Here is a 576,693-nt window from a genome sequence, read left to right on the forward strand (position 1 = left end):
CCTTCCGGTCTGGGCCTGAGCACTGAGCAGATCCCGGGTGGCAGCTCTACCCCCCAATCTCACAGAACCCAGAGGAAGCAGGCCTCCAGGAGCTCTAATCCGGGCAGTATCTTAGGTAAGCAGACAGCAATGCCCGCCCTAAACAGGGAGTAACAGGGACCCACTAGGACCCAGGAAGTCACTCCTGGTCCAGAGCACTGGTTCCTTCCTGTCTGCCCCTGAGCACTGAGCAGATTTTGGGCCCCAGCTCTTACCCCAGTAGTAATACCCACCCCACACAGTTCTGATACAACCAAGATAATAGGAAAGACAGGCTCCAGTCAGGGACAGAGCAGGAGATCCAGATGGCGAAAGGCAAGTGTAAGAACATAAGCATCAGCAACCCAGGTTACTTGGTATCATTAGAACCTAGTTCTCCCAAAAAGTCCTGAATTCCCTATATCACCAAGAAAGTAAGATTCAGATTTAAAGTCACTTCTAATGATGATGATAGAGGACTTTTAAAAGGACATAAATAACACTATCAAAGAATTTGAGGAGAACACGGGTAAACAGGTAGAAGCCCCCCTTAAAGAGAAAACACAAAAATCCCTTAAAAAATTAAAAGAAAACACAACCAAACAGGTGAAGGAATTGATCAAAACCATCCAGTATATAAAAATGGAAGTAAAAACAATAAAGAAATTAAAAAGGGAGACTACCCTGGAGATAGATAGAAAACCTAGAAAAGAAATCAGGAGTCATAGACACAAGCATCACCAACAGAATACAAGAGATAGAAGAGAGAATCTCAGGTGCAGAAGATACCACAGAAAATATAGACACAACTGTCAAAGAAAACTCAAAATGCAAAAATTTCTTAACACAAAATATCCAGGAAATCCAGGACACAATGAGAAGACCAAACCTAAGGATAGTAGGTAGAGAAGAAAGTAAAGATTCCCAACTTAAAGGGCCAATAAATATCTTCAACAAAATTATAGAAGAAAACTTCCCTAATCTAAAGAACGAGATTCCCATAAACATATAAGAAGCCTATAGAACACCAAATAGACTAAACCAGAAAAGAAATACCTCCCGTCACATAATAATCAAAACACCAAGTACACAAAACAAAGAAAGAATATTAAATGCAGTGAGGGAAAAAGGCCAAGTAACATATAAAGGCAGACCTATCAGAATTATACCAGACTTCTCACCAGATACTATAAAAGCTAGAAGATGCTGGACAGATGTCATACAGACCCTAAGAGAACACAAATGCCAGCCCAGGCTACTACACTCAGCAAAACTCTCAATTACCATAGATGGAGAAACCAAGATATTCCATGACAAAACCAAATTTACATAATATCTTTCCACAAACCCAGCACTACAAAGGATAATGGCAGGAAAGCTCTAATACAAGAAGGGAAATTATACCCTAGAAAGAGCAAGGAAGTAACCCTCTTCCAACAAATCCAAAAGAAGATAGCCACACAAAGATAACTTCACCTCTAATAACAAAAATAACAGGAGACAACAATCACTGTTCCTTAATATCTCTTAATATCAATGGACTCAATTCCCCAATTAAAAGACATAGGCTAATGGACTAGATACATAAACAGGACCCAGCATTTTGCTGCATACAGGAAACACATCTCAGTGACAACGACAGACTCTACCTTAGAGCAAAAGGCTGGAAAACAATTTTTCAAGCAAAAGCTGGAGTAGCCATTCTAAAATCTCCAGCCTGAGAACACAAAGGGAGGGACTCATGGCTCCACCTGTAGTTGAAGGTGGCCTTGCCAGGAATCAGTGGAAATGGAGGGCCTTGGTGCCTGAAAGTTTGGATTCCCTAGTGTTGGGGAATTTGAGAGCAGGGAGGTGGAAATGGGAGGATGGTAGGAGCACACCCTCATAGCAATTCCCAGAATTACATGGATTAGACATGACAGAGACAGGCTGCCAGAAGACTAGATCCCAGAATTCAAACAAAAAATTATCTTGATACTAAAATTTGTTTTGAGAATTGTATATTGCAGAATACACAGCCTTGGTGTATCTACCCATCAAGCAAGCTGAACAGACCTGCTCAAACCTCTGATGTCCTGGAATTCCAGCTGGATGCAGTGAAGACACAGCGTCAGAGGATTATTAATTTACTCTTCCCCCTGCCCCGCCCCTCTTCTAATATCTCAACACCCATAATCAGCTTGAAGTCGGCGCCCCTATTCCCTGGGCTTGGGGACTGAGGTGGTTAATATTGGGCTGTCTTTCTAGGGAAAAGTAATGGTTTTGGTGGAACAGGGAGGATTAGCGAGGATTTATTGCATAGCCATAACCTATTGGTAGAAATATGTATAATTGTTATTAAGATGAAGTTATAATTTCTTAAATGGTACAAAATTCACTTTGATTTCAAATTTAAGGTTTTCATTGGTATGAGCTTCTTATTGATATAAAAGTGAGATTAATATTGGTACTCTCATAGGCATTGTGCCTATGTAACACATTTAGAAATACAAGGCTTAGACCCAGTCCTTCTTTAACTTTTTTAACTGATTTGAGATGGTTAGCCTGTGAGTTAAGGGCCTATAGCAAATTCATGGCTTTGAGTTTATTGTTAGGGTGTTTTCTATATTTTATTTAGAAATAGATGAGAGGAGTTAACAGACAACAGTCCAGATTACCTTACATGGATAGTTGGTTTTTAAAACATCAGAAGTCCACAGAATTGACGTTACAAACATTTCTGTATTAATGTTCATTTTGATTAGAGACTTGTCTGCTCCTGACAGCTTCCTGTCTTGGATTCTAAGAAGAAATTGAGCATCTTTGGAGTTACTCCAGTTGTGGTGAGACAGCTACTAGGCAAGAATTGCCTCTTTTCATCTACAGACAAATTACTGTCCAGAAAAGGACACACTTGCGGAACAGTCGACTGATTATATCTGCCAAGATAGAGTAATCAGCCCTTAATAATTCTGCATCACTAGGTCTGTCAGATGATCCTGGGCCAGAAGGCTGAAGATCGGATGCTCCAACGTTTTGTAGTATAGGGACTGTCCAGGTGTTCAGCAGTCTCTATAAATTGGCTAAGTTTTAGAAGCTATGCTTTGTGCTTCCCATAATTTCAGTTAACTCAGTCATTCTGGATTTCTGACGGGGTTGAAAATTTATAGTCTCATAGCCAATCCTTGCTATTTACTTTGAGAGAAAAGATTTGAGAGGATGGTTTTCAGCTGACATTCATTCTAAAGCCAAGAAAAAAAGTCAGGTTCAGAACTAAGTCTTTTAGTTAGGAGAGATGATGTAGGTTCTGGTTAGTCAACAAAATGATGGACTGGGTATTAGGTCTATCTTGTACCTTACTGACACAAATTGGTATAGTTATGCTCTAATTGTATTTTGAGAGAAAAATTTTAACGGGAAGGGTGATATGTAGGAGGAGCTAAGGTGGGGGGAGTATGGAGGGGAAGAGGAGGAGTAAGGAGAAGAAGACCTGGGTGATATGAGAGAAAGAGAGAGAGAGAGAGAGAGAGAGAGAGAGAGAACATGGAGGCAGATGTTCACGTGTCTCCACCAGTCAAAGATAGTTGATATATCTAGGTTGGGTATTGGGTTACAGTTCTGATTGTATGGACATCTTGTTATTAGAGCATTACCAAACTTATAAAGCCTTTGATTAATATTAAAAAAATTGTATAAAAGCAAAAAGGAGAAGGGGGCATGGGATAGTTTTCTAGGGAGGGGAAACGAGGAAAGGGTATGGCATCTGAAATGTAAATAAAATATCCAATAAAAAAAAAGATAAAAAAATTATTTTCAGGCCAATAGTAATAAGAATTGGCAGAAATTGTAACCAGTGGATTTCAAATGAGAACGGTTTAAGATGTCATCTTAACAGAGCAACTTCACTGTAAAACAGACTCACATCTAGTTCCACATCTGTCTGCTTTTTAAAAAATGTGTGTTTCTTTTGCTTGCATATGTATATGTGCACCATGTGTATGCCTGGTGCCCACAGAAACAGAAGAGGGTGTGAGATCCCCTGGAACTAGAGTTAAGGATAGTTGTGTTGAGCTACCATGTGCATACCAAGAACTGAACTCAGACCTCTGCAAGAACAGCCAGTGCTCTTAATGATGGAGCCATCTCTCCTGCACGGTCTTTCTTTTTTTTTCTTTCTTCTTTTTTCCTGGTTAAACCTTTTTTGTCAAGATTGTTGAGCTACTCTAGATAAATCTGTCACAAGAATTTTAGAAAAACATGGCTGAGATTATCATAGGAGTTGCACACCAAATCTATATACCAATTTTGGCAAATTTCACATCTTTGAGTTCCCTAATGCTTGACACAGTCTCTCCATTTATATAAAACCATTCATTATTCTTTTTAATGTAGGAGTCATTTGTCTGCATGTACACCTACATGCCAGGAGAGGCCATCTGATCTCTTTAAAGATGGTCATGCTGGGCGTGGTGGCCCACGCCTTTAATCCCAGCACTTGGGAGGCAGAGACAGGCGGATTTCTGAGTTCGAGGCCAGCCTGGTCTACAGAGTGAGTTCCAGGACAGCCAGGGCTATACAGAGAAACCCTGTCTCGAAAAACCAAATAAATAAATAAATAAATAAATAAATAAATAAATAAATAAAAAAATAAAATAAAAATAAAGATGGTCATGTGGTTGCTGGGAATTGGACTCAGGATCTCTGGAAGAACAGCTAGTGTTCTTAACTGTTGAGCCATCTCACCACCCCTCTTCTTGACATTTTTAGATGTACATAATTCCTTATAGACTGTTGGATTTGCATAAACTAGGACTTTCACTCCATCCCCCAGGGGTATATATATTTTACAGTATTTGGGTTTTTGCTCAACTAGTATAAAAGACCTTTCTGGAGATCTTTGATCCTAAAGTATGTCATGGTTCTCTACAGTGGGTGTTTTCCCTGGCTACTCTGAGCTGATAAGCCAAACTCTGCATGATTAGAGGTGTCATATAGCAGACTTTGTCACTGAGGAGTTTTGGACCTCAATGTATATGTGCAGATCTCTAGGGTTTCCAGACTTGAATTTTAGAAATATGTATTTGTAGCATGATTACTGTTTTACCAGTTTTCAATGCTACTGCCTTTTATTTCTAGTTAAACTTTCAAAACAAACACAAAAGCACAAAAGATTAAAAAATTTTATTAAGTATCCCAAAGTAGACTGTATATTACAAATTCAGATCAGAGTAATAATATTAAAACTATTTTCAGTAGTACCATAAACTATACCTGAAGACAAAACCAAATATTAAACTGGTAAGCATATACTGAAATCTCATGTTTAAAACAACTTTGTCTAGAAAATTCACATATGTGTCATAGTCATATGTCATATGTTGGCAGATCTACATTTAACAAACTCATGAACCAGTTTTCATGCTTAGAATAAACTGTCAAGGTTGTACAAGCTTATAATTTTTAAAGTGCATGACAGAATACTTTATATGACAAACACTTTCCTATATATTGCCCTTCTGTGAAAGCTACTCATAAGTAGACAGAAGACTAGATGACTAAATGGGCCTTCAGAGAATCTCTATTAGGTTAGGTCCAGGAATTATAGGAGCAAATTTTAGCCTAGGTGTTCTGAGGGTTCAGAAACAAATTTCTCAGAAACTTTATACTTGCTTATTTGTCCTATACAAAAGGCATCGACATCAAACTGATCTGTTTACCTACAATTAACTACTTAAAACAGCATTATGTATCCTGTTGACTTTTGCCTAGCTTAGATAAAAAAAAATCTGTGGACAGATGATTGACAGGAATATATTCTCATTCTCTCAGTCTCTGTCTCTCTTTCTCTTCCCTCTGACCTCCCTCAATACAGGGTCTTACACTGTAGCCCAAGATGGCCTTAAGCATGTGGTAAGCCTTCTGTCTCAGACTTCTGGTTCTTTGCACTGAATCCAGACCTCATTCACACTGGGCAATTAGACTACCACTAATTCTATACAGAGTAGGCAGTTAACTTAAGCATTCCAAAATCTTTGGTTCTGCAGATCATTATATATAGTGATATTTGCTGCCCAAAGCTAGAATATCGAAAATCAAGTCCACATTAGACTAGGCACAAAATTGAAGAGAAATATGACTGGGCTTAAAAGGAACCAGTATAATGGGATAATATTAGAAGACAGCAACTTGGTCAACTAAATGAGACCCAGCTCTGTTTCAGGTAGAGGTAATATGGCAATGGCTCTGAACTCACAAATCACATAATTTGACCTGTAATGCTTAGATACAGTAAGAACTTTTCATTGTATCTATTTAGTGTGTGTGTGTGTGGTGTCCTCTCATGCTAGAGAGGAGCTCTGAGCACACTGGAGCCTGCGGATTGGGTGACAGGCAATTTGAGGTTCTCTCCTTCCACTATTTGGGTCCCAGGGATCAAACTCATATCAGAGTTGGTGACAAGTGCTTTTACCTGCTAAGCCATCTCACTAGCACCCAAGTCCCAATTTTATTTCTAAGTAACTCTGTCGTGCAACCTTCAAAGTTACAAAGGAACCTTGAACTAGGAAATGGCACATCTTATGAGTACTTACTTAACCCTGGGCCTGAATGAAAGCACCCTCATCTCATTTAATCTTTTAAACATTTCAAGAGTCAGAAACCACAGGTGATGTCTTCAGCCATAAACTGGTCTATTTTTTGTAGATAAGGCTTGCCCTCCTTTGATTCCCTCCCACCCCCCACCCCCACCCCCCCACTTCCCACCCCCCACCCTCCAATAAAGGTAAGAAGGTAGCCTGAGAATTCTGGACAAGAAGAACTATCCCTCCTCAGCATTGTCACCTCAGGCCTTCTGTGGGGAATGGCAGGAACATCCTGAAGCACATGGCCCTGAGGGCCTGGAGAACTCATCAAGCACTGAAGTGTCATGGAGGCCACACTGATCTCAGTAACTGATCTCAGCTACTCTTAGGGATGCCCAGCTTTAGTTACTATTATTTAATCTCAGTGGCCAATGTCAATAACTGTCGTCAAGAGCAGGGCAAATTCACCATGCTTAGGAAAGTAGCTGACTGTTGTAAACTGAGAGAGCATCTGCTTCTCAGGGTCTCTCTGGAAATACCCTTGGCAACATAACTACCAACACGTTAATATAAAAGGTATCTTCAAGCAAACCAGGCTAATGGACCAGAAAGTAGTCATATTAGGAGAATAACAGCATATTCAGGGAGGGAAGAAAAGTGTCAGCTGAAAAGGGTCAGGTGGTGGGCACACCTGACCCAAGGTCTCAGGACACTCAGCAGAATTCAAAGGTTAAGCAGCACTGGCTTCAGTATGACTGAATCGCGGAGTCATTTTCAGAGGCAAACCTCACCTACAAATTCTGGGAAATTTTCTCCAAGGTAGGGCAGAACCTAAAACCTAAAGCCAAACCAGAGGGAAGACAAGTTTACCCATCCTCAATGGAGGGAAGACCACAGAACCTCTATGCGCAGGACCAAGAGAGTTTGTATTCTGAATACTCGCAGACCTTGCACTCCAATGATAGATATGAGAAAAGTAACTTGAACAAGGGTGGGTAAGATCTCCTGGCAGAAGGTGGGAGCTTTCAAGGAACATGATGTAAACATACTTACTTCTAGATATTGAGTTCAAGCAAATGATCCTCTCCAGATAGGGTGGGTTTGTCCTCAAGAACACCATTATCTGTTTTGTTTTGATGCATAAAAATACATAGGGTTGGCAATCTAAAACTTGGGTACATATTCTCTGGACTTATTTTCTAGGAAAGAACTGATTTATGATCTGTCATTAGGATCCAAGTTTGCTAATAATTATAACAATCTGATTAGCTGCTTATGGCAACAGTATTCCTACATGGAGGCTGCATCCTCACAGACTGTTGGTTGTCACCCAACAAAGACAGTTTTCATGGTGAAGTTAAAATTTGGAAGCAGGTGGCTTCAAGTTACTTCCTCTCAGTTTTTCTTTTTCTTTTTTCTTTCTGCCAGCCCATTCTCTCAGATATTCTGGTTTCCATTTTGGTAATTAGACTTTCAAAGGGAAATCTGCAAGGCTGCCATGAAGCACATCCCTAAGCAGCAGGGAGTAGAGACCCCCCTGTCCCAGGCAAGGAAGACAGGCATTCAGTGTCAGACTCCCTGCATCTCTCACTGAGAGTGAATGGCTTAAGTGCAGCCACCCCAACCTACATGTGTAAGTCAAGGGGTCCCACATGTGCAGTACTTGGCAGTAGGAAGTCCTTGCCCTCTGACACTCAGCAGAATGAAAATCTAGAGATGGACACAGGCTTTAAAGATTGTGATCTGGAAAAAGAAATAGTTTCCAGGTTCACATTAACCCTCCATTTTGGAAACTTGAAGTAATATTGGAATAGAAGAACAATCATATCTTTATGCTAAATAAATTAGTGTGTAGGCCATAAATTAAATATATGGAGCTATGGTTGATAAATAAATAAAGGGTGTCTTTGAAAAATTTAGAAGTATGTCTATTAGTATTTAGTGTCAATATTAAAATTAAGGGCAGAAAAGTTATACATTCATAAAATATAAAAATATTCATGAATAACTTCCACTTTTAAATCTAAGAGTGACTGAAAATGAAATAAGGAACGTAAGCTTTGAGATGTTACAACTTTCAGATAGCATGACTGAATGATTTATCAGCGAGTACTACTGCAGGGCAGTGAAAATATTCCTATGATGCCCGAGATTCCAGCATCATCTAAGCATCCATCCACTGTTCACTTCAAATATGAAAACAGTGTATGTCTAGACAAGAGCTGACATGGGTTCTCATCTTTCCTTACTCAACGGCCTGTGCTTGAAGCCAACTGTGTATCGCACTGCTTGTAAAATGAGTTCACCACCATCTCTCTTTGTCTCTGTGAGACAAAGTCTAATCACTGGAATATTCACTCATATTCCACAACCTTAAAAGCAGCACCAACGCAGCAGCTTAAATCTCGAGGACAGACAGGAATGAATTATTCTTAACTAATCCTTTGTAAGCCTCATCTGATGAGCTCACTTTCTGGTATAAATTTTAATTAACATTGTAAAATCATTATGGAATACATCATATTGTACACCAGCTCTTCAGAGGGTGAGTAAGTTTCCCTCAAAACAAAACTGTAGTGCTTATCAACAGGACAAGAGAGAGGCTGGCATTTGCTCACACATCTCTGCCTGTTTACCAGATCCTAGTATTTCACCTGGTGTGAACTCCTCAGTAAATGCTGAATGGCAGAACTAATTAGAAGGCCCATGAGTCAGAAAACCTTGTCTGTCTTCCAGCTTGTCATTTTTCTTCTTTGGCTCTCACATCAGGCAAAAAACCAGTAGTGTTTTAAACAGTTACCCGCCTTCTTTCTTCTGGGAAATGTCCCACCTGAGCTCAGTGTTCTCAGTACAACTGGATAACCTCATCCCACTCAGAAATGGGCCAGATCCCATTGGGCTGTACATTTGGGGGTGAGCTCTTCCAGTCCCATGTCTTGACAGGAATCTTCCAGGTCTTACCATAGTTGGCTTCAATGTAGTCAACTGTTTCACAGGGAACGTGGACTTTTATGTCTACAAACTCAGTCCAGCACAGTGTAAACTTGGGAAACAGATACCTGCAGCAAAACATAGGCAAGCAAGGCACATTAGGCCAAGTAACTCAGCTGTTGTGTATCTTCAAACCTGCCTAGCACCCTTTCATCTTTCAGGATTAATGCTACCCCAGTTTTCCTCTTCTAGTCTCTGCCAATCTGAAGGAGAGTTAATCCCATCCATAAACTCTAAAGATGAGAAACAAACCAAACTATAAAGTAAACCAAATCCAGGCCTGGCACTAGCCAAATCACAGTGACTGTTACAGAGATGGGAGCCCACCAAGATTAGGCAAATCAAAATCTGCTCTGGTATTGTGTTGGGAAACCTGGGGAAAGAGGTGTCAAGTGGAGTTTCCACAAGATGTAAGAAATGGTTGTTTTCTTCTCTTGCATAATGTGGAGTTCCAAGGATATGGACTGATCCAATAGTATCCTCGAGGCTTTTCCCTCGCTCTACAGACAGTAACTTTACTTTCTACCCCCCTTTCCTCTTAGACTCTAAAGAACATCTCTAAACCTGCCTAAGAAATACCAGTTAAAATGAATTTGCTTGTATCTGCTACAGAACTGTAAGAATTTGTAAGCTTATGAATTAACCAAAAATAGGCATTTTAAAGGTACTTTGGATAATGATGGGCATGGTGATACATGCCTGTAATTGTGGCACTTGGAAGGGAGAGGCGTGGGGATCAGGAGTTCAAGACCAGCGTTAGTCATATAGTGACTTTGAGGGCAGCCTGGGCTACATAAGACCCTGTCTCAAAACACAAAATATTTAAATAGGTACTTCAGATTAAGTATAAATTATACATGATATATTACAAAGGAAAACTAGAAGCAGCAGGTCTGTTTAAAGTTACATAGGTCTATATTAAGAGTCTCAATGAGAATTTTTTTTCTTTATAACTCAAAAAGACCTTTCAGTAATTAATCCTGAAATGAAAACAATAATAGGGACCACAAGAATTTAATATACTAGAAAGCCAAAGAAGAGTAGAGAATTGGAGAAAAGGTATCTGTTTTGATTATCATGTTCACCACCAAGTGAACCCCGAGAATGGATTCTGCTTTTGAATATCTCATCTCACCACTAAAAGAAGTACTTGAAAGTGTGTCTGTTCTCGGAAAAAAAAAAAAAAAAAAAGTGTGTCTGAATAAATTCTAAAGAAAGCAGCAAGTGCCTGTATAAAAGCCATTGGGCACAGGTGGTGAGTGGACAGCCCCACTCAGCTGGCATCTATGAAAAGATAGCCACATAAAGTCTTGCCGAGAAAGAAATAAGATACTGCTTAGAATCGACATCTGCTGGTCCCAATTTTACCCTGCACACTCATCCATGGGATTACTCATTTTGTCATGAGACACATGCATTCATCATTAGCCTCCGCCCTCCACAATCACTTGCTGGTCAGCAGAATGTCCACCTGTCCCACACCATCAAGTTGATACACTGAACCTCAAGTGAAGCCGGCATGATCTCCCTTAGTAACAGCAGCCAGGAAGCATCTCTCTCAACTATTAGTTCTACAGTCTCATCATACAGCTGAGCGAGAGAGACAACAGCTTTAGAATACACGTGGTAGAATACTGCAGACCACACAAACAATGCTTGGAACAGTGCAGAAGAATCTAAGAGCAAACCCAGAACATGTAAAATACCGTGAAACACCATGACAATCATACAGAAACAATTCAACTCTAGTGTTAACCTTTGTTCCTAAACCTGTTCTTCCCCAATCCCCAAACCCTCTGTGATTTTTGTATCTCTGCCTCTCTCCAAAGAATATCTTAGCTTTCCAGAATAGGGAAGATAAACAAACCATAAAACGTAACTAATTATGAAGTCAGGCCATGGACAGGAAAAGGGCAGGAAGTCACAAAGAGTAGCACATGCCATATACTTTGCCTGGGTTACCAGTAAATACTGATCGATTCTAAATCTCTCAGTGTTACTTTGGATTTAAAAGCTATGATTAAGTCTGGCAGAGCAGTCTGTACTTTAAAGCCTTAGAATGGGATCCAAAATGGGAACAGGTTTAAATTTAGACTGCAGCTCTCTAACTGAGGCTCCAAACTTGGGAGATCTTGCTACCAAGAGATTTCTCCCATCTGTTCCCAACTTGAACCACTTAACTTCACACTGCTTCTGCCTAAAACGGCAGTTAGAACAGTTGCTGGATTGGAGAGTGAGCTAGAGGAGGGTATTTTTATTTTCCTCCAAATTCTTTAAAACCAATAAAGCCACTTTGGGGTAGTTAAAAATAATTTTGTCAGCTTAATTGTACTATCTCTGAACATGATTGCTAATGAGGAGCGAGCTTTTCCAGCACCCAGAGCAGTGCGTTCACTGTGCTCATTAAGAAGGCGAAGTGAGACAGACCCGTCAACTACAACGGAATTCGACTTTTCTACATGGAAGTCTGCATTACATGCTGCTGTTGCAAGAGCACAGCCAACTCCCCTTCCCCCAGAATTTCTCTCAAGACAACACAAACTAATGTTTATTAACATTAGCATCTTATGTCGGCGTTACCTCCCAATTTATCTGTTATTCCAGTGCCTGAACACCAGCACACTGCTTAATAGGGCTCAACAAACACTGCTTCTTCTGACTGTAATGGAAAAAGCTTCTGAAGTTTCACCATTAAACATGATGCTCACTCTAGATTTTCATTATCTTCCGTTCATCAAGTCAAGGACACCCCATAGCCCCTTTAATTCAAATTTTCTCAAAAGATTTTTGCTTAATTACAGATTTTATTTTATTATTATTTTTAATGACATCAATTCAGTCACCAGCCCACCCTCTAACCCGTTGTGGCAGGGCTGGGGATGGGATACCAGGCTTATGCACAGGCTTATGCACAGCGTTCCCTTCAATCCTTTAAGGAGTATGCACTATGAAACTGTCCTTTTAGCGTGTTTTCACCTGGGCTTACTGTGCTATTTCCCTGCTTAAAACTTTTCTGAGGCAGTCCATGCCTGGGTTTGCCAAGGCCCACATACTGAGACTCAGCTGCTCTCTTCCTGTGTTTATAAACAGGCTACTCTGCAGGGAACTTCCTATATGAAGACATGATGGTCAGTTTACTTGTAAACTATGGAGGTCTTGGTAACTTTTGGAAGGAGAAAATCCAGTTTCTTGACTGGGTATAGGATATGTGTATCTCCCCAAGTTGGGAATAGGCTATTTGTATTTTCTTGAGTTGATTCTTCTTTGTATTTTCTTACCTTTTGTTTTTTCTTCTTTTTTACCATTTTCACATCTTGCCCCCATTGTGGTCCTGCTTGGTCTAAGGTCTCCCATACTACTTATAGTATTTTCTCATTGTCAGCACAACCCAGCGAGAAGTATAAAGGGCCAGACATCTTGGGTTTGGGGAATAAATGTTATCTTTATTTATTCCACTCTCATGCCTTGATCAATTGTGCTAAATGTCTGCTATATAATTTCAAAATTAATTTTAAAACAAATCAGCATGTAGAATTAGTCTTTTACAGTGTTTTTTCTTTTAAATTAATTTCTTTTGGCTTGCTTCCTTCATTTTCCTCTGTCAGAATTCACTGATCATCTATACTATCTTCATGTAAACCCTTAAGTTGTGTAAGTGTTTAAAAATGTTTATCTTTACATGAATATGTCTGTTTGTGTGTGTGTGTGTGTGTGTGTGTGTGTGTGTGTGTGTGTGTGTATCCACAGAATTTAGAAGGGTCCCTTGAAGTTGAAGTTGTAGGTGGTTGTGAGCCACCCAACTGGGTGCTGGGAATTGAACTCATGCCCTCCTCTGGGAGAGCAGCAAGTACTCTTAAGCACTAGGCACCTCTTCAGACCCAAGTTTTACAAGTATTTTTTCAAGGCTATAAATTTATATTTACTCGTTTATATTCTGTTTCAGTAATGTGCAAACTATCTGTATTTTCTACTATACCTTTTTACTCATTTTAACAGAGAATATTTAAAAGTTTCCACATATTTAAAAGGTATTTTTAAATTACTAATTTGTAATAAATTCCATTATGGTCATAATAAATAATCACATTTTTCTCCTCTGTTATTCATTTATGTGGAAAAAATTATGCTCAAACACCAATGAAAAGTTTTATTAATGTTTGTAACATATATAATACATGATAGCTTCCCTCTGGATTTTTGTGTTTTTCCTTCTGTGTGTGTTTACGTGTGTGTGTGTTTACGTGTGTGTGTGTGTGTGTGTGTGTGTGTGTGTGTAGCACATGCATGCTTGTCTGTGGTTATCGGGAATCTTCCTCCCTGTCTCTTTTGTATCCTGATGCAGGTCTCTTAATCAAATCCAGAGCTCACAATGGAGCTAGTTCTCTTCTAGCTCTGGGGAGTCTTTCCTATTTCTGTTGTTCCTTCCAAGGCTGGGATTATAGGTGAATCATGGGCATTTACGTGGGTTCTGGGGATCTGAGCTCTGCTCTTTTGGCTTGCATGGTAAATGCCTTCACCACTGTACCACCTCCCCAGCGTACTCTGGCTTCTTTAATACATCTCTGAGTACAGATCTGTGAGGCCTCAACCTTCTTAGCCTTTCTGTATTTATGTTACTTCTGTCTTGCCCTGAATCTGACTTTTAATTGTGTGTAACATTAAAAGTTGATCATTATTATTCTAGTTTGTGTGAGATTATGGAACACCATCTTCTGTTCTGTATTACTGATAAGGCATACCTGGTATTCTTTTGTTGAACCTAAAACTTTCAATCCTCCTGCCATAGCCTTCTAAGTGCTTGGACCATACTATTACAATTAGTTACTAATCCTTTTTGTTTGTTTCATATTCATTTTCATATTAATATATATTAATCATATATAATAATGGGCCTTATCATGACATTTTATACTTTCCACTGTCAAATTTGTATATGTTTAACAATCCTGATCTTACACACTCATCTAAGATTTAGACTCAACTCTTGAAAAACCAAAGTCACAGTATGCTGATGAGTATTTCTTTTTAAAAAACTGTCAGGTGGGTGGTGGTAGTACATGCCCTTAATCCCAACACTGAGGGGCACAAGAAGGTGGATCTATGCGTTTAAAGCAGCCTGGTCTACAGAGTAAGTTCCAGGACAGCCACTGTTAAATGTCTCTTCCTCTAAACATTTCATAATCCCACCACAGGATACCATGTGGAAGGAGTCATAGAGGAATTAATATACTCTCCAGGACATAGGCTGAAATAGTGTCTGAGATCTTACACCTCATTCTCCACTCCTAAATATACATGTGTGCCCACGTGCATGCACATGTGTGTGTGCGTGCACACACACACACATGAGAAAGAGAAGTAAAGGCAGCAGAGAAGAAAATAATAATTTATATTATTAATGAGTAGACAAATTAAAGCCTGCAAGGATAGGTATCACTTAACAGATGAATGGACACTCTTTATGATTAAAAATCCAACAGCTTAAACACATGCATAAAACGTGCCAGAGGACTAAGTTTTGAAGCACTTTTATTTACACTATGTGACTTATAAAAACTAGATCTGTAGCTTATCAATAAAATTATCTAGCTGTAATTATTTTCTGCCAGATAATTTTTGAAAAATTTCTCTTTAGATTTAATAATTAGATAGGGAGGTTAAAGTTAGGAGTTCAAATTTCACACCAGATACAAAAAGATTTTTAAAAGATCATAGCATATGCCCTTTTCCCATTCTGGCCTGAGTGAATCGGGCTCATGGGCCAGTGACACCCAGAAATTAAGAGGTTTTTGGAACCCGGGATGTTCACAACCAAACAGGTGAAGGAATTGATCAAAACCATCCAGGACATAAAAATGGAAGTAGAAACAATAAAGAAGCCACAAAAGGAGACTACCCTGGAGATAGAAAACCTAGGAAAGAAATCAGGAGTCACAGATGCAAACATCACCAACAGAACACAAGAGATAGAAGAGAGAATCTCAGGTGCAGAAGATACCATAGAAAATATCAACACAACTGTCAAAGAAAATGCAAAATACAAAAAGTTCTTAACCCAAAACATCCAGGAAATTCAGGTCATAATGAGAAGACCAAACCTAAGGATAGTAGGTAGAGAAGAAAGTGAAGATTACCAACTTAAAGGGCCAATAAATATCTTCAACAAAATTATAGTAGAAAATTTCCCTAACCTAAAAAACGAGATGCCCATAAACATACAAGAAGCCTACAGAACACCAAATAGACTAGACCAGAAAAGAAATACCTCTCGTCACATAATAATCAAAACACAAAAATGCACAAAACAAAGAAAGAATATTAAAAGCAGTAAGGAAAAAGGCCAAGTAACATATAAAGGCAGACCTATCAGAATTATACCAGACTTCTCACCAGATACTATAAAAGCTAGAAGATGCTGGACAGATGTCATACAGACCCTAAGAGAACACAAATGCCAGCCCAGGCTACTACACTCAGCAAAACTCTCAATTACCATAGATGGAGAAACCAAGATATTCCATGACAAAACCAAATTTACACAATATCTTTCCACAAACCCAGCACTACAGAGGATAATACAGGGAACGCTTCAAAGTAAGAAGGGAAATTATACCCTATAAAGAGCAAGAAAGTAATCTTCTTCCAAAAATTCAAAAGAAGACAGCCACACAAACAATCCCACTGCTAATAATAAAAATAACAGGAAGCAACAATCTCCTTTCCTTAATATCTCTTAACATCAATTAACTCAATTCCCCAATAAAAAGACACAGACTAACGGGCTGGATACGTAAACAGGACTCAGCATTTTGCTGCATATGGGAAACCCACCTCAGTGACAAAGACAGACACTACCTTAGAGTAAAAGGCTGGAAAACAATTTTTCAAGCAAATGGTCCTAAGAAACAAGCTGGAGTAGCCATTCTAATATCAAATAAAATCGACTTTCAACGTAAAGCTATCAAAAACGATAATGGAGGACATTTCATACTCATCAAAGAAAAAGTCAACCAACATGAACTCTCAATTCTGAACATCTATGCACCAAGTGCAAGAGCAGCAACTTTCATAAAAGAAACCTTACTAAAGCTCAAAACACACATTGCACCTCACACAATAATAGTGAGAGACTTCAACACCCCACTCTCAGCAATGGGCAGATCATGGAAACAGAAACTAAACAGAGATACAGTGAAACTAACAGAAGTTATGAGCCAAATGGTTTTAACAGATATCTATAGAACATTTCATCCTAAAACAAAAGAATATACTTTTTCTCAGCACCTCATGGTACCTTCTCCAAAATAGACCATAAAATTGGTCACAAAACAGGCCTCAACAGATACAAGAAAAGTTTAATAATCCCATGCATCTTATCATTTCACGATGGACTAAGGCTGGTCTTCAATAACAACAAAAACAATGAAAAGCCCACATTCACGTGGAAACTGAACAACACTCTACTCAATGATACTGTGGTCAGGGAAAAAAATAAAGAAATTAAAGACTTTTTAGAATTTAATGAAGATGAAGACACATCATACCAAAATTTAGGGGACACAATGAAAGCAGTGCTAAGAGGAAAACTCATAGCTCTAAGTGCTTACAAAAAGAAACTGGAGAGAGCATACACTAGCAGCTTGACAACACACCTGAAAGCTCTACAACAACAACAAAAAAGAAGCAAACACACCAAAGAGTAGTAGATGGCAGGAAATAATCAAAATCAGGGCTAAAATCAACCAAGTAGAAACAAAAAGAACTATACAAAGAATCAATAAAACCAGGAGCTGGTTCTTTGAGAAAATAAACAAGATAGATAAACCCTTAGCCAGACTAATCAGAGGGCAGAGAGACAGTATCCAAATTAATAAAATCAGAACTGAAAAGGGTGACATAACAACAGAAACCTAGGAAATTAAAAAAAAAAAATCATCAGATCCTACTACAAAAGCCTATACTAAACAAAATTGGAAAATCTGGATGAAATGGACAATTTTCTAGACAAATACCAGTTACTAAAGTTAAATCAGGATCAGATAAACCATCTAAACAATCCCATAACACTAAAAGAAATAGAAGTGGTCATTAAAAGTCTCCCCACCAAAAAGATCCAGGACAAGACGGTTTTAATGCAGAGTTCTATCAGACCTTCAAAGAAGACCTAATACCAATTCTCTAAAAACTATTCCACAAAACAGAAACAGAAGGAACATACCCAATTCATTCTATGAAGCCACAATTATGCTCCTACCTCAATCACACAAAGACCCAACAAAGAAAGAGAACTTCAGACCAATCTCCCTTATGAATATCGATGCAAAAATACTCAATAAAGTTCTCGAAAACCAAATCCAAGAACACATCAAAACAATTATCCATCATGATCAAGTAGGCTTTATCCCAGGAATGCAGGAATGGTTCATATACGGAAATCCATCAATGTAATCCACTATATAAACAAACTCAAAGAAAAAAACCCACATGATCATATCACTAGACACTGAGAAAACATTTGACAAAATTCAACATCCCTTCATGATAAAAATCTTGAAAAGATCAGGAATCCAAGGCCCATACCTAAACATAGTAAAAGCAATATACAGCAAACCAGTAGCCAACATCAAACTAAATGGAGACAAACTTGAAGCAATCCCACTAAAATCAGGGACTAGACAAGGCTGCCCACTCTCTCCCTATAGTACTGGAAGTCCTAACCAGAGCAATTAGGGAACAAAAGGAGGTCAAAGAGATACAAATTGGAAAGGAAGAAGTCAAAATTTCACTATTTGCAGAGGATATGATAGTATACTTAAGTGACCCCCAAACTTCCACCAGAGAGCTCCTACAGCTTATAAACAACTTTAGAAAAGTGGCTAGATATAAGATTAACTCAAACAAATCAGTAGCCTTCCTCTACTCAAAAGATAAACAGGTTGAGAAAGAAATTAGGGAAATGACACCCTTCACAATAGTCACAAATAATATAAAATACCTTGGTGTGAATCTAACCAAGCAAGTAAAAGATCTGTATGACAAGAACTTCAAGTCCCTGAAGAAAGAAATAGAAGCAGATCTCAGAAGGCAGAAAGATCTCCCATGCTCATGAATTGGAAGGATTAATATAGTAAAAATGGCTATCTTGCCAAAAGCAATCTACAGATTTAATGCAATCCTCATCAAAATTCCCACTCAATTCTTCATAGAGATAGAAAGAGCAATTCTCAAATTTATTTGAAATAACACAAAGCCCAGGATAGAGAAAACTATTCTCAACAATAAAAGAACTTCTGGGGGAATCACCATCCCTGACCTCAAGCTGACTACAAAGCAATAGTGATAAAAACTGCATGGTATTGGTACAGAGACAGGCAGGAAGATCAATGGAATAGAACTGAAGACCCAGAAATGAACCCACACACCTATGGTCACTTGATCTTTGACAAAGGAGCTAAAACCATCCAGTGGCAAAAGGACAGCATTTTCAGCAAATGGTTCAGGTTCAACTGGAGGTCAGTATGTAGAATGCAAATTGATCCATACTCATCTCCTTGCACAAAGCTCAAGTCCAAGTCGATCAAGGACCTCCACATAAAACCAGCTACACTGAAACTAATAGAAGAGAAAATGAGGTAAAGCCTCGAACACATGGGCATAGGGGAAAAGGTCCTGAACAGAACACCAATGGCTTATGCTCTAAGATCAAGAATTGACAAATGGGACCTGGTAAAACTGCAAAGTTTCTGTAAAGCAAAGGACACCATCAATAGGACAAAGCAGCAACCAACAGATTGGAAAAAGATCTTTACCAATCCTATGTCTGATAGAGGGCTAATATCCAAGGTATACAACGAACTGAAGAAATTAGACTCTAGACAATCAAATAACCCTATTAAAAATGGGGTACACAGCTAAAGAAAGAATTCTCAACTGAGGAAAATTGAATGACTGGGAAGCACCTAACGAAGTGTTCAGCATCCTTAGTCATCAGGGAAATGCATATCAAAACAACCCTGAGATACCACCTCACACCAGTCAGAATGGCTAAGATCAAAAACTCAGGTGATAGCAGATGCTGGAGAGGATGTGGAGAAAGAGGAACACTCCTCCATTATTGGTGGGATTGTAAGCTGGTACAACCACTATGGAAAGCAGTCTGGAAGTTCCTCAGAAAATTAAACATAGTATTACCTGAGGACCCAGCTATACCACTCCTGGGCATATACCCAAAAGATGTTTTAACATACAACAGGGACACATACTCCACTATGTTCATAGCAGTCTTATTTATAATAGCCAGAGACTGGACAGAACCCAGATGTCCTTCAACAGAGGAATGGATACAGAAAATGTGGTACATTTACACAGTGAAGTACTACTCAGCTATTAAAAACAATGAGTTCATGAAATTCTTAGGCAAATGAATGGAACTGAAAAATATCCTGAGTGAGGTAAGCCAATCACAAAAAACACACATGGTATGCACTCACTGACAAGTGGATATTAGCCCAAAAGCTCACAATACCTAAGATATAATGCACAGACCACATGAAGCTCAAGAAGAAGAAAAACCAAAGTGTGGGTCCTTTGGTCCTTCGTAGAAGGAGTATCAAAATGCTCAATCAGAGCTCCCAGGGTCTAAACCTCCAGCCTGGGAACACAAAGGGAGGGACTCATGGCTCCACCTGTATAGGCAGTTGAGGATGGCCTTGTCAGGCATCAGTGGAAGAGGAGGGCCTTGGTCCCTGCAACTTTGGATTCCCTAGAATTGGGGAAGTCGAGAGCAGGGAGGCAGGAATGGATGGATGGTGGGGGCACACTCTCATAGAAGTAGGAGAAGGGGGGATGGATAATAAGGAGTTTTGGGGGGAATGGGAGAGGGGATAACATTGAAAAGTAAATAAATAAAATATCCAATGGGAAAAAAAACAGATAATGGGTCTGGCAATTGTAGCTGAGCAGTCGAGACTTTTTGTCAATAATTTATTATGGGGATTTTGTATAATCCTCAAGGACAAGGTATTGTGGAAGAGGTCCATGGAACTTTAAAAAGATTGGTGAGATGTAGTGGTTCCATTCCAAGATGGCGCTTCCCACTGGTAAACAATTAACTGTGCAGCTGCAAAGGCAGAAAGCCTGCCAAAGTCACTGGCCAATCCCGAGGCGTAATATTGGGTGATGAGTGAACAGTCAATCAGAAGTGAACACGTCACTCTAGGGCGTATTTAAGCGGTGCCTCTTCCGGCTTTTTCCGTCTTTCCGCTTTACTGTTACAAGAAGTAAATCCTCGTCTGCAGTAATACCCGATTATTGCCTCTCGTGTCCTTATTCGCGGGCGAAAAGGGGCTTGGGAGGTGCGCGGAACAGTGAGACATACTGTTGCTGAGACAAAGTATGATGCTGACCTGTGAGCTTTCTGAGTACCCTGACAAGGGTGACTGGGGAGCTGTATTGGACATATGTTCCTGACCCACCCTTACTTGACTATATCCCAGATGGGACAAGCTGCCTTGCCTCAAGTTTTTAGACCTTGTGGGACAGAGAATCAAAAAGAGAAATTATAATGTCTCTTGTATTCTTCTTAAAGGTGACCAGCTATTAGGACTCAATCATGTACTGGTCTAGAAATCCAATATTGGAAATAACAGTCTACTTTTGGAAGACTGGATCTGGACACTGTCAGGGACATATTTGGAAGCTAGCTGTAGCTCACTATGATGTTATGATAGCAAGAGATAAAGTTGGGACAGGATCTGGATTTCAAACAACGGTTAGTGCATGTTTTAAGGCTCTTTTCATTGTCAAGATAAAATTGGTTTTGTCTCTTCAACGGTATTTATTGTAAGTTACATTGACTGTATAATTTCCAATTGTATTAGTGTGTTGAAACCTGGCATGTTTGTTATGGGGTCTATCAACAAGCTTTTGTCTCACTGCCCTGAGTATTAGAAAACCTTGATTTGCTGAGAAAAGCTTGAAAGTGCTGGAAGAAGTGAGTTAGGCTTTAAGCAGAAGCAAGAGGGTAGCAGGCTTGATTATTGCTGGCATAACAGCTTTAATTTCATTAATTGCTAGCACCACTACTTCTGCAATAGCATTGACACAAGGAGTTAAGACAACTATTTTTGTTAACCATCTAGCAAAAAAATGTTACTAATGTATTGAGTACACAAAAGGATTTATATAGGTATCTGGAACACCAGATTAATGCTCTATAACCTATTCAAATTATCTCAAGGAGGTTCAGGGTTCAAGAGTTAGGCGCCATCCCAAGTGTCATGACAAATATCATTGGAGTAGTATTACTTTTGAAATTCATGATGATTGTCATTATAATTAGAAAAAAGTTTAAAGACACCTTTAGGATATTTAGCATAATCCTAATACCTCTCTGGGTGTGTAAACTTTGCATAGTGAGCTTATAAATTTTAAAAATGCTGCTCTGTTGAGCTTTGATGCTGCAGATAATGCCAATAAAATTATCCATGGCCTGAGGTCAGTATTTCCATTTTGGTTAAACCTCAGGAATGGCATATATAGCTTAATCAGGCTAGCCCTTCTTGTCCTGGGAATACTTTTATTCCTGCCCATCATGTTAAAGCTTGTCTCTAACTACATCAACAGGCTGGCAGCCAAAGTACATGACTTGAAACTAATAATGGACCCTCAGACAGAGTTATTAATTTAACAGGTTGGCAAGCCAAGGATGGGTAAAATTCTGCACAGAGCCTTACCAACCTAAGACATAAATGTATTGCCTTTGATAATGCATATTCCATGACAGGTAAGGAAGGCATTCTTTTCAGAATGACCTGAGACAAGCTCAGTCTTATTTATAAAATAAAAAAGGGGGAGAGGTGGAGAGCCTTTGGGGCTGCTTGGCAAGAAGCTGACATGGGCCAAGGACAAGGAAAAAGGCTGCTTGGCAGGAATATGACATTGGCCAAGAACAAGGAAGTAGGCTTCAGATATGAAAATGACCTTGAGCTAGGACAGGGAGGTAGGCTCAGATACTTTGGTTATCCTGATAGCCTTTAGAAACAGTGATCATGGGAGTGTTCACGTAATTGAGTTTAATGCCTTGCTTTTTCTTTGACTATTTGTGTTTATTGTATTGTTTGTTCCTTGACTATTTGTATCTATTGTATTGCTAGTTCCTCAACCTAGAACTGACCTTAATACATGATGTAATCAAAATGGTATAAAAGCATAAAGGAAGAGGAGGTATACGATAGAAGGTTCTAGGGAAGGGAAAGGGGGAAAGGGGATGACATCTGTACTATAAATAAATAAAATATTCAATAAAAAAAGATGCATGAAAAAGAAACACCAAGCAGAAAGATGATGAGAAGAGTCCGCAAGGAGCAATCCCTGCCTGTTTGCTGGACAGAGACAGGCAGTCAAGAACAAAAGTACTTTCCAACATGATTAAGCAGAAATGAAAAGAAAAGGCAGGAAAATGGGAGGTCCCTCTAACCAAAGTTCCTGCCCAAGGAGAAACAGAAGTGTTGAAAGTTATTCTAACTGGAAAAAGAAAAAAGACAGCATGGAAGAGAATGGTTACTAAAGTCTGCTTTGTTGCTGATGGTTTTACATAAAAACCACCTAAATATGAAAGGTTCATTAGGCCAATGGGTCTACATGTCAAAAAAGCTCATGTCACACACCCTGAGCTGAAAGCTACTTTTTGCCTGCCTATAAAAAGAATCCATCATCCCCATTATGTACAACACTGGGTGTGATCACCAAAGATACAGTTATTGAAGTGAATGTGAGGGCCTTGTGACACAAAGAGGCAAGGTTATTTGGGGAAAGTATGCCCAAGTTACCAACAATCCTGAAAATGATGGGTGCATAATGCAGTCTTGCTGGTTTGACAGTGATGTCATACAAGTCGTTCCACTCACTACTGAAGACTGTCAGGGAAACACCATCGCTGTTACCTTTCTGAACTACCAAGTAGCCTTACCTCATGTGCAGTCATCAAGAAGTATTTATTAAGTTGTAAAGGAAAATAAAACTGCCAGAGCATATTACCTAGTCTAATCAGATGCAAGGGTCTCCATGCAATTAGGTCTTCCTTGATCAACTTCACTGCCTCTGGCCCATACAGTGCTGTTTCTCGATGTAATTTTAGACTATTTTGTCTTAGCATCAATTTTCAAAATTATAAAGTATTTTTGTATTTTTAGCCTAACTCAATGCTTTGAGGTATAATCTTATGGAATGAAATGCATTTATTTTAAGTGATTAAAAAAAAAAAAAAAAACAGTGAGTTCTGGGTGGTGGTAAAAGGCACTTGCTGCCAAGCCTGACAACCTGAGTTCAAGCCTCCCTGGAAGAGAACCTACATGGAGGGTTTTGATTCTGGATGGAGACTGGGGCGACCCAGGCTTGTAGCTAGTCATCTGACTCAGCCTGTTGAATGCTGGGATTCCACATGCATACCACCATGTTCAGCAGACAATTCAAATAAATGAAAATGCACTTAAGTCCTCCTCCCATCTGACTTCTTTCACTATGCATGTTTTAAAGATTCACCCATGTTAGTATATCTGGTAACTCATTCCTCTTCAGCAATCAGATACAATTAATGTATCTGGTCACCAGAAGATGGTTTGGGACATGTGGATAGCACAGGTAAAACCAAACCATTCGGCTTATCTGAATAAAACTGTTAACACCTGTACATAGGTCTTGTAGTGGAAATGTCTCTTCAGACACTACCAAATTAACAACTTATAGAATTATGTTTAACAAAATATATGTTTGAAAAATTACAACTTTTATTTCACATAGATAAAAGTTTAGTACAATTTTCTTAAAACACCCCCCCCAAAAAAAACCCAAAAACAAACGAATAAAAAAACCCAAAGCTCACTTTAAAAGCAACCACTTCTTGAGGTTTCTCCCTCAGTCCTTCCTCTTAACACCTGCTCCTCACTCACTGTCTGGAGATTCAATTACAGAGACCCATGATATAATCGGTATGTTGCAAAATATGAATATATAAATAGAGCAGGAAATGGGGTCACTTGGGGAAAGCCAAGGCTTTCAACATACTCATTTAAAGAAATTACTCAAATCTGCCTCTTAGCTTTGCAGCTGTAAGTCCTGCAGAGACAACTGTGTTTCTTGAGAGCTGGAACTAGAGGAGCTGCATCAGCCTCTGAAGCTGGGAGTCCGTGAGGGACAGCTCTAACGCTAACTCTGTCACACAGTGAAAAGCAGAATGACTTAGCTTCATTGTTTCAGTTCTTGAAAATCAAATCATCTGAGAATCACCTCTCCTGCTCACTAAACAGCAGAGAGCTGATTCAGAGTCAAGTGGCACCGAGGTTTCACTCAGCCTGAGAGTTTATCAAGACTGACTTTATCTATAATTTAGGGCAGATAGGTTAGCAAAGGACTCTGGAGTGGGGGTTGGGGGAGATCTATGAAAACTTGGAGGGAGGGAAGATCATTTCTACAGTGGTACTAAACTTTACAGACAAAGTAAGTCAATGCCGTTGTCTCGGAAGAGCTAGGATAATGATGACTGGCAGTCTGTAATTACTGGTGTCATTCTTAAACTCATGGATTAAAATCAAGAGTCAAAAGCCAAGGAATGTGGTACACTGGACTGGCTCCTGGAACAGAAAGAGAACACTAACAAAAAATCTAGTATGACTAAAGTCTGGAAGCTAAGACTTGATCTTTACTTTGTTATATATAAAACAAAGTGTCTAAAAGACAACCTAGAAAATACCTTCATTACCTCAAATAGGAAAATATTTTGCAAATAGGACAACAAACATACTGAACATAAACACTGATACACAGAATTACATTAAAACTAAGAACTTTCAGTGAGTAAGCTACCATTGAAAGGGAGAAGAATAAAGGACATATTGGAAGATGTTTTTAATACAGACAGCGATGGTTAGTGAGAAAAGAACTGACATCTCAGAGGAAAACCACTAAGATATGTAATAAGCTCCCCACAAAACAGAGCATCCAGATGGTCAGTGAATACAAAAAAGTGGAAATTAAATCTATGGTATGGTATTGATACATATCTAACCAAAATGGTTAAAAATTAAAGAGAATATTAAGTGTTACCAAGAATGTGCAGCAAATGCGCACCTTATAATACAATGACAATCACATAAAGTCCAGCAGAGAACAGTCCCTTAGTAAAATCCTTAAGGTGAAACGCATATATTCTAGGACCAGGTAACCCCATTTTATGCATATCTATACATGTGTATATGTGTAAACACATACACACACACACACACACACACACACACAGTGGGCCACATCTAGCAGACACTCTGGTAACTACATCTTTACAGTTGCTATTAATAGTAAAATTACTATTAAATCTTACAATCCAAGGTATCAGTCAGAGGAATGTGGAGCACAGTGTAGAAAGAGAAGCTTTTCCCCTGGAGTTCCTACCTTAAAAAAAATGTTAAGCATTCCATAGGTTTTTTTTTTTCTCAGCATGAACAACACATGTTTTTCTGTTTTGTTTTAAACAGTGCTATAAAATTAAAAAACAAAATACTCTTACACTAGCTCATTGGCAACAAGCAAAACAAACTTGTCTTCAGTACTGCCATTTTGTTTTCACTCTCCACTTAATCATAGGGGGAAACTAGGTTCAAGGTCCTAGGCTCTAGGGAAGCTGGGGACTTCCCAATAGCTGAACAGCTTCTGTTGTTAGGAGGAGACAGTTGTTGGAGTCCAGCCACCTCAAGGACAACTTCTCCATCTTGCTGTCAGGGTTAGACTAAGTTCATGTTCCCAGGCCCAGGAACCAACTCCTATCCTGATTGGTAGGAAAATGTCACAATTACTTGGCACAGATCTACGATTTGCAAGCTTAAATACTCTGATATTCTGGCTTGTTGTTGCAGTTCAGCTCCCAAGTCTGTCTGTGGCCCTGATGGATCGGTACAGCTTGATTACAATACATTTTCTGCATTGATCTGCTGTTTGAGTTATGTTGGATTGACATGGACCTCATGACTGTTTCAGGTTTTCCCCTTGGAAAATGGCAGCGTGATAAATCCTGTATTTCCTTAAAGGCAATAGTGCTGACAATGGCATATGGTTGGGGAGTCTTCCAAAGACACTGCTCCACACAGCCTCCCCTGCTCTTTTCTCTGCCTTTTAAGGTCACAGTTGCATGATAGAAAATCTGGGACGCACACCATCTGTCCAGACAGCCCCTCACTGCTCACTTCTCTGCTACTCAGAGCATGTCACACTTCCTAAACGCTGCTACTATAATGAGCTGTGAAGCAAACCAAAGTTGTCTCTACCAAAAGTGCAGCAGCTGAAATGAATGCTTCCTTTGAGGATTACGCTTCTGGATCACACCCGTGAAAAGAAAAGTTCACCCTTAACAGGAAGTTTAAGACAAAAGAGTGATTGATGTTTTCCATGACTTCTCAAAAAGCAATGCAGCACTTCCTATCGAGCTGACTAGATGGCGCCTTATCTGTACATCTGTCCTAAGACTTCTTAGTCTTTTTAGGGATAATTTTTTTCGCTATTACTGTAGTGGTATTAATACCAGCTAATAGCATTCAGGACATCATGACACACATAAAATCCCTTCCTGTACATTAATACTTTTAATCCTTTAAACAAGGCTACATGACCAGGTCTAACTTTGAAGTGGAAAAACTGTATGACGAGAGGTGAAATAAAAATATTGCTGTTAGCTAGGCAGTGGTGGCGCACGCCTTTAATCCCAGCACTTGGGAGGCAGAGGCAGGCGGGATTTCTGAGTTAGAGGCCAGCCTGGTCTACAGAGTGAGTTCCAGGACAGCCAGGGCTACACAGAGAAACCCTGTCTCGAAAAAAAAAAAATTGCTGTTGTGTAACACATTGAGCTGGGATTCAAAAGCTGACTCTATGATCTTAATTTCTATGGTATGCAATCTATTAAAAAAAAAACTCTACACACTAACTTGGCATCTGTTATATTTTGAATAAACAAGCTGTAAATATTTCCAACCCCCACCCTATTCCCCTTACTTTAGGTATTAATTATTATTGTGCTGGGTAGCTTATGTCAACTCAGCACAAGCTAAAGTCATCTGAGAGGAAGGAACCTCAATTAAGAAAATTCCTCAAGCTCACACTGTAGGTAAGCCTATACAGCATTTCTTAAATTAGTGCTTGATGGGGGAGAGGGGGCAGCCCATTGTGAGTGGTGGTCCTGGGTGCTATAATAAAGCAGGCCAAGCAAACTATGATTAAACAGCACCCCTCCATGGCTCCTGCCACCAGGTTCCTGCCTTCCTTTGATGATGCACTACAATGTCAAAGTGTAAAACCCTTTCCTCCCCAACTTACTTTTTTGTCATGGTGTTTCATCACAGCAATAGAAACCTTTTTTTTTTTTTTTTGGTTTTTCGAGACAGGGTTATCTCTGGAACTCACTCTGTAGACCAGGCTGGCCTCGAACTCAGAAATCCACCTGCCTCTGCCTCCCAAGTGCTGGAGTTAAAAGCGCGTGCCCCCCCCCCCCCCCCGAAACAGCAATAGAAACCTTAACCAAGACACTTATGTACTTATTAATTTATTTATTTCTAAGTATATTTACAAATTTTAATCATTTTTTATTTGTTTGTATGTACACGTGTAGTGGGCACAGCGTGTTGCATGTGTGGATATCAGAGACAACCTGTGGGAGTTGGTCTCCTCCCTCCACGTATATCCCCAATGATCCAACTGAGGTTGTTAAGCCTGGCAACAAGTGTTTTACCTGCTAAATAATCTCACTGGCCCATTTCTCTTTTTTAAAAAATGTGTATTCCTGTGTATTTTATAATCAGATTTTACTCAATAGTTTGTTGTCATAAAGCAAAGTTTTTATAATTAAAAAAAGTTTAAAGAATATGCTCTAGGATCAGAGTCAATTTGGGGATAATTTCTGACTTTCAGAAAAAGGTTTGGATTAATCTCAAACCCCCAAAACAAATTTACTTTCCAATCTTCACATGAAGACTCAGGGACCCTGGTACAATAGATGAGCCTAAGAAAGGCAACACTGTAAGTCTAGATCTCCTCCTCTATGTATACACAATAGTCTTCTTTCTGCTTAATGGCTCAAATGCATGCGTATGGTCACATGACTACCAATGGTAACAATGGTAGTCACTATAAAATAATCATGACATTAGGTAACAACACTGATAATCCCACATGCTAGTGCTGAGTGCTTCTCACTGTCACGTATCATGGAGGTCATGAGGAACAGTGGCTAAAACTGTGAAATCTATAGAGTCCACTGCCCATCACAGTTGTTTGTCCGTTCCTGCAGATTATCAAGCTCTGTAACTCTGACAGACATACTTCTGCCTTAGGCTGTTTGTTCTACGGTAACTCAAGGCTTTGATCATAACTCCTTCGGCTGACTAGCATTGGTAATCCTTCCTCATATACCATCCACACAGTGAGTTCTGCTGAGAGCTTCACAGGAAAGCTGGACTCTAGGTAAGTTGCGAGCACAATAGCAGACTTTCTAGTTTCTAAAATGACTCCCATAGCCCCTTTTTTGTTTAGTAAGTACTTATCTGATTCATACTTAAACTTTTTTCCTGTTCTGGCCTGCGTGCCTCCATTCCACATATGGTCAGTCTCTTCATAGAAGAAAAATATATCAAGTTTGACATCATCTTTTCCCTGGAAGGAAAGTTCCAAGCTGTCTTCCACCTATAGGAAAGATGAAAGCCTTCACAGGCTGAAACAACAGCAACACATTTTCATTTCTTAAAGAAAGATGCTAATGTTTTATGTAGTGAGCATTAATTTTAAGATGCATGGTTTTTAAACTTAAGTCCCTACGGAAGTAGATGCCTCAGAAAGTGGGATACTGTACTAACATTTCTTAAATGCATAAACAACATTTCATAAAATGACAAAAATTCATGAGTAAATGCCTCATGTTAGTTAAAACTGTCACTCTGCAGGGAAAATTGAAACATCATATTCCAGAGCCCATTTCCAACTAAAGAAGAAAGGAAACTTATCCTAAAAGTATGGTTCACTTCAGACTTGGTGCATGTGTCTTCAATAGCATCACATAATAATTTATGTGATCCTCACTGGGATAAACTCTAATCCGTCTGTCCCACCGCAAAGCACAGTGCCAGACACCAGCATTTGGCAAGAATCTGTTGAAGGACTAAAGCTATTGCTTTGTTGGCTGTAGAAAACATTAAAGTGTGTACGTGTGTGTGTGTGTGTGTGTGTGTGTGTGTGTGTTTTAAATTAGAATGATTATCTCTGATCGTGAGAAATAATTTTCCAGGGATAAATCCCTCCCCCCCTTTTTTTTTACTTGCTTTGCAGGATAATACTTTTCTGGGGACAAATTAAAAGCAGGATTATCACGAAGAATCATGGGCTTCTGAAACAGCAATCAAACTGTCTAGAGCGAGAGTTCATCTAGGCCACAGTTCTAGGCCACGGTGCCCTGGCTCTTGCTAGTCTCTGAGGAAGTTGCTCACCTTAGGATAAATGATCGAGCAAGACAGGACTGGTTTAACATGGCTCCATGTCTGTATACTTAGCAACCAATGGATATTTGTGCTGATATTATTATGAAATCTAGTCCCAAGTGATCATAGAATTAGATTTTCAGAAAAAACGTAACATCAAGTATTCTAACTTTCTATTAATTTTCCACCATATTATCGCCTAATAGAGCTACAATACAGCCTTTTACAAGAGTCAAAGAATCTTCTTTCTTCACTATTAGTAAAAGGGTGATTTTCCATCTTCTCTTTAAGTAGCACAGAAATCTTAAGGGATAATAACTCCCACAAGCCCATCCTAATAAGTACTGGGTGATAAAACTATGTTTGTCACACATTTAAGTATGTATATATATGTTAGATAAGGTAAAGTTTACAATGAAGACATTTATGCTATTTACGATATTAATTCGACTATTACCAACCTTCCCAAACTTGTGTTTGAGTGGAAGTCCTGCATCCTGAAATGCCAAAATAATATCAGGTTTGTAATCTTGTATAAAAATCCCTAGGTCGACATCTTTGCTATATGGAATAATACTGCACTGCCGGTACCATCCTAAAATGGGGCAAGGGGATAAAAAAATTTTAAATTATATTAGTTATTATAATGAACAAACATTATAGTAATGGCTATATAATCTCATAGGGTTAAAGTTGGGGTGCTTTACCAAGATTATTTTTTAAAAGTTAAATCCCAAACTAAACAACTTGTTTATAAACATTTCTTTGAAGGATCAATCTCCCTCTTTCTCTTTTTCTTTCTTTCCCTGGTCTGAGTGCTCAGCTTTCTCAAAGGCTTTAATGATGTCAGGTGTGGTAGCGCACACCTTTAGGCCAGCCTGTTCTGTTCTATACAATGAGTTTCAAAACAGCCAGAGCTATGCAATGAGATCCTATGTAAACAAGAAAAAAAAATACCAGGATCCATATTTCTGAATAGAACATTAGCTTTAATAATATGGTAAATAGCCTGGCAGTGGTGGCACACGCCTTTAATCCCAGCACTTAGAGGCAGAGGCAGACGGATTTTTAAATTCGAGGCCAGCCTGGTCTACAGAGTGAGTTCCAGGACAGCCAGGGCTACACAGAGAAACCTTGTCTCAACAAAACAAAACAAAACAAACAAATAATATGGTAAATAGATGATCCACTTAAACAACTGCTGCTGTTCAGAGTGTTTAATCATTAACATTTAATGATTGAGACTGCCTTAAGATGTGCAAAGAATACTTAATTCTCTTAATATACTTTCCTAAGTCCATAATTTATAGCACTTGCCAATTCCAAATAGCTCATAAGCAATGGTCAAAAAGATCTGATTAAGGCATGATGTTCAGCAAAGCTATTCTCAATGATTCCTGTGCACCTACTTCTGCTTAGGTGCCTCAGCAATGTTCTAAGAAAGCCTACTCCCTAACATCACTACTAACTCCTGAGGCTTCCCCACTAGCTTCAAATGCTTCTATTCAAATGGCTTTTAAAGGATGTAAATGTCTATACTCATCCTGACAGGCATTGCTACTGGATAATATTATTTAGAATTACAAAGAATTCTAGTAAACACGTGTAACCTATTAAAAATGAATGGTTTGCTAGATGTTGTGGCACTCAACTTTAATCTCAACACTTAGAAGGATCTCTGTAAGCTCAAGGCCAGTCTGATCTACAAAGAATTCCAAGCCAGCCATAGTGACAGACTAAGACCCTGCTTAAAAAGCAAAAACATACACACAAAAGCCTCCACCAAAACGTAAAAATGAAGAGCTCCTTAAATACCATTTAATACACAGTATCATCAAATACAATTTTCTTATTTTATAAATGAAATAAACCATAAGGCTAAAAACTCAAATCATGACAATTAATTACTGACTATAAAACAACCTTGCTTCTATAAAAAAAAAAGTTAAGCTTTAAAGCAACTATCACATACACAAGAGATTACCATGTATTCTTTGATGCTTTTATTATTTTGTTTTGATTTAGGGTCTCGTGTATCTCAGACTAGCATTAAAACTTGCTATGTAGCTATGGCCTTGAACTTCTGAGCCTTCTGCCTCTACCTCCTGTGCTGGATTACAGGTGTGTGCCATACCCAGTCTAAGCTTGTGATCTTTCACATAGGCCACTCTGTAGGACAGCCACGAATCCCAGGCTACAACCTGTTGCACATGCACAATTATTTAAGGCATTTTCTTGCAGTCTCCTGAACTGGACAATAAATTCTACAGTGACTCTTTTTAAAAGCTGAATCAACTGGAATTAACTTTTGTACAAATATAGTCACAATCAAAACAGATAGTTATCAACTACAGTAAAAACTGAGTTTTTACTGAACAGATAAAAAAAACAACAATCTTAAGGATCTACATAATTCTCAATTCCAAAAAGCTGATGCAATGAACAGTGTATCTGGAAACTTTTCTCAGAGTCTAATGGCTGCTGATTAAGACTACAAAAGTACCTTTCCCCATCTCAAGTAAGTAGTGATGCCAAACCAGTGATGCTCTCAATGACCTACTAGAGTTTATGGATGATCTCAGAGCATGCCTTTCAATCTTCCTCTCACTAGAAATGTTTCCTGCAATGTAACTTTTTTGTTGTTATTTTAATGTAAAGCAGTAGTAATCTTTCGAGATAAAGCTAACAAAGGTATTCAGGATAACAAAGGTAGTTCAAGGATTACCTGAAAACCAACCATACTATACATGTCTGATGTAAATTTGTACATATTATAACTTTTAGTAAATACAAGTGGCCTTAGATTCTATGTTATAGGGCTGAAGAGATGGCTCAGAGGTTAAGCACATTGGCTGCTCTTCCAGAAGTTCTGAGTTCAATTCCCAGCACTTGCATGATGGTTCACCATCATCTAGTATGTAATCTGGTGCCCTGTTCTGGTATGCAGGTGTACATACAAATACAGCACTAATAAACATAAAGTGCATAAATAAATAAATAAATCTTTTTTAAAAAGGTTCTATTTTATACTTTATCAATTACTTTTTAAAGCACTTAACACATCTTTGCTTTGTACACTAATGCTTATTCTGATTATAAATATTACATTGCCAATACTGATGCCTGATTACCTCAAGCATTTACGCCTAAAGCCAAAGGATGAGACAGAGAAAAATAAAGCATTTTTACCTAGACAAGTCCCACTGCTCAGCCAGAAGGGCACTCCCAATTCCTTCAGTGTCTTGGCTGCTAGTTGCAGTAACTCCTTTGCCCTCTTCCGAAAGGCCATAGCATCCACAGTGTTATCATCAACGTACTGCTGCAGGTTTAATCAACAGTTATCTATTATAACAATCCCTAAGCTGCTAGAAACACTAATATGATATTTGAATTAAACTGAGAAATTAATAGCGTATCTTCTTTCCATTGTAAAAAGTCCAAATTTAGGGGGTGTGGGCTGGCTCAGTGGGTAATGTGTTGCCATGCCAGCATGGGGGCCTGTTTTAACACCCACGTAGGAACTGGGAGTGTTGGTGTATGTGTGCCCCCCAGCACCTGTGCTGTGGGGGGTGGGAGACAGACAGACAGATCCCTGGAGCTCACTGGCCAACCAGTCTCCACCAGTTCCAGGGTTAGTGAGAAACCTATCTAAAACATCAGGTGAAGGAGTGTGGCTCCTGCTAACTTGTCCAAGCTCTGGTGGATGGCCCACACCTAAGGGCAAGTAGAAGTACTAATTGGATTCTGCGGATTATCAACATGAAGAGAGATGAAAGCAGAAGAGGTGCATTAGGCAGGAGTGCAGGAGACCTGGGAGTGGATAGAAACAAGATGTAATAGAGGAAGACACTGACTGCCAGCCTCTGGCCACACAGACATAAGTGCACAACTGTGCCCACACATTTACATACACAGGCACACAACACAGGTGTATACCCCACAAACCCAGAAATCAGAATTTACTCTGATTTCTTACTCACACTGTAAGTTACTTCTTAGTCACACATTAATATAACTAGAATAGATTCTAGAAGAATGAGTTTAAACGGAAAGAATATAAGTAACTAGGATTCCCCAACGACAAGACTTCAACTGCTATCAGTTTTCTCTACACATCATAATTTAGCAGGCTGGGCAGCTGGAGAGAAAAAGAGCTAACTCCACAGCTAGAAGCATTAAACTAAATAGATTAAATGCTGTTTCCATTGTCGGTCATTTACTTGTCTTTAGAGACTGGGTAGTCAAGCAGGGAAAGACACACTCTGAATCAGATGGCCTGCGTCTGGCTCTAGGTCATCTCCTTTTTACAATAGTGCAAGCTCCAGGAGGAAAAGACGTTTGTTCTGTCAAATATCCCAGCGTCTACACCAGTGCCTTCATGTCTGATGAGTGGACAAGAGAATGGAAAAAGCAAACTTCACTGTCACTTTCTTCAAACTGCTGATCAGAGGATCCAAGAAACTTCCAAACAATATAAGCCATTGTGTGAGCAAACATACTCACACACAAAGATATATGTATATATAGATATATACTGTTTGGCAAACATGCTAAAAGTACATAGTGGTCATAGTATTTCCCCCTCTTCAGCAATGCCATTCCAAAACCTCACACCCTCACCATGCTTGCCTGATGTGGGGGGATATCTGTGATGACACCTAAGGACCTTCTACATCCACCTGTGGTGCTCACATCAGTCTCATGGTTTATGACTCTAATGTCCTCATTTATTTATAACTTAAAGACAGTAACTATGCTTTGTAGAACCATTCTACAGATCTGAATGAAAGTCTTCTGTAAATTATAAAGATTTGTACTAATATCATCTTTTACTTAGTCAACCTACTTGTTTAGATTTACTACATTTTATTCGGTAACTGAGGAAAACAGAATGAATTCTTCATTGATATTTCACTATGGAACAAAATGTACGTTATTTGGCCTAGCAGACCAAGGACACAGGTCCCTGACTTCTGGTCTGCCTTCATCACTAGTCTCTTTTTACATGTCCTGTTATAGCGATAAAAGGCAACTTCTCAGCCTGGCAGTGGTGGCCCATGCTTTTAATCCCAGCTCTTTGGAGGCAGATGAAGGAGGATCTCTCTGAGTTTGAGGCTAACCTGGTCTACAGAGCAAGTGAGTTCCAGGATAGCCAGTGCTACACAGATAAACCCTATCTCAAAAAAAAAAAAAAAAAAAAAAAAAACAAAGACAGGTAAACACCCACACAAAAGCAATATGGCACAGCCTTCCTAGCCCATGTGACCTTATCTGTCGTTTTCTTTTTTAGTATGCCTCTGACTCAGAATACAGTGAAAAATCATGTGTTTGCTTGAGCCTCTGAGAAATATCCCGGTTTTCCTAAAAGACAGGTGAGTTTATTTTCCCAATATTTCTATTGGACATTTACTAATACACAAAGCCAAGTAAATCAGCCAGCTCCTCCATTAACTTACAACAGTTACCACTTATACATACTTTTAAAAATTTAAAATTTTTTATGTGCACTATGTACATGCCTGGTAGCCGTGGAAGATAGAAGAGAACATCACATCTCTTGGGAATGAGGGTATAGATGGTTGTGAACTGCCACGTGGGTTTTGGGAATCCAGTCTTCTGGAAGAACACCAGTGCTTTTAACCACTGAGCTCTCTCTCTGGTCCCACATGTTAATTCTTATTTTCGTTGCAACTGTTGGTTTTGTTTCAGTTTCTTCAGTGAGGTTGCAAACATGAGAGCAGGCACTGCATTTCTCCCCACTGAATCTACAGCGCTGGAATGTCGTGTGGTCCAGAGCAGGTAAGCAACAAATACTGTTGAGAGGCTAAATGAGGAAGTAACTAATTCTGACAATGTCCTAAAATGACTTGTGTTCATTTACAAGAAAGCAGAGAGCTATACTTTACAGAGATGTTACTGGACAATAACGGGTGAAACCACTAGATGGCTCTTGAGGAACAGAGTGTTCTGCGAAGGAGCATTCCCTGTAGTTAAGTTGTTCTTATGGATTAAGCAAACTATAAAGAATCTCCTGAAATAAAACATTTCTTTCCTTAGCCACTGCTTCTTTTAGAGCACACAACTGGATTGAGCGGTACACGTTCCTATGCTTTTTATAAGAAGGAATGCCGAGAGCTAAAAGTTTATAGGCCCAGCTACCATGCAGACTACATGCTAAGCCAACATGACGGTCAGTGTTAAGTGGTATCTTGAAGTTACAATTTTCCTCTCTGATAAAGAACACTTGCCTTATGAGAAACCTTTCTTCAAACTGTTGATCAGAGGAGTCCAAGACACTCCCAAACAATATAAGCCCTTGTCCTTGGTTGCCTTCCAGAACATGAAGTAAGACACTATTGCTGAAAACACTACCCACTTCATACACGGGGCTTATAGGAACCAAGTTAGAAATGACCTGGAAACATTATTCCTGAGGACTGCCTCTCGTAGTATCTGAAGGTGCTAATGCAAGCTGCCAAGGAGAAGAGCAATTAACAGTCTTACTCAACTATAAAGCCTTTAAACCACATCAATGAGCAGCATGGCATGAGATCATCAAGGATTCAATAGTGGCACTTATACCTTGGAATAACCAATATCCGCCTAATTGGACTTAAGGCTTGCTCAATATCAATAGGAGGGAACTCATGCCTGGTTTTGTAAACCCAGCCAGTAGCTGGAAAGAAGTCATGGAACCTGGAGGAGAAACTACCTTTGCCCCATTCCTAAACCAGTATAATTCCTAACTGAATTCTGAATACCTGTATTTATCCTTACAGCCACAGTAAGCATAGCTCTCACCCCTCAGCAGAGAAGCTCCCTTCTTCATCAGATGGAAACTACCATAGAAAGTCACAGTTGTTCTAAATGTAGAGAAGAACTGAACGCGGGGTGCCTATCTCAGTCAATACATGTACAAGCCAATCCCTGTATCTATGGAAGAGGGGCAGAAGGATTCAGAGTGAAAAGATCACACTGTCTACTGTGAGACAGCATCCTCTATGGACAACATGACGTGAACCCCCAAGCCTTAACAATATGGTCACCTCAACAGGACTACAGGTACAGGACAGCAGCAGCTGACATTAGTGTGGACGGGAGAAATCTCATAAGGCCTGACCCCTAGATGAAGAGCTGTAGGCAGTGAATGACTGCTAATGGAAGGACAAACACTTTTCTCCAGTGTGAGTCCCCTGATAGGTGGTTATCCAATGTTTTTTAGCTAGATCTTAAAACTTAATCAGGCTGGAGATAATGATTTGAATGTACAGATTTCATCAAATAGATATAGAAATAAATATATACAGACATATGCATAATGTTTCTATTAAGTGAGAGAGCTGTGTTCAGCAAAACCCAAAGAGCCATGGGCATACTACCTACTCCCCAGATCTTGGCTTCTACAAGAACTCATGAGAAATGGCTGACCCCAGAGCTAGGATAGGAAAATCACAAGATGAGCCTAGAATATCTGTATTTTACTAAAAATGAAGAAAGAGGGAGATAATCCAGAAGATGCAAAAGCTATTGGGAAGGGTTTTTAACTGGCCAAATATGGAACAATCTGAAGATTAAAATAAATAATAAAAGTAAGGGCCTGCAACTCATTAAACAAGGAACCATGAATCTCTTATCTAAACAATAAATTTGATAAGAAATATAATATTTAAATGGTTACAAAGTAGCTTGCCAACAAATGTTTCTAATTACAAAGGGAAAAATGCAACATCACAAAAGTGAAGCAAGCAGGTAAGAGGGACTGAACCAGGGACCCAACAGCAGCAGTGTTCTGTAGCCTTCCTCTGAACATTTCCACCAGAGGGAGAAGGGAGGCCACCAGACACAGGAAATGACAAGACCTAAAGGTCTCACAGATCCCCAAGGCCTCACCCCTAGGTTAGAAAGGCAGTCATCTTGGGTGCTGAGGCTGGCGGTGCTCCCTGGTGCTGTGCAGGAACTTCAGGTACACAGCTTTTCTAGGTGTTACTCAAACAGAGGTGAGCTCTGTGGTGATGGCAGCTGACTCTGAGACATCCAGACTCCTGGAACTTCTCACGGTCTTGGAAGTAACCTTAACAAACTCAGGGGTGCACCAAACTAGAATTCAGTGGAATTGGTTTTCAGTATGCTGTTAGTGTCCTATCTGGGGTGAACACTTATTTATTCATGCTTCCTCAGGGAAAGTCAGGCAAGAAGCAATAACAGGCCATCAGGAGGCACCTTCTGGGATATGAGAAGAACAACCAGAGCAGCACTGCCAAGCTGTTTATGAGAAAAAAACAGAGGTACAGTTTACAAAATATCTGATGTAATCTCCAAAATTATCAAAGTTGTGAAAAGTTGGGGGAACTAACCAAGACTAGTAGAGAACCCAGCACAGACTACAGGAAATTAAAGAAACAGGAAATCAGTATAGCATGTGATTCTAAACAGAATCCTTTCAATAAAAACCTATTATTAAGACAACCAGCAAAATCTGAATGTAGACTTTTGCTGTTGTCTTTAAATTGTCATATGCTTGGCTTGCATGGAACTTTTGGCAATCCTCCTGCCCTGGCTTTCCAAACATGAAGATTACAGGCATGTGGTCATCATACACAGTTTAGACTGAGATTAAAAGCAATGTATGTTAATTCTTGATTTTCAGATATAGAACATAATCTAGGGTTTTTGTTTGTTTGTTTGTTTGTTTTTAAGATAAAACTTAGTTATTTGCAGCTTTGGGATATTAGTTTATAGTTTACTGTCAAATGTGCCAGAAAAAAAAAAAAAAGAGGTGTTATTTGTATTGTCCTGGCAACTATTATATAAGTCAGACACTGTTTTTTTAAACATCATTATTAAAATCAATGAGAAAGCTGGGGCTACTTTACTAGGTTTACTGGATTACTTCATCTCCACAACCATCTGTGCGCTTCATTTAAGACTGTTTGGCGCCATCAAGTGTTCAAATGGGTGTAAGTAACTTTAATTTGAAAGTGTACACTCCTGGTATCTTACTCACAGTTCTAACGTCAGACACAAAGGAAACACGTAAAAAGGATAAAGATAGGACCACAACGGAGCCCTTTAGTCACTGCACATCAGTATCAACACAAGGGCAGCGGTGAAAACAAGGCAGGCATCGCTAACAACATAGCTGCAGTTGACTGCTGTGAATAAGATGCCTGCTACCAGGAAGCTCACAAAATGAGGTGGATGTGAGACATTCTCTACTCACTGTGGTAACTGCTAGGGCAGAGGCAATGTCCGTAAGGCAGGAAGCACTGAATTCATCCCTCCTACCTCTTACTACTATGTGGTAGAGGCAGAACTTGTCTGCACAGCAGGCCTATCCACGCATGCTGCTCTCCAGCTTCTACCACGAAGCTCAGTAAATCTGACAGTCCTACAATAAGAAATTCAGAAGAATAGGAGGAGCTAGAAGAACCACTTGGGCTGTCTTGGGTATCAACAGACAGTATGTAAGAAGCCTTGTATTTGAGTCTTGGACACTGGGCAGCAATAAAAGAGCTGGTATTTGGTATCTCCTATGTGCTCTAGTTTGCTTTGTATTACCGTGATAACACTAGGATCAAAAGGCAACCTGGAGGTAGGGGTGAAAGGTTTACTTCATCAGTCACAGCTCAAGCCAGAGGGAAATCAAGGCAAGAAATCAAGGGAAGAACTGGAGAGTTGGGCATGGTGGCACATGTCTTTATTCCCAGCACTTTGGAGGCAGAGGCAGGCGCATCTCTGTGAGTGAGAGGCAGAGAAAATAAAGGGCAAGTAGAAGAACTAGGGTACCAAATCCCCACAGTCAAACTGTCTGCTTTCACTATCTTTCTGGTTTCATACAACTTGTTACAGTTGAACTTTTACACCCATCAAAATCATTTTGATATCACTACAGTGAGAAGCCTACAAAGTTAGAACAGCAGAGGAAAAGCTGAAAACTCAGCTGGTCTTTGTATAGCACTTTGCCAAACACACACACATTCATATTCAGTGCCAAACTTAGACACACACACACACACACACACACAAATCCCTATTTAAGTCTTTCTAAATCCATATGACCCCTTTTCAGTGGCTATATTCTAAACCAACTTGGACTTCTTAAAAAAAAATGTACCTTTAAAATAGTTAGTGAACTATTGTAACTGTGGAATAAGACAGTGTTAATCCTATCAGGATCTAATGAAATAAAACTGTAAGTATATGGTCATTCTCCATTCCGAGAAGACAAAAGTTTGCCTCGGTGTGTGTGTGTGTGTGTGTGAGAGAGAGAGAGAGAGAGAGACAGAGACAGAGACAGAGACGGAGAGAGACAGACAGAGAGACAGAGAGAAAGAGAGGGGGCGGAATTCAGGGCTGCTTTTGACTTGAGATCCCTCAGCTGGCTGCGGTTATAAACCTGTCATGCTAGACAGCAGAATTTAAGTTTTCTTTTGAGATAGGGTCTGAACTCACCACATAGTGGAGCGTCACCTTCAACTCTGCCACTATCTTCCATGTGCTAGGATTACAGATACATGTTACTATGCCTGATTCTTCTTGTTTGTTGGTTGGTTGGTTGGTTTGAGACAGGGTTTCTCTGTGTAGCCCTGGCTGTCCTGGAGCTCTGTAGACCAGGCTGGCCTTGAACTCAGAAATTCACCTGCCTCTGCCACCCAAGTGCTGGGATTAAAGGTGTCCGCCATCACTGCCTGGCACCGAGCCTGATTCTTGTGGTGATGAAAAGCAAACTCAAGCCCTGTGCATACTAGACAAGCACCCAACCATCTATGCCACATCCCCAGCACGCCACATCCCCAGCACGCAGGAAAGTAAAGCTTAGTGTTTAACTTTAAATGAAGAGAAACTCAGTGGAATAAAAACTGATCAACCTAACAAGCCATTTTAACGTATTCTGCTGAAGCCTCTTCATTTCCTCTTAAAACTAAAATTAGCATAATACTCTAATTAAATTTAGTTTAGAAATACATTTTCTGGTTGTTTCTAACCTGAAGAAATGCCCGAGCTTCTTTATACCTGCACTCGATAAATCTAGAATGAGGTACTTCTTCTAGAAAGCGCCCTGGGTCTTTTGGAATAAGTATATCTAGTCCATCAATAGTAACTTGATGTAACTCTGGCCTGAAAAACAAAAGATATAAAGAAAATTTACTTTCAATATTTAATCCAGAACACTGGCAGCCTTTTAAAACAGTAAAGGAGCTGAACATCAAGTAAATTTTCTTCAAATCCTTTGGGCATCAAACAGCAACTTTATTAGGACCTTGAGAATCAGACATCAAATAGCAACACAGAATTTTAGTTTTAAGTATTTTTACTTATGTAGCTAAATTTGAGGGTAAGGTGGGAGAAATGGATTTCCCTCTACAGAAAGGCCCAGGGCCTTGTGCATGCTACCACTGAGATACACCCTATCCCTCTTTCAATTTAAATTTTAAAAAAAGATTATTTTTATTTGATTTTTTGAGACAAGGTCTCCTTAAGTTGCTGAAACTGGCACTGAACTTGCCATCCTCTTGTTTCAGCCTCCCATGTAGCTGGGATTACAGGCCTCTGCATCTAAAACAGTTTTTACTGATACTTTGGCATTTTAAGCAAAAATAAAAATTGAATGACATCATTTTCAGTTACTTAAAGTAAACAGTTCTTACAGTTAAAACCTCCAAATGAGTTACTGTAACCCAGAGGCCTCCCTGACCAGAGAGATGCCCGAAACCCACCTGCTGTGAAGACTGCTTGGGAATCCCTATTCCTCTATGCCAACTATAAAATGTACACATAGCTTCATCTGTCTACTAGCACACACTATACTCACAAGTTATTTTTTGGTTGGTGATTCTGAATTTAACTAAACTATTACCAAACTTTGAAGTAAATTTTTAATAGTTGAAGAACTAAATGACTTACTTAAAATGCCCGTTTGAAACACAAAATAAGAAAAGAATGTATAAGCATGAGTAGTCAAAGATGTCAACAAACTGTTTCTGACAGCCCAGAATCATTTTGGCCATTGGTATTCTGAGTTCTCTACCACACCCATCTAGGGATATATTCTATCTCGCTTTGGTGGTAACTTTTCCTTACTATTCTTAGTATTATTCTACTTTAAATCTATCCATGAACATAGTATATGTCTACACTGCTACTCTTTTTTGCCTTGAGACACTCAGCACTGTAAGACCCATCCACACTATTCCAGAACTGCAGTGGATGTCCCCGACATATAATACTTCAATATGTGTGTGTATACATGAATATATAAACATAATATTATTAACTTATTACTGTTTATTGTTATAGATTTACCTGTCAAAGGCTCCAGGATAACGACCAAACTGTAACTTTCGAAAAGGAACAAACTTCCTATCCATGTGTCCTTTGAGTCGTAGGTGACCATGCCAGAGGTAGTTGCCACTCCTCTCATGAAAGACTACCAAGTGGATGGCATGAGTAGCCAGCTTACAGACATAGTGCAGAGGAATTTCAGTTCCAGAAAGCGAGTCTATTCCATCTAACCGAGGATCTTTGCTTTCAATCTTTAGGCACTGAAACCCCATATTCTCAGCTATCCGAAACCAGCCATCCTAGCATAAAACAAAGATCAAGCATGAATATTTAAAACCAAATATTAGTAGCAAAACATCATTAATTAAGCCATTGTCTTAATTTGTTTTTTTGCTAGAACATTTTCAAAATATGAGAGTAGTGAATAGAAGGTAGTGCTGAAAAAATAAAAGTAGCAAAAGGAAGCTGTGGAGAATGGAGAATATTCCATTATTAATAAAAATTTCTCCCCATGGGAATGAGAATGCTCATTTAGTTGTGTTCTCTCACTAATTTCTATGAAGTAGATGTTAGGAGCAGGAACAGAAAAGCAAGCTTGCAATTGTTATCTCCTACGACTATAAAAACGCTGTAACAGAACCCACACCACAAAGCAAACATCAGGAAACTGACCTCAGCATACTGTAAGACAATGTATACTTTTCCAAACCATTAAGATTTAAATCTTATTTATTAAGATTATCCTATATGTAGATTTTGGTAGATGATTAAATATTATTAAGAGTATCAGCTGACCCAGTGGCTACATCTCCACCCACTATGCACTATGGCTCAGGGAACACTGCAGAGTGGGGTCTGAAAAACTGTAAAAGCCAGAATAGCAGGAAGCGTGATGGGAAATAGTCCTGCTAGAAATGGCTGATATAACTCTCGTTTCAATTAAACACACACACACACACACGAGTATCTGCTAGGTATCGTGCCCTATGAACTGTAATCCTTACAGAAAGATTATAAATTTGAGGCCAGCTTCAGCTACAGTGAACTCCTGATTCTTAAAGATAATCTTTTAAAATCTCCAAAGAGCTTTTACTTATATTCTAACATTCGCATTTGGATATGATATCTACTCTATATAAGAAGCAGCATGAGTATTTTAAGTAAGGAAACATATTTAAAGTCAACTTTCAAAACAGCTAATATTAATACACCAAGGCACTTAAAGTGTACAAAGTGCACACACACTGATTATCTCTTTTGATACCCACAGAAACTATGTGAGGTCAGCCAGGAAGGTATTATTTATGTCTAGCCTACAGTCATGAAACATAAAGCTTTAAGAAATTATATCCCTGCCACAGAATTCAGAAACAAATATTAAGGATCAAAGCTAGCAAGCTCACCTGCTGAGCCTTCTCACCAGTCCCTAGCTGACCTCTGCTTCCTCCATGGGCTCTGTTGTATTAGTCTTGAAAACTATGTATATTTATTTCTTTTAAAGTAGCAGTGTACCACACTCAAGGGATACTTTGAAAATGTGAAGGATTATTTCCTATATCAATAAACCGACATTTAGAGGCTGAGGTCAGAACACTGGTGTTGTAAGTGATCAAGTGACTGTCCTGTTTATGTCCTTTATATCCTGCAGCCCCTCCCCAGAGGCTTCACCTGGTGCCATTAAGGCAGAGTTGCATATAGTCAGGCGTTAGGTAGCTGCTGAGACTCTGTCTATCCCTCCATGAGGCATAAACAGTCAAGGCCAGCTGGAATGATCTGTTTGCAAAAGAGCACAGCTGGACTCCCCATGATAGTAACTGCTTGGCTCAGAGTACAGTCACAACACCAATCCAAAGAGAAAGAAAAATCTTCTGAGCAGAGTAAGCCAGTTAGTGAGTATTTACTCACGATAAGGTGGACTGACTATCAGGTAACTATAAAATGGGTAATGGTAGGAGGGTACATGTATGCATGAGAATTATCATAACTCTTTAAGTAAGATACTAGTAACACATAAGCATTTTTGAATGAGAAAATAAACAAGACAAAAGGCATTGGGTCCAAGGCTCACAGTAAGTGAGAAAAGAAGAGGCAGACAGTGCCCTAGCTAACTGAGGTCTGTGTTACTATCTGACCTTTTGAACTCAATACCAGTATTATTTTGTGTAAAAATAAAAATGAAGTTTAAAATATCAGTCTCACTTTTCCATAGGCTAAGACATCTTTAGAATATAAAACAAGGAAAACAGCCAACAAAGACCAGTGTCCTTATATACACACTTCACCTGTTTCTCACCTGCACCACTGCCTAGGCAGAATCATGGGACAAGATCTCTGACACTGACTTTGAGGCAACCGAGGAACCTGCAGCATATGCTGTCCCAGAGTACACCACCACTCCAGAAGGAGTCCCACCTACCAGAGTCAACATGACTTATCAGATCTGCTATAGAATGATAATTGCATTTCTCATGATGGCTGACTACTGATGCTCTTTTTTTCTTTTTTCTTTTTTTCCTGATTTAAGCTATCTTAATCTCTTTCCCTCAGGACTCTACCACTTAAATGGTCTATATCCCTACACCTCTGTACTGGGGATCAAGTTTACAACATGTAAACTGTGTGGAAACATATCTGGACTGGATGAAAATGACGACAGATACTTGAAATAAAGAAGCACCTCTCCTCCTTATCCCTGCCTGCTTTTCATCTTGAAACCACAAGGAGGCTAGAAATGTAAGTTCAATGTTTGGAAACATCTAAAAACCACTCCATGAGTATCAAAGCAGTACTGCATACATACAGAGTGGTGGAGCAGTGGTGTAGACAGAATCCTACACTGAGGTGTAGCTTCTGCAACAGAGTAGAAGTGCAGCACAAGACCCCTGCTTGCCTGTCTACACTAATGGAGATGCTGAACATCTACGTTGACCTCTTCAAGGCCATGATTACAGTCAAGACTGAATATCCTAAAAGAATATACAAACAGCAATTTACTAGAAGCTTCTGAGAAAAATTTTCCTTTCAAAAGGCTGATATTCTTGTTCCTGCCTCTTTTTCTCTGGTCTTGACTATGTTTCTATGCCAGTACGGGTTATGCTGGAAAAATGGTGGAAACGGAGATAGAACTTCAGCCCTGGTATCAGTGGGGAGGCAAATTAACATCAAGAGCCACCATTATTTGAGCCTCTTACTAGAAAAGTGTCAGGAGATATCTAGGAAAGGCTATGGCTAGCAGGTGGCCTTCCTGGAAGCCCATGTTTTTGCATGCTCTAAGATGGGTGAGCTCTGAGAAGCAAGGTCCCAAGAGAATCATCTCAGGCTTGCTTCTTGTAGCTGAAATGCCTTTCCTGTCACTATTACATAGCCTAAGGGTTCCTGGGCATTAGCCCACCCTATTGAGCAAATTTCCTACACATCAACATAAAGATGAGCTTTCATTAACACTGTTTAGACAAATTAATAATTTTATAGAATTCCTGATTTGATTCTAAGAAGAAAGTTTTAAGAGATAGTTTTAGTGGTTTTGCTAAAAAGATGTAATAAAGTTAGAATCAAGAATAGAATGTTACAATGTGCCCACTCCTCATAAATAGTAAGTAAAGGCTGCATAATAAGGAATACAATGATCTTTCATAACTACACTAAAAGGAGAAATAGGCTTGGGACAGATTTGTGTTCAAGGAAAAACACTCATTCTAGGTCAGATCTGAGGATGCCACAGGTATGCACTGTAATAACGCAAGGCCATGTGAAACTGTTGCTCTGAAATTATAATGAGCTTACAGAATGAAGCACTGCTTTGAACTTAATATCAATATCCTTCTCTGACTCACCTTTTGTGCAACAATCTATCTATGCTGTAATTTTCTAAGAACTTTTATCTATAAAAAGGCCAGAGAAAAGAAACAAAGTGTTGGCTGGGGGGGAGGGGTGTTCCTCCTCCATCCATCTATCTGCCAAATGTATACATGTATACATTTCTTTGTCTATGTGTAGCTATGCATGAACACTTTTGAGGAGTAGATGAAACAGTGGTGATGTCTGTGGGTATGGATGTATCTGTATCTGTGAGCACTGTCTATGTAAATGAATTTCTTTCTTTCCTTTTCTCTTTGGTTCACAAAGAGTTAATGAGCTCTGAGAGCCTCTTGCCTGGCCAGCAAGGGGAGGAGCTCAGGGTTGACTAGCCAGAGAAAGGCACTCTAGCAATTAATCCTTTAATTAATCTCCTTCTGCTAAGCAGCATGTGACCCTGTGTCAATCTGCTGGGGTTCAGCACTTACTTAAGCACAATTAACAAAAGAGTTATAGAGTAAGAGACCAGCATATATTTAAGCATAAAGAGTTAAGTCTTTAGTGCTTATTTAAGCACAGAACAGTAATAAAAAGTTAAGGGTTTTTTTTGTTTTTTGTTTTTTAAGATTTGTTTATTTTACGTATGTGAGTACATTATAGCTGTCTTCAGACACGCCAGAAGAGAGCATCGGATCCCATTACAGATGGTTGTGAGCCACCATGTGGTTGCTGGGAATTGAACTCAGGTCCTCTGGAAGAGCAGTCAGTGCTCTTAACTGCTGGGCCAACTCCCTAGCCCCAAGAGTTAAGTTTTAGCACAGAACAATAAGAGTTAAGTCTTCAGCTCTTATTTAAGCACAGAAAGACTTAAGTTTTAGCATTTAATAAAACACAGAAATTTATAAAGTAAAATAAAGCATAGAGAATTAAAGAGAAAAAAAGCCCATGTTTTTTATTAACTCTCCAGAAGCCATCAGCTTCCAGGCCCCAGTACAGTTAGAGTTGAAAGGCCAGAGATCATCAGTTTTTTTATCCTTCATCCAATGCTGTGTTCTTCAGCTCCGTCCCCTACGGCTGGGCAGGCTATCTAGTTATCTTATAGCTGAAAGTATTCCCACTACAATTTATAAAAAGAACTGTAGGTGTTTTACACTCTCAGGTCACTCACCTCACTCTTCCACAGGTGATACTGCAGAGCAAATGCAGTAAAGTCTCTCGGGACACAGAGAAATCTGCATTCTGAAGCCAGGCCTTGAGAAGTATTTTTCACTTGTTCCAAGTTTTTATTAACTGATTCCAGAATCCAAGGGTCAATAAGGAACACTGGCACATTTTGGCTGGATGTCAGCATAATAAATTTCTTAACTGCACGCTGTTTGAGAAGAAAATAATATCTGTGAAACCATTAAGTCAATAGACTTTTTCTTCCAGTACTGGGAACTGAACCCTGGACCTCACACTTACTAGGTAAGTGCTCTGTCACTACAGAAGCCTGTAACCTCAGCATTCCAGAGGTAGAGGCAGGAGATTATCACAAAGTTTGAGAGGCAAGCCTGGTCTACACAAAAAGTGCCAGGCTAACCAAGGCTACAGTAGTCTCCAAATAACAGACATAATAAGACAAAACAAAGAAGCAGTAAACAAACAAACAATTTTTTTAAATCAAAGTTTTTTTTGTTTTTTTTTTCTTTTTTGATTAGTAAACCAGCATTATTTTTCAGTTTAAAACTGCTGTTGACAGAAGATCTCATGTAGGCCAGGCTAGCCTGAACAGTGTCTGAAGCTAAGGAGCTCCTGACCTTGCTACCATGTCTGGTTTATACAGTGCTTAAGATTGAACCCAGGCCCCCTGCATGCCAGGTAAATGCTCTACCAACGGAGCTACAGCTCAACTCTGCCCCCTCAGCATTCGTTTGTATTTTTCACTAGGTAGAAAAAAAGTAAGAAAATGTATTTTTACAATATGGAGGTTATAAAATTTTGTAAAACAAAAAATGTAGTGCATATATTTTATTATCTGTTCCTTTCCTCTTCCAAAGAAAGCACTGAGATTTTAATTCCCGATTATTAATTTCCCTTTATGTTTGTAGATCAATTCTGTTTCATGTGTTCACTGATTTGGAGAATCAGTACAGCTCAGTGGACAAGAATTCTAGAGATGGAACGTTTCCATCTGGACTCAGATACTTACTAGACAATAACCATTCTCTAACTAGCTAAGCTGAGAACAGCAATAGATACTGACTTTATATGGTTTCCACACAAACAAAACGAGATATGTAAAGCTCTTGGTGGAGGGTCTACCCTCATGTTCAAGGTGGTTATTGTCATTGCCATCCTTCAACACATATTTGAGGAGTAGATCAATGCATGAGCTTCAGACCACAATGTAACTGAGACTTCTTGTCTAGTGTACATACCCACTGTGTGCTATCAAATCCAACTCGACTTCCTTTGGATTTTGATGAACCCATTCCATTCTAACAGAGAGGGAAAAAAGGTATTTTAGTAAATTAATAGCCCAAGCAGACAATATCCACATGCTTATTTTCATACTCAGAAGCAAACAATAATATAATTTTATAATACAGCCAACCCAAGATGTAAAGTATTGAAAGAGTATCACAAGTTATTGAAACAGTTCAATGTTAGGGCGAGCATTTCTGAATCAATTTATGGCCATCAAGAAAAAACATCTGCATCCAGATTCCTGTGTCTGTCTGTCTGTCTCCCCTCCCCCAGCCTCTCTCTGTCCTGCCCCAGTCTCCTAAATCCTGAGATTACAGCTAGAACCAGCCGTCTCTCTGAAATTGGAGGTGGTCTACTTAGCTCCATCTTCCTAACTTCAGCTCCACACGCTGAGGAGATGGCAAAGGGAATTTTACAAAGGTATAAGGAGGAGCAGTTCCCGAGTGTCAAGGTCTGTTTGATACTTCTAAAAGAAAAAAAAAAAAAAAGAAAAAAGAAAAAAGAAAAAAAAAGATGGTTTTCTCCCTTATCTACTCCCTCTCAACAATCCTGCAAAACAAGTGACATTATTTCTAGTTGAGAGATGGCCCCAATGCCCACACTTTTCATGATGTACACTATTATTTCACATGTTCTAGGTTACTTATAAATTAACAGTTCTTTTTAAATGTTCAGGTTCAGAGAGTCAGAAGGAAGAAAGCAATATTATCAGTATTCATGTGATTAGCCCTGAAATGCTTTGAAACTAAATTGAAAGAATGTTATGGTCTAGAATCGGAAGACTGTTTCAAACTCAAAGAAGTTTGACAGCTCCTATGCTTTCAATGTTTTTGTACCTGTGAAGTATAAATATGTGAGTCAGAATTGCCCCATCCTACAAATACAATGTGTTCAACATTCATAAAAAAGATTGCTCATCTTCTCATTAAATTGCATATTCAAGGAAAGGCGCCAAAGCCAAGCTGTCTTTGTATTACCATGTCTGGCATAGTGCTTGGTTAAGTAAATATAAGTAAGAATTTGTTAATGGGAGGAGAAAAGCAGGGAGAAAGAGTAATTAATGTAGAGCTGGATTCAGTGTCTTGCAAGCTCTGCAACAGCTGAATACAAATGCACATTTGAGAAAAATAAACAACAAAAATAAAGAGTAACTTAGTTATCTTCAGTCTTGACAAAGGATGGAAACTGCAGGCAGTCACTCATTTTTCACTACAGCTCTACATTAGGAGAGGAGACTGAATATGATGTATTTAGAATAAGTATTTATGATGTATTTCTAGTCAGCTAGTAGATTGTTTTATAGCTTTTTTTTTGGAATTAAGATCATATATCATAAATTCTACTCTTTTAAACAGTATAGTTGACTGTATGTATGGTTGTCGGAACACAGTCCAAGAATGGAGTCATTCAAGGAGAATTCTGAGAGCTTGTAAGGAATTTCTTAAGACAAGAGTCTTGTGCCCTCAGTTTCTTTGAAGCACAGAAGTGATCTTGGAATGTGTTTTTGTGCTCCTCCCAGGTGTAGTGGGTGACACAGGGTTTACTTAAGCTGTAACTCATGTGTGCCTAGGGAAAAACACGTTTTTGATATGTGAAGCTGATCCTTGTGATTGTACACTTTACTCAGGTGACTTTCCTTAACTCTCCGAGTATAAATTGTCTGATGTTATGAATAAAGGTGCCTATTGGATGAAACTTTAGTCACCTCATTTTCAGGCCTGCTCTCTTAGGTCCATGGTGCCAACTAGAGTGGTAAACAAAGTTACAGCTGTTACTGTCACCTCTACCTAGAACACTCCACCTTGTCCAAAGTACATTCTGATTAGCACTCATTCCCTAGTCTTCCTCTGTGCCACCATACTAACATTAACATACTTATAATCCCAGTATTTGCAAAGCTGAGGCCAGAGGATCATTATGGGTTCTAGGCCAACCTGGACGATTATAGTGAGACTCTTCAGCAAAAAAAAAAAAAAAACCAAAAAAACAAACAAACAAAAAAAAAAAAAACAAACCAAAGCAAGATAAGCAACAGAAATCCAGCTACTCAGTTGTCTGCACATGTAAGCACACAGCTAACCATGGTTGTTCACTGCTGTTACTGCCAATTCTTGACAAATGTTGAGTAAGCCTTCATTCTGTGGAGCAATCCTACACTCTCTTGCCCACTAATTCTCATCCTCTTGGGTGACTTCATTGTATCTGTGCCATTGCTGTCTCTTTCCTGAGAAAAGGAATTAAAGAACTTTCAAGCACTCCCAATACTTTTCTTCTTAGTGAGACTGCATTCACAGTCTGCCTTCCCTCTTCTCATAAGAGACAAACTGTCTACATTCCTATTTATAGCCACTCCTCTCCTTACTAAATTTCACGCTCTTTTGTTTGGCCAAAGACACTGCTCCAGCAATTTTCCTTTTTCTGCTAGACCATTCCTATTAGTATATAAACACAACATTATTCCTCCCATTAAAAAGAATTAAAACAAGAAACAAACAAAAAACTTCTTGACAGCCCTTTTCCTCAACAATTTCTTATTCTCCTTCCTGTATGCTGTGCAGTTGTGGTTGTACAGCCTTTTCTCTCTGAGTTAGAAGCCAGCCTGGTCTATAAAACTAGTTCCAGGATACCCACGGATATACTGAGGAAACACTCTATTAAAAAACCAACCAACCAACCAACCAAATAAAAAAACTCCTAATGGTTGCACTCATTGCCTTTAATTCTTGCCTATGAGATCACTTGAGCTCAGATCCACTCTGCCAAACACTCACATCTACCATTGACTTTCACAGTGCTAATTCATTGGTTGTTAGCTCTTACCTCATTTCATCTAACAAGACTTGGTAACTTCTGCTTCACTGGAATGCTTCACTTGCTGGACTCTCATGATCCCACACTACACTCTTGCTATGTCTCTCTAGCTGTTTCTTCTTAGCCTCACTAGCTAGTTCTCAATTCCTTGAAACAAGCGTAAGGGGCCAAAGCTCAGATCCTGAAATATTCTCTTTTAAATCTATGTTCACTTATTTGGTATCTCATTGAGTCTTGTCACTTTTTATCTTTATTAAAGATTTACTTCTTATATGTGTATGAGTGTTCTGCGTATACATATGTATCACATGTGTACAGTGCTGCAGAGGCCAGAAGAGGGCATTAAATCTCTTGGAACTAGAGTTACAGGAGGTTGTGAGCCACCCCACAGGTGCTAGAAACCAAATCTAGATCCTCCTGAAGAACAGCAAATGTTCTCAACTGCTAAACCTCCAGCCCATAGCTGCTGCTTCTGCTGCTTCTCCTCCTCCTCCTCCCACTTCTCCTTTTCATCCTCTTCCTCTTCTCCTTCTTTTAATATTTATATACTTATTTTAGAGATGGCACATGTACCATGCTGTGCATTTATTTGGAGGTCTGGGGACAACTCGTGGGAGCTTGTTCTTTCCACTATGTGGCTTCCTTAGAGGATCAAACTCAGAAAAGTGCCTTTATGAAAGAGTCACCTTGCTCCCCAAGTCTCAAAGCTGTATATACCACCTATCTGCTTATACTATCCAAGCTATAGTACTCCTCTGAATTGAAGACTCAGACACCTGTCTCTTCTTTACCAGGATGTCAACTAGGCACCTAAAACTGGCACATGCAAAGCCTTCCATCCATCCTTCAGACTTGCTCTTCTAGTTTTTCTATCTCAATAAACTGCAACTTCTCACTTCTATTGCCCAGGTCAAAAACATGAGTAACTTTTGATTCCCTCTGTCTTTCATACCCTGCATTATAGTAGTCTTTTAACTAATTTCTTTCAGACTGTGCTCCTATAATCTATTCCTAAGTAGTCACAATTATGCCTTGTTAATAGCTCAAAACCTTCCTATGGTTCAGTCTTACCAATAAGACCCAAAGTTCTTATGACGGTAGATAACACTCTCAACGACAGCAAAGTAAAGGGTCCTAAAATTTAAATTTCATTATCTTAATAGTTGTTCTATCTAGGTGGAAGACAGCTACTGGTACCCAGTGGCTACAATTGTAAATGAATAAGAAAAATGCAGCCACTGCCAACCAATGACCATAAAAAGAATCAAGAAAATAAACAACCTGACCTCTTCTTCCTAGTCTCCAGTCTCCAGCTGATGTTTCCCATTGGTTGAACCCAACTGGAAACCAAAAGGCAAGGGAGCTCATCTAATGAAGTCCATAGAGGTCAGCTCCCAAGGCATAGAGTATGGTGAGGAGAGATCTGGAGAGGCAAACAGAGAATATCCTCCATACTATACTATGTAGTTTAGGTTAATTCTATATACCTATAGAATTATATAGGTATGCTATGCAGAGAATTTGATCAAAAATTCTAAAATTTGAATTTTAGAAATATGTCTATCAGTACATAAGAATTACAAAGTCTAAACACTAGGGGATAGAAGATTTCTTAACTAGTAAAATATTCAAAATAGAGTCTTGTAGAAATTTATTTAAATTCCGGTCCAAGCTTTCTCCGCTGCCTTACCTATTTAAGTTCCTGAATGAAAGATACACACAACCTTTGTATTTTCAATAAGCCTTAAACACCACAATAGCTGGGCAACTGTCTAGCTAGCCTCTGTGTGATTAGAATGTAGTTTCATATTGTTACCCTGAGTTATTACTTACTATGTTTCATCTGGCCTGTTCTTTTAAGTCCAATTGGCCAGTCCTCAGGAGAATGTTCTCCTGATACCTAACCTATGGTGGCTTCTCTTTCCTCCTCCTGTACTCTTCTCTCCTCATGGTTCTTCTCTGACCTCAAGCTCCCAAAACCTAAACCCCACCTATGTCTCTCCTGTCCAATTATTGGATGTTGGCATCTTTATTTACCAATCAAATATAATTTAAAGACAAGGTCACTCAACATCTTATATGCAGACTCTCTTATCTCTAAGACAACCAATCTTAAGGTTTAATATTAACATTAAAATACAAACAACCTTAGGCCAACCCATTAGAGTCTGAAGAAGTAAATACTAAATTATTCATCCATTTTCTTTTATGTTCCTTAATCTTTAGATCCACAGCTCCTCAATTGTGAGTTTAGGGAGTTAGGGCTGATCTTCACCCATCATTCTCTTCTAGTCTATCACTGTGTTCAGCTTAAATGGTTTCAACAAAACAAGTCAAGGGGTTAAGAAAACAAGCATATAGATATTTCAAAATATTTCCTACTCAGTAGTTGTACTGAAAACTTAAGGGCCACAAGTAAGTAGATGGGCAGACCCAGATCCTAAAAAGAACTGGGAGGAGAATAATTGGTGACTACTGAACTCCAGTGACCCAACTATGATATAATTAAAGAGAAGGCATTCCAGAAACAGGATGCTAAGACAGAAAAGTCTTGCCATTTCTGATGCACAGTATCCAATAATCAAATTCTTACAAAACCCAAAATCCAAATTCTTACTTTGTATGTCTGTTTAAACATGCCCACTTAAGAGTCAAATGGTTACTAATTTGTTAAAAACTTTAATGTCTTCAATACATGGTTTTCCCCCAATTGTTTATAAACCTGCACAAATAAAGCTGAGAGACCCTAACTGTGGTGAATCCCCATCTATCTGTATAGTTGCCTTCTTCTGCATCTCCTTCATGTAGAAATACCTCTCTCAAGTTCTCCACAGACTGGACTCCTAAATGTTATCAGCAAGAAAGTCATCTGTCTTAGTAAACCATTTGAAAACCAATAATTTACATCCTGAGACTATACAAAAGAATAAAAAACATGTAAAAAACTGTAATAAAAATTTACTTTTTTTCTGGGTAATGAAAAATTGGAGGGATGGAAGGGGGGTTAATATTTACTCAAATTTGCCACATTACACTAGACCGTAGTCTAGTATATGTCCAGCACACTTTCATTCCAGGAATAATGGATATTTTTCCTTCAGAGAAAAATAAAGCAAGCCAAAAGTCAAAGACCAAATAAAAATCTTTGCATAATTTTAGTAAGCAACAAACTTACAAATCTTCCGAGAGCCTTTGCTGCACGTGTTCTCCATGGCGGTAGGAGTAATTCCCATTCTAATGATGGCATATGAAATTGTTCACTGTGAACAACTGCTGCCATTCTTCTTTCAATCCTCTCCCTCTAACTGAAAACAAATTACTCAGCATAATGGGAAACCAGCCCAGAATGCCACCCTGTGATGGCCACTGGTAATGCGAACAGTGACTGCTGAAGACGCTGGTGTGGCTCACCTGACTAGAAATCACAATGTACGCTTTGCTTCACTTATGCTGTCTTATGCTTGGCCATCAAGTTCAATATTTTCAATTGTCCAACAGCATTCTGAGAGCCATTTGATTTCCTATCTGCCAATCTGATCACATTCTGTTTAATACCATTTTACTTACACATCAGATTGGCTCTAGGAGTAAAGGTAACAGTTTTAGATCCCAAATCAAGAACGAGAAACAATCTATCTAGATTCTAGTTAACTCATTTATAAAACAGTAAAAATATAGGCTCACAAGGCCTAATGACTTACTTCATTCATCCCTTCATTCATTCAGGGGTAAGAGAAGGTGTGCCATGGCCCCTACGTGGAGGTCAGAGGACAACTTTGGGAGCCAGTTCTCTCCCTCTACTGTATAGGTTGCAGGAACTGAATTCACGATTGTCTAGCTTAGAGGCAAGTGACCTCACCCACTGAGCGTCTCACCAGCCTCGCAACTTCATTTTAAAAATTGTAATGTAAGCCATTTGTAGGAAACAGAAGTTTCTAGAAGCTATGGTTTTTTATGATGTACTATGTAGAAAACACTAAGTGAGATGCAGCACATCAACTAGACTACCTTAACTGGCAACATAACTGAGCCCCGACAACGATATCAAAGCTTAAGAGGTGATCTGCAGGAAGCCAGATGACTGAACTAAGATTTCAACTCAGAACCCAGACTCAAGAATTACTACTACTGATAAAACTATAAAATTATGAATATCCTGAAAGTAAGACCTTTGCCCTATTAATCTCAGTTTTCCAGCTATATACCATGTATATTAACAAGTGATCAGTAAATACACATTAAATAAGCACACTGAATTAAAACCACATTAACCTGTTGGGTGTAGTAAAAAAAAAAAAATAAATAACAATGAATGGTTGAAACTTCCCTAGAAACATGTCTTCTTGATGTGAACTCTAAGCTGACTCTGGATGGGGCCCAGTTTACAGGGGGCGCACTCAACATTTTGAGTTTATAATGGTGAGAAAGTACTACTATGCACAGCACAGAAATGGTACTTTAAGTTTGGGATTTTCATCTTTCCCTGGGCAGGCTATTCAGAACTCACAATGCTGTGGAGCTATCAGCCATGTGAGAATGAACAGAGTACTACACCAAGCTATGCTCTTCAGTAGGTGAGGCACATTAAACATAGTTTTGAATCCTATAATGAGTTTCTCAGATGTAACCTCACTGTAGGGTGAAGAACATCTGTACGTGATGATAGTCAATTATATGAAATGCTCACGATGCTACTATCCCACTGGAGTTTGTGTTTCAGGATATGAGGGTGATCTCGCTGTGGTATCTGCTACCTCACTAACTGCCAGGATTGATTTGGCTGGTGAGGCAGGTGTCCCCTTCCTCCCTCACTGCTCCATGTTTGACCCTCTTGAAGCTGAGCACCCAGTCCGTCAAAAATGACAACCTTCCCCCACAAAGGAGGACTATTCTTGGGTCAAAGGTATATGAGAAGCTGTACTCCCTGATAGGACATCCAAACAAAGTTTGCATTTAAAAAACCTGAACTTCTGTCAAGCCTATTCCTCTATGAAATACAGTGTATTTGTTCCTTACCTTTAATTATTAGATAGTTGGACTGACTTCATTTGTAGATCGCAGAAAATCTAAACATCTAAATAAGTGGCGAGGGCCAAGAGGACCCCTATCTACAGTAATGCTCCAAACATAAGCAGAAACAGGCCTTCTTTATTCTAAGACAGCAAATGGTCCCCTTCCCTAGTCCACGACCGACTCAGGGTAATCTCTCCTAAGATCCTGAACCGCTGTGTACTCATCCCAACATGGAGCAAGAGGCATTCACTGCTGCTCACAGCTACCTGACTGCAACCCAGTATCTCCACTTCTTCATCCCCTCAAACACCAACAAAGGTAAGTTACACTACAATCACAGTAGACTCTAAATCAAAATATACACTATCAGATAAAATAATTTTGATATGTTATCAAAATTTCCTATCAGTGACTTAACTGCTACTATTTAGGAATAACAATTTTTAGTCAACAGGAAATGTGAGTAGGTTAAATATTATTGAAACATTACCTTTGGTTTAACTGTATTATTACAAAAACATTTAAATGCCTGTCACATCTTACAAAGAAGAAAACCCCACTGAGACATGTTTCTTTAAAAAATAAACATTATTAATTTTTTATACTGAAGTTTAAATATGTTAAGAAAACATGTGGCCACAATTATGTTTAATAAGAAGAGACAATTACCCTTGCTGACAAATAGTACTTGTAGTAGTACAGCTGAAACAGCAGAAATGCAGAACTTGTCAGTGTCAAAAGGGCCAAGACCACGTTCTTGTTGATTCTACTCATTGGTCTGTAGTATGCTCTTGGGTGTTTTTTAATAGTAACCCAGTTGTTTTCATCTTCTTCATAAAACAGAATCTTGTTTCCTGTGACCAGAGGTACTTCTGCAAAGAAAAAAGCCAATTTGGCAACAAAAATAATTAACTTCAATAATTATTGACAGCGTGCACACACACAGTCTCTCTCTCTCTCTCTTTCTTTTCTTTTTCTTACTTATTTCTACTTGGTTATTTTATTCTGTCTTTTAACTATGTTGTTTTGTTCTTATTCCACAGTGTTCCTTGGTGATCCTATTGACATAGCCTTTGCCCACTCACCTCTGCAATTTATAAAAAAGAGAATGTGAAGGTACTACTTACTGTTAGTGTTAGCATTGTTAAAAAACAATGTCAGGGAAGTTTGACTGTGAGGTCATACTTTACTTCCCCTGATAAGTTTCAGGATTTATATCATTGCCCTGTAATGCTAAATATCCCCTTGATAACATTCAATACCACAGCCCCACATATGCACAAAGAATGCATATATATTCCCTACCAGTGAAATTCAACTCTTGTTTACCTAGACTAAATAATGAGGGTGGTTACTGTATATTCATTTTCTTTAGTCTTTGAGTGTTCTTTCAACTTATAACAATTACAGAAAGCTTTTTGAAGTTATGTTTAAATAACTTCATTAGAACATTGGATTCTCTATTTCCAGAAGTATAACTCCTTCACTCCGCTTTCAGTTTGTTCAACTTCCAAAGCCTGTTATCATGTCACTTTACTGAAGCTTGAATGTCAACTTTCCATTTCAATAGACTGCTACTTCTCCTTGTGTGTCCTTTCTTCCTGAACTCTGCCAAGCTGCTGTCTTACAACCAACTACTAGCACTTGAACCAATGAATGTTACCTTATTTTTTGCAATGCTGCTAATTGAACCCAGGGCCTCTCTCTATCCAGGACCAGCAAGCATGTTACCACTGAGATACAGCACAACACTGTCATTTTAAAGGATTTTCAAAAGATGATTTATAACTCTAAGTACATGCATGGGTATGTTCGTTCACAGGTGTGCAGGTGCCCGTGAAGGACAGAAGAACTGGAACTCCCTGGAACTGGAGTTTACAGGTGGTAGTTGTGAGTCACCTGACATGGGTACTAGGAAGCAAACTCAGATCCCTGGGAAGAGCAGTATATGCCCCAACCACTGACTTCTCCATATTTCCTTAATTTTCCCCTTCGGCCTGTACAGTCATCACTTATTTTCTAGTTTATCTTCTTGCTGTAGCATTTTTAATGTTCTCTTTCTTTTAGCTACTTATCTTTAGATGACCTTAGCTCCCTCAGATCAATTATTCATCAGAATACTGGGGTGGGAGGGAAACATGTTGTAGACTAGATGGAAGTTTTTTTTTTTCCTGACAGAACAGTTTATACATGTGTGTGCATATGTGAGAAAGATAGAGAACATATGAAAAGTTAAGACATAACTCCTTCATGATATTAGAAGCAGGTACCAAAGAGTGTCCGACAATCTCTCCCTGCATTTTGCTGCTGTACGTACAGTGCATTTGTGTATACAGTGTTTGTTTTTCTTCTTGCTAGTTCATGCTGCTAAACATCTGAGGCCGCTCCCAAACCTCCCCTGTACGTCCAGGCCTCTGTACAGAGAGCCGTGGACTCTGTTCTATCAGGTCTGAGGTCTCTTTATACAAGGATCTTCCCTTTACCTGTGGCAACCACTTCTCAAATATTTCAGTTTGGGGTCCCAGTAATATTTGTCTTGGGGAAGCTGTGTTAACACCCATCCCCCATTTTTCATGTTGTTTCGGGGATAACTTCAGACTGAATAAAGTAGAAGTATTCTTACTCTGCCATTTTAATTAAAGTCCTAAGTTTTTGTGCGGAGCTTTAAAACAATCCACATAAACAATATGAACACATAAAACAAGCACTGGAAGAAATCACGTAAGATCAACTATTTCTGGGAGATACCTCAACAGAGATACGAATCACCTGCCCCATCTGCAGATAATGTATCAAAATACTGGAATCAATCAAGATGTTCTCCACTCACCTGTTAAAATCAGCAACCTCCACCAATACTGATGATGGTACGAGTTTGCAGTTAACTAAAACCTACTACAATGATTTCATCAGGGTAGCTCCTAGACAAGATTATTTCTCAAACTCTCTGGATTTCAGCTATCCCTCATACATGTGACGACCAGCACACACAGTGTACTGCACGGTGCTTCCTAGTGACATCTAAGCTGGCATCTAAGCTTACTATTGCTAAGCTTCCTCTAGGAGCAACTATTCTAAAATTCAAAATAATATACTGTTAGTTTTTGGGAGCTGTCTCTACTTTACACTTAATACAAGATTAATCCATCAATAATACAGTAGTAACCACTTAAACTAAGCAGTGGGATAGTTTTACAAAGAGATGCCTCTCGGCAGCATCACAAGCCCTGGCTTCTTCAACGGCACAGAACCTAAATCAAGATAATATTGGTGTACATATTAACTGTGACATTTTAGCTATTACTTTAAAATCAGCAAGGAGAATGCATTTCTCTCTTTACATGTATGTAAAGAAGATACTTATCATGTGTAATGGAAAATAAAAATTATTGCAGAGCTAATAAAATGAGCACAGTGAGCGCTCCTTCGAATGAACTAAGGATGACCACTGAGGGGTCTCAGAAGAGAGGAAAGAGACTGGTAAACTGGTAAACCAAGCACCTCCTCTCTTCGAAGCGGTTGCAGCTGGCTGCTGTACACAGAACTTGTCTTTCGCGCAGTGTCAAAGTCCTTCTCAGGTGGAACCCTCCCTGGGTGGCTGTCCTGCCATTTTCCCTTCCTTGCCCTGTGAGTTCAGCACTCAGAGCAGCGGGCTGCAGCGGTTCCTCCCCCGTGGAGGCACCTTGGCTAGCACTGATCCTCACACCTCATCATTCTATCACTCTCCCCGCATCGTCCGCTCTCGCCTCCTAGCTCAAACGTCACTGTCCCAACCCAGCCTCTACAAGCGTCTCCAAAAGCCTCCAAAATCGAAGACTGGTCAAGATGATCGGCGGACAGCATGGGCATCTGTCGCCGTGACTGCGACAGCAGGCTCGCGCACTGACTCGCAGACGGTACCTGCGGCCGACGTCGGACTCCTCCCCGCCGCCGTAGGGCGGGTACCATAAAGGTGGACGACCGCTGGTCATAAACCAGCGACACGTGCCTGAGGGAACCCGCCCATGACCAGGCAGAGCGACCCAGCCCGGGTGCCCCCATCTTACCCAACTCTAGCTGCGTCGGAGGCCTCGCTTTACGGCAATCACGGCAGCTGTCGCAAAGAAGCCGTCAAGCGCGCAGCGGCGTACGCTAGCCCCAGTAGCGTTTGTTGGTACTGTCTTGTCCACTGCCAACTTCTTGGAGCCCTGCTATTCGTCTGGCCTTTAGAAATCTGCAGTCAGCCATCCCTCGGCAGCGCCCTGGGGCTGCCTGGAGTTTAGGAAAACCGAAACGGCCTCCCCTAGTGTGCGGCTCACCAGACACAGCACAGAAAGTACAAACTGAGGGTGGATTCTTTTTTTCCCTCTCACCCTCCCTTCCTTTATTGCTTCTTGCCCCCAACCCGTTTTCCTTCTCTCTCCACATTCTGCTATTGTGGACAGAATGGGAAAGAGCACTGTGTAGTGATGTACGTACTCATGAAGTTGAGGTGCCTACTTGACATCCAGGCCTAGAAGATGCTATCTTCCAGTTTGGGGCTTGAAAGGAATAAAGACCGTTCTGGGTCTGGCACTTTGCTTTTAGCGGTGTAATTTAAAGAGTTCAGATCAAGGATCAGATGTGGATTTTGATAGGAATTTTTGAAAATTAAAAAGTACTAAAGAAATTATTGTAATTTTAAGTTCTCTGTACGAAAATTATTAACGGCGTATAGAAAAAAAAATAGTTTATCCTACACATCCCGTTCTGTATCATTTAACTCAGACTGGCCTTAAAATCTACTGAGCCCAGTATGGCCTTCAAATGATCCTAGCGCTGGGATAACAAGTTTGCATCACCATTCTTGGCTTAAAACAGAATATTTCTAAAAATTGTGATGGAATTTGGCTGTATAAAAATTTTTTAGTAAGTCTGATATGCCTAGGATTTAAGCATTTGGGGGCCAGGCAGGGGGATTCAGAGTGAGGCCTTTTCACACACACACGCACACACACACAAATATAATTGATGCTTACTGGAATATTAGGAGGTGATATGATATTTAAAAAGAAATGAATATTTGTTATGCTCAACAATGTCTGAAAATTATGAGGAAAGAAAACTTCCCTGACTTTAGAAGTGAATACATTTCAAGTACATAGCAAATCTTACCCTGTATAAATGTCGAAAGAGGCCGAGGACTAGCCAGTTTTGTGATCTGAGCTAAGTGGAAGTATAGATCCCATTGCTTTTCCTATATAAGCACAGTCGTGATGTGCCATCTACATTGTCAAGCTTCTGTTACTGTAAGGTATACCAGGGTTTAGAGATATAGCAGGAATTTAGAACCCTTCAAGAAAATTGACAATCCTGTGGTTATCTTAGACATAACTTGTCAGCAACTTTGTTTTGTTTTGTTTTTTGTTTTTGGCAGTTTACCTCTAAATTGTCCTCTACTTGCAAGTAACTTTATTCTTTTAAATATAAGCTTACAAAGTAAAAGCCCCGTCTACCACTGGAAGTTGAACAATAACCAGGTAAACACACTGTTGATGGTCCTTGTTAATGGGTTGAAAGTGAAACGCTCCCCAGATGCCTTCTATAAAATACTTTGTCTCAGGAAGTTTTAGAACCTTTGAGGGGTAGGATTCTAAAACCCTGGAGGCAGTGGGCCATTAGAGGGGACAGGCATTAAGGATTACAGCCCAGCTCCTATTTCAGTCTGCTCTCTGCTTCTTGGTCCAATCCATCTAGATGTGAGTAGACTAGCCACTTGCCCCAGCTGCCATAAACTCTGCCATGTCCTCCCTCCTATGACAGACTTTAACGTCTCCAACTATGAGCCAAAGGGAATGTTTATTCCCTTAATTTACTCCTCTCATATCCTGTCATACAATTAGAAAATAGTACTTCTCAAGCAGGTTCAGAGAAATAATTTGGAAGACTCACTCATCATAAAAAGTCTTTTAATCTAGCTAACCAAATTCAAAGCTGTTGAGAAGGATACAAGAAGAAAAAAAATAGCCTCCATTAAAAGTAAACATTCACCTTTCAAAAAAATCATCCAGGTGTGTGTATTTACACATTCTGGCCTGGTAACATTTGTGGTACCCTGTGGTGACAAAAGTATAAAATACCAGCAGCACTAACAAATTTAAGTAAACAAGAGCTTAATCATCAAAATGCCATATTCAGGGGCTGGAGAAATGGCTCAGCAAGTGAAGAACACTCAGTATTCTCCCAAAGGACCCAAGTTCTATTCCGTAACTCCAGTTCCAGGGTATCTAATGTCATCTTCTGGCCTTTGAGGGTACCCACACTTATGTGACATACATATATACCTAAAGAAAATGAATATAGGAGTTTCTTTAATATCCATCCTTGATAGATTTTTTTTCCTGAAGGAACATAAATCCAGATTTAAATATGGAAGTTGCAAATTCCTCAAACAATGTTGGAAAGCGACAGCATACGTACTAAGTGACCTGGAATATGTGCATGTAGACACTCCCGTTGGCACATCCAAGCTGTAAATGTTGCAGCTCTGAAGGGAAGCGCTTCCCCTACAGAAGTGTTGCAGCTCTGCAGGGGCTGCAGGAAAAGGTTTTTCCCAAGGCAAGCCTAACAGTTCTGCTTTAGCAGGGGGAATTTCCTCAGCAAAGGTGTTAAATAGCTCTACTCCATCCAGAGCCAAGGAACAGCCCAAAGTCACACTGCACAACAAACCTCACACAAGAGATTTATTGGAAGGGAAACCCCAGCAGGGTGGCTTCTGCTGCTTGGGAGAAGCAGGCAGGGTTTATATGGGGTTTCCTGTGGGGCAGGAGAGGGCTTTCCAAGGTGGAAATTTTCAGAGTGAGGATTAGTAAGATTTCAATTCCTGAGCTTGAGCAAACTCAGGGATTGGTGGGATTCTGTTTCTTGACGCTTGTCTTGGTCTTGGGGTCAAGTCAGTGTCAAGGTGTTTTTTCCTTTTATCCCCCTTTTTCCTTTTATTGGATATTTTCTTTATTTACATTTCAAATGTTATCCCCTTTCCAGGTCTCCCCCCCTGGAAACCCCCTATCCCAATCCCCTCCTCCTGCCTCTATGAGGATGCTCCCCCCCCCACCTCCCCTACACTGGGGCATCAAACCCTCACAGGACCAAAGGCCACTCCTCCCACTGATGTCCAACAAGCTCATCATCTGCCACACACACAGCCGGAGCCATGGGTCCCTCCATGTGTACTCTTTGGCTAGTGGTCCAGTCCCCAGGAGCTCCGAGGTTCTGTCCAGTTGACACTGTTGCTGCCCCCATAGGGCTGCAAAACCCCTCAGCCCCTTCAGTTACTTCTTCAACTCCTCCATTTGGGACCCCATGCTCAGCCCAATGGTTGGCTGTGAACATCTGCATCTCTGTTTGTCAGGCTCTGGCAGAGCCTCTCAGGAGACAGCTATATCAGACTCCTGTCAGCAAGCACTTCCTGGCATTTGCAATACCATCCCAGTTTGGCGACTGTATATGGGATGGATACCTAGGTGAGGCAGTCTCTGGATGGCCTTTCCTTCAGTCTCTGCTCCACACTTTGTCTCCATATTTCCTCCTGTGAGTATTTTGTTCCCCCTTCTAAGAAGCACTGAAGCATCCACACTTTGGTCTTTTTTCTTCTTGAACTTCATATGGTCTGTGAATTGTATCTTGGGTATTTCACTGATAAGTGGATATTAGTCCAAAAGCTTGGAATACCCAAGATAAAATTTCTTTTGCCCTTTTGTACTATACAAGCACCATTCAGTCTTGACAAATTGCCATCCATGGTGTGTGTGTGTGTGTGTGTGTGTGTGTGTGTGTGTGTGTGTGTCTGTCTGTCTGTCTGTCTGTCTTCTTTTTCTGGATGGATCTTGGGAACATGCCTATACAGGCTCTCAAGGAAAACTTAACAGATGAAGATGACCAGGAAAGGAGGTCTGGGGTACTGGCCTGAGGAATCCAACCTTTAGTTTCATTTTCTGTTGCTGTGATAAAATACTCTGACAAAGGCAATTTGGAAGGCAAGGCTTATTTTTGTCTCACAGTCCTGGATTACAGCGTATCATATTAGAAAGTCAAAGAGGCAAAAGCTTAAGGGAGCTGGTTACATCATATCCCAAAGCAGGAAGGAGCATAAGAGAAAAGAACACATGCTCATGTCCAGTTAGCTCTCTCCTCTTCGGTCCAGCATCCACCTGGTGAAATGGTCCACATCCAGGACAGGTCTCCCTAACCACACCCATAGACACACCTACAGATTAACCTAAGTGAGACAGCTCTCACTGAGATTCCTGTTTCATGTGCTTCTACATTGGGTCAACTAGACAAGTAAAACCAACCATCAGACACCCTTAGAGAATTCTACTAGGTGATGCTGAGAGCTTGATTTCTAGTATGGAGTTTCAGGATGAGTCACTATGAAACAGAGCTAGGTTAACTAAACATTTTACCAATAGCTATATAAAAACAAGACCCCTACCCATGCCCTTAAATGTCCATTATTTTTTCCAATTCAGGTCAAGAAATATGGAAGACATGATCCTTGGCTTCCTTCCAATTGTGATTTTATCAAGAGCAGACAATGGAGACACGGTCAGGACCCAAGTATCTAGTACATGTACAATCTTGTATCATACTGTATATACTACTGGCTCTGTTTAGCCTTCCCTTTGTTGTGGCCCGAGCTGTCCCACACTTGGGGGCCAGAAATGTTGAGAACTGCACTACCCCACATTTGGGGGACAAAATGTCTCGGACTGTTCTGTCAATGTTGAGACCCGCACTGCCAAAAGCCTTGAGGACTAACTTGTTAGCCCGCACTGCCCCAAGCTGCTCCAGTCCACAGGTCAGGGTTCAGCAAGAGAGAGAGTGAGGATGGACGAGAAGAATGGAGACCAGACAGAGTGTGATTCAATCTCGTTTATTCTTCAGTCTCTCTTCTTCTCTCCAAGTCCCTAGTTCCTAGTCCCTAGTGCCTCCAAGTTCCAAGTTCCAACTGCCTAATGCCTACTACCTAGTCTTCTACCTAACGCCTAATTCCTACTCCAAGTTGTACTGTCTAACGTAATTCCTAGTTCCAAGTCGTACTTCCAAGTGCCTAATAATCTGTTGCTTTCTTCTGTCTGCCTCTCGCCTTTTATATGTCTCACTTCTAAGCCACACCTCTAAGTCACACCTTTAAGTCATGCCCTTAGGCCTTGTCTCTAAATCTGATCTCCAAGTCACGCCCTTAAGTCTCGGCTCTAAATCACAGCTTTGAGTCTCACTCATCCAAGGGGAGATCCTGGGTATCTAAAGCAAGATGTTATCAGAGTGTGCTCAGCTGTTGTAGGCTGATGTAATCAAGTCTCTTTTCAGGGTATATGGCTCAAGATGGCTGCAAGGATGATAGCTGCCGTCTGTTGGCTCCCCATATTCCTTAACATATATTTTATCACTGGATTTATCAATTCCTCTGGTGATAACCTTGAGTGAAGTGGGAATAAGCAACTAGTACCATGCAATATAAGTGCAAAACTGTGTTTGAAGCACAAAAACTTAACCATAAAATTTAGAGTGATAATTTAATAAGGAAAAAAACAAATTTTGAAGAAGCCAGTTGCCATATGTGTGATGGCTGGAATGTGAAATGTCCCCCTAGCTCTTACATTTCATAATGGTGCTGTTTTGGAGTTTGTGGAACCTACAGTTGCTGGGAGTGGGTTGTTTGTGGCCAGGTCTTAAAGGTTACAACCAGTTTACTACTGGGTCAACCTCTTGCTTGTTCACCTACCATACCTTCTCACACAGGATTTCTATCCCCTGAAAACACATCTTTCTTCCCTGAAGGCAGTTATTGTCAGACAGTTGATCTTAGTGACAAAACTAACAGTCTACATATTTATAATATCAACTGCAGGAAGAGATACAAAGAACATATGCAAGCCATCATATAAGATAGTTAACTTGCAGGAACAAGTCAGAAAGAGGAACCTTCAAAATTCTGATAGTCTATTATTTAAGTCTATTATTATTCAAGTAACTCTGAACTGTGGAGACTAGTTCTTTGCCTAGCAACCACAAAAGGATGAATGATCCATGTTTGCCTTTCTTTAATTAATCTGTTTGCTTCTTTTTAAATTCACAATACTACAATGTATTCTATCTTATCTGTGCATATATGTGCAAGAGAAATCATTGAATTACCACCTTCTTGATCTCACTGAACTGTTAAGTTTCAGCTATCCATAGGCCTTTCTAACAAGAGGACTGCCCCTCAAAACCTTTGTCACATGGTTCTCCTCATAATACAAGACTGTCTGTTTTCTTTTTATCTTTCTCTTGTTGACAAAGACCTTCTCTTTCTCTTGTTGACAAAGACCTTAAACACAGGAACTACAACCTAAATATAATTAATTATTGCTTATTCTTTTCCCCTTCACTTTCTTTCAGGTTAGAATACATATTGTAAAAATAACTGAGTTCTGGGTCTGACTCTCTTAGTGATCCCTCTACAAAAATGTAACCTAGGATGTGATGAGCTAACTATTGCATCTTTAATGAGCTACTAGTGAAATGTACTTACTTTAAATTAATATAAATTTAAAAATTCAACTGACTAGTACATTATTCACAGTAGCAGCCTGTGGCTACTGGCTACAGGATTTCCCATCATTACATAAAACACTATTAAATAGCATTGTCTAACATATTTTGAGGAAATGAGACAATAACTTTTTAAACATTCTCTTTATCAATAAACAACTACAGATATTTTAATAAAAGTTAATAAAAATAAAACACTGACATAAAATAAAGCAAAAAAAAAGGTTTAATTTTTAGAAGGGATAATACAGGTGCTTTTGTAAAAACCTCAAGGGGAACATCTTATACAGAACATACAATCATCTTAACAGACAGGTTGCTACACTTTGAATAACCATTTTAAAGTGTAAAAAAAATCATTTAAAAGGCTTCATATTGTTTGTAAGGAGAATGAGACAGTGTGCTCATTTCACACACTCTTGCAGCACTAAATATATCATCATGTGTAGTTTATTAATAGTCTTCATCCACAACTTAGAGGTTAAACCTGAGGAGCTGTAATTTTTATTATCACGACTGCATAGCAAAATCATGTTCAGATAACAAACATACCAAAGTCCTTTGGAGTAGGATAACTTGTAAACCATTTAACACATCCACTTTAGAGCAACACAACTATGTCCAGACAGATAATAACTGATAGAGGTTAATGAACAAGGTTTTGAAATGTTTCTTTTTTAATAAAAGGTACAATTCAAAAAAGTTGATCAATATTTGTCAAATGCAACAAATTGTTGAACCATTTGGTTGTTGGAAAAGGTCTTTCAGCCAAATTCTCTCTGCACAGGGCACTGGCTATTCTAAATCCAAGAGCAAACTCCTGGTGGAAGAGGAGCTGAAGCGATTTGCTTATGTAGGCGTCCCCTCTACACATGAACGCTGCAGTAGACTGTACAACTTGAGAAAGCTGTGTAGTTGATGAGAAATATGAAAACAATCATGCACAAAGGAAACTGATACGAAAGGACATTTTGAAGGATGTCTTGTTTTTAAAAATCATTTAAAATCACTGCTTATACCAACTTAAAAACATGCTTTTTCTAACTAAACAGCATTTACAAGTATCCAAACACAGCCATTCTTAGTGAAAAGCACCTCATTCACATCAGAGTCCATTTCACTACACTCCTCACAACAGCCCTGTGAGGTAGGCTAAACAAGGTACAATATATTAAGTAAGGCAATAGAGGCCCACGGTTGATGAGTGATTCAGAGGCCATAGATTACTGTATGGGGCAGCTACGAAGATTAAGTTTAAATACTTAAAAGAATGCCAAAAATCTTAAAGACTTGGAGCTTTTTGCCTTAAGTTACTCCCCAATTTTAGCTATTGTATCTTAATAGAATCAGTTATGAATTTGATTTCAGAGTCTCTATTTAAAGATCAGTTAGCCTCAGTCCTTTGGTACCTTACAGATACTGGAAATATTAATAAGAAATTCTTATCATAGTCCTGTGCTTTCCAAAAAGTTCCAGTATTACTAAAATGCCTTTTACCAATTTCTTCTAATTTGATTTATTGTAAAGTTGATTCAATCTTAAGTTCCAATACAAGCAAATACATTCACTGACCTCTGCCCTACATACTGCAAAAACTTCTAAGCACCAACTTAATTTGACTATTACTAAGAAAATATCTAATTTTAAACAAATATAACTTAAATGACTATGTATCAAAGCTAAGATTATTAACCCAGAAAAAAGTACTCTTTTGATATGGTTAGGTAGTCAAGATAAAAGTTCTATGGTAATTTCTGATATTGATTACTAAGACAGTATTATTATCAAATGGCATGTCCAATGTTCTAATGTGAACAAAAGCAGCAAACAATCCACTTAAATTCCAACTGGTGCAAAGTTCCTATGGTATTCAGATTATCATACCACTCAGGTAACACAATACTGACATCACAACAGTGAACACTGTGATGAGACACATAAAACTAAAAATACCAAACATGAGGTAATGTTGCTGTGATGATTTTCTGTAAGAAAAGCTTTATTACCTACTCTAGTTCTGAGCGCTGGAGTTACAAAATATATACTTGGTTGAAAATAACAACTTGATGGTGACATGGATACTGAGTAAATTCATGCTTACCTCTGACAGAATGAATTTTCCAAACTTTTTATTACAATATAAAAGTGAAATATTACTATGTGTAGTTAATTTGATTGTTATTTTTACAAGCTACAACAAATGTATTTTTAAAATTTTAAGTTTGTGTGTGTGTGTGTGTGTGTGTGTGTGTGTGTGTGTGTGCACTCGTGTGTGTTCACGCACACATGTGCATGCACACATGTAGGTCAAAAGACAACTTGCAGGAGGTAAGTCTCCCCTTCCATTTGGGTTCCAGGGAACAAACTCAAGCCATCCTATTGGAATCTTGTGAGCCATCCTGCCAGGCCATGAATGCTGTTTTTAGAAATTTAGTGACATAGTAACAAAACATTATTTTTAGATCAAGACTATCAAATCAAAATTAGCAGAATGACGTTCATATGGTGAATTAAACTCTACTACTTTTGGAAACCAAGACATAAAGTAATAAAATTGATGCACATCATAAAAACTTAAGTACTGTTATATGAATTATATGCTGATCTAACAAAGAAGCTAAAAATCTATGACTAGAACAGTTGAGATTTTAGCCTGATGTATTTCATGGTAAGGGGCCTATACTGTCTTCTCTTAAGATTAATATTCTTTGGAGTAATCACTTCCCATATATATCCCTTTCCAATTTTTTTTTAAAAAATTGTTTTTGAAAGAAACAACTGCAAATACATAAATAGCTATAAGTTCATGGAAAAGATATGTATAGAAAAAACTATGTAATTCTAGGAAATTGACCTAATTAAAATATTTCATCATAAATATTTTCTTTTATTATTTATATCAAGGATCAATCATGGAAGTTCAAATTATACATAATATTGTTTATGGTTTGAGTTTTTTAGAATATTAGAACAGAGTGAGAAGGCCCAGCCTGGCTGGTCAGCGGTTTACTGGAACATGGTAGAGGTGCTATCAATTAAACCCACAGACAGACAGACACTCTTAACACATTTTAAAAAGCCTATATCCGGAACATTCAAAAGATCACTGTATATTAAATTTCTATGTGCATTAGTCATTAAATACTTGGTATATACATATTTACCAGTATTTAAAAGATGTGACACAATCAGCTGAGTCAAATGAATTGTAGCAAATTCTTTTTTTCTAAAGTGCTTAAGGCAGCTCCTTCCTGTGTATTTCCAGCTAAATGAAACTGGTTTGGAATTCAACTGCTAAGAGGGAAATACAATACTTAATACATATTTTATGGAACAGTTCTTCACACCGGTGATACATCCCTTACAGTCCACTTCCCCTAGAGTTCCTTCATGGAAAGCAGTCATGTCCAAGCTGTGCGAGCAGACATAGAGCAATGCAGAGTGCTGGAGAGAGCTTGCCAGCTTTCCACAGCAGGCTAAGCAGAGCAGAGAAGCTCAGCTATTTCAACCTAATGTTAAAAGAATGTTACATATTATGATCAAGTTAATAGTTACCTTGCTTCAAGATGATTTAACTAGGCACTCTATTCAATTATTTTAATTTAAAAAGAAGGGTTGACAAAATTCAATTTAACATAATAAACTTAAGATTTTTTAAACTAAAATACAACAGATTTGTTCTCTTTTAAAAAGAGGCCTTGATGTTTATTTTAAAGCAATGAAAGTATTAATTAGTACCTAATATCACATGATAAGAACCTGGTCTCTTAGTCACTGACTTTGTTCTACAAATCTGCTGAGAAATAAAACCCTCCAGTAAAAGTTGTGTATTTTCTAATGACTTTTTGGAAACTGTAGATGAAGATTTCAAATGATGGCACAAGGACAAGGAAGAAGCACATGTGCTCCTCTGGCCTCAATAGAAGGCCCTCCCTCACCACTATGGTACAGTGTCGCTTGCCTTAAATTCAGTAGACAATGAGCATGAGGAAAAGGCACTGTATAAATGAGAAGATACAACTATGCAAGATATAATATCATAATGGAAAGTTCTATACAAGAACAGCTGGCTTTTCCCATGTAATTTTTGACAAAATAAACTTAGTAGCCACACAAAGCAATCCCAGTAAATCACTGCTTTCAGGTATGAGTATACAAAAAGGAGTAACTCCTTTTTCCTTAGGTCATGAAATATCATTTCTATACATTGTGGAACAATGAAACGTATCTTTCAAACTATAATAAATGAAAAGTAAAATATTGCTTTGGGAACCAAAAGAATACTGATATACTTCATTTTATAAACTAATTTAGTCTTAAAAACTACCAGTATCAGACAATAGTATAGATATTTGTTATATGGAAAAATAATATTCTATGTCAAATTTGTTTCATCAACAGAACAAAAACAATCATGCAAGTAAGCAGTACATTTTAAGAGCAAATACTTATTATGATCCTACAAGCTACACAAAGAAAGCAAAAATGAACACTTCTCCAGGGAAGTTTGTCAGAAGCCCAAGATACTTAAAACAAGAAGAGATTTAAAAGTCTCAAAAGTTAATCAAAAGTCAAATATAAATTTCTTTAAAGTTCTGAAAGCAGCTTTAGTGTTTCAACTTCTAGTTTGGCTCAGAAACCTTGAGTTAAAAGTTTGAATCAACTTTATATCAAAAGGTTTCCTGTTAGTAACCACAGGTTCTACTCACTGCCTCACACATACCTTCAGATTTGGGAAAAGAAAACTATGTTCATTTTTGGGAGAATCCTAAACTTTTAAACAGTGAATGAATGGACCAAAAAAACAGAAACAAAAACCAAATTTTAAAAAACCCTCAAATGATTGTTTGAAAACACGAATACCAATTAAGTAGGACACATGTATTTTTAAAAATAGCTGGTTAAACCAATCCATATCTTTGTAAAAGAACATATAAATTATTCCAGAAATGAATACTTCAGGCACACTTCTTTATAATCTTTCACAGACAAAAAACAGCACTATACGGCTTTTTATCCTTTATAGAACTTAATTCACAAACTTTGATGAGCAATAATTATTATCAGTGCCAAATTCAAGTGGAAGTTTTATCAAAGATAAAGGGGGTTAAAGCAGAGAACAGACTCAGAGACACGGCTTCTCAGGTGGTGCCCAGGAGCCCACGGAGGCGTGGACAGTATGACTCAGCACAAACACACAGAACACTCCCTTGCACTGCCTAAATTCTCTGTCTGCTTGATATTTTGAGTTATAAAAAAATACCACAATATTTGAGAGAAGAGAATGGTATGGATGTAGTCAATACATTAAGTCACCCTATGGAAAGCTCAGCTTATCTGTGAAAGATAAAGATTTCAATTTCTAGGAAGCCTTAGGGGACCCTGTATTTCTAAAGCCTCAGTGTAGGACTTACTGACAGCCAGTGAGGAGAAAGAAACGTGACAAGGAGAGGAGGAAAGGCAAGCTTTAAAAGCTCTGCAACCCAGGCCCGGGGCTCACCAGACAGAATCACACCTACTAACTAGACAAGCCAGAGTAGCTTACGAAACAGAAAAATGGCTTTCTACATAAATATCTCAACACTTCCCCTTTCCTATTTACTATTCAGATACCACTATGCCAGCCTCCTGCACCCCAACTGCCTGATTCTGGGACACAGCAATAACTTCCTGCTGCTGCTTCCTACTTGGTAGTTAATCTAACAGATTCCAGGCTTTAAAGCAGAACACAGAAAACCTGATTTTCACCACTCAGAAGTATCTGTTAGTAACTGTATGGGAAAGCCCACACAGTCAGAGGAAGGGAAAACACAGTCTGAGTTGCCATTACTGAGTGACATTGTTCAGGCTGCTCGTTGAACCAGTCATTCCATTTTCACTTTTCTGAAGTGTTCTCACAGCACTTGGAACCTGCATTCCAGTACTCAAAGAAAGTCCACCACACCAAACCTAAGAAGAGATAAAAACAAAGCCTCAGTTAGACGTAAATCCATTATAACTCCAGTAAGCCTTAACTTTCCATTTGAAAGGCAAAATGTCACATGTCTGAACATCAACAAATCCCAAACTGATAAAACTTCATGTCTGAACTGAGGAGAGATGAAAAGGCTCACAGCGGCCAAAGACCACTGTGTGGTAGCAGAAGCCTCTGAATCTGCACCAGGGAAAGGTAATGCAGGGCAGCAGAAACTCAAGAGGATAAACTGGATTAATCTCAAAGAGCAGTGACTACTGGCACTACTTCCCTAAGCTTCACAACCAGGGGACTGCACCTCAAAGAAGCTTATCTCACTTATGACTTTAATATTGAGACACGGCTTTAGATGGGACAGTGATCTAGTGAGACAGCTGCCTTGAACAAAACACCAATCACACAGGCCCTAAGATCTACAATTAATAAATGGGACCTCATGAAACTAAAAAGCTTCTGTAAGGCAAAGGGCACTGTCAATAGAACAAAATGGCAGCCTACAGAATGAAAAAAGATTTTCAATAACTCCACATCTGATAGAGGGCTAATTTCCAAAATATATAAAGAAATCAAGAAATTAGACATCAACAAACCAAATAATCCAATTAAAAATGGGGTACAGATTGAAATAGAATTCTCAGTAGAGGACTCTCAAATGGACAAGAATCACTTAAATATTCAACACCCATAGCCATCAGGAAAATGCAAATTAAAACTACTCTGAGATTCCACCTCACACCTGTCAGAAGGCTAAGATCAAAAACACAAGTGTCGCCAGCAGTGGTGGCACACGCCTTTAATCCTAGCACTTGGGAGGCTGAGGCAGGTAGATTTCTGAGTTCGAGGCCAGCCTGGTCTACAGAGTGAGTTCCAGGTCAGCCAGGACTACACAGAGAAACCCTGTCTCAAAAAACAAAAAACAAACAAAAAACAACAAAATACAAGTGTCAGCCCATGCTGGCCAGGATGTAGAGCAAGGGTAATACTCCTCCACTGTTGGTGGGAGTGCAAACTTACAGTCGCTTTGGAAATCAATATGGTGGTCTCAGAAAATTTGGAATCAATCCATCTCAAGCCCCCACTATAGCACTTCTGGGCATATAGGCAAAAGATGCTCCAACATCCCACAAGGACACTTGTTCAACTATGTTCATAGTACCTTTACTCATGATAGACAGAAACTGGAAACAACTTAGATGTCCCACACTGAAGAATGGATACAGAGAATGTGTTTGCTTTACACAATGGAGTATTTATGACTCAGTTCTTAAAAAAAAAATGACATCATGAAATTTGCAGGCAAATGGATGGAACTAGAAGAAAACCATACTGGTGGGGTAACCCAGACCCAGAAAGACAAACATGATATGTACTCACTTATAAGTGGATATTCGCTGTAGAGGATAACCATATATAATCCATAGACCCAGAGAGGTTAAGTAACAAGGGGGGATCAAGAAGAAAATGTATAACTCTTTCTGGAAAGGGAAATAGAATAGATATCTCAAGTAGACTGGGGCAAGTGGGGACAGGAACAAGAGAAATCAGATTGGGGGAAGATGGAGGGAGAGAATACTGAGAGAGACAATTGAAATTGTGGGACACTTTGGGGACAAGGTAGAATTAGTGCAGTAGAAACTGCCAGGAACCTATGAGGATGATCCTAGCTAAGACTCTTAGTAAGAGGGATATAACCAGACAAGACTGTCGGTGGAGGGATTAGGACAACCAACCCAGTCTCAAAACCTTTGACCTACAATTTGTTCTGCCTACAATGTGTGTTATGATAAAGGTAGTGCAAAAACCAGGGGAACAGCCAACCAATGACTGGTCTAGCCTGACACCCATGCCAACCCCTGACACAGCCTGGATGGCCAGGAACTAGAGGCTGGATAGCCCAGATCCTCAGGACAGGCCCAAACACACCAGAAAAAGTCAACAAACTGACTCCTAATGATATTCTGCTATGCTGGCAGACAGGAGCCTAGCATAATCGTCATCAGAGAGGCTCCACCCAGCAACTGATGGGAACAGATGCAGAGACCCACAGCTATACACTAGGCAGAGTTTGGGGGATGCTGTGGAAGAGGGGGAGGAAGGATTGTAGGAAGAGTCAGGACATCACAAGAAAATGCACAGCATCAACTAATCTGAGCTCACAGGGGCTCACAGACAGTGAACCAACAACCAGAGTTTCTGAATGGGTCTGAGTCAGGTCCTCTGTACATATGCTATGGCTGTGTAGCTTGGAGTTCTTGTGGGCCTCCTCAACAGTGGGCATGGAGCTGTTTTTGCACCTTTTGCCTACTTTTGGAACCCTTTCCCTCCCACTGGGTTGCTTAATCCAACTCTAATATGAAGAGAGGTATCTAGTTTTATTGCAATTTGATATGCCTTGTTTAGTAGATATCCCTGGGAGGCCTGTCCTTTTCTGAAGGGAAATGGAGAAGGAGTGGATGGTGGAGGGACTGGAGACAAGGGAGGGGAAACTGTAGTTGGGATGGAATATGTGAGAAAATAAATTTTAAAAAATTTTAAAAAATACCTAGCAGAGAAGGGCTGGGGAAATGGGTCAGCAATCCAGAGTACTGGTTGCTTTCAGATGATTGGGCTTGATTCCCAGTACCCTCATGGTAGCTTCAACCATCCCTAACTCCAGTTCCAGGGGATCTGGTGACCTCTTCTGACCTTTATGTCACCAGGTATGAATGAGGTAGACGTTCATTCACTGCTTACATAGGGTTTCTAATGCTGTGACAGAACACTGTGAACCTGGGGAGGAAGGCGTTTATCTTATATTCTGCATCACAGTGCATTGTCAAAGGAAGTCAGAGCAGAAACTCAAGGCAGGAACCTAGAGGCAGGCAACTAACACAGATGCCATAGAGGATCACTGCTTACTGGCTCCTCAGCACTTGTTTAGATTGCTTTCTTATACAACCCAGTACGACTTGCCTAGGGATGGCAACACTAGCAATGTCTTGGCTCTCCCATATCAATCATTTATCAAAAAGACATTGGACAGACTTGTCTACAGCCCAATCTGATAAAGGCATTTTCTCAACTGAGGTTTCCTCTTCCCGGTTAATTCTGGCTTGTGTCAAGGTGAATAATAATAATAATAATAATAATGATGATGATGATGATGATGATGATGATGATGATGATGATGATGATGCAGGAAAAACCCTCATACATATAAAATAGGGTTTTTTTTTAATTTTGAAAAAATTTAGTGGAAAAGTACAAAGCAAAACAATAGAGAAAGGTCAGGTTTTTAAAAAAGTGAACAGTAGTAGAGGAAGTGGCTATTCACGGGCAAAGAGAAAAAAAAGAGTCTTGAGCCAGGCTGTATACAAAAATCAACACAAAAGGGATCAATTAAAGACTTAAATGTCAAACTTAAGAATACAAAATTTGAAGAAACAGGTGAGAACACAATAATACAAATAATGGGAAAGGTATGATGAACTTTCACATGTTGCTTCCAGCAATGCAAATATGTCATAGCCACTGTGGAATATATTTTGACAGCTTCTTTGAAAATTAAGCATAAAATTTCAATGTGATTAAACAACCCTGTTACTGAAAGGAAAAGCAACCATATGTTCATACAAAAATACCTATGTGAATACTTATAGTGTCTTTATTTCTATTATTTATTTGTTGTCCAAACTAGACAAAAAACCAAATGTCCTTAGACTGGAAAATAAACATAAATTGTGGCAGAAGCCAAGCATGATGCCCACACCTATAACCCAAGCAAGGCAGGAAGACTTCAGGCCAGACAAAGAGACCTTGTCTCAGAACACTGTGAGTAGGAAATAAGCTCTCCCAGCATGTGCAGGCCCTGGCTTCATCCCACAGCACACGCAGACATGACAGACTACTCAGCAGGTGAGAAGCCCGACGGACACACAGGGCAGTGAGGCTCACATTCACATGTGCCGGGCGACAGCATCACAGGCTGTATGCCATGCACCTCCATCTACAGGACAGCCTCAACAGTCCAAACCACAGGACGGGAAAATGTTTTGCTTATTGTTTGGGTGGCTGTGATGGGAAAGGCTGTCTACATGGGAGCATGCCAGAACTTCCTACAGTGCTAACTGTTCCAAATCCTGACATAATTATGATAGTGGTTATATGTCTGTAAGCATCTAGCAAAACTCATACATATACAAGCAGTATATGTAAATTATAACTTAATAAACCTAACTTTAAAAATCAACATCATGTGCAAACAACATCCATCACTAAGTTAATAAAACTAAGCTTCTAAGGCAGGGAAGTAAAGAGGTTTAGTGAGTTTAAAACAGTTTCCTCAGGTTATCTATCTATATTATTGCATAATTATTTGGAATGAAAATAATGGATAAACTTAATAAATATCCATGTAAGATACATTCAAATTAAAAAGTGAGATATTTTGTAAAAGTATAGCTCCGAGTTATATATAGTAAACAATTTGTCTTCAGCAGATTCATTGGGAAACAGCCCAAAATACATATTAAAGTAGTCTGTGGCAAAGTTCAGAAAGTGAAAAAGAAACAACTCTCCCAATATATCTTTAAGAATTTTCCATGAGCAACAAGCCTCACCATGCCCTGTACCCATTTTTGGTCATTAATCAATCACCTTTATGTTTTAATGAAAAATGGAGAGCACTGGCTATCAGGATTACTTTAAGCTTAAGATTTTAGGTGTCAGGAACAAACTTTTGATTGTGATTTTTAAAAATAAATACACATTCTAAATCCACACATACCCTAAACACTTTCTCCTCAGATGGAGGGTTATACCTGCAGTAAAGATGGAAGAGAATGCATGTGGAACAACCCACACAGTGACCTAAAAATGTACCGTCTGGACTGGAGAGGTACCCCCCGCCAACACTTAGAAAAGTTTTATTCAAACCAAGGAAACCTTAGTGGATCTCAGAACTCTTTACATCAACCTAATTTTAACAGAGAAAAGCAGACAGCTATGGTGTTAAAATCAACAATAACATTTTACTAAAAAAATTAAAGACGTATTTCATTTTATGTAAAGAAACATGATCACTCTTCACAAATCAGCATGCAACTGAGCAGTCCTGAAACCATGCATGTGTGTCATACCCTCAAATGGAAGTCACCACATAAAAAACTCAACCTAGCTGGCACTCAACAGACTGATGCATCATATCCTGGAAAGTTATGTTGATCTAAGAACAGTGAACAAACTAAAACCACACAGACCATAGAAAATCTTACACACATATGGCTGAACCAAAAAGATACTGTACAACTCCCTAAAGCCAACCAGGAGGCTAAATGAGTTATCAGCATTAAAGTCTAAGACAAGCACTAACCCTTCCAGAAAACCTGCATAGGGAGTGGCTGTGGGTCCAGGGCACAGTGAGGTTGCACTCCCTGCTTGGGTAATAGTTACAACAACAACGAGTACATGTAAATATTCATTGTGATTCCTGTACCTTTGTAATGTTAGTACTGACTTTAACAAAACGTACTGAAAACATACAGAAAGAAGTCACATTTCAGAAAGGGTGGATTGGGGAAAAGGAGATGAATTCAAAGGGAGTAAGTACTCGAAAAGTACTTTTTTCATCAAAAAGTATAGCACAGATTATCCTCAAAATTGCTAAGCCATAAAATATAAATAAGATACTAACCATGAAACCAGGTACTACTGGCTGAGTAAATTTTGTCTTGAAGGAATACAGCAACTGCTTTGAGTGTGCATCATAAAATGAAAGTTGACCTAAAAAGACAAAAATGTCTAATTTATTACTTAAAGTTGAAACATCTAAGTTAAACAGATGAGCATGCCAAAAGATGTATTTTAACCTGAATTTCTGTTACAAGTTATATGAACCATACTTAACAGTTCTTATAAAAATATCAAACTATAAGGATAAAATCTTAAATCTGTTTTTTTCCTGGTCATCAAGACCTTACTAATATCTCCATAATCTATTAAGTTGGTACAGAAGTAATTGTAGCTTTTGCTTTGTTGAAATTTGTCATTATTAGAATACATTCTTAAAAATAATTGTTTATGTTATATACCACTTTAATGTACATTTCTTCTGTACATTTTTTGCTACTGACAATATTTGTTATTTGTTTTATATTTACTTTATACTATGGAAATAATTCTCATCCAAGTTCAAACTAGTTGTAAAGCAGCAGCTACAGCCCTCGTCAGTAATGCATGTGGTCTGGGAACTGGCAGTGAACTTGCAGACAGTGGTTGGGTAAGAGATTTTTCAGAAGGAAGGGACTTGAAGACAACACTGTTGAGATGCAGAGCAACTCAACGTGGACCATTCGATGGTGGTGTGCACTTGAAGCAACTGGAAAGGTGAAAAGACGTGGTAAGTAGGTCCTTCTTAAGATGACATAAAACGAAAACAGTCGTTCTGAACTGCTGCCTTCTCTTACTCTGTGTAAACAACCATTTTTCACTCTCATCGTCATGTGTAAGGAAAAGAGGAGTGCCCATGACAATTGATGAAGCAGGTGCTCCTCCCTGTCTCACAGTCACGGTCACTGCTTGGCATTCTCACTAGTCTGATGAAGCCAGCAAAGCCACTACACTTCAGAGTCATGCTTAACAAAACCATGAGATGCATCAAAGCCTGGTGCCTGCAGCCGGAACTGATGAAGAAAAAGGGCTCAATTCTCCACAACACTGCCTGATCTTACATCAAACACCAATGCCTCAAATAGAGAATAGGCAGCAAGTTTTGTTTACCACATCCACCCAACAACTCACTACTACGTATTCAAGCATCTAGAGAACTTTTGCAATACAAACAATTCTTTAATCAACAGGATGAAGACTAGTCAAATCCCTGAAGTGCAGATTTTTATACCACATGAACAAACAAACACTTCTTATTGGCAAAAGTTATTGATTTTAATGGTTCCTATTTAGATTAGCAAAAAAGTATTCAAGTCTAATGGTGATGATTTAAAATTCATAGTTCAGAAAGAGAATTCCCATTGCATCCACCCAATTACACTCTTCTTCTTACTCTACACCAACTGATCGTCAAACAAAAGCCTTTATTAGCTCACTAGATGCTAAGATCTCTTCCTTTTTATATTGACTGAGCCAAATTCTATCAGCTTTTAAACTTTGCTTATCTGTCTTCTACCCACTGAAGCCCACATCCACTCCACTAAACTCCCAGTGTAGTGTCCGCTGCTTCAGCTCTGTGAACTTTAAAGTCCCCATCTCCTTTCCCTGTCTCTCTTATCCTTACAGCTCACTTGCTAACTGTTCAGCCTAAAGCCTGCTGTCCTTCTGGAGGTCCCCTCGATGGCTCTCTTCTTCATCTGTATCCTAACTGTGTTGATATCATTTTTCTGTTTTTCAACTATTCTAAATGTAGCTGCTTTGTCCAGTTTCTCATTTCCTTTGTAAGCTGTTCCTAAAAAAAACAGCTACCAACAAATAGGAAGAGAAAAAAACAATATTCCTCCCATATACTTCCACAGAAGTAAAAATAATATTTTGTATACATAAAATATATTTAAATACAAGCAAGTATGGGATTTTTTTTTTTTTTTTAGAAAAATAAGTATACTTACCCCCATCAAAGTCACAAAACACACCTATTTTCTCAGGTACAGGAACATCCAAAGCTTTCACCTTATTATTATGCTTGGCTGCAAAAGTGTTCTGTAACCAGCTGTTGACGTGAACGCACCAACTAGTGTTTGTTTTTCCTAACTGATCAAATTTGCCTAAAGTTTTATATGCTACACCCACGCTATAAGATTTACAATCCTTCTGGGCCTTTACTTCCCAATAATGTTGTCCATTTTCAATAGCAGTGTCTCCTATAAAAGATAAGAAAAAAAGTTTTGATACTTTGTCATCCTTATGAGTCACAGATTTTTACTTATGTGTTCTCCAACAACTTCTTTTTAGTTTTTTTTAAATCTCACTATGTAGCCCAGGCTAGCCACAAGCTCACCATCCTTCTACCTCAGCCTCCAAGTACTGGGATTACAGGCTTATCCCACCATACCCACTAAATTCAACTACTCTATCAGTGAAAATAACCACATCAACAACAGATGCTAAGTGCAGAGTATGTGCTATAAATTTACACGTATTATGTATGTTTCAATGCATATAAAATACTTCAAAGCCTTTCTTAGAATCCATTCAAAGGTTATATTCATGAGGCATACTACATGAGCAGAAGCAGAGATTTAAAAGTATCAGTAAGTCAGTCTGAAAAACTCTCACAGTACTCAGTCTTCAGTACAGAAACTTTTATAGAGACTCATTCACTATACAGGCGGGCATTCCAGATGTGAGTAGGAAGTCCACCAGTGTGCTATGTGCCCTGTAATCTGAGAACTACTATGCTTTATCCTACCTAGCACTGTGTATGACTCCCCAGTAAAACGGTCTCTGCTGCCTCTGACTGCTGGTGGCCTGGAGCCTACAGATGTCCGTTTTGGGGATGGTGTGCCACTTCTAAAAAAAAAAAAAAAAAAAAAAATCAGAAATGAAAAAAAAATTATGTTGAAAATGATTCATAAATTAGAATTACAAATCATAGCAGAAATCTTTAAAAACAGTTCTCATTATGCTGCAACATTTCATTTGATCTGAATTATCAATTATAAGCACTCAAATGTAAGAAGCCATCCACACAAAGCAGGCTGAAAACACTAATGTCATGCAGACTGAGCAAGGTTTATACAAAAAGCACACAGATGAAATAAGATACAATGTCAAAATAAGACAAGACTTACTGATGGGAAAAATTAAGAAAGGTATTGGACTATTGCTTGTAAATATTTTACAACTGAATTTAAATAAAAGCAACAGCAAAACTAGGTTCCTTACATAACTACAACTAAGTAGCCATTAGCAGTATTTTTGCTCTGATCTTTCCTTCTTAAGAAGAAGAAGTTATCTGAATTTATGCATTGGAAATATCAAATCTCAAAGAATGCCCACTATTATAATGAACAAGATTCTTTTATATCAAATAATATGACAAGCAAACCAGACAGTGTTAAGACTCTGAATTCACTAACTCTCAACAACCTCAAAAACACTAAATCTCTAAGATGTTTCCACTGGACCTATCAAGACAGTGCCTCAAGTTCCATGGTGTACTTTTTTTAGTCTCAGCTCCTTCTATATTGTTCCCAAGATGTTTTTCAAAGTATGCTTTAATTATACTGAATTTGCACTTGAAACACATTTGCTTTTTTAGTTAGGCTCATCCTGAAGTTGGGGTGTAGAAACAGCTCGATGGTAAAGTGCTCAGTGTGCAAGCATAAGGGTTGAAGTTCAATCCCTAGAATGCACATAAAAAACGCCAGGAATGATGATGTGCACTTGTTACCCCAGCACTGGGCAAGTGGACACAAGATCCAGTTTCAAAATATAAGGTGGATGATGTGTGAGGAATACTGCCTGCTTACTACCTATGTGAGTGTATGCATTTAAAGAGGGGAGCTATTGAGAGGTTATTCTAAAGTTATTTAGAAAAAATAAAAATACTTTATTATCACCATAATAAATATTTAGAAATTTTCCAATACAGTCGCACTAGGATTTTTCTTTCCAAAGAAAAAAATGTAGAAAATAAGTAACCAAATAAAATTAATATATAAATCCTTTACAAATAGAAAACAAGCATACAGATAGTTACAGTCATTTCATGTGATCCAATGACTTCATTTTGCATTATTTAAATACTATCTTGCTGTTAAGAACAGATGGTTTCAAACAATTAAACTAAACTGGACTGCTTCAAGCATCTACACTTTAGTGAGTGCTATTAAGTAGCACGATTACACAGAATAATAAAATCTGCATGGTTTAGTGTGATCCTTCCTAAAGGAGAGCAAATGTCCTTTGTGTAGAATACCATTAACAGTGATCATCTAACATGTTAGAATAATAAAGAATATTCTTTTCTTTAAAAGTCTCCTTTTAAAAGGCCAGCCTCATCTGGTCTACAGAGTGAGTTCCAGGCAGCAAGGGTTATACAGAGAAACCAAGTCTTAGGAAAAAAAAAAAACCAAAGGTATTTTTAAAATAAATTATATATTATGTGTATTCCAAGAGTATAAACAGAGATCAGGGAGAACTGACAACTGAAATTTTCTGTAAAAATTAGGGGTACAAGTTGGGGCAGGAAATGCAAAAAGGAACTGAGTGGGAGAAAAAAATATCTACAGTTGCTTCTGAGAAGTTCCCCCGAATAGAAGACATAAATAAATAAATCCCTGGGTATGGTGCATATGTCAGTAACTTCAGCATTCAAGGGAGTGAGGCAGGAGGATGACAAGTTTGAGGACAGTCTAGGAGCAGGTTTAAAGCTAGAATGAGCCGCATACAGAGTTTGTGCCTCAAAATGCTGGAGGAAAAATGAAACTGAAAACACAAATTTTGAAGAAATGTATTTTTAAGTTATGAAGTTTAAAATTTTTATTAGATAACAAGTTACCAAATAAAATTAGTATACAAAAAAATTTCAGTTTGACCAAATTTTCTAAGCTGGTACTCATTATGCAACACAAGAATCATTAAGTAGTAAGAACTTACATTGTATAAATACTGTCAAATTAATGGCAACTCATAAGGAAAAAACCCACATCACTATTTTCTTCATTCTTTTTATATAAACTGCCTGATTACAAATACTATATGTTTTCTAAACTAAAGGGAAAAGACAATACTGTTTCTCAAAATAGAAAAAGTAGACAGAAGAAAGGACGAAAGGAAGGAAGAATGGACAGAAGAAAGATCCCCTATCCCCCAATCCCCACTGTTCTGCAGTGGGGAGGACAAAGCAACTTGGGGTGGTAATTTTCAAGACATGCCCCAAACTCCAGGCTACCCACAATGCCACACCACAGACTGCTGTGGGACTCTGGGATGAGGCCAGCTCCAGGCTCCTTCTTATTTAAGCCATCTGTCTTTTTTTTTTTCTTTTTAGATTGGCTAATTCTGGGAATATTTTATTTGAGGAAGCCACTGTTACTTGAGCAGTATGAAAAGCTCTGTTTTAGGTGCGACATTGGGAAGCCTGAAAAGGAACAGGGCTAAAAATAAAAATAAGACTGGTCTAACATGGCTTATAAATTTAAACAAAACGTTTTAAATCTCTGAAACATCTCTACAATACAAAGCTTCTGTGTGGCTGATGAGTATTCCCTAGATACTCATTTGAAGCTCATATCTGAAGTGTGCCTCTTCACCAGAAAAAAATGACTGCACTCAGGAGAGCGCTCCAGAGTACCTAACTCACTCACCTAAATGTTGCTGTACATTAGCCTTCCTCTTTGCAAGTTAATTTAGTTTTATATATTTATATTTACATATAACAAACATAGTTTTAACTAATCTTACATGTATCTGTAGAAAATACATTTTGGAACTAGAGACGGCTTGGACTCTGTACTTTAGAACAGTAGCCCTTCACTACATCGATCTGAACTCTGACCTCCAGTGCTCTTGGGAAGGCTGGCATGCTTAACTTTCATGACGGTGATTGCTTCTCAGCTGAGAGATGGATCAAAGAACATAAAAAAGATCTTGTTGTGAGTAACAAAGCAATGATTAATGAAAGAAGATGAGAAAGAGGTTACAGTACATGTGTAATTAAGTGTGAGCAAGAATGAAAAATGCCAAGCCAGGACACCATAATGTAGGCACAATTATACTAGCCAGTGCTTGTTTTCTTGCTGTTCTGGTGCTGATGGTGGGATTGGGGTTGTCTACACATTACAGAAGCACTCTCCCACTGAGCTGTATACCTTAAGCCTATTTGAAGAACCCTTAAAATGCAAACTATCACAGTAGCACAGGAGGGCAAAAAAGAAGCCACTGAAGAAGTATGGGGCGAGGGGCTGTTAAGAGGCAGTGGGGTACCCAGTTGAGTCTGCTTTGAACCCCGGTGATCGTACTGAAACAGTAGGAGTTAGTTCTGCCTTGCTCCTGGGCCCTGATTCCTTTCACTTATCTACAGCCCCTACCAAAAAAAGTTTATGGCCTTAGGTCAAGTAGCACAAGTAGCACAGATAGAGGGCGTGACTACAGGCCACAGAGCCTCAAGAGATCTCCATATTAATGAGATACCTAAAGGCCAGAGGGTGTAGCCAATTAAGCATTTCTTCCCAGACCCACCTCCTTGGAAAAGATATTTAACCTCAGGCCCGCCCTGAAGACATGGGGTATTGCTTCATCCACTTTCTGCCATGACCATAAATCTTTTAAAGCCATGGACTTCCTCTCATCTTCGGGGCTCCACCATGGAGAACCTTAGAGGGGGCCTTCAACTCAAGTAAGCTAGCTAAACCAGCCATGACCCAGCCAAGCCAGTCGCCTTGACCAAGAGTCTCTACCCACGGGGCGCAGCAGGAGCTTCTCTCCCTTGTCCCTCTCAGCGGTGGTCTGGTCCAGCCTATATGCCCCCATCTCAGTCCTTCTGTGGTCAAGGGCTGAGACCACCAGTCTCCCACCAGCTGCCTAGGCTAGAGACCCCCAACCCAATAGCTCTGGCCCCATGGGACCTCAGACTGAGATCTCCCTACGCCCTGAGCAGCGTTCTGCTACTTCTCACAGCCCGATGTCCACCCGGCCACCACGTGGAGTGAAGTCAAATTCCTGTGCTTCTGCCCCACTGAGCCACCTGGGTCAGCAGATACACAGGACCCACAACTCAGCCCAACAGGAACTGTGCCCACGCCACAGACCCACAAAGAAGTAAGTAAATGCTTCCCTTACCACACTCATGGACTAACAGATGAAAATGAAAAGACAACTCTCACACAGCCTACTATGTGATGCTTCAATACATGGTTAATATGGTAGGTGGAGGGCCTCTCTATTAAGTATCTTAGGGAAAGAAAGTAACTGTGAACAGGAACCACATCTCATTCCTGTGTCTAAGCACACAAGAGATATACAGTATCTTTACTAAAATATGGTATTAGTGGTGAAGGGCTAGCTATATTCTTAGAGTCTTAAAACTGCAAAAAAAAATATGGGTCTTTAGGATTTTTGTAACAAAGTATTGATATAAACAGAGAAGACACAATAAAATCAGAACCAACCAGGACATTTTCCTAAAATACCCACAGTTTATTTACTCTTCCACTGGTAGGTCCAACAGTCTGCTGGGAAGAAACCCATTCTGAAAACTATATAGCAGGTGCGTAGGAGGAATTAAAACAGCAAGAGGATAATAATACATAGAAATAAGAAGAAATGATTCACTGAGCCTGGCTTCAAAATATATTAAGGGATCATCTAAAACCCGAAAGAAACAAAATTAAAATAAGTATGACTTACCAGTATTAAAGAGATACAAGGAAGCATGAAAAACAGAAAAGAGATAACTGCTGAGGTCGACAGTTTAGTTTCAGTTAGGTTAAATTAGAGAAGGGCTTCCACCTTAGTGGCCCTCCCTTCCAACTCTGCAGAACATTCTTTGTAAGGACAGTAGCTATCATCGTCTGTACAGAACGGGCTCCTCAACCCATCTTAAAGGTCCTTTGGTGACTTAACTGGAGTAAGTATCTGTGTAGCTCCTAGAGCAAACTGTCTTACCTGCTTTTCAAATATTCACTATTGTAAGATAAAATAATCATTGTTGTTACTGTCTACAAGCAATTTAGTCTCATAGGCTAGCCTTGTGGTAATAAGGCTATTTAGACACACACACACAGGCACGCACAAAATTAATTATACAGTTAAACATGCTAGCTGAAGTGTTCTTTAATCTTTAGATTATTTATCTATTGTATGTCTTCTTGTTTCCCTTCATTGTAAGATCAAACACTACATATTCTCCCACTCCTTGAAGAAACAGTCTACATACCACTTCTTGAATAAAGGTCTTCCAGCCCCTACTATGCTAATTTTATACTCTAGATCCTGGTCCTACTGTGACATTTTACACACAATCACAACTATCCAGACTATCCAGACTACCAGGTGGGCCTCCAGGAGGCATGAGTGGAGAGTACCCTGCTCATACCACATGTACAGAACAACAAGTTCCTCAGCACTTTCTAGAGGGATTATCCCTAATATAAAACCAAGCTCAGTACCAATCAATATGCTTGGCCTACTCAGCTTTATTTACTGTATACTTAGATTTCAACCTATGGGTTGAGACCCCTTTGGGGGTCAAATGACCCTTCTACAGGGGTCACCTAAGATCTATGGAAAACATAGATATTTACATTATGATTCATAACAGTAGCAAAATTACAGTTATGAAGTAGTGATAAAAATAATTTTATGGTTGGGGTTACCACAAAATGAGGAACTGTTGAAGGGTAACAACAGCATCAGGAAGGCTGAGAACCACTGATTTAGAGACCTGTTCTTATGGGAAAGACGCACCACATAGAGACTTCTTTTTGTTTTTTAAAGTATGCGTATGAAAAAGCCAGTTTTCGTTACTTATCTTGGTGCTCATTCCTCTTCTGATCTTCTCTTACTCCCTACATCTTTAGCACTCTATCAGCCAACACAAGCCTTCTGTTTGGGGCTGTCTACCAATGAGATCCTCTGCCTATGTATGATCTGTCTTAACTCACCTGACTTTCACCTGGTGCCATTCAACTGAGGAAAATGGAATACACCGTGAGTGAGTGTCCTTCACTTTGTGTCCTCTCTCCTACACAGTCACAGTAAGTCAATAAAGACTTGCCTGTTACAGTAATATGGCACAGAGTTCTAACTAACTACCTCAACATCTGGCAGCTCTGACCATCTTTCTTCTGGTTCATCACTATACATAATCACCATCTTGTATCATTGTTTCATGGTACATAGCTCTTCTATATGACTTAGACCAAGATTAGTGAACGCAAGGGCAGTGTTTATCCCCACAAGTCCCATAATATCTATCATATGTCCTACAACAAATACTTATGAAAAAGATAATTATATACATGTTGAGCAGCCCTAATCCAAAAATCTGAAATATATCGATACTGAAAACTGAGCACTGATGTTATGAATAGAAAATTCTATATCTGACCTGTAGCAAGTCACAGTCAAACACTGGTATATTAAAAAATTACAAATTGCTTTCAGGCTATTAATATAAGGTACATATGAAACAAGTAATTTTGAGTTTAGATTGAGTCCCAACTTTATATATGTGCAATATATATGTGCAAATATTCCAAAATCTAAAATAATTTTGAGTCTTGAGTGTTTCAGATAAGGGATACTCATATACCATTCTATAAACAGCCAACATATGCAATAATCTTAAAAGGAAAGAAAGGAGAAAGACATAACACAGTCTGAATGCTAAATTCACTTTACAGCTTTCCTAGCTGCCAAATAAAACATTATGCAGTCTATCAAGTTCAACAGCATTTTATAATACAAATGCAATCACCTTCACCAATACCAAGTAAATAAGCCAAAAAGGAAAGATAACTCTGAAAAGAGAGCACAGGCTGGTATCTGGTAAAGATACATGATTATTTTCACAGAAGTATCATTTTACTGGAGCAACCTGGAATAATCCCTATTTTTAGCACTGTCTAAATAATTTCATCAATGATGTTCATTATTTTTGACACTTTTGAAACTGTAACTATTATAGAATACTCCAAGTCTGCCTCCTATCAAATACATATAAAAGTGATCAATAATGTTACTGAATACAGCGAAACAAGAAAGATGGCAAGTATAAGTAAAAGCAGGGTAAAAACAGATGAGAAATAGTCTTTTTAAAGCAGAGCACGTTGTTATCATATATAACTCAAAAAAATGCAGTACACTACAATGCTGTAAATTCAAAATGCAAGCTACCAATAGAGACAGTCTACACAAAGGAGCATTTTAACTTATGAAGGCTGCTGCAATGGCACCTGCTTATTGGTTAAAGAATTATTCAGCCAAGCTAGATACTAAGTCCTAGAACTAGACAGACATAGATCGTCACCTTGTGTGTTTCTTCAGTGAAGTAACATGGATACTGTCAGATAAAAACAGGCAATTGTTAAGACACTCCTTTACATCTTATATGTAACATCTTACAACAGAACTAGCCTGAATGCTTTCTGAGGGCATTTGATTCACTGTTGTAACTCACAAACATTTGCCATCAGTCTGAGCAAAACTGTACCATTAAAAACTTATGGCTTCCATACTCCGACTTGTCTAGGAAAGGTATGGCAAAACCAAAAGGTTCTCAAAGCCTTGAGTTCACAGGATTGCTCTTCAGCAGAAGGCTTGGGTGGAAATGCTCAAACCTGTCAATTAGTGCAGCCATCTTTCAGGTAAGACAGATGACCTGTTTAAGCCTAGGCAGAGGTAGAGAAACTTTCCTTTAACTAGTTCAGATTGGTGTGTCTATAACATTAAAAATCAGAATGCTGAAATAAAATGTATGAAACAATTATGAAAGAAATAAAGAAAAATATAAAAAATGTTAACCACAAATTCAAGTATTGACAGCTGATACTGTATTCTTCACTTCTGAGTTACTAACATATCAGAAATCATATTGCTATGCAGAATAAACATTAAAATTGTAAATTACTGTCAAATAGAATAAACATACAAGCACCTGTCTATAAAATAAGAAAGAACATCAGTATCAGTTATGGTCAGAGACAATCAATGTGCAAGAATTTAGCCACAAAACGGATTTAGTGAACTAACTTACCTGCCCTTATTCTCTTTTCCTTTAATTTTACTTTCTTGGCCTTTTCCTCCAGTGGGATCCCACTCTACACAGGAATCTTCCACTTTCAAGTTCAAATGGGATGACGAGTTATCTAGACTGAAGTTAAGTGCTGCCCAAAACAAAGTTTAACAAATATAAGACATCTCCACTGTCTAAAACACACCTGTCATATTATTTCTTACTCAAGTGAGCCAACTCTGTGTGCAGAGAAAAAAAGTTCCAATCCCTAGCCCTTGCACCAAAAAAAACCCCTCTAAATCCTTTGGTTATAGATTATAAATCCCACCAATCCAATTATTTTTTTCTCTGCACATACACTAACCAAGTACAGTAAACTTGAAGTGCTGATAGTGTCTCTACTTCTGCTGGATTTTCCATTAGTACACAATAATCAGAATTTCATGGTATTAGAATTATCACTTTGTTTCTTGGTTGATTATTTTGACTAAATGGAAAGAACTGGTAGAATTATGGAGGAAGAAAAAGCAATATAGTATATAAGATGATGATATAAAAACAGCACAAGTATTCTCTCAGAAGCTTTACTATTAACAAACTCACACTTAAACTCTCATTAGTTACCATGATATACTGAATGCCATGCCATCACTGGATGCATGACTATATTGGAGCCCTGGTAACATAGGCAAAGGAACTGAGCCAGAAGACAAACAACTTATTTAACACAGTACAAGAGAAAAGCAGCTATTTAATGAAAATAAAGCAAGCAAACAAAAATATGAAACAACTTATGCTTTTCAGATTATTTGATGTTTTAGAAAATTATATTGTAGTGGTTTGAATATGCTTGGCCCATGCAAGGTGACACTATTAGGAGGTGTGGCCTTATTGGAGGAAATGTGGCCTTGTTAGAGGAAGTATGTCACTGTGGAGACAGGTCTCTGAGGTAATAGTCTTCTGCCTGCCTTTGGATCAAGATGTAGAACTCTCAGTTCCTTCTCCAGCACCATGCCTGCCTGGGTACTGCCATGCTTCCCACTATAATGAAAATGGACTGAACTCTGAAACTGTAAGCCAGGCCCAATTAAATGTTGTTTTTTTATAAAAGTTGTCTTGGTTGTGGTGTCTCTTCACAGCAATGAAACTGTATGACATATAAGTACCGTTTAAAATCCTTAGAAGTGATAATTGAGAAAATCAGTGAAATATGGTATTAGCTTCACTTTCTAGAAACTGAGAAAATAAATCATTAAAATCAGTGACTCAACAGTTATACAATGCTGTTTCTTCTATTTTCTAATGCAATTCCCAAACTACTTTACAAGGTATCAACTATTTAGTTACAAGTTCATTTGCTCCTGCTACATCTTCTGCTAAAAGTTCAAAATTTTGGTAATTGTAGATTAAAAGAAATATTCCTTTCCTTTACAGTACACTACTTTGCTTAAGGATATTATTTAAAATTAGCTAAGACATAAGCTTGTGAAATATTCATCATCAAACAAGATAAGCACATAGGGTCCAGTGGATCCTTTCACCCCTGATTCTGGAAAGAATACTTCAGTTCCAACACGCATCACAGCCATCCATTGTCCATTGTCTCACTTATAAAACATCTGAGTAAGAATCTACTGACTGCACAGCTCTACTAAATGTCACACTACACAAGGAAGTCAATCACTTTCAAAAGCTGCATCTAAGCAGAAGTAAACAGAGGAAGAATGCAGCTTTTCAGCAAAATGAAAACAGAATTCTTTAATAGGTACATACACTGAGACATTTCCAAAATCAATTGTTTTATAGAAATGCAGGCATCTCCTAGACGTTAGCCATTAGATTATACAGCTAGAGTATTTATACTTTTAAAATAAAGAAAACTTGGCTTTAACATGGAAGTGCCATCAATTGCCCATAGCTTACTAAAACCCTAAGGTCAAAAGAAAGAATCTTAGGCTGTTCCCTAATATTTGTTATGATGAAGTTAAGAGCACCAGGCACCTTGGTGGCAGGAAAAGGCACCACCTCAAACCATTTGTGAGCCAACTTATAAAATACCAAAACATCCAATCAAAAGGGCATACACAAGTGTGCCGTGTTTAGTCTCTTTCTTTTAACAGACACAACCCCTTTATTAGGCCTCTGTTAAGTCACATTTTCTCCAAGATGACAGAGATAACACTAGAAGAAAAAAGACTAGAGAGCAGGGACTGAGAAATGACTCACTTCTTTGAAAGTAAGCCCTGTCTCTGTACTATAAAGCTGAATCACAGACATTATGATTTGAGGTTGGAATAATAAGTTCTGTTATTTAGTAATATCATTTATCTTACCAGAAAGGAAGGGAAAACATACTTGAAACTTATAGTATTCATCACTTTTACAATGTTTATATGAGAAGAAATAATGCTACGTAGATGAAAGGGACAGCAGTAAACAATGCTGGCTGTATTATATTTTTATGGATCTGAGCTATTTCATTTTCACTGCCTCTTCCCTCTCATCTCTGTGGGTTTACCAATTGGTACTGGGTGGTGGTCAAAAATAGCAGGAACTAGCCAAATAACTTAGTAAACAAGTATCCAATGGTCACTTTTTAAAAATCTGGACCTTTTCTACAATGCTTATGTTTTCATTAATAGTCATGTCAATGGTACAAAATAATCCCAGAGATTTTATGATCCATAGTCACATGAGAGATAATTTTATCTCAAACTCCCCAATGATCAGAATCACTGTCACTGGGTTATCTTTTACTCTAGGCTAACCTCAGGGGTTACTTCCATGAAATCCTAGAGGCCAGAACAACTTAGTCTCTCCTGACACCCAGGACCAATCAAGAGTGTGCTTAGTAACTGACACTGCTACAGGGGCAGCTGTGCTGGGAAACAATAGCCAACTATTTATTTCTAACTTAACGTTCATAAAATCTACAGCACTGCCCGTTAGATCCAAGCTTCTTCACTAAAGAGTCAACAAAAAATGACAGCAACAACGCAAAGACATGGCGCTCCTTAGGGACAATGGCAGCAATGCAGTCTTTCCTGACAGGGGCCAAAAGTAGCTCAAGCCACATAGAAAAGATATCTGTCTGGGAATTTGACAAGGCTTTGAATATAGAAACGTTTTCTAAAAACTAATATCTCAGTTTGATAACAGTTCAAAGTAATTACATTTCTTCACTAAGCAATGTATAATTCTCATGTAAAATTATTTACTAATTCAGATTACATCAAACGAGAATTTTTCTAGGCCTTTATGCCACAAACATTACTCTGAGTTCATTAATAATCCACAGGCCTTGAATGCTCAAGCACTTGCCTACCATGCACAGGGCCTGGGTCAAATTCCAGTACTTACTTAGTTTTATTCTGATATATGTTTATGTTATCATCTGGATAACAGCAAACTTCTAGAATCTGTATCTACTTAAATGCATAAGAAATAAACTAGAAGTCAGTGGAATGCTGCAAGCCTCAAGTACTGACTACAATGTACATCTAATTCAGAAAGAAAACTCGGACCATTATCACCTTGTAAGTGGGAGGATATCTAGCAGAATGGCTTTCAAATTGGTAAATAGCTAAAAATTCTTCTGTGTGACAAGGGGTGACATTTGTAAATCCGAGCTCTCAGAGAATATAACTTGGGTTAGAAGCCTACAATAAAGGCTGGCCTAGAACCTGGAACTAGGTTCTAATACTCATCTAGGGCAGATCTAGGGTCTGTGGTAAATATAACATACTTCAACTTTCCTTTCTTCATTTGCATTATGGATATCAATAATATATAGAAGTGGTCTCTCAAGGTGATCTTAATGACCAAAAAACCATGAGTGCTATGTAATTATTAATAAAGTATAGAGACAATAATAACTGGGAGAAAATTTGGGAAGAATAGAAGGAATTTCTTTGTTGCTGATTCTCAATTCTGACACATTTCAGCAGTGCTTATGTATTTACTAACCTAAAATGTGAACTAAACACCCATAGGCAAATATAACTGCATCATCTCGAGAAAGTGAGATGGTTTAGCAGGTAAGGGCAGCTGCTACCAAGCCTGCTGACCTGAATTTGATCTCTAGGATCCACAAATGGAGAGAAGTGACTCCTCCATGTTGTCGTCTCACCTCCATAATGGAACAATCTAAGGAAAATCATTACGTCCACATTCCTATTTCCTCGGCCTCTACTTATTACATTGCAAAGGCCAGAGGTAGGCGGTAGGTGGTGGGAAGTCCAAGTACACAGGGAATGACTCTGACAAAGTCATGGATAACTTCTGAAGGTAAGTGCTGTCTGCTCAAGTACTCATGGCTGCCCGTCTCACCTTTGGTCTCTAGGGTCACTGGATCAGAGTATTCTCCAGCCACAGCTTTGTTGCAGGCTCTCACTCTGAAATTCATATACTTTGAATCAAATTTTAAGCCTGAAATAAAATGAAAGTTTTTTTTTTGTCATAAAAAGTAAAGGATTACTTCCCAAAAGTATGAATGTACATGAGATATTTTTTCCTTCTTAGAAATTCCTTTACTTGAGAAGAGTATAGATTTATGTTAAATGAATGGTAATGCACGAGAATAAGAATAATGACTTATCTAATATTTTCTTCAAAATACATATTTACACAATTATCAACATTTTCCACCTGGTGATTAATAAAATGGTACCATATCAAGCTTCCTTAGAGGTGGCATCATTCTAGGTGTGGTGGCACACAGCTGTAATACCATTCCTTGGAAAGTCACCACAGGAAGATTGTCAGTTACATTTAACCTGGGCTACAAAGCAAGAGTCTGTCTCCAAAGAAAATAAATATCAAATCAAATCAAATCACAACAAACCAATAACAAAGACAGCAATAGCAGCAACAACCTGTCATGATTTACAATAGCATATTAATCATTTTTTTGAAAAATAAATACCCCTAAGGAATTTTTATATGTATATGAAATGTATGTTTGTCTTAGTCAGGGTTTTTATTGCTTTGACAAAACATCACTTCCCAAACAGCAAGTTGGGGAGGAAGGGTTTATTCAGCTTACACTTCCACACTGTTGTTCATCACTGAAAGAAATCAGGGCAGGAACTCAATTGGGTCAGGAATCTGGAGGCAAGAACTGATAGAGAGGCCATGAAGGGGTGCTACTGACTGGCTTGCTCCCCATGGCTTGCTCAGCCTGCCTCTTATAGAATGCAGGACCATCAGCCCAGAGATTCCACCACCCACATGGGGCTAGGCCCTCTCCTATTTATCATTGAGAAAGTGCCTCACAGCTGGATCTCAAGGAGGCATGTCCTAAACTGACACTCCTTCTTCTATAGCTTATATCACACTGACGCACAAAACCAGTCGGTGCAATGTTTATATGAAATACCATTTTTACATGAAAGATGAAATAAAGCACAGAGACTGACATGACTTGTCCAGTTACACCTGGACTAAAATCTTAGTCCAAATATTACTAGTTATAAAACCTTTAAAACTTGGCTGACCCATTTTCTATCTGTAAAGAAACAATTACTCTTTCCAACCATTCAGGATTAAGTGACATGTCGGTGTGCTGATTAACTGTAGTGTGCTATATGCACTTCATGTCTACTACACAGAATGGCTGCTCCAGGAAAGGAACTAGTACTCAACAGGACAGCTCGTGATGTATCCCACTCTGCACAGGACACAATGAAAAGCTCTGCTAATATTTTATTGTTTAATCATCAAAAGACTTCATTATACTAAGATACCTTCTAAAAAGCATTCAATAGGTTGACACAAAAAAGTCTTAGCAAAGTCCCAATTCTGGGCTACCGTGGAGCTAAGCATTAAGACAGAGAAAACAATGGTGATTATGGTACCCCTGAAATGTGGAGGTCTGAGTAGACTTAAAAATAAATAGTTTCTTTACTTAGTCAAAACATTAAAATGAAAGGTTAGCTGGGCATAGTGGCATATGCCCTAGTTCTAGCTCTCTGGAGGCAGAGCTCAAGATTGGTGTGGTGCTTAGTGAGCTCCAGGCCAGCCAGGGCTACATGGACAGTCTGCCTAAAAAACAATACAAAAAGAAAAGCAGGGGAAAAAGATTGCTCTGAAATATTGCTTCCATAACATCCTTTTATATTTGCTTTACACACACTATTTTAGTAGGTTACAAATAATAAGTAATTAAAAGTTTTACTGATATTTTAACAAGAATTCATTCACATAACAAATATCTAAAAACAGCAATTTAGTTGATAAAACAATTTTGTCATTTAAAATAACAAATTGTTTTCTTATTTCTGCTCATTTTCTAAGGATTACATTCATGAAATGCTGCCGTGTTACCTGCTAATGTATATTCAGTACCCTTGATGTTATCAATCACTTCCCAGCATCGCTCATCCTTTACACGTGGGAGCCCATCAAAGTTCGTTTTCCTGTATTCCATTATGAAATGGTCAATTTTATTATCTTCTCCAGGCATTTTCCAAGCTACAGTTACAGAGTTGTCAGCTACCAAACACTCTACTGGGTCAATCTCTGGAGCTTTGGGGACTGCAGAGAAAAAAAAAAGGTGGGGAGCTATCAATTCTCACATATTACAACACTAAGCAAACATTCATTATGTTTGGTACTCAACCTCTGCTGTTTCTTCTTTTAAATATTCAAAAGGGAGTCAGGTTATGAGAAAGGATAACCTAGAAAATTCAAAATAATTGTTTTCAAAGCCTCTTATTGCCAGATTCTAAACCTTTGCATTCCAAAGCTTTCTCATAAACTCTGGGTTTATAACATCTTAGATGGCAACAGGTCAATTCCAAAGATCTATCAAGCTAAAGATCATTGAGAATGGCTTGTTACTTGTAAATATGTTTTAAATGTTGTTTGATACAAATTAAATAGGTATTGACAAGCTTTAAATATAATAATTAAGTAAAAATTGTTTTTAGTGTATTTTTAAGATCTGGTTTATAGGAAGTGGGAAGATAAGAGAACAGTTGGTTACCAGGTACGAACAAATACATCAAGTCAAATAATAAGAATAGTTTCTGATATTCCAAAGCAGAAGAAAATGATTATAGTTGGCAATAATTCACTATATACTTTAAAATAGTTATATTTTTAATGCTTATAACACAAATGGTAAATATTTTGTATGATGTGATCATGATTTTATGATTTGACTATACATAAAAATATCTCATTTACCACATAAATACATAAAACTTATGTTTATCAAATTTCAAAAACCTTAAAAATAATTTTAACATACTAAACAAACCCGATTTCCTTGTTTCTCAAAAATACATAAGAATTTTTTTAATTTATTTTTTTATTGGATATTTTATTTACATTTCAGATGCCATCCCCTTCCCCATTTCCCCTCCCTAGAAAACCCCTATCCCATGCCCCCTTCTCCTTTTTGCTTTTATATAATTTTTTTAATGTTAACCAAAGGCTTTATAAGTTTGGTAATGCTCAATATCCATCAGAAGTGTAACCCAATACCCAACCTAGATATATCAACTATCTTTGACTGGGGGAGACATGTGAACATTTGCCTCCATGTCTGTCCCCCCTCTCTTTCTCTCTCTCATCACCTACCTCCTCCTCTCCTTCTCTTCTTCCTTTCCTTCTCCTCCTCTCCTTACTCCTCCCCTTCTCCTTACTCCTCTTCTTCCTCTCCATACTCCTCCCACCTTAGCTCCTCCTACATATCACCCTTCCTGTTAAAATAAAATTTTTCTCTCAAAATACAATTAGAGCATAACTATACCAATTTGTGTCAGTAAGATACAAGATAGACCTAATACCCAGTCCATCATTTTGTTGACTAACCAGAACCTACGTCATCTCTCCTAACTAAAAGACTTAGTTCTGAACCTGGCTTTTTCTTGGCTTTAGAATGAATGTCAGCTAGAAACCATCCTCTCAAATCTTTTCTCTCAAAGTAAATAGCCAGGATTGGCTATGAGACTATAAGTTTTCAACCCCGTCAGAAATCTAGAATGACTGAGTTAACTGAAGTTATGGGAAGCACAAAGCATAGCTTCTAAAACTTAGCTAATTTATAGAGACCGCTGAACACTTGGACAGTCTCTATACTACAAAATGTTGGAGCATCCGATCTTCAGCCTTTTGGCCCAGGATCATCTGACAAACCTAGAGATGCAGAATTATTAAGGGCTGATTACTCTGTCTAGGCAGATATAATCAGTCGACTATTCCGCAAGTGTGTCCTTTTCTGGACACTTAAGAATTTTTAAGTGTTTCTCCCTAGAGTTTTATGATATATTAAAATGAATGGATTCACAAAAGAACACACATGGTATGCACTCACTGATAAGTGGCTGTTAGTCCAAATGCTTGGAATACCCAAGATACAATTCACAGACTACATGAAGCTCAAGAAGAAGGAATATCAAAGTGTGGTTGCTTCAGTCCTTCTTAGAAATGGGAACAAAATACTCATGGGGGCAAATACAGAGACAAAGTGTAGAGCAGAGACTGAAAGAAAGGACATCCAAAGACTGCCCCACCTGGGGATCCATCCCATATACAGTCACTAAACCCAGACACTATTGTGGAGGCCACAAAATGCATGCTGACAGGAGCCTGGTATAGTTGTCTCCTGAGAGGCTCTGCCAAAACCTGACAAATACAGAGGCAGATGCTCACAGCCAACCATTGGACTGAGCACAGGGTCCCCAATGGAGGAGTTAGAGAAAAGGACTGGAGGAGCTGAAGGGGTTTGCAACCTCATAGAAAGAACAACCAAACCAACCAACCAACCAACCAACCAACCAGATCCCCCAGAGCTAAACCACCAACCAAAGAGTACACATGGGGGGACCCATGGCTCTAGCCGCATATGTAGTAGAGGATGGGCATAAGTGGGAGGAGGGCCCTTGGTCCTGTGAATGCCCTGCTTGATGGCCCAGTGTAGGGGAATGCCAGGGTGGGTAGGTGGGAGTAGGTGGGGGAACACCCTCAAAAAAGCAGGGGAGGGGGATGGGATGGGTGGTTTCAGGGGAGGAACCAGAAGAGAGGATAACATTTGAAATGTAAATAAAGAAAACATCCAATAAAAAAGGATAAATAAACAAATAAATAGAATAAATTCAATGAGCTACAATTAACATGTATGACTATAAATCAATTTATTTTCCATAAAAGAGATTTTAGAGCTTTGTAACACTGGATAAGTGACTCAGATGAATCTTAACTGTATAAGTCTCTGCATATGATATACAGATACATATATAAAATATGTAAAGTTTAAAGCGGGAATGTAAAAATATTTACTCCTCTTATGGGGTGTATACTTTTAGTCCTAGCACTTGGGAAGCAGAAACAGTCAGATCTCTATGAGATCAAGGCAAGCCAGCTCTACACAGTGAGTTTCACATGCAGGCAAGGCTACATGATGAGTCCTTATTTAAAAAACAATTCTGGTGTGTAAAGCTTGATCAACATTTGAAGTTGATGAATATTTTCAATAATATTAATAAAGATATGACCATAAAAATAAATGAAAATATATTACAATAATAATGACAAGAACTTTCAGCAAAGTAGAAACAGTAAGAAACTACTTTAAAAAGAATATTTTCAATGGGCTGAAAAGATGGCTCAGTGGTTAAGAGCAGTTGCTGCTGGTTCTATTCCCAGGCCCCACATGGAAGCTTACAGTTGTCTTATCTCCAGTCCCAGTCACCTGATATCCTCTCTTCTGGCCTCTGTAGGCATATAGATGGTACACATACACACATGCAGGAAAAACACTCACACATCTGTAATAAATAAAATGAGTATTTCCCAAGCTGGTCAATACCTGTAATGCACCTGATGGTGCATACCTTGAACCCCAGCTCTTGGGAGGCTGAGGCTAGAGGATTCTCCTCAAAAGCAAACAACACAAAACTAAGTAAAAGGAAAAAAAATCTTCAAAACAGCCTGGAGTTAACATCACACTTAATGGTAAGAAACACAATACCTAACCCCAAGACTGCAGAACCAGGGTTTCCTTCTCATCACCCAACTCAGAATTTTACTAGAAGTCTTATCCAAATCCATCAAGACAAGAAAATAAAAAATGAAACATATCCAAAGGAAACAAAATTTTCTTTGCAGATGAAATAACCAATGGGAAAAACACTGAACAAACATATTGGAAGTCTCAAGTGGAATCATTGTGGGATGCAGTGAACCGATTCTTCTTGGAATTCTGTATAGCAATGTAACAACAAACATCTGTGAAAGCCCAGAGAACTGTGCAGTACCAGCCGAGAACCCCAATACCTATCTACAGAGGTCAATGGAAGGCATACATTCCCTGGACTGGAATAGAGTGTGGTGGGCTGTTACATGGATGCATAAAATCAACTCCAGTCCTCTGAGAGATGAACAAGCACTTTCCTGCTGAGCCATTTAGTTATAGGTAAGGAGGGAGTTACTACTGCCACTTGGTCACCTGTTTTCTACTTGTCTTATAGCTCTTGTGTTTCTTCTTGTCTTCACTTTTCCATTTTAAAAATGCTTTGAACAGGTTTCATTTCCTCCTTTGTTTCTAATATCTTTAGGATTTTGGGGTTTGTGGTTACCATGTCATTTACATAAAGTACTGACATTACGATACATATACGTTGGTTTTTAATCATGATTACTGACTCCTAACCACTTTATCAAAGCAGGCTACAGACTCAGAGAATAGGTTATAGTTCCTTTCTAGTCCAGAGAGACCCCAAAGGAAAGTATGCTCTTGTAGAGTCCCCTCACCAACCTCATTGGCATCAAACGTATGCAATGAAGTCTCCATTAAAATGACTGGGCTGAGAACTTCTGAGAAGCCAAATATGGTGTACTAAGCAAAGTGATGTAAGAACTCATGCATGCTAGGAGTGGGGCACACCAAAATCCCGCAAGGAAGGAACTCTGCTACCCGGGCTCCTTCCAGACTTCGTCCTAATGTCTCTTCTTTGAGCTACTTACTTATACCTTTTAAAGTAGCCTTTGTAATAAATTAGTAAATGTAAGTACAGTGTTTTTCTGAGTTTTGTGAGCCAGTATAGCAAGTCATAAAACCCGAAAAAGAGGGTTGTGAAAATCTCAGTTAATTTTACTTTAATTTTTTTTAATGTTTTAAATTAAAATATAATTGTATCATTTCCCTCTTCTCCTTTACCCCTCTAATTCTCTCCATGTATACCGCCCTCCCTTGCTTGCTCTCAAAACCATGGCTTCTTTCTTACTGTTACACTTGTATTACATACAGACACACACACACACACTCACACCTAAATATATAAATACAATGTGTTAAATCCACTTAGTGCTACGTGCATGTTCACCCTTAGGGAAGACTGATTCTCTCAACAGGAATCTCAATTTCCTATCAGCTAACAGGTTCTAAAGGCCTCATGTTTGCAAGTGGCCCTAAGTAGAAATTCTGAGAACTGAACTTACAACCTGTGTGTCTACTGCTATCTTTAGACAGTGTCAGAAGTAAATTCAGTTAGAGGAAACTCAATCTGTTACAGGAGTGGCTGCTTGATGGCAGAGAGAAGAAAGTACACAGATCTATACTCACCAATTAAAAGACACATATTAGGAAGACTGAATCATAAGCCATTGATACATTGTATACAGAAAACCCACCTTAAATATTACAGCACTCATTGATTAGGAAAAAATATACATCATTAACATGATCGAAAGGAAAATGAGTCTCACTCCATTAACTTTGGATACTTTGGACATTAGAGTGAGGGAATTTTCAAGGATAAGAAAGGTGTAGTATTGATTCCACAAGAAAGGCACAAGAATCTGATCAGTCAAAAACTAACAAGACTGAAAAGAGACATGCATAAATTCAGACCAGTTAGAGACTTCAACGGTCCTCCACCAGAATCAGAGAGCTCTAGAAGGCAGACCACTACAGAAAATTGCTGAACTAAACAACAATCAACTGTAAGACTGACATCTAGGGTCTGCTGTGTGCAGTGTTAGAAGAATACAGAATCACCTGAAATGCCTACGGATTTTCAGCAAGACAGACTACATTCTGGCCCACAAGATATACATTAACAAAGTTAGAAGTGTAGAAAAGATACAGTATCTGCCCTTAGTCTACAATCCAATTAAACTAGAAATACTTTGTATTTATGGAACAGACCCAGAAAAATATGACTGATCTTTCATAATGGCGAGAAGAAATAATATATAATAAAAATATTATAATAATAAAATGGACAAACAAAAGTATTTTAAACAAATGTTATAGTAATTGGATATTTACATGAAAGGAAGAGGAGGAGGAATAGGAGGAAGAAAAAGAGGAAGAGGAGGAAAAGGAACATTAAGACACAGATTTTACATTCTTTCCCAAAAATGAGCTCAGAATGGATTACAGACCTAAGAGGAAAATAATGAAAGTATAAACGTTCTAGAAGATATCACAGAACAGCTAAATGCCTTTGGGTTTGGTGACAGTTTTTAGATACAACACTAAAGTCATGATCATTAAAGAAATGTGTTAAGCTGGATTAGCTAAATTAAATACTATAGAGCCTAGCATGTAAATTCATTATTATAATCCCAGTACTTGAAGGCCAAGGCAGGAGAATCTTCAGTTTATGGCATGAACAACATAGTGAATGGGACCTGTACTGAAAACAAAACAACAAATACTCATTTTAAAAAAAGGCCAAAGGCTTTAACAGATAATGCATCAAAGAAACAACAGAGACTGAGTATCTGAACAAGTACTCTATTTTAGATATGACACAAATTACAAATGCCATGAAATGATGCCACGGTATCACTGGTGGCAAAATGTGGAGCAAGAGGAACCTATTCATTGCTGATCGTAATGCAAAATCACAGACTCTCTGGAAGACAAAACTAATGCAATCTCATCACACTACCCAGAAACTACCTAAAGAAGCTGAAAACTGATATCTATACAAAGATACATGTTTTAAACTATAGTCATAATTGCCAAAACTAAGAAGCAATTCAATTGTCCTGTAGTAGGCAACTAATTAAGTAAAGTACATATAGAACATTGGGACTGGGTTTTTATTCAATGCTTTAAGAGCTATCAAGCCATGAAAAGAAATGAAAAACAATGCTCTTTACCAGGCCAAAGATTCCAACCTGTAAAGGCTACCAGTGAAAAGATTCCACTTCAGTGACTTTCCAGAAGAGGTATGCTATGCACTGGATGGCAGGATCACACCAAGAGAGAATCTCAATGTGAACTATGGACTTTGGATGATAATGACTTATCACTGGAGATTCTTCACTTATAACGAATGTGCCACTCTGCTGTGGGACGCTGATAATGGGGGGAGGACCTTGTGTCTTGTATATTTTTGATAATGTTTCACAGCTCCTACTTAGTATTGCTAGGAACCTAAAACTGGTCTATAAGATAACATATATATTCAAGATACTATCATAAACACTCTGTAAGCTGGGCATGATAGCTCATGACTTTAATCCTAGTGCTCCAGATGCAGAAGTAGTCAAATACCTATGAGGTGAAGGCCAGATTGATCTATATCCAAGTCCTAGGGCAGCCAGGACCTCACAATGAGACCCTATCTCAATAACTCACTAGTTACCTAAATAATCAATGATAAGAAAGTATGTATACTATATAATCATGTAATGGTGAATCTAAGTAAGAACTACTAAAATATAACAGATATAAAAAATGGTATCTATATAAATATATTTATAAATATGTACTATATATAAAAAATTATATATATATACATATATGATATATATAATATATAAAGAAAATATTTTATGTAATCATATATGATATATATCAGATATCTATGTAATCATATACATAATATGATATATATATATGATTACATAAAAATATTTTTCTTTTCTTGACAAAAAAATGACCATAACCTGATCTGATACAACACTAAGGTGTCAAGGATATATAACACATATGAGACAAAGGCCTACTCCTGCATGCTGTTCTCTGACCTGCACACAATACTCTATCATAAATAAAAATGGAAAAATCCAGATTATCCAGCCATTAGTGAAACTGAAGTGACCAACAAGAACCTCTCACATACTGTTACATGCCAAAAAGTATTTAGCAGTATAGGATATATGTATGCTTCCATATTTGTACAGATAGTGGAATAACACCAGGTTTAATTAAAGGAATGGCCAATTTAGGGAAGCAAAATGTCCAAACACTGTCAGTTACATGACTGTGTTCATGATACTTGTCTGGCCATTTCCCATTTGTGATGCAGAAAGCAATAGCTATGTTGATCTTGCAGAGAAAGCGCCTGTGCCTTGAGAAAGAGTAACTCGTGTGCGTATACTCAGCACTGCTCTGCCTTTCTTGGGCACGCAGTCCCTCAACAATACACTGCTCCAGCACAGAGCTTTAGGAAGCTCTAACTGCTAAGTGGAGAGACTTCATGGGACAGGTCTTCTCCCTAGGTTGCTACCATTTCTCTTCTCTTTCCCTGGGGTGGAAACTGTCAATGCTTTACTAATGACCATTACATGAAAAGGGTAAAATTCTAGAGTCATACTGATGGCAAACAGTACATAGTCAATGAGACCCAAGATATTGTTTTAATTCTTTTCCTTAAGTATTTTAGAAAATGTCATTCTTAAAAAGTGTTGAGATCTCCTGCCAGCCTGAGGTTTAAGTCCCTACTCTAGTCTCTACAAGCGAACACTTACACTCCCTTTCTGTGGCAGTGCTGTCATGTGCACACGAGGCTGTGTTTTGCTGCTAAGTACCATCTGGAGCTCACAACTGAACATGCAGGTACAAAGAGTAAGATCTCAGTTAACAAGTATTCAGCAGAACTCTGATCTAAAACCTCAAGTTCTCAAAACGAAAATAAGATCCAGTCTCTTCTCAAGGAAATTTTAAGTGTTAGACTGAACTCAGCAAACCACTTAAAGTATCTGGCATTTGGGAACTCTAAAAAATGTTTCCTTGCCTTTTGCTATCAGTTGCACACCAACTGTGATCCCTGTGAACTGAATGATAGCACAGATGTTCTTCAATTTGCAATGGGCTTGCAGCACATAAGCCAACCATAACTTTCAGAGTATCTTATGTAAAAATTCATGCCATAAGCCTAGCCTATGGTGCACTGCAGTTTGCCCACACAGAATGCTCTACTGCACACAACTGGCTCTTTACAAGGTTCACTGCAAACTGTGGCTTCCCGCTGCTGCCCTCCATCACAATGGCATGTCCCATCTGACTGCACACTGCCAACCAGGAAAAGACCCACATTTAAAATATGGTCTCTGCTGAAGGTTTATCACTTTGCACCAGTTTATTACAGAAAACAATTCAAACCTGTGTAGATGAGGGATTATCTGGAATCCTGAGTATATACCCCTGCACACACGGACACCTTTCTCCTCCCAGAGCCACTCTGTTCCGTCTACATTCCTCCCCTACAGCTCATAATTCCTACCATACAAGTTAGTTCATCTACGTTACCCTCACTGGATCTCTTATAGCATTATGATTATTAAATTAGTCTTTACAACTAGGTTTAAATTCAGAGAAGAAATGTTAGTGCAATTAGTATTTCCTATTCACAAACCAGCCAATCTCAAAAGCAAGCAAGCAAACAAAAAGCACAGATAAACTAACCCCACAAAAACATGTAGGTAGAATTTCACTTTCAAATGGATTCTTGATTACCAAATTACCATTGTTTTAACAGTTTTTTGTATTAACTAACAGAATTACATGGTAATAAAAATACTACTTAGTACTAAAAATAAAAAAATAGAATTCAAAGAACACTAGCAAAATCCTCAGCTGGCTGTTATACACAGACAAGTGATTCGTGACTGAGTTTCACATGGCTAGACTACCTCTCTCGTAAGACAATGTTACCAAACTATCACGGAGATAAAGTTCATGCTGAACACCAAACATAACAGCAACAAGACTGGCAAGAAACATTCACCGAGCCTGAAATGAGTCCCCGCTGCTGTTATAGGTGTGTTAGAACAATCAATCCATGTAATACCTATGAAGCACCGAGAACATCAGCATTGCATTTTAAAGATGTAGAAAAATGAGTAAGGTTAGTTGACTTCTTGAAAGCACACTGCAAAAAAAAAAAAATTAAATCTATTGCAGTCTAACTTGAGGCCAACTATTATTCTTTGCCAAAACAGCAATATGTGCTATTTCTTAATGTCATTAAAGTTGAATTTGTGCTACAAGAAAGTGATTCTTTTCAGTAGAAGCTGACAAACGTGACTACTTCTTGCTAAAGTAAAACATACTGTGTTTCTTTAATATTTACATAATGTTCATTACAGGAAACTCTGGCAATATTTTTTATTTGAAAGACCCCATGTAATAATGTATTTACCTGGCAAAAACTTCAAAGTTTGCAGCATCTGTCTTTCCTGAGAGAAATCCACCATTAAATGGGTCATGTTGTCACTGACTTTTGGTTTCAAAGAAAGGCGAAAGGCAGAAGCCATTGTGACTCTATGGTAAACACAGACATACTTTTTAAAATAAATGAATGCAAAGTAACAAATTTTATATAATTCACAAAATTAAGATAAAAATTATTTCACTAAGTGACTGTAGAAACTCTAATACAGGCAGTTAAACAAATTTTCTTTGTCTTTTGGAAACTGAATCAAAAGCTGAAACTCCAGCCAGTTTTCTAAAATTTCATAGATATCACAATAACCAATATCTAATATAAATAATCTATACAGGATCCCAATTCATCTGAAGCTCTGTGGACACTCTCACTTCCTAGTACCTAGCCTTCCTCATTTCCACCAAAGCACGAGCCTGTTTCGACCCTTCTCCCAGGTACTGTTACAGCACGTCCTCTCAACAAAGGCAGACACCTGGCATTACACACTGCAACCTGCTAAAGACCACAAACATCAGAGGAGAGAACTCCGAGCCTTCACAGTGAGTGCTGTACACCAAGATGTCACTCCCCCTTATCAGCGTCAACTGCACGGAAAGCTACTTACAATGAGAAACAGCCTAGTACATCTGTGTGTCACAGGATTAAGAAGTATTCAGTAAACACTCAGATACATGTGAAGTAAAATACAAAATAAAGATCTAATCAAATCAGATATACTTCATCAAAAGTATGGGGGAAGTTCTTACCAAAAAACTGAAGATTAAAAGAAACTCATATGTTGCTGTAGAAAGGAAATCCACTTAATTGTGCCCGTTTGTAATTGCTTTCCCTCAGCTATCCAAATGAATGGTTTCCCCACACAAGAGAAAATAAATGTATTTAAACAACTTGTTAATCATCAATTTCAATATTTTCACATCACAGTAAATTTCTATAAATATCACAGTCAGTTCTGTAACACCCTTGGAGAAAGAAAGATACAGATGTCTATTCATCAGTGTTCTCTTCCTAGTACACAGTGTGAGAGACAATATAAACTGAGCTACAGAACAAAGGGAACACCAGGCCTAGTCAACTGGACCTGTTACCAAGAGGTCAACTGGATGAAAGATGGAAAATTTGCTGATGGTAAAGCTATTGCTATATTTAGTTACTTTACTTCATTTAAAAAAAAATGAAGTAATCGCTGTAATACAACAACGAGCAAGCAGAAATTACTTTAGCAAGGAGAAAGTGATATATTGTAAATCAGTTCGTGGGCAGGCAGCTTACATGTCTGAATGCTTTAGAAATGAATATGCACCTCATATTCCAAATATACAGCACAAGCTGTTGGCTCTCAAGGACTAAGATCTCGATTACACTGGTGACGAGTCAGGACGAAGGCTCAGCTGTACTCGCACAGCCCTGGATACTGTCTGATGTAGGAGTTCCTAAAGCACTGTACTGAGACGAGATAGTTCACAGATGCTCAATAGATGGGTTTCAGCCTCACCGGTTTCTTTAAAACTAATGAACTGATTGCTTACTGAGAAAAGCTGAGGATTTGAGAATTTTAAATCTGAAACCAGTAAAATCTACAAAAACTTGACATAATCCAAAAAGAACACACAAAAAAAAAATGTTCCCCCCACAATGCAGTAGAAATGTCACTTACAATAGAAAAAAATAAGAATAATTTCTAGTCAAAATAAAAACTTATATGAAGCTGCCAGGCAGTGGTGGCATATGCCTTTAATCCCAGCACTTAGAAGCAGGCGGATGTCTGAGTTTGAGGATAGCCTGGTCTACAGAGCTAGTTCCAAAACAGCCAGGGCTACACAGAGAAACCCTGTCTCAGGAAAAAAAAAAAACAAGAAAAAATCAATCAAACAAAAAATATACATAAATCTACTTATATGTATAATATTTTCAAAAAACTTAAATTTATTTTTAAACTGATTATATTTAGACAAACTAAAAATCCAAAATTGATAAAGACAGTCTCAAACCATGCTAATTGTTGTGTTTTTATTAATTTGATTTTCCTAGATTATCTCTTATATTAGCAGTTGAATTAAAAGACTCCTCCCAGTGTTATCATGGTCACCAGAAAATAATTACAAAACAGAGGAGCATATTTAATCAAGTTAAAAAACAGGCTAAGACCTAGAAATACTCTTCAGACAAGGAGCAAATGCTCTGGTAGCCAAATGAACAAAGAGAACGGTGTGGGCTTTAAACCAAACAAAGAAGAAACACAGACTCTAACTCCCATGATGCCTGCCGGGATACTGATGGAATCACATGGAGAGGCTGGCTGAGAAGAAGAGAAGCCATAAAATCTGACATTAAAATTAAATCCTGACAAATAAACCTGAACAAAGGGGATCAGAAGAAAAGATGAGAGCTGAGAAAGCCCAGAAACAGAATCTTGAAATGAAGAAGAGATCGCTCTTAAGTTTCTTTTGGATAGCCCAAAACCTAGTTAGGATTTGATTTCTAGGCCAGAAAAATCAGGAAGCGCGGGGGAACGTAAAGGAATAGCTAGCAAGGAGTAATAATCTAGCCTGGGTAAGAGAGAGTTGTTTCTGGAAAATCTCAGCAAACAAATCTACTTTGTCAAAGACTTTCCTCTTACTCACTTCTCACATCGTACGTACTTCATTAACTGAGGACAGCATCGAGTATTATAGTCCTCACAACTTAAGACCTGAAGCAGGAAGAACTCTGGACTCAAGGCTAGCCTAGGAGACAGGGTGAGAATCCATCTCTTAAAACAACAAAACTCAAAAAAAAAAAAAAAAAAAAAAAAAAAAAACCAAAAACAAAAAACCCAGGCAAAACAACAGAACTCTAGTGATCTTCCAATATTCAGCACTTTCAAGAATGAACCACAACAGTACTTACATCATAAAATAAAATCTACAAAAATGGGCAACAGTTTTGTTTGACTCTATGTAAATTTGCTCCATACCATCCCCATCCTCCCACATCAAATAACCACAAAGAAATACAGTAAAAATAATTCTCCAAATTAACAACAGACACTGCTTTTCACACAAGCCATAATGAGTATTTCTGTGAATTTCCTGATAATGAACTCGTCTAGACTTGAAGAGACTCACAAGCTGCGTCTGTCAGAGAATCTCATGATCCTGAGATAAAAAGCCTCAAGTTATCAACTACAAACAAGGCTCAGTGAGTAGTCGGCAAGTCAGTGAGCACAATCCGAATGTCACCTCAGCCCCTTTTCCACACACATCTGTCCCAGCAAGTGCTAACTGCCCTTTTATGGTCCTGATTCTGCCAATGAGAAACACCTTTTAAGCCAAGCTATTTAACAATTTCTTTAAGTGTTTTCTTCAGTATAAAAACAAGATAACAGAGGCAGGAGAAGAAGAAAGAGGTGGCACCAGAACAGCACAGGAGAACTCAACGGTGTTAACCAAGACAGCAGTGAAGAGCTTCAGCAGCTGGAGACACTAGGACTGCTCTGAAAACAAGACCCACTTAGATTTAAGAACAGCAGCAAAAATTGCATCTCAGCAGGATGCATTTTTAAGTCATTCAAAATAGATCAATATTCAACACTAAACTACTTAAGAACTATTCTAAAAACTAAAGCTAACTATTGTATTAAACCAGAAATGAAATTCTCTTAGAAATATGTAATTTCCACAACTTAAAATGTGACTTTAAAAAGTTTACCAGTTATTCTATGATATACAGAGCACATTGTCTTTACTTTGTACATAATTATTATGTATTGTTATGTTAATCAACAGAATTTTAAGAAAAATGGCTTCTGAATTTCATTTCTGACTTCAATATTGACACTTAAATAAAAAAAAAATGTAGGTTTTATACCATACCTATCCTTGATCTGTCTGGCAGCCTTGGAGCAAATCAGGGAGAAGAGAAAGAAGGTAGTTAGTGCTTTTCATGCAAGTTCAATGGCAGCGACATGCAAGAAAAGTTAGGATATAAACCCTGCAATAGATTAGTTCATATTCATCAAAACCATACATTACAAGAAATCTATATAGTTCATGTAAGCTTGATACTGTCAGAACCACAGTAGAATCCAGACCCCTATATCGATCACTGCAAAAGCAGGAAAATCTCATGTTTCAACTAGTTTCATGGAACTATAATTGTGGTTTTTTTTAACATAAGATTATCAAATACGCCTTCACTTTTATCAGTCTGATACATTCTTCAACTAAATTTCCACACAACCCAACAGCTCTTTTGTATACGACAGTTTCCCTGCTAGCCTACAAAACTAGACTGTAACTCTAAAGCCTGCACTCCCAAGAGTGAGCTCTAACAGTAGAGACGCAGAGGACAGATGGGAGAAACAGCTCTTAAAAGGAAGCTGGTTCACAAAAGCTACACACTTACACACATTGTACATATCTTCTGCTTTTGGTTTTAGAAAATGAAAATACAAGTTTACAAAGGGTTCATGATCATTACCTGGTACTATACAGTCATAGAACAACAATGAAAACACACAAAGGGATTTGGGATCTTAATGCTTTTAAGAACAAAAAAGCCCCTATCAAGGTCCACATACTACAGCCAATCCAGTGTGGTGGCTTTCTGATCTCCTTAGGTCATGAACCTAGTTTGGCACAGTCCCTTTTATAAGGAATGTTACATCACCCAACTATTACACTGGTTTTGAAAATCATTGCCATGGCAGCTGGAACTGAAATACTTTTCAATAGACATGAAATTCAGAAAGGAAAAGGAATTTCCTCTGTATCCATACATACAGAGGAATCTGCTGTTATTACCCCTTCACTTCTTTCTTCCTTCACTTAACAAAGAGTGATATCAGATTATGAGTTTTAAAGGCATTAACTCAGTGCCTCTTACTTTTTTCAGATGTTTGCTTGTCTGAAGAGAATATGTTACATTCTTCCTGTGTGCTATTAGGTGTCACTGAAACAGCCTTCCCCAACCCCAGTGATCTGAAACCTCTGCTGAGCACACCTGGGTAGGTAAATTAATTTCAGGCTTAGGCAGTCTGCCTACCGACTCCCTCTACCCAAACTCTCCAGTACACAGCAGGATTCGAGATCTCCTCAGCTTTCCTGCTTTATCTTATTTCCTGATGGCTCTGAACTGCCAGTTTCCCTCACATGACCCATCTATAGGAACAGCACTACTGACCTGCCTTCTGTGTATCATGTCACCTACCATACTGTGTGTGAAGACATCAGAAAAGGAACAAATGAGAAAGCAAACAGCCCAGGAGAAGCTGCTGTCCTGTGTGTTCACAGACAGTACACACTGAACATTCTGTCCTCTGATTTAGATTCACATTTATTTTACATGCACCTATACATGTACAAGATGAGAAATTATCCTCTACAAGAATCTAGAATGTTCCAACTTTAAGAAGTATCTTTAATAGAGAATAAATTCTATTTTTCTCGAAATTCTTCTTCCAAAGATAGCCATCTAAGAAGCAGACTTTACTATATACTTCCATTCCGGTGCTTTAATTTCAAGAGTGATAATTTTAAAAATGTTTACCTCTGAAATACAAAGCCTAGAATCTTAGAATTCTGCTCCATCATATTTACCTGAATCTGTACGACTCCACTTGGCCAACCAGGAGGACACCGTGTGAGTGTTCCGGCTTCCTCTGGGGTTACTGTGCAGTGCAGTGAATGCCGCAACCTCCAGGAAGCACCACTCTTTCTAGTGTCTAAATCCCATTTGACAACACTTCACCTCTGTGTTTGGACTGGAGATGGCCTTTCCTTCCTCTAATGTGTCTCATTCCCTCTTCCCTTCATCAGTTAACTTTCTTTTTTTCTTTTCTGAGTTTCATACTATAGTCCAGACTGGCCTCAAACTCAAAGCAATCCTCCTGCTTCAGCTTCTCAAGTACTGGGACAACATGCCCGAGCTAGCACACTAGCCTCTGATTTTTAAATTAATAATCACAATCCTTTATATATCAGATTTACAAACTTGTCACCCTAGGCCAAAGTGACTTAAGCAGAACTACAAGAGTAGATGAGTAATTACAAATAATTATTCATAATTACCAACTAAGCACAAACAAAAATAAAACTGGATCTTTGCTTAACCTGTTCTTAATCTGCAATGAAAAGGTACAGAAACTGTTGTAAATGTATCCAGCATTTTGACTACCTTATTGCTTCTATACTTTAAAAACCCAGGGGCTGTGGGTGTGGCTCAGTTGGTAAAGTGCTTGCCTACCATTTGTACTGCCCTACGTCTGAGCTCCAGCAGCTTAAACTGAGCATGATGTGTGCCTGGAATCCCAGCCCTCAGGCAGCAGAGTCAGGAGGATTTCGAGTTCAAGGCCATCTTCAGCTACGGAGTAAATTAGACACTTTGGTATACACACAAAACCCTGTCTCAAAACAGGCAAAAACAAACAACAATAAGACTAGCCTGTCTTCCTAAGAATTTACAGAGTAGTTCTTTTGATGGCTGGGATCAATGTTAGGCTGTTTGGCCACATTTAGAAACATCACTGTAATGGTGGATTTCCGGACTGCTTTGTGGTTGTCAATATGGAACCACTGTCAAACCACTAAGATTACATTTACACATTCATTTCCAGGACTGTAAGTAACCTGGGATAATTTTCCCAAATAATCTGGCTTCCTGAGCCACAAGGCCCATGTCAAACCCACTTTAATGGCAGTGCCTTTGCTAACTACAGCAGCGCTGTCTGTGGTGGGAAGAAGTGATGCTTTCTCGGGAAAACAAGGGTGGCTCTCAGCCCAGTGCTGATGTGGCCTTTACCGTAGTAGCCCAGCCTCGTCCATGAATGCGTTCCTTGTGCCAGTTCAAATAACTTTTAATCCTTCTGCTTCTCTCTGAGCGTGGACTGTGGGCACATGGGCTTCCTTGTCTCACCTTCTCTTCATCAGTTTCTCACCTGTCCATCAGAGGAGGGCCCTGCTCCCTGCAGAGGCTTTTAGCCTTTCCTTTGTTGCTCCACTTGCCACATATCGTGGTAGTCGACTGCATTTGTATTTTCCAGCCTGGCTGCTCAGGTCAGTTCAATTTTTATTTTTTCTTCTTCAAATGTTCATGAACCTGGGGCTTCTTTTTCTTATATAAATCCAAAAGATAACCCATACCTCTTATGGTACATTTCAAAATACTCATTTTGTGGCATGCAGCATCACAGGCCACAAGATACAGACTCCAGGATGTGAAGCTTCTAATGCTTGAACCTCAGGGACCTACTATCTCTGACAAAGACATTCCTCCCTAATATTCCCTCCCCTTACACGACGAAAAAATGGGAAAAAGGGGGGCTATCTCAAAATGTTATTTTCCTTTTAGGTAAAAACACTAACCTTGCCATGTAAGGAAGCAGAGGCAGGTGAATCTCTGTGAGCTTTAGGCCATCCTGGTCTACATAGCCAAGTCCCAGGCCAGTCTGAGCTACAGAGGAAAATCTTGTCTTTTTTTTTTTTTTTTTTTTTTTAAGACCTTTGGAAAAGAACTAGTTACATATTCTTTCTTTCTCTCTCTCTCTCTCTCTCTCTCTCTCTCTCTCTCTCTCTCTTTCTCTCTCTCTCTCTCCACATATATGTGTATGTGTATATATATACATATATAGGTTTGTGTATTTGATCTTGTTTTATAAAAGTAGTATTTTTCACAACATACGATCAGGGCTGGAAGAGATAGCTCAGTGGTAAGTACAGACTTGCTGTTTCTTCAGAGGACCTGGGTTCAGTTCCCAGCACCCACAGGTGTTTTACAACCCCCGAAACTCAAGTCCAGACATCTGATGTCCTCTTCTAGCCTCTAAGGTTACATACATATATGCGAGCAAAACCTACATACACTTAAAACAAACACATGCTCACCTAAAAGTAGATAGTCTGAAACTAAGTACAGTATTCCTTACAGCTTTAAAGCCAAGCACATTAGTACAGTAGGAGACTACATATCTGTAAGACACCAACACTTACAAATAAAAGGTAAAGGTCTCATTTAAGGTATGTTTAATAAGTGCTTCACTAATTTGTAGTTGCTGTCAAAGGTAAAGCTTGCTTCTGTTAAAGCCCCTCTCTCCCAGGCATTCCATCCAGCCTAAAGAGGGGCCTTCTCCCAACCTTGGTCTTAGGTTATTGACTGAGCTCCTGTCTCAATGCTCTTCTCAATGCTCAAGAGACTGACACACCCTGAGCAGTATTCCGTGGGAAAACTATTGTGAGTGCTGAAAAAGGAAATAAGCCCCATTTTCTCTTTTTATCTGTGGTCAAATGCAGAAGACATTGTTCCCCTTTCACAGTACCCTGGAGCTATTATTCCATTGTGGGTAGTCAAGGGTAGGAAATCACTCTTTCCCTTTTAATCTGACAACTGGCCAAAGACTTGTAATTGTTCTGGCCAGTTCTTTTCATTGGAAGAGTTTAAGGTTTGAATTCAGGGTAAAAAGAGCAATTTTAATTTTGACAGAGGAAACAAGCACTGTTCTGCAGGCCAAGTACTAGTAATGGAGAAACCAGAGTTGGTGGAATCCTGGCTATTTACCTAATGATTTTACACACCTGATATTTACCTGGATGATTTACCTTCATATCTCATCTGAACCTTTCACATATATTTACTATCAACCAAACTTCTAATATTCAAAAAATAAGGTGAAGTACATTCTAGGATTCTATCACATCTGTGCTGTTTTTACTGTTCACTACCATCAGATCATACGATGCTGATAAGTGGAGCCCTTCAAATCCAGACCCCATGCTAGGAACAGGAACAAGACAATTTCAAATAGTAGAACTTGAAGATAAAGAAGTATAAAAAGAATCACTGTATGGTTTTACCAAAGGCTATTTTTTTTGTTGTTTCCAATTATATTAGCCCAGCTTAAGGAGTTTAATACGGTTTGTTTAAAAATAGTGTGACTACAAGAATTGTTTTCCCCAGCTTTATAAAAGTTCACCACTATCTACTAATTGTACTTCAAAGTTATCCACACTATTCTGTCAGTAACTAAGCATCTGAAGCAGGCCTATGGAAACTTATGACCTGGCTCAAGTACTGAAGAGCGGCTAAAACAAACTGCCTAGAAGTATATGAAAATGGGGCTTATTTAAATTGAACATTAAATAAAAACAGAACTAAACCAATTCCTGACCCCAAAGATACATATTACAAAAGTAGATGCTTTGAAATAAGTGAACATCTTGTTTTGATTTTATTTACCACAACCCCAAACCCTTATCAGCATCAGAAATGACAAAATACTTTTAAAAATACCCCTTTAGTATACTAGGATAGGGTTTTCTATTTGTCTGTCTGTTTATTTGTTTTTTGTTTTGTTTACCTTTGAAAATTCTTCAGGTTCCTTAATATCTAATGACCTTGTTGCAAATTCTAGTAGTTCTTCAGAGTTCTCCAAGGCATTGTTACATTGACTAAGCTGACTCTAGGGAAAAAGCACAATACCCAGGTTATCACAATGTACTTTGCAATTTTATTTAAACCAATGTTATATATATGCTATAATAAATTTAAAGAGTTTTTCTCAGTGGACAGAGAAGTGCCTTGAAAAAGTTGCCATCTGGTCCACACTCATACACACACACCCCACCCATCTTGCTTTCACATATGCTCACACAGAAATGTTTTTAAAACTCAATTACATGAAATAAAAGTATTGAGTACATAATTTAAAACAAAAGGAAAAATAAAACAATTATAAGTAAGTGGGATGAAATTAATTTAAAGGTTCTTAGTCAGAAAACTGTAATACATACTAAAATAATCTACTTGCAGAAAGCAACTTTCTGTAATAAACACTGAAATTTTTGATAATGCTTATTTAACCTAAGCTTGTAAATCAAGTTAGCACAGTTAGACTCCACTTACACATAACTCAAGTATTAAAAATTATTTTAAATCATAATTTATAGTTAAAGAACAATGAAAACAATCAAGAGTGAAAAGGCAAAAATACAGAATAGGAGAGAACTTTCCAAGTCCTATCATATGTAAAGGTTAAAGCCAAAGCTCAGGATTAGGTGTGACACTAAGCAGAGCATGTGCTTAACATATACGTAACCCTGGCTGGATTCAAAATTCTGGTACAGTCATGCTGAAAGCAAAAATGAAAATATAGCTAGAATGAATAAAGAAAGCCTGTAACTTTAAAACAACAAATAAGTTACTTAATAAACAGAAAAAATGAATAAAAATTTCTTCAAGGAAAATATATAGACATTAACCAGCACACAAAAACTGTTCCATCTCTCTCTAGTCACTAGGGAAATGGAAACTAAAACCATATCAAAAATATAGATTCATATCCAAGCACAGTGGTACATGCCTCTAATACCAGCACTCAGGAGGCAGAGGCAAATGGATAACTAACTAACTCTGTTAGTTCAAGGCCAGCCTGGTCTATAAGTGAAATCCAGTATAGCCAGATCTACATAGCAAGACCCTGTCTCAAAAAAAAAAAAAAAAACCCAAACCAACAACCAAATAAACAAAAATAGATTCATAGCCTTTATGATGTCTGTCACTAAAACAAAACAGCAGGAAACAGATGTTGCTAAGGATGAGCAACTGGAGTCACTGTGCACAGCTGGTGGGCTATCAAATAGTGTGGGCAGTGAGGAACAGAGTGTGAGGCACCTCAGAAACTACAAGTGCGGCTGCCACGTGATCAGCACACTGACAGCTGAAAGAATGGAAGGGAGAGTCTTCAGATGTAACTGCCTGCCACACAGCGCAGCACCGCTCACAATGCAGATGCAGAACAGCTCAGAGGCCACACAGAGAACAGGCAGCAATGGCATGGCCTATAAAAATGTTATCCAGCCATAAGGAAGCCTTGGCTTGTGCTAGAGCATGGGGAGACCACGGAAACATTATGCTACAGTTTCAGGGTCGCTAAGGGACAAATGCCGTACAATTCCACTTGCATAAAACATCAATGTAATCAAAATAATGGAACAATAGCACAGTTGCCAGGAGCTGAAAGGGGGTGGTGGTGAGGAGCTGGTATTTTCGGGGTGAAGAGTTTCAGCTTTGTAGTAAGAGGAAAAAGATCCTGAGTTCTGCTAAACAACAGTGTGAATCAACAAGCTGTGCCTGAAAAGGGCAAGCAGTAAGTTCTGTTATTTTTAACCATAACTTTTAAAAATATTAAAAGATATTTGTGACCCAAGCCAAGGTAAAAACCACTCTGACAGACTTGTCTTTGTCTCAAAGCCTGAAGTAGAAGAGCATGTTTGAACAGCTGCATGCTCTCACCTGTAACTCCTGTGACTTATGCGCTTGTTCCTGCTTGATGGTGCTAATCATGCTTTCTTTCACATCATCCAATATAGAGTATAAACTATCAAACTCTTCATCTAATTCTGAAAGTATGTTGGAAGAATTTTCCTGTTTTTAAAAACAAAATGAAGATTTTATTGAAGCGTCATACAGCACATAAAAACTGAACACATAAGCAAATGGAAGAATCGATTCATATCATAAACTACCTTACTCTAATGGAGTGGCCCTCAACCCTCCTAATGCTGTGACCCTTTAATACAGTTCCTCATGCTGTGGTGATCCAGAATCATATTTTGTTGCTACTCCACAACTGTAATTTTGCTACTGATATTAATAGTAATGTAAATATCTGATATTCATTTACTTAGTTAACCAAGCCCTATCACTGGCATCTGCCTCATTATGTACAATAAAAAAATAGTTTTTTCTCCACTACTTTGCTTTTAATTGGAATTAGTAAAGAAAACCACCAAACAGAAATGAGCAAGAATTTAATACTTGCTCATCAACACAATGTCAGATGCCCTGGCCCCAAACACTTGCCTTCCCTATGCAGAATGCAGGGATGACACAGGGAGCTATTTTACTCTTCTGTCCTTTGAAGCCCCAGCTGCATTACATTATACTCTAAAGTCAGCGCAGTGTTATTTATAGAGATCTTACTTAGCAATTATTCAGCTATGCAATTTTTGATAGAAATATTCATACCTGAACTCCTTTCAGTGTGTGATTTAGTGTATCAATAAAGTTCTGAATCTCATCATTCTTATTTGCCAAAGTTGAAATGATTCTTTGTAGAGCTTCCTAGGATTTAAAACAAAGTATTATCTTCTCATGAAAGAAAAATTTAAATGCCCTACAACCATTCTCTAGAGAGACCTACGTAGAGTGCATTGTATAATATATAAAAGCAATGTAAAGCTTCTTTTTGTCTTTTCAAAGCCTGTGATCGCACAAGACGGGCTATGTACTTGTCCTCTTTTCAACTATGTAATTTTTAGTACATGATATAATCCCCTCAATAATCAATATAACCCTGGCTGGCCTAGAACTCACTCTGTAGACCAGGCTAACCTCCAGCTCAAAGAAATCTGCCTGCTTCTACCTCCCAACAGCTAGGAGTAAAGGCGTGTGCCACCAGGCATGGCTTTATTTCATATCTATAGTATTCTTTTAGACCAAACAAAGCCACTATGCTAAAGTAAATAGGAGCTTTTAATACAGGATCAGGGCACAAAGAATAAAGGTTAAGAAGACATTGAAATTCAACATATTTATTTACAGAAAAAACAAAAAGACAAATTTTAGAAATATTAAGAGCTAAGTCACAAATCTTCAGCTAGAATGGTATTAATTACTCGACGAGCTGCAAACCAGAGTAAATCAACTATTCTAGTAGCAAACACCCAAGACTTTTTATGATGTTCCCAAGTCAAACAAAATGTGTGCTTCTTTAATTTTCTCACACTCTACTTAATTCCTGTTAATAACATTTTCTAAGACAAATGTGTTCTCTGTATGTGGCCACTAGCCACATGAAGCTCTCCATAACGGCCACTCATTGTCTAGAACTAATAATCACTGTCTAGAAATGTGAGACCACAACTGAGGAAATAAATTTACTGCTCACTTTTAAGTTTTTTCTTATTGGAGAACATGTAATTGTACAAAATAATGGCTTCAGCATGTCATTTTCATATACATATATACATATATACATATATACATACACACACACACATGATATCTTCCCATCTAGTTAATGTAATGTATAGATCTACATGTGACCTGTATTGCCATAGTGGACAGTACAATTCTAATTTCTTAATAACTTCACAAGTAACAATGAGGGCAAACTCAGTAAAAATGAAATGTAAGTACTTTTTCCTGTATAACATTTCCCAGAAGCAGGTACCTCTAAGTACCTTCAAGTTTAACTATTAGTAAAGCCTATAAAATGTCGTAAGACCAAGGTTCTTTCATCACCTTGGACATGAATAAAGAGGTTATATATAAAGCACCCAGAAAATGGATAAGGGGACAATCCATGCAACATTAATGCAAATTAAAAACAATCACAACAAACGTCATCTAACTCTCACAATCCCTGGAGCTAAGGAGGCAGAGTCATGCCTGAGCTCAACCCAAGGGCTCTCTGCTTTCTTCACGGACACCATGGCTTCCCACCCTCATCCTTGTGCTATTTTAAAACAATACAATGAAGCTATACTAGAAGAAGGACTATAGACACCAAGAGCTAGCTTTGAACCTGTCCATGCTCTTCCCAGAAATATGTACACAGATCAGAACGGCATCGTGTAGTCAGGACTCTCAAGAGGGGCAAGCACAGTTAGAGGGGCCGCGGTGCTTCTGAAGAGACATAAAAAAGAGATCCAAGTCCTCCATGTACGTATCCAAGCCAGGTCCTCTAGGTATGTAAAGCAACACAGTCAAGAGTATGAACAGAACGACATCGTCCTCTGGCTTTTACAGGAGGTGCCAAATCATATGGCCTGGTTCATTCTGGTTAACAGACAGCTTCTGATCCTAAGGGCAAGTGCTATAGCTTAGTCCCGTAATGTTCCTTAAAGACCCTTGTCTTAAAAGCTGTTCCCCAGAGTGACATTACTGGACGAGGGTAGAATCATTAAGTGGGGGTGAGTAGATCATAGGGGTGTGCTCTTGAAGAGGGGACCCCAATCTCTTCCTCTCTCCCCTCTCCTCAGCTATAGAGTGAGTTCTGCTTCATCACATGATCCATGCCATACTGGTCCTCCCCACAGGACCTAAGGCAAAAGGGCCAAAGACAATCAAGTACTAAACCCCATAAAACTATAAGCTCAAATTAACACTCCTCTTGCTTACTACAGTTTATTCGCTGCAGTAAGGGAAAGCTGCGTTCATCCATCCTATACAAGACAGGAAAGTGGAGACTTAACCAGCCACCCAAGTGACACTGCTAGAGAGAGACAGATGGGCCTACTCACACTCCAAAGCCCATGCCCTCGACCACTTTGGAATACAGTCTCTAAACCCAATGTATGTCATTTGGTATAACCATATGATGAACTTAATACTCCGTAGTATCTGTCTTGTTAAGTTTTTAATGGCATTGACAATTTCTAGAAATTCCACAGTAGAGACTCACAATTGAACTTAAGCTCTGTTCACTGCCAAGCACATGTAGCAAACTGAAGTGTCATTTAAAGATGCTGACACGGCACCAGAACAGAGTCAGAAGAATCTTCAAGAAGCCATCTTAGTCTATAGAAAAGAAGCGCCAGGTCCCAAGGGATGCAGCCCAACACAAAGATTCAATGGTCATGTCCTATCATGTTCAAAAAACCCTGAAGTACAAATGGGAAGCAATGCACACAGAAGAGCAAATCTCTCCAAGTGAGAACACTCAGCAGAGTTAGGAGGAAACTGGAAGACTTCTATAGAAAAAACTCTGGGGACAAATGCATGTTGCATGTGTGAGCCAACAGCAGCCACATCACAAAAGTAAGAGAAACAGGTGAATTCAATTCAATCATTATATAGCCTGGTATGGTGACAACACACCTGTAGTCCCTGCTACACAGGAAGCAGAGGCAGGAGGATTACTTGAGTCCAAGAATTCAAACCCAGCCTACATAAAACAACACATAAGATACCAATTTTAAAAACAAAATTACAAAAGGTTTACCAATTATGAATAATCCTGTTTTATGAGCACATTACTAGGGGCTGGAGAGTCAGTTAAGTGAAAATGGTTGCTTGTTCAGGGTGTTTGGTTCAGAGCACCCACATGGTGGCTTACAAGCATCTCTAACTCCAGTTGGAAGGGATATGACGGCGTCTTCTGACCTCAGCAGGTGCTAAGTAAGCATGCATGTGCTGCACATACAATATACAGGCACACATAACATAAAATGAATAAATCCAATTTAAAAAATTTTTAAAGTAAAAAATATTACTACATCTTTAAAATATAATGTGCATTTTCAGTTTACAGCATATCTCAATTCAATTAGCCTCATGTGTCTAGAAGTTAGGCAATACAACTTTACAGATCTAGATCATGCAAGCAGTCCATAATTTCCTAAGAGTAGAAAGAATTCATTTATTGATACAATTAATTTGGAATTAAATATAAACAATCTAAACGTTTCTCAATTTTTCCTTAGGTAAGTAGATTTTCCTTATGTGTTTATATCATGACGGATTCTTGAATTCTAAGCCTTATATTGATATAAGTGGAAATGCTCAAACTAAGTTTCTTTACCAGAGTTAGAAGAGTTTCAGTAATTTCTAAATTTTTATTTGTGTTATTACTAGTTCTAGAATATATAAAATATAAAGTAATCAACTCTCAGAAAAAGAAAAATAAGAACTGGTGCAGAGGCAGCTTTACTCTCAGATCCTAAAGACTCTTAGAAGCCATAACAACCAGGAAGATAAATGTACTCCGCCAGGAAAATGTACACTCATCACCAATACGTTTCATTGGAGAGGAGTTTGGGGAGATCACAAAGTAAAAATAGAAACTGACAAAATAAGACTGTACCCAGGGACAGCTGTCATGTGAGTTATCACACTCAAAGGAGAGTGCCCACTTTGTATGATACTGTTTAATACCTCCAAAATAGCCATCTTTAGATTACAATTAATCTTATTTTTACCATTTCCATTTAATTCATCTGAAATTCTTGCTATTATCAAAACAAGAATCAAAGACCCCCTTTCAAACTGTACTGGTCCAGGAGGTGCTACTGCAGCTGTTCGGGAAAAAAGTTCACATTGATTTTCAAAACTACTGTGACAGGGGGTTTTTTAGATTTTTTTCTAATGAATTTGAGGGGTTTGCCTGACCACAGAGGCCACATGCCCATGGAGGGTAAAAGAGGTTGATGGATTCTTTGGAACTAGAATTACAGACAGCTGTAAGCTAGCATGTGGGTGCTAGAGACCAAACTATAGTCCTCTGCATGCTCTTAACTCAACTATAGTCCACTAAGTGCTCTTAACCACTGAGACATTTCTCCAGCTCTGTGATGGTTAATTTTAATTGTCAATTTGACGCAATCTAGAAATCACCTCAAGAGGAGTCTGAAGAAGGACTGCCTAGATTAGGCCATGAGCATGTCTAAAGACGATTATACTGACTATGTTACTTGACATGGGGAGACTTACCCATTGTGGGTGGCACAACTGCCTGGGCAGGGTTAGTAATGGAGAGAGCAAGCTGACACTAGAATACATAATATCTTAACCCACTGCTCTCTGCTCTTGACTGTGGATGACATGTGACAGCTGCTGTAACCTCCTGCTACCTTGACTTCCCCAAATAATGAACTGTAAAGCCTAGAATTGTGGGTTAAATAAACTCTTTCTTAAGCTGCTTTTGTCAAGGAATTTTTATCACAGCAACAAGAAAGAAATCTAATACAGCTACTGAGCACATTATATACTGCAGAAGAAGTGAACTGCTAGATCAATAACAGAAACCAAAGAACCAATGTGACACTGGCAGCTAATGCAAATATAGTGCTTCTATATTTAATAACCTCAAAGTCCCCCTAGTGCTTCTATATTTAATAACCTCAAAGTCCCCCAAGGGCCAACTCCTGAGAAAATGGCCCAGCATCTCTGAATTCACCTGACCTCTAATCTGTGTTACAGAGAGGCCAAGTGACTGCAAAGGACTCTGGTCAATAGCTTATATTTTGTGTAATAAACAAGTCCAGGTTCCACAGAAGTATTGAAAACTAAATTATGAACAGCACCAGTGGCTTTAACAATTTTGTTCCAAAGATGGACCCAGGGTAGGATGACAGAAGCACAGAAGATCCTGGAGTGCAGCAGAACAGGAAACAAGTTACACGTAAAGTATTTAAGATGAAGTACAACCATCTCCAACATGTACTTTAAGGATAAGAATGTGAGCTGCACTTGAAACCATGGCCTTAATGGGGTGTGTATCAGATCAAGAGTTCTCTCTAGGGTGACAGGGCCCAGGGAAGAGGTGTATACCGAGATGGCAGGTGACTACTCTGGGACATATGCTGGGCAGGTCTCTATTTGTTTGTTTGATTTTAAGTGATTTCTAAATATAACAGGCAGCATGTCAGGGCAGACGTAAATATGTTCTGTATCCAACTACCTCAGTTGATCCCTTCAGAACTTCAAATTTCATCAAGAGTTGAAGTGGAAAGTTTGGGTTTCTTTGGAGACTCAGTTGTGTCGTGTGATGTTTTTCTTCTGCTGAAGCAGACATGTGGGAGGATGTTCTGTTGAGAATAGATACAGATACATGGCTACCTGGAGAAAGGGCATGTAATGTTTTGGTGTTTTCTGGAAGCTGCCTGGGAAAGTGGCATGTGATGTTTTGCTAGAGTAGATACTTGACAGGACACATGATGTTTGGACAGGATGTAAGTATAACCCAACAGACAGTGGGACACTGTGTGGCATTGGTTCACCTTGCCCCTCTTTGCTGACGCTGGTCTTTGCTGCTGATGCTGCGGCACTGGTTCACCTTGCCTTCTTCACTGATCATAGTCATGACTAATGCACCAAAGAACCTTTCATTCTGGCAGCTTCTTGCTGCTTCCGCAGACCTGGACCAACTGGCAGAGCTTTGCTCTTTCTTTTGGATCAAACTGCCAATGCTGATTTGTGAACAGTGTTTGTCAGTGGATTGAGCTACCACTGCTGATTTGTGTGAACTGAACTTCTGATATCCTGACAATGAAGATTGGAATTGCCTGAAAGAACTATTTCTAAGCAGGTCCACATCCGTCTTTGCCCTAACAACTTTTCCTTTCTACTCTGTCTGGCGGGTGGTGGGCTAGAAGCAAGGTTAAAACGTTTATCTACCACTTTCATGTCCTACATAGTTCTAGATAGTTACTAACAACCCTAGTACAAGTCACTATCATGTCTCAATCTATGGCAAAGCCCACGCTCAACCTCTGATACATTCTTTTGTCCCAATGTTTTTATTTTTAAATTAAAGCAATAAGATACCTACACACCTCTCAGCCACTTCTCTGTATAAAGTAAAACACCCTCAACACAACATCCAAAGCCCACCTGATGGTTCCATGGCCTACCTCAGCTGCTTTAATTTAGAACAACTTTCTTGCTCTCCTCTTAGTTGTGCAGAATGTTTTGAGTTTCTCCAATAAGGTCTCTTTCCACCTGAGAGCCCTAACATTCCTAACTACGATCCGAAGACAGATACAATGTACTGTTTAAACAAAGGCTGTAGGACGAGCACTGTGGTGTCTGTGATAGTATCCAGGTTCCTGGTGAAGGAAGGTACTCACGATGAACACTGTTGCACCATGGAAATCAGTCTGCATGAAAGATGCCTACAAGAATCTGGGATTCACATCAGATCTCAATCCTCCAGTTACCTTCCAAATATTATTAATGGATATCATGGTAAATATCAGTAGATAAAGGCCATATAAAATAATTTGGAGCTTATTTGGATAACTGTGTTTTACAAAGCTTTAGGTAGTAATAAGTAAGAGTTCTAAATAGGTTGGAAAAAAGACTCTGACAAATGCCAATTATGTCAGGTCATAACAAAACACAGAGCAAATGTCTCCAGAGATGTGGACGTTTAGCTGCTATTCGTGGTCATGCAGCAGTCACCAAAACTCAGAAGTCCATGTCATAAGAATCAAGCTATCAATTATTTGACTGTGAATTTAGAATAACACAACTGCTAAGCCAGCAATAAAAAGGGGGTTTTATCCACTCTGGCCAAATACAATTGCCACCATTTCCAGAGTGGATCAATGTAATCTGGGATATATAAAACCTAAAATACAACTTATGTTTAGAATTACAATGAAGTGTGAAGTAAAAGCACAATTGGGTGAATGTACAGCAGCTCTTTCATACTGTCAGAGCTGAGGCCAGCTTAAACTCTTTACATCTTAATTCAGTTAGTCTTTTCGAGATTCTTATAAATGGTATTCGACTCACTGGTTAGGAGCACTGGATGCTCTTTCAGAGAACCCAGGTTCAATTCCCAGCCCCCATACGACTGCTCACAGTTGTCTATCACCCCAGTCCCAGGAAATCACCACCCTCTTCTGGCTTCCTCAGGCATCAGACATACATATGGAGCACAAACATACATTTAAACAAAACAGCCATACACATTTTAAATGAAGACTCTCAATAAAGATACTAATATTAACCTCATTTCCCCAAAAAGGCATAAAGAAGTTCAACTAGCTTGCCTAGAAGCTCAGAATTAATATGCCAGATGCAGTATTCAGATGAAAACAGTTAATATTAACTATTACACCGTGCTGATATGGAAACCATCAGAGGTTCATGAGAAGGAGTCAGAATGTCTAAAAGCAGAAGCAGTCACAAACAACTAAGATTGTGCTTCAAAATTACAAGAAAAAACCTCCTGGAACTGACAAGCAGGTACTGCACATGCCTCCTTCATAGGGACAGTACCTTCTGTTTCACACATGAGTAGTATGCAGCAGAGCTTTCAGCCTAAAGGCAGTACATCATCATGGCAGAAAGGCTGAACAGAGGACACTGCTCACGGCCATGACCAGGAAGCCAGAGAAACAAGTGTACAAGGCTGGGGTAAGGCCACTAACCTGAAGACCTCCCACAAAGCTCTCCCCTACAGTGTCACCCACAGGGGAACAGTCTTTAACACAGGGCTTTGGGAGACTTCCCAGACCCAGTCCACAGCACCCTGAATGTCAATCATTTGTAAGCTGGAATCCATGCTGCTGCTGCTGCTGCTGCTGCTGCTGCTGCTCACCACTTTGAAACGGCATTGTTCTAACCAATGTGCTCCAGCAACATCTGATAACTCCAATGCTGAGTCTTAATTTAGCTGCAGCCAATAGCAACACAACAACAACAACACAACTCTGCCAACTTGGGCTACTTATCTAAAACCTACCCAGTGTAACAAGCCTGGAATGATGATGCATTAACTTCCTGTTTTTAGAACAAATGACCTCAAACTGTCAAGCCCAAACTTTACCTTCTATCATCCATCATCATCCATGCGGCATGACTAAGAAATACTGACACATGGGCTTTTCCATCAGCAGCTCTTCAGACCAAGAGACTTCTGGGGCAAAGTCTATATTCATATTTATAACAGTTAGGACATACAAAACTAGAGTCACTGTGAATACCACTAATAACCTTGCAATTTAAAGAGCCTAATCTCTTACATTCAGACAAATTATTATTTAGCCAGGATGTCCAATGTCAAGAGTATTTTTTAAAAGATCATTATAAGGGCTGTCAACAATTTATGGTTGCAGACAGATTTCAGAGTTAACTTGCTTTAGGTCATGCAGCTACCAACCAGCAGCCACACCTGAAATCCAGGCTCTTGTTTGAGGAGCATCAGCCTTTACCCTAGTGTAAACTGCTGCCACTGTTGGGGCTGGAAGACAAGGTTTTAGTAACCAGAGCAAGGGAATCCGTGAATCCAGCTGCTGCCAGAATGCACCTCTTGCATCACTTCATACCTCATCTGAATTAGGTAAAAAGAGTTGAAAGTTAGAAGGCCTCATCCGGTAAGCCAAGACAGTGAGTCTTACCAGGTGAGTATAGCCATTGCCAACATTAACAAGAGTAATTGGTCCAGGCATGATGCGAGAAGGTAAGAAAGCAGAACTAAGATGTCAGAAACATGACAATCATAAGATAACTAACTGGTGGAGACACTCAGTGAGCAGCTGTGAGTATCAAGTGGAAACGTAAGACTGAACTGACTGAACCAACAATCAACTCTGGTCATCTAACTTACCAACTGGGAGCATCGGCTAATACTAGTAAAGGAACTGGCAGTTTGGAGCGTGCCTTTCTATCCTGAGCTGGGTAAGATAGGCAGTCAGAAGAGGAGGTCGTCTCCTCTCTAGGAGTCCGGGAGTAAGCGTGTGAGAGACTGAAGAGGTTTTAACCATGCAGAGAACTGTTCCACTCAGTGGTGTAGGAGGCGAGAGGGAGCCAACACTCCCTAGAACACTGGGGGAGAGGCTAAATAAGCATAAGCACTGTTAAATGCTATAGAGAATGTTGGTTTTATGTTGAGCTTTCTTTAAGTCTTTATTGTAAATATCCCATAAAGGTTTTCTGTCAATGAGTTAAACTACAGGAGCAGCTGTTCAGGTCTTTGAATAGCAGTGCATGGCCTTCCCTTATGGCAGGCATCCCTTCTCTGGCAACTGACCAGACTGCCCTCCTGGCAGCTTGGCTGTCTTGGATACTTAACAATTACTGTGAGCATGTTTGGCTGCACGTGACAATACACTTAAAGCCAGGACTCGTGCTCAGAGAGCCTTTTCTCCAGTCACAACCACTTCAGACAAGCTGGCCTGGCCCTGGAAAGCTTTGTGCCAGGATAACAAACCATGCTAAACTTTAGACCGCCTTGTATCTCTTCTCATTCAAGATGAACCAGCAAGCGCCTCCTGAGTAACTGTGCGCAAGGCAGTGACTGGTGAGGCCGAAAGCTGGTGTGATGACTGGCAGGAACACTCTCCTTCAGCACACCCTCCTCTCCACTGTATAACCAGCTGCCCAGCATCCTCTTGTGCTACCTACCCCAGTGCTGTGATGCTAGCTAGACCCAGTACATTTTTCTTATCTACTAATCAGTCTTAAAAGTAGAATGGGCTCAAATGGTAGCATGAAAAACAAGCGGTGGCCCAGTAAGTGGAGGTGGAGCGGCTGCCACCTCAGCAGTGACACCAAGAGTCCAGAGAGCAGCAGGAACAGCAGGGGCAGAAGTAGCTGGCAGTAGATGATAAAGGGTGATAGAAACACAAAGAAAGTAGAAAGGCAAGGAGACGGCAAACACCATTCTCTTAGGCATGCCTAAGAGCCTCTAAGCCTTGAAGGCGGAGGGCCTTGACATGGGCAGCTCACAAGCTAAATCATGCCACTTACGGAGTCTAACAACCAAAGCACCAGACCTGTGACCATGGCTGTCCCTGACTGCTATTGACTGCTGTTCTCACTAGCTACTGCTTAGAACTGAGGCTTGGACGGGTTGGGCCACTAGCAATCTGAGCCCTGGGGCAGTAAGCTTCTTACCTGACCATACACAGCTAGATGGCTCTGGCTTCTAAGGCCTAGAGCTATAAAGCTCTAGTTTTCAAGGTTTGGAGCTATAAGCCCCTGAGTCTGACTGTCCTGTATAAGCCTTGGGCATTCAAGGTCCCAGGCTTACAGCAGACTAAGTTCTTACCCGCTCCACAAGTCCACCTGAGTAACACAATAACACCCCTACTGGCAAACAAAACAAAATACCACCACCACCAACAACAACAAACCACTTACTTAACAAGCAAACCAGGGGTCGGGGAGGCGACAGGAGAACCTAGATGGAGCCGCCCAAGCACTGTGGATCGGAACACTGACCCCCACAGCCCTTTTGAAGGGCAAATGGGCAACAGATCTCAAGAATTTTAAGTAACTGGAAATTCCATTTCTCCAATATATGCCAAGTAGTTTATTAAGAACGAAGGCAGAGGCTTAGCTACAAGAATGTTTCTTTCAGTATTATTAATTACCTTAAAATCTGGGACCAACATAAACATCTAACAGAAGGAGAGCAATCAAATATATTCAAGAATCAGATTCATATGAAAACACTATGCTGACTTGATATGAAGTGTTGTAGAATGATGATGATAAATTGAAGAATGCTCATGATATATTATGTAAAGGCAAATTATAAAGCAATACGTGTAATGTGGTACCCAATTTTTAAGGTTCTATTTGCATAAAAAGGTGATCAGCAAATCAAATGTTGAATGTGCTTATCTCCAAGGTACAGAATTAAAGGTGATTTTATCTATTTATAACTAACATTTCCTGCAATAAAACTTGTACTATAATCTAGCAGAAGTATGTAGACTGGTGATGCTAAAAATTATATTTAAAAAATAAATAATTATATACCAAAATTAAATCTCTATTAGTCAACAAACATCAGTGATTATATCTGAATGCTGAGGCTGGGAAAACCAGCCGAGGTGAGAACACAGTGAAGGCTGCTGGCAAATCCACCTGCTTCAAAGGATGATCGTGTGGAATATCCATCACTGCGGCCAACATCCAGTATGTGCTTGCTGCATGAATAATCCTGTTGATATTCAGCCAAGCATTGCAAAGAGGCATTGTGTTACAACTTTAAAAAGAAGCCTGCTTCATTACTGATATTTAGAGACTGCCAAGTTCAATTAAAAACACAAAGATACTTATATGTGAGTAAAGAGTTCATGAGCTTTCATATGGTATTCATTTATGTGGCACTTCAGGGTCTACAGCTCAGATGCCAGACTTTCCTCTAACTTATAATCTATACCACTTACCAATACTTCACTACACTTGACAAGTGTCTAAAACAATCAAAACCAACTACTGTACTGGGGTTTGTTCCTAGTAACATTTTATTTGTCTTAAATATATATGTATATGTATATGTATATGTATATGTATATGTATATGTAGGGGGGCATAGATGCATGCAGGTGCTTGCGAGCCACCTGACATGGGTCTTGGAATCAAACTCTGGTCCTCTTGCAAGAGCAGGAAGTGCTCTTAACTGCTGAGCCATCTCTCCAGCTCCTAACTGTTGGAACCGAATATTTTAAATTTTAATTACCTTAATTGTTTCAGTATTTAGAAACCAAGAATTCAGACCTGAAGAGAAGTAATGAAAAAGTGTGGAATTAAAAAAAAAAAAAAACAAAACCAAAAAACCCTAGTTTAAATCCAGACTGCCACTTGCTAGCCGAGTGACTCTGTGAACTATGAGAGAATTTTGCTATGAGAGTTCAGAGTAGTCTGACACGGTACTGGATACACAATACAACTTTCACTCTTCTTCACTTTCCTTGAGAAACTTTTTCTTTTTTAAATTGAAAACAAATAACTAAGGAACTGGATAACTATGGATACCTAATTGGATATGGAGAGAGTCTTTTAACTGTACAGCAAGTATCAGGATATAAGAGGAAACAGATAAGACGAACACAGATGTCCCCCAGTCTAGCTTTACCCTGTAGTATAAAGGAGACCTCTGAGTCCCTACCCAGGTAGGAAGAACATTCATAAAAACATGGGGAAAGCATTTAACAAAGCATGCTCCTAACAGCATCCTTCCTCTGCCCCATCCTCCCACCCTCATTGCTGTAACAAGCACCTTTCCTAGAAACAGAAACCCCTATTAATACCAGTGAGCGGCACCAAAATTTAACCTGCACTACTGAATTCAAAGGAAGTACCCAAGAGGTACAACTGTCTTATTTGTTTCAGTCTTTTCTCTGAATGTGCACATTTATTTCATCAGGTAAAGAAACCTTCCAGATTTTATCTTAGAACCACTTAAGGACATATTCAAAAGGTCTGAGGATCAAACAAAGCCACCTATCCATAACACATCCTGCTCACAAAAGTGTCCCAGAAACTCTACATAAACAAAATCCCTCTGTCCAGTTCTAGGAGATAATACTGCTTCTGTATACTACAGTATGCCTTACACACCCGCAGCAACTTCGACTTCTTCCTCTACTGAAATAGAGCATCTGTTGCTAACAAAACACTGAAGTCGTTTCCACAGACAAAAAAAAAAAAAAAAAAAAGCAGCTAGGGAAGCTGACCCATGTGCTGCCCAGCAAGCTTCTGTAAGACGCCTAGTTAATGTCTTTATCGTAGATTGCCTGACTCACAACTCTCAATCCTCTTTGTATTAGGACTTAACAACTGTCTCTTGGCACCACCAGCTGAAATAATTTCTTAAAGATAAACAAGTAGAAATCACACCGTAAAGAAGTCTAGAGTGGATCTGAAAAGAAAAAAATGTGATTTTGAGGTTGAGTGTCTGTGATTAATAAGAGCTCACAGATAATACCGTTAGGTGGTTTTCCTGAAATGGACACAATCCTCATAACTCTTAAAGAGACTGCTGTGGTTGTTTCTGTTTTACAGATGAAGAAATGGAGACTAATGGCAAATTATCCAAGATATGACGGCCCATAAACACTGTGACCAGAGAGCTGGCTCCTCTTAACAACTCACAATCCAAATCCCAAGGCCTTCCTTGCCAGTTACGGCATGTAAGTACTTTCTTTATAGAGCTGGGCATCATTTCTGCTACCATTTCAATGTGAACATTCTATAACAGGAAATAGTCTGGAAATCTCACGCTATGGGTGTACTACTTACTTACTGTCTTAGGTAATAAACAAGACTACCCAACTAGTTCACTACTATTTGTAGCAAGTAACTGACTCTACAGCACATTGTAAGAAAATGAAGCTCAGATGGACGGCAGGAGTGCCAATCACAAGCACTGGCATCCGCTGGCTGCCATAGCACACGCTCTCTTCCTAAGAAAGATTGCTTGATACCTCCAACAAAGTTTTAATAGTGAAAAGTTGATTTTTCAGAGTTATCCAATATGATACATCAGCACCAGTAAAAGTACAGCCAATTCTTCACTACCTCTGGGAAAACTACATGTGGTATCCTGCGGGTGCACAAATACATTGTCTGAAATGAGAACAACCTGGTTCAAACCCTGTTTGTCCTTACAGAACTCACAACGGCAAACACTGGATTCCTCGGTGTCCCCCGATAAGATGATCTACGTTGAAACAACGTTTAGCATTTTACCATGCACGGACTATTTTAGTACTAATTATTCACAAACTTTAAAATACTGCTTTCCAAATGGAGCATTTTATCCAGTTTCTATAATACTATATTCTTTTTTTTATTTCTACAGAACAGAAGCTGAAAGAGTCGAATGTGCTCCACACAGAGGTAGCAAACATATTGTGCCCTGCGACTTATCTTTCTGAATTCCCCAGTCACTTGCTCTTCCTTTTGACCTTTGTTAATGTCCACTTAGATATCACATGCCTGTCTTCCAATAAACTGTGCATTGTTTTATAAGCTTAACAGAGAATGCTTTAAATTTATACACACCCAAAATACACCAAACTTCTTAGATATCCTAGTAGTATCTTCAAAAATATTATAGTATAGTTCTGGAAATAATAATTGGATTTACCCAAACGGGTTCCAAGACAAGCACACACAATGGAATCTTGTGCATTTTTGTTCAACATTACAATAGTAAATGCTTAAATACATCACATTACTCATACCCCCACACCCCCAGCACTCCTCAGGAAGATGAATCCAGGTAAAAATTGCAGTTTTTCTATAAGTCTTTCTGGCACTTTCTATGCAATAATAAAAAAGGATGGCACCTTAGAAATGCTCTTATTTTCCCTGCTGCATTGTTAATAACACTTGTTTTTTCTCTCCTATACCAGAACGTATTGCAATTACACTCTAACATAACAAAGATGGCAAGGTGGCTTATTTTTTTTTTCTAAACAGGAATTACTACTGAATATTAAAAATTAAATTGCAATTGTATTCAGTACTGGCTATAGTTTTACTTAATTAAAAAGGCTACTCTGTAGCTCTTTCCTTAAACTTGTTCTCAAAGTACTAAACATTCCAAAACAAGACCACTGGGTAACTGACCAGCCTCACCAACTGAAGGACGAGGGTGGGGCAGCGGCCCTGACAACTGCCTTTTCCTTCAATTAGGCAAACACTGAGATCTGCTTATAAATAGATCACTAGCAAGGCAGTGGGCAGAGGTACAAAGGAGATTCGGTCCCCGGACCTACAGAGCAGAGACCGTGCTGAAGACACGGTGGAAGAAAAGGACACCAGCTTCTGCGCAGGCGGGGATCCCCCCACGCGAGGCTGAGCCTTGGTCCTCACTCCAGCCGAGGAGGGACCCACCCTCGGAGCACGCCGCTGGCAGTGGGAAGAAAGGGGCCTAGCGCCCGCAGAGGGCGACAGGGACCCGGGTGCGGCTCGCGGTTTCCTCCCCGCAGTCCCTGCCCAGAGCCAAGAGCAGGACAGAGGTCGTCTGGGGTCCCGGGCGCGGCCACCGCACCCCGCGGGCGCTCAGGTCCGGTCGGGTCGGGTCGGGTGGGTCTCAGGCCGGGCCTCGCCCTCCGCCACCCAGCCCCGCGCGCCCCGCCCACCCTCTCCGCCCGGCGCTGCGCCCCCTTGCTTACTTTCTGCGAGTCCATGGCGAGGGACGAAGCCCTCCGGGCCGAACCTGTCACCGGAGCTGCGTGAGAAGCCGGAGGAGCCTTTGAGATCCGCTACCTCTGCCGCCGTCCGCGCTGCCCCGTCCCGCAGAGATCCCGCCCGTCCGCGCCCAACCCGCGCGCGCGCCGCTGCCGAGCCGCGGTTGCCAGGGTGAAAGGGCGGCCCGCGGGAGGGTGGGGTGCGAGCGCGCCACGCCTGCGCATGCGTGCGCCGACACCCGCACGGGCGGAGAAGATGGAACGCTGCCTGTCCGCCTGCGTCTCTTCTTTCTGCAGCTGCTTCTTTCCTTGCATTCTTTTTCCTGTGCCATCGCTGTGGGCCTTGCAATGAGCCATCGGGCACCCAGCAGCCAGGCCTGTACAGAGCTCTGCCCAGTGCACATCAGTCACCTGCAGTGTCTCTCCACTTAGCCTTGGCAGGCCAGGCCCAGATAGCCACCTGGAAGAAACATGGAGAGGTCGCGGAAATGTGGAGAAGGGTCTTCAGGGGACGTGGTGGAAACCTTAAAGGATTCCTGGACAAGGGATAGAAAGAAGTTACAAAAACGGGGGTATGGGACCACATGCCTGGCCAACTTTGCCCTACTAGTGCCTTGCTACCTTGTGAGCAAGTCTTTCTCCGTGATTCTGTGTCATCTGTGAAATAAAAGAAGGAATGCAGACCTCACCGAGGACTGTACAGCTTAAATACTGTGTTTGAACTCCCCAGAACTTGGAGTAAATGAGAGTGGGGCAGCAAATTAGAACCTGCTCGGGACGGCCGGAGCTGGCAATGCAGACCAGAAAGCTTGGGAAGAAGACTTGAGAAGGTTCTCCAGAGAGGCGGGCTTCGTCTCCATTTAGGTGACTTAAGAAAAATTCATCTGGGTGTTCACATCCTAGTGGAATAAAAGGGAAACGAGTATGAAAGAGCATTAGGCACCGATTCTGCCCTTCAACACAAATCCTCAGTAGAAAGGATTGGTTCTCAAAGAGCTTACAATCTAAGGTGGGAAATGACAATAAGAATCCATGAGGCTGTTAGAAGAAAAGTTTGTAAGAGAATCGGGGAGAAGGAGGGAGATAGATCAGTGGATAAAGGACCAGAGTGTATACCTAGAACCTACTACCCACATAAAAGCCAAGCGACCACAGACACACACCGACACACAGGTGCCCCGACTCGTGTGCCCACACATTGGAATATCCTCGCCCAAAGCACACACATGAAAAAAATTAACGAAGGAGGAAATTGCTTGAGATAAATGGAAGAAATAAAGTAAACAAATAAATTGCACAGAGTTAATAGACTCAGAAGAGGTAGGGTTCAATTTCCTGACATTACTCAGGAATGGCCTAGGTGAGGGTTCTATCGAAGAGCCTGGGGAAGAATATGTAGTCAGGACAGTTAAGAATCAAGGCCTTGAAGAAGCATGCACTGTTTTAGATGACTCTTATTATACTTCAATGTTTTATGTTTCTACTAGAGTCTTTCCAACTACACTGTGGTTTCTTAAGACCAAATCTTCTTTTACTTTACCCGTATTCCGTCCTGAGCAAAGGGCAGGCCACACACTGTGCACCCAATAAACCGGTTTTGTTTTGTTTTGTTTTGTTTTTCCTGGAGACGGGGTATGTAGTCCTTGCTTTTCTGGAACTCGATTTGTAGACCCAGTCTTGCTTCAAACTTACAGAGATTCGCCTGCCTCTGCCTCCCAAATGCTGGGATAAAAGGAGTGCACCGCCACCACGTGGCCCTGAACAGGCCTTTCTTACCTGAACAGAAGTACAAGGAATGTGATAAAAGACACAAAGGGAGACCATGGTTTAGTTTGGCTAAGCAAACGATGCTCAGAAGCCTGGGACTTAAGGCAAGGAACGCCCAACTTCACTCCGGCCAGCTGAAAGGAGGCTGGCACGCAGTCCTTAGGGACTCTACTATCCAAGCTTCCTCAATTGGGGGAGAAGTAACAGAAGCCAGGTATCCAACCACTGCCCCAGGGCTGGTGGCACGGAGGGCCGATCTCAACACTGAGAAAAGGAATCATTTTCTATGGCTGAGAAAATGCAGCCTGTAGGGGAGAAGATATCAGAGGTCAAACTGTCACCCTTGATTGACACTGTGGACCGATCACAAAAGGAAGGAAACAGCATTAGGTCTCATCTCCAAAGCTTCACCTTCCCTTCTACCAGAGGGAAGCTCCTAGGCATGGTTTGAGTGACAGACACCACCACAAGAAGAAGAAAGTAGATTTGGGAGACACAGTCGCCCTGCTATGTGATCACCACTGTCACAGAGCCACTCATGTCTGGCTCCTTGCCCCGGTGTCTGTAGCTCTTTCCTTTCAGGCCAGCCAAGCAGCCTGTGGATTTTGATAACAGCTGTACCCCCATTTGACTTCTGCCCCAGCAGAACTCTGGCTCTAGCTTGATGTCTGACTTCCCAACACAGCTCACCAATAACCATTTGCTAACCTCGTTCTCAGCAGCCGATTCCCCTTGGGCTGTGATTTGTGTCCCTCCAGCCTTCAGAGTTCTCTCACTACACTCCCTCACCAAGCTAGGCAGTTAGTCTACAAACCCACCCACTGAGCCTTTGGACTACAGGCAAGTCCTTACCTTTCATGTACTTATCTTGGCATACCAAATCAGGTTAGGAAATGTTTTCAAAGTAACTTTACTTTAAAGCAGATGTTCTTAAATCTTGACCCCAGGACTGACTGCATCAGCATCATATGACAACTTCTTAGAAATGCAAGTTCTCCGGCCTTTTCCTCAGAACCAACAAAATGGAAACTCCAGGGTCAGGTCCAGCAACCGGTTTTAACCAGTCCTTCAGATGGGACTAATGCAGCTAACTCTTGGGAACCACTGAGAGGAAGAATTCTGCTCTTTAAAGGGGAGAAGGGCAAGGAAGACTGGAGAGATGGCTCAGCGTTGTGAGTATTGGCTGTTCTTCCACAGGACCTCGGCTCAGTTCCCAGCATCCACATGGCATCTCACAACTGTAAATCCCTTTTCTAGGCAATGCCCCTCCCTGACCCCCAAGGGCACCAGGCACTCATGTACACCTGCATACAAGTAGACAAAACACTTACACATATAAAATAAAAATAAAAAAGTCTTAAGAGACGAAAACAGGGGCTGAAGAGATAGCTTAGTTGGTAGAGTGCCTGCCACCCAAGCATGAGGACATAAGCTTGGTACCTAGCACCCATATAAAAGGTGTCGGGTGTGGTGGCATGCCTGCAATCCCAGTGCTCGGAAGGTAGCGATACATGGATACCAGGCACTCACAGCCCAACCTAGTCAGCATGCTGCAGAGTTAGTAAGTGACCTTCCAGTGATCGTGCCTCAAGTTTTAAGTGGAAAGCAATTAAGCAGGATGCCTGATATCAACCTTTGGTGTCTACACTCATGGTACACAGATGCACATGCACCTGTTGTACCTGGATATACCTGTTGCACACAAACATGATACACACATTTAAAAAAGAAAGGGACAACAAAGGAATAATGATATATATTGTTTTCAAATGTAAGCTTGTGGTTCTGAGATGCTCATGTAGTCATGGCTAGTTCATGGAAGCTTCTGACCTTCCCTGAACTGCTTGCTTTCTGATAAAACCCCAAGGCAGGATCACCTCATGATTGGCACTGCTAATGTCCAGCAAAACAATCTCATTCCAAATTAGGTTCTTTGTCCTCTTTGAGAGATGTTAGGTACTCCATGCAGGCCTGAGCTTCCTCGGGAGTTCTGGGAGAGGAAGGGACTAACAACCTTCTCCTTTGAGGACCAGTCCAACCAGGTGTACAGGCACCATCAGCTGTCTCCATTTGAATCCCGATACCACCGCTTGCCAGCTCCTACAGCCATCAATCAGTAAGCCCTTTATGATGGCTCCATTTCCCAGGGCATGGCATAGGGACCAGACTTTGCTTTTTGCATTTAGTGAAGATTAAAGGAGACTGTGTATGGAAAATGTCTGGCTTAGTGGGCTTGTAATGGCAGTCGCTGCTTCGATGATTACACTCCTACACAGCATGTCCGCCAAGGCTACTCTTGCGTAGTTTTTCCTCCACTTGAGTCTTGGAGCCTTAGAAAACCTGTTCCTACCCCAATTCCCCTGTTCTCTGCCATTTCTGTTTTTTTTTTTTTTTTTTTCCTGATACCCATCATTAATCAGGTGCAGCCCTTCGTCAAAGCCTCTGGTGTTCACCCATCACTTTCTGATTAAATGTGACCCAGGTTTTCATTTTTACAACCCAGCCTGGTAACATAAGCGTCTCCAAGCCTCTGTTTCTTCAGCTGTGAAACAGGGCTCATGGCACCAGCCCCAGCTGATGAGTGGATTAAGTGAAACAATTCCGGTCAGGTGATCAGCTGTGTCTGATAGGTGATAAACATCCAAAAAAGCATCTGTGATTAGTATGACTTCTCATCCATAGACACCTAATTTTGTGCTTCCTGCTTCCTTCTAATGAAAATCGAGAAGTAAAAATCCCCAAAAGCCCCAGAAGCCCTAGGCACTCAGTATGTGACAGCAGCTCTTACAAAAGAGAGGTTGGTTATACCCTGGGGGAGGCTGGTGGAGAGTCAGAGCAGGAGCTGTGGGTGGCCTAGCTCACACTTAAGAGAGCCCTAAGGTACATAGGAAAGCAGCAGGCATAAACCTCAAAGGTGAAGAACCAAAGAAATGTGAGAAGCAGCACAAGTCAAGCACCAGCTCACAGCCTAAAAGGAAACACATGGCATGGATACCGTCACTGACTTTTGTCTCCTTGGGGCGAGTACACAGAAGATGTCTAGCTCTCTTGTGTCCTACTGGTAGAATCTGTTCCAGCTGCTGGAAACCATAGGAAGACAGGTTTCTTCTCCAAATGTCTAGAGTCCCACAGATACTTGCTGACTGGATTTGAGACCTGCTCCACAGAAGGTGTATACCTGTGAGTATACCTGGTAAAGCCAATGGCTGGCGAGGACATAGGCCATAGAGCAGCTGTTCTCAACCTTCCTAATGTTGTGACCCTTGAATATAATCCCTCGTGTTGTGGTGACTCCCAACTATAAAATTATTTTTATTGCTACTTCATAGCTGCAATTCTGCTACTGTTCTGAGTCATAATGTAAATATCTATGTTTTCCTACAGTTTTAGGTGCCCCCTGTCAAAGGGTCCACCCCTTTCATGGTCAAACTTTGACGGTTCGATCCCCAAAGAGGTCATAACTCACAGGTTGAGAACTGCTGTCCTAAGGGCAACCTACTACTTTTGTTTTGCTAACCAGGTATGTGGTCAGACTGCTGTCTAGTGACCTATGTGTATTACCCATAGATTGGCTGCTGTTGGCCTCAGCCAAAGACGCAGCTTTATGCAGTAGCAGCAGCCGATTCAAAGAGTTAGAACTAACCAGAGTGCTGAGAGTAAGTGACTGCTGAGGACTCAGTCCTAAGTGGGACATGTATATCACACACACACACACACACAGAGGCACGCATGCACGTGCACACATGCACACACACGCCTGTCCCAAGGCTCAGGGACCATCGTGGAAGAGGAAAGGATGGACGAGCCAGAGTTGTTTCTTCTGCACACAAGATGGCTGTAGCCCTCATGAACTCACAGCAGCTACTTACTTGCACAAGATCAAGCTAGTCAATGATTCCAGCATGGACTAGACAGGGGCTCACAAGGCTACACTTCTGGCTGAGGAGCTAATGGGGATTGATGGTTGCTGTGAGGGGAGGAGTCATGTTTCCTCAGGGGAGTGGCCTCTGGTATGTTGTCACGTATGTGCAGACATCAATAATTGACATTAGTGAGTTATTTAAAGCACACACACACACACACTCACACACACCAAGGTGAGAGGGGCACATGTAGAGGGCACCTGTGGAGAATGTGGGGGGAATTTGGGGATAGATAATCAATGCATATTATAAAAGAGTCACATAGATCTAGAATAGTCTATTTGGTGAGGAGATTCTCACCAGTGCCAATAACCAAGCAGAAGCTATGCATTTGCTTAGCAAAGCTGTCATGGGGTTTGGGGGACTAGGCACTGGAAGTGAGCCTGGTAGAGATAGTAGCATTGTGAACCCTGAGTGCCATCATTCTATGACACTACAGGCCAGTAACAATCCATTCCCTCTCTGACTTGATTCTGTAATTGTATTTATCTTTATAAGGTCCTCTGGATTTCTTCTCCTTAGCCCCATGGCAACCCCCACCCCCACCCCAGTGCACTACTCTTAACTCATAGAAGAGATTACTATCTTAAAAACTCTATTTAGATGTTTCTGTGCCACAGTGTGTGCTGGCCTACTTTACACTAGGAACTGGGGATAAAGCCTGGAAGGCACAAGTGTTTCCAGCGTACACTTCTGGCCCTCGACATGCTTCTGGACTCATGTTCAAGGAATGACTGTGAACAAAGTCAATTATCTTCCCATCCATCTCTTCATGAAAGGAAATCTCCCCAGGATGCTGGCCCCCAGCCAAGTCTCCCCAGCACAAAGGGAAGGCTCGCTGCTGTCAGTAACAGCTCTCTTCTCTCTCTGCAGAAACTCTGAAATGGCATGAGCCACGTAAAGCCTGGGGACATACAGTGCCACAGTGTATAACTGTACATACAGGTTCATCACCCAAACTCCAGGGCCCCACAATTAGAAATAAATCCCAGCTTGTGAGCATTATCTATGTGGCCAGGACAATTTCTTATCCTTGCTAACCCTCTGTCTTCTCATTTGTAGAATGAATGTATTAACAGCATCCCCTCAATAGGTAGTGTTTAATGCTTAATGCATAAAAAAATACATAATGCATGTTACCTACATATTATTATATCCTAAAATAAGCCATTTTCCTAAGTACAGCCCCAGAGGATAATGGTTCTGTAAGCTCTTTGACACTGCAGGCTCTGACTGTCAAGTTAGGAGGGTACTATGTCAGTCTTTCCTGGGAAAAATAACACTTCCTGAGATGCCTTTCTCATTCCAAAGGTCCACATGTACTTTTCCATGACAGGACAATTGAATTGGAAAAAATAAGAGAGGCTTGAAAGGTAGGACATGGGGAAGTGAATAATAATCTTTGATTTGAAATTATAGTGCATTTCTCTCTGTTATATGGGGTACACCATGACCTACCAGCAGACAGGAAGGGAAGAAAGGATCCTGACTGTGCTATGGACACAGCATAGGCACAGTAAGAAATGGTGGAAAAAGTGACGCCAAGATGTAGGACACGAACCAGGGACTCCAGAGGGAGAACCTTTTAATGTCCCAACAGTGGGGAAGGGTTAGGAAAACTTTAGAATATATAGGAGGTGGGATATTCTGCAGCTGTGAAAACCTATCTCCGTGAAAAATACATAATCATGTATAAGAAAGCATATATGCTATAATTTAAAAATAGCTGGATTTTTTCTAAATTAATTGAATACCATCTGTAGAAAAGAAATGAATACATCTGGGTTTTTTTGGGCTCAGGAGAAGTGGTATCATATATGAAAGCCAAGCCTGCTAGGAAACATAACACTGCCATAGGCTGGATGCTATGTTCTGCCTCAAAGTCATTTGTTAAAATTCCTTCTCCTCAAAGTGATGAGATCAGGAGTTGGAGCCTTTGGTCTGTGACTAGGTCATAGAGGCAAGAGCTCTTATGAATGAGACTGAAAAAGAAAAAAGAGAAGAGGAGGGGCGGGAGGGGCCAGAGATATTCTGTCTTTTCTAATATATGAGGATGTATGAGAAGGTAACTGTCTATGAACCAGAAAACAGTTCTCAACCAGACACTGAAGCTACTGCCAGCTCACTGATCTTGTATTTCTTAGTGGTACAAACTGGGAAAACTGGTTCTGTTGTTTATCAACTGCACAGTGTACAGTATTTTGTTATAGCAGCCTGAACAAACTAACACCAAAACCTACAAGTGTTATGTATTTTATTTTTCTGCTTTCATGGACATGAATCAAAACTAATTAAGCTGGCTTCGAAATATTACATTCAAATTTCGCGGTTTCCTCATGGCTTAGAAACAAAGGGGGATGGGAAGAGAGATGACTAGAGATCAGGTTGTCTTTGTTTCTGAATTCCAAGTCAGAATGTTGGGACTGTAGGTGGGAAACCACTTGTAAGCCTGTGAACAGTTATTTTAGGACATACTTTGGCAGGAGGAAAAGGAGGGTTCATGAGTGAGAGGATTATGGGGTGAGGAGTGTACTGGGGTTCCAAAGATGGAGTTCTCAGCCTCCGGCCCCTGCCTATCTTTCACTAGTTATAACAGTACAGCCCTACTTACAATCCCTGCCCATCAACACCTTGTCTACCAACATATCATCATCATCAGAACAGTGATTATGTAGGTAGTATCAAGTGTTCAGTCTTTAGTCAAGGGAAAATGTAATACATTGGTCTTAATGAAAACTGTGGCTTCCTTCCAAAGTCAGGGGTCACAGACTTTTCTGCCTGGGCCATATCATCAATAATGGAGGCACTGAGGATTACAGGGTCTTTGATAAAATTACATAACTCTGCCATTACAGAAAGAAAGGAGTCACAGACAATGCATAAAGGATGTGGTTGTGTTCCCATAAAACTTTATTTACAAAAATAGGTGGCGACAGGGAGCTATGATCCATGGGCCGTAAACAAACAGTGTTATCTTGCTTAGAAAATAATTCTGTGATTCTTCTGTGCTTCCTCAGCCCTCCTGGAAGACACTTCCCATGCACATACACCGCCATACCCACCCCAATTTGAGACTGGGAGTGATACCCATAGGGATACTGTAGTGTGGTTATCTCTATAGCAATAATGAGCAAAGCATAGTGTTAGAGCGGAGGGACTCTGGAACTGGAATACTGATCCTATCAACGGTGTGATCTTACTTACAACACATGATCTCTCTGAGCTTCTCATTTCCTCATGACATTTCAAAATGTCAATGATACATAGAAACTTTGCGAGGCTTCATGAGGACTCAGTATTATGTTGCGCACCCAGCCTAATGCTTAGCATGCAGCAGGCCCCTAGCAATAGTTATCAGCCCACATGGACTCCATAAATAGCAGAGTCGGAGAGAACAGACCCAGGATGAATGCAGAGAATTCCCCTGTGAGTTCTGACTTCAGGCCAGCACTCACGAGCTGAGAAGCAGGGCTTGATCCAAACATCACAAGGCCAGAAGAGAAAGCAACGTGAAGTTTGAAGACGTGGCTGCAAGGCAGATTACTATCAAATGCTTCTGATTAATCATTAAGTAGCCAGTCCCACTGTAGTAAATCCATTTGGCCGTTCGTGGTTAGAGAACCTTCTTGATCGCTGCCATTGAAGTAATAAGATCCCGTCTTCCTCACAGACTCAACAGCTGGTGAGTAGCAGAACCTTGTGTAATCAACCTCCTTTGAGTCCACTCTTCCAGTCTCCAGAGACAGGTCACCTTTTCCTGAGCTGGAAAGGAAACACATCCGGAGAATGAGTGTTTCTCTAGTGGGAGAAGAAAACACAAGAAGAAGCAACCAACAATCCAAGATAAACAATGTGGGATAATCTTTAGATGTTATGAAATATTAAATCACACAGGAGACAATAAATAAAATGAATGTCTGCAGCAGCCTGGGTTCAAATTCTACTTCTACCCCTTTATCAGCTGTGATTTATGAGCAAGCTACTTAACCGTCGTGTTTTCATTTCCCTAGGGAAAGCCAAACTGAGAAAATCCTATGAGTTAAATTCAAAGCTAAACTGACAAACCTGGGTTTATGGTGCCCTCAAAGACTAAAACCTGAAACTCAGATAAAAATGTGGCTTTTTCCAGCCTGTAAACCCATCAGCAGAGGGGCAGACCGGACCAAGAAAATGAGTGTTACCACACTTCACTGGAGTCTGTCAGGCAGGGAATGAGTAAATGAGCTGAAAAGAGGAAATCCACTGTGGTGCTGAAAGGAAATGACCTTATCCTTAGGGAATACTCATTGAGGGAAGAAGGATGGGTGAGCCTAGAGGTATGCACAGGGTATTCAGAAAACAGATGCATGCAGTGGTGTGTGTGTGTGTGTGTGTGTGTGTGTGTGTGTGTGTGTGTATACATGTTGTGGTGTATGTTTGAGTATATTGACTGTGATGTGCATGTGAAGGAGGGGTGTACGTGTTGGGGTGTGCGTGTTGTATGGTGTGTGTGTGCATTGTTTGTGTGGTGTGTTTGTGTGTGGATGTGTGGTGTGCTTGGATATGATGTGTGTGTGTTGTATACAGTTGTGTATGTGATGTCTGATTGTATCGACTGATGTGTGTGTGAAGGGGGAGGTTTATGTGTTATGGTATATGTGTGATGTATGTATGAAGGGGGTGTATGTGTTGTGGTTTGTGTGTTGTAGGGTATATTGCATTGTCTTTATGGTGTGTGTGTATGTTTGGTGTGTCTGTGTGGATGTTTGGTGTGTCTGTGTGGTGTGTGTGTCTGTGTAATGTGTGTGTATGTGTAGTGTATGTATGTGTAGTGTGTGTGTGTATGTGTGGTCTTCGTGGATGTGTGGTGTGTGTGTCTGTGTGATGTGTGTGTCTGTGTGATGTGTGTGTCTGTGTGGTGTGTGTGTCTGTGTAGTATGTGTCTGTGTGGTGTGTGTGTCTGTGTGGTGTGTGTGTATGTGTGGTGTGTGTGTCTGTGTGGTATGTGTATGTGTGGTGTGTGTATGTGTGATGTGTGTGTCTATGTGGTATGTGTGTCTGTGTAGTATGTGTCTGTGTGATGTGTGTGTCTGTGTGGTGTGTGTGTATGTGTGTGTCTGTGTGGTATGTGTGATGTGTGTGTCTATGTGGTGTGTGTGTCTGTGTAGTATGTGTCTGTGTGGTGTGTGTGTATGTGTGGTGTGTGTGTCTGTGTGGTATGTGTATGTGTGGTGTGTGTATGTGTGATGTATGTGTCTATGTGGTGTGTGTGTCTGTGTGGTATGTGTCTGTGTGGTGTGTGTGTCTGTGTAATGTGTGTGTGTATGTGTGGTGTGTGTGTCTGTGTGGTATGTGTATGTGTGGTGTGTGTGTCTGTGTGATTTGTGTGTATGTGTGCTGTGTGTGTCTGTGTGCTGTGTGTGTCTGTGTGATGTGTGTGTATGTGTGGTGTGTGTGTATGTGTGGTGTGTTGTGTGTATGTGTGGTGTGTGTGTCTGTGTGGTGTGTGTGGATGTGTGGTGTGTGTGTGTGTCTGTGTGATGTGTGTGTGTATGTGTGCTGTGTGTGTCTGTGTGGTATGTGTATGTGTGGTGTGTGTGGATGTGTGGTGTGTGTGTGTCTGTGTGATGTGTGTGTGTCTGTGTGGTGTGTGTCTGTGTGATGTGTGTGGATGTGTGGTGTGTTGTGTGTATGTGTGGTGTGTGTGTCTGTGTGTTGTGTGTATGTGTGGTGTGTGTGTATGTGTGGTGTGTTGTGTGGATGTGTGGTGTGTGTGTCTGTGTGGTGTGTGTGGATGTGTGGTGTGTGTGTGTGTGTCTGTGTGGTGTGTGTGTGTCTGTGTGGTGTGTGTGAAGGTATATATAAAAAGAATAAAGAGTGATCCTTCAGGTGGAGAAATGGTTCACAGCAGGCACAGTAAGTGACAATGGGGAACATGGTGTTCTGTGTAGCATTCTTATTCTTAGAGCCTCTCTCTACAAGTCTGAAATAATTTCTGGCAGTACTTAGGGCTGGGCATGTGATTCTGGCAGAATGCTGGCCTAGCATATTCAAGAAATGGGGTTCTATCCATAGTTCTTAGGGATGGGGGGGTGTGGAAGTCTTAAAAACCCATTAGGATAAATCAATGAAAAAGACCTAATTGAAAATTATGGACTCAGCTTGACTTTTATGCAAGTTCAGGGCTAAGGCAGAACAAGCAGAAATGATAAGTTAGTCCTGACCTCAACAGGAAGGAAGGTTGGGCTTGGATCAAGAAGACAAAAAGTAGCCTTAAGAGGCAGCCATTTAATGGTGTCTAAGATCCCGAATATACTGGTCTCTACACACCTCTACACTACGTTCTGCTTCTCACTTGGTCCTGATCCAGGCAGCTGAAAGCACCACTATCAACAGCCTCACTGATTCACTTGGGGTTAGCATTCACTTCGTCCCATCCCGGTTGCTGCCTCTTTGCGCATGCGCCCATCTCGGACGTCTTGCCACTCTCAATGTAATTGGCAAATGGAAAACCAAATAACCCCAGAGTACTGCTTCCACGACCCCAGTTACTCTCCCAAGAAATCGCAAGGCTCCTTGTGTCCTCCAGCACCTCCTCTAAGCTTTCTGTGCATGGGTTCCGTGCTCGTGGTCTTCTAGGTTGGGATGCACAGCTTTAACTTTCATGATCTTGCCCTACTGCTGAGAGTAATGCTTTCTATAATTGGACTGACATCCAATACTGATGGTGCTTAGTTAAGGTCACACAGCACAGACAGCAGGCTTAGCTAAGCCTGTGATTTGTCTGAGATTGAGAAAAAACTATTTTACTACTATTTTAGTTTAAACTTTTATTTTAGAACAGTTTAAAGAATATATTTTAAAAATCCATAAAAGTAACGAAGTGTTCTCCTTACCTGCCACCTAATCTTCCCCCATTGTCACATCTCAGGACGCTGTGGTACATTTGTCACAACTCCTGACCCAGCACTGGGAGGTAGCTACTAACTGCACACCACACTTTATTCAGATTCATTGATTTTCCTAATGTCCTTTTCTAGTCCCAGAGCCTATCCAGGAAACTATATCACATATAGATTGCCTTCTTTATATTTAAAATAATTAAAAAGCCATATACCACCCTTAAAAATACTATATAATTTGATTATGATTTGATGACAGTTTGACGCTATCTTTCCCATACTCTGAACATGAAAAGATTTCTAACATAGTCTAGTTCTTCCCAAGGATGTATGAGCACACACATTCCTAAGGTGCCAGTTCTGCTGGAAGGCAGAACAACTTTTGCTTTAGACTCAAAGTTCAAGGCTCCATCTAATTAGCTGCCTGAGAAAGTTTTGCTTACTATATAGTTTAGAAGAATGAGTATCTATCTATCTATCTATCTATCTATCTATCTATCTATCTATCTATCTAGAGATAAGGATTTACTAGGTAGCTCAGGTTAACCATGAATTCACTATGTAGCCTAGGTTGGCTGCTAACTCTTGCTCTTCCTGGAATCGTTTTTAAAAACTGGATCTAGATGTAGAACTCTGGGCCTCTCCAGCACCATGTATGTCTGCACAATGAATGCCATGCTTCCCACCATGATGACAGTGGACTAAACCTCTGAAACTGTAATTGCATGCTTTTGCATTGTAAGAGTTGCCATGGTCACGGTGTCTCCTTACTGCGATGGAAATCCTAACTAAGACAGTTACTCTAAAAAACCTGATGGTAAGTCCTTACTGGCGAAGACAACACTCACTTACGTCATCTAATACAGAAAAGTCAGTCTGGTTCCCAAATAGAATCTTTAGCCCTGCTGTTCATGGTCATGGAAGTCTCTTTGCATGACACTGGAGGAGAAAGGTAATCATCAATATCACTCAGCTACAAATGCTGCAATCCACAGGGGTATCTATGTTTTGTTTTTACTTTGTTTTTGTATTTTGGAGACACAGGATTTCTCTATGCAGCACTGGTTGTCCTCTCTGTAGACAAGGCTGGCCTCAAACTCAGAGATCCAGCTGCCTCTGTCTCCCAAGTGTTAGGATGAAAGGCTGTACCTACCACATTAAAATTAGATTAGGGCCCACTCCGTGGGCTGGAACTCTGTAGTGAGTTCAAGGTAGCCTAGGTTACACAGAATGCACCGAAAATGAATTTTCCCCAACATGTGAGGAAAGTACCTCAGAATGTCACTACTTCCTCTCAGGCCAGGGATATTAAAGTGGCTTTTTAAAAAACCATGATCGGAATATACTGCCTGTATTCTGCCAGTGACTTTCATCTGATCCAGGGATAGAGGAGCAGCCTGTATACCCTGCTTAGAGGCTCACTGAGCAGCAGGCAAGCAGCAGGCAAGGCTGGTCCTATACCATGTTAATACTAGGTATAAATACCTGAAACACGAGTTTGTAGCTTTCCCAACTTTCTCTGACTGACTGGAATAGAAAGAACAAATTCCCCACCAGAAGACTGGTTTTCTTTTCTTTTTCATTTTTTTTTTTCCTGTCAGAAGTGGGTAATCTTTCTCCCTCACCTCTTGCAGAAGAAAAACAATATGCTTGTTTTTAAAGTTTATTTACATTCCAGATGTTGCCCTCTCATTCCCAGTCCCCCTTCCCACAGTTCTTCATCCCATTCCTCACCCCCCCCCCCCCCCGCCTCCAACAGAGGGTGGTCCCCCATCCCCCTTCCCTGGGACCTCAAATCTCTACAGGATTAGGTGCATGCTCTACGACTGAGGCCAGACCAGGCAGTCCTCTGCTATATTGGGGGTGGTGGTGGTGGATGGGGATGGGGGGTGGGGAGCAGCCTTGGACAATATGCTTGGTTTTAAGAACTTGAGTTTAAACATAAAACTTTAGTTTGCTGCAGAGGAGATAAAAGTTTCAGCTAACAGAGCTAGGGTGTAATTCAGTTTGTAGAATGCCTCCCCTGACATGCATGTAGCCTGATTCAATCCCAGAACCACAGAAACTAGGAAGAGTGATGCCTGCCTGCAATTCCAGCACTAAGAAAGAGGAGGCAGGAAGACCACAAGTGTAAGGTCATCATTGGCTACACAGCAAGTTGGAGGCCAGCCTGGGCTACATGGGACCCTGTTTTCCAGCCTGGGCTACATGAGACCCCATTTTAAAACAAGGAAGGTTTCACTTGACTAAGTTCTATATCAGGCCTGGAGGTATATATCTTTAATACAAACATTTAAGAGACTGAGACAAACAGGTCAAGGGCTGGTGGCCTAGGCTGATGAGTGAGACTGTCTAAAAAACAAAACAAATACAAAGATATTTTAAAACGAAAGCAACTTTTTCTAGATGAAAGACTTGGTGTAAAATAGAATTTGAACAACTTTACTAATCCCGTATTTTATTCTTCCTATGTCTGAATCCCCCATAGACAATTAAAGACCTTTCCCAAAGAAAAACATATTTATAATTTAACCACTCTAGCACATTTTATTTTCAAGTTTACGACTTCCCTTTCTGCACATGTATGTGTGTGTGTGGGGGGGGGGTGTACATGTATGTGATCAGGTGCACACGCAAATGTTATACATGAAAGTGGAGGCCCGAGGTTGAGAATGTTGGTTGTCTTTTTCAGCTGATATCCACCTTAGTTTCTGAGATAACGTCTCTCACCAAACCAAAGCTCACCTGCAAACCCCTGGGATCCTCCTGTCTCCATTGCACCAGCACCTGGGTGACAAGTGTGCACTTCTCATAGCCTTTTTAGTACGTTCTGGGATCAACCTAACTCCTCATGCTTGAGTGGCCAGCGCTTGACCCTTTGGTGTGTGTGTGTGTGTGTGTGTGGTGTGTACTCAGATATACTAGACTGGCTTCAAACTTGCTGTGTAGCCAAGGGTGACCTCAGATTCCTGATGCTCTAGCTTCCGTCCCCCCAGTTCTGGGATTACAGGCATGTGATTGGAGGACTCAAGCATGCACTCCATTCTTTTTGCCTCTCATTACATTACAGACACACCCCCACTTCTACTGTGCAATATGTTTTAATTGTTACGTATCTAACGAAGTAGCTGTAAATCCTTATTTAAACAAATTAACATGTTGCCTGAAGGCAAAGGTATGTATCTATTTTGTTTTCTACTGTACCGCTGGAACTTATAACAGTGCCCGCAAGAGGCACATATTCAGAATACATTTGTTGGATTCAAAAGTAAGTTTAATGTAAATGATTCCAAGTTCTTGTTCTCTTTTATTGTTGTTGTTACTATTATTACAACTATTTCCTTGTTTTAATTTTTTTTTTTTAAAGTTCTCAGTGTAGTTCAGACTGGCTTTGAACTAGTGACCCTCCTACATTCAAGTCCTAAGGTTACAAGCTTGTAGCTCCACACCTCAGCTTTCGCTTAGGTAGTTGATTTCTTCTCTTACTCAACCACCTTTAAATAAAAGCGGCTTTTATGAGTATTTTTGAACAAAGGAGAAATAGGGTGAAGGTTTTTCTTTGATTATGACCTTGGTTTGACTGGTGTGATGGCATAAAATTCCCAAGCATGTTTGAACTGGCATTGTCCGACCCTCACAGAGCTCCCAAAGACACAATTCTGCAGTGCAAATATGCTTCCTCCTAATTCTGAAGTCATTCTCTGTTCTCCCTCTCCATCTGCCTCCCTCTCCCTCACTGACTCCATCTCCCTCTATGTCTCCTTCTCCCTCCCTTTCCCTCCCTTTTTCTCCCTCTCTCCTTCCCCACATCCCTTCCTCCTCCCCCCATCCACATCTTACCCCACAACCCACATTGTGTATTGTTTTAGTGTTGAAGGCCTTGGAGTCAGCTCTTCTTTTCCCCCTTTGCCTTCTAGTTTCTGTCGTGCTTTCTAAAAGACACCCTCAATCTTCACAACCTACACACATTAACTGGGATTTGCATCTTTTTTCTATTTCCAATTTCTAAGCTTTGTCCCAGAGACCTAGAGGGTAATCACCCAGATTGCCATTTGGTAGGTGAAAATCTGCATGCTAGAATCTTATTTGAAGTCAGCTGTAGCTCATTCTGTCCTTACTTCTGTGTAATACAACTGTAGCATGTCAATACAGCACAATTGATGCTACTGTTTTGGACACCTGAGTTGTTTAACAATTTGAGGACACTGCAAATAATCTTTCTATAACCATGGTGGGGGTCTTGTTTTATTTGTTTTTTGAGTGTCTCTCTAAGTGGCCTCAACCCATGATTCTTCTACCTCAGTCACCCTAGTGCTGGGATCGCCAAGGCAATCCATCCCATGAGCATTCCTGAACAAGTTACTCAGTGCACAGATGGGTCGGTCTTTCAGTTCCTAGGAGGGAAACTGTTGAATCTGTATTATTTTCAACCTTAATTAATAAAAGGAAACAGGTTTCCAGCATGTTTCTGTTGACTTATTTTCCCATGAATTATATACAGGAGTTCTAGTTTCTGCAAAACCAAGTCAACATTTTATTTTTTAACATTAGGGGTAGCATATCTCAGATACCTTTAGTATGTACGTCCTCAGTTGTCACCAATCAGATGGTTAATGTTTCTCTTGATTTAAATGGGTGGAAATCATGGGCAGATGGAGGTTCTTCACTGTTGGTCTCTAGAAGTTTGTTTCCCTCAATGTTTGGCCACACCAGTCCCAGTACTTGGCAGATAGATGTACAGGGCAGCAAGCAGCATCTATCAGGCCCAGTGAAGGCCCTGAGTCCTTGTCAGTGGTCTGTGTTATGACTCTCAGCTTGGGGGTTGAATCTCATGGTTGTGAGCAAGCTCTGTGGAGTCCAGAGCTGCAGGTTCTCTCCTCTGGCTCCTCACACCTCTTTCTCAGCGTTCCTGTCTCTGCTTTCATTCCCTTCTTTCTCACCTTGGCTGTTCTCTGCTCTGTGCGTTGTTGATGGCTACTGCTGAGTGGCTGCTCCACGGCCTCTGCCTCATGGCCTCTTCTCCAGTCAAGCAGGTTCTAAGATGGGAACTGGATACTGACCACAGGTAGGGTCATTTAGAACTCAATAATGAGTACTGGAAACTGGGTGCCAGCAGCCGGGATGATCTGAGAGGCCAACTATCAAGCACTTGTAAACATGATCTCGAGTGTGCTGTGCTGGGCACAACCAGCTTTCCCTCTGCTCCCCTGTGACTATTTATCTATCAGTCTGCTGCAGAGCAGTGCACAGGGCAACCGTTAGATGGAGGTAAGCAACCCCCAAGTACAGATTCATGCTATGATCCAGAAAGGAGCAAGCTACCCTTGGGACTAGTGTACTACCCGAGATAAGTACTTGTTTGTATCTGGCATGTGGGTAGTATACAGAGTACCCACTGGGATTGGTTGGTACCTGAGAGACCAAGATACCATACCCTCCCAACACAGAGTCAGTCACTCTCTGCAATATTTTCAGCTTAGCCTGCAGTATTGAAAGTAGGCAAGAAAAAGACTATTGGAGAAAAGCCTTCCTTGCACCTGACGTCACAACATTAGAGGAGGCATCACAGTCAAGTGTTCCCAAGCCCACTCCCTAGTAAACCCAAGCAGCCTGCTCATATAGCCACAGAAGGGACTATGGTCTTGCCAGCGTCATCATAGTTGCTCTACCAGGGGAAGTGCTTCCCCTCTGGTACTGAGGCACCATCATTGTAAATGCCTGGTGTTGAGCGTAGTTTCGGCTGTGTGCTTTGTGCTCTTGTCGAGTCACAAGTACAGGAGCTATCTTGGATCCGCAAATAGAAAACACACACACACACACACACACACACACACACACACACAGAAGTTATTCTTAAAATGCTTTGGCTGACTCAATGACTGGGCACTCATAAATCTTCCCAGGCCCAATCAGAGAAGAGAACTCACATGGCTGGTTGGTTGGCTTTATTTGCTGCTACTGCCCTTCTCTTCTCCCCTAGTCTTCCTGATTCTCTTTAAGTCCTACCTGCACAACTCTCTGTGTCCTGCCCCGTGCCCAGCCATTGGCTACTGGCACCTTTATTGATAGATCAAAGACCAATTGGGGGAAAGGACCTTCAGCATCAGTAAACACAGATTCCCTATCAAAGCATCAGAACCACCTTCTATAGCCTGGCACAAATTTTCAAATAGCTCTGACTGGGGTGGGGCCTCCAGGAGCCAGGGCGATCTGCTGCTGTTCCTCATATAGATGTCTCAGGACCTCTGTGGAGGTTCCCTGTGGTTGGTGCAAGAACGACAGTGGCTGTTTGGTTGTTTTTACCTAAAATCTTCTTGTCAATCAAGTTTGCGCATCGAGAGAAGGTCTGACAGATGATGATTATGGAGTCAAGTTGCCCCTCAGCGTCTTTGCCTATCTATACAAATGAAGATTGGAGCGCGCACTTTACATACTGGAGGTGCTGATCATTAACAATACTCTCCATCTTTAACACAGTGTAACCACTTTTTAAGAAAAAAAATTTTTTGAGATAAGGTCTCATACATACTAGTTTATCCTGTGTCACCCTACCCAGTATATATAGTGCTGGGGACTGAACTCCAGGCTTCATGCTTGCTAGACTGAGCACTCTGTAGACTTAGCTACCCCTTCAGCCCCTGACTTAAGAATTTATAACACTGTCCAGTGCCCAGGGCGAAGCAGATCCCTCTTGCTGGTCTCCCTGTGAGTGGATAAAGTGGTTTCACTTCATCCACTCTCTGGGCACTGATTTTCCTTGGTCAAGTTCCTGTTCAAATCTTCCAACAATTTGGGTTCTCTACCTTTTTCTTTTCCAGTTACACATGAACTCTATGTGTCATCAATGAGCCTTTTACCAAGGATACATGTTTCTAAGGATTTTCCTATATCCTACCTCATCTTAATGGTTTCTTGTGATAAATACCATTAGAGATTTGAGTTTTTAATTGTACCAAATGGGAGTCTCAAAGCAATTTCAAGAAAAAACTTTGCTACTGAAGTCTGTGTTTCAGATCTTCGTATAAGATCAGGCTGTATGAGACTTAGCTTTAGTAAATGTCTGTTCCTGAGCTCAGCATTGGCCCCCTTGTGCCACCGTCATCAACACTGATCATCACATACAAAGGATACCATGCTACTCCATGATCTTCAGTACCAGTAAACAGGAACAGAGATGACGAGAGCGACCCAACCTTAGGTGTTGTGACAGATTATATCACAACAAAGCTTTAGTCTCAAAAGACTGAAGGATAGCTTCCCTGCCATGAAATCAATGCTTTTATGCCCCCTTTCAATGTTAGAGCCTGTGTGTTACTAATCTAACGTCATTAGAAGTAAGATGCTGTAACCCTATCGATATCTCCTTCCACAAAGAAGATCAATCAGGGCATTTGAAATGGCACACAAAGAAGAAGGTTTACCATGTTTAACAAAGAGTGGCCTGGAGGGACAATTGGCCTCATAGGGGGAAATGACAATTGGTGTAGCTACTATGAAAATCAGCATGTTGTTTCCTCAAAAAGCTAAATATAAACCCACCTATACCACTCCTGGACATATTCCTAAAGGGCTCCGGACCTTACTATAGAGATACCTGCTCATCCAGTCACACATACCTGGGATTTAAAGTCTTTTTTAGCTGAGCTAAGCATTTGGGACTTATCTGTCCATCTGTCCCATGGATCCTGTTGAAGATGACCAGAACTAAAATCCTTACTGTGCAAACACCCTTCCTGTGATACTTACATCTCAGCAGAGGATGTCACTCATGCCTGTTGACAATAAGAAGCATGGATACCACTTTACTCTGGGTACTTGCTGGAGAATAAAACCTACTCACTTCACTGAATCATATGGGATGACTACCTCAGAGATATAAAGCAGGGCAAGACTGCTGTTAATCTAGAAATGTACCCATATGGCCATTTGACTTTGACAAAGTGCCAAGAACCATTCCATAAAGAAAAGAATAGTCTTTCAACAGAGTGATGGAACAGCTGTATCTCTATGTGGAAAAGAAGAAGTGTGGAACAGCTGGACACCTGCCTCCTGTGTACCAAACAGAAGCTAACTCAAACAGATCAGAGATGGAAACATGAATAAAATCATAAATTCTCAGATGAAAATTTAGGGATGAGTCTTCATAACTTTGGATTGGGTGAAATATTTGTTTATTTATGTAATGAAGTACAAGAAACCAAGGAAAAGATATGTTATTTGATTTTACCAAAATTAAAAATGTGTATGCTCCAAAGAACATTATTAAAAGGGTAAAAATACAGTCCACAGATTGGGAAAATCGTGTGTCTAAAAAGGGTCTAGTGTTCAGAATATCTAAATAATAAACAAACAAACAAATAACTACCCCACACTTAGTAAGAAGACAACTTGACAGAAACTAGAGTCACCTGGGAATCGAGACCCTCACTTGAGAAACTGCCACCATCAGACTGGCCTGGGGGCATTTGATGGGGCCATTCTTGGTTAGTGACTGAGGTGGTAAGGCCCACAACAACAAAATCGGCCTGGGAAAGGAAGTAAACAGCATTCTCAAAAGGAGAATAAAGTGCCAAGAGATCTCCCCCCCCCTTCTCTTTTATTCAACATCTGTAGCTATTATGAAAATGCAAATTAAAACTGCTTTAAGATTTGATGTTACCCCAGTCAGAATGACAAAGATTAAAACAAAAAGACAACAAATGCAGGCATGGGGGTGGGGAAAGGGGAATGCTTTTTACACTGTATGGGGAAATGACAATGGCTATAGCTAATATGGAAATCAGCATGTTGTTTCCTCAACGAGCTAAACACAGACCCACCTATCCCACTCTTGAGCATATTCCTAAAGAGCTTTGGATCCTACTATAGAGATACCTGCTCATCCATGTTCATTGCTGCCCTATTCACAATAGTGAGGAAGTGGAAACAATATAGATGTCCATTAGTGGATGAAGAGGTCATGAATATATGGTTCATATACACACTGAAATATTACTCACCTGTAAATGAAATTTTCAGGTAAATGGATGGAGCACATAAATGGAAGAGGAGGAAGAAAAGGAGGAGGAGGAAGAGGAAGAGGAGAAGGAAGAAGAGGAAGAGGAGAAAGAGGAGGAAGAAGAAGAGGAGAAAGAGGAGGAAGGTAATGACTATATTTTGTCATCAAGACTCAATGATACTACTTTAAAATTATTTTTATACTCAAATGGAAGAGGAGGAGGAGGAGGGAGAGGAAGAGAAAGAGGACGAAGAGGAGGAGGAAGAAGAGGAGGAAGAGGAGAAAGAAGAGGAAGGCAATGACTATATTTTGTCATCAAGATTCAATGATACTAATTTAAAGTTATTTTTATACTCATTCAGCTAAATCTTTAACTATTATTGTAATTGTTATGTTTATTATATAAATGAGAAAAACAACATCTTTAACCCATTTGTTTACTTATGCACACAGCTGTTTATTTGTCCTCCAATTTATCCACGTAGGATTTTCTGAAGAAAGGGTGCATTTGAACTCTTTGTGGATTGTGGTGGATAACTACCCTTTGGCAAACTGTCTACTTTCCTCCCTTCTGTGTTCTCACGTATAAACTGGGAAGAATGGCAGTTCCACACAAGTACGTGAGTGACATATGGGAAGACGTGGAGTGTGGCCAACTCATGAAATGTGTTCAGAAACTGGCACTCAGTGTCATTTGGTTGTTGTTAGTCTTAAAGTTGGAAAATGACTTAGGAAGCAAAGCAGCAAGGAACTGAAGATGTCCAGGCAGAGACCTTTGCACAGTCCTGGCCAGGGGAACTGTTTAAACACAATATTCAAAAAGAGCTATAAAATGCATTGCTTTCTTTGGAATTAAAGTGAATATCAATGTCGTTGTAGGTCAAAGACAAAATAAATAAATGTTCATTAGTAATTGCAGACAAAGCAGGACTAACAGAACGCTGTTTAATAACTAACACCGCCACCTAGAGGAATCCGTGATACATCACACAACCCATGGAAGAGCAGAGTTGATTTTGAAGCTAATTTATAAACTGGTGAGATTTACTGGGTAGGGAGGCCTGTGGCCAAGGCTGACAATCTGAGTTCAATCCCCAGAACCTACCTGGTGAGAAGAGAGAACTGACTCTCACAAGACAGTCTCTGACCATTACCACACAAGAGCCATCACGAACGTGCACACACGCGGGCACACACACACACACACAAATGAATGCAATTTTAAAATAAAAAATACATAAGCATTCAGTAGACTGAGAAATACGTGGATTTTTTAAATTGGGGGGGGTATTTATTTTATGTGAGTGAGTGTTTTGCATGTACATGTGAGTACCACATGTCTACCTGCATGTACATGTGAGTACCACATGTCTACCTGGTACCCATGGAAGTCATCAAAGGTCATAGGATCATGGGATCCCTTGGAATTGGAGTTGTGAACCACCAAGTGGGTGCTAGGAACCGAACCTGAGTTCTCTGAAAGAGCAACAGGTGCTCTGAACTGTGAGCCATCTCGCCAGTTCTTGCATACCTACTTTAAAATAAAATATTTCGATGTAGAAAGTAATGAGAAAAGCTTAACTAAAAAGAAGGAGAAGAGGAGGAGGAAGATGATGATGAGGAGGGTAATTATTATTCTGTCATCACCATTCAATGACAGTAGTTTTAAATTATTTTTATCTTTTCCAATTCTCTTTGTTGACACCACTGCAGTGTCTTTCAGGCCATTACATTATTCACAGTGACTTTCAGCGGCTTCTTACTTTGTGCCATAGTCTGACTCAAGCATCACCCCTCAATGCTGAACAGCCTGGCTACTTCCAGGAACAATGACACTGTGCTGTGAGCCTTTCTGCTTAGGTAGATATTAGTGTAGATGTTCCATAGACAGCTATTGTATAGGCAGATATTTTGTGCACGTAGCTGCGAAATTAACCTTTGCTGTTACAAATGGCATGTGCAATTAGTCATTTTTAAAGATTTATCATTTTTAAGTTTATGTGTATCTGGGTGTGCTTGTCTGAGTGTTTGTGTACCATGTGCCTGCAGGAGCCAGTCTAAGCCAGAAGACAGCATTGGACTCCCTGGGACTAGAGTACACACGGTTGTGAGCTGACACAGCAGTGTTGAGAACAGAACTCTAGTCCTCTGTAAGAGCAAAAAGTGTTCTACACTGCTGAGCCATCTTTCCAGCCTCCATAACTAGTGCTTGAAGAGATAATCAAAGACAAGAAAATGAACTATGGATGCAACATCTGAAACCAGACAATTACTATAATACTCTGAGCAGTCTTTTACACACATAGTTGTGGAATGTATGCAGCACATGTTGATATCTTAAATAAACATGAGGTTATATTATTATGGAACCTACTTTTTTTTTTTTACTTAAAATTTACATCCCATGCAGCTGTCTTTGTTAGTGCCCATGGAACAGTGTTGATTGAATTAATAACATCACACTGTATCAACTAATTAATGCATATTTGTAGTGCTCTCTCACCTAGTACTTAGGTTGTATGTACATTTTTTGACACAGTGCTGACAACTGAGCAGAAGAAATACACTAAACAAATAAATAGAAATTATATGGGCATAATTCATGCTGAGGTGCCATGAGAAAAAAAATGACAAGGTCAACAACTTGGTTGCAGAGGTCTATCTGAGGGAAATGTTTGGACACAAAGGCCTGGAGAGATGGCCAACCATTGGCCATCAGCCATTGACACAGGCAGGCAGGCAGGCAGGCAGGCAGACAGACAGACAGAAAGACAGACACACAAACACACACACTCCTACACAGGATTAAAACTAATAAAAAAAACCCTTTTTTTAAAAAAAAAAGTCTAAAACTAAAGGCGGAAGAATTGGACATTTGAAACGCTAAGGTAGAGCATTCTTGACAGAGATGTGTGTGATAGCCTCCAGATAAGAAAATTCTTTATTTTATTTTATTGGATATTTTCTTGATTTACATTTCAAATGTTATTCCCTTTCCTGGTTCCCCCCACCAAGACCCCTTATCCCATCTCCCCTCCTCTGCTTCTGTGAGGGTGTTCCTCCACCCACTTACCCCCACCTCCCCACCCTCGAATTCCCCTACACTGGGGCATCGAGCCTTCATAGGACCAAGGGCCTCTCCTACCATTGATGCCCAGCAAGGCCATCCTCTGCTACATAAGGGGCTGGAGCCATGGGTCCCTCCATGTGTACTCCTTGGTTGGTGATTTAGTCCCTGTGAGCTCTGGGGAGGGGTCTAGTTGGTTGATATTATTGTTCTTCTTATGGGGTTGCAAACCTCTTCAGGTACTTCAGTCCTTTCTCTAACTCCTCCATTGGGGACTCATGGGATCCACTGGGGACCCCATGCTCAGTCCAATGGTTAGCTGTGAGCATCCCCTGTGTATTTGTAAGGCTCTGGCAGAGCCTCTCAGGAGACAGCTATATCATGCTCCTGTCAGCATGCACTTCTTGGCATCCACAATAGTGTCTGGGTTTGGTGTCTGTATATGGGATGGATCCCCAGGTGGGGCAGTCTTTAGATGGCCTTTCCTTCCGTCTCTGCTCCACACTTTGTCTATGTATTTGCTCCTGTAAGTATTTTGTTCCCCTTTCTAAAAACGGAAGCACCCATACTTTGGTCTTTATTCTTCTTGAGCTTCATGTCATCTGTGAATTGTATCATGGCTATTCCAAGATTTGGGCTAATCAGATAGGAAAATTCTTAAGTGATGTGCAGGAAACTGAAAGTCGGTCACTGTGCATTTGGTGATGAAGCAGGAGGTTTCCACGACCCTGTAAAGTGTATTGTATTCATAATAGTGCAGGAAGAGCTGAGAGTTTTACATCTTCATCTGAAGGCTGCTAGTGGAAGGCTGACATTCCAGCTAGAATGAGGGTCTTAAGCCCATGCCCACAGTGACACACCTACTTCAACAGGCCACACCTCCTAATAGTGCCATTCCCTGGGCAAAAACATATACAAACCATCATAATTCCCAAACCTCTTTCTCTACCTAGACCTAGGTTAGCTGCAGGATTCTGTAAAAATAGAACAGGACTCAATACCCTACTCACAAACCTGGGGACACCAGGTCAGGTAAGTTACAGTTCCTTCTTTACATTACTTGATGATGACACTCTGAGAATAGAAAGACAAATACACACACACACACACACACACACACACAACACACACTCACACAAATCTGAGCTTTGTGCAAGCAACAGGCAGGACAGAGGGCTTAGGCCAGGTTTCAGGCGAATGGCAGCATTCCATAAGAGTTTTCAAATAGGATGTATATTTTGTCACTTCAAGTCCAACCTAACAGAGAACCTCCTTTTGATACCATCTGGTGAAAGACTTGAACCAGAACAGAGAGACAGACTGCGAGGAGGCTGGGAAAGAAGTGAGGATGTGGTACTGGAGGAGATCCTTGGGGTGCTGTGAACCCAAGGGAAGACTCTAGAATGCTACTTTCTGAATATAGGCCAAGACTGTTACATAATGTCCTCTCATCTAGAACTCTGTTGATAGTCAGGTCTCTAATGTTCTCTTAAGTCATTTCTTGGGAGAGAGGCAACACATATTCCATCTTTGAAAAGGGACCAGTCTCTCATGATTTTGGTTGGTTGTCTGTTTGAGACAGGGTTTCTCTTTGTAGCCCTGGCTGTGCTGAAACTCAACCTGTAGACCAGGCTGGCCTCAAACTCATAGAGATCTATCTGCCCCTGCCTCCCAAGTGCTAGGATTAAAGACATACAACACCACCTCCTGACATCTCACTGTTTTTATGAGTCAAAAGTGGCTGGAGAGATGGCTCAGCTGTTAAAGGCTAGGACTACAACCAAAAATACAAGGATCAAAAGAGACATCATCCATAAAGTACTAAGCACTGCAACTTTAACCAAGTACATGCAGCTCAGTAACTGCAACGGTTTCTAAAGGGATACCCACCAGTCTCACAAACCTCGTTCATAAAGTACTAGTAGATTTCATTTAACAGACTGCATATCTGAACCAAAGGGGAACCATTTTAGGTGCTTTTTCATAACAAAAAACAAGACATTTTAAGGTGAAATTACCTTTTAAGGCCCGACATCTGACTTTGTATAAAGTTTAGCAGGAGCACTGACTTTTTTCTGAAAAGATGGAAAATGAAACGCTCTAAAACCTGAGATTTTGGAATAATAATGCCACAAAGAAGAAAATCTCCTGATTGACATCATGTGATGGGTCTTAAACTCTGGGCACATTAAAAAGATCGTACAAAATTTGGTGTGTGTGGGGCACATATACAAAGTGTACATGAACTGTGGATGAATTTTGTGTTTAGATTTTGGCCTTGTTTTCAAGATATTTCATTATGTATAGGTAAAGATTCCAGAAAGAAAGAGGCTGGAGAGATGGCCCAGTGGTTAAGAGCAGGTATTGATCTTTCAGAGGACCTGGGTTTAATTCCCAGCACTGGCATCTGGTAGCTCACAACTGAAATAGTTTCAGTTTCCCTTCTCTTCCTGGAGTCTAATAAAAAGTAAAATAGGACATTTGACCCCTTTCCTGTCTTCTTACACAACCCCTGGCATCCTGCAGAACACCCTCATCCTGGGGTTTTGGACGGAAAGGGCTCTAGAGACCATGCATTTGTTCTAAATGGTGGTAAACAAAAGAGCCCACTGTTCGGTGTCTGAATGCCTGAAGGAGGGACCCCAGGCAGCTACGACTGGGGCATGGCAAGCAGTACAGGTATAAGGTTCAAGGCAGTGGGCCCAGGTCTCCAGCAACACACTGTCATCAAGAGGACTTCTAAGAAGGCAGGAATTACTAAACTAATTGTTATTAATAATTAACTCCTCTCTGCCTGTACACTTAGACTTCCAAGCAAACAAGTAGCTTCCTGGAACATGCAGGGTGTTCAAATGTTCTAAATCCCAGCTTGGGACAGTTGACTTATCCGAAGGCTCTCTTTCCTCATGTCTGTGTTTCCTGAAAGGTTCCCTTTATACGCCAACAATGGGGAAGGTATAATCCTTCTTCTGACCCCATAAAGCTGATTGAACTTTGAACATACCTTAAAATCCTTCAAGGACAAATAAACCAGGGTTTTATTCCAGGCCTATTGTTGCCCATAGGGCACTGTCTAGCCTCTCCCTTGGACAGGAGTTTCTAATATTATTATTGTTCAGAATGGGCAAGCTTTTCAGGCTAGCACTTCTCCCACCTCGCACCTTTATGCTAACACTAGAGTTCTGCAGCTGCCTTTTCTTTTGTGTCTTGTAGTCTTTTGTTTCCTGGCTCTATTTTCATTGCCAGCTTCACTGCCAAAACGTGTTCAGTCACAATTTGCCAATATGTTGGCATTTGCAAGAAATTTGGGGTCGATAACTAGAGCAGAAGAGGTGCTTATGTTGGGGTGTTACCCAAAATGTGATCCCTTAAGTCAAAGATTAACTTTGAACTAAACCTCTCATAATAATGTGTTGTAGGCTTTACATTAGCTCATGCAGGCTTAACTAATTAGCAGGAAGCCATAGCCTGTTAGGCGATATCTGCCAATGAAAAGGTCACATTTGGGAAGGAGAGGCTGAGAGACCCTCTCCTGACTTGGGACTGGGCCAGTCAGACACAAGCGGCTTATCTGTAGATGGAACAGCCTGGCCCATAGGCCAGGAAACCCTAGCTTTGGTGAATCACATCAGAGCCACAGCCAAGGTCGGGTGAGTCAAGGGTGTGTAGCGGGCTGGTTAATGACTGTTAGACTCCATTCTGGAAAGACCTTCAAATGTTTACAGAGAGACTGTGACAGAGCATCTGTCCAAAGAGGGGTGTTGTTACTTAATTCATCTGTCCTAAAGGCAAGCCTATCAGGACCGCAGGGAACAGCATGAACTATGTGACAGTTGAGCTGTTGTAGGCCCAAGTGTGCATGGACTGGCCTTCTGATGATTCACTGTATCAAGGGAGGGGAGAAGAAGGGAGACCCAACAGCCAAGCCCAGCCAGCTTCTCATACTTGGCATTTTATCACCTTTCCCCCACTGAATCCTCAGAGCATCCCTGGATCCCCGGTGCCCAGGAAAGAGGGGAGTGACTTGCCAGAGTGATGGAATTGGCCAGATCCAAGTTCAAGTTTATTAGATGCCTATGATGCTTCTGCACAGCCATGACAAATACATATGATATTGTTGAAGACCAAGTGGGGTGGGAGGGAGGAGAGGAAATGGGATAGCTTGTCTGTCTTCCAGAAAGGAGGTCTTGATTGTATACATGTTTCCCAAGTGAGGAAGTCACCTTGTTGTATGAACACACCCATCACCACTTATTATTTAAACAAACAAACAAACAAACAACAAACAAAACATCTAATTACCCAAAAGCAAGAGACTTGCTAAATGGACTGGTAATCCATTTTCAAGCTGAATCTGCGTGAAAATTCTCAATGACCAACCATCAAATACAGTCTTAAGACTCAGCCTTTCCCTGTTCAGCTGCATCCAGCTGTCACAAAGGATGACCGTCGCCACCCACACTCGCATGTCCACCCCTAAGAATTCAAAGGACTCCCTTTTGGTTTTCTTTATCTCATTTGCAATCTTTAATAAGAAATAAAGATTGACTTGATATTTCCCTAAAAAAAAAAAAATATCTGGGAATGAATCCCTTAGTTAAAAAGTTCAGTGCACTGCTAGTGAAAACCCAAAGGTTAGAAATGTTCCCAAGGACCACAGAAAGAATAAAACCCAGGTATGGTAATTGAAGGATAATGTATGTACTAATTAAGCCTCAAGTATGTACTAATTGCGCCTAAGGCAGTGGAAGGATAACGCCCAAGTATGCACTAATTGATTCTATTCCCAAGCTAGTAAAGAGTGAGTGTAAATCTGAATCCTAGTATTTTCAGACAGAGGGGAGATTTGAGTTGTAATTTCATTGGCTGCATTTGTCAATTTGTCATTCCCTACCAGCAGGTGTCGCCAGACAAAAGCACATTTGCAAAAGGACAGCCTGAAAATCCAGCTCTGGCTGCAATTCCAGCCTCATTCTAAGGTCACATTGAATGTGGAGTTGTCAGCTCAACAGCTAGCAATGGATATCCATAGTTCTCAAAGTTTATTGCATAGAAGCCGCTGGTGTGCATGCAGCAGAGGTTGTTAAAGTGTCGATTCCCGTGCCTCTAGCTGCAGAGATTCTGACTGAGCAGGTCTAGAGGGAACCTCAATAATTTCCATGATAAGCATTACCTTTATGCTCCCTGCATTCCCTTTTACAATGTGGGCTTATAAATACTGAATTGCTCTCTGTATATACTGAACATCGTCTCATAGTCTCAACTCATGAGACAGTTGGGCTACCAGGGGACTTGCTTGTTCTTTCATTCATTCAACAAACATCTGTTGAGCCCATTACTACTGAGCACTTCCACAAAGTCATGAAGCTCATCCTGGGAATTTAGACTTGATCAAGGGATCAATAATTAAATCCAACAAAGACTCGGCTTTTCTCAAATCTACCCATCAAAGAGCCTGGCTTCTACCAAGAGAAGAAAAAGATTCCTTTTCCACAAAGAATATTCATGTCTTTACAGAAATTGCTGCCAAAAAGCGGTCCTTAATGGCTAGTTTAATGGACATAAGAGTAACAATGTAGTTGGGAACCAATCTTATTACTATGGCTTTAAATGAAGATTTTTTAAAAATACCTGTTAGTATCTGAAAATCAAAATGTTTCTGTGTTTTACTGCCACAATCATGTTATAAATCCAAGTTAAAATAACAACTCTGTCTAAACTGTTGGGGTGAGCTGAGAAGACACTTGCTGTGTAAGCATGGGGTTCTGAGTTGAATCCCCAGAACTATGTGGGGCTGGAGAGATGGCTTAGTGGGAAGGAGTTTCCTCTGCTCTCCCAGAGGACCTCAGTTTGATTCCCAGCACCTATGCTAGACAGATTCAAACGCCTGACTCCAGCTCTGTAGAATTCAATCCTCTCTTCCTGCATTCTGGGGGAACTTCCACTCAGGCACACAGGCCCACTCACAGATATGCACATATACATACTTTGATATAAGATGAAATCTTAAAGAAAGAAAGATTGAGAGAGGAGAGTGAGAGCAAGAGAAGAGGGAAGGATGGAGGGAGGGAGAGGAGAGAGAGAAAGGGAGAGAGAGAGGAAAGAGAGAACAAGAATGTGAAGAATAGTTATATGCCACTGGACACAATCTATAGTCATTTTAGAGGTAGGAAACTCAATTGAGAAAATGCATCCCTAAGATTGGGCTGTGGAAAGCTGTAAGGCATTTTCTTAATTACTGAGGGAGGGCCCAGCCCATTGTAGGCTGGTGGGCCTGAGTTCTATAAAAGCAGACTGAGCAAGCCATGATAGTCAAGCCAGCAAGCAGCAGCCCTCCATGGCCCATGGCCTCTGCACCAGCTCCTTCTCTGAGTTCCTGTCCTGACCCACATTAAGGATAGACTATGGAAGTGGAAACATAACCAAATAAACCTTTTTCTCCTCAACTTGCTTTTGGTCATGGTGTTTCATCATAACAATAGTAAGCCTAACTAAGAGAGAGAGAGAGAGAGAGAGAGAGAGAGAGAGAGAGAGAGAGAGCGAGCCAGAAGGGGGAGAGACAGAGATAGGTGTGGTAGAGAGATAGTCATATCTCTAGGAGTCTCTGGCCTGCCTGTTCCTAGGTTCTGTTGATGACTTCCAGGCCAGTGAGTCTGTCTCAGAACAAAGATGGAAAGCATTCTGAGGTATAACATCTGAAGTTGCCATGACTTCTGGCACAGGCACAGGCACAGGCATAGGCACAGAGACAGATAGACAGACAGACAGACAGACAGACACACACACACACACACACAGAGAGAGAGAGAGAGAGAGAGAGAGAGAGAGAGAGAGAGAGAGAGAGAGGTGGGAGGTAAATTACATTGCTACAAATGAAATACAAACAAAACGTCCACCAGGAATTTAAAATTTCCCTTATATGGCTGTCCAGGGAGGATGAAAGGGAGAGCGGTGCTAGAAACTTTAATAAAAAGCATGCATCTGAATGCCAACCATGGGCAAAGCCACTATTCAGTGAGCAAACTCAGCATGCCCTGAGTTCACCTCTACCTTTTCTTCTTATTATTATTATATTTCTTTATAATCCAGCCGTTGCCCCTTACAATCTCCCTCCCAGTCTCCCCTCCCACAGTTCCTCATCCCATTCCTCCACCCAACCCACCCCCATCTCCGAGACAGTGCTCTCTACATTTTTAAACTGTCCTGACCATTGGAAAATGTCTTACACTAGAACAGAGTTTGGGTCACTAACGTGACCTTACACTATGTGCCCAATGCTGCGATGTCCCAGCTGCAGCCAGTGCCACCAGCTTCCGAGCACTCTCCACAGCCAGGGCCTTCTCTTCCTCCCCAGAACTAAGTCAGTCTCAGGCCTGCTTCAGTTTTGAGTTTCCTCACATCCTGTTTGATAAATGGGAAATGCCTGAGTCTCTGACAGAAAAGCCTTCTGCCCCTGGGGACTGAGCACAGTGTCTAAGATTGGACTTGGTGTCAGTTGTGCAAAACAGGATCCTGTTGAGGTAGCTTAAAGAGGAAAGGGGTCAGTTCTGGAGCCAGCCAGAAGTCAGCAAGGCCAGATCTGTGAAGATGCCCCGCCTTTCAGTACCGTCACTGTTAGTGTCTGAGTTTCGTGTGTGCTTGGGAGATTAGAGCCACTACAGCTATCCTTCCAGTAGCCAAAACAAAACAAAAAACCTAAAACAAAACAAAAACCAAAAACAAGAACAAAAAACAAAATACAACAACAACAACATGGAAAACAAAATAGGAAGCACCTATGTCAGGCCAGGCGGGCAGAACGTTCTTGGGACTACCATCATATGGCATCTCATTAGTCAGAGGGCCACTGCAAGCCTCAGGGAACTATGATAAGGTGTTGTACTTGGCCCACTGGCATGACATCTGGGTTCTATCCATGAGGAAGACATGTATCATCCACATTGAGTAAGACAATTACCAGTCACTACGGCAACCAGATAGAAATGGATGAAACAGAAATATGTCTTTATAATCACTAGACTCCTTTAGGGGTCTGGGATGAGATGATAGAAATGGTTTATTTTCCTACATCATCCTATGAGATATGATTCGCTAGCCTGTCTCTTTTTCAAGCAGATATCTTTTTCCAGACTTTCTCTGAAAGTGTTCCATTTGTTTACGTTCAGGTACAGGCTGACCTACAAAAAGTAATGCAGACTCATCTCCCTCCTCCTGCTGTCTGCTGGGCCGTTAATAGAGCCTAAGAATCGCCCAAGCTCAAACATTCGCTGTCAGTTCACACAAAGTATGCCTTGAATTTAGATGCTTAGTGGAAAGGCATAGGGAACACTGGGGACACACAGCCTAAAGTCCCTACTCTGTCACAGGAACTCTGCCATTTTCTTAATAAGACTGATCCCATTCAGAAGATCCCCAGGGCATACCAGCCTCATTTTTTTCCCATTGTGAGCGGGCTTTATGGACTCAAGGAAGCATATGCATTACCACCATTAAACTCCAGGCTTGTCAGATTTAGTCCACTGTGCCTGTGCTCTGTTACTGAATGAACTATAATCCGCACTCATACTGCTAAGTCACCTTAAAACGAAGTTATGTTTGGGATATTGGTGAGGGCTGGGTTCAGCCATAATGGAAATTCCCCCAAATAATAGTCAGTTCCCATAGACAGAGGTCAGCAGACTGCAGCTGACACCGTGAGCCAGCATCCTGGTCCTTCACTTTCATCCTGCTTCGTCTTGTATGCAGTCTCGCTTCAATGTTATTTCATTACCCAGGAAGACTGTGGGACTTCTAGCCACCGTGTTTGAATCCCAGCCATCTGGAAAGTAGAAGTCAATCAAAGGGCAGTGGCTCTTGAAGGGCATTTCCTAGCAGTCACCTGTCATTGATACTCACAATCCCACTAGAACTGAGTCACAGGGTCAGAATTTACATACAGATCAGGCTGAGAAAAGCAGTCCTTGTATGGGGTGACTGTAGTGGTTGTTTTTTTTTTTTTTTTTTAGAAATCAGGTGACCATTACCCTCAAAGACCAAGAAAAAGGATACTGGGAGATGCAAGGGAGTCTTAACAACTCCAATTCTTTAGCCACATTAGTAGAATAAATATTAAACTCTTCAAGGCCAAGGCCAAGAACAAGAGTTCATCCTTCTTGTGCGTCGCTACTGCTCATACGTACTCTGCACTGTCTTAGGTAATTTACAAGCAATGCTGTAGTTAATACTCACAAGGCTCTCTGAAGACACTAGTCTCCTACCACAGCCAAGGTCATACAGTTCATAAGAAGCACAGCTGCGCTTGGAGGACAAGTTCCTAATTAACTGTGCAACGAACTGCCTTTGGACAATGTGGGGGATAGAAAGTTCTCGTCTTTAGCTGCTACTCCTTTGGGCATTTTCATTACACATATAAAGAGTCTGTCTTCTCTGGAGCTCCCTATCCTTGGGTCTTTGAATTAACAACTACTTTGTCCACATTTTTTATTAAGTCTGGTTTGGAGTCTTGTCCTTTATAAAATGGATGAAAAGGGTCAGACCCCAGAATAAACCTTGATTTGCAGAAGAATGGGAAATGTGTCCAAGCTGGATAGCCCAGCAAACATGCCATGGCCGTACAGAGCACTGGAGCAGGGGACAGGTTCCAAAACTCTGGATCAAGAAAGACAAGTTGTGTCCTGGACCTACCATTCACCACGGGATGACACCCTTTAGCTCCTGTCTTGCTTGGCTAAGATGTCGTATGTTTGTTTTGAGGACTCAGATGTGAGTGTACATGTGCACACCACACATATAAGCACCACACAATAGAGAGCATCTGACAGGCATGTGTTGCTTTACTACTTTGCTGATGGCCAATGGGACTTCATTAAGACTTCCAGCTGTATGCAAACAGGAAAGAAATCCAAAAGCTTAGAGGTCAGAAGAAGGTGAGGAAAGTACATCTTTTTAAAAATTTATTTTCATTTCACTTTTAGGAAGGTAGCTGAATGAACAAATTCACCTGAAGGGGGAAAAAAAAAACACAGATTCTAGAATTTTAGGGCTGTTTCTGCAGCTAAAACCTAATGGCTTTGCTGTGCTGGTTAGTTTTAACGGAGAACTTGACACAATCTAGACTCACCAGGGGAGAAAGTTTAATGAGGGAATTATCTAGAGCAAACTGGAATGTGGGCATGTCTGTGTGGATTGTTAGTTGACATAAGAAGCCCATCCCATTGTGCGTGGTACCATCTCCTAGTCCTGAACAAGGTGAAAGAGGACAGAGATAGCTAAAAGCAAGCACACAGGGCTTCACCACTTCTCCTTTCTCTAAACTGTAGGTGTGATGTGACTAGCTGCATCTGCCAAGCCTAGTCAACCTTTCCTTCCCTAAACTACTTTTTTGTCAAGGTACTTTACCACAGGAACAGGAATGAAAGCAGGTCATCCACATTACTGTACAAATGAAAGAGGAAGTAGGACTTGGTGCACAGTGCTCAGAAACTCAGGCAAATCCCAGCCAGTCCTGTAGAGACGACAAGGGAGCTCTTGCAGCAGCTTGTGAAACAGATATAATTTAATATTGGTGACAACAAGAAGACATAAGTGATAACATTATGTTTGCCATCATCATACATGTTTATTCCTATGCTGGACAAGATTGGAAAAGCTTAACATGTACCCAAAAAATGTGCTGGAAACATAACCTTCACTACAATAGTGTTAAGAGGTGGGACTCTTGGGTATTAGTCCAGACATAGATTAATGGCATTACTTCGGGAGTGAGGGAGTGAATTCCTTATAAAAAGCAGTTTGTGACCAGCCAGTGGTAGTTCACACCTTTAATCCCAGCACTCAGGAAGCTGAGGTAAGTGAATCTCTGAGGCCAGCCTGGACTACAGAGACAGTTCCAAGACAATCAGGGCTACACAGAGAAACCATGTCTTGAAAAAACCTAAAAAAAAAACCTAAGCAAGCAAACAAACAAAAAAGATGAGTTCACTCTTACTATCTCCCTCCTGCCGACAGATGGCGTAGCAGTGAAGTCATCACCACAGGCAGAGGCCTGACCTTAGACATCTCTGCCTTTGGAACTATACAAAGTGTCTCCTTTCTTTAGCACTTTCAGGAATCTGTTAGAGTAACACAAAGTGGATGAAGACAGAAAATGTAAAATTAGTCAGACAGATTTGGCACAGTGAAGTAGAAAAGGGAACCTTTTCTGGTGTTTTCATGAATTGTCTAGATAGTTAAAGGGGTTGTGTTCAACTCAATGGTAGAACACTCACTTGCCTGTGGAAGGCCCTGAATATCATTTACAGGACAAAAACAAACAAACTACAAACAAGAAAAACAAGCAAAGGTTTTATTTAATGAGAGGCTTCAATGTTCCATTAGGCAGAAACTCAAGTGTTTTGATTTCTCAAAAGAACTACAACAAAAAGGTGAGACTAAACACCAGCTTCTATTGAAGGGAACTTGGACTCCCTCAAGACTTGGGTGATGCCAGAGATGAGACAGGGGATGCACAGAGGAGTGGGGCATCTGGTGGTCAACAAATAGGAAGAACATAGTGAGTGACAGGATTGGTCAGAAGAACAGGAGTCAGCATGAATGAGCTCTGATTAGTCAAATGTAAGATAATTTGGGCATAAAAAGTGATGGTAATGAAATAAATCTAAGATTTGATTCATTTATTCTTCAAATTTTACAGTTGTGTAACACTAACATGTGTTTGTTTACTATCTCATGTGGTGAACAAATAACAAGTAGGAGAGCAGGGGATGTTCTTCCTTCCAGCAGGACACCACAGAATAAACTTAGGAAAGACAAGGGAACGGGAAAGCTACCATCTGGTGAGAGCCACTGTCACATTTTTTCCTTTTAAGAACTATATGAATAGATGCTTTAGATGCTGCTGCCAGTGGGTGAAAGAAGAGGAGAGTCATCGTTTTTTGTCAGCTAGACACAGACCTAGACATAGCTAGGAAGAGGAAATCTCAATTGAGAAACTGTCTCCAACAGATGTCTGTGGGACATTCTCTTGATTGCTAACTGATGTGGGAGGACCCAGTCCTCTGTGGGCAGCACTATCCCTAGGCAAGTAGGCTTGGGCTGCATCAAAAAGGAATTTGAGCAAGCCAGAGGAAGTGAACCAGTAAATAACATTCCTCTGTGGGTTTTGCTTGAGCCTGATCTTCCCTGGATGTTGGACTGTAAATTGTGAACCAAGTGGTCCTCCCCTAAGTTGTTTTTGGTCATGGTGTTTATCACAGCAATAGATACCCTAATTAGGACAACAAGAAACAGGACTTTTACGTAGGTTCAAAATATCTCCTATTAAAGCACCAATTACAAAGAAGTAACATTTTATTTGCAGCACAGATACCAAGACCATCCACCTAAGCAATGTGATCAAGGTTCACATCATTCTAACTTGGTGTAGATGGGCCGGCAGGGGCAGGTTACTCCTGACCGGAAGCCCTGAAGACACAGTATGTGGCACAGCTAGCAGAATTGCTTCACCTCAAGATCTAATTATGAGGAAACTTAAGATGACTCAAATTGAAGCATATTCTATAAAGCAAATGGCCTGGTTCTTAAAAAAACATGTTGTGTGTGACAAAGAAAGACCAAGATACCAGTCCAAATGAAAAGATGTGAGTAAAATACTATAGTCTAATTCAGCATGTGATCTCAGATTGGAACACTGACTAGAACAGTCTTTTTTCTCTCACCAAAAAAGATCTTAGTAAAAAGTTATAAAAATTAATAGAAGATCTGTGAACACAGAGGAGGGGAGAGCCGGAGAGTAATGTAATAAAAGCCTATGTAATAAAACACATTCAGGGTACATGAAAAAACCTGAATAATGTTTTGTATTTTTACCCTAATTCTTAGTAACTCAAATTATTTCAAGACAATTTGAAAAAATAGCTAACAGTGCCATTAGCTTTATTGTTTTCTGAAAAAAAAAATCATATAACATAAACGTTCCCATTTTAAAATGTGCTATTTGGTGACATTCAATACGTTTGTATAGTTATATAACTAATGGCATCATCTCATTCCAGAATATCTTAATCACCCCATAAGAAACCCTATACCCATCATGTATAACCCCGGAGATCCTTCAAAGATCATGGCAACTGCTCACATGCTTTCCCACTCTGTGAACTGGGCATATTTGGGACCATTGATGTACATGGAATCATACAATGAATCTCATTTTGTGTCTGGTTTCTTTCGTGTATTTTCAGTGTTCATTCATATCATACCATGTGTCGATAATGAATTCCTTTTTGGTTTATTGTTGTTACGTGTATGTATAGTATGAGGGCGAGGAGCAATGCATGCTGCAGTGTGGGTGTAGAGGTCAGAGAAAGGCCCACATCCAGGAAGCCATTCTCTCCTTTCCACCATGGGTCCTGGGGACTGAACCCAGGACATCAAGTTTCTGTTCCAAGCACTTTACCCGCTGAGCCTACTCCATGGCCTCCAGTTCCTTTCTATGGCTGCATTCTTTACTTTGTGGAGGTGCTTCATCTTGTCATCTGTCATCTGGAGAACAATGAGTTGTTACACTTTGAGTAGTGTGAATAGTGTTGTCAGGAAAGCTTCTGTACAGCTTTTTAAGGCCTGTTTTTAATTACTCTGGATATATACCTAGGTGGTGGTGACAGCAATCCTGGGTTCAACTGACTGAGAATAGCCAGACCAGCAGCATTGTAAAAGGTTCATTGCTCCATGTCCTTGTCAGTACTGCTGGTGTCCCGGAGACCATAGTTATCTAGTAGGTATGAAGTTGTATCTCATAGCTGTTTTGATGGGTAATGTAGTTCAGCATAGCATCTTTAATGTTCTTCATGTCATCAAAAAATCTTTAGAGAAATGTTTAAGTCCCATGTTCATCTTGGGTTCTTTCTGTTGTTAAGTGTAGGAGTTCATTATCTGTGTAGCTTTTAGAATCAGGTCAAATACACCTGATAGTGTATGATGAACAAATATTTTTTTTTCTGTTTGGTGGGTTTGTTTTCCTACTTTGTCTCTTCTCTCTGTGTGCATAGTGTATGTTCTCAATAGTATAGGAGTGTGTACACTCATATGTGGATGCATGTGCACCTGTATGCTTGTGCACATGGAGCCTACATAGAGATGTTGGGTGTCTTTCCTCAATCATACTCCAGTTATACACATCACACACACACACACACACATACACACACACACACAATTTGGAGACAGTCTCATTTTCAACCTGAAGGTAATCAATGCAGGTATGCTGGCCAACCAATGGGCTTCAGGCATCCATATGTCTCTAATCTCCTGAAGTTACAGGCTGAAGTTACAGGCATGAGCCACTATGCCTGGCCTTTACCAAGGATTCTGGGGAATCTGGACTTAGTTTTCTCATGCTTGTGCAGCAGATACTCCAGTAACCTAGCCTAAGATCAGTCCTATTAACTGACTTTTGAAACATACACTTTTCAGTTTTGATGAAGTCCAGTTTACCTATATCTTATTGGCATTAGAATGTCTTATTGCCATTAGAAACTATTCTTTCATCCGCTGGTCCTTACTACCATCAGGTTCATTATAAGCTCATAGGTTTACTCCCATCCTTTCATTTCCAACCTATGTCAGTACCTTACTGTCTTATGTCCTGTTGATGGGTTTTGACATCAGAAGGTGATGCTTTTCTAAATTCACTGTTGGAACTGGAGACAGTTTCAGCTATTTGGGGTTCTCTGCCATTCCTCATGAACTTTCAAATCATTAACTTTCATTTCTAGAAGAATACAGGGAAACCAACAGAAAGTGCAGTAACTCTTTGGCCTATTGTAGGTGGTACAGCCATGTACATTTTTCTAATTGGTAAGCATGGACATCTCCTTACCAGAATCTTCTTTCAGTGGTACTCTGTGCTTGTAGACATCTGTGTAAGCGTCTCTCGCATTGACTTGGTTGAATTTAATCTGTCACTGTTTGATTCCCTTTGAAGTTACTGTAAATGAGACTAGTTTCACTTCTCTTTCCGATTGTTTGCTGCTGGTGTGTAGAAACACAGACATCTTGTGTGCAGTTTAACCCTGCATCTTCCAACCGTGTTTATCAGTTTTAAGTTGTTCTGTGTTTATGCAGTCTTTGTGACTTTCCATAGCATGAGGCCATACCGGAAAGGGCTCTGAATCTTTCTTTGGAAGTTCGGCTCTTACTTATTTTTCTTATTTAATTTTCTTGCACAGACTCCTCAGTACAATTCTGAATAGAAATGGCATTCTTTTGTCTTCTTGATCTGGAGGGATCTTTTAGTCTTTCACCAGTAACTATAATGCTTATTTTTTTTGTTTGTTTGTTTTGTTTTCATAGATATCCCCATAACAGTCTGAGGAAGTCTCCTGCTGTTCCCAGCTTGTTGAGAGTTTCTTATGCAGTCATGGGAGGCCTTTGGTTCTCTGGAGTCACTGGTCTGGTTAGGTTGGGTACGCCTTCATCTGATGGATAGATGTGTTTTGCTCACTCTTGCATTTCCTGGATAAATGTCACCTGGCTTAGCACAGAGTTTGGATAGGCCAGTGGACTTCATTTGCTTATTACTGGAAATGCCTCTATCTATATTCATGAGGATAATGATTGATCTATATGTTTTTTTCTTGTGATGTCTTTGACTTTGTTATCAAAGTACATGTTCCTTGTCTATATTTTGAGAGTGTTTGAAAACTATCAGTGTTAATTTTTCTTGGTCAAGCCATTTAAATGTTTCTTAGTTTTTTTTTTTTTTTTTTTTTCATCTTTTTCAAAGACCTGTCGCTTTGTTCTTTCATGTACTTCCTCCTTTCATTGCTTCCGCTCTGCCCTTTACACTCACTCTGTTGCCTGCTTTGGATTGACTTTGTTCAGAGCCTACAAAGGTAGCAATTAGAGGAATGTTTTGACATCTTTCTAAGTGTTGACAGTTAGCTATATGCTCCCCTGTATGTATTGATTTAGGGGACATTTATTAGTTTAAGTTTGTTGTCTCATTTTCCTTTATCTTTGGATATTTTCTTATTTCCCTTGTGTCCTAAGTGGTTATTCAGGGGTATGTTGTTCATTTGCTACAGACCAGTGTGCCTACCAAAGTGTCTTGTTAATAATTTCAAATTTCATTCCTTTTTGACCTAGAACATACTTTTTTATAATAAAGTTGTTTATGACTTACTGCTACTTTTGTATGGCATGTTTTAAGTGTAAGACTCCAGGTCCTGTTGAGGATAGCGTTATTGGGTGGAGCATGCTACAGAGGCACAGGTTGGCTAGTTGGTGTATGGTGTTACCTCTTCTATTTTCTTTTTGATCTTTGGTCTAGTTATTTATCCACATTGCAAATGGAAGCCTGGCAGTGGTGGTGCACGCCTTTAATCCCAGCACTCGGGAAGCAGAGACAGGTGGATCTCTGAGCTTAAGGCCAGTCTAGTCTATAGAGTGAGTTCCAGGACAGCCAGAGCTACACAGAAAAACCCTGTCTCTCAAAACAAAACAAAAACAAAAACAAAAACAAAACAAAAGGAATAAAAAAGAAAATGGAAGAATGAAGTTCCAGCTATTAGTCTTAATTCATCTATTTTTTCTTTTAATTTTGTCAGTTTCTGATTCTTGAACTTTGTGTGTGTGTGTGTGTGTGTGTGTACACGTGTGTACATGTGTACATATAAGTATGTAAATGTGCATGTGTGTGGAAGTCAAAAGTCAATCTCAAATGTATTCCTCTAGTGCCTTCCACCTTGTCTTTTTGAGGCAGGTTCTCTCACTGCCTTAGAACTTGAAAACAGGGTAGACTTTAGTAAGTCCAAGGGCTCCACCTGCCTCTGCCTCCCCAGTTCCGGTATTAAAGTACGTGCTATGACATCTGGATTGTCATGTGTGTTCTGAACCCGGGTCCTTCTGTTTGTACAGCAAGCACTTTACAGAGTTAGCTATCTCCCCAGGCCTGTGGCATGAGTTTTGGGTTTTCTTATTGAGTATACATATGTTTATCATTGCTGTAGGTTATCAACAGATCATTTTATTATGATAAAATATTTGCTGGTAACATGCTTGATACCTTAATGTATTAATACCTGCTTGCCTGGTGTTGGTATAGCCAGCTTGCTTCTGGCCACTATTTGCACAAAATACTTTTTTTTTTTTTTTTGCCTTCTACTTTCAACCTAATTGATGTGCCTTTGGATCTAAACTGAGTCCTTCGAGGATGTCATGTTATTTTTTAACACATCCCTCTGACTGACTTTTATCTAGAAAGCTCTATCCATTGCACTCAAAATAATCACCAATGAGTAAGGGCTTCCTTGTGCTGTTTTGTTCTTCGTTTTCTGTATGTTTGAACTCGGTGTCTTTCAATGCCCTATTATTAGATTCTTTCATGGGTATTCAAAAACAAAACTGTTTTGTTGTTTGTTTGATGGCTTGCGTGAACCCATAGATCAGTGCTGTGCTCAGCCTGGATCAGAAAGGCTTCTATTTGCAGTGGTTATGAGTTAATGCATAGCTGGTAAAAATGAGGAAAATAAATGGCTTCTGAGTGTTTGAACCTAAATAGGACATCTATATCACATGTACACACACACACACACACACACACACACACACACACACACACGCAGGCACGCATGCATGCACACACACAGCACTGTGGGAGAGGAGAAGGAAAAACAGAAAGTACTTGAGGATCAGGAAGTGCACTGTGAAATGTTTGCTGGACCTGACATGACCATTGCACTCATGTGATCCGTGCAAGACCTGTACAAGCCTGAGTCTGCCAACATTTCATCAAGGACTGGTGAAGGGCTCATGAGCTCTCCCTGAGAGCTATTGGCAGTTGATGGTTACTGGGGGAAAGGGGTACGTTGATCTCTTTAGTGGTGTAACCACTGGTAAGTTGCTCACGCTCCAGTAAATGACCCCATGCCAATGTTCAACCTTAATTAACCTCAGTGAGTTGTTTTTTAAAAAGAGACAGGACAGTAGAAGGGAGAAGGGTTTCATGAGGAGAGGAAGGAGAGGGGAGAGAAGGGAGGGAGGGAGAGGGGGGAGAGAGAGAAGGCAATGAGAAGTGGAAATAATCACCATTTAAAACATATGTCTAAAACTTTCAAAAATAAGCAATTTATAATTTTTATAAGGTCTTCTTGTATAGCCTAGGCTGGCCTCCAATTCATCATCCTCCTGCTTCAGCTTCATAAATGCTGGGATTACTGCCATGCACTATTTATGTTTGGCTAATCAGTTCTTCTACCGTATTATTATTTTGATTCTTTCATCTCCTTTCCTGAAAATACTTTGGTAATGCTGCTCTGGTGCTTACCATTAACAACTCACATCAGCAAGCGATTAGTCTGAAATAACAGCACTTTAGTTTCCATAATATACACCACTGTCCCTATGCTGCCACACCCTCCCCTTGGTATTACCATTGTGTACTACTTTAAAAAAAATATAGTGAACAAAACTTTAGTTGAATTCAGGAAATTCCCCCAATAAGATCTTTTCTCTTGACTTTCTTCCATACCCAGGACTGGTGTCCCTGACCACGCTGCTGTACCTTCACTGTTATGAGACACCTGCACTTTCATGCAAGTTCTCTTGCTCATACATGGAAGGCCCAAGCCTTCTGGGATTGCTTGCACAAGGCTCTCAGGGTGCAGTGCCCAGGGCACTTCTGTTTCTTTTCCTGTGCCTTCGATTAATTGGTTTTAGGCAGAACTTTTTGCTGAGCAATGAAGACCACACATGTTTCCTGCTGATCTTTTGTATTTTAATCCCATACTAGCTGGACTTGAGTTTTCCTAATAAGCTAGAAGTTAAGGATATGCAACAAAGGATGTGATTGTCTGACCTGCACCATCAGCTCTGTTCCCTTGGCTGCTGTGATGTTCAGTTCCCTTAGCTGAGACCCACGGTCCAAGTTCCTCTCCAGCTCCCTTAGCATCTGAATGGTGCTGAATTTGGACTCATGAAGTTAACTACTATTCAACTTCACTGTCTTGGCGTTCTAGCATAATATAAATTTCATGCTGAACACTGGCTTGGGAAGAAATGTGCTATACCTCTATGCATTGGGGGTGTCTGTTCAGATAAATTTATACTGTATCTGTAAGAAAAAAAATATAGTCTGTATCATATATATTATATATATATATAATATATATAATATATATATATATATAATATATATGATACAGACAAAAATGCAGAGGTATATTTTATATTTTTATCTGTGTTGTTATTTACTCTTGTTCCCCCCCCCCTTCCCTCCTTCCTTCCTTTTTTTTTCTTTTGGATATGGCTAAAGTAAATATCTTCTGTCTTCTCATTTCTGCTGGAAAGATGCCTTCTGACGTTTTTTTAAAATTATTATTTTTTTTTATTTTTTTCTTTGAAGAGTAGATTGAGTGCCAACCAACTTCCTCTGATATTGTTCGTTTGGGAGTATCCTTGTTTTTCCTTTAGCCTTGAAGAACATTATTATTGGGTAAACAACCCTGGATTGATGCATTTCTCCCTACATTACTGTAAATATTTTATCTCATTGTCTTATGCCTGTCCTAACTCCTGATAAGTATGGAGGAATAATTTTATTATTAAGAACTGCTTATGTATAATGTGTTATTTAACTTATGTTGGATACAATATGTTCTCCTTGCTTTTGTCTTTAACAGTTTGGTTACAGTGGCTCTCTTGAATATATTCTACATGAAGCTTGTTGAGTTTCATCAACGTGCAGATTTATTTTTTTTAATTCATTTAAAGGCTCTGTAAGGTCAATAGCTGGGCTGTGTCAGAGTTTCTACTACAGTTTTCTATTAATAGGTTATACTTTATTTCTTTTTGTGCCATGTATTTTGTTGTTGAAGGCAGACCTTTTAAATATTATAATGTGTCAACTCTGGAATCAGACTCTACCTCTTCCAGATAAAGGTGTGTGTGTGTGTGTGTGTGTGTGTGTGTGTGTGTGTGTGTGTTTGCATATGTTTGGGATGTATGTGTGTTTAGTGTGTCTGTTTGGTGTGGTGTATTTGTGTGTGGTGTGTATGGTTGTGTGTGTCACTGTGTTTGGAGTGTATGTATGTGATATGTATGTGGTATGCATCTGTGGTGTGTGTGGTATATTTAGTGTGTATGTGTGTGTTAAAGACAGGTTCTCATGTACTCCAGACTGGCCCTGAACTCACCTTTTAATCAACTATGACCTCGAATTTCTGACTCTCTAGATTCATTCTTGTCCCCTCCCTGAGTGCTGGGATTATATCCTGTATAACCATGTCTGATTTTATGCAGTGCTGGGGTTCCTGCATGCTGGCTCCTGGCTCAACACTATCCTAACTGAGCTGCGTCTTTTGCCTTCCCTAGGATTCTTTCTCCCTCTTCCTTAAATTGTTGCTTCCTGCGGGTGCAGTTATTTATGTACTTACTTCTCTAAACTAAGGTTTTGTTTTGTTTCGTTGCTAGAAATGGTATTCAACTTAAAACCTGGCCTTTGGTCACTGACATCTAGTCTGCTAGTATTGTGCCAGGTTCTCTTAATGCTAGGACCCCCCTCCACCCTGTGCGGCCTCACATGTAATTTCCCAGTCTGCAGATTCCTTTTGTGCAAGGGCATTCCTTTCCACTCTGCTCTAGCCCCAACTTCTTGCTAGCATCTTCAAAGTCACCCATAGGCCACAATACAAGGTCTCAGGGTTTTTTTCCTTTCTTTCCCTTTTTTTCTCCTCATGTTTTTCTGCACCTAGACTAAGGGGATACATATAACCTATAAAGATTTACGGTCATATGCAGGGACATTTCCAAGTTTTCATTCTCCAATCCATGTCTATCCCTAGACTCTTTCTTCTTGGGCTTTTCCTGCCTGTCTGCTTCTTTCTCACCTGCACTATCACATAAGATCCACACTGGTCTGTGGCCCCAGCCATCCACTCCAGGAGTGCAGGTCATGCTACCACACCCTCAACTGTCACTGAGCTAGTGAATGGGGATAGTACCCTGGTAAGCTTAAATGCCTCCATGAACTTTTATTAAATTTTCCTCACTTAGCATTCTCCTGCTTATAGGTTACCGTTCATTGTTCTTACTATTGTTAAGATTGTGGAGTCTGGTCAAAGTTGACGTGACAGTTTTTGCCAGCTAATCACTCCTTCAGGAGGAGAGAGTCTTCAACTGTCCTGATCTGTCATTTTAGCACCTCATCCTCCATTAGCTTTTTTACGCAGAGCCTCTAGCTTGCTTTGTTCCATTCTGTTTTCTTGGTTCATAATAGACGGTAGAGATTCGGAAAACGCATTAGGTAATGATTTAAGTGAATGAAAAAATTATCACTAAATTTTATAGAAATCCATGCAAGACAGTATTATTTTCGTTTTTACAAAGGAAGACACTGAACCTCAAAAAGATTTCCTAGCTCCCTGAGATTACACAGTTTATACAAGTGGAAGAAAGCAATTCAATCCCTTATCTACGACTCCAAGGTCCTTTTCCTCTCCTTTATAGCATGCAGGCTCTTTTAGGTGTCAGACAATAAGGAGATACCAATTAAGTTGTATGTAACTGGTTTTGAAGTGTATTCCTGTCCACTACATTTACTATCAAAATAATCCTACAGCATGGGCTGAATATATTTCCTCTCACAGGTATAGAAACTAAGGCACAGAACAGGCAAATAACCTGCAGTTAAACTGGAGGACTGAAGATGGATCCAGATGTTTCAATTCTGTTATTTTATCTTGTCTCTAACGCAAACGGCTTTCAGCTTGACATGGTTCTTTCTCTTCCACATGGAGACCTAGACCTTGAGAGTCACACCTGACTCCCACCTCTACCTGGACCCATTATTTTAATCAAACATCCAGGCCTATTGATTTCACATCTCATTGATTCTTAAACACATCCTGTATCTCCCTCATGTTGCTGGGATCCAAGCTAAAGACTTCATCATTGCTCATCGGCGGGTTACAAAAGCTCCTCACTGGTTTTCCTAACCTTATTTCTAACACTGAGAGATCCACCCCTGACCCAAATGCAATATCTCTTTGCTCACTGAGTCACCAGTGTCTTTATCATAAAATCAAGTCTCTTGGAATGGCCCACCAGACCTTTAAGACCTTTTGACTTCTCCAGTCTCTTTTCCCCATGCACGATCTTTAGTACAGAACCCTAAACACATTATCAACACACACACACACACACAACCGCGCACGTACGTACATAGACAAACATACACTTGCTTCTGCTGAAACATCCCATCCCCAAGGCCTGTTCACTCACTGTACCCCCACCTCCTCACCCCACCCACCTTCAGGTAGGTCTTTACTCATGAGCTGACTTTGCTAGAGCAACTGACATACTCTATGCAAATCATCTGCTTATCCCTTTGCTGTCTCACACAGACTGAATTTGTGAAAGGTAGAGACGACAAAGCTGTGTTTTCTTCTTGCTTAAAAAAATAAACAAAAATTTGTGTGTGTGTGTGTGTGTGTGTGTGTGTGTGTGTGTACTCATGAAGGTGTGCACATCCATGAGTGCATACATGAAGGCTAGAAGTTGACGCTAACTAGTCCTCCTCTACCCCTTTCTACCATATATATAATTTAAAAACCTAGGGTCTCTCACTGAACTTGAAGCTTGCTGTTTAGGCTACACTTGCTAGATAGCAACCATCCCCTATTCAGCTGTCTCCAGCCTAACTCTGAGCACTGAGGTTATAGGTGCTCACTGCCACACCCTGCTTTTACAAGAGCTCTGGGGAGCCAAACTGAGGCTTCATAAGGTAAGTACTTCACCCACTGAGCCATCTCTGAGCAGGCTACGGTTGTACTCATGGTGAGTTTTCCCTCCCTGTATGTGTTATCTCACTTATTGCTCAAGAGGGGAAAGGCAGTAGAATGAGGCCCCAAAACAGGTTAAGTAACTTGTTCTGGTGTTTAAAAGGGATCATTCCCATTCACTTGTTTTGCCACTCAACAAAATTCTACAAATACGTGGGGTTTTTTTGTTTGTTTGTTTGTTTTTTGTTTTTTTTCTCTTTTTACACTGCTAGGAACCTCACTGTATCTAATGTCTTAGTGTACCTGTGTCCATATTTGCTCTAGAGTTTGGGGTATCTGTTAGAATCTGTCTGCCTTTTGCTTTTTGAATTTAATAATCTTTCTATATGTATGTCTTCTGGGGAAAAGTATAAACATGTAAATATGCATAAATTAAAAGTAAATTATTCCTGGTTAGTGTAAAAATAAACAGACGGTTAAGGGGACAAGCATGGGAGTGTCCATGAAGCCACCTAAGTCAGGTTAGGTTGTGAAGTCTCAACTAAAACTCAGAGATTACAGAGGTTCCTTCATCCGGCCATGGAAAAACACTTTCCAGCCCAGAGAACTAGGTTAAAAACCTCCAACTTTTCTCTGACTTACTTCTTTATGTATTACAGAGATTTTACACTGGAGTATTGAGCAGGAGATTCATTGGCATTTCCAACATCCAGTGACTTAGAGACTCAGAGCTTGAATTAATTTAGTCATCTTTCACCAGCTCCTTTCAAAAAGAGGTGGCAATCATTGTCCTGGGGTAGGCCTCCATGCAAGAGACTCTGTCTCAAAAATATGAGGAGGAAAACAGGAAGGCTGTGTGGCATGGATTTCTAGTCTACACACACACACACACACGTGTGTATATACATATACACAGTGTGTATATACACACATATATACATATATACACACATTATACATAAATACCCAACACACAATTATATATAAATATACATACATTATACGTAAACACACCACACATACATTATATATAAACACAGACATTATACACACACACATTATATATAAACATACACACAGTATAAACACACACACACTCAGTCACTATGCCTGCAGAATTTCCCTCTGTTGCCCTCTTCTTCCCCCAAGCTCCTCAGGACCTTGCTCCAGCCTCTTCATATCTTTGTTTCCTGCTACAGTTCTGTCTCTTTCTGGGCTCCAAGCACCTGGGTCTTTCCTCTGCTTAAAACCCGTTACAGGCTCTCCACTGTTCAGTTTAGGCTGGAGCACACGAGTGCACCTTATCGTCTCCACTCTTGCACATCTGCACATCGTCTGCTTTGGACATCTACAGAAGGGCTGTCTCCTCATGTTGACATAGTTGTCTAGGTGATTCTGCTTTCTCCATCCTACAACTCTGCCATACCAGTTTAGTCTCGCTGGCCCTTCCACTCCATCATCTGGATAATCCCTGTCCACCCTTCAAGACCTGGGTAGTTTCCTGGTGACCTCAACACTTTGCCTGCTGCGGCCCTCTCTACTTTTAATTGTAACCCCTCAGCTGGCTTTGTCCCCCACTGGGCTGAGCCTCTTCTTGGCCTCAGGGATGCTCACTGCACTGGACACTCGGGGCAAACCTGCTCAGGAAAAGCATCTGAAATGGACCTCACCATCACATCTTCCACAAATCTAATGTGAATTTCACCAGCTTTTATTTTTTATAATTTTTCTAACCCTTTTAAATTTATTAAATCCTCCTGACTTGTCTTCTTGACTCTTCCTTTGTCCAAATACCACCCCGCCGCCAATCTATTTAAATTTGACTTAGATTTATCTTCAAACTGAGAGCCAATAGTATTAAATGTCATCTATTTAAAATCCTCTCCTCCATTCAACTGCTCTATATGTTTGTCTTCTATTAAATTCTTACCTGGACTAGGATTGGTTTGGGTTGTTCTCTTCTAGTCCACTAGATTAGGTACTATCATTTTATTAGCTTACCTAGTCTTTTTTTTTTTTTAATATAACATGATGTCTTCATATTAAAAATACACAGAAATATTTTATGGAAACAGACAAGCAAAGAAAACAAAAAAGAACCAAACTGAAATTACCCATAAGCTCCCAACACAGAGGTTAACTGTTGTTTCTAACCAAGCATAATTATCATTTTAGCTCAATGACTTCCGTTTAACCATCTTGCCAGATTACCTGACAGTCTCTGGCCTTTTGTGGAATATTCTGGCTAATGATTCCAGGATGCTCGGTGTTCCTGGAGGAAGGGTGCCTGTCCTAGCATTGGTGTGTTGCTCTTGGAGGAAGTGAGGTGTACATGTTAATGTATATTATGCCGGGTGAGGTGGTTGCTCAGATGTTATTTAAACACTATGTATACCAAGGAAAAGATGCTGAAAGCAGTTTTCTGAAAACCAAGGCTTTGAAAAACTAAATGCCTGGGAAAGCATCAATGAAGGGAAAATGCTAAAAATAATATTTATGGATATGAGTGAGATAAACAAACATTGGAAAGAAAACTATAAAAATATTTGAAAATATTTGATCCATTTTAAAACTCAGTATTCATGTTTACTCTTTGGGGATGACACTATCCACTGGTGGTAATTAATCCAAAATCAGTCAGCAGACAACTCTTATGGGAATTCAAGTAGTTCATAAAATTAATAGACCTTTGTCAAAGAGTAGCCAATAATCACGTGTCACATCTATAATTTCATCACTCAGAAGGTTTGATACAGTTGGATCATGAGTTCAAGGCAAGTCTGTACATAAGACCTTGTCTTAAAAAACAACAAACAAACAAACAAACAAATTGGCTATGAATATTTATATCTCACGATTTAAAAAAATCCTCCTGAACAACTTTCTATCTTAGCAAGTTTCAATTAGCCTATCAACTATCAACGTCAACACAATCAATAAAGCATCTACTGTACCTTTAAAATGTATAGAATACTTACTTTACCAACTGAAATAATGCTGAAAACACTCTTTCCCTCCCTGCATTTTTCAGCCTAAACTGTGAATGTTATTCTAACACATTAACTATTATTATACCATTTTTACAGCCTGTCCTGCCTGGCCCTTCCTATTAACCTTCTGTGCAGCTGTCCTTTTGACTTAACATTTAGTATTCATGTCCTTGTTTTGACATTTGACTTTTTCTCTTTACTGGGAATGAAAAAAAAAATGTTAAGTTTAGCTTATGCTGATCCCAAGTCCAGGGTTTACTAAATGGATAGTTTCCTTTCTTTGTTTTCTTTTGTTTCTTTTATTGGGGGTAGGAAGGTTTTGGTTAAAATTATTTTAAGATGGAGAAAGTAACTGACCACAAATCTCTAACATCCTGTCTCCCACTGTAAGGAGACAAGACTGAATGTCCCCATTTCATCTTAAAGGCAGTTGCTCCATCCTCTCACTCTCGAGCTGACTGGCCTGGCCTAAGATCTTGGCAAGATCTGAGAAACTTTAATAAGATCTCTATTAAGAATTTGATAAGGCCAGGTGACCATTTGATAGCCAGCTCTACTTTTCCCAGAAACCTAAACTCAAATGAGGTGAAACTCCTGAAGTTATATTTCTCAGAAGCCGGACAATCAACAAAGCATGGCATCAAGTTAAAGGCCTCACTCCTACACGCTACATCTGAAACAATGCCATGAAGAACAATCTGGTCTATGTGGGTTACTCCCAGGACACCTGATGAAAGGCAGGCGCCAAGAAGCCTCATAAGACACTGGCTTCCTGTGAACTGCTCAGATTCCAAGAGCTCAGCTGCTATCTGACCAGCTCAGCTTTTAATCACTACGTGTGTATTAAGCTGAGATCCGTGAGCATAGTCATAACATTTTGGCCAGTGACTGACTGCACTTATGAAGGCAGTATCTTTTAAAACTCATTTTGCCCAGGGATACTATACCCATCTAAGTTTGTGTATGAATATTCTAAGGTTTTACACAATAATGATATTACTTAATGATGTATTTTTCAGAATGTATTCCTGTCGGTGACACATGTCAAAGTGACCTTGGATTTTTTTTTTATTTTTTTTAATTTGAGGTTATATTTCAGGGTATAAGCACGGAGAATAACTTCAGGGTACAGTTCAGGAAATGAGGCTTTTCATAGGCTCCTCAGTCATTAGGAGGATTATATAGGAGATAGTAAAACTATTTATCAGAATAATAGTAAAAAAAAAAAAAATCGGGAGTCTAGACTGGTTAGCTCTTCAATATCTCAAGCAACTCCAGTATTGGAAGACACCCCACAAACATGCTGTTAACGGCTCCCTTTAGCAGCCTGGCACACACACCAGGACCATCTAGGCATCACTGAAGCTCAGGCTTCAAGAAAAACCCCACCTTATAAAAGAAGAAGAGAATGTACTGGTTTTACCACTGACCCTCCACTTAGGCAGCCTATCCCTTCCTGAGTTCTTGTGTCACATAAAATGGTTAGTTTTGAACAAACTAGATTCTTTAAAAATGACAATGGGGCACGACTGTTGCTTAACAATGGCCCCCCTCAATTGCACACACCCATTAATTCACTGCAAATGGAGTCACCCACGGCACTATCTCTGTGCAGTGAATGCTTTCCATGGTGCAGATTACACACGGGAGGCTCCTTTCCTCGACCTAGATTGGACTCAGTTGGAATTTTACCAGTTATACGGCTACAAGGTCACTCAGATTCCAGCAATAAAGCCCAGATGGGCAGTAGACAGACAGTCTGTGCTTTAGAAAATTGGTTTAGAGGGCTGGAAAGATGGCTCAGTGGTGAAGAGCAGTCAGCTCTTCCAGAGGTCCTGAGTTCAATTCCCAGCAACCACATGGTGACTCACAACCATCTGCTCTGATGCCCTCTTCTGGTGTGTCTGAACACAGCTACAGTGCACTCAGATAAATACAATAAATAAATCTTTTTTTAAAAAGTGGATTAGTACACTAATACTTCATAATCCAAGACCCTGGGGCATGCTCAGGTGATGGATGAGAAGGCATAGTTAGGAGATTCTCGGCCACTCTCACAGAGGTGACCGTATCTGAAGCTAGGCTCACCTCTCAACTACCACTATGGATGTGGGAAAGGGTTAGGACACAGTAGACAAATGACATGCTTTCCTATAAAATTTTATTTATTACATTAAAAAAATTCTATACATTTGTTAGACTAAAATACAGTTTTCATTATAATTCTGGCAACTGAGTCTGTACACAGAGAACACTTAGCATTAGACCAGCACTTTTTTTTTCTAGTTCATATTTCTGCACAGGCAAAACATTTCAAAGCTCCATTTCATGTAAGCACATTGAACTTTGAAGCCAGATGGGAAGTCATCCCATTCAGAGCTCCAGGCAGTTCGTTTGCCAGCAAGAGTTGATCACTCCAGAAAGTGAATTGCTTAATATACATAGTTCCTAAGTCCTGCGAGAGTGTAACGCTCCATGTGTAAAGTCTGCACTGTGTTGGTCACGACAGTCACAAATACCAGGGCTACAAGTGCATCTGTGGGGCATGTTCAAGCACCTACATGTTTGTTTCCTCACATGCATAGTGTAGTGATACCATAACAAGAAAGAATCTGAAATAACATGAAGGCAGATGACCCCAAATTGTGGAAGGCTTAATTGTGTTCTTTCTATTTTTAATGAAAAGAGACAAGATGTGACATAAAAACTTATTTCAATACTCTGGAAATAGATACAAATGGCAAAAATCCCCAGAAGGACAGAAAGGCATTAGTTTCTGTTTATGTTCTTATCACCCAGGACAATGGCTGAACATGAGCTGTGGGGACTACCTTAGACAACAATAGCAGGTCCCTACTGTATCACCAGTCTTTAGAACTTGGTTGTCTTTATTCTAGATCAGGCCTAAACTCAAGCTCAGGAAGGCTGGGCCAGACAGTATAGATAACTGATCTGTAAAAGACAAGCTTTTGTCTTTGGCTGTTTTTCCAGACCCTCTGTTTCTTTGTTAGACAGCCCGATGCTCTTCCGTGCCCATCAGTTGTGGAGTTTTCCCTTGTGCCTGGTCATCTAACCAACTAACAACCTAATAGACTGACTTGATTAGATGCAAGATCTAGATGTGTGTTTAGTGGTCCTAAGTATTCTAAGTGTGTCTAACTGAAATCTCTTCTCATTATAGGAGTTCAGTCCTCCAATAGAGGATGGAAGGGATCAGAAAGCATCAATGAAGCATACCAATCAAGCAACACAGTAAAAGACCCAACTCTGTCCATACAAAAATTAAAATTCAAGAAGTTCTAAACAGAGTACTAGACCCCAAAGGCCAGGGAGTGTTAAGTCATTCTTGACTTAAAACCTCTAGCCTCCACATCTCTATAGATTTCTAACACAGTTTCAGGGGCAAAGAAGAAGGCCCTGGCCTGACAACCACACAGTAAGTGAAGAGGGTCATCACAATTTTTAGAGGCTGATAGAGTAGCCCTTCTATCTCTGCACGTATTCTCCAAATCTTTCTACAGCTTACTCTCACTTCTGGATTCAAAAATCCATTTCTTCAGCAACAACTAGCACAAATGATATTCCTAACCGGAAGGATGTGTAGGTAAGTTCAAAAACAAAGTCAGAAAGTTCCCTTTAAGCCATAGGCTTCTATTACAAGAGAACCAATCAAAAACAAACAACCAAACAAAAGTTACAACATTTGGGCCTTTCCTACCTGTTACACAAACTTACAGCAGTGGCCTCTTCATGTGCAGCTCTGGAAGGTTCGTTCCAGCCTTAAGGGTACATAGAGAGCTGACTTTATGTCTTTACTGACCTGGCAGTTAGATTTCTACTCCTTTGTTCAGCCAGACAACATAGAGTGTGGTTTAACATCTGATTATGAACTGGTATCCCCTGGAGTCAAACCTTCAACAATTTCCTGTCTGCTTTTCAAGGGCCTAAAGAGCCTTCCTGGAAAGCTGCTACATACCTAGTAGTGAGCTAGGGGACGAAGGACTCCTCAGGTTTCCGCAAAGCATGAAGAAGTGGAGATGGGAAATGGAGGAATGACCAATCCATCGGCAGAGTGCTCTAACTGTGCTCTCTCCTGTACAGGGGGAATTGGGGGTGGGGAAGAGGGAATCCTAAATAAACAATACCTCCCGGCTTGATGTGTGTGTGTGCTGGATGAGGCTGAACATCTACAGGCATCAGCTCCTCCAATTGTTCACTAAGGTTTTTGGTTTTTTTTTTTTTAAATCATGTACCCATTCTACTTCAGTTAGCTCCTTATCATTGTCTTCAAGTTTTTCTTCATGTTGACAGATGCACTTTAAGAATCATATACTGGTGACACTAAGCCCCATGTACTATCTGAGCTTCATCAAAATACCTAAGGGTCTTGGTAGATGGATAATTATAAAGATGGCTTTTGGATGTTTTAGCATGCACCCTACCCCCTGCTAATAATTTGGTTCATTGCCAAAAATTCCCTCAGGACACACCTCATCTCATACTTCCAAGGCAGGAAATTATTACCAAGATAGGTAATGATTTAATGTTGCCATTTAGTTTCTATTTCCAAACCTAGAACTAAATCATATAGTATTTTTAGTTATAAAATTGGTTCAGGCCAAAGATGATTAGCATCATCCCCACGGATGGTTAGTGGGAGCTCTGACCATTTGTAGCAACATTTTAGATATTCACTGAGAGTCACTGGGAGGCAGTTCATAGCTTCCCTAAGAACAAGGAAATACTATGCTCACTCAAAACCGCTTAAGTTCCAAATGTTAAATTTGGATGCCATCAAATAAAGTGAAAAACATCTGCAACATGTATAAATGAATCAATGTTTTCATAATCAAGTAGATCTTGATTATATTATGAATAAATGCTTGGGTGTTTTTTTTTGTTTTTTGTTGTTTGCTCTTTTTTTTTTTTTTTTTTTTGGATCTTTCTGGTCTAGAATAAAATCATTTAGGTTGTAAAACTGAGCATTAAAACCGAAGACCAGTGTAATATTTGGGTTCCTAATCATTTCTTTAGAATAAATTCTCTAATGATGAACCCCTAGAAAATACCAAACTTGAATCCTGTACTTGTAATTTACAAAAGAATCAATTGTTCATGCAAGAATGAACTGTAATCCCTGTTGGTCTATTGTTACGCATACAAAGAAATCAAAATGAGGAGAAAGAAAGAACACAATAGCTCTGTAGAAAAGAAAGTGTTTCCACAGAAAGTCACAAGCTTAAAAATTCTGCATTACGGTTTTCAGTAAGAAAGACATTTTCAAAGTGTTAAAATTTTAATTGAAATTGTGCTTTTAAAATATGGAATATAAGATTGGCTCAAATTTATGAAATTCAGATGGGAAAAGTGTATTATTTCAAACTTTTCACCATATAAAGTACATTGAGTTTTAATTTTGTTTTCAAGTCTACCAACTTTAGACTTTCTTCCCATGACATACTCAACGATCTTGATTTGTCTAAAACTGGACCATATGCCACTAAATGAAGACAAGCTAATTCTGCAAGCAGCCACTGTACACGAACAATGTGTACTTTTAAGGGCTAACCTGAATTCTATAATATACACAGATACATGAATATGCATCTAAAGCAAAAGGCGTTCTATGCTGAATATAGAACATACAAACCCCTGCTTTGTGCATTTACTTAGTATCTCATAATTCTCTAATATATATTCACAGACCACATCTTAACTGTAGGCGAGTGCTTCTGTCAGATGGCGTGCATGAAAGGAATACAGAGACTGTGTCCCCTGCACCGAGAAGCCTCCAGATTTCCGAGGTCTGCTTGTTTGTCTGTCTGTTTTTCAAGTGGCCAAGACAAATCAATATTGAGCTGACAGTGATATTTTAGGGGAGAAGGATGGTGCTGGGCCTTGTGAATTCTAAGCAGCTGCTCCTGTCGCTGAACTATAAGCCCCCGCAGTCCAGAACTTGCTTATTAAGAGATGAAAGCTCACAGACCCTTTTGAAGGAAATGCCTCAGAAACTACTCTAAGGCTACTGGAAACTGCAATTCAAATGAGAAGCCAAAAGTAAGAAATAAAATAAAATATAGATGTTGCCAAAACCAATAGATCCAGGTTTGAAGCTGATTTCACAAAGCCGCTCTGAATGTCGAGGGACCTCCCGAAGGGCACTCAGTAGCAGTGACTGTACATGGCAGGGATGTCTGAGGCCGGGAGATGGAGTAGGGTGGTAGCACTGTGTGGCTTGCAGATACCTAGAGCATGCATTCCCTGTTATTCTGAGGTGGGAGAGGTATTTATGATTCAAGCTTAAAGCTGCTCAGGACCAGGATAAGGGGATCCACACCTTACCAGGGTGGAATCTTCAGAACGCACTTAGAAGGCAGATATTGTGGTCCATGGTGTTGAGCAGAGGTTATAGTTATCAGCTTAATGCCTCTCATTGAAACAAAACAAAAAACACGAAGAAAATTCATAAAGAGCATCTCTCCCTAAGGAAACACTGAATTCAAGCATTATTTTTAAAGTGGACTCAATAAGTACCTCCACTGGAGAAGACCAGGACCACGCTAGCTAAGCTACTGAGGTGCATCCACTTAGGACTTCATTGTCTGTAGGCTAGGACAAAAGCATTAACCCTAAACTTTTACCACTGCATTAAATGGGTTCACGGAACAACCTGTGTTGCGTTCTACTCATCCATGCAAGAATTATACAAACTCAGTTCCCTCGCAAAATTGTTAACTATTTCTTATTGCACCATTAAGCCTGTTGTTGAAGATGGGGCTCATGGATTCTCACTGAAATAAATTTAACCCTTTTCCTCCCACATTACAGGAACAGGACAACTTATTCTTGAGGCAGGAGTCCAGGAGGTCTAAACCATGTACCAGGCTCTTAATTATCTAGTGGCAGAAACCATGTGGCACTGTGGACACCCCTACCATTTATAAAAGTCTATCTCCAGAGACAGGACTCCTAAGTGTAGTGTTGGAAAACCATCACAGGAAAAGGAGAAAGTCCCAAGACAGTGCAAATGGCTTATAAAGTTATCCAGGTGTCCAGATTTTACAGATCACTTTTGTTCTTGGTCTATTCTTCTCACTTGGGCAGAGGATGGAAGCGGTGCGGGGGTGAGCGGATGGTAGTGAGGCAGCCCATAGCTAGGAGAGGAACTTGCAGATGAAGGGGAGAGGCAGCAGGAACACCCAAGCAGGAAACACGGATCACTAAAAAGCCTCTGCCAGGCTTTCTTAAATTAATCAAAGAACGAAGCTCAGGTCAGAGTGATATTCCATCCATCAAATATCTCTCCGTGTGCACCTGTGTAATAGATATGCATATTTGCATATGACTATATGGCACACAAACTTACTTAGGGGAAACAGCCTGGAAATTAATTGAACTCGAATGACATGGTTACACGCATAATCTCTAAACACAAAGTTAGTAAAACAAAATTTATTTGTAAAACAGGACCTGTTATATAAAATGGCACACAGTCAAGTTATACAAAAATACAAATTTTCTTTCTGATTACAGTTCTAGTTGCAAATGATAATTAGAAAGCATTCCTGGTGGCTTCCAGTAGCTGGAATTTCGAGCACATGGAACAGGGGCAGCAAGAGTCCATGATGCAGGGATGTCCAAGTGAGCAGAACCTGATTCCCAAGTGCAAGTCCATCATCACGTCACCTTGGAGGGACATCTCCTAAAACGGCTAGCTCCTGGAATGTCTTCTGGAGTGAGACCCATCTTCCAGGCTTTGGCCAATTCTAAATTTAGTTCCCAATGTTTCTGAATGTCCAAAATCTGTGTGGCTACAAGTCACATGGTATTCTGATTTTTCTCACATAATCTTTCTCTCTCACCTAGTAGGACAGTTGTTAGTTACATAATTAAATTCCGTTTCAAATGATATAAAAGTACAGTGACACTATTTGGCAACACTAGATGTTAGATGTTAATTTCTGGTGAATTATTATTTCACAATAGCTATGCTCTCTCAATGCTGGCTTCCCAGATCCTGCTTAGACATGCACTCTTAATAGTGTGTGTCTCTCTCTGTGTGTGTATGTGTGGTTTGCTGTTGTTTTAATCCAGACTCTTATTGCAAATACTCTGAAGGTTCAGAAATATTCATGAGCTTTGAAAAGAAACCAAGGCATTTAGCAAAATTTAGCCTAGCTAGATTAAAGAACACCAGTACTTAAAAAAGAAAATACAATTTACCTTTTGCAGCAATTTAAAGGTCCAACCCTTTGAAAGGAAGCACATTAGCAAACAGCTGCTGATTGAGCCCTCGGGACATTGTATGCAATCCCGGAACACCAGTCTAATTCACGGTCTACTTCTGATAGGCAATGCCTTCTTTCAAAAGATTTTCCTTCCATGGAATGATAAATGCTGAGGCTTTTTTTTTATTATTATTATTTTACAGAGCCTGTATTTAGTGCAATAAGTTTAAAAAATTTGCTCTGAAATATTTACTTTACATTAACAAAAATAGCTTTTTTTAAAAAAATTGTAACAAAAAGGAGTTATCGCATAAACAGATCATGAATTATTCTTAGCAAATTACACTTTTTTTCTTAAAGCATTCACCATTACAATAAGCAGAACAATGGAATATTAGCCATTCATATCTGGTAAGCTTTAGGAATTAAGAAAAAAGAAAAAAAGAAAAAAAACCCAGCAAAATAAGAAACCCCAAACGTACCCCAAACATAAAGCACATTCACACTTGAGGGTTAACACCAACCAATTCTTCAGTTAAACATTGTAGAACTCTGGATACAACGAATAACCAAGGAGTGGAGCACCTGCCAGTGTGTGCAGATTTTATAGCAAGCATTTGAATAGATGGCCGTTTAACCCTAAGCTCCCGACTTGTCTCAGAAACAGAAGCAGAACACTGGAATTCTCAGTGTTTCATGCTTCTTGTTTCTCTCTCTTTCATTCTTTCTAGAATTACCTAAGCTGAAAATCAATACACAGAAAGGCTAAACTTGCTGGGTGCCCCAGCTTCCTTTCAGATCAGGCACACGAATGTGTGGTGGATGCTACTAAAAACCAAAGAGGAAAGAGACAAAATACAAGAAAAAAGTTTGCATAATAAAGATTATCTACCCCTTTCTTTCTAGTTTTCCTACTCTCTTCTATAGAAGCATTAGGGTAAACTACAAATACCTGAGGAGTTGGTTACTTTTGAATGTCGACTGACAAATGCATGAGCTATTATGAAATTTCCCACAATGGGCCCACTCATATGCTTCTTAAAGTAAAATGGCATGGCTTCTTTGATTGGAGAAAACAGATTAGAGAAACCTCTTATTTATCTGAATGCACATGCCTAGTCTGACACACTAGGACGTATGCATCAGTAAAATAAGATACTGATTTTAAACGTACACCAGGGAAATCAACCCTGCAAAAACTTACACAAGAATTTGGTACAATAATTTTAATCTAGGTTAAGTAACTAAAGTTAAAATTTCCTCTAGTTATTAAAAACGTTAATCAGATATGAATCTCACATTTCCATTAAGACAATTACAATTGAAAACATTAAATGACGGAAGTTGCCTTGTAAAAGCCACCCGTATGAAAGGAGTACATGTTTGACAAAAATAAGCATAAAAAAGGTATTAAATCCCTGTTCCTTTTCTCTGATTTTGGCTGATTATGTGTGTGTATGTATATACATATATATACACACATACATATACATATATACACACACCCACACACACAAATACATAGTTATGTGTATATATTGTTTTGGAATGTCAATGGGGGGTCCATAACCGTCGGCTATGTTCAAGCAGAACTTGCTCCCGAAGCCTAGAAAACAAAGCCATACAGAGTATAATCTTAGAAAATTACCATTGAAAGGAGATATGAATGATGCTATTAGTATACACACATGGTCACACAGCAACAGGGCAAAATGGGTTGAGACTCCTCTCTTGAGCCTACAAAGCTGGAATACTACAGGCCATACTTCAGGGCCACCAGTGAGACACACACAACATACTACTACAGCCCATACCCTAGAGAGACCTAACCTTGTACAGCAAGCAGCCAGCCCTCTCTCCAGAAGCATGTCATCCCATTCAGCAAACTCTTCTGAGAATTGTACAGAGACCTCACGAATCTTAAAAGGGTTTTAAACTAGTGAGGTTCTTCAAAATAGTTCAAGAAGAAAAGTGGAAATTTCTTATTGCATTTAACAATAACCAATCAAGAGGACAATCTAAAAAGAACCCACATTTTTCTAAATATTTTTACAGGCTATAATAATAAAAAACAAAATCTAAATGCAGACACAGCCCATATGGAGGGAGACAGACAGCAGCGGTGTTGCTGTATGTAGAGCAAAACAGACGTGATGCTCTTGTGGAGAGCTTTCGTCTGAGGAGAAGCACAGCAAATGAGAACAGGCGGCTCGTCTTCTAGGACACCCTTGCTCCAGTGCTGACTCTCAGATAATTCATTATGTCACAAGAACTGGGAGACAGGAGGCATCAACTCCACATGTTTACAGGGCATGAGAAGAGATGATTAATGGCATGCTGAAGAAACTGGGTTGAAGTCTAAGTCATGCTCTCTACTGTTTCAGGGGTGGGGAAACTTCTTCACAATAACATTCTTGGGGGTCAAATGTCGTAGCGCCCAGCACATCAGAACACTGAGCACAAATGATGTGCTTGGGAACAGAACTTGAAGGGAAGCTACTGACTGATGGGTGACAAAAAGTGAAGGCAAAACCTGAAGGGAGCTGTTAATACACTGCCTGTGGTATGGGCTACAGTTAGGCAAAGGCTGTGGCTTCTGACGGAATGCTATGTAACTCTGGCAGGTCCCTTAGGATCAGTGTCTATAAATTAGTGTTTCTAACAGGGAAGAGATACTTGTGTTCTGGTCTACCACAATTCATCTACTGCTTGCTAAGAATCACAATGGAAATCCATGCCAAGTCCATAGCCAAACTGGCTGGTCTTCAACTTCAAATATTTCTACCTTTCTTAAAATGCTTATTACTGAAGAATGATTCAGTGGATGTTTCAACCTCCACAAAGGAGGGAGAGGCAAGCTAGTACGTTCACAGGTTTTTTATATACGTCCCTTTAAAGTTTTAGGCTTGGAGCCTTTATTGAGGACAAGCAGGCAGTACAAGTGACATTTCCCCATGTCATAGCTGACTTGGTAGCATCATTCCAATTAGATCAGTGTAGGTTTGAGTCAGGCCATTACACTACAGAAGAATATCTACAAGAGAGAGAACTCAGGAGATGCTAAACTGATTAAGTCGTTTTTCTCCCACAAATTAAAAAAACCTATCTGTCTGGTTATCTATTCATTTACATCATCTCTCATCTATGTATCCATCCATCCATCCATATATTAATTGTCTGTCTGTCTGTCTGTCTGTCTACCTAAGCATTAGTCATCTACCTATTGAACTCTATTATCTATGACAGGTTGGAGGGCTTGATTTCCTTTACAATGAAGGTGTGAGCAGACTGTCTTACCAAGATGGCATGTGGGTATTGATGGAAATCGCCTTGTTCGTAGGCAAAAAACAACTCAAAACAAAACCAAATAAACAAACAGAAATAACAATAGCAAAGAAAGTACAGTCTGAGCAAAAGAAGAGGAAGTCCACAGAGAAAAAGACAGCAAATGTAAACGGAACAATATTGTTTTTAAAAAAGGAGGAATATGAACTTTTAGCAAGCTGAAAGGAACTTTCATGATCACCTTCTAGAATGATTGAAATGACCTGCCGGTTCAAAGACACCTCAACGTGTCCCATGGGATAGAAACTAAACACTGAGCAAGAACAAACAGTTTGACTTGGAGGCGAGCAGTCACCCCAGCCCGAGCGCGCTGGCAGGGCCGCTGTTCCTTTCAGCTCACTTTCACAGATGGTAGTCTCAGCTGTGACAGGGCCTCTGCCATCCAAGTGATGGGCAAGCAGGCAAACAGAAAGAGCAGCATGTCCTGCGTGATACAGACAACAAACGCTTCTCCAGAGGACGTGCAGTCAGTGAAGACACAGACAGAGAAGAAGTGAAAGGGAAAGTCGTGGAGGGCGGCCGCCTCCTCATCGCCACCTACCATCGGCTTTAGCTCTCGGGCATCCGCGGCGCCTCCCTTACCAGCTTCTTTCATTGCTTTCCTACTGTTTTCCACAAACTCCTGCAAAATATGGACCACATGGCATTAATGTGGGGCTCTTCTTAGATTTCAGTCAGTAGGTGCATTTTAACAATTCAACCTTAGTGTGGTAAACAGTACTTTGAATGAAGAAAAATAAAACCAGATTGGCTGAGATGGATTGCAATTCGTAGATATAAAATCTTTCTTCTGTCACCCATTCTGACAATCTCATTATGGCTGTAGGAGAAAATTTTATTCAACATTTTAAAGAGTTTGCTTTGCCCAGACTTAGAATATCATTTTTGTTTGTTTTATTTTCCATATCAAGGCTAAGTGAACCAAACCTACTTGACTTCAAAAGCTTCTAGTTTGTATTATATTTTTATTATTTAAAAAAAATTTTTTAGATAGGATTTCACTAAGTAGCCCTTGCGGGCTTGCTACCCACTCTACAGCCCAGGCTAGCTTTAAACTCATAGCAACTTTCATGCACCAGCCTGGAATTATAGGTGTGCACAACCACATCCCATTTACCTGCCTGTACTTACAACAGAGACCTAGCAAGCATAAAATACTTTCAGAAGTATTCTCCCTCAAAAAAAACCCAAAACCAAAGCACAAGTCAGCTACATTAAAATATATATCCAGCCTCCATGTTTTCCTCTTCATAGCACCTGCATCCTGCTTTATACATATTACTCCGTGAAGCAGGACGCTTTGCGCTGCTCTGCCAGAGCTCTACAGCACTTCCTCCCTACCATCCTCGTTATTCCCACAGAGCGCGGTCGTCCCCACCTCCAATCCCAACACCAGGCACACGGAGGTAGGAAGAACACAAGTTCAAGGTCAGCGCGGGCTACACAGTGACAGTTTATCTGTTTTTTAAAAAGTGCATTATTTGATCAGTCGGTGTGTTAAAAAATGGAAATTTCCCCCTTGAAGTGCTCTATAGTCACAGGAAACTGAAATACAGATCCAATTCCATATGAAACCCACCAGACAGAATTCACTTAGGATTTATAAAAGCATCCAAAATTTAGTTGTTGATGCTATCAGAGACAGTCAGTATCAAACAGGTGAGTCCAATCACCTTCAATTTTCACTACTGAAAGAAAACAAGTATCCCTTTCACTCATGTGTTTACTTCAGAGTTAACTGGATACCTCACACTCCCACAAAATGGCTTATTATTTCAATGTATCACACTCAGTCCTAAGTAGCTTTAGTTTAGTATTTAGTAATGATAAAGCTATATTTATTATTTTTTAAAATTTTATGTATATGTGCCTAAATATTATGTATGTGTGCCATGTTTGTGCAGTGGCTAAGCGAGCAGAAGGTGTGGGACCCCTGGGACTGAAGTGACAGAAGGTTGTGGAGGTGCCATGAGAGTGCTGGGAACTGATACCTGATTCTCTGCCAGAGCAACAAGTGCTCATACCCACTCTCCAGTTCCTTAAAGTATTTAAATAAAGGTTTTAAAATTTAAAGGTTCCATTTAAAGGTTTTAAATGGTTTCAAAATTAAGTTAAATTTCTAATACAGAGGAACCTCAGGGGCCTCACAGAAAAATCAGGATGCAAAATGCTTAAGAACAGTCAGTACAAAATACTTTGACCCTTATGAGTTGCTTCCTGAATTTCATTTACCTTTAATACAGCTTCTGGGACTTAGGATAATGGAGTTTAACTACGGTTGGCCCTAATAGCCTGGGATAAGTGGTGCTGGAGTAAGGCAGACAGGATCTGAGAACAATGCTTTGTCCTTAAAACCTACTTCGGGAAAGGGCACTTTGATCAGTAGCTAGAAGACATGTTTAAGAGTCTGTTCAAATCCATATAACACAAAGAAGGGGGCAGGCAGGATGGTAGAGTGAGTGGTTAGAACTATTTATTACAGAGTACGGTTCCAGAAGGTGGGTCTGAAATGGTCTGTTCCATACCAGGAAGACCTACCTTGGTTTCTCCAAGACAAACTTCACGATTCAGTTCTACAATGTTAATACTGTGTTACTTTGTGGGAATTAACCACAAGGGGTACTTTGGAAACACTGTTACCATTTTTATCCTCACGCAGTGGAGGCCCCGCGGTACTTACCATTAGCACTTTGTCCATATAGAATTCTCGGCCAGGGCTCCCATCATTGTATTTTGTATCAATGGCAAAACACAAGAACAATACATCCACTACCATTTCGTAAATGGACAGGAAGCAATGAGCGACTAGGAAAGCAAAGAGGCAGACGATGATCAGAGGCAGCACCCATACTGTGTAATCTTGCTGGTAGTTGAGCAGCATAATCCCAGCCAAACCGGTGCTGCAGACTATCAGCACCTGCAGCAGAGAGAACAGAGACCACACTTGAGATCCCAGGGCAGCCAGCCACAATTCTTCATTGCTGCAGACTTAAGAAAACTCTTCATCAATGACGGTTACATAAGGCTGTTCCACCCCAAACTAAAACGTACACTCCACATACACCTACATATCACATCAACTTCACTCATGGACATCATATACATTTAAGAACACAGATTAGATGACTCATGATTACAACAAAGATAACAAGTTTTCCAAATGTCATATGGTTCCTGAAAAATCCTCACCCATTGATTATCTGCTAATAAATTTTAAAATAAATGTATACATTATTTTAAATGTTGATTTGCATTCATAAAATTGTTGTTGCTGGAAATGGTATGTTTTTTCTAAGTACTTTTATATATATATAAAATCATATTGTATACAAAACAATAAAAACTTCATAATTTAAGAGAATTATTATAAATGTTCTGCAAATACTTGCTCAATTGTACAATTTTATTTAGCCATTTTTTTCTATTTAAGACTTATATTGTTTTCAGATATAAATGGTGCTACAACAATCACCTCTAGTCTTAAAACTTTTCCTGTGTTTTATATTGTATTTTATATAAGATATATGGTAAATATAATGTAATTTTTATAACATTTAGGTTTGGACTATGTGTAAAGCAAAAGTTATCCAATGCTAAAATAACAAAACAGTCAGCTTGCAAAACAGTAGGAAGAACCACCTACTCAGGTGCTTCCTCACTTCATATATTATATAGTCCTTTTAACACATTTTATATCAGCTCGCCAATAGTCCCACAAATACTTGATGGCAAACATTATCCACCCCATTACTGAGATTAGGGAACACCCTTGGAAATGTCAGCCAACCTGCCCAAGGTCACAGAGTAAAGAACAAGTTCCATTCATTCAAACAATGATGGCATGATGCCTACCCCACAATTCTTTACAGGGGAAAACCCAGCAAGTATTTGTTACGGACTTTCTGAATTCTAGACACAGTCTTGTCTAGCTCTCTGCTTAGCTTAGCATCAGGCGTTCAAACAAAAACAAAAGCATATACATAAACAAAAAAGGCTCTAGAATCACTTTGTACCCAGTGCTGAGAACAGGCAGGAAGAATCCTGCAGCATCTTCACTATCGACATGAAAGCCTTTCTCTTTTGTCTTCATCAGAACGTTGAGTTATATTGCATGCAATACACTGACTCAGCTATAAACCAATTGCTTTTAGATGCTCTCATGGAGCAAACCTAGGTCTCCAAATTTTACGGCCATAGACTTATTCATCGTCTCAGACAGTGGCTTCTTTACTGGGTGATTTCCACATTCGGTTAACTATATTATTTACATTATTCATGTGGTTTCAATTTGTTTGTTTGTTTGGTTTTAGAGAGAGGATTTCTCTGTGTAGCTCTGGCTGTCCTGGAACCACACTCTATAGACCAGGTTGGCCTTGAACTCACAGAGATCAGCCTACTTCTGCCTCCTGAGTTCTGAGATTAAAGGTGTGTGCCACAATCGGCCAGTGGTTTCAAATTTTGAATGAATTCTTTTTTATACTATCATTAAATTCTGAACATCCTATGTGAGATTTGGGGTTCCTCATGTTCTTGACATCCCCCTAAAAGTCAAACCGCATTTGAAATGTTGAGGTCAATTAGAAACAAAGTGTGACTCAAGCAAAGTAGATATTGAGAACACCAGGATAGAAAGCTGCATGCTATTAAATCACATGAGAAATAACTCCAGGGACCTGTGATAGTTCCTCTCAAAAGACAAATGTATGAATGATGCCAAAATATATTTAAAGAGTATCATGTATTCTTAAAAAAAATTCATGGCAAATATACAGGAACAGCACAGAAGACAGACAACATTCAAGACCTTCTCTTGCATGTAGGACCACTCAGAAAAGTCTGGTGGTTGGATGGTTGTATATTTTTTCAAACAGAGCTGACTTAATGGTTTTCAAAGAAGCTAGAAATACAGGTTCCTGGGCTTTGCCGCTAGAAAACCTACTGACTGAATCAAAGATGAAGTCCTGAATCTTTTTTTTTTTTTTTTTTTTTTTTTGGTTTTTCGAGAAAGGGTTTCTCTGTGTAGCCCTGGCTGTCCTTGAACTCAGAAATCCGCCTGCCTCTGCCTCCCAAGTTCTGGGATTAAAGGCGTGCGCCACCACCGCCCAGCGAAGTCCTGAATCTTAAAAGTATCTCAGGTACTGATGACATACACAACCTCCATCTTAGGAAGCAAGGCCATGTACCCATTACGTTCTTGCTTTAGAGAACATTCAACTTTGATTTATATGTCTCATGAAGTTAAAATGTATTTTTTAAAATATGGCTCATAATACATAGGTTAGTAAAAATAACTAATAAATGAAGATAAATGCAGGGCCTGGGATGTATAAATAGCTTGATGGTAGAATGTTTGTATAACATGTGTAAGGCTCTGGGCTCAGTCCCCAAAACAAATAAATAAATAAGACACTGTGCTCTCGAGTTTTCTTCTCTGACTGGACTTCTAATGCAGAGGATATCTGACCACAGTGAGAGAAACTCAGGCGCTGGGTCGGGACGAGAGAAGAAAGGAGGAGGGAACGGCAGTTTCAGAGTTAGACATAGATATGAATGACAGTGCTCGGCTTTGTGCCCTAAGTTCATTTAACCTCTGAAAGACACACTAGAGTACATACATTCCATGATGGCAAAATTCACATTCTGAGAACACCCGACAGAAAGCCAGGCCGGTATTCCTATACCCCACCCCGAATGTAAACGCTGCTCTTAGGATACCGTTTTCCTTGGAAACTACATGTTGAGAGATTTTCGGTTACAGTATAAAAATTTCGGGGTTTTGGTTACAGTATAAAATTGGTTATAGTAAAAAACTAGATTCCTGGTTATAGTATTTATACTAAAACATCTTAAATAAATTGTCAATTACAAGATAAACCAATATAAGAAATGTATTACAAAATAGAGGGAAAGTAATTTTACAAAGGAGAAATGTAAACACATTGTTTTGATGGGGCACAGTTTTATTGGGACGAGTATCAAAAAATTTTAAGGCAGAAACCTAGACACATCGCTCATAAGCCTCTATTATTGTTAGGACACTATTCACCAATCACAGGGTATAATTTACTAACTCAGAACGCTATCGCCTTTGCCAAATGTACCTCACTATTCATTCTATAGAGAACACAGAGGCCCCATAGAAATATGCATTCAAATATAAGAAATGACTCTGAGTGAGTCTGTGTACTCTTTCCCTACCTCAGAGGTATCATCTTGTGCTACTATTGTTCAATAGCATAAGGAATGTTGGAGTGGACACAGTTCAGACACAGAACACAGCCACCATCACCATGCCCTTCATGAACATCCCACAGCTGCATTACCACAACTTCATCTTTAACCAGAGGACCATAATCTATCACATTATGAAAATCTCTAAATCTACAATATCACCTATCAGTGACATATCAATGGAAGCACACAGAACTAATCATTTGATATTAGGTACTTTTCCCACTCAGTATTTCTTCAAGTTTTACACAAGTTACTGCATCTATAATAGTTAGTCCCTGAGATCATATAATAAAATTCCCTTTAAAGGATTTGTGATCAGAAAAATTACACATACACACATACACACACACACACACCATGAAAATGACTGGTAGCATATATATAAATCTCAGTATATCATCTATCTATCTATCTACCTATCTACCTATCTATCTACCTATCTATCTATCTATCTATCTACCTATCTATCTACCTATCTATCTATCTATCTATCTATCTATCTACCTATCTATCTACCTATCTACCTATCTATCTATCTATCTACCTATCTACCTACCTATCTATCTACCTATCTATCTATCTGTTATATTCATGCATTAGAGAATATTTAACTTGTGTCTCAATTTTATTTTTAAGGTGTCTTATAATACTTAAGTTAGTAAAATATGTACATATACCATTAATAAATGAAGATATGTATGTATAGAATTTATATTTGTGTATATGTGCATGTGTGTATGTGTGAGCATGCATGCATGCATGCATGCACTTGTGTGTGGTATAGAGGACTGAATCTTCTAATATTGAGCTACACTACCAGCTCAGAACTATATTTTTAAAAAGGAAAATAAAGAATTTTATTTTACTGTGTTAGAAACCCGGAAAATAGTTCCAGGACAGCCAGGGCTACACAGAGAAACCCTGCCTCAAAAAAACCAAAAAAAAAAAAAGAAACTCAGAAAATAGTTTTCTTCTATTCTAAAAAATCATTAGAATTAATTTATTAAGGCATAGAAGAGTTTATCGGAAAAGCTAAAAAAAAAAAAACCCTATCAAATGCTTTATAGTTTGTATTGGCCTAGTATTAAATTCATCAGAAGATACATGCAAATGGAACATTATCCTATAGTTTTAAAGGTAACTTTCACAAATGCTATTATTAAAGATTTTATTTTAATTTTATGAATATGAATGTTTGCTGACGTGTCTGTATATTTACTGCATGTGTGTCTGTGTCCATGGAGGCCAGTCAAAGTTGTCTCCCTAGAATTGGAGTTACAGATGTTTGTGAACCACTGGTGGTGCTGGGAACTGAACCTGGGTCCTCTGCAAGAGCAGTAAATGCTCTTAACCCCAAAGCTATCTATTTCTCCAGCCTCTACTTATGTTATTATTAAAATATTAATTTAGGAAATCACATTAAGAACTCTAATCAATTCCAGTTCTAGGCTTCTAAGACTGAACTAAGCTAGCAGTATTTAACACGGGCTCATTTTGCAAAAAAGTTATATTAATAAAAACTTGAGAATAGTTTAAGTGCTTAAAAACACACACACCAGAGGATTGGTCAAGAAATGATACAAATCTACAAGTATGTTTAGAAAATTTTTACTGAAATTACAAGTGCTTATAATATCTAATGAAAAGAAAGGATACAGATTTCCCCTCTCCCATCACCAAGCTGTGTTACCACACGGAGGACACCAGGACAGCCTGTAGTACACCGAAAGTAAACAGAATACATTTGTGGAGTGAAGAGAAAGATATGATGAGTCTAGGGGAGAGCTTTCAACCAGGTTACTAGCATGTTAAAAACAAAGCCCACAAGCCAATTTAAAAGCCACGGTTTTGATGTTTATGCACTGTTCCTCATAGAAGGACATACTGAATAGTGTGGACACGGTCTAACTAGGGAACTCATGAAGAGAAGTGTAGGGCTAGCCACTGGTGACATCTGAGATACTAGCTGTCATTCTTCTAACGCACATTTTAGTTGACTTATTAGTTCTCAAGCTGGGCAGGGTGGTACACGCCTTTAATCCCACCACTTGGGAGACAAAAGCAGTTGGATCTCTCTGAATTCAAGGCCAGTCCTACAAAGCAAGTTTGAAGACATCCAGGGCAGTTATACCAAGAATTTGTCTCAGGGGAAGGAGGTAAAGAAGACTTATTAGTTCTCTGTTTGGTGGTGTTGGAGATTATGCCTAGGGCCTTGTGCATGCTCAGTACATGTCTGTCAGCAAGCTTCAGCTCTGGTCCTTAACACAGTTTTAAAACAGTAATATTCTTTACCCAGCCTTTTCACTGTCTGAATTATACATATTTCTTCATCGAGTTCTAAACTCACAAGAGAACATGGTTTACCAGGCTGGCTTTTAAATCCAGTCATTTCTCTAGTTCTCCGCATTAAACGGTTTACAAAAGGTCCCTAGTATAAATAAAGCTACATTAGAACTGTTTTCAGGGGGTAGTTCTGACATCAACACGATTATTAAATAAAAAGGACTCTCTGTAAAAGCCAAGGACAAATGTAATGTTAGTTGAAATAACGATTATGACATGGTTAGATCAGACAAACATGGATATCAAATCCAGCCTTGCCATATTTTCATTCTCAAACTGTGGCCAGTAAACTACCTGTCTACACTTCGGTTTCCTCTGGAGCAGAATATAAAAAGCTAACAGTAATAGGTCACCTTCCAGGAGATAATCAGGCAGTTAGCACCTCTCTCTCTCTCTCTCTCTCTCTCTCTCTCTCTCTCTCTCTCTCTCTCTCTCTCTCTCTCCCTCTGTGTGTGTGTGTGTGTGTGCATGCTCTTTCTCTCATTCTATTTTAGCTCTAGGGATAAGTTATGAATTTGTAAATAAAAACAATTTAAACAAAACAGAGATTTAATCTTAAGCCCTTGCTGAATCAACATGTATCAGCTACACAATCAGTAGCATCATCAAATCCTGCTCTTGACTCCTAAGGAACACGGACGTGTTTCACCTTCGCTATAAAAATGTCCCCTCATACAAAAACATGACACAAGCAAATCTGTTATAATGTAAACTTAATTACAGATATTCAAAGTAATTATCCTTAATTGTTTTCAGATGACAGTTCCCTAGGAAGCTACACACTTCAAAACACACAAAGCTTCCACTAGACAAAACAAGTTTTTGTTCTTTTCAAAGACATTTTTAAAGGCACAGTGGCTGCCCCACCCAATGTATAATAATGGCGTTTAATGGGGAGCAGACCCTACTGTTTGTGAGTAATTATGAAGATCATCAAGGCAACACAGAGAAGGCATATGAGACTGTGTCACAGAAAGAGTGCAAGCAACAGGTACGCATGCTGTGACTGTTCCACCACACACCTGAGACATCACTGGAGGGACACAGGCACAAGGAGTGGTATTCTAGCGATGCTGCAACATGTATAAGTCTTTCATTTTTCAATTTTCCTGAATAGCCTCTGGTTTTAAATACAGGTGCAATGAATCTAAGTATAATGCTATTTATAATTCAGAAGGTTTGGATAACATAGAATAAACTCTTTTCTCAGCTCTAAGGAAAGTAGGTCTTGTTCCCTAACAGCTCTATTTTTAAAAGATTTTTATATAATAACATCTAACATTCTACAAAAACTGCTAACATTCACAAAAAAAAAAAAAAACCAAAAAACAAAAAACCAACAATGTGTCAAGCAGCATCCTAGATACCCTAGGTGATTAAGTGTCAGTCTAAGACTTACACTGCTAAAAATGTGTCCCCACTATTATCCCAAGTGTACAAACAGTCACACAATCAGCAGCATGAGCTTATAAATCCAGAACGTTAGACCCCAGACTCCAGGTGCAGTACCGTCCCTGCCATAGTTACCTTCCTACTGCTAAGACCAAAAGCAACATGAACAGGAAAGAGTTCATCTCATCTCACACTTTCATGTAACATGCCATCACGGAAAGTCAGGGTAGGAGCTCAAGGTAGAACCTGGAAGTAGGAACTGAAACCATTGACAGGGCTGCTTGCTGGCTTGCCCCTCATGCTTAGCTTAGTCTGCTTTCTTATACAACACAGGACACTCGCCCAGGGGCTGGGCCCTCCCACATCAATCACTATTAAGAAAATGCCTGCACAGACTTGCCTGGAGTCCAATCTTACAGAGGCATTTTTTTCAATGAATACTCCCTCTTCATAGACATGTCTAGGTTTGTGCCAAGTTGACAGGAACCGGGTGTCCAGACAACCCTCATCACTACATAGACTGTTTCCTTAATTTTCTTTCTTTGTATGTATGGTTCTAGGGATTGAAGTCGTGGTTTTGCACATGCTAGCAAGTATTTTAGTGAGCTATATCCCCCCTGATCTCTTCTTTAAAAACAAAAAACCTGCACGCCTGTTATATGAAGATTAAATGAACATAATACCTGTAAATTAAGAAGTACTTAATGCATATTAAGGTATCATAAATGTTTGCTACATAGTAAATGACTTCTAGTTTTGTACTAGGCTACATTGTTTTTTTTTAATTAAAGAACAAAATTTTGTACATTTATTCAGACTGAACGTTTGTCTCAGACAGTACAGGTGGCCTTACCTTGCCTAGGAATAACATGAAGTCCCCCACTGTGTTGATGGCAGCCACTCGCAGAGCATTCTCCACTAGAATGACGAAGGCATCCTTTGCTGAGGTGCAGAAGTTGGTGCTATTGATAGCCGTGGCTGTGTATGCATTCTAGAAAAAAGGGCAGCTTTTATCAGACACCAGAAATGCAATGTTGAAAGGCATAAATCTTGTATGTATGTTTACAACACAGCTTGTGAAGTCTTCAGTAAAACCTACAGCTTTTGTGTAGTATAAAGTAAGACTGGAAACCGAACACATGAGCCAGAGCCGGATGGAGGGGTGGGTGGAAACTGCCATAATAAATAAAGCCCCTTTCCTGTCCTCTTAATTTGGCCTTGTGAAAACACACACGAATGTTCTGACATCCATGAACTTCCTTCTCAAATTTGTGAATACACGGATCCAGGCTATACTGCTAACCATTTCTTTGTTGGTTCAATATGCAGAGCACTACAGAGCTGAGGAAAGAACTGCACCTGAATAACAGGTCACTGTCATGGGGCCAGTAGGAAGCCAGAAGATGCTGGGGAGGACTCTGATACAGATCCTCATCTGTGATAATTTACTACCTGAATATGTTTACGTCAAAGCCAAAAGATACAGTATTAAAAACAAATGAGAGCATTGCTTTTCTCTTAGCATTCATTCTTCATTCATTCATTCACTCATTCATTCATTCATTCCTTGCTTCGTTACACAGTCATCTATCCATGTGTTCTATCAGCTAGACGATAGCAGGAACCAAAGAATTAATGACCTAACTGCAGTGCTCCACATTTTTTTCTGTCTTCTACAAAAACCCTTTTTGAAACACTCCGCACAATGCCTCAGTAAAGTAAAAATAAACCATCCTTTGAACTTGTGTTTTACAGTCACCCTGCTGGAAAACTGGGGAAGGCAACTGTTGCAGACAGACCTATTCTCACAGAGCACAGAATGGTGGCCCCCCCCACCCCCCCGTGCTCACTAGCTCCCCAAGCACTCATAAAAACACCCATCTAGCCATTTATTTCTGAGCAAGGATGGCCAAACCACCACCTAAGGGCCCTGGGCATGCCTAGCCTGCTGGTTGCCTTCATAAAGAAAGTTTTGCTGGAACAATGCCCTGTTCATTTGGTTGAAACAAGTGTTTATAACTGAGATTACATGGCCCATAAATAAGGCCAAGACCCTTTCTGGTTCTTTCTAGAAAAAAGTGTCTAATCTCTATTCTGCAGTACTGCTGAGCATCAATATTAAGGTGGGTACCGTCTACAGGGCCCTTATCCTTTTGGAAACAGAAGCCTGAAGCTCATCCCAAGCCTTACTAGCTTCCAATCTTCTGCATATTTTATTATAATTCTTGTTCCTTTTACTAAATCTAGACCTCAAATGTTCCCGGCAAGTGTAACAAGCTACAGCCCAGGCCTTCATAATTGTTTTATTAATTAATTTATTTTGTTGTCGTGACAAGAGCTGCTATGTTGTTTAGACTGGTCTCAAACTTGCTATATAGCTGGGAATGGCCTTAAACTCCTGATCCTCCTGCCTCTCCCTCCATCGTGCCTGGATTATAGGCATGCGCACTATGCCTGGCTAATTCTTTAGCCTAATGATTTGCTGGAAGCAGTTGTCAGTGCTGCAGGATGTAAATCCCTCGAAGGGAAAACCTCACTTGCTCTGTTATTTATTTCATGTTTCTAGTGCTTGTACTTCCTGGGTGCACTTCCTGCCACTGAGCTACATCCTCAGACTAATCTCCTGTACTGGAAAGTATCACAGACTAATGAACTAGCTATTAATGCATGTTCAGAGGAAAACACCCTCCCATAGCAACACACTTCCAGAGGACCCAGTTCCCAGCACCCATGTGGTGGCTCACAACCTCACAACTGTACCTTAAATCCAACTGCAGAGGATCTGCGCCCTCTTCTGGCCTTTGTGGGCACTAGGCATAATCAGGCAAAACATTCGTATACATAAAATATAATAAAAAATCTAATATAATTCATCTTAATTTAAAAATTATTATAATGTCCAGAATTAAGAAAATTGGGCACCTCTAAGTAATTCATTTATCATTAATTATTTATTTTTAATTAATTAATTATTAACTAACTATTTGATTAAATAAATTTTGTTTCTCTGTGTAGCCCTAGCTGTCTTGGAACTCGCACTGTAGATGAGGCTTGCTTTGAACTCACAGAGAATCACTTGCCCCTGCTTCCCAGTGCTGGGATTAAAGGCATGTGTCGGCGCCGCCCAGATAGTTGTTGTTGTTGTTGTTTTAAAAAAACAGAGCTTTACTGTATATCTCAGGTTGGCCTGTAACTCAGTCTGTAGCCCAGGATCAGCCATCTCTGAACTTTTTTTTGATCATCTTGTTTTAGCCTCTCAAATACTCGGATTCCAGGCTGAGCCACAGCGCCTGAACAGGAAGACCTACTAAAATCAATAGGTTTTTAAGAACAAGTCAGGTTTACCTATGATGTTCTCCCTTCCAGTTCCACCAGGTTTGTCCGTGAGTCAGAGGCTCCACATACCCCATCTCCTCAGCTACCATCATCCCAGCTGCCCCCGACGAGGACCTAACTCTTGCTAGCTAAACTTGCTATAGTCTACAGGTTGACACATGGAAATGTGAGCTGTTTGAACTGTCTGTAAAAATGTATTTTACATTTAAGCACACACACACACACACACACACACACACTAATACTACTAGAGAGGGCTGGACAAAGTTTGGCTTACAAACTCCCTCTACCTCAAGGACAAGCAATCTACTACAACACGCCAACCTCAGTTCTCTTGTCTCTAAAGCACAGGATATAAAGCCTTGTTTATATTATATTTACATTAGTATGTTATATTTTGAAGTACACTAAAACTTACTTAGTATGAGTTTCTGCTCACAGAAGCTTTATGATTCTGAGAGGCCATCAGTGAGCACACAGTGTTAAATAGCTAGTCCCAAATGGTGCCGGGGGAGACCGAGAGCAGTGTGATCCAATGCCCAAAGGAAAACATGTTCTGCTTGTAACAATCTCTGCACCTAATGGGAACTCAGTAAGGCTGGATGCGTCATCACCTTCGTGTCCTGTCCAGCACTAATGAACAAGGAGTGGTCACAGGTCACTGTTTGTCTGTATAATTCTAGCACCTACTCTATAAATAATAAATGGTGTTTCAATTCTCCTCTGTAAATCCTTCATAGCAGCGGCAACACACTGTTGGCCCAGGGATAACTGCCACTGCGTAGCCTTGAGAACCATTCACTCAGGCTCGCTTGGGTTTTGTTTGGTTGGGTTTTTTTTTTTTTTGGGGGGGGGGTGGTTTCTAAGTTAACTGCCAGTATTTTAATAGCAGACAAAATATAAACATTTAGAATTTTGGTGTGTGTGTGTTTTGTTTGTTTGTTTCTTCCTCAGAAAACTGGGGAAACTAGAGACTGTCTCAAACTCACACAGCTATGGACTGGAAGAGCTCAATCATGACATGGCACAGCATCCCTTCAGTTCACGCTCTCAATACTGACACTGTCTATTGTATGTTGTCTTAGATCCCCAACTGCCCCTTGGCATTGCTTGAGTTTTCTGGCTCTGCTCCAGGCTTTCAGAGATTACATGCAAATCTCAGAGAAACAGCAAAAGGCTCAGATGAGCCAACTCGAGGAGAGGACAGACACCTTCTGAAGAACACTGGGCAAAACAGAACTTTAAATGGGACTTCTTCATGGAAACCATGAGGTACAGTGACAGGCAGTGTGGTAAGCAGTTCTCATTAGCTAGGATTACAATCAACACCACTATTTCATTGTGTTCTGTAAGTACTCAAAAGACACTTTCAGAGAGTAAGCAAGTGATTTAGGAAAAATTAACATACACACATACACACATAACAAACTACAACAATTCAATATTATAGTATTGATATAAAAGTGGGCAAATTAATAGTAGAGAAAACAGAGTCCTATCATAGACTTGTATGCTATAAATGATTTAATAATCCCAGCACGTGAGGGCAGCAGCATAAGAATTACTGCAAGTGCAAGGTTAGCCTGGGCTACATACAACATCCATGTCATAAAAAGCAAAGAGGGACTCGGTACATGATTAAATGGGCACTTCATAGACGGAGACACACTAATTTCTGACTGATCCTAGGACTGAATGAATCCCTGACATATCAGAGCATTCATCAAAGAAGAAAAAAGGAAACCTGTAACTGCACCTCTAAGGGACCCAATATCCTCTTTATGCTTATGTGGGCACTCCATCCTCATTCTCTCTCTCCTCTGTCTCTCCCTGTCTCTCTCACACACATATACAATTATCATCATCATCATCGAAGAAGAAAATTGAGGCAATAAACAAGTGACATGTATCAGATATCCACAAAGAGCCAAGTAGGAAAGGGTTAATTTACCTGTAAATTTCACCCTTATTTAATCCTGGTGATGACAGCTATTATATATTTTTTTTCTACTTACTAAGGATGGGAAGTGAGTTGCAGGCTTCACTGAGCTTGCACAAAAGCTACACTGTTGAGACAGAAATGCATCCTATCAGTCTCTGAATTCTCTCCACTGCACACCACCTCAACGGGGCTCTGAAAGTATGGGCTCAATTCCAGGAGCAGGGAAAGGGAAAACTTTACAATCTGAACCCTGATTGTTCATGGAGGCGACACCGGAAGATGGGAGATAACTTTTACCATGGCTCCATCTCCAGCAGCAAACATCTATATAGCATGTATACGTCACTAAGAAAGGAGACTCTAGCCCTGGATGCTCTTCTACTTCAGTGCTTCAAAGGGCAGGAGAAGGTTGTCTGGAGGTCAGTTCTCAGCACCGCCATGACTCCTAGCATTTTATACACTTCACACAAATGGGTACTGACCAAGCTCTGAACCATCTTCCAAGAAGTTTAAAACACTCTGCTGTAGAAAACTGCTCCTGAGGCTCTCTACCTGTCATGGTAGGAAGCTCTCTAATATCTTCAGTATGGTTACATCATTACAAATAAAGCACCACAAATAATCAGTCCCCACAGAGCTGGACTCCATTGTCCCAAACACAATTACTAAGTGTCAGTCCAAAATTCTCCACAAAGCTTTGCTCATGTCTCACCTACTACTACTTTAATGCATGTCCTGAAACCTCAGCGATCGTGTCTACAAACGAAGAGCCTAACTGGACAACTCCTGTATGAGAAACACTAACATCACAAAATTACTAGTGAGTGAGCCACTGACACTTGAAAGGTCCCATACTGGCTCATGTTTTGGAGGCTTGCTGGAGATTCTGTTTTAGAGGCTGTGGAACCTTCAACAGGCAAGGCCTAGCTGGAGGAAGTAGGTTTTTAGGATAAGCCTCTGAAGGTCACTGTTCAGTCCCTGCTTCTGGCCTCACTCTCTGTCTCCTGGTCTGCTGTGTTAAGATCGTCCACCATATACTCCTGCCATCAACTCTACCATGACGAGCTAACATACCCCAGAACCATGAGTCAAAAAACCCTTTTCCCTCTCCTAAGCTGTTTCAGTCATGCATCTGGGTCACAGTGATTATGTGTGGTGCTTTATTTGAAATGATGGAACCATACTGAAGATGTTAGATATAATAGAAACACTGGGTTGGTTCCACTGGTCACTGACTATTTGGCATAAATGTGTTTTTTCTCCCTTCACTACAACTGCACGGCTTCATTATGGTATTTTTGAATTGGAGTTGACTCTCACTTAGTTGCTGTTTTAGAACCTACATAGTACAGGCATAACTAACAATTCATTCTAAAGGCACCTGAAGGTCACCTGTGCCTGTGCAACAGACACTTTGCTACCCTCTGAAAAGACAAAGCAAACAACACTTCTGCCTTTAAGTAGCTGTCAGTCTACAGGTTAAGATAAAGAAGTGACAGACAGTTTCAATTCCTTAATGTTCTTCCTGAAGCATGACCTGAAGTTCAGCAGAGGGCTGGACCATTGCAAGAAGGCTTACCAATGATAGATTTCTGGCACAGGGCTGGGAACTGAGACCACAGAGGCAGTCTACGCCTGTCACCCTGAGGATAAGCTACTTATATAAGTATACCATTTAAGGACAATGACTTTTAGTATTTAGTATCAGCTGTTCCTAGTTCAAATTTTAAAGAAACTTTCAGGTTGTTCTGGGTGTTATTAATATTTTTAAATGAGTTTCCAAACACTGTACACCCACAGATAATAATATGATCTGCAAAAGCATGTTGAATATATTCTTATTAAATATAATGAAGCATTATATCCACTTTCTCCTGTTAGCTCGATAAAGCAAAGTCCAGGCATGCTTGATACCAGTGCCAAAACCAGTGCAAAAATGACCACCTTATGGAGAATATACAGTACATGGGGGGCACAGGGCTATGGGTAAGTGAAGGGAAAGTCAATCACTTAGAGGTAAATGGTAAGAAAGTCAATTTCGCTCTGGCTTGTTGAATGAGGGCATCAATACATTAAAATTGATCGTTAGGGAATGGGAAAGTAAACAAAAACTAGAAATGAGAAGGGCTAGCAAGGTGCTCAGGGGTCATACACGCTAGCTATGCAGGACACACACATTCACACACATACACACCACACATACACATATACACACATATACACACACATACACTCATAAACACACACACCACACATACATACACACATATTCATACACATACACACACACCACACACAGAGATATACACACATACGCACATATACACATATATACATACACACATAAACACACATACACACATGCAGACACATACACACACACACAACAAAAAATGTAAATGATGATAAGATACCTTTCCAGCAAGTTCTACTTGTTTAGATACAGAAACACAGATGGAGGCCTAACCTGTGTCCCTGAGTATCAGCCTTCGAAGTAATACTTCCTAGGGCCGGGGCAATGGCTCAGTCGGTAAAGTGCTTGCCATGTATAAAGACTTAAGTCCTTAAAATCATGTAAACTCTAGGCACAGCGGCATGCACTTGTAATCCCAGAATTGAGAAGACAGGAGACTCCCCAAGGCTTGATGGCCAGCAAGGCTAACTAAATCAGCAAGCTCCAGGTTCAGAGAAGAGACTCTGTCTCAAGAAACAGGTGGTCAATGACAGAGGAAGATATCAGGCATCTTCTTCAGTGCTCCACACATGTGGATGCACACAGAGACATACACATATAGACCTCAGTGCTCCACACATGTGGATGCACACAGAGACATACACACATCTACCTCAGTGCTCCACACATGTGGATGCACACAGAGACACACACACATCTACCTCAGTGTTCCACACATGTGGATGCACACAGAAACACAAACACATCGACCTCAGGGCCCACACATGTGGATGAACACAGAAACAGAAAAGAAACAACAATATTCCTCAGGCCAATATTGGAGAGATTGATCAAAACAAAACAACAACAAAAAAACAAGCTATTTCCATCAAAAGCAGTGACTGTGCAGAGGAGTCGGGGTCTAAAAAGGACTAAGCATCCACTGCAGATTTCCACTAAAGTAAAGCTTTCAAACAGTACTTAAATAATGCAAGAACAAAAACAAAACAAAACAAAAAAGAAAAAAAAAAAACAAAACAACACCAAACAAAACAAAACAAAAACAAGAACAAAAAACCCCAACCAACCAAATAAATCCATAAATTAAGAGAAAAGAGACTATTTTTGTGAAAAGATGAACCAATGACATGTTTATCCACATATCAAAACTAAGATTAACATAATAATGATGTCAGTGAGCAAATACACTAATTTAAAAACATAAACAGAGTTTGAGCACACTCAGTCAAGGAACGATGTATAATACCAGAAGAAAAATACAGTTTCTTTCAATTAAGTTCAATTAATTTATTTTGGAAGAAGGAATGGCACATGTCTATTTGAAAGTGGGTCACACATAGTGTTGTTACCTGGTTTAAGTAGCTCAGGCACTTTTCAAGACACCAAAGGCAGCAAATGCAGGATTTCAGCATGCATCGTGCACAAGCGTTTTCCTGAGAGAGGAAAAGGCAGAATAATTAACAAACACAGAAGCAACAATGTAATAATCATGAGCACACGTTCAAATGCTAGACACAGAAGTTCTAAAGCCACAATGTGAGTTTCAAGGCCTCCGGACCCACATCTTCCCTCTTCCAACATAATGGCTGAATTATTTTCAAATCACTTCAAAACAACATTTATTTACTAACGACTGCATATATGATGATAGAAGAAGACATATAGGACCAGCAAGGCAAAATAAACATCAAACCCCGAAAGGTTAGTCAGAGTGTGGTTAGTGATGGCATGTTGTGAGGGTGCAGAACAGGAAAAGAACACGTTTGGGTAAGGGAATCAGGGCCAGTTTCCAGGAAAAGGTAGACTGTGAGAGAGACTATGTTGAAATTCACATCATTTCTAAAGTCAGTAGGGAATTCATACATGTTAGACAGTAACCCTTTATGAGATGTCTGAATTAGATTTCTTGACTCCTTGGGCTCCCTTCTGTTGCCTGTTCTTTCTGTTTAAAAATGAGAACATCCTTTCCCAGATCAACGTCAAAAGCCACTTCCCCTGCTTCTGCTCAGAGGTTAGAGACTTACTGCTAGACTCTCTGCCTTCTGCTGTCTCCTACTGGGGACACTTGGCTAGCGAAAGTACACTGGACATGAGAGTATGAGCATTCTTAGCAGAGACACTGTAAGTGCTGCAAGGTATAAGGCTTGATTATTCGCCAATTACACATGTGTCAGAACATACCTCACCCATATCATGTACAGTTTATTATGGATTCTTAAGAAAAGGAGTAGAGAAGTGTTTCTGATTCAATAAACTTGGTGACTCGTTATTAGACAGATTTTTCTTTTCAGCACATGTGGAATGTGTAGACGGGAGACAAGGAGGAAGAACTGAATCCTGCACTGTTCAGACTCTGAAGAAAATGTCTAGAAGTTTATATCCTACTATGTGCAGAAACGAGGTGTGGTGTGTGCCCCGCAAGAGAGCCGGGCTAGGCACACGGCCCTTACCTTCCCTTTGAGCTGACTGTGGATATACATAAGGATCATCCTGGGGATTTTGACTAGGGTGATAATGAAGGATCCTTTCGCCACAGTCCCGAGGTGGTAACGAATAAGGCGGTTCACTGATGCCAGAATAGGTGTAAAAGGCAAATTCCGTTTATCCCTGTTTTAAAAATGATCAAAAAGATAATTAAAACAAAGTCTAGAACAGGAAGCAAACATAAATATTTATGGCCTGGAATCTACTGCAGTGTAAAGAAAAGTCTCAGCAATATTACCTAGCTTTAGGACAAACTGTCAAAGCAACCATTAGAAATGTGGTAAAAATGTTTCAAAATCAGCTTTGTTCTCTACAGCACCAACAGAGCAGCTTTTAGGCTCTGTGACTTTAGGTCAAACTGGTTTTGAAAGTTCTTATTAATGACTATTCAAGAAATAAATTGTATCATCAGAAAATGAAATTTTACAAAGCAAGTCTACAGCTGGCCAGGTGGGATGGTAGCACAGGCAGAGGCAGGCAGATCTCTGTGAGTTTGAGGCCAGCCTAGAGTAAGACAGCCAGCACTACACAAAAAGATCCTGTCTCAAAAACAAAATAAGCACAAACTCTACAGCCAGTAGCTCAGGAGAACAGACACTGTAGAGCTTATTCCTTTAGGTCTCAGTCCGCAAGTCTGCAAAGGGGTCTCACAACAGTTCTTCTGAGAGAAACAAACGAGGCTTGCCTTCTAATAGACTCTTAGACCTGACACTCAACAAAGTTTACTTCCTTACAGGTCCTTAGGTCCCATCAGAGTCTGCTGCGCTGGTTTTAAGGCAATTACAGCCAAGTGCGAGAGAAGGAGTAACCAACCCACAGAGCTGTCAACTGTACATCTGTCACACCCTTTCCAATTCCCTCTTAAAAACAAAACAACCTGGAAATGAGACAGTTGCAGCTTTAACCTCTACTTTCTTCCCCTGTAGCCATGGCTACCTGAATGAACTGGGGTTTTCTAACAGGAAGAAGTCTCACCTAGTAAAGTAGTACGTTACCACAGCTCCTGCTACAGTCATCTGCTGACAGGCAAGAATGAACTCACTGATCCAAATCAGGCCAACCACGTGGTACCACCACATGTACTGCAAAGGCCCAGAGATTTTGTACTCCACGAAACCTTGTTCGTTTTGAACAGCACTGCCTGGGAAAATGTCAAGGAAGCAAAAAAGCATCACATAAAGCAGAAACCAAGACACTTGGCTACTGAACGTAAGGGAGCAGCAGGATTTCCTGTGACACATGCCACTCCCTGCGACACAGGGATAAATGTGCCAGCTCTCAGTGCTGTTTCATTAAAGGATGCAATTGTTATAACTTTAAAAAGTTGTAAAATTAAACATTACACAATTACACATTTTGGTCTCTTCTAAGGCTCAACAAAAGTGTTTAATCTAATCTATTTAAAAATAGTTCTAATTCCATCATCAGTTATTTGAGCCTGAATGTTAAAACATGGAAGTGGTTTATTTCTTTCTCCCGTCATCCATCCATCCTTCCCTCTTTCTGTCCTTCCTTTCTTTTCAGGGTTTTATTTATCCAGTAATTATAGATATAAACTATTCTCTAAGCATAGAAATAAACGTCCTGTTCCTTTACAGATTATGAGCTGACTGGACAGGGATGCTTCGCACAAGGTCACTATCATTACCCTCACCTCACAGTTACACCTGAGTCCCACTACCAGGAACTCAAGAGACTGCCTACAGAATTATAGTCCAGGATGACTCTGGACTGTGAAGCAAGGCAAGTGGCTATGAATTTATTAATTCATTTCAAAATGGATCCAAATATCTGAATAAATTGAAAATTCACTTCAAATCCATGACGCTTTCAAAATTAAGCAGATTTAAGGCTTAGCTGGTCTAGATCCAAAAGTCATGAAGTGGGAATGAGTCATTGTTGACCCTTCTTGTTAAGTTTTGATGGCTACTGGATCTTTGTCAACAAATATATAAAGAATTGCATCTCCCTGGTATGTCTCTGTCTCTCTCTCTCTGTCTCTCTCTCTCTCTGTCTCTGTCTCTCTCTCTCTCTCTTTGTGCGTGTGTGCATGTGCATGTGCGTGTGTGTGTGTGTGTGTGTGGTGTGTACTAGGGATCAGCAGGCCCTCACTCATGTAGGCAAGCATTCTATATTGAGCTACGACCCCAACCCTCTCTGATGACTTAAAATACACGGGTGCAAATTAGATTCATAAAGAAGAGGAAGAAACTGCATTTCTCTCCTTACCAGTAGTGCCAAGGAAGAGAAGAGTCATTATCCAGTATGCCCAAAATAAGACAAGAGCAAAAAAAGTCCAGAAGGGCTGGAAGACTAACAGAGGCAGGTGTATGAAGACCTTGCCAGCCACATGGAACAAGGCGATGGTGAGAGCGACCCTCTTGCGCATAACCAGCATGATCAGGAAGAGAATGACCTGAGGAGGGGAGAAAGGAGAGCATTGTGTCTCTAAGCAGTGAAATCCAAACTGTAGAGCAGTGCACATCTCTAATGTAACTTCCTCAGTGTATTAAGACCTTCCCGTTCCCCACTAATTACCACTCAAATGTGTTGTCAGGCAGGACGAGACTCTTCATTTGCATAGACATGCCTATCACTGGGAGAGCTATATGCCACCACCTCAAAGCAAGGGAAGTGGTACTTTGTATTTCATCTCCTGTGTTGACTGAAACTCCTTAGGTGGGACCTGTGGCAGAATAACCATTTGCTACTCACAATCTCCACCCCTCTTCTCTTGAAGCTAGCATAGAGAAAAGAAGCACGCTTAACCAATATCTTTGGAGCCAATAGTTTTAGTGCCTTTGTTGCTATTATTAGTCTTACGGAGGCTCAAAAAAAGCTTGAGCTCATTCCTCATTTAACTGTAGTCAGTAAGATTTTCACTGTGTAACAAACATGTCTAAGTAGAGTGTATCTCACTAATATTTTCAATACTACATATATTTTTAAAAGGCAAGTCTTTGATAAAAGAGAAAATAACGAATGGACAAGTGAGAGGAACAATATCTTATATTTATTTATTTATTAATATATTATTCAGCATTATGGAGAACTGTTTCCTAAAATATAATTGTATTATGACAATAAGAGATATGTTATTAGCAAATGACAATATAAACATCCCAAGGGAAAATTATCTCAAAAAGCACACAGGGCAGAATGAACTGTTTGCATCAAAGAATACTCATTTGTTAGAGAAGCCTCTACCAGCCTCTGAACTGGAAGCACACTATGGGGAAGCAGTACAAAGGACAGAGTGAGTTTCCATTCCACTTAGGATCACATGCACACGACACTGAGATCTCCGCTTGCGTCCCTACTCACAGTGAACACTGTAGCTGAAATGGCATAGATGAGGAGTGCCCGCAGATTGTCTTCAGCTATCTGAAGCTGCTCAGGAATAACTGTTTCTTTGGGGGACCGTCTTTGCTTTGCATACAGCCACCATAGTACACCCGTGCCACCTGGAGATATATAACAATTGGTTTTACAAATATCAGTACAAGAAAATATGTGACATATATGCTTAACTTTCTGGACCTACACTTTTATCACCATTTGGGACACAGTGACAATCCACTTAACTAGAAAGCATGTAGTTACAACTCTTTGGTACCATAAGAAGGAAGATACTTTCACAAAGTGTCTACGAATTCTCCAGTGTATCAATTAGACTTTCTCAATATATTCATCATTGACTATGAAGCTGATGTCAGAGCCAGTAACAACAGATACCTTCAAGAGAAACTGGTAACAACAAGGCTTAGCACAGCCATGCAACTGATTAAATATTTGAACAGAGATTAAATAAATGGATAATAGACAGAGCATATGAAAGAGTAGTTCTCACCAAAGGGGGGAACAAGTAGGAAACCTCTGAATGCACTGGGTTCTGGGGCTAAAGAACGTTTATCTTTAATACTAGCTCAGACATAAAAAGACTGGAGAACAAGGCAAATCTACCTCCGTATATACCTGGATTCCCACCCAATGAATTTATTTAGCACCTATCCACCAGGAACAGGGTAGTAAACAGGTCCCCACCCTCTCTGCTTACTAGGCTTATATAGCAATGAGGAAATAAAAACTATCAGAAGCAATTCACAGGAGAATGTGAAATCTAAGGGGAAAAATCTAGACAGGACAGTACTAGGCTTAGGAAGGTGCTGCAGGTTTTAACACTGATAAGCAAGGCCTCACTGAGATGATGTGTCTGGGCAAGACAGTAACATCTGAGAAAGATCAACTTCTAAAACTACCTAAGGAAAAAGCATTCCAGAGAAAGGTCTAGGAGGCTGAAAGAAGACCATGAGTACTAGGAGAGTTCCTTCTCTAACCCTAGAGACCACTGATCCATCCTAAAGTGAGTCAGCAAGAAAGACATGCTAGGAGGTATGGGTGGAGGGATAGCTCCTGGGTGGAGGGACAGCTGGATACTAGACTACCCTGTAAGAGAGTTAATGGCTACAATAAGTAAGGACCATTCAAAGCAGAGTTGGGGGAGAGTAATATAAATAATGTCTGACAGATAAAAAACTGGACTAAGATCTACACTTAAGCCAACCTTCATCTGTACGTTGTTCCCTACCATGGTTGTTGGTAAACAGTAAACTGTGGAGTTTTCTTCTAATGAAAACTTGTGGAAATCAAACCAACTAAAAGTATATAGAAACATTTCTTCCCCTTTGAAGTCCCAAGGTACCAGAAGGCTGCTTGGAAAATTGATTAACATGTCGGGAAACGAAAGCAATCACCTTCTCTACAAACAGGAAGAGACAGTTCAGAGAGGAGCTGAAGCTGGGGGAGAGCGGAGTGCCAACACCTACTTTAAGGATGCTGCTGTTTACAGTAGGGGCTGTGCGTGGAGCTTCTGAATCTGGGCTAACACCTGTGCTGATCCTTCTACCGTTGTGACCCAGTTGATCCAGTGTGACTAGTAAACGGTCATTATTAATTTCACAAATTAGAAAAGCAAAATTAGGGAAGTTAAGTAACAGGAGATACCATGTGAAGTAAGTGGTAAATTTAGGTTTATTATTAAAGCTACATATCTGAACATGAGTCAGAGTCAAAGGCTGGCGGGCAAAAGGAAAGCACAGAGGAGAGGAGAAAGAACAAGAGAATGGAACAGAGTATCAAGTCTCAGGCCCTCCCTGTAATTGCCAGACATGGACTGACAGTGGGAAAATTAACACCAAGTGGGAGCAGAGTCAGCCTGACCAACTCATCCCAGTGTAGAAGAGAGCAGCAAGACCGTTCAGAAAGACTGTAAGATATCATGGAATAACTAACACCTTTAAGAAGAAGAAAAAAAAACCCACTGGGACAGGAACAATGACCAAATATAGAAACAAAAACAGCTCTTCAGAGGTGGGAAAGAGCCATCCCTCAAAGACAGGCCAGGATAAGCAACAGACTCATATTTTAAAACCTTTATATTATAGGGCTGCCGGAAAACACATAAAAACCTCTAAGGGATGAATCAGGCAAAAAAGCAATATGGCCATCTGAGGATTCTGAGGGATGCACAGGCAGGAAGGAGCACACACCTGAACATGCTTCTACCCAGGGAATCCACAATGTGCATGCAAAGGTAAAGACAATATTTGATAATCAAGAACTGGGAAAATACAGAATTCAGTAAGTGCCTCATGAATAAATCATCTGAATTCAGTCAATACAAAGGTGTATTCAGTCAATACAAAGGCAATTCAGAAAGGCTTAAAAGACACAGGATCCAGAAGATTAGTCCAAGAAACCTAACCTTAAATGTAAATGTAAGTTGGAGGCCTTTCAAGACAAGGCTAAATGAATTCTTAAGGCACACTATGTAAAAACAATATTTTGAATGTAATAGTAACTTGAATGTAAAAGCTATGATTACTTGACAAGGATAAGAAGCATGAGTGGACAGAAGGAAGCCTGTAATGCAGGAAGGTAGGAAAATGCAAACTCTGAAAAGGCAAGGGAACAACACGTATCATCTCTGCCTTTAACCATCACAGGATTGACCATATCTTACAAATAAACACAGGTTACCAACTGTACAAGTAGAAATCTCTTAGATACAATGAAGACTGTCAGAAAATAGTGTATGTAGAAACGCTAGAGAGAAGGAAACATGAAAGCAGGTGTGAACAGCAGAAGGACGAGCACTAGCCGGATTACAGGCGTAAGTGGAGAGACAGGCAACGGAGCTCAAAATGTTAACTAAATGCTGCGTGCTCGTATGCATGTGCAGAGAAAAGGGTATGTGCTTCAAGTGCTAACCAGAGTGAAATGAGGGAATGAGGCTATAATTATGATACTCCCAAGGCAAAAATAAACACTCGTTCTGAAGAAGAAATAGCACGAGAAAACAAAATTTTCATTTTCTTCTTTTTATTTCAATTTCTACCCTGAAATTAATTAGGTACCATGAAAACAAAGAAGGAAATCACTTACCTAGTGAACCCAGTATGACCAGAATTGTTAGGATCCACACTAGCACTCTGGAGATATACCTGATAATCACCATCAAAATCATGGACAGAACTGTGGGGGAAACAAAGAACACAGAGAATATCATTTGAAAACCACAAGAGAATACAAAGAGAAAGACTTACAAGGGTTGCTTTTTTCTACAGGAATAATTCGATGCTATTGACTTAGTTCATGACCACGATTCTAAAAAGGGATGGGCTGCTTTTGAAATTACGATTCACACACTTAATAGCATCTCTGAAAACCAAAGGTCCTAACTGCGTGGGTTATAACCTGCAGAAAAGGATACATGCTAATGCAAATGCTGACTGCACAGCAACCAGGGCTGCTGTGGAGTCATCAACAGGGAGACATCAGGCATGCACACAGACATCAACACAAGAGGTGTAGAGCATGACATGTCATGTTGGTGACCAAAACAAAAACACATAAAAAACATAGCAAGGCTGCAGATCAATTATTGCCCTGAGTAGCCTGTATTGTCTCAGGACAAACTTCTCAAATTCAACAAACCAGATGGTATTTTAACAATTGCCTAATATTTTACATTTAACCCTACAACTCAGAGAGGGTATGAGCCCACTATATAATATCCTTAAACCTGTTAAAGCCAAATCCCCACTGACCTCATTTCTCAACTCACTGCAAAGCTTTTCCTCAGAAATGAGCAAAGATTAGGTTGAGTTACTTAGCCAACTCCCTTACCTATCCCAAGCTAAATGCCAATGTGCCAAAAACTGTAATCAAAATGCTTGAAAGGGGGGCACTTAATCATTGTGTGAGAAATATAGTCCTGATAATACTTTATAAACATTTAATGATCTGAAAGCCCATTCCACAAAGAAATAAACAAAGATATGTTGGATTTATATTATTTTCTTATGCCTCAGGAAAGAAATATTCTAATAAAAGTGAAGTCCAATGAATTCACATTATTATTCTTAAAGTGTGTATATGTTGTTTTGGTTAAACAATCAACTATTTCAGAAAACCAAGTGGTTTTCATATAAAATTGTCCCATTTCTTTAGGCCATTTGCAAAGCTAAATAAATGGTTAGGTCTGTATAGGGATTTTAAAGTAACTTTAACAGTAAATGTGCAGAAATGAAAAAACAGATGTGAGTCTTTCACATATCACAGAACTATAATTTCATGTGGATAGTATTACTTTAATTGAATCAAGTACCACTAGGTAAAAAGAAAACACTGTCTAATGGTAAGAAAGGTGGGAATACAACTTATATCTTCTCAATGAACACGACTGCTATTAAACATACATAAATACCAATTTGACTTATGCAATGAAATAGTTGTTTGATTCCTATTAGCTTATATCTCCCAAGTAAGAAGTCTTATAAACTCTGATATACAATTCTATAGTTTTAGAATAATGTAGATTTTTTTATTTTTAAAGTAAAATTAATTTTTAGAATCTAATTATTGACTAAGTAACTCTGTAGCTAACCAGTGGAGATTTCCTAGTTTTCCCAGCAAGGCAATAATACTATATGAACTATAGCAAAAATGTAAAATTACATACATCAAAAGTAACCTATGCTCTTAGAATATGTAAGACTCATATATTCTCTCTATATAGAATAGTCTCTTTTATGTATAAATATACCTCTGGAATGATATCTAAAAACAAGAGGACTGTTGAATCATCAAAAGAAGCCTCCTGCTATTATTAAAGATAATCAACCGTGACTTAGTAACCAAGTGTGGGGAAACAAGTCTTTAATCAAAGAAAAAAAGGAACGAGAGTTTCAGATATATGCCATACCTACGTTTATGTATATATTTATAAGTATATGTAATCTGAAACAGTTATTTTGGCCATGGGCATCAAACATTATACACGTATCTCCAATCGTACGTATATTTTGGCTAAAGACAGAACAGCCTTCTGCAGTATTATGAAACAGCTAATAATGAGAAAAACAATTACCTAGTGATAACAAGCAAAGTCCCAATATAATTTCTTTGCTGGTCATTACTCCACTAATCAGCCTGTGTAAGACACTATTGTCACTGACAAAGGTGATCAGGGCCTCTGCAAACTTGGCATAGCAGGAAATGTTCACAGGAGCACAGCGATGGAAGAATGGAATAGGTGCACTGGTGACACAAGAAAAAAAAAATCAGAAAAAAAATTACTCCTACGTAATATAAATGCCACATCAAACACACAAATGAGAGGTGAATATGGCTGCGATACACTCCACCCTGCGCGCTCGTTATGGGAGCCAAGTGCTGGGCTATGAAGATGACCACTGTGCCTACGGATGCCAATCTTACCAGAAGCTTATCAGAGAGGGTGGAGTGCGCATTCCAACAGAAGACATTACCCTCCCCTTCCGAAGAGAAATACACACATACACATACGCATACGCATGGAGTACTACCAGGAGCAAAGCAAGCACGTGAGTCTCGGCTCTGCATATCTACCAGAGGCAGATGGCGAAGCTTACAAGCATGTATTGCATTCAGTGGAAAATGAACTTTTGCCAAAAGCAACTTAAAAGTAAACACACACACATGCTTTTTACATAAAATGGGCCACCATTAATAGGATGTTTCCTCTTTCAAATCATCATAGGAAACCTCATATTAATAAAGGTGTTTAGGGCACAAGCTTATATACCCTCATTAAAACAAAAGCATGCCAAGACATTAACAGACAACAACTTAAAACAGCCATTATTACTAATCTACAGAAATCTTTATAACACAGAAATACATGGGAAATTACATATAAGGTAGTGGTGATATCTCTGTTTAAAAGATTACACACAAATATGGGAACAACAAAATACTCTACTAAAAAGTGAAAAATATATGACTTGATAGGGTCATGGAATTCTGGACTGCTTTCTTTCCTTTTTCAGTGTTGCATTGTGCACCCAGGGAGGGTCTCAGGCACGCTAGACAACTGCTCTACCACTCAACTAGATTCCAGCAAATTTCTTTACTTTTTATATGTTATGTATATGACAATATAATATACACGCATCATATATATATGGCATGTGTCTAGAAAAAAAGAAAACAATGGTTTAATCATTTTATTCCATGTACTATAGCTGTGACTTGTGAGAGAACATGGGTATGTATGAGGCATGACTTGAATCCGGCTTGTAATAACATGGATCTGCTTCAACTTCTGAAACTATAGTACATATACACATATCTGACCAATGATAACACTGTGAACCACAGAACACTACTCTTTCAGGAGAGCTCATACATATAAATACATATGTATAAACACAAATGTATAAACTATGTTAAAATCTGGCCATCCTAACATAAACCTAACATGATTAGAGCTGTTTGTGACAAGTGGCAGGTCTAATATACTAGACTGGACTGGAGACCTGTTTTGTTTTGTCCTTAATCTTAAATATTGATCTAAATAGTGGGTAAAATTATACGGTTAGACATCAAACTTCAAGGCTTCTAATCTTGGGAAAACAATAACTGACCTAAAGCAAAATACTATCTTTGTTTCCTTCCTCAAAAAAATATTTTTGAAATCAGAATAATGAACTATGTATCTGTTTCTATTAAATGCTGTTAAATGAACACTAGAGGTAATAAACAGCATCATCCACACTACCAGACTTTACAAAAACAAAGTAATTTTAAAAATGAAGCCTTACCTTAGGTATGTTTCAGTAAAATGTAACCAAAAATGATGTAACAATATAACATGAATATTCATCTTTTTAAAAACCCATTATCTGTATACCTGTATGTATACACTTCCAAAATGGCATTAAATGAGCTCCCTAGAGTCAATGCCAAATTCCTAACATTTTATTTTAAATTGCAGAAAGCTAGAACTTTCTAAGCAATTGTTTCTTGAACAGCATTATATCATTAAAATGAGAAAAGATATTAAATTATATAATACTTTTAAGTGAAACAGATGTAGTTAGGAATGCTACAAGAATTAAAATGAATCAGCTATAAATCTAAGTCAACAGAGGCTGATTTGGGGCAAAAGTCATTAAACTGATACTGTTATAACTGGCAGTTTATTATGTTTTTTCCTAATGTTGTCTAGAGAGATGTCTTTTCTGTCAAGTCAGTATTTCTGTCTAGCCATATATCCAGACACACACAGACACACAGACACACAGACAGACACACACACACACACACACACACACACGCCTGGCTCTGCATCTTCAATGGCCAAATCTTCTCTGGCCTACAGTCACCTGCATTTCTACCATCTGTGTGTGCTGCCTGTCATCTTTGACTCAGCTTTGGCTAAACTCCTTTGACCCCACCTTTAACCTGAAAGGGACCCGCCTTACATCCTTCTCCATTGGCCCTGCCTACTCTTTTCTTGTTTCCTTTCAGATACAATTAAAGCCCCAATTCTCCCGACACTGCAGTCGCTAGCCACTGTCTTCTCCGTTTTGGTCTGTATGTCTCTTCAGGTCGCCAGCATCACCACCGTCACCCAAGAGCTGGCCCATCAGACAGTAATCCAATTCTCAGAGCCAGCACAGGCAGTATCGTCAATGTTTGCTTCCTTATGAAGTCAGAATGAAGAGAGCATCCTGAAAAGGGAAGGGCTGTACTTTTGAAATCCTAATCCTTCCTATCTACTTGGGAAGAAATGCTAAGCCGGGCCTGCTCCAACTGTCACTTGGCCAACACTTGAAGAACTGGGGTAAAACAACAGTATCCTTTTATACTTTTTATCCTTATAACTTACTGTATATTAGTTAAAAAATACTTGGTAGCTCTAAATTTTAAAGTATAAAAATACCAAAAACTGGTTACTTGCATTGTCTATAATCAAAATGGTCACAATCTGCTCTGAACTAAGACAAATAAAAGACAAATAGAAAAGAATTTATGGACCCATTATTTAAAAATAAAATTAAATATGCATCTGTGAAGTAAAACAGCACTGGACTCCCTATCTGCCTTCGTGCTTTCCTTCACTTCCCTTTCTCCCCCTCCCTCTTCCTTTCTTGCTTCTTCCCCCCACCCCCTGCCCTTCCTACTGAACTCAGGACCTATGCTATGGATTCTACTATATTCTTGGATTTAACTATATTTTTAGCCCCTTGAATTTTCCTGTTGCAGTTTCTGACACACAGTCTTATTCTGTAGTCTAGGCTACCCTTAAACTCACAGCAATCCTCTGGTCTCAACTTCCCCAGTGCTGAAATTATAGGTTATTTATAAGTCACCATATTCAGTTTTGCATTTTTCCTTTCCTTTTTTTATTTTTTTTTTATTTTTTTTTTTTTTTGAGAGAGTTTTTCTGCACTGTTCCGGCTGTCCTGGAGCTCACTTTGTAGACCAGTTCAAACTCAGAGAACCACCTGCCTCTGCCTCCCAAAGTGGTGGGATTTAAGGCCTGCACCAACACTGTCCAGCTTTTCTTTTATTTTAAAGTTTAATTTATTTAAGATTTTTAACAATTAAATTTATTTTTTGACAAGTTCATACCTGGATAAGATGCATTCAGTCAGTTTACTCTCACAGAATTCTTTTATCTTGAGTGCTTTTTACATTGAAATGCTTGTGTTTTACTTTACCACTTAAGTCTTACTAACATAATGAATTATCTCATTTCACATCCCCTGAAAAAACACTTCTGAGACCCTGGTATATGAGATCATGTCTGTACTATTGTCTAGCCTATATGATATACTCTTTACTTAATGAAAAGGGCACACGTAAAGATTTCTCTTTATTGTAAGTTTCTCTCTTTTTCAAGCCACAGACTAATGCCTGGCATTTCATATTACTGAAATAGTAGCCTACAAGAACAAAATCTATTTGTAACAAGTCTTTTAATGATACTTTTAAAACTGAGCCACTTATAGTAAAGTGTGTATTACTTAGGCAAGCACACTGCCCATCTCCTTTCTGAGACCTGACTGCCACAGTGACGGAGGTCCCTAGTGCATGACAAACAGTGCTTGATAACCTGGCCATGGGCCTTTATTCCAGGAGGCAGAGATCGGCATCTCAATTGCTACTTCAGAGCCCCAGCTAAAAGTAAACAACCACACATGATTTCTAGCTTGAAGTTCTGAGAAAAGAATAACAATAAAGGATTCTAGAAAGATTTCTGCAGTGTATAAAAAGCAGAAAATAAGTCAAGAAGAATCTAGCAGTTATATAAAGTACTCTTTGTATATTTCATTTTCTCTCTCCTTTCATTTTTATACACTTTAGAAACAGCAGCAACTGCCACGGAGATCCTGTAAGATCCAAGCTCAAACTCTGACTCACAGCAATTACTGTGTGGTCTCGGGTAACTTACTTTCTCTCATCTCCCATTTCCTTCATCTACAAATTAGGGGCAAAATTTGCACAGGCTTTGTGAGGGTTCAATGGTGAAATAATACATATGAGAAACAGGATGCTGGTCGGACACAGGAAGTGATTTGTAAATGAATCCATCCACCAATCTTCCACTTGAAAATAAGAATAGGAATACTGTTTTTCGATTATTCATGTCTCACCTCGGTATTATGTTATTAACTGCCTGGCACCCAGACCCATTCTGGTATCAAGAGAAACCTAAGTGAGTAAGCAAACCGAGAGACTAGAAGCATTCAGGGTGGCTATTCCCCATATTGCTACTCCACTTGGCATTTCATTCAACAGAGGTATGAATCTGGGTAAACTGTTGCCTTTTCTGGCCATTTTCTTTCAAAACCCCAAAGTTCCTAGGCCATCTGACTTTTATGGTGTATTAGCATTTTGCTGAAAAGTAGTTTGCAGTTGCTTTTGCTAAGCTGGGTACCGTCTCCATCAGCTGTACACCTCTGAGTACCCAGGAAGGTCTGGGCAAATGGAAGGGATCTAGAAGTAGGGAGAGAGAATACTTACTTCTCAAGCAGGGTACCAAGAACAAAAGTGGACATTTAACATCTATTACCTTAAGCCCTGAAACAATTTTGTCAATGTGAATTGTGGTGGTTTGAATAAATTTGGTCCCCACAGACTCATGTGTTTGAATCCTTGGTACATAGGGAGTGGCACTATCAGGAGGTGTGACCTTACTGGAGTAGGTGTGGCCTTGTGGAGGAAGTATGTCATTTTGGGGGCAGGCTCTGAGGTCTTATATATGCTCAAGCTACACCCTGTGTACAGCAAGGTCACGATGTAGAACTCTCAGCTCCTCCTCAAGCACCACTTGCACACTGCCATGCTTCCTGCCACGATAATGCACTAAACCTCTGAAACTGTAAGCCTGACTCAAATGTTTCCCTATATAAGAGTGACACTTTGGTCATGGTGTCTTTTTAGAGCAATGGAAACCCTAACTTAAAAAAAAAAAGGAATGCACATTTCTATTTATTCATGGAGAAATGATTTATACACAGCGTAAGAGACCTATTCCAGCTGGTAAGAAGAACAACAGACAAAGTCCCCCACAGACTATAAATTTTAGGTTTTTCTCACTGAGCATCACTGAAAACAGTCTCTTTTAATTTCATGTCTACAGACTTTACACTTTGATTTTCAGTAGCAGCCTAACAAGACTGAAAGAGCTGGAAATCAATGTGACTGACGTGCACTTTTCTATTTCCCAACAGAATGTTTCAAATTCAAGTTGAGAAGCCATGACTTGTTTGAACCCAAGTCCCTGCTGCTCTGTCCCAGTAGGATGCTATGTTCCTAGGAGGAGGGAATGAGAAGACATAAACGGAGGCTGAAAAGGAGGACCACACTCACTCACATCAGGGTGCTCACTCCAGCTCCAGAGAACCGGACATGGTCTTCTGACCTCTGCGGGCACCTATCCACACCTACACATATATTTAAATGAGGGCTAGGAATTGTGGTACACACTTTTAATTCCAGTACTCGTGAGGCACAGGTAGGATAATCTTTCTAAGTTCTAAGCCAGCCAGAGCTACAAAGTGAGACTCTTGTTAATAGTTCAAAATGAATGAATGAATGAATGAATGAATGAATAACAAATGTTGGCCAATAGAGCAGGACCACAGATTGGGGTACAGGGTTGTGATATGAGCTACACCCACATCCACTCACAATTATGCAGGAACAAAGCAATCTCATTTCCACACCCAGGACTTTCTAACTGTTTTTTTTTTTTTTTTTAATAGTATGTTTTAGCCCTGAAAGAATGAGTCTATACCCAAAAATATACATTTAAAACAAACATTAGCAGTTGAGTAGGTGTGCATATAAAATTCTTCTTATCTCCATTGAGCCATATCTCCAGGACAGGGTTGACTGAGTTGCCCAGGCTAGCCTCAAACTTGTTATTTAGCTCAGGCCTTGAAGTTGAGATCCTCCTGCCTCAGCCTCTTAAGTATTTGGGATTATAGGCCTATATCACGGGCCCAGCTCTGGCTTGTTTTTATCAATACATTGTCTACACTGACTGGATCCAAAGCACCTTTGCTTAGCGGCTGTGGCGTGCCGAGCAGTCTTTACATCTATGAGTGCAAGCTCCCTAGTCATGGGTTTAAGGCTGTAATTTTTAAATCCTTCCGAAGTTTCTTCTAAAAGAGTCCCTCTATGCCTGCAGGCTTTAAATTCTGATTTTTTTCAGTAGCAACTTGACAAGGAAAAAAAGCTAGAGATCAATTTAAGTGTCTGTTTTGTACTTTGCAAAGAAAATTTAAAATTCAAGTTAATAAAGCACAAGTTATAGCCATAAGTAATCCTAAAATTAACATGATCGGCTTTCATGTTCTCAAATCTCAAAATTCTCACTTAATAGCCCCCTGTAACATACTGACTTCAAGTCAGCTATATCGGTTTCCCATGTCACACTGTTAGAAAGATAAAATACTTCAAAGTGTGTGCATCTATAGACATATGCACATATATACATAGTTTTGAGAATATACTCTATAATGCTTCGGTGTCTGTATCTTTAAAAAAAAAATATGTATCATGTTAATGTTTGCTTTACTTCTAAATACTGGGAACTGCTGCCAAAGAATTATTTCTTGATCTTTGGTCTATGACATATACAGTATTTAATAATAAATGTTTGCTAAATAAGATTTTGGATTAACCCTGGCAAATAGCCTAATACAGAGAATACACCTGAAGGATATAACCTGGACAACATATGGGTAATTCACATATTTTAAAATACAAAGTAAGTAAAAAATTAATTTCAGTTGGTGTTACTATGATCAATTTTAAGGCATCTATGGAGATGGTGGAAATTAGATCTAACTTTATATGGTGATAGTGGGAACTGGATCTAACTTTGTACAGATTGGACAATGATTCAGAGTTTTAAATAAAAACACCAGCGTCCTGAGAGAAATGTGAGAACAAGTTGTCTGTGAGTAAATTTTTATAAAGATTTAAAAAACAAAATCGAAAAGCTATTATGTTTAGTCATACTTCTAAAATATGGCTATCAAGGATGCCCCAGCAACAGGCATCATCAAATGACAATGTTCTCAGAACAACAACGTGTTAAGTTTACCTATGAAAACAAAGACTACAAGTTAACAACTTTACAATAAAATTTACCTGGCTGGTACTGGTAGTTTGGGGCAAAAGCCAGAGGATTTTGAAGTCAGAGTGTATTCAGAAGGCTTTATGTTGTAGCTACATAGTGCTGAGCCTGTTGGAAGAAGGGCACAGGTTAGCTGGCAGAAGAGTCTGAACAAAGTCTCCAGTGGTTTCTTCTTAACTTTGTAATACTAACACACATTTTTAGTAGTTACAGATTCTGTAAAAGCCATACTTAATGTACACTATGAATCATTTAAAACAGTTTTCTTTGAAATGACTAAAAATTTAATGTATTTTAGGCACAAATTTAAATTACTAAAACTTTTATTGACTGTCATGTCAGATTCTCTGCCAGGCGACAGAGATATAGACATCACTTACTGCAAACTTATAAAATGGGCATTAGGATGCTCACAACCTAGGCGATAGACAAGCTAAGAACACAGGCAGCTGGTAGAAGGCCTAGGATTCATCAGGCACCTGAGAATCACTACAAACCTTGCACACCACTGTATAACTGCCTCGGATTCATGTACTTTCCATTACTGAAAACTGAATATACTGCACACAGCACTGCATGAAGGTGGGATACCACATTTTTCTCATTTAAAAGACAGGAACCATTCTCAACTATAAATCATAAACTGGTAAGTGATCTCCAATTTCCAGACAGCTTATAATAGCTCAAATTCAACTTTTGACAGACTATGAAAGGGTTTTCTGATTATATGACTAATACTTATCTAAATAACACTGAAAAGTCAGAATGACACAGTCCACTGAATTTAGTATGTACTATTTTACTGAGCTGCAAATTTTCTGATACAGTCCCTTCCATACAGGAAGGCTCATGCACTCCAACAACAGATGCTGTGTTTAAGCAGCAGGCTGGTGTTGCTTTGGTTTTGCAGAGTACCGACCACATTGTACACACAAACCACTCAACTAACTGAAATCCCTACCAGATTTTTAAGTTAGCAAAATACTCCATTATTAATATAACAAAAACACTTTCATTGATACAGTGAACGATACCGAGCTCTTACACTGTGCCACTATGAAACAGGCTCAGAATATACTATGAGGTCAGCATGGCTGACTTCAACACTAAGTTAATTACAGGAAAGGCACTTGATCATATCTCAGAGAAATGGAAAGGAAAATAAAAAATAAACATATCCTGGGTGCTTGAGACAAAACTGGGAGTAAGTTTTATTTAACTTTTATCTTGTTTGAACAATCAACTAGTTTTAGGAAATTTCTAAAAAACAAAAAATCAGAAGCAATGTCTGAAACCAGCAAACTATCTGGTAAGCATTTAAATATGATGACTGCAACAGTATATTAACCACAACATAAATAATACACATTTTATGCAAAGATAACGCAAAACTGTTGTTAAAGAAACGTTAGTCATACAGCACTAATCTCCCCAGGATTTTTTATTGTTGGTAGACTTAGTAGGGGATTACGTTTTAAAAATATTTTTTAGCTATTCTTTTTCATGTTGATAAAAAATTGTTTAAAAGTTTAAGCATATGTGCTAAGGCTATGTTGGGTGGCAAACTGTAGCTCTAGGTTTGATCCTGAATACTTAAGGGGGAGGGGAGAAGAGTGAAAACTGAATATTAAGTATGTAACTCCCTGGAAAGTATTGTCTATCATGTCCTAATGCCACCAAGCTGTATTCATAGCAACCTTGGAAGAAACCTGGCACCAACCAAATATTTTAGAGTACTCCTAAAAATAGCAAGTCCTATTGAGAAATATTCATTTAAAAGAAAAAAAAAAAGCAACTCTGCCAATAAGCGCAGAGCACCCAACGTGACTGCGGCCTTCTTGAGCTAAACTGTCAGCATGTTTTTCAAGACCAAGATGTGGAATCAATGTGCAAAAATGAAAGGCGCTAACTAAAGTACTTAGTGTTGTGTCCCTGCTGTTAAACACACTGCTTCATCTGAATTCAATGAACACAGTCTCCACCCCCTCTGAGCCTTCCCTCCTTCAGAGAAGGAGGTCACAACAGGTGCAACAAGGCTCAATTTTATAAATACTTTCCCAGAATAATGCACAGTGAAAGGATAATAGCTTTATCTCCAATGGTCTTCTGGGACTTAGGCCAGTTCTGAGTAGATTCCGTATTTAACTTACTGAAAGGAAAAAGACCTTCGTAATACGTTAGTGGCAACAATCAATTGTAAGGAACTTTCCGCTGCTGCCTGCTCAGAGTTGATGGCTGGAGGAGGCTCAATCAAGCCATGGAAAAACACCTTGCAAGGCAAACCTTTCACGTTATTCATGAATGCGTTTTCAGTGGTCATTTTAAAAGCGGCACCTGATACTTGCTTTCTTTATGGCAGTATTATAAACAATGCCAACCACAAGAGGTTTACACCCAAGGAGTTAGACATACAGGGCTTTTAAAATGCAGAAGCAGGTTAAACAAATAAAACACCCACCCTTGAAGAATGAAAAGTCAAAAACTAAAAACAATAGCTAATGTAAAGCACACCACAGGCAATCCCTGCAACTCAACCAGTTATTATTCCAAAGCTATCACGATGAGCAATCTGAGATGCCTAACTTGAGTATACAAACATTCATCACGTAAACACTTGCTCTCACCCCCAGAATGTTTAACTTCTACAATATTTCAAATGTCTTAAAGTGTTCAATTATTTATTCTTTGGTTCAATTTTGGTAATACAACCATACGAGGACTATCTATTACTACACTCTAGAAGTTACAGATGAGAGAAAGAGAAGAGGGAGGGGAGGGAGAGAGAGAAAAAGAGAATTGGTGAGCTGTTTATAAATACAATTCTATGTTCTTACACCATCTATTCTTGTGTTATTCGTCATGATCATAACCAGAGAGATATTCTATCAGGGTCCATCAGCTACCCTTCCACATTAACTTTCAATCCTTGCTGTTAAATGCATCCGCCCTCCTGCTCAACCTGTCCTGTGCAGACTAGGATGTGAATAAGGTCCTGAAAGCCTTGAGCAGAACTTCAACAGCACCTTCTGTGAAGTCTTCTCTGACCCACCCACTTAGCTTCATTACAGAACAGAGCATCTTATTTGGTAATATTTTCAGTCTATCATCTCTATGTTCAAAATATGAGCTTTTTACAAATTATGACTGGTTTTCTATGAATAGGTGAAACTGATCGTAGTGCATGTTCTTAGTCCATCAGATTACAAAGTTCATATATTTTTCACTACCACATGCTATAAAACTAGTTTCTTGGTCTTGGTATCATGACATGGTATAGCAGGTATTGTTGGTTATGAAGTACTGTCCTATGTGATGCGGGCGTTTACCAGTACCCTTAGCTTCTTCCCACTGGATTCCAGTAGCTTCCCCCTAAGACACTGTTGAAGCAACAACCAGAATGTGTCCAAACACTGCCAGCCTTTGTCAGACAGCACCATTATAGTGCAACCAACCAAAACCTGAATTACTGGAAATAAAAGACATAGCGTAGAGGTAATATTATGGGAGCTGATATTTTTGCCTTAAACTGTATTTCATTTACCATAACAGCAATCTTTATAAGCATTAAAATATGAAAAAGAGACCCCCTCAAAATATGATTCAGAAGTTTGTATTGAATGAAAAAAATCTCAAATGTGGGTATGTTTTCATTACAAAAATCACATTCTATTGCCTTGTAACATCTAATGAATTTAACTTGCATTTTTCTAATTTGGGAAATATTAATCTGCATTTATAATCTGGTAAAATAAAAATCACTTTTTCCAGTTTCAAGCTCTGGTAAGTCCTAGAATGTGTGGACATATTTATAATTCCCAAGAAGCATAGAAATTTGCCAGGTGGTACTACCTTGTCAGTAAATACTTGCCAAGTGAATGTTTTCTTCATTTACTTATTTTTATTTTATGTACAATGGTGTTTTGCCTGCATGTATGTCTGCATGAGGGTGTTGGATCTCTGGAACAGGAGTTACAGATAGTTGTGAGCTGCCATGTGGATGTTGGGAGTTGAACCTGGGTCTTCTGGAAGAACTGCCAGTGCTCTTAACCACTGAGCTATCTCTCCAACCTCCTAAATATAACACCACTTTTGTTTATTCGTTTGTTTGTTTGTTTTTTGAGACAGGGGTTTCTCTGTGTAGTCTTGTCTACCCTAAAACTCTCTCTGTAGACCAGGCTGGCCTCAAACTCACAGAGATCCACCTGCCTCTGCCTCCCCAGCACTGGGATCAAAGACATGCGCCACCACCTCCCAGCTGCTGAGGGAAGTTTTACTATCCACACCCAAGACTTTTAGGTCTTGTGAGGACAAGAAGTCTGATCCTGACGGACTGCAAGCTTCTTCACTGTGGGACTAGCACGTGTACCTCTGGTGCATACTTGGTATGAAGGAATTAAATTTAAATTTTATTATCAACTGTAAACTTTCTTTACTTTCTAAAGAACCAAGCATCCTGGTCTCTGACTTGAAAGCAATTAAATCATTTGCTGGAATAGATCACTATGGTCACTTAGACACATTATCAAGTCCAGCCTTCTGTATCACTATGTAAAGTCTATGCTAACTGTATGCTTTAAATTATGCTGTTACTAAATGAAGAGAAAGCATACTGATATAATATTGACTGTAAACTTAACAGCCAATGACAATCAAAGGCCTATTAGTATTCAAGAGCAGTAAATTTTATCTAAATGCCATATAATTTGTTAAAGTTTTAATAGCAAACAATATTCATTCTGAAAACACCACTCAACACTGCTGTACTCAAAATGTGTCTATGATCCAAACAGCAGGTCATTATTACATCCTCGGAGCTCTCTGAACTGTACTGTACATCAAAGAAGCACTTTTAAATTGTACTTCTTCTTTATATACTATAAATGAGACGTAAACAAGGAAACGAGACATGCACCACCACCTCCCAGCTGCTGAGGGAAGTTTTACTATCCACACCCAAGACTTTTAGGTCTTGTGAAAATAAGAAGTCTGATCCTGACGGACTGCAAGCTTCTTCAATGGGGGACTAGCATGTGTACCTCTGGTGCATACTTGGTATGAAGGAATTAGTCTAAATTTTATTATCAAATGTAAACTTCCTTTACTCTTCTAAAGAATCAAGCCATCATTCGTTATTATGTTAGACAAGACTCTCTCTCTCTCTCTCTCTCTCTCTGTGTGTGTGTGTGTGTGTGTGTGTGTGTGTGTGTGTGTGTGTGTACGCACAGTAATGAGAATGATAATAAATGTTGCACGTGAAATATTCCCAACCATTGAGGATGCATGGTCCAGCTGTCACTTACAGAAAAGATGCTCATGTCTAAACTGCTCGTTAGAACTCAGCTGGAAAGTGATGTAAAGGCACATAGGTTCATCAGGCACAGCACAGAGCGCTGAATAAGGATCGGTAAATGGTACGCTGAAGCAAAGCCCATGGTTTTAATCACTCACTAAGACCCAGCTGCTCGGACTGAACAGTGAGGCTAGAGATGGCAGGCTAGCCTGGTGAAGAGGGAGGGGAAAATTCCATAGCATGCACTGACTGCCACCTTTGTCACTTGTCACGCTTTGCTTGGGTTCAGCCAAAAACCTCAAAGAAAACCCAAGTTAGCACCAGAAGGAGGGCAATTCATTCCTGCTATGACATACATGGTATTTGTGCTTTCAAAAATCCTAATAAGGACAGCAAGAAACCCATTCATCAGAAACTAGAAGAAGAGCGGGGACAGGACAGCATTCACACACCCTGCTGAAATAAGAGCTCAGAGGGGAGCTCTCACCAGACAGATCGTTTTCTCTGTAGAGCACAAGGTTGGCAAGGAGAAGGAACAAGAGGGATTAAGAGAAGAAAAGGAACAGATAATCACCTGGAGAGGAGGCAGAAGAGCAATAAATGAATGAAATGAATTATTTAGAGGTGAATTTAAAAAAAAAAAAAAAAGATTTCACAGCACTTTTGGTTAGACTGGAGCTAAACAGTTTACCTGCTGGTGGCAACATGCATGGGTGTGGAACTGAGGATGAAGGATGTTGAGGATGAGGCGTTATTAAGTGGCAATAGAGACAGGTAGGGAAATCTGCATCATGCTCTTTGGGAAAACATCGAGGGTATCTACAGTGTGGGCGCATGCATTGGGGCCTGGGTATTCAGAGATAAACACAGCATGTTCCTGTCCCCAGGAAATTCACACAGGACTGCCAGGACATAACAAACACAAAAGTTTAACATGGAGACCTTACTGGTTTTGGTAACTGCCATTTTTTAAGGCCATTTTTAAATTATTTTTTTCTTTAGCTAGCATTATATATTTGTGAGAGTCATGTCACATACGATTTATGAACCATAAGAAATTTACATTTACACATTTATTACCCAATATCATATCAGAGAGTATACTTTACAGGTATCTAGATGTTTCTGCCAGCTTTTAAAGATCTTCACAATACAGCAGTACCTCCACACAACCAATCTATTTCCAGACATGTCTTCTAACCTCTCCACCTTAGTCAGGCATAGTTAACAAATGTTTCCCACACATATCCTAATAAACAACCCCTCTTCTTGCCTAGAAGAAACGAAGATTTGAGAGAATACTTTACCTAATGATTGTGTTTCTTATAACCACCACTACAGGATCAAAGATCTTCCTCTTAGAAAAATTTTAAATATTTTCTAAAAATAATAAAAGTTCATGTGAATGAGTGATTTTAAGTGCTACAAAGTACCTTCAAATGTCACATAAACTTGAAATTCTTTGAAAAGAATTTCTATTTTCATCCTGGTAAGGAACATACAACCCTGGATTTTAAATAAGGCTTAGAATTAACATCCTAGAAGTAGCTCACACATGATCCTCTTTCAGGAATATTTTTTAAAATTGCGATAAAATACACCTAAACATGGAAATTAGAATAGTCTGGCTACACAGCCAGTGATGTTCAATGTAACCACAGTGTTTACAACCAGCACCACAATCCACTCCTACAACTTCCGTCTTAAAACATTGCAACTCTTAGTGCACTAAACAGTAACTCCCCATTTTATCCCCATTACAGGCCTTACCATCGACCAGTCTACTTCTCGTCTTGATGGACTTCCCTACACTAGGGATTTCAGATGTGTAGATTTTCCTACAGTGTTCGTTCTTCTGTGGAAGGCTTATTTGTCTTAGCATGACATCCTCAGTCCAGCCATGAACAACGGTAGCCTGTGACTGGTTTTACTTCTTTCTTCAAGCTAAATAGTTTCATCATATGCATATTAACACATCTCCTTTTTCTTTCTTTTTTTTTTGAGCCACTTGATACCATGCTCAGCTTAAGATTTTTCTTCATCTATTAACCTGTCCATGGGCATTCCAATTATTTCTGCCTCCTGACTGGTGAATAACATACAGAAACCATGTAATTATTTCTTCTGATCCTGTTTTCAATTCTTTCAAGTAGATTTGTCGTAGGGACACTTGCTGATTTAAGGGAATCCTGTGTTTCTACAGCAGCCATACTATATTGCAACCCCATCAGCAGGGCCAACAACTGATTTTTCTGTAACCCCATCAAGGCTGTGATCTTCTTTTTAATGGTGGATCTTAAAGGCACAAATGCCCACATCTAGTATATTTGAGAGGACATATTAAAAGGCAGTCCAAGACTAGACTATAAAACTGAGTGCCAGATAAGACATACAGGATTTCTGGGCTATGGAATTGTGCTGACTGAAACCTGAGTGCTGAGATGGTTTTGGTGTGGCCTGGAGAGGAACCACTGACCAGATAGAAGACTTGCAAATATCTTCTCACCTTTCAACTCCGTTGATCTTTGTCCGTTCTTGCATAAAAGTCTGAGATTTGTTGATTCTGTTCTCTTTTTTTTTGGCAAAGTTTTGCCATGTAGCCCATGCTAGACAATGCCCATCGTCCTTCCTCAGCACCCTAAGTGCTGAGATTACAGACACACATCACCAGGCCTGGTTGTGTAAAACAAACAATACAGTTCTACTTTCTTCTTTTGTGTCTTATGCTTCTGGTGCAATGTGGATCTATTCAAGAAAGTATTGTGAAATCCAATCCCAAGGCCTTTGCCTACATTTTGTCTTAAGAGTTTTAACTAAGCTATTACATGGGCTTTAATTATTCTTTCTTAGAGATCTGAAAAAAATTTCACTTATAGGTATAAGTACATCATCTCTTACAGAACGCTCCTCTCTGAAAGTAAAGCTGAGGTCTGTGTATGTGAGCTCAAAGGGCCTTTACTTCCTAACAGAGTCAACTATGTACAGAGGCACAGACACCGACAAGAATATAAGTTATAATAGACCAAAGAGGGGGTACCCACACAAGACAGGAGAGAGAACTACCTCGGTGATGATGGTAACAATGAATGACAGCTCATTGGCTCCAGTTTTGTGTTACCAATCTGAAGAACAGAAATTCAGGAATTCCAATTCAGGGACTGCTATTAAAGCAGGTATAGATATCTATATCCAAAGTTTCCTCTCTTGGAATTTTACTAAAGTTTTTATACTTGCCAACTAAAGTTACTGTTGTCCCCATCCTCTACTGTGTGGATGTTCTCACTATTGTTGTTGTTGTGTATTATGAATCAGGAGCTCACCATGTAGCACCCCTGGCTTGGAATTCACCATCCTCACGTCCTTTCCTCTCAAGGGTTGGGAATATAGGCATAAACCAACCTGCCCAGCTTCTTTATTATTCTTTATATCAAGTGGCTCCAAAGCCTGAGGGTGCTTGCTGTTTGCTAAAATATTTACTTATTAACACTTCTGGACTGCAAAGCTACCAACTCCACTGGAAGTGTCTTCTTAAGGTAGATATGAATAAACCACTCAGTATCACATTTACTTATAAGGACACTGGCCTAGAAACAAAAGCATGCCAGAGCAAGACATGGGCTACCTCTCTTCAAGAAATCACAAGAGCAGGTCACACAGAGGGCAAGGAATTAGCCTTCACTTGGTACTCCTGGAGACACCTCAGGTTCAAGGCACCAAAACTCACACCCAGTGTGTCTGACACTTTGGAAGACAGTTTAAGATTAGACCATAGCTCTGAGTGTCATATAAAACATACAGACTTAATCTTTTACCACTGATGAGTTTTGAGCAACGGATTACTGCTGAATGAAAACTCTGAGGACTGACAATAACCGTTTATAGCAGCTGTGTCTAAGGAACTGACAGGGAGACGGGATGTGGAGAGACTGACGTTCCACTGATTGCAGGATGATGGAATGGGTGGCAGCTAACACCAACTGTCAACAACATTTTTACCAGATGAAGTTTTAAATATTTTTCTTGTATTGATTTGTCACAAAAATTCTAATGGGGTAGGTACAGACACTGCCCTACATGACAGTCATGGGGCTGAGGCTTGGAGAGGCCAAACAACTTGTTCAGAGTCTCAAGGATACTAAGCTGAAGAATCAACAGTTGAATCCAAATAATTTACCTGAGAGCCTGCACTTTTATCCAGCGAACTACACTGCCTCCCCAGTACACATGTCTAAGGAACCATACCACATACCCAAGACATGATATAATAAGTTACAGGGCTGACAACTGTGGCACAGGGGTTAGCAAGGCAAAGATGGGGTCACACATGGGCACAGAAGCTTAGCTCTTCAGTGCCTACTTGTCATACACCCTCACATGTGTTTGGATGCAGACACCTGGGCTCAGAAAGCTCTTCTATCTCTTCTTATGAAGCCAGTGACAGAATCTGAATGGGAATCCAGATCCTCAGCAGTCCATGCCTTTTCTGCTCTCTATATTAAAGGCATGAGGTGGTAGGTCAGGGACATCACCCATCTTCTTCCCTTCAAAAGACCAGCATCCCATCTGGGAGGAGCTATAAAGCCAGGCTGGGAGAGGCATGTTATGGCTCCAGGCCTGTTTTAGTCAGCTACATTTTACACAGGGTAAACATTTGAGTCAACAAGTTGTTCAAAGGACCTAGCACCAGGAAGGCATAAGAAGTCCTTCACACAAAACACAAACAGGAACCGCTGGGAAGTTCAAAACATGGACCAGAGGGGCCATTAGCATGCAGTGTGCTACAAAGGGTAATTTTAAAAATACTCTAAAGGGAACTGCAGCAAACCGTGTAGAATTGAGGACAGCGCCTGGAAATAAGAATTTCCAAAGAGCAGAGAGATTGCAGTGAACTGGCTCTCCTGGTATTTGCTGCTAATCCCAGTCTTTTAACCTCAAAAGTATGCTGAGAAAAGGTCATGATGCAACATTAAATTTAAGAGCAGAACATAAAATTATATGTACACCAGCACACCGAAAAAGAACTGACGGCAGAAATGTGATTTTAACTCTTTACATTTGTTTCCTTAACTTTCGCTATTGGCTTTATTATATATGCATAGATTATACTGTTAACTGCATAGTAAACATAGACTGATGGAGGAGGAAAAGAGGGAAGACAGGTCATGGGATTTAAACAAAAATGGAAAGAAACAGGAAACTGAACTTTACATAGAGTATACTAATAATTCTAAGTTATTCTACAGCACACCCGGTCACTGGCAAGCTTAGATTTCACCTGTAATTCCAGCACGCGCTCAGCTCTAGAGGCTAAAGGCAAGAAGACCATTGTCAGTTTGTGCAACCAGCTCAGAAAAGATCCTACCTCAAAACAATAAAACCAAAAATACCCACGAGGTTTCACTGAAAGCACCTAAAGCATTTAGTTAAAAAAAAAAAAAATACACATCAGAAGGATCTACTCAGAAGTTCTTTGGGACTTACCCACCCTGGGGAAATTCTACTGTTTTCCTTTCTTTTCAACCAAGGTGTGAAATAATCTATTTCTGCTTTGTGTTCTAAGACATGAGATCTTGCTATGCTATCTAAGTGGGTGCACTCAGGCTAAGCAATGCTTCTGCCTCAGCCTCCTGGGTAGCTGGGATTATAGTCACACACCACTGTACCCAGCAATTCTACAGTTTAATAATTCCTGAGTTGGTGCTCGTATTTTAAACTAGGAAATCTAAAATTACTTCAACTTTAATTTTTCTCTTTAAGGTTTTCTTATAACATACTTAGTTTGAAGACAAGTATATCCTGAAATGCAAACATAGCGTTTAACCGTGAGCACAGGGGACCAGGCGATCAATTTGTACAGGCTAAAATCTCACCATTGATCTCTGCAAACTTCTGAACATCACTCAAGGTTTTCAACTCTTGTCTTGGACATGCTGCTACACACAGTGCTATAGACTTGATCTTCCTGTTTATCAAGTCCAGGTTGCATGGGTCCAAAAAGAACACATACCTAAAGCATGGAAAAAAGAACCAAGATATTATTTGGCAAAATACATACTCAACCACATACTCAACCAAGCTCCAAAGCAAAGGACAGACTCCACTGAGCTACGCAATCGCCATTCCTCAAATAGAACCATCAGTGAAAGGTTTGAAAAACAATGACTTATAATGCTAACAAAGAGAATGGAGTAATTGAAGGAATTAATAGTTTTCACAATTCTTTTCCTAATATTTACATTTTATAATGTGCAGATTTTATCATCAGAAATCATCATTTTCTTGCTTTGTTAAACTTGTACCAAATACTATTAGAATAACTTAACATACATTACAGTTGTCATGGAAACTACAAACTTTAGCTAATGGATATTATTTCAAAATGGAAATAAGCGTATTGATGAACATACACTGTATGTATAGAAATTTGGATGAAAACTAGAAAAATAGAAAGCAACATCACAGCCCTCTACAATTTTCTTCCTTTTCATGGTTTTCACTTCCTAAAAATAATGCACGTTACATTTTAATTGGACTATCCACAATATCTTTCCTATACATTTTTTAAAAATACATAGCAGTTATATAAAAATAATGCACACATCCTAAATTATATCTCAGGTATTAAAATTAAAAATTAAAAATTACATTTTTAAAGGCAAGGCTTAGGTAGAAATCACAGGATTTAACAAATAAAATCAAAAAGAAGATAAAGACAGCAGGAATGTATTATAATCTGTCCAGGAGAAAATGATTTCCACACATCCTCCGACAAGATAAAGAGAGACTAGTGTTGCACACGATGTAGGGAGCATAAGGAGGAATGGTCTTATTTGGCACAAAGTTCTTTAACCACATTTTTTTTTTTTCTGAATCCATGGCAAATATTACAAAGCCCATGTCCTTTCCCACAAACCACCCAAACCTATACTCCAAATACAACTAACCACATGAATGAGATAATTACTTTTCTCAGTCATTGGCTACAATCTAATGAAGAAACAGGACTAGGCACAAAATCTAAAAAGCACAAGAATACAGACAACCAGAGAGGCCCTCACAGATGGAGCAGTGGCACTACACAGGCAGTGCAGCCAGAAGACCATCCAGGAGCCCAGCAGGAAGAGAAGCACAAGCTGCACTATAAATCTACAAGCTCTTAGAGACTCTAAAATCACTAAGGTTCCAAAAAGATAAAAGGAATGCAAAGAAGCCAGATGTGGTTTAGAAGCAGGGTTCATGGACGGTGTCCACAGCTGAAAACAAGGAGGTAGTTAGTACAGGCAGGCACAGAGAGAACGGGTTCTGGAAACCCTTGGATGGAACAAGCAAACTCTCACTAATTCTCCCTCCATCTGTCCCACGCATGTGACTCAGCGTGTCTGTTCCTAGGACCACAGACAATGGACTGCACAAAGCCAGATTCTGGCACGGAACACTCAGGGTCTGAAAGAGGGTGTATCAGCTAACAGCGCCAGCACAGGCAATAGTATGTGCCATCTATGACATCAGTAATGAACACAGCCAGTGTTTACTGAATACTCGTGGGCCAGACACTCTAGAAAACTCTGTGTACAGATTAGTTCCACACAACAGTGTGGTGTGCTTCCGTGAAGGCGGTGGAATGTGGGTTGAGGAGTCACTGAATACATAGTTCTTAATGATAAACGATGCCTTAATTAGTATCTGGAGAAATCAAATGACAGTAGAAAACAGACAAGTGAAGAAAGCCACAGTCTAGGCCTGTGGGAAGCTAGGTCTCCCAGCTGGGACGAGGCTCTAACAACAAAGACCCCCTGAGAATAGATATCTTGTCTGTTGTACTGCTTCTGTGTCTTCCAATGCTAAAACCATTCTAGCTGTATTTTTACAGTCCTAGTTTATCCTCTGAAACACCTTGGTAGTCTGTACTTGGGAGTAGATAGCAACCTTGTACTGTACCTTAGTTATACCAACCTGAACCTGTGTTGTTTTGGTTTTTTGTTGTTGTTGTTTTAAACCTGCTTCGGCCTCTCAAACAGCTGAGATCACAGGTATACACCAGCCTCATCTTCTGGTCCTCCCTACAATAGTTCTTTGGCCTAATGTAAGAAAAACATCTTTCTTTTCTAGCCTCAGTTTCTATATTTTAAACACTACATACCATTTACTCTTTAGTCTACTTTAAGGTCACTAATGGTACACACATAACAGACAGCATGTACATGACAGTTCTTATTGGTTTCACACAGAAAACACCTGACTTTTACAAAGCCTGCATTTGACTGTTAACTACTCCACTCAAGTTGGTCTGGGATAGCCACAAAACAAGACTACAATACTAAGATTTACTTTTCATTTGGGAGAAAAATCTGAGTAGATACCATTGGCTCAAGAGGCTTGCTAAGATAAGCAGCTCTCAGAGCAGGTCAGGTAAAACAGAAATGGCTTAGGAAGGTGAGTAGAACTCTACAATGTGTATATAGCACTGTCAAATTAATACTGCCGATTATGGCATAAGAGCATGGTTTCTGAAAACCCATAACCCATACAACCAAAATACAATTTTAAATAGCATCTTCAGAAATGTATGCTGATGACACATGCTTAGTATTGTATACATTCCAACCTCGGAACATATTGGATTCAATTCACACACACACACACACACACACACACACACACACACACACACACACTATGAAGAGCTACTTACAGGCCCTAGGTTCTAACTGTGTTAATGTCTTTTGGATGATGGAAGGCTTGCTCTCCCTTTGACAGTGAACGAAGCTATCAACTCTATTTATAAATTAGGCTAGCATCAGCAGGTGAGTAGTTTCCTTTTTGCAATTTCACTTCATGTGGATTCAGCTACCTGTGGCCAAACAAAGTCAGGGAACAGCAAATGGAAATTTTCATAAATAGACAATATATATGTTTTGAGTCATTTTTATTATACTTATTGATATGATTGCTCTATTTCATGGTTAGTTATTGCCAGTTTCTTACTGTATCTGGTTTATTAATTAAACTTTCTTCTGGGTATGTACTCATAGGAGAAAAAAAAATGGTACCCACAGAGCTTAGTACAATCCACAGCTCCAAAGACCTGCACTGCATCTTGGAATGCTTTCCATGAAGATGAGGGAGATTTGTCTGCAGTTAACTGACCACTACAGAGAGTATTTTTCAGAGACACAGGATAAGAAGCAACAAAAGACTATCTATCTGTCTCAAAGCCCATCCTAATTCCACAGTCATCAGCCCTGTTGGGAATGAGGACGAAGCACAGAATTGTTGTAGAAGCTCAAATCTATTAATAACTTAGAAACAGCTTTGTTTAAGTTTCACATCCGTTATAGGACCTGGAATGAATAAAATACCACGCATGAGAATGGGAGAAAGGCGAAGAACAATGAGAAGAATACTTCAGAAACTGAACAGCCTGGACACCTGCAGGCACTGGCACACATGGCATGCACACAGTATGCACACAGCATGCTCGGGTGGGTGGTCCAGAAAGACATTGGCAAAGGGAATTGCCAAACACACAGGTGAGCTTTGAACTTAAAAGTGTGATGGGGGCTGGAGAGATGGCTCAGCTGTTAAAGGCCAGAAACAAACAAGGACAATGGGAACAAAAGGTAAATCACCAAGTGCTCAGGCTGTGCTGCAAAGGAAACTGTATGGAGACTGTATGAAGGGAGGGGTCTAAGCACAAGCTCAGTTCAGCGGCTTCTGGGGTTATTTGAGGAAGATACGAAATCTATTCTAACTTGAAAATCTGAAAACACAACACCAAATTCTGTCCAGGAGGAAAGAAAGGGATGAATATCCATGAAAAGCAGCGTGTCTGCACAGTCAACAGGACACATGCACCAAACATGAGAACGGGCAACAGGGAAGGGGTGAGCCATAAATCACAGAAGGTCAGGAAGAGGGAAAGAGCCACAAGAAAGAAGTAAACTTGAAAAGCTGCGCTCGGAGCGAGAAGACGAAACCCAATTTAGATGATGCTACACGTTTAAAGGTAGCTTAAACCTGTCTGGCGTTTACTGTCCTCACCAAGAAGAGGAGAAGGCAGAGAAAATGGGATTTACCAAGGAGTTACTGTATTTCACCAAGCTTCCAAGGCTGTGTCCTCAGAACAGCCAATGGAAGGATCCAGATGGTGGGTGACAACTGGAGGTCCCGTGGACTTAAAGTCTGACCCACAAGTGTTATTCTCTCTGATCCCAACTGTAAAGACGAGACATGGACAGTCAGTGACAGGTTGATGACTGGCTGGTCCATCAGGCTCATAGCAGAAGGAACGCGCCTACTCACACTGCACTAGTTTACCTTTGTAGAAAACAACACTCAAAGAATAAGCATTAAGCAGGACTTAATTCACACAAAAAGCATCCCATTATTCCACAAATGTTGCTATGTATTTACTCCAGGAAAGGCCCTTTCAATGCAAAAATCCACAAAACACAAATTTTGAATTGGGATAAGTTACAGACTACAGAAAAAGAGGCAGGAGTACAGCCAGTCCTTTCAAACCTGATGTGTGGTGGGGTTGAAATGGCTATAGAAGCTGCACAAATCTGCAAGGAGGAAAGAGGGTGAGAGAAAGCATGAGGGAGGGGGAGGAGAAATCTAAGCTGCATTTTGAAATTGAGAAGGAATTTTCCAGACAGATGGGGAAGGGAGCACTCCAGGCAGAGGAAACCGCATGCCTAAAAGCGCAGAAGCATGAAAGAGCATATTTAAGGAACTGCACATAATCAGATAGGGCTGACTCTAGAATGGAACATCAAAGAGATATGTGCCAAGGAGAAGTGGGGATAAAGAGGTGGCTGTCCTGAGAATTCAGGGGACCTTGCACTTTACTCCATAAGGCAATGTGTAGTTACAAGGACACCTCACAGTAAGGCCCTGGTGTAACCAGCCGATCAAATTGAAGGCCAGAGGGAAAGGCTGGGGCACAGCAGTGCAGATCCAGAGATGAGCCCTTGCCATTAAATTGCCTCCTGCTGCCATGGCAACTCTGCGGTAAGGCTTTTTTGGAGCAAGAGGTGGCAAACAGATACCAGGTCTGCTGGCCGCCTCCTGCTGGATTTGGCTTCTCTCCTCTCTAATCAAGCACTACGGCACTAAAGCTGAGAAGCTGGCAGCAAAGCCCCTCGGATGCTTCCGCTTTAGTGAGTCCTGACACATGTCTTCCCCAGAGGGGAATAAAAATGGAGTCTGATCATTTGTCCAATTATTACCTGGAATCAGTTTATAATGTATAGCCCCTTTCTATGAAGCGTGTTGCCCTTAGTAAGTCACCAAACAGAAATACACAGCAGCAACGCAGGCCCTTCTGCTATGGCTAAATAACAGTGATGCAGGCCTTCTGCTGATGCTAAATGTAGGCTGCAGAGGGCTTCGGGATCTGTTCTCCAGCCTCAGAAGAGTTCTGCCAAAGAAACCTCTTACTTCCATGTAGGGGGAGGAGAGACTGCAACAAGGCAAGTCCAGGTATCACACCAGGCCAGGAACCAAGTGTCCCAAGGAAGGTCATCTTATTTAGCCTGCAGAACTACAGGAAGAGTGTACCCAAACTAAGCTAACTAACCCAGCCAACTACAACAACATACCATTAACTAAAACATATTTGGCCCCCATCATTCTGGAACAACAGAATTAAGAGAGACTGGCTGGGCACGGTGACTAAGTATAGATAGTGATCTAGGAGGCTGTACGATGGTTGCAACAGTCCGCCTCTGCTCATAAGCACGTGTACTTCTACAGCTTCAGTATCTGTCCCTCAAGATTGCATGTCCAAGGGTGGAGATGTAGCTCCACGCTATAGCACTTGCTTAGCATGTATTCAAAGGTTCAATACCCGCTCAAGCAAAAATCACTAAAAAAACAAAGACAACAAGACAACACACTTTGAGATTTATCACTGTGGCAGCATTAGGAAGACGAAGCTTAAGTGGTGATCATGCACTGCTGTCATGAATACACTAGGGCCAGCGTTAGGAGACACAGGGGTTGAAACTGGAAAGTACTAATCTGAGGTCAACCTAAACTATAGGCTGTAAAACCCTGCCCCTCAACACACACACACACACACACACACACACACACACACACACACACACACAGAGAGAGAGAGAGAGAGAGAGAGACAGAGAGAGACAGAGACAGAGACAGAGACAGAGACAGAGACAGACAGAGAGGGACAGAGACAGACAGACAGACAGAGCTTTATTTGCTCCTCAACACCTCCATTTATTTATCTGTTTTATTATCTATCTCCACCACTAGAAATCAACTGTAGGAGAGTAGAGCTGGATGACTATTTTAATCCATTTCTATATTCTTAGTACTTAAATAATGCCTGGAATGAAAAAGGAATCCATAATCATTTATGGAATCACTAAATTGTATAAATTTTGCCAGGTAAAGATGAGGTGGAACGGAAGTAAGGGAGAAGATATTTAAGGTGAAAATACTGTTTGTTATTCAACATAAAAATTTTAAACATGTTCTCTGCCAGACACAGAGTTAGGTAAACAATATTATTATAAATATGCCCATAATAGCCAGGCAGGCATATGGCTCATGCTTCTAATCCCAGTACTTGGGGGACTGGGCCAGAAAGTCTAAAGTTCAAGGACAGCCTAAGGTATCTACAGAAATCAAAGCCAGTCAGGGCTTCACAGAAAGATCCTATCTCAGGACCAAACCAACAACAAAAAAGAGTGAGTACACTGTCTTCCTTCCCTGCCTTCTTGGCACAGAGACACAGGAGCTGTGAGCAATGTGAATGTCTCACCTGGGAAAAGAGACCAGCACAGGAAGGATCAAATGGGTCTCCTAAGTGGCAGGGGAGGGACCTAGAGAGTAGATAACTAAAGCAACTAAAAAATGAGCAAGAGTCATTCAGGTGTGGTGGGAGGAGCGTCAAGGCAGAGCAGGTATGACCACAGAAAGAACATGGAAAGGTTAGCACGGTTGATGTGGACTGCAGTGAAGGATGCAGACAGAGGCTAAGCAGGCGCTACAACTCGATTGTGGGCCTTAAAGGTATTAGAGGCAGGACAGCTGGAGTTCATCTTAAAGCTGGAAAGCTGTTGGGAGCTCACTGTGGAAAATAAACAACAGGTGACTAACAGGCAGGAAGGAGTCTGAAGGGTTTGTACCAAGAAATGATGGCGGAGATTAGGCTGAGAATGGAGATGAAAGGAGGGCTTCACATGTACTCAGGACCAAGAAAGACACCATGATGATGTGATAAAGAAGAGAAGAACATCCCAGTCTGACCAGGGTAGCTGGGCCATTAAGGTTGGTAACCCTGTTCTAATAAAGACAAAACAGAACCCCAAAAAGTTGAGCACCATGGTCAATGCTAATAATCCTAGCACTCATGAGGGTAGGGATTAGAGAATGTAAGCCCCAGACACAGTCTGAGTTACAGAGCAAGACTGTCTCACAAAACGCAGACAAAAGGACACTGTACTCAGGAAGACACGAAGAGCACAGAGGATAAACAACACTATGCTCACCTAGAAAGGCCCAGTTTGGTGTCCTTAATATATTAGTTACCAACAAAGAGATGCAAATGGAGAAGCCAGAGATAAGATCAATTCTATGTAGCTATAGTTTGTTTCTGACTTAACATGTACCAAAAAGACAGAAAATATGCTGGAGAACCCAGGAGCTGTTCCCAGCACCCACAAGGTCGTTTACAACCACCTGTAACTCTAATTCCAAGGGCTCTAATGACATCGTCTGACCTCCACCACCTATACAGCCACACCTGCACATATGAAATAAAATAGATCTAAGCAAGAGGGAGAAGAAAAATGTTCAGATAAATCCAAGATCCACTGACTATCTTCCATGCAAAACTGAGATAAGAAAATAAACACTTTATAAAAACATTTCATGAGAGCTATCAAAACTCACTTTTCTATTTAGGTTAACTAGAATACTACCAAAGCCAAATTCACTGTCAATACCAGGGTCAGAAGGAAAAATTCAACTTTTCAAACAATCACAACAAAAAAAATACTATTATGTCAGGCAACAATGCCAAAGGACTTTGTTTTTTCTTAGTGTAAAAACTTTACTGATACATAATTAACATGCCATAAAGTTAACCTGTGCAAACTGTGTTTTGCTTTCTTTTAAGACTCACTAAGGGTCTCACTAAATTACCCTGGCTGGTCTCAAATTCCTGTTGTGACTATAGGTAGGGCTAGGAACTGTAACTATGGGGAGGACCAGTGACCTCCTTATACCCCTACCACATGGGCTACCACATGTTCCCTGTGTGCAGCCAGTTCAATGTTTTTAAGTATATATTACTGAAGTGTTTATCACAAAATCTAATTCTAAAGTATTTTCATCCCTAAAGAACCTCCATATCTACTAACCACCATTGCTTAGCTCTCTGTTCTGCCTACCCCTACTTAGCATGAGTTCAAAGCTCATCATGCCACAGTGTATGCTTCAATATTTCATTCCAATTATGCATAATAATCCATTGTATGGCTATGCCACAATTTTGTTATCGATTCATCAGGTGATGCAAATCTGTATCATTTTTCCTTTGAGAGCTATTATCAATTATATTGCTAGAAACATTCTTATGTCTTATGATTTCTTTTAGGTAGGTTCCAAGAAGTAGACTTGCTAGGTCATAGAGTAACTGTGTTTGGCATTTTGAGAAATAGTCCATGTTTAGCAAGGCAGTTATTCCATTTTAAACACTTATTGTAATACATGGGTGTCCAATTTCTCCAAATCCTTATGCATATTTAGAAATGTGTATCAACCAATGAATGGATAACCAATTGTGATATATCCATACAATGAAATAAGTTTAAATTATCACTCTTCTAGTAAAAGAGAAAGGAGTCACTCACTGGTTCTGCTTTGCATTTCACTGATGGCTTATGATGGTCAACACATATGATGGTCTTTTACAAGCCTATGTGTGCACATTGCCTTTCAGTTCCTTTGGAAAGCTATCCCTTGACTCTTTTGCCCATCACAGATTTTTATCCATTCATACCAAAGACAGAATAATGGGGCACTAGATACTGTCACAATACTATGAAAAATATTACAAGAAAAAAGCTAAATAGTAAGGATGAGAAAGGACAAAAGATCATTTAGGAGACAATACTGGAGCAAACAATCAGAAGTTGAAGAATAGCTGCAACGAGGAAACAAAGCAAAACATGTGCACACTCGGAAGACAGGCTTGCTGCCAGAATAGGAGGTTTCAACTCAGTTGAGTTGATTTTATTGGTAGAGCAATTACAGATGGTGAGAAGACCAAACTGTGACTCTGTAACTATGAAAGAATAAATCCTGAAAGCATTCACTGAGAAAAATTTAAATACCTCCCAGGGCTAGAGTGAGAATCAATGGGGCAGGATATGGTAAAGAGCTTTGTAAGCAACAGACACATGGGCTAAAAGCCTTCCCAACTGGATTAAAAACAGAAGCACTGACAATTCCAAACTCCCTTTGAAAGATGATGACGATAATGAAGATCACAAATGGCAGTTACCATTTACAACCGTGCTAAGTTGCAAATGGCATGATTACATTTATCCATCCCCAAACCACTGCATGTCCATACTACCAACAATGCTCTTTGAGCCAAAAATTACTGTTGCCATTTCCCACAGTGCTAACTCTTCCTTGGTCACCTCTCCAATGGGTCTACCTGTAAAGATATCCTCAATTGCATGAACAATTCAACTCATCACAGAAAACTTGAAAATGCTCTTTCACTTTGTATTGTATCACTTTGTCTTTTTTTATTAGAGAATCATAATTTTCATAATTGAACATGCCAACCCTGGTATGACTTAATTTTTTTTACTGCTTCAACAATGTACAAATTATCCCCTCTCTTCAATGACATACACTATTCATTTCAAAATATTTAATTCATCTGGAATTTAGTTTGTATGGTATGAGATTAAAATAGGTCTAAATGTAGTATTCATCATATTACCATCCAGCCCAATATTTTGAACTTAATTTTTTTTGTTGTTAAATGACTCTTGCTTTCACATATTCTACTTCTCTTAAGTTTTAGTATATTACTTCTGTTCCCATGACTGTATGCATCTACATTTAGACAGTTCTTAGAATATACTCTTGGAACATGATTTAGTCTAGAACAGCAAGCCCTCCACCCTTTGCTTCCCTGGAAAGAATATAATAATGGCAACAAAAGATACAGAACCTTTATGAGAAATCCTCAGTCTCATGTCTTATCTGGCCAGCACAGCAATTGCCAACAGTGATTGTTTTGCTGTTTCTCAGGGTGGAGATGAACTTGAGCCTTGGATCTGCTAGGCAAATGAGTCACCCCTCCACCCCTCCAAGTGCCAACACTTAAAAACTTCAGAGCTGGAAAGATGGCTCAGAGGTTAACAGTACTTGTTCTTGAAGAAAACCTGAATTTAATCCCCAGCAACCCCATGGCAGCTCAGTCATCCATAATTCTAGTTTCAGGGAATTTAACACTTTCCCCTGACTTCTGTGGATACCACACACACATATGATACATAGACATATTTATGTAAAACACTTATATGCATAAAATAAGCCTAAAACTACATTTAAAATAAAAATCAGAAGATTGGCAGGTCTTCTATGTTCTCCTCACTCTGCTTTAATCTGTCAATAGGTATCTGGCCTCAGTTGAAAAATGGGCTGGGTGATGACTCAAAGCAGTTAAAGCCTTGCTGTAGAAGTAAGAAGAACAGAGTTCAGAGTTCACATCCCTGGAACCCATGTAAACAGCTGGTGCACATGCTAATCTATCTGTAGTTCCACCCTTCAAAGACAGACACACAGGATTCTTAGGGTAAGTAAGCTAATGACTCACTATATAAGTGAACTCTAGGTTCAACTGAGAACTTGTTTCAAAGAATAAGATGGAAGAAGACTCCCAACACCAACCTTGGACATCCATGTACACACACGCACACACACACACACACACACACACACACACACTTACGCAATGTTCTCACGCAAGAACATGCTAACACACATACCACACACATACACATGAAAAGAAAAAAACAACCCTAGTATCAAAGCCCTCTCTACTTATATTCTATATCTCAGCTAAAACCACAAAAACCCACTATATATGGAGTTCAAAGTACCCAGTATCTCCTAAGGTCTTTAAACCTAGTCTACTTATGTAACTTACAATGTTTGCCTGGTGGCTTTAGGGTTTTCAACCTCTAGTAAAACCCACAAGCTTCCCTTTCTGTCTTTAAAGCCAGAAAATTCACAGTTCCTTTGATATTCAACTTCAGTAACTACACTTAGCCTAGACATCTGGTCTACCCTCTCAGACATACCCACTGCATGGCTCAATCTCTCCCTCTCAGGTACCAGTCCACTGTCTTACAATATATGCACTTCCTCTTAATACTCTGAAATTATCTTGTGAACAAGAATAATTTTTATTTGTTTCTGTTTGTTTGTTTATTTTTTTGAGACAAGGTTTCTCTGTGTATCACTGGCTGTCCTGGAACTCACTCTGTAGATCAGGCTGGCCTCGAACTCAGAAATCCGCCTGCCTCTGCCTCCCAAGTGCTGGGATTAAAGGTATGCGCCACCACTGCCCGGCATATGAATAATTTTTAAAAGCATTTCTCACTCAAAAAAAATTTTTATCTGCTTTTTATGATTTATAGCATCAGTCAGGATTAATTTGCCATCCCATTGGGGTCTTAAACCAGTATTGTATTAAGTCTATAAATTAACTTTGGTTGTATTGTTTTATTTACTGCATTAAGACTACCCACTAGGAAGAGATTTGATGACTATTATTGTTCTGCTTTCTATTAAAATATTATAATTCTGTGCACTTGGCAATATATAAATATGCATATATGTGAGGGTACAGATAGACTTTACTGCAAAAAGTAAGTACTATATTTTTCATTATATTTTCAGTATAATAATAAAATAAATGACTGAATTTGTTTAGGCATATGTTTTATAACTTGCAATTCAAGCATTTCATTTACGGCATGTTTTGTTGTGGCTCCTAAACAGTATTGTAGTCCCCTGTATTATTTTTCTCTCTAATGGCATACTACATTCCACTTATCTCTTATGTGATTTGCTTTAACTAGTTATTTAAAACAATGGTATGCTAAGGCAGCATCCTGTTTGTTTTAGGTAAATTATTTCTACCTCTACATAACCTTGGTAGCTGCCCCTAATCTAGACTCCTTTTATGCCTTCAAGTTTAAATTTTCAACAAAAAATGCCAATAGGGAAGACAATTCTGGACACCTGCATCTTTCTTTGGGACAGGGGATCAATCTTGTCTATTTTTCACACCAGCTAAATTGTCTAAAAGTACTCACAAAGATAAGAACTTAATTAAAAGCTCTTAAATAAAACATAGAGAAAAATCTTTGTGACTTTGGTGTAAAGTAACAAATTCTTAGAATAGAAAATAGCACAAACCACTAAAAGATCATCAAAATTGATAATCTTTTCTTATCAAAGGATACATTCGGAAAGCTGGGAGATGGCTCAGTGGGTAAAGTGCTTGCTGCACAAGCCTGAAGATCTGAGATCAATCCACAGAACTGTGTGTGTAAATAGCTCAGTGTGATTAGAAGAGAGAGAGAGAGAGAGAGAGAGAGAGAGAGAGAGAGAGAGAGAGAGAGAGAGAGAGAGAGAAGAGAGAGGAGAGCACCAGCCTTATAATCTCAACCCTAGTTTAATGGTCCTAGCAAAAGACCACATCTTAAAAAGAATTAGAATAAGAATGAGAAGGAGGAAGAGGAGAAGGAAGAGGATAAGGAGGAGGAGGAAGAAAGAAAGAAAGAAAGAAAGAAAGAAAGAAAGAAAAGGAAGGAAGAAAGAAAGAAAGAAAGAAAGAAAGAGAAGGAAGAGAAGAAGAAAAAAAGAGGAGGAGGAGGAACACTCATAAGAAACACCACCCCAAATGAACCGGACCTCTAGCCCATACACACATGCCATTGAGAAAACAAAAATGGAGAGCACTGGAAAGAGATGGCTCAATAGTTAAGAACACTTGCTGCTCTTACAGAGGGCCTGACTTTAACTCCTAGTGCCCATACCTAGTGACTGACAACTGCCTGTAATTCAGTTGCATGGGATCTGACACTCTTTTCTGGCCTTCTTGGGCACAGGCTGAGAACATGCCTGTGGCTGCATGCACGCACACACACACACACACACACACACACACACACAAACACAAAAGGGTAAATAAAACACAGACTACAGAAAATATCACCCAAAATATTTAGTCAACAAAGGTCATATAGTCAGATCATAAAGGACTTGTATTGAGATTATAAATCAGTCTTAAAATCCTTTATCAAAGCCAAATTGCTTCAAAAATGTGTGAAAGGCTACTTCACAAAAGACAGGTGAACTGTCAGTCACTGCTTTAAAAGAAGTTCAGCACTGCTGGTCATTAAGAGTATGGGAATTCAGAACAAATGAAAAAAACTAAAAAATGAAATGTGAGTTACAGCCACAAGACAATGAGGCGCCATTATACACCCACTAGAATACCTAAAAATAGACAACACAGAATGCCACAAGGAGACACAGCAATTAGAACCCTCCCACTTTCCTAAGAGAGATGCAAATGGCGCAACCACTGAAATAGTGTGAACCATCCAAATCCTAGCACCCACCCAAGAGCACTGGAATATATATGTGTCCTCACAAAACTGACCACAGGCTTCCAAACCAGCGTTGCTCATGATAGCAAGAGAGTAGCTTTTAATTTTAAAAAAAAAAAAAAAAAAAAAAAAAAAGCTGCAATAAGTAAAATACAATACAGTCACACAATGAAATATTACCTAGCAATTTTAAAAGGAATAAATTACAGGCATATTTATAAAACATGAATGAATGTTAGTAACTTTCTTTATGCTGTGTTTAAAAAAGAAGTTGAAAACCAATCCAGGTATGGTGGTACCTGTATTAAGAAAAAAAAAAAAAAGATGTGGCAAACAATACATATCACATGTTTTCATGTTGAAGAACCCGAAAGAAAGAAAGAAAGAAAGAAAGAAAGAAAGAAAGAAAGAAAGAAAGAAAGAAAGAAAGAAAGAGAAACAAAAACAAACAAACAAAGAAGCAAAGAAACAAAGAAGTAAAGTTGTATTGACAAAAAGCAGATCAGCGGTTGGGAGGGGCTAACTATACAGAAGCACTACCTTATTTTCTATCAATGAAAGAGGTGTGGACCACTGTGGATGGTGCTTAATTGCATATATTCACCAACATTCTAAATAGGTATGTTATTTTATTATATGTAAATTATATTTCAGTAAAACCACAAGATAAAGTATTTAAAACTCCTTTAAAATGCTCTTTGCAAAATCCTAATTCATCTATAGCACTGGTAGTAGTTAAGAATTCAACTTTATTCAGAGAGAGAGCTGAACTTTGCTCTGGTTTCTGGGAGTTACTCTCTGTATCTTAGAGGAGTGTCTTTGTTTAATTGGGTCTTAGATTATGACACACAGCCTTACAACGTGATGTATGATGAGGGCAAATACTGTAGAATCCCTACAGTATCTAGATTATTCTAGAAAGACCAACATCATTGTGCAGATGAGGAGTTCGGGATCAGGTGGTATGCATGTGAACATGTGCGCAGAGCTAGACACTAAGTCACGTACACTATAAAGACAATGCAATGATAAGCGCCAGGGTTGAAATGGGCTTCCTAGTTGCCCATGCTCTGTATTTTACACAATACTGTCAGGCAAGTGGTGTGCTCCAACTCCACCTTGCTCCCTTCTTTCCACAGAACAGAACAGTGTACTCTTTTTCGTGGCTCACCCATATCCCCTATGCAAAATAGACTGGAAGCATGACTATGATATGTCCGTGACTTTTGTGGGTTCTGGCAAACTCCTGAGCCCAAGAGTAATTATTGAGTTTTGCACCCACATCTGGATGTGGATGTGTATAATGTGTATGGACGTGTGTAGATTTGTGTGTGTGTGTGTGTGTGTGTGTGTGTGTGTGTGTGTGTGTGTGTATGCTCATGGAAAAACTGCATGCCTTTTAGCTCCCCTGGTGCCCTCAATTCAGAGCCAGATACACTCACACCTATGGACAGGTGTAAAACTATGTCTATAAAACTCCTAGTTGAAGTGGTTAATGATTAATCCAATGTTACAAAGGTCTCTCAAAATCTTAAAAAAAAAAAAAAATGTTTATGGTGCCAGTTAACCCAGCACCAACAGATGAAGCCTGTGCCCCAGCTGCCTAACTTAGACATGGCAAGTGTGTACACGAGTTCTGAGAAAAGGGAACTGCCCTGCCTTGCTCAGCTGCATTCGTGCCGTCTAACCCTGCGAAGTAGCTCTAGAATTCTTAATTAGAATCTGTAAACTGTTCCATTTCCACCTCTTGCATTCCCTAAAGATGAGTATATAGTTGGTGTCCTTCAGACTGCTTACAGTATTAGTCACAGCGAGTATTATGACAGTGGGCAGAATCTCACTAGAGCTTACTTTTTTTTTTTTAATTAAAGCTAAGAAATAATGGGATCATAAGATATAACAAAAATTATTTTCCAAATATGTCTCAAAAAACTTGCCTTTTGAAAAGATTTTCCAACTTCTAATGTTTTCTATGAGAAAAAAAATGTGTGGGGAAATTGCATAAATGATACAAGTTCCAATTTGATCATAAGCATCACCATTTCTGAATGCTGATGGCATTTGTGGTATAGGAGTCTACAAATACAGGTTCATTTATGCTAAACCAGGAGAGAGGCAGCAAGCTAAGGTTGGCATCTGCATGCATCCTGATGGGAGAATGTTGTTTGTGATTTCCTTCAAAGTGAAGGAAAATGCTCAAAATGAGACCATACCACAGACTAAGAACATATCCACCTATGTACACTAACTGTGAAAGCAAGCAGGCAAGCTGCTGGGTTGCTCTGAAGAACACTGTAAAACTCAAGCTCCGTTATAATGCATAAGTGCACTACATCTCACCTTCAAGCTGCTTCAATGCCAAGGGAGGGCTGGAAGTTCCTTCCCATTTATTCCAGTCCTCACCTTGCATTAGCTTGGGCTGCAAGAATACCAACCCGACAGACTGGAAGCCTTGAATTGAACCTCACCCTACGAAACTGGGGCTCTACATCTGATTAAAATGACCCTGTTCCTAAGACCTCCTCCATCTCTGCCTGAGGCTCTTTAACCTACAACCAAGAAGCTGCCCTGAGGGAAGGCTCACAAAGGAAAGGCTTTCACATGAGCCACAGTTACAGGTTCATGTTAGGCACTGAAAATGACTTGTTGCATAATAATCAAGGAAAGAAGACCTGAGTCCAAAAACCACATGGAACTGAATTCTTGGCAGGAGGATACGGTGGGAAGATGACCCATTCCCCAGATCTGCCAGAAGGCTCTGCAGCACAGACAAAGCTTTGGGTCTAAGCCTAGGAAACCTAGAATAGAGAACCAGCAGAGGCACCAGCTTCTGGTTTATAGAATCCCATTGTTTTCAATCACTAGGTTACAGCATTCTGTTGCAATAGCAATAAGTAAACAGAAATAATGGTGTTTCTGGTCCTTCCATCAGCTGCCCTACTTTCCTCTCTTCAGCAGTTGTGATAGGAACCCAGGACAGCAGAGCCACAAGGTATCAATGGCTAGCACTCCTGAAGGATGGAGCTACAGGCATTGTTCACACATGCATTTGTCTTCCTCGATAAAACAGGAGCTCTTCAAGGACAGGGACTATGAATGTCTCTGTTGTTAATTTAATGCACACAATACACTTCATGTATAAAGAAATAACTTAGAGAATATAAAGTCTATCTAGTGCTCAATGACAACATTAATATTTCCATGTCATTCTATAACTGACTTGTACATTCATACAAGTATCCATTATAAAATTGCTATTTTTTTCCTTAATAATGTAAACGGGCATTCTGTCCTTACCTGGGGCTACTGGGTCTCAGACCTGTTCTCCCGTTGTAAGCTCCTGAGCCCTAAGACATCCCTTTGGCAACACTTCCCCCAGCTACAGCCTCGGTGATTGCATGATTTTATAAAGTTCTACTTTTTTACCAGCTTACAATTTCCACAAAATAAAATATTATGTCTATGTAGCTCAAGAGTACATGAAAAGTTTAAACACCTGGATTTAGACTCTAAACAAAAAAAAAAAACCCCACAAAAATCCAAAACAAACAAACAAACAAACAAACAAACACAAAACAAGAAAAAGAGTTCCCCAGAGAATAGCTGAATTGAACCACATGCTCCTTTTCTTCAGCCAGTTAGGCTACTTCCTGTTTTATTATCAATAGAAGTAGCTTGTAACACACGATTGATTCTCAATGAATGTAGGCTAAGGGCTAAATAAAATAACTAGATTTTTTTTTTTAAAAGAAAATGTTATTCGTTCATGTATGTATGCATGTATTTATTTATTTAATATATGTAGATGTTTTGTCTGTGTGTGTGACTGCATATCAAAAGAGAGCATTCGATCCCAGAAGACTAAGAGCAGTCCTTAATTGCAGAGCCATCTCTCTAGCCCCAAAGGAAAAAAATATTTGTCAGTAGTGGGGCAGAACAGATGAAGACGAGCTCTCTCTAATAGCTGTGGCTAGCCTGGAACTCACAGAAATCTGTATGCCTTGCCTCCCACATGCTAGGATTAAGGGCCTGGGCCACTATGCCTATCCAGAATTTTCAGAAAGGTGAATAAAAGTCCTTGAGCACACAGCAATCTCGGTCAAGTCAGCAGGGAGAAGAAAAGTGGTAGTTCTAGGCACAAAGAGCTGCACTTAACCATAGGAATCTTAAAACACCCTTTTAATCAAATTTTACCTGTGTTATTTTTTTCTTTTTTAAACAGGGCCAAGGATTTTCAGTGAACAAGATTTGAAAACACTTGATAAATTTTCCCAAAGAGACGTAAATTACACCAGGGAAAAAGGCACAAAACCATAATCCCAGTCCTGGAGAGACTGAGGCAGGGGGACTGTATAAGGTCAGCTGGCCTATACAGCAACTGTCCCAGAAAGAAAACAAACAATGTGTGGAGAATGTGAGACTGTATGACAAATTATAGCCCCAGAAAGCTGGTAATCATTTAATGAACTCACACATCCTACCCAGTAGTATACTGTCACTACTGACTCCTCATATAACCCTTTATATAAATTCACGCACTGAGTAGAGGTGTGGAGTAGATGACACAGAACATCTAACCTTTTAGGACAACCAGTGGCCATTAGAGTCAAAAAAAATCCCATAACATTTCTCCAAAATAAGGCCAGTACTCATGAAACAATGATTCTACTTAAGAACCATATGGTATGTTTCTACAAATAACAAAAACATGTAAACAGTAAAACAAAACTCTAAGTATGAAATAAGAATAATGTGGTTCATCACCTCAGTTCACATAGTCTCACCAACGGAAAAAGAATTTGTGATTGCCTTCAAGTTCTTTAAAACCTTATAGACTTGGTCTCTCTCTCTCTCAAGGTCTCCGAGTTTATGACTTTACACAATCTGTTTCCTTCCATGTTCCCTTTAAATGTTGAGAAGAATCTCCGGAAGGAAAAAGGTACAAACCTAGAATCACCGTATGCTCACAAGAGACACCACAGAACAAATCTTAACACTGGGACACTAGACAGAGGATGAGTAGAGCACTAGCCTTGGTCTCTGCACATGTTTGCCTAACCACACTCAGACCAGATAGATAGATTAGATATGTAGGCAGGCAGGCAGGCAGGCAGGCAGGCAGGCAGAATGCACATGTATTGTCATATTCAGAATTACTTCTCTTACTATTCTCTGAACAACACCATGTAATAGTTCCTTACTCAGTATAAGGTATTATAAATAATTTAGAGATGGTTAAGTATACAGAAGAACTGCATAGCTTATAAGCGAATACTCTGCCATTCATAAGAAGGATGTAAACAGAACCAGTTGCAGTATGTGTGAGAGTGTATGTACCAAAACAATTCCATCGGGGATATAGAGGATTATGTTTACATGTCTCTATCAAGTTACTTAAGCTTCTTAGATGCAAGGTCCTTTACTCTTATAAGAGATGGGTTCAATGATCTCCAGGTCCCTTGTAAGCACAGACATGGTAAGTTGCTAGCTTACAGTGAAAATAAGCACAACCAAGAAGAAAAGTCCTTGCATCCTGGTTGTTTTCACGCCATGTCCTATAAAACTATGCAAAAAAAAAATATAATCTGAAGAAGGCACCAAATAAGATGTTCCTCCTATTGATATTCTAGATATGGACAATTCATGCACAGATGCCATCCCCTCCCCCTCAGACCTTTAACTTCTTGTACCCTGTTAACACAGATTATTTCAAATCTGAGAGGTGTTTTAGGGACCTGTAACTGGAACTTTAAATAGCTTCTTCAGAGGAAAGATTGAAAGATGAAAATTAGATTTATAAGAAAATACATCTTCAGAACCTATAAAAGAAATCAATACTAGTATGTAAGATACACTGGGGAAATTTCTTAGAGTAACAAAGCAAGTTGACACTAAGCAAGATTATGTGTAGGAAGGAGGGCAAAGTTTTCATAACAGAATACCTCAATCAGAACAACTAAGAACATGCCCTCCCTTCCCTACACTAAGAGCCACTGCCCCCTTGCCATATCCTCTCCTCTGGGCACCCAGGACATGAGAGTATCTGTTCTGGAAGCACCAAGCCTCCCCATTACCTCAAGCCTCCCCACCGAGGCCAGCAAAGTGAGAGCCCTTGTCTCAGTATCTGACAAAAGCTGATGCATCCTGCTCTGCCCACACTGACAAGCAAGGTAAGGGGCAGGCTCTCTACCAGGGCTCCTGTCTTCCCATGTTTCTCTTCCCAGCACATATCCCTCCATAATGAGATGACATTGACCATTTGGTCATCACCAGAGGCCTAAGCAATAGAGCAGCCTCAAGGTTAATATCCTTCTCTTTTTAATAATAATGACAACAATAACTTTCAAATGCATTCTAAAGATGCTTATATGCTATAGATCAAAAATTTATGAGCCAAATTAGAACATGTAGAAGAGCTCTATTTTTGGAGTTGCCAATCAGTTCACCACCCACTCTCTACAATCAAGTCTGGCTCTATGCCCAACCCAGGGTGTGTAGTACCATCTCCTTAGCTTAGCTACAAGGTAAGTCACTCTCTGTTCATAAGTGCTTGGTAGGCTGTTATTAGATAAATAATCTCACATTTTACAACTCCATGGTTCTATAGCAGATAATTTTATCTGGATTGACCCAGACTTAGGCTGAAATCTGATTTTGCTTCTATGCAGGAAAGTCTTAGTTTCTTAAGCATGCAACTCAGAAATGAATTTAATTCCATGTGAAGTTGAGGCTTTCCTGAATCTCACAAACACAGTGGGGGCAGTTCTCTGTGCAACAGTGTTTCTATAAGAAATACACTATCAGGTGCAAAGTACCACTAGGAGGGAAAAAGTATTATAACTAGAAGGGTCAATAAATAGATTTTTCTTTACTAATAAGAAAATTCTTATAGTCATCTTGGCACCTTAAACATTTGGTTAAAATAAGACAGATCTGTTCCACTCGCCCATCCCTCTCCTGACTCTCCTGACTCTCCTCCTTCCGTGATAATTACAAGTAAATAAGCCCTCATCAAGGAAGAGACATACTCAGATCTGAGAGCTACAAAAACATGTTGCTTCTGGGAAGACAGAGTATATCAGAGCACCGGATAAAGTCCAAGAGGCTTCTCTTAACCCTGACACTTGTGTTCATGTCCTTATGAAATTCCTTTTTCTTGAGTTTGAGTGGAACCTGAAATTTGTGCCTCACCAGCAGAAAAGTGGCAAAGATGACATCCATCACTTCCACAATTGCAGCACAGAGTATAATTTCCACAGCAAGCAGACTTTCTACACTGATATTACTTCCATAATTATACTACATAGAGGTGTAACTTCCATTGTTCTAGAAGATTCTCTAGATGCTGTTCATTGGTTCTGATGGAGTAAACTGCTACCACAGCAACCTACACCTAAACTTGTGAATCACCAGACACTGACATGACAAATGTGGCTTGCTTTCAGCCACTAAATTTATGATACTGTTACCTAGCAACCAGTAATTAATAGACAGATGAGAAACACAATATAATTAGGGAGCTAACTGAAGGCAATAGAATAATGAGTATGAGACAGGAAAGTTCAGGCAATCACAGTAAAGGAAGCTTACTACAGGGTAGGGTTATTTTGAAACACTTCACAAAAAGGTCAGCTGTGAGACCTGGCTTAAGTGTTTCAAAGATTCAGATAAGCACACAGGCAGAAGCAACGGCACAGAAGTGGAATCAATCAAATGCCATGGTAATAATACCATACTGAGGAGCAGTGGGAGAGGACTGGGTAGGTGAAATGGGTCCAGCACTCTAAAGGCCTACAAGGGCAGGGGCTGAGTGGGCTCATCTTTGATACTATAGACCACAGCAGGAAAGCAAAGGCTCTTGAAGAGGAAAATGGCAAAATAAAAGCCCTATTTTCAAGAACTTAATCCTATTACGGTAGAAAGGACAGAGCTGATTACAGATAAGAAGACCAAGAATAGATACGCTAAGCACAATAGTTGTCATGAGAGGCTAACAAGTGGGGAGGAGGGGGCTTCACGCATATTAATAACCAAAAGCATGCAAATTAAAACTATAAAACACTATTCTGTGGCTTATCAAATTAGTAAAGAATAAAAACTAATAATACTGGCTAAGATAAAGCAATCTCAGACACTGTTGGTGGGAATGTAAATGCAACAGCCTTTATGGAAAGCCATTCAGCAATATGCATTAATAATCTTAAAATATTCAGATCCTCAAACCTCGTAATTCACTCCTTAGAGTGAATTTATTTACTCATTCAGCAACCACTGAATGGACTGCCTACTTCATTCCTCACATTGAGTTGGGTTCTAAGGATTCAACGCTGAAAAGTACAGACCCCGTTGCCTTCACAGTAGTTAGTAGAGTCACCCCTCTGACAAAATATTAAAAGAAGAAAAAAGTATACTTATTTATATTACAGGCCACAAGGAGAGTGTACTTCTAAATGGCTAGTTAAAACTGTGATGGGTGTCTCTCTCGTTCCATAGGCAGAATGTCAGGCTCACAGTTTAATTTGTAAATCCAAAGACAGCATCTCTGTGAAGTGACCTTTCTGCTGAGAGACGAAGGATGAGTAGAATTTAGCTACGTTAAGAATGGGAAGGGGAAAAAAAAATCCTAATAGAAGAAATAACACTCATGAAAGGATTTTAGAGGATTTGCTGCTGTGTTATTCAACAAATGCACGTGAAGGTCAGATAAGGACCAGGCACTGCAGTAAGGGCTTGGGATAAGGGTTAGGAGAAAGATTCGAGGCACCAGCCCATGACACAGGTGTGACAGTACTACACCAACTGTGGAAGGACCCAGAGTTCAGTGAGGCCATGAGGACAAGGAATGACTGCAGACAGAGGCAGCCAGTACACGGGCAGGAAAAGAGAAGAGGATGGGCTAAGCTAAGGCAGACAAAGAACGCTGTCTTCTCATCACTGAGTTCAAATATGTAGACTTACCTGAAAATGGATATCCAAAATTCTACCAGGCCTACAGGTCATTACCATCCACAGACAGAGATACAGTGGCTGAAAAGGTAACAGTGCAGAGGAGACCAAGTTGGGGCCAAAAATACAGGAGTGAGTATGGTGGCGTAATCCCAGCCCTGGGGAGGATAAGGCAGGTGGAACTCTAAGATTTCAGGGCCATTCTGGTCTACATAGAGAGTTTCAGGCCAGCCAGTGCTACACAGTGAGACTGTGTCTCAAAACAAACAAACAAACAAACAAACAAACAAACAAGAAGCTTTCTATGTTAAATATGTGTTCATGAGTTAAGGAAAAACTACTTGAAAGCAATTCTCTCTACATTTAAACATGAATGGCTTCTGACTAAGGTACATATTCAGAAAAAAGTGACTCTTTCTCAGCATGATGTATAATTTCTGTTTTTCAGAGGCCATGGTGTGTATAAACTAGCCAGAAGAAGATGTGGAATCTGCCTCCCCCACCAGTTGGATGAACACCACAGGGTTGTATCTGCACTTCTTTTTTTTTTTGGGGGGGGGGGTTGAGACAGGGTTTATCTGTGCAGCCCTGGCTGTCCTGGAACTCACTCTGTAGACTAGGCTGGCCTCAAACTGAGAAGTCCACCTGCCTCTGCCTCCCAAGTGCTGGAAATAGAGGTGTGTGCCACCACTACCTGGCATATCCGCACATCTTATGGTAAATACATATGCAGAGTCACTAGCAAGTCATGAACCAGGCCATAAGGACAGTGGAGTAAAGCAAGAAACCCTCTCTTTCCTATGCCCTCAGTTGATAGTCTCATATATTTGGTACATTTTAACAGTACTGGGGATGTTAACATCTTATGACACAGGTGTTACCTAATAAAATAAACTGAACTTCTACATAGTCAACATTATTTCAAAATAAAATGTCCACCAAAAAGATAGGAGTATTTTCAGTATAAAAACTGACCCAAGGTCCGAAACGTGTGTTAACTTCATGAGACAATTATAAGAAACACACATGAAACAACTTTCTAAACTGCTGAGACCCACTGTCCACTTCTCTCAAGGGATGCAGGATACAGGTGCACTTCAGAAAATGACAGGGTCAAAGACTAGTTATAATCTCATAATCAAACTCAAGTTGTTTGACATTGAGAAAAAGGTTATAGAGTAAAAGACAAGTTTTTCAGATGGTGTTACAGACTAAAATTTAAACATAATCTAGGGACAGAATCATAACTCTTTCAGTTAGGAATGATGATAGAGTACTTTATCTAATTGACAAATATGATAGACAGGGTGTCATTTGTATATCATACTCTGTAATTTACATGATTGTTATGGTTTTGTTCAATTTATGCCTGGGAGAAGAGTTTCTTGTTCTTTGGTTTTTTTATTGGACAGAAAAGGTAGGGGTGGTTCTACTGCTAAGGTCCTGTTCCCCAATTGGTTCTTGATCTGTCAGTAAAGAAGCCATGGGACAACTGCTGGGAAGAAGGAACAGGCGGGACTCCCAGGTCCCCACAGGCAAGAGACAGATGCAGGAGAAAAAGGAATGGAGAGTTTGCCATGCCTCGGAGAGAGTAAAGCCAAGCAGCCATGTGAGATCTTGGGCAGTTACAGGCGGAAAGTTGGGAGTGTTGAACTGGGACTAAAGGTAACTGAGCAAATAAAGTGGAGGACAGATTTGGGGTGCTGAGCTAAGAGTATTGGGAGGGCACACTAGCCGAGGGAGATTTATAATGCCCAGCAATTGAGCAAATAAGGCAAGTTGAAATTGAACAACGCGTATGTCTGTGGCTTTTATCCGTGGATTCAAGGGAATCTGGGTGGGGGCTGGTGGCGTGGCTCTTCCCAGAACTTAGGCAGGGTAGCAAAAGCCACAGGCAACAAGAAAAGATGCTCACTCCCACCAACCAAGCACATGGCCTTGGAGGTCGCCTCAGCTAAGCCTTTGTTACTCCTGTCTTGCAGAGTGATAAATGCTTGTCAACTGTGGGAAGCCATGTAGATACTCCTTGTTGTTACTTAAAACTTGGTTTATTTGACCTGCACGATCTTGTCTTCATTAAAGGGAGGACTGTCTCTAAGAAAGAATAAATAATCAAAGTTCTTCAAGTTCATAAAACCATCAAATTCATCTTATACAGAGGGGCCCCAAGATTTAACCAACAGAGTCATAAAATCACAAGTTGTTACAATCTACTCTGACATTTCCTAGAAAGTATACTAGACTAATTAACCTTGTTACTGTGCAATTAGTTTTATTTATTCTGAAGACCTGGTTTGACTTGAAATAACATAATGACGTTTAATGGCATACACACTCACAGCCTGAAAATTCATACAGCAATCATATATATGATGTATTTACTGAATAAAATGTATCTTCCCATTGATATTAGAAATAAAATAATAACTCTTGAAGAGCGATGACATTTATGGTCAGGAGTTTCATGACATCCTAAAGATGAATACTGAGAACCCAAAAAATTATTTCAGTCTCTCAAAGAAGATGTAGCTTTTATGGAACTGGAAAGATTTAAATACTTGCATTACAAAATATTATTTTATAACTTTAAGGCTTTGGTATCTATTATCATCCTTCTGTCTTGCATTAAGTATAATTTTAATATAGAGAATACTAGCTTATTTTCTGGGTTAAGGAGTAGACCATAACCTAAAGGCTAATGGGAAGACAGAGCACATAAGTGACCCTTTCAAATCAAGGCTTTTTTAATACACTAAAACCATAAGGTGGCCCACTTAACAAGGCAGTTAAATTTGTTTCCTGGAGAACATATTTGTTAAATGAAAGCAGCAGTGATTAAATACCCCATTTAAAACATCATCAACAACAAAAAAATATCGCTCTATAGAAAGCATATGAAAATATCCCAAAAACACTATCTTTAAGGTACAAAGAAAATCATGCCATCCCATGCTTCCCCCCAAGCTTCCAGACAGTTCACCATTCAAGAGTCTACTCACTTCCGGTGGGTGTGGTCCAGACCACTGTTCGGTATTGCTTCCAGTTTTGCATTTCTCTGCCCACAGATATTTCCATAGCTGTCGTATCCTGATACTAGTCTTGCTGCTGCACCTGTTGCTACTGAAAAGCCACAAATAAATCCCTAGAAAAGAAACAGAAAAAAAACACACACACAAATAAACCATTTCAACAGCCACAGTCACTACTTGATATGATAATGAGTTTCTTTTGTCTGCTGAAGGGAACAAAGAGCTATCTTCCCTTATAGCAAACATTATTACGCTCTTTTCCCTGGTCTGCATAGGAACAGCATGAAGTCCACAGGGAAATACCATTTGCTACTGGAAGAAAACAAATCCCAATCTTCCACACCTTAGGATCGCCTTTGGGTTTTGTGACATCCATGGTAGTGTCTCCATATTGAACACCTGCTCTGAGCTAGGCTGCACAAAGGGAATCTCTCAGACATTCTCTATTTCTCCTGGCGAGGTTGAATAAGCTGACCGGAGCCACAAAAGCTAGGAAAGGGCACTGTGGAGCATCAGAGCCTGCTGTAGTCATTCTTTAGTTTACTTGGTCATAAACAGGATCTATTAAACGAACAACGAAGGATAAATGGGGGTTAAAATCCAGAGAACAACAGTATGTGAGGTTTGGATCGGTATCACCCCTGTGAGCACAACACTTTTGTCCTTTCTGCAACGAAGCTGTACAAGACCCAAGATTTACATCATGAAGCTCTCCCTTAATACTGGAGAGCGGAGGGAGAATAAGGAGACACTGGCATCCTGTACTGCAAAGGTCACTTATTTCATGGGAAAGTGCTTCACCTTCTAACACCAAAGGCAAGTGTTAGACACTGGGGACTACACTGTGCTGGCTTACTCAGATAGGGGCTGGTCAAGTGTTTGACACTAGGGACTACACTGTGCTGGCTTACTCAGATAGGGGCTGGCTAGTCACAGTAAAGCAAAAGAAGCCAGCAATCCACCACAGCCCACTGTAAATAAAAAGAGCAAGATCAGTGCTGGCTGATGGAGGCTCTGCTAGGAATGCGGACTGATGGAACCTAGCCATCAAGAGGACCAGTTTCTCCTCTCTTTAGTCAGGTTACGTAGGCAGAGATGATCGCCAGCGATTCTTATCGAAATGATGCTGCTGGATCTCAGGCTGCGGAAGTGCATGATACAGTTTCATGCAACTCCTCAGAGGAAAGCATTTTTCCCTTTACACATCTTTATCTGAAAAGTCTAAGAAATTCTAACTCTTTTATTTCTTGATAGCTCTTTTGACTTCCACGATGTGACGTGCGGGTAATGATAGATGAACGCACAGCTCTGTTCCACAGAAACTTCTAAAACCCCTGTGGGAGAAAGTAGACTCAGAACAGAACCCATGCCCGACTTCCTAGTCCCTGATCAACTGCCTTCCTTAACTGTCTCACCTGACAAGGGGACATAATGCGTACACTGCTCTTCACGCTGGGGTAAGGCTGGAACGGCACTGTAGTGAGAGCTTACTCAATGGCTCATACACTGTTATCAGAAACCACAGCATGGACAAGAGAGCGACTCTGGACTTTGGTTATACACTCTTGTGTTATCAATGGGACACAGATGATGCCATTTTCTATGAATACAACTTTGGTCAAACTAGCTCAAGCCTAAGTTTCCCCTTCCAGTAACTGAGATTAAAATCCCTTAACCCAAAGGCTGGTGTAGGACATACTAGAGACAATAATGGGACGTGCATGCCCCATAAATGCTAGTGCCCCACCCCACTCAAAGCATCAGCTGAGTGCCCGCACTGATCCCAGGGGCAGTCGGCCTGCAGTCACTGGCTTTAACTCCCCTGTTGCCCTCCCTGCTCCCTCTCCTCTTCTCTATACACTGAGAAAAGCTAAGTTCACTGTGGACATCAGGTCAATGCTAGGTGAGACAGCACTGTTCTATCAAGAACTTGTTATACCAACAGAAGGGTACTAAGAAGGATCATGGAGTAACACAGGTACTGAATGAGCTCAGTGTCTGGACTTACCACCTGGGTACCTCTGATCTAAGTATCAACTCACACTCTCCTCACCTCTAACGCTGAGTGCACCTACCTACCCTCAGCATAACGATGAGAGCCAGAGGCGATAATGCAGATCCAATCCCTGGCTAAGTATCTGCTACCTGGAAGCTGATGGATACATAGAAGCTGTCAGTAGTACATATGAACGGTAAGTTTGGCCCGCAGAGGCTGACATCAGTACCAAGAAGTGACAAAACCTGCTCGATCTGTTGCCTATGTCAGAACAAACAAAATTTTGTGGGGGGTGGGGGGGGCAGAAAATGAGCAATAATGCTGGTATTTTTATTAGTCTATAAAAATACTTTCAGATCACAATTAAATTTCTTTACTATCCCAGAACAGCAAAATAGTCAACTAAAAGGTTCTGTTTCACTTTCATTATTTATAGGGTTTTTTTTTTCCTTATATTTGAGAGGAACATTGTTACAGATTCCTTTAGATGGCTTCTGATTTCCCCTCCTGATTGCTTTATAACAGTTCCATATGACACTCCACAGGATGGGTTTCCTACCATTTACTGTAAGCCACCTCACATCCCTCTGGGGCATGGCTGGGTAGAAATTACAAGTGTTACATATGTATGCTAAAATGGGACACTGTCAGATTTCCACACAGGTCATTTAAAGGTCTTAGAAGCTTCCAGAAGCACAAGAGCAGGGAGTCTGAGAAGCCGAAAGGGTGGGGGGGTAACAGATAATAAGGGGTAAGAAATCCTAAGGACTTCCCACTTGGTTCAAGTACTGAAGATGCAGAACAAGGGCAAATTAATTGAAGTTCCCAACTCGTTAAAAAGAAAAGCACAAAGATCCAAATACAGGCAACAATATCATTTCAGAAGAGAGAGAGAGGGAAAAAAGCACAGTATGTGAAATTAAAACAGGGTAGGAGAAAGCTTTCAGGATACATCCAATACTTTCATGGCTCTCCAGCTAGAGGAGGGAAAAGGCACCCAGCAGAAGGAAACCACACCACAGATGGGAATGTTTAGGAGAAAGGCTTGTCAATGTGGAGCAAAACACAACCACTGTTACTAAGGAAGGGAACTGTGATGAAAACATTCAAGCTTTTGAAGGGCTTCGGGGGCTGCTACCCTGAGGGCCTGAGGAGGCACAGCAGACAGACCACTCATAAAATTGGGTGGCTGTAAGCAGAGAAAGGCATAGAGCTGAGGGGCAAGGGTCACGGACAAGACCTGGGTACCAGTTATAAATGAGAGGAAGACAACTGGCAAATAAGAAACTACTGCTCCCCTGTCACAGGGCTAACATTACTTAAATAAGATATTTGCTTAGATTTGTGCACCACCAGGATAAACTTTCTGTCGTGTGCTTGTTGGATTTTCACACCCACATTTTAACTAAGCAGCTGAGCAGAGCAGATGGTCTTTGTGGGGGTTGGGGTTCAACAAAAACCTGAGGTGAGGAGGAGGATGTGAATATCCCAAAATAGTGAATGGGGGTTGGGTGGCCGTTCATGGCCACACACCAGCTCAGCTCTTTCTCAAACACCAAACATCCTAGGTGGTGATCCATCCATCCGGACGGACAGGATTGGTCTCCCCAAAACCACACTTCTAAAGCGGTGGGATAATATTTGGTTCCTGTTCCTCCTCTTCCAAAAAATTCTGAGACTGGGAGGGATATCTGGATCTAACGGCTAAAGTCAGATTAGAAGCTTTTGTCAGAATACTGAATTTGCAGATTCCTTTAAAGTTTAATAGAATGCATTGCTCTAAGAGGAAGGAAAATGATGCTTGACAAGTCTCAGAAACTAGTACGCAATAAGCATTTTTTTAGTATATGCAAGGGTAAAACGCACCATAAAGGAATCAGAATACTCTTAAAGGAAAAGAAAACACAGGACACAAAGGGGTGGAAATCCAAACCCAAGACTCAGTTTTACAGAGAGAGAGGCAGAGAAAGGAAGACAAGAAAAACAAGCAGCAACAAAAACAGACAAGGAGCAGAGACCTGACCCCGCCTTTGGCACTAACATGCCTTAGAAACTGAATTCTCCCGCCCGTGTCCTTAGTAGTAGAGAGTCGTTTCCAGGCTCTTCCACATCCCACATTGCACATTAAGGTGGGTGAGGGGAAGGGGAGGAACTTAAAGTCTAATTACAGAGAGAATATATAATTCACCCGGTTTACCACAGTGATGGGGAAAAAGTAGACTAAAATATATTTAGCTAAACTGTATACTTTAAAAATGTTAAAGTGGCATTATGCATAGCAGCATGGGTCTGTAGTCTCAGGTTCCATCACTCCGGGAGTTGAGGCAGGAAGATTATGGCATATAAGGCTAGCCTGTACTACACAGCAAATTCTGTCTCAAACATGAAAAAAAAATGGTAAATTATATGCTTCATGACTTTTAATCACTATTTTTTAAAAGAACAGAAAAGAAAATGAACTTAACAAAAGCTGGTTGTCACCTGGGCCAAACTCCCTCTGGCAATTTGCTACAAACTGTCTTTTACTCTGTGATCCTGGCAGAGAACAGATCAAAGAAGTAATTCAGCACTGAGCTGGCTCTCACACATGCTCACTCAGAGTTAATGCACTTGGTGGAGGGAGACAGCATGCCCTGGGAACTACACTAATGCTAGCAGAGAATTAAAAGGTCCCTAAAGCGGCACCTACACAGCAGCTCCTAAATCCAGCTCAGACTCAGACCCGTGTCCAATATTCCAACCTTGCGTTCAAGATGGTGTATTTTTCTGAAATTCTCCATGTCCCAAAGCCACGTTCTCTGTCCACATTTTTCCAGTCACCATGCTTTCCTGCACAACCTGTCTCCATCTAGGGCAACAGTGTCTGTAGGCTGCATATGGAGACTTGGAGTAAAAGGGTTCTTTGTTCTGTTTCTTGCATGCTTACCCACGTCCTAGCTTCCTAAATCCGTGTGGAGGAGGAAGTATCTATCGCCCAGCTGTTAGGTCAGTCTTAGACACCGGCTGGAAAATAAGTTAACTCTGTTCCAAAGCTCCATGTCCTAGACAGAAACATCTTCTGTTGTTTCTGATTCCAGGCAACAAAGAGATTCTATGGAGACCTTCTTCCTCCTGGGACCAAGGCTGCCACTGTAAAATCTTAGATCACTTATTGAATACAGCCGTGTCTTAATTTCCTTAATCTGTAAAGCCTAAGATGCGATCAACATAGTATACACTTCTATGTGAGACAGAGGTGTGCTTCTACATGTCCAACCACTACCATGTCTACCCTACAGTAAGCAGAGATGACTCACTTGCACTGTGGACACTCCTCTGCTTCCTGCCCTTTTTGTGGTAAGCTCACCTCCTGTCTCTAGCTCCTCTTCTCCTATGTATTTCCCTAAGAGGACCAGGCCCATTAGATGACCCAAGTCATTTTTACCAAGAAATGGTTGGGAAGCATAAAATTAGGTGCCTATTCCTGGTAAGTACAGAAACCATGATTGGGAATCTAAGAGCAATGGGTTAGAATGTAAACTGAAAGGTTCTACCCGGAATCACTAGAGCAAAAACCTCAGAGTCATGCTGACTTGACTCCCACTGCTGCACATGGGTGACCACTGGTAAACGTTACCGATCCTACTTACCACGGTAACAACTGGTAAACGTTACCAAACCTGCTTCCTTCGTCTCTTTTCTTTTTCTCCTTTTTTAAAAGCACACGTTTTGAGTTTGTCGCCACTTATTTGGACTGCTAGTCCTAGTCCCCTGCTGCGCTCTCCCGACAATGTCTTCCACCTTCCACACCATCTTTAACATTAGAAGCCGAGTTCCCCTTAAAGCCCCAGTCATGTCACAACCTTGCAGATCCTTTCTACGACTCTGATGTCAGGGCACTGAGCGGAGCCTCCGCCGCAGCTCGCTCGTCACCAGCACTCCCGGGATTATGGCACAATCACTAATGGGTGCTGAGAAGTGAGATCTCTAAACAAAAACCCCAGATGACTGTTGTGTCCAGATAGAATTGAGAACTGTTTGACTGAAACACAGGAATTGGAATTTGGAAGTGCAGGTTATGATTAACATATCCTGTCAGAAGCAGGATCGCGAGTTCCAGGCCAACAGGGGCCAGACATAGCACGCACCACATGCCTGTAAACCCAGCATGCAGGAAGCTACCCCTAGAAGATCATGAAGTAAAGCCCAGCCTGCCAATAAGATTTTGTACTTCCTCTTCTCCCCAAAATTAAATTCAAGCATGAATGATGGCAGCTCAAGAAGACTGAAACAATTTACTTTGAAAAACATTGTACGTTCTTGACAATTCAAGCACTAAAAATCTTGTAACTAGAAAACAAACAGTAAATCGTGACAAGGAGATGGGCACGTGCAAATATGAGATTAGTAATGAGGGTGGGTTAAAGAGAACAAGGTCTTAAAATACCCAAGAGAGACTATGCATCAGGCAATAAAAAAGATAAAGCTAAGGTCTGAACACCAGGCTACAAGCTAACTAGGAAACAGTCTATTAAAGGAGCAAGCAGGGCCAGTCACTGAAGAGAACATAGAAATTTCTTATCTCTACCACTTACTAGATAGGCTAATATTTATCATCACTATACCTTGTGGATACAAGGGCGTAAACTCTATCTCACTGGATAATTCAGGGAATTACACAAATGCTTGTTGAGTGTTTGTTTTAAAATTCTAGATGGAGACGGAGAACTGGCCCTGGCGGTTAATAAGCATTTGTTGCTCTAGCAGAGGACCCAGATTCAACTCCCAGCACCCACATGGGAGTTCACAACCATATATAACACCAGCTCCAGCAGACCTGACACTCTCTTCTCATTTCTGCCAGCACCAGGCACAGGTGTGGTACCCAAAATGCATGCAAGGAAAGCACACATAAAAAAATAATAATAAAGAAAGAATTTTTTTTAACACTAGTGAAGAACATTGTTCAAAAAGTTAAAAGACTAAAAGTGACTCCAGATTACTGCCCATTTGAAAACCTGAAAAGTCTAAAATACATCAAGATCTGGAACTTTCTGAGCACTAGTATGGGCCACATGTGGAAAATTCCATGTGTAATCTCCTGTGGTAAGCTGCAGCTAAAACTACATAAAATTACCTAGGGTAAGGTATATATGAAACATGAAGGAATCTATGTTCAGACTTGGGTTCCATTCCCAAGATACTTTATCACATTATATGCACCAATATTCCAATGTTAATATTTTATACTTCTTTGTGCATGCTGCATACGTGCACATGAGGGTCACAGGACAGCCTGAGAGAAGCAGTTGTCTCTTTCCACCATGTGAGTCCTGCAGACCATACTCATCCACCAGGCGTGATGGAGGGCTCCTTTGCCCACTGAGCCTTCTCAACTGCCATCCAAATGTTTTTAAAATTTGGGTAACACTTTGAACCCTGAGCATTTGGAATATGGTTTACTACAGAATGAAATTCAAATGGGGCGAATGTAAAAAAAAACATATAAAACAAAACCCAAAACCAGAAGCAAAAGTATGAACCTCAGCTGCGCTTGTGAGATGGGCAGCAGAACTTTCAGATTCCTTCCATCTCTTCACGACTTGACATCAGCTCAATTCCATGAGAAAGTAACCTATTTAAAGATTCACTCCAAAACAAATAATGTGGTGCCTGTATTTAAAAGCACACACAGTGGGTCTTAATTACCATCATGATGAAATCGACATTATATTAATTACAGCTGCATTAAAACATTTCGGTAAATAGCTCCTAACGCATAAGTAACTCCCAAATCAGTCTATTAACATTAATGATTGCACTTTCCTGGGCTATTTGAGCCCAGAAAATCAAAAGCACCTTGGGTGGTATGGCACGTTTTTACAAACATAATTTTGAAGGTCAGTTGCTATTTGTCCTGGGGTTACAATGGACGTGGAAACGCTGTAGGCTGGTTTTATTAAGCGGAGTCTTTCCATGTTCTTTATGAATATTCACACATGGTGAATATCTGATGTCATTCCACTAAGGTAAGCAAACTCTTGAACAACAAATAGCTCATAAGGCCAGAGTTAGCATTTTGACCTTTCCTGTGTGTCCCTAAATTTGGTGAAAGTGTACTATGCCTTTAAAACAAATACTGTTTATCTTTGTGAGTTTATCATATCTCATTCAAATGTTTTCTTTTCCTCTGCTGGGGGCGAGAACCTTGACTACAATTGCGGCTACTAGCTGTATACTAGACGGTATACAGAGAGAGACAAAGAATCTTGGTGACTTTTTTTTACAGACGAAAAGCAATATGTCCAAAAGGAACCTGTATAGAAAGGGCAGGAAGACGGGGTAAAAAATCCAACTTATTAAGACCTGGGATGCTGGAACCGGTGCGATTGCACTCTTGAGTTAGACACCATGGGATAGAATGATGCGCTGTGCAGTTTCCCTGAAGAGAGAAAGGGTGACAGAAAGCACTGACCAAGGGCAGAGCTGGGCAAGCCCTCACTGCCATGTGACCTGAGGGTGGTCCTCAGATTCCTCTTTAGGTTTCATGTTTTAATCCCTAAACTAGGGACGATGAGCCAGATGAGTGTTCCTAAGCCCTTCAAAGCTCTAAACAACCAGTCAGTGCTAAAGTTGTATGTCTAGTATTTTGCAGCCTAGCACCCTGGCAGCAACCACAACCATGAATGCCAAATTCTGGCAAGGCAGAGTAGGTGTGCCACAAACCCAGTGACTTGCACGGGCTCCCATTCTCATCTTCTCTACTGAGTACAGAATCAGCAGATGTCTTGACTGTCATCAGAGAGATGCCACTCATCATACTGGATGGTAGGCTGGGGGCAGGCATAAGAGACAAAGTACTGGGCAGACTCTTCCCCTGGAGGAAGAACTCAAAACTGCAAAAGTTCAGTGTGGCAGATATCAAATAGCTAACATTCACTTTTCTAAAGGAATGACAAGTCCTGGGGAGAGCTTTGGGAGCGCTTGGCAGGCATTTGACATTGGGCCAGGACAAGGAAGTAAGCTTCAGGCAGGAATCTGATTTGGGGCTAGAACAAAGAAGTAGGCTGAAGGCAAGAATATGACTTTGGGCTAGGACAGGGAAGTAGGCTCAGATATCTTGGTCATCCTGATAAATCTCTAGAAACAGTGACTTTGTTTATTGCTTTGCTTGTTTCTCAACCTAGAACTGGTCTTATTATTTGAATGTAATTAAAACGATATAAAAGCAGACTGGGAAAAAATAAACCCGCCTCAGCCTCAGAACTGGCTGGGGTCGTGCTACAATGTTGTTTAAATGTCTGTTTTCTTTTTAATCCTCGCTCCTGCCCTGGAGAATTGCTGACTGGCTGAGCTGGTTTGGTCAGAGTCCCTTGGAAAAGAAGGGGCTGGCCCAAAGAGAGCCATGAAGTTTGTGTGACTGGAGGAGTTGGGACTCAGGATGCTCAACTAACCCTTCAAGATCAGATTTCAAAGAAACATGCAGCAGATGATCTGGCTCTCGCGAAGGACTGAGTGAAGGAGCTGTGACGCCTTCAATTTTATCTCAGTTTTCATACAAATGAAATAAAAGAAATCAAAATAGCAAAAGGACAGCAAATACTACTGAGTTGTATTAAAAGGGGAAAAGAGCTCCCTTGATGGGACCTTAGCCCCCCAATGACCCCAGCTTACAGTAGGGAAGAGATGCACTGGAAGGTCTCAGTTCCCCCTCATTCCCTGGCATCCAGAGTTGAGGCGTGCTTAGCGTGAGTGTCCTTACCATCCCAATGCAGAAGAGAACAAAGAGCAGCAGCCATGGTATGTCTGTGCAGCTACGGTCCTCCAACGGCTTCCATTCTCGTTTGGAGCTCTAATTCAAAATACAAAGTAAGAGAACATGGTAAGCGCCAACTTTAGTTTAAACTGGAAAGGTACAAACGCACCGTTTCTACCCACATCCTTATTTTTGCTGGACAATGTCTTTGTGAAGTCAACCTTGGCTTCTACGGCCAACATGGCAGTGGCTCTGGTCCCACTTTCACCCTGGCGTCATGGGACTAATATGGATAGTTTCTGTGGTACTCCACTGAAATATTTAGCATGCTGAATTGTTATTCTTTTCTATTTCTCTTTTAAGACAATGTCTAATGTAGCTCAGGTTGGTCTTGAGCTCCTCGTGTAGCCAAGGATGCGCTTGGACTCCTAATCCTTCTGCTTCTGTTTCTATATCTTGAGTATTAGAATTACAGCTGTGAGCCACCCATCTAGCTTATGGGATGCTAGAGATCAAACTCAAGGCACTGTGCATACTGGACAAGCACCTACCAACTAAGCTGCATGCTCAGCCCTGAACTGTTATTCTTAGGGAGCCTGAGTCTGTAACATACTGTGAGTCTAGCAAGAGAGCAAGCCAGTCTCCTTTCCCATCAGTTGAGATAATGCCTAAACCTTTATATGTTCTCAATGAGGGCTTCCTGAAATGAATAAACAAATGAACTCTTCCATTTGTGTGTCCAGATGACACGCATATGAGAATATATGAGAATATGCTTTCTCTATGTTCTCTTTTAGGAAGAAAGCCCATCAAATGAATTCTTCTTAAAAGGTAGACTTGTCAAAGTTAAATACAATTCAAGAAGGAAATACTTTTTTTTCCTAGACAGACCTGAGCAACTCCTAAGCTACTATTCTTGGATTTTCACTGTGTTCCTAGAAAATGAAAATGTTTCTAGTTCAAACAGAGAGGTTCCTAACTAGAGGAATAGAGACATTCTGAACATTAATTTGCAAAGTATTCACTCTAATTCCAATTCATTTTTTTTCTTAGTGCATCAGTCTTAGGTCAGTTCTCACACGCTTTTCAATCAAACTGCAACAAAATTAACTCTCCTGAACTCTCTAAGGAGCAAACATCCCTAAATCTCACACCCTGTCCTGAAAATGGAGCAGAAAAGGGAAGGAGAAGGCAGTCTCAAAAAAGCCAGGAGGCCTCACACAGGAACTATAGGGCAACTGTGGAGAGCTGGGGGCAGGAGGGAGAGAGCACACCAACAGACTGTCCAGGACCAAACGGTCAGCCCTGACAACATATATGCAAGTGACAGTATATGGACTAAGTAGGGTATATTTAGAAATATATGGACATACATATATGCATGCAATAGCAACTACTGAAAAGGACACCATGAATTTGAAGGATGTCAGGAATGGGTATGTGGAAGGGTTTGTAGAGACTAAAGAAAAAAGGTTATATTGTAATCTAAAAAAAAAAAAAAAAAAAAAATAGAGAGTAAAGCTCCCTGCAAGAAGCAGATGGAGGCCTTCAGTGGTTCCACCTGAGCAATCCAGGAAGAGCTAGCTGTCAGTGGGAAGGGCCCTAGCAGAAAGCAATGGAGATAGACCAGTCCTCTAGTCTAACAGAACTTGAGATTATACTCAAGCTTAGTTCTTCTAAACAACCGTTTTAAACTAAATATCCTTTGATGAAAGCTCCAGATTCTTCTCTTAAAATATATACATATATTTACATGATTTTCTTAAGAATCCAGAGTTCAAGGTTAAGAAGCTCACATTAAAATAGCTGCCTACTGCTGGGCAGTGGTGACACACACCTTTATCCCAGCACTTGGGAGGCAGAGGCAGGCGGATTTCTGAGTTTGAGGCCAGCCGGGTCTATAGAGTGAGTTCCAGGACAGCCACGGCTACAGAGAAACCCTGTCTCAGGAAAAAAAAAAAAAAAAATAGCTGCCTACGAGGACCCGAGTCCGAGTCCAAGCACCCATGTGGTTGCTCACAACCATCTGTAACTCCAGTTCCCAAAAAGTCAACACTTTCTTCTGACTTCCATGGGCATGTGGTACACATACATACATACATGTAAGTATTCATATACATAAAACAAATAAATCTTTTTTTAAAAAAGATTAGCCGCCTCTGAGATGGAAAGAAGGATCATTTGGTAAAGTGCCTGTGTACAAACGTAAGGACCTCTGTTTGACTGTGAGCACACATGTAAAAAGTCAGGTGTGCTGGAGTGCACCTGTAGTAGCTCTAGTGGGGACACACCGAGACAGGAGGACCTTTAGCACTTGCCATCGGCAAGTCTTGTGAATTGGGGAGGATCGGATTCAGTACGTCTGTCTCTCTGAAAATAAGATGGAGGGTCCAATGGACAAAAGTTCCTGCCACACCATGTGCTGAATTCAATTCAAACCCCAGGATCCACATGAGACAAGAGAACTGACCCCCTCAAGTTCTTCTCTGACCTCTATCTGCATACTGTATGTAGCACATGCACATAAAAGGAAGGGTGTGAGTGTGTGTGTGTGTGAGTGTGTGTGTGTGTTTGTGTGTAGTCAAGAGTGATTGAGGAAGACATCAGATGGTAATCTCTGACCTTCACATGCACACAAACACCACACACACCATATGCCATATACAACCAACTAAATAATAATTGCCTAGCAACAATGAAGGCAGAGAACTTGAGCTACAACCATTTCTTCTGATGCCTAAGGTACTAAAGACAAATGTCTCCTTATGCCTTACACTGTTCAACTGTTACAACAAAAATACTGTTAGCTTGTTCCCAGACACCCACACAACAAAACAAAAGAACACTAGTTAGTCATGGAAAAAACCCTCATCCGAGGACTCTAACGAGGGGTGGGACCCAGGAATGAGTAGGCAGCTTCCTCCAGAGGAGTGCAGCATTGTGGCATTAACAGATGGGGACTCCTCTCTTCGGACTGTGTCATTAACTAGCTGACTTCAGATAAATTGCTTCAACTCCTTGAGTAGCAGGGAAAAAGAGAGACTGGAGCATCTTTTAGGTCTCTTCCAACTTTACAAACTGAGATCAGGGTTGTACTTTTGTGCAAACTGTTGGTTGGGATGACAAGAAAAACAACTATAAAATAACAACACTATTCTTACTTCGTTCAAATGCCTGAATTGCAGTCTGTACTTGGGGAGACAGCTGCTCACTGTGTGAATAAAGAATGTTTCTTTGTATTAAATCATTTCAATCTTGAATAGTGTCCACTGCAGGAAAATTACTCACGGACACAGTATTTGGAGACCTCCAAAACCCATCATATTCACCCCATAGTAACTCACAAAGCAATAGCTCTACTGGAAAACAATATTATTTGTTTGTCTTAAACCCAATGCATGGGGGGGACAGAGCCTCAGACTGATATTGTTTCTTCATCTGAAACCATTTTCAGATCAACACTCAGTCTGTTTCTGCTGGAGCTTCCATCTACAACATAAAGCCAGAGGACCTTCAGTATGACAAGACAAATACAAAGACTCAACACTGCAAAAGTTCGAGCTGTTGTGAGCCACTGCTGTGCCAAACACACAACAAGTCTCTACTGAATATAAGGGGGAAGGATGGGAGTTACAAAGAAAATGATGACAGAATCCAGAGCGAAGGGAAACACAAAAGGGCAGCTGGGTCACATACTGTTCCAACGGAGACATCCCAGAAGAGGATAGCAGGCTTCATGGCAATATCTGTCACTCAAAAGCACTGGATTCTTGGTTATTTTTATCACACATCAATATTCGCTTTTCAGTTTAACACCCTCCTAGTTATTAAACTCTTTGTTTACAATGTGACCTTTTTTCATAAAAGGTGTAAGAATATTAAACTCTCTTTCCCCTTTAGCTATATTAAAATATCAGTCTAATGGCAGCATATCTCATTCTGGCTGTCATTTATAATGCTATCAATGATGGTTTCTTATTAAGTAGGAATTCTTATACCTAAAGCTTTACACACACTTGTCTTGCTGATGTAGGTAACATCCTTGCTCCAAAGATGAACAAACTTGGGCTCCGAAATTAAATAAGCAACCTAAGGTTGCTTGCTCAGAGTTGTGCAGCCAGTATTTCACTTCCAAGCCCATGACTCCCAAGTCAACTCCAGTAAGACTGCTAAATCCTCCTATTAGCAGTCAGTAAGTAGCATTAGCGATTCTTCACATTACAAATACTCAGAAACCAGGCTGATAACGTTAACGTCCTGTAAATGCAGAGAACCTGAGTGCGGCATATATTATGAGCCATGAAATTTCTCAAGCGAGCCAAGAAGCCCAACAGTTGAAAAATTTTAATGATTTTTTTTAACAGATGTAACCAAGTGACAACTGGATTTAATGCTATCTGTTTCTTCCAATTAGCATCTCGTACAGACCCAGAAAATGTGCTGCGGGCGCACTTTTAAAACGTGAGTTTTATTCTTTCATCAGATTCTACAGGAGATTAATACAGACTGTCGATAGATGTTAGGTCTTTCTCCTCTCACAAAATCTCACCACTTAGGAACTAAACAGAAGCAAGTAACCATGTGGAGTCGCCCTTTAATGAGTGGCTGAGACCGGGAGGGAGAGAGAAAAGGTCTCAGCAAAGACTCCAACTGTACCCATGACCTCTTTCAATCCTCAAAACACTCCTGTCAGTATTGTACAGTCTCCACCTTTTTATTATTTAGGAAAGGAAATGGAGGCTGAGGGAAAGCTTTGCTGAAACCTGAGTTCTCAAACTCTAGCAGAGAGATAACAATACAAAGAAATTCTCCAGGAAATGCTGGATATTTAAAAAATAAAAAATAAAAATCTGAAATAAGTGCAGCCGGGCCTGGCTGTAAGTAAATATGGCCAAGGAAGTGATGGATAACGTCAAGGTTCCCAACACAGACAGAAAAACCTTCCGACTCCGAGATCAGAAGCACACCATTCAAAGGGTCTGATGAAGATGGCATGCTCTAACAGACACAGAGCAGGAACCAAAAGGAAGATGGGAGGAAAGAGAGGAAGTATTTGAAGACATAGTAACTGAAAAGTTTCCAAAAATAACAAAAGAAATTAAAGGACAGATCTAAGGAATCAGAAATTTATGCCAAGTAAGACAAACGTAGCATGCAAACGCACACACGCATGCGTGTACATGCGCACACACAAATACTACATAAAATGTGTATATGTTCTCCTGTGCCAGACCACAGATGCCATTCATCATATTATTTATGTTCTCATATCCTTAAAGCTAGGTAAGGACAAGACTTGGCATCTTTACATTCCTACACATTACATTGCATGAGTATCTAACATTTTAGTTTCTGCAATAACTCTTACAAACAAAGTTATAAATAACTGTACGACAGACCCTACCTTCACCCCAAACTCTAAAAGCTGAACCAATCACCTCCCAAGAAGCTCATGAGCTCTTTGAAGGATATGAATTTTCTTTAGGACATCAACTTGCACAAAGATTTAACTTTCAATATTATCTCAGAAAAACGTATTCGGTGAACTTATTTGTAGCTAACACCAACATACAGAAATGTTGCCAAGTGCTGAACCGTAACTAGTTAACTAGTTAGAGTCAGGAATGCCTGGAGCCTCAGCTGCAGCAGGGCAGGCCACCGCCAAGGGAGAGTAGATACAAGTCTACTTCATAGAATTAGACAGAGCAAAAAGGATTAAGAAGCTATAAAAAGATCAGACTGGAAAGGCAACAATCTGGATTTAAAAGCACCAACTAGGTCTCAAATATGGAAAAAGAAGAGGGGTGAACTCTCTGCATGAAAAAGACCCAGGTAACAGCTAAAGACAAAGACCGAATGTCCTCTGTCCCCTGTTTGTATTGTGTCTACTGTGTGTAAACTTTAGCCTAATTAGGACAGACATGAAAAGCTTCCCCAAAGATTCCTATAGCAATATAATAACATATCATGCCAGGCTCTGAAACTCCCTTTATAAAGGGCCATGTTTCTATAAGCATGGTTTCAAATAATAGCAAATACACCACCAAAAGGTCAGCTAACCTGTGTTTGACCGTGTGATAATATCCTCCACATTTTGATGGTTCCTCAACAGCACTGAACACTACACAGAGTGTCTGTGATTCAGAGACAGGTTAGACACCTCCTGCCCTTACTGAGCTGTCGGTTAGTGGGAAAGACATAAACTAAGCACCGTGACACAGTACACAGTGCCAACATAGAGGGGTATACGAGCTGCTACAGAACCACAGACAGGGAGCCACTGAGAAAAGGTTCTGAGCCCTGAAGGAATCACCTGGCAAACTTCTGCAGCTTACATGCTGACGCAAACCCTGAAATGATCCCTCAGTGTCTACAACGGAATGTGTCATGCGCCTCCAAACACACTAAAAATTCTTGCAAGCTATGACAGAGAACCATCTACTGCCAAGTAGGAATTTTATTTCCACTCACAAATGTTTAGTAGAAAACAAATGGAAACACAAACTTGGCTATCTCTCAGATTTTTTTTATATGCTTATAGGTTTTTGTCTTCATTTAGGAAGAGATACTAGAAATGAGGAAAAATAGCTTCTGTTTTCTTAACCTGTAGCAAAGGACTGTATTTACCACGCTTCCTGAACAGTATTTTTGTGTACTTGTCACTGGTGAGATACCTATTAACCCTGAGTTAAGTACTGGCTGGTCATATATATATCAAGGGTTGCTACAACCTGGAACTGAGCCAGGGAGCTGTTTTCTTCAGCACTGAATGCAACCAGCCCAGAGGATAAAGCACGCCAGCTGAGGTTAATCCTGCAAGCAAATACAAGACAAACCAAAGGCAGGAGGTGTTCAAACGTCCATCAACCAAAACAAAGTACCAAAACTTTGGAACTGAAGCAGAATCTGGTTTATCCATGTAATAGTTAGTAATCAATACATGTTTCCATGTGCGTAGGTCGGCGATAAGGTGCATGAAGCTGGCAGACTAGGGCAGCACAGAACCTGAAGCCAGAATGAAATGACAAGCACACAAAAGTCACCCATCCTGTCTGCTGCTTAAACCTTTACAGCACATATCCGCTGTTGCCACCTTTCCCAGATTACAGTGAAAACCAATAATGCCTATGAATGTCAATGCTAGTTTTGATATGCCTTTCAAGTGGCATAGATCCCTGGGCTATTGGGATAATTTGCAACTTTTTTTAAATTTTAACATGAGCATCAGCTCTTATTTCCTGGCTTAAACAAGCCATTTCCAAGATGGTCTGATAGTTCCACAGCTCTGCTCAGCTCCCACAATCCCAGCTGCCCCTTGGTACATCCCTAAAACACACTGGATATGTCCATCTCAGAGGTTACTGCTACACAGGAAATGTGTGTGACTCAGGCTCTTATGTGGCAATACTAGCCTACCCATGAGGGCTTAATTTGGTTCTTGTCAATCTGACTTACACAAAAGCCTCTAGTATTAAAGACAAAGAATTGTGTACTCAGATTCTCCCAAAGCTCCCTCCCAAGGACATACTGCATCATTAAATCCCCCAAGATGCTTTTATTTGCACAGAGTAGTAACAAAAGAATAAAAGAACTGATGTGCATCGTTTTGGCAGTTCTCAATAGGATGAGCAGGCGTGATGAAGTCGGGAGGAATAAAACATGGAGGCTTTCAGCTTGGGTTCACCGCACCTGCAAATAAAATCTCATAATAGGATTTCTGAAAGACACTGCCTGTCCTGTGGGTAAGCTCGGTCAAAGACCTGGGGTGGGTAACTACTCACATTTACCTTAAGGAAATATGTTTCATCAGCTAAGCCTGGCGGTGGCAATTTATATTGTGAAGGTGAAAAACCAAAGCCTGATTTTTAACAGGCAGTTAAAGGTAATAAGATACACTGAGTGGATACGGACATCTGTATCTAACTACTTTTCTTAGTTCATGAACTTTACGCTAAGTCAGAAGCACTCAACTGTCTAAGGAAAGGCAACTTAGTTAGTTTCTGAGCTGTGTGTAGTGACAGAAAGGTCCCAGGGAGGTATGTCACCAATGCCGTCATGATACCTCCAATTCCTCTAACATAAAGAACCATGGGTCTGCTATTTGCCCTCTTGGCGAGTATCCTTGCATGTGACACTTGCTCGACAGACACCAGGTTAATGCTTTCTCCCACACTGCTACCCACACCTTCTGCCTCTAATCCTTGAGCAGTCTCATCACCAGCATCTCTTTCCTTCCTTTCAAGCAGTCTGAAGCAATGTTTGAAAAGTAAAATTAATCTCCTAAAATTATATTATGGGATCCATTTGATTCCTATCACATCCTACAGATGTTAAAACTTCTTTAATAGCTAATGGTGTCTAGGATGAATAGACAGAACCAAACATCTCCCAGGTTCTCAACTTTCCTAAAGCTGTGACCCATTAATACAGTTCCTCATGTTGTAGTGACCCCCAACCATAAATTATTTATGTTGCTACTTCATAACTGTAATGTTGCTACTGTTATGAACTGTATTGTAAATATCGTGTGTTTTCTAATGGTCTTAGGTGACCCAGAGGGGTCGCAGCCCACAGGTTGAGAACCACTGGTATGGCTCATCTCCAGACTACTACTAATCAATTTCCTGGGTAGTCATGCTAGCCTATAACTTTTCAAAAATCCTTTCATGGGTGATTTAAAAAAAAAAAAAATTCTTATTCCAAATGTGCTTCCCATCTATAATGGAAATGTTTTGTGAAGCTCCAGTAACCTATGAGAGGCAACATAAAGATTGCATAATCATAAGAAAGCATGTAGGTGTAGGTGACTCTGAGTAAATTTATGACTTAAGTTAAAATTAGGCATTTAGCCAAGGAAGCTATTTTCAGTCTGCAGTAGCCATGGATAGAAATGCATCTCAGCTCCATGACTAGGATGTAAACAGGCATCACATCTTTCCCATACTGGAAAAAAAAATTAGGAACCCTTCAAATGTAAGCTAGGCTCCTTTCCTTTATCTTGCTTTGACCACACTGTGAGTATTACCACCACAGTAATTACTAGCCTATATAATTATTTCCTGGTATGAGTTTCTGGAGGGTAAGAACAACATGTCTGTTTAAAACAGAAGTCAGCCATATATATGTGTGTGTGTGTGTGTGTGTGTGTGTGTGTGTGTGTGTGTGTGTGTACATATATACATTCTCCCCCACCCCTGCCAAAAAACATGCAAGTCTAAAACAACATGTACAGAATCTTCTCTTAGGCAACTGAAGAATCTGGATTGATTTTTCCTGTCTCACAGTCTAACTGGGGGCCAGGACTTCTTGGTTTTTTTTTTTTACTGCTATACCCTCATGGGTGGAGGAAAGCCTGTTACATTGTAGGTTCTGAGTAATTACTTAATGAATGAATCAACAAGGCTCCGCCTCTTAACCACTGGATGAGATGCTGTGGGGCAAACAGGCTGGCTGCCTCTCCTGCGGTAGATAATCCCCACTGTACCACAGGTTGGCTCCTTTTCCTACAGCTGTATTTCTCAGATGTTCATTAATGGTTATATCAAAAAATAAAGTCTATATTTTTGTAAATAGTGGTAAATAAAGTCTAGATGATTTTTTAATTTTTTTAATTTTATGTATTTTGCCTGAGTATATGACTATGCACCATGTGTGTGCCTGGTGCTCAGAGACCAGAAAAAGGCACCAGATCCCCTGAACTAGTTACAGATAGTTAAGAACCATCAGGTAGGTGCTAGGAATCAAATCCAGGTCATCTGGAAAAGCAAGCAGTGCTCTTAACTGCTGAGCCATCTCTTCAGTCCCCCTAAATCTAGGTTTTGCAGACAACTTATAGTGAGACTCTCCAAAAATTATTGAGTCACAAATGTTGGAAACTAGGATAAAAACAACACAACCTTACTCACCATATTTCTTTAAAAAGATATTATTAGGGTGTTATTGGTATAAGAAAGACAGAAAAAAAGAAAGAGAGAGAGAGAAAGAAAGACAGACAGAAAGAAAAAAAGAAAGAAAGAAAGAAAGCAAGCAAGCAAGCAAGCAGGCAGGCAGGCTTCAGACCCCCTGGTGCTGGAGTTCCAGGTGGTTATGAGTGATCCAATACGGGTTCTGGGGACTAAACCTGGGTCCTCAGTAAGGACAGTGGCCACTCCTAACTGCTGAACCACCTGTCTAGCCATGTCTCACTATATTTTTAAAAACCATGGGTACAAGAGCTGTGGTTAGGTAGATACTTCTCCTGAAAAACATTTGCACCAAAGGCTGGCAACATTGTTTAAAGCAATGTTAAAACAGTAATATGAATTGGTTAGTCACTTTCAGAAAGTAATTTGGCAATATACTTCAAGAACCCAATGAAATAATCTACAACAGCATAACAGCTGCACATAATATGTTCAGCGCAGTGTTATATTATGAAAAATAATTAGAAATTAGCTAGACAATAGAAAACTGTTAAATATGAAAATGGCATATTAAGCAATCATAAAAATAATTAAGAAAACTGCATAGTAATATAAAGATGATTATGATAAAGGTTGCATAAAAAATGGGATGAATTCAATCTATACTCTGGTTTGGGAGCTATGTAAAACAATACATGCAAATATGAAAGTCCTGAAAGGGGAGGGGACTAAATCTGACTTATAATGTATTTTCTATCTCGAGTTTCATTAATGCCATTTAATTATGGAAGAAAAAAAAGGAGAATATTGGCTCCCATTTCTCCAGATTAATTTTTTTCTACTTTCTTGGTATAAAAGTCAACTACAAAGGGACACAACATCAAAACCATCAGAAAGAAATGTTTAAGTTAATCTACCTGACACTGAAGACTGATTGGAACACTTCAAAGTTCATTAGAAAGCTTCATGCTAAAAATAGCCTGGGCAGAAGCAAGACTCTTCCTGGAGAATGCAGGGCTGAGATGTGAGGAGAGAGAGTTGGTCAGCGAGGGAAAGGAGCCCCACACTGCTCAAACCCTACCTCCTCTTCCCCATGGCTGTGGGGAGTGAGCCGGCCTCCCTATTCCTCAGACAAGGGTAGATCCGTTTGGTGGGACTTTCAAGCTTCTAGCAGAACTAAGCTCTACATCACTCCTGATGTCCTTTCTCAATGCAGTGTGGGAAACTCCCCTAGGAGGCATCAAAGGAAGGGAACTCCCACATATACTCATCCCAAACACCGTGAGTCGTTCCCATGATGCAACATCAAGTCAAAATCAGGCTTGCAAAGCCAAGAAGAGATAAATGAGTGTACAGCTGTTCAGACAACTGTGGTCAAGAGGCAACAGAACAGTGGCTTTCAAGTGACATGCAACGTGGGAGCTGACCGCTCTCTGCACCTTATGCCCCATCCATCCATACTGCCTTAATACATGTATTAACATGCCTATGTACTGTCATACAAACTTATACATTGCAGCTAGTATCAGTGAATATACTCCATATGCCAAGTATTTCTTTCTAATAACTCGTTTAATCTGCACAACAAACTCATAAGGTCGATGATTTCCTGTTTCACTGATGAAGGACGGGGTGTTAAGTAATACGCTTATTTACCACAGTAAATTCTACAATACTGCAAAGTGAGTATTTGGGCTCCAGACCCATAGCCATTCTGTTCAGTTAAGCAAACAAACTATGGCTACTCTACCCAATGACACTGTGGAATACCCTATGTGGAAATGGGGGGGGGGGGGCAGGGAAATGAAAGATATAAAAATTATAGGAAAAAAAATCTCAATCACATTTTATGTTTAGCTCTTTTATTATAAAAAAAATTATAGATTCTAACCATGAAAACATATTGAAGCATTTTGTTTTTTGATTTCATAGGTAATTCTCAAATGTCCAAATAATTACTCTTGGTATTTGAAGAAAACACCACAGTGGTATTTCAGTCTCTTGTTTCCTTCTAGCCATCTGCAGCATCTACTCTGTAAAGTGTCTGCACTGCAGGAAGAGCAAAGGCACACAGTCATTCTTTGCCATTAAGAAACCCTATAGCAGGGTCTAGAGGGATGGGCCAGTACCTAACACACTGCTCTTACAGAGTACCTGGGTTCAATTCCTAACACCCACAAGGTGGTTCACAACCTCTGTAACACCAGTACTAAGGAATCCAACACGCTCTTCTGGCCCCTGCTCTCTTCTGGCCTCCAAAGGCATCAGGCAAGCATGTGGTACACACAAAGACTTACAGGCAGACAGAATACAGGTGGGGGCACCCCCTTGTAGAAGTAGGAGGGGGGATGGGCTAGGAGGTTCCTGGGTGGTGGGGGGAATGGGGTGAGGGGATAAAATCTGAAATGTAAACATAATATCCAATAAAAAATATGAAAAAAAATCATCATTAAGATTTAAAAAGTCATCTATTTGTCTATATAACATCACCACAAGACAGTGCATCTTCATGGATCTATGTTTAATAATAATAGCTTGAGACAACAATTTAATATTTTCAGAGAGTGTATAAGTCAAATTACAAAAATTTGCTTTTAGTGTCCTCAATTTTTTGATAATGGTGTGAATACTTGAGGACTTATATTTAATCAATTATGGTAAGTAGATGTTACTCATTTTTGATTTTAGAAAATTAAAATATGTATATGTGATTTGACACCTTTTAGGCTTTCTAGTTACAATTACTTTAACAAGAAAAACAATCTAAAGTACAATTAGTTAATTGCCTATATTATCTTTTTATACTTGGTGTTCCACATCATATTAAAATAAACAAAACTGACTGTTGCAGTCAGACATTTGAGGTGTTCTGTTCAAAATTTGGTATTACCCATGTTACTGGAATTCCTTGTAATCCTCAAAAACAAGGTATTGTAAAACAGATATTGTGGAACTTTAAAATAATGTCTTCATGACTCTCTGGGTGTGTGAGAAGCGGCTGCTGGCACTTTTGCCCTCGTTTTACTAAGAACTCTAAAAAATTGGCTTTTAATACAAAAGAGGAAGAGTTACACCCCCAAAAGGAGTCTCCCAGAAATCCGCTCCATCATGCCTTGTTATTCTCAATCTTCTAAATCTGGATGCTCATGGCAAACCTGCTGCTGATTGCCACAGTTATGTGGAAGGAGCATCTTATTCTTAAATGGAAATGTCCTGGACCCAGTTTTCATATGGGGCCGAGGACTGATAGGCCTGTTTGATACCAAAGAAGGCACAGCTAAATGGCTGCGAGAAAGATTAATGAAATAAATAGATACCCCCACAAAGACAGGCCTAATTATAAATAAGATAAATAACAATTTATATCCAGGGAAGAGAAATCTCCCTGAGATTTCCCTTCTTTTTCCTTTCCAGTTAAAAATGAATCAACAGTGTGTTTGCTGTTGGAAGTTCTAATCCTGATGCTGGCCTCCGGACTTACACTATCCAGACCTTCAAGGGGCCAGTGACAAGGACATCAAACAGCTAGAGACTGACATCACTAATCTGAAGAAATCCCTCGTTTTGCTGTCTGAATTGATCTCCAAAAGATGCAAAGGACTTTATTGGACTTGATTTACTCTTTTACAATAGAAAAAATTGTGTACAGCTCTAGACTGTGCACAGTCCTTAAAGAAGAATGTTGCTTTTACATAGACAAGACAGGGATGGTTAAAGAGAATATGAAAAAGGTCAGAGAAGGTCTTGAGAGAAGACAGAGAGAGAAAGAGAAAGATGAGAGCTGATACAAGAATTGGTTTTCAACCTCTTCATGGTTGTCAACCCTACTTCCTACAATTTTGAGACCATTAATTGGGTTACTCCTGCTTATTTCCTTTGGTCCCTGGGCCTTAAATAGGCTTACTAAATTTGTGAAACAAGAGACAGATGATTTGATAGCAAAACCTATTCAGGTACATTATCATAAGTTAGCTATGGAGGACCACGAGACTCAAGACAAGGTTGTTACTCTATCCAGAGTGTTCCCAAAACACATCTCCACTCAATCTAAAAGAAGGGACTCCCACCCCTAGATTAAGCAGAGAGGGGCCAGCCAGAACCCCCTCTGACTGGCGATCTAAATTCTTGCTTAGGCTGTGAGGCTAAGCGCTGCAAGGGAATATACAGATTAAAAATATCTTTCTGGGTCCCCTGAGGGACAAGCCTGACTGCATAGGAGTTGATGTCAAAAGTATCCCCTCTCCAGGAAAAAGACATCGGGATGGGTATGGCTCTCACACCTCACTAAACAATGACAGGAGGACCAGAGCCATTACAAGGTCCCCTTTAATTACTGGAGGTCAGACCTCTATCCCCACCTTTGCAAAATTAGAATCGCCATGGTCCTTTTATACTTAAAGAAGGCGGGAGATGTCAGGGGCATCTCTGGCTATACACTAAAGGCCTGGAATCAGTCATAGGCCTGAAGACAGCATAGGCTTAACATGCATGCCTTCGAGCACAGTCTTGGTCTCTGTGTAAAAACCTTGAAACGGATGGCTAGAAGCTATTGTAAACAAGCAGCTTTGGAGGACAGTTGCTCTAGCCATAGACCTTGTAGATAAGTAACCTCAATGGATTATAATTATAATTATTATTATTATTATTATTCCTAACTTAGATAGGGACAAGTGAATCACAGGTGGAGTCAGAGTGACCTGTCCCCTGAAGCTTCACCCAGCTGATACTCTGTTCTGGAAGATATCTGTATTCCCCCTAAAAACACTTATGCTCCTGCATCATCCCCTTCTCCCATGTCCTGCCATTTTGTGTATATAACCCCTGTGTGGAAAAGTAAAATTTGCAATCTGATCAGCCTATAGACAGGTCACCATTCTTTTTGCCTGTATCCCCCCCCACTCTCTTTCAGGTGATCTCCCCGGACCCCTGTTTAATGTCCTGCTGGACAACATATCATATAAAATTAATTACACTTTTTTAGATCCACACAAATGTTCGATGAGGGCTCATATACAATGTGGCCCACCTCAGCTACGGAGTATCTGTCCCAAAGAAATGAAAGAAGCTGTGATACAGGACACAACGTGGGCAAACCTTGAAAACACTCTGTGAAGGAACCCAGACATCTGTGTGACATAGGCAGAATAGATAAATCTCCAGTTCGCAAGTAGCACAGCGCTTGCCCAGGGCTGAGTGGGAGTTTAGAAAAATGGGAGAGGAGACCTAAGTGGGGTTCTGTTAGCCGGGGAACAGTTGGTGCAAGTGTTCTAAAACTGATTAAGGTGCTGATTCACAGAACTACGAGGAAGTAATAAAACCCACCCAGCAGTAAATTTTAGATGAGAAGACTATACAGTCAGTGGGTTTTTTTCAGTAAAGAGTTACACGTAGAACAGAATGTCCCCAGAGCCAACATGTGAAGTCCTGATTCCATGTGAACTTGAGGGAGCATTCCTCGTGCAGCTACCATGTCAGGTAGATAAACACAGAAGTGCCTCATGGGAGTGCTAATGAAATCTGATGAATAGCCTTTCCCTTCAAAGATGTATTTTAATTTCCATGTATGAATCTTTGTGTGGGTTTGTACATGTGCCGGAGCCCAGGGGGGCACTGAGACATCAGGTCCCCTTGGCACTGGAGGGAGGAGGCCATTGTGAGTCACTTGACACTGGGTGCTGGGAACGGCACTCAGGTCTTCAACAAGAGCACTGCATGCTCTTAACCACTGAGCCACCTTTAACAGCTCCTATGTGGTTTGGTTGGGTTGCTTTGGGTTTTTTAAAAATCCTAAGTTAATAGATTTATCAGCTAAAGTGTTGATTTTCTTAGAACCATCCAATCTCTTTGTAGGTACTACAAAAGGGGGAAAAATGACAAAGTTACAAAGAACTTAAAAGATAGATCCATGTAGGGTTAGAAATATCATCTTAAAGTGACCGAAAACCACTCGATGTTCCATAGCAAAACTGAATGGTGGTTAAACAGCTATAGAAAATTGGACTGGGCAGAGAAAATGGACCAGGCAGGGCCATACATATTTACAGAGAACCTCAGAGGCGCCAGAGCAGTACTTAGTCAGGTATACTGACAATTAAACCTAGATGTTGCCCTGCCAAACTGTCTTGGGGCAGGGGTGCCTGGGCAGAGACATATGCCTATTGCTGACTAGACAGTAAGACCACTGAGGTGACCCGGCCTGTGCTCTGAGTCACCCAGCCTACTCCCCTTTATTTGATTTCATATAGTCAGGCAGCCTTCTTCCTGTCCTCTGGCTGCCCCCTAAGTTGACAAGCAGTGTATGTAACAAAACCTGAGGGCTTCTGAAAAATGAAACTATAGAATACACGTTACTATAGACACAGTGACTACAGGTGCTGAGTGAGAGAGTAAGTTATTAACCTCATTCTTTCATGAGGTGGGGTCATGAAGGACTTCATTTGATTGGGTTTTATTTAAAACACTATTTACCAATTAAACGTAAATAATTCTAAGCTGGGAGGTACCATCACATGCCTTTAGTCCTAGCACTCGGGAGCCAGAGGTGAGTGGATCCATTTGAGTTCAAGGCCAGGCTGGTTTACAGAGGGAGTTTCTGAACAGCCAGGGCTATCCAGGGCTACCCTGTGATGGGAAAGTAAACAAAACAAAAAGAGACAAACAAACAAAAACAACACTATTTATCAATTAAAAGTAAATAATTCTGATCCAGATGGTAGTGACGTATGCCTTTAATCCTAGAATTTGGGAGGCAGAGGCAGGTGGATTTCTGAATTAGAGGCCAGCCTGGTCTACAGAGTGAGTTGCAGGTCAGCCAGTGCTACAGAAACCCTGGGGGGAAGGAGGGTAGATTAAATAATTCTTAAATTTGGCTTTGTCTTCACACTGGCCTTACAGATTTTTCTAGTCAGCAGTTAGTTAAGTCTTTAATAAATTAGCCTTCAGGACAGACACATGGACTTTCTGATGTTTGCATATGCTGACAGACAGATGCATACTTACTGTATTAGTAAAAACATGAGTCTTAAATGCCCAGGGCTTGGTGAATTGGTAAGTCAGTGATACTTGGTCAAGCCTGTTGACAGCCTTCGGTGCCTTCCATGATAAACCTGAAGCTCTATGTATGGCCAGGAAGCATGTGTCCCAGGACAGCTATGAATGAATCGCAGCACAAAGGTGTAAGCTTACTTAAACATTATGACGTCTTTATGTGTATGGCTATCTATTTGTTACTTAATTGTGCAGCCCTCAGACGTGAACCTTATGTTTGACAATGGCGTCTTTAATACCAAAAGGCAGGACATGCCTGCCTGAAGGAAGAGGCTACTGCAGATGGCTTCTGTGCAGCTGCTAGAGAATCTGGTACCTGTACAGAGACAGTTTCTCCATCATCAACATCCAACACACAACCTTGCCCTTAAAGACGGAAGCCTGAGAACACAGGAGTGCACTCTGAATCTATTTACACTGCTATCCTCTTCCTACGCATGCTCAAAGTCAGGGTGAAGGTACTAAAGGGCACCCTGACTTTGAACAACACTTCATCACCAGACAACCAGCTAGCCTCCAGCTACCCAAAGGATGACTAGTCGGTCAAGGGACTATCAGATGTGAGGGTGACACATTATCCCAAAACCTTTAAGTCCCCTTTAGGGTTAAAAATCGAACTACCAAGACTCAAGAGCCAACAGATGACTCAAGGCGAAGAACACAACAAAGGAAACTCTAAGATTGCACACCAGTATGAGAAGACAATTCAGTCCCTCCTAGCTCTGAGAGCCAATGATCTCAGCTGCAGTGAATGCTTCCAGGAGAACACATGCTCACATCACAAGCTCCACAATACAAACCAGCTAGAGAACTGTAAAGTGATTAAAAGCATGCCCAGAAGAAAAGTCTAGAAATTCCCAAGTAAGTGAGGAGGAACACCGAGTCATCAAATTAACAGCCCTGTAAGTGACAGCCACTAATCCTGTTATTAAGGGACTGAGGGGTGGGAGCAACAGATCAAACTAGAGTAAATAAGTGCTTTAACAATACAAGCAGCTGCCTGTCTCCACAACTAGTCATTAAAATGCTCCACCCATAAGAAGTCATTTTTGATTCTCACCAAAACGAGAAAGTCTCAGGCACTGACAGACGTTGACTAGTATGATACACTATTGTGGAAACCACCCCTGCGGGGGTGCAGTCAGGCCTCTCTATGTCCATTACAAATCCTGTTCCATTTAAAGACCTATCTCCATTAGTCCCTTAAAAGCAACTATCAAAGTAATGATATCCTGGAACAGCCATTAAACAACTACAGGGCTTCTAACAGTATCACACCCAGCTTGCAAATAAATTCTATAGAAACCCAACTGAATCCTACTTCCCACAATGGAAGATAAACTCAGGGAAAAGGGAAAAAAACACAACAACAACAAAACAGAAGAAACAAACAAAAAACCAGCCAGGCTGTGGTGGCACACTAGGCAGAGACAGGCAGATCTCTGAGTTCAAGGCCAGCCTGGTCTACAGAGTAAGTTCCAGGACAGCCAGGGCTACACAGAGAAACCCTGACCCAAAAACAATCTTGCCTCCATGACCTAAGTGTTGGAGTAACAGGTATGAGTCACCACATCTGACAGTTTGGGTTTTTTAATTCCTTTGGACAAACCCCAACAGCTGCATCCTGTGACTCACTTTACCATCCAATTTGTTACGTATAAATAAAAGTTCTGCATAGTCAAAGCAGTCTGACTTCAGATCCTCCCTCACTGCTTCTAAGTCCCTTGGCTATTTGGTATTGTCTCTACCTGTTATCTATTTCATAGGATTCACTATGATTCACATTATAAGTTATCCAAAGCCTTTAACTAAATCTAATAACAAATGGTTTGTTGATTCACAATGTTTCCTTTTATAAACAACTTCTTACTTAACTACACATGTAGACTGCTGTCTGCCATGGAGCTTATTAATAACTGTAGTTGATTTTGTTTCCTAATTCATCTCTTGCAGTCATTCCTCTTGTTTTTGGCTTTATGGCTTACTGCATTAATTAATCTTCTAGAACAACGTTAATGGTGATAATAAACCCAGTATAGATAACTAATGTCAACTAAGTCCTCATTGTCAAATACATTAACTTGCCTAACAAGTGGGTCTTCTTAAAAATGTATCCATGGGTTTTATTTAAATATTTTAATTTTTTATATTTAATGTGTATGAGTGTTTGTGAGACTATATGTCTGTATACCATGTGCTTGCCCTGCCTGCAGAGATCAACAGAGAGCACAAGCTCCCCTGGGACTGGAATTCCAGACAGTTATGAGTTGCTCGGAACTGCAATGTCCTCTGAAAGAGCAGCCAGTGTTCTCAACTGCTGAGCCACTTCCAACTCCAACACAATACTATTTGTATGTGACTTCTTTAAAAAATGGCTTTTAAAGCAGATGTTGGGTTCTTTTTTTTCCCATTTGTTTTGTTTTTGAGATATCAAGTCATTCATGACCCAGAATAGCCTTGAGGTTTAAAAAAATAGCCGCGGGCAGCCTTGAACTTGGGAGTTCTTCTGCCTCAGCCTCCTAAGTGCTAGACTTAGGAACATACTCTAGTATACCTCTCTTCACACTATGAAACTGGTGTTATGGTGTTTCTTGCTAAATGTCCACATATCTTCACGTGCAGTATCAGGAGTAAAACCTAGGGCTGCAATGTTCGCTAGACCAGTGTGTTAGAACTGAACATCTGAGTCCCTGAGTAAGTATCTATTTTAACAAGAATAACAAAGATAGCAAAGAGGCAGATCCTAGCTACAGGTCAGATCTAAGAAACAGCGAGGGCAGCTGCACAGTCTGCTCTGCCAGTGTTCTGGCCTCATACACGACTGGCATCAGCATGATGTCATAAGGTCACACTGGCTCCCAGGAGATTTTCCCAGCATGCTGAGGTAAGTTGTTTCACTATTATTAAAGAGAAAGCCTTGGCAAGAGAAGACAACCCGGGGTTGGAGGATGGCTGAGATTCTACAGAAGTAGCTTACTGTAGCCTACATGGTGACCAGTTCAGTGGCTTCAGAGCACGGACTTCTTTTAACTGTGGGCTGCAGATACAGGTGAAGATGCCCAGGCCTTCCTCCCTGTGTGAACTAACAAGGCTATGCACTAGATCAGCCCTTTGCCTCTTATGAAATGGTATCAGAAGCAAGACTTCCTTCTCAAAGGACATGGGATCCCATGATGTGAGATGACACAGACCTTCCCCAGTGATAAACAAGTGAGATAAATTAGATAAACTAGATAAACAAGTGAGACTCTTGATGCCTGTTTATTCATTCTTATTTGTAGCATTTACTGGACTTTGTTTAAGCTTTCTTGGTTTAGTGTTCTATCCTAACTTTATTTTCCCATCAGCCCTATTGTTTCCAGTCAGTGCCTGAGTCTGCCCATATGGAGTTATTCCAGGCTTCCCTACATAGTATGGCAGCAGAAACATTTGAATCCCTCACAGAACAAATTTGGATTGATGCCATCTACTGTTTACTACAGGGTACTCTGATATTAGATAGATAGACAGACAGACAGACAGACAGACAGAATGAGAATGAGATACAACATTAGAAGGCCCATAGTCATTACAAATTCAAACACTTTAAAATTTCAGTCTTTATAAAAATATTTATTTTCATATGTGTGTATACCAGGATCATGCAGGTACCTGTGGAAGCCAGAGACAGCCTTAGAGCCCTTGGAGCTAGAGTTAGAGGGGGCTATGAGACACCCAGTGTGGCTACAGAGTCCTCTGTAAGCAGTCACAGCTCTCAACTACTGAGACACCTCTCCAGCCATGAAAGATGATGTTTTTATATGATGTAAAGCATCCTAGGTCCCTGATACCCGCTACCTATGACCTCAAGCTGTCCAGCCACTGTGATACTCTTAATGCCCTTTCTCCCTCTTGAATGTAGTTCTGTCTCTTCAATTTTGACTTACTGTCCTTCCTTTCCTGGCTATCAACCTAGTTTGTCTCTTCATTTCAGGGAGGCTTTTCCTGAACACCCTTCACACATGGCAGGCAGGCAGGCAGGCAGGCAGACACACACACACACACACACACACACACACACACACACACACACACACACCACCGTCACCTCTCACCCTCTTTCATACCTCACTTTTTCCCATACAGTACAGATCTTTGTCAGCTAAACTACAGGATCTTACCTAGTCATGGATCCTTCTAGTCTGGAAGAGCATCTTGGTATTCTGTGTTGTATCCCAGCATGTAAAATAGTTCCTAGCACATGAAAATGCTCAATTTCTACTCACTGAATGAATGAATCAGGCTCACTGTATGAGATGATGAAAGAATTGACAGCTTAAGACTGTGCCTCTTGAGGCTGTCACCTTAATCACCACAAATGCAGCAAGAATCTGGAAGAAGATGAAGCATAGAAGTGGGCTTTATTTTACTGCAGACCTACAGCTAAGTTGTGAAAACTTGTTCAAGAGATTTATAGAGCTGCTTCTGCAGATCAAGGACACTTGGAATTGTAGGGCTTTGAGTGGCTGGACTTGTCTGACCCCCTGGCGACTCACTCACAAGATTGTTCTTCCATGATATGACAAGACATCTGAACACACTACATTGAAGCTGCTGAAGGTGGGGGACCAAGGCCAAAGCAGAGCTCGGATTCCCACTGGACACGTAAACAAGCAACTGGAGATTGTACTTCCCACCTCCAACTGGAGACTGTACTAACCAGCCCCTTGACCCAGTGGATTCTCAGAATTTAAGAACAAAAGCTTTCCCAAAAGTCAGTTTCTAAAGGCCACTAATTTTTACAAAAACTATCACACTCTTACTGTTTGTATGTGCCTCTGAGGCACAACCCTTAGGGACAGGCCTGAATTACCCAGCACTTATCACAGTGGTAGTACTTGAATTTTCATGAACAAATACAAGAGCTGAAAGCAAAACCGGCCCAACACAAAGTTGATATCCATGACACTCTGAAGACGAATCACAAGCTTAGTGGTATCCTAAAGCATCTGACTGCACTCAGCTTCACAACACATTTATAATCCCGGACACGGCAACAGAGATAAGACTAGAGGCTGACACCACCAGAGGTTAAGCCAAAGTTATGGTAAAACAAGGTAAGCTTGGCTGATAACCCACCCTACAGCTGCAGATGATGGTTATTCCTTCAAACGACACTTTGTTACTCTACAGCTGCAGACGATGGTTGCTCCTTCAAAGGACACTTTGTCACGACTGGGCTAGTCTTTGCATGGGAGAGGAAGCAGCTGGACTTTGTGCTTTAGTAGAAGACAAGTTTATTAAATTACTTTCTAAGTTGATTATTTAGTCATTTTGAAATCATAATATCACAAATCTGTTTTGGTTGTTATTAAGAAATCAAACATCTGCATGGTGACTTGCCCTTTTAACTCTAACTTTCAGGAAGCCAGGGCCAAGAGATCCTGAATGAGGTCAGCCTGGGCTACACTGCGAATTCCAGGTCAGTCATGTCAACAGCAGAATGCCAATATTAATTTCTTAGTTTTAGTAAATACTCCAGCAATGATTTTAAGATACTAGATGGACGATACACACAGGAACACTGTGTGTGCTAACTTTTTCTCAGTATAGATTCAATTATTTGAAAGTGAAAGTTAAAATAGGATTCTAATCCTAAAGCCAAAATAAAATTTCAAAGGTAAAGCATTAAAGAAAAGCCCGTATCACAAAAATCGATGTCATTTAAACTCTTTAATCCAGATTAAAGAACACAGAAAACAGGGTTTCTCAATATGTGAACTGCCAAAAACAGATATATCTGAAAAACAAAATCTTCCACTTCTCTGTCTCAAGAAAATATAGATCTACTGACGCATAAATACAGGAAAGCTGCCTCAAAATTACAACAACAATTACATACACATAGACTTCCAGTTAGAAAAAGCCTTGTCTTAAACGAAATAATGGGTGTGGAGGACTTCTAAATTTGGAAGACATTGTTTTTTTTTTTTATTAAAACATTTTTAATGAATTTATTCTTACTATTACTGGTGAGGGGCACACCCAAGTCTTGGTGTGACGGTCAGAAGACCATGTTCATGAGTCCAAGGGACTCTGTGAAGCAGGTGCTTTTATTCAAAGCCATTTCACCAGCACTGCTTTGCATTGCTCTGTCTTGAAACAGGGTCTCACTTAACTCATAGTGCCTTGGAACTCACTGTTTAGCCAAAGCTGACCTCAAATTCAGGGTAATCCTCCTGCCTCAGCCTCCCAAGTGCTAGAAGCTACCATACTAGGCTCTAAAAGGAAGTTAAAGTGTATAGTAGTTATCTCTACTTGGTAGAAGTGAGTAACTGTTTTGTTTTTTCAAACATAATAAGGAGTATATAAAGATTTTATAATCTGATTAAGAAAATTAATATGGAGCTGTGTCTGGAGCTGAGAGAACAGGAGGCTACTTCTGCTCATGCAAGTTTTCACAGTCCTGCTCCATCTCCATCCCCACCTCCTGCACCTACATGGACTCTGAATAGTTCTCCCCTATCCACTGCATCATTGGCCAGAGCCCTGACCCCTCCATTCATCTCTGCTCTAGTTTCCCTTCAGTTATTTAATTTCCCTGAGATCAGCCTACAATACATCACATCTGCTGAAATAAAATTAAACTGAACCGGCAAAACTCTAATGACTCCCTGACTGTTTGAAGAAGAGGAAGCAGCATCTTGCAAGAGAAAGGATGTACTGAAGCCACTAATTCTCATCTACTTTTCAAAGTAGAGGCCACTACTCAGCACAGTCAAAAGACTAAATCTTCCACAAACTCAATAGCTGCTCTCAAGCTCCCTGGGTTCCTTCCTCATTAATAAAATTATGTTGACTCACACTTCCTGGGCGTTTAATGTCCTAGGTACAACGCTAAAGGACTCACATGCAGTTGGTTTGTTATTTTTTAAGTCTTCTACGGAATCATTAGGGTTATGCGTATCAAATAAAGAAATGTCAGAAACACTGGCTAATCCCCAGGATTTCTTGACTAGTGAGTAATGTGAGCTCCATTCTCTGAAGTCAAAACCCTAAATATAATCTTCCTTCTGATGTCAATCCTTCTGACAAGTCTCAGAAAGATGATGACTTCGAGTACCATCCCAACTCCTCCCAGCGGAGACAAGCATCTCTTCCATGGGCCCATGGGACTCGGTCATTTCATTCTTTTGCTCCCGTTTCATTCTCCCTCACACATAAATGACAAACATATATCTGTGTTACTATTATGTTTAAGCACTTTAAGTTATTGGCACACACAACCTGGACCTATGATGACACCTTCTGGACTGATGGGCAGCGAGTGAAGCTCTCTCAGGAAAGACCTCATGTTGAGAGAAAAACGGACTGATTCTTAACTTTCCTGGTTGGTAGGAAAAAGTGTGAGGTAGACATGCAGAGAGTTTCTGCATTTACCATGGCATGGTACAAAAAGCATCGTTTGAAGCTTGGCAAACCTGTTAGTCAGTCCTGGCTCTACTACAAAGAGGCACAGGACCTGAGGGGAAGTCATTTAGCCTGTGTGTGTCTTGATTTCCTTACCATAACAAACACACAGAAAATATACAGTCCTGCAAACAGCAAAGGATATCTGGTAAGCAAGAAAGTACTATGTCCACTATGAGGGAACCCAAAGTGCACCAAAGCATGCCATACAGCTGCATATTATTACATCCTAGGCAGGAGAACTGGTTTTATGATCAGTGTGGACTACAGATAAAAGTTTCCTGAGAGGAAAGGATATGTGCTGACTCATCCGAACACTGTTTGGATAGAATGAAGAAACCTTCTAAATAAGGACATCATAATTAAAAGCAGCGAGGCTGGTGAGCAGATGCTTTTCTGAAAAAGCCACCATGCCCTGAGAATGGTCCTTTCTTAGTTAAAAAAAAAAAAAAATCAGAATTGTAAAATGACGGCAAAATCCAGAGGGAATTTTAAATACAATGCTGAAAGAGAAGAATGATAAATTGCTAAACAAAATAGAAGTAATTACGAGGACGCTCACACTGCTTCATTGGGAAGTCAGTGTCTCTAATGAGGGATGAAGGGTTTGCCGAAGCAGTTCTTTCTGAAACAGCCTTGACTGTCATTAAGCCATTGCTGGTGTTCCTCCTCCAGCAGGCTTTCAGTATGAGACCACACAGTTAGGTAGGGACAGAAGTAGTAACTGGAATTAGCCATTGTCATGTGGCTATGGAGACATGGACAAAAAGCTGGACACCACAGGACTGAGGGTTTTACACAACTTTAAAAATACTGTCTGGTCCCTAGGGAGCTTTCAAAACCAGAAAAATAGCTTGGTATTATTATTTCTCAGAACAACAAAAATAGTCACATGCTCCTAAAGAAAACAAAACAAAACAAAATCAGTAATTGCAGAGCAACACCCAAAGTGGTGAGCAGACTACAGGGACACATATGATGGTGTGACTACCAAGCTCTGTGACTGCAGATAAAGTCAGGCATTTACTAACCATGGACTCCAAGCTTCGAGATCCCTGCTGCAGTGAATGATCACTCTGACACAATTGTCCACAAATCACCTACCATGAAATGGCACATGAGCCCAGCAATGTAGTTCACATATAGACTCTTTGTCCAAACCAGCAGGTACCTATTCAATCAGAATTGGGAACCCAAGAAAGGAAAAGCACAGCTCACATGCATTAATAAGAGCAAGACAAAGCCCATTCATCTCCACAGTGTGCATCAACTGGATTAAAAACTAAGCAGTAATGTATTTTAGTAACTCTTACTCGAGTCAAAATGAACTCACACCCTAAGCACAATCAGACAACAGTAATAGTGTATGACAAACAGGAGATCCCCTTTGAGAATGGCAATGTCACTGTTGACTCTGGGTACATAGCTCAGTGAGAGTATATGCTGTGCATGTCTGAAACCCTGGGCTCAACTTCCAGAATCTCAAAGGAAATATAAAAGAGGCCCTTTGACAACGTCACTGTTGAAAATATAAGAAAATCAAACCATCTTGAGTCATTCTGGTGTACAAGGTTGTGGGACCGCTGACTTTTGTAACCTACTCACAGGCGTGGACTACCAGCAATCCTAGAGCTCTGCACTTGTTTCCTCTGAACAGATGGGGAAGACCCATTTGACATTTTTCCCCCAATTAGCCAGTAAGCCATTCATCAATCTTAAGTGGAACTCATGGCACTTAAAAAATAATGAAATAACAAAAATTGGCACTACAATTCCAGCTCATTTGTTTACTAAGTAATCTTGGCTCTTTAACCTCCAAAAATGAAATAACACATAAAATATTGAGAAAAAAACTGGAATGAAGATCAGTGGTACAGTTCTTGTTTTGCATGTGTAAGACCCTACGTTTGAGTTCTCCAAACCATACACACACACACACACACACACACACAACTTCCAATCTGCAATCTTACTCACATATTAGCAACATATAAGAATAAAACATGAGCTGGAGACCTAGTTCAGCAGTTATGAATACTTACTCTTGTAGAGGAGCTGGGTTCAGTTCTCAGCACCCACATCAGACAGCTCACAATCACCCATAATTCCAGCTCCAGGAAATCTGAAGGCAACTACATGAACATGGTGCACATAAACACACACACACACATACTCACATACCCATGCGCATGCACGCACACATGCTATTTTAAAAAGAAACCTTGTATCAAAAAATTAAGAAAAAAGTGCAAGTCATTAAAAATTTTGCTGCGTAAGAATAAATCTGAGCAAAAGAATAGATAAACAAGAGCCAGGAAAGAATCCAATACTATCAACTCAGTAAATCAACAAATCTTTAAGACAAATAGGGAATAAATTAGTATATATTCTTCAATAACAGCTCTAAATAAAAACACCCATAACTTTCTACCTAAGATATATTCAGGCCGAATGAATTAAAAACTATAATCTAACTGACGGCTCTTTATACACACACACAAACAGGGGAGGGGGATATCCAAGAAAAAGGTATCTCAAAACACATGTTATGATTATCTTCCTACTCGGCAATTTAATGCAAAATTGGCCAAAAAGAGATAAAAGCCACATAGTAACAGAAGAAATAGCCCATAAAGACGTGGTGGTGCATGCTTATCCTTACTGTTCTGAAGGCTGGGTAGGATAGTAAGTTCAAGGCCAGCCTAGATTACATAGTGAATGCTTCTAAATACATATATACCAAATGTTAACATTATTGCACATAAAGAGACAGGCAGGTCCAGAAACTATAGTGGGTGACTTCATTATTTTCAATATATCACTCTAATAAGGGAAATGTAAACATCAAAAAAAAAAAAAAAAAAAAAAAAAAAAAAAAAAAAAAAAAAAAAAACCTTAAGCAGAAAGAGCCTTAAAACTGGAACTTAGATAATTCAGTTAGTCAACTAGGTAAACACTGAGAAACCAATTAGTCATGTGTGCAAAGAAACCCAAGCAAAGAGCAGAACAAGACAACATTTACCCCCAAGGACAACAAATCATCAAATACTCCATGATTCAGCTGAGAGCATTTAGTTCGTCATGATGTAAGCACTGAACATTAATCCAAAGTCATGACACTGAGCAGAACAAGTGTGCCCACAGGAAGGGTGTGCACAGTGGATAGTGTTGAAAGCTCAGTCTTCATCACCCAGAGCAGAAACTGATGCTGAGCATGGAAGAAGGAGGGGCCATCCATCGTACATGCATGCTAAAGATAGAGAAAAGAGAAAGAACTGACCCAAAAGACTCAGAATGGTGGCCTCGGGACAGCAGAAGATGGAGGAAGAGAGGCTACTTTTCTTGTTTTAAATGACAGGCACTTAGAGAAATGGCTCAGCAGACAAGAGCACGTAGCAGATAACCTGAGTTCCGTTCCGGCACCCACATCAGGTGACTCACAACCTCCTGTCACGCCAGATTCAGGATGCTCTCTCTACTGCATCTGGCCTCCCTGGGCACCTGCACCCACATATACACACCTACTCACAGGAGCACACATTGATGCACATAATTAAAAATAATAAATTTTAAAAAATAAATGACAAACACTAAAAATGTTTAGTGTTTTAAAATGTGTGCACATATAGCCTTTTAAAATATAGATAATATACATATAAAGTAACATCACTATGCAAAACTTTTAAACAGAACATAAGGAAAAAGGAGTCTAGAACACAAAAACTCTATCTAGAAGCATGACTTTTTTTTTTTTTTTACATGACAGGTTTTTACATTTAAAATACAAAGAGACACACACATACAACTTGGCAAACATTCAAGGCTGGTTTCAGTTTGTCATTCTGTGTGACAAAAATCAGCGCCAACAATAAAGTTACAAGGACATAAGCTTGGCTGAGAAACAAGGGTTTCTAATAACTGGAAAAAGAGCTGGCTGCTCCAACAAGAAGCCGTCAGTCCTCGGTGGCTGGAAGAATTTATGCAGAGCCTGAATCAAACTCATTTAGTAGACATGATATAAAATTCATGGCTACCTCAGTGCTAACTCTGTTAGCGCCCCAGCCAATGTTTGATTTCTGTAGAAAACTCCTATGTGATGACTTTCTCTGAATAAGTGCCATGCCCAGACAGGACTAGACACTGTCCTAGGTGAAGCTTGGGCACCTGGTACATCTCTGCTCCCATCGACACCACGCCTACCAACACTCCCCGACTCTTCACCTAAGTTCTAAAGATATGTACACTTGGTTACAAATCACCTAATATATATCTGGAAGCAGGCAAGGTATAAACACAGGCAGGAGAGAGGATGCAAGTCTGAGTGGGACGCAGCAGGAAAATAAACAAGGGGGTATACAGCCTAAAAAGTGATGGGAAACACTGGGTCCCTGGATTCTGTGGTCCCAAGGCTAGAAATCATTAAGCAGGTATTGTACCCAGTAAGCAAGAGACTTAGGGACCATGACATGAGCAGTTGAACTCTTGGTAGTGACAAGACAGAGATCTGTAATTCAGTCAAATGGATAATTTCCCCTTTTCTCCTTTTTAAGTTTTAATTTTTTTTTTTTTTTTTTTTTTTTTGAGGCAAGGTATCACACAGCCCTTCCTCTCCATCCTGTTCCCTCCTGCATACACACACCAGAATGATGCTTGACTATGTTAAGAAAGAAATTCAGCTCAGGAACACTGACAAAGGCCCCGCCTCCCTCCACTGCATCTCCTTTAATGGCATTAAGGAGTGGTTCCATGTACTGAGACAGTCTAAGGATTGTTTTAATTTCCAAACATGAGTACACGTACACAGCTCTGGCACACCTGTAGGCCCATTTCTGCTTTTCATTGTATCTGGCTAATGGCTTCCATCATGTTCTGCTTCATGGTGGGCCAGTAACAAGGACGTTGATGGGGACAGGAAAGGAGAACCACATTCATAAAATTATTGACATTTGCCAATGTATCTGCTATACTTGAGTTTTGGTGACGTCCAGCAGGCTCTATAGTATGCTGCCCCTCCCCAAGATACACTGGCTATAATTAATACCTCCCGAGTTCATTATTTTGCTCCAGTTTTCATATTCCGTTTCCCCCAGTTGACAAGTTATATTTAATATTAGTATTAATGAGTATCATTACCATCATAAACCAAGGTTTTAGTCTTCAAATACCCTCAGCCCCCTCCACATGCACGGGAATTCATCACTGGCTTGGACCTATCTAACATCAAGCATGCCTTCCACTCAGTATCGAGTGAGAGAGCTTTGATCAGTGGGTCCCTTCCAGGTGGCATCTGCAAAGTTAATTAGTCAGTATAGCTGCCACTGTCTTGGGGGCAAACCTGAAGGAAAGAAGAAAACTCCAAAGACAGATAGCTATTCCCCCTACCTCGCTTTTGGCTTAGATCAATAGTTCTCAACTTGGGGGTCAAACAACCCTTTCACAGGGGTCACCTAAGATCATCAGAAAACACAGATATTTATATTATGATTCATAACAGTAGCAAAATTACAGCTATAAAATAGCAATGAAAATAATTTTATGGTGTGTGGGGGGGTCACACAACAAGGAACTGTATTGCAGGGCCACAGTATTAAGAAGTTTGAGAATCACTGGCCTACGTGGTCCCACAGCAGTTTAGATTCTGAGGTTTTATAATTAATGTTTCTTTTGTAACCCACTTGCCATCCGTAATTTCCCTGCTGTGATGGTTGGTCTTTATCTCAAATTTCATGGAATTCAGAAGTTAGGTATGTTTGCAGAGAAAAGGCCCAGCATGTTTGTGGGTAGCACTGCCCATGGGGTGGGGCCCACATGTATCACACTGGGAAGGGGAAGGCTGTCCAAGTACATTCCTCTTTCCACTTCCTGGTCTGCCATGCCGTGGACTGCTCTGTTCAGCTTTACCCTACCAGCCATGATAACTGACCCTCTAAATCAGTGCTTCTCAACCTTCCTAATGCTGTGACCCTTTAACACAGTTCTTCATGTTATAATAAACCCCAACCATAAAATTATTTCATAGAAGCCAGACATAGTGGTGCACACCTTTAGATGCTGAATTCAAGGCCAGCCTGGTCTACAGTGTGAATTCCAGGACAGACACGGCTACACAGAGAAGCCCTGTTTCAAAACACTAGAACAAACAAAAATTATTCCATGGCTACTTCATAACTGTAACTTTTCTAGGCACGGATCATAATGTAAATATCTGATATATAGTATATCTGATATGGGAACCCCAAAAGGGTCAAGACCTGTGGGTTGATAACTACTGATCTAAAACCATAAATTCTCAATCATAAACTCCCCCTTTAATTTTTCCATCAAAGATATTTTGGTCAATGAAGTACATTGAACTCAGAGCTGGAAACTTCAAACCACCCAAATAAAAAAATAAAGGCAAAAAAAAAAAAAAAAAAAAAAAAAAAAAGAAAGAAAGAAAAGAAAAACAATGAAGGCAGGGTCATGCTTTCCTATGCCTGTCACCTCAACACACAAGAGCACTGTGAACTCAAGGCCAGTGTGAATAGGAGGGCTGGAGAGTTCAGGTGGTTAAGAACAGCTGCTATGCCAGCCTGAGGACTCCTGAAAGCGGCCCTCACTCATTTAAAAGTTAAAACTGAGGGCTGAGAGATGGCTCAGGGTTTAAGAGCACTGACTGCTTTTCCAGAGAACCTGAGCTCAATTCTCAGCAACCACATGGTGGCTCACAACCATCTGTAACTCCAGTCCTAGGGGATCCAGAACCCTCTTCTGAGTTCCCTGGGTACCAGGCATGCATGTGGCACAGACATACATGCAGGCAAAATATCTACACATATAAATTTAAACAATAAAATTTAAAAACAAACAAAAAAAAAGTTTTTTTTGTATGACGAGGTGGCACAGACCTTTAATCCTAGCACTTGGAAGGCAGAGGCAGGTAGATCTCTGACTTCAAGGCCAGCCTAGTCTACAGAGCCCAGAATGACAGAGAGAACCCTGTCTTGAAAAACAAAACAAAAAACAAAAAAATTAAAATTAACAGAAAAGAAAAATGGAGAGGAAAAGGAACAAAGAACTTAAGTAACGTCACGTTTAATGTGCTTCGACTTTAAAAACCTGTGTATTAGGGGAGGGAAGCTGTTACCCAACCCAACACATTTCTTCTTTTAAAGATTTTTATATTTTTACTTTATATATACAGGTGTCTTGCTTGCATGTATGCCTGTGTACCACATGCATACAGTGTCCTTGAAGGAAAGGTCATTGGATCCCCTGGAGCTGGACTTACATACAGATGGTGTCAGCTGCCATGAGAGGCCTCTGTAAGTCTAACCAGTGCCCTTAACCACTGAGCCTCCACTCCAGACCCTTCAACAACTTCCTTATTGCGTTACCACATCCATCTTTGTTGTCACTCAGGATCATGGAATTGAAAAGCAACATCTCAATCAGGTTTTTCAAAGTGAACTCTGCAGGATATAAATCCTTAAGAAAGATTCAGGATGGATGATGTAAATAGAAAGGTATTTACGGGATAGATAAGACCAGTGCAGGCCAGGGAAGCAAATTCTTTCCTCCATGTGGGACTGGGGGATGGGGAGTGGAGCAGGATGTCCTTTTACTATGTTAGCATGTACTATGAATCTTCAAGGCAGGGAAAGGTGAAGGCAGAGGTAGTAAGGAGTTCTCAACTTTTCTGATTGCATACACCTCCTTGGAGGAATACTGCATTAACCTCCGAAACCGCCACGCCTCAGGAGCACATGTTTTAGGGAGTGATCAGGGTATTCTTGCAGAAGTAATTTGTATCTTTAAGTGAGACAGACATAATATGAACAACCCCTACCTGACTCGAGCTAACACTAAGCAGCAGCACCAAGAGTCTCAGGCTCTGTTGATTCTTAGCAACACAGAGAAACAATTGTTTCCACTTGTTCCTGGTTTACTCTGTCAAATTAAACTGTATTGTAAAAAGGTTTCAAGTCCCACCAAACTGGAATCCCACTCACTTTTAAAATGAAGTGCCTTCTTAAACTATTGTTTCTAAAACTTCCTAACAAAATCTTATTGACCATTGGCAACTGTCTCAAAACACAAACAAGTAAGGTAAAAAACTATATATATATATATATATATATATATATATATATATATATACACATATATACACATATACACACATATACATACACACACTACATACATACATACATACATACATACATACATACATACATAGGATGATAGAAAGAACCAGTGAGTTCTGGGGGAAGGACAAGATTACAGTCATATTAACAAACCTACTTCCATGATAAACTTTCTCAGACCTAAATTCTTAGAGGAAAACACAGGAAGGCCCAGGAGAAAATGCAGCCACTGGCTCTCACGTTTTATAAAAAGTACTCACACTGACATTGCTCCAAGTTTTTATACATTAACCAACATATGCTTTTTAAAAATTAATATATGTAATATAATTTAAATTTACTGGGGGGAGGGGTGCCACAGCACCTGATTGAAGCCCAGAAGACAAATCTGCAGGCGTTCCTTCTCTCCTCGCACCATGTGTGTTTCAGGATATTGTTCACAGGGTCCCTTTACCTGCTCTCAATGCCCTCTCTCCTCATATTAATAAATAGCACACATTATCTCTGAGCTCACATAACAAGAATGACATATCTGAGGTGCAGCTATCCCACCACCTAACGTAGTACTCTTGATAAAAAGTAAGAGGAAGATAAAGGAACAGGAAATGCCCTCAGAACTAACTTGGTTTTATACTGCTGGGTGGCATTGGGGTAGCTACCCATCCTTTCTTGATCCTATTCCATCTATAAATTGCAGCTAACTCAGGTACCCACCTCAGATCTGAGAATACAATAGGAAATGTGCAACATAGGCCCTTCAATCAACATACAGACATAACTAGCAATCTGAATACCTGGTCCCCACAGGGTGGTGCTATTCTGAGAGGTTGTGAAGCCTGTTTGGTAGAGACTGGTCATTGAAGGTAAGTCACTGAGGATGGATCTTTGAGGGATATAGAGCGCCTTGCTTCCAGACTGTGATCTCTGCTTCTGAATCCTTCAAGATGTAAGCAAGCTATTGTTTCATTCCTGGCAAAAGAGAGCTGCCCCAGGCTCTGTGCCCTCTCCACCATGATCTCTATCTCCCAAACCATTATTCAAAACAAACCTTTCTTCTCCGAGTCACTAACTGACTATTAGTGCCTTCCCCTGCCCCTTGGCAACCACCCATACGTGTAGCTCCTCCCTGCTCATGATGTAAAGCGTGTTCCAAAACCATCAGTTAACTAGATGCACTAGCCAGAGGCACCAAGAACAGCATCACGTCTACTGAACCCAAACAAAATTCAATTGTCCTTTCCCTCCCCACTTACTAGCCCCATCAGTTCCCAAGCTATCAATCACAACAGCCTCATGCCAGAGCACAGGAGTTCTACATGCCAATCAAAACATGTCATATCCCTCTGCATTTACCCTTCATGTCCACATTCAGGCAGGAAAGCCTTTCTTCAACTCCACAAGGTCTCTTCGATTTCTTCTGTGGCCTCTGCCTTGCATCTCTCTCCCCATAAGCTCAGATACATAGTTATGCAGGTCTTCTGTAAACACCTTGTGGTTGCCCATTTCCCATCCATTCCCATACGAACACCCTCCCTTGGCATCTCTCACCATTCTGACACACAGTAAGTTACATTCCTCTCTGCGCTGGACCAAGCATCCTTCCCACTACTTTCTTCCTTCTCCCTTCTCTACCCTCTCATTCTTTTGCAATCCAGGCCAGGTGAAAAGTCATGTTCAGGAAGCCAACTGTTCACCTCTGCTTCCTCACTCCCTCAACTTCTAAGTACCAACCTGGAATCTGCCCATTACGATTACCAATTATGCTCTTAGCATTCATCTCCCAATATTACTGGAATATTATTAGATCCATAGTCCATATTCCAAGGTCTCAAATCAGAGACTGCCTTTTTAATGGGAACATGGGGGGAAGGGGAGCAGGAGGCTATTCAGTTTACATTACTATGGAAACTTCTGGGATTTTTTTTTAATCATTTGTATAATTTGATGTAAGTCCATGAAGTTATTCTTGTTTCCATTTTCTTCTGGTGAAACCAAGATACCAATGACCTCAGAAATCAGCCCAAATGAGTGACCTGGTCTTGGGACTGAAATCCAAGCCTGTAGTCTGGCAGCTCCCACACTCCTTCCGGTACATAATGGTGCTCAATCCTCTGGTTCTCACAGCCTCTCAGAGGAGGGATGAAGACCTTGGAAGCAGGCCAGCCACCACTTACCCACTAAGGGAGGATTTAGCGGGCAGTGGCCAAGTCCAATATACCAAATGCAAATGGATTTTATATTTTAAAACGGAAGAAAAGTTTTTTATCAGAAATATTAGTCAAACCTGAACTCCTTTGCTGTTATGAATAACACAACAGGACCCACGTGATAGCTCAGCAGATTAAGGCACTTGCCACCAAGCCTGACAACCTGACTTCAATCTGAGGAGCCCACATGATAGGGAGGACTGACTCCCTGGCTTGTTTCTGACCTCCACATGCGTACACTCAGCCACACTAAATAAATAAGCAAACAATGTGGACGCAGAAGCAGCCCTGCATACCACATGACTATACTCTGGATTACTAGGGGAAGTCAACAACTTTCTCAAATGGCTTTTAGTGTAGGTTGTCAAGCAGTACCCCAAGGGGGTTACTCCAATTTATTCAGCAAATCAATAAAGTCTATTTGAGTCAAAACCACAGAGGCAATTAATATTATTCTGTTAACTCATATCAAGGTCACTGGCATAAACAGGGGCCCCTCCCTTAGCCTGAGTAGTAACAAAATTGAACATTTTACACAGGAGCTATTTACTTCCATTTCCAAAATTCTACTTACTACTGAGCTATATTTGGCGTGCAAAAGACCACTTTCTATTGTAGACATATTCTAAATAATATGAATCTTCATTCTCACTAGTCTTATAAGAAGAAGAAAAAAAACCCTGAAATTTAGCAGGTAAATAAAAAACTCAGAGGCACTGTGCTTTCTGGCTCTAATCTTCCTTTCTGTTCAATATCACAGCTCTAAAGTTTATCAGGGAGAAGAAGAAGGAAGAAACAGAAGGAAAATGAAAAGTTTCAGGGAGTGTTAAGGAGGAAAAACTACTCCCAATCAGAGAGAGCTAAAGGGCACCAGCAGATGAAAGAATTCTGGTGGGTAGGGACGAAAGGGTGAGAGGGCTGGAATGGAAGAGACTCTTCCCACCTTTAGGCCCTCCTGGGACCACTCTTGGAGGAACTGTAATTAACCATGTGACCATACTCCAACCTCAGGGGTTCTTTACTGAAGCTCTGTCAGCTTCCTCTGTCAGCCAGAGAAAGGGGCACTAGGCATGGTAGAGGAGAACGGGGCTTCAGCAGCCCTGGAGTTACACAGAATTGAAATTACATGGAAGGGTTAAGAAACACTATGGAAATGATTTCACAGACAGAGGAAAACAGCAGAGCTACTACTAGCTCCTACCCCGCTATGGCTCCTGTTCCTTACCCAGCCATCCCTCCACCACTGGGCCCTCCCACTTGCAGCTGTCTGTCCTACTGGTGAGTGTGTGTGACTTTGCCCCTACCTGACTTTAGGGAAATTCTGGTTAGTCCACCAGGTATGTCCAACTTTCTGATATTGCAACATGTTGTTGCCATCTACAAAGTTCACACTGGAGAACTTTACATTTATTAAACATACACACACACACAAATTCATAATGTATTCTGTCTATAAGTTTATGATTTTTGTGTTATGCTCCATTCATAGCTATGTGGCATAGCTTGGGCATGTGGGCTGGAGACAGGACCAACTACTGGGTCTTTGTTTTCATCCTGCTAGATACTACACAGGGATGAGAACTATAACCTTCCCTAATTCCCACCCAAGAAAAGCCAGTAGAGATTGTTAGAAAAGTCCATCTGGAAAGATCCGGCCATCTCCAGCTCAGGAATGGGGTTAAGAAGGAAAGGTTATCTTAAGACTGCAGAAGAAAGAGCAGGGTGTGGCTGTTCATACCAGCAATCTCGGGACTCAGAAGGCTGAGGGAGAAGCATGAGTGTGGAGCCAGCCTAAACTTACAAGTGGAACAAAGAGAGACAGAGACAGAGACAGAGAGAAAGACAGAGAGAGAGACACAGAGAGACAGAGAGAGACAGAGAACAGAAACAGGAGAGAAAAGTATCCTTGCTACTTGCTATTAAGAGTCATCATGGAGTCACTGAACACACTGAGAACCAACACCCTCTCCAGGACCAAACAGGAAAGAAGACATTTTGTTTAATGTTTCCAGTATTTGGATTTAAGGGTGATTTGTTATTTACTTCTTTTGGCTACATTACACTAAGTGACTTACAATGTGGAAACTTGCTTATGTTACCACAGTACCACAAAATAAAGCAAGCAACCCCATCTCTGTTACTTAAGCATCTTGAAGTGGTAACTTCTTTTCAATTTGTCTGTCCTCATGCTACTTTATTTCCTTGACATCATACAAATGTATAGAGGAATAATGTGTGTGCTTAACATTCTGTATGTATCTGGAAACCTTAAAAATAAGAACACTGGCGACTGTCCACTGGCCTCCACCCACATCTATACCTTTACATCCTCTACTTCAACTAAATAAGAAAACAAAAAGTAACAAAAGGGAGGAAATTATGTTTTAAGCCAGCCATGAACGGCAGGGTGCACCACAGGCTGTCTAAGGAAACAGCTGAGATTTGTTGGGACTTCCTCTAAAGAATTTTTTCTTAAGAAAAAAAAGTCCCATATTGAATTTTAAAGAGTAGAGCTGGTAAAGTAACTTGTCTACACCAACTGGTAGGAAGAATGCATGTTTACTTTGTTCACAGACTTCCCAAGGACCTCTGTGCATCAGTGTCTGCTAAGCAGAGCCCAGCAGGAACACACAGGGCAGAAACTATCATCTTTTCAGCAGCCAAGGACAGAGCAAGAGTCAGCAAGGATTCCATGCAGAGGACGCAGAGTTAACAGTGGTCCTGTGTAGAGCTCTCTGAGAACTACTGTCCTCTGCCACTGAACAGTAAAGCAGCTGCAGACAGGAAGTACATCTATGTCACAACTAAACCTTACTTTGGAACAAGGACATCTAAATTTCATATACTTCTCATGAAGCAATATTCTTCGCTTTTTATTTGCATCAGCCCTATTTGTCTTGATCACCTCATCAAAAATGTAAACGCAGTTCTCTGCTTGCAAGCCATATAAAAACAGGTTAGGAGGTCAGACTCTACCCATAGGCTATGGCAGGCAGACTCACAGTCCAGACATCAATAGTAACTATAATTATATGCTTACTGCTATTACATGTTCAAAGGGGAAAATCCAAGGCAACGGGGAGTTTAATGAGGAGACATGGCCTGCACTGAAGGATCAGAAAAATCTTCCCAAAAGTGAATTTTAGGATGCAACTGAAGGTAACCAGTCAAAGGTCAGAGAGAGGGAGGAGCAAGGAGCCTTCTCCACAAGTGAGCATAGAAGGAAATGCTGGGAAAGAGTAAGGCACAGGACCTCCTGATGAACCGTGAGGCTGAGACACTGAGGGGAAGGAGGCTGGAAACGAGGCACAGAGGGCACCCGTCAATCTTGTTGATGCCAGGAGCATCTAGTCTTTGTCCCCAGAGTAATCAGAACCACTACATGATTTTAAGTTGAAGAGGAACACAGCCAATCAGTTTGGACTTTTCAAAGACCATTAAGGCTGCAATACGGAGAAAGATGAGATGGAAGCCTGAAAAGTCACAAGGTACTGGCTGGAGATGGCGCTTAGCTAGAAGGCTGGCAGTGAGCCAAGGCAAGATACAGTGATGAGCTTGGTGAACAGAAGACGGTCTCTTCATGACTCAAGCCTCCTATGCCCACTACTGGCGCCATTCAGTGAGTCATGGGATTAGGACAAATCTGGAGTCCAACTTGAGTTTTAAACATGCGAGCTGAATATCTACACAATGTTCCAGTGTCAATCAGTTGCTAGTAACAGGTCAGAAGGGGCTTGTTTCAATGAGGTGATTCAGTCTGGGAACTATCCTCACAGGCTGTAATTGAAACCTCTGGAGATGAAACCTCCTGGACAAAAGTGGTTCTCTCAATCACCACTGGGTCTCTTCAAAATGCTGATGCCCAGGTAGCACCACTGAACCAGTTAAACCGGAATCTCTAGGAGTGAGCCCCAGGCATTGACATTTCTAAACTTCTCCAGGAATCCTAATGTGTAGTCAAGGTTGAGAATAATTAAGATCTCAAGAATTAGCAGCCAGCTACCCCACAACGTAGTTCTCAACCCTGACAACTTCATGTTTCTGAGTTGGAGTCTGGATCCACAGAATAAGAAGATGGTGATGCTGCTTTATGTCCTGTATCTCTTCCAGTATATGAAATGCAGTCCAAACCTACAAACCCAAAGATTTCCTTCTTCCTTGCTATTCTAAAGAGGTAGGAGCATTGGGGAGGCTGGGGGGAGGAGACAATTACCAGTAGCAAAACATATGTGTATAGACAATACTCTTCCTTCATCAGTAGCATTTTTGAATGACAATACTAACAACATCAAAAAGTATGGACAGACCTTGTTAAGTCTGCAAGCATTCCCACTGGATCAACTCTGAGCACACAACGGTGCTCCCCAGTTCTGAACTGCAGGTGGATCAAAGTGGTCTGAAATTTAACTTGGAAATTCTTTGATACAAAGTTGACCTTCTCTTGCAGATTAAAAAAAAAAAGTGCACAGCAACTTTAGATTTTGCAACTATATGTGTGAACACTGAAAAAAGGCAGATGTAGACAATGCTGGCAGGGTTTTAACTAGTAATTGAGCGTCTCTGTTACTGTAGCCACTTTCCCGGTCTCCAGGACTCAATTTCTTCAGCTGTAACATGGAAGTAAAACCAGTCTGACACAAGAACAAGAAAGTGACTCTAAGAATAGATAGAACAACATACCACTTTAATATCATATCCTAGCCAATTCTGACATTAACTTCTTAACATACTGGGGGTTTGTTTGCTGGAGGCAAGAGTTTGCTATGTAGCCCAGACTGGCCTGGAAACACTCACTGCCTCAGAATTTGCAGCAATCCTCCAGCCTTCTGAGTGCTTAGATTACAGGCCTGGTCACCAACACAACTTGCCTTACATATTTCTGGCATGATCTTTTATGCTTCTAAATGAAGTTTACTTCCCAGATCATGGTTTTAATTGAACAGTTTAGTCTCTGTCAGTAATTCCACTAATCCTTCAACCTCATTTTTATCACCTGACTTCAAATTCTATAAAGCAGGTGTGAATACACTATTAGGAAGGTATTATAAGACAGTCAAATAGTAACAAGTAAATACTCCCGACTGTTCTTAAGGCAGCATGGCTAAGCAATTAAGAAATGGCAGTTAAATATGTCACCCTCAGTTTGAAGGGCTTGGGACAAGACAGTGCCCAAGAGTCTTCTAAATTGAGGCCCACAAAGGGTAGTCTCAACTGGAAAGTCTGTGTGCTTCTCTCTCTCTCTCTCTCTCTCTCTCTCTCTCTCTCTCTCTCTCTAGCTCTAGCTCTTTTCAACTCTGAGGTTAGAAGGAGGACATGGAACCTCAAAGGCTTGAGAAATCTCCTCACCTCTAAAGCACTGCTGTGAGAAATAATGATCTAGCCATTAAGGACAAAGACATACAGCAATTTGCTAAGTAATCTTTCACAAACCCTATTCATTTACACTGGTTTGTCAATGGGAAAGAACATTTAATAAATCTGAAGATTTACAAGTGAACTTTGAAGTTTAACATTACAAGAATAGAAATTATGTATAGCAGGTTATAGCAGAAGAAACTAATTATGGAGAGATGGGGAGAAATTTTAACACTCTTAGGGAGGATTAATGTTGTAAAAAAGAAACTCCAGACCATCTTACTTTGATGGTCTACTTTTTTTAAAAAGTAGACTTTTAGGCAAGGGGCATCATGTACTAGTTTGTTTTGAGCATTTTCCAATAATGTGTAATGGTTGTTATTTAAGCCAGAGAAAAACCACCCTAAGAGTTCTGTAAGAGCCCATGTTACCAGACACTTATTCTTAAATGGATGTATCTAATACTGTACAGATTATTTTGCAAGTAATTTGCTCCCTTGGCAGTGAAATACCTGCATAGAATATAATATTTTAATTTTAATTCTTAAAGTGAAACAATTACTTTAATGGTAAATTATGATACCTAGTTATGGCCACGGGAAAAAATAGTATCTGGACTTCAAAGGATCAAAGTCCAGAAGACCATAAACTCTTTTATGAGCATCTGCAACGCAGTAAAAGACTAGGAGGAGAAACTATACTTCAACACCCAGCTCTAACAAAAAAATAAAGTATACTTTACATCCACTGATAAAGTCTAGCTTCAAAGTTCCTGGGGATATCTCTGAGTATCATATTTTGATTGGCTAAACAGGGTAGCATCACAGCTTGCACCAAAGTCTTTTAAGATGCTACAGTCACTGCACTGACTAAAATAAATACACAAGCTGAGCAAGGTGTCAGGAGCAAAGGGGAAAGCTGCTCCATTTTACAAATGAGTGGTGCTATTGACAGAACAGGAATAAATGTGGTCTCCCACAGGAAATTTTAACTTTACAAAGTTGGAGTTTGAGTTCAGAAGAGGCTAGTCTGGTGGAATTAGACTATCAAACCATGGAAACAGCGTGACACAGACCGGGGCTGGGGGTTCGCAATCAGTGACTTGCTAGCCAAATGTTCAAATTGACATATGCACTCCATTCACTAACTGCAGCTGAGCAGCTCTGTAGCATACAGTGAGGCAGTGCATAAATGGAAAGCTGAGAGAGGAAAAAGAAAAGCAGACTTTACACTCAAGAAACTCACAGCTCAGTAGAAAGCAGAATCAAACAGATTCTGCCTAAAAATACATTCATGACCCCTAAGATTAGCTCAGTAACGTGCAGCTTTGCATCTAGAGAATATTTAAAGTTGTACCCCTATTTTATTTCAATACAACACACATAAATACAAGAGCATTCTAAGTGCCTGATGCTTCTGAGCTGAGTGTTAAAAACGTCAGGGGATTGAGAACACCTTAGAAATAAAAATGATAAAAAAAAAAAAATCTAAAATAAGGGAAAAAAAATGATGGCGAGCCCCTCTACATAAAAACCTGCCTCGATGTTCCCCTGAACACTTCAAGTCCCTAACTCTGAACTTAAAGCATGTTGACAACTGCTGATTGGTTACAGAAATCCACAGGGGGGAAAAGCACACCCTCAGGTGCATGACAGGCATCTTGTCTGTAGAAAATGGCATGCAGAGAACAGCGGCTGTGAGAAGGGGGGGGGGGCGCAGGAGAAAGGAAGCATTCTACAACACTTCAGGGAGGAGGCAGACACCCCATGACCCACTGCCCATTTAAAGTGGGCGGTCTGGTGCAGAACCACCCCTCCACACTATCTTTCACGCACTGAACAGGCCATCCATAAACTATCAATATTTTGCTGTCTTAAAGGCATTTCACCACCAAATGAGCATGCACAGTAACAATTCTGAAAAGAAGGGTCTTGTAAAAAACACTTTTTGCTGAAAACTATATGTAAACAATTATTAGATGAGCAATGCCCAACTATTAATAGATGCAACCCCTGCCCCTAGATCCCCAGCCAGTTGAAATGTGTGTTTTTCTACATTTCTACATTTCTACACCCCTATATGCTAATACGAAAGCCCTGATCCAGTCTTCCTTAACACCGGCCACCTGGTTTTTCTTTGCTATCCTAACTGAATAAGAAGGTTTAACTAACTAAACCAGTCAGCCTAAGAACTGGACAAACAGGATCAATGCCCAGTAAGCCATAAACGTCCTCCACGCTTCTCCAATTCTAGTTGTTTCTGTGACAGATCTCAAATTTTCCAGAACAAGTATGCAGGTTATTTAAAACTGAGTTATATATAGTCACTTAGCACCAAACACTTCTGTGTCACAGATGCTACATCTCTAGAGGAAATTTTTTCCCCCAAAACTAGCATTTTTCTTCGCCAAGAACCAACCAGCCTTTATTTCTAGAAGCAAGCGCATACTTCTCCCCACCACCACTACCACCAAACAAACAAATCACAGACTACTGTTAAATTCTACGCTAATGAAACTGTGGAGAAACATCCCAGGCGTTGTCAGAGCCTATTTTTCATACACCACCACCAGACAGTTTGATGCAGTATTCCTGATTGCTTTTTATCGTATTTGTAAATACACTCACTAATCCACTAAATTAGGTAATTTACAAACAGGTCCTCTCAGTTATTAGTGGCCAGCCGTCAAGTTCTATTACATCTGATCCTTACACAGTTGTCCAAACATTTCCACCCAGGTTAAAGGCTCTGATCGGGAAGAGAAGGAGGCTAGCGAAATTTGGATGGGGGCAGGGTGGCAGCTGAGAGAAATCTCTGCATCTCAGCCCTCAGCGACAACATCCAGCCAGTGCCCACAGAAAAACTAAATTCGGCACCTCTTCCTCCTGTTACACTGGCAACAAAGAGGGAGTTTCCATAACGCTCCCGTCACCCACCAGGTGCCCAATCTCCTTCCCAGCCCAGTCCCCGCGCTCCCGCAGGGGCCTCGGTGCGCCGAGAGGCCGCGGTGCCCGGGGTCAAGGCACAGAGGGGGGATGGGATGGGGAACGAGCCGGTGCGATCTGTGAAATGGGCCCTGGAAGGGCATGGGGACCCACTGAAGCACCTGATCCCGGCCAAGGGGACCTCAGGCCAGGGGAAATGGGCAGCTTATTAAATGGAACCGAAACTGGAATAAGGTGGAAGAGAGGTGAAGAGCCCAAGCTGGGGTGCACCTTCTGGGGACACGGAAAACAGTCTGTGGGTGGCGGGGGGCTTGGCGGAGGTGGAGAGCAGGCAGGCGGGCCCCTAGGCGAAGGAAGGGTATACCTCCCGGGACAGAGCGGGCGCCGGGGGCGCCTCTACCTGCAGACGGGCAGGACGGGCCGCTCAGGTGCGAAAGCAAGGGGAGGGAGCGCAGCGGGCACTGGGGGCCAGGCACGGGGCGCAGGGGTCGGCGGGGACCAGAGGGGCGCAGGGCACCGCAGGGGCGAGGAGGGCACGGCTCCGCAGGCGCTCACGGCGCGGGGCGGCATCCGGGAGGGCGGCCGGGAGGCGGGAGCCCCTCACCTGCGCGGCGGAGGCGGAGCTGCAGCAGCCCATGGCGGGGCCGGAGGAGCCCGGAGGCGGCGCCGGGCGCGCAGCTACGCCCCGGAGCCCCTCGGCATGCGAGCCGGCGGGCGCCCGGGGAGGGCGCGGCCTGGCCCCGCACGACTCGGCGGCGACGGCAGCGACGGCGACGGCGGCAAGAACTCAGGAGGCGGCGCGGTTCGGGGCAGGCGCCGGCCACATCCCCCGGCGGCGGCGGCTGCGCGGCTCCGGCTCCGCTCCTGCTGCTGCAGCTGCTCCCCAGCGGAAAGGGGCGGGCGGCGGCGGCGGCACCTCCCCCTGGCCCCCGCCTCCCACCACCCGCGCCCAGTCCCTCTCCCGCTCCCTCTCCCTCTCCCGGGCTGCAGCCGCCGCCTCCTCCTCGGCGCCGCGCGCGTCTCCCATCAGACTCCCCGCCCCCAGTGCAGCGCCGCGCCGCGCGGACGGCGGGGCGACGGCAGCCAGAACGAGGCCGGGCCCTTGGGCGCGCGCCGGAGCCTGCGCGGCGCCGGGCCCATTTCGCGGTGGCACCGAGGCCGCGCTCTGCCTCGGGGCGAGAGGGCGTCTGAGGCCGAAGCTCCCGGGGACCCGGCGGGCTCGCAGCCGAAATGCAGCCGACTTGCTTCCGGACGCGCGAGGCACGGGGAGGTCACCGGGGGGTCGCTCGTTCCCACGGTGGGCGCGCCACCGAGGTCACTACTCCGAAGCTTTTTGGGGACTCTGGCGCCTGCTTATGTTACCCAGAAGAGAGCGTACATGCAAAACCTCCCACGGAGAAAGAATGGGTGATGGGAGAGGAAGAGGAAAATGAAAATCATCTGTTGCTCCTGTTCCCATTTTGCTGATGTGGACACTAAGCCTTGAAGGAGGCCGATAGAGCAACCAACTGGAAATTGTAGTAACAGCCAGAAATGGGAGGGTAAGGTAGTACTCCAGGCCCTCAAGTCAAAGCCATGTTGGATCTTTACTAAACTTTCTTACACATGGTAACGCGCGGGCACACACTATACATACACACATCAATTCATATTTAAAATATTTACCGAGGCACTCACTACATTACAGCCCAGAAATTTGTTGGCACTAAAATTAAACAGCCGATAAAAGGCAAAGTTGCTACTCTCTCAATTAAAAAACTAAACCTGTATTAATAATGTGCTGGGTAGCAACAAGTTAGACACGCACAACCTTCACGAAATTTCCAACGCCAGAAAGTCTTTAGAAATACTGTGAAGCGAGAGCAGTTTTAAAATGGCAAGAATAAACAAGGTCATGGTTAACTGTCACAGAAATGCGCATGTATCCAACAGTCATATAAACCTTCCGGTCTTGTTTTATATTGTCAAAGTGTCGCAAAGACTGGAAGCAAAAGGTTTGTTTGCAAAGAGACCAGCGTGAGACTCCAGGAATGCTGACTAGAAGACAGATTCCAAGGTGACTCAAACTCAAAGGAGAAGTTGACTGTATGTGCATGGAAAGAAGAAATCTGAACATGGGGATGGGGCTAAGGAGTGCGGGTGGGTGGGTGGGGAATGGAGTGGAGAAAAACCTAGGAAAAAACCTAAAGAGAATTCCCTATTTGGTGTTTTACATTACCATTTCCTGGGTCTGCGAGTATGGATGACTTGTTCCTCCAAACCTCATGTTCCTCTGTGAAGTCCTGATAGCAGGGATGGCTGCAAAGTGTTGGTAAGATTAAATAATGTGGGTAAACTTCAGATAGGGTTAGTGAATAAGCACTCAGCAACAACTACTTTAGAGCCTTGAATTTTCTGCAGTTTGACCTGAGGCTCTTTCCTAGGCACAGGATGGGTGACTTGTAAGGCTTCCCTACAGGTAACCATTGGGTCATTAGCTAGACGTGAAGAAAGCATTAACTGCTGTGGATCCAAGTTCTCTTCATAAACTCCACAATAAGATTGTAAACTCCCTGAGAACAAGGGGAAGCATTTTCTCCTTTGTATCTCCCTGTGCTCTCTGGGATGTTTGTTGAATTATTCAATACAGCCAGGAATAAAAATCCCTCCCATGAGATTTTCCCTCAAAGCCAGAAAAGGACATCTTGTTTTTAACTGAGGGAGGATGCTGAAATTACAGTCTTAAACAAGAAGCCATCTGTCTTCCTTCTTTATAATCAAGGAAAGAGGAGTTGTCTCTCTTAGCAAGTCAAGATGGGAGCTTTTTCTCTCCGATTATAAAAATCTCTCTGGCTAGCACAGTTGTTCCATGTATGTAGTAGCTAGTGCTTATTTTATCATTGGAACTGTAGAAGTGGTTGGATCTGTAGCTGGCCTCATCAGTGCTTCATAAAAACGTGGGGTGTTTGTTTGTTTGTTGTTTGTTTGTTTTGGAGATCTCTTTCCTGCCATGGATGACGGATGAGTCCATCACTGGAGGTTTCCCTTTAAGTAGTAGAGCCAGGCCTTCTGAGGTTCTGCAAGGTGTTTCCGTTAACACACTCATTATGTATGCATATGAATGTGATGCTGTAAAATCACACCCTTTCATTAGCAAGAGAGAAACTGAGGACTCCTAAATTGATATTCTGTACCTTTGAAGAACAAGTCTCTTTCCCATTCCCATGGTACCCAGAGAATAGATGCAATTATTTAGGAGGCGGGAGTGAAGCTCAAGTCCGTGCAGTGCTGAGTTCAGTCTCCCAAACCAGGGGGAATGATGTGATTTAGAGGGAGGCTTTACTGTTCTGTTCTTTTCACTCTTTCTCATAAAGCAGCACACACAGCATTCAGTGGAATTAAATTACAGCAAATTCAGAAATGAGGAAACTGGTTTTTGTTTTAGTTTTTGTTTTTGTTTTTAACACTAACTAGCCAGAGCTCAGGGCACTGATCCCACTCCACTACCTTGAGATGTCATGAGGAAAAAGCTCTCTGAAAGGGTGTAGAGTTTTTGTTTTCAGAAACAGGGAGGTTTCATTTTTTTTTTTTTTCAAGTTACATAAGAACAACGTCTGCACTAACCAGGATAAAATTATAAGGCCTATCAATCTTGATGCTGCAGGGTAAAATCAGATCACCAGCTGAGCCAGCCGGAAATGCTTCCCAATAGTCTAGTATTGCATAATTGGCCGTGTGAATTCCACGGTTTTCAGCCTCAGAAGGGAGGCTCGGTGCTGGTCACTCACTGAAGGGAAATACAGAACTAATGGTCTTTCCGATGATTTCAGTAAAGCCTGACTCATTGTTCACATGAGGTCAGGCTTGAGGTGGAGGAGGGAAGACTGTCATAAATATAAATGGATCTATATGAGAGTGGTTGTGTGTGTGTGTGTGTGTGTGTGTGTGTGTGTGTGTGTACCCACTCAACCCTCTAATTTAAAAAACGTGGCATTTGGTGCGTTGGCTGTGTTACGTTCCGACATACTGTGTTCACAGCTATATCCCACAGGAGCACAATCCCTTCAGCTGAGCCCCAGCTTCCAGGTCTGCCTCACCAACCTCCCTAAGAGCATTCACAGATTACCCCTGGGAAATGCTCCTGGATCAAAAACTAATTGTAACCGAAGGCTGTAGCTGTTCATTCATTACCAGAGAGCCAAGAGCAGATTCTATTTGAGACCTCAGAAATGTATTTCAGGATTCCAGGTAAGTTCAATAGTGAAAGACCTTCTGGGAAAGATCTCTCCTGAATTTGGACACATACTCAGAAAAAGGTATCATTGTTCTGGCAAGTCTAGAGATTGCTAATTCCTTCACTCCATAACTGTACCTGCCCACACTTTTTAAGTTTATGTTTTTCCAGTGTTACTGTATAACTCTGTCTTAGTTAGGGTTTTACTGCTGTGAACAGACACCATGACCAAGGCAACTCTCATAAAGACATTTAATTGGGGCAGGCTTACAAGTTCAGAGGTTTAGTCTATTATCATCAAGGCAGGAGCATGGCAGTGTCTGTACAGGCATGGTATAGGAGGAGCTGAGAGTTTTACATATTGTTCCAAAGGCAAACAAGAGAAGACTGGCTTCCAGGCAACTAGGACAAGGGTATTAAAGCCCACACCCACAGTGACACTCTACTCCAACAAGGCCACACCTACTTCAATATGGCCACACCTCCTAATAGTGCCACTCCCTGGGCCAAGCATATACAAATCACAAACTCTGAATTTTATTTATTGTTTTACTTGGGGTTTTTGTTGCAAGATCAGATAACATAAATATGTTCTCTACAAACTGTTGGCTGTAAACTTGTGTTTAGAGGGGTAAAACATATTTCCCTATTACTTATCTAAAGGGCTTACATTCTTTTGTAGTCAAATCAATTCATTCTGTAATTTTTTTAATTGAGTTCTTAGCTAAATGTGATTTTAATGAGGTGGCATGTACCAAAATTCCAGCCCTCAGGATTAAAGCTATAACTAACCTGAGAATAGTGTTGGCAGGTAGTGTTGGGGGTAGTGAGGAGAGAAAGTAGGAGAAATAGAGGCAAGGTTGTGAATACTAAACTGAAAAAGAAGGAGACAATCTAATGAATAGGGAAACATGTTTATTTAGCAATATGTTTCTTGAGCCTATATAATAGCCACATTCCTAGATAGAGAAAGGCCCTGCTTTAAAATCACATTCTATTGGAGGGCAAATGGGTGGAGTTAAGCCAAGAATTAGAGTATAGTTGAAACACAGCAAGAGGGATGAGTGTACATGGTACAGCCACTCAGAGAAGGCCCATCACTAACTGTGCCCCAGTGTTTCCCGTTCTTGTTTGCATTGTGGTCACCATCTCCACAGGACTAGGATTTCTAACGTCCACTAAGTACAGGTGGAAACAGAGCAATGCGCAAAGTAAAGCAAGTGAGTCATACAAGGACAAACGTCATGCAAGTCCACCTATACACAGGACAGTGTCAGAACAGTCACAGTGATAGAGAAGAAAACGCTGGGTGGGACTTGTAATAGGTATGAGGTTCCAGTTGGACTAAATGAAAGGAGATGGTGATGTGGCCAAAGCTACTGCCCCTCTTTCCCGACTGTGTACCCTTGGTGTAAAGTTTACCTCATACATAATTTACCATAATGAAATAATGTAACATAGTAACTCCGGACAGAGAAGGACTAAGAAAAGGAAGACAGAACTCAGTGTTAGCATGGTTAATACAGAGTGTCAACTTGGTGGGATTTAAAAATCAATGGAACCTTTAGGCATGTCTGTGAAGTGAGAAAATCCTCCTTAACTGCAGGCAGCAATATTGCATGGGCTGGGGTCCCAGACTGAATAAAACAGAGAATGAGCGGAGTAGCAACACAATGTGACCAGCTAGCTCAAGCTCCTGCAACCTCCCCATTCCTTCATGGTGGACTGTACCTTAAAACTATGAGCCAAAATAAATCCTTCTGAAAGTGAGGGAGGGATTGATTTGTTTTGCCTATGAAAGTTGTTATATTACATTTTTTTCCTAATTACTCTTACATTCTTACCTTTATCATACAAGCTCCTACTGTGTACCAAATGCCAAAAACTAATTTGACACCCAGAAATACTTACAAATAAAATTTTTTGTCAATGAGTCTCTTGGAATTTAGACTTTTTTAAAAATATATCTTAAGTGCTTCTAAAGAAAGTGCTACTCAGCCAGGCAGGGGTGGTGCATGCCTTTAATCCCAGCACTTGTGAGGCAGAGGCAGGCAGATTTCTGGGTTTGAGGCCAGCCTGGTCTACAGCCTGAGTTCTAGGACAGCCAGGGCTACACAGAGAAACCCTGTCTTGAAAAAAACAAAACAAAAAAAGTCCTACTCAAATTTAAATGTTTCCTTTTTAAAGTACTTTTTCTTATAAAATGTCTTAAGTGTGTCCTTTTTAAATTTAAAAATTGCATTTATTTATTTATTTATTTATTTATTTATTTATTTATTTATTTAGAATGTGAGTGTGTGTACACTTGGTCTTCAGAATGCATGTGGAACTCTAATGACAACTTCCGGGAATCAGTGCCCTCCTTCTACCACGAAGGGTCTAGGGATCAGGCTCACTCGGGTAATCAACCATCTCAAATACAATATGTCTAATTTAAATAGAGGACATTTCTCTGGGAAACAATGTATCCTGATACTTTATCAAAAGACAGATTAAGAATTAACTGCATAAACATTTTAAAACCGCTTGATGCAAATGATAACACAAGAGAACACAAACAAGCATAAATAATATTAGCAGAGTCCATATAAGAGGTTTATGAAATGCACATGAATTCCCATTTAAAAAGAAAAGGCAGCTAAAGCATGCCACAGTGAAAGAAATACAGGGACTAATAAAATGTGAAGAGCTGCTCAGTCTCCCTGATCGTAAAACTGTACGTTAAAAAAATTAGAGGATATCATTCCTCACCTAACAAATTGGTGACGATTTAAAAGCTTAATAATAACCAGCATCAGGGAATATCATAGCACCCTATCCACGATTGATGGGGATATAAATATGGCCCTCTTCCTGGAGAGGAATTTAAGAATCTGTATGAAATTTAAAAGCTACATCTCTTCTAACTAAGCAGTTCTTTCCCTAGGGATGTCCCATCACAATCCAGTATTTTTAATAAAGAAAAATTGAGGAAAGCCTAAACTTCCATAGTATAGAAAACTGGTTATGTATTTGCCAAAATAATAGGAAATACTATATAAATGTAAAAGTAAAAAAACATGCTGTAATCTATATTCATGGACCTGCTATAATGATAATATACTTACCACATGATTTCAATATACTATTGTCTTAATTATTGTTCTATTTCTGGGAAGAGACACCATAACCAAAACAACTTATATTTTTAAAAAAGCACTTAACTGTGAGCTTGCTTACAGTTTCACAGGGCTTGTCCTGGCAGAGAACATGGCAGCAGACAAGCAGGCATGGCTATGGGGCAGAGTTAAGAACTTAAATCTGATCTGTGAACTGCAACATGTAGGCAAAGCGAGAGGAACGGGACCTGCTGTGGCCTTTTGAAATCTCAAAGCCCACTCCTCATGACACACCTTCTCCAGCAAGCCCACACTTCCTAATTCTTTCTCAAAATAGTTGTACCAACTAGTGAGCAAGCATTCAAATATATATACTTTTGGAGGCTAGTCTCATTCAAACCACCAGAACTATCAAAGTAAGTTAAAAATCAGTATTATGATGAGATACCATCATATACATATACATGTACATATACATATATACACATTTATATATATGTTTATGAGAAAGAGGGAATTTATACTAATCTTTTGTTGTTGTTGTTTTTTCGAGTCAGGGGTTCTCTGTGTAGTCCTGGCTGTCCTGGAACTCACTCTGTAGACCAGGCTGGCCTTGAACTCAGAAATCCGCCTGCCTCTGCCTCCCAGAGTGCTGGGACTAAAGGCGTGCGCCACCACTGCCCTATACTAATCTTTTTATTGTAAATGCCTTTGCAAGAAGAGTTGAAATTTCCATTAGTCTGTTTTGTGTTGCTATAACAAATCACCTGAGACTAATTAATTAAGAACAGGAATTTATTGTCATTTTCAGAGACTGAAATGTCTGAGATTATGGCATTGGTATCTATCTGGTGAGGGTCTTCCCCCTGCATCTTTGCATGGTAGAAAGCAAAAGGGCAAAATGCAGTGAAAGAGTGAGCTCACTTTCCTCAATGGAGTGAATCCATTCAGGACACATCCCATATGACATAAACAACTCCCAAAAGACTCCACCTTCCAACATTGTCCTGTTAGGGACTACAGTTCCAATGCAGGAATTCAGACTCACTTAAAGGAATATTAGGGATAAACTGGGGCAAGGCAGAACCAAACAAAAGTGAAGTTCCTTTAAGGCCTGTTCAGTCTAATTGCAACATTCCCTCATAAACGAAACGTTTGCTCCAGGAAGGAAGGGGAGCTTAAGAAGCCTCAGATGTAAAGGGAAGTAAGGAAAAAAAAAGTTAAGTTAAAAAAGTAATAAATTCTAAAAACCTAAGACTCTTTAGGCCCCTATTAGTGTGGATGGAAACTCTAACCAGCCAAACTACTGATCAAAGAAAAAGAAGTTTGCACTATGGAGTTGCCTGCAAGAACCCTGGGTATCCAGGGTTGCAGTTTTGAGGGTTTATCGCCCACATTGGGGTATGCTTGGTGCAGCTACTTGTGAGCCATCTTGCTCCTTTGAAATGTCAAGAGTCATATTGTCAAAGGAACATATGCAATGGGATGTTATCTTTTCGGGCCCTCCTGTTGGCTCAGTCTACACCACCCCACCGCTCCGCTCCATGAACTCATGTGTCCCTGGCTAGCCTTGCACTCACCATCATCTAAGTCCTCACTCGTTCTCCAGTTAGTAACCCTGATAAAAACTCGTTGGTCCACCAAATCAGACACTGGTGCAAGTACAGTGGTGCAGTTGGTCTGCCATAGGCTCCCTTCTCTGGGGTGAGAACAAGAGTGTGTTGGGTCTCCCCAGGAAAAGTCTATCATATATAGTTCAACGCTTTCTGAATTATCTATTGATGATACTTTGAGCAAAAGCATCTACTGTTGTTCAAATGATTCAATTTTGATAAAATGTCTGTGAGACTGCATGGATCCTGGAGTGGGAGGAGGCAGGGATTTAACTGTACTGTAGGCAGAGAAATAAGAGAGGACACTTAAATCTTATGATTAAGAAAGGCCTCATGGAAGAAGCAACCTTTAAGCTGAACAAATAGGTTTGGCTAACTGGAGAATGCAGGGAGGGCACAAAAGAGATTGCTTAGGTGTAAAATGACTTAGGCAACCATGTAGGCTAAGGAACCGGTAGGATCCATCCAAGGTCTCAGGTATACATTGTTGCACCACAAACTAAACTAAAGGCCAATGGCTTCCAATAGCCATCATTTGTTACTATCTTTCAGCTGTCTGCAGACTGAGTAGACTCAGCTAGGCAGATCTCACTTGGGTGGATCTCAGGTGGCAACACTAGATAGCAGATAGCACAGGAATTATCTTGAGGTTCCCACAGTCAGAGAAGCCTGGCAGTCGGTGCTGGCTGTTGGCTATCAGCCAAAATACCTACTTGGGGTTTTGCCATGTGACCTGGGCTTTCTTGTAGCACAGTGGCAGGTTCCAAGAGCAAGCTTCCCAGGAGGAATAAGGTTGACCCAGTGTTACTTTTCATAACCTACCTTAGGAAGCACATGACATCAGTTTTTAGGCCAGTCATAGGCCCATTTGAATTCAAGAAAAGAGTGGGAGAAATGTCAGAGTCATATTGTCAAAAGAACATATGCAATGGGATGTTATCTTTTCGGGCCCTCCTGTTGGCTCAGTCTACACTACCCCACTGCTACATGAACTCATGTGTCCCTGGATAGCCTTGAACTCACTATGTGGACAGGAGGAAGGGAATTTCAAATGTTCTATAAAATTGTGAGGATTATGAGTGATGGATTATTCATTGGATATTCTGCTTGTTTGTAACCAAACTTCATGTCCATTAGGCTGGCCCTAAACTTACTGTGTAGTGGAGAATGTCCTTTAATCCTCTGATAATCCTGTCTCCTCAAGCGCTCAGATAACCCACATGTACTATAACACCCGGTGGATCAAACCCAGGGCTTTGTATGTGCTAGGCAAGTGCTCTACCAGCAGCCCTGGTAGAGCCCTAGAGAGTGTCCTCTCACAGGGTCCAGTGTCATCCATCTATGTGACCCTGTGACATCCAAAGGCTATGGCATTTGCACTTTCTATGCCAAGATGACCCAGATGATTTTGTCCAGAGTAACACAAGAGTAAGTTTCTTTTTTTTTTTTTTAAAGTAATCACTGTGATAACACCCCAAGAAGGACTACAGAGAGAAGAGATTAAATAATAAAAACAGTAGGTGCTAAAACAGTGACCCTGCTCATCAACTCCTGCTCAATACAACAAAATGGTGCTTAAGTGTGATTGATGGTGTCCTCCACATTCTTAACCAGAGCATTCAGTCTTCAGGATGCTCTCAGTGGGCCTCAGTTCTTACCGCAGCAGATGCTCCTGTGCCCAGCAGGAAATTGCTAGGTCATGGGAAGTAATTAGACTTTTTTGAGAACACATAACAAGGTAGCACTTTGGGGATTCTAACTGATGTTTCTCACCCTGAGCAAAGGACACAGGCTCCCCAGAAAGCAAACCTGACTTGATTGCCCAGTCACTCAATTCCCAAGAGCTCCAATAGCTGGTAGCCCAGGGTGAGTGTGACATTGCAGAATGAAGTGGCAATCTGAAACTTAGCTACTGTCACTCCTGGCTTCCCTCTAGCCCTGTTAAGAGATTTGTGTCAGGCAACGGAAGCTCTAACGTGAGTCTGTTTTTAAAGTTTCCTGTGCTAACTAGCATTATTTTATTGGACAAACTGTCAAAATTCACCTATTCTTTCTCTGAGCGCTTTTCTTCCCTTCTCATTGGTGCTAGACAGTCATTTTCCCTAATGCTATATAATTTTGAAGAGTCTGTGTCAATTGCATAAAATATTTCTAATCTCCATAATTAAGATGCTGCTGGCCTGACAGCTTTGCTCTCTCACTCCCCTTTAGCTAGTTGTAGGCATGTAAAAAGACGTTTTTTAAAAGTACTAAAGCAAAAACGACATGCTGTTCCCATCCCAGAGGGCCCGCTCATGGCTGTCGACAGCCTCCCTGGGCTCCCTTCTGGACACTTTTGGTTTGGGCTTCTTCAGAAGTGGAAAAAAGAGGTTAATGTCAAGGTTCTTATACCACCGTCTCTGCATTTCCAGAAAAAAAAAAAAAAAAAAAAAAGTATGCCTGTCTTCAGTTTCTATTAGTCCTGCTTCTGGCCTGCCTGAGATCAACCAGGAAAACCTTTGATGTGGAAGAGTCACCAATGTAGTTATCAGATCCTGAGGGCAGAGAGGAAGCAAGAATGAGAAATAGCAGATCACTGTTATTGATCATTGTTATTCATCTCCCTGTCCTCCCATATCAGTCCTCTACTTGCAATCTCTCTGCAAAAGAAAACAAACAACAATAACAAAACAAATAAACAAAAAATCTCCAGTGGAAGTTCTGGTGTGTCACAGTGTGTTACATAGTATGTATCCTTTTGCCCAAACAGCATTCTTGCAAAATGTTCATTGCAGTGAGTTGTTGGTCTGGTTGGGAGTCTCTGGTTTCTGCTACACTATCAGCACTAGATCCTCACTGGGACTCCTCTCAGCTATGAAGATCCTCCTCTGTAGGCTCTGGAGGACCAATCCCTTCATCCGTTACAGCAGCTCATAGATTGGGTAGATATTGATTCAATTCAAAGCTCTGGATCTGGGCCTGGGTGGGAGGTGAGTTGGTCAGCTTGCCAACTCTTCCATGTTTGTCAGGGGCTGGCTCACCCATACCCAAGTCACCAGGCAGGGTCAGCTTTACTATGCTGTCAAGGGGAGGGGCTGGAACAGCTCTCCTGAGTACTGCAGTCAAAGCCAGCTCTCATACCCTCAGGGCCAGCTCTCCCATGGTGCCCAGACAAGGGGCAAGGCCAGATCTCCAGCCTGTCTCAGGCAGTGAGGGGTTGGGGGTTAAAGAGGACATCTTGCCCTTGACCCTATACCACTGCATGGCCAGCAAGGGGTGAGGCCAAAGCCTCGTGTTAAAGGGGTTGGGGTATTTCTCCCTCACATCATATAGGATTCTGAATGTGGCCCATGACATTTTTAAAAATCACTTTAGCACCAAAATGACTCATTTTTGTTGTTGTTGTTGTTGTTGTGTTTTACCAGGACCAGTCACATCCCACATAAACAGGGGCAGAAGGGGAGGAAAGATTTGGTAATCCTGCTCTCAGTCACTCCTGAAAAGGAAGAATTTCCCGACTGTCCAATATCTAAAGAACGGCAGGACTATCATCCAAATCCAGGTCATCTGACCCCAGCATCTGAACCCTTATCTACTGTGGTTCTCTTCACAATATCACAGTCCTGTCTGGGGTGTAATTGACTGTGGTTTGGGGAGACAGCCGCCCTATGGTGCTAAGAGCTCTGCCCTTGACCCCGGTGAGTTAGTACATCCACTTTTTGACCACCTTATGGGTCCCTTTGGCTCATCTGCTAAGTCATGCCCCTGCCTCTAAGTGAGGAAGAAGAAGACTGTTATTAGATGTTGTGCAGAAAGTACAAGGGCCTTCAGCGCACATCACACATCCTTAAGGCTGATTCCGTCTCAGTTCTTTTTAAAACTTCTGTTACACTTATTTATTTCATGTGGGTGTATGGGTGTGAAAGTCAGAGGGCAACTTCAAGGTGTCGCTTCTCTCCTTCTGCCATATGGGTCTGGGACTGAACTCAGGTCATCAGGGTTGACCACAAGTGCCTTTAGCCATGAAGCCATCTTGCTGGCCCAAAGTCTCAGTTCTTGTCTTTTCTTTTTTAAAACCTCCGTGAACACTGGAGCAAGCCTTGCACACAGGTGAACATCAAGGCACACATAGCACGGGAGCTGGATGCTTTCAGGATCAGCCTATGAGAGGGCCATTCGGTCCTCCACCTCATCCTCTTCAAAACACCGATGGTTAGTCTTCAATATTATTTCCAAAAAGTTAAATGTGGATTAAAGTGACTAAGGGACAGAAGAAAAACATCTTATTTCCCTCCTGAGAAAGAAAAATAAATTGCTTCCTCAGAAGAGCGCATAAGCTCCATCAGGCCCTGAGGCCATCACTCAAGAGAATATTGGTAGAGATGACTTACAATTAGGACCTGAGATTCATTGAAAAGGTAAGGGGCTTCACCAAGCAAGGCACAAGGCACACTTGAGCTGAAGCTGACCGTCTTTATTTCCCTCTTTTCCTTTCTTCTTAAGAACTCAGACACCCTGATGTACCAGTTACACTGGGGATCTGGAGTCAGACAAACATCAGCAGCTCTGCAAATCACAGACTGTGGGGTCCTTCTGCAAATGACAGGCATCCTCGGGCTGAGGTAGAATGCTCCCGAGATTCCAGCAGTGTGCCTGGCTCCTGTGCACTTTAAATTCACTGGCTTCAAATTTTACTATCAGCCATGATCATTTTCTTAATCCATTTCACACTTTTCATAAGAAATTAACAATTTAGAAGAGCATAGTCAGCTGGGAATGAAAGCTGGAGGTGCATGGGGTCCTCATTCTGAACATAAAAGAATACATTTCAGTTTTTGAAATTACAGTTTTTCCCATTTTTCTACTCAGTCGTGGGATTGCGCCTATGGATTAATACATGCTAGGCAAATTCTCTACCACTGAGAACATCTATCTATCTATCTATCTATCTATCTATCTATCTATCTATCTATCTGAGAGGGTCTTTCCAAGCTGTTCTGCTGACCTTGAACTCACTAAATAGCCTAGCCAATCCCTTAACTCATGATCTCCTACCTCTGCCTCCCAAATAGGATTATAGCTGTATACCATGGCTGGCATAATGTATATTTTCCTGAATTAAAGTGTATGCTTACTGAGCAATGTATTAGCAGATCATGCTCTTTACCCCCTCACCCCATTTTGCCCCAGGTGAGCCACTGACACCCCACACACATCCTCTTGCCTTGGCTTAGGATTCCACAGTTCATGGTAGACAGTAAGCACTCACTGTATGTAAACTATTGCTTCACTATAAGTCCTTGAAACCAGAGAAGCCCCTAAGGCTGTATTCCTTATTTTTCAGAGTTTGAAACAAAGATACGCCAATGGACTTTTCATTGTTGTGTCAGAATGTCTGAGAAAGCAACTTTTGGTGCCTGGATTGAGATATTTCATCCCATGGTCACTTGGCTCTGTTGCTTCTAGGCCAGTATGCAGTGACACAGAACATGTTGGTGGGGAGGGTGGGCTAGTGATGGACAGGAGGCAGAAAAGCAGAGAGAAGCAGAGGTGGAGAACAAGACACCCTTCAAAGTCCTTCCATCAAGCCCCACAAGCCACAGGTTCTTCTGCCTCCCGCAGGGCATTCAATTGGAGACCCTTGAAGAGATTAAATCACAAAGCAAGTCAGAGCTTTCATGATCCAAGCCTTCAGCGCATGAGCCTTTTGGGAAGCTAGGCCATAACAACGCGGAAATGCAAACTGAAAGTGGAGAATTATCATTATCTTTTCAAAGAAGAATCATGTGTGCTGCGTGCTGATTTGAGTGCAAGTTCCCTCCCTCGGAGTTCAGAAGGGGCCATCGGAGCCTTGGAGCTTAAAGCACCAGGCTGGTGTGAGCCACCCAACATGGGAACCACACTGGGGTCCTCTGCAAGAGCACTATGTGCTCTCAACCCACACAGCAGGTCTTCAGCCTCCCTGCCCTGTGTTTGGAGGTGGTGCCTTTCAGCAAACCAGCTCACTACTTGTCTAGAACGTCCAGCCCGTGAGCTCCAGGGATCCCCTCCTCTGCCTCCTGAGCTCTGTGACTACAAATGTTGCACTGCTGTGAGCAGTTTTCAGCTGGAGATAAGAAATCAGGCACTCACACTTGCGTGGCAAATACTTGACTAAGCCATGTCTCCAGCCCCAGTAGGTGCTTTTTAATTACCAGAACACACAACGGTATTTTTAAATGGATGCAGGTGACAATAAACAATAACAAGCCATTGCTGGTCACTTACTGCTTCCCGGGAGGTGCACCTTTGCTCCTGTATTTTAGTCCTCATTCTGAACCTACTTTATTTTCATAGTTGTCCCCCTCTCTTTCTGCCTGTCACTTTCTTTTCTGCCTGCCTCCCTTTATCGTTCTTTCTCTAAAGGGGATAACCAGATCTAAAGAAGTCATGTATACACAGGCCTAAGACTGTAAGCTAGAAATCTGGGATCCAAGGCCCAACCTCTTAACGAATCTGTGGATTGTTATTCCTTGTCTCCTCCTGACCATCCTGACCATCGTCATCCCTTTAGTATGTTTCCTTGCAATTTCTTTTCCTGCTGCCGGAGATATAGATGATATAGATCAATATAAATGTAGAGATACAAGTAGATGTACTTCTTTGAAAACAAAATTAGATTTCATTTGTGTATAACGCCATTTTGCGCAATACTTTTTAAACCGAATGCTACATTGTTGCATTCTCTGGTCATTGTGGATACTTCTAAAACATAACCCTCAGTGACTGCGTGAGAGTTGCCACATCCTCTATTGTACTGGAATGAAGAAATGCCAATGCACTGGACTTCATGGTATCTTTTGTGTTAAATAAAGTTCCTAGGAATATGGATTGTGACAACCTTTCTGAATGTCAATTTAGTAAGATATCATGAGCCTTAGGAAATTCTTATTTTTATAACCTCATTTACAGAAATTTACTCAAAGAAAATTTACAGGGTCTGCACAGAGACTGATATGATACATGAGGCTGTTTGCCACAGTGGTTACAAAGCCTTTGTGTGGGTGGATATAAGACAAGCAAGAAATGATGGCCATTTATGATGGCCAACAGTTAGCTGCTGATGGTTTTTATTAGATATATTTTCTGAAAATTCTGTAACTACAAATGGCTGCTGGAAATTTGAAAATAGGTACTGGAAAGCGATGCTTTTTGTGAATTTCGACTGGTTCCTCATTGAATTCTTATCTTCCATGCAAAGTTTGATTAAAACGGTCTGTGTTTTCATACTTTCCAACAATCTCTAGTTCACGCTATAAATAAATGCCAGTGTACATATTCCCATAGTCCCTTTAATCCTCAACCATAAATGGCTTTTCTCCATCAATTCTGGTAACTCCTAAACTTACCAGAGCCAGAGGCACTCATTTGCTTCTCTGACTTTTTTTTTTTTTTAAGTTCATCAAATTTCTGTCATTAGGACATTCAAGAAATATTGAAAGAGACCTATTTTTTTCTCAATCAGATGTAGTATTTTAAAACATTATTATTACTACTATTTTGTATGCATGGATGTTTTGGTTGCATGTGTGTCAGTGCACCATGTGCATGCAATGACACCAGAGACCAGGAGAGGGTGTTAAATTCCCTAGGACTAGAGATACAAACGGTTATGAGCTGGTTTGTGGGTGTTGGGAACTGTAACCAGGTCCTCTACCAGAAGGGCTGGTGCTCTTAACCACTCAACCATCTCTCCAGCCCCCTGGGAAGGTTAGTTAGTATTTAAAACACTTCTTATCAGGATGTCAGGGTGCATGCCTTTAATCAGCATCCAGGAAGCAGAGACAGACCGATTTTTGAGTCCAAGGCCAGACTGGTCTGCATATTGAATTCCAGAACAAGAGCTACATAGTGGCAGCCTGCTTCAAAACAAATAAACAAACCACCACCAATAACAACAACAAAAAGCCATACCAAACCAAACAACAAAAAAACACTTCTTGGGTCAACAACATGGCCTGGAAGTCAGTTGCAATACAAGTTTGATGGCCTGGGCTTAATCTCTGGAACCCATACTGGAGGGAGAGACCTGATACACAGAAAATTGTCCTGTACCCCCTACACATGCATTGTGGCACTCATGCACATGTATCAGGTCATAGCCAATAATAAATAAAAATTTTTTAAAAATCAAATATCTTCCTCATAACTAACTTCAGAAAATTTAGAAACTGTTAACAATTTCTAGCATAAACTGAAGCTTTCTGGAAATTTAAGCAAAAATAGTTGCTATGGTTTTAATCTAAAAGGTCGCCTCTAGTTTCACGTATTTGGGGAGTTCGTCCTCAATGTGTGAGCCTGTTGCTGAGCCTTGCACTTGGGCTTCAGCTACCACAACAGGTGGACCTTCATGGCTATACCTGCCTGAGGCCTTTGTTCTAGATCTTGACCCACCAAAATGTGAGATGCTCTTGTTCCCACCCGTATGGGTGAAGCCACTGTGTCTGTCCCTTCACGGCAGACTGTTCCCTCTGAAATCATGGACCAGCATAGTACCTCCTTCCTTATGTAGCTTCTGGTACTTTTCCTTTAAATTTATTTTCTATATTCAGGAGGCAGAGGCAGGCAGATCTCTGTGAGTTCGAGGTCAGCCCGGCCTATAGAACAAATTCCAGTACAGCCAGGGCTACCCAAGGAAACCCTGTCTCAAATTATCTCTCTGTTTTCCATATGTGTATATACACACACACAGTAGTTGAACATAATGAGAAGAAAAGTAACTAGTATAAACTATTAGAAGTCTCTTTTAGGAGGAACCAGTTTTCCCATCTGTAAAAATAATTACTTAAAGTTATGAGCTATGAGGTCCTTGCTTGGTCTTAATCCTTTGGTAAAAATAGAATAGTAAAAGGCTGGATAGTGGTTTTTTTCTAGTCTTGATTTTGAAAGAAGATGAAAGATATAAATTCTTGGGGCTGGAAAGATGGCTCAGAAGCTAAGAGCTCTTGCAGATGACCAGTGTTCAGTTCCCAGCACCAATGTCAGGTAGCTCACAACTACCTGTAGGCCCAGGCTAGTCAATCAATGCTCTCTTCTGGCCTCTGTATGCACCTACGCACATGCACACACACACACACACACACAAACTCACGCACACACTCACATAATCACAGAAATAAAAACACTAAATACACTTTTAAAAAGATTAAGAATTCTCTGAATGACATTTGTTAAGGGGGCCTTCATCATGGTGGCTTAGTACTGGAAAAAGATGCTGAACTTGAAACTATGTGGCCCTGAAAGTTACTCAGCCATCCATGAGTCTTAAGCAAGTTAATGGCTTCTTGTCATAGTTTCTCTCATTTTTCTCAGGTTTCTGAAAAGATGCTTTAGTGTGGTTTTATTTTCCTGACCCTGATCAGGCAAGGCTGGGACTTTGGGATCTGTGCATGGTATCTTTTGCTCGTTTTAGAAAAGTTCCAGCATTTCAGTATTCAAATACCGCCTCCAAGAGCAACATGATGTGACTTCTGGGAGCGGCTCTAAAATACATCAACAATGAGAGGAAATGAACAAATGTGGCAGAGTTTTTACAACTGGTGTCTGGGGAGTGGACATATGGGCTTTATAGCATATTCTTTGCTTTTTTCTTTCATGTGTGCTTAAATAACTTTATCATAAAAATAAAGAGACACGGGAGGAATTGCCACCTCTCTGTCCCCTTGTGGAACCTGCACAGACTTTCCCTAGGCCTCCTAGTGGCCACAGTTTTTATACCTTTATCTCTTATCACATTCTGGGTAATTATAACTAACCTTTTTTTACTCCAATTATTCTTCCTTCAATTATGTTTAATATGTTATTGAGTATTTAATTTCAAGTATTGTAATTTTCATTTATAGAGACATTCATTCTTTTTAGAATATGTTAGATTTCTTTTTGTGCTTTCTTGTTCCTTTTCACTCTTCTCTAATAATAGATGATGACGTCTCTGTGGGGATGTCTTAAAATGCTTCATTTCTCAGCTATTTGAAAACAACAACAACAACAACCTAGTAGTCACAGTTATCTTAAGTATAGTCATTTTATAACTTTGGTCTCATAATTCTAACATCAGAAATTCTGTTTGTTCCATAATGGTTCTTCTTTCTAATTCTTCTGGTTTGTTTATTTATTTATTTTGATGTATACTACTCATTTTGTGGGGGAGGGGAATGACACTTAGGGCTGGGCCTGGTAGTGCCTTTAATTCTCACAATTTAGAAAGTTTAAAGCCAGCCTGGGCACTGTAGGGAGAGAAGTCCCTGTCTGAAAATACAGAAGCCAAATGAGAGGATGATTATAGCTCAGTATTAAAGCATTTGCTGAAGTTCAGTCTTTTGTAACATTGTAACACACACACACACACACACACACACACACACAATTAAATACAGAGAATTTTGACATCTAGCATAAAGACTTTTTCTAGAGAGGAAATTATTATGCCAGGTGTTCAAAGACATTGACAACTGAAGACCTTTTAAAAATCAATTCAGAAGATGCATTTTTTTAACTTATCAAATACAGTGACATGAATGTTGACTGCAACTTTGAGCAGGGGCTAACTTGTTAAAAATATTTTATCTGTGGCTGAAGACATGACTCGCTGGTTTAAGAGCATTGACTACTCCTGGAGAGGACCTGAGTTTGATCCTCAGCACCCACGTGTTGGTTGACACCCATCTGTAACTCCAGTTCCATGGTATCTAACTCCCTCTTCTAACCTCTGTGGAACTGCATATATGTGGTCATAGAGACACAAACAGGAGAAACAACCATACACATCAAATAAAATGAAATAAAATAAAATAAACGGTTGTTTGCTTGTTTAAAAAAATCTCTCTCTTAGTGTTGGGAGACAGCAATAATCTTGGAGCATCTGGTGTTGGGATGAAGCAGGACCCTTTGGCACGTCTTATTCCCTGGAGTAAGTGGGTTCCGCCTTAGAGACGCAGTCTCAGGAAGACAAGTACACAGTCTTTGATTTCTCCTTTGCTCTATTTAACCTCTCCATGCTACAGTAGGTTACTAATACTCTGGAGGGAGAAAGGAGTCTTAGCGCTTTCCCTTGATTCTCTGAAAAGGGTGAAAAAGAAAAGCCCAGTTTCTTCACAAGTAAGGTGATTCTGATATTCTCAGAGTTATAAATACTAAATAAGATACAAAAATGCCCTTTGTAAACTGTAGGCCTGATAAAACGTTGTCTGCAACCCAGGACCCTTAAGCTTTGAGGAATGCCTCACGCTACGAGATGCTTTGCAGGTAAATGCATTTTTCCTACGTCCATCAAGTAGTGTCCATACACTTCGTAAGACCCAGGACAGCCAATATATTTCAAAAAGGAATAAGAAATGGAAATCATTATTAGAAATCAAGTAACTACAGGAAGAGGGCAGGGGAACAGGCTGATGCTTATTCATTTAAATGTTTCTGAACTTTGAAATTTTTGCCAATGACCAAACTAATGATTATTTGCTCAATAAAATCTTTTTCCCCTCTGTCCTCTTCTAAGCTATAATTTGATGTGCAAGAAGTTCAGGGATAAAAGGGGATAACCATATAATCCAAATTAAGTGCTTTGGTTGGTCTTGGTTCAAATTTAGCATATGGCAGGAGGAGCGTTTGTTCCTTTCAGGACTTATTCTTGCAGATTTTCATTCATGGGTGCAAAGACTCTCAGAACTTTAGAGTTGTCTGGATCTGGGAAAATCTGCTCACTTCTGTTCTTGATTTCTATTTAAGGACACCAACGAAAGGAATGAACACAACTTATTAGTGTTAAAAATTCAACCAATATTTCAGAGACTTTCTACTAATTAAAATGTTGCTTTTGCCTTTAAAAAAAAAATAGTTGTAGGCTGAGTCTGAGATTTCATTTCTTTGCCTGCATAGTGTCATGGGCGTTGCCCTTCAATTTCTGACTAAAGGTTTTCTTCTGTGAAGCTTTTCTGGCTCAGATAAGGTGATCCCTCTGAACAAATACATACTACAGCTTGCATGTAGTCAGATGACAACTTGCAGGAGTCAGTTCTCTCCTTCCACCACCTAGGTCCTGGGGATCAAACTCAGGTTCCAGCTTGGTACCAGGCTCCTTCACCCATTGAGCCGTCTGGTTGGTCTTTGTGTCGTCTTTAACTGGCTTGTCTGCTTACACACAGATCTTCCACTGATACACTCCTCTCACCGCCAACAACTAGAGGGTGTTTTCACTCATTCGTAAAACCCAGGATTTCTACTTCTGGAATAGCTCTGGAGAAGAAACCATTGTGCAGAGAATCGGCTACAGCTAATAAACAGAATATTTAAATGCTCATCCACTTGTCCTAAGGACACATAGAAAATGAATACACATTTACTAAAGACAGTCTGCCAGGTCTTAGGAAGAACAGCAGACATTCCGTGCCTTGACTCTTTCCATCTTCTCTTTACATGTGATTCATATGACAGGAGCCCTATTTTGGTCAAAAAATCCCTAAGAAAATGGACCTCCCTGCTTTCGCTCTAGTGTGTTAGGACACCAGTGTTGGTAACCTCACAGCTCCGAACTGCAATCTGCTCCTGGAAAATCTGAGGGGCCAACCCCTCAGAGGTTTCCTTTCTCTCTCGAGCTCCCCCATACAGTAGTAGCTGTGTCATACACAAAGCACACTGACGGGATTCTCGGTCTTCCATTCAGCTCATTTGTATGGTGGAGGTTTCAAGGAAAGAGAAGCAAAACAAGATCAGAAATTACTGCCCCCATCCTGCACCCTGAGCACAGAAGAAAGGTGTCAGTAAGTCCAAAAGAGGCTGGCTCTAGTCCCTAGGCTACTTTCAGAGCAGAAACGTTGCTCAGTAGAAGCAGGTCTTGACAAAGTTCTCAAGCCCCCTCGGAAGGGACTGCCTCATTTGAAACAGTTTGGGGAAATTCAAGCCTAAGGAATATCTCAGAAATAATGGAGATTGTGGCGGTAAGCAGTTGAGAGAAGATTGGTAGTTCCATAGGGCAAAACACTAAACCACAGGACAAGTGGTATTTATGGGAGAGGGGAAGAGGAACCAGCAAAGAAGAACCTTCTTGGGCTCAGAACAAACTTCAGACACTGGACTCAGTGGCTACAGGAAGGATGCAGTTTAATTGGATTAGATTCTCAGGCAAATTATGTTCCAGAGCTTTGTCAAAAGCAATAAAGCAATCAGCTGGCAATTAGTGGAGTCTCACAAAGGCAGGCAGCTTAACAGAGAGATCAGGGAAGGAGACAAAAGCCCAGCTGAGACTATTGGCATCCATGGTGACCACACATGTCCAAGGCTCTGGAAGCCCTCTAAGGAGTGAGGTCAAGGGCTTCACTCAATAACTCAAACTGACTTCACTAACATCATCTGGGCAAGCCACTAAGCCAACACATAAGCAAACAACAACAAAAAAAGCAAGTTCCAGGGGAGGGAGGAAATGGAAAGTCTAAAATTTGTACTGTATCACTAAGTCCTCAGAAAGACACACAAAGACAGAGGAACTTGTCATCCATACCCAAGGAAACAATGTGGGCTGTGGAAACTGCCTAGGGAAGGCTCCTTGTTCAGATGCTGAGTTTGACAGACAAAATGGTCAGACATCACAAACGTAGCTGGAGAATAAAAGGAAAGCATGCCCATGAAGATGGCTACTATAATAGGGTACCAGTGGAGAGACAGAAATTACTTTAAAAGAGACCCAAGTGGAGAGTTGCAGGTCTGAATTTGGGCAGTACAGAGACTGAATTTAGAATCTCACCGGAGGTGTTCAGTAGAGCTTATCAACAGGTAAGGCCTGGGCTGATGAACTGACAAACATGGAGATGGAATGGTAGAGATTACATGACTAAGGAAGGGAGGGAGGAAACAACGGAAATGAAATAAGCAGAGGATCAAAGGCCCGTGTAACTCAAGAAACCCAACAGGCTCCTAAACAGGACAAAAGCAACGAGATGCACACGCAGACCCAGCGTAGCAAAGACGCTGAAAGAAAATTTCAAAGAGAAAAATTTGAAACATCAAGAAAAAGGAAAAGAAAAACACTCCTCACATACATACAAGGGGACCCTAATAAGATTAAAAGTTGATTTTTGTTTTCATCAAAACCAACAGAGACCACAAGGCAATATGATCAAATTTACCCAGAGTGCCAAAAGAATAAAAGCCAGCTAAGGACGTCACACCCAGAGAAATGCTTCAGATCATACCCCCACTTCTTGGCTGAGATCAAGTGCTGCAAAACTTTTTTTTCCATTTTTTTATTAGATATTTTATTTACACTTCACATGCCATCTTCTTTCCCCATTACTTTAGCATAGTGTCAGAATTGTGTGTCATGTGGCTGAGTGGTAAAGAGCAGTGGCTGCTCTTGCTAAGGACCTGGGTTTGATGCCCAGCATGGCATGGTGGCTCACAAAAATCTATAGCTCCAGTCCCAGGGATCCAACACATGCTCTGGCTTCAGTGGGCACTGCACTCATGTGGTGTACAGACATACAGGCAGGCAAAACACCACACACACGTAAAATAAATAAATAAATCTTTTAAAGAGATTTAAAAATAAAACGAAGCATGGTCAGATGTCAGCTTCTCTATTCCCTTAAAATCTATTTCCATCATGAAACTCGATAGTGCTAAATAGTTTTCTGCTTGTCCCCTCCTGCCCCAGAACCCTTTAAATAAGTCACATCCCTCCCCTGTCTAGAACCCTCTTCTCATCATCTTCTTAAAACTTGCCTTTGGAGCTCACTCTCCCATCTCCCAGCCTGAAATAATATACATGCTCCCATGTGTTTCTTTCAGAGCTGTGGAGTTATACAAGGGTTGGTGTATTTGATTAAAAGGAATAAATTCTTCAAGGAGAACTGGAGAGATCGCTCAATGGATATGAGAGCTTACAACAGCTCTTCCAGAAGACCAGACTTTAGTTCCCAACATCCAAGTCAGGTGACTCACAACTACCTGTAATTCTAGCTCCAGGGGATCTGACACCAACTTCTGAATTCACACTTACAGTCACATGTACATATTTGTAGAGGAATTTTAATCCAGCAACATGGCTACTCTGGCTGGAATATAGACACACACTTAGAACACACCTTTAATTCCAAACAATTAGAGTAAAGTTAGTTTGTAGAGAGAAGCACCACGTTTAAGAGTGGTTTCTAATTGAGTGGCAAAGTGGCAAATCAAAGAAAGATTTGACAGAATAGGATGTGCCCAACTCTCATGAGGAGAGAGAGGAAAGGGAAACTATAAGAAGGAACAGTGCAGGGTGGGAGAGAGAGAGAGAGAGAGAGAGAGAGAAAGAGAGAGAGAGAGAGAGAGAGAGAGAGAGAGAGCGCTTTATCAGGACAGTTATACAGAGACAGGTTTCAGAGAGAGAACAAACTAGACACAGGTGAAGACAGAATGTTACAGAGACGAAGCCAGAGATTAAAACTTATTGCCAGAGTTAGTTCTTTGAGACTGTAAAGCCCCCACGAAGGGAGGACCTCACCCAAGCCTCAGGAATTCTCGGCCACCCAGTAACTCACAAGAAACCAAACTTGATGCAATCAGCAAGAGCTATATTTCGATCAACACGCTGAGGTCAAAATCCATGACCCACACAGGGGCAGTGGGGTTTGACCCCAGGGCTTCGGAGACAGAGAGAATTTAAAGCCAAAAACCACAACTCAGGGGGGGAACCACAACCCAGGGGGAGTAAAGGAGGGTTATTGGAGAGTACCTGTGGAAAGTCCCAGCCCATTATTCATTTTGTGACAGGGTCCAAGGAACAGTCATGGGGAACATATAGGCTATTCTCTAAGAGCCTATTCGTAATAAACCATCTATCTTGTGGTCAGCCAAGTTCCTGAAACACAGAGCTCACGACCAAGCTGACCTGTACTCTTGGTTCTGCTCAGCCTGTTAGGAGTTTTTGAAAATTTTTAACCCTTTCAAGGCCAAGCAGAGCAATTTAGTCAGGGTAGAGAAAGAAGCCAGATTGAATCAGTCAGCTTAGAAAGGAGCTTGAGCTCGGAAGGAGCTAGAAAGGATGGGCTTATTTAACAGTAAATCTGAGGCTGAAAACATTCTAGGCCTAGATTAGATTATATAGAGGCTAGAAGCTTTCAGCACAAGTCCTATGTTAGCAGACGAAGGCAGTAAGCTTCCCCTACAACAATTACAGCAGGAAAATAGAAGTTACTTTTGGGGGAGGGGAAGGAAACAGGAGGAGGAGTGAGAACATGGCAGGGAGGGAATATGGGGGAGGAAGGAGAAACTTCAGTTGGAATGTAATGTATGCAAAGAATAAAAATTGAAATAAAAAAAAAGATTTTATCTGAGGAATAGTGGCCACTGCATCAGGTAGACCCTATAGTGGCTGCACAGAGAGAGACCAGCTGGAGAGTTGGAATGTCCCAAAGGAGTGTTCTTCAGGGGGCTCTCTGACACCCCATAATGAGAAATTCCAAACTGAACTCGGTCTATTTGCAAGTCCACTCTCCACAGCCTATCTAGAGACCAAAACAGAACCATTTTTATTGTATTGTGCATGACAGAAATCCAGCATCCCATCACTGATAGCTCCTTCTGCTCAGACACCATCCCTCAGGTTGACATACTTTGCGTTTCATCCCCCCTGATAGTGTTATGGGTAAGCAGCTGGGCACAGGATTCTGGAATTCAGAGCTGTTGAATGTGCAGATCTGCAAGGGCAGTTGTGGGTACCCCTGTGGCTCCACTCCGTCAGGCCCAGGGTGAACCTTTGCTGTCAGCCTCCCAGCTGCAGCTCTGCTCTGTCGCAACCCTAATAAAGCTCTGAAAGTTCTCCCCAAACTCCAGCACCTTCCTACTTTCTTTGAACCCCACCCTGCAGGAGGTGGGTGTCTGAGACTGCTGAGGGAAAGCCTTTTGTGTCTGGCTGGTCCCAAGAAGAAAAACTGCCTCTAGAAGTTAATGCAAAGCTCTTTTGTGTCCTTTTAATTTGAGCCTTTCAGCCTAAATCTCTGCGGAGGGTTGGTTGTGTGCTGCATCCCGTGGGTGAAGGCATACTTTTCCGTTTGTGGGCTAGTTCTCAAAGGTCAGGCAGCAGGCCTTAGCCATGTTAATGGGCTATGGCATTTCATGAAATGAGATCTTTTTTTTTTTTTTTCCCAGCTCAAGGGAATTTTAGAAAATTTCCAAATGAGGCCTTTGTCTCCAAATCATAGTGATAATTATCGGCTAAGTCAGAATCTGCCCTCAAGTCTGACAGAAAGCCCATTGGTAGGGCTGGGGAGAGAGATGAATCAGTAGGACTCAAGTCTGAATCCTGAAACCTATGTAAAAAGCCAGAAGTGGTGGTAAGAATCTGTAATCCCAGCTCCTTTATTACAAAATGGTAGGTAGTAGAGTCAGAAGATCACGTTGAAGCTCAGAGGCTAGCCTGGGGTATGCGCTGCAACAGCAGAAAGGGCTTTGCCTCAAAACAAGGGCAAAGCAGAAACCAAATCCTGAAAGTTGCCTGCTGGCTTTTACATCCTTGATGTGGTACACGTGTACCTGCCTTCCTCCTCAGTTTGCACTTCTGTTATACACACACACACACACACACACACACACACACTCGCGCGCTCGAAGTAAATGATTTTTCAAAAAGAAGGCCCATTGCTTTTTCTGACCAGAGAACTTCTGCATGGTCTCTAGCTTCTTGGTGGATATTTTCCGCACCAAACACCACTCCTAACACATAGTGTAACTGAATGTGGGGGTTGTGAAACATTTGGCAAGAGTAAAAGGTTTCTGAATTCCACATCAAATGTGTAATGAATCTGAGCTGTTCTTGGCAGCACTCAGCCCTGTTGAGTTCTGAGACTTTACTGCTGCCCGGGTTGTGAACACACAACATGTGTGCTTTGCACTAAGCCTGTGAGCACGCCATGTGTGCTAAGGAACATTGCCTGAAATACCTTAGCTTCAGGAAGAGACTTGTATGTTCCAGTTGCAGTATTTTTACTGTACGTACAGTGTCTTCTGCTTTCCTGGGAATATGATGATTGAATTATGGGAAAGGAAAAGATTCCTAATAGTTTGCTCTGATCATCCTCAGCACGTATCAGATTAACATATCTTTGGAGTGTACTGTGTTAGAATGTTGAATTTTTAAAATTGCTTTTTAAGTTGCTGACTTGAGTTTCATTTAAAAAAAAAAAAAGTGATCTAATGAATTTTGGCCTTGAAATGGTCCTGAACATACTTCTGCTGTTCTGCACCATATACACATTTATTTGAAACAATATTTTCTGCATTGATTATAAAATCAAAATATTGATCAACTCTCACAATGTTGAAGATGCCTTATGCCCTGCAGGATCAAATATTCAGACAAGGTTTATTTGTTTTTTTGAGACTAGGTTTCTCTGTGAAACACTGGCTGTCCTGGAACTTGCTCTGTTAGAACAGGCTGGGCTTGGACTCAGCAATCTGCCTGCTTCTGCCTCCCTAGTGCTGGGACTAAAGGCGTGCCCAACTGTGATGTTTTTCAGTAACATGAAACTTGGCTTTCATAAGGGTCAAATCACACATATGCCAAAGAGCTGTTTTTAAGAATATATGCTATTTATGATAATGTTTCATTTTCCTACCTAGTTTATGCCTATGTATACCTGGAGTCATATAGAGAATTCTAAAGCAAAGGGGGAGTGCTAGAGAGAAGAATTAAGCAGTGATGGTACAATTGCCTTTGTGGAGAAGCCCGACACCTCGCCTGGGCTCGCCAGGTGACAAAATATAAGCTAACAGCCTGGTGTCTCTGCCTTCACTGTTACTGTTTTCTTCTTTTTTATTTCAGCCATCTGTTTGCCTCTGCAAGGAGGCATGTTAGTCTCTCAGTGAATATCTATCTAAAAGCTGGTGGATCCTAACTTCTCTCTTCCCCTCTCAAGGCAAAAGACACAAAGATGTAACTGAAGCCTCTTGCTGTCAGCTTTCAGTACACCCTGCTCCAGACAGCAAAGGCATCAAACACTCTTTGGTCATCATGCCATTATCCTAAACGTGTGGGCAAAAGAGTGAGACACAACATTAACAGATCAGAAATAATTGCTGGCAAGGGAGTAGGCTAGATGTCTCCATGTTCTCCCCACAGCTAATTAGAACTGGCCCAGGCATTCAAAGGTGAAGGTGACCTATGGCTTATTATCATACCAAAAATGCACACCTTTGGGTGTAGCCTTGCACTTACAATGCCCATGTGCACCTGCCTGCAGAGAATTTGGGGTTAAAGGCGTGGTGATTAACCCTTTTATGGGAATTAGATGCACCAGTCACCTGATGTTAATGATAACAACTTCCTTGAACTACCTTAAAGAACCAGAATGAAGATAACGGGTCAAGCAGACTACACCTCGACTAAGATTGCTAATTATGCATTCATCCCATCTCCCACTCCAGTTTTCCCTCTTATTTAAACCTCAAGCCCATGCCAGCATCTTGGAGACAGACTTGAGAACACCGAGCCCCTTTGTCTGTATTTCCCAGTGTGGTCATGCTCATTAAATCTTCTGTCCCTGCCTTTTATCATTGATCTGGATATATTACTGGGCAAGACCAAATGCCTGCAATTTCTAGCCTTGGGGCTTCTGCCTTAGAACTCTAGTAACAAAAATCACATTGCAATTGTCATGCAATGAGTATGGAAGCAATTCTATTGCTCAGTGTGTCCTTTCTGTGTGGACTAACAGGGAGGAGGTGGGCTGGGGGAGTAAACACGGGCAAGTCAGTACAATGTGTTAAGGGTTTTCAATGAGTATGGCCGGTGTGAACAAATGACCTTTGCAACCTCTGTCCCTCTGGTTACTCCATCAAATGGAAACAAGAACTATTACCTACTCCTTGTACAAGTCCTAAAAAAACACCTGGTGGAAAATACCAACCCTGGGCTGCTGTACAAGCAATATGCTTCACACCTAGGAGTTTGAGCCAATTTGAGTTAATTTTAGTAAAAGGCACACGATCTGCGTCTAGATTAATATTTTTTCATATGGATAGCCAATTATTTCAGCATCTTATTGAAAAATACTATGTTTTCTCCCTTAAAATGCTTACAGTCCTTTGTTAAAGATCCGTTCGTTGACTGTATTTATGTGGATGTTATGTCTGAGTATCTCATTCTGTCAGACTTTCTGTATATCCCTTTTGCAAATACCATGCAATGAAGTGGAAAAACACCTCTGCAATGAGATACACTTTCATGGCTATAAGCATTTGCTTAGAGTTGGAAGACCCCTGGATGGTTTTAGGGTACCTTTATTGAGATTAGTTGGTTTGGATTGATTTCTTCTGTGATTACTCAAATTCCAGGACCTTGTCTTTCAAACTAGGAAGCCAGAACTTATATGTTCTCACATCAGTTCACCTTTCTCTCAGAAGTTCTCAGCATTACTGTGGGGGACTTGCCCTGCTCATTCTTAGTCCTTGTGCCCAGTGGAGCCTGAGCCTCAGTGGGGTTAGTTGTTCTAGACAATCTGTCTTTATAAGACACCCATGGACACTTTCCATTGGTTGTGGTTGTGGTTGTCATATCACTCACTACCTTTTAGAAGTCATGATTGAAACCATCACATAAGAAAGTAGAGCCAAGGGAACCCAGGAACCCTAAATCCAGATGATTCTTATTACAATGTGAATCTACTTTCTTGAAGTAGGCACAGAATTTTTCAGTTAAGATTCGAACCCATGGGGCCGGCAACATGGTTCAGTAATAAAGGTTATGCGCTGCCAAGCCTGAGAACACGGCTTTGATTTCTGGGACTCACATGGTAGAGGGCCACCAGTTGTCCTTTGACTTCTACATGTATGCTGTGGTGTGCATGTGAACACACACACACACACACACACATACACACCCACACACACACTAAAGAAATTTAAAGAAATATGCATTTTTCTGTTGTTCTTTTTAAGATGAACCTGTACTGTACTTGCACCATATGGGTTGGTTTTTCTTTTGTTTTGTCTTACAGAGCTACAGTTGTCAGCTTGACACACCTGGGAAGCGGGAACCTCAACTGAGGAATTGCCTTCATCTGATTAGCTAGAGGGCATGGCCGGAAAGCACTTTTATTGATTGTTAACTGATGCAGGTTTGGTCCACTATGAGCAGGCAGTACCATCCCTAGACAGGTGAACCACCGCTGTGTAAGAAAGATAACTGAGCGATGGCTTAGCCCTTCAGAGCACTGGCTGGTCTTTCAGAACCAAAGTGTGAGTCCCAGCATCCATGTGACCACTTAACTACTATCGGTAACTCTCATTCCTGGGATCTGATACTCTCCTCTAGTCTCCCAGGGCACTGGGTTCATATGTAGTGCACAGACATACATATAGGCAAAATACTCAAAGCAATAAAATAATTTTGCATAAAAGAACGAAAGCTAACCGGATGTGCAGCTAGAAGCAAGCTGCCGAGCTGTGTGGCTCCTGTGTGCTTCAGTTCCTGCATCCGGGTTTCTGCCTTGAGTACCTTTCTTGCTTTCCTTTGCTAATGGACTATTTATAACCTGAAGTCGGATGAACGCCTTCCTCCCTTAAGTTGCTTTTGGTCAGTGTTTCATCATAGCAACAGAAAGCAAACCAGAAAATGTAGTCATAAGGGTCCTAATTTGCATAAGAACATTTCTCTTCTCACTTCTCCTTTATGAACTTAGGAAAAAAAAAAACAAAAGACAGAGTACAGAGAGCCACCTAGGCAACAGGAAGGGCATGAGGTGGATCCTTTCCAGCCTCTACACTGCTACCAGGTGAAACTTGGGCTAGGAAAGAAATGTTTTACCCATGAGCTAATAGACAGCGATGCCCATGGTCTATGGTTTTCAATACAAATACCTTCCCATCTATTTCCCATGCTCTTTAAAATCACATTTAGAGCACTGTTGGTTGCCTTTTCTGGATAAACTGATTACATATATAATTTTATGTGAACAGTGTTTTGCCTGCACTTATGTCTGTGCACCTTGAGTGCCTGGTACTCATGGAAGCCAGAAGAAGGTAACAGATCCCCCAGGGCTGGAGTTACAAATGGTGGTGAGTTGCCATGTAGGCACTAGGTATCAAACCCAGGTCCTCTGCTCTTAAGTGATGAATCATCTCTTCGACCCCCCCCCCACCCACATTTTATGACATGTGTGTGCATGTGTGTGTGTGTATGTATATGTGTGTGTGTTCATGTACATGCAGATGTGTGTGTATGTGCAGGTGTTATGCATGTCTGTGGAGGAGAGGCCGATTACCGGTGTTGTTGCTAGGGTGACATCCACTTTTTTTTTTTTTTTTTTTAAAGACAGGGTTTGTCACTGGCCTGGCACTTGCCAAGTAGGCGAGGCTAGTTGGTCCGTATAATGCACCTGTCAAATCCACTTCCCAGCTCTAGGATTATATGCAAATGCCACTACACCTGGCATTTCTATGTGGGTTCTAGGGAACAAACTCAGGTCCTCATGCTCACAAGGTAAACACTTTACTGACTGGGCCATATCTCCCACCCCACATATATATTTTAGAGCTGTATTATACAGTGTGTTATCTCCTCCCTTCATAACCCACCCTAAAATAAAAGGGGAAAATCAGCTCTCTTTATACTAGTTGCATTTCAAGCTTACACTAGCTACACAGGAGTCACAACTACCTTGTTAGACATGAGAGAAAATAATATTTTTCATCATTATTAAACTTCTAGACAATACTGCTCTCGAGACCTTCATTTGTGTGCTCAAAATTAGAGTAAAAAAAAAATCTTGATATAATCTTTCCTTTCAACCATGGTAAGCTAGGCCAAATGGACAAACGACAAACTGTGGGCTGCCAGTCCCTTGTACTCATTTTGCTTTACTACGAAAACTATCCAAGGTAAACGATTTGAAAGAAAGAATGATTTATTTTGGCTCATGGTTTTCAGAGGTTTCTGTCTATGGTCATTTTTCCTGCTGCTTTAAGCTTGTGTTGGCAGAGTAGCATGGCTGGGGACCACATGACAGAGGAGGTCTGTTTGCCTCATGGCAGCCAGTAAGGAAGAGACAGAGAGAGAGAGAGAGAGAGAGAGAGAGAGAGAGAGAGAGAGAGAGAGAGAGAGAATAAATATGAGTTGGGTCCCAGTATACCATTCAAGGTTTAAGGGCACACCCTCAGTGAGCTACTTCTTCCCACTATTTCCTATGGTCTCCCAATAGTCCCATCAGCTTGAAGACAAGCCTTTAACAAACATGCTTTCTGGGAACATTTGAGATCTAAGCTCCTGTAATCACAGTACCCTAAAGGCAGAGGCAATGGGATCAAGAGTTCAAATCCTGTGCAGCTACTTGGCAAATTCAATACCAGCCTGGGCTATGGGAGACCCTGGGCTATGGGAGACCCTGGGCTATGGGAGACCCTGAGCTATAAGAGATTCTGGGCTATGGAAGACCCTATGTCAATTTCCTCACCTGCCTGAAAAAAATCCAAAGCCTAAGATCATCTATTCATTCTGTCCTTCCTCAGCTCTGTGGTGGAACTGATAACCTAGCTACTCAGCTCGGGGATGGGTAAATCTGAAATGCATCTGTTAGTAAGGGATGATTTACTGGTGTTACATGAAGCCCCTTGAGCATATTATATAAGTAAATATAAAATATGCATTTCTCTACCCTGCTCTGTTCTACCCCATGAATACATGCTCCTTGGGATTTAGCAGAACATGGTGATTCATCCTCAGGCTGGTGATTCATTAAGTAGGCATTACTCAGTGACAGCCTCCCAGATCATCAGTCTTCAAGCAGGAACTATTTTCCTAGGTCTCCAGACCTATTTCCTTTTCAGCTTGAAATGCTCTGAGAAAAAGATCTAAACATTTCAGTTCTTTCAGAAAGTAAGCTCTCCGGCTGGAAATCTGTAGCAGATTTTCAAATTGGGAAATGATAGTTATATGGTGTGAAATGAAAACTTTCTTATTGGACAGAGCATGCCAATGAAAGATTATATTGTCACCTAAATATCACATGTGAGTTATTTTCCCGGGGGGGGGGGGGGCGGGGAGAAGGCAACAACTGTTCTCTGCTTTGTTGTGTGTCAAATGAAACAGGGAAACAGCAACAAAGATAAACAGATAATACACAGAACCCAGAGTGACAATTTCTTTTGGGATTGACATAAATAGCTTTTATTACAAATATACCCCCATCCACTTGTGTGAAATAACTGGGAAGAAAAAAAAATACACATACACAGAGTTTTCACAAAATTGGAAAAGGAGAAGGGGATGGGTTTATCTCTAGTGCTCCCTTGTCAGGCAGGTAATTTTGTATCAGGGGGTAGCCATGGCGACCACAAAAGTTACTCATGCGACTAACAACGCAACTAATGATGCCCACAATTACTTAATTGCAGGCATGCTTAACGGATTTTGCCATTTTTGGAGGATGCTTGCGGCTAATTGTGGCTGCCAGTGGGTAAGTACAGGTGCAGTCAGGTGTGTTCCTAATTTTTACATTTGTGCTGACAGCGGGAGAATAAATGATCCTATCTAAAGTGGGGTGTTACAGGAGGAGGGCTAAAATTAGTTCTTGTAAGCCCGGTGATGGTGGAACAGCCCCAACCAGGAAAACAAACACAAGCCACTTTATGTTTAAGCACAGGTTGGAATCAGTAGTTACTTCCCAGCTCCCAGCAGCATCTGTGCTTTCTCTCTTTTCTTTCCAGCTTCTCTTAAATTCCGGCTCTGCCTCTACCATTGAAAGTGGTCTTCTGCATTTCATCTTACAGAACTCCTATCCCACCATGAAACATTTATAATTTTGCATGTCTATGCAACATAGCCTGTATTTAAAATGCTTTTGTTTCTAATTATGATACATATATGTTCAAGGATACTTTAATACATACCACAGGACAGTTAGTTAGCTTTAGAAGTTCTCTCACTAGTAATTAAAACCCCAAAGATGACTATATAACATTTAAAACCCATTATTATACTTTTATATGAGGACTTCAACCTGTAGGAGTGCCGGGAGCCAAACCCAGGAAATTACCTGCTGTTCTAGAAAGTCTAGTCGGTACAAGGTTAAGAAAGGACGTTCACAGCCGGGCGGTGGTGGCGCACGCCTTTAATCCCAGCACTTGGGAGGCAGAGGCAGAGGCAGGCGGATTTCTGAGTTCGAGGCCAGCCTGGTCTACAGAGTGAGTTCCAGGACAGCCAGGGTTACACAGAGAAACCCTGTCTAAAAACAAAACAAAACAAAATAGGTCTCAGGTCTCAGGTCCCAGGAACTTAAAGAACATCTGGCATTTCCTTGGAGCTGGTTATGACAGTGGGATGGTCTAGGGCAATAAGGTTATGACAGTGGGATGGTCTAGGGCAATAAGGATATGACAGTGGACTGGTCTTAGACAATAAGGAGTCCATAGTAGGATAGCCCTAATCAATGACCCTTGCCCAAATTTCCTGGTTTGCTGTGTCTTTATAACCTGCCCCCAAAATTAAAGTTTCAGAGCTTGATCAGAACCCAGACTTGCTCTCATTCTTTGTGTCTCTTGTCCTTTCATTCCTTCGCCCCCTTCCCTAAGGTCTCCTCAAATCCCCGCAGGCCGGGGCATAGGAGAAATGTTAGAGAGATCATTTAAGATTTAAAATGTTTTATTATGTGTAGGCATGTGTTGTCTGCATCTATGTCTGTGAACCACATGCATGCCATGACCACAGAGGACAGAAGTAAATGACGGATCTCCTGTCCTGGAGTTACAGATAGTTGTAAACTGCCATGTGGGTGCTGGGAACTGAACTCAGGTCCTCTACAAGAGCACCCAGTGATCCTAACCAACTGAGCCATCTCTCCAGCCCCTAAAGAGATGGATGGCATCTGTTGAATGGCAAAGATGAGACTGTTTCAAGAAATGGTTTGCTGGAAAGATTGATGCTCCACTCTTCTTGTGTGGAGGGAGCATACCAATCTAAGAAGCTTATAGGTCAGCCTTGGTGTGAAAGCTCTTGTACCACTGCTCAGTGAAGGCTGTGACTTGACCCTGTAGAAAGCAGGCTGATCCTTCACTGCCCTTGTAAAACCCTCGGACATTCTTTATAACGCCTTTGTCTGTCGCTTGTAGTGTCCAAGGTAGAGAACACGCCTTCTCCAATGCCTCCAGAACCAGATGTGGCAATGATGTGGTTCCACATGAAACCTTCTGTAGCTTTGGCTGATTTCTGTGAGGAAGCCACCTGACATGAAAGTTCTAACACACCAAATGTCTGCAACCTACTCTTAGCCCCTGGACACCACTACCCTAGGAACCGGGCAGTAGTTGAGTGGCCAATTCAGTCAGTTCAGAACAACTTGATTGTCCCATGAGAGCACTGCAGGCTCACTTTTACACAGAAGAACAGAATGAGATAAACAGGTGCAGCATCATGCTGCCTTAGGCTGGGTGATTTATAAACAATTCTTTTTTTTTTTTTTTTTTTGCCTAGTGTTTTGGAGGTGGGAAGTTCAAGATAAAGGCCAGAAGATATAGTGTCTAGTAAAGGCCTCTACTTTTTTAAAGTTTTTTTTTTTTTTTACATTAATTTAGTGTGTGTGTGTGTGTGTGTGTGTGTGTGTGTGTGTGTGTACAACTTTCAGATCCAATTTGCTTCATCCTCTGTATGGGCTCACAAGATCAAACTCAGATCTTCAGGCTTGGTAGCAAGCATCGTTCACCCACTGAGCCATCTCACTGACTTCCAGGTACCAAGTTACCTTCTTGCTGCTGAGTGCTTAAATGTGGAAGGATCAAGCAAGCTCCTCAAGGCCCTCCCCATTTTTTGGTCAGTCAGGGTCTCACCTGGCTCAGGCTGGCTTTGACCTCATTATGTACCTGAGGATGATCTTGAACTTCTTGCTTCAATCTGAATTCTGGGATCAAAGATCCATCACCAGGCCTGGTTTTATGTGGTGCTGGAGAATCAAATGAAGTGCTTTGTGTGTGTTAGTCAATCACTCTACCATTTGAGCTGTATCCTCAGCCCTCAAACCACTCTTAAAAAGACATTACCCACATTTATGAGCACAAAGACACAAAGTATTAAAACTACCCTTTGTGGGGAATGATTAGCTCACGTGTGGTCTCTGGCGTGGGATCCTGTTGGGCTATGTTGTGTTTTCACCGATCTGAAGAGACTGGAGCACAGGAAATCTTGACTGAGTTCACGCCGAGCATGGCACTGGGCAGGCGCTATGGGGCCCCGCTCAGTGGGGGGAGTTCTCACTCAGTCTGAAGTTCCACGGGGGCAGAGCTCTTGGATGGGGACCCCGGACAAGAAAGCTTGTGTGGATCGACTGGTCAGCCTCCTGGGCACCCAGGTGCCACTGAAAGCGGAAGAGTTGAGACTGGGGGCATGCTGGCTAGACCGGACTGCAGCCAAGAGTGCCAAAAGGGAGAGCTCCAGTGGTGCCCCGCACTCTTGGTTACCGTACTGGCTTGGCAGGGTCAGCTAGCTTGCTTGAATCGGTGGTCCCTGTGGCTGGAATGCAGAAAGGTCCTCCAGGAGGGAAGTTAGGGACAGCGGCTCATTAAAGGCCTTCTCCAAGTTTCCCCACAGCGGGGGGGGGGGGGGGGGGGGGGGGGGGGGGGGGCGCGGGGGGGTGGCGGGGGGGGGGGGTTTACAGGCTTTAATGTCATGGTGGGTGGTGGATGGATCTGGATGCACGACCCCTGAAACTCAGGGCAGACCTGAGTTAAATAGGGTGGGAGAAGAGGGGAGGGTCTGTGGAAGAATGCTTAATTGGCTACACCCTCTGGCCTTCAGATATCTCATTAGTATGTAAATCTCTTGAGGCTGAGACCTGTAGTCATGCCCTCTACCTGTGCTCTTTGGGAGGGGCTGCATTGTTCTACGTTACTGAATGTTGCAGATCAAAAGGAAGTCTTCACCAAGTGTCAGGAGCCTGGATTCTGGGAGCACAGCAGAATGGATGCCCGTCCCTTGCAGGCAATGGACACCTGTTGGGTCTCCAGGCTATTTCCAGCCAGCGCTTCTACCAAAACCCAGAGCCAGTCTATCACGGTCCCACAACCCTTTATTATTATTGTTGTTGTTGTTATTACTATTGTGTGTGTTCCAGCATGTGTGCACATGTATGTGATGTATCTGTACAAGTGGGTTTCATGTGTCATTGTACATATGGAGGTTAGAGGATGACTTTGGGGAGTCCAGATTACCTCTCATCTTATTAAGGCTGAGTCTCTATTTTTGCTGTTTTATATATTCCAGACTGGCTGGCCTGTGAGCTTGTGGGCAATTCTTCTATCTCTGCCTCCCATCTTTCACAGGACTACTGGGATTACAGCTGCACATTGCTGCCTGTGGTATTTTGCACATGAGTTCAGAGACTGAGCTCAGGTTCCTTGGCTTGCTAGATGGATGTTTTTACCCACTGGAACATCTTCCTAGGTCCCATCCTACCAGTCAATGCCACCACACTGGGGACCAAGTTTCTATGCATGAATACTAGCAGGGGACACAAAACACAGACTGCAGTGAGAAGATACAAAGGAGATATGTAATGTAGATGTCACTTCCTGGAGAAATAGAAGCATCTTCTAGAAATATTCCTTTATTCCTTCAGGCACTCACCTTTCGCCTCTGACCTCTGACCCAGTGAACCTTTTCCCAGGTGCTGCATATCACCTTTTCCTTGTCTGGTGAGATATGCTGATTATGTTCAAGCTATTGAATATTCCACAAATAGTAATGTGTAGCTCACTATGTGTGTTAGACACTGTTCTGGGCATTGCGGTGATTTGGTGACTTGAACTGGATAGATGCTCAGCCAGGGAATGACTTCCTGTGAGGAAGCCTTATGCTCTAATTGTCCACACATTGTTAGGGGCTTGAGGTACAAGATTTATCCACAGTCCCGTGATAGGACTTCAAGGACCTGCAAGTAATGAGGTAGAGAAAGTGTTGGTCACCAGAACCCTCTGAGGACAAGCACTCTATTTCATTAAATGAAGTACTTTAAAATGACATTGGGGTAAAAGGTGAAGTCCCAAAGGCCTTCTCCATCATGACAGCATGTCTGCTAAATTGCTTTGCATGAGGGAGGAGAGGAATTCCATGGCTCCTAGATGAAGAGGCAGGAAGACAGAGAGACTGAAGGGGGAGAGACTAACCGTATGCTACGGCAGAATGATGACTCTTGCTCAGTGTGAGCCTTCATAGCAGAGCTTTACCGCTGACAAAGTACACTGAAACAATGAATGTTTACAATGTGTGAGTGTCCTGTGGATACTGATGAAGAGATTGAGTTTGGTATCTGGACTAAAGTTGAATCCTTTGGTGTTTCCCTTCTCTCTCCCTCTCTTTTTTTCCTTTCCATAACCTTTCATTCCTTCCTCCTTTCCTCCCACATTCAAGTATCCCACACAGTAGCAGAGAACACTGTGGGAGGCAGAGGAAAGTGTAAGAGTGTCCTGTAACACTGTGACTGGCAGGCTGACAGTACCAGTGTGCCTAAAGAGATGGGTGTAGTGCCCAGGCTTTGCAGCCGTGACTCAGAACATGGCTAAACAATGGAAATAAAACAATGTACAGAGGCTAGACGGCAAAGCTACAAGGATGGCTCAAAGACTGAGCAAACAATCAGCATCCAGAGTGTTTTCCTGCATTGTGGGATTTGAGTGGGCAGAGGCAAGAGGGTTGAACATTTCTCGGAGTTCATGTGGGGATTCCAAGGAGATGAAGATGCTGCCACTCACTCTGAGGCAGAGAATGTTAGAATACAGTAACAAAACTACAGCTGGGAGAAATGGTACCTGGTGTGTACTTCAGAAGGTGCAAGGAGTTGCAAAGATGTGTTAGGGAAGCCTTCTGGGCAGAGGAGGAAAGCAGCAGAGGGGAAGCATTAGGACTGGAGGGCAATGGGAGCAGAGCAGACATTAACTACTCGAAGAGTCTGGACTTCACTTGAAGGGACTGGGAAACTATGGGATAATTTAAAGCTGGTGAAAATTATTAAAATTATTTTCTGATTTGAAGATCTCCCTGAGGGTTGGGAAGATGGTTCAGCAGGTAAAACTTGTTGGGCAAGCCTGATGACCTCAATTTGATCTCTGTAAATGATGGAAAAAACCAGATGCAGCAGTTCGTATCTGTAATGCCAGTGCTCTTACAGTGAGATGGAAGGCAAAGACAAGAATAAGCTGGACAGAGTGAGCAGGCCAGCTACCCTGTAATACACAACAGGGCAGAAACAAGAGAAGCCGTGGCTCAGTGAGAAGAAGGTGAGAATAAACTCCCCCAAACTGTCTTCTGATCTACACTTGTGCTGTGTGGTACACACACACACGCACACACACACACACACACACACACATACACACACACTAAACATCAATTTAAAAAAAGACCTCCTTGACTTATATGCCAACCTCTTTGAGCTGTCAAAGTATTCACTTGTCTGTGTCATATCTGTTACCAACTCTGGTCTCTGCACTATATTAACATCGTTTGGAGAGACCTGTAGTTTTACATCTGCATGGTTAGCACGTTTTTGAGCTGTCTGGGATCATAGAAACAATTTGGTGGATTTATAAACTTATTACAGAATAACCAATTGGAGAGAGAAAAAGAGAGAGTCAGCCATACACACACACACACACCCTGGGGGGGGGGGAGGAAGAAGAAGAGGAGAAGAGGAGGAGGAGGAGGAAGAGGAGGAGGAGGAGGAGGAGGAGATAATACTGAAATCAAGATGGAAGTATTAAAAACCTGAATGTGGATATGAGGGTAGCTGGGGCTGAGAGACATGGCCTTATCTATAGACATTAATTAAGTGGGGTCCCCTCAGCTTTGTGACTTCAAGGTGGTTGAAAGAGGAGTTAGTGAGGAAGACCCTTTTTTTCCCCCCTTTGGTGACTTGCAGCAGAGAGTGAAAGTACAATCAGAGAAGCCGGTTTGTTTGGAGAGGAGTTAGGGAGAATATTGTTTATGAGTTTCAATAGTTTATGCATCACCTGGAAGCAGCCCATAGAAGACTACTTTGAAGTAGATCAGGGACTCTGACAGGGAGAGCACAGGTGGGAGGGGAGAACAAAAACAATTAGAAAACATAGGAAAGAGTTTAATTGCAGCACTCTAGAGATAGAGGCAGGGAAATGGAAGTTAGAGACTAGCCTGGTCTACACAGCTAGTTCCAAGAGAGCTAGGGCTACTCAGAGAAAACCTGTCTCAAAACATACAAACACACACACACACACACACACACACACACACACACACACACACACACACACACACGGAGATAACAGAAACCTCTCTGAAAAAAACACGACTATGAGTCCATCGGGACCCAGACGTATGTAGAATAGCCACTTCTCCACCTCACATCTCGCCAAGGATCTTTCAACTCTGAACTATGATGCTAGGGAGCCCCTTAGCTGGACTGCTCACTGACAGTAACTGCATGGGCAGCCATGCTTGGCATATTGTCATGTCTCAGAGTGTGAGTTTCATGTACCCTGGGTTTACTCAGGCACTGTCCCTTTGGTGGTCAGCTGTTTAGGAAACAGAATAAGAAGTGGTCTTCTGGAAACAAATGATGAGGGTAGATTAGACCAAACTGTGTCCTTTTCCAAATTTGTACATTAAAGTCCTGATTTCTAGATCCTAGGACACAAACATGTCTGAAGACAGGGTCTTTAAAGGGGTAATGAAGTGAGGCCATTGAAATAACCTCTGATGATTATGATGTTCTCTTTGTCCATCTTCCTGTGCTCCCTCTGAAGACCCCCATACTCGGGAGACCCTTCCTCAAGCCTCCGGAAATCGCGACCACCCAAAAATCACAAGAAACCATACCTGGATGCAATCAGCAGAGGTTTATTAGGGGAGGAGCCGGCGGTCAAAAACGACAAGCTCTTTAGCTCCAAGAGCAGGGTTTTTGGCCCCGTGTGGTGGGTTAAAGGGTCTTTTATAGCTCGGGGTGGGGGGAGGAAGGCATTTTCACGCGCTTACACATGATTGGTTGTTTTACAAATTTTGAACATAGCACTGGGAAGACCAAGGGAGGGGTAACCAAGAACAGTGGAACATTTCAGAGAATCTAGCCCAAATGATCTAGAGTCATGTGAGATCACTCTGCACACTCATTCTTCTCAAAAATGTGGTTTTCACCATGCTATTGTGTCCTATCCTGCCATTTCAGATTACTATCTTTACTTTTTCTGGCTATAGGGCTATGGCCCCACCTAGGTGGTAGCATCTTTATCTGTAGTCAGGAATGTCTTCCTGCCTTGGGCGAGGCTTGGGGAATGTAATCCAGCAAGTGTCCTTCACCTGGAATGTGAAGGCCTGAAATCTTATTTTCAGTTCCGAGTTCTGTAAGGCGAAAAATCTACACATATTTCATAAAATGGCCTTTATAATTTTTCACTCTACACCTCAATCTCCTGCCTCTTCTCATTGCCATTGTCATTTTGACTGTCACAGTCTCTGGACATCATGGTGAGGTTAAAGTCCTTCCAGTCTGGTGAGAAGGAGACTCTGTTGAGAAAAGTTTTCTTCTTCATGACCAAGAATGCCAAGTCAGAGCCCTGCCTGCCTTACTGGTGATGCAGATGATGGACGGCTGTCAGGTGGCAGAGGGACAGCCAGTGAAGTAGAAAACCAGCCAGACTATTTCCCTTCTGACCGACTCAGAGCCCTGTGATCTGAAGTCCTTTGGAAATTCTGCAGACTGATTAATCATTTAGAACTTCCTGAAGTGGAGAGTTGGAACATTGCAGACAGAGAGCTGAAATTATCCTGGGCTATTTTTAGTTTTTCTTCTGGTCATTTATGACCAATGTCTGTATGGACCTAACATCTTTTCCACACTCAGGTAAGACCTTTTCGAATGTATTAATGTAGCACATCATTGGCTTCCACCAGTATAAAGACCGAGGACATCATCAGATGACATAGAAAGCCGCTACCAGAGGCTTCTTTGCTTCTTGCTGCCTAACCAATGGGTAGGTTTTATGACTTTGTTCTGTGACTTCAAGAGTTCCTGTAACCACTTCCACGGTGGAACATGTCATTTGGAACAACCTAAATCTGTATTCCTAGGTCATGGTCCTACATATTTGGCTCAGGAAAAGTGACCTTTTACTTCCTTTGCAGTGAGAGTGGTGTTTTGCCCTGACAGGGATATAATTTTCTTTCTTCTCCCTAGCCCTTTTTTAAAAAAACTGTACTAGAGATTAAACCTAGGTCTTCATGTATCCAAGGCAAGTGCTCTACCACTGAGCTAGAGGTTCTAGAAATTTGATTTCTGAGTACTGACCTTCCAAGTATACACAGCTACAGAAGGCCATCTTAATCACCACCTGATATGCCTGTGGTCTTCTGCATCTCTGTCTGAGGTCCCCCCAATCCCTAATCCAGACACTGTGTATATGTTAGAGACGTCAGAAAGCCCAGGAGCAACTGTTAACTGGTTACAGGGTAAACATCACAATTTCCCAAGTCTTAGTGGGACATTCTAGGGTATGTTCTACTCTGCCTTTCAGAGCGTTCACTGCAGGACCCACCCATGGTGGACATTCCAGTCCAGTAACTGGGTCACTTTCCTTGCAATGCTCACTTGAGCAGTATAGGAATTGTTTCCCAATTAAAGTACCTACCTACAGTCAGGAGCTGCTGGGAAAGGCAGGGTGGGCAGACAATGCCAGGAAATGGATGTGTTGGAACAAATATGTATACATAATTAAATAACTAAAACACTTAGGCACTGTGTGCTGGGCACATCCATTTGTTCTGTATCTTCATTCTTAGCAAGCTGTTGATATCCCCATTTTCAGATAAGAAACAGAATAAAATGAAAATAGGAACTGGGAAAGACAGTTCAATCCCTAATGTGCTTGCTAAGCAAGCATGATGACCCTAGTTCAATCCCAAGAACCATACAGAAAACCAAGCACAGTGACACCTGCTTGTACTCACAGTGCTGGGTAGACAGATAGGTGGTCTTGGGATTCAGTGACCACTCAGCAGAGCTGGATCTGTAAGCTCAAGGCCAGTGAGAGATTTCATTTCAAAAAAACAAGGTGAGTGGATCCAGTCACTTAGGAGATGAGACAAACCTGTTATCGAATATCTAGACCGGCCACTGTGCGTAGCACCATTCCATGGACTGAGAGCACAGACTGAATAAAGAGGAGAAATAGAGCCAAGGTCTTATTGATCTCTTCTTCCTGGCTGCAGATAGGATGTGATCAGCTGTATCACGCTTCTGCTACCTTGACTTCCCTCACTTGATGTATGTGCTTTGCACTGTAAGCTGAAATAAACTCTTCCTTCCTTGAGCTGTGTTTGGTCAGTGTTTTAGTTAGGGTTTTACTTCTGTGAACAGACACCATGACCAAGGCAACTCCTGTAAAGACAACATTTAATTCGGGCTGGTTTACAGGTCCAGAGGTTCAATCCATTATCATCAAGGCAGAAACATGGCAGCATCCAGGCAGACATGAGGCTGGAGGAGCTGAGAGTTCTACATCTTCATCTGAAGGCTGATAGCAGAATAATGACTTCCAGGCAGATAGGACAAGGGTATTAAAGCCCACACCCACAAGGCCACACCTATTCCAACAAGTCCACACCTCCCAACAGTGCCACTCCCTGGGCCAAGCATATACAAACCATCACATTCAGGAAAAGAAACACATACATACATACACACATACACACATGCACAGAGACATTGATACACACATGGACACACTCACACAGATACACATAGACACATACACAGATACACACACTCACAGAGATACACACAGACACACAGACACATAAATTTACACACACATTGACACACAGACACACACATTGACACACACACACACACAGACACACATACACCACACCCTCACATAGGCAGGCAGACAGACATACACACACATGCATACACCACACACTCATACAGTCAAGCAGGCAGACACACAGACACACCGAGAAACACATACACACACAGACATACACACAGATATACACACACTCACACAGGCAGACAGACAGGTACATATACAGACATATATACATACATAGACACACAGATAGATACACATAGACATACCAGAACACACACACATAGACACACATACATATACACACAGACACACATATACACACAGACACACACACTCACACAGGCAGTCAGGCAGATAAACATAGACACACAGAAACCACACAGGTAGGCAGACAGACAGACAGACACACACACAGAGAGACACATATCCACACTCACACAGGCAGACAGACACATATGCAGACACAGACACACATGGGCACACAGAAATACACACACTGACACAGATACACACAGACAGACAGACAGACAGACACACACACACACACACACACACACCATGCAAAGGATCACCCAAGATCATGTAACTAATAATGGCTGACATGCAAATCTGTAGCCACTGTCCTCATTATTCTGTCTCCTCTGCTTTGTTTGGATAGATTTTCTTTAGCAGCCGGTGGCTTTTTATCTTTCTACCTTTTCTTTTTAAATTGTTCCATTTGCTTATCTGCATTTTGAATGGGAAAATTTCCTGCCAGTTGAACTTCAAGTTGTACGTGGAAAAAAAAAAAAAAAAAAAAAAAAAGCCCATCTTGGTGTGGTCTCCTAGCAACAATTTATGAAACACTTTAAGGTAATTATTCTTCTCAAGCACGTTTCAAAATGTTGAAGCGTGTTCATTCACTTCGATCATTAAAACTCCCAAGAACACTCGTTGTGTAGCACAGGGTTCCAGTAATTATAAGCTCGTCAACAGGTTGCTTGGTGAGCTGAGAGCAAGGCAGACCACATTCTCTCCCAGAAGTCAACATTGTTTCCAGCCTAGCAGCGCAGGGCGGGTCCACTCCTCTCTGAAAAAAGGCTTAATTGACTGTTGGGGAGAGAAGGAGGGAAATAATATTTAAACCGCAAACGGTCATCTGTAAAATGTAGAGCCCATGACCACACATGACATCCCTGGAAATACTTGAATATCTAAGGACCAATCTGCTACCCAGACAGACAGCTTTCTGCCCCTCTTCCTCTGGACCTGCCTAGACAAGATCTCAACCAGACTCAGCATCGTTCTCTGGCCCCTTGAAAGCTGGAGCTCTGCCCTATTTTCCTTTTGAAAGTTATTTTCCTTTTTTGAGACAAGGTCTCACGTATACCAGGCCTGCCTCATTTTGTTGTATTACCAAAGGTGACTTTGAGCTCATCTTCCTGCCTCCACCTCCCAGGACCGGGGTTACAGGCATGGACTAAAACAGCCAGTGTTGCTCAGCACAGGGAGGAAAGGAGACCTCCCGCATTTAGCAAGCGCTCTCCCAGCTAAGCCACAACCCTATCCGGCTCTGCTTTAAAGTAGTTATCGGTTTGGATGTCTTTGTTTTTAATCCCTCTTTTCATGTTTTAGAATATATGTCTGAGAGGGGAAAGCCATGTTGGCAGTTAGAACTGCCATCTGGGTTGTGGCCTAATGCCAGTTCTTTCGGAGAGACAATCCCAGCCATTTTGTTTTTCGGGACAAAAGCTAAGGCATCAGGGGAAGTTCTACATCTGAGACTTAAGGGAACTCTGGACTTTATGGCTGATATGGGCAGCTGACTTATTATGTATATTTAATAAGCATGTGGTGATTGAGCATATTTCAGATGTACATGGTGACAGAAAGACATCACAGCACTTGACTGCCAAGGACTCCAGCCTCCCTTATGTAGGGCTGTGTCAAGGCCAGTATTGTGATTTGAATGTCTTTATAGGCCTGAAGATGGTTGGCGTCATTTTAGAAGATTGTAGAGCCCTGAGAGGTGAGCCCCTTTTGGAGGAAGTGAGTCACTAGTGGTAGGCCTTGAGTTTTGATAGCCTGGCCTCACTTCCTGTCTGCCTTCTGACTTCATGCACAACGTGACCAGGTGCTTCACACTCCGGTCATTGTGAGCATGCTTCCTGAGTGTGGTGAGCATTCTTTTTTTTTTGCCAACTTTTAGGCATTTGCTTTTTACACGACTGAAATAGAAATATATTTCTAGGTGGAGCATTAGATAAGACCTGTTTTGGTTTGTGATTTTGTAGCTTAAGGAAATTCTTTTATTTCTTTGACCACTGGTCTCCTTTCCTATGGGAAGTGTTCAGTAAACGTTAGCTCCCCTCCCTGCTGTGTGTAGGTGCTCTTGGCTCTCACTTAGCTCAGGAGATGCCTCAGGCACATCTGAAGCTTGCCTTTCCTAAGTAAGACAGCAGCAGTGACTATGCCATCATTTCCGAGGAGACAGTATCATCATAATGCAATATTAGCTACTGAGGTCGTCTATCGTTTCCTGCCTGGAGAGTTATGGCCCCGACATTGAGGATTTAATACCTACAGCCTGAACACTACTTACTACAAATCTCTCACAAAGCTGCCGCAATAAATCTCCTGGAGGAAAAGTCATTGCATAAAAATCCCCAACTCCAGGGAGCTGGTCATTTATTTTCCCAGAAAAGGGGCTGAGATGAGAGGCGCACTCTCCACCTTTGACTCCACTGAGCAAAATCCAACAAAGCATTAGTCAGGGAGAGCCAAGGGATGGACCAATCAGATCATTCTGGGAAGGAAAATAGAGAGGGAAGTGTTGATCTAAGTATTCTGCCTTTCGCATCTTCAGCCCTGGATGCCTTCTCAGCCTGGGGAATAGCTACACAGAGAGCCAGACCTGCAGAGTTTGTAATTCCTAAAGACACACAATTGGTGTGAAGTCAAGAGTCTGCAGAGGGCACTAGATACTCCAAAGATTTATTTCACCTACATATTTTTTTTTCATACCCACACATGTAAAACTATGCATACATACATGCATTCACACATGCACAAACACTCAGAGGAAAAAAAAAAACAAAATAAGCATTTTTGTCTGTTTCCAATAACAAATATTGAAACATTTCCAAAAAAAAAAAAAAAAAAAAAAAAAAAGATGAAATCCAGATTTTTGGCTTCCGTAAGCCAATTGGAAAATCTGACAATTATACCCCAACATTTCTGACTCTTTGAGACATCATGTACATGTCTCAGGAGTGCTATGTCCCACTCTGCCTTCCGTAAGTAACTACTTTGTAGGTACGGAGCTTGCAATCTCATAAAAATTTGTTCAGCCTAGGGTCCGTTCTTTCACCCTGAGCCACCTCTGTTCTTGAATCAAAAGATGCATTGTATCTTTGTATACATTGTGTCTTGTATACATTGAATAGAAAATAGTTGATTGGCCCATCTGAACCTTGGCCTCTGATGTCTCTAAAGAAGCAGCCTGTTGGAGTGCTCAGTTTGGTTGGTACCCAGAGACAGAGCTCAGCTCAAATCTCATTTCTCTCTTACTCTGGAATATTTGCCGACTTGCTTAATCTCTTGACTATAGTTAGCCATAGCAAAATACATATAATAGACTCTCCCACCAGCACATTTCTAAGGATTAAATGTGGTAAACGCCATAAGGTGCCTGGCACCTTGGGCATCTCTCAGCTTTTTCAATGCCGTGATCCATTCATGCCTTTTCATAGCATCTCTGCTCCACTTTCACTACAACTTACCATTCCCCCCCCACCCCCCGCCCAGTAAACACAACAGAACCATTTATCTTTCTAGTGACATAATGTTCAGAATAGACACTTAATGACCATAACTCTGTTGCGTGTCTAGATTATAATTTACCTAATTATTATTTCTTTCTCTCAGATGTCTGTGATGGGTGTGCATGTGTGTCTCTGTGTGTTTTTATGTGTTTGGGTGTATGTGTGCATGCAGATGTCTGTGTGTATGTATATGCATAGAGGCCTGATGTTGACTTTGGAATCTCTTAATGGCTGTCCACTTTATTCCCTGAGTCATGGCCTCTCACTGGATCCAGCACTCACTCATAGGCCTAGTTTAGCTAGCCAGCTTGCTCCCAGTAGTGCCCTGCCTCCACTTCCTGAGTGTTGGAATTACAGGCAGGATTCTTTGCTAACATTGTATTTATGTAGGTTCTAGGGATCAGAATTCTGGTCCTTAAGCTTGCACAGTGGGCCTACTTTAACCATGGAGCCAAGCATCCAAACATTCATCCCCCAATTTGCTTAACTATTATCCCACCATTGGACACTCAGTTTGTTCTACTTCATTTGTTTGAGATAAAGTTACCCTGAGATATATTACGCTGGCTGGCCAGGAACCACCCCCTCTCCCCCCTCACCTGAGTTTTGTAGAACAGGCTGGCCTTGAACTTTTTCATGATCCTCCTGTCTCAGCTTCATGAGTGCTAGGATTATAGCTGGACACAGGTGTTGCTACACCTGGCTTAGTTGCTGCACTTTTGGAAGATAAGAATTTTTGGTTTTGTGCATGTCTTCTGCCTAGTGGTTACTTCTTGATATTATATAGTATCATTTTTCTGCTTTGCTACATGTTCTTTTAGCCCGTTTCTTCTCTTACTTTCTTCCAAAGAACTCAGGGCTCTTGTATGTCCTTTAGTACTTGCTTTTTAAATGTGATCTTGGTAGACACAGTAAGTAATAAGGCATTAAATGCCACTGATACAGCTAAAGGGTTAAATAATTATTTTATGTGATGAGATACATTTTTAAAAATTGCATTTATTTATTATATGTGCCTGTGCACAAACATGCATGCATGGCATGGCAAATGTGTCAGAGAACACATGGAGGCCAGGTGACACATTAATATGAGAATCCGTTCTCTTCTATCTCATGTGTCCTGGGGATTGAACTCAGGTCATCATCTCTGACATCAAGTGCCTTTAACTGCTGAACCATCTAGCCAGCCTGAGACAAATTACCAACCAAGCCTTGTTATTTTCTGATTCTCTTCCCCAGCCAGATGTAATCATCTGGTAGCCAGACACATTTTCAATCTCCACTTGTCCAAAAGGGGAAGAAACATTTGATAGAGAAAACTTATAGTAGGTAGAGTGTAGGGGAAGAACACTGGATGCAGCTTATTGGGTGATTCTTACAGGGTGTGGGCAAGATGAAGACTCCAGAGGAGTCCAAGAAAAGTAGATAAACAAGGAAATGAAATTTTAGTAAGAGGAATATATAGACATTAAATATGGGAATTTACTTAAAAGTCTTCAAAATGGCAAGTTAAAAAAATGGATTTGGTGCTGGAGGTATGGCTTAGTGGTTAAGAGTGCTTACCACTCTTGTTCAGGATTGACTTTGGCTCCAAACACCCACATCAGGGGGCTTATAACCACCTGTGGCTCGAGCTCCAGGAGAAAATTATACCTCTGGCCTCTGTGCGTACCTGTGGACACACACACACACACACACACACACACACACACACACACCCTCTTTAAAAAGAACAAAAATGAAATTCTAGTTAAATCAACTTTGCTGATTGACTGTATTAGCATTTTGAGAGTACTCTATGTGCATCCTTGGATTACCATAGGTTGTCAGAGATTCATGTTTGGCCTCCTATTCAGAAGCCTTGTGACAAGATAGAGTAAGGAATATAGGAATACCTGAGAAAATAAAAATAAAAGCAAAAACAAACTTTCAGTGATGCCAAAAGATCAGGATGCAAACTTCCGAGGTCCTATGTCTTTGCTGAGGTGATCCACTGACTCTACAGTAAGCGTCTGCAAGCACACAGGGGCCTCTTTCACAATGCTCAGTAGATGAAATCCAGTTCCCACAGCTGAAAACAGATAGAAACTTCTTCCTGTATGATTCCCAAGAAAACTCTTCATGACAACTTTTGATGTGTCTATAAAAAGCTCTCAAACAACACCTTGATGGACTCTTTAAAAAACAATTTCCCTCCTTGCGGGCTAATGTCAAAACACACCAGATACCACTTGCAAAAGCCAAATCAATGTTTTTCTGATGGTTTGACTTGATCCAGAGATAACATTTTGACAGCTCAGGGCGATGGGTGAGCTATACGTCCTTTAGGAAAGGCTGCTTCACAAATATTAGTTCCTGCAACTGCAACTTGATAAAGATTGGCCACTCCAAAGTTTATATTGCCATCTATACAGAAAATAGCCCTACACTTTGACAACCCACTTGTCAGAGAGGGCTGAAATATTTGTTTGCAATAAGAGGGCAAGAACTTAAAGTATATATATTCTCAAGATGGGTTTAGAAAAGCAAAAGCATAAGATCTCTACGGATTTGTGACACATAAGGGCAGTGCTGTCTTTGGAAGAGATTTGCCATCTTTATCCGTGTGGCTAGTCTTGTATAGAAAAAGATCGCATCTAGAGAAAATAGCACCTAAATTAAGGGAGAGATCAGTCCCATCCAACTGAGAGAACATGGCGATTTGGAAGCAAAGCAGAAAGTGTTAGATTCACTTAATGAATTTTAAATGTTTGCTCCGAGCTGGCATGTGGCCTAGACCGTGCTGTTGGCTCACGAATGCTTGGTTGCCAAATGGAAGCACATAGATAAAGGCGAGGCAAAAGAAAAGTCAGGTCTAATAGGGAGGTAGGAGGCGCAGCTACAACCCGTGGAGAGGAAGCAGTGGGTCAGTGAGTGACTAGGTGGCTGTCCTGGGACTCTGCCTCTCTTTGTGGAGTCATGTCGCAGTTGTGGCCACCAGAGTAAATGAGTGAAGACGTACACCAATTTTACACTAAGTGTGTTTGGAGGGTTTATGGTCCATGGGAAGCCAGCTGGCAGCACGGAAGCAAGCAGGCAACGAAATGTCTCAGAGTTACCCAAAAGTAATAAGCCTTTCCCCACAAAGTTTCTAGTAGGTTATTTTTTTTTCCTCACTGTACTATCTTCTTCACTCTCTGCCAGATTTAGCACCCACTTCCTGTGGAAGATTAACAGCCATGTCGTGTAAGTGGGACTATCTAAGAGGGGGTGGAAAGAGAATCTTCTCCTTCTTTTCTCTAAGAATTCCATTTCCAAGCTGCTCTTCATGTGGCTGCTTGGCACCTTGGGTCCCGACGAGGCAGAAGAGATCTGTGGACTCTTCTGACATCCTGGAGGCAAGCATACAATAAGCATGATCCTTCCCCAGCTTGGAGCATCAGAACCACACAGTCTTAAATACCAGGCAAGAGAGGCCTATGGCTTCCAGATTGGCTAAACAAATTGTCAAAAATGTCTCTCATGACGAGAAAGCACAGACCTACCTTCAGCCACCTCTACTCTTTAAAACAAAATACAGCATGCTAGAGATGATGACGAGGCAGATGGGCTGCCTGGTTCTCAGGTTGTATGCTGGAAGAGGGCCACTACTAAGTCAGGTTTTGCTTAAGTGAATATTTTTAGTGAAGGCAGAAGGAGGGCTGCTGCCTTTGAAGCTCTAAAGTCCTGTGGTGGTGTTTGTTTTCCACAAGAGTACCTTAGGCAGGGCAATGAAGAGTAGCCTTAGGGGTCCAGAACAGAGTAGAGACATTCTAGTGCCACAAGTTTTTGTTTTGCTTAATCATTATCAGAAAATATTACTATACTGATGAATTCAACAGAGTTTTACACAGTGTGACATACTACTTTGTCACAGAAAATTAAATTGCCTCGTCTTCTTCTCTCCCTCTCTCCTTCATTCCCTTCTCCCCTTCCTTTCCCTTCTTCCCCTCCTCTTCCTTCCCGTCCCCTCCCCCTTTTTTCTTCCTGTAGTGGGGTTTGAACTCAGAGCCTCACACACGCTACTGTTAAGTTACATTCCCTAGCAGATCAAGTTTTCATCTCAGCTCACATTTCTGGAACTCTCGGGGAGTTTGTGAACACGGCAAAAGATCGATTTAGCTGATCGCCTACACTCTTCAGTAACACTCTGACCTGTCCTTTTGCTTTTCTTGACTGAAGTTGCTGGCACTGTTGAGTTGGCTAGCCATGCCTATGGTTCCCTGCAGAATGGCAGTCTCCTGTGTCACTCCTTCCAGGCAGCCACACCCATGTGCGTTCACTGAATGCAGTTGTGCAAGCCCCGAACTCCTAACATACGTAGCTATGAGCTGTTGGGGGAGGGGCGGGACTTTTCAAGCCATATAGTGCAACAACAGAAAACAGGCACACTCACCTGCCTTCTTCCTCTTTCATTTCTTGAAGCAACCAGAGAAAACCCATTGCTCTCCTGTGGCTCTGGGGAACTGTGTCCCAGAAAGGAGCACTCACACTGCCCTCTGCTGTTTGCCTTTGATAAAACAGGCACTTGTGAGTGAACCACCTTTCCTGAGATCTGGTCAGAAGAAGATCAATGGATTGCTTCCACCAGAAAGGAGGTCCTAGTGAAGAAAGAGTTCGTTTCAGTCTCCTTAAGAAATTATCTTCAATAATCTCCACACTCCCTCCCTCCCCGCCCCCGTGCATGCACAGTGAGGATAGATCCACATGTACCCTACACAAGCCTTACAGGTTTCTATAAGCCAAGCAAGCTCAACCACATCTTTACAGCCTTGCCTTTCTTCTTCATAGGCCGGGCACCTCAGAGACTAGCAGAGCCTGAAGAGCTGTATTTTGGGGAATTATTGAGATTACGTTTATTTAGCCAGCTTCATGGTGGACCAGGACAACATATGTTCATTTGACAGCTTTTAATAGCCATGAAGCCAAGCTTCAAGGACTAGGCACTTTTGAATGCCATCCTCATGACAACCTTGTGAGGTAGACCGCAATGTGTCACCACATGACACAGACAGAGAAACAAGAAATGGTTGGTCTGATTGTAGAATTGGAGTTTGAGTCAAATTTTTAATTTATAAATGCCTTTCTTCCTTCCTTCTTCCCTCCCTCCCTTCCCTTCCTCCCTCCCTCCCCCTCTCCCTCCCTCCTTTTCTCTCTCTGTCTGTCTCTCTGCCTCTTCTCTCTCTCTCTGTCTCCCCCCTCTCACTTTCTTTCTTTTCTTTCTGCTGTGCTGAAGATCAGCTCAGGGCTTAGTCTGTGCTATACCAGAGTTCACTGAACAGCCCCTCTGACCCTTCTTTTATTGAGACAAAATTCACTTTGTAGCCAACAGGATAGATGTCAGGCTGGAAACCCAAGAGTGTTGATATTACATAGAGTTCAAAGCTGAAGGTCAACTGTTGGTTTTGAAAGGCTAGGGTTTTGTTTTCCCTGACCTTCACATTATGGAGGGCAATCTGTTTTACTCAAAGTTCACTGATTTCATTGTTAATCACACCCAAAAAACGCCCTCACAGAAACAGCCAGAATATTATTTGCTCAAATGTTTTGGGTCCAGCAAGGTGATACATTAAAAATTAAAATTTAATTAAAATTAAAAATCACAGATGATAAAATTGACTCTGAGTCTTTAAAGAATGAGATATTTGGAGCTGGAAAGATGGCTCTGCAGTTAGGGGCACTGGCTGCTCTTCTAGAGACTGAGTTCAATTCCCAGCAATCACGTGATGGCTCACACAACTCTCTGTAACTCCAGTCCCAGGGGATCTGACACCATCTTTGGCCTCTGTGGGTACCTGCACATGGTGCACAGACAAACATGTAAGAGAAATACCTATTCACACAAAAATACATGAAAACAAAAAGAATAGGAAGCTTCTGTAGGCATTTAAAGAAATGAACCTCGGCATTTATGGTGGTCTATGCCTTTAATCCCAGCCCTTGAGGTAGAGTCAGGCAGATCTCTGTGAGTTAGAGGTCAACCTGGTCTACAAAGTGAGTACAGGACGGCCAGGGAGAGTTACACTGAAAAATTCTGGCTCAAATCCCCCAACCCCAACAAAAAATGACAGTGGGGAAGGAGGAACCTCAGTGAGTGAGATTACTGGGTTAAATAAACAACTTGGTTAAATACATAACATGGTCCTGCAGGGCAGCCTTTGGGATTGTCTTCTTGTCAGAAATCATTTACTTCTCCACTATCAGGAACCGTCAAGATAACATGTGATGTCATTGGGTCTGTGCTTGTAGCTCATAGACAGTACCTCTCCATTGAGAATTAAATAACTCTTAGGCCTTGTGAACAGTAGCTTAGTAAAGGAAAAGTTGCAGTCTCTTAGATTAGTTGTTCTGAATAGTTTCTCTTACCACCCTGTACCCAGGGCCTCTCCTATGTAATTACAAGAAAGCACTTTGCCATGCTGGACAGGCCTAGGGACATCCTCTACATTCCACTCTGTTCTATTCCTCCTGGCAGGCAGACCACCCAGGCCTCTTTTACCCAAGTAGCCGGGGAGAAAGGGAAGATCATGCAGGGATATCGGAAAAGATGATACCGAAAGCATTCTGGAACCTTTTTTTTTTTTTTTTTTTTTCCCCCTTTCACAGTCAGAGCATCAATTTACCTTACAGCAATACCTATGTGATATTAAAGCTGACCTGTTCACAGTAGCACTGTTTTCTTTGATGGTGAAATAGAATGAGGCAAGGTAAAGTACACAGAGAGAGCAAAATAGCCCATCTGCCACCCACGGTTCAGCCTCATGTCAGAGTGAGCATTTAATCTGAGTGTTGAGGACCAGTCTGGCCCTTGCAAAGCTTTGCGTTCTCCACCACATCTGGCACCAGGCCTGGTGTATCTGGAGCTGAAGAAACTGCAGCTGCATGATTGGAAGGGGAATATTATGGCCTGGCGGTTTTGTTAGAAATGGGATTGTGCAGGAGAAAACAGTTTGAGATGGCTATACCAATAGCCTTGCTATTTCTGAGGCCATTCTTTGCAACGGTACCTCAAGGACATGGTACCCTGGAAGAAGCAGCTCTCAAAAGCATACAAAAACTCTTTCATTTAAAAAAAAAATGTGACCCAGATGGCAGCACCAAATAATAACAATTATGGTGATACATATATATTACATATGTCTGAGGCCTGACAACGTCTGGCTTTAGGTTATAAATTGGCTCATTATCAGGAAAAAGATATTTATTGAAACACAGCAATGATCAATGGGCTCATTATCCTCTTGTGGCAGCCAAGAAGTCCTGGGACACAGCCTGTCGCAAAAACTAGGCAGTTATTTGTGCCGGCGTGATTTGATGCACAGCTTTTCCAGAGGGCTGATTTGTTCTGAGAAGAGGTGCAGGGACAAGAATCGGACTTCGGGGTCTTGATCTGATCATCTGGAAAATAGAACTAATTGAGGTGCTCCCCTGGGGACTTGCTTCATCAATGCCTCGGCGTGGGCGTGGCCTATTATTTAAAGATGAAACCACAGACTACATAGTCTCTTTCACTTCTTTTCTGGAAAAATAAGTTTCTTCAGCATAAGTTCAGTATACACAGTGATGTTTTCGTCACAGTGTTCCATGAGGCGCATGACGGATTTTGGTCGTGTCTCCCCATTTCCTGTTCTAGCTTCCTCTTGATTCCATCTATTTTCATTGAGTGTTGTGTATGTGAACCAGTGAGCTTTACATTTTAGGGTTTCTTACAGGAATGCTTCCCGGTAGTTACAGCACTGAAGAAAAGATTGTTCTTCCTCAGAGTGCTGTAATTTTTTTTTTTTTTTTTTTAAATTCTGGCTGGGTTTTTTGTTGTTGTTTGTTTGTTTTGTTTTGTTTTGTTTTGGTTACATTAAGGCTTTTTAAAGGAAGTGCTTGCCTAGATTCAGCTCACCACTTCTCTGATTCCTTTTTCAGAAATCTTTTTTTTAAAAATTTGTCCATGCCTTTAGAGACATTTTAAATAATATTTAGAATAGAATATGCAGAAAGGCCCAAGTACTTGCAAGGTCACAAAGAATCAAAGAAGAGACCACTGTGAACGATGGTTTATATAACAAGCAGCCACTAAAGGGGTACCAGGAACAGAAGTGTAGGGAGGCAGGGACATAGCAGGTGCTTAGGGAATGATACAAATCCAGGGCTGGACAGTTAGCCCAGCAGGTAAGAGTATTGGCACTCTAGCAGAGGATCCATATTCAGCTCCCAGCAGCCACATGGTGGCTAACAACCTTCCAAAACTCCAGTTCCAGGTGACACGACACCATCTTGTGAACTCCGACACCACCAGATATGGACGTGATATACTCATAAAATAACTAAATAAATCTAAAAAAAAAAAGTATGCAAGTATAAGAAGTCTAGTAGGGAGCTGTGGACATTTGGGGACCCTTTCCCCCAGAGCACCCTGAATGGGGAGCATGAAGGGGTGAGGGTCCTCTGATCATAGATATAATGGGAACATTCATAGTCGACTGGGGACTCCATGTCTCCCTTTAGTATAGCCAGCACTAAAGTATACATGCCTGACATGTTTGAGGCTGGAAAGAAATCAGACAATGATGGCCAAGGACAGATGGACAGGACTGAGGATAGATGGACAGGACTGACAGACATACAATATTCACCATCTTCAACCACAGTACAGATGGTCTCAGTTCATAAATCAGGAACTGGCACTCACAGACATAACACACAGATATGGTTAGGAGCCCAGACATACTAAACATTCTTCAAGTTTTTCTTTTTCTTTTCTTTTCTTTTTTTTTTTTTTTTTTTGACCTGAAAATGGAGACTTATCACTTAGGATATTACAGCTTACACTGTAATAATGAATGATTCAAAATCCTCCAACGATACACAACAAACGTCCTTCACAGCCTATGGTCCTACTTCACGGCTTCTTTATGCAGCTAATCAGCTAATCAGGGCAGTCCCCTGTTGGGGACATTGCTAGTCATCATGGCACAGAGGAAAGGGAACATAGCTGTATTAGTCAATTTTTTTTTTTCTGTGACAGAATCAGCTTAAATGAGAAAAGAGGTTACTTAAGCCATATTTTCATAGGTTTTGGTCCAGAGTCATTTGGTACCATTGTTAGAGACCTTTGGACCAGACACTATGTCAGTGTTGAGAACCGCACTAGTCCCACGTTTGGGCGGCCAAAAAATGTCGCAGCCCGAGCAAAATGTTGAGGCCCGGGCTGCCCCTCATTTGGGCGGCCACTGTATCCAGGCCCAAGTTGCCGCTCCGGTTCGCGTGTCGGGGCTCAGCAAGAGAGAGAGTGAGGACGGACTCGAAGAATGGAGACCAGATAGAGCGTGATTCAATCCCGTCTATTCTTCAGTCTCTCTTCCTAGTACAAGTCCCAAGTCTTGAGTTCCTAGTCCCTAGTTCCTAGTGCCTCCAAGTTCCAAGTTTCTTCTTCCAAGTTCTCTTCCAAGTGCCTGCTTCTCTGTCTTCTCTCTGCTGTGTCTGATTCTCTACCGTCTGCCTCTGCCTTTTATATGTCTCACTTCTAAGCCATGCCTCTAAGTCACACCTATAATCATGCCCTTAGGTCTTGTCTCTAACTCTGATCTCTACACTTCTAAGTTACACACCTTTAATCTCACACACCTTTAATCTCACACACTTTTAATCTCAAGGTATCTAAACCAAGATTATCGGAGTGTGCTCAGCTGTTGTAGGCTATTGTAATCCAAGTCTCATGTCAGGGTATATGGCTCAAGATGGCTGCAAAGCTGATAGCCGCTTTCTGCTAAAAGTCGGCCCCCAACATGTCAGGGAGCATGTAGTTTAGTGTAGTGGTTGGAAAACAAGGATGTGTGTGTGTGGGGGGGGGAGGAGTTAACCATAAGAGGTAGCCTGAGCTAAAGGCTTTGAAGCCCCAGAGACCCTGTAGGAGCTTCACCTGCTCTCTGGCATCAGGCCCTTGTTTGTTGAGTAGCCACACCCCCACAGATTTGTGGCCATCAGTCATGTAAGGGCAGTGACCCAAGCCCCTCCACAGGTAGATGAGGTACCCCTATCATCTCAGACCAAGACAACAGGAAAAGAGACGTGACCGGTGCTCCAGACAGAGATCTCCATGCTAATGAGGTACCTAGAGGCCCAAAGGGTGTAGCCAACAGGCTTTCCTTCCCAGACATTCCTCCAGGCAAAAGGTATTTAATCCCAGGCCCGCCCTGAGAAGTGGGGTATGATTTTATGCATCCACGTTTCATCATCGCAATACATGGTTTGAAACCACAGACTGTCTCTTTTCATAGAGATTCGCAGTGTGGAGCCATGGAGAAGGCCTTCCCCTATAGAGTCACCATCTAGTCTCCCATAGAAGGCCTCTCTGTATTCCCAGCCACGATCACTACCAGGCCTGTGGCCCTGAGACCAGCTGGAGCTCCCCTTCTCCCCAACCCCCATTCTGGGCTAGACCCAGCCCATGGGCCCCCACTCTGTTCTCAGCTCTTCCAGGACTCCCAGCAGTGCCTGGGTGTCCAAGGGTCTGAGAACCTTACAGTCCCAGCCTCATCGCTGCAGGCCGGGGGACCCCCAAAACCAGCTCAGGCTTCCGACTCTCAGACTGCACTTCCCCACCTGGAGCAGTGTCCTGGTGTGTCTCTACAGTTCACACCCACCACGCTGGGGTAAGTGCATTCAAATTCCCCTTGTCCTGCCTCCGTAAGTGGCTGTGCCCTGTGACAGAGTGGACTCGGGACCCACAACCCTGTGTGTGTGTGTGTGTGTGTGTGTGTGTGTGTGTGTGTGTGTGTGTGTGTAGTCTCTTCAAGGCAAGTCTCCAGTGGCCTGACTTCTTTTTAGCACACCCCTTACAGGTTCTACCAGCTATCAGTGATATCAGCTGGGGACCAAACCTTTAACACCTTTGGGAGTCCCTTAAGATCCAAACTATAATAATGAGAAAGCACAGTAAGGTTTTAAAGAACCACATTTTGGGATTGTCTCACGACCCTTTCTGAAGTTTATTGGTTAAGGAAAGCTGGCTTGTCTCTTCTTAGTTCTGCCGGGGAAGGGAGGGATGCGCAAACACCCACAGGCACAAATACCTAAAGAAAAGGGAAGCCAATATTTGGCAAACAGTAAACAAGTTGATCACAGGTGTTGACAGAGGTCCCTCACGGGTTGCCCTGACAACCAAACAAATTACTTTTATACACGACGTGTAAGTGACACATTAATTGTAACATGTATTTGCTACAAATGTGATGATTATACTGTGGGCTAGTGAGATAGATCCCAGGTGTAGTCATTGAAAGGCAAAAATTATGTGTATGTAACGAGAGCCATAGATCACAGACACCTATGGGCCATCTACACATCACCACTGATGTAGGGAGTGGGGCGGCTGAGAACAGAAGGAGGGGAGGTGAAGGACGGCAAAAGAGAAATGAGTAATACCCAGGAGAGGCAGAGAGACAGAAGGACAGGTAGAGCCTACCTGTGGGACCCTGACATGGAGGCTTATGTCCTCGGACCCCTCTTCCACCTCGGGTTGAAGCCCTACTTGTAGATCTGCCATGCAGTTGCAAACACTGACTTTTGTCTGTGGCTGGTACCTTTAGCACCCCCTTCCTAGAGCCATTGTTGTTCTCACCAGCCTCCAGTCCATCAGCGCCTCGCTCACTGAGCAACGAAATTTCTCCTGGATCTCAGTCATGGGTGATGGGAGCGATTGTGTCCGTGAGGCTGCTGAATGGGGCCGACGACAACAAAGGCTCACCTTCAAATGCTGTCAACGATGTGCCGATGTGCCCTGTACTCCAGTGAGTGTTTTATACCTTAATAAAGCATCTGATTATTGATTTGAGGACCTGGACGTACAAAGCTTAAGAGTTTAAGCTGAACTTGGTGCTACCTGTCTGTCTGTAATCCTCATTCCGTGGTAAGCTGAGGCAGGAGGATGTTAAATTCAAAGCTTAACTTTGAGTTATAGGGTGAGTTCAAGGTCAACTTAGGCTCTTAGTGAGAGTTGGTCTCAAAATAAATAGTGAAAAGAAGATTGGGGGTGCAGCTCATCCGTCGAGTGCTTGCTGGTATTTGTTGAGGCTCTGAGCTCAGTCTCCAGAGCTACGTTCACATACTGATAATCTAGAGCTTGCTGGGAGGGGCTTACTCCATTTCTCTGCACCTAGGAGGGATTCATTGCATATAAAATAACAACTCGTAGTTTTTTCATTTCTGCTGATTGGTTTTACACCATTGTCTCCAGAAACAGCCAAAGTACACATTAATGCGTCCTTAGGGCCTGAGAAGGGAGTGTTGGTGGGACTCAGTAAGAGGCTCCTTTTTGAGCAGTGGTTCCCCATGGCCCTACAGACAGACCCTTCTCCACGATTGCTTCAAGCGTCTGTGTTGGCACTGCCTGCCTGCTCTGCTCTCTACCAGCCTCATGTGGACTCTCCCTAGCTGTGGCAGCTGAAATTTTATTGCTGAGTCAGACAGTCAGCCCTAATTGTCTGTATCAACCTCCAGCTGTGTCTCTTCCTTAGGCAGGAAAGCTTTTCTCCTAGACTTTGGTACACTGCCTAACTGGATCAGATGCCCAGGTTGGCAACACTAGCAACGTAGAGGGTTTTCTGTAATGTCAAAGCTCATAGGCTGTGCTTGGAAAAAGACGAGGGGCCTTCTGTTTGTGTATCTTCTATATATCCCTGCCATCTCCACCTCACCACCTCATACTGCTACAAGCCTGGAGAGGATGCCCTTTATGGACTCTTGCAAAATGTTTCTTTGCATGGTGTCCTCTGTCTGGGATTCCTTGGTAGTGAGCATCCAAGGAGGAGACCTGGGAAAAGTGAGAAGCATGTATTTCCTTGGTATCCTCTCTCCTTTTTTAAAAAAATGTTAAATTTTTTTTATTTATAATTTTTATTTTTCCCAATCTGCTTTTATACCATTTTAATTACATGCAAGTATTAAGGTCAGTTCTAGGTTGAGGAACTGGCAATAGAATAGATGCAAATAGTCAAGGAACAAGCAAGACAATAAACACAAATAGTCAAAGAACAAGCAAGGCAATAAATAAAGTCCAGTGATCACACCCATGATCACTGTTTCTAAGGGCTTATCAAGATGACCAAAATATCTGAGCCTAATTCCCTGTACTAGCCAAAACTCATTTTCATGCCTGAAGCCTACTTCTTTGTTCTAGCCTAAGATTTAGATTTCTGCCTGAAATTACTTCTTTGTTCTAGCCTAATGTCAGATTCCTGCCTGAAGCCTACTTCCTTGTCCTTGGTCAATGTCAGATTCCTGCCAAGCAGCCCCAAAAGCTCTTCACATCTCCTCCTGTTTTATTTCATAAACAAGACTGAGCCTCTCTTAGGCTGTTCTGGCAAGAATGTCTTCCTTATCCATTGTGGAATATGCATTATCAAAAGAAATGAATTTCTGTCTTAGGTTGGTAAGGCTCTGCAGAATCTTACCCATCCTTGACTTGCCAGCCTATTAAATTAATAACTCTGTCTGGGGGTCCACTTTCAGTTTCAAGACATGTACTTTGGCTATCAACATGTTGATGACGGGCAGGAATAAAAGTATTTCCAGGACAAAAAGGGCTAGCATGATCCAGCTATATATGACATTCTTGAAGCTTGATTAAAGTGGAAATACTGACCTCAGGCCATGGGTAATTTTATCAGCATTATCTGCAGCATCAAAGCTCAGCAGAGCAGCATTCTTTAAATTCATAATCTCACTATGCAAAGTTAAAACATCCAGAGAGGTGTTAGAATTAGGCTAAATACCCTGCAAGTGTCTTTAAACTTTTTCCTAATTATAATGACTATCATTGTAAATTTTAGAAGTAACAACTTCATTGGTATTTGGCATGACATTCGAGATGGATCCTTACTCTTAAACTCTGAACCACTTTCCAATAATTTGAATAGGATAAAGAGCATCAATCCGTTGTTCCAAACACATATCTAAATCTTCGTGTAGACTCAACACATTAGTAACATTTTTTGATAAATGATTAACAAAAGTAGCTGTCTTAACTTCTTGTGTCAAAGCAATTGCAGAGTAATGGTGCTAGCAATTAATGTAGTTAAAGCTGTTATACCAGCAATAATCAAGCCCACTACCCTCTTGCTTCTGCTTAAAGCTTGACTCACTTCTTCCAGCACTTGCAAGCTTTTTTCAGAATACCAAGTTCCTGTAATACTCAGGTCAATAAAACAAAAGCTGGTTGATATACCCCTGTAACAGACATGCCAGGTTTCAACACACTAATACAATTAGAAACTCTGTGTGCCTCTGCTATCTTTAGGGGAGTTTTCCCTGACGCCTCTTCACTGGGGACCTTGGAAGGAACATATCTCTGAGACTGACCAAAGTCAAGTCAAGTACGGTTGAAAACCAGTTGGAAGTAGAGTCCTCAGTTAAGAACGGCTACATTCAGTTGATCCACACATCCAGAGACAGTAGATACTTGGTTCTGCATTTCCCTAAGAGCACTTGAGAAAGGGCAGTAGCATCCCACTGTCTCTACCAGGGATTCTTCAATATCCCACAGCAGTCTCTTATCCGTTCCTACACTGTAAGTACTTCCTGTATTGAACCCCTGAGGAACCACCCTGACTGGCATGACTCTGAATGAATGATACAAGACCTGGGTCAGTTCTTCCCTTCCACATCACCATCAAAGCACAAAACATGACAGTACTGCTGCTTTCTCTTTGTATGTCCAGCTTGAGACTCAATATTTAACCGGAACTCTGTTCTTCAAAGTGGATAAGAGCTTATTTTATTCTTTTTATGTGTTAATTTGTTTTCAAAATGTCATATTTTAATTTGGAAATATCTTCAGACATACACACAGAGAGAACTGACATTATAATCAACACCCATGTATCCATGTCGGGGCTTCAGTGACTGACATTTTGCAAAGTCGTATTTCATCTACTCCTCCCTTCTTTCTTTCTTTCTCTTGAAATCTAATGACCTTTGAGTTTGAGTTTGTAGGAGAGTACAGAGGGGTATATGGGGAGGCATTGTAATTAAACTATAATCTCAAAATTAATAAAATATAAATTAAAAAGATGGGGAGAGGGAGAGAGAAAGAGAGAGAGAGAGAGAGAGAGAGAGAGAGAGAGAGAGAGAGAGAGAGAGAGAGAGAGAGAGAGAGACTGACTTTCAATTTCAATTTTCTAGTCTCAGGGTGTCTAGAAGTCCCATGTAGTTCTCATCTTCTGTAGTCCTGTGGTGTTACTCTTCCTACCCAGCTGCTATTCTCTCCTGTCCACTGATCTCTTGTATGGTCATTTGCTGCTTTCTTTTTTTCTAATTTTTTTTGTTGTTGTTGTTGTTTTGTTTTTTTTCGAGACAGGGTTTCCCTGTAGCCCTGGCTGTCCTGGAACTCACTTTGTAGACCAGGCTGGCTTCGAACTCAGAAATCCACCTGCCTCTGCCTCCCAAGTGCTGGGATTAAAGGCATGCGCCACCACTGCCCGGCTTTTTCTAAAATTTTGATGTGTGTGTCTGTGTATGTATGAAGCCAGAGGTAGACATCAGGTGTCTTCCTCAGTCACTCTCTACCACATTGTTTGAGACAGGGTCTCTCATTAGCCCCAGAGCTGACTGACTGGCCTGAATAGCTGGCAAGCAAGCCTCTGGGGTCCTTCTGTCCTCCTGTCTCAGAGCTAGGACTCCGTGTGTGTCATAGCATCCAGCTTTGGGGATTCTGGGGATGGAATTCACATCTTCATTCTTGAGTGGCAACCACTTTACCAGCAAAGTTGTCTTCCAAGGCCCAGTTTCCTGTTTTTAATTCCTTGTCTGGCTCTTTAACGTCAGTGTTCTGGGACTGGAGAAATGCATCAGAATGCAAGGTTCCTGCCCCCAAGCCTGACAACCCGAGTTCAATCCCTAAGAAGGACAGAACCAACTCTTGAAGGTAGTTCTCAAACACAAATCTAAAGTATCCCTTCCGCAGCTCCTAAAGTTTCCTTTGCTATTCAGAGATTCTTGTAAAATTTCAATTCGTGGTTCCTGCCAAAGGGAATATGCTATGTAATTTTTGTATATATGCAATCTCATTAGAGTCTCTCTGTTCAAAAGGGGCCCATTTGCCTTGGTGGTGAATATTGTCTCTCCATACAAATGGCAGCAATGTGAAGTTTCTCACTCTTCCGTAGGACTTTGAGTGTTCCCCAAGGCAAGAGTAGTGTGTTACTCATCTTTTTATATATCCCCAGTGTCTGGTGCATAGGAAACAATATTTGCTTGAGCTGCATCTAAATTAGCATTGAGACTAAAGAGTAAGCCGGGCGGTGGTGGCGCACGCCTTTAATTCCAGCACTTGGGAGGCAGAGGCAGGTGGATTTCTGAGTTCGAAGCCAGCCCGGTCTACCGAGCGAGTTCCAGGACAGCCAGGGCTATACAGAGAAACCCTGTCTCGAAAAACCAAAAAAAAAAAAAAAAGAAAAAAGAAAAAAGAAAAAAAGAGACTAAAGAGTAAGAGCCAGAGAGGGCAAAAACTTTGCCAGCCAATCACAGTGAAAGCTGCCAAACACATAGTCTATGGGCCCGGAGGCTGGGGTCACTTGCTGCCTGCAGCGAGAGCCTCCAAGCCTGTCAGATGTCAGCTGCATTTGCGAAGCTAGGAGTTCAGGTGGAAGCTTGGATTTTTTTTTCATTAAACTTGTCATTCCCCAAGGTGGGTCTCTGACAGGAACCCAGTGAGATGTCAGACAGAGACAGTTGTTGCCAAACCTGGTAGAGACATTTTGACAGCTGGGGATACAGCTGCAGCCTGAGCCTTCATGTGTAATGTCTTTTTTTTTTTTTTTTTTTTTTTTTTTTTGGTCAAAATGATTAACAAACAAATAGAAGAGTGAAGCTGGCTTGTCATGGTGCAGATGCGATTTTAGATAAGAGTCAGGTCACATGAATGTGGGGCTCAATTCTGCATATTAGCTGTGTGGCTCTGAGTGAGTTATCTCCTCTGAGCCTCAGATTTCTCACTCATGGTATTTTTATTGTAAAAGCCAAGTGAGATACTATTCATGGGATTGTTTTATATACTGTAGGGCATAGCTCAAGTATTAGGCATAATTGAAATATATTAAAATTGTATTTAGTCATCATATCACAATATTTGTTGTGGAGAAAACTGAATCAGATAATATCTTTATTCTCTGTGAAGCATTGTTTACATGTCAGCTATAATTAGAATATATTAAAATTGCATCTAGTCATCGCTATGGTTTAGATATGAAGTATCCTGCCCAAACCCATGTGTTAAAGGCTTGGGTACCAGAGGGTGGATCCAATCACTGAGCCTGAGGGTGCTGACAAGTCAATGGATTAATCCATGGATAGATTCGCAATTCAATGACACTATTAGGAAGTGGTTAAACTAGGATGTGTAGCCAGGTTCAAGAAAGTAGGCTGTAAAAGGTGTGCCGTTGAAGAGTGTGTCTGCCTTTGTCTTCTTTCTGTCTGTCTACCATGTTCAATTTTCATCCTCATTTCAGGCTCCAAATGATTCTCTCTGAAACCAGTTTTCTCAAATATTTGTCATAAGAATGAAAAACAGTGAGCACAGTAATTATACAACACAATACAACACACACACACACACACACACACAAGTCTAGAGCGATAATTTTATATATCAAGTTAATCAGCCATAGGTGGCTCTTCTAAAGGTTTAGTGTTAACTGTCAACTTGACACAATCTAAATTAACCTGGGAAGAGTGTCTCAATGATGCTGTTTACATAGGGTTGGCTTGTGTACATTTCTGGGAGAAGGTGACTTAATTAAGGTAGCTGATGTGGGAAAACCCAGCCTACAGTGGGTGTCACCATTCCCTAGGAAGAAGAGAGTGCTGACTTGTATGAGAATGTGGAAATAGAGCTGGGCATAGGCAAGCAAGCAATTGCGCATGCCTTCGTTTCTCTGTTTTTGACTGTAGGTGTGATGTGACTAGCTGACTGAAGTTCCTACTTTGACTTACCCCCAGTGGAATTACAAACTAAAATAAAACCCCTTTTCCCCTAAGTTGATTTTTGTTAGGATATTTTCTCATAGCAACAGAGATGCAATGGCTATGTATTTGGTCAATTGCTATCCTGGATGTGTGTGTGTGTGTGTGTGTGTGTGTGTGTGTGTGTGTGGTTTCTGGATGAGATTACCATTGGATTGGTATATAAAGTAAAAGAGATTGTATTCTCTTAATGTAGGTGGGCCTCACCCAATCAATTAAACACCTCACTAGAACAAAAGGTCAACAAGGGAGCTTTTGGTTGGCTTTTTGATCTGGGACTCAGGTATTTTCTTTCCTTTGTACTTAAACAACAGGTTCTTCCTGGATATTAGGCTTGTTGTCTTTTGGACTGGACCTTTGTTATGGGTTCTCCTTGGTCCCATGCAGCTCTTTAGACTTAGTCCTGAATGAAACATGGACACTTCTGGGTCCCTAACAAGCTAACTGCAGCTCTCAGGGATTTACAGCTTCTAACCATATGACTCCTCTATCTATCTATCTATCTATCTATCTATCTATCTATCTATCTATCTATCCATCCACCTACCCATCTATCATTTATCCATCAATATATTTACCCATCCACCCACCTATCTATCTATCCATCTACCCACCCATCTATCATTTACCCATCAATATATTTATCCATCCACCCACCCATCTATTATCTATCTACCCATCCATTTACCCATATATCTATTTATCTATACATCCAACCATCCACCCATCCATCTATCCATCTATCAGTCTATTTATCTATCTAAGTATCTACTTGACCATCTGTAACATCTATTTTTATCTTTCTATCTCCCAATGGTTCTGACTCCTTAGGGAGGTCTTATTAATGCAGCCAAAGTAATGCATATTAGCACAATACTATATGTTCAGCATTCTGCTTGGCACTGATACATGTAAAAGATCTTACAAGTTACAGCCTCTTCACTTTTTTAAGCTAACTGGGAGACAAGACTAGTCTACTCCTTACTCTCCATGTTTCTGCAGTAAAGGGAAAATTCCTGGCGTAAATATTTCTGTTTCTCCTTTCACTCTTTGCAAGAGAAGAGTGATCTGATTGGTGATCTTGGAAAAGGGGGCTGAGCAAGGAGGCTCTGTGTGCATGTTTTTCCTACTCTGCCACAAGGTAGGCCCCTTGGTGGGGTGGATGGGGCTGGCAGTGAGAGTCCAGCTCTCAGTGGCTATGGGCAGGCTGTGTGTAAAGGTGGTGGTGGGATTCCTTACACATTGGCAACATCAGTTTTTACTCCCCATCTTGTCTCCTTTAATATTTGGCATCTAAATCTCCTTCTAGTTTATGAGAAGTCCTTACAACTTCCTCACAAGAAAACTTGTCCTTGTGTTCACTCTCTCCAAACCCTAGATTATTTCGACTACACCAATGCCTTAGGCATTCCACAAAGTCCCCTGCATGGGCTGTGTAGCTGTGAAGGTATTTTATAAATGTAATTGGCACATACAGTCAGGTGATTTCAAGAAAGGGATATTGTTCTCGAAAATCTGTAATAGCCTTAACTATTTAGCAGAAAAGACTTCAGAATGAGTTCAGACTTCTCTGAGGAAGTAGCCACATGGACTATATCACCGGCTCCTACCTGCTTATCTCTAGCCTGCCTTTCCTGGCAGGCTTCCCTATCGATTGCAGACTTTCCCTGACCAGACCCACAATGATGGGGGCAACTCCTTGTAAGAAATCTTTTTATGTCCTAGGAGCATATACATCATAATGCATCCTGTTTCTAATCCTCTGCTAGATACAGGGGTGGAGAAATGGGAAGATAATAGCCTCAAACCCTCCAAATCTGCTTCTGGAAAGGAAGTTATTTTACAGATCCAATATTCTCAGTAAACCTTGGATGGAGTAAAGACAAAGAATGCCACAGATAACAGTGTTCTAACGGAGCCTCTCACTTTGACAAAGGCAGAAATGAACCCCACACAGAGGGAATTCTAAACTGTTCTGAGGGACTTTGAGTGGCAAGCCCATCTGTTTACTCACAATTAACATTGAAACATTTTTCTTTATCACTTTGACCATAGTTAGAATAGCTGCTTGAATGCTTTCTCTCCTGAAGTTGGGTTCACTGTAAGTCAGTTTCTATCTGCTTTTTTTCCTGTCCATGGAACACATTCTCTCTGCCTTGCCCATTGTTTTACTGAAGACTGGACATGCTAACTAGTAAGTGCATTGCAGACAGTACACTGTAAGTGGGGCTTCCCACCACCAACACCACTGAGTGTTAGGGATTTTTTTGATTCATGGATAGGACTGAAGCTATGAACTGTGCCAGTCAGCAATAGAACATAACTTTAATCTCAGCACTCCAGGAGGCAGAGGCAGATGGATCTCTGAGTTCAAAGCCAGCCTGATCTACAGAATGAGTTCCAGGACAGCTAGGGTTACATAAAGAAACCCTGCCTCAACAAACAAACAAACAAACAAACAAACAAACACACACACACACACACACACACCAAAAACCAAAACAACAAAACTATGAACTGTCTCCCCTGCAGTATCTACCCATTCTGTCTGTTTTAAAAACTCTAAACAGTCTGGGTCTCTGATGATCTCCCCACCGCCTGTGTACTTTAGTACTTTCAGCCAATGACTTGGACAAAATTGATTTTTTTAGATATTTCAAGCCAGTAAAGCTTTTGGCCTCTGCTGCCAAAGCTGTGTGTTCATTTTTCAAGAGCCCCATGAATTTACAAGCATCTCTTAGACTCTCAGTGTCTGGTAGGCCCTCTGGCTTTCTCAATGAACAATCAGAGGCACATGCTGAGCTCACTCTATCACCTTCAAAACCCTTATGTTTGTAACTACTCTGCCACTTTCTTTGGTGATGGCACCTCTGGCTGCTTGTTTGTTTGTTTATAGTCTCTGGAGGAGGCCAGTGAATGAGGTGGGTGGGGTGGGAATGGCCCTGGCCAGAAAGTCATAAGCTCGGCATTTCTTCCTGACCTTGTCTCTTTTCTCCCTTACTCTCCTTATCCTCTTCTTCTTCTTTCTCCTCCCCTACCCCTCCTTCTCTTTCCTTTCCTTTTCTTTTTAAGTGAGCAGCTGCTTCTTGTGTTATTGTCTATCTGCCTAACTTGGGTTCTGTTAGTGTTATAGAATGGTCAATTTTAGTGGATTTACTTAGTTTTCCTTTTATTTTTGATGTAGGGCAGCCATTTGCCTTCTCCCTGCCCTGAAGGTCCAGCTCAGAAGTTCCAATTTTCCCATATGTATAATGTCTTTGCAATGCCGCTTTTATTATCCTCAAATATTATAACTCAGAGGCAATATCACTTTACACAGATAATTTCAAAATATCAATATACTTAACATAAAGGAACTATTAAGAAAACTAATTTGAAATGAAATTGCATACACACTGAAGCTAGAAGGTGGAAACTCCATTTCAGATTTTTGAACTCTTCTGTAAGATAATGCACATATACACACCCACACACCCCACACACTATACAATACCACACAATACACACTTATTTCATACACACATACCATACATACACACACACTTCATACGAACACACCCCATACACATACTATACATACATAATTTCATATACACACATACACCACATATACATACACACATTAGACATACACTCACAGTATACAAATGTAGGCCGCCAAACTTATGCGGCTGAATAAAACAACGGGCGCACATTTGCGCGGGCGCCAGCTGCTCTGAGGTGGCGATCCAAGATGGCACCTGCCTAGGCTCTGGTAGGAACTACCAGAGGCCTGCACATGTGCAGTTCAATTTGGCTCCAGCCCCTCCCGAACGGGGCATGCAAATGAGGTACCACTAGGGTACCACGAACCTGGCCAATCACCCCCTCCCGGGCGGGGTATGCTAATGAGTCATTGCAAATTGACCAATCGGACACCTCCATGTGCTTTGCCATGCCCAGGGCTGGGGGTATATAAGCAGCCCATTTTGGGCATTCGAGTCAGTCTCTCCCAAGAAAGCTAAAAGAGCGCTTCCAATAAAGGCTGTTGAAAAGGATCCGGTTTGTCGCGTCTTCCTTGCTGGACAAGCGGGGCGGGACATACAAATACACAAACCACACACACACACAGACACACACTGCACATGTACTCATACCACACATCCACACCCACCCATACATACATTCTTCCATACCACACAGACACATCATATACAGTCCCCCACATATACCGCACCATACATACATATATATACCCACAAATATATCACACATCCCCACACACCACACACATACATACCCACCCCCACATACACCCCCACACCACACAGACACCACACACACATACACACAAACACACCAAACACACATAACACAATACAAACATATCACACAGACACACACCACACACATATACATGTAATACACATCACACATATACCAAACAGACACCACACACACACACACACACACAAGCATAATACAACACACATATCCTTTTACAATGAGAATGTTAATTTCCAGAGAATGTGTAGTTCAACCCCATGATGAGAAGCCGTGTCCTGTACCTGCAGCTGTCTCACAGTTTGCTAGCTGGCTGCAGCTCACAGTACAGCTGCCGTTTCTTGTTGTGCCACAGGGTGGTTTTTAGTGTCTTCCACTCAGTATCCCCTGATTTCAATTTTGCATCTCCTCATACCTACTAGAAATTATAAACTGGGTTCATTAGAAAACCACATCCTTCGGTTTGATGAAAACTATTGAGATTGTCCAGAGACCAGGTCACAGCCTTTTACTAACTTGTACAGGCCAATTAAACATTTAAACAAAGCTCTGTTCTCTCGTTCTGCCTGGTTTTGGCTCAAGGAGAGGAAGTGTGTATGGGGGGGGTATAAAGGCAATTTAATCCTTCATTCTTCTAGAATAGCTTTGTATAGACTGTTAAATTCTCTAAATGTTAACCTTAATCTTGATTTTAAAAATAACAGGTAAGGGTGGGGAAATAGTTCAGTGGGTCACATCATTGCTGCCAAGGATGAGGACCTGAGTTCAGATCTTAGCATCCATGTGTGTCTACAATTATGGTGCTAAGAACTGGGAATCAAGCTGATTCCTGGGGCTTGGTGACTAGCCAGTCTAGCCAAATTGGCAAGTTCCAATTTCAGTGAGAGAAATTGTCTTAAAAAATAATGTTAAGGGTTACACCAACCTCTGGCTTCCACGTGCTTACACACATGTGCATACCCTTGCATACATATCACACACACATACACACACACACACACACACACACACACACGAATGTAGGTGACAGATAGAAAGTGGTCCATCTGGATAGTATGGGGTAGCACCTATATGAAAGAGCCTGGCTCATATTTTCTTCTGTGTTCTTGCAGCACTTCTGGCTTTTGCCATGAACAATGATTGGGAATTTATATATGGTTTTGTTGAACATTGTCCAAATTTTCTTTCTTTTATTAGTAAATCCCACTTATTGGCCACAAAGATAGAAACACTGTTCTTGTTAATCTTGTCTTTTTTTCCTCCAACCCTGTGGGTTCACTAGTTGATTTAAGGAGTAGATACTGATACTTGTGCTGGCTAGCTTTGTTTGTTTGTTTGTTTTAAAACTTTTTTTTTAAATCAACCTGACACATAAGAATAACCTGTGGGGCATTTATTAGTATGGCCAGGCCCAGCCCATTGTGGATGGTGTCACCCCTGAACACAAGGTCCTGGGGTGTGTAAAAATGCAGGCTGAGCAAGCTAGTAAACAACATTCCTCCATGGTCTTTGCTTTGTGTTCCCAGGTTCCTGCTGTGAGTTCCTGTCCGCGAGTTCCTTCAATGATGAACTGTTCTGTGGGAGCCTGAACAAAATAAACTACTCTTTCCTACCCACAAGTTCCTTTGGTTACAATGTTTTGTTACAATAATAGAAAACCCAATGAAGACAACACCCATCCAAGGAAGGCAAAGCGAGACTTAAAAAAAAATTCTCAAGAAGATTTTAGCTTTTTAAATATCTTACGATATTTATTTTAGTGCTAAAGAGATGACTTTGAGAATAAAGGCTTGCTGTGCAAGGTAGGGCCAGACTCCAGTTCCACAGCACCTTCACAATTGTTGGGTGGGCGTGGCGAAACTGGCTGCCTATAGTCCCAAAGCTCAGGAGCTGAGGCAGAGATCCCCAGAGCAAGCTGAGTAGCTAGATGAACCAAACAGACAAGCCCCAGGTTCAGCAAGAGATGCGGTATCCTTACATAAAGTGGAGAGTGACCAAGGACAACACCAGATGAGTCTTGGGTGGTGAGATTTGTTTGTTACCTTATTTTTGGTCTTTAGAGATGGGATCTCATGTAACCTACGCTTGGCTCGAAGTCACTGTGTAGCCAAGTCTGCCTTTGAATCCCTCAGCCTTCTGACTCCTCCTTCCCAACGCTGGCATGATAGGTGCGTGCGCTGCTCAGTTCTATTTGTAAGTACTTTTAAAAACAATGTCAAGCGACTGGCTTAAGAGCTAGTAAGATACTGAATATAGTATTCTCAGATGCAAAAAGGCAGATATAGCATAAATAGCTAGCTAGCCAGATTCAGTTCTTGACTGTGGAAACCACAGTCTTTGCTGTCATAGTTTTTCAAATCTGTAAATTGGTAATTCTAATAGTAGTCCATTAGGATTGTTGGAAAGATTGTATTGATTAGTTTATAGAAAATACTAGAACAATATTTCTTATGGATAAATACTTGAAATTTAATTATTAATAAAAATTTAGATATTTCACGAAGTTTTCTTAAGAAATTAAAAGATTTTGCTTAAACCCCCAAACTCCTCTGGGTAAGATATGGTTCACAGTTAGGATTTTTGGTTGTAAATTATACAGTACAATTAGTTGACTCTAAAATAAAATAAATAACCTTAATGAAACATATAATTTTTTATTGAAAATTAGCAATATTCACTAAGTGGGCTGAGTGAAGATTTTTGAAAGTTTCAGGTCAGGTTTTACTGTCAAATACATAAGCTGCTAATTTCCCCAGAGTTTTTGGAGGGTTTCAGGCTATGAAATTATATATAAATTTTACTGTAAACCATCTACTTTACAAATATCCCTTTGTCTTTAAGGATAATGAGGTAGATCTATACATACTTGTGGTGGTTCGAATTAGAGTGGCTCCTAGGTTTGAATACTTGGTCCCCAGGTGGTGAAAGTGATTGGAAATAATTAGGAGGTTGTGACCTTGTTGGAGGAGGTCACTGCAGGTGGGCTTTGAGGTTTCAAAAGCCACATGTCATTCCCACTGTGCTATCTGCTTTTTAGAGATGGAAGCTCTTCTGCCTCTCTACCATCACAGACACCAACCCTCTGGAACCACGAACCCAGTTAAATGGTTTCTTTTATAAACCACCTTGATTATCGTATTTTATTACAGCAATATAAAAACATAATCAATACAATATTGAAATGAAAATTAAGATGTGATTTGAATGAGAATCTTCCCCCATAGGCTCAGTTATTTGAATACTTGGTCCTCAGCTGGTGGCACTGTTAGGAGTTGTGACCTTGCTGGGGAAGGTATCTCATTAAGGTTAGGCTTTGAGAGTTAAAACCCAGACAGTGGTGGCGCACGCCTTTAATCCCAGCACTTGGGAGGCAGAGGCAGGCGGATTTCTGAGTTCGAGGCCAGGCTGGTCTACAGAGTTCCAGGACAGCCAGGGCTACACAGAGAAACCCTGTCTCAAAAAACCAAAAGGAAAAGAGAGTTAAAACCCTTTCCTTTATCTAGTTTGCTCCTTTTGGCTTGTGCTTAAAGTTCAAGACATGAGCACTCGGGGCTGGAGAGATGGCTCAGCAGTAAAGAGCACTGGCTGCTCTTCTAAAGAACAGTAGTTCAGATCCCAGCAGCCACATGGCAGCTCACAACTATCTGTAACTCCAGTTCCAAGGGATCTGACACACAAACATACCGGAGGCAGAACACACACACACACACACACACACACACACACACACACACACACACACACACACAAAAAGATCTCAAAGATCTCAGCACTCATCTTTTTGCTCCTGCTGTCAAGCCCGATGCTTGTTGTCATGCCTCAGTGCCATGATAGACTCTTATCCCTCTGAAATTGAAAGCCCAAATAAATTCTTTCTTCGATTAGTTGGTTTTGGTCTTGATATTTTATTACTTCAGCAAAAAATGCATAATGCAGGCATATTGTTTAATGGCGAAGAGTTACTTATATGTTAGAGTTTTGAGAACTCATTGGATGAAATATATTATGTAAATTCTTTACAATAAATATTTTCATACATGTGTATTGTATTGCCAGTGGTCTGGAATGAAACATAGAGTATCGAGAACTGTCAGTTCTGAAGAAGAGGATGGTGTAGGCTAAAAGGGACCCGACACGATTGCTCTGGATATTTTTGAGTTGAGTCTTCTATAGAAATAAGCAATAACGGAGATCAAGTATGAGCAGCTTCCACTAGATTTCCAGCCTCAAAGGAATAACTCTACTGGGATTTCTGTCCCAAAGCTTGTAGCCTAGGAAGTACTCAAGTCATGTTTTCTGTTAGCAACAGCAATGAACACGAAGTCCTTCTTGTTCTTAGACTCTCCAGATACCTGTAATGTTTCTGCCTTACAAAAGGCAATGGAGGAGAGGCTTCATCAAGGATCTGGGAAGCTCGGACAAGGAATGTTTCCACTTGTGCTTCTGTTCAATCTATTCTCCAGGCGGGTAGCCAAGGGAATTCTTTATAATCATAAGCTTAGGTGCTGGGGATGTAGCTCAGTGCTAGATCATGTGTCATTGCTTAGAGTCTTTATGTCTTGGTTGTCACCATGGTGGGCGTCAGAGCTGCTTTCCGCCATTCTAATTTTCCTGCCACCTTCTTCCTCTCTGATGCCAGTCGTTGAGCCATGCTATTTAGTTTGACAAACAGAATGCAAGTTCAAAGAGCATGTGCTGCTTCTGGATGGAGTCTTCCAGATTGGAAATGTATTGTGTGCTCCCTTCTCGCTGCCCTGGACAGGTTCTAGTGCTGTTTGAAGGGGAGTCTGTCTCCTACAATGGTTTAGAGCATGAGCTGAGAACTCCTGCCAGCCTGCTTTAATCATACGGGTGAGAAATGAACATTTGTTAAGACCTGCTCATCTTGATTGCATAAGCCTAGCTTATTTCAATTGATATAACCACCTAGGACAGTTGAGTACTGTAAATTGTGAGAGCCTTTGCCTTTGGACTTGAGACTCTATAATAAACATAATTATAGTAAATGTGGAAGTGAAGATTCAATTGCTTTCTAGAAGAATAATTTTCTCCAACTACCTCCAATTTTGTAGACCCTATAGTGCCTTATTGGCACAGTCTAGTAATTATTCCTTCAAAACTCATCTTAAGATCTTTTGAGATCTTAAGATCCTTATAAGATCTTTTCTTTCTTTATTGATTGTCAAAATCCATTATTGTTAATGACCTCTGATCCATTTCAAACTTTCTTTCTTTACTAATTCCTCAGGCACAATTCAATTTAGGTACATTTTAAATATGAGCCACTTGATTTTTATAAAGAAAAATGTACATTGCTCAAAGTAACAATTATTTATGGGAGTTTTCTAGATTTTTCTTCAGTCTTTGTGACAGTCTTAGTCTTAAGAAAACTACCTAGCCAGGTGTAGTGATACATGCCTTCAATCTCAGCAGTCTGGATGCAGAGATAGAGAGATCTCTGTGAGTTTGAGGCCAGCCTGGTCTACACAGTAAGTTCCAGGACAACCAGAGTTATACTGTGAGACTACAAAAAGAATGATAAACAAACAAAAGAAGGAGGAGGAAGGAGGAGGAGGAAGAAGGAAAAAAGAGGAGAAGGAGGAAGAAAAAAAGAAGGAGGAAGAGGAAGAGAAGGAGGAAGAAGAGGAGGAGGAGGATGAGGAGGAGGAGAAGAAGGAGAAGAAGGAGAAGAAGGAGGAGGAGGAGGAAGAGGAGGAGGAACAAGAAGAAGAAGAAGAAGAAGAAGAAGAAGAAGAAGAAGAAGAAGAAGAAGAAGAAGAGGAGGAGGAGGAGGAGGAGGAGGAGGAGGAAGAAGAGGAGGAGGAGGAGGAGGAGGAAGAGGATGAAGAGGAGGAGGAGGAGGAAGAAACTGCTTATACTGATTTTTAGGCCAGAATTTTACTAGGGTCTAGTTATACTTACTACATGATTTGTGGGAGGTGAGCTATGCAGGTAAGATCTACAAAAAATTTAGTGTGACTTGTATTCATTTAGCTTAAAGGACAGAAATTTGCCATGATATGCTGATATAAAGTTCATTTACAACTTTTTTTTTTTTTTTTGTTTTTTTGAGACAGGGTTTCTCTGTGTAGCCCTGGCTGTCCTGAAACCCACTCTGTAGACCAGGCTGGCCTCGAACTCAGAAATTCACCTGCCTCTGACTCCCAAGTGCTGGGATTAAAGGCATGTGCCACCACTGCCTGGCCCATTTACAACTTTTATATTGTATTTGTTGCATGTAAAATCACCACATAAGGTCTCTTTGCACTATATCTACCTCTGGTAGTTATATGGTCTATGTAACTCAAGCTTATGCATGGTGGTTTGGATGAGAAATGTCCCCCATAGGCTCGTAGTTTTGAAGACTCGGTCCTCTGACAGTGGCACTGTTTGGGGAGGTTATGGAACCTTTAGAAGGTGGAGCCTTGCTGGGGAAGTATGTCACTGGAAGCAGGGTGGAAGTAGTTAGAGCCCTGCTCCACTTCTTGTTCTTTTTCCCTCTTCCTATATGTTGATGAAATTATGATAGGCCAGTTTCTGGTCCTCTTACCATGATTTGTCTAACTGTTGCCAGGCCTTTCTCATCATGATGGACTTTGTCTCACTGGAACTGTAAGCTAAAATAATCCCTTCCTCCACTTTGCTTTTCTCAGCATACTTTATTATAGCAACAGAAAAGTGACTAAAAACTGATATTCTTTATTCCATCCCAAAATATAACATATAAGTTTAAATATTTACTTTATTGATTGTTGCTCATTGTTTGAGAGGACATGTTTTATCTGTTTCTGTATTTCTCTCTTTCTTATTTTGGTGTCAGCTGTTGAGCCCATGCCCTTGGATATGCAGTCACACAGTCTAACATTCAACGGCGCCCTCAGCTACTGCATATTTAAGTGTGGCTTGATGACAGGATGTTGGGGACACCTCTCTCTGTGCGCATGAATACTCTTGCAATGCTTGTTGATTGTTGAGTAGGTATTAGAAAACATTTTATAAGATGCCAATACCCCACAAGACAGTGAAACAGTCAAAGGAAATACTTGAAAATGAGTGGCTTTGGCCTGGAGGTAAAGCCAAATGTACAAATGTGTGTGTATGTCCCCAGATTCAGAACTGAATTTTAGAGGTTATTTGTATTCACACAATACAGAGGACATCACAAAGTTGTTTTTTTTTTTTTTTTCTTTTTTAACTTTACTCAAATGAGGACCTAACTTCCACCTCATTAGTGTCTGGGACTATAAGCACATGAAAAACCAATGTGTTTCATCATTGGTAAAATTCTCATGATTCTGAACCCGACTATCTTTGGTCTCATTATCCAGGGAGACCAGAGTGTCACAACTAGTAAGAGGAAAGGAAATCCCAGAAGTGTTAACACCATTGATCACTGTGCAGAATTATCTTGTGCAGAAATGTCGGAAGCAGAATATGACTGTAGCTTTTATTGGCCTTCCATTGGCCTGTGACTTCAAGTAGCACGAACTCAATATAGACACTCCATTATTGATGTTTCTACAAAACCTGCATTTTAATACCCTTCATGAACTCAGGGTTGATAGAAATAGTCTTGTATCCTAATGATCCGAAACTGGAGATAAAAATAGATGACTTACCTCCTGGAACAAGAGGGTAAGTGTCCTCCTGGGTGCTGAAGAAATGTCTTTAATGTCGTGGCCTGAGAATGGCCTCGGTAATTGGTTCTGAGTAATTAACCATGGTCGCTGCTCTTAATGCAAATTATTCCAAGGCTAATGTCATGATGTCTGTGACAGACATACCCCAAATTCGACTGATTTTAATAAACCACAAAGCACAATCAACACATTAAATGGAATCCAAATCTATACAACTGCTACAACTGTTCAGCTTTTGGGGACCAATTCGTCTTGTCAAATCCACTGAAAGCATGTTTCACCAATATGCTATTGAATTGTGTGTGTGTGTCTGTCTGTGTGTGTGTCTCTGTGTGTGTGTGTGTGTGGCGGGTGCAGGCACATGTGGGCTACAGGTTACGTATGGAGGTCAGAGGGCAACCCTGCCTGTCAGTTCTCATTGCCTACTGGTTTGAGACAATCTCTTGTTTTCTGATATGTACACAAGGCTAGCTGGCCCTGTGGCTTGCTGAGATTCTCCTTTCTCTACCTCCCATGATGCTGTAGGAGCCCTGGGATTAGAATTAGCTGTTGTGCCCAGCTATATATATAGGTGCTGGAACTCTGAACAGAGGTCCTCACACTTGTTCAGCAAGCATTTTACCCACCAATCCATCTCCCAGCCCTTGAATGTTTTCAGTAACCGTAAAAGTTACAGTTAACTTGTGCTTTGGATGTTACCTACCAATCATAGTTTAGAGGGTTGCATAGGACCCATCGAGACACAGTTAGTTCAGTCTTTAAAATGGGACAATATCATTACCACCATGCAAGAATGTTCTCACACAGCAGTATGCTGGAGATGGTTCTTCCTGGCTTGAGCAATAACCTTTTCCCTACATGTATCCGTGTTCAGTGTTGTTGAGCTGGTAGTTTGAAATTAGTCATTGAGGGCGTACTTAAACACGATGCGATTTTTGTTCTTGTTGCTTTGAGACAGGGTCATACTCTGTAGCCCCAGCCATCCTGGAACTCACTATATTGACTAGAAACTGGTCTTGAACTCAGAGAGATCCACCGGCTTCTGCCTGTTGAGTGCTGGCATTAAAGGCTTGCTTCTGCATTCCTTTTTTTTTTCCCTTGGTTTTTCGAGACAGGGTTTCTCTGTGTAGCCCTGGCTGTCCTGGAACTCACTCTGTAGACCAGGCTGGCCTCGAACTCAGAAATCCGCCTGCCTCTGCCTCCCAAGTGCTGGGATTAAAGGGGTGCGCCACCACCACCCGGCAGCTTCTGCATTCCTAAGGAAGGAAATTTTGCCCGCTTGGAGGACATTTGGTAATCATTAGGGATATATTTTGTCACAGTTTTGGGGTTGCTGCTGACATCTAGTGGAGGCATACCACTAGATGTTCCTGCAATCCAGAGGACAGCTCTCCATCTCCACAGCAACAATTACCTAGCCACAAATGTCCTTAGTGTTGAAGCTGATTTTGAATTATATCAAAGAAGTTGGCAAGCATAAACATGGCCAGCCTGCTCCCCAGGTCTGTCCTGCCCTCATCTTCTCTCCTCTTATCTGTCTGTTTTTGGGGTACCAGTTACCAGCTAACTCAAAAAATGATTCCTTACATCAATGTCAAGTAAAATCCCCAATTCTTTTCAGAAGCCAACTGGAAAAATAGATGAGTTTAGAAGACTGAAAGAAAATTCTCCCCTGAGTAATTCATTCAGACTCTGGGTTCACAGGCTTTCTGCACAGGGAAGGTGAATTAATCGTTTAAACTTGGTAGACTGCCTGGCCTCAGTGAGAATCACCATATAGTAGAATACATCTTAATTCTTAAAGGCAGGGAAACATATCTGTGTTCCAATAAAACTTTATTTTCGAAGTAGGATGATAATTTGCATATTTGGAATAAAAGCTCAGTCTGTCCCAGCCACTTTCTCAACCAAAACTTTCTTCTGGTGCCAAACCCCTTCATCTTCCATTCAAAAAAGCTCCTAAAGGCTGTTATTGGTATTCAGGGTCAGTATCACAGCCCTCTTGATGATGCTGGTGCTTTAGATGCAGGTTCTGAGATCCCGTCCACAGTTCCTGCACAGAATGGAGAGACTTATTAAACACCACAGCGGTAACACAGTGTCTGTCCATTAGTAAATGTACCAGGGAGGCCGACCAATGACAGAGGAGAACCTGGAGAGCTTTGGAAGGATCACATGATTCTATGGTTCTTGGCTAGAAATGCTGAGGTCAAGGCTAGAAAGGGCCAAGCTTCCACTTCTGGCCAGGGCTCCTCCCCTTCTAACTGCATATCATTGCAATGCATTACGACCTCATCATCAAAGGGTCAGCATTCACTGAAAGAGAAATTGTGGTATGTCAGAGGATATGACTTCAACATATTCACCACTTTATTTTTCATGGGGCATGGAGGGTTGGGGTGGGGAAGATTCATATCAGTTTTCATGCCCAGGCTTGTGAGATCTCAAGGACTTGCACATCAACTTTGGCCCATCTTACTGGAAGCGGTCGCTACATTTACCTTATTTGATTGTGAAACTTTGGAATTAGAAATACCCGATGGCTATTAGTTCAGTTTGCTGTACCTGACAGCCCTTAACAAAGAGCTTGAGGTAGCTAGCCCTGGGCTGGGGAGCTGTGCTTCCAAGGAGAGAGAACTTCCAGCTCCTTTGTCTGGGAGGAATAGAGAGTTTTGTGGCTTCAGCCATGTTTGTGGGTTTCTTTATAGTTGTAGTGGGAGTACTGGGCAGATGGCAGACTGCCCAGAGTCACTCTCACCTCTCCCCAACCTCCATGGGACAGGTCGAGACTCTTGAAACCAAGGGGTGCAGGACTACCCTGTGTTCACTTGGAGCCTGGCTAAGCAACTATGTTAATCTTCCTTAGTCACTAGGTGGCAGAATATAATTAAGATGTCAGAGTGCCTCCTGAAACATTGGAGGATGTTTTTCCATTCCTACTTTAATGGCCTCCTTCATTACTTTGCAGTATTTGCTAGTGACATTCAGAGCTGAGGTAATGACATACACATTCCCTCTGCAAACGCGCCCTTGCATCTAGTCAGGTTTTTAGCATTTTTTATTCAGCTGGGCTGTCTCTTAGGAAGAAGCCTCTTTAACTCAAAGTACATTCCATTCTGGATGACTATTCCTCAGACCTTTCAAACTTCCAAGTTTTACCCTTTATTTTGTTATTTAGTAGGGGACAGAAATAAATACCTTCCTGCCATCTGTAAAATTTCAAATTTTTTTTAACATTAATATAATGAGATAAATCCATTTTATAGATGAAAACCCATGATTCTATATGGATAATAAATATTTGCTAACAATACTCATTTACTGACAATAAAATGGATTTTCCCCAGTTATCAAGAAAATAGTCACTCATGTGAAAAATTCTGAAAATCCAGAAAGGAATATAAAAGGATAGATAGACAGTAATCCTATTATTCAGAGAGACCAATTAAAAAGAGGTTATGGTGCCCCAGAATAATTCATCTTATCAAATTGATGATGGGAAAATGCTAAAAAAAAAAAAAAAAAAAAAAAAAAAAAAAAAAAAAAAAAAAAAAAAAAAAAAAAACCCTCTTTGTAGATAAATGGAAGCCCATTAAGATCTGATCCTTGGCTACCTAAAATTCTAGGTCAGCACTTAAAACAGAACATGCTGCTTTTATTAACATTTTATTATAGCGGTTTTTAAGCATGTACTAAAAAAAAATGCAGAGAAGATGATAAACCCGCTGTGTTCACTCCACACCTAGCTTTAAAAACAACAGTACAGAGCCCATCTGATTCATTAATGCACGACGACAAAACTTCTTTCCTTTAAGATATTTTGAAGCAAACCCCTGACTTGTTTTGCTTCTTATTTACCTAGGCTAGTGTTAACCTTTAAAATAAAGTCTATTGTGCAGCATTGGTGATGAACACAAATAAACAGGGAATATAATCTCTTGAATCACAATAAGGGCATGCACAGCCACTCACAGAAAGTCATAGCCTTGCAGAGGGTGGGGATGATCTGGCTCCTGGGTCAGACTCACTGCTCAGAGAATCTGGAATTAATTTTGCTGGAACTTGGTGTGTAGACTCTGTCTACAGTCTGTGTATGAACGCACACACAGAGTGCCAAAGAACAGAAAGCCACATATCAAACATGGGAATGACTCATAGCAAGCAGGGGTCTCTTCTAGTGCAGGTCCTTCCCATGCCCTCTGCTCGCTCGTCACTGGGTTCTAGACCTGAATCTGCAGTGCTGAGCCCTGTCTTTTGAGGTCTTAGCTTTGTGTTCGACTTTTGCTATTCCTTCAGCGAGCTGCTTGCCTTTCACATTTTCTCCTGATCAACACTGGCCCACAGAGCCTTTTTTACCCCTTTGTCCTCACTGGGTCAGGCATATCTTTTCTGCAACTCTTAACTGTATTTTCTTCCTCCTCACTTCCTCTTTCTACTCCCAGGGTTATATGAGAGTTCCAGTCAATTCCTCTTTCCAGAGTGCTGAGACCATACACTTGGCTGGGTGACCTCACTTCCCTCACTACAATTTTCCATGCACTGGACATTTGCCACATGCCAGGCTCTGCATGATATGCAGGGTGGACGAGAATGGAAGAAACAGAGCCTTGCCTTTGGAGAGCTCACAGGTTAGCTGGTGCCTAGGTGAGTTGGGGAGTGGAAGATAAATGAACACTGAGCAATGTATGGACAAAAAAAAAAAATTGTAGATACGGCTAACATGGATACATCAAAGAAGATAGGTCTGTTCAGGGTAGCCAGGGAATGCTTGCCTAGAAAGAGCATTTGCTTTCTGTATTTGCAATTTTTTTTTTTAAATTTTGGGGTCCAGTTGTTGCAAAACTGATGTTTTAGAGCATTATTTGACAGGATATTTCAACACCCATTCTAGCCCATTTCAGCTTCCATATAAATGACACAGAGACCTGGTATTTTTATTAACAAGCTGCAAGCAGTAAGCTGGGCAAGTTCTGTGCTATTCTAATCCGACTAGGCTGCCTGCCTACTCTCAGCCACATGCCCTATTCCTTGCCATCTGATCTTGCTCTGGCTCGCTCTGGTCCACGTGTGTCCTCATGGCTGCTTTCTCACAGAGACCTAATGGTGAATCCTCCTGGTCATCTACATAGTCTCTCCACACATTCTTCTCTTCCTTGTAGTTCCTCTCTCTTGAAACCTCCTGATTGGGATTGGAAGTCCTGCCCTATTCTCTTCTTCTGCCCAGCCTTTGCCTGATCAGCACTTTATTAACCAATCAGAGGTGATGCAGAACATTTTATATGACATTGAGACTTGGAGACGCTTGACTATATCAATATCTGGACTGCAATCAGATATCTGGGCATAGAAGTCAGCATCCGAATACACAACACACAAAATCATCCCCCAATAAGATATATATACATGTATTATATTATTCACAAAATGCACATAACTCCCACTATTTTGCCTGTCCCATGTTTTCCAAAATTGATCATCTATTTTTTTATGTGTCTTTCTAGAAGTTCTGTATGGATATATGAGCAAAGACACTTTTGTCTTTCTCTGCAAAGGTGGTAGCGTGTTATACTTTCTGGTGTGCACTTGGTGTGTTTTAATAATGTTATGTAGAGACATGAGACTCTAGAATCAGGATATCTGCATTCAAATGCCAACTCTGTGATTCACTAGCTGTTCAAACTTGGCAAGTCACTCAACGTCTCTCTGGTTGCTTTCAATATTTTTGTCTCTCGCTTTCAAATGCTCATAGCTTATTTTCTGCTAAACTAATCATCTATTATAAGTACACAATACACAGCATTATTGGATCTTGAGGTCTCTTTCAGAGATTCTCTTCTGTTTTGTGGTATGTCTGCTGATGTTCATGTGCTTCACTGTTTACCTTTTGAGGCTTTGCATGATACTTACTCTAGGATAGGGCTGATCTCTAGTTGGTGACTTCAAAGATGATAGAACTTACAGTGTCTAAACACAGCAAATAATGACCCTGTCTTGTTTAGTGAGGATATTAATCTATCCCTCAGGGCATTGCCCTCATTATCAAGTCACTTTCCAAACAGCCTACCTCTCAGTACCAACACACTGATGAGTAATTTTAGCATAGGAATTTGGGAATGATATTAAAGTTCCAACACTGGCCCAGTCCTAAGAATTCTTCTAGTAGATACCAGAGCTTGGAGAGGTGAAGTTATTTCCTTGGGGCAAATAAGTGTAAAGATGAGATGTAAGCCAAGGTCCTTAAAGTTGGATTTTCCATATAGGTTCATTATTAGAATTGTCACAAAGCTAGATAAAAAATGAGGAATACAGAAGCTAAGCCTACCATATAGAACAATTACACATATTTTTGTTAATATCATACACCCAAACACAAGACTATGGAAAAACATTACTACCATGTGATGAAGGCACTAACTCGTTGGCAAAAAGAGTCTGTAATTTATCAAGTGCTGAGGATACAGTCACAGATATGATCTGGTGGTCAGCCCTAACTCCTCTTCTGGAAGATAGGTAGGAGGTTTTTCTGGTCTGAACCCTCCTCGCTTGTTTCTTCTCTAGGCCATCCATTCACCCATGTTGTTTTATGCCAGCTTGTGTTGTTTAAAAACTAATAACGTATTAGTAGTGATTTGTTGGATTGGTGTGTGTGTGTGTGTATGTATGTATTTTAAAGATTATGTGGAGTCAGTTGCAAACAACGCAGTGCTTAGTCACACCTGCTCTGGAGGAAAGAGGGAGAAATCAAGATAAGCATGCATGTGTTTGTCATACCTGGACTATCTGTTCAGCGTGGTCAACTTCTTTCTGCGGGTGTGAGCAATGCCAACTCTATTTATAGACAGTCTCACTTGTCATTCTTCACATTGCTGAGTAAGCCATTCCCTTCTTGGGATGTCCTAGAGTAAGAAAACCTTTAAACTTGGTTTAATCACAGTTTTTCAAACACATTGTTTTTCTATCTGAGGAGCCTTGATTTATCATGGAAAATTGCACAAGCCATATCAATGCCAGAGATAATGTCATGGCCCAGTTATAACAATGTCTACTGTTCACGAGTGCCCTTGATGTCACAATGTGGTAGTGGCCTAAAAAGTTATTGTCAAGAAGAGGAACTCCGGAGCTGAATGCCATACTCTGTTGTATGAAGGGTTTTTATAATAAGAAGGTCCCTTAATAATCAGCCACTCTATCTTGTTGACATCAAAAACTTCTCTTGGAATCACAAATAGAGTTAAAAAAATATAAGGGTTACTGCTTACTCTCTGGAGTTGTGTGAGTGCACTTTATCAAGGCCACATGAACACAGGTTCTTACATTTCTGGGGTGTACTTGAGATAGTTTTCTTCATTCTGGTTGTTGGCTGAAAGCCATGCTCATTAATGAAATACTTCCTCTAAAAAGTCTATCCTCAGATGGCTATGACCTCCTGGGGTAAGCATTTAGATTTCTGAGCTGATGCTTCTCTTGTCACCTGTGGTTGGTTACCACTCTGGACACTGGGTTTGGGAGGTGATAGAGGCTGGCTGTTTAGCCTAATGTAGTCATGGAAAGAGTATTGTAATGGAAGCCACAATCTCTGGAGCATGCTCAGTCAGTTTCCCGGTTGCTATGGCACCTTAAGCCAATCACTTAATCTCTGTATCTTGGTTGCCTCAAGTGTACTGTGAACACTATAAGAATTACATCTCCCTACTTCAAGGAGTTGTTGAGATAGTTGCCAGAGATGACACATGGAAAAAGGCACTTTTGCAAAAGTAGTACATTGGACACTTGGGTTTGCAGTTTCCTTACTGGCTTTTCTCTTGCAATTATCTTCAGTGGGTACAGTCTACTTGCAGTGTCCAGATCCAATTCTTTGTAATAAGCTAGTAGATGAAGCCCCGATTCTGAATCAGGTTGGGTTTGATGATGGTGCTTTTTATTCTCCCTCACAATTCTTCTTGTTTACCAAATAGGTCTTTTAAAATATTTTTCTTTTCCTATTTTTAGATTTATTCTATTTTTAATTACACACACACACACACACACACACACACACACACACACACACACACATAAACAAGCATGGGTGTGTGTGTGGTGTGTATGTGTGTGTATGTGAGTATCCAAATGTCTGTGTGTGGGTATTTTTATGTGAGTAAAGTTAACCACAGAGGCCAGAAGAAGGTATCAGATCTCCTGGAACTGGAGTTACAGACAGTTGCGAACTGCCTGATATGGATATTAGGAACCAGCCTGAGCGTGGTTTGTCTGCAAGCACATACATACTCTTAACTGACAAGCCACCTCTTGACCCACACTTTTTCCCTTTTGTGGTATTGTTTTGTTGTATCTTGTTTATTTGAGACAGGGTTTCATTGTGTAGCCCTGGCTGTCATGGAACTCATTCTGTAGACCAGGCTGGCCTCAAACTCATAGATCTGCCTGCCTCTGCCTCTGAGTGTTGGGATTAAAGGCATGTGCTACCACTGCCCAGTCTTCTCTTTTCTTTTTTAATAAAAATTACTTTATTTTAATTTACTCCCAAATGAAAACACCACACAGCTAGTTCAAGTAAGCCACTTGAGAACATTTCCTATCCTAAATCATACCTTCCTACCTCCCAATAGTTCTACTTTTTTTTTTTTTTTAAATCTAGACTTTATTTATGAGAGAAAATGTGTAATGTCTGTTCTCTTTTAACCTGGCTTCTTCTTCAGCTTAACCTAGTATCTTTGGGTCCATTGATTTTCCTGCAAATGACCTGATTTTGTTTTTGCATGTTCTCTTTTGTGTCTATATAACACATGCTCTGTATCTATTATCTCTTGACGGCACCTAGGCTGACTCCATAACCTGGCTATTGTGAGCAGTGCTGCAGTAAACACAGTCAAGCATGTATCTCTGTAATGTTTTCATTTTGCTTCTTTTGGGATACACACAAGCTGGGTCATGTGGTAGTTTTACTTTGAGTGTTTTGAGGATCCTCCATACTGGCTTACATAGTGGCTACAGCAGTTTATCTTCCCAGGAGCTGTGTGATGTGTTCCTCTGTCCCCACGTTTAGCATGAGAGGTCATTTGTTTTCTTGATAACATAACATAACATAACATAACATACTGACTGGGGCGAGATGGAATCTCAGTGCAGTTTTGATTTCTATTTCTTTGATTACTAAGGATGTTGAACATTTGTTTTTCATGCACATATTGGATAGGCAATATGAGTATTGACTTCACTCATAAATCACACCTTTGGGGTTGGAGAGACGGCTCAGTGATTTAGAGTGCTATACTGCTCTTCCAGATGGGTTGGATTCTCCAGTACCCATATCAGCTGGCTCAAGTCTCCTGGGACTCCTTCAACCCTCCCCAAACACAATTAAAAATAATAAAAATAAATTTACAGATTATACTTTAATGTTAATGTCTTCATAAGTAGAAGGAAAGAAAGATTTCCCTTTTCCATTAATCCTAAATTTACTTTGTAGTTTAAATGTTTCAGGAGAAGCAGGAACCAAAGAGGAAAAAGTACATAAAATCTTAGAACAGGATTGCTTAGTTGAAGAAAAAAGAAAGAAAGAAAGAAAGAAAGAAAGAAAGAAAGAGGAGGAGGAGGAAGAGGAGGAGGAGGAGGAGGAGGAGGAGGAGGAGGAGGAGGAGGAGGAGGAGGAGGAGGAGGAGAAGGAGAAGGAGAAGGAGAAGGAGAAGGAGAAGGAGAAGGAGAAGGAGAAGGAGAAGGAGAAGGAGGAGAAAGAGAAGGAGAAGGAGGAGAAGAAGAAGAAGAAGAAGAAGAAGAAGAAGAAGAAGAAGAAGAAGAAGAAGAAGAAGAAGAAGAAGCAGTAGAAGCAGCAGTAGAAGCAGCAGCAGCAGCTGCTGCCACCAGGATCTCTATATTAACATTTCTTCTAGGCTCTACCCCACAGTTACCTGGCAACAGCCAGGTATGCCTGACTCAGTATAAAAGGGGCTGTTTGACTCCTCATTTTCTTGTTCTCTTTCCCTCTTGCCCTATTCCCTCTCTGTCCCTTCTCTCCCCATTCCCCCCTACCCTCTCTCCACGTATTCATGGCTGGCCTCTACTCCTCTACTCCCTGCCCTCTCTCTCCCTTTCTCTGTTTCTACCCCCTCAACTCCCTTCCCCATGCCCTAAATAAACGCTATTCCATACTATATCTGTCCTTATGACTGGTACCTCAGGAAGAAGGGATGCCTCAGCATAGGCCTGCAGAGGCATCCCCCTTCGACCTTACCATACTGAGCCTCTACCAAACATATCCTGGTTTTTTCTTTTCCTTTTTATAAAACACAACAATCTACACTCTGCATCTTATTTGGAGAGAAGAGAAGTTCTGGATGGGACCCTGCTTCCTATGGCATCCTCCTGGATCCTCCGATAATTGGTATTATTTCTCTCAACTTCCCTTTGTCCTGCAACAATTGTCATATTTTCCCTACTGGCCTAGACCCCCTTCTAAGAAGTGCTTGATGCCCCTGTGTGGGTGCTCAGCAGAGTGACTCCTGCTGTTAGACCCTCCAGGGTCTACATCACCTGAGTTTCATCCTTCCTGTGGAAGCCCTCCTCTGGTGACTGAGGGCTGTGGGCATATAAGACTGGTCCATTTCAGTCAGGTGTGATGCAATCAGATGCACAGACCTTGCAAGGGAGCTTGTGGTTAGTGGAGGCTTACAGTAGCCTACATTCCAGGGCAAATTCTTCCTCTATACAGTTTTGTTTCTTTCTCTGTTCTTTCATAAGTAAACATTTCCAAAATGTTACAAAACAGCAAGTTTATTAAGATCTGTACATTGTAAAAGTTGTTCTTGTGCAGTATATAACTGGTGGCTTTAGTGCTTGTCTTAGTCATTGTTCTATTAGTGTGCAGAGACACCATGACCACAGCAACTCTTATAAATGAAAGCATTTGATTGGGGCTGGCTTACAGTTTGAGAGGGTCAGTCCATTATCATCATGGCGGGAAGCCTGGAGGCAGACACAGTGCTGGAGAGGAGGCTGAGAACTCTACATGGAGATCTACAGGCAGCAGGCAGATGGACCCTGGGCCTGGCTTGGGCTTCTGAAACCTCAAAGCCTACCTGCCAGTGACATACTTTCTTCTACAAGGCCACACCTCCTAATCCCTCCCAAGTAGTGCCACTTTCCAATGACCAAGCATTTAAATATATGAGCCTATGGAGGCCATTTTAACTCAAACCGTCAAAATGTGATCACAAAGCTGTGCCATTATCATTGCTATTTAATTCCAAGTTGTTTTTTATGACTTCAAAAGGACCCTCTGTTGCCAGTAGCAACCACTCCCCTCTCTCACTCCCTCAGTCTCTGGCATCCATTATTTTACTCTCTGATCCTATATTTGATTATTCGAGATGTTCCATCTAAATGGAATCATTCATTATGTGGCCTTTTGTAATCGGCTTACTTTATTTCCTATTGTGGTTTCAAGGTTTCTTTATCTTATAGAACATAACAGTATTTCATTCTATTTTTATCAGTGAATAATATTCTCAAATATGATGTGTATTTAGGTTCCAATTTTGTTTATCTATCATCAATTGATGTACACTTCTGTTAATAGTAGCCATCTTCAATCCCAAACTCTATCTCTGCATATATATATATATATATATATATATATATATAGAGAGAGAGAGAGAGAGAGAGAGAGAGAGAGCACCCTGAAAACTGCCTATACTTGGAACTATTAGGACTTTTATTTTTGTACCAATGGGATTTTCTAAGAAATCCTCCCCCCTCGTGTTGGTTAGTTTTATGACAACTTGACACAAACTAAGAACACCTCAGAAGACGGTATCCTAATTGAAAAAAAAAATCCCCCTTCAGATTAGCCTGTAGGTAAGCATGTGGGACATTTTTTAAAAAAAAATACATGATATGGAAGGGGCCAGAACACTGTGGACATCCCTAGGCACATAGTCCTGAAATGTGTAAGAAATCAAACCAGGCAAAAGTTGGGGCGCAATCCAGAAAGAAGCATTCTTCCATGCTTTCTATTTCAATTCCTGCTTGCATTCCCTCAAAGATGGCCTATAAACTGTAAGCTTAGAAATAAAGCTTTTCCAGGTTGATTTTTTTGTCAAAGTGTTTATTACTGCAATAGAAACCTCACTAATGTACCCTCCAACAAAGGAAAATCTAGCATCAGATAAGAAGACAATAAAGGTATTTCTTTTACAGTGATTGTATTATAGGCTGATCTATTGAGTATCTGTTCCTGTGATAGCTTGTTCAGGTGGGAGACTAATTACAATGGAAGCCTAGTGGAAGGAAGGAAGGAAGGAAGGAAGGAAGGAAGGAAGGAAGGAAAGAAAGAAAAAGATGGAAAGACAGGTGGTTGTCAGAAAGACTAGGAAGAGAGAACTCAGAACCCATTTATGACCTACAGAGATATTTGGGTTGAGGAGGGGTTGTGGGTTGAGGAGGGAGCCAGAAATAATATTAGAAACTCAAGATATGCAAATAAGTCAGAGGAGGGCAGGAAGGCAGCACAGGTGCAGTATGATACATGTTCTTGCAGAATGTGTCATACCTGGGTTTTGGTTCCTCTATTAGGTTTAGCAGGGTTATGACTTGGGGCAGATGCCCCATTTCTCTGAGTTGCTGGGTTTTCATCATTAACCCTTACCTAACCGCAGGTTGGCATGAGGTTGAAGTGAGTCAGGCTGTACATAGCAGCTAGCTCTCCTTTATTTATGTTCCCTGTTTCAGGTAGGTACGCCTGAGAGACAGGGTTGAGTGTGGACCTCCAGGAACTGGGTCATCAGGTACGAGGCAGCGGGCAGAGGGAAGTTAGGCCTAAGCCGCAGAAAAGGTGGATCAGAACCCAGTAAGTGCCAGGCTGGGACCCAGTAAACATGCCTTCCTGGGTGAAATGCCTCTTGACCTGTGCCCTTCTGGAAGGTTCTGAACCATGTTTCAAACCAACTCAGGCCACTCAACCAGATCAAGTGATGCCCTGTGTGCATTTGGCTACTGGAGCCGGCCAATCCTCAGTCTTCATTGCAGACCTTGTACAGGGGCCAGCTAGAGACTCCACAGCTGTGGTTGGCAGGTGCGACTGCCCAGAGCGACAGGGGCCATAGCCAGCTGCGTCCTTTCTTTCTTGCTTGTTCTTTATATTTAAAGCTCTCCTTGAGCGACACACAGCCAAACGTTTGAGAGTTGCTTTGCTAATTTCCAGTTCCGAGTGATAGATGGTTGAAATCCACGACCTCTGCGGCTCTTTGCTACCCCCACGATTCTGGGACGGAGCCAAGCAGAGTGCTGCAGCTGCTTCAGAGCCATCCCGCACTCTTGCTAGCCTGGAACTTCATCTCCTCCCTGTCAGAGTCCGCCATTTGTCAGCCATGCGGAGATGCTGCCAGCCCCAGAGACCATGAAAGCCATGCAGGGTACATTTGACCTACTGCCTCACTCTTTACCAGCGCGGAGACTCGGACAGCCTCAGACCCGGGACTGTGGCGCAGGTGCTGTGCAGCCTGATCTGGTGGCGATCAATCACTGCACTCCCAAATGGAAGAATTCAGGGGTGGCTAAGGCATGTGGTAGGGAGCTTGAGGCTACAGTACAACCTGGAGAACTCTCTTCTAATCTTCAACGGGAACTTGTTGATGTTAAGTGTGTTCTAAATTCATTTATTTAGCAACATTTGCTAAGAGCTTATTGCCTCTGTGTGTGTGTGTGTGTGTGTGTGTGTGTGTGTGTGTGTGTGTGTGTGTCCAGAGGACATCCTCAGCCTTGGCTGTTATTACTCAGGTAATTCTCACCTTACTTTTTGAGACAAGGTCTCCTGTTAGCTTGGAGCTCTCAAAGTAGGCCAGGCTCCCTCGTGGCCCGCCACTGAGCTTCCCAGCTCTGGGATTATAATTATGTGCCATGATACCCAGATATTTTTTTTAACATGGATTCTTGGGATTGAACTCAGGCCCACATGCTTCTGAGGCAAGTAGTTTACCAACTGAGCTATCTACCCAGCAGGAAATTCCCGTTTGTCCTTATATGTGTGTGTAGATCTAAGATGATAAATCGAGGGCAGTTTCATCTAATATCTGACAAGTATCAAGTCAGGAGAGACATACAGAAGTGAAGTAGAGCTGGCTTGAAGGAGTAGACAGCATCTAATCACAAGATAGACATGAATGGTCCAGGATGTCCTAGGTTCTGTTTCAGATGCAGGCAGATGAGGGAAATGCTAAAGCAGGGATGCTCAGAGAGACCTCCTAGCGTTTGCATATGGAATAGAAGTTTCCTGGTAAAGTTTCAAAACTAATGATCCATGCTAGGGAGACACAGTATGGTAGCTATTATTCAGCACAAGGTCTAACCGCTGTAATAGGTCCTTTCTTCTCTACCAGTCATCAAGCCCTGCTTCTCTGACTAACCCCTGACTGGTGCACCCAGTTAGTCTCAGGTCAGTCACCCTGTGCTCCGCTGAGTATCTTCCTCCTTTGGTAACCATGTTAAACAGCAAAGAACAAGCATTTGTGGAGGCCAGCACCTACGCAGAGAGCCCCGGGTCCTTTCTAAGGGGATGTGTAGTGTTGCTTCCCCAGAAGTACGTCATCATATTCTCTCCTCTTCTCCTGCTTTTGTCCCAGGTCACACAGATCAAATCCCAGGAGCATCAGCAAGAATGCTGAAGGGATGGGAGAATGCATATCTGAGGAGTGTTAGAGACTGACAGACTTCTCTCTTCCTTCTCTGTTAGCATGTGATGACTCCTGGACCTCTGCTGCCTGTGAGGGACACTGCACTCATCATGGTGATCTCACAGTGTTGCTAGGAAGATTACAAGAGGCATGCCCTGCCATAGCATACTGCTTGGTACCTCACATGCTCTCTAACTTTTTGTTAGTTTTGGTTGAGTAAAATATACAAAATGGAAATCATCTTAACCATTAAAGGACACAGTTCTGTGGCCTTAGGTAGCTTTACATTATTTCAGCACACTAACACCATTATCAACATTTCTTTCCAGAACTTTCCATTTTCTCACATTGGAACCCTGTGTTTGTCAAACAACTCCTCATTCCCTCCTCCTACCACACCAAGACTCTTAATCCATCCTTTTTTCTCAGACAAGGCCACACCTCCTAATAGTGCTACACCCTAAGCCAAGCAAATACAAACCATCTCAGTGGGTACACGGGGAAGATTAGTCACTGTAAGAGGCCTGGACCACCAGAAGGCAGAGCATCTGGGGCTGTGCAGCTGAAGTGCTGATTATATGATTATATGAGTTTATATGCTCTAGGGACATCATCACCATCATCACCATCATCATCATCATCATCTGCAAATTATTTCTCCAGGGAACAAAGAGACTAAGTAGAGATGATGTTCCTGGACCTCTTGTCACTAAAGGAAGCCAGCCCTGGAAATGTGTGTGCCATGATTCTAGCTTTTACTTTGACACTGGGTGACTTAGCGTTTTATTGCTGTGAAGAGATACCATGACCAAGGCAATATTTAGCTGGGGTTGACTTACAGAGGTCTAGTCCATTATCATCATGGTGAAAAACATGGCAGTGTGTAGGCAGAATTCATGCTGGAGGAGCCAAGAGCTCTTCATCATGACCTGTAGACAATAAGAAGACTGTATCACTGGACATAGCTTGAGCATAGGAGATCTCAAAGTCCATCCCCACAGTGACACACTTCCTCCAACATGGCCACACCTCTAAAAGTACCACTCCTGATGGGCCAAGCATTCAAACACATGAGTCTATGGGGGCATCAGCATTCTGGGCAACATCTTTCTTTGCATGCAGTGGATGGGTGCGTGTCTTAGTGTTTTATTGCTGTGAACAGACACGATGACCAAGGCAACTCTTATGAGGACAACATTTAATTGGGGCTGGCTTACAGGTTCAAAGGTTCAGCCCATTATCATCAAGGCAGGAACATGGCAGCATCTAGGCAGGCATGGTACAGGAGGAGCTGAGAGAGAGAGAGAGATCTTCATCTGAAGGCTGCTAGGAGAATATTGGCTTCCAGGCAGCAAGGACTAGGGTATTAAAGCCCACACCCACAGTGGCACACCTACTCAGACAAGGCCACACCTCCTAATAGTGCTACACCCTAAGCCAAGCAAATACAAACCATCTCAGTGGGTACACGGGGAAGATTGATTAGTCACTGTAAGAGGCCTGGACCACCAGAAGGCGGAGCATCTGGGGCTGTGCAGCTGAAGTGCTGATTTATTTTCTGTGGCTTCAAGATAGAGTTTATAAGCTGAGTTAAGTATGGAGGCCTCTACTCTACTACCTTTCACTTTCACTTTCCAGGGAAAGTTGGGTCGTAACTTTCCCTGGAGCTCAGACAGTTCTGAAGAACTAGACAGTTCTTTTGGGTTTTCAGTGGCCACATTCCTAGAACCAGAAGAGTGATACTAGGTTGGCATACTCTCATGAATATGTTATGTCAGCAACATAAATATGTTTGTATATTTCTGAAATGTCTGAATTAATTTACTGACAGTGAGATCACAAAGTCCTGCCGTTTAAGCACCAGTGAGTTGTCAGGTACCCCTGGTAATCTTGGTAATCTTGGCTAAGGCAAATGGTTTCTTTTATTCCAGTCTTAAATACTACTATAAACTCTCAGATCATACATTGTACACCCCATAGTAAATCCAACTCTCTATATGTCTCTATGTATATACTCTCTCTATATATATGTTACAGAGGGTTCAAGAGGCAAGGAGTTTTAAAGACACCCAAGAAATGAAGATCTGGGAAACTCGTAGTGTTTTGTATTGAAAAGGTAAGGAACCCAAATTAGGCTAGAGAAACTGTTACTGTGTGAGTCAGACTGCGGCAGGCCACAGGATAGAGAGGAAAGTTGCAGAGATGAGTCTAACTACAGACACAAAGAGGCAGGATTGGCTTCAGACTAAGGAAGGGACAGATGGATACACAACAGGTCCAGATGAGATGGACAGACAGCAATGGAGTGGAACATATTAACAACAGGGGCTAGGCCAAGCTGCAGCCTCTGGGATTGGCAGAAATTCTTGCCTTGGTGTAGAAACTGGATGGTCAGATGACAGGTTGGGAGTCATGGCCATTGCAATGCTATGTGTCCACCTCTTTGTGGAGTCCAGCTAACGAGTTATACCCTTTGCTTGGTCTGATGTGTCCCACAAGGTCTCAGGCCTAGTTTTCCTGGTATGACTTTAATACACCCATGTACACAAACAGTCTGAATTCACACAATAAATTCATAGGTTGATCCCTTCACACTCCCAGGGATAAGTCATCGTTCAGTCTGTGGGCTTGTGTGTGTTCTTGTTTGCTTGTCTACCTGGGAGTGCAGTCATCTTGTATCTTCAAAATGGAGTACAATGATGCTTGTAAATTGGAGTCTCTCAGGGCAAGGCACAGTCTTAAAAAAATAACCAGTGTTGTAAACAATATGTAAAGCAAGGTATATAGTCACCGGCCCCTGGTGAGACCCACTATGCCAGGCAGCATCGCTTTGGCTTAAGCTCTGCCCATGGCTGTGGTTCTGACTCTGGATCTGTCCGTTGTATCTCTGAACAGCGCCGGGAATGCTTGGGTAGATGTTCTTGGGCCTTTACCCATAGTGGTGCATATATTTCACTGAGCCAGGTGATTTAAATATTTACTGCTGCACTACATATGACCCCCAGAGTAGGCAGCAGGAAACAGGAGTTTATTATCAGTCATTTGCTATAGGCCAGGAGTCTGGGAAAGCTTTACTTGGACTTCTCTGGCTCAGGGACTCTCGGGAGACTGCTGGGAAGCTGTTGGCAAGGGCTGAGGGGATTTCAGAGCTAGACTTGGGCAACTGAGCTTATTTCTAAAGTCCCTCTCTTGGCTCTTGGTGGTCTCAAGTCCTCACTGTACAAACCCCTTGGCAGGGCAGTTTTCGACAGCTGGCTTTCCTCAGATTTCCTTCGTATCTAATCTCAGGACTGATTTTATACCACCTTAGCCATTAGCTGTTGGGCACACAAGCTAAGCCAGTGGGAGGGGTTGACACAAGAGTGAATACCAGGACACTGGAATAACTAGAGGCCAGCTTGGAGGCTGGATGCCTCACCCCAGGCCCCCACTCAGCAAGTAAAGCAGGCCATTGTTTGTTTCTGGGAAGTAACTGGGGAGGGTGGGGCATTGTCCTTAGAGCTTTGAATTACTTCCCTTGAATCTCCACATCCTATAAGGTTGGTGGAGATCCTTCCCTTTTGATTTAGGAAACCAAAGAACAGAATACTTAATATCTGATATTCAGTATTGCTCTTAGAACAAGCGATTTTGCTGGTGACTTCTTTTTTTGGAAGTCCGGGTCCTCTATGTACAGCCATTCTGCTGCCAGCTGTCTCCCGTGCCTGTTCATTCCCAACCAGAGGCAGTTCTTTACAGGACTCAGGGCTCTGTATCTCTGGGTCTGCTGCCCTTGTCTGTTGGTAGTTTAGGTCCATGATACTACCAGGCCAGGCCAGGAGAAGGGACTGGTTTCAGCTCTCAGAACAAATCAGGTGAGTGACTGACAAAGGGAAGAGCAGGAAAACACAGAGCCAACCTCCATCCTGATACTGAAGCGATGTCAGTTTTCCTTGACCTGCTTCCCAGGTCATTTTCTATCTCTCCTTCCCAGAAACAGCTCGTGTGACTCACATTAATTGACTCACCATCAGTCTTTGTGTCTTGAGTTCTCTCTGATCTCTCCCACCCCTCCCCACCCCCTGACTCTACTGCTTTCAAGATCCTTCTGTCAGTTGCCCTCCTGGTCTTGCTCCTTAGAGTTTTAGGTACTGAGTCTGTAAGACCCCAAAAGGGGACTCTCACCCAAGTCCGGACCTGCACGAACCCAAGGACACACGAGAAACCTTCTTGATGCAACTGCAGAGGAGGTTTAATGACGAGGGCCCTCGGGCCGGAATATATCTCACGCAGGAGATAGGGATTCCGACCCCCTAGCCCCGGAAACTTGGGATATTTATGGGTAGGGGTTGGGGAGAGCGGGAAAGTTTGGCGCGGTTACATATGATTGGATATCTCAAACATCCGTTCCCAAGCCTGGTTTCCATCTAGCCCCCATCCCAATTACCCTAATTTACATCTGTATCTTGCTCCTGGGAGAATTCCTTTCAAGTGACTTCCGTTTACCCAGGTATTTTATTGCCTCTATCTTGGGTCTTTTGTGCCTTTGAAATGTTTATTTAAGCCCTTGGAATGCACCCCAGGGGCAGCTAACACTTGAGTGTAAATTGAAACTCTGAACCTAAGAAACCTATGTAAATTGAAACTCTGAACCTAAGAAACCTAATTTTGAGACCTAAAATTTCATTTTTACAATTTATTCTTTCATTTCCTCCTTTTCTCTCATGGTCAAATTCCAATCTTGGAATTATGAATCATCATCTGGGTGTAAAGAGTGATATTGTTGTCTAAGCATCTAATTATATCTTTGTCATTGAATCTTTAACTATCTTTTTCTCACGCCCTGGATGGTCTCTAGTATGTACTTAGGTAAAGTAGCTGTCTCTCTCTCTCTCTCTACATATACATATACACATACATATACATATACACATACACACACTAATGGGCCTGTTGGCTTTTTTTTATCTCGAGGATGTACATATGTAGCTTAAGTCCCACTCTTTAAGGCTGTGTCTGGGACACAGTTTAGATTCAAATGTCTCTTATCTCTGACAATTGGGCAATCTCTATCCCTGCGTCTCCAGGATGGGCATATCTCAGGAGTCAAGGCCTGCTGGTCCTTGGCCTTGTAGAACGGCAGGTGATCTTGAGCCTGAGGAGGTTGTTCAGGTGTCCAGCTGTTCTCTCCAGTTGGCATCAAACGCAGGTGTCGGCACGAGTTATGTTCGACAGCATCAGGAATAGTTTCTTAGTAGCCTGAAAAATCATCTCTCACAGAAGAGGGACATTCTGGGTTTGGAATAGGGACAAGGAAAGGGACACTCTAGCCAGCGCCAGTTCTCAGGGGTAATTTAGTTTTTTAGGGTTCTGTTTATTCTCTCTACCTGTCCTAAGCTCTGGAGACAGTATAAACAGTGGAGCTTCTAATTAGTCTCTAATATTTCTGACAATTTCTGACTTATCTTACAAACAAAGGCAAGGCTATTATCTGATCTAATTATCTTAGATGTTTGAAAACCTCGGGACAACTTTTATTCTAGGCTGTTCCCTTTTAACTCTTTTTCTTATTTACTCTAAGTCTCATAAGCCTTTACTTGTTGGCATATCCTACACTGTCTTATCATTTCCCTGGCCCAAAACCTGAGGTCTATTATATGTTTTTAAATCTCTTGGCTGCTTGGTTGTACTCTTATCTTAAGAGTCTATCTGTGTATTTAACCTGGTAAATCTTTTGTTTTCTGGGGAGTATAGTTCTCCCTTCTTGTGTGCACCATTTTATATTTTTTTCTAGATAGTATCTGGCAGGATGGCTAGTAATCTGAGTTCTTTCTCTTATTCTGTGTTTTAAGTGAGGCCATCTCTTAGGCCCACAACTGGAACAGGCTCTCATATCAAGACACTTGATTTGTCCAGTTATTGCCTCAGGCCACTGAATCTCTTCCCTTTTGGTGTCCTGGGCAATGAGTACTCACAGTTGCTGGCTTCATCAGGGTTTTCTCTCTTGGTATATAGTCCTGCAGACATGGGCTATGGCAAAAGCATATCTGTTGTCCATGTAGATGTTGGTTTTCTCGTCAGCCCCACAAGTTCCAAGGTTGCTCTCTGTACCGACGAGGCCAGGGGTGGGGAGTCAGCCCAGATGACATTTGTCCACCACAGTAACACAGTAAGTTGGCTTGTCTCTGACCAGCATGGAGAAAACTGCTCCCGTCTGTAAAGCAGGTTATCTCGGCTCCTGGCTGAAGTCAGTCTTCTATCCGTTGAATTCTTGTCAGCTAGTTGCAGCCCAGGAAGTGTTGTATCTGGATGTCCATCTTAGGGGGTATCCCCTCAACCAGACAGGGGATAGGAGCAGCCTAGGATGACCATAAATGAATGGGATACCCAGCCCATCTCTTAGTCCACCATTTTCGGGTAGTCCATGAATACGTTTTGACCCATTGGCCTGGAGGAAGCCCCCATGTCTATCAAAAGTTGGGTGGCCCCATCTATCTCAATAGCCGTCTTCACACAGAGCTGTTATCTTCACCACTTGGGGTGGGTGTTTTTCGAGGCCTGGGATTTTCTGGCCCTGGCTTCTATTTGTTAGGGCCCTCTTGGACCCTGAAGCTGGCTCCTTTACTTGCAATGCACACACTGGTCTTTTTCAAAGAGTTTTATCTCTCTTTGATTGGAGTCCCTTTTTTTTTTTTTTGCTTTCTGTAAATTCTTTCCTGTCACCTTTTTCTTTCTTCACCTCTCTCTATTCCTCTCTATTCCTCTCTATTCTTCTGAACTCACAGCAACTTATCTCTATTCTTCTTCTCTACTCTTTTCTTCTAGACTTACATTAACCCTTCTCTATTCCTCTTCTTTATTCCTTTCTTTTAAATCTTTTCCCACTTGTTATTACCATCAATAATTTTAATATGTAGTATATTTCTTAAATCTTTCAATGACTTATCCTGTAGTCTCTCTAGCCTCTGAAGCCTTGTCTACACTGACAGAATGTCTCTATGAGCTAGTCTAGAAAGACTGTGGGTAACTTATCTGATCTCTGCTTCCTGATCAAACTTAGTGGGGTCTCATGTAACCCTCTCTCTCAAGATCTATCAGCGGGATCTGGCGTGGGCCTTTGGGTGTCCCTTACCTTCTGTCACATGAAGGTCTCAGTCACATCTGCTCCAAATTGACCTGCTGCTGACCACGGCCTGATCAATTGACGGGGTCCCCAATGTCTCCATGTCTGAAGGAACATTCTTTCTCCGGTGTCCCCGCCTGCTCTTTACTTCTGAAGACCAGAACCTGCAAAGGTCTTGTGAAAGCAAGGCTTTTAAAATGAAACTTTTTCTTTTCAAAATATAGTTAGAGCATAATTATGTCAATTTTTATCAGTGAAGTATAAGATAGTCTTACTACCCAGTCTATTTTTTTTTTTTTTTTGACTAACTAGCACCTCTGTCATCTATCTTGACTAAAACATTTAGTTCTGAACCTGGCTTTAGGATGAATGTCAGCTGCCGACCATCTATTTAAATCTTTTTTCTTTTTTTCTCAAGGTAAATAGCTATAAGTTTCCAATCCCGTCAGAAATCCAGAATGACTGAGTTAACTATAATTGTGGGAAGCACAAAGGATAGCTTTTAAAACTTAGTCAATTTATAGAGACCTCTGAACACCTGGAAGAGAGGCTTTTATCTTATTTATTGTTTTTGATCACCTGTAAAGCAGTAAATAGTCTCTTAGAACTCTGTACAGACTAGTGTATCTGTGAGGCTGCATGACTGTTGTTTATATCACACTAGAGACCATAACCTAATTCATTTTGCAAACAGTACCTTGTCCACAAGTGTAATGTGAGCTCACCTCTGAAGCTCTAAGAAAGAAACCAAATCAGAATGAATAGCCTTATCTGTAGCATTTCACAGCAAGGATTATTAAGGTGTTGAAGGTTCACACAGTTATTAACAATTTTTAAAAGGCAACTTGAGTTACATTTGACACTTATTTGAATTTAACTTTTAACAAAATAGAAACTTTGGTAGAAGTGATATACAACAAGAACAACAAAGTAAACATTTTATATCTAACATAAGAGCACAAGTCCTCACCACTTCTTCTTGTCTGAATTTTCACCTTTGAACCAAATCTTAATGGAAGTCTCATATAAATAATGAAATTATCTCAGACAGCAATGGCTAGAAAGTCTATCAAAATAGAAGCTTACATATATATATATATATATATATATTCTGACTCAGGACAGCCTGTAACTTTTTAGCTGTAACTAAAGGAAAAAAGTGCTCTTTTATTTATTAAACTAGGAAAACTCACTATCAACTCTCTTATTATAGAAGCTAAAACAACTGTTGGCCCCCTTCTAAGAGCCGCTTATGAAAACAGTCTGTTCTCTTCAAGGTTCTTTCTGTTGGTGTCTTTCTCCTGGCCACAGTGCAGGGCGAATTATCAGTTTTTCTTGTGCAAATTGAGACTGTCTCACAAGTAAGTTTTAAACTAAATTAAGTAAGCAGTTTTAGTAGTTCATCACACCAAATCAGGCACCTGACACACTCTGTCTCTTCCTCCAGAGGAACAGAGCTTTCTCTTGGCCACAAGCTGTGGAACAGGACCAGCCTGTCTCATTGCTTCTGCTTTTAAAACTCAGGATGTTAACACAGTATCAGTCCAGAAAAAAGAAAAGGAACGTCAATTGTCAGTCAGAGTCCAAGAACATATGAAACAAATAACACAGAACGAAGTTTATCAAGAAAAGACAAGGAAAGACAACACGATAGACTGCCCCATCACTATATCAGTGGCACAGAATTGTCAACAATCGCAGCAGTGTCTGGAAACCACATGGCCTGTTGGGAAACGTAGTTCTCAGGCCGGCTGCCATCTTGGATATAATTGTCAAAGCTGCAAAGCCTGTTGGGAAACGTAGTTCTCAGGATGTCGAGCGCACTCACTAAAGCCCTTATCTCTCGCTAGGCGCCCGCCTGCAGGTGTTCGCCACTCGCCTCTCGCCTCCCGCTCGTACTTAATTCATCACGGGCGGGAGGCTGGGAACTCATCTCCCGCCTTTAAAACTGCGGTGGGTGGGAGACCTGCATGTACTCTGGCTTCCAGTACCAGGGCGGCTCGAGCGCTGGCGAAGAGGGGACCACCGAGGGGGCCAGGGCAGCCAGTGGTTGTGGAGCCTGGCTCAGGTACTCTGCCACACAGTAGCGGCAGGGAGGGGTTCCAGAAAGACTGTACACAAAATATAAACACACAGAACTAACACAGTCAGACACACTTGCCCGAGTTTGGTCTCATAGAACCAGCCAAACGCGACCTCTGACGGGAAGGATTCCACATCTTCCCCCTAGCAGGAGCACTCATCTCCTGTTCCAAAACAGGGCAGTCAGACCTCCCTGACTCCCTAACCCAGATGGGAAAGGATACCGCCTTTCCCCAAGGGCAGCCAGACCACTCTGACTCCCTAACCACCCGTGAAGCGTCCTTCCCGGGCTGCAGCCTGTGGGTTTCAACACGTCTGTCCATCCACAGTCATTGGGCCCTCACGGTCCACAATGACAGCTGCACTCAGTCTCCGATGGGGAAGATTCCCCTCACCAAAGAAACCGATATCAAAACACAGAAACAAAGACAGCAGAAGAAACCATAACAAAGAGACAAGGACAGCGGCGCCGCACTCTCACACACACCACTCACACAAACCTACCTCCAAGGGGTCGTCGTGTGTCTAGGGTGGTCGCGAGGTTTCCCGGTCAGGGAACCAAAATGTAAGACCCCAAAAGGGGACTCTCACCCAAGTCCGGACCTGCACGAACCCAAGGACACACGAGAAACCTTCTTGATGCAACTGCAGAGGAGGTTTAATGACGAGGGCCCTCGGGCCGGAATATATCTCACGCAGGAGATAGGGATTCCGACCCCCTAGCCCCGGAAACTTGGGATATTTATGGGTAGGGGTTGGGGAGAGCGGGAAAGTTTGGCGCGGTTACATATGATTGGATATCTCAAACATCCGTTCCCAAGCCTGGTTTCCATCTAGCCCCCATCCCAATTACCCTAATTTACATCTGTATCTTGCTCCTGGGAGAATTCCTTTCAAGTGACTTCCGTTTACCCAGGTATTTTATTGCCTCTATCTTGGGTCTTTTGTGCCTTTGAAATGTTTATTTAAGCCCTTGGAATGCACCCCAGGGGCAGCTAACACTTGAGTGTAAATTGAAACTCTGAACCTAAGAAACCTATGTAAATTGAAACTCTGAACCTAAGAAACCTAATTTTGAGACCTAAAATTTCATTTTTACAATTTATTCTTTCAAGTCCTTATGTGAGGACTCACTTCCAGGCTCTGTTAGGTGGTAGATTTTTCATTGACTAGGTCTGAGATGCTCCACCTTTTCCACCTTTAACAGGTTCCTGGGTGTTATGGGTGTTGTTGGTGTGGCCCATACTTCCGGTAGATGAGGCTCTGTGTCTCATTTCCTCTTTGGTTCTAGTTTAGGTACAGGCAGGAATACCTGTGCTTTTCTCAGACCTGATTAGGTTCAGGATTTGTTGGTCGAGTTCTGTCTGATATTTGTATGTTTTTATGTGTGCATGAGCACATGCATGCACATGCATGTAGAGGGCAGAATTAGGTGATGTGTGTTGTTCCTTAGCCTTCTCCACCTTTGGTTTTCTGCTTCCTTCCATCTCTGTCTCCCCAGCCGTCGTATTATAGGTGCATCTCCATATCCAGTGTTCACACAGGTGCCAGCTGCGTCATCTCTCCAGCCCTTCACTGACAGTTTGCTAGGAGGATGGTTAGAAGGTCACCTCAAAAAGTGACAACAATTTAAGGGAATATCATTCCTAGTTGAGAAGTATTCCAGATAAAATAGACCGTGTTTAGCTTCCTAGTGTCTTTATTTAATGACCAGGCAGAAAGAGGGACATGAAATTAGTTCTTTTTGTACTTTGAAAAACACATAACAAGACTCCTCCCGGAAAAGTATGTGGGGCCTAAAGTTGCACTGGGCTATCTGAAGGAACTGGTTTTTTGGGGTGTGGGGGGAGGAAGGGGCTCTTTTCACTGAACCCTTTCCATTTTGGGAGGTGGGGGGGGGGAATGAAATCACATTTGTTTTCCTGAAGAGAGCAAGTATGGCCACAGCTACCCAAACCCAGAATCCCTTTGCCCCTAGGTCTTTGGAGGAAACCAGCTGGGAAGTTGGCACCTGAGCTGCTGTTAGTTGTGTGAGAAACCTTCCCCCACTCCCCGACCTTGACCCTTCCCACCCCTTCCCACCCCTTCCCAGAGCAAGTATGAACATTAGTGGAGCTCTGGTCTTCCCTGTGGAGCTGTAAACCAACCTCTGACATCCGTTCAGCAAAACAACATTCCCTTTCACCTCCTTTCTTTGGTCTGCTGTTCAAGCATGCGCAGGCTCGCATGCTCGGCGTCTATGTGTGAGCGGCTCTTGATGATTGGGTTGGCTTACACCTACTCTTCCTCAACACCAAGAGAGAATAGAGGTTCTCTGTGAGCTGTGGAAGTGGGAGCAGCAGGGCATGTGAGAATGTCACTTAAAAAAGGGACACTAAGGTGACCCAGAAATTATGACCTAGTGTCAGATGGTCCTTTTCATACACAAAAGTCTTTGTTTTATGGGGAAGACATAAGGAACTAGAGAGGGGCACCCAAGCTCAAGGTGACTAAATCATAAAGGAGATATGTATACGTATGTGCATGTGCATATGTATATGATACACATAACTGCATATCTGTATATCTCCATATCTGTATATACACATGTATGAATTCAATGTTCTTAGTTAAAATCCAGGCTTTAAGGTTAAAAGCCACAGTAACAATTACATGCTCAAATGCTTGGATTCTAGCCTCTTATATCTATTCTCACACACTGACCATGGAGCCAATATCAACTTTTTAGGACACTGGGTGATCATTAGTGTCCTAAAAAGTAGGAGTTCCTTTGATGCTTTCTTTGGGTGTAAGATATTAAACTAGCACAGACCTTTGACACAGCCTTCTTTTGAATGTATCTGTTGTGTGTTGTGTGCACCTGTGCGTGCTAAAGTGCCTGTGTGTGTGTGTGTGTGTGTGTGTGTGTGTGTGTGTGTGTGCATGTAAAGGCTGAGGTCAACGTCTAGTGCTGTTTTTCAGTTTTCTACCTTTATTTTTGAGACTAGGTCTTTCTTTGGCATGGGGCTGAGTAGGTTAGACTCAAGGATCTGCCTGCTTCTCTCTGCCTCCCTAACCAATGGATTATAAGCATCTGCCATGATACCCAATTTTTAAATGTGGGTTCTGGGAATTGAACTGAGGTCCCCATACTTGCATGACAAGTGCTTTGCCAACTAAGCTGTCTTTCTAGCTCTGAGAATACAGGTTTCAATTAGAACTATACAGAGCTAATAAATTTTCATTAAAAAGGTAGTTTTTGGAGTAAAGTTCTTTTAGCTTTGATCAATTTGTTGTAGAACACTTAGAAATTTAATTTCTATAAAGAATGGGGTTTTTCCCTAATGTAACTTTTAGAACTAAATATCTGATCCAAAGGACAGATGTAGAAAGATGCTTATTTGAGCTATAGGATAAAAGTCTAAGAAAGATACATAAAAATTTATTTTCAGTGAATGAAATAATACTTTAAATGTCATAAGAATTTATCACTCACAAAAAAAACCTAAAAAGAAATATGTTGGTAAATACAAAGGGCAGTACTTTGTAATAGATTTATTTTACATGTTTATATGTTATAAGTTACTATGCAATGATGCATACAAATATCTTACTACTTACTTTGCATTTGGGGGGATGCTTTGATTGTTTTTGTCTGTATTTTCAAACTTTTTTTTTTTTTTACTAAACTCAATTAATATCTTAAATAACACACCAATGACAAAAGAACTCAAAATAACAATAGCATATTCTTTACAGAATAGATACTATCTTTGCAAGAGTCGACCTTTCTTTAATCTTTTGTATAAAATGAGGATATGTGGTCTCTTTTCTGATCTCTGTAAGAAATATCTAGCTAAAATATAATTTTCCTCATGACTATCCTCTAGTCAAGATCCTACCAAATCTTGCTGTCATATTTGCCTTCATGTCAAGACTAGCGTCCTCTGACTGACAGGGAGACCCCCATGTACCCTGACATCATTTTCTCTAGAGTTTCCTACTGTCGGTAATGCTACACTGTAGCCAGACAGTGTTTCCAGTCCTCTCATCTTTGCATTCTTTTCTGTCTCATTAGCTTTATTTTTTTTATATTTATGTCATTTTTTATTTTCCCAGGCTGAGATGTCTTTCTCTCTGTTTCTAAACTTAAGGCTGTTCTTTTTCCACACTGGCATTTCCAGTTTCCGGCCTTCTATGGGGTCTCCAGTCTATACTCAGACCTGGGTTTGAGCCTTAATGCTGACTGGCGAGGCAAACTGCAGCTGATCGCTGGAGGGATTGCTTTCTGGAGATGATAGAGCATCCGGATGCATGGTGAAAGGAGGATTAAGACAGAGGTGGCCATGGCTTTTGCACTTGGTGTGGTTTCCTGTTGAACTTAGGGTTGCTCTTAAGTTGAAATGACTAGAGGAGGGCTTTGTCTGGCTCACGGTTTCACAGTGACTTTAGTCCCTCCAGGTAGTGAACTCATGGTAGCGGGAGCATGGGCCAGTTACTTGTTTATACTCTAGCAAAGAAACAGAGAAAGCAAACTGGAATGATGGTCAAAGGCCCATTACTAATGTACTATTTCTCTTAGCCAGGGCGCCACAGCCTTCAAATAGCACCATAAACTGGGGACAAATCACTCAAAAGTCTGTGGTGGACACACAGAAGCAAATCATAATAGGCCCTTGGCAGCTGCCTGGGCTGGAGACAGACTGCCACTCAGTAAGTACATTCTCTTTAAGCATATTCTGCATGTGAAAGCAGGGCCAGAAGCCCCCTTAGGTCATTTTTGAATACCTCTGTTTTATTCAGTTCTATACAATTAACAGTATTACAGGTAGATTCAATCATTTTTTGCTTATAACCAGAAGAAATTAAAAATGGAAACCATTAAGGCAAAAAAAAAACAAAAACAAACAAACAAACAAATGCACAAAAAAACAAGAAACAAGAACAAACACTCAAACGTACTGAAGAATGATTTGAATAACCTGACGGCAAGATTGCAGCTTCAACTTGGCCTCCAAAAAACCTGGGTCCCCAGAGATGGATGCTGCCAGTCTTTTTCTCCACCACTAATCTCTTCTTGGCTTCTGCACTTTTATCTTTTCCAACTATAGACAGCCTATGGACACATGACTGAATATTTGTTACTGCAAAATCCTGAAGTTTACATCTTTCAACCTCTATTCCCTGGAAGATGCTGAGTCTTATTGCTGTTGAGAGGGTTCTGAGGAAGGGCTCTGCTTGGCCCACCTTTAGTCATGTGCCTAACCTTCTCTATTCAAATACAAAGTAGGGAGACTAGGTCACAAAACCCATGCCTTGTGGATGGGGGTGGTGAGAAGTTTCTAGCAGGAGGGGATTCTGGGAAACAACCCCATGGGGGTGCAGCAGCGCTGACAGTGGCATGGTGGAGATACTCACTCCAGGTACAGTAACTCTAGTGTTTGGAAGCAGGATGACCTATAGTGGAGGACACCATCCTTTCTATGCCATAGCATTGAGTTTTTATTAAGAGTCTCTGGGGAGGGAGCTGATAATTGTTGGATTAGCCCGTGACACCGAAAACTGTCATTTGTTCCTGCTCTGCTAACCCTGGTATGTCCAGCTCTATGGAGACACCAGACAACCTTGATGTTTCTCAGCTCCACCAAGCAATGCTGACATTTGAACTCCTTGCCTTGGCCTCAAGGGTTTGCTGAGTCAGTTCCCTTCCCGGGGGTGGGGGGTGGATAGTGAAGTCATCACCAAGGTCAGCAGGTCCCCAGCAACCTAAAGCTGTAGATGGAAGGTTTCTGGGAGAAGAGTGAGAACGAGTGTGACACCACCGGTTCTTTCAGAGGAAGGCATAAATTCATCTATGAAGGTCGGTGGCTTGGTGGGGAGCCTTGCCTAAAATGCTCAACGCCGGAGAACTCCTTCCCAGCACCAGGGGAACCCAGGTCAGTGAACTGTACTTTCCTCAAGCAGGTAGAGAGTGAGAGGAATAAGATGAGGCAGAGAGCCTGGCGGTAGGGAAGGCCGCGCCCAGGGTCCAACAAACAAGTCCCCTGCTCTCCTGCCTGCTCGCCTTCCCTTCTGCAGGTTGCTGCTAGCCATTGCCTTTACTTCCAGAAGCTTGCATTCCATTTAGGATCCACAACCCCTAAGCCTTTTGCACTGTTTGCCAGGCTCTCCCAGGATCCTTTGGGTTTTCTTTTGAGCAATTTCTTTTTGTTACTATCCAGAGAGTGAGCCATCCCAGTGATGCCAGGCAGTCTGAGCTCAGGAATCCCTTCCTGGCACCTGGCTCCAAATTCAACAGGTCAGCCCCCTTTTGGGTGGAGCTATTCTCTCCACTTACCCCAGACAGAATTCTCTGTAGGTCTTAATGTAGACCCTGTTAACATGTTCTGTTTCCTCCCTGAACAGAGTCTTATTCATTTTCAAACCTGTAGCATCAAGCAGAGAGTCTGTTGCAAAAGCAGTTCAGACACATTTGTCCTGTGCTTGGGGGGAGCACTCACTCATATACCTGGTGAGGTAGCACTCACATGCTTGGTTGGGGAGCACTGCTCACATGCCTGACTGAGGTCTGAACCTGGTTTACCTCTGTCCTTCCTTTGGACACAGAGGCAGCCTCATCACACCCTTCCCTGTCCTCTTTTGATGTCTGTTTTCCTTCTCTCCCCCCACAGCCTGAGAGAGAGGGGAGTGGGAATGAGGATGGGGTGCAGAGAGAGGCAGAGAGAGAAATACACACAAAATCTGAAAGTGTAGTGATTAAGAACATGGTTTCTAAACTCAGACTGTTTGTTTGATTTTGTTGTTGATATTCTTGTAGTGGGAGATTTTTAAATCTCCAACCCAAATATGACCAGTCAATGAAAACACAACTCAGTAATTATGAATATATTCTGTAAGCCTAGGTTGGGCAGACACCCCTACACTATGTTCCCCAGCTATGAGACCCTTATATCTTGAGGGTTTTCCAGACCCCGTGTTTGTTCTTCTACCTCCTGTTTCCCAGTCGTCCTCCCCACCCTCATCTTCTCTCTCCTCTCCTCCCTAGTCGTCCTCTCTTCTCTCCCCAGCCTTTATTTCTCCACCCCCCTTCCTCTGTCCAAACACTAGCTTCAGCCTTTATTTTACAAACTAAGATGGGCAGAAGGTTCACTAGAAATCACCTGTGTAATGACTCACACCTCTTCTGCAGTTCTTCACAGGAAAAGGGAATTAGTATCAAAATACAAGGCCGGGGCTATCCACAACAATATTCTGAGATAGGCCCAGGCTGGCCTGGAACTCACTAAGTAGCCCAGGCTGCCTCACACTCATAGCACTCTCTAGCCCCATCCTTTTTCATAATCCTAGGGTTATGAAGCCGAACCATGGTGTCTAGTTATTTGCTGAACTCCTGGCACTTTGGATCTTCTGTGTGGCTGTAGCAACTAATTTTACTGCTCTGTGTCTCTCTTCCTTATCCATTAAGGGTGGTACTAGCAGCATCCTCCTCCTGAGGCTGAGGACAAAACGTGTTAACATGTGTACTCTACAGTGCTTTGAGCAGCATGTGGCACGGAGCAGGCATCCTAGAAGTTCTTACTCCTGTTATTTATTGATCTCTACCTTCATACTGACTCCAGAAGGGGTCCTTTCAACAAGTCCCCTTCTGTGTTTCTGGTCCAAACTCGGACTTACATGGGGTCGGTTTTATCAGGTCCCACCAGTCAAATCTCACCAATATGTACTTCTAATTGTTAATTGTGAGTTTCATGTAGAGATTGACAGTCTTGTTCCTTGGCAAATATTAACCTCCCCTTACCTACTTCCAGATTTTACTTAGTCTGGACTGAAACTTCTTTTTTTGATGGTCAGTTGGTGTGGCTGTAAGGGAGGAAGGTGTGTGTGTGTGTGTGTGTGTGTGTGTGTGTGTGTGTGTGTGTTGTTTTGTTTGTTTGAGATAGGATCTCTCTACATAGGCTTTGTAGTGTTGGCTGGACTCAAACTCACAGAGATCTGTCTACCTCTATTTTCAGGGTGCTGGGATTAACAGTGTGAGCCACCAAACCTAACTAGGCCCTGTTTTTTAAGGTCTAGTTTGCTAGACAAAGAGTTGGCAAACTTTCTTTGTTATGGCCAGATACCAAATGGCTTCTGATTTGCAGCCTGTTATAGACTGTCATTTGCCTTCCTTGGTCTCTTTCTCCTCTTCCACCTCTTCTTTCTCCTCCTCCTCCTCCTCCTCCTCCTCCTCCTCCTCCTCCTCCTCCTCCTCCTCCTCCTCTTCCTCCTCCTCTTCTCCCTCCTCTCTCTCTCTCTCTCTCTCTCTCTCTCTCTCTCTCTCTCTCTCTCTCTCTCTCTCTCTCTCTCTCTCTCATTTCTCAAGACAGGGTTTCTCTGTATAGCCCTGGCTGTCCTGGAACTCACTCTGTAGACCAGACTGGCCTTGAACTCAGAAATCCACCTGCCTCTGCCTCCCAAGTGCTGGGATTTTAGGCATGCATCACCACAGCCCGGCCCTCTTCTTTCTCTTTATGCTTTTAGAATCCTTTGAAAATTTGAAAAACTAAAAGAGACATGAAATGTATGAGAGGAGCATGTTAAGGAGAGGGTTTCCTGAAGAGTGGGGAAGGGGTAAGAGAGCAGAATGGGGGTGAGTGTGGTAAAACAAAACAAAACACAAAACCTAAAGCAAAACAAACATTTTTATACAAGTCAAAGAAATTAAGAAGTATTTTAAAAATATAAAAACCAACCTAAGCTTGAGGGATTTAGCTACAATGGCCACAAGGTCTGTTTGTCCCTTGGGCTGTAACTTGCTGGATTCCTATAAAAACCAGTGAACTCCACTGGGACAGGAAGAGAGCTCCTTGTCATCTCTGTGGTCTAGCTGCCAGCCTGGCACATGATAGTAAAGGGAGTGATGGGTCCCTGGCTTAGAGATTGAAAGACAGATACCTATGTAAATTCTACTGTGAGCAGAAGGTCCCTAGGGCTTAGTAAGTTTATCTTTTGCTCCATCTTTGGAGCCCATCTTTAGCCCATGGAACAGGCTTCTTTCCATGAGTTTGCCTCAGTCTGAGTCCCTCCCTACATGCGTTCCCATCCCCTTCTTAAGATGGACAGAGTCTTCCCTAGCCTTAGATTTACAATCAACTCTGCCAGAGATGTGCTGGTAAATACTTAACCACCAATGCTCAGGCAACTTAGCAAATGGTCCCTGATTTATAGCCAGCTCCACTTTTCATGCCATTAATACTTTTGCCATGACCTATTTCAAGCCTTGAACCTGAAGCTGGGAAAAGGCACATTGCCACGTTCTTAAGAACCTCCTGGAAGAAAACATGAAAGAAAACTCATTTCCCACCACCCCTGTCTCAGGATGAGACACTTCTCTGCAGTGGGGTGGGTGGGTGCTGTTATTTTCCTCTCTCACACTTCCTGGATGTTAGTTAGCCCTAGCTTGCTTTGATCCCCAGCCCCTGACTCTCATCTGACCCTGCAGGCTCCCTTGACTCCTTGTAGAACAGACTGCCATAAACTTCCTGACCCACCCACATTCCTGGCTCTTAGGTATTCTGAGTCTGAGAAGAATAGATACATTACCTCCTGCAGGGTCTTCTGTTTTTCTATTTTTTTTTAAAGGTGTGACCTGCTTGGCCCCACCCCCTCTAGCTCTCAAGGTTCTTGGGACTATCCTGCTTTTGGGGAGCTTAGTTCCTGACTCAGTTTCTCTTTCACTGTTCTTTACTCCTGTCTAGTTGGAGCCCCTTTTCTAAGCCTTTGTAGAATATTCACTTCTCGGATTCACACTGTGTGTCTGCCTCTGTTTAGCCACTGGGGTCACACAGGAGACACATAAAAGAGTCTATGCCTTCCAGGGGATTTTGGGACTGAAGCCTTCTAAACCACAGGCAAAGTAAACAAGTACTACATGATTTAGGAAGAATTAAATAATGGAAACAGTGAAGAGGGTAGGTGGTTGACCTTGCTGATCTGAGGCAAGTGGTGGTAACAAGCAGTCTTACAGATAGAGAACGTTGAGGTTAGGCTTTCTAGAGTTCTAAGGTTCCATGGACCTGTACTTCAACTCACAGCCTCAACACCTAGGCACTGCATCTAAGTAACATCAACACTTGGTTAGACAAACATGCAGCTTGAGCTCAATCCATGAACTTAATGCCATGATGCTCACAGAAGGGCCATTTCCAGTAACAGGGGCAGGAAATGCTGTGGTTCTGTTCCTGGTCTTTGAGGTAGAAAATATGAATTGAATCTTGGCTTTATGGCCAACTGGGGCGGCTACAGAGACCTGTGGTTTACCTCCTCTAGATAACAGGTGTCTTGGGGGCTAAAACTGATCGGTCCTAGTCCCTGCTATAGCCCATTGGCTATGTCTCACACAGCACTAGATGGTACATGGCAGGTATCATGTTAATATAGTCCTTGCTAAATAGGTGAATTCTAAGCTGTGTCTTTGGTTGGCTTTTTAATTCCATTATTGCAGGAAAATTACTTAGTCTTTCAAGTGTTCAATTCCTCATGTATAAAACTGGCATGCTAATCATGATAATTCTAGAGTTGTTGTGCAGATAAAATTGCAATAATCCATAAACATGTAGAGCCCTTGGCACTCAGTTTTTGTTAGCAGTGATCCCTGTGGTCTTACAGGTCATATGCAGAATCATGTGTTCTCCAGCCCAAAGACACTCTTCCTTCTTTCCTCCTCCAAACCCCCTTCTCCCTCCCTCTTCCCTATCCTTCTCCCCTCTCCCTTCTTCTATCTTTCTTTCCTTTCATTTATTCTTTCTTTAAAGTATATGTGTATATATATTTGTGTGTGGCTGTGTGTACACGAATTTACAAGTGTGTGTGTGTGTGTGTGTGTGTGTGTGTGTGTGTAGGTCAGAGAACAACCTTGAGTGTAATCCTTGTAAATGCCATGCATTTTCTTTGAGATAGAGTCTTTTGGTAGATTTGAGGTCATCAATTAGGATGAGCTGCCTGGCCAGCAAGGCCCATCATTCCGAGTGTCTCTGCTTCCTCAGGACTGGAATTATAAGTGTGTACAATCATTGTTGGTATTATTATGTGGGCCCTGGGCATTGTCCTCCGGTCCTCATGCTTGGGACACAAGCTGGTTCTCAACTGAGCTATGTTCTGAGCTCGCTATTATGGAACTGGTCCCTGTTTGCTTAGTAACTTAGTCCTATCAACCAAGCTACAGTGTTGTGATGCCTGAGGGTGTGAGTGGGACTGTGCGGGTAGCAGAGGGCATGGGAAGTTGAAGGGGCATGGGCCAATAGAGTGAGCTTGGGTATTAGAGCAGAGAGCATCTCTAGGGTCCCACAGCCAGGGCAGAGGCAGTTGGGTTAATAGCCAGGTTTGAGAAGAGATGGTTAGCACCCACACCATAATGTGGACCACGTGGTAAATGTAACAGTAGCCAAGATTTAGAAACACATCTGTTACCAGTTATCCCCGGTGGGTGGGTCGTTGGGTGGGTCGTGTCTCCTGTTGTGGTTTCTCTCTCATCTTCAAGTCCAATTTTCTTCCATGCTTCGAAAGCTAAGTACCTAGAAGCTCTTCTCTCTGACGATCAAGCTGTTTCTTTTCTCTCCTGAGTGTTGAGCCAAGCCAAGAATCTTCTGGAATGCTTGGGTTTTTTTTTTTTTTTTTTTTTTTTTTTTTTTTTTTTGAGGTCAGTTTTGTCTTGACTCTTTTTTTTCACAGCCTGGTCTCAGGCAGAAAGTTCAGGTTGAATTCCCAGCATTCTCTGGAGCTAAATCCCTTCCCTCTTCGATTGCCCTTCCATCTGGTCTCCCTTGTCTGCTGTCCATGAAGCATTCAGTATGGCTGAGAAACCTCTGCTTTTCTCCACTGGTGTGACAAGTGTCACTTGCTAATACAGGGATATAACTGTCATTTTGTCATTCACAGTGAGTGTAGAGAAGTCCCTTAATACAGTGACACGGAAGGCATCATCCCTCATCAAACAAGCCCAGGAGGTAGAGACTTCTTCTCTCTACCAAGCCCCTAGGTAGAAGCAAATGTTTTATGAAAGTCAGAGCCATCAAGATAGTTGCTAGCATTTATTTTGGACCCGCTGCAGGTCCCTCCTGGTGAGGAGGGAGACAACATGGCTGTGCAGAAAAGATAATGACCTTCATCAGCATCTCTGATTATTTCATGAGAATTGGTTCATCCAATGGCTTTCTTTTTCTAAAGGGTAAGAACACTTGAGGTTTGAGAGACACAGCACCGTGTTGCTTTGCAAAAAGCCTGTCCCACCCACTGCAATGTACTGCAGCCATATTTTTATGCCTGCATTGTTTACAAAGTTTATATATGCACATATACATGTACGTATATACACATATACACATATATACACATATACACATATATACATATATACACATATACACATATACACATATACATATATACATATACACACATACACATATACACATATACACACATACATGTATATACGTATATACATATATATGAGCATACATATAAATATATATATATATATATAATTTGTCAGTTTTCAATTAATGGGTAGGTTGAATATAGATATTTGTTCACTATCAGAATAGTACAATATATGATTTGAAGGACTATTAACTAACTTTTTATTGTTGGCCTTTGCCATTTACTTTCAGATCTCTCTCTGTCTTTCTCTCTTGTGTTTGTGTGTGTTTAGATCTCTCTCTCTTGTGTTTGTGTGTGTGTATGTGTGTGTTTAGATCTCTCTCTCTCTCTCTTTCTCTCTTGTGTTTGTGTGTGTGTATGCGTGTGTTTAGATCTCTCTCTCTCTCTCTTTCTCTCTTGTGTTTGTGTGTGTGTATGCGTGTGTTTTGAGAAGGAGTCTCATGTAGCCATGTTTGGCTTTGTATTTGTTGTATAGTTAAATTTCAATGCAGTAAAATATATGTTTTCTATGTGTAGTTTTGTAATGAGGACACTAAATACAGCTGCTTACCTACAAACACAACCAGAACATGAATAGCTGTCTCATGTCCTTAAACACCCATATACACACCTCTGGTGAAGTCAAACCCTCTGCCAGCCTATAGCCTAGAAACTACTGACTTATCTTATGTTATTATGGGTTTTCCTTCCAAGAACAGTGTATCTTTAACAAAGCAAACAAAATTTAAAATCCAACTTAATGCTTGTCTTTCGTGTGGTTTTGTCGTATTACAAACTCCTCACATAGTTCAGAGTCACAAATCTTTTCTCCTATGTTTTTCTTATCTAGAAGCTTTGCAATTTCATTTTTTCCCCTTTGAGTGTAAAGGACATTTTATTAAATTTTGTAGAAAGATGAAAAGTCATAGGTCAAAGTTCACTTTTAACAATGTACATTTTCATTTGTCAGAAGCTCTGCTTTTTTTTTTCCTGCATAATTGCCTTTGTACCCTTGTCAGAATCATCTGGACACGTTTAAGATCTGTTCTGTTCCTCTCTCTTCTCTACTCCATACCCAGTTTACATGGTATTGATTTTATTTTTGCTCATGAAAGCATGGCAAATGGAGTCAGATAATATATAAATTAGTCTGTCCGTTTTCATTTAGAGTGAGCGCCTTTGAGAATCGTTCATGTTGTTATGAATTTCAGACGTTGGCCCATTTTTATTGTTCAGTATTGTCTCCATGGTCTGGACCATCAGATTTAAGAATTCATTTAAGCACCAACCCAAAGTTGGTTTGGAGAGTTTTCTTACTTTTTTCTTTTTCAGAATAGGCTTGTAAATATTTATGAGACTTACTCTCTTGATAATGTTGGAATGTCCATAAATCTACAGATCAGTCTGGGGAGACTCGTTGTGTTATTTCTATTGTCTTCCAATATATGAACATGGTACACTCATTTGCTTACTTCTTTCACCAGCATCTTAGAGCTTTTAGCTGCCACCTGAGCCTTTCATGGTTTGGAACTGTCAGTTGTATTGTTTTGTTTTAAATTTTAGTTTCAAGCTGTTCATCAGTAGTACAAAGAAATGGCTGATTCTTTGGTTACTGGCCTGATTCCTGTTTCCCTCTTAGAAGCTGCTTTCCGTGTCAGGATGTCCTGGCTGTCCACATGGAGACTGGAGGCCATGTGGCAGAAAACTGATGTGTCCCAGCTGAGAGACAGTACCAACTGCCAGGCGTTTGAATGAAGCCACCTTCATGTTGTAGCCCAAACTGAGCTCTCAACTAAATGTAGCCATGTGAGTGAGCCCAGCTGCCATCACATGGAGCTGAAGATATGACTGTACAAGCCCGGAGAGGCCACACGTTGTGAAATAATGCACCTATGTTATTTCGAACTTGGGGCCATTTGCCATTAAACAGACAACTGGTACACACTAAACAACAGCTAAACAACTGCTCAGTAGCCCAGCGCTCGACTCCATGCATGAGCGTTATGCATGGATATTTCTTCCAAAGTCCAGCAGATGCTAGTCAAACTCAGGCCTGTGTTCCCAGTGCTAACAGCCATTCTCCCCCACTTCCTCCATAGTGGTATGATCCACACAGCTTGCCTCTGGGTGAATCTATGCTTGGCAGTGTGTGCTGACCCCCTCGCTGTGGGCTCACTTGCTTGGTAACTGCCTGTCTGCCTGGCTCCTGGGCCTCCAGGAATGCTCCCTTTTTCTTCCGAATCGAAAGCCCCAGGAATGGCCATTTGGTGTCCCTTTCTGACACCCTGACATGAGATTCTGTCTTCTGTAGAGGCCACTTTGCACTGCTGCACAATGGTAGGTATTCCTCAGGCCTGAAACTCCAGGAGAGTTCTTGAATTTGGCAGCTGTTTAAATCTTCACAGGCTTAGAACCTGTGGAGAGAGGTTTGGTTTTACCCATTTGATAAATAACCTGGAGCCCCTGGGGCTTCACATCAGTTAGTTTAAAAAATGTTTTTTATTAACTGTGCAATCTGGCATACCTTTCTACATTTCATTTTCTTCACTAGTAAAATAAGGGTAATTCTGGATCAGGTGACACATGGGCATTGCTGAGCAACCTGCCCGGCACATGGAAAATGCTCAGTGAATGTTGACATTCAGAGATGGATAGCACCCTTAGGCAGGATTTAATTCACCGCTTCCATTTTCTAGTGCTGGAAAGTGAAGTCCAGAGATGCTGAGTGACTTGCCCCAAATCACACAGCATATTACTAGTTGGACCAGGACAAAAGATTGATTTTCCAGTTTTTAATCTTATGCTTCTCTCTCAGCAACACAATTGTTGCACTTAGAAGGTATTAGAGAAAAGAGGAAAAGACTATCATCTATGAAGTCTCTCTCTCTCTCTCTCTTTCTCTCTCTCTCTCTCTCTCTCTCTCTCTCTCTCTCTCTCCCTCCCTCCCTCTCTCGTGTGTGTGTGTGTGTGTGTGTGTGTGTGTGTGTGTGTGTGTGTGTGTGCATGCGCGCATGTGTGCGTGTGCATGTATCTGGTCTCCTTTCATTTCCATAATAATCTTATGCTTTGTCGTTTCCCCTTAATAGATGATGATGTTGGGACTCAGAGAAGTTAAACTCTTGTCACAATTCCCTGGGCTACAAAATATGGGCTTCAACTCAGGCCTGTCCAAGTCTCAGACCAGCCTATCCCACAGCCCGCACCCCTCCATCATGGCATGCCTTTCCTGGGTCAGGCCTGGGAGCCTGAGAAGCAGAAGAAAGAAGCATTTCTGGAGGGCCTGGCACCTCCCAGGCTGTGTGTCTCCTTTGCCCTCCAAGGCATTGGCTATTGTGCAAGCAGGAACCTTTCATCCCTCTGTCTACACACACAGTCCTTTTAGCTGAAACCAAAAAGCCAGAGCTTAACTGGAATTCTGCAAAACTGGCATTGAGGGGCCTGGCGTGGGCTTTGGGCAGTCACTCTAAACGTGATACGCACAGAGAGTGGGGCCCACGATGGTTAGCTCCCTGTTCAGCAGTGCCCAGCCAGGCCTACCGATCTAAACTGAGCCCCCAATCATTTTCCTGGCATTTGCTCAGTAGAATTTAATTTTCTAGTCATAAAACCTCATTCATTGTTGGAGGAAAAAAAATCCCAGTTTCTGCCATCCCCGGCTTTTGTGAGCACTTCGCCACCTGTCCTTTCCCCCTTGCGTTTGTGCTTGGGGCATAGCCAGGTTGTTTTGTGTCCACTGTCAAATTTTGGAGACTCTGAGTGGACAGAGAAATGCGTTCACACTTAACAGTGCCTCTTTGCTCGTTACTGGCAGCTTCCCATCTCATGCCCCGATAGTGCTAATCCCACAAGCTTGACCCGCATCTGTAGGTGGTGGCGTGGTGGCCTGTGAAGCCTGAAGGACAATGAGTCACCTAGAGTCTCTTACCTAAGCACATTCTAAAGCTAACATCTGGTTACCTCACACCTCTGCAGAGTGGGTCACAAGGACCGCACAGAATCACATGCATACTTGTGCGTGCGTGTGTGCATGCATGTGTGCATGTGTGTTTGTGGGTGTGTGTACATGTGTGTATGCAGATGTGCCTACACATGGGTTCACATGTCAAGATCAAAGGTTGTGTCTTTTTCCTTTGAGTCTCTTTCTCTACTGCTCAGCACCTCATTCATTCATTCATTCATTCATTCATTCATTTGCTTCTTTATTTTTAAAACAGTGTCTCTCTGTGAACTTTAAGCTCCTTGACTGGCTAGCCTGAAACCCCTCAGCCTTGAATAGTCTCCAGCCCCCACCATGCTCTGAGTGCATAGATGTATGCTGCCCTGCTTCCCTTTTTATATGGTTGTGGTTGCAACCATGCTTGTGTGGCAAGCATCTTTCCTAAGGAGCCTCCTCCCCAGGTCCTCAAGGGGACTTTTCCGAAGCTGTGTTTAGACCCTCCCTCAACCCTTTTTCCTTTGAGGGGCTGGGGAGAAAATATAACATGAAAAGAATAAAACTGAACCTCCCCAGGCTCTTCACCACCACAGCCAATAATAACAAACTGACTTTGCATAAACATATATATTTAACATTTTTGAGGCCCCTTCAGTTCTTATTTCCCTTCCAAGGCTTGCTGTTGGACAACTCCCACCGTGCACAACACATTATTTATACAGAGCTCGCCTTTGAAACAGATCAAACACTTCCACACTTCTGAGACTTTGGACTTTCTGTTGTTCTCCCTCCATGGAGTGCCCTCTCTACCCTGCTTTGGATACTCCAAGCTCCGGCAAAAATCAGGTGTTCCTCTCTGCTTGCTTTTCCATTTGGGGAGCTATTTGCTATGTAAAGCTATGCAAGGACAACTCCACTTTAAGAAAAGCTGGTCCCCACACACCCACACACTCACACCCACCCCCCATCAGCTGCCCACTCACTATCTGTTCTGTGATCCATGAGTCCACTGCCCTCCTATCCAACCTATCAGACAGCACTTCTCTTTTCCTGGAAATGAGTGGGCCTCAGACTCTGCTGGAGACAGGATTTGCTGGACAGGGCCGAGCTGAAGCATCGACCGGGGCTCAGGGCACTACAGGATGATTCAGAATAGCCTATGAGCTAGCTTGTGTGCAGACTTCCCAAATTGCTAAGGAGACCCCTGTTGTTTGCTGGGCCCCACCTTGTCGGGCAAGAGCCAGCCTTCAACCTCAGGAAGTACTATAGCGCCAGAAAGCCGTGTTGGCAGGCCTCCACCAACTGTTTACTCTTGTTCCTTGTGTGAATGCAGGAGCCTGGTGGTGGATCTAATGCTGGGCATGTCTGATGCTATTCTAAAGACACTTGGGCCAGAATTCCAGGCTTAACGGGAGTGGGCTGCACGAAAAGAGAAAGAGTCCAAAGTCTCAGCCTCTCCTTTATGCTAAGACTTCTGTCATCTTCCCAGGAGGGGGATGGGGTGCTTTGCTCTCAGGCACATGCCCACCCCCATTTTTAATTAATGGGCCATTTACACGTTCCTGTTGTACAGTCCTTGCTCACCTCTACTTTCTCACTGCACAATGTACCTTCTATGTCACCATTTTCTACACCCTTCCTCTTGGACTTCCCTTCACTCCCAGGCTTGGAAAACACCGATATGAGATCCAAGAGAGGTGGTAGTTCCTGGCCACTGCAGCTGATTGGAGCTGAATTGATTGACAGCACATGCCAGGTGCTTTCCAGAGCCTTGGTTCAGTTGCAAATGATCTTGGTAATGAACAGGGGCTTCTACCCTTGCTGATAACACATCTGCTTCCTCAAGCTCCCGAAACATGGAACAATTGATCTGATTGGAAAACTAGCAGCAGCTAACAGTGTCCGAATCACACAGGGTTTACACCCATCTACCATAAGATTAATGTACAGCTAATAGTGCCTGAACTCACACAGAATCTACCACTCATCTACTGTAACATTAATGTGACTTGAGTTTCTTCAGGGTCCACCCACCTCACGGTGTCACTATTGGGGGTCACATTCAAGGAGATGACCAATCATGAATTTGTCCCTAGGAGAGTGTTCCACAATTACTCACAGAGATTGCCCTGATCATCTCTCTCCCTTCCTGCACGTGGGTGATGTTGCGCTCCAGCTAGGCACGATGTATCTTACATGGTATCTGAACTTTGCAGATCTAAGAAGCATGGGTAGAGAACATATAATCCCTTTTCCCAGGAGGAAACTCTTCAGGTGACCGATTCCTTTGGTTTGGAGTTGTGCTGAGACTTCAGCCCTCATCCCTCCGTCTGCCTGCTAGCATGGCTCTGGGCAAGCATCACTGGAGAGACTCTTCTAAAAAAGAAAAGTTTCTTGGCTCTGCATAACTCTGGCATAGTCTGGGCACAGATATCTGAGACTTCTTTCTTGCTGCTTCTGGGTTTTTCCTCTTTTCCCATCATGTGAGCAAAACCGTTTCTCCATCTTCCCCGGAAATGACTCCCAGATGCCACATACCAGCTCATCAAACATACCCAGGCATAGCTGAACCCTGGTTTAACCTCAAGTTGGGTCACCATTAAGACAACAAATGCTTTGTTCAGCTCTCTGAAGTTTACGAAATCTGTTCACATTGCTTCGTTTAATCCTTAAAAGAGCCCTTTGGAGTGTGTGGTATCTTTGTCTTTATTTTATGGGGAATAAAGTTGAAGCTCGGCAGGTTGGAAGGTAGGTTTATGGTTACTTACATAGAACTAGGGCTTTCCTGTCCTGGCGTATGGAATGTTGGGCTCTCTCCTTATAAGACCGCAGAACCCAAGACTGTTGATGGAAACGCGAATAACATGATTGCATGCCTGGAGTTAGAGGTAGCTGCCACTACCAAGAGCTGATAAAGCTGGGCTGTCCTGGTAAAGAGTCAGTCTTCCCAAGAGCCTTATGAGCCTTTTCTGTTCTTCATTTTTCTGTCCTCTCCCACATGTGACTAGGACGTTTTGCTTGGTGGTTTTCGGCATCTTGTATCCTGCTTGCTCTACTGTAGGCTACTTAGCTGTAGGTATTATTTCTGTGCATCTTTTGTGTATGTATGATGTGTGCAGACAGGTGTCCTGCTCTATCACTCTCTACCTTAACCCCTTGAAAGGGGTCCTCTAAGTAGAACCCGGAGCTATGCTGGCAGCCAACAAACCCAGCAATTCTCCTGTCTTTGTCTCCTGCAACACAAGGGTAACAGATGCACATGCAGCCATGCCTCCTGGCTTTTTACATGGGTGTTGTTCACACTGTGGATTTTATGGCCTAGCAACAAGCCCTGATTATTTGTTTCCCAAAGTGATATCATCCCTTTCCATTGACCTAACTCACAGATCTGGGTCTCTTCACTGGGCTTCCTGTCCAAGGCATAGTTTTCTTTGAGGACTAGACACTGATCCTAATTCATCCTGGGACTTGACCCTGTGTAACACTTGGTAGTCTTCTCCCTGGGTTACTGATCTGGATCTGTAAACCAGTTCATTGATGTTCATAGATAGTTGTCTACAAATAACCTCCCATCTGCCTGTCTGCTGGCTTCTAAACAAGTTGCCACTTGATTGGACCAGTTGCTCCAATCACTCCTGGGTTTGCTATGTCTTTTGGCCATTGTGTCTCTCCCATCTGGCTTCATATTTGACTTTGCATCTGATAAAGACCCAGCTGTGCATACACAGGCTGGGGTTCGTTTTGTACTCTGCCTTTTCTGTGTGGCTAAGAGATGTCCTTAGTTCTGTGTACATGTCCAAGTCAGAAGTCCAAGAGTTTCATCTCAATGTACTCTTTTAAGATATTTAGTGTGGACAGAAGTACAACACTAACTGGATAAACAAAGAACTGATGACTGTGGTGAGCTTTTATTGACTCATTATTTCTAAGTATTTTACCAATATTCCTTCCCACGTCCAGTCAAACACTGACAATTGATCTGATTAGAAAACTAACGGCAGTAACAGTGTCCGAATCACACAGGGTTTACACCCATCTACCATAATATTGCTTCTCCACCTTGACCTTGTGACTCATATCTAAAGGACATTCATCTTCAGGAGAAAAATTATGGGTTTCAACTCACTCTCCTCTTTAAAAATTGTGTGTGTGTGCCTCATGGGTCTTTAGAGCCTAGAGGCGACTGATGGGTCTTCAGGTGTCCTCCACTACTGCTTTCTGTTTTATTTCTCTCGAGGAAACATCTCTCATGAAACCTGGAGCTTGCCAATGCTTTTGCCAAGGCTGGGAACCAGCAAACTAGAGTCCCACCCCTCAGTATTGGGGTTACAGATATGAGTGACAAGGCCTGCCTTTTTATGTGAATGCTGGGAGTCTAAACGGAGGTCTCCAAGTTTGTATACAGCAAGGCCTCTCAACTGCTGACCTCTCTTCCAATTACCCCTTCCTTTTTCTACCATAATAAATTAAATAAGGAAAATGATGGTAATTGTAGCCATATCAGAGAATCTGATATATAGATCTAATTTATGTGTAGAGTCAACTATTTGCAAAGTTGACTCCTGCAACTTCAGTGTCTCTGAGTATGCTGAACTCAGAGAAGGATCGCAGTGAATATGTGAAGTTGGCTTCATTGCAAATGGTGGCTTATTTGTTTGTTTTGCTATATGATAAATGACCTTGGAGTTTGGGAACACTCTTTGAAGAATGCATCAGAGAAATGCTGATGCGTTTCCTGGACAAAGTCCCATCCGTAGCATGCCTTCAAAGGCTCCAGTGACCTATGCACTGTCCAATGGTCAGCTTCATCTCTTGTGATAATTACTGTCCCCACTCAGAGACAGTTCCTAGATAGTGGCATGGCTCTGATACCTGGGCTTGAGCAATCATTCTGCTTGCAGGCCTCTTCCCTCCACCTCCCACGCTTTCATGTCTGTCTTATCTCAGATGGCACTTACTTTAGGTTAGGGTGGCAAATCCAGTGGCTTGTATTCTTGCTAGATGAGGGGTGTTTTCAGACAGAGGAGATGCAAGAAAGAAGAACAAAGGCCTTCTCTCAGGACCTTCAGAGAAAGCATGGCCTGAGGAGTCCTCAGCTTTGGACTTTTAGCCTCCCACTCAGTAAAAGAATAAATGTCTCTTGTCTTAAGCTGTCTAGCTTGTGTTTGCTACAGCATCTCTGAGACACCGATGCAGGGATAAGGCATATCAGGAATATAGTGGGCTCTATCTTCCGGGTGCTGCACTTTACTTGGCTAGATCTCCTCCCAGTTCTGAGCAAATGCACCTTGGCAACCACAATTTGTGGACTCTCAACAAATTTTTTTTTTTTGTGGAAATTTTTAGTCATGGGTTTCTTAAAATAATGCATTTTGGATGTATCTATTTTTCTCCTTTTTTAAGGCATGACAAGTGTTGACTGAAATAAATTAGTAGTCTTATCTAGAAAAGCAATGGGGGGGTGCAAATAAATGTATAAAGGAATCATTTTATAATATGACAATAGAACAGAATGCCTAGTTCTTTGGGGGAAGAAGAAAATATTGTGTTTTGCAAATATTCATAATTATTATTTCTGGTAATGAGGCTGATAGGAGGGATAGCTCAGATAGCTCCCAATAGTCCTAAAAGCCTGGTATAACTGAATTTTTTTTTGATAATTAATTTTTATCTCCTTATATTAGCAGTAGGTTTTGAGTAAAAGTATATGGAGATAGCTGTCAGAGAACAAGTGAAAACATTTATAGAAAAACAGCTGATAGTTAAATCAATGGGATACAGTCTAGATGCATAAGGTTATCCTTGGTTTAAGATTCTGTGTGGATTCAGATCACAAGGTCAGCCAGAGCTTAAAACTACTAAATGAAAGGACCTAGAAACAGAGAAGTCAGAAATTTAAATTATACACTGTTTTGAGTGGTGTAAGGTGAGCTTATGCCATCTGACTCTGTCCTACCTGGGATAAGAAGTGTTTTGCTGCCCCTTCCTTGCTATATGCTCAGCCCGTCCGTTAGTGACTTGGTAGCTGTGCGCTTATTAGACATAATGTTTTGTAGTAGACACTTTGAACCTTCTTGTCCCAATCTAAAGCTGTGACTTTTGCTGCCATCTCCTCTCCTGCCTCTCCAGATCTCCTATGTGCTGTGCTTAAGGGTGTCTTCACTGATTCATTGTTGATCAAGCCTCAGACTCTGAATATGTTCATATCTCAGATGCAACCTCTCAGGCACTCTGTGAACACCATATTCTAGGTATACTGAGAACCTGACAGTTTTGTACTGCTTCTGTTGTTAGTACCCCGGCATACCTTCATTGCTTTCCTCTTGTGCTCCAGCCTAACACGTGTGCTGCATCTCCTCCTCTCCCTTTGTTTCTTCCAATTTATTTTCAACACCATCTTCCTCTTTGGCTGTAGCTTCTAAAGTCCACTAAGTCCACTAGGGCTCCCAAGTTTACTCAGAGTAACAGTGGTTTCTGGCCCTCACTGAACCCCCTGATCTCCTCTTGTACCCTGTTCCCTTTAATTACCTTTTCTAGCCATGCTGACTTAGCGGTTCCTTGTCTGTGTTAGACATCTTTGTCTCACGGTCATTACACTGGCTGTACTCACTTCTGTCCAGATCTCATTTCTAGGAATAGATTATCAGTTCAACTCTTTCTGATCCTTCTAACTATTATTCTTCTAATAAATAAAATTTATTTAGTACAATTTTCTCAATGAAGTCAACCAAGACTGCCTATTTGTTTGACAATGGCAGGAAGGGAAACTGGACCCTTGTATTCTGGACAAGAGCCTGACCACTGAACTGTATTTCCAGTCACAGAATTGGCATTTTATTTTATTATGGTGAAAAAAGTATATATTTAGAATGATCCAGCTGGACTCAGTTTAGATGATCCCAATTTTGTTGGCAACATCTACAGCAGGACAATCAGGAGCCAAGCAAACATATGCCTTCTTCTCTCTGTCAGGCCTTATCAGCGTATTGACTTTGGTCACATCAATGTCATAGAGTTTCAAAACAGCCTGTCTGGTCAGGTGCTTGTTGGCCTTGACATCCACAGTGAACACAAGCATGTTGTCTTTCCTTGTTTTCATGGCTGATTCAGTGGTTGGGGAGGCAGGGAGGCAAGTGTTTGATAACAGCATAGTGGTCAAGTGTGTTTTCCTGGGCGTGTTTTTTTTTTTTTTTTTTTTTTTTTTTTTTTTTTTTTGGTATTATTTGTGCTGCCTCTGGAGCTTCAGGTTTGGGGTCACTGGAAGGTGGGTGTCATGGGGATCTTCTTTTTTTGTTTTCTTCTGGCTGTCGACATCTTCCAGTTCTGCCTTCTTAGCTTTCAAGGCCTTTGCTTTGGCTTTGGGAGGGGCAGGAGCTTCCTTCTTCACTTTCAGCTGTATCATGGCAAAAGGATTCTACTCCCTGCCTCAATGCTGCTTCTAATCCTCCTTGAATTATTCTACCTCATGCCTCACAGGACCTGTCAATCATTCTTTAACATACTGTAATCATTTACTTGTTATTTTACTATTTATTGAAAAGTTTTCAGCTCAAGATTTCTCCCGAATATGTTTTTAAACAAAGGTTGATGCTTGTTATTGATAGTGATGATGACTTGAAAATAATTGTTTAACTTGGATTTGTTTTGCAAAGGTAGAACTTTTACCATGTTTTAAATATTATCACTATTATTGTTGTTGTTCTTATCATGATGACAAGATGGCTCAGTTGCATTTATTACCTTCGTTGTAGGCAGCATCTAATTTTGGTCAGACATTTATACACTGTATAGTTCCTTCCAAACTATCTTTAACTCGCTTGTATTATTTAAATGTAGCCTTCTAATAACTTCCTTTCCTCCTCAAACTCAGAGGGGAAAAAATGAAACAAGACTCACAGAATAAATTGTTTGCTCTCTGACTTTTTTTTTTTCAGAAGTGAAATCTCAAGCCAGAAACTAGAGATATGAAGTTAAAAATAAACCACAGTATGTTTATAGGCCTTAAGAAAATAAACCAACTTTCTGTGAAGTTTTAAGTGGTTTTGGTAATTGTTTCAAGATGCCGGATATTTCAAAGTAGGCTGTAAAAAACCCCCACACAATGACAAAAGCCATTAGCTGGTATTTCCCTATTAAGATTTTACTTTAAAATATATAAAATGAAGAGTCCCACAGTAAGGCCTTTGTGCGATGGCATCTTTAAGCTTGGTGTAATCCAAAAGAGGAAGAATGTAATACTGACTCATCCCTGCTTTGCTGAGTTAGGTCTGGGAGTAATGAATCTTAGCAGCTCTATTCTCGCTGTATCTCTTTAGAGTGTCATAAACTCAACTCAAGAAAAATCCTGTAAGCATACAAAAGAAACTGTGAACACTTATTTTTCTCAGTGAAGGGATTCTGTGGATGGCAGGAAACTTATTTTATAATCAGATGTCTCTATGTACTGTTTGAGTTTTTACCTTAGCCATATATTATAGTGAAAAAGTAACAACGGAGACCTAAACTCCCAAGTCCACCACAGTTATGGGACCATACGAGTCAGGACTTCTTAGTGGTGGGAATTCAATTTAAAGCAGCTGCTATGGAGACAGGTTGCTCACTGGACCACAGGGCAGGGAGCCGGTAGCTTACAGCACTGAATCGGCAGCCAGGCTTCAAGAGTAGGTTTCAGACCTGACAAGGAGGATGTTCTTTCTCTAGTGTCTGCCATCAGCTCTGCTTGTGTTTGCTTTTTTGTGCACGCTGTCAGCTGCCACTTCCTATGGGAACCCTGCGTTTGTAGTCTTAGCTGATGATTCCTAAAGAAAACAACAACAAAAACAAACAAAAAAAGAGAGATGTTTCTTAAGTCTCTACTTTGACCTTCCAACAATGGATCTAAGTATGTCACATGCTGCTGTACTTCAAACACCTTGATGGACCGAAATCATTTGCTCCTTGTGTGGCTAGGATACTATCTCTCCTGTTCTTTCTCTTGTTCTCTTGCATGCTCTCTAGCTTCTCTCTCTTGCTCTGTCTGTCTGTCTGTCTGTCTGTCTTTTCTCTCCATCTCTCTGATCCCCCACCCCTGTGCATATGTGCCTGCAGGGTCTTATGTATTCAAGGTAAGCACTCTACCATTGAGCTATACCCCCAGCCTATTCTAGCTTCTATGTCAATAGAGATATGTATGAAAGTCACTGAAGAAAAGAGACTCGGGAAGGGTATTATTAGCTATAAATGTGTTGATTACTTCTTAAATTAAAGAAAGGGTCAGGCACAAGAAGCTGAGGCATAAGTGAGATGTCAGGACCACACCACACACAAACTGCTGTTGTAACAAAAACCTCAAAGTTACAGTGCTAGAATTCTCAGATACAGGTTTGACCTTTGTAAGTCACACTGAGGGGGTAGAGTGCAATGGCAGACTGCTTGTCTAGTGTACCAAAGGCTTTGCATGCACATGTGCACTGTGGGCGCAGGGGAGGGGACAGAGAGACAGAGACAGACAGAGGAAGAGACAGAGACAGAGAGAAAAATGCAAATCATTAAGTATTTTAAAAACTTTATAATAATCTATAGGAAGAGTTGGTTAATTGTGTGTGTGTGTGTGTGTGTGTGTGTGTGTGTGTGTGTGTGTGTGTGTGTTGGGGGAAAGACTGTTAACATATTAGCCTCTATCACAACTACTCAACTCTGTCTTTTCAGTGCAAATAGATGCCATAGATGATACGTAATTGAATGTGATTGTGTTCCAGTAAAACTTTATAGTACCAGGGTAGAATGGGTTGGGCACAATGACCACAGTTTGCAGGCACCTGATTTATTATTATGACTTTTTAGACAGGAGCCACAGTGAACACAGAGGCTCAGCTTACCTGTGTCAAATCTTTTGAAAAAGGTATTAAAATTAGAGACAATTTTGAGATGTATTATTTTTAGTGTGATGACAAGTTATTTCCAGGGGTTAGCCACAGAGCAGATAACTCAGTGGAAAAGGGCATAGATTAAACTGTTATTTCCTCAAGAGCGAGGTAATATTTTGTAAGAAAAACGTTGTTTAAAAGAAGCATGGTGGCATCTCCAAGGCTGCAAGACAGTTGTATATGGCTGTGTTGCTTACCTATGGAATTGGTTGTGTTCTCTGAATACCCAGTACACTTAGGAAAAGACTTTCTAATTTATTAGTTAACCCCAAGGAGTTTTAGTGGGTTTTGTTTAAATCTGCCTATAAAAGACTATAAATATGTAATCCCTCGAAATTTACTTGCAAAAAAAAAAAAAAAAAAAAAAAACTGGTGTTACAATGATGGAAATTTGTCAGCTCAGCTTCAACAAGTCCTCTATGTAAATGAAAGATAAACTGTTTCAAATTGTATTATTATTGTGTAAACTCAGCCAAGAGAGCCATTAACTTGGATTTTGTTAAAACCTCTAGGCGGGCTCCTTCTCCCCATGGTGACTACTAGGTGTGTATGTGAACAGACCTTCAAATGGGTGTGACACAAAACAAACTAATATTCTTCGTTTTCCTTTCTTGTCTTTAAGTTACTTTTGCTAGTGTACATTTTCATTATGGTATTTTTATAGATAAACGTCTTTATGTTTTGCTCTAATTTATCCCATTATCCACTTCCCTTCCGTCATGTTTCTCCATCCGGCTTCTTGTTCATATCACCCCAACCGCTCCCAATGACTCTCCTTCTGCTTTCATGTCACATGTATTTCCCCCTCTCTTTTCCTCCGTTAACACTGCTTCCTTCCTTCCCAGTAAACAGAGATAACAGAATATATTAAAAATAATAACAGAGGCTCAGTGGCTAAGAGCATTGATTCTTCTTCCAGAGGTCCTGAGTTCAATTCCCAACAACCACATGGTGGCTCACAACCATCTATAACAGGATCTGATGCACTCCTCTGGTGTGTCTGAAGACAGTGACAGTGTACTCATATACATAAAATAAATTAATTAAAAACATAATAATAACAGAACATACCTAAACACATAGCATACAGGATTTTATTGCTCTAGAAGTAATAACATAAGGATCTTTTCTTGTTATTTAAATGTTTCCTTGTGGGAGTTTTAACATTTTGAACTAGCACATGTATATTATATAAGTAAATAAATAAGCACAGATTGGAATGGGCATGCTGACTTTTTAAGAGTCATAGTGATTGTGGTTGTAAAGCTCTGGACCATCTGGTAGTGGGAAAGGCAGTGTGCACAGTAGGAGGGTAGTATGCACACAGTGGGAAGACAGTGTGCACAGTGAAAGGGCAGTGTGCACAGTGGGAAGGCAGTGTGCACAGTAGGAGGGCATTGTGCACAGTGGGAAGACAGTGTGCACAGTGGGAGGGCAGTGTGCACACAGTGGGAAGGCAGTGCTGCAGTTCGAAGGCAATGCACACAGTGGAACAAGGCTAGGCTGTGTATGAATTCTAGATACTTCTACTTACTGTCAGTCCTCACCATTGGAAATGCCATACCAGATACATTGTAGACAATTTTCTTATTTTATCCTGTCTAAAGCCACTTGGGCGAAAGTGATGTGGCATGTGTCTTTTTTTTTTCCTTTCTAGCTGGCATGTTTCCCAAGATGCTTTGGGGGCAGGTTAGGCATTTTGTTTGTATGGGTTCCTCTTCAACTCTAAAATTAGGCAGTAGTATCTTAGGTGCTAAATAGTATTTAAGGGATTTTCTGTGTCATTTGTTGACCAAAAGAAAACTAAGCAATACAAATCGCTTCTTAAAGTACTTTATAGACATTAACTCTCATTCAGTGGCAGAATTGGCAGGAGAATATGGAAAGGGCAGGTTCAGAAAATGCTCAAGCCACAGTTAAAATAATATTACAGTGAACCGGTCATTATTTGAAGGTATTTAAGTATAATTATAGTTATGGTTGGACCTAAAAGGGTTTTCCTTCTCAATGAGGCTGGACAGTGAATGAGGACAGAGTAAGTCCATGTATCCTGGGAACTTCTCATTCTGTCCTTTGTTGGAGCGCAGACAACTGAACTCTATGCTGTCTAATCCTACACCCAGAGGCTGTGAAGAACACACCCTCTCAGACCTCTGCTGCTCTTGGGTGGCCACTGGTGCAACTAGTAGTCTGTACATGATTGTTGTACTTATGAGAAAACAGCCAGCCAGCAATATGTTGGAGACAAGGGCCAGACGTGGCCAATTCTAAAGTATCTATGTCTTCCTTAGCTCTCCCTACACTTAACTTGTGGGATTTAGCCCTTGGCTAGTATGTCAGGGATATTTTTGGAGCTAGGCTCTTCCTTCCTGACTCTGAAAACATGTTACATCAGCAGATGCCAATTCTGCTTTATTCCAAATGACACCACTGTGTTGCTGCTTTCCTGTGGCTTTGCTGAGACTCCCAGGAGACTCTGAAAACCTCTCTTTATAATACTCTCATTCTTCAACGGATGAAATGAATGCCCAGAAAGATAAAGCAACTTTCCCCAGCTCCTCATGATAATTAGGGATAGCTATAAATCTGCTTTCTCTGAACTTTTCAACTCCTCACATAATGGGAAAAATGGTCCCAGAATATAAATGTGTGTGGTTCAGTTTTGGCTTCTCAAATGTCCACAAATTTAGCACAAGAGTTATAATTTTTCTCTTTAAAAAACTGGCCGAAACATGGTTTCCCACTGAACATGATTGAAACTTTGTGCCTATATGGGGCAGTAGTTTACAGTGTCCTGATCCTGGTTAGCTCATGTTGGCTTTGATGTAAAAGGCAAGGCATATGATTCCCAAGAGTCTGGGTACTTTTCTGATGTTTTTGAAACAGTGTAGACAGTGAGCAACCATCCCTTGCTACCTCTTCGTGAGACTGACTTCCATAAAGCTCTGATCTGTTTCCTTCTCCAGCTTGCACATAAGCCTGTAGGCTTGTGCTGTGCACCAGAGCCTACCTCACCATTTCCTTATCATAAATGAGTAGATTTATGAAATACCAGTTATAGGGGAATGAAACTGTCTTTGTTGTCTTTATTCATTTATCAAACAGTAAAAATGTACTGAGTACCTCCTGTGAGCTAGCCTCTGTGCTCATCTTGGTACTTGGGGGATTCGTGGTCTACAGGAAGAGAGAGATTAGTGAGCTGCATGGCACTTGAGGAGACATACTGTATTAGTTGCTTGCCTTGTTCCTGTGGCCAAATGTCTGACAAGATGCAGCTTAAGGAAGGCTTTATTTTGGCTGATAGTTCTTGGGAATACAGGGGAAGGTATGGCAGAAAAGTAGGGGACAGGAAGCAAAGGGCTATGAATGTTTATGTTCAGTTTGCTCTTTTTTCTTTTTATTCAGCTGGGGACCCCAACTCATAGAATAGTATTGTCCACATTTAAAGAGGGCCCTTTCACCTCACTTTGCCCCATTTAGCTAACCCTTCAGAGACATACATATGTTTCTTTGTTGGTTCTTAATTCCATCAAATTGACAGTCAAGATTTACCCTCTTACAAATCATGACTCTTATCACAAGAAGTATGGGGGTGATGGGCCACAGCTCAGCCTGCCTCCTGGGAGGCCTGCTGCCATCAGGACAACCAGGTGATATATCCATGCCTCAGTCTCTAGCAGCTGTGAGGTCTGCCCTGCCCTTCCCAGGCTCCATTTTTGAGTCCAAACCTCTACGTTCAATTCCAGATCTGCACTCCACTTCCCAGGCCATAGCTCTGCTTGTCTTCCAGGAGGCCTGCCACCACCCAGGACAACCAGGGACTACCAGTTCTAACTACAGTCCCAGAGGCCTGATAATAGCAGGGACTACCAGACCAGTTAACACTACAAACAACCAGATGGCTAAAGGCCAGCATAAGTATATAATCAACAAAAGCCAGTACAATATGGCACCATCAGAAACCAGCTCTCCTACTGCAGGAAGCCCTGGAAATCCTAATGTCGCCCCACTCGACCAGCAAGGAAGATGCGAACAACCGGATCCTTCTCACCTTCTCAACAGCCTTTATTGTAGAAGCGCTTCATCATTCTTGCAGGGAACCCCGAGTGCCCAGGGTGAGCTGCTTATATACCCTCAGCCCTGGGCGGGGGGGGGGGGGGGGAAGCACGTGGAGGTGCACGATTGGTCAGAATTGCAGTGCTTCATTAGCATACCCCGCTCGGGAAGAGGCGATTGGTCAGGATTGCAGTACCTCATTAGCATATCCCACTCAGGAGGGGTTGGCGCCAAAACTGAGTTGCTCCAAGGGTGATCGCATGCGCAGTGCACTTGTTTACCAGTAGATCATACCAGAAGCCGGCGCCATTTTGACCAGCCGAGTCGGGTCGGCGGCCTACATCCTAACACACCTGAAGAGCAGTCTCATCTTATTAAGTCTCATCTTATGAAGATGATAGAGGCCTTCAAAGAAGAAATAAATAAATCCCTTAAAGAACTATAGGAAAATACAATACAATAGGGAGAGGCCTTTAAAGAGAAAACAAATAAATATAAATAAACACAGGAAAATACAGTTAAATAGGTAAATAAAATGAATAAAACTGTTCAAGACATGAAAATAGAAATAGAGGCAACCAAGAAAACACAAATGGAGGACATCCTGGATATGAAAAACCTAGGAAAGGGAACAGGAACTACAGATGCAAGAATCGCCAACAGAATACAAGAGATGACAGAGAATCTCAGGCCTAGAAGATACAGTAGAAGAGATTAACACATCAGTCAAAGTAAATGCCAAATATAAACCTTTTCTAACACAAAACATTTAGGAAATTTGGGACACCATGAAAAGACCAAACCTAAGAGTATTAGGAATAGAAGAAGCAGAAGATCCCTGGGTCAAAGGCCCAGAAAATATCTTTAACAAAATCATAGAAGAAAACTTTCCTAACCTAAAAAAAGCAATGGCTATAAATGTACAAGAAGCTTACAGAACACCAAATAATTGGATCAAGAAATAAAATCCTCCTGTCACATAATAATCAAAACACTAAATGTACAGAGCAAAGAAAGGCTGTTAAAGCTGCAAGGGGAAAGGCCAAGTAACATATAAAGGTAGACCTATCATAATTACACCTGACTTCTCAACAGAGACTCTAAAATCCAAAAGCCCCTGGACCTTGCAGGCCGTAAGAGGCCTAGGATATCATCTCAGACTACTATGTGCAGAAACATTTTCAATCACCATAGATGGAGAAACCAAAATATTCCATGACAAACCCAAATTTCAACAATTTCTTTCTACTAATCCAGCCCTACACAGGATTATAGAAGGAAAACTCCAACACAAGGAGGGTATCTACACCCAAGAAAACACAAAAAAATTAATCATCCCACAGCAAAATCAAAAGAAGACCACACACACACACACACACACACACACACACACACACTCATACACAAACACACAACACCACCAACATCAAAATAACAGGAACATTTGTTATTAATATTTCTCAATATCAATAGATTCAGTGTACCAATAAAAAGACACAGGCTAACAGAGTGGATGTTTAAATAGGAGCCATCATTCTTCTGCATATAAGAAACACACTTTAACAACAAAGATAGACAGTGCCTCAGAGTAAAGAGCTGAAAAAAGGTTTTCCAAGAAAATGGACCCAAGAAGCCACCTGGAGTAGCTATTCTAATATCTAATAAAATATTTTCAACCAAAAGTAATCAAAAGAGATGGGGAAAGACACTTCATACTCAACAAAGGAAAAAAAATCCACCAAGATGAACTCTCAATTCTCAACATCTATGCCCCAAATGCAAGGTTACCCACATTCATTAAAAGAAACATTACTAAACACATTGAATTACACACACTAATAATGGGGGATTTCAACACCCCACTCTCACCAATGGAAAGGTCATTGAAACAGAAACTAAATGGAGAAATAATGAAACTAACAGAGGTTAAGAATTAAATGGACCTAACAGCTATCTACCTTTCACCCAAACACAAAAGAATACACCTTCTCAGTGCCTCATGGAATCTTCTCCAAAGTAGGCCATATAATCAGTCACAAAGCAAGCCCCAACAGATACAAGAAGATTGAAACAACCCCTTGTATCTTATCACATCACTACTGATTAAAGCTGGACTTCAACAACAACAGCAACAACAGAAAGTCTATAATCTCATGGAACCCAAAGAACTCTATACTTGGTGACTGTTGCATGATAATTAGTGCTACACTGTATTTGCAGTAAAGCTCGGTGATTGGGCAATAGAAGACATGGGTGGAGCTAAGAATGGGAAAGAGGAAAGGAAGAGAATAAGGAAGTGAGCTAGCAACCATGGAGGAAGACGGATGGGTGGAAAGCAGTCCTGGTTAACAACTTAAATCTAAAGGTTAGATATTGGGTAACAATTCTAATTGTGTAGGCATCTTGTTAATTGAGCATTTCCAAATATATAAATCCATTGGATAATCTTTAAGCATTAAGAGTCTTTATGCTACCGTGTACCAGGAGCATGGAAGATATTATCTGGGGCTCAGCCAAGCTTTGTGGGGACAGCGTGGTGGATTGGCAATGCCAGCTGCCACACTGGCACCTCATGGGTGCCAGGGCTGGTATTTCATGTTATCCAGAACCACGGTCTGAGCGAGAACAGTGGGAACCGGGAACAAGCCAGACTGAGCGCCGTTTTTCAAATATCTCCTGTTTCAAATGACCACTGAATTAGGGAAGAAATAAAGAAATTAAAGACTTTCTAGAATTCAATAAAAATGAAGGCACAACATACCCAAACTTATGGGGCACAATGAGAGCAGAGCTAAGAAGAAAGTTCATAGTACTAAGTACCTTCATAAAGAAATTGAAAGGATATCATATCAGCAACTTAACAACACACCTGAAAGCTCTAAAACAAAAAGAAGCAAACATACCTAAGAGGAATAGACAGCAGGGAATAATTAAACTCAGGGCTAAAACCAATAAATTAGAAATAAAGAGAACAATACAAAGAATTAACAAAACTACGAATAGGTTCTTTGAGAAAATCAACAAGATTTATAAACCCTTAGCCAAAATAACTAAAAGGCAAAGAGACAGTGAGCACATTCACAAAATCAGAAAAGGGAGACATAACAGACACGGAAGAAGTTAAAAAATGATTATGTCGTACCTCAAAAGCCTGTACTCCACAAAATTGGAAAACCTAAACGTAATAAATAATTTTCAAGACAGATACCACCTACCCAAGTTAAATCAAGATCAGGACTACCCAAACAGTCCTATAACCTCTAAGGAAATAGAAACACTCATTAAAAGTCTCTCAAACAAAAAAGCCCGTGGCCAGATGGTTTTAATGTAGAATTCTACCAGACCTTCAAACAAGAGCTAATACCAATACTCCTCAAATTAGTCCACAAAACAGAAATAGAAGAAACACCGTCAAACTCGTTCTATGAGACCTGTTACCCTGATACCTATACCACACAAAGACTCAAAAAAGAAAGAGAATTTCAGAATAATTTCTCTTATGCATTGAGTCAGGGATGATTCAACATTAGAAAATCCATCAACGTAATCCATCATATTAACAAATTGAAAGAAAAAAATCACATGATCATCTCATTAGATGTTGAAAAAGCATTTGACAAAAAACTAACACCCTTTCATGTTAAAGTTTTAGAGAGATATGGGATATAAGGCATATATCTAGACATAATAAAAACAATGTACAGCAAGCCAATAGCCAACATCAAATTAAATGGAGAGAAACTTGAAGCAATCCCACTGAAATCAGGGATAAGCAAGGATGTGCCAGAGACCTGGGATGGAAGTTCCCAGGAGGCTATGAGGGTGACTTTAGCTAAGAGTCATAGCAGTAGGAATATGGAATCTGAAGTGGCCATCTCCTATAGCCAGGTAGGAACCCCAGTGGAGGGATAAGGATACCAACCCTCCCATAAAACCACAAATTTTTCTGTCTACAAGAAATGGAGGCACAAAGATTGAGCAGAGCCTGAAGGTATGGTCAACCAATCTTTATTAGTTAGACTCGGGAAAGACTATTCTAAGGATAAGTAATTCCAAGGTAGAGAGACAAGTAGAGCCCCATTGAGTGATAAGTTGTTTTTTAAAGACAGATTTATTGTATCTATTACTGTGTGTGCATGATGTGTGTGTGTGTGTGTGTGTGTGTGTGTGTGTGTTGCATGTGTGGGGGTCAGAGGACAACTTTGTAGAGTTGGTTCTCTCTTTTTGCTTTCATGTGGGTTCTGGGAATTGAACTTAGGTGTCAGATTTGCAAGGCAAACACACCTTCACCTGCTTAGGCATTTTGCCAGCCCCAAGTCCCAAATTCTTGATATAAATGTAAAGAACTGTATTTCAAAGTTTGTTCTCTGAAGTTAGATTCAAAGCTTTAGTCATCTATTTAAAAGTTTGGTTTTTTTTTTTTTTTTCCAGTCAGGGTCTCTCTATATAACCTTGGTTTTCCTAGAACTCAATAAGTAGACCCTGGCTAACCTTGACCTCATAGAAATCTACCTGACCCTACCTCTTGAGTGCCTGGATTAAAGGCATGTGCCACCATGCCTGGCTTATTTAATAATTATTTTTAATGCTGAATTCTAACTATGGCTTAGCTTTCACCAGATATCACTTATGTGTTGTCCAGAATGTGTTCTTAGTTGTGCTGGGTCTTTTAAATATTTAATGTTCACAGGCATTCTGGGCTAGAGCTACTAGGAGATGGAGCCCCAGGAACTGAACTGCTTTGCCAAAACAACAGTACTAGCAGGAGACCAAGCAAGTGGTTAGCTCTTCAAACACACACTTGCTAAATCATTTAAAAAAAAAAAAAACCTAAAATAATGGTCTCTGGTATAACTTACAAAACAAATATTCAAGGTTCATTAAAGTAACGTTAAAGTACAACATAAGAACATTTGAAGGCAGCTCATTCACTCACCCAGCCCAGGGCCTTGAAGTGTATAGATCAATAAAAGTCCGCTAGAGAGACTGGGTGGCAAGGCTCTGCCACAGCCAGTTAGGATTACAGCTGATGCTTACCCTTCAGTTTCTGTAGACACTGCCCTGCCTCTTCCACGCTGCATGCCAATTATGCATCAGAGATACTAAAACTAATAAGAAATAGTGATCACTTAAAAAGCCCCATAAATTACTCGAGTTCACTGAGCGCAGGAGGAACAGAGCTAGTTGGCTGTGGGTCCACGATGTTTACTTTGACTTATAGAAAACTAGATATGGGGGTGGCCATCTTACCTTAGTTCTGCCGTTCTTCTCTCGGAGACCTTGTAAAGAACTGTCTTAAGCATATTTACGGCCTCAGCGTTCTCTCTCTGTAGGTATAGTTCTCCACACATCGACCGCTACAAAATACCTCAACGAGCTTGGCCTTGTAGCACCTGAGTGCAGTCGGGAAAGGTCGAGTTTGTTCCGTTTATTTACAGGTGAGGAAGTGGGCTCAGCGAAATGAAAGGAGAGGTTCAGTTTGGTGAGCTCTGTGCAGAGATGGGATGAGAGGCCCTTGAAGTGTTGTTAGTCATCAGAGTCTCCCAGATGCGTGTAATACAGACTGTTATACAGAGACACCAGGCGTTCTTGAGGCAGGACGGCTTCAGGTTTGCCGGAGAAGCAATCGTCAGCTCTCTGTTAGAAAGGGCACAAGTTGAATTATAAACGTGAGGAATATATGGGTGTGTTAATAAGAGGACAAGGGAAGCAAGGATAGTGATGTAGCGAGTGAGCTTCCATTTCATACTCAGACCCTGACAGATGGCTCATTCATTGCTAGATTTGAAGGTTCATCTCATCCTGCAAAGTCATAAAGGACCCAGGTAACCTGAGTTCCTTCTCTTAGATGTGAAAGTTTCCCATGATGCTCCTGAATTCCTTCAATACTTCCCAAGCTCCTTTGCTTTAGCTTTTCTAGTGATCGGTCTGCCCCATAGCTAGAGGCATCTGCTATGCATCTTATTTTCTGTGACCTTGCACATCTGGATTCTGTTTCCTGCCATCACCTTCATCGTACTTTTTCTCCGGTCCCCTCAGTTGACCGGCGCTGCAGCCCAGCTTCCAACCCCGTGCCCTCAAAACATCCCCAAGCACCTGGTTTCATTTGTCTGAGACCTTGACAAGCAGATGGGAGCTTAGATTGGACAGGGTGAGGGACACAGTCTACTGTAAATCTTCGCACTGTCTTCTGGTTCTTCCATGATATTAACACAGTGCGAAGGGTGTAAAGGACCTCATTATGCAGGAATGAATGAAGAGTGGGGCATAATGACAGGAGAAAGGTAAACATGTAGAACCATTTCAGCAATAGGCCAAGGGTGACTCTCAAAGCAGAGCCACACTCCTCCTCCTCCTCCTCCTCCTCCTCCTCCTCCTCCTCCTCCTCCTCCTCCTCCTCCTCCTCCTCCTCCTTTCTTTTCTTGTCTTTCTTTTCTTTTGAAAACAGTGCTAAAGACTGGAATCAGGGCTTTGAAAACGCTAAGCAAATGCTGTGTTACTGAATTATAATCCTAGCCTAAAAATTCCTTGGAGATAGGAATTCCTTAGGAATTCTCACAGAATTGCTAAGACTGACCTTGATATTGCAACCCTCCTACCTGAGCCTTGGAGATGAATCATGGTATCCATCCTATACCTGGCTGACAATTTTGGTTTGGGAGGGAGGGGCACTGATGCAGGAGAGAAATGAATGGCACTTTATTTCATTAGGGCTTTTATCTTGTGTGCATTCTCATGTCTGACATGGACTAAGTAACGAGGGCACAAATATATTAAGTGACAGGAGAAGGAGAGGGGGGATGGAGGGGAAGGAAGTTGGTAAGGGAGAGACCATGAGGGGGTGCAGTGTTTGGGATGTTAATTAATTAATTAATTAATTTTTAAAAGGTGATGTGGCTAACCATGAACAGACCCAAGATCTGGATTGAGACCATCTGGTTCTAGTAGCTGTTGTTTCTCTCCACCAGAATAGAAAGTCCCATAATTTGTGGCTTCAGATAGAGAACTGTGAATGGTGTTGCCTCGATTATAGGGAAACTTTATTCCCAAATGAACCCTGAACTCACCTAGCTCAGCATATTTCTAAGCAAAAGACAGAAAGTGTCACACTGCTTCTAAACAGTTCAATGACATGCCAGAGCAGAGCTTAAGCATATGTATATGACCACAAAAATATCCATTCTTGAGTAATTAAAAGGTCACAATGTCTGATGTTCAACCAAGAAGCAGGAATGTATTACCTAGGGTATGGATGAATAGCATATGGGACATGTGTGAGCACAGAACAATGAACCTAAAGCTACAAATATCTAAAATAAAGCTCAGAGAGAAAAAAGTTAGAAGACGAATGAACCATGAGCATACATACATACATAATATATTTATATAAAAAACATATGTATTTTATACATATACATATATATGTACACATACATAATTGAAGTACCTCAAAGAAAAGGAGTGCCCAGGTGTGCCTGGTATTTCAAGATGTTCAGACCATGAAAAACAAGGGAAAATACTTGAAGAAGTAACTGCTGAAAAAATTTTCAAGTTTAAAAAAGTTTGATAAGTTCCAAATTCCAAGAATATTAATGTATATGAAGAAAAGTAAGTCAGGACATAATACAATACAAATCACTTAAATTCTCTAGCAAAGAGAGCATTTTAACAACCAAAGAAAGAGAGTATATAGAGAAGATAGGAGAAAGAGTAGTAATGAGCTGACAGGAAGCAGTGCAGGCACAGAGGATACAGTCTCTAAAGTCACAGCAGCCATATTAAGAAATATGCTAGAGAAAGTATCTTCCAAAAGCAAGGTTTCTATGCCTTAAGTTAAAAATATATAAACATATATGTGTGTCTATGTGCACATAAATGCAATTGCCAACTGAAGCCAGAAGGGGGTGTCAGAAGCTCCGGAGATGTAACAGGCATCTGTGAACCATGTGTGTTGGAAACCCATCTCTGGTCCTTTGCAAGACCAGTACATGCCCTTAACCACTTAGTCATCTCTCCAGCCCCAAATTTCTCCATTTGATGAAAATATCTTCCTAAAGCATTATAGACACATGAGGCTGAAAGACTTGTACCATACATAATACATGACAAAAGAAGCCCTTCTAGTGGTAAATGGTCTGCATGTGGAGATGGGTCTGTCAGCACGTCTCACATATTTGGATTCAATCTATTGTGGATGAAAAGCATTCTGAAACAAATTGCATCTGCCCTGAGCACAAGCACACTTTTTCCCCCTATAAACACTATATAACAATACATCAGAGCAATTATTTGCATGACATTTGACATGGTGTTATATGTCATAAGCAATCTGAAGATGGTTTAAAGCATATGAGAGGATGAGTGAGAAGTCATGCTAGTTTTGCTTTTCATTTTATCTAGGTATTTTCTTAGTTATAGTGTAACATGAAGCCAGTGCAGTGTTCTCTGTACATCCCTCACCTACTTGATCCTATCTGAATGTTCAGCTTTCCAGGACAAAGCGTGAAAGGGCCCCAAGGATAGTATCAGTCTTCCTTGGGCACTAGCTCAGCCTTAGACATGCCTCAGCATTAACTTACTGCTTTTAGATCCAAGGTAGAATTCCTTAACCTAGTTTACTGGGCCTTTCATGATCTGCCATCAATAGACACACGAGAAAAACGTAGTAAGTGCTTGTTATCTTGTGTTTGTGTGATCAACACAAATACAAAACCATCCAAGCAAGAGAAATCAGAGACTGCTCGTTCATATCACTCATCTCACCAAGGGTATTTTCTCTTACTTGTTATACTTCAGCCTTACTCACTGCCAAGGACCAGCCTCTGTGTGAAGAGGGGTTCTGAGAGAAGGGGTGTCTGAGAGCAGAGAAAAGAAGAACTCAAAGTGAAATCGTGGAGCCAAGCTGATGGCCTGTGTTCAACTTATTACAGGTTTTCGAGTTCCCTTTTCTCTACGTTCTTCTTTCTGGAGATTTCTGTTACTTAGAAATTAGATTATTATTAGATTATTACTAGATTATTATTGTTAGATTGCTATTCTAAGAGAGCTCTTTGTCCATGTACTGCTTGCTATGTGTGTGTGTGTGTGTGTGTGTGTGTGTGTTTCTTCAAGCAGTTCTTTCTTTCTATCCTTAAAAAAAAAATTCTCTGGATAGCTCATCTCCTGCAGAACACAGGTCCAGTCTTTTATTTTACATATCAGTCATTTACTCCAGGTTTTCCTTTTGATTATCTTATGAATCAGCATCCCAAGACCCCAGCACCTTGAATTCTTAGGAGATAACAAGCATAAATTTTTTTCTTAACTTTGCAAAAGAATACAGAGATCTGCCTGCCTTTGTTAAGCACAGACAATAAGCTAGTTGGGTGAGACCCTGCCCTGAAATGACCATTTCCAACATGCCTAGGCCTGGACTTGCGGTGTCTCAGAGTTACCTTGAACTCAGGAATCTGCCTGCATTTGTATCTGCCTGTCTTTGTATCTTTCTGACAAGTTGGTTCATCGTGTAGCTACCTCTGTTTCTTTAGATTCATGAAATCCCTTATATAATTCATAGTGCATCCTTATTTTTTGCATAGTTGAGAAATTATATCTTTTCAAACTCAAGTATTTAGAGCTCTTTCCCATAACCTTAAGGGCTGTCCTCAAGGTCCCAGAGTTTACCATTTTTCTGAGACATAGCAACACCCTTGCTTCCTGGACTTGTGCCGTCTGATTATCATGGAGACATTAACATTAACAGGGAGGAAGGAAAGAGTCCTCCACTGCTAGTCGGTCCAGAAAATATGCACATTATTACACAAACAAGCCTTACACCCACAGTAGCCATTGAGGCTCACAGGGGCTCACCCTGGGGCCCTATGCTAGGGGCAGGAACCATGTCACTCTGTCCCCACCAGGGCCACACCAGGCTCAGCACTCAACCTTTCCAGTCCTTAAAATCATGTGCTTTCTTGGGTTTGACTACACATGTGCCATATTGCTTTCCCAGCCACTGTTCCTTTCTTTCCCCATTTCGACACAAACACCCACCTGAACACATTTATACACATAACTCTAAGCCTTCAAGATTCAGCTTAAAAATATTCTAGCGCTAGGAAGCTTTTCCCGCCTCTTTAGAGTTGGTATTCTATCTGTAGAGTTTCCACTATTTATGTCCTTACAATTGATAACAATTATCATCTCATGATGTACTCAATAGTTCATCTGCCCCATTACACCGCAGCACAGTAGCTCAATAAATCATTTTAAAAGAAATGAATGTGTCACTGAGAACTTCAGAGATTGGAAATAGGATGTCCCATTTCTAGGAAGGTGTATCTCAGTTGGACAAAGAAAAATGGAGCAGCTGAGCCTCCATGGAGTTAGAGTCTCCAGGTAGAGGTAATGGTGCACCTGAGGTGATGTCTCTTCATGGACTCAGTCCTTCGGGAAACTCAAAAAAGAGTTTCATATATAGATACCATATGCAGAAAAGGCCACCTGCCTTAAAGGGCGCAAATAATGTGTCACCTTGCTGGTCTGGAGTTCATCTGAAGAAGCTGGGGTTTATATTTCCTTGTTCCTCTAAAGGTTTCAGAGTGGAATGGCATCTCTGAGTTGTCGCAGACACTGAACCAACTCCAGTAGTTTCATAATTGCATTCACTACAACATCGGGAAAGCATCCCTGGTCATGGAAGTCCATCCAGGTAGGAAAGAATTTTTATATGTGATGGTCAATTTTTGTGGTCAGCTTGATTGGGTGAACAGATGCCTAGAAGATTAGTTAAGCAGACTTAACTTGTAAGAACATTTCTATCCCTTGGATGGGGCTGGCAGGATCTAACAGGCTGGGATCCTGGGTGGAATAGAAGGTGAAGAATCAGGAGGCTTAGTAGTATATATAGTCTGGCTGTCCATTGTCTCTCTGTTTACCTCTCCCCCCAACTCCCTATGCTTGTTTCCTTGTTCCTCTTGAGGTGCAAATGATGGTTTGAATAAGAATGGCCCCCATAGGTTCACATATTTGAATACTTGGTCCCCAGTTGGTGGAACCTGCAGTTGGGAAGGATTAGGGGATTAGGAGGTGTGACCTTGTTTGAGAAGATGTGGCACTAGGGGTGGGCTTTGAGGTTTCATAAGACTCTTGCCATTTCCTCTGTTCTCTGTCTCCTGCTTTTAGATTAGAGACTCACCTCCATAACATCTGTGCTTGCTGCCTTCTTCATTCTGGCAAATGAAAAGCTCCAGCAGGGTCTTGGATGAGTGAATATTTAAGAAATCTGGATCTCTGTTTATCTGGCTCATTCTCTGCAGCTGTATCTAGAGCTGCCTCCATCTCTAGGCTGAACAAGACAGCTTCTTCTGAGGCTACTATACTACCCTTTCTGTATGACTCTCTAGGAGGGCCCCTCAGCTGCTGCTTCCTGTGTTCTTTACAGGCACAAGGGTAGAGGATTCTCTTTCCTAGGCTGATACTACCTCACTTTCATTAGTCTCCTTTGCCCACTCCTTATAAAAACAGCCTCCTTTATTTGATCTCCAAATTATTGTAATTGGAAAGCACTAATTTCCTACTGTGACCGTCACTGATGTGTCAGACTGACAGAGAACTCCAGACGCTGTCCTAGACTAGCTCTTTTGGTGGTAGGTTTACATTCAAGGGAAGTGGCTGGAAGACTTGTGGTATTAGATGCCCAAACACATTTTTAAATGGTTTTGATTAGGTTCCATTATGTTATTTTCATGCATTTAGATCATACTCACGCTCCTTGCTCTCTGGTTCCCTACTCACTTGTGATAGTCATTTTTCTCTTCCCAATTAGCCCTGCTTTTCCTTTCATGTTTGTGTGTGTGTATGATGTGTGTGGGTGTATGTGTGTGTGTATGTGGTGTGATATATAATATGTGTGTATGTGTGGTATGTGGTATGTGTGGTATATATAGTATGTGTGTGGTATATGTGTGTATATGTGGTGTGTGATATATATGTGTGGTATGTAGGTATGGTATAGTGTGTGTGTATGTGAGACTCAGGGAGTTTCATTGGGGTTGTTTACAGGTCCACAGTGGGGAGTTGCTTATAGGAGTGTGGGTATCTTAGCCATGGCTTTACCAATGATGAAAATCTCAATACAATTTTATTGCAACAAAGCAACCTTCTCTAAGTGTGATGCAGAGAGGAATGTTATTCTTTCTGGCCTTTGGGGAACAATATCTGGGCAGGAATCTCTACCAGTTACACCAGAAGCATGGGAAGCAAGACTGCATACAGCCAAGCCACGTTGCTTCAGCTGTATCAGAAAATGATGGCCCATGCTGTATTGTGCAAACCCTCCTAAGCCTAGCAAGCTTTAAAAGTAGCCACTTTATTTCTTCTCATTGGTTGGACTGATCTGTTCTCAATGGGAATAAGGTTCTTGTTTGTGGTTCACCAGACAGAGGCAGGTAGTCAGGTGGTGGCTGGAGCTGGGGTCCTTTAAAGACTGGAGTGAATTAAATGTGAGCTTGGGCTTTTCGTGCTCACTCCAGTGAGCTGCTGGTAGCTATTAAACAGGAGCAGAGCCAGGGCAGTGGTCCAGGGGTTTGATGTTCTTCTAAGGAGCGTATCTGCATGGGTTGCTTGTACTTTCCCTCAGCACAATGTTCTGCATAGCACAGAATAGTTGGAAGCTGACATGAATGCTGATTCCCAGTGAGCCAGACAGGAACCACATTGTTCCTTAAAACAGTCTTACATGATGTGCAGTGTAAGTTTTGCCACAGTGATGGATCCAAAGTTTGTCTGGCTTTATTTAGAATTAAGGACAGACAGTATAGATCTCAGGACTATTGGGAGACCATTTTCAGGGATAATTACTATGAGTCACAAGTGGTTGGCATTAGTGGCAGCAGCAACAAGGATTAGAGACATCTCTTTGTATCGCTGAGGTTTCTGCTGTGTATTTGGCTGTTTCCCTGACAACTATCACATTGATTTTCATTTTATCCACAATTCTGGAAAGTGGAATCCAGAAAAGGGAGTGAAGTGGAAATATTAAAATATGGGAAAAATAAGTGTTACACTTTGGAGTGTGGCATTAAAAAGTTGATTTAAATACTTTTCTCATTGCTTGGACAAAATCATTTAAGGAAGGGTTTGTTTTGGCTCACAGTTTGAGAGTATAGTCCATCAGGGTTGAGGAAGCATGGCATCAGTAATAGCAGCTGGAGATGAGGCATCTGGAGTCAGGAAATGGAGAGCAGAGAATACTAGCCTGTGACCTACTTACTTTCACCTTATTCATTAGTCTTTGGACTAAACCGTGAAATGACACTGTGCACACATATGGTAGCACCTGCCACTCCAGGTAACCCAGGCTACAACCTTCCTCACACATGCCCAGTTTTTCTCCTAGGTAATTTTTGATCTTATCAAGTTGATAATCAATATTAACCATCACAGAATCCAAAAAAACCCCTCCAGTTTCATTCAAATAAATAAGGCGAGGCTCAGGATTATTAAATCAGTGTGGTATCAAGGACCATACCTAGGCCTGGGTGCTTGGATCACTAAGCCAAGCATAGATTACACAGAATGTCTACACGGTCCAGATAGATTTACTCAAGGCCTCAACCTAAACTACATCATTTAGCCAGGAGCAGCATCTCCCACAACCAAGGTGAACACATGCCTAAAAATATGCCTTTGAATATATTTGACTGGAAAATAAAATCAAGTAGAATTCAGCCTGAAGGCAGTGGAAAGACGGCTCCCAGACAGTCCAGATAACTGACCCTCTCCCTGTGGTTGGGACCAGAACTCACACAGATCATCATTTCTATTGCTTTCTGATGGGATGGCAGACAGAGAGGTAAGTCCTCTGCCCAACCCCTTCTCACCAGTCCATCAAAGGCTGTCACTTTACAACCTCTGTGCTGGTTGCGTCAACTCCTTTCCCCAGGAAAACTTTCAATTATCATGTAGCCTTGTAGGTCCAATCTCCATGTTATCAATAAGGCACTAATTGTAGAGAGTTTATGCAAGATGAAAGTGTTGAAGCCAGGAGCCAGAGTCAAGTGAACAGAATCCGAAGTCCCTGATTATTTTCTGTGCTGTGTTCTTTCCTCAACTCTGTGTTTATTCCTCAGCGTGTCCTCTTTGCGAAATAAGCATGGTAGCGTTTGCTTTCCTCACCTGGAAAGGGGATCGTGAAGGTTAAACAAAACGGCGGTTAATATGTGTGTCAGGTTCCTGCCATTTGTTAAATGCTAAACATAAGCATGCGAACCGTGCTGTTGCCATTTGTTTAGCTAACACACCGAGAGCTTACCATGGGTCCTCTGCTTGTCCATTCTACAAGGTAGAATGCTATATAGTAAACTGACCAGGTTCAATGTCTATCCTGAATGGCGATGACATTCTACTAAAGCGTCTAGGCAGCAAACTAAATGAAAAATGTAAAATTCATAGCATTTTAGAAGGTGGTACACAGTAAAGAGGAAAATGAAAGCAAGCAGAGATGTGGACACCAAGAAAGGATAGACATATTTGTGATTACATGGCTAGTGTGTGTGGGGGTGCATCTCTAATGGTCTGTGTCTCACATCTACCTTCGCAAAGAACAGTGCACTGGCTAAATCTGCCTTAAGTCTGGTTTTGTAAAGATCCCATACCAAAAATAAAGGACCTGAAAATAACAAGAAGATATGGTAACCAGAGCTCATACACAGCAGGCAAAGCTTGAGATATTTACTATCTAGCCCTTTATGTGAGACAGTTTGCAGTCTCAGGCCACCTTTGATGGCACTGTTTTGAGACCACAGCTTTACACAGATGTAACCTGGCAGCATGTGATCTCAGATGCATTGAATATCTCTTGCTTTCTTCCCTCGCCCTTCCCCCTCCCCACAGAAGTCATCCTGGCATTCACCCTATGCAGCAGGGGTTGCGGAGTGCTTAATACTTCATAGGGTAACCCTGTATAATGAGGACTGGGTGTTGATCTATAAATGCCCCCTGACACAACTCCTCTTCTTGTCCAGATAATTCTGAGAAGGCAGTCTAAATGCCTCCTGTGCTGGCTAGTTTTTGTGTGGCAATGTGACACGGACCAGAGTTACCTAGAGAGAGGGAACCTCAATTGTGAAATCAGATTGGCCTCTGAGCATGTCTGTGGGTGGCATTTTCTTGGTTATTGGTTGATATAGGAGGGTTCAGTTCACTGTGGGTGGTGCCACACCTGGGCAGGTGGTCCTGGGTTGTGCAAGAAAGCAGGCTGAGCAAACCAAGGAAGCAAGTCTGTGAAGGAGAATGACCTCTGCTTCAGTTCCGGCCTCCAGGTTCCCGCTTTGACTTTCTTTGATGATGGACTGTAACCTTTTTTTTCTCCCAGTTGGTTTTGGTTAGTGTTTTTATCTCAGCAACAGAAAGCACACTAAGATGCCTCCTCCAGAGGCCCTGATAGGATCAAGAGTCATTTGTTCAAAGTGGTGATTAACTTGTTAATGTAGTCACTTTTCTACCTGTTCTTCCCTGGGAGCTCCCGTTACATGTTTGGTTTTTCTTTTTCTTTTTCTTTTTTTTCCCCTGGGGAGCATAGGCTAAGATGGCTAACATCAGGAGCAACCCTAAAGAGCTGATTCGCAGGCTGGCCTTTAGAACGACTACACTTGCTGATCCCTCCACAGTAGATATGGTGGTACCGGCCATCACAATTGCTAAAACTCACAGGTGGGGGACTCAGATGAGGTGTGGCTGGAAGATGAAACACTAGGCTACGAGCTGCTAACCCACATACATGGTAAGGGGTGGTAGTCTATGTTTTTCACTGTAACAGCCATGTAGTTAGGTAACTCTGTTATCCTGAAGCAAGTAAATGATAGACCTGTTTGCCGACAAGTGATCAAGGCAGGTTGTACAAATCAAAAGGGCTGAAAGCCAGCTTCAAGTGGTACCCAACTACCTAAATTCCAGAACTGATAGCCATGAAAGATAAACTCAGCACTGAAGAGGGTAGAGCAGCAAGATGGAACACACCGCATTACCAGGTTCACGACATCAGAGCCTACAGGACAAGAACAACTTTTGGAATTGAGATATTTATGGGTGTAGGTCTAAGACGTTTGCATTTCCAGGTTTATTTGAATCCCAGAGTGTTTTTTTTTTTTTTTTTTTTTTTTTTGTTTTTGTTTTTTTTTTTTTTTTTGAGTCCTTTGATCCTCTGGGAATAGGAAGGCCAATCTGCCCTTGCCTGGATACTGACAACATTTTATTTTTTTACTACTTTTATTATCCTCAGCTCAATAACCAGGGCTAAGCCCCAGTAGAGCATGACTGAAAAAAATACTTCTTGTTTTTCTGGAAACAGTATGTAAATAAAAAGGCATGCAGGAGCTGGCTGGTGAGCCAAGAACATACATGGGATGAGTCTAGGGAACACTGCATCCAGGTCAGGTAGACTATGAAAGGGATGGTGATACGGGAGTTCTATTTCATGAGCTGGTGATTAATATCCGGGTAAGGACACCTGGAGCTGGCCCTGCCACTTTCAAATGGTGACAGCCCATAAAAATAAACTGGGTAAATTAGTACCTCTTCAGAAAAGAACTGAGAAAGGTGTATATGTTAGCATAGATTTATTGTGAGATGTAACAGTTGACTGTATTCGCTGGCAAGATCCAGATGGGGCGTTTGGTGGCATGGACCCAGGAATTCACTTAGGAATGATGTCTTGTCAGCAATGTCAAAATGTTGAGAGTTGAGAGTCCTCCGTGGCCTGAGATCAGAGTGAGAGATACTGTCATGGACTGGGATCCTAGATTCAGTTGTACTGATGGGACTCCAAAGGATAGAATCTGGGTGGCCATACAGAACCATTAAAGGCATGAGATGTATCATATGCATCCCAGAGCTTTGGCTTGTTGCAGTGATCTGGAAGTGTGCCTGACAAACCATGATGTTTTCTGGGAGAAATACAGGCAAACAATGCCTGTGGTATTTGGTGAAAGCTAGGACTTGTGAGTAGATACTTGGAAATGTTAATGAGACTGGGTGTGCCACCCAGTGTCCAGATTTAAATTAGAATTGAAATTGAATAGGGAGGAACCCTGAACACCATTGTCAGGGTTCCATCTCAGTACCCCAAAGCCACCGTGTAACCATCTGCCTGAGCTGCAGTACACTTAGGAAGAGAATATCTCTACTGTTCTCAGAGCTGGCTGTGGATGAGTCACACAGGTTATTTAAGCCTCTACCACAGAGCTACATTACCAACCTCCAGGCCTTCTGTGACCATGAGGATGGAGGGTTTGAACTGCTTGTTACAAGGAGATTCAACTTGCCATCCAAATTTCCTGGCCAGAATGTCTGCCATTAGAAACCCCAGAGATAAGACCCGGCTGATAGCCACAGGCTGGAACACCTAAGGGGTGGAAACATACACTTCAGAGGGCTGAGGTGAGAGCATGTCTGGCAAGCTTGAATAATTAATTCGTGGAAGACATGGCTGGAGCCAGGCAGGCTTGTCTGGGGAAAGTAGAGGAGGGGAGAGTGAAGTCAAAGCAAGGAGCAATAGGGATGGAAGGAGACGCAAAGGTCTTGGTAATGATGCTGGCTTGTCTTTGTGCAAAATGAGAAGCCACTGGCATGTTTTGGACACCAAAGTAAGCTGGTCTAATGTTTTTTTTTTTTTAACATGATCTCTTATATTACAAATAGACTTTAGAAGATACTGGCTTTTGCCAGTATGGCAGCAATGAGGCTGAATGGTGGGTATCCAGTAAGCCACTGGACTTGTTCATGGATTAGATATGAATTGTTAGAGAAAGAGGCTAAGTATGTTTCACGGCCGGAATAACTGGAGAGCTTGAGTCGCTTATTAACTGAGACAGGAGCTACCATAGCAGGGTCACGCTTAGAAAATACGTTAGTGCAAAGAGCTACACTTAGTGTGAGAGTTATTTATTCATTCATTCTTTCAATATGTCAAATACTAAATGAGCACAGTAAACCAGGTACCATGCTTGGTGCTGGGAATTAAATGCAGGAGAAAATTATAGCACAATTTCCCCAAGCACTCATAGTTTGGTAAATCAAGACCATATGGTTCAGTGCAGTAAAGGTTATGGTGGCTAGAGAAAAGGGGGGGCTTCTGGGGTCCAAGTGAAGAAGAAAGAATAAAAGGGGGAGGAGGGAAGAGGACACACAGAAGAGGAGAGAAAGAGTTCCTCCTGGAAGCCTCTTTTCTGCTCTCTAAGGGGTTCACTGTTAGTCTCATTGAGGTTTTTCCATAACTTTGTGAGAGCTAGTGACACTGGGTATTATGAAGAAGTCCATCCTGATCTCATAATATAAAGAGAAAGCCGGGCTTATGTCAAAACCACAGTACAGATCCCTGTGATATGAACAAGGCGAAGCCTTCAGAATCCTTTTTGTCCCTTCACCTAAATTCAAACTGTGGGCTGTCCCGACTCTACTTGGCAGGAAATCAAAGGGGCGACTGTGAGGTGGCTCTGTCTCTTTCTGTACTGAAGGCTTTGCTCTGCTGATCACCCTTCTCCAGGGGCATAGAGCAGAAAAAAGGAAACCACAGTCACTGTGGGTTCGAAGGCAGGTCCCCACCATTCACAGACATAGTTACAAAATACAGCTTGAGTTAGTACTTAAGTCTTCTTGGGAGAAGGGCAGAGGAAGGCATGTGGCAATACAGTGAAGAATTTCTTCTTCCACTCAAAGGGAGGATTATCTCCCTTTTATGGGTGAGAGATTTAATAGCACATCCCAGCTCAACTAAGCAGCATAGCCAATCTCTGCAGCCTTGGCAAGAGAGCCTAAAATGAAATGGAGAGAAAGGTATGTGGCAGCTCGCAGGCTGCTGAGGTACAGAGGTCTCAGAGGAGTAGTAAGTGCATGGAGGAACAAAACTGATGGGTTCTATGGCTGGGCCAGTCACAAAAACATTAGGCTCACCAGAGTTCATCTCGTTCTGAGAAGAGTACCAGTCAAGAAGACAAACCCTGTCTGGCAGAGGGATGCACTGACTCTGCTGAGGTGCCTCCTGTGTGATTTTGTCTAGTTTTCAATCTGTCATCTTGTAAAGTAATAATGTTAAAAGTATGAAACTCACCGTTTCTCCTTATCATAAAAACAACCAACCCATGACTTTATGAAAAAAAAAATCACAAACCAAACATTTATAAGAATAAAAAATTTATACATGATCTGAAGATTTTGAATTCCATAATGAACTTAATTGCTCCAAATCCTTCTCGAGTTTTAGAATTTATCTGCTGAAAACGCAGCATGCTGCCTTCTTCCCCTTTTTCTTGTACAATCCAAGCTTTAGGTAACAGAGGAAGGTATTAGGCAATGTAAGTCTAAAAAGTAAATCATGTGAATCTATCTTTCCTTCCTTCCTTCCTTCCTTCCTTCCTTCCTTCCTTCCTTCCTTTCTTCCTTCCTTCTTTTCTTCTTTGTCTCCCTTCCTCTTTTCTTTCTACCTGTTTTTCTCCCTCCTTTCTTCTTTATCCCCTCCCTCTCTCCTTCCCTCCATCATTTCTTCCTTTCTTTCTTCCTTCCTTCCTTCCTTCCTTCCTTCCTTCCTTCCTTCCTTCCTTTCTTATCTCAGTGTACCATGTACCTCAAGCTTACCTTAAACTCAACATTTAGCCAAGGATAACTTTGAACTTCTTTCAAATCCTCCTGCCCCCACCTCCTGAGTGCTAGGGTTACAGACGTGAGCTACCAAGCCTGTTTGGTTTCCTCTTTATTCTTTTGTTTTATATCCCTGAAGGGTCCATGTTAGCCCCAAAGGATATCTTACAAGTCTAGAATGCAGGCTATGAGTTTTCCAAACAGTTGGAAAATGATTGTAAAGAAAAGAAATAGGATAGCCATGAGTGTGGACTCTGGCTTGAAATTTAGGATCCAGAACCCACAGACAGGTTTAAGCCATCAATGGCCTCTCTGTGTGTTCTCATTGCACTAAGGCACAGGCTAACTTGCTCTGCAAAGGGCCACACAGTAAATATTTTAGGCTTTGAACTGGATGGGCAACCTCTCCTGCAAATACCCCACTCCGCTAGTGTTGCACAAAGCAGCTAGAGACACTACACAAGTAAACGACATGGCTGTGTTCCAACACAAACTTTCTCCTCAATGATAAATGGGAAGTTCAACTTACATGGAGAAACATAGTCCATATGTGAGAATAACTTGCAGCATCTTACTCCCTTGTCAAATATGACAAGACTTCTCTCCTCATATGAGTATATAAACACACACACACACACACTTACATAGTCATACTTACATATCTGAGATGATATTATTAATTCAGATTTTGAGATTGCTTTAAAACATGCATATCAAAAATTACCCTTCCGGCCATCTTAAGTGTCCAGCTCAGTAGTAGTGGGTACGTATGCAAGGCGTAACCATGACCATCATCCATTTGTAGTACTTCCTTTACCTGGAAAAACAGAAGCCTACTACCCAGTAAACATCACCTCCTCACCCCTTCAGCAAACACCATCCCACTTTCTGCTTCTTTGGATACTCCTGCAAATGGTACCTCATGACTTATTTTATTTAGTGTAACATCTTCCAAATCCATCTACGTCATAGCATGTGTCAAACTACTGATTTCTGTGTATTTTCTCTATGTCTTAAAAAAAAAAAAAAGTTTTGAATAAGCTGGGCATGGTAATGCACACATGGAGTCATAGCACTTGAGAGGTGGAGGCCTAAAGATTAGATCCTCAGCTACATGGTGGACTCCAGGATAGCCTGGGCTATATCAACCCCTATTTCACTTCTCGTTTATTCTGGTAAATACCGTTGGCAAAGAATGTGAACATTGCATTGAAATGGACTAATCAAAGGAGGATCTACTAGAGACTAAGCAAATGTTTTTTACTGTGAAGAGGACTGAGTTCTTCCTTAATCACAGTGATGGGCTTGGGATGAATACACTAGCAAAAGCTCTGAGCGAGCTTGGTCATAACTGCCTTAAAGGAATTACCCAAAAGTAGCCAATAAAACCCACTTGGGAAATATAATTGCAGTACAAACAAAATTAAAGCAGGCTACTCTGTAACCTACAGGGCCAGGAGGAGAATAATAATAGGAACTCTGTTATAATTAAGTATTTTGGTTCTCTCTCTCTCTCCCTTCCTATCTCTCTCTCTCCCCCAATAAATTAGACAGGCCAAATCAGGACAACAAGAGTGTAGACAATTCATATTTATAAACATTCCACTTTGCTGTGTCTTTAGGTAATTCCCAATGTTTGAATGCTGTTTGAAACATTGCTTCCACGTGTATCTTTGTAATTTTCTCCAATATATCCAATCATTGTATTCTTGCCAATAATTTACTTGCCAATAATTTACTGCCATTGTGGAATGTTTGGCTCTTTTGATGTTAAGGAGCTTGAGGGTCCAGGATGACTCTACCACTAATTCTTAATTCTGTGTGGGTGGGGGTGGGGATGGGTGTGGGGTCATGTTTATAGGTGGGTATAGAGGCCAGAGGACAACCTTGAGTGTCATTCTTTTTTTAAAATTTTACTTGTTTTTACTTATTCACTTTACATCTGCTTACTGACTCCCTCCCAGTCACCCCCTCCCACAATCCTTCCCTCATTCCCCTCCCCTTCTTTTCTGAGAGGGTGGGGGCTCCTTAGGTGTTCCCCCACCCTGGCACTTCAAGTCTCTGCAAGGCTAGGTGCTTCCTCTCTCACTGAGGCCAGACAAGGCAGCCCAGCTAGAAAAACACATCCCATACACAGGCAACAGCTTTTGGAATACCCCCACTCCAGTTGTTTGGGACCCACATGAAGACCAAGCTGCACATCTGTTACGTATGTGCATGAAGGCCTAGGTCCTGACTGTGTATGTTCTTTGGCTGGTGGTTCAGTCTCTGAGAGCCCCAAGGGTCCAGGTTAGTTAACTCTGTTGGTCTTCCTGTGGAGTTCCTATCCCCTTCAGGACCCGAAATCCTTCTTCCTGTTCTTCAATAAGATTCCCAAAACTCCATCCACTGTTTGGCTCTGGGAGTCTGTTTATCTGAGTCAGCTGCTGGGTAGAGCCTTTCAGAGGACAACATGGTCCTGTCTGTAAGCATAACAGCGTATCATTAATAGTGTCAGGGACTGGTGCTTGCCCATGGGATGAGTAGAGGTCATTCTTAAGGTGCCATCCACATTTTGTGTTTTGCATACATTTATGTCACATGCATGCATTCCTGGTGCCTGTGGAAGCCAGAAGACAGTATCAGATCCCCTAGAACTGAAGTTATAAATGGTTGTGAGTCACCAGGTGTCATTGTTTGGGAAGGATTAGGAGGTGTGGCCTTGTAGGGGGAGATGTGTCACTAGTTTCAAAAGACTTATACTATCCCTGTGTGGGGAGCCAACAGAAGGCGGCTATCATCCTTGCAGCCATCTTGAGCCATATACCCTGACAAGAGACTTGTTTACAACAGCCTACAATAGCTGAGCACACTCTGATAACATCTTGTTTTAGATACCCAGGATCTTCCTTTGGGTGTGTGAGACTTAAAGGTGTGACTTAAGGTGTGACTTAGAAGTGAGACATAAAAGGCAAGAGGGACAGAAGAAGGATCTTGGAAAAGAACTTGGAACTGGGAAAGAGACTGGCAACTTAGAACTAGGATAAGGACTTGAGACTTATTACAGCTGGAACTGGAACTAGGTACTTGAGACTTGAAATTTAAAACTTGGAACTGGGAAAGGGACTAGCAACTAGGATTAGGACTTGAGGCTTATTACAGCAGAAACTAGAATTAGAACCTGAGACTTGGTACTAGGAACTAGAAACTTGAAACTTGGGACTGGAACTAGGGGCTTGGAGAGGAGACTGAAGAATAAATGGGATTGAATCACACTCTGTCTGGTCTCCATTCTTCACGTCTGTCCTCACTCTCTCTCTTGCTGAACCCCTACCTGTAGACCGGAACAGCTTGGGGGCACTGCGGGCTAACAACTTAGCCCCCAAGGCTTTTGGCAGTGTGGGTTCCAACATTGATAGAGCGGTCTGCGACATCCCTGGTGCACTCTCAATTTTCTGTTTATGGGTTAGGATGTGAGCTCTCAGCTGCTGCCCTCTCCAACACATCCCTCTGCCTGCTGCCATACTCCTCGTTATAGTGTTCATAGACTCCTTTTCCTCTGGAACCCCACCAGTCCTTCCTTCTTTAAGTTGCCTTGGTCATGGTGTTTTATCATAGCAATAGAAAAGCAACTAAGATAGTGTTTTTCATTGGCTTAGTGTTCACCAATTAGGAGAGGCTTTCTGACCAGTGAGTCCCAGAAATCTGTCTCTGCTTCCTCAGTGCTTTACTGATAAGCATGAGCCAAGACAGCAAGCTCTGTATATCCTTATGTTTTCATGAAAGTGCTTCAGCTCTCCTGCCTGATTCCATTGCTTAAACCATTGATGGTTCGCACTAAGGGGAACCTGTGAACACTGGGTAAGACATGGACCCTTTTGTCTATGGTTTCTTCTCAGAGTAAGCCTAAGGCTGTTGTCCCAGGCAGGACAACAGGAAAAGATAGATCAGGATAAAGAGCCCTGGCTGTAAAGTAAGGCTGGTGAACTGATCCAGCTCTCTATGGATGGCACTGAGGGTGAGGGTCAAGGTGGAGTAGAGTCTACTGATGAGTGTACTTGGTGCCCAGTTGATAGAATTGTTTGGTAAGGATTAGGAGGTGTGGCCTCCTAATCATGATTGATAAAGGTTGATACTTCACCTGACAGATCCTTAACTTGTCATAGCTATAGAAGCCTTCAGGAAAAAACTAACTGTGAAGTAACAACACATACCATATGCCTTTCTATAGCAGATTTAAATAAAGCAACACACATTAACTTTTCCTTCATTTCCTAGTGGTATGGAAAGCTATGATTTCTAGGACCTTGTAAGTAGGCAGAGCCTGAGGACTGAGTCTAGTCAATAGACCAGGAACAGAAATGGCAATTCTGTCTTTCTGGGATTTTCATCTAATTGTCCTAGGACATTATGAGTTCTAAGTTGTCCAGATCTCTGGTGCTGGGGTCATCAGAGTTCATTGGTTTTGAGGCTAGGATCCCTGACTTTAGATCAGACCCTTGATATAATGAACATAAAGGTTATCAAGGATGCCTCCATCTTGTCAGAAGTCTCAAATTACCTGAGACAGAGACTGACCCCATAGGTGGAGACTCAGAATGTCATTCTTGGGTGGCCAGGTCTTAGCATCGCATCAAATCATCCTTCCCACGTCAGCCTCGAGTGGGCCTGGTTATGAATTCCAATACTTTCAAACACTTGGCACCCTCTAAGATCTTTAAGGTTTTTGTTTTTGTTTTTTTGTTTTTTTTTTTTTTTTTGACTTTCTATTGATTCTTTGTGAGTTTTTCATTATGCACTCCAGTTCCATTTATTCCCCCCTCCTCATATCTGCCCTCCACCCTGGCACACACCCCCAATAACACACACACACACACACACACACACACACACACACACACACTAAACAAATCAAAGCACAAGAACATCTTGTTGGGCTGGAGAGATGGTTCAGAAGTTAAGAGCACTGACTGCTCTTTCAGAGGTCCTCAGTTCAGTTCCCAGCAACCACATGGTGGCTCACAACCATCTGTAATGAGATCTGATGCCCTCTTCCGGTGTGTCTGAAGACAGCTACAGTGTACTCATATAAGTAAAATAAATAAAGCTTAAAAAAAAACATCATCGTGTTGAGGAGGCTGTAGTGTTCCCAGTGTGTCCCACAGTATACCCCTCTGCCCACACATCTTCCCTTGCAAATATTCATTCCGATGAGTCATTGGTCTGGTTTGAGGTCTCTGACTTCTGCAACACCATCAATATTGGATCCTCACTGGGACTCCTTCCAGTTATCTAGTTGTTGCCCTGTGTCATAGAGAGGATTGGCACTTCACTTGCCCTAGTTGTTTATAGGTGATATAGATTTTGGTGTGACCCAACTCAAAACCCTGGATCTGGGTTTGGGTGACAGCTGGGCTGACCAGCCCATTGCTGTGGCTCTCCAGTATTTGAACCACCAGGGCAAGGACTCCAGCACTGCTGCAGTTAGACCACCCGATGTTGCCATTCTGGCTCTGCTTCCTTGCCCATTGCCCCCACCATCACCCCCTTGGTGGGCAGGAATTTCAGGTGTTGTCAGACATGACATTATAAGGAGGAGGTTTAACCTGGTTACTGGGCTATGTGACCTCTGAGGAGAGAGGCAAAGGTGGGGGTACAGGGCTACATGCAGGCTGGGGCAGGGGTAAGTGGTCCTACTCTTGATGATCTCTGAACATGATTTCCGGGGTTTAGACATGCCTTGACCTCACTCTTGCTCTGGGCTGGCTCCCCTTTTCCCGTGGTTCCCGGCCTCACACAATGTTGCAGTTGGTAGGAGGTAGGGTCATCTCTCCTGTTCTCATGTCCTTGGGGCTGAGAACTTGCACCCACACCTCCAGAGGCCGTTCCACTGTGCTGCCCAGTCAAGGCACGGGGCCACTCTTGCAAATGTGCGGCCCACCGGTGAGGAGCTGAGAAAGCTCTCCTGCTCTCACACCCTCGGCTCACAGGTGCCTTCGCCTTCGCCTTCAGGGCCAGCTCTACTCTACCTGCCCAGATGAGGTTCAGAGCCTGCTTTTCACCAGTGAGGGGCGGGGACAGCTCTCCCAACTGTCACAGATGGTGAAGGGTGAGGCAAGGAAAGTCATCACCCTGCACCCACGCCACCTCCTGGCAGACCAGTAATAGGGCCAACTCTCGTGCACTGCTGCCCACGGGCCGGCTCACCTGTGCTCCCGTCACCAGGGGCCAGCTTCACTGTTCTGCCCAGGCAAGATGTGGGGCCCAATCTCCCAAGTGCTGCAGTTGGCAAGAGGCAGGGCCAGCTCACTCGCTCTCATGACCCCAAGGTCAGCTTTCCTGACTGCCTCAAGTGGTGAGAAATGGGGGTGTGGGGTGGGGCGGGGGCAGATCTTTTAGATTTTTGTAGGCTGCCTTCACAGAGAGTTTTCTTTCATTTCTGTCGGAATCCCAAAGTTTAGAAGAGACAGAGTACTGTTGACATTTTGTATTGGGGCTTGAGCTCAAACCTGAGGAACTAAAGGAAAAAAGTACAGAGCTGGGTGTGGCGGTATAGACGTGTATTCCCAGCACATGGGCCGTGGAGGCAGAAAGCTAAAAGAGTTGAGGTCATCTTTAGCCATAAGCTGGGCTTGAAGCCAAGCTGGGCTATATGAAACCATGTCTAAAAAGGACACTGAAGAAGACAAAGGAGGAGGAAGAAGAAAGAGAGGAGGAGGAGGAGGAGAAAGAGAGTAAATTTAAAACTTCTCCAGAGACCTGCCTGCTGTGGTGTGTACAGGCAGAAGACACCCAGAGGTCTGACCACTGCGTGCCCGCCTGCAGTGGAGCCACTATAACACGCAAGTATGTGGTGGAGAGATGGGAGAGAAAGAGAAGTGGATGCATTCGAGCACTTTGAAGAGAGGAGGAACTGGAGACTCAGGGGTGACGAGGATTAGTCTGCTGTGAGTCGCCTGCCCTGCTGCCTGAGGCCATGGTCAAGCTCCAGCCTGTGCTGCCACTGAGGGCCATGTTTGCATCCATGACCATTGGCAGCAGGGGTCTGTGTCAATGTTCATGGCTCATATTACCACCAAAGGCCACACAGATGTTTCTGGTCTGGGTTGCTCCCCGGGACCATGTTGATGTCCATGGGCTGTGCAGAGCTGGCCCCGTCCCTTGCAGGCTATAGCACTTGGGAGAGCAGGCCCTGTACCACTGCTCGGTAGCACAGAACAGCTGGCCCTGGTGGCAGGAGAGTGGTTGAGCTGGCCCCAAGGGGGTGAGAGCTGGCCCTGCCCTTTGCCAGCTGCGGCACTCAGGACAGTGGACCCCACACTTGGCCTGGCCAGCACAGTAGAGCTGGCCCTAGTGGTGTGGGGGTGGGTGAGCTGGTCCAAAGGCATGAAAGCAGGCGTCCTTGCCAGCTGTAGCATTGGGTGAGCTAGCTGGGTCAGTACTAGAGAGCTCACTCTGGTGGTGAGGGTTCAGGAGAGCTGGTGGGCTGACCAACTCAGTTACCACCCAGACCCAACAGGGCTTTGAGTTGGTTTACCTCAACATCTACCTCAAGATATTGAACTTGATCAACATGAACTGATCAATGAACATGAGTTGATCAAGATGAACTGCTGTTGTGAAGGAGTGATCCTGCTGGTCCAAAACTACAGGATCTCCATGACATGGGCAACAACAGGATATCTGAGAGGAGTCCCAGTGAGGATCCAATGTTGATAGAGTAGCAGAAGCCAGAGGCCTCTAACAAGACTCTGTCAAGGAGTCATTGCAATGACATTTGTAGGTGGACAAAGGAGAATACTGTGTGACACACTACAGCTTCCATGCTCAGATTTTTCTATTTTTATTTTATTTTTATTATTTTCTAATTTATTTTTTGGGGGCGGTGAGGTTGCAAGGGCAGAGGGGGAGATATGAAGGTACAGAGAGGTGAGAGGAATTGTGATGTATGATGTTAAAGAATCATCATCAATGCATCACAATCCCACAAAGAATCAATAAAAATGCTAAAAAAAAAATAAAAGAATTCTCAATGGGAACATATAAGAAGCACCTTTCTTAAGAGCTTCCATTCATTAACAGGAGTTGAAACAATGATTATGTGATATATACTTGGGTTGGGAGTGGAACATTAATTTTAGCTTCTTCTATCCCATTTCAAGCACTACCATTTCTTCTTTGGCTTGTAGATGTCTTTGCGTGAAATGAAGGTCTTGCAGCTTCACGCAACAAGATGACCAAGTACAGAATCACACCGACCATTCACAAGAGTTATAGGACAGGACAAATCAATCAAGTGTAGTTGGTTTGTGTGTCTCACTCAGTCTCTCAACTGAAATCCTTTTGGTTTAAGAAAGACACACAATCAAAGCTCATTTTAAAAAAAAAAGTCTGTTGATGAAAGGAAGGCGAGTCTCTAGAAAGCAACTTCAGAAACAAAATGGGTCTAAACTATGTCCAATTGTAAGTGGAGGGTGGAGAAGCATCCTTATAAATCTCTAAAGTCACCTGGAAGAAATACAACACAAACTGTCTCTTGGGTACATTTCTCTGGGTCTGTTCACTAATTATTACTAAGCTCAAGCCTCCTTTTCAAATGCTTAGCTAACTGTAGTCTCTTTAATTTCTCTCAAACTCTAGTTTCTAAGCTTCTGTCAAGTGCCTGATTTTATTTGCATTTCCCAATGTAAAATCTTATTAGAAGAATAGAATTGGTTTAGTTCTGTCTCCTGGGGAAGATCTTTCCGTAGGACACATTATAAGCTTCTGCCTCCTTTGGGGTCACATGCTCATATGGTTCCCAACCTTATATGAGTAGAGGGAAGAGGTGGGGGCCTGGAGAAAGCTAGGTGGCCCCATGGTGCTTGGAGCACAGCTCCCAGAGCTGGAGCCACAGATGCATAATGTTGTTTAAAAGTGGCTCTGGATGTGGTACGTGTGCCATGATTGGCATGTGTAGTAGAGACTTGCTACATTTTTTCGATTTAGAAACAGTCTTGTCCAAATTAATTACTGTACACCCAAGAATCAGAGCGGTTTCATGATCTACCCAGAGTCATTTTAAGTGATAGAGCAGGAATTAAAGTTTGAATCAGTGTTCTTTTTCTATTATACCATTGCGCTGGTTAGTTTTATGTCAACCTGATGCAAGCTAGAATTATTTGGGAAGGGGGAACCTCAATTGAGAAAATGACCTCACAGGACTGGCCTGAGGACAAACCTTTGGGGCAGTTTCTTGATTGATGATTAATGTGAGAGGGTCGGGATCACTGAGGGTGGTGCCACACTCAGGAAGGAGATCCTGGATGCTGTAAGAAAACAGGCTAAGCGAGTCAGGAGGAGCAAGCCAGAAAGAAGCACTCCTCCATGGCTTCTATGTCAGTTCCTGCCCCTAGTTTCTTGCCTTGAGTTCCTGCTCTGACCTCCCTTTGTGATGGCGTTGTAAGCTGAGTTGAGTAACCTGAGAGTTGTAAGTTGAAATAAGCCATTTCATCCCCAAGTTGCTTTTGGCTAGTGTTCTACCACAGCACTAGAAACCTAACTAAGAAATTATGCATTAAGTTTAAAGCATATTAATAGGCAGTGCTGTGGTCACTTCCTATGTACTGGTTTCTTGCCCTCCACTAGATATTATTCCTTTAAAAACGTCATAAATAATTGAGTAAGAGGAACTGCTCTAGATAGTGAAATAAACAAATCTTATATTTTGGTCCCATAGACTGCACTCTGGAGAAGGAAAATAGTCAATGAGTAATTGTGGAAAATAAGTCAATTATATTATAATTTTATATAATTTAATAATTTACATAATTTGATAATTTAAATAATACATGTTATAAGGTGACAAGAGTTATGAAAAATAAAGGAAGGGGGATTGGGGAACTCATAATTGAGACTGCCAGCTGATCTCAGCATGACGGGGAGAGCTTGCAGCTCTGCCTCATGCTGCAAATGTCCTGAGATAAAGTTGTGTGTGTTCTTTCTTCTCCCTTTTGTCCAGTGCCTTGATTACAATGTGTTTGGAATAACTACTAGTTGAACAGAATCTTCTTGTGGACACCCTGAAGCTTTTATTCTGTTTTTAGCTTCTTCCTGTTATTTTCTTCCAGCAACATACTTAATGCAATTCCAGCCCTGCCTGAGTCACTGTAGACATACACTCTTTCAACACTCCTTGGGACGTGAGCCCTCATGAGACGCTCTAAAGCAGTCGTCGCACTACAAGGTTGTGTGGAGAAACTTGAGCAACACAGGGGATATAGCCTAATGAGTGTTCAACAACACAACCTGATGTTTCTTATAACCCAGTCCTTTGGAGGCATTGTTACAGTGGGGAGGCCCTTTGTCAGCGCTGTTCTGGTAAATATTTAATAAGCAGCTCTCTAGAGCAAGGAGGAGATGAGGAACTGTAGGCTTTCCCATTTCAGGGTAGAAACACTCTATGGATGATTTCAAGTTAAGATGTGATACCACTGAGCATGGACTTGTAACGCAGCAGCACACCCTGGGGCAACACCTCCATCACACTGGTAGAATAGCTATAAGAAACTTCAAAAGCTCACATGATAGTAAAATAGATGGAAAGAATTAAGATTCACTCTGGTGGCTGGAGAGATAGCTCAGTGGTTAAAGGGGCATCCCATACTTTCTCCTGGCCTCTGTGGATAACTGCACACACACACACACACACACACACACACACACACAAAACACATCCTCACACGTACATACTCATACATATAAAGTAAAAATAATTTAAAAATAGTTAGGAAGTGATAGACTTTAATATAATCTAGCTAAGTTTAAGTGGCTTTTTAATAATGTCCGTGTTTAGCAGACAGTTTGTATACGTTCTGAACATGTACCCATTGTCTCCTGTGGTGGTACTCACCTGTCACTGCTCCGGGGCCTTCTCAGCTGTGACAAGAATGAGCTTTCACTATGAACATTGGACGTAAAACATTCAGACAGCTTCATTTCTCCCTTGTCACCTCCTTGCTCACATTTTCCCACACCTCTCTTAGAGCGCTGCCTTGCAGCTTCTCTGTCTTCCGTGGTAAGTGAGGGTTGTCAGGACTTTGTAAAAATGTCCGCTGAGTTGGAGCCACCTGCGCTAGGTAAAGGCAGTGACAACCCAAGTCTCACATTGTCTTATTCTAGTCCCTGGGTTCTCACATGACTGCATGTTGTGTGGCTGCTCTCAGCTCTGGGACAGTGAGCTGGGGCCTATTGGCCCTTCTCCTGCTATCGTGCCTGGGCTTAGGTCAAGCACTAAGACACTAGTTCTCTCATTGAGTCCCCAGAGCAACCCCGATAGATAAGTCTTGATAGCTCACCATTACAGAGGAGGAAACTGGTCTAAAGGGAAGTCACTTGCCCACAGCTCAAGCTACCTGTCTTCAGTCTTTGCTAGCTACCAAGCAAGGCTTGGCATGTGCTACCCCTCAGCTGGCTGCTGTAGTTGTAGACTGAATCTTCTCATCTCAGAGAGGATTTGGAGATCTATTCTGGAGAAACTCCATCATAAGTCAGCATAGAGATATTCAGGTGTAAAAATAGGGCCGGAGCTGGGGCCAGTTGAGAGCAACTAGCATCTAAGCCCATTGCTTTTGCAGAAGACACACACGTGGATGTGGGGTTCAGTTTGTTCCTGGGGATGGATTCTCCCACCTCACTTCCTTGTACCCATTTTTATCTACTGGCGCTTACTTTTTGGTTCCTGAAGGGAAAAGGCCAAGAGGAGTCAAGCTCAGTCCTTCACAGCACAGGCTGAAAACAGCTGCAGGCAGACGACCCAGGGATATTGCAACTGAGCCCCTGGAAAATTCTTTGAAGGGAAGCCAGTTTGCTGTGGACCAGATGCCCAGGGTCAGGCAGAAGGAGGAGGCTGAGAGAGAGAGAGAGAGAATGCAAGGTTGCGATATCAGAGCGATCTGTTTTCTAGAACACCAGGATTCAAGTGTAAGCACTCTTTACCTTGTAACACTATGGCCTTGGGTAAGCCACTGAGCCTTTGAACTGTCTTCTGTTCCGTAGAAAGGGGAAGAGAGGGAGAAAAAAAATGATAGTGGCTATCTATGTACTAGACAGTAACTCATGCGTACTTAATATTATCTGTGAGGTACTTCCTGTGAAAGACTGAGCCCAGCATGAGAACACTGCGGTCAATAGGCAATAAAAATGGCAGATGTTGTTGTATTAGAAACAATGGAAGTAGTTATCATTTCTGGCATCTTCTCTGCTTTCTGGAAGCCAGTCATTGCTCTAAGTGCTTCTACGTGAATTAACTCACTTAATTTTTCTACCTGTCCCATGAGGTTGGTCTATTTTTAACTTTACTTGGTGAATGAAAAAAAAAAAAAAATTGAAGCCAATGAAATAGATTGTCCAAGGAAACACAGTTAGAAAGTTACAAAGGGTCTACTAGTTTTGTTCACTTTAGAAGGAGATACTGACGACAGAGAAGCTGAGCAGTGTGCCCAGGGTGTGAGTAGGCAGAACCCTCCCGTGGGTTTGGTAACAGATAAAATGATATCATGCATGCTAAATAACCTTCCTGCGCTATTGTTTGGAGGCTTTGGCAAGGAGGTGAATAAGCTTTGTGTGTTTCCTCTAGTTTAGATGTACCATCTGGCTTAAGACCTGGAGTCTTTTAGGAAGTCTTGTTTGGACTTGGCTTGTCCTTTGGGTGGGCATTAGAGGCTGGTTGTGTGTAAAGGTCCTGTGCTTGTCATCCTCTCGGGGCAGTGTAGGAGCAGTGCTTGCTGGAAAGCTCCCGGGCTGAGAGGCTTGTGAGGCCGCCAGTTGGCAGCTGGCCACCATCATGTGCAGCTGGGTTACTACCGGTCACCGATCGGCCTTCCAGACACACTTATGTCTCCAGTGGCTGAATCTTGACTAGCATCTGGAACAGCAGGCAGCATCGAGGCACGGGAGGAGAGGCCTAAGGCCTTTGACAGAGGGGAACAAGCTAAACACCAGGGAGCTGCTTTTTGCTCCCTTTGTCTAGTGCTTACAACATATCCCCTCTTCTACTGGGCGCCTCAAGAACTGTACTCTAGAAATTCCTGGGAATATGTCCTCTTCCCAGGTATGGGTGGTCTTTGTGAAGGTCATAAGGAGCTCTGGAACCTAGATGTCTTTGAGGGGAAGTCACTGTCATATGCCTACAGAACTGTCTCTACATCGTTTTGGGAGCTGTCTTGTAGGGGCAACTCACAGCCCTCTTTTCCTGTGCCAGCACAGGCAGGATCAGGGAAGGTGTTGTATTACCCTGGTTCCTGAGGGAAGTCCATGCTCAGGTTTTAGGTTGGAAGCTAGATGTGAATGCATGGAAATGATAGTAGCATCTCAGTGTGTGTGTGTGTGTGTGTGTGTGTGTGTGTGTATGTGCATGCATGTGCAATCATACACATGCAGACACACATGTATGTGTGTGTGCACATGCATGTCTGGGGCCTACATGGAAGGAGTTTCAGAGAAAGGGACCAGAAGCAATCTGGGCTGGCAAGGCACCCAGGGCCTAGGTTGTCTGTCCTGTGACTGGTGGGAAAGTGTTGGACTTTAGCCCATTTGGGTATGGTGATGACTCTTTCCTCTCTCATATTCTGGTTCAACAGATGGTGTTCACACATTACTGGACTCTTCCTGTGAGGCTCCCATCCCTATAAGAAGAGCAGCATTCCCTCATGGGAAATGTCAAGGTGCGCTCTAAGCTTTAGTTAGCTTTCTGTCTGCCAGTACTGAGTCCTCTCCCTCCTATGAGGACTCTAAAGTGGTGGTTCTCAACCTGTGGGTCGAGACCCTTTAAGGGGTTGCATATCAGACCTCCTGCACATCAGGTATTTGCATTCCAATTCACAACAGTAGCAAAACTACAGTTATGAAATAGTAACAAAATAATATTATGGTTGACGCTCCCCATAAATACAAAAGGAATTGTATTAAAGGGTCATAGCATTAGGAAGGTTGAAAACCACTGGAAAAGGCAAATGTCTGAACAAGAACTGTTTTCCTTTGAAGACCACACAGTCCAGTAAAACATGACATTCACCCATTTCAGATAACTTTGACCCTACTTGTGAAATAGTAACCTTGACATTATTGTGGTACAGTACATTCTCCTCTGAGGGCCAATATCTACTATAAAGATACTCTGAATCAATCCAAGTAGAATAAAACTTCCCCAGAAAAACATGCATGCAACCTCCAGATCCTCCTTGAAAGGAGTCAAGGAAAGATGAAGAATTTTGATTCTTTTAACCATAAATATTAGTTTTTTTACCCTCCCCCCCAAAAGATTCTATTATTTGAAAATAATTTCTGCATGCATCATGTGAAATCTTTAAGACACCTTACTGAAGTTCAGTTTCTCCCCCGTTTGTTTTCCTACCAATGTTGTGGATACTGAATCTAGAATCAGAGAGGGACAAGAATTGCCTGGAGTCACACAGCATTTGACAGTTTCATTATCCCTCAGTGTTGCTACATGCATTTGTTTTTCCCATGTGTGTCCTGTCTGGTTGCAGCCCCAGCTGCTGCTGCACTCTTCCCTCTCTGTGGGAGGTCACAAATCACCAGCCATCAGTCAAATAAGGAAGTGTTCAGTGTATGTCTAACTGCAGCTGGCAGGAAGCTCAGTGGTGGCTGTCCTTCAAAGAAGCTGACAAAGATTGGAGAGGAGCAAATACCATGCATGTCAGGGTCCCATCAAGTCACTGCCAGCTCAGAAGGAGGGATCTGTGCTACTGGTCCCATGACACCTGCCCATGTCTCTTCCCGTATTCTACCCCTAGCAGATAGCCATGCCCCTGTTGCATAGTTGAGGACCAGCTGCAAGCCTATCCTGGAGCCACCTGTGATGCTTGTGGTCCATCAGCTTACCCTCACCCCACCTCACACACCAGTCCATCACCTGCCTTGCCTTTTGCAGCCTGCGTAGCTCCCTAATCAGTGTGTTGCTCTTCAAGGCTAGTATCCTGGCCTTGTGATTTCTCTCCCAGAGTGTGAACACTCTGCCCTTGCCCTCCAATCTATCTGGCATCAAGAAAATTCTTGCAGCAGTTTTAGAAAAAAAAAAAAATCTACTTGTGTCATGTTTCATGTTGCTAGGTTGTTTTTCCTTTTCTTTCTTCTGTCCTTTTGCAAATAACAAATGTTTTAGTATTAAATTTTACTAGATTCCTTAAAACTATATAACAGGTTTGTCTGTCTTGACATCTATCTTCTATTTTAAAAGTAGTTATACTATTTTGCAATTTCAATGTAAAAGATATATACAATCTCCCTATTCAGATCCTCAAGTATACACTTTTATTAGCAACATGTACCATCTTTATTTTTGAAAAGCAAAAGTTTAATGATATGAACTAAAACAAACAGCTTCATTTAACATGATCAGGCACTTAATTCTTGGCTACCAGATAGATAATTAATTCCAACATCCGCTCAATAATTATTTTCCCTCCAGTCTGACAAAATCTGTGCTTGACTATGAAGAGATTTACAATTTGGTGATAGCTGTTAACATGTATGAACTTCACAAACTTCAGGCTTTAAAAGACAACATTGAGAGTTAAGGGTGTGACTTTGTGGGTAGAGGTGCTTTCTGGGCAAGTGTGAGGACACAAGTTCAAATCTCCTGACCTCATGTAAAAGGTGGTTGTGTACTATAAGTGCCTGTAATCCCAACACTTCTGTGGAAAGATGAGAGGCTGAGATAGGAGACTCCCCCGAACTTCATGGGTCAGCTAGACCAGTGTCCATGGCGGAAAAACAACAGAAACCCCACCACCTCAAAGGAAATAGATGATGAGGTTGTCCTTTGACCTCTACAAGGGGTGTTGGAGCAAAGCAAGCTGCTCCCTGTCCTGTTATTGCTCCAACTGCAGCCACTAGCTTGACAGGAATAAACTCAGTAAGCCCTGCAATCACAGTCATGTCCCTAAGATGCCCATGTTCTAGAGAAGGAAAAACCAAGGAATTACCAGCGCTATGGTGAGGAGGCCAGTAGGTGACCTTGTTAGCAGCTGAGGATAAAAGCTGAAACCAGGGAGGAGGGAACAGTCCTGGGTAAGATACCAGAGAAGGGTGATATTGGAGGTACTGGAGGACCGGATGGCAGTGGGATTTCTTGCTGAAATAACTAGTAAACGGTAGTGCTCCTGATTATACTTTTTGCTTCCTTACTTCTTCCTGAAAACATTGGGGTAATTCTATTCTTAAAAAATCTAGACACCCAAGGCTGAACACGGTGGTGCACACCTATGACACCCAAGGCTGAACATGGTGGTGCTCACCTATGATCTTAACTCTTGAGATGCTGAGGTAGGAGGAAAATGGCTTTAAGGCCAGCTAAGGCTAAACAGTGAGAGCATAGACCAAACCAAAACCGAACCAAAAAACAAACAAACAAACAAACAAATCCAGAACCACGTATGGAGTCTCAAACCTGTAATTTCAGCCCTCAGATGGCTGAGGTAAGAATATTGCTCTGAGTTTGATGCCAATCTGGGCTACAGGGTAAGTTCCAAGCTTGGACTACAGAGGGAGACCCTGTATCAACAACAAAATGCATAATTGACAGTAAATAAATAAATAAATAGGAGAGAAAGAGAAACAGAGAGAAAGAAAGAAAACTCCACCAGACAAAACTAACCACCCCCCCATACAGATATTTTAATTTGCATCTGTCTCTTAGCCCCATCTAACCCATGAGAAAGGTTGTTCCAGCTTCCCTTGCTGCTAAGAGCCAGACACACAGGTCTCCAGTAAGCAGACTCCATTAAACAGATAAAAGGATTTTTTTGGAGGTTCATGAAATCAAAAAGGGTTTCATGAAGCCTATTCTGACAATGATGTTCATAGGGTGCGCATGCCTAGAGGTGGCAGGACAGAGACATTGGAGATGACACCAGACCCTGTGTCCACGCATGGAGCTGCTGACTTTGCCTGTCTGTACAGTCTCCACTCGGCATCTCTGCGGTGTGCTTAAGTCTTATTCCTGGAGGCATAACCTTTAGCACTCGGTCATTTTATGACTTTTCAACTAGCCTTTAATAAATCTCTTTTCTGTGTACTAGGTCAGGAGTTTCTGTTTGTCACTAAATCTGTGACTTATAAATCACTTCTCCCCGGTAGTTTTCAATCTTAAATGGAAAATGGGTCACCTGAGAGCAAAGGAAATACAACGGTTACATGGCATTGTTAAAAATATTAACAAGGTGTTAATCTGCATGAGGTACTTTATGCTTTATTTGCGTCTTATACAAATAATCTCAATACTACTAGAGAAGAATCAGAAGCTGTTGTGTCCCAAGGTCACACAGCTACTCATGGTGGAGTGGCTACTTCAACACCAGCAAATGTGATGTTCATAAAACCTACACCTGCCTTGGCATTAAAGAAGTCCATCCTTTGTCCAGCCTTGTATTTTATCCAGTTTGATTCACATCCCATGCCTTGCTTTCTCTGGATCATCCTCAACACATAGAGAATGATTAATTCTCACATGGGAATGTAGAGTGTCTTCTGAGCTGACTTTGTTGCTGTTGTTTTGAGAGAGGGTATTACTATAGAGCCTGGGCTGGCCTCATTCTTGTTATGTGATCCAACCTGTCCTTAAACGCGGGATCCTCTTGGTTCAGCTTCCTAAGTGCTTGGATCACAGGTGTGCACCACCACACCTGTCTCTGAAATGATGTCAAAAATCAAATGGAACAAGAAGTTATCTCTGAGGTCATTCCACTACCAGGTGGAAGCCAGGCGTACTGGTTGACACCACGGGTCCTTGTGCAAAGAATAAAAACAACAATTAGCAGTACTTTAAAGCTTGTAGATGGTTGTTAGGCCATTTGCCAGGAAAACAGGAAGGAGGCGGGTGCCGGTATGGTGAAATGGATTTGTTCTTCCACAAACTTGGTGTTACTCAAAATCAATTTGGTCAATGAAGTCCCACCTCCTATAGATTCTACAACTTCCTTCTCTGCTATTACCAGCTGGGACCCAGCATTCAAACCTGTGAGCCCAAGGAGGACTTTTCACAATCAAACCACATTACAAAGTCTTTTTTCATATCTAGCTAACTTTGTCTTCTCTTTTACATTAAGAATTCTACTCAGTAGCTGACAGTAGCAATCCCATAGAGATGACAACCCAAAATATCTCCAGATATCCAATATAGAATAGCTAATTCCAAATATCTACTGGGAGTGGGTGTCAAAATTAACTACAGTTGAGAATTAATGATATATAGAATGAGCAATATTTGAATGTCTACTTTGCCTCCTATGGTTAATAATTCAATGACATTAGTGTGACGGCTAATCCCAATTATCAAATTGATGAGATCTAGAGTCACCTGGGAGGTGGGCCTCTGGCCATTCCTGTGGGAGATTATCATTATTGCATTCACTGAAGTAGGAAAACCTGCCCATTGTGGGTGGCACCATCCCCTATAATGGGTCTGTATAAACAAAAAAGAAAATGGGGCTAGAAAAAATGGCTCAGAAGTTAAGAGCTCTTGATGCTTTTGTGGAAGACATAGATTTTGTTCCTAGCACCCACAGGATAGGTTACAACAGTCTGTAATTCTGGTTTGAGGGATTCTAATGTTTTCTGGCCTCTGAAGGCACAGCATGCACATAGTACACATACATATATGTAGGAAAGGCACTCATACATAAAAATCAAAAATCTTTTTTTAAAGGAGAAAGTGAGCTGAAGACCAACATTCATCATCATGCACTTCATGATTATGGACACAATGTGACAAGCTCTTCAAACCCCGGCTGCCATGACTCTTTCACCATAATGGACTGCTGCCTGGATCTGTGAGCTCAAATAAATCTCCTTTCCCCTAACTTGTTTTTTTGTCAGGGTATTTTATCACAGCAATATGAAAAAGTAGCTATGAGGCTTAGATAAGTAAGTGACATCTGAAAAAGGCATCTTCCTTACCTGGAAAATGAGGTTGTTCATATTTTTGTCTGCATTAAATGATATTACAGGAACTATGATTCTACCCATATTTAATTCTAGCAGAATGCTTAGCCCATGAGATCTTTTGTTTGTTTGTTTAGTTAGTTTGTGTTTGTTTGTTGTTGTTGTCGTTGTTGATTTTGAGACAAGGTCTCTCTACATAGCCCTGGATGTCCTGGAACTCTGGAACTCACTATGTAGAACAGGCTGGCCTTGAACTCATGGAGATACACCTGCCTCTGCCTCCCAAGTGCTGGGATTAAAGGTGCATAGCACCCTGTCTGGCCCCGTGAGTTTTGATTATCACTGCCCCGTCAGTTTTCTGCAGCTGTACAACTTTCCAGATGGCAAGAACTGTAGAGGCCATCTCAGTGGAATTCTGTTTATAGATTAAGAGACTGAGGTCCATGAGATAATCTGTCTTCTTAGCCCAGAGCCCATTCTTCACTCCACCAATGCTGAGGAGACATCCTGAAGTGGAACTTTACAGCAGTGAGTTCAAGGGCTCCCTCCTGTCAGGGTTGATTTGCAAGACTCTTGCCCCCTGCAGATTTCCTCATGATCTATTATGGCAGATAGAATTCCTGAAACACTAAATCACACTATGACTCAGATTGAGTTCAGATGTGTGCTTCAGGGGCCATCAATTGTCCTGTGCACTTTGTATGTTGGGGAATGATAAGTATTGAAACAAAAATGTACAGAATATGGGATTGAATGCTTTTAGCAAGTCACAGTTTGGGGAGAATTTTACATCCACCAGCAACACATAAAAGGTGCTCAAGTGACATGAGCAAAGAGAAAGAGGAAGATAAATGAAACTGGGCATTGTGATGGGTATCTATAATCCCAGTAATTGAGAGGATGATGCAGGAGGATTGTAGAGTTTGAAGACAGCCTGGGCTACAGGAGTACCAGGCCAACCAGACCCACATAGCAAGGTCCTGTCCAAACACGCAAAGGGGATAGATGGATTTCTCCATTTGGCTTTCTGCTGTGTCAGGTTTAGGGATATTTTATTAAAAGGACCTAAACAAACCAATAAAAGGATTGGAAGCCCCTAAGAAGGGAGGAATGCCATAACAGCTGTATATAAATTTGTGATGCCTCTGAAATGGGGTTGAAAACTTATAGCTATTTACTTTGAGAGAAAAGATCTGAGTGTATGGTCATCAGCTGACATTCATCCTAAAGCCAAGGAAAAAGCCAGGTTCAGAACTAAGTGTTTTAGTTAGGATAGATGACAGAGGTGCTGGTTAGTCAACAAAAGGATGGACTGGGTATTAGGACTATCTTGTACCTCACTGGTACAAATAGGCATAATTATGCTCTAATTGTATTTTGAGAGAAAAGTTTCCTTTTAACAGGAAGGGTGATGTGTAGGAGGAGCTAAGGTGGGAGGAGTACTGAGAGGAAGAAAAGGAGTAAGAAGAGGAGAAGAAGAAGGAGAGGAGAAGCTAGGTGATGAAAGAGAGATAGAGGGGGGAGACAGGGAAGCAGATGTTCATGTATCTCCACCAGTCAAAGATAGTTGATATATCTAGGTTGGGTAGTGGGTTACACCTCTGATTGAACAATACCAAACTTATAAAGCCTATGATTAACATTTCTTAAAAAAATGTATAAATGCAAAATGAAAAGGGGGCATGGGATAGGGGTTTTCTAAGGGGGGGGGAATGGGGAAACAGGATGGTATCTGAAGTGTAAATGAAAGATCTAATAAAAAAAAAAAAGAAAAAAAAAAGAAGTAAAAATAAATAAATAAATAAATAAATTTGTGATGCTTGCCTAAGCACTCCCAGGCTGCCGGAGATCTACTGGGGAGGTCACTATCGATAACCTGAGAGACTCACGGAGCATGAGAATCACACTGGAGGACTAAGAAAAGGTAAACGCGCTACTTTTTTTTTTTTTTTTTAACTTGGTATCCTCCTAAAATTATTGTTAACTCTCTTTTCTGGGTTCTATAGTCCTAGGTATATAATGTCCCCTTTGCTCCTAATTTCTAGCACGAAATCCTAGCTTTATATAAGGCTTATAACTTCTTTTTTTTTCATTATATTTTTAATTGGATATTATATTTACATTTCAAATTTTATCCCCCCACCCCATTCCCCACCACCACCCAGGAATCCCCTATCCCATCCCCCCTCCTCCTGCCACATGAGGATGTGCCCCCACCTACCCCCCCCCACTCCCACCTCCCCACCATAAATAAGCCATCCTCTCTACCAGCTATGGATTCATGAGCTTGGCACCCATCGTCTGCAAAATTCTATAAGAGATTACCTGACTAATGACTTATGAGTGCTTACAAACTAAGCAGCTCTCCTCTAGGCCAGTAGCCTCTTACTGAAACAACTCACGCCACAGTGATCTAATTTCCCCTTTTGATTAAGTTCATTAGACTGGCTGGGCAGATATGCAGAGTAAAACATAGGACGCCTGGATGAGAAGAAGACATGACAGCTAGTTTGATGTCGCTGAAGGCAAAAGTGAAGAAAGAAGGCTGGATGGAAGTATCATGGGATGACTTCTTAACCAAACTCCATGAGTACCAGTTCATGATGAACAGTGGTGTGGAAGCAGAGCCCAGAGAGATGCCTATCTGTACTCAGTTATGTATCCACAATGTCAGGCAGTAGATGTGTCATACTCTCTGTTCTTCGTAGACTTCCTTGGTCCATAGTCCTGGATGAAAAGGTAAATGTAGTTATCCAGAAGTTGGGCCAGTGGTTCCAGGTTCTAGCTAGAGCTACTGGAAACATTGCCTCAGTGATGCAGCCCATCTTGATCTTGCCCCTCATTACTCTCTGGTCTTATTTTTGTTATACCTTTCCCCATGCCCCCAACTATTCAAAGATACCTACTTATAGAACCATGAAACACCATGCTGCTTTATTTATTTGGGGAATGGCACTGGGGTCTCAGTATGTAGGCTCTGGCTATCCTGGAACTTGCTTATGTAAACCAGACTGACCTTGAACTCAGAATTTTGCCTGCATCTGTATCCTAAGTACTGGGATTAAAAGGATGCACCACCATGCCCAGCTTGATTTTAACTTCTTTCTCTTTTTATAGTGTGTGTGTGTTGCACATATGTGAATGTGTGGGTATAGATGCCTGTATTTATAGATAAGAAAGTCAGAACAAGATACCAATTGTTGTTCCCCTTTTTGCCTTGAGATAAGCTCTCTCACTGACCAGGAACCTTGCCATTTGGGGGAGGCTGGCCAACCAAGGACTTCTTTGGCTCCCCCTGTCTCTGTCCCCCAGTGCCAGTGCAACAGGGATACACAACTATGTCTGGCTTTCTATGTGGGTGCTGGGGATCTGAACTTAGGACTTGCAGGATGGATGCTTTTCTCCACTGAACTGTCTCCCTGGTCCTCTACCATGCTGTCCACCCCTTGCGTTGCTCCTCTGCCTTTTCTACTACGTCTTGATGTACCTGAAAATCCCTTCCCCATCATTCAAGACACAGATAAACTCTTGTCTTGGAAGCTTATTACTCCGACCCTTTCCCCACACCCGTCCCAATAAGCTCTTCCCCATCTGAATTTTGGTGCCAGCACCAATTGCCACCTGACTAATTATCACTCCGAACTTTCTTATCTTCTTTCTCTGCCCTGTGCTCCCTGTACCCAACACCCTTCTCTTCCCTTAATTTCAATTCATTAGGGATAGAAACCAGTTCCTACCCACAACCTGGCACTTAATAGCGGCACTGTAAAAGAATAAATGAATAAAAATGAATGAATGAATGCCTTGTATAAAAACACTTTATTCTGGCTCGTTGTGACTAAGTCTAAGCCTGCTGAGAATCACAATTACATTTCCATGTAGGCTGATCCAGCCTCCTAAAAGATTTTTTGAAAAATGCATTGAACCATTGTTGCCTCCCTCCTAGTCACCTGCTGTCTCAGTAAGGGCTTACGGATGTATTGAAACCAGGACAGAACTCTCCCCTGGCACAGGTAAACCACACCACCATAACCTTACAGAGCCTTCTGGGGGCTGTGACTGACTTAGTTCACCAGGAACCACACACCCAATGTCCAATATTTCAAGGTTCCCTTCCTATAGTCCTTAGAAGGCACATTCAGCTATCTATGTAGACAAGGAAGCATTTTTAGATGTGTTGCCGACTTTCTTTGAAAAGCAAAGTGAATCTCACTCATCTTATTCCATTTCTCCTAATTGCCCCAGAATGCGCTATCTTGTTTAAATACAGCCAGATGAGGAAAGTCAGGAAGAACCATCCAGCCTTCCTGGTGTTCTAGGAAGAGTTCATTATCATAGGACCTGAGTCTTTAAAAGGGATGCTCTGTGCTCTAATGAAAGACTTAAAATTCAAATGGGTGCACCCAATGCAAGTCAGCAGGCATTTAAGTCTCTGCCAATTATTCAGTTCTCAATAGCTAGACCAGGCAGTGTTTGTTGCCGGCTGGCTGAGATGCCTGATGGGAAGACAGGCAGCCTGGCCTGATACCAATGCTCCTGAGTCTATTCTGGCCCCCACGTGATGGAAGTTGGCAGCCAGCACCCTGCAAAATGCAGAGAACCAAGCCCTCCCGGTGACCCTCATCACTCAAGTCTCAGCCATGCAGATTCTGTCTCACCAGGAGGACAAAGGCCTGGGCTGCTGGAGCAGACAGATGAGGGTGTGACTCTTCAATGTGATCATCAGGTCTCAAGGGAAGCCAGACCTTCTTAATTACCTATAAAGAGTTAATAGTCTGTATATAAAGAGCTTTCTGTTTTTAATCACAAGGCAAGTAATCCTTATAATCCTTATTTGCCACTCTGGTCTCATTGTGGAACCTTCATCTGAAGCGCCCCAAGTAATTAATGGCTAATGCTTGTTTATAATAACATTAGTATAGAACTTTTCATTGTCAGTTCTGTGTCCTCAAAATGTCCTGGCTGGAAAACTCTAGAGCACATAGAGTCTGTGCAAACAGGAAGGCAGGAGGCTCCCTTGAGTGTAGGTTATGCAGACACTCTGTGTGCTTCTGGCTTGCTAGCTCTTCATGCTGTAGGAAGGAAAACCGCTGTAACTCTTGCTTAGCAGTTGATCAAAAAATTGAAAGCATGCTAATATGCACTGTCAGCTGTGAGTAATACAGGGGCCACCAATGACAATTACAAATTAGTATGCCTTGTCTCAGACTTCCATAGATTTCTGTGCCTAAGATCAACACAGTGATGTACCAATATGGTAGCCTTTGTGATATTTATGATAACATTTGGTGAAAAAAATAGATTATGGTATAATCATATAACTCACATAATCAATTAAAATTTGTATGTGAATTCTACTTATTCATCTATGCACACACTCATTATTTGTTATAAGCATAAAAAATATATGCATAGCTATTCTCGGACCTCATCAGAGAAGTTTATTTGTGCAGCAGATAATGGTTAACATGGAAACTCACAACTGGTTACAGTAGACAGAATAACTCTCTAAGGAGTCTTCAGCCACAAATGGGACATCTGTGTCAGGCTCCTCTCCCACAAGCCTCGGGGTCCATTGTGGAAGAGGTAAGGGAGGTGGGCAGAAAGATTGTAAGAGCCAAAGGGCAGGTATGATTGGAGGGAGTTGGTGTCTTGTGGACAGGACAGGGCCACTACAATCATGATCACACAACAGCTGTGGTTGCCTGCACAAGACCTATACAAGATTAAGCCAGTCAACAAGCCAACATGGAGAAGAGATGGCATCACAAGGCCTTCTTCCTAGCTGAGGAAATATTGACAGCTAACGGCTTAATTAATGGCATGACCCCCTAATGGTTTGGTCATGTTCCTGACAAATTGGAACATCCACAAATTGGACTTCATAGGTTATTAAAAAAATAAGTGGACTTGAAGTTGGTGGGAACAGGGATGGAGGTTGGCAGGGGAAGAGCTAAGAAGTCTTGATGGAAGACTGTGATCAAAACGCATTGTATGCAGCATGAAATTCTCAAAGAATTATTAAAATATTCTACTAGAAATATATGTATAGGCTGGGTATGGAGGCAAATGTCTTTAATCCCAGTACTCAGGAGGCAGAGGCAGGAGGATCTCTGTGAGTTTAAAGTCAACCTGGTCTACAGACTGAGTTACAGGACAGTCAGGATGACCATAGAAAGATGTTGTTTCAAAACCAAACCAAACCAACAAAAAAAAACCATGCACAGCAATTCTGTTTTGCAAAATGTGACATATGTACGGTATCATTCAAACATTTCTGATTGGAAGAAAGCATAGAAAGAAATATGTCAAAATGTTGACAGTGATACCTTGGACAGATTATGGGTAGCCTTAATTTTCATTTGGATGGTGTGTGTGTGTGTGTGTGTGTGTGTGTGACAGGCAATGTTTTATGCAACATTCTACTTGGACTCTATATCCAAATAAGAAAAGAGTTTTTCTTCTTGTGTTCCAGAGTCCCATGCACATGAGTGGAGAAGGCAGCAAAGTGGGACTGGAGAAAGGTGAACTGAAAACTCCCACCTAGGAACAATAATTTCCAGCCCTGTGTGAATTAAGAAACTTCATAGTTACTATTTTTTTCCCCATTCTTCTGTTTCCTGGACTTGGTTACAGTGTCATTTATGGAGAAAGAGGCTCATTTGAAGAGAGCAGAGAATGAGACAGCATCTTATTCTGTGACTGGCCTGACAGGTTGAGAGTATGTGTCAGAAAAACAGACTTGAATGAGTCTACACTAGAGCAGGGAACAGTCTCTGGGCACTAAGAAGGTGGAAAGAGTGGCTAAGGTGAGATTGTCTGGGGAAGACAGAGAAGGCCTACCCTCGGGGGCTTAAGGGCAGAGAGCTGAGAGTAGGAACTGTCCTAATGTTTACTGCTCTGAGAATAAGAAGGTCATACACTTGTCACCAGACTTTTTGAAAACCTGCAACTACTCCAGTCACAGGGATTTAGTAGCCCTGAAAGTACTTTACAAGGAGAAAAGGAAAAAATTCTTCTCTGGAGAAACTGTCACCAGGTGAACATTTAATATGTACAGTTATCCTTGATGTGTGCAGGAGACTGGCTCCCGAAGCCCCCGAGGAGAACAAAATCTTGGATGCTGCAGTCTCTCATCTGAGATACTGTAGTGCTGGCATGTAAACCTAGACATCCTTCTACCCATTTAAAAACTATCTCCAGATTATTTGTAACACCTATACAAACTAAATGGTATCTATATAGTGTTATAAGGTTTTGTTTAGGGAGTAATAAGATAAATCTGTATGTTGACAACACGCTTGTTTTTTTTTTTTTCTCCCAATGTCTTCCATCCTCTATTGACTGAGTCACTGGGTATGGGCCCCATAGAAGCAGAAGCCAAACCATCCTGACATGATGGTTATGAGGAAAAGCAGCTTAGCTACCAGCAGAGACCACCAGCCAACACGTTCTCAGCACGCAAACACAGTTTCTGCCATCTTTCAGTTCCCATCATTAACTATGAATCAAGCATCAGCAAATGTTTATGGTATGCTCATAAACATTAAAGGACCAGAGAAAATTTAAACAGAGAGGAATTAAGTTAATACACAGAGTCCTAGGTAAAAACTCTGTAATGATTTCCAAGAGGTAAGAAAACATAGTGCAGCCCTTAAGAGTTCCATGCTCACATAAAAAAGACAAGAAACCACAGACTGTGGTAAGGGTTATAAGTGCCGTATGGTTTAAATATGAAATGTCCTCTAATAAGCTTATATTTTGAATGCTATGTCTCCGTCTCATTTTGCAATTCTGGAAAGTTATAGAAACTCTAGGAGGCAGAGCCTACTTAGAGGAAGTAGGGATGGTCCTGGGGACTGTGATGATTAATCTTGATTGCCAACTTGGCGGGATTTAGAACTGCCATGGACACTAACTTCTGGAGATGTCCATGAGGAAGTTCCTAGATTAGGCTAACGGAGATGGGAAGCTCCACCCTGAAAGAGTAATGCATCTCATCACATCATGGCTAGGACTGAAAAGAGGAGGGAACTAGGCCCCAGCAGCCAGCAACCTCTGCTTCCTGAGTGGGGATGCAGTGTTGCCAGGACCTCTGTGACATGATGGGCTGTACTCTTGAACCACGAGCCAAAATAAACTATCCCTTCCTTAAGTTGCTTTTGTCTCGGCAATGTGTCAAGTGACTAATGAAGCAATATATTTTGTCTGACCATTTCGTGTCATGCCTTCTGAATCATGACCTTCCATAGCATGATACATGCTTTTCCATTATGTTGTCTCTGCCATGATTAACTAAGCCCTTTGAAACCGTGGGCATTCTCGTGACTCCCCACACATTCTGCGGTGCTTTAGAAGGACTCAGTCTTTAGAGGTAATTGTGATCATCAAGCAAACATCCACCAGGCAGAGTCTGGAAGGGTCCAGGATAGGCTTGCAAAGATTTCTGTCTGGAGAGAGTGAACGTTCTCACAAACACCATGCTTCAGCTTTCAGTGTGTATAGGAACACAGATGAGTACTTCCCCGGGGTAAGTTGGGTAAGACTCATGAGTCCAGGGTGGTTACTGTTGGCCATCCTGGCACTCTGCCTGTGTGCTGCCTCCTAAAAGATGTTGGAAACTTAATCCCTATTATTAATATGTTTATAATATCTGGAGGTGAGATGTTTGGGGAATAATTGTGGTCAGAGGACATCCTGAAGGTGTTTTTAATTTAATTTAATTTAGTTTTTTGGTTTTTGGTTTTTCGAGACAGGGTTTCTCTATGTAGCCCTGGCTGTCCTGGAACTCACTCTGTAGACCAGGCTGGCCTCAAACTCAGAAATCCGCCTGCCTCTGCCTCCCAAGTGCTGAGATTAAAGGTATGTGCCACCACTGCCCAGCCTGAAGATGTTTTTAAAAGAAAAGAAAGGATAGTCTGAACTGGATGACTTGCTCTGATGTCCTCCAGTGTGTTACAGCAGGAAACCTTCGCCAGATGCTTCCTCATTTCCAGCCTCAAAATACCATTAACCAAACAAACCTTAACAGTTCATAATGACTTAGCCTGATATTTAGTTATAGCACCAGAAACTAGACCAGGACACTGTGTAACCAGCTATGATCACCAACCTTTTCCGCTCTCCAAAAGCAGGGTGTGTTGATTGTAAATCCTCTTATCTGCACAGGTGATCTAGGCACTCTGGTACAACAGCATTCAGTGCCTCGGGCAAGCTAATAGCCTTATCATTTAGTAGCGTAAGGAATGTGGCAGAAGCCAAAATCTAGAGAGCACAACATTAAGCCTAATGTGGTACCTCGTTCCTGCACACTGGAATTGGAGATGCGACTGAAAACTTGGAGGATACAGTTGAAACCCTCTTGAGAGACAAGCAGAAAAGGAGACAAAGAAACAGAAGATCCAACAATGACAGAAAAATCTGAGACTAAAGGTGGGAAGTCTAAGATTCAGGAGGAGAAAACAGAGAAAAAGGATGAAGTAAAAATATGAAAGGTGATACAAAGGGGAAAAGGCTGAAAGCACCAGGCAAGCTCCCGGATTGCAGGAGCCATCAGCGGCCCAGCACGATGACGCCAAGGAGGGGCAACTGAGTCACTCTGAAAACACATCGTTAGACTTGGCAATTACTAACGGTAATTTTGAAAGTGCCAGAAAAGATTTGAATGGCAGGGCTAGTGTGTAAGAGGTTGGGCACACGAAAGGTCGAAAGGTCATTGTCTTACCGTTACCATCTGTGCAGCCCAACCTCAGAGTCCAATAGTAATAGGAAACTGTTTCAAAGTTTTGAGGCTCTCTAGAGAAAAAATGTTGTCAACAAAGTCAGTTCATAGGTTTTTAATATGTTCATTCTGGACCTTTGGAATCTTCTATGAGTTTGCTAAGTCATAGGGAAACAGATACCATCTGTGGGGCTGGAATGCTCTCAGTTATTTGCTTACAAGCATGAGGACTTGAGTTCAATCTCCCAGAACTAGCCCCAAACCCTTTTTTAAAAGCCAGATATGGCAGTGTGTTTGTGATCTCAGTCCTGGGGACAAGAGACAGCAAACTCCTGGGACTCACTGTCCAACTAGCATAACCTACTTAGTACCAAGTCAATGAGATACTTGGTTCAAAAAACAAGGCAGGTGGCAGCCAAGGTTGACTTCTGTCCTCCAGAGAATAGAACATATATGCACATATACACATACAAATACAAATCATATATATTTGCTTATTTTTATTAGTGTGTGTGTGTGTCTGTCTGTCTGTCTGTCTTCATAGAGGCCAGAAGAGGGTGTGGGATCGCCGGAAGCTGGAGTTGCAGGCAGTTATGAGCCATCAGACATAGGTGATGGAGCAGCTCTCAGGCTCCCTGGAAGAGCCACAAACACTCTGAGATGCTGAGACATCTCTCCAACCCCTATATTTATTTTTTTATCTTGTGAAATGTGGTGATCTATCAACTTCTGTTTATTCTCCCGTTACCCTGGTGTTTTTATCCTTACAGTTTTTCAGTAGGCTCTTAACAGTGTTGGAAGGTGATTTTATTTGGCTTCAGGGAAGTGAATATAGACATCCACTTGTGTTCTGCTGTGTTTAGTTTGAACCAATGGCTGTTAAGTTCCAGAAAAGCGTGAGCCATAGGTTGACTTCTATGAAATTAACACTGGAATTACCCTTTCTTAAAGAAAAGAACTGACTCAACTGTTGGCACTTTAGAACTTTTTAAAAAAAAATAAGGTCTTTTTCAAATGACTTGAACACTGTACAGTGTGCCGTAGCAGTACTTTTGAGAATTTGTGGGCTAGTCAAATAGCCTGGGGCTTTTGGTCATACTTCCTGTTTTAGTGCTGGAGTTCAGGCTCCAGCTCAGGGATTCAGTTCTTACCTAGAATGTTCATGGTCCTGGGTTTGGTCCCCAGCATTAAAAAGTAAAAAAAATCTGGGTGCTGGAGAGATGGCTCAGTGGTTGAGGACTCTGGTTGCTCTTTCAGAGGATTCCTGTTTCATTCTCAGCACCCATTTTAGCAACTCACAACTGCCTTTAACTGCAACTCCAGGGGATCTAATGCCCTCTTGTAGCCTCCAAAGTTACCTACACACACACACACACACACACACACACACACACACACACACTAAGGTGAACACATTTTAAAAACAAAAACAGAAGCAAAACTAAAGTCTTCCTTTTCTATTTTCTATTTTTCCACATGAATGCCTTTAAGCAGAATGATGGACAATGGTTCTTCAGTTCCTCGATTAGCCCATTCACTCCTTAGTTTATGAGAGCTGAGGTAAGGTGCTCACTGGCTGTGGTTGGCCTCTTTCTAGACCACACCGTCTGGGGTCTAATGGTTTCCATCTGACAATGGACTGAAGGTGGAAGCCCTGAGGGGTCTTGGTGAAAAGCCCAACTGAGTGCAAAGTTATAGCTTACGTGTATAAAGCTTACGTGTATAACTGGCATGCTTTCTCCGTTCCTTTGGGAATTGTGATTTCTCTCCTTGGTCTTAGATTTCAACTTGCTCCACAGCTCATTATTAGAAAATGAATTATTCAGCTGTTTCCTTTTCAAGATATCGTTAGCTGTCAGAGTATCAAGGAAACAGGAATAAGTCAGTCGCATTTTATAATTTTGTTCACCGAGATTTATCAAGATGCAATGAGTTTCCACCAGTCTCTATGGCAAAATACAAAATGAAATATTTTTTCTTCTTGTGGCAAAGTATATACATGATATCAAATTAAAATTAAGTACTTTTTGACAGGAAAAATATATACAACCTTATGGAGTCCCATCCCATCTCTGGGTCTTGATTTCCTCAGCTATAAAATGATGTTTTGGGACTAGTTTCTAAGGTTTCATATGCATTTTCCTAAAGAAGCTTTATTGATATATAACTGACACATTATATAACTCACCCTCTTAAAGTATATAATTCAATGGCTTCTAATATATTCCATTTTCGAATAGGAATAAGCACATATAACCAAGTTTGTTATTTTAACTACTTTAAGTATATCAACCCATGTAATTAATTTTGCTAACAATGTCTCAAAATCATTGCCAGCATTCCCAGTATTTATCATTATCCTCATGGAGACACTCTGGACTGTGTAGGTGCAACACACTGGAACTAGTCTATTTGAGACAAAGCACATCAAAAGCCCTCAAGCCCCACAGCAAAGAGACTAATTTTAATTCCCACTCAGTGACATTAGGCCTGTTGTGAGCAGTTACTCACACAGTGAACACTGTTCTCAGCCCCGCTACGGGTAATGGCCCTAAAGAAAGTCTGAGCCAAGGGAAGAGAATAAAATGTAGGGGTTTTCTTTGGATCTTGTGATTATGAGCCATCAGTTTTCTTAGTTTTCCCCACAGACTTCATTTAGCCTTCAAACTAAGGTAAATGCTTCTCACAACTTTGGAGCAACAGTTGGCGGAGTGCCAGGGATTCAGAGGCTGTAACCACATGCTCTTCCCAAGAACTAGCTAAAAACTGCGATGGACACTCTTCGTAGTCAGTCTTTAGATTCATTCAGACAAGGTCTGTGGCCCAGGAACTGGCAGATACTGACTTGCCCATCGCAAAGACTTCGTTCACCATTGTCTTTACACACTGGAGTACTTCTCGGAATTGTTGCTGGCTTGGAATCTTGGTAAGATCTGAGAAAAATGAAACTAGATAGGTTACAGCTGTGGGTATTAACCACAGGCGTGGAACTGGCTCTTCATGGAGCTGCCGACCTTTCTTCCACACTCTTCTCAAGTCCTTCCGGGATGCTGCTTCCCTGGCAACGAGAGCCTGCCTCTACGTTAAGTAGAAGACTCGGGGAGTGAGGTTCTACGGCCCTAACATAAGATGAGTTGCTCTCAGAGTAGTTTCTTCCACTTAGTCAAGTCAGACAAAGGCTGCACCTCTGTGTGTTGGGGATGTGGAGGGAACTAAAAAAGACAAGCACTGAAGTTCCTTTCGGTAATGAAACCCTGGGATATTCCGGGCAGCAGTTAAGAGCACATGTGTCTCCACACAACACAAAACCTGGTCTTAATCAGTCCTTCTTGCACGGACCTGGATTCAAGTTGAGCTCCTACGGTTTAATGGCGTTTGACAGTTTGACTCATTCCACTGAATGTTAGACACTATTGCTATTTCTTCTAAAAATAGCAACGGCCACAATTCTTGCAAAGTGAACCAAAAGATCTGGGCTCACTCCCAGCTCTGCCTCTCCATATCTGTATGACTTTGGCACTTAACCTCTCTTGGGCCTTGGTTTCCTAATCAGGGATGGTTTAAATGCTTTTGGAAAAATCTCAAGATTCTTTTTTTTTTTTTTTTTTTTTTTCCATTTCATCTTTTCTTTCTTTTTGAATTTAATTTAATTTATTTCACTTATTTACTTTATATCTTGCTCACTGCCTCCAACTCCCTCCCACAATCCGTCCCCATTCCCCCTCCCCCTCTCCTCTGAGTGGATGGACAGACGGCCCCTCTGCGTTCCCCCACCTTACCTAGTGGCACTTCAAGTCTCTGTGAGGCTAGGTGCTTCCTTTCCAGACAAGGCAGCCCAGCTAGCAGAACAACAGGTTTTGGGATAGCAACCCGCCCTCTCAGTTGTTCAGGACCCACGTGAAGGTCAAGTTGCACATCTGCAGCATGTGAGCTGGGAGGCCTAGGGCCAGCCCGTGTATGTTCTTAAGATTTTTCCCTTCTTCTAATCCAAAGTTTCTTGTGAGATTATTTTCGTGGGCTGGCAGTTAAGAACATTAAAAGACGATAGGCAGCCTGGGTTAGGAGGCAATGTACAGAACTAGCTATTCAGTTCTGAGACACTGTTCTATAACCCCTTGAAAACGCTATGTAAGCCTAGACTGCTGTTTGGCAACTTTGTGGCTAGCTTTGCCTAATGAAATTAAAGATGGCTGTCTGTCTCTTCTCTTTGCCACCAACGGATGATCTGAAGCACAGTGGGATACGTTTATTAAAGCAATTTTATTTTGCTGAAATAAAATGGCCTTTACCAGATGAAAGGTCATATTTACTTTTCTGAGCAAGAGAATTATGAGGAAACCTTGTTACTGACAAGGTTAAGTCGCACCATTTTTCTATAAAAGCTGAGATCTCTATGGGTATTTAAAGTGGAGGCTAATTTTGTACCTGCTTGGGAGAGCAGGGAAGTAGCCTATAAAACATTGGTCTTTTTGATTCTGTACACAAATATTCAGAATGTGTGTTTTGCTTCTCTAGACATGTCATGATTTTTAACCCTTATGACGTGGACACAGGTCTTGTGTCACTCTGCGTGGGTATTTATTTATTTATTTATTTATCTATTTATATTTCATGTGCACTGGTGTGCTGCATTTATATCTGTGTAAGGGTGTTGGATCACCTGAAATTACAGTTAGAGCCAGTTGTGAGCTGCCATGTGGGGCTGGACATTGAACCTGTGTCCTCTGGAAAGAAATATAGAAGTAGATAGAGATAAAGAGAGATAAAAAGTGAGGATGGATGGATAGATAGATGATAGATAAATTGATAGATGATTGATAGATTGATAGATGATAAACAGATAGATGATAGTTTGATAGACAGATAATAGATGATAGGTAGGTAGATTAACTGATACATGATAGATAGATGATAGAATGATAGACAGGTGATAGATGATAGACAGAGAAAATGATGATAGATAGATGATAGATTTATTGATTGATACATGATCGATTATAGACAGATGATATATTAATAAATTGATTATATATGTGTATGTATATATACATATACATACACACACATATATATATATATACACACATACACATTAGATAATATTCATGATGAGGTCCAAATTTCCATGAATACAAGTGAGATGTAATTTTTCCAACTCATTTTCCAGAGCACACCCTTCTTCTGTTACTCTCTACCTATTTTCTAGCTCATATTTCTCCCCAGAGTTCTATATGCCCTCAACGCTCAGCACATCTGAAATGTGCCTCAAGTGCTTTCGCTCCATCCCAAACTGCTCTTCACCACACATCACTTAGTTCAGCCAACCATCCTGATACCAAAGCTCCAAAGTCTGTGGCCATTTTTGACAGTTGCCCCGCCCTCACCCTGCATTTATCCACTCAAAAACGCTGATTTAACATTCACTGTACCACCGTAAGATACTATGACATCAAGAAAGATAAAGATACTGGAACATGGCCTGAAATATACATAGCTCAGCTCAGACGACGAAGCAAACCAGCAGCCACAAGGAACCCAGAAATGAGCCCTCTGTGTCTGTCTCGCCCCTGGGTCTGGGCAAGTGCTATTTTTTGGTGAATACCTCCATATTCTAGTCTATTCTCCTTGTCTCGACAAACAATTGATTTAAATATAGGATTGGGCTGCCACACAGCACCTCCCTGCATGTCTTCTTCTGCTGTTGTCTACAGCTGGTTTAGTCATCAGAGCTTTTGTGGCCTTGAAAACATGTCTCTGCTTAGAAATTTTTTTTCTCTAAGTAGTGAATTGCTATTTGTAACACAAAAAAAGGCAGTTTAATGGCTATTCTTCCATGAGGTCTTTTCCAAACACTTAGGCAGGCGCTGATACTCCTAAAGTATATTTTTATGTCTATTTATATCATCTATTTATGCTCTGTGCATGTATGTGTGCGTGCACACACATGTGCACACACATGCATAAAAGTGTATGTTATGTTTTCCTTAGTTGTTTCTTTATGTTCTTAGCTGTTTATTTATGTTCTGTTTGTTGTTTGTAACGTACTTCTCAGGTCTGTAGAGAGCACACTTTGTTGAAACTCTAATCCTTAGGTCATAGAGGGGGAAAAACATGATGTTGGTATATGGCTTAATGGTGGACAGCATCACAGAGATGGAGGGGAAGAAGAGGAGGAGGAGGAAGGGGAGGAGGGAGACAGTTGGGATAGCCAAACTTGTTTGATGGCCCATTCTTGTGAGACCTCATCAACTTCTTGAGACCAGCATCAATCTTCCAATGTCCTCATTGCGCCCCCCCTCCCCATCCATTTCTTAAAGGTTTCACCACCATAGTGCCACCACTGGGATCAATTTGACCCTTTGGAGATCACATTCAGATTGTAGCAGTTGTCATGATTTTCCATGGTGATTTTATCTACAGATCTGACCAATCAGTTCATTTTATATTTTAATCTATGTAGGGTGTGGATATGCCAGAGTTAACTCACCGACCTTGTTAATTGACATTTAAATTTTGTTCTATCTTTTAAAACTATCAACAGTGTACATGAGGAATGTTTTTAAAGGTTAGACTTGACGAGTTTCTGGCTGACAGTGTTCACTGACCTGACATTTATCCAGCATCGGTTACAGGCCCAGAACTGTGCCCTTCTCAGCGTCACCCATTACAAGAGTAAACTCCATCTGTCTAAGATGCAGAAACTTTCCAGCCTATAATTTACTTCATCATGAAAACTATCGTTTCAGTTTGTGAGAAGCCTCACACTGTGTCAGTCACTCTGTAAGGCATCTACAGGCACGTATCCCTAAAAGGGGAAATTGTTTTCTCAATGTACCCATAAAGCAACAGAGTCTTAAGTGGCTAAGTGACCTGTGCAGAGACAAGCCATGAAACTGAATTCATTCATTCATTCATTCATTCACAAAGGTTTTTTTCTTTTTTTCTTAAATTTATTTATTATGTATACAATACTCTGCTTGCACAGCCAGAACAGGGCACAAGATCTCATTATAGATGGTTATAAACCACCATGTGGTTGCTGGGAATTGAACTCAGGACCTCTGGAAGAGCAGCCAGTGCTCTTAACCTCTGAGCCATCTCTCCAGCCCCTGAGTTATTTTTCTTAGTACCTATTAGGTGCTGGTCATTATTATTCCACAGCTACCTTCAGAAGTCATACAAAGGTGATTTAACCAGATATGAGTCCTGTACTTCTTACTGGAGACATAAATAAATGAACAAAGACACAGGCACACAATTATAAATTGTGACAAGTGCTGTAAAGAAATTGTCTAAGGGCAATGCTGGAGAGTAGAAGGAGCACAGTTGGGAAGAGAGTGGCTTAAACTGACAGGCCGTTCAAAGGAGCTGACATTCAGTTGACACCATGAGGAGAGAGGGCCACTTCTCCTGGGCACAGCCCACAGCTGTTAGAAGGCTCTGGAAAGAAAATGCTTGACACACTAGAGGAAGCATGGATGCCAGTGTGTCTGCAGTGAAGCTGCTGAAGCAGAGGTGTCTGGTGAGGGCATAAAGAAAGCAGCCACACCCATGCCGGAATCCTGGGCCATGAAGAGGAGTACAGGCTGTATTTGCCACACAGTGGAGCATCCTTCAGATGGCTGGTATAGAACTTGGGATCCTCCTGCCTCAACCTTCTGAGTGTTAGGAATCTGGGCATGTTCTTATATGTGCATTTAAACAGTCAGTTTGACTTTCCATAGAGTTAGTGAAATGAATGAGGGGAGTGTTGAGACAGGCTAGCTGAACATTTCAATATCTGGTGAGAGAGGACCAGGCCCAGATTAAGGTGGCCAAATTGAGGAGGAGAGGTGCAGATTTCCCTTTCTCCCATCCTCCCTCCTCCCTCCTTCTGTTCCTTCTCCCTCCCTTTTTCCTTTCTTCCATCCTCCCTCCTTTCCTCTCTCCCTCTCTTCTTCTCCCCTCTTTCCCCATCTCTCCCATCCTGCCCTCTTCCTCTTGGTCCTCTGCTTGTCACTTGTTGGTATAAGTGACCTCTCACTGTTATTCCAGGATCTAACTATCTTCCTGCGCCACACAAAGTCTATCTCACTGTTTGAAAATGGGGACATTCTATAGAAAATTCAATTTCTAGAATCTTCTGAGACCTCTTGTGTTGGCTTCTGGGAGCCGAACACTCTGCCTTCAGAGGACCTGCAGATTCCTTTTGACTTCGTTGACATCAGCCACATTTATGGCTCGATGGCAAGGCATTCTGCTGATGGGGGCTAAGCACGTTGTTCTGTCTTAGGGGAACATTGCCCACTCTGACTCCTGACTTCATGCATTTTGCAAATACACTGCTCAGAGGTTGTGACTTCCTGCTGTTTATGGCTTCCAATGCTGCTAAGATGACTTTTTACAAGGCAAAACCTGATAATGCTCTATTATTTTAAGATAAAAAAGTTGGGCGGCAGAGGATTAGGGGAGCAAGACAGAATGTTCTGAATCACTTTTTGCATTTCTATGCTCCAAAGTGACATTTGCTTTCAGAATGCATTTTCTATTGTTTTCTTTCGTTTCTCAAAACTATGACTCCTTACTACTGGACAATAAGAAACTACAAAGAACAAACCCCACAATCCCAGTGATCTGGAGATATTCCCTGTAATGTCCTATTATATTTATGACTATAACTTTTAAACAATTGGTTTGATTTTTCACTAACATTAAAAAATCAACCCTGTTCATTATTGATAGCTTAGGTCCTGTATAAATGAGAAGGAAATCCATCATCTTTGGACAACTGTTCATAATGTTTTAACATTTTAGTCTTCTTAATATCTATGTTATACAATCAGTTCTATACTATCTATTCGGTTTTGTAACTAATAGTACTATTAATATTTTTACATTATTGACTCATAACTATTTATGACTTTCTTCATAACTATTATATCACTTTACATCAGAAAAGGGTCATCTGTGTTTGCTACAACGTGACAGAATTCCTAATCAGAAGATGGTCACTGGATGAAGTAACAACACTGTCGATTGACAATTTGTCCTGAGAATGACAAGCGCTGGATGATGTTCGTGGCATGGTTCTTATCTTTTCCTCCCTGCTGAGTTAGTTTCTATTATTTTTTTATTGCATGTAATTTCTGAATGAAAATGTTTAACTGTCGTATATCTGTATGGCTGGTTTCCCTTCCCAGGTTCAAGGCTGCTCTCATGCCTTTGGGGTAGCTCACCTACACTCAGACCTCCAGAGCCAGCTCCGCCGTGCTGCCCCCCCCCCCCCCCCCCCCCCCCCCGTCAAATTGTGGAGCCCGATCTCCCAAGTGCTGCAGCTGGTGAGGGGCTGGGCTAGCTCTTCCTCTTTCACATCATCAGGCTGCCATCGGGGCCAGCTCCGCTGTATTGGCTAGGCACAGTGAGTGGCCTAATCTCCCACCAGTGAGGGGCAGGGACAGCTCTTTCAGTCTCATGACCTCAGAGCTAACTCTCCCAACTACTGCAAGTGGGGAAGGGAAACGTGGCAGAGGGCATCACTACTGCAGTCCCTTCAGGGCCAGATCTTTCATGCTGTCACCCCTGAGGATGGCTTATGAATGGCGTCTCTACCTGGGATAACCCTACTGTGCTGCCCAGGCAAGGTGCAGGACCTGCTCTGCCAAGTGCTACAGCCAGTGAGGGGCTAGGCTAACTCACTCCTTCCCTTGACCCCAGGGTCAGCTCTCCCAACTGCCTCCAGTGCTGTGGGGTGAAGTGGCAGAAGGCGTCTTTCTTCCCTCCACTAGTCAAATCATCTCACAACAGAGGAGTAGCAGGGCCAGCGCTCCCTCACCCACACACTTGGGCCAGCTCATCCTCTCTGCTGAGTGCTGCAGCCAGCGAGGGACAAGGCTAGCTCACCCGCTTTCACGAACCCGGGACCAGCTATTTCGACTCTCGAAGGTGGTAAGGTGCAAGGAGGGGAGGGGATCAACCCCTTTCCATGCCACCTCGTGCCAGATGAAAGGCAGGGGCCTGGTGGGAGGTGTAGCCAGCTTTCCAGAGCTCTGTAGCCAGTGAGGGACTGTGGAAAACTGACCCTGCCCATGGCCATCCATGTGGTCCCTGGAGACTGCTCCCACCAGGGACATCCTCATGTTCTTTAGTTGTAATATGAGCCTCGGACATCAACACCAACCCCTGCTGCTGTGTAGTCATGGACCCAGACATGGCCCTCAATGGCAGCTCAGGCTGGGACTTCACCATGGCCCCAGGTAGTGGATCTGCCCACTCACTACAGGCTCCTCCTTTCCATCCCGAGTTTCTAGTTCCATCTCTCTTCATAGTGTTCAAGCTGTTCCGCTTCTCTCTCTCCCGTCTGTCCACCACATACCTGTACATTGTGGTGGCTCCCACTGCAGGCTGGTCACATGACTGGCAGGCCTCTGGGTGATATCCTCTGTCCATACTGCTTGTCATGGCAGCAAGTAGATGACTATGACTTGCATGTGCCATGGGCAGTAGGGCAAATCGGTGGGTGGCATGGTGGTCTGCAGGTCTCTGTCTTCCTCCTCCCATGCTGTGCTGCCTGGATTTGATTTGATTTTTATGAGTCATAGGCATAAAACAGCTTTGGCCACCAAATCAGGCATTAAGCTAGGATGAACACTGGACTGCCATCTGCTCTGCTCCTGACTGATATAAGAACACCACCAACAAGGTGTTTCTTTGCCCATTGCCAGGGCAGGGACACGGTTCTTAAATGTTGAAGGCCCTTTGTGACATCCATCCAAAAAGTAAGACAGTTTCCTATCCAGGCAATGCCCTTGATATAAGAACAGCTAAATTTCCCAATACTTTCTGCTTAGACAGACAGGCAAGAAAAATTGTTATGTTACCTGTAAACATCTCATCCTAATCTCTTATTGGTTGTTTCGGTGTTATTATATAGACCCTCTTTCTCCAAGGAAACAAACTAGAGAGGAAAAGCCACTCACTTGAGATCATCCAGGCAGTGAACCACAATGTTTCTAACTCCAATTTTATTTCTCCTTCATTGCATTTTCTTCTGTAAAGTATTGTTATATTGAATATATATTCATATTCTGGGTACAAAATGTAAACCGACAGTGAGTTTTTTTTTCTTTTTCTTTTTTTTTATTAGATATTTTATTTACACTTCAGATGCCATCCCCTTTCCCCATCCCCCCCTTAGAAAACCCCTATCCCATGCCCCCTTTTCCTTTTTGCATTTATACATTTTTTTAAATAATGTTAATCATAAGCGTTATAAGTTTGGAATTGTTCAATCAGAGGTGTAACCCACTGACCGACCTAGATATAACAACTATCTTTGACTGGTGGAGATACATGAATATCTGCCTCCCTGTCTCCCCCCTCTTTCTCTCTTTCATCACCTAGCTTCTCCTATCCTTCTTCTCCTCCTCTTCTTACTCCTTTTCTTCCTCTCAGTACTCCTCCTACCTTAGCTCCTCCTACACATCACCCTTCCTGTTAAAATGAAACTTTTCTCTCAAAATACAATTAGAGCATAATTATGCCAATTTGTACCAGTGAGGTACAAGATAGTCCTAATACCCAGTCCATCATTTTGTTGACTAACAGCACCTCTGTCATCTATCCTAACTAAAACATTTAGTTCTGAACCTGGCTTTAGGATGAATGTCAGCTGACGACCATCCACTCAAATCTTTTCTCTTATGGTAAATAGCTATAAGTTTTCAACCCCGTCAGAAATCCAGAATGACTGAGTTAACTATAATTGTGGGAAGCACAAAGCATAGCTTCTAAAACTTAGCCAATTTATAGAGACCTCTGAACACCTGAAAAGCCCCTATACTACCGAACGTTGGAGCATCAAATCTTCAGCCTTCTGGCCCAGAATCATCTGACAGACCTTGGTGATGCAGGATTATTAAGGACTGATTACTCTGTCTAGGCAGATATAATCAGTCGACTATTCTGCATGTGTGTCCTTTTCTGGACAGTAATTTGTCTGTAGATGGAGTCGACTATTCTGCATGTGTGTCCTTTTCTGGACAGTAATTTGTCTGTAGATGGAGAGAGGCAATTCTTGCCTAGTGGCTGTTACCACACAACTGGAGTAACTCCAAGGATGCTCAATTTCTTCTTAGAATCCACAACGACAGTGAGTTTGATGGCTAGTTTTAATTGTCAACTTGACCCAATGTCAAATCACCTGGGCAGAGTCTCAATAAAGAACCGTCTAGACTAGGTTGGCTTGTGGGCATGTCTGTGTGTAACTGTTTTGATTCTATAGAAATGGGAAGAACCAGCCCACTGTGGGTGGCACCATTCACTGTGCTTGGTTCTTGGGCTGTGTAAATGTAGAGCGGCGGCTTAGCAAAGACTGATACATATGCACTGATTCTCTCTGCTCTTAACTGGTGTGACTGTTTTAAGTTCCTGCCACCTTTACTTCCCCACAACGATAGACTGTAATCTCGAACTGTTCACTAAAATTAAACCCCTTTTCCCCCAAGTAGCTTTTAGTTAGGGTATTTTAACACAGCAACAGAAGCAAACCTAGGACCGTGAGGAAGAATGTGTACGTATAATATATAGATTAACATATAGATTCCATGTGCTACCCTGGTTTCCCATCTGCACACTTTACTTATTTATTTTATTATTTATTTACTCTGTTGAATCCTTAAAGAGATCGCCTTTGCATTTTCAAACACATGGACAGGTACTATACACCTTAACCTTCCATCAGATGCTAACTTAGTGCCCACACACAGCATCTTGACTGTCTTTGGAGATATTTCCTACTGTAGCCCACACAGGGCGGCAGAGCCCACCGTGAGGATGTGGGCCCTTTATTATTTGGTCAGTTTCATGTTGACTGGTATATTGTTTACAGGTTTTTGACCTTAGAAACTATGATGCAATAAATTCTTTTATGCATACAACATTTCTGCATGTGGCGGAATATCTGAGAGCTCGATTACCAGAAATAAACTCATCAGCAAAAGGAAATGTTCATTTAAAATTCTGATAGATCTTGTCAACTTCTCCACACGAGCTTTGATGTCTCGCCCTGCCTTTAGCGATCTACACAGGCAGTGTTTTTCCATAGTCCTGAAACTAGTAACTGGATGTTGCTAGTTTTTCATAATTTTTATTGATCTGATTGGAATTTTAATTTGCACAGGAACTTTTAGAGCCTCTGAGCCATCTTCTGTTTCTATATTTGAAAAGCAGTTAATAGGACTAGATAAACTTTCTTTTAAGCTGAATGATTTCTGAGGTCTGGCATCTTGCAACCCTAACAGACACCATGGTGTGTGTGTGCATTCTAAAAAGAATCATGATTAGTATATAGATTATCTATAGGTGTGATCATGTGCGTTGATAATATCATTAGTCAGTATGCCCAAGAGCTTATGGAGTAGATATTATGGCCTCTGTGTTATAGTTGACAAATAGCATCCCAAGTATCTGTCCAAGGTCACAGGCATAGTTAAGAGGCATTTACAGCCTGCACCACTCAACTGAGAGCTTGGTGTTTTTCTTTTCTGTATCATATCAATCCTAGGGAGGACATAATAGGGCATATTTTATGCAACTTAAATCCCTGATGATTTGCAGCTTATTCTATCAATGTTCACAGGTAAAGAAGAAATAAGACTCATCTTCCCCAGGTATTAAGACGAATTCGATTTTTAATTCAGGTCTCTCAGAGAATACGGATGGGGATCTGATTTCTAGCCCAGAACTGCACCTCTCATGGTGGCCTTCAACACCCTAGTCCTTCCATACCTTGACAGAGGTCTGGAGCATTGCACAGGCCAAGCTTGAGGCTGCCTCTTTTAAACTATCAGAGTTTCTTTTACGTCCTTCTCTGTTTTCTTTTTCCTCATCCCCCACCCCTTTTCTTCCCCTCTTCCCACATCTAAAATAAAAGCGAGCAGCACATTTGTAATGTGACAACTAAACTCTTAAAGATTCATATGTAAGCTGCATTATTAACTAGAGGCACATGGTTGCACAGATCTATATTGCCTTTCCACCTTATAAACTTTATACACGGCTTCCTCTCTCCTCTGCTAGCCTCCAGCTCTCTGTACAAAGTTGCTTGAGATGGGTTGTATTGGGGCAGCTGTGTTACGTTTAGCACAATGTCCTCGAGGTCCATTTTCTTCTGTGTCCTCTGTGCTACCACTTCACAATTCTCTCGTAATTCCGATAGATAAGTTGTTAGATTTCTGTTTCTTCATTTTATTTCTGAACTCCATGGCTCAGCCACAAAACAGAGAGAAACAAAGTGGGCGAGAATACAGATTCTGTTTGGGCACAGTGGCTCACATCTGGACCCTAGCACTTGGAAACTCTAAGCAGGATGATCAGGAACGCAAAGCAATCCTGGGCTATAAAGCAGGTTTGAAGCCAGAATGGACTCCATAATACCCTAGCTTTAAAAAAATTTAAAGTGCATGTATTTCTGATTTGTCCAAGTAGAAAGAGTTTTTTGCGTTTGTTTGTTCATTCGTTCATTCGTTCATTCGTTTTAAACACAGGGATTCTAGGCAGGCAGAGTGACTCATATGTATTCCCAACACGGAGGAGGCTAAGGCAGGAGGATCACTACAAGTGTGATGCCAGAGGAGATTACAGAGTGAGTTCTAAGCTAGTGTGAGCTACACAATAAGACTTTGTTTCAAAAGAGTGAGAGAGAAACAGATTTCTTTATGCAAAGACATTATAAATACACATGGATTAACATGCAGAACTACCAATAGTTGTCTTTTGAAAAAGAGTGTTGCATATAACTTTTGGCAATTTCATACACATATACGATAATTCTTGATCCTATTCACCCCCAAGTCTTCCTTATCACTTCCAACCCCGACTCTCTCCAATAATCTCCCCTCCTGCCGTCATGCCCTCTCCTACCTTGCTATAATCCACTGAACTTAATAAGTGTTGACTGCTGGAAATCTGACAGGTCTTGTTGGTCTGACTTGGGTTCTGTGCAGCTGTTATGAGTTTATGAGTGTAATAGCCACATCATGTGCAAAGGTAGCATCTAACAGCCACATCATGTGCAAAGGTAGCATCTAATGCACTCTTCCCTGCTCCTTGCTCCTACATTTCACCAACCGCCTCTTCCTTTCCTTGACCCTTCCTTTGGTGGAGGTGTTGATAGAGTCCCCTTAGAGGTGAGCATCCATAGTCACTTCATCTCAGCACTGCGCACAGTTATGAGTCTCTGTATTGACTGCCACTCACTGCAAAAGGCTGGGACAAAGGCTGGGACAAAGGCTGGGACAAACTCAGACTGGTGGGTACAGATACAGATCTTTAGAAGGTGGCTTGACAAAATGACCATTTAGTGAAATAAAACAGTAGGTTCCCCCCAGGGCTTACGATGTCCCTAGCCTTGGGCTTTTTACCAGGTTTATAGTAACAGGCATGAATTCTCTCCTATGGAGTGGGCCTTAGATCCAATCAGGAAGTCATTGGCTACCTAGTAACATTCATGCCACTTCTGTATCTGTGGGCACATCTTGCCTACAAGGTTAACATTGTAGCATTCATGGCCAATATACATTGAGATCTGAATTAAAAAAAAATGTAAAAAGAAACGAAGATGGAAATACTTCATTAGCAATTTATAGTATTGATGATAGTATATTTTGTATGTGTTGGGTCAAATAAATATATTAAAGTGAATTTTACCTTTTTTGTTTGTTTTACATTTTGAGGAATAGGATGACAAACTTCTAAATCACATACACAGCTCATGTATTAGTTATTCTTTTACAGCTGTGATAAAACACCATGAGCAAGGCAGCTTACAGAAGGAGAGGCTTATTTTGGATAACAGTTCTAGATGGATTTAAGTCTCTCACGGCAGAGAGGCATGCCTACAGGCAGCAGGTGCACACATCCTTAAACATAAGCGTGACACAGAGAGAACAAACCAGACATAGAAAGAGGCCTTAAAGTCTCGTACCCTCCTACCCAGCAGCACACTTCCTCCAGCTAGGCCATACCTCTTAAGCCTCCCCAAACAGCGCTACCAAGCACAGACCCAGTATTTGAGTCTCTGAGCATATGGGTGACATTTTCATGCAAACCACCACAGCTCACATATCACTACTTGACAGAACTAGTCTAGAAAGAGTCTCAGTAGCCAAAGTTAAGCAAGAAGCCTGGGCTGGAGAGCCAGGAGGAAGCAGACAGATAAGCTGTGAGAGCCTTGAGGACACACTGCTTCATGCTTGCCAATAGGCTGAAGGTAAAGTGAATAAACTCACTACAGTTTACAGCTGACAGACATGACCTATAACCCGCCATTGCCATATCTGCTTGATTCCATAACGTGCACTGGGAGGAGTTTCTTCTTTTTTCCTTTGGATTTCTTTTTTGTAATTAATGACAAGACTTTTATCAAGACAATGTTTCAGAGTCTTGAGTGGACTGACAAGCTCTGAAGACAAACGAAGGAGCCCTGAGTCATGGAACACAGCCATTTCCAGAGGGTAGAAAAAACATAGAAGCAGGTTCTCCATACTAGCCTGCAGCAAAAAAGCCCCCTCAACAACGTGGTTCCTGCTGAGACCCATTTTAAGCTTCTCACCTCTGTAACTGTGAGGTGATAACCTTATGTTATTTTAAGCCTTTAAGTGCAGTTGATTTGTCACCGTTGTAATGGGTTACTAATAGACTCGTGACATAGGATGCTCCAGCTTCACCTTCCTTTGACTTTATACCAGTATAACCATTCTGGCATAAAGCATCCAACACCTTCTGCAGGCTAGTCAATATTATTGCAAAATGGGATTTTTGTTAAAACTCTTGGCCAGAACATAGGCTAATATTAAGGTTCTAAGTAGATTTAAGGTAGGTGAGGTTAATCTGTGATGTCTGGTAGGTAGGGGGCATTAAAGTAAGAAAAGAGTCAGAATCAAAATGAACTCACTTGCATCAAGTTCTAAACTAAAAATAAATTAATAAACCTAGGAGACTGCGGAGTATGTGCTCTTGGGTAAATATGCCTGATGCAAAAACTGTCTTAAGATTTTGCCACTGTGGTAAATTTGCACAAATATTATCACAACCTTCCGAGGAAAATACTTCTGCAAAGATGTCTGCCCAAGAACTGCCTGTCCAAACTTGGACAATGCTAAAGTTGTTGATACTTGTAGCCAAGAATGTTTGACTCAAAACTACTTCTGGGAGCCTCCTCACCTTGTCTTTGAGAGCATCCTCTTGCTTTGAACTCTGGTCCACTGACATGCATGTTCCTGTCACAATACTTGACTAGTCCCAGATAAACTTATAAACAGATTTGTAGGAGACTCTCCAAGTATTAAATGATGAAATGCAGTTTTTCACTTGTGGTATTTTCAATTAACAGTGGGCTTCAGGGGGATGAAATCCCTTCCTGAGAGGCAGAACATTTGAATATTAAGTAACTCCACCCTCAACTGTGACTATTTGCCAATAAACTCTAATATGTTTGTAACCACAAGTATAACATTACCTCTAATTAAACTTACAACAGTCAGGGGTTACATTTCCTTCTTATTTCATGAAAGGAATGGCTGCCAAGGACCTATGGGAAATGATCAAGTGGCAATGGGCTCTGTCCGGCCCCAGGAACACAGGACAAGTGCAACTCAGGAAGGCAGTTCTGCTTCCCACTGACCCTCTGCTGGAGACTACTACCTGAGTTTGCGTATCAGAAAGTGTCTGTGAGACACATTCTGGAGGATACATACAAGATGTGGCCTACCCCGGGGGTCTGAGGAGCTTTGAACTGTGCAGCAAACCCTGTCTCTGTCTTCCTAATGATGACATTACAAACCTACCTTTTTAAATTTGTTTTTACAACATAGGTTCTAGAAATCTTAAACCCAGGTCCTCATGTTAGGGAGGAAAGTACTTCCCTGATGGTTCTTTTCAGCTCCCCAGATGTCCTTTTGACTTGGGATTTTAACACTGATACTTGAAAAGGAGCCACAGAATCTCCAATGCTCAAATCTCTAAAGTGCTGAAAATTAAAAATTGCTTGCTTTCTTGTTGGCAGTAAGCTGGGCATAAAATAACAAAACTATCTATTGTCTTCATCTTACTTTGTATAGATCTTCATATATTTTACTTCAGAAACAATGTTTTTTTTTTTTTTTTTGATTATAGAACGTTGTTCCTGACCTTTCTACACTATTATGTGGTACATGATATATATGATTTTTCCATTTGAAAATCTAAATCTAATTTTCTTTCAAGAGTTCAGAGAAGAGATTTTGGAATTGCAAAGGAGATCCGGCATTTACTGAATAACTGGATTGAATTACCTTAGCATGTGACATTTTACGTGGAAATCGGCTCTGTGCAAGTCTAATTAGTTAATTAAAATGATGTCATATTGTAGTACAGTAAGTCCTGAATTCAAAGACTTGATGCCCTGATGAGGAAGGACATACTGAAGGAAGCCATGTGACAATGGGGTCAGAAAGGGTGATGTAGCTACCAGCTGCAGTAATCAGCAGTCACAAGACACTAGGAGGCTGGGAAATTCCCCTCGGCATCTAAAGAAAGAGCTAACTAAGCTGACACTTTGACTTCGGACTTCCTTACTTTTGAAAATATTTCTAGTATGTTAAGACACCTACATTGAGTGTTGTTATAGTGATCCTATGAAATTAGTGTCCAGAATCAACTTAATCATAGGAACAAAACAGTAATATATTTCAACATCTTGAAAGATCATTTATTTCATCAATAAAATATCTTGAAATTTTTTTATTACATTTACTGACTTTATTTTAGTGTGTGTGTTTTGTGTGTGTGTGTCTCGTCATAGACATCATTGAAAATATGTGTAGGTCACATGACAACTTGGGGGAGTTTCTCTGTTTCACCTGAGTCCTGGGACTTGAATTCATGACATCAGGCTTAATAGCAAGTGCCCGTACCTACTGAATCATCTTGTTGGCCCTAGAACATCTCTTTTAGTAAAAGAATGATTGCAGAATTATAGTTTACATAATATTACATGGTAATATTATGTTCTTCTTAATTGGTATTGATATGATATCCATTGAACACTGTTTCTAATGAAAACTATATAATAAAAAGGAATTGCAGAAATAAATTACAGTGCATCCATATTTTGGAATAACAACCAGCAAGCCTAAAAATTCAGAGTAAACCTAGCCAAAGATGTGAGAGTGTACAATGAACACTTTAAGACTCTGAAGAAAAAAAATCAAGGAATTTTTTCTTCCTTGGAAAAAGATGGAAAGCTAGATTGGGAGAATTAATATTGTGAAAATGGCCATCCTACCAGAAGCAATTAATTTACATGTTCAATGCAATCCCAATCAAAATCTCCACACCATCCTTCACAGAAAAGTGTTCAGTATCATTGGTTGTCAAGGAAACACAAATTAAAACTACTCTGAGAATCCTTCCATCTCAAAGACATTGGTATGTAATGGCAAACATACTATATATTCAATATAAACATGTTGTGTTTGTGTATAGTGTATGCATATATACATGCTACACACACACAATTATCCCTCCGTATTCAGAACTATCAGGCAATCTACAAGCTAGAAAATCTATTCTGCGTATTCACCTGCTTTTCATCACTATAATAAAATACTTGGCAGGAAGGTTTTTTGTTGTTGTTGTTTGTTTGTTTGTTTGTTTTGTTTTGTTTTTAAGGAAGCAGTTTACATAGCCCTGGGTGTCTGCGTTACCTCATGAACACTGCTGTGGTGGCACTGTGTGCTGGGGATGGCAACCGATTGTGTCTGGAATCAAGAACACAGAATGGGAGGGACCAGAGTAGCTCCTTCAGTTACAAGCCTGGTGAAAATCCAGTAAGCTGTAGAAGAACTAGCCTTTGAAGAAAGACTCGATTCCTCTTTTGTTTTTTTTTAACTTTTAGTCTTCTCTCATACATTACATCCTGACTTCAGTTTCCCCTCCCACCTCTCCATCTCTCTCCCCCAGATCAACTCTTCTGTTTCCCTTCAAACAAACAGAAAAGCAAACAAGCAAACAAACAGAGCAGGTTTCCCAGAAATATCCGCTGAAAATGGCCTAATAAGATGCAGTGAGACTGGGCACAAACCCTCATATCAAGGCTGAATGAAGCAACCCAGTAGGAGGAAAAAGAGTCTCGAGAGCAGACGAAAGAGTCAGGGAATGCCTTCTAGTCACATTGTTGGGAGTCTCACAAGAACACCAAGCTACATCACCAGAAGGTATGTGTAGTCAACTCCTAACTCTTAAAGGTTCAACCACCTCCTACCTGAGCCTCTTTGGAAACCAAGCTTCCAGTACAGGAGCCTTTGGAGGGAAATAAAGCTCCTATCTAAACTGTAGCACCTCGGCTTGGCTGGCCTGATTCCTAACGTGTGATTAAACGACTAGACTCATGCCTGCCCTCTCCCGCTCCTTCTCTTGCTCTCTCCCTTCCTTCCTTTACTCCATCCTTCTCTTCTTCCAGCCTTCTCTTTCTCTTCTTGCTGGAGATCAAGAAGAGCTAAAGCAGTGAGCTGTACCCCTGGGCCTCCCTATGCCATGCTTTCCTTTTTCCCCTCTGGTCAACTGTAGGTCATCAACAGAAACCAGAGCTCAACTCCCTTTTCTTCTTTGTTTACCAGCATCATGCTTTGGGCCATCTTCAAGTTGTTGAACTTATGAGCTGTTTTTCTACCAGCAAACTGGGAAATAATAGTAAGTGTCCCGTGGGGTTCTGATGTGAGTCAAGTAGACAGCCTGTGTGTGGGTGCCCTGCAGAGACCTGCTTAGCTGTGGGTGGCCATATGTCAGTTCTCTCGCAAATTTGATTCACTCTCCTTTTGAGGAATCTTCACAGGGTCTCAGGCAGCATGAGCTGCTCTGCCCTCTCGCTCCAGGAATGTTTTCTTCTTCCACCTGAAGCAGTATTTGCAGAGATGTATTGAGATTTTTCTTTAAAAAATAAAATAAAATAAAGTAAGTTTCTCTTTCCCAGCTAGGTTGAGAGCTTTTCCCTGAACGCAAATGTGCCACTTTCCTCTCTGAATTGCCAGTGCCTGGCATAGTCTCAAAAGTGGCAGAACGTAGCACGTGTTTAGAGAAAAAGAGAATCCTAGTCTGCCCAGACTCACTCAACTTGCTACACAGGCCAGGGATGATCTTGAACCCAGGTCCTCCTGCTTCCACCACCAAGTGCTGGGCAGATGTTGCAACTATGCTCAGCTTTCTGATGACTACAACATCCTCTAACTACAAGTAATTCATCCCTCTGGTAGGAACTGAGTGCTCTGATCACATTCTTCCTTGAATCATAGTCATTTGCAAGTGGTTTCCCCCACCCCTTCCTTTGACTTAGCCTCTGTGCCTCTCCCACCCTTCCTGCAGAGACAGTCACATGGCGGCTGGAATTGAATCACATTCATCTCAAAGCTCGGCAGTATCTTCCATCATTTAAGATCCAATTGTTCTTGAGCAAGGAGCGAGGGATGTGACTCACTCATACAACGAACAAATACAGTTCTGACCTTTTTTGCACAGGCCTGCTCAGCAAACCACATCCCTGTTGCACAATAGGGAGGGCAGGGCTATGCTAAAATCAGTCAGAGTTATTAGAAGTCATCCACCTTCTCTAGATAAAGGACAGTTCCAAACTATAAATTCATGACGCATTTTAAAAAATCTGGGCCTTTCTGTTTCACTGAAATGGTAGGACAGAACGAAACAAAAACTTAAGTCACATATGTGTAACACAGAATACAAACTCTGCGCAGGCTGCGGAGCAACAAAACTGATGAAAACACAAAGCCAAGTCGGAACGTGGCAATACGATTGTATTGTTCCCACAGACACAGACTTTTAAACAAGTCTCACCTTAACAGCAATTAAATTGACCTAGCACAGGTGGCTACTTAAGACGAATTGCCCTGTTGATATTATGCTACATTAAAGTTACCTTACAGACAGGGAACAGCTGAGTGGAGATTTTCTCAGAGCCCAGTAGCACCTTGGTGATTTTTTTTCATCCATTCAAATATCTGCTGAGCTTCCAGCACACGCCAGCGCTGTGCTAGAAATGGCTGCTAGGTAAACACCATGGGCCTTGCCTTCACTTTTTTCTTTCTTGTTATTAAATACTCCCCATTAGCCATATTTATCCCAGTCACGCCAATGGCCAAACATGCCAATTGCTTACAAGGAATGAAGAGAATGTTCCCGAAGCAGTCCTGGTGTTTTGAAAGGCGTTATGCAATGCCTATGTGACTACTTGCCATGTAATACTGTGCTAAAAATCAACCATGAGTTTGCATTGTTAAGGCCCTCTCGCTCAGTCCTCTGGATCTCATTTGATTATTTGGTTTTTCAACTTAAAACTTTGTTTGTACCTGTTGTGTTTTATAAAAAGATAAGGGGAAAGGAATATGTTTGTTGGAGGCACAGTATGGTGTGGGGGAAGGGGGTGCCTCTGCAGGCCCATGCTGAGGCATCCCTTCACCTGTGAGGTACCAGCCACAGGGCACTATAGTATAGAATAGAGTTCGTTCAGCGCATGGGGAAGAGAGTGAGGAGGGGCAAGCAGCCCCTTTTATAGTGAGTCAGGCACACCTGGCTGTTGCCAGGTAACTGTGGGGTTGAGCCTCGACTAAATGCCAACAGTACCATCTAAGAAAGAGAGGGTATTTTGGTTACTCTTGGAATATAAATGTACTGCCCAGCATGGTGTTGCATGGAAGTTATTCTTCCTCTTAAATATCCACATCTCCTCCTCAGTCTCAGAACAGTAGGATGAGACCATTTAGGTATCTTTTGACTCAACCTGGTCGAACATTTCCTTTTTTTTTTTTTTAAATGACCTCTAAAGGTGTTTTATTTTCTATATAGTGGAGGGTTTTCAAATTTTTGCCAACTAAATTTTCTCGCTAGTTCCTAACACTTCACTTTCTCGTTTTCATTGAAGACAGTCTCCACCAATCAGAGAATGTGACTATTGTATTAAAGATATTCTCCACCAATCAATCAAAGAATATGACTATTGTGACCTAGTTGGAATTTAGCACTAGGCAGAGTGGCTATTGATCTTGGAGTCAGGTTATCTAAGGTTGGATCTTCTCTATGACACTCACTAGCTATGCAGCACGTGCCTTGCTATGCCTTGGCTTCCTCATCTGTGGAACAGTGCCAAAGGCAGCAGGTATCACATAGGTCTGTGAGGAGTCTTGCTTTGTTACACCTGCCTTATGATCCTGTCAGACCCAAAGTAGGACAAGTTGTATTTAAATTAAGGTTTCCAAAACCTTATGAACCTGGGAACACTGCCTCCATGTCTGGCCCCCCTCTCTCTTTCTCTCTCATCACCTAGCTCCTTCTCTTCCTCCTCTCCTTACTTCTCCTCTCCTTACTCCTCCCACCTTAGCTCCTCCTACATATCACCCTTCCTGTTAAAATAAAACTTTTCTCTCATTCACAGTGAATTGTAAGCAAGCACAGGCTGTGGAGTGGATCTTGGCTCAAAAAGTGAATAAGGCTGTAAGCTATTTTCTTAGACTAGTGGTTCATAACTAGATCTCTATTTTAAGGGGAGAAATAGAGACATATACAAAGAGATATCTACAACTGTCTAACAGTACTATATGATTATAAAATACAGTCAATAACTTGGTTAAAAACAGGACAGTGGCTAGAAATATATGTGTATACAGTAGAAAAAAATAGTTGTTATAAATACTATTCTGAGAATAAATTCATTGACATGAGAAAATACTTAGGATGTAATACCAAATTCAAAAGTCAGAGTAATAATCAAAAACAATGGTGTACACCTATAATCACAGCACTCAGGATCTGAGGCCCACCTGGGCTACACATTTTAAAAATTAAGATAAAAATCTATGCATGTTCCTCATAGGCATAGTTTTAAGAAATATTCTGTCTTCAGATAGAAGACAACTATGAGATTAAGCCAAATGTGGGCAGTGGTACATCTTAAAATAGAATTATACTCTTGACCTTAGCCATAAGGCTAAGGAGTAATCAAGTAGGATTATAAGAGATATTTATTTTACTATACATTATATAGTTTCTACATTATATTATACTTTAATAATGAACCAATTTTATTAACAAAATATGGGCATGTTTACAATGTTACAAAGAAACCCAAACTCCTAGTTCCTTTTCATGGAAACACTTCATAGTTTCTAGTATATCATTTTAAGGAATCTGTGTTGTAGAAATTATTCATATGTGTGTGCTAACATTTATCCTTTCACAAATAAAAAAAAAACCACAAAACTTTATATTTTTATTTAACAGTACATCCTGAAAGTCATTCCACATAAGAGAAGGCACAAGTAGACCATTATTTTTATTTGCTTGTTTTTAATTGAAATTAATTTGTTTAAAAATAATATATAAAAATAAAATTACACACATTTACAGGGTACCATTTAATGTGTGTTGCATATATAATGCATTATCTCATCGTTTCTAATGGCTACATGGTATTCTTTTATGTGACCAGAAACTTATTTGTTTACTCTGTCCCCTATTAATAGACATTTAGGTTGTTCTATAACTTTTGCTGATATAAACAATTTTACAATCATCTGTGTGTGTGTATGTGAGAAAGGGGGGGTTAGGTACCTGTGTAGAACATCAATCTGTATAGTGAGTGCCTTGTTATAAAACTAATGGGTCAAGGGCTTATGTCATAGCTGAGAGGTGGATGCCCACAATCCCAGCAGCCAGGAGGCTGAGATAGGAGGACGGCCCACAAATTTGAGATCTGTCTAGACTTCACAGTGAGTTGTAAGCAAGCACAGGCTACGAAGTGGGACTTGGCTCAAAATAAAACAAAGCCCAAAACAAACAAAAACATATATTACAGAGTGGGAAAATGCATGCATACATGAACTTTAAAAGTACATTTAATAATAGTTTGTGACCCTGAAACAACAGTTTTGTTTTAAAACCCTAATTACAATAATACTTAGTTTGTGCCTGGGCAGGATAGTGCAAGACTTTAAACGCAGCATAGGGGAGCCGATGGATCTCTATGAGTTTGAGGCCAGCCTAGTCTGTAGAGCAAGTTCCAAGTCAGCCAGGGCTACCTGATAAGACTTTGCCTCAAAAAACAACAAATCCAACCCAGCTCTTCCACTATGCTACATGTCCAGCTAAGAATGGCACATCCTTGTGGTAGGTCAGGTTTTCTAGAAGCACAGTGAGACAGCGGGTGTGTTTATGGCAACAGTTCTCAACCTCTGGGTCACAACCCCTTGAGACCAATCTTTTCATAGGGGTTACCTAAGACCATTGAGAAACATCAATATTTACATTATGATACCTAACAGTTATAAATTATAGTTATGAAGTAGCAAGGAAAGTAATTTTATGGTTGGGGTCACCATAACATGAGGAACTGTAAGAAAGGGTCACAGCTGTAGGAAGGTTGGCACTGATTTGTAGGGAAAGTGCCGCCAAAGAATCCTGTAAGGAAAGAGGGGAATACATCATTGTTTCAGGTCAAGTGTAGTCTCAGCCTGCCCCAATAAGAACACCCCCGGAAAGTGATCAAATTGTAGGGCTGGACCCACCCATGCTCATGTAAAGGTGTCATGAATCTTAACTTCCTATCTGTCCAACTTTATTGTGATTGTCCTTTGTAGATCCTTGTGTTGGAATTTTAGTACAAGTCAGTGCTTTGCAAGTTTTACTGGAAGTTTCCTGGAATACAGTTTCTGGTTTTAAAAGCCCTGAAACCAGGGGCAGGTACTATAGCTAAGGTAGTGACCCAAATGATGACAAATTCAACATGATTTACCCTCTTCCCACACTCCTTCCTGTGTCTCCCAGAGGAACATCAAACGACTAATATGGCCTTAGTTTACATTCCAACTTACTGTATTCTTTTTCAAAACCCCCACAAAGTTTCCCGGGGACAATTAATTCTGCAATGGGGAACAGCTCTCTGGGATTTAAAGTTTCCCATATGCTCAGTAGGGTGTATTGGAACATGGCGGTGATGGTGTGTGTGTGTGTGTGTGTGTGTGTCAGAAAGCGTGTGTCAGGGTGAGACTCCAGGCTTCCTTGACACATTTACATTTTACATGGTTGGGAAAATGCCTTAGAGGCCTGGCTTTTCTCTGTGGAATTGTCCTTGGCATTGTCACCTGGCTCAAAGATAATAGCTCATGCTAATTGTTTACAGCAACTTATCTGGGGACCCAAGTCTTCCTCCCTGAGTAGGTTTTAAGATCTCAGCCTTTCTGCACCCTCACCCCCAAGAGGCTGAGCTCTGACATGCTGCCCCCCAGGACCAAGAGAAGTCTCAAGGCGAGAAGACATAGACCTGGGAGGGTAATTATAGCCTTCAGACAGAATGGGGTTAGGCTTAATTAACGGAGTTCCCCTCCCCCCTCCCCATGGGGCTAACACTTGTGCAAGTCTTTCTGTGGATAAAAAGGGAGAATGCAGACATTTCCAAAACTAGCAGGAGGCCCCAAAGGCCTTTTTATTTAGGGCTATAATTTTCTTTCAGGCTGTGGGGCTAACTGGGAATGAATGAACCAGCCCTCTGAGTTGCCAATGACACAGTTGGGAATGGGGAAGAGGCTGCTGTTCCTCTGGAGCTATGCTGGTGTCTTTACCTCATCGGGTTTGGCCCCCACAAAATGCTGTAAGGAAGGCACACAGTCCTTATTTTTCTAGCGAGGAGGAGTTGATGAGCCACACCCACACAGCTGATAAACAATCAAGCCCCGGGGCCTGGCCTCTCACTTGGCTTTAAGATGATCTAGAGATACTCTGAGTTGTGATCCCTTTCCCCAAGTGTCTGGGTCAACAAAGAAAATGTTTGGTTTGGCCAAAGAGGGATGCTATTCAGTTTCTTTGTTTGTCAAAAGGTATAAACTCCAAACCCATGGTTGTTTGTTTAGTCTCAGAAAACTGAGGTGTGCTCACTTGAGCTCCCCTCCCTCCCTCCCTCCTTCCCTCCCTTCCTCCCTCTCTCTGTCTCTCATCTTCCAATTCTCCCTCCTTCCCCCCATTAGTACCTCTAGCAGATACTGGCTTCAGACTTACTTTATGTATGCCATGGAGCCTTGAGTTTGATCTTCCTGACTGTACGTCCAGAGTGTTAGTATTATAAAAGTGTACCACAATGCCCGGCTTATGCTGTGCTGGGGAGCGGACCCACAGCTTCATCCCTGCCAGGCAAGTACTCTGTCAACTGAGCTTTTGAATCTCTTTAGGGAATTTCTCATTCCTCGGTGTGATAGGTTTCTCTATCCCGAAGCTAAGAAATCATACAGTTTCAAATTCTCTGTATCAGGCCCACTCTGAAATTTTAGGATCTGGCATCCAATAAACACTTAGTAAGTGCTGACTCTTGTGAATCCAGCAGACTCAGCTAGGCAGTTGCAGAGTGAGCACAGGCAGACATTAGAGTCCAGTTGCATTCCGCAGCGCAGTCACCTTTCTTCCTCCAATGGCCACCAGAATCAAATCTACATCTCAGTGTGGAAGAGACAGACAAGCCCAAAGCCCAGACCCAAGATTCAGGAGGTGCTTGCAGAGTTTGTATTCTGCTCCTAGGCTGTGCACCTCTCTACACTGCCTGGAAATGCCTCCCTCCACAGTTCCCTGGCATCTTCAAAACTGCCCTTACAAAGTAATTCCCCTCCCCCCCTTTTTATATACAAGGAAACAGGATCGCAGAGATTCAGTTGTGTGCTGAAAGATGATTGCTAAGAAGAACAGACTCCACTTCAAACCTTTGCCTCCAAATCTCCTGTTTTCTCCTCTTTGGAAAAAAGGCCTTATCTAAAACCTCATAGAGAATATTAACTTCTAGCTGTGTATGGTGGCACAGGCTGGACCTGAGTTCTTAGAGGAGATAGGAGGATGGGCCTGGTATACTTGGCTCTCTTCTTCCTCTTCTTCCTCCTCCTCCTCCCCCCTCCCCCTCCTCCTCCTCCTCCTCCCCTCCTCTTCTTCCTCCTCCTCCTCCTCCTCCTCCTCCTCTTCCTCCTCTCCCCTCCTCCTCCTTCTTCAAAAAGTAGTAGCTTCTCAAAGAATGGAATGAAGGGCCTTTCATAGTGAGAAACCAGCCACAAAAATCACGACAAGGGGCCCAGTGAGAGCAACTCAACCAGAAAGAGCTATAGAGCAGGGCTTTGCTTCATCCATGTTTCATGCTCTTCTAAGGCTAGCAAACCTTTCACTAACAGATACATTGGTATATCAGACTGAAATGCCTCCACTCCTGCTTCCATCTATTCCTCTCCTTTAGTCAATCACTTAGGACATGTTTTTATGAGCACATACTATGTGCCAAGCACAACCAATTTCACTCTCTACTCTCTTCTATATGCATTGCTGTACAAAGTCACTCATCTGGAAGGCATATGACAGACATCACTTGCTTTACCTTCTCACTTAAAGTCTCCAGTGATAACAAGGAAGAAAAATCTACGGGTAGTTCACCCAACCAACTCTACTAGCCCCCAGTATGTGTTGGATCTGAAGATCCAGAGCCATGGGATGAGCTGAGTCTCAGCTTTTCTCTGGTTGTATGATGCTGGGAATCACGTTCCTAGAGCCTCAGTTTTATCCTCTGAAAACCAACGATCACACCAATTATTGCACAAGACCCAAGCGGGTCACAGGAGAATTCAATTATAACTGTCCAGCTCAGGGCTCAAGTATGTTCAAAGCTCTCAGCATGTGGGACTCTCAACGGGGTAATGATTTAAGTTCCAAGCAGCCATCTTCTTGCCAATGGCAACAGAGACATCCAGCAGCCTCCTCTTCTCCCCCGGTCACCTCAGCAAGACTTGGAGGCAGGGTTACTTTCGGGCAAGGGTAGCCCAATTGCAGCCTTTGTTTTAATCAGCCTGAGCAGCAACTCAGTGGAGGGACCATGAGGCAGTGACATTCCAATTCCCTGAGATACTCGAGGGAGCAGATTCTTGGAAAGAAATGAGAGTGGGAGGAGGCTGGCCTACTTCTGTTTGCCTTTTATTTCCTTTCCAGTCTTCAAGGCCCCTTCAGGAGGGGAGGACACCTGCTTCTCTCTCCAGCTCTCTGCAGTTCTCAGGCATAGCCCAGCAGCAAGGGGTAGACAGAAATAAGAAGAGTGGGATGGGGACCCTGCCCTCCCTGTCTCTCTGATAGGCAACTGTCATGGGAAGGATGCTAATGGCTTCCACCAAGGCTGAAGATGGGGAGACTCCCAGATATCTATGACTGACTGCTCTGACCTTACTGTTAGACACTGTTAGAATCCTCTCCCTCCCCCATCCCCCCTCTCTCTTTATTTTTCTCTCTCTCCCCCCCCCCTCCTCTGAGCAGAAGGTGAGATGCCAGTCTGTGGGCCAGACAGTCCTTTGATCTTGGCTTTCCAGGCTCCAGATCAGTGGGAAACTACTGGTATTGTGGCACAGCAGTTTTAGCAGACCATGCCAGACTCCGTACAGGATTTCCAGGGGAAACAAGGCATTCTCTGCCTTCAGTGCTTACCACCTGTTTTCAGCTATGGACACATTCCAGACTGGGTGCCAGTTACGGCTGCTGAGTGGATATAAAAGCCCTCGTGTTGGGAACGTCACAAACAAGCAGTCACTTCAGCCTGCCAGACACAGTAACAGCTTTTCTTGAAGAAGCCTGGGGTTGAAAAAAATCCAGCTGTTCTTTTATGAGCTCACTTCAATAAACAGTAAATTTAGCAACTGTGAGCAGTGTTTCTGCCTTCAATAAATAAAGAACCCAAATGGTAGCAGGTACCTTCCTCAGAATGGGTGGAGTAACTTCTAAAAGGAGATCTTGCCAGAATGCACTCTATGTACCTGTTATTTACTCTAGAGCAGAGCTCTCTTCACTGAATCAGAGACCATTAATGGAAACCTCCCTTATGGTTGGAACCTTAGGCAGGTTTCTGGAAGTCCCTAGGTCTCAGTTTCCCTGCTCATAAACGAGCCATCATATTACTTCTTTCCAATGGATCTCTAAATTTAAAAGCCGCAAGTGATACTTTCCACATCAGGATAGCCACATAAACTGTATGCCATAACTGGTTTTCTCCACCCCTTGCACAATTCCAGGTCCTCATTTGTTTACAGAGTGCCGGCTGCCAAGAACTCTCCAAATCTCTTCCATTCGGGCATCCTTGCATTATTAGCTCAGCTCCGGCACCATCCACAGAAAGAAGTGCTTGCTTAGAGAAACTTGCTGAGTCTGGAAAGGCGCAGGACAGGTCCTGCGCAGGCCTGCTTAGGCCTTGGCGCAGCGATGCCTGATAGTTACCTTTCACCTACTTCAGCAGCGACGGCCCAGCGGGGTAACTCCAGGTCAGACGCGGATCTCCGCGCGCCTGCGCAGAGCTGGCTGCCGGCTGTAGCTAAGCATCCTGAGGTTTTGTGTTTTGTTTTTTTAGTATTTTTTTGGTGGTTTCTGTTTCTCTCGGAAATAAAGGCTGTGGGCCCTGCGGACGTGCCCTGATTTCTGTGTGGGCACGGTCGCAGGCCGGACAGGGCAACCTGGACCTCTCCCCAAAGTAGTCACTTACCGCTGACACCCCCAGGCTCCCCGTCCTTCCTTTCCCCCATTGCTGGACTTCCCACTCCTCCCTCTCCCACAGCTGGGGGCTGCCCATCCCCCCACCCCCAACCCCGCCCTGATCACTGCCCCCGGAAAAGAGCAAGGCTGACTCCGGAGCTGTAGAGGAGCACATTCGAGCGAGAAGCTACGTGGGTGCAAATTTAGCATTCCAGTTTCTGTCCGGGAGGAGCCCGATCTAACAACTAGGTTGCAAACCAGAGGAAACGCGCTGGTTGAAGGCATCTCGGCTGCTGTGCGTCTCGGGGTTACTGCCGGGCATTGCGTGGGCGGGGCAGGCGCTAGGAGGGGCACGTTCTCGGCCTCTTGGAACCACCACACTTGAAACACTCATAGCCATCTGGAGAGGTCTGAGGCTCTCAACCACACCAGCCTCGATGATAGTATAAAGGAGACGGTGGTAATCCTTCTGTTTTAGAGAGTGCCCTCTTTCCTGGCATCTGGGGTGGGTCAAGGAGAAACTGATTTTCAAAAATACCCTTCCCTGCAGGAGTTTAGGCCCCTATCTACCTATCTCTGGTCTCTGAAGTTGGACAATGATCCCTAACGGGTGCAAACAGGATACCTAAGTTTGACCAGGCTTTGTCACTAGGTGAGGTGAAGGGACTATGCCTTGCCCACCCTTACATCTCTGGGATAAGAAACATTAACAGTAGAGCTTGGGGATGATGATCCCTGGGCTTTTCAGCATTGAAGGTGACCAACTCTACAATTTTCAGACCGTCGTGTCAGGTTGCCTCTGTGTCAGACAAGACCTCCAGGAAACAGTGCTAAGCTGAATTAATTACCTTCAAAGTGAGGCATGTGTTGTGTGAGTGGACATTTTGAGGTCTGCTTCTTTGGAAGATTACTCTTTTGGGACATTACATTGAAGCAAAGTATGTAGTTCATTCCCCCCCCCCCCGCCCCAAAGAACTGAGAGATTCACGGGCGCACACCTTTTATTTTCTTACTCTGCCACAGCCTCCGTGCAGTAGTCAGTCAGTTAGTATAGACTCATTCTCATATAATGAAAGAAAATTTGTGGTTGGCGGGGATAGGGTCTTATGTGGTGTTGTTGTTATCATTATTGTTATTATTATTTTGGTTTTTTGAGGCAGGGATTCTCTGTGTATCTCTGGTTGTCTTGGAGCTCACTCTGTAAACCAGGCTGGCCTCGAACTCAGAAATCCGCCTGCCTCTGCCTTCTAAGTGCTGGGATTAAAGGTGTGCACCACCACTGCCCAGCTTTTTTCTTTTTAATATGAATAGATTTTAAAGAAACTTTTGAAGGTATGGACATCGCATGAGAACCAAACCAAACCAAAACACGAAGGCTGAACACAGAGAACCTAATTGGAACACTGGCAGCCTGGTATTACTATACCCTAAAGGAGAGTCCATCTGTTTTTAACGCAGATTAGCAACATCCTGCACCAAACAAAACAAAACAAAACAAAAACCCAAACAAACAAACAAACAAAAAACCGAAATCCACTAACCATTCTAATAAGGGGTTGGAAACAAAGTACTCTCTTAGTTTCTTTTCCTGATGCTGTGATAAAGCACTCTGACAGAAGCAACTCAAGGGGCAAGGGTTTGTTCTGGCACCAGTTCCAGGTAGCAGTATACCAGGAGGGGTCAGTTACAGCAGCAGGAATTTGAGGCACCTGGTCACGTTGCATCCAAAGTGAAGAAGCGAGCAGTGATGAATGCATGCTGCTGCTCCGCTCCCTTTCTCTAGGTATACATCTAGGAGCCAAGGGATGGTGCCACCCATAGTGGATAGGGCTTTCCACCTCATTGAATGGGCTCAACATAATCCCCCACATGCATACGCAGGGTTCCATCTCCCGGGCGATTATAAATTATGTCAATTTGAAAACAGGACTTGTCACAGGTACCAACAAACCTAGAGTTTCTTTATATTTCTTATTACATAATCACAATAATGATGTGAGCTAATTCAGTACAAATTTCTGATTTCTGTTTCATGATGAGCAAACTGTGGCTAAGGCAAGGTAGCATTTGTCAAAGGTGACACAGCTAACGTGTGAGAACTGATTTCTAGAATTTTTTTTTTTTGTTTTACTTATTTTATTTTATGTATCTGAGTGTTTGGCTTGCATGTATGTATGGGCCTCGTATCCATACTGTTCCAAAGAAGGTAATAGATCCCTTGGAATTGGAATTATGGATGGTTATGGGCTACCATGTGGGTGTTGGGAACTAAACCAGGGTCCTCTGCAAGAACAGCAAGTGCTTAAGAGCACTGGACTACCTCTCCAGCCCCTGATTTCAGGATTTGAAATGCCAGGCTTTCTGCTTCAAGAAAGTCCTTTTCTGTAATACATGTGGGAGCAGGGACGTTAGCATAGGGTTGGAGGAAGATTAGATTCCTCTGAAGGTGATGGAGAGAGTAGGTATTGTTATTATTACTACAGGTAGTATTTTTTACAGTGTTCCAGATGCTAAGTTAGTGTCTTGCTTGCAATTCATTTAATTCTAAAAATCTGCCAAAGTAAGTATCATTGTGTCTTTTAGTGAAACCAAGAAAACTACTTATCCTTTCCAAACTAGGTGACTTCAGTGTATGTTAACTTTTCTGGACCTAAATCTTCCTGGTTATAAAGTGGGACCTATAGAAATGACCTATGTTTAGTAATCCTCCCCACTGGGTCCTACACACATACAAACATGGAGGGAGAGTGATTTTAAACCAAAGTAAGTAGACATATAAAGATAAACATGTTTTCTGTAACCTCTCTCTCTCTCTCTGGGAAATAGAATGGAACTACATACAAGGTGATTACAAGGTGATTGAAATGTTAGTAAGAGGTGAGTGTGTTCAAAGTACATGATATATTTATTCTAGTGAAACTGTCTTTATGAAGCCCGTTGCAATATACAATGAATATATACTAATAAAAACATCAGGTGAATGTTTCAAGCTACAATAATGATTTGCTTAGCAAGGTATGCCCTCTGGGTTGTACAATACTGGTGAAAATGTTATGGAAGTCACCAATCAATTTTTGACTGCTCCCTAAGATGGGACCCATACCTGACACTGTCAGTGAAGGCTAAGAACCTGTAGCTAGGTAGAACATGGTCTCTATGTAGTAGTAGTAGGTAAACCTAGTCCTATTCTGCTAAATGAACGTAACAATAAAATTACTAATAACTTATTGCTATGCTTGTAGATTAGTGAATTTCTCAACTCTCCTTAGAGAAGGTTCTTTTTGCAGTAGATGGGAATTAACATGGAGACCTGCAGCTGTTCAGTGGGCAGAGAATAAAAGGTTTCAGAATGCTTAGCCATTAATGGAATACCTATATAATCTCTCTTCCCTGAAGACTCGGGGATCTATGTAGAAGACGGAACGGGAAGATTCTAAGAGCCAGAGATGGTGGATGACTTCAAGGAAATGATGTTTTCCATATACAACGGGTCAGCTGCGCAAATGAATTCACAGAGATTAGAACAGCATGCACAAGATCTATGTAAGATCAAGCCAGACAAAAACCCAGCACAGGACAGGGATAAACATGAAGTCCTATCCCTCACTGAAGGTCTATTGCCATTTTATTGTTGCTGGGATTGGGAGAGAGAGTGTCTCACATAGCCCTGGCCTATGTAATTGAGGACTATCTTGAATTTTTAATCCTCTCTCTCCACCTCCCAAGTGCACTACAGGCATCAGTCTTCGGGTTCAGTTTTATGTGGTGATGAGGATTAACCTCTGAGATTCACGAATGCTAGAGGCAAACACTCTGCCAGCCCTGGCTCCATGCAAATGTCCTGATATAATCTGTGTAAATATTCATTTCTGTGAAACACTATGGAGAACAACTAAAGAGTTCCAGACCATGATAGATCTGAAAGAGGTGCCGTTTGGACCATGCACTGATTAAGAAATAGAAGACACTCTTTAGGATTCAAAGACTTCCTGGGGAGATGCTACATTTTCCATAGTCCATGGAAGGGAATCACTTATTGTACCCATCTGAGGAATCAGGATAATTCCAGCTAACACTTTGGGTCCAGAAGTAAAGAACCTAAAACAGAACAGGTACTTTTACAATAGATAACTTAAAATATTCAATTTATCCAATTCTTATATAGCTCTTTCAAATGAAAACTATTCCAAGGGTGTTCAAGATGTAGAATTCATAGTGTATGTGTGTGTATACATATAACATATATATATAAAATCATGTGTATGTCTGTATATGGGTTTTTTTTTGTTTGTTTTTGTTTTTCGAGACAGGGTTTCTCTGTGTAGCCCTGGCTGTCCTGGAACTCACTCTGTAGACCAGGCTGGCCTTGAACTCAGAAATCCGCCTGCCTCTGCCTCCCAAGTGCTGGGATTAAAGGCGTGCGCCACCACTGCCCGGTGTCTGTATATGTTCTTCAAGGTATACCTGTGTGTGTGTGTGTGTGTGTGTGTGTGTGTGTGTGTGTGTACCAAAAATTGACATTGAGTGTCTTCCTTGATTGCTCTCCACTTTACTTTCTGAGTCAGGGTCTTTTATCGAGCCTGGAATCCTTCAGTTCTGCTAGGCTGGCTGCCAATGAACTTCAGAGATCCACCTGTCTAGATCCCCCAGCACTGGGGCTTACAGACTTGTGCCATCATCATTTTCACATGGGTGCTGGGAATCTGAATTCAGGTTCTCATGCTTGAGCAAGCACTTTGCCAACTGAGCCATTTCCTGAGCCCTTAAGCCCTCAGAATTTTAAATTGCCATTACATTCTATATATTACCCCATTTTAAAGATGCACGTCTCAAAGAAGATACCACAGGTAGCAAGTGGAATATCAGGAGTCAAACAGGTAAAGGTGCATTCAAACGTGGCTCTTATGGCTTCTCTAACTGGAATTGGTGTTATTTTGTACTGTCGAGCCCCGTGTGGGAATTGTGACCGCAGGATGACATTAATTGGAAGTGCCAACGAAGACAGCATAGCAAAGCATTTGGATGCTGCTGTAAATGAACTTCCAGGAAGCTTGGTTTTTCTGGAGTATAAAATGTAGATAATGACACCTATCTCACCGGGTTATTTATAAGATGAAATGAGACAATTTGGGTAAGCACATTTTGAAAGCAAAAATATATTATACAAGTGTTATTTGCATTGGTGAGGGAAACAGCATTTAGAATATTCTTCTTCATCAATCCACACAATTTCCAACTACATTTTGATAATGAAGATGCAGCCCCATCCCTAAAGAGAAATCAATGTCCTCTCATCAAAGCAAAGCACAAAAGCAGAACGCTTTAATTTATTATTAGTGTGCATCAGCTGGTTCATATATTCTGTAAGTTCTTACACTGAATATTTCCACTGCATTGCAAGCCAAAAAGAGAGATGAGAGGAGCCAGCTGGCTGCTGGGGAAAGTGCTTTCTCATTTGTTAGAGAATCTTGCTCATCCATCAAAGGGTTTCCCAAGATTGGATGTTTTTCCCATTTGCTCTCTCTTCTTGCTCTGGTGAGTCACTGGGTCCTTCAGTCTACTGTAAATCACTCACTGATACAGATTGCCTTCTTTGGGGCCCCTTCTGTCCACCCCCACCAACTCTCCTTTAAGTACTGATATATTTTTTCTCTCTCTCACAACTGGTAACCCCAAGCTACCAAATAAAGATATTTAATAGCCATTCTTGTTTTGTAACAAGAAATCAATATACTAAAGGAAAATACAGATTTCGGAGGGGTGGAACAAGAAGGTTCTAGGAGGTGGAACATCTGTCACCTTCACAGATTGTGCCAAAGCTTCTCATAAATGAAGTTTTGCCTTTGATCTTATTCTCTTCTGTAAGAATTAAAGGTAAGAGTGATGACTATTTGTTTTGCACTCATATCACATGCTAGAGCCAGAGTTACTAAGTACATTTATGAGAAATAGAAGAACTCAGAAGTCCATAACTTGAGCATATCACTGAGGAAGAAAGCACCATCAGAAGTCACATTAATTTTAATCAGTGTGTGCAGAGGAAGGGGGCTTTCTCTTCTTAAAAATGATGTCACTCAAGTCTGTCCTCTGATAAGGACTCACAACTGTCCATGTAGGCTAATTCCTTCCTGTGCCTGTTGCTGTTGCAACCATCGCCAACTGCACGTTTCCATCTACAATTAGATTTAGTAAGAGATAAAACTACTGGGAATGAGTTCTGTTCAGAGAACTAGACTAGTATCTTGTATACTTTTTCTCATCTAGTACTAGTAATTACACTCAGTGATATATGGCCCTTGAGGCCGAAGGGGGGCAAGCTGACGGTAATGGCTTTCTCCAGCATGGTCATTCTATGAGGCAAGCAGAGCCAGTGGTCTGAGCCTACAGTCCCTGTCCTGAAGCCAGGTGAGTTCCTTCCCCATTTCTGACAACGTCAAGCGTCCTATCTTAATTTGGCTTCTGTATTCCTTACTCTAACAATTACTTCTATAAATATTACTCTCTTGAACAAAACCAGCACTTTGCACTGATAAAAATATCAGTCACTGCTGGAAGCTCCGTCCTATGTGTGCCTCTCCCTGGGTTGGCCTCTCACATAGTTAAACTGCCATCCTGGCATACCCTACATTTTCTTCCTCATCCTGTGTCAGGGAATTAGGGACCAAAAATGGAAGGAAGAAGAAAAACAATCACTGGGTTGTAGGCAAGCCTTTGAACTCCTAACTTGCAGGATTAAAATAACAGCTTCTTTGTGTGCTCCACAGTCACTGTGAAGATGGAGACAAGGCACAGAAGAGAGCATTGGGAATCGCCAGACTTCTGCAAAGAATTGAGCTGTGTCAGCACTTACCATGTGATCTCAACAAGTCAACAGTTCTGAGGATCAGTTTTAGCACCCAGAGGGTGAATCCTAGATATGACGCAAGGGTATTTGTGAGGGTTTACAGCAGCCTGGTTCTTCATACTGGGTGCTTGCATCTGAATTTCTCTGATACTCATTTAAAGTTTGTTTGCAAGGCTGTGTTGAATTCTGAGTTTTTTAAGTGCCTCTTCCTCCACTCCTGTTTCTCATCTTCCTATCCTTGAGTCAAGTGGGAACAGTCTGGTGCACTTCTGTACCACTTCTGTAGCAAGGTCACAAGGCTTGCCCTGCCCCTCCTCCAATGCTCCCACACCTCCAACTTAAGCTATGATTTCCAGCTTTCTCTTTGTGGGATCATCAATCTAGCCTATGCCAGATATTCTTGTTAAAATGCAGCTTCTGAGTCAGAGGGCTGAAATGCAGGGCCAATTTTGCATTTCTAACCAGCATTCATGGGCCGCTCTTTGAGAAGTGACAGCATTAGCTTCTGTGCTGCACTGGAAGTCACCTAGGCAGTGCCACTGCAATCTCCTGTCTTCACATAAGCTCCTAGGTCTTTTCCACAGGTTCAAATGACATAAGCTACTGTCTGCCCCTGAAATCTATACCTTTCTCCATGGGTAACAGAGACACTTCTTCAATTCTTTCCTGGCTATGCAGCTACCTGCTTTAGAAACTGATTTTTTTCCATCTTCCTGCTAGCTAGCTGTAGTGGTTTGAATAGGAATGGCCCCTATAGACTTGGGTGTTTGAATGCTTGACCCATAAGGAGTGGCACTATTAGGAGGTCTGCCCTTGTTGAAGTAGGTGTGGCCTTATTAGAGGAATTGTGTCACTATAGAGGCAGGCTTTGAGGTCTCCTATGCTCAAGCTCTGCCCAGTGAGGAAGACAGTCTCCTTTCACTGCTTTCAGATCAAGATGTAGAACGTTTGGCTCCTCCAGCACTAAGGCTTCCTGCACACTGCCATGCTTATCATCATGATGATAGTAAACGGAATGCCATGAGGGGACTCTGTAACCCGCATCTGCTGGGTTACAGAGTTACATGGAGCTCTGCCGGGGAGGAGCTGATGTTTTCTTCCTCCAAAACCTGTGCACTCACCTTTTCCTTACCACTTTTCTTCTTCCTTTTGTTTGCAGCAGGTATGGAGGCTGGCAGGATTGCCCAAGCATAAGACTGAGGCCACAAGAGGAGCAATCTGTTGGAGCAAAACTTTAGAGCATTTGCTTGTGAGGGTTGTCATAAGAAACACCGTGGTATGGAAAATTGAACAATAGAATCTACTTCCTCAAAGTTTGGGAGGTCCAAGATTCAAGATGGAGGTGTCCACAGGATGGGAGTCCTTCTCTCCTGGTTTGCAAGCAGTCACCTTCTGTCTGTGCCCACACACGCTCCTTCCACTTCATGTGTTTTTCTTCCTGGTGCCTCTCAGAGTCAATGTTTCTTTTTCTCATAAGGGTACCAATTAAGGATCACTTAGGGACCCTAAAAAACCCATTTTAACTACATTATCTTTTCACTTGATTTCCTAAGGATCAGACAAGGGGCCTTGCATATGCTAGCTAGGTGAGTGCTCTACCAGTGAGCTACTCACCCAGTACCCTTAATTACCACTTTAAAGGGCAGCCCTCCAACAGGAACACCTTCTTAACCACTAGCAATTGTGTCTCTAATAAGAATTTAGAAACAAGAATTTAGAAGAAAGGGATACAAAGCAGCCCTTAGCTCAGGGGCACCTGAGTACTTGGTGGCATAGTACCACCTCCTAGGCTCCACTAACACCAGGAAGACACCTGCATCTCATTAAGCTGTTTGTTGAGGCACTTCTCAGCCATGCAGGTAGCCATACCTTAACTGATATACAGCATCTCACTTAAGCTGTTCCTGTTCACCTCTTCTGAATCTTGTTTGGAGTGGAGTTCCCTCTTCCATCAAAAGAAATTATTCAGCTGAACTGGTCGATCTATTGTTGATGATAGCTGTATAATTTGGGCTAACTAAAATATAATCTTAAAAAATCAAGTTCTCGCTGGGTTTATTGGCAAATGCCTTTAATCCTTGCACTTGGGAGGCAGAGGCAGGTGGGTCTCTGTGAGTTCAAGGCCAGCCTGGTCTACGGAGTGAGTTCTAGAACAGCATGAGCTATACAGTGATGCACTATCTCGGGGGGTGGGAGGGGGAACAACAGATAGATAGATGATTGATTGATAGATAGATAGATAGATAGATAGATAGATAGATAGATAGATGATAGGTAAAAGCAAGGTCTGGACAATTTGAGGCTATCCCAAATTTACTTAATTGAGTAATTCCCTGCCATAAGGGGACACAAGTGAATTGCGTGTTTTAAATTATTTGAGTTTTAAACATTGTTTTCATAAACTTAAACATCTGTATACACAAGTTTCAAATAGCAGCATAAACCCTTTGTAAGGAAGAAGTCATAAAATAATTATTTTCTGAGTCTGGTGATTCAAATCAGATGAAAGGGAGTTTTGACAGTTCTGCTGCGGTGCATCTGGGGAAACTAGCATTTCGAATGTTGTGCATTATGGCTTATTGGCATTTCATTTGGATCCTATCAGCATCTTCCTGATAAGTGCATACTTATTTTTAAGCTTGGCTTCAATAATGCTGAACCACCTTATAGGAGGGCTTTGCAGAAATAGTAATGAGTATGATAGTCATGCGTTTTTCAAATCTGAAGTAATGTCCAGTGCAATAGTAATATGGTACCTCGGAGGCTAGAATAATGCCATCCTATGCAACTCCAGAAGAGGAGCTGACGGGCTACAGAAAATAGTCAGCTAACATTCATAGGCAGCCAGAGAAAAGACTCTGGATCTGTGTGAAAGAGGCAGCAGCATGACATAATCAATAATTCTAACTTTTCATTTTTTAATGTTACTTTTTCAAGTGGTTTGGTATAATGTTGTTTATACTGAAGCAACACTTCACTCGAGAGTGTCAGGTCATGCATAATAAATAGTATAGCCTCCCACAAAGGATCAACTATACTGTTAGAGTTAACAGCCTATCTCCAAATTATTAACAATAATTTTATTTATGAAAACTTAAAAATATATCATTTATCTGGCCAAAATAAAAATTAGTGCTTTATCTCTCTTAAAACAAAGTATCCGTTGCTAGGCTTTGCTTTCCTACCCACTCATGAACTCAACAGATATTTGGATGCCTATATATGAAAAGCAAAGGAAAGGAAGAGAAAGCAAGCAAAGACAGAGTTGGCACACACCCGCAACACTCCCCTGCTGGTTCCTATTGGAGAGAACCAATGATGGAAAAGTCTTGGAGAAATGGAAGAGGCAGCTATGGTGAGGGGCAGATGGAAGTAATGCCAGTCTGTCTTGATGTGGGCCATGGAAAGGGGCATGGGAACTTGGAGACTGATACTTATAAATGATTGCAGCCCCTTAGGAAGGTGAGTGAAGCCAGGGAGAAACACAGATACCACATTCAAGGACATGCCGAATCTGGCATAATAGATCAGAAGGGTGAACCTCTACCATCAATTACTGGAGAACACATTTGTCCAATGAGATATTGACCTAATCACAATCACTAGAAGGAGGGGAAGCTGCTTAGAAAAACCTGCTCAACCTATTATTTTGGAGTAAGTAGAGAATAGAAAGAAGAAACTTGTCGTTGTAGTAATTGCCAGTGCATCATTAAAATAAAAATAACAAGTGAAGAAGGAGCTAGAAACAAGACTTAGAACCTCAGGTGTTCATATGCCAATGCATTGTGCCCTACATAAGAATATGAACATATGAAATCATATCAGAAGACAAAGGGCAATGCTTTCTTTATGATCTCTCCAGTCTTGGGCAAAGAACCTTGGGCTTCACACATGCCAGGGAAGCATTCTGCCATGATCCCATATCCCTAGCAGAAAATGCAGTCTTTTGAAATTCATTGAATTTGGTTGGGTGGGCTGAACCTGCTGCCAGTGTCTGGTGCATCACAGGGGTGCTTCTCTGATACAGATGTGAATGATACAGAATGCTACCTAACTCCTGGCTAGTAGTTGAAATGGAAAAATGTAGCTCTTAAGCCCTTGTAATTTATGGCTACCATCCCTACCCATATCTCAATGAATAGAGTCTACTCCATTCAACTTTGCATGCTTTGAAACTCAGCCAGCTCTCCTTTTTTTAAGGCCAGCACTTACATCTTGTTATCCTATCTCAAAAGTACTGATGGCACCTACTCATTTTTCCGCTTCTCTGAGCGCCACCACTTTACCACACTGTTTGTTATCACTTCTAGGCTTTATCCCAACATATTCTTAAACTGTCTCCCCAGTTCCAGCTCCCAAGTAGCTGCCACTATACAGTCATGCTCATGGTTTTAAAACCAAATTTATTTACACCACTTCCTGTGTAAAATCCATTCACTGTGACACATCGCTCTAGGTCAAGACAAAAAGAACTCTAACACAGCCTCCATCACACGTAGGTTCTGTCTCTACCTGATGCTTGAATCTTGGCCTCCACTGTGGAGCTCCTAAGCCATGCATGGTTCCTTCTCATTCCGAGACCAGGCATACACCATTTCATTTGCCTGGCAGGCTCCTAACATCTTTACTTTGCTAATTCCCACTTAACATTCAAATCTGTTTACCTGTTGCTTTTCTCTGGGAAAACCTTTCTTGGCCACTCATACGACAGGATTGTATTGAGTACCCTACGGAAAACCCCCTTCTACATTCTGTCATTATCAGTTCACTGCAAAGGAAAGAGACATGTCTATTTTGATCAGTGTTACAACCCTAAGGCCCAGAAATGTTGTGAAATACTATACATTTGCTAAACAGACAAACACATAGAGCCTACAAAAGGTTTCAAAAAGGAAACCTAGCCTGGTGTTGGATGTTGATGGTGAGGGACAGAGTGTGCATGGGGGCGGGTACTTTCTGTTCAATTTTCCTAGGAACCTAAAGCCACTTGAAACATAAAATTGGGTAGTAGTTTTTAAGAACTGAGTATGTAAAATTCAGAACTTAATCAGAATTAAGGGAAATATAGATCTCTGTGGACCCACCACCTTGGATCATAATGTAATTGGAAGATTTGGGGTGGCTTGTGGAATCATGTTTTTAAATTGACTTCAGATTCTGTGACCGGTATCATAATAAAATGATTTGCATTTGGCAGATACTATGGAGGTGATTCATGACAAGCCAACTTTTCAAATAAAAAGCATTCTAAGAGACAACACATTTTGGATTTTCAGGTCCTTGAATTATCTGAGTATACTTCTATAGTTCCCTGGGTCCAGTGGAGTAGCAGGCATGTAGCGTTGGCCACTCCACGGTGGTATTTGTCTGTCAGAATGACTGCTCCTCTCACACTGACAAGAAAATATGAACTCACTTCAATAAAATTTTGCCTTTGTACATTAGCACCTTTGGACAAAAGCAAAGACAATTATTCAGTGAGCTGTAAAAGTAAATAAATAAATACTTTGAAAACAAGATGCAGTTAGATCTTCATTGCCCCTCATAGGCCCAACAAGGCGTTTCCTGGGAAGTGAAGGAACATTTGGTGGGCGGGGCCAAGTAGAAGTTATATGCTTGGTGGTATGGTCCTGAAGGAGACATGGTTTCTGCTCCTTTGTATTTACTGTACTTCTGTCCAGATAAGGCTTTTGTCCTGATCCAGCAAACTCCCATCTACCCTTCAGATCTTAATTCCAGTGACTCTTTCCCTGAGATGCTATGACTGATGCTCAGACTCTCATGACAGGACCATTTCTGTGTCAGTATTTACTTTGTGGAACCTTGCAGCTCACTTTCTCATTCTGTGCATAGATGGTGTCAATGAAAAACCATTGATCTTGACAGTGAGACACTATGACGTGGAAATGAAACAGTGACAAATGAGCTTTGACATTTGTGAGGCAGAGGTTCAGAGGTGACTCCTCTTCTGTGGCTTTGGGCAATTTCTTGAGTCTATGGTTTGTTACTTTTCTACTCTTTGAGATGGGGGGTCTCATTATGTGGCAGAGATTAGCTTTGAACTTCTGTTCCTCTTGCCTCAGCCTCCAAATATGAGGTTGCATCATATTAAGTGAAAGTATAATGTCTCTATCTCAGAGTTGTTCCCAGAGTTAGGAGAATTGAAGAATAGCTTAGCATGTAGTCAGTGCTCACTAAACATGTGACAAATGGAAGGCAGAGGAAGAAAAGAGAAGAGAAAGGAGAAAAAAGAGGAGTTAATGACTCCCCATGGAACAAAGCAAACAGAATATCTCCAAAGCTGTTAGAGACCCTGAACTAAAGAGCAGAATTGTCACATTCTGACACTGAATGTTTTCCTGTGGCTGGAGGGAGAGACCAGAGCTGCCTTTCTACTCTCCTCCTGGTCTGATGTAGGTTTTCATCTCTCTGCTGCTCTGTACTGTCTTTGGGCTCATTACCTTGGTGGGTTGAATCAACTTTATTAGTTTGAAAATATGGTACTGGGCATCTACCAGTGCAAAACACTACAGCTAACATAATATGAAACAACAGTATGTCTGGGAGCTGGTAACACTAAGCATACATGAAGCAGTCCTGTTGCTATGAGACAGTGTATGTGGGGTTCATGTGAGTGGACATCCCATAATAGAGGGAGGAAGGGAGGGAGGGATCTGGATGAGGAATAGTTTTAGCTAAGGGAAGTTTCGAATCCTCCCTGGGAAGTTGGCTGCTTTTAGCAGAGGGTAGGGCACACAAAGGGACACAGAAGCTCTGCTCCGGCCCTCAGGGAGCCTCTTGTTAGGTCCAGAGGATCTGTCAAAGAGATAAATACAAGCTGGAGATAGGACAGAGAAGACAATGAGGAAGTGTTTGGTGTTTCAAAGTGATAAATGATATAGCAGATTGGAAACATTACAGAGGGCGCGAATACCCATTTCTTTATCAGGTATGACACCAGCAGTTAGGAATAAGGTAGAAATAAGCCACGCTCCTAACCTCAAAGACTTACTTAATGAAGAAGCAGGATGGGACATATGTGTAAACAAACAATGTAATCCATTCCTTCAGTGTTTCTTGGCTATCAATTAGGTTCCAAGTTAAAGGGTATAAAGGAAAGAAAGAAAGAAAGAAAGAAAGAAAGAAAGAAAGAAAGAAAGAAAGAAAGGAGAAAAATGCCTTGTAGAAGAACCTCCAGTTCAAGGGAGCATTGAATCAACAAACTTTTCAATAGAATGTCTTAGATGTCAAGGTGGGTAAATGGTACATTTTCAGAGTCACAAGGTAAAGGGGCAACCAACTCTTACTGAGGTCAAGGAGGCTTCTGAAAAGGACACAAAAAAAGATGTAGGAGCTTTTCAGATAACAGGAAGAGGTCAAAGATTTGTTCGAGGCAGGCCGCATGGCACAGCTGGGCAGAGCTGAAAAAAGAAAGAAGCAAAGGGAGTAGACACATGCTGGAAGACAGAAACGTCTGTAAAGCTGCCAAGCTTTACAGAGGCCATGGTGAGGAGCCGTGAGGAGCAGGTGCATGGACATCCCAGGACACCGGGATGTGGAGGCCAGGCTAGCAGAGGCCTCCAGTGGAGCAAGTGTCTAACAGTCTGGAATGATGGGTAGGAATTATCAAAAAGATAAAAAGCCTTTAACTCCAAAGAAGCAGCAGCATTTCTCAGGGACAATGACCCTCTCCTTGCACCCAGTAAGTGAAAACAATAGACAGAAGGAATTCCAGGAAGAGAAAACAGCTTGAGTCAGAGGCAGCCAGCTCACACCCAGCTAAGCTAGTCAGGAGTCAGTTCTGGAAGCCCTTACAAACTCAGCAAACTCCAGCCACTGGACAGGGTAAGAGGTGTTTTCCAGACAGCCCTTTCTCCTCTTCATGGCTGGCTCTGGGGCATCCAGAGCTTCTGGAATCTGGGAGACTTCATTTATTTTTAAACCTCTAAAGCAGTGGTGTCTGCTTTGGGTCCTGATACAGAAACATCCTGGGGCCTCTGCTCTACTTTGCTTTCTATTTGCTGTGATAAACACCATGATGAAAAGTAACTTGGGAGAGGAAAGGGTTTATTTGGTTTTCACATCACTGAGGGGGAAATAAGGAACCTAGAAGCAGGAACTGAAGCAGAGACCTTAGAGAAACACTTCCTACTGGCTTGTTCCTCCCACTTATTCAGACTGCTTTCTTACACAGTGCAGGACCAGCTGTCCAGGGGTAGTACCATCCACAGTGGGCTGGGCCCTCCTCCATCAATGTCAATCAAGAAAGTAACTGTAGGTTTCTGCACTGACCAATATGATGGGGGTAGTTTCTTAGTTGAGGTTCCCTCTTCACAGATGATCTCAGCTTGTCTCAAGATGAAAAAAAAAAAAAAAAAAAAAAAAAAACCACAACAAAACCTAATTAGTACAGTCTCCCTAGGCCCAGCTGCTTCTTCTACAGTGACCCACCACAAGGCTTTCTTCCCTGGTGTGGGATGGAGTGAAGAGGCAAAAAACAAAACAAAACACAAAACCAGCCTGTTTTCTCTTTCAGAGTTTCAAGTTTGCTGAGAAGAAAAGCCAGAAGGCAGGCCAATAAAGATTCAACATCTCCGTTTTACTTATTGATGAAGCTGGCCTGGACACTGTGGCTTGCTCTAGAGCCAAAGAGATTTTTCTGAGAGCCCTTCTCAAACTTTGATTACCCTGCAAAACCTCTGGCTGCTCTATGCAAAACAATGGCTACTTGGTCACTCATTCTAGGGCAGAAACAATGCCAAGGGACCAACAGCTAGGTGACCCCATAAAGAGGCACAGAAAAGAAGGGCTCTATAGGCAGGTTTCCACTGCTGCAGGAGAGGCACTAGGTTTTTTGCCCTTCAGGTGAGTGGAGATTCCCCCTCTGTGTGGACTAACGTCCCACCCCACCCCACCCTACTCACCGCTTCTTTGCCTTGCTAGTGTTCGGTTTTAGCAATTGACTAAGCACGCAACCATTTACTTCCTTAAGTGGGAAGTCTTTATCTCAAGTTTGTAATCACCTTCAGATTGAAGAGCACTATTCTGTTCTCTCTCTCTCTCTCTCTCTCTCTCTCTCTCTCTCTCTCTCTCTCTCCCCTCTCCCAGTCTAGGAATGAAAAAAGAAGGAAAGAGGAGGGGAGGGAAGGGGAAGAAGAGTGGAGAAGGAAAGGACAAAGAATATAGGTACACATTTCACCCAAGCAGAGCTGAAACACCAAAACTTTACTATTCATCTAGGTCCAGTGTGGCAGACTTGGACAGGGAAACAGAGTACAAGATTGGGTGGTGTCTGCTATTTTTCACAGATTAAGACACACACACACACACACACACACACACACACACACAGAGAGAGAGAGAGAGAGAGAGAGAGAGAGAGAGAGAGAGAGAGAGAGAGACTGTATCATAATATGAATGCTTTTATGCCTCCAAACACAGTGGTTGATACTGAAAAGGGGCTGAGAAATGTTTTGACATTTGCTCTGTTTTTAGGACAATTACCAACTAAAGAGAATGCATATAAACAGGAATCTGAACAAGAACAAAAGCATGAGTTTTAAATACATTAAAGACAAAAAACTGCCTAACATTTACATACTACTTTATAATTTATTTTATTTTGTGTGTATTTATGGGTACCGTGTGTGTACCTGGTGCCCTCAGAAGCCCAAAAGGGGTATTGGATCCCAGAAACCAGAGTTAAAGACAGTTGCAAACCACCATGTGGTGTAAACTGGGTCCTCTGCAAGAGAAGCATATGCCCTCCACTGTTGAGCCATGTCTCTGGCTCTGCATAATGCTTTAATCAGATTAAATATACCTCCTCACACATTTGCCATGTTTTATGACACAAACTCTCCTAAGCTTTTCTTTGAGATTTATCTTGTTGAGACCTGTCTTAGTCTGTAGTCTAGGCTGGTGTGGAACTCACTGTAGAAGCCACGGTGACCTTGAATTCATGGCAATCTTCCTCCCTCAGACTCGCAAGTGCTAGGATTGTAGGTATCATGATGCCCAGATCTCTTCCAATAGCCACTACCTACACTGGTCCTGGTGGGCGCCAGCACCCAACAATTACCTGTTCCTATTTAACTGTAATGAAGAACCCATGAGACCATGTTTCCTAAATCATGGTATTAAAACAAATCACATGCTAAAATATAATTCTTAAAAAAAAAAAAAAAAACTCTATTTATCCATGGACCATCTACACCAACAAATATTTATCATTAGAAAAAAATTGTTTAACCTTTAAGGAAGAAGAGCGTGGGAGCAAGCCCACAGCTATTGGGTAGCTCCTGAACTATTCTCTGACTTCAGAAGGCCAGCAGAGTCCCTTCCTCTGTAGTTAGAGGGAGTCTTTAGTGTGGCCTCTGGAACTAATTCTGAAGGCATGGCTTCTGGGCTAGTCTCAAGTTACCCTGTATTCTAGTTCCTGCATTGAGATACTACTATGTGGGGTTCAGTCCCACCCAGACAAACCATTACTGAGTTCTGACACCATACTCCACCATGGATTAACCCCTGATGACCAAATCCTCTTCTCTTGCCAAGTGCTCTAGCATTAAGCTGCATCCCCATCCTCAGAACCTTCCCTCACCGCAGACCTATGCTACCTTCCTCAGCTGGTGCTTCCTGACCCTAGCAGCATTCTGTGGTCCTTTCCAGGTTCCCTCTTATTCCCTACCCCTTTGTAACAAGCTGTGCACAGGAGATGAGGGGGTGTCTTTGTAACCTTCATGGCCTGGAGAGTCTGAAGAGCTCCCAATCCCTGGAGGGCAAGGAGGCAGCTTGGTTCAACATTGTTACATATGCCATTGGTTCAAACTTCAGGATTCTGACCCTAAGTCGTTTATTTTAGGTATATGTAAGCACAGCATAGTTTGGTGAAAACTTTTCTGGTGATAATTACCCCAATAAAGCATACCTAAATCTCTCTGAGGAACAAAATAAGATAAATACAGATCAAAGAGGATCACATGGAAATTCTTTGTGAAATACATGTGTCATCTTCCATAAAGTAGGTTTTATAGATTGACTACATGCGACACCTTCCATCAACATAAGTTCTCCAGATTGACTGAGAAAAGCAGGGTTATGATAAAGGTCTGGGAGAGGGTGTGGTGTAGCCACACAAATAGTACAAAGGTCACCGGGCTAGAACATGCACGTCTGCTCCCAGCCTTCTGGGCAGATGACGTGTATTGCATTCCTTGCCTTGAAGGAACAACCCTATGTGCTAACATTTTGGGTTTTCCTAGGGCTTATCTGTGAGCACAAGGAACAATTGTGAATAAGTCCCTCCAGTGTTCGAGCCTCTGCCTTCCCTCTCCGATTAGGCCTGCTTGAGGTCCCTAGACTCCCAGTTCTGATATCAGGATGCTGATGTCTGGGGTCAGGCACGTTAGCCCCAAATCATGCAAGTGAAGGTTGACATCTGAGAGAGTTATTTGAGAAGGAAGAATTACCCACTTGGACAGGGGGTGTTTGATTTTCAAAATCAAGGGATTTGTTTTGTTTTGTTTTCCTGAAAGTTCTCTGCTTGGATTTTATGGAATTACAGAGTGTGCTGGGTAGCTTATGTCAACTCAGCACAAGCTAAAGTCATCTGAGAGGGGGGAACCTCAGGTAGGAAAATGTCTTCATAACATCAGGTTTCAGGTGAACCTATAGGGCGTTTTCTTTTCTTTTTTTTTTTAAATTGGGTATTTTATTTACAATACAGATGTCATCCCCTTTCCCCATTTCCCGCCCCCTAGAGCCCCATCTTCTATACCCCATCTTCCTTTATGTTTTTATACCATTTTGATTACATGCATGTATTAAGGTCAGTTCTAGGATGAGGAACTAGCAATACAATAGATGCAAATAGTCAAGAAACAAGCAAGACAATAAACACAAATAGTCAAAGAAAAAGCAAGGCATCAAACCCAATTACATGAACACTCCCATGATCACTGTTTCTAAAGGCTTATCAGGTTGACCAAATATCTGAGCCTACTTCCCTATCCTAGCCCAAGGTCGTTTTCATGTCTGAAGCCTACCTCCTTGTTCTAGCCTAAAATTTAAATTCCTGTCTGAGATTACTTCTTTGTTGTAGCCTAAGATTTAGACTCCTACCTGAAATTACTTCTTTGTTCTAGTCTAATGTCAGATTCCTGCTTGAAGCCTACTTCCTTGTTCTTGGCCAATGTTATATTCCTGCCAAGCAGTAGGGCGATTTCTTAATTAGTGACAAATGGGGAGAGCTCAGCCTGTGGTGGGTGGTGCCAACTATGGGCTAGTGGTCCTGGGTTCTATAAGAAAGCAGGATGAGCCAGCAACTTCCCTCAGTGATGGACTACAGCGTGGAAGTGTAAACCCTTTCCTCCCCTACTTGATTGTTGGTCATGGTGTTTCATCACAGCAATAGAGACCCCAGCTAAGACACAGAGCACTGAAGGCACAACACATCTCATGTGATGTTTTGGGACTTCTGGAAACCACTGTGACCACACATCAAATTACAGGTGAAGCTGTAAGCAGTCCTCTGCTCTCCTGACACATGACTTCTCTCCACAACCCACAGAGAAATGACCTTATGACCACCAACTTGTTTGAATCATTGGGATTCATTGGGAGGCTGTAGTATCACCCGAAAACATTACTCCCCAACCCCCCACCTCTGTAAAAAGTTATACTCAAAATTTTCATGTTTCAAGGTGAGAAACCCTGCTTTTGGTTCACACCCAAGACCATCTCCCAGATTTCACAGACAGCAATTCTGCAGCCTGATAGTTTTCCTTGCTTTCCAAACGTGCATCCAAATGATTTTTGGCTGTTCCCAAATATCAAATCCCTGAAGGAACAAGATGTTCCAGTGCAGAAGAGGTTTAAAAGAATGTGCAGTGCACTCAAAGGCATTTTCACAGAGAACGTTCCACAGATATTTCAGGAGAGCCAGGGGCTCTCTGTGGTGTGGTTTCACCAGGTGAGCACCAGGGAGACGGAAGCATTTTGTGCCCTTGCAGGCAGACCAAATATCCAGCCCCCTTTCCTCTCTGGCAGAACTTCTGTGGGAGCTTTGGGGTGACAATGTCTTCTTAGTTGTTTAAAGGAGACACAATTCCAAAGCTCATCAGAGATCCCCTCATACAAACACTGCTTTTCTACACAGATTTCTGAGACACCCGTCCCCCTTCCAGGCAGCTCTGTATGCCTTGCCCCTCAATTTTGTATAATCTACACCTGTGTCTCCTTTTCCTGACCCACACTGGGTACAACCTGAAGAGCAGATAGAGGACTCCTACTCTTTGTTTTTGTTGTTGTTTGAGACAGATCCTCACTAGGTAGCCCTGGCTGGCCTGGAACTCACTATATAGACCAGGCTAACTTAGAACTCATAGAGAGCTATTTGCCTGCCTTCCCAGTGCTGAGGTTAAAGACATAGGTGACAAGGCCAGGGGATTCCATCACTTTTATGCCTATTTGACATTTGTGTTAGCATTGCTGATACGAGGAAGAACAGTGCTACATTTGCAAAAGAATGGGAGATTGCGAATACACAGCACAATGTGACTCACCCTTCCCTTTGAGAAATGAAAGGCACTTTATAGCATAACCTGGTCACTCACTCCCTTAGCTAAAATCTAATGCTTATCTTTCCAGAGTCCAGCATAATGTATTTGCTCAACCTTAAGCAACATCCTCTGTGTTTGCTGGAAGGAGATTCATTCACTGAAAGGTAATTGCTCACTACTTTAAGGGTGGCTGTGGTCTGGGCTGGCTATTCAGAAAAGCAGCTAACATCAGGTGCAGCCTGGTCCTCTTTCGCTCAGTCTACTTTGACATGATGGAAACACACAGTTATAACTCCTACAACGTTCAGTTTAGGGGTTCTGCCAGTGACTAGCCACAGATCCTCACCCGTTCTTGTGTATAATGATGGCTCCTCCGAAAGCACAAGGAACTATGAAAGGCCCTTTAAGAATTAAAGACATGCAATCTATGCATCTACTTATCTATCATGTACGTGCATCGCTTGCGCGCTTTCCAAACACTTTCTAAGCATCAGGTATCTACGCTTCTATCTGGCTGGTTCCAGCTTTGTGAGAGGGATCAGCTGTAGCACCTCCTGTACAGCCTGTGCCTTGAGACTTTTGCTGCCTGGAATGACCTGAAGCTGGCAAGGAGGGACAGTTGGAATTCCAGGCAGGCTAAAAGGCCTTGGCTGAGGAGCTGTAGAGGATTTCACAACACCGCAGGGAAAGCCTTCCCATAAAGAAATGAAGGGGTAGGGTATGGCGAAAACTACAATTCTGCAAACTGGGAAAAACGAGAAGGTAGAAGTGTCCTAGAAGCCAGAATGGAGTGCGAGCAAAATTCCTGATCACCGTCTGCCTTCCTCGGTTTCCATCACAACCTGCAAGCCATATAATCACAAACTGGTACTAGATACAGGGCCTAAGCCCTTTCACCCCACCTGTAAGAGAGTCAGAAGCTGTGTTGGCGACCTTCACGCGCATGCGCTTCTCTTGCGCGCCTTCCAAACACTTTCTATGCATCATCAGCACCGCCCAGATCCGGTGATTAAAGAAAATTCCTCTCATTTTATACCTTGAAGTGATCAGTGATCAATCTGAATAGGTTTCAGAGTCTGTGGTCTGCTAAGCGACAATGAAAGGGAAGAAGGGGACGAGTCAAGAAGTGCTAGGGCCTGGAACTACAACTTCCAGCAGACACCGCAGGGTTTGGCTTTCTGGTGGGCGGGCCCAAGGCCTAGGACACTTAAAGCGGCGAGATTTCCTGTGCCAGATCCCCGCAGAGTTTCATAGCTGGCTTGCTGGTATTCCAGCTAGGGGAGGCCTGCGAACAGAATCCTTCTAGATCTGCCATCAATGAATTAGCAGTCAGTGTTTTAGAGAGGACACCGTTCTAGCATTCCAGGCTTGTTTTGAAGTTCATCAGCTCCACAAATCCTAACTTGTCCATTCAACAAATGAAAACCTAGAAAATATCATCTGTAAAAACCTATTGTGTCAACACAATTGTTTTTCTGTGACTGCTATCCATAGGTAGTACTTAGTGTCCCTTATTAAGATTCAGCATGACCCATAAGGAATTCTTTAAAGAGACCTGGCGGATAAACACTTGATTTAAAATGTTGCTTTAGTTTTCTACTTCTTTTAATGGAGTGTCTTTAAAACAGCATACTTGAAACTCTCTTTAAAGTGCATTTTTTAAAAAGTGATTTAAATTGTGACATATTCTTCAAATAGAATGCTTTAAACTACTGCTTTTTGTTACAGGAAGACAACAACAAAAATGGTGTCTGGTAGTATTGATTCTCAACCTGGGGATCACAACCCCCCCTTGACCCTTTCTCAGGGGTCACATATCAGATAGCTTGCATATTTACACTACTGTTCATAACAGTAGCAACATTACAGTTATGAAGTAGCAACGAAATAATTTTATAGTTGGGTGTCACCATTATATAAGCAACTGGATTAAAGGGTCACAGCATCAGGAAGGTTGGAAACCACTGTTCTAGATTGGTTTTAACAAAACAATGATAGTGGGTTCCTTGAGCTGGGTAGTTACTGTGATCGGAGTCTTCTTGACATTTTATTGGTTCAAGGCACTAAAAGTGAAGAGTCACCAACTCTCTTCCCACCCCAGCTCCTAACCAACCCTGATTTCTTATTGCCACTCATAAACAACCTCTGCATGCTGCCAACTCTCCCTTTTTTGTTTTTTGTTTTTGTTTTTCGAGACAGGGTTTCTCTGTGTAGCCCTGGCTGTCCTGGAACTCACTCTGTAGACCAGGCTGGCCTCGAACTCAGAAATCTGCCTGCCTCTGCCTCCCAAGTGCTAGGATTAAAGGCATGTACCACCACTGCCCAGCAACTCTCCTTTTTTTTTTTTTTTTTTTTTTTTAATTTGCAAACAAATAGAGTATAAGGACCTCCAAGGGAACCAATTTAGGACCTGGATACAGAATAGTTTTCCAATTGGGTTTTCCTCTTTGTGTCTAGATTTCTCTGCGTGATTCCTTTGTGTGCATTTGTTCTGTTCAATGTGACCTTTGTGAATAATATGAAATTGTCCAACTGTGCCCCAAATTAATAAGATGTATAATTTATTATTTATTCCTTTTGTGAAGCAGCCCATCAATAGGCACTCTGGAAAATGGAAATAACAGTTGATGTATAGTGACTTTGGAGATGACTAAAATGGCCATTGTGCTCAAAACAAACCCTCCATACATTCTGAATCAGGAGCCAGCAAGACTCATGATATTTGGAAACACTTAGACTTTCACAAAATTCTTAAATATTCTCTTTAGAGTCACAGACAAAGCCAGTTTTCTGGCCATCAACTTTCCTATTAAACACTCATTTTGTCCAATCCCAGCTGCCTCAGGAAAATAAGAATGTAAGATAAAAGAGAGTGTCGGTGTGGATGGGCAAAGTTACAAAGAAACTTACACCAGGTACACTCTTCGAAGAAAACAGCTGGAGAGGGAGAGAAAGTGCAACTCTTAATTTTTCCTTTGTCGCCAACAGCCAAAGACACACATTAACTGGACAAGAGGTACCACTTATGGTAGAGCAAAAAATCATTAGGGATGTGGAATAAATCTAAAAAAAAAAAATCCTTTGTGGAAGGTGTAATGAACCTTTATTGAAAATCATTAAGAAAGCATTTAAACAAATTGAAGAATACATTATGTCCCTGGATGAAGTGGCTACATTTTACATGGCTTTATAATTCCACATCTGCTCATCACCTGCAATGGCAACAGTGACACTTGTGTGTGTTCACATAAGGCCTATCTGGCAACATGTAGGCCAATGTCTCAGGAAGCACATTTTAAAAAGAGTGAGCTAGGAGTCCTCTGAGGTAGCTTTTAGTCAGACAACACGGCATTGTTCCTGGAGAGTAAGGAGAGGACAGCGCTGGACTGTACGCTGTGGGAACTAACATGAGGGTCCATCCTCAGGAGGAGGTAGACTGTTCAGCCAAGGGTGTGAGAACAGTTGGTTAAACACTTTAAAACATAAAATGAGTAAGATGATAACAATTCTATTTAAATTAGATCATTAATATGAAAAGCAGAACTTAGGTTGGTTCGTGGATCTCTTTGAGCTTGATCTTTGGGAAGCTTCTCTTTCCCTGTGCCTGTTCTTTCTTTTTTCTTTTTGAGACAGGGTCTTTCTTTATAGTCCAGGCTGTGCTGGAACTCACAATCATTCAGCTTCAGCCTGGGGGATCCTGAGATTACAGGCATGCACCATACCTGGCCTGTGAGGTTCATTTTGTTTTGACCACCGAACAACACCTCTAGCCTTGAAAGCATTTGTGAAAAAGCCATATAAAGTTCAAATTATGAAGGAAAGAAAAGTAAACCTGACCATCCTGATAACGAGCAAGTACTTAAACAAATAACATAGAATACACAAAACAGGAGTCAAATTCAAGGCCCAGGATGGGAAGGCATGTATGACACAAGAGAGACAAAGCATTAGTATTCATTTCTTTTCTTTCTTCTTCTTTTTTTCTTTTTTCTTTTCTTTCTTTCTTTCTTTCTTTTTTTTTTTTTTTTTGAGACAGGGTTTTTCTGTATAGCCTTGGCTGTCCTGGAACTCACTCTGTAGACCAGGCTGGCCTCGAACTCGGAAATCTGCCTGCCTCTGCCTCCCAAGTGCTGGGATTAAAGGCATGCACCACCACCGCCAGGCTGAAGTATCCATTTCTTAGTACACTTAACTGTTACTAGCTAGTAAAATAATAAATGATGCAATGTAATAACACAGTATAAAATTTATCAGATACAATATGGTAATTCCCAGAAGATGAAAACTCAAAGTTAATAAGAAAAAAATTAGTCTCATGAATAATCAGAGAAATGCCGATCAAAACAACAAAGAGACAATGTTTCTCACTTACCTGATTTTGGAACATTTTAAAAGACCCATACTACTCAGTGGGGTTGAGCAGCAGAAATTCTCATATACAGCTGATGTCAGTGAAAGTCAGTCAGCTGGGCAAGACCACAATGAATGCACAGATTATGGAACAAATCCACCCTGGACACTCAATCCGAAGAATCTCTCATATGTATCCATATAGGGACATGTCAAAGCCCACGAGACAGCAATGATATTAGCCTAAAATGGAAAAGAATGACAAGATCCCTCAAAAGTGTGGATAACTGACTGACCCATTCAGTGGAACACTACAAAACAATAACAACAAACAAGGCTGTCACTTGTATAAATCTCTAAAACAGTCTGTACAACAAGTTACAAATTGACATGTCAATGCCAATGTGGTTCTGCTTAAAGTTTGAAGTCTATAAACACACAGTTACTGACTTTCCTATATAGAGAAAGCATTCACACATGGCTCCAAGAAATACCAAATTCAGGGAGAATAAAGGGGGGAAATTAAGAGAGGTCCAAGTGTGCTTATAACGTTTAGTTTAATTTCTTGCAAGTGTCCATTGTGGTGGTGCTGCTGTCTTCCCACCACTTGGGCACCTGGAGGGAGGTGAGTGTGTGGAGCCAGCCTGAGCTGGACAGCAGTTTCCAGGCCAGCATTTCAGAGAATGGGGACAGGGAGATGGGAGAGAGGACAGAGGATAGAGGAGGAGGGAAGGGTAGGGTAGGGAAGGGGAAGGGGAAGGGGAAGACAGGAAAGAGAGAAGAAGGGGAAGGAAGGAAGGAAAGAGGAAGGGGAGGGTATGAAAAAAGAAAAAGCAAAGAATGATTGGCTGACTGTGGAACCGAAGACACATTTATGTGTTTAAATGCTTTTCCTTAAAATTTAGTTATCCAATCAGAGTTCCATATACCAGTGGGTTGGCCATTGCTACAAATTCTTGAATATGGGTCTTTTATTGCTCCTGCAGTCAGATTCATGTTAGAAAATACATTGTATTTAAGGATCACCCAGTAAAAAAATTCACCTGCAGGGAACATATTTGCTTTATTAATGATACGTAATTGAAGCCCAGCATGATGGTACAAGCTTGTCATCATACCACTAGACTATCTGAGGCAGGGGGATTGGTAATTTGAACTCAGCTGGGTTGCAATCGGAGAAACCAACTCCACAAAAACAAAACAAGTAACAAGAGTTGTGAAAATACACAAATCCTACTAAAAGATTCTTCACTTTTGTTTCACTATTATTTTGTAGCATGCCATCACTATTATAACTGGCTATTGAACAAAGAATATAAGTGTTTCATTTTGTTTTTTTCCTAACAAAGGCACATAGGGTTATCTCTTTACCACTGCTCACCTTGACTCACAGGTCCCGCTGAATTCCCCAGTGATGTCTATGGCCTTGGAATGTTTTTCTGTTTATCTGCAGAGTTGATTAATTGGGCAGCCTTGAAGACACACTGATCATCTAACAAAAACTTTTCTAAAAGACTCCATCTTTGGTCGGTAGAGCATTGATACCCACTGTGTGAGCATTGCGGCCCGTGGCTACACGATCATCAGTTGTCCTTTCTTCTAACCCTCAGATGATAAAAGGACTGTAGCAGGGCAAGACTGTTGTCTTCTGTGCTTTGACAGAAGACGATGGAAAAGGGTTTCTCTGTTCCTAGAGAGAATCTATGAAGCTGTTGCCATGGGGAATGGGCATCTTACCTAGCTTTAATGTGCAGTTTTCCACAAGGCAAAGACAGCATGCTTCACTTGGCTGGACTTAGGAAAGACTGAGAAGGCCAAGCTTAGACCGAGGTGTATAGCTCCCACAAGCAAACTCACCAAGGCAGTGCCAGTAGTTAATAACACACCCCCGTATACACATACACATGCATGCTGGAATCTGTTTTATGGGACCTACTCCCATCTGTAAAGCCAAAAACACTCACCTGTGTAAACATGATAAAGGACTATTATCACATCAATGTCGAGAAACAGTAGCAGCTGAGAGAAATCATTGTTGAAAGGACTATATGATCAATCGAGGTTAATGTGAACAGAATATCGTTTTATTTCTATGAAAAGCAATGCTTTTACAATTATGTTTCTCTCTCTCTTGAAACTTGATGTTTTAGTTCATGTAGCCATTTACAAGCTAGGCTGCCTCTCTCTTGGTAGCATGACTTTTAAGGACTTCAGACTCTAGGCAAGTGAACATGTAGTCTCTGGAAGAAATTATCTGGGGGAATTTCTAATTTGAAATAACTGGAAGTTGGGTTCTTGCTCCTGAGGGTCATGGTGATCATATGTATATGTAAGGGTTTTATAGAAAGGCTTGTGCATGAAGAATGAGAATCATTTCTCAGTAAAAGGCACCTGGTATCTCTCCACCTTACCAGAGGACCACAGGAGAATTCAGTTTGTTTCTCTACCTTTGGTTGAAGGATATTTTTGTTTTTCTTTTTTAGATTTATTTATTTATTTATTTATTTATTTATTTATTTATTTATTTTTCGAGACAGGGTTTCTCTGTATAGCCTTGGCTGTCCTGGAACTCACTCTGTAGACCAGGCTGGCCTCAAACTCAGAAATGCGCCTGCCTCTGCCTCCCAAGTGCTGGGATTAAAGGCGTGTGACACCACTGCCCAGCTAGATTTATTTATCTGTTAATTCATATATGTATAACTATTTTATCTGTGTTGCATTATTTATATCATGTGCATGCCTGATGCCCATGAAGGCCAAAAAAGGGTGTCAGATCCCCCCCAAACTGGAGTTACAGATGGTGGTGAGCTGCCATGGGGATTCTGGGACCAAACTCAGAATCTTGCAAAACAAGTAGGTCCTCTTATCTGTTGAGCCATACTACTAAGCATCAAATACTGACTATCCTTATTGATAGTAGAATGCTTAATGGGGGGGCGACTGGCTCAGGGACTTTAGTGTTCAGCTTCACTCTCCTACGCAGAGTCCGTATTTAAATGCTTCAGAACATGGCATTTCTGATTTGTAAATACTCAGCCCATGTGTCTGTGGGTCCACTTTCCACCTGCCTCTGGGGTACTGGTCACGGCTGCTGAGGAGGCAAAATTCAGGGAGTGCTTGACTGCATTTTCCCACGCCACTACCTTCTGGTACTGGGTTTTAGGGAAGTGCCAAGCACCACTCAGGCGGTGGGAAAACACAGTCTAAGACCTAAGACGGGGGTGGGGGGGGTAGGGGGTGGGGAGGGTGGGGGACTTGGGGGGTGCTGGGGTTCCCGGACTCCCAGAAATTCAGTAGCCACTGGGATGCTGCACAGAGGAGTCAGGAGCGATCCACAGGCCCACGATGAGGCCAGGACTGGGTGTTCCCAAACTCCTGGACATTCAGGTAGCACTGGGTATGGAAGAGCTGTTTAAGAACCTTGGGTCGAGGATAATGACAGCCCTAAGGGGGAAGGGTAGGCAACTCCAATTTAGCTCCTTCGTGATTGTCCTTAGCTTAGCAGTGGTTGTCTAGAAGTGCAGAGAGGCCTTCTATGGGAGACAGCAGCAGGAGAAAGCCTTCTCTGTGCTCCCCACGGCAGTTCTCGATAAAATTGACAGTCCATATTTATCTATACCGTTAATGGAAAATGGATACATAGTCAGTTCTCAGAGTGGACCAGAGATAAAATAAATTTTGCAGGAAGAAATGTCTGCAAAGAAAAGCTTATTGGCTAAACCCTTAGGGCCTCTTGGTACCTCATTAGCATAGAGAGATCTGTTTTGGCCTATGTGGGGAGGGTGGAACGTGTTCCATCTGTTCTGGGCTACGTGACTGACGAGGGGAGGATGGATACGTGTTCCAGGAATCTGGCAGGGAACAGAGAGGTGTCTACTGTCTCAGGTGGGTACCTGAGTGCCAAGGTCTCAAACCTGCTCTGCCTCACCAAGTTTCCCCACACAATCCACTGTTTCACATGTGTTATTTAAAACAAGTATGTCATTGTTTCTTTTCCTTCTTGTTCCCATTCTCTTCTTTCTTCTCTTTCCAGCTTCCTTTTCATCCATCTTCCCCCCCCCCTCCCCAATTCTTTCAATATTTACCGAGCAGTTTTCTTTTGGTTTTGTTTGTTGTTTTTGCTGAGTAGTTTTCATGGTCAAATTCTTAGGGCTACCGACTGTAGTCCAGGAGCAAAGAGGTGTTCTGGTTAGTTTTAATTTCAACTAGACACAACCAAGAGTCACCTAGGAAGAAGGGAGCTCAACTAAGGAATTGCCAAAGTTAGATTAGCCTTTGGCCATGCCTGTGAAGAGTTGCCTTGACAATGCAAAAGAAGAGCAGAACAAGAGGGTAAACGTGGGTCCACAGGGACATCAAGGGTGGGATTAGAGACAAGCATAGAGAAAGCAGGAAGCCTGCCCTCAGTAGGTGATGAGGAGCATTGAAGCAGGGGCCACACCCACTTTCTGGGCCAAAGCCTTTTTGTTTGGAGCTTGTAGAGGTCTACAGTTTTTGCCAGACACTTTAAAACTTGAGTTCCACCAAAACAAAGAAAAATGTTCAGACATGTCACTGCAAGGCTCTTTCGGGGGAGTTTCACTGGGTAATTGTAGTCAGTCAAATGCTGCCATTTGGTAATAGTTGTCAGTTTTCATAATCAAACTTAGAAAACCTACAATAGCTTGATACACATGGACCCAAAATTACATAGGAAACATAATAAAGTGTGGAAGCATCAGGCTGTCCACAAGAACTGCCTGTGAATCCAGGGCAACACAGTGATGAAGGAGAATAAAAGTTGGGGTGGGACGTGTATGAAAGTAACTAGTTTCTAATCAGATAAGAAAGCTGAGGCTAAATTTCGAATGAAAAGCACCATGTACTAATTCGGTTTCCCTATTGCTGTGAGAAAACACTGGCCAAAACCAAGGGGAGGAAAGTGTTGATTTCATCTTACAACTCTCAGGGCATGCTCCATTACTGAGGAAGTCAGGGCAGGAACTTCAAGCAGGAACCTAGAGGCAGGAACTGAAGCAGAGGTCACAGAGGAATGCTGCTTCTTAGTTTGCTTCCCATGTTTTGCACAGCTTGCTTTCTTCTACAGTCCAAGATCACCTGCCCCTTCTGAGAGAGGCATACCCCAAGAGGAGGCACCTTCCGAATCAACCATTAATTAAGAAAATGCCTCAGAGGCACATGCAAAAAAAAAAAAAAAAAAAAAAATCAGTCTGATAGAGACAATTCCAGAATTGAAGATCCCTCTTCCCAGGTGACTCTAATACTGTCAAGTTGACAAAAACTAACCAACACAAAATTGAAGTTTTTGTACCCAAAGCATCTGGCACATGATGAGGATAGTCTACTGGAAACAGCTATTCCTTCACAGAGGCTGTTTATAGGGCAGATCGGAGAGCTGGACATGGATGTACAGGAGCACAACTCACCAAAGACATCTCTGTGTGGCAGAATCCCACTGTAGAATCATCTGTTGCTTCCTCAAGATCTTGATTATTGCATTTATTAAGTGTATCTGAGAATACAATTGTTAAATTTGCTTTATCATGAAATATATAAATAAGTAAATGCACTAAGACATTAGCAATATCTATTTAAAATACAGCATTTTGAATATGGGCAAAGTACCAGGGCAAGCAAAAAAAAAAAGAAAAAGAAAAAAGAAAAAAAAGGAAGTATTTGGCTGGTTGATAGTTCTGAGTTCTAGAATGTTCTATTGAGATCTCAAGAATATTTAAACACTAATGATATTTGCTCCTCCCATACATGTCCTAATTTTTAAGGCAGTTACACATCTAAAAGTCATTTTTAAAAGATGTGTGATAATGGGAATAAAAGCAACACTAATGCTTACCAGCTCGGAAGGAGAACCGAGTTGGCAGAAAAGGTAGTCAGGTCACCAGAACACCATCCTCAGATGTTAAACTATAACTCACTTATTTAAAATCTACTATAGGAAAACTACCCTTTTTAGTGTGAAGTTCCATTGATGTAATCATCAAAAATCAGTTGCTTAATAGGTCTATCAACCAAAAAAACAAACCAAAGCAAAACCTGACACGTTGTAGCCAACTCTGCCTGTGGCCCTCGGTCCCTGGACACTGCTATTGTCTGCTCTCCAGCTTGGCCATGTTTTTCCAGTAATATAGAAATAGAATCCCATAGCCATACAGGAACTCTTTAATTAAGGTATTCAAAACAAAGCCAAGCAAAGGGAAACACAAGGCTTAGTTTCCTAAAATTCTAGAGAAGTGAAATTTCCCATGTCAGATACTTCACAGCTTCCTAGTGCTTCTGTTTCCTGACCAAGGTGTCTTTGGCTTTGCCTTTGCTGGTGCTTACACCGGATTGCTTAAACCACTGACTGCAACTGCAGCTGCTTCCTGTGTGGCCTCCAAGCAAGTCTGCGCTGAGGATATTGCTTTGTGGTATGCTGTCTGAGAGAGAGCCACTGTGGTGTTTTTCTGGCAATTTTTGTAAACATCATCTGAACCAAAGAGGGAAAAAGCATTCCCTGGGGTTCAATTAGGATTTGCCTGAAGACAGCCTATAAATCACAATACTAAAAAGATCTCACGTTGGAAGGTCAGCTTCCAGCAGACAGGAATCTAAAATTCCTGAAACACAAAATCACAAGGTACACCAGAGAAGACCGAAGCTGTGAAAGTGTTGTGACCCCAGACTCATGTGCTGCTTCTGTGAGGCAAACAGATCTGTCCTGGAAACAAAGTGAGCGAGTCAGGGCACTTTGCAGCTTGCTTTTTGTTTTTGTCTTCAAGACCTGCAGCACTTTCCTGACTCTCCTGCCTCCACCTCCCAATAGCAGGGCTTACAGATGTGTGGGCTGGAATATAGGCTGCACCTGGCTCTCTCTGTCTTCCTCCAGATGGTCCTTACTCACCCTTGCCAGGCTGGGATAGCTACTATCTGGCTGTGTTCTGTCTTGATGTATTTTCTTTCTGGAATGTCACCATCTTAGTTTGTTTTTTTGCTGCTTCCATATGATCCCACAGATTGAATAATTTATGAAGAATACTTCATGGGACTCTGGAAGCTAGAAACCACAAGAGTGTGGTACTAGAACCCAGCAAGGCCCTTGGTGCAGTGTCTTAAGGTGGCAGAAGGGCATGTGAGTGCATAAAAACACAGAGGGAGGAAGTTGAGCAAAGTTATCATTTTATCAGGACCAGATAGCCGGGTTATAGCATCAATCCATTCATGAGACCAGAGTCCTCATTACCTAATCACCTCCTAGAAGTTCCACCTTTGCAGACCTTTTGCACTGGGAATTAAGTGTTCAGCACACAGACTTAGGGATGTCTCAAGCGATATTCAAACTGTGTCACTCATCTAGCTCTCTCCTTCCCAGTGCATAACTCACTTGCATCAAACCACTGAGTGTGGCTGATGGTTTGGACTCTGCCTTTGTGCTTATCACCAGCATTAGTGGTAAGGGTGCCAACGGAAATGGCATCAAATACAGTGATGAACACATGGCATAATGGCTCTGGGGCAATAGACCCCGTATTTGCTTACTTCTCAAGTTATGATACAAACAGAGCCCTGGCATATGTTTGTACATTTGTCGTTTTTGTTGTAGATAGAGTTTTATGTAGCTTAGGCTGGGCTGAAGCTCGGTATCTAATTATTTGAGCATGAACTTGAACTACTGATCCTCTGGCCTCTACTTGCCAAGTGCTGGGATCGCTACCACGGTGTGTGACACCTTGCCTTGTCTTATTAACGTATTCATACTCAAATATTTGCCCAAGTCTATTATACATTATTAACAAAAATAAAAGAAAATTCACTTCCCCATGAAATAAAACTGACTTGTTCAAAGGTAAAATGCAAATTCTCAAACTCAGGGAGAGTCTTGTTTTAGCCTTGGCGTCAGAAGATGAGCAGATGGCTTACAAACACCTCACAAGGAAAACAGAGTGGGTTTGCTGACAGCAAGCAATGCTGAGCTAACCTTGTTTCCTTTCTGACAGGGTTGACACAGACAGGGAAGGGAATTCTTAAAATTGATTGCTTGATTTCAGTCCATTTAAAGTGTTTCCTTGGGGACAAGATGGAGAAACTTCAACAGAATGATAGATATTCTGCTATTTGAACAAGTAGTTCATGCATGCAGGCATGGGAAGGCCAGAGGTTGGTAGTGAGGTCCTCTTCAACCACTGTCCCGCCTTATATTTTGAGATGGAGGCTCTCACTGAATCTGGAGCTTGCTAATTTGGTTATGCTGGCTGGCCAGCAAGCTCCAGGGACCCTCCTGTCTCCACCTCTCCAGCACTGGGGTCACAGATATACCACAGTGCCCTTTTTATTGTGGTGGTGTTAAGAATCAAAATGAAGGTCCTCAGGCTTGTGCAGTAAGCACTTTATTCCAAGAGCCATGTCTCCAGTTCCCCAAATCAACAAGTGTGTGTGTGTGTGTGTACGCTCGCGCGCGCGCGCGCGCACGTGTGTGTGTGTGTGTGTGTGTGTGTGTGTGTGCGTGCGCGCGCGTGGTATGAGTATCACAGATCACATGTGGAGGTCAGAAGAAAACTTGCTGGAGTCAGTTCTTTCCTTTCACAGTGTGGGATCTGGGGATCAAACTCAGGTTGTCAGGCTTGGTAGCAAGTGCCGTAACCTGCTGAGCCATCTCATCAACCCCAAAGCAACATTTTTCTAAAGAAGAAAATATAATATCAAGCTAGAGCACCACTGTTTTTTTGTGAAAACAGCTGTACAGCATTAAGCTTACATGTCTTTTTAAAAATGTGCAAGTCTAGTGGGAGGGAAAATTCATTTCATGTGAGTGCATAGAAAAAGATGGAGACATTTTGATCAGTTTCATCTGTTATGTGAGCCACCTATGTTAACACGGCTGCTGAATAGCAAGTAGAATATTATCCTTATCAGATGGAAATTCCAGCTCACTGTCCTCGCCAGTGTGCTTTCTGTACTCACACGCTCAGTAGTTCCTATTTTTAACACCAAAGGTCTGACTTTAGGAAAGACATTAGCAAACTGGAGCAGATCAAGTCAGTGAAGGCATAAGAAGTTTACTGTGTCAAGAATTGGAAAGACAGCTAGGGTGTGTGATGGTCTAAACATGACCCCTCTAGGCTCATGCCCTTGAATGGTTGGTTACCGGGGAGTGGTGCTACTCGAGGGGGATTAGGAGGTGTGGCTATGTTGGAGGAAGTGGGTCACTGGGGATGGGCTTTCAGCTTTCAAAAGCCCAAGCCAGTCAGTGTCTCCCTCATTTCTCCTGCTGCTTGCAGATACCGAGGTAAAACTCTCAGCTTCTCTCACACCGTTTCTTCCTGCCTGCCATTGTACTCCCTGCCACGACAATATGCCAAACCTCTGAAACTAAATGTTTTCTTTTTGATGACTTGTCATGGCCATGGTGTCTCTTCACAGCAACAGAGCACTGACTAAGACAGTCTCATGCCCACTTTGAGCATGAGAGAGGAGAAAAGGCTGGGGATAGGAGGGAAGATGGAATGAACAGCTTCCTGAGGATCTAAACAGATATGTTTGGAAGGAGCCTGAGGACTCAAGAAACAAAGGGTGCAATATTCTACATTATAGTCAAGGCTCTTGCCCAGCTAAAGGGTAAGGTGTGTTTGCGTGTGTGCGTATACACACGTTCACACATGTGCACTTGTATGCGTGTCCAGAAAAGAATGTGAGAAGCTGGTCACAGTGCATGTTCCTGCCCCACTGGTCAGGGTAGTTGCTTCCGAGGAGGAGGGGAGTCTATGTCTACTCTTGTTGCCTACTTTGGACCAGTCCTTGTGACCAGAATTGTTGAATAGATCTAAACTATGCTCAAAAGCATCTCACAGTCTAGAGAAGGTAAGCAGACATTGAGGTACAGGTTAACCCTCCGAGAACCTGAGCTGTGAAGTCACTCCAACATCAGTGAAGTGAGGTGTCTACGTTGTTGGCTCTTAGAGTGGGAGGGAATGACTTTTACAGAGATTAATTTGTTTATTTGCATTTTATTAGTTCCTTAAGAGTTTCATAAAATGTTTTGATCATTTTTACCTCTCCTATAATTTCTCCCAGACCCATCACCTCCCCTACCCACCTAACTTTATGTCCTTTTTTTTTTTTGTACCAACTTGAATTTGTGCTGTTTATGTGCTCTTGGATGTGTGACCTTCCACTAGACCACGGTTGACCTTATAGGGGTCACATTATGTAAGAAAATAGACTCCATCTCTTTTCCAACCACAATCAATTGCCAATAACTCTTCAGCTAAGGGTGGGACTTCATGCCCATGTCCAGGTTCCATGCTGGGATTTTTGTCTGACTAGAGCAGGTTTTGTGCATGCTACAGAACTGTTGTGAGTTAAATGTACAGATGCCTTATTGTATCTGAAAAGCACTGTCCTCATCATCCACCACCTTTGGCTCTTAGAATTTTCCTTCTCCCTCTTCCACAATGACTCCTAATCTTTGGGGAAAAGGGGTGTGATACAGATGTCTTGTTTATGGCTGAACATTCCACAGTTTGCACCTTGACCAGTTGTAGGATTCCGTGCTAATCATTAAAAAAACTTTTCTGATGGGATTTGAGAGATGCATTAACCTATGAAAATAACTATAAGCCGTTAGGCATTATTTTTAATACTATGCTTATTTAGCAGAATAATAATAGCAGGGTCTCCCTGAAGGCCTATGACCTGTCTAGCCACAGGCTTTTGGACCAGTTACCATGTGCAGTATAGATTTCATCTTGTGGAGAAGGTCTTGAACGGAAGCACAAAGTCAGTGGTTATCCCCATGACATTTACACCACTATTGCACCGAGTGAACATATCTTGCTAGGCAGATCATTGCTGCAGATCTCAGAGGTCACAGCTGAGTAAGACCGATGGTGACTTTTGTTTTCTGGTATCCTGCATGGCACTTCAGCACTATGAGAGCTGAGCTTCTGTGTTACTAACAGATACTTCTCGAATTCCCTCCTCTGTCATGCCCTCCTATGCCAATGTTGGCTGCTATGCAGTATATGGCTTTCAAATAGTACCTTGTGCAAACCCAGGGTATTTGCAAAGTTTCCTTGGAGAGTAATGTGTGGCTTATGAGACAGATCAAATCAAAAGGCATCTTGAGTCCTTTTCTACTCATGCCCCAAGCAGAGGAGCTCTGCCTCTCCCTATCTGACTTGTTCTTTAGAGTCACAGTTATGAAAATTAGCTTGAAGGTGATGTCCTGCTAGCACCTAAGCAGGTGATGACTGCTTAGCACTGAGTCATGATAGTGGGTGTCATGGAGGAGACTGAGTACTGTTTAATAAATACTGCACTTTGCCTGACTTGATTAAAGGAATACTATTATAGTGTATTCCTGCAATGTCCTCATTAAAGGACTATGAAATTGATTCATGTTGAGATTTATTAAAACATCAATAAAGAAAAAAAATTTCACATGATTTCTCTGCATTTCATTCTAAGACTTTCCTTCATATGTCTTAACATTTCAAATTCCCCAAGGAAGAGAACGTGCCCTGGTTATTTTGGTTTCTTGAGAGTCCAGCACTGAGCGAGTGTACCAGCAGCATCTCAGATGTCTGAAGACTATGTGAAGAAGGAAGGAGAAGCAAGACCCACTGACCCAGGACTCATCTTCTGATTGATTAGGGAAAACCAACTAACCTTACTAACTCAGGAAGCCGAACCTAGGGATTGTAAACATCAGTGTTGCATTATCAGTCGTGTGCCGCTTACTGATGAGGATGCACGTTAAAACACGCCTCATTGGACAATTTAGACATCATGTGACTATCACAGAGGGTACCTTGGTGGTATAGGTCAATCGTTAGTAATGGCTTCTTGAGGGAATTGAGAGATGTGTTAAATATAAAGATGTGTTTATATTTAAGGCTGCTGTTGGCTTCACCAGGAATATACAATTTGGCATACTTGTTTAAAATAAAGCAGGAGGTAACCCTGTCTCAGCTAGGGTTACTATTCCTGCCATGGAACACCATGACCAAAGAAACTTGAGGAGGAAAGAGTTTATTAAGCTTACATGTCCACAGCGCTTTTTGTCATTGAAAAAAGTCCAGACAGGAACTCAAACAAGACAGGAACCTAGAGGCAGAGGCCATGGAAGAGTGCTGTTTGCTGTTTTGCTCCTCATGGCTTGCTCAGCCTGATTTCTTACAGAACCCAGGACCACGAGCCCAGGAATGGCACCACCCACCATGGTCTGGGTATTCCCCCTCATCAATAACTAATTAAGAAAACAGCTTATGGAGGCATTTTCTTAACTGAGGCTCCCTCTTCTCTGATAACTATAGCTTGTATCAGGTTTACATAAAACTAGCCAGTACAAACACTAAAATAATTATGCAATATCTAGCTTAGTTGTCTTAGTTACTGTTCTATTGCTGTGATGAACCACCATAACCAAGCTAGTTTTAGAAGAAAGCATTTAGTTGAGGGCTTGCTTACAGTTTCAGAGTGTTAGCCCATGACTACCGTCATACAGATTGTGAGGCAGGCAGGCAAGCAGACAGACAGGCAGGCACGGTGCTGGAGAAGTAGCTGGGAGCTTATGTCTTGATCTGCAGGCGGCAGGTAGAAAGAGCCTGGGCCTGGAATAGGCTTTTGAAACCTCAAAGCCAACCCCCCATTGACACACCTCCTCCAACAAGACCATACCTTATACCTTCTAATCTTTCCCAAATAGTTCTACTAACTGATGATGAAGCATTCAAATATATGAGCCTATGGGGCCATTAATTCAAAAAACAAACCAGAATAGTAAATGAATTAGCCAATAACAGTCTTTTTTTTTTTTTTGTCTTCATTAAATCTTATGTCCTATACATGATTGTGTGCTGTGATTCTGTATTACTGGTAGCACAGTAGATAGGACATCATCACCACAAATACATGAGTAATGCCTTGTGTACTGCTGTTTATCTTCCTCTAAGTAGGAACTTGTAACTCTCCCTCTTGTGTCTTCACAAGCACTGGTGCTAACAACAGTAATCAAATTATTTATTGATTGGTGCTGAAGAGCTGCACACTTGGCTTTGATGCCGTGTTATTTCTTTCATGCACAAACACTCAAGTCGGCCATCCGTCCTCGGTGGATGCTGGGATCTGAGTCACAAATGATGACAGAGTTTTGCCTAAGTTATTTCTCAGAGGAGGGAGACACAACTCCCCTCTTCCTGCCATGTGCTGAGTCACCCAACTGCTACCCAAACAAATTCCAATTAGCAACATTTTGGTTTTCTGGCTTCTTAGTCTCTCAGACAAAGCCCTAACTCTAGGATTCCTTTGTTGGCCATTTCTAGGTGTGGAATGAAGCACAGAAAACCCCCATGCCCATTCCAGCATCCTTCAGTATCCAATTCACAACTGTCTGGATTGGGTTCGACTCCACTGGACATTGTAATTCTCCCTAGAGATGGTGACTTTGTGTGACGAAGACAATAGAAACCTACACTGCACCAAAGGGTGTGATTTGTAGTCTTTCTGAAAGTATTACCTTGTAAATATTCCACCTGCACCTGCACACAAACACAAACAACCCCTGACATAATCGTGAGAAACAGCCTTTGGTAAAGAAGGGAGGCCAATATTTCAGACGCCACAGCAGGTGGTTGGTAATATTCTTGGAAGGGAGTTGGCAAGAGAAAATTATAAATTAACTCAACAGAGCAAAGCAAGGGCCCAGGAAGCTGTCAGAAAAATTAGGGATCTTGCTTTGCATTAGCAAACTGTAGTTATTAGCTTTTGCACTCCTTAAGGAACACTCCAGTTCGCTAGGGTAAATTGTAAAAGGAAAACATTTACAAAGTTGGTTCTCGGATGCAGGTCTGTTCATTCGGACACGAGTGTAACGGGAATTCTGTGATGATTTCCATGGTGGGCAACTGAGTCAGGCAGGTAAGGACATGGGGAAAAGCTCTGGATAATACCAACAGTGGACATATATTTCCTCTCCCATGGACGTCACATGATTCAGATGCTGTTCATCTCCCTGGTGGATGCAATAGCAAGGTACCATCTTGGGAGCAAGGAGCGGCTCTTGACAGAAAAGTAACTGGATATGGGACTTCTCTGCTCCTACCTCCTCAAAAGCAAGGGTTCCCTGCACCCCAACCCCCATTCAAGTGGGGAAAGGAAGACAGGGCTCTGGGAGTTCAGGCATTCTGCAGCTGAGAGGGAAGTGAAGGGTTACAGAGGGGTCTCAGCTCTCCACCACAGCTCTGCTGCATTCCTGAGCTGGACCCCATCTGTCTCCACTTCCCACTGAGTGACCCTCCTGAGCCTCAGTAAACAAGGTGGCCTGTGTCTACCCTGCTGTACTCATCTCTTTGCTTTTCTGCCTTTCTACTTCCTGGAAAGTGCTTCTAAGTCTGGAAAAATGCTCATCCGCCTAGACGGAGCTTGTTGTCAGCTTCTTCTTGGAATGTTTTCAGACCTTTCAGGTAAAGTTCTTGTTTACTGGGTACATGTGCAGGCTACATAGTAGCTTGATTCAGGTAACAGTAATTTGTGTTCTTTTTGTTCTCCTGTGTCAAAGAACGCAAGGGGCCAGCTTCTTCTTGCCAAGTACTTTCATACTGGGGTTACCCCATGTGTGATGGCAGAGCTTTCATGACTTACACACCCCCAGAACTCCTGACTTCACAACTTTGTCACACTGGGGATTATGGTTCCAATACACTCATTTGGGGACATATTTCGAGCACAATGATGGCTTTCCCTGGTGTTTTCCCTCTTCCCACCTCCTTCCCAGGAGCATTCTGGAGTTATCATTCATTATAGGCTTTATGCCTGTTCCTTCTCAGCTTCTGGGAGACTCCAAAGTAAGGCAGGAACTGCTTTGAGATTATATGGCCCCAGCCCTAATGCACAGGGCAGTGATTTACATAAGCCTGTCATACCCATGCCACAGATTAAATAGTGGCGAAGACTTGAACATCGATGCCCCTGGTGCTCGGGTTTATTTATTTATTATTTATTTATATTTATTTTTTACTTTCAAAGGCATCTGTAATAAGAATTTTGGTTTCTTAAAAAAAAAAAACAGTTATTTTATGTGACTATGTTTTTTTTTTTTTTTTTTTTTTTTTTTCCCCCAGGTGTGGGATATGAGGCTGCATCAGTTTGTCCACAGCTGGGACCAATGATCATCCTGTGCTCTAGCAGCACGCTACCTTTGCCAGCTGCACATAGTTTAATTCTGGGGACTCTGGAGATGAACAAATGACGGGGCCCTGGGAGGGGTTGGAGGCACTCTGAAGAAGAAGAGGAAGGCGGCGGCTGCTCCCCTCCCCTGGCTGCTGGTTTGTCCTGCTGTTACGTTCCCTGTTACATCTGATATTGGTTTGCTGGTCTGTTGGATATTCTGACGACAAAGTTTGAATTTGCCCCCAAGTAACTCTATTCCCCTAATGAGCAGGAAGAAGCCTATAGAGGTCTGTGTCTCCCTATCCCCTCTAACCTTTCTTTCCTACCTAGTGTTGGGAGTTTGGAAGGGATTAGGAAGGAATAAAGATTAAAAGGGTGATAGGCAATAGAGCGCAATAAAATCCACCGAAAACGCAACAGCAGACATCTTTTTGCAAGTTCAGACATAGATACAGACATAGACATAGATATAGACATAGATAGATATAGAGATAGATATAGAGATAGAGATAGAGATAGAGATAGAGATACAGATATAGATATAGACATATAGATATAGATATTTGGGGGGGTTGAGCAAGGAATAAGATGTGAAGTGCTACTGGTTATGTGTGTGTGTGTGTGTGTGTGTGTGTGTACATCTGCTGTGATATCGAGGGAATACAGACTGTGGGAGGATAGGCAGGCAAGGCTCACCTAGATCATTGTTTCAAACTTCTCCCATTTCAGCCTCAGTGCAGTTCCAGGGGCTCAGGGTCTGGTTGTGAATCTCTATGAAAAAAATGTGCCAGGCAGGGAGCAGAAGTGCGGTGGTCAGGAAAACTAGGTCATATTGGAAAGTCCCGCTTCAAGATCAACATGGTCAAAGGCAACACCTGTGATTGACAAGTGCTCTGTGCCCTCCTCTCCTACCCAATCTTTGCCCTGATCCATAGGCCAGAGTGCTTGCTCAGGTCTGAGCCCAGGGCGAGGAGCACGCAGAGCATGGTGATGCGTGGGGAGTCTCAGCAGGACTGCACTATTTGCAGGGCAAGGAAGGCCGACTTTGCTGAAGCAATCTGTACCTGCTGTCAGAGCTCCTGGCTGCAGAGGTCTCTGAACAGGACAAAATAGGAGGCCACAGGGAAGGAAGTCTTTAGGAGGGGAGAAATTCCTTAGTAATGGAATTTCCTGAGTAGGTAGAGACACTCACACAACTGACTTTTCATAATCTGTAGCCTTGGGCCTTTGAGCCTGGGCTGTTTTGCAAGGGGCTGTTTTGCTATAAGCTTGTCGGCATGTCCATAACCTGACAACTCTGCTGGGCAGAAGGCTTGCCAGCCAAATATTCTGGGCTCTACTTGTCACTGACAATAATCTTGGACCTGTCACTTGGCCTCAGTGCCTCAGTTTCCTTCCCCTTAATTATATTCTCATTGTGCAAGGTGACAGTCAAGGCTCTTTTCCATGCCAAGGTTATCAGAGTTCTTTCGCCATCAAATGCTTTAAGGGAACACTGAGCCAAGGAGTGCTCTCATTGTCATCCCGTGGGCCTGAGGTCATCCTTAAAATCATTTTTAAAAATTGTGTTCCAGGGTGAAATGTTCAGTGATGGCTAGACGCTGGAATTCTGAGAGAAGCATTAGTGACAGTTACTGCATACATGTCAGCCTGAGGACTTTACCTTAAATATTCACTTGACAGCTCTGAATGTTGTTCTGTTGTTCTATGCCTTTATCAAGTTCACTCTAAGTCATACATTTGACTATGTAACAGTTTGCCAAATTGGCAGCTAACAACCCCCCATCTGTGGTTAGTTTGGAAGGAACTTAAAAGTGCCCCTTGCAGCTGTCTGCTTACTCCCTGCCTGGTCTCTGGTTTCTCTCCCAGGATTTATGACTGGCATCTTTTTATTATTTGTACTCCACACAAGAGTTGGCAGGTTGCTGCATCGGAAGGTTTAACAGAATGCCCCCAGGGTAGGTGTGATATTAGAGTGGCCAGCTTTCTAGAGTCAAGATAGGCTACCTCTGGGCTGGCATTAACTGAAAGCCCTAGATGGTGACTCCTGCTATGCAGGCCATGCTCCTGGTGGCCCAGCTGAGCTGGTTATGATCTGTCCACTTGTTTCTGATTACCAGCCAGATTGCATGCAGATCACTCCAGACCAACCAGCCAGTGCATCTCTGGTTTAGACATGGTTCCTAAGGAAGGATGTTTTCTACCAGGGGCAGGCAGAACTGAGAAGGAAAAACAAAAATCTCATGTGGTCAAATCAGAGAGCCAGTGAGAAAAGAACACGGTCGAAGTGGAAACTTAAGGATTCTTTGGAAAGTCGGTCAGATGGTGTTTTGCTGGGACAAACACATCAAGGGACGTTTTGTTAAAGTGGACACAGGTGTGAAAGGCTAAGGCAGACTCGTGAAGGAACATTTCTCTGAAGCAGACACAGGAGAGAGGATGTTCTGCTAAAGCCAGCACATGAAAGGACACATGATGAAGGATTCTTTGCTGACGACATGCATGTGTTGGTCTGCCTTACATTTACGTAGTTGAGCTGCATTTGTGAGGATGCCATAGAGAGAAACTGCACAAAAAAGTTTCTGGTAGTGTGCTGTAGTTTCTTGCCTCTTTCAAGGACGCAGGCTGATTGGATGCACGTGCTGAGGCAAGACCTGTGCTGAGGCAAGGCATGTGGAGGACACATGATGTTTGGAGTGTATAAATAGGACTTCACTGAGTGACAGAGACAGAGCTTGGCTTGCTGGTACAGCTAGCTGTGCAATGCTTGTAGGTCTCTAGTCTTCACTGATCTTCACTTCCTTGAGAGAGGCACAGCCTAGAACCTCTCCTGGTGTTCCTGCTGGTTCTCCCTGCTGACTTGAGCCAGGGCTGAGGCCTGGCTGTCTCTGTGAGGTTGAGTCTCCACTGTTGCTAACCCAGCTCTACCGAACTGAACTGCTAGTGTATTTATGAGGTGTTTGCAAGTGGATGGAGCTGCCAATGTTAACCTGTGAACTGAACTGCTGATTTCCAGACAACACAGATGGGAGTTGCTCCTAAGAACCTTTCTTAAACAGGTCCACTTCCTCCTGTATCCTTTCTTTTACGCTACTTCTGGTGGGTGGTGGGCTACAAGGGATTGGTTAAAGGGTTTAAGAAGCATCCTTAAAAATATAGGATTTGAAAAAATTAAAGTTATATATGGTGAAAAAGAAACTCTATTAAAAATACCAAATTATTACATTTTGAAGTGTGGGCATGTACACACACACACACACACACACACATACACACACATATCATGGCTAACATATGGAGGTCAGAGAACAACTTGAAAAACTTGGTTCTCTCTTTCCATCACTATGTGGGTCCCAAGCATGGAAATCAGCATATAACTTGCAGAAGCCACATTTTTCCTTCTATCTCCTGGTCCTGGGTATTGAACTCAGGTCATCAGGTTTGGCAGCAGACACCTTTGGCTACTGAACCCCCTCACCAGTCTTATATGGAAACTTTACAAATTATATAATTAATTTTGGAATATCCTAGTACTTTATAATCATATCTATACTTAATTGATTACCAAGTACTTGTCAGCCATGTGCTAAGTCTTCTACACAGATTAGCTTTATGGTCCCTAACATAAAGCTATGGGGAGGTGCTATTATTATCTTTGCTTTATGAATGGGAAAACTGGGGCAGAGAGATAGTAAGTAGATTGTCCAGAGTCATTCAGCTTAAAGGTTAAGGATGGGATTAGAAACAAGACCATGGCGATTCAGAATGCTCACACTTAACTATACTACTGCTTCATAAACAAAGTATTTCTACTCGTATGAGAAAGGAAGGCAGGGCTCTGGGAGTTCAGGCATTCTGCAGCTGAGAGGGAAGTGAAGGGTTACAGAGGGGTCTCAGCTCTCCACCACAGCTCTGCTGCATTCCTGAGCTGGACCCCATCTGTCTCCACTTCCCACTGAGTGACCCTCCTGAGCTACAGCCTCAGTAAACAAGGTGGCCTGTGTCTACCCTGCTGTACTCATCTCTTTGCTTTTCTGCCTTTCTACTTCCTGGAAAGTGCTTCTAAGTCTGGAAAAATGCTCATCCGCCTAGACGGAGCTTGTTGTCAGCTTCTTCTTGGAATGTTTTCAGACCTTTCAGGTAAAGTTCTTGCTTACTGGGTACATGTGCAGGCTACATAGTAGCACAGTTCTGGTAAAAGTCTGTCTTGTTGTCTTTCCTCCACATCCAAACTGTGAGCTACCTCGGATCATATAATAGATTCAGTACTGTGTTCAGCCTGTTAGACTTGTTCAGCACTAAAAGTGTTTTCTGGAAAAAGAAATATTCATTAGACAATTATAAACATTCATAGAGTCCAACTTCAAATTTACATAAATAATTTGACTTTGGGCTGTAATTATCCTGATAATTTTCTTAATCCTTTTGCTTATCTTGGCTATTTCAAAACTTGTCAGTATTTAATAAATATTGTCATTGACGACAGCAGCAACTGCATATGAATTAAGCAACCATTAGGACGATAATGGTGCTGATAAGTTCCATGGTGTCCTTCTATTTTCAAGACTGATCATGAACTCTTCCCTATCACTTCTGGAAAACCAGGTGCAGCCGGAGCCTGCAGATGGTATGGCTCTCATCCCTATTAGAGTTATGGCAGGAGTTTGAAAATCTTCTTGGCTGAAGCTCTTAAAAGTCTTTAAAATTGGAATGGGCTTTGCAATACTGATTTATAATGTATAGACAGTCAACTGGCTGATTTCACTAAAGAGTTACGATTACAAAGCACATTTGCTGGAGCCTAACCTCTCTTTTAAAAGCTGATCTCGTGAGAGCATCCGCTTCTTTTCCTTCCTCTTCCTTTGTCATGTGCGTTCTTCCTCCCCTACTGCAGTGAATTAAGAGCCAGGCATTTTCTTTATAGACATTCTTACTCTTAGGTTGCTATGCTCTGATGCTTTTGTAAAAGGGTGTACACGTGTGTGTGTGTGTGTGTGTGTGTGTGTGTGTTCACATGTGAATGTAGATATGGAGGCCAGAGGTCTCCTTGGATGGGATTCCTCGGGAGCCTTCCATATTGCCATTTGAGACACTGTCTTATTGGCCCAGAACTTACCTTATTAGACCCACAAGCCTTAGGAATTCATAGGGAACTGTCTGTCAATACCAGCTACCACATTATGGGTTTTTATATGATACCTAGGGATGAACTCAGGTCTTCATGCTTGCTCAGCACACATGATACCAACTGGGCTACTTCCCCAGCTCCCAATATCTCTTTCTGGACTCGTTTCTTCTTGAGTTGTGCCCT

At 41.4% G+C, this 576,693-nt stretch overlaps 3 protein-coding genes, 2 long non-coding RNA genes, 1 other non-coding gene and 1 pseudogene across 20 annotated transcripts; 2 read left to right on the forward strand and 5 right to left on the reverse strand.

The window, feature by feature from the left end:
- Positions 1–8,573: 8,573 nt before the first annotated feature.
- On the reverse strand, positions 8,574–60,682 carry Fktn (fukutin). Of its 4 annotated transcripts, none has more exons than XM_034503467.2 (10): positions 60,490–60,682; positions 57,113–57,315; positions 48,571–48,630; positions 47,319–47,522; positions 42,377–42,654; positions 41,059–41,191; positions 33,263–33,392; positions 30,535–30,668; positions 29,158–29,285; positions 8,574–9,637 (listed from the first exon to the last, which is right to left on the reverse strand). In XM_034503467.2, the coding sequence occupies exons 2-10, from the start codon at positions 57,215–57,217 to the stop codon at positions 9,424–9,426; spliced, it is 1,386 nt and encodes a 461-aa protein (XP_034359358.1). In that variant the 5' UTR covers positions 57,218–57,315; positions 60,490–60,682; the 3' UTR covers positions 8,574–9,423. The 4 variants fall into 4 exon arrangements, with proteins under 4 accessions (XP_034359358.1, XP_076791068.1, XP_034359359.1 ...); XM_076934953.1 differs by having other exon boundaries at positions 60,344–60,503; XM_034503468.2 differs by having other exon boundaries at positions 59,274–60,501.
- On the forward strand, positions 11,913–23,570 carry LOC117708358 (ribosome biogenesis protein NSA2 homolog pseudogene; annotated as a pseudogene).
- A 6,521-nt stretch (positions 60,683–67,203) lies between the features above and the next one.
- On the reverse strand, positions 67,204–134,006 carry Fsd1l (fibronectin type III and SPRY domain containing 1 like). 8 transcript variants are annotated; one of them, XM_076934956.1, is made up of 16 exons: positions 133,463–134,006; positions 123,496–123,622; positions 118,059–118,154; positions 117,324–117,455; positions 115,390–115,491; positions 109,913–109,935; positions 106,032–106,153; positions 95,968–96,177; positions 93,973–94,071; positions 89,665–89,794; positions 88,939–88,971; positions 81,373–81,470; positions 80,573–80,824; positions 78,646–78,734; positions 72,831–72,949; positions 67,204–70,509 (listed from the first exon to the last, which is right to left on the reverse strand). In XM_076934956.1, exons 2-16 carry the CDS (start codon positions 123,607–123,609, stop codon positions 70,500–70,502), a joined length of 1,629 nt encoding a protein of 542 aa, XP_076791071.1. In that variant the 5' UTR covers positions 123,610–123,622; positions 133,463–134,006; the 3' UTR covers positions 67,204–70,499. The 8 variants fall into 8 exon arrangements, with proteins under 8 accessions (XP_076791071.1, XP_076791070.1, XP_076791073.1 ...); XM_076934955.1 differs by having other exon boundaries at positions 81,373–81,473; XM_076934958.1 differs by lacking the exon at positions 88,939–88,971 and having other exon boundaries at positions 133,463–134,005.
- An 8,041-nt stretch (positions 134,007–142,047) lies between these two features.
- On the reverse strand, positions 142,048–323,351 carry Slc44a1 (solute carrier family 44 member 1). 5 transcript variants are annotated; one of them, XM_034501795.2, is made up of 16 exons: positions 321,675–321,921; positions 278,043–278,132; positions 268,276–268,418; positions 242,519–242,655; positions 231,373–231,466; positions 223,808–223,977; positions 221,821–221,910; positions 218,701–218,840; positions 217,606–217,792; positions 216,352–216,517; positions 215,343–215,499; positions 214,242–214,325; positions 206,274–206,411; positions 198,132–198,368; positions 195,993–196,073; positions 142,048–142,929 (listed from the first exon to the last, which is right to left on the reverse strand). In XM_034501795.2, exons 1-16 carry the CDS (start codon positions 321,705–321,707, stop codon positions 142,915–142,917), a joined length of 1,962 nt encoding a protein of 653 aa, XP_034357686.1. In that variant the 5' UTR covers positions 321,708–321,921; the 3' UTR covers positions 142,048–142,914. The 5 variants fall into 5 exon arrangements, with proteins under 5 accessions (XP_034357686.1, XP_076791079.1, XP_076791078.1 ...); XM_076934964.1 differs by lacking the exon at positions 321,675–321,921 and adding an exon at positions 323,289–323,351 and having other exon boundaries at positions 142,767–142,929; XM_076934963.1 differs by lacking the exons at positions 142,048–142,929; positions 321,675–321,921 and adding exons at positions 191,316–193,712; positions 323,289–323,351.
- Positions 323,352–400,375: 77,024 nt separating this feature from the next.
- LOC143442447 (uncharacterized) lies at positions 400,376–523,060 on the reverse strand. The gene is made up of 5 exons (XR_013110671.1): positions 522,865–523,060; positions 457,916–458,302; positions 414,048–414,137; positions 405,314–405,438; positions 400,376–400,595 (listed from the first exon to the last, which is right to left on the reverse strand). It is a non-coding gene; the product is annotated as an uncharacterized LOC143442447 (long non-coding RNA).
- LOC143442448 (uncharacterized) lies at positions 461,369–493,124 on the forward strand. The gene is made up of 5 exons (XR_013110672.1): positions 461,369–461,595; positions 463,238–463,355; positions 485,878–485,961; positions 490,965–491,088; positions 493,030–493,124. It is a non-coding gene; the product is annotated as an uncharacterized LOC143442448 (long non-coding RNA).
- Positions 511,486–511,625, reverse strand: LOC117709699 (small nucleolar RNA SNORA48). The gene has a single exon (XR_004606943.1). It is a non-coding gene; the product is annotated as a small nucleolar RNA SNORA48 (small nucleolar RNA).
- Positions 523,061–576,693: the final 53,633 nt, after the last annotated feature.

This window comes from Arvicanthis niloticus, chromosome 5 (genome assembly GCF_011762505.2).
Source record: "Arvicanthis niloticus isolate mArvNil1 chromosome 5, mArvNil1.pat.X, whole genome shotgun sequence".
Classification (NCBI taxonomy): Eukaryota; Metazoa; Chordata; class Mammalia; order Rodentia; family Muridae; genus Arvicanthis; species Arvicanthis niloticus.

Coding starts and splice junctions, on each gene's coding strand:
- Fktn (XM_034503467.2), bottom strand. CDS start 57,217: ATGAGTAGAATCAACAAGAACGTGGTCTTGGCCCTTTTGACACTGACA. Junction 33,393..41,058: donor AAGCTCGGGCATTTCTTCAG/GTTAGAAACAAC, acceptor TTAAACCTGCAG/CAGTACGTTGATGATAACAC. Junction 9,638..29,157: donor AGAACAGGAAAAAAGTTTAA/GTATGAATCAGA, acceptor GTTTTGCTGCAG/GTATCTGTTTCCCAAGTTTA.
- Slc44a1 (XM_076934962.1), bottom strand. CDS start 323,336: ATGAGGTTTGGAGGAACAAGTCATCCATACTCGCAGACCCAGGAAATG. Junction 268,419..278,042: donor TTCTCTTCTGCATTGGGATG/GTAAGGACACTC, acceptor TTTCTTTTCTAG/GGATTTATTTGTGGCTTTTC. Junction 221,911..223,807: donor ACTTTGCTTGTTATCACTAG/GTAATTGTTTTT, acceptor TTTCCCCCACAG/TTCTGTCCATGATTTTGATG.
- Fsd1l (XM_076934955.1), bottom strand. CDS start 123,609: ATGTCTGCTTCAGCAGAAGAAAAACATCACACGACACAACTGAGTCTC. Junction 80,825..81,372: donor GGAGTCATACACAGTGCTAG/GTAGGATAAAGC, acceptor TATCTTTTATAG/GAGACACTGCTATTGAAAAT. Junction 78,735..80,572: donor GTTTTGTGACTTTGATGGGG/GTAAGTATACTT, acceptor TTGTCTTTTTAG/GTCAACTTTCATTTTATGAT.